The sequence below is a fragment of the Thamnophis elegans genome, chromosome 3 (assembly GCF_009769535.1).
Source record: "Thamnophis elegans isolate rThaEle1 chromosome 3, rThaEle1.pri, whole genome shotgun sequence".
Lineage (NCBI taxonomy): Eukaryota > Metazoa > Chordata > Lepidosauria > Squamata > Colubridae > Thamnophis > Thamnophis elegans.
In genome coordinates this window covers 112,121,354-112,685,990 of record NC_045543.1, presented here as the reverse complement: position 1 = coordinate 112,685,990, position 564,637 = coordinate 112,121,354, and the positions used below count along the sequence as shown (strand labels likewise).

General features: G+C 37.8%; 17 protein-coding genes across 29 annotated transcripts; 7 read left to right on the top strand and 10 right to left on the bottom strand.

Moving 5' to 3' along the window:
• Positions 1–64,168: 64,168 nt before the first annotated feature.
• Positions 64,169–68,582, bottom strand: CARTPT (CART prepropeptide). The gene is made up of 3 exons (XM_032212571.1): positions 66,404–68,582; positions 65,901–65,984; positions 64,169–64,779 (listed from the first exon to the last, which is right to left on the bottom strand). Exons 1-3 carry the CDS (start codon positions 66,545–66,547, stop codon positions 64,672–64,674), a joined length of 336 nt encoding a protein of 111 aa, XP_032068462.1. The 5' UTR covers positions 66,548–68,582; the 3' UTR covers positions 64,169–64,671.
• Positions 68,583–78,157: 9,575 nt separating this feature from the next.
• On the bottom strand, positions 78,158–136,807 carry MCCC2 (methylcrotonoyl-CoA carboxylase 2). Of its 3 annotated transcripts, XM_032214459.1 has the most exons (18): positions 136,750–136,807; positions 131,035–131,114; positions 126,152–126,218; positions 124,556–124,640; positions 123,713–123,814; positions 122,493–122,620; positions 121,162–121,274; positions 110,287–110,400; positions 108,569–108,633; positions 107,935–108,034; positions 105,395–105,490; positions 101,538–101,610; positions 99,406–99,482; positions 95,353–95,419; positions 88,757–88,913; positions 88,162–88,276; positions 87,424–87,509; positions 78,437–78,792 (listed from the first exon to the last, which is right to left on the bottom strand). In XM_032214459.1, the coding sequence occupies exons 1-18, from the start codon at positions 136,805–136,807 to the stop codon at positions 78,675–78,677; spliced, it is 1,701 nt and encodes a 566-aa protein (XP_032070350.1). In that variant the 3' UTR covers positions 78,437–78,674. The 3 variants fall into 3 exon arrangements, with proteins under 3 accessions (XP_032070348.1, XP_032070349.1, XP_032070350.1); XM_032214457.1 differs by lacking the exon at positions 136,750–136,807 and having other exon boundaries at positions 78,158–78,792; positions 131,035–131,262; XM_032214458.1 differs by lacking the exons at positions 131,035–131,114; positions 136,750–136,807 and adding an exon at positions 130,966–131,034 and having other exon boundaries at positions 78,158–78,792.
• On the bottom strand, positions 135,202–193,125 carry BDP1 (B double prime 1, subunit of RNA polymerase III transcription initiation factor IIIB). Of its 2 annotated transcripts, none has more exons than XM_032214454.1 (41): positions 192,745–193,125; positions 189,361–189,916; positions 186,878–186,987; positions 185,807–185,866; positions 184,767–184,937; positions 183,665–183,798; positions 182,038–182,132; positions 179,883–179,937; positions 179,131–179,289; positions 177,696–177,977; positions 176,865–177,024; positions 176,070–176,190; positions 174,727–174,800; positions 172,988–173,212; positions 171,723–171,870; positions 171,195–171,277; positions 170,806–171,064; positions 168,448–168,644; positions 166,673–166,859; positions 165,756–165,928; positions 163,730–163,928; positions 163,430–163,557; positions 162,265–162,472; positions 159,580–159,761; positions 159,087–159,303; positions 158,150–158,364; positions 155,901–156,276; positions 154,320–154,427; positions 152,611–152,644; positions 152,225–152,308; positions 150,417–150,639; positions 149,047–149,210; positions 148,502–148,658; positions 147,875–148,046; positions 147,027–147,078; positions 146,363–146,561; positions 140,270–140,489; positions 139,239–139,281; positions 138,235–138,442; positions 137,516–137,747; positions 135,202–137,149 (listed from the first exon to the last, which is right to left on the bottom strand). In XM_032214454.1, exons 1-41 carry the CDS (start codon positions 193,014–193,016, stop codon positions 137,039–137,041), a joined length of 7,053 nt encoding a protein of 2,350 aa, XP_032070345.1. In that variant the 5' UTR covers positions 193,017–193,125; the 3' UTR covers positions 135,202–137,038. The 2 variants fall into 2 exon arrangements, with proteins under 2 accessions (XP_032070345.1, XP_032070346.1); XM_032214455.1 differs by having other exon boundaries at positions 148,502–148,652.
• Positions 193,126–199,315: 6,190 nt separating this feature from the next.
• On the top strand, positions 199,316–205,773 carry LOC116506325 (small EDRK-rich factor 1-like). Its single transcript, XM_032214007.1, has 3 exons — positions 199,316–199,444; positions 202,981–203,089; positions 204,989–205,773. The coding sequence occupies exons 1-3, from the start codon at positions 199,438–199,440 to the stop codon at positions 205,059–205,061; spliced, it is 189 nt and encodes a 62-aa protein (XP_032069898.1). The 5' UTR covers positions 199,316–199,437; the 3' UTR covers positions 205,062–205,773.
• A 3,561-nt stretch (positions 205,774–209,334) lies between these two features.
• LOC116506411 (survival of motor neuron protein-like) lies at positions 209,335–219,217 on the top strand. The gene is made up of 9 exons (XM_032214142.1): positions 209,335–209,862; positions 211,341–211,412; positions 212,480–212,605; positions 213,305–213,505; positions 213,782–213,925; positions 215,853–215,921; positions 216,338–216,451; positions 217,938–217,999; positions 218,856–219,217. Exons 1-8 carry the CDS (start codon positions 209,809–209,811, stop codon positions 217,992–217,994), a joined length of 837 nt encoding a protein of 278 aa, XP_032070033.1. The 5' UTR covers positions 209,335–209,808; the 3' UTR covers positions 217,995–217,999; positions 218,856–219,217.
• A 1,649-nt stretch (positions 219,218–220,866) lies between these two features.
• Positions 220,867–249,134, bottom strand: NAIP (NLR family apoptosis inhibitory protein). The gene is made up of 15 exons (XM_032213346.1): positions 249,046–249,134; positions 245,713–246,290; positions 243,988–244,087; positions 242,443–242,524; positions 241,885–241,933; positions 240,248–240,373; positions 237,803–237,902; positions 236,202–236,283; positions 235,316–235,373; positions 230,907–233,009; positions 230,354–230,530; positions 228,216–228,377; positions 224,763–224,849; positions 224,427–224,591; positions 220,867–221,320 (listed from the first exon to the last, which is right to left on the bottom strand). Exons 2-15 carry the CDS (start codon positions 246,287–246,289, stop codon positions 220,956–220,958), a joined length of 4,233 nt encoding a protein of 1,410 aa, XP_032069237.1. The 5' UTR covers position 246,290; positions 249,046–249,134; the 3' UTR covers positions 220,867–220,955.
• Positions 249,135–252,537: 3,403 nt separating this feature from the next.
• Positions 252,538–270,773, bottom strand: LOC116505882 (general transcription factor IIH subunit 2). 3 transcript variants are annotated; one of them, XM_032213347.1, is made up of 16 exons: positions 270,616–270,773; positions 269,643–269,718; positions 269,456–269,533; positions 267,080–267,116; positions 266,324–266,410; positions 265,492–265,542; positions 264,434–264,488; positions 264,108–264,213; positions 263,338–263,428; positions 263,086–263,173; positions 260,368–260,475; positions 259,923–259,986; positions 259,237–259,340; positions 253,878–253,980; positions 253,315–253,354; positions 252,538–252,996 (listed from the first exon to the last, which is right to left on the bottom strand). In XM_032213347.1, the coding sequence occupies exons 2-16, from the start codon at positions 269,696–269,698 to the stop codon at positions 252,883–252,885; spliced, it is 1,182 nt and encodes a 393-aa protein (XP_032069238.1). In that variant the 5' UTR covers positions 269,699–269,718; positions 270,616–270,773; the 3' UTR covers positions 252,538–252,882. The 3 variants fall into 3 exon arrangements, with proteins under 3 accessions (XP_032069238.1, XP_032069241.1, XP_032069240.1); XM_032213350.1 differs by lacking the exon at positions 270,616–270,773 and adding an exon at positions 270,517–270,608; XM_032213349.1 differs by lacking the exon at positions 270,616–270,773 and having other exon boundaries at positions 269,643–270,510.
• A 4,606-nt stretch (positions 270,774–275,379) lies between these two features.
• On the bottom strand, positions 275,380–309,562 carry OCLN (occludin). The gene is made up of 9 exons (XM_032212535.1): positions 309,479–309,562; positions 307,154–307,231; positions 305,425–306,115; positions 303,628–303,786; positions 293,730–293,860; positions 285,120–285,320; positions 282,511–282,682; positions 280,801–280,842; positions 275,380–277,659 (listed from the first exon to the last, which is right to left on the bottom strand). Exons 2-9 carry the CDS (start codon positions 307,201–307,203, stop codon positions 277,558–277,560), a joined length of 1,548 nt encoding a protein of 515 aa, XP_032068426.1. The 5' UTR covers positions 307,204–307,231; positions 309,479–309,562; the 3' UTR covers positions 275,380–277,557.
• Positions 309,563–318,308: 8,746 nt separating this feature from the next.
• Positions 318,309–329,751, bottom strand: MARVELD2 (MARVEL domain containing 2). 2 transcript variants are annotated; one of them, XM_032214049.1, is made up of 7 exons: positions 329,116–329,751; positions 326,854–327,981; positions 325,688–325,720; positions 324,984–325,120; positions 323,850–324,021; positions 321,338–321,388; positions 318,309–319,610 (listed from the first exon to the last, which is right to left on the bottom strand). In XM_032214049.1, the coding sequence occupies exons 2-7, from the start codon at positions 327,964–327,966 to the stop codon at positions 319,500–319,502; spliced, it is 1,617 nt and encodes a 538-aa protein (XP_032069940.1). In that variant the 5' UTR covers positions 327,967–327,981; positions 329,116–329,751; the 3' UTR covers positions 318,309–319,499. The 2 variants fall into 2 exon arrangements, with proteins under 2 accessions (XP_032069940.1, XP_032069941.1); XM_032214050.1 differs by lacking the exon at positions 329,116–329,751 and adding an exon at positions 328,828–328,997.
• Positions 329,752–333,135: 3,384 nt separating this feature from the next.
• RAD17 (RAD17 checkpoint clamp loader component) lies at positions 333,136–357,103 on the bottom strand. The gene is given in 17 exon segments (XM_032213486.1): positions 333,136–333,856; positions 334,793–334,850; positions 338,348–338,468; positions 339,301–339,447; positions 344,397–344,543; positions 344,645–344,730; positions 345,975–346,166; positions 347,479–347,590; positions 350,219–350,288; positions 350,375–350,500; positions 350,776–350,828; positions 352,274–352,410; positions 354,324–354,483; positions 355,117–355,200; positions 356,279–356,533; positions 357,040–357,075; positions 357,077–357,103. Coding segments are annotated over 17 exon segments (2,079 nt in total). The 3' UTR covers positions 333,136–333,588.
• Positions 357,104–359,050: 1,947 nt separating this feature from the next.
• Positions 359,051–362,387, top strand: AK6 (adenylate kinase 6). The gene is made up of 5 exons (XM_032213489.1): positions 359,051–359,438; positions 360,466–360,558; positions 361,088–361,146; positions 361,236–361,381; positions 361,507–362,387. Exons 1-5 carry the CDS (start codon positions 359,411–359,413, stop codon positions 361,694–361,696), a joined length of 516 nt encoding a protein of 171 aa, XP_032069380.1. The 5' UTR covers positions 359,051–359,410; the 3' UTR covers positions 361,697–362,387.
• A 365-nt stretch (positions 362,388–362,752) lies between these two features.
• Positions 362,753–382,793, top strand: CCDC125 (coiled-coil domain containing 125). Of its 2 annotated transcripts, XM_032213487.1 has the most exons (12): positions 362,753–363,991; positions 365,342–365,709; positions 367,357–367,415; positions 369,521–369,607; positions 370,561–370,638; positions 373,690–373,775; positions 373,861–373,943; positions 375,160–375,275; positions 376,039–376,146; positions 377,341–377,515; positions 380,886–381,001; positions 381,113–382,793. In XM_032213487.1, the coding sequence occupies exons 2-12, from the start codon at positions 365,409–365,411 to the stop codon at positions 381,425–381,427; spliced, it is 1,524 nt and encodes a 507-aa protein (XP_032069378.1). In that variant the 5' UTR covers positions 362,753–363,991; positions 365,342–365,408; the 3' UTR covers positions 381,428–382,793. The 2 variants fall into 2 exon arrangements, with proteins under 2 accessions (XP_032069378.1, XP_032069379.1); XM_032213488.1 differs by lacking the exon at positions 370,561–370,638.
• A 6,486-nt stretch (positions 382,794–389,279) lies between these two features.
• Positions 389,280–420,447, top strand: ZFYVE16 (zinc finger FYVE-type containing 16). Of its 3 annotated transcripts, none has more exons than XM_032213484.1 (18): positions 389,280–389,497; positions 393,127–393,235; positions 393,489–395,662; positions 396,159–396,255; positions 401,005–401,094; positions 401,859–401,974; positions 403,334–403,745; positions 404,953–405,069; positions 406,295–406,450; positions 409,817–410,041; positions 410,582–410,664; positions 411,055–411,159; positions 412,086–412,236; positions 415,368–415,448; positions 416,068–416,230; positions 417,343–417,448; positions 418,472–418,633; positions 418,740–420,447. In XM_032213484.1, exons 2-18 carry the CDS (start codon positions 393,166–393,168, stop codon positions 418,902–418,904), a joined length of 4,473 nt encoding a protein of 1,490 aa, XP_032069375.1. In that variant the 5' UTR covers positions 389,280–389,497; positions 393,127–393,165; the 3' UTR covers positions 418,905–420,447. The 3 variants fall into 3 exon arrangements, with proteins under 3 accessions (XP_032069375.1, XP_032069374.1, XP_032069376.1); XM_032213483.1 differs by having other exon boundaries at positions 403,334–403,751; XM_032213485.1 differs by lacking the exon at positions 401,005–401,094 and having other exon boundaries at positions 403,334–403,751.
• Positions 420,448–435,698: 15,251 nt separating this feature from the next.
• Positions 435,699–443,678, top strand: FAM151B (family with sequence similarity 151 member B). Its single transcript, XM_032214051.1, has 6 exons — positions 435,699–436,173; positions 437,269–437,394; positions 439,136–439,286; positions 441,517–441,725; positions 442,493–442,628; positions 443,314–443,678. The coding sequence occupies exons 1-6, from the start codon at positions 436,110–436,112 to the stop codon at positions 443,459–443,461; spliced, it is 834 nt and encodes a 277-aa protein (XP_032069942.1). The 5' UTR covers positions 435,699–436,109; the 3' UTR covers positions 443,462–443,678.
• Positions 443,679–448,449: 4,771 nt separating this feature from the next.
• On the bottom strand, positions 448,450–451,259 carry ANKRD34B (ankyrin repeat domain 34B). Its single transcript, XM_032214267.1, has one exon. The coding sequence runs from the start codon at positions 451,170–451,172 to the stop codon at positions 449,667–449,669; it is 1,506 nt and encodes a 501-aa protein (XP_032070158.1). The 5' UTR covers positions 451,173–451,259; the 3' UTR covers positions 448,450–449,666.
• Positions 451,260–478,480: 27,221 nt separating this feature from the next.
• DHFR (dihydrofolate reductase) lies at positions 478,481–495,845 on the bottom strand. The gene is made up of 6 exons (XM_032212589.1): positions 495,413–495,845; positions 493,807–493,856; positions 492,205–492,310; positions 488,226–488,352; positions 479,243–479,358; positions 478,481–479,037 (listed from the first exon to the last, which is right to left on the bottom strand). The coding sequence occupies exons 1-6, from the start codon at positions 495,796–495,798 to the stop codon at positions 478,959–478,961; spliced, it is 864 nt and encodes a 287-aa protein (XP_032068480.1). The 5' UTR covers positions 495,799–495,845; the 3' UTR covers positions 478,481–478,958.
• On the top strand, positions 495,592–545,732 carry MSH3 (mutS homolog 3). Of its 4 annotated transcripts, none has more exons than XM_032212585.1 (24): positions 495,592–495,969; positions 498,373–498,493; positions 499,202–499,401; positions 501,921–502,124; positions 504,114–504,230; positions 508,148–508,265; positions 508,849–508,991; positions 510,475–510,641; positions 513,111–513,223; positions 513,782–513,896; positions 515,560–515,644; positions 517,019–517,128; positions 523,000–523,132; positions 523,632–523,819; positions 524,551–524,719; positions 527,901–527,965; positions 529,508–529,624; positions 531,450–531,557; positions 531,792–531,906; positions 532,967–533,124; positions 538,028–538,214; positions 538,971–539,100; positions 539,658–539,832; positions 544,483–545,732. In XM_032212585.1, the coding sequence occupies exons 1-24, from the start codon at positions 495,850–495,852 to the stop codon at positions 544,610–544,612; spliced, it is 3,288 nt and encodes a 1,095-aa protein (XP_032068476.1). In that variant the 5' UTR covers positions 495,592–495,849; the 3' UTR covers positions 544,613–545,732. The 4 variants fall into 4 exon arrangements, with proteins under 4 accessions (XP_032068476.1, XP_032068478.1, XP_032068477.1 ...); XM_032212587.1 differs by having other exon boundaries at positions 495,757–496,124; XM_032212586.1 differs by having other exon boundaries at positions 495,877–496,136.
• Positions 545,733–564,637: the final 18,905 nt, after the last annotated feature.

The window sequence follows — 564,637 nt, the reverse complement described above, 5'->3', positions numbered from 1 at the left end:
CCCAAGTGCTCAATATCGGGAGATGAACCTCTAGTTTCATCTTGTTTGGGGGTGAAAGAACATCCTTATTGGCAAATGAATTAACCTGAATGGGTCAGCAACAAAGAATGTAGAATAGATCAGGATTTCACCATATTTTTCCATCCATAGACAACCACGAATCACAGTTAAGATTCATGGTCATCAACCTGGAAAGATATTACATTTGAACAGATGAAAATAACAGTATGATAAAGCTATTGTAGAATGCCAGAATAATTAAGGGGTCAGAAAATCCAAATGCTTATTTCTATTTAACTATGTAACCGTAGCAGAGGTGGTATTCAGCCAGTTCTGACAGGTTCTGGAGAACCGGTAGTGGAAATTTTGAATAGTTTGGAGAAAGGCCTCCCAGCCTCCCAGCTGATCTTCTTTTGTTTCTCTGAACAGGAGAACAGAGCTGGAATCAGGTTAGTCGGGGAGGGGGGAATGGGGATTTTGCAGTATCCTTCCTTTGCCATGCCCACCAAGCCACGCCATGCCCACCAAACACTGCCACAGAACTGAATCCCACCACTGAACTGGAGGCATATTCTTTTGCTAAACAGATCCAGACTGATATTTCCCCTTAGGCCGCACGAGTGATAGTGGGCGCACCTCAGTTCGCCCACATAACACCCATCCTCCGCGAGCTGCACTGGCTACCTGTTGATCTCCGGGTGCGCTTCAGGGTGCTGTTGACCATCTTTAAAGCCCTTCATGGTAGTGGATCTGAGTACTTGAGAGACCGCCTTCTGCCGATTACCTCCCTCCGACTGATAAGATCGCACAGACGGGGCCTCCTCCGAATCCCATCCGCCAGTCAATGTCGACTGGCGACTACACGGAGGAGAGCCTTTTCTGTTGCAGCTCCGACCCTGTGGAACGATCTCCCCGTCGAGATACGCACCCTCACCACCGTCCAGGCCTTCCGCGCAGCCCTCAAGACCTGGCTATCCCAACAGGCCTGGGGATAAGCCTCTAATTTGCCCCACCCGAGTGTTGAATGTTGAATGCAAGTTGTGTTTTTAGTATTTTATTTTGCTCACATATTGTTTATTTTGAATTGCACCCCTTCCCTAATGATTGTAAGCCGCCCTGAGTCCCCTCAGGGAAAAGGGCCGCCTATAAATCCTAATAAAATACTAAAAAAAAACAAAAAACTAAATACTAGGCGGGGAGTACCATAACATTTTTTTCTAAGATCTGTTAATATGATTTATAAACAAACTAGGTGATTTGTAAAAGAGAAAGAGAGAGAGTGGGGGGAGCATTTATGATTTAGCCCAATGCACAAAGCAGCCAACAGTTAACCCAACAGCACCCAGGACATGAGACAATTGATTTCAGTCTTTTCCTAGGCTCCTTATTATCTCTGTCCTCCAATATCTTTATTCCAAATTAAGCTTAACCAGTTCCCTTGCCTTCCTTTCTCTAAGGAAATTTAGCCATCATAAAGAGGCCCATTATATTATGCTGACCTTCAGAAATGTTCTGTATGTCATTAACACAAGAAATCAGATCACATCCCTCATAAATAAACAGGGAAAGGAGATAATGCCACAAGATGCATAACAAATGAAATAAAGGCCTAAGCATTTGGGCCTTAATGAGCTGCATCCTTTGGGAAAGAGGTAAAAATACAAAATTGCATACGGAGCACACTAAAAGAGTGACTTGACAACTTCAGTTATGGCAGGGCAATAATAATGCAAGCACTCCCTAGAGAAAGCTCAGCAAGCAGCTTTGTATTTTTATCTTGTGACTCTGAGGAAAGTCTTTATTCTGTTGCTGAAACAGGTAAAGCTCATCACTCCACTGTATTCATTTTTCTAGATGCTTTCAAAATCTTTTGGCAACTAGACAATGAAGCTAAGAGAAGATAGGTTAATATAAGGACTGGAGAAATCGAATAGAAAATAAGAAAAGTTATCATGATTATAAAGGTACAAGGACAAATTTTTAAAAGTGTAATTATATTTTTTCTACAGGAAGCAAAAAAAATGTCAAATGTATCACTCCGCACTTTGGAGAGTTTGTACTGGCAAAAATCCTCATATACAATATGGTAGTACAATTTTGCAGAACAAAATTGGCAGTGAACATAATCTGTAGGGCATTTCTGCAGATTACAGAGCAATTTCTTATGAACTTTTTTCCCCCAAATCAAGCAGACTTCTTTTTATCACACAAGATTGCTTCCAAAGGGCCTGCAGTGACACTCACTGCCAGAGCAATTTCAGCCACAGTCACTCATGCTATCTCTAAAATAAACATTATAATATCTGCCCCCCTCAAGGGGTTCTCTTGTCACAGTTTATTCAGAAACAAACTTAGCAGTTCATTTATTGATACCAGACTAGACAGTGAGATGGTATCAGCCATGTTTTTAAGAAGGTCTTTTTACAAGATTAGCACTTCCTAATCAAATGGATTTCTGCCAACCTAGCAGTTCGAAAGCATGTAAAAATGCAAGTAGAAAAACAGGAACCACCTTTGGTAGGAAGGTAACAGCATTCCATGCGCCTTTGGCCACATGGCCATGGAGATGTCTTTGGACAGCACTGGCTCTTCAGCTTTGGAACGGAGATGAGCACCACCCCCTACACTAGCACATAGTTTCCTAGTACATAGGGAGCCTTTATGTTTACCTTTACCTTTAATCAAATTGAGGGGGGAATCAAAATATAGAGGCCAGATCATATCTAGAAGTTCTTTCTTCAGACTTCTTGACTTATCCTTCATCACACAGCCAATAAACATTTGACTTGATCCCACTGATGTCTAAGGGGTTGCTCCAAATTGCATATGTCTCTTCAAAAACAAGGCCTTTTGTATTAAATGAAATATCAAAATTGCAGCTTTAAGACAGCTTTGGACAAAATACTCCATCGGGAACAAGATACTCCTCTTGTAAAGCAATTGGCTAATCAAATTTATGATTTAGTAGACCATCATTTAAGAAAATTGGACCAGGAGTTAGCTAAATTTAAAATGGAACTTGAAGCTGATATTGCTGGTATTACCAAAATACTGGAAAGACGTTCTTTGGAACTGGATACACCCTCACAACCATTGAATAATCATCACACACATTCTCACACTCCAGTAGAAAAAAGGAAACACAATCCCTCCTTTCATCATGTAGCAGCAGACCATGTATCTGAAAAGAAGTTTAAATCTGAAGCTCTTCTGTCAACTCTCACTTCAGATGCCTCTAAAGGGTGTTGAAACAGTAATTCATCTTCCTCATCCAACAGTGCATATAATGCAAATCCTTCTCAGCCATTGGCATCGTATAACCTGGGCTCATCATCTTCAGGACAGGAAACCCACTAAACAGAGTCTGGAACAAATAAGTTCATAAGGGAACATGGTTTTTACTACACTAATGTTAATAATGTCATGGTTAAAGTACCAGAAGAAAGATTTGGATCACCTTCCACAAAGCATCTTCCTGGATGACTTGAGGCATCCCTGTGAGTTAATATATATATAGATTCCCCTAGCTATCTTAGCCATGATTTCTTTAATCATGGATTTAATCGTTAGGTTCAATTGGCTGGGCTTATACCTGTGCTCTTTGTGCCTATTGTTCCATATACAAATGTAGCCTTCTTGTCATTTATGTCCATCATTCTCCTTGCCAGTGACCCTGAACACAAACACATCCATGTGCATGCTAGACCGTGGTTCTTATGTGAACCTCAAACACAGACACACTGAACCTGTACCTATCTGGCTAAATGCTTCAGTGCCTTCTTGGGTTCTGTTAGTCAGACTATGAAAACTTGCCTCCAATCTTGTTTGCCACAAACACTAACTGAGAAGTTTAAATGGAGACATCAAAAGAAATCTACATGACTGGATGATACAGATGGAAATTGCAGTAGCAAACATGCCGACACAATTAGCAGAGCATAAAGATTTGACATTATATCACCCAAAATGTCCCTCATGTCACCTGAGAAATTTAATAGGCACTCTGGTCTGTTTATTACTTTCATGGCACAATAATAATATCCAGAGCTGAAGAAATTTCTTGGGGGAAAAGCGAAACGTCTTCAAAGAAAAACCAGAAAGTCCTGTTGCCTCTTGAAAAAGCACCTTTGAGATTCTTAGCACAATGCAATTTATATCTAAACTTGGGATCAAACTGTCTCCCCCCCCCCTAAATGCTATTAAGATGACAAGATGTTAAGACAACAAACTACAAACCCTGACACCTCCTACTACCAAATTGACAATCCTATATATTTTGGCTTAAAAGCTCCCCATTATAAAGCTGAGCTTTGTGGGGAAATTCCAATGGGTTTTTGAAGACCCCACCAAAGCCAAAATGGTGAATAGGTGAATATGCTAGCTATGCCAGAGGGGAGGGGGACATCAATGACAGAGGATTTCTCCAAGTTTTGATTACTTGCCCAGGGCCTGGCTTGGATTGATTCAGTATCACTAACCAGTTTCGGAAAGGAATGCCATATAATGTCCCAGATAAATTGGCCAGAATGGAACATCCCACCACATACTACATGGTGGAAGATTCAACTGGATATTCATATAGATGGGCATTTGCCGATTGGAATTGCAATGGATTCATGTGTCGGGGCAGAAGACCTAATCGGATTCATCTGACACACTCTGTAACTTCTTTCAAATGCTAGAAGATTTTCCATTCTTACCCGGGACAATCTTTCTGTAACTTTTTTTTTTTTTTTTTAGAAAACAATATTGTTTTAACAAACATTGCATTTTAAGTTTCTCCATAACCACATATGTCCTTGCCATTGCATTTCCAACACTCAGTAGCTTTACCTCATTGGTTAGCTTCTAAAAAGCCCCAAACAAATTCACTGTCTTGCCCTTGGGGTAAAACTTTGGAGAAAACAGTTCCAGAAAATGCAGATTTCCAGATGGAATGGGAGGGAATCTACAAATGAACAAGAAGGGTTGACTAGCAAACATTTAAAAATTCCAGTCCTGCTGAATCAGAGAGGACACAGCAGTATTCATTCTAGATAGCTATGAACATACAAACATCCAGTGCTTTACAAGGCTTTAATAAATGATAATAAATCAATTATTAAATAAATCACCCAGACAGAACTAAAAATAAGTGGTTATTATTATTGCTTCCTGGCAATATCAACTTTAATATAACCTATAATATGATACCATCTTGCTACCAATAAACAATAGTATGAACCTATTCTTTATTTTATAGGTGGTTCGGGGCTAAGATGCTAAGCTTGTCGATCAGAAAGGTTGGCAGTTCAGCGGTTTGAATCCCTAGCACCGCGTAACAGAGCGAGCTGCTGTTATTTGTCCCAGCTTCTGCCAACCTAACAGTTCAAAAGCACGTTAAAAATGCAAGTAGAAAAATAGGGATCACCTTTGGTGGGAAGGTAACAGTGTTTGGTGTGTCATGCCGGCCACATGACCACAGAAATGTCTTTGGACAGCGCTGGCTCTTCGGCTTCAAAACAGAGATGAGCACCGCCCTCTAGATTCGGGAATGACTAGCACATATGTACGAGGGGAACTTTTGCTTTTATTCTTTATTTTATATATTCATCAAACTCTGCCTAAGTATTAGCTCTATTTAATGCTTTTCTTGGTTCAGATCCTGTATCACTTTTCAGTTCCAGTTTCTCAGGGCTGCCCAGCAGGTCTGCACAAAAAAATGTCAAGATAACAAGTCATAACGGTGTGATCAAAATTTCACCTACTTTTATGTGTGATATTTTTAACCACCACCTACATACCCCACTACACTTTCTACTTCACTGTTAAATGGGTCTCTGCCCCATTTCCTCACACACTTTCACAGTTATAAAGTTCATCAGTTATAAAGCCTTGAACAAACAGCCGAGAAAGCTGTAGGTTGTTACAGAACAAGTGTAACTGGGTCAGTGAAATGCAAAAATAACTCAAGTAAGGTTATCTGTGTCCCACTGATAGGACCACTTTTGCCACTTCCCACTGCCTGGGGGCCTCCAGGGAGGGCATCAAAACATGAAAGACAGGTTTGAAAAATCATCAGTTTCAATTGCTTCATTTGCAACCCCCATCCTGGCTTTTTTTTAACCCTCACCCCCTGCAAATATTCCTGTCGCTGGTCTTCTCTTTCCCAAAGACTGCAGAAAAAAATATCTCCAACCAAATACCTGTTACTGTTGATGGAAAAAAGCATTTTATGCATATGAGAAAAAGAAATCCAACCAGAGAAGGAGACAGGGAGAGTAACCCAAGACTGCTGTGACTCAGCAGTTTGCCAAAAGAATAATAGTGACTGAAAAATGTCTTCAAGCTACTCCTAAATATCCCTCCATGTAAAAAATGCAAATCTTGAAGTTCCTGTAACATCAACTGCAATGCCTAGAGTCGCCATCCAATGACATCTTCAGAGTCATGTGTCTTTCCTTTTCTTTTCTGGTTGGAAAAGCTGAAAAGATGAAGATGAATTTTCAAGCAAAAAGTGCAACCTCTCTTAATGGTCTGATATGCAGATATCTTATACATCCAGACAGATAATTTTACTCTTAGCTAAGGGGCATTATTTCTCAGCCAACTCTTCTGCACTGAAAATGTGTGACTGAAGCATCTTAACACTTGTAGTTAAATTGTATTTATGGGATTGAGCATAATGCAAAGAGGATTAATTTTCAAAGGCCTGGAAAACAAAAGTGCAACCCTGTTCCTGAGACCTTCCAGCCTTAGTTATTTTTGTGGAAACCCCTCTATCTGCGCAGAATGTGAACTACATAGCAGTCATAATAGATATATCCTCTAGAATACCCTCAATGAAGCCACGGAGCTGTGTTATTACAAATAATATATTGAGAGAGCAACTAAAATGAAATAGGGTTTAAGGATGGGATATAGAATAAGAAAAGAGCAACTAACTATATGCCAACAGTCTTCTTTACTTGGGAAGTTAAGTGCTGTTGTAAGTGCTGCCAGATAACTACACCGAGAAGCTGAAATAATTATATTTTATTGTAAAGCTTCATTAACAGAATCTTGCAAGTCTGAAGACACAGACTCCCAGCCTCTATTTTTAATCACTTGATCCATTAGGGATATAGAGCCGAGGTGGCACAGTGGTTAAATGCAGCACTGCAGGCTACTTCAGCTGACTGCAGTTCTGCAGTTCGGCTGTTCAAATCTCACCGGCTCAGGGTTGACTCAGCCTTCCATCCTTCTGAGGTGGGTAAAATGAGGACCCGGATTGTTGTTGGGGGCAATATGCTGACTCTGTAAACCGCTTAGAGAAAGCTGAAAGCCCTATGAAGCGATATATAAGTCTAACTGCTATTGCTATTGCTCTTTCCTATGTTTCTTTCTTTCTAAGGAACTGTGAGCTCTGGGCTTCTTGCCTGATTCACAGGCAGCATCTCTTCCTCTCTTTTCTTAATGCCATTTACATATTCCATTATATCTGTCTAATACGTGGTTCTTGCATCTAGCAAAGAGCAAACAACCTGAAACCAAATCAATTTGTTACAACACAAGTTTTTAAATGCTATTATTTCCCCAAAACATAAGACTCTAAAGCTATTCCATTGTAGAGACCAAGGAGAAAGGTGCAAAGTTTTAATATTCTTTTGTTACAAATAATGGTTTGCATTCTACATAACTGTTAGTGGGTTTTGTCTAAGCTGTGTCCTTGAATCACTGCCTGGAATTAACCATGAGAAAGCTAAGTCTAGACAAAGAAATTAAGTATCTTGGCAATGCAGGCAGGAGATCTTTGAATCAATTATTTCAGAACGACATGTGTATTTACTATAGTTACTAGGTTTTGTCTTTCATAAAAGAAAATGAGCTTTGCCACGAGGCTTTCTTTCAATTATCATCTAATAATAGAGCTGATTTTATCTTTCAGGCGTGGATTCGGGGCTCAAATCAAATGGCAGCCATTACCACAATAGAAGCCCTCCATCTTTCTTACATGCACCACACATTTAAAATGGGAGTCGGTATTTAATTGTGCAGTAACAACAACTGTCTGGGCTTTTTTCTACCCCCTACTCCCAGTATCCCTTAGTTGTCTTACTTTGTGATCAATTGTTCATTGATCTGTCAGCTCTCTGGAAACTTATATCCCAAAGGAAAGGTAAATATGTATTTTTAATGATGAAGTAATGCCAAGAAAGGGGGGAAATCCCTGGTGAGGATTTCAATTTTGAAAGATTAAGTCTGTAGCCAGATTCATATAGCATGTGATTTTGTTTATTTTTGGCTTGGCATCTTGTATAAATCTACCATATTTTTGGAGTATAAGACACACCTTTTTTCCTCCAAAAAAAGGTGAAAACCTGTGTGCATCTTATATACTGAATGCAGCATTTTTGGCCTACTGAAACACCACCCCCTTTTGCAAAAATTGATGTGCAGAGGGTTTGGGAGGCTTGCACATTGCTCCTGAGGGCTGAGGAGGGTAAAAAAGAGCAAAAAATGCTCATTTTTGCTCATTTTTGCCCAGCCCCAGGAGCACTTTGCAAGCTTCCTAAAGGCTACGCGTGCCCTTTTTTTGCAAAAAATAAGGTGTGCAGAGGGTTTGGGAGGCCTGCAGAGTGCAAAAACTTTTTTTAAAATTTAACTCTTCAAAATCGTGGTGCGTTTTATACTCCGAAAAATGTGGTAATTGCTGTGGTTCCCAAATTATCTTTATGTCTCAAAATTATATAAAATTAGGTTACTATAATTGGTTAAAAACACCATAATTAAAGCACAATAAATTTTCTTGTCTCCCACCCATTATTTTATTAAGTCTTATTAAGACTTCATAATTTGTATAATAATATGATGTGTTCATCCCTGAAAAAGCCACTACACAGCCAGACAGCATAAATTTTACAGTACTTCCCTACCACCTCCTTTGGGGAAATGTATTAATGTGGCCAATTCATTTAGGTTATTATAGAAGAGAAAGCAGGAAATACCTGAAGTGAAAAATACTCAAAATATTCTCTTCAGAATAGATTTAGAACAATATATTTGGTTAGCTAGTGGGAGAACAAGAGTTAGGATAGGCTATCAGTGTCCAAGCAAAGCATATTGATTTATGAGTTCTGAGTCGAGGGTCCTCTAGTTGTTGTCCAATGATAAGTTTATAGTAGAATCTTGATTTAAATCAGTACTATAAAATAAGCATATTATAGGCTGAGACTAGTATCTATAGATCTATAGAACATTGAGATGGTGTTAAACCTTCACCTCTTCTGCTTCGTTCCTGAAATGTATTAATACCTCTCTTCCTCCTGGGGAGGTTAAATAAGGAATAAAGCATCCAAGAGGCCACTGTTGCTGTCAGCTATTTACTATATAACTAACTGACTACAATCACAGCATATAACTATTTAGTTTAAGAGTTCTTATGAGGCATAATTATAGTGAAATTAAAAACTGTTATAATTTTTCCAAAACTAGCTTCTCGTTTCAGTTACATTTTTTTCTAACCAATGAAAAAAATACCATCAAAATACTTCCTTTTGTCCCTTGATAGAGTAACTAACACAAACCCTGTTCAATGTTAGCATCCATCTTCTTTTATAAATGCACAGACTCTTTTGGCTGGGTCTGTTTTGTACCAGGGTTTAGGCAGCAAAGGGAATGACTCAGCTGCAGTCACTCTAAATCTCAATGCAGAGTCCAAGATGACTCAACAAAACTGCCTTACAGACAAGGCCTCATCAAGGCTGTGTTTTCATAAAATGATATTTATGCTACCATCAAAACAAATGAGAGTTTAAGGCCACTAGAGGTTCATTTATCATATTCTGTATTATCAGTCCTGAAAGATATCAAAACAAATGCCTGCATTCCATACTGAAGCAAAGCAGTTTTTCCTATTTGCATACCTGGGAGTAAATCCATCTCCCTGAATAGAAATTCTTAACTCAGTAGTGTCCTATTTTTTTCAGGCTTTACATTGGAGCCTGCAAGAGACAGGTTGTTTTAATGCACAACATACCTGAGCCATACATGCACTTGTACAATGTCCAAAGGGTTTCTTCCAGAGATGGGTCCCTACCGGTTTGGACCGGTTCAGACGAACCAGTAGTGGTTTGCTGGCCTGGGTTGCCAGAACCGGCAGTGACCCAGGCCTGCCACGCTTCTGAACTAGTTCCTCAGTCGGGGTGGCATGTTTTTTTTTCATTTTTTAATGTTCTGTGCATGCGCAGACCTGTTTATGGGCAACTGTGCATGAGCACGGAGCACCAAACCGATAGTAATGCCGGAAGCAACCCACCCCTGGTTTCCTCTGAATAGTTTTTGGTAAACGCAGCCTTAGAAAACTAGTCTTGACTTGTGAAGAATTGTTGCCTACACACACTGAAGATGATCTCAAGTCTGTATTTGAATTCTTGAACTCTTTTGGATCTGATTTGTCTTTGGTACAAGGAAAAGGAGGCGATATTTCATGTCTCCTTGAGTCTCTCGAGAGTGGGCGGCATACAAATCCTAATAAACACTAAACACTAAACTGATTGGCTTAGTCCTACCTTATATACATTCAGTGTCTTCTGTTTCTAACTCTCACAGATTCTCACAGATTTTCTATCCATCTTCCTCAGAGAACTTTTATTGCATATTATTAATCCGAAACATTTCTTTCTTATTTATGTTCAACATTGCATTTCTGGCAAATGCAGCTGGGGATAGAGGGAGGGATTTGGGTGTGCTTGTTGGGATATATGAATTTTGATTTGCCACCAGCACATACCTATTACAACATTGGAAAAGCACTTTTTTTCTTTTAGAAATCTGCATACTCCCCTTTTACATTTCAAGAGGACCCAGATTGTTGTTGGGGCAATATGCTGACTCTGTAAACCGCTTAGAGAGGGCTGAAAGCCCTATGAAGTGGTATAAAAGTCTAACTGCTATTGCTATTGCTAAGATGCAGAGCCAAATTTGAAGTAGGTCAGATTCTCTTGCAATGTCTCACACTTTGCCATATCCATGATCAACTCACTTTGCTGTTCTTCCAACACTGAAGCACAAGCTTTGTATATCACCTCTAAAGTATATGAATCATACCTGCACAGTGTAATTTGCCTACTCTTCCTTCAAAACACTTGTGCTTAAGATACCACAAAATAGTTATGACAAAGCTATTCCTTTGAAAATATTCATTCTGCTCAAAAGGCTCACCTGATATCTTATGCACACTCTATTTATGAGAATGGGTAGCAGTTTTCACTTGATAGAATTTGATAACCTAATATGGATTGCACCCAAGTGTTATAAATCTATGTACATAAATAAGCTACATAAATAAAATTAATTAAATAGTTAGAATGAATAGCTTCTATTTCAATACATGGTCACAGTAGCCAACAGGATTCTGCTTTGGAGCCTCTCCCTAATCTAAAGCATTGGAAGTGGGAAGTGGTGTCCAGGCTATCCATCCAGGGAGGGGTTTTATCTGGACAATGAGTATTTTTCTTGGCTTTGGGCCATGATGTGTAATGACTCCTGGCTGACAGTCAAGCTGAATTCCAGCTCCCATTCATTTACTGCCTGTGAGTCAGCCATGACTATGTGATAAACAGCCATTACTTATTTTGTCTCTTAGAATTCTTTCACCCTTTTGAAAAAGTCTTTTCCTGAAAAATGGAGAGTTAGCTGCCTTTGATCCTCCCTTTATGCACTTTTTCCCTAATATCTTTCTGACCAACTGATGGCTATATAGCAGTGATCGGTCATGAGTGATGAATGTCTTTCCAACACTGTTCCTAAAGTGCTAGCAGAGCATTTTCTCCTGCGATTTGTTTTTAGCCCTTTCTCGTTTCAGTGTAATGGATTTTCTTGAGAAATCCTTTCAAAGGAGAATTAGAAGAAATGGAGAGGATATTGCTTAGTTACCAGGCAGTCAGAGGGTAGCCTTTATATTCTACCTTATGTTTTGATTATATAGTCTTTGAATAAAAAATAAGCAAATGAGAAAGCAAAATGCCACCTCTAACATTTTTATTTCCAAGCCATAGACCGTATTTTTCGGAGTATAAGACGCACCTTTTTTCCTCAAAGAAGAGGGTGAAAATCTTGGTGTGTCTTATACACTGAATACAGCATTTTTGGCCTCCTGAAACCCTGCCCCCTTTGCAAAAAGGGCCATGCAGAGCCTTTAGGAGGCTTACAGAGTGCTCCTGGGGGGCATTTTTGGTCCATTTTTTGCTCGTTTTCATGCCCCCTCCCCAGCACCCAGGAATACTTTATAAGCCTCCTAAAGGCTATGCATGCTCTTGTTTGACAAAAAAACAGGCCCATTTTTGTGAAAAATGGGCTCTTTTGGGGAGGTCTGCAGAGTGCAAAAACTTTTTTTTTATTTGCCTCTTTAAAATCTTGGTGTGTCTTGTACTCTGGTGCGTCTTATGCTCTGGTACATCTTATACTCCGAAAAATACAGTAATTGGCTCATGGGCAGTTTTAGAAAATAAAAGCAGTGAGTGATTCCATCTCAATACTTTATTTCTCAGCAATTCCACTGTTGGACAGGGGAGTAGAGAGAAGAGATGAATGGACAGTAATTTCTCTCTCTCTCTCTCTCTCTCTCTCTCTCTCTCACACACACACACACACACACACAGTGTTCAACTCCAAATGAAAGTAAAGTTTGTTGTTAGAATCTGTTGCTGGGTTAGCAGTTGAATTGTCCCATGCTGACATAAATCTGTGGCAGTTCAGGATTTAAGGGCCACCATGACAACCAACCCAAGTCATCAAGCACCCAACACATTCCATGGATTGCATATTAGATTTCGTTTTTGCCTTGGACCACTTGTAATTGGGACATTACCATTGGTTCTTTACAATAGTTAAATCACTCTCTGAGTGCTTTTCGATTTCAACTGAGAGAGGTAGGAGTTGTTAGATTAGTTCAGGCAACTAATGGACCCTAGGTTGTTCAAGAAGGAGTTTGGGGGTTTCCCTGTGGATCTACTAAACTGTCCAGTCAAAACTTTAGTTGGGTTAAGGTTGTAACTCTTGGTCCTGAGTTATCCATGAAATGTCAAAGTCCTGTCCCAGTATCAGGAGGCTAGGAGGATCTGAAGAGAGCAGAGCAGATTCAAGTTCAACCTGGCAAGACTGAGTCAACTGTGTCTACACTGGGAATCCAAAAGAATAGGTTCCACTTCCCCCATTTAGGACCAATGCATAGGAGGGAGGAAATTTCTGCACATTTAGCTCTTGTTGAAATAGCAGATGGCAGTTTGGCCAGGAAGGCCTTTGCACAAATATATTGTGTATGTTAGTTATACCTGTGCCTGGATTAATACAATACAATAGCAGAGTTGGAAGAGACCTTGGAGGTCTTCTAGTCCAACCCCCTGCCTAGGCAGGAAACCCTATACCATTTCAGACAAATGGCTATCCAACATCTTCTTAAAGACTTCCAGTGTTGGGGCATTCACAACTTCAGGAGGCAAGCTGTTCCACTGATTAATTGTTCTAACTGTCAGGAGATTTCTCCTCAGTTCTCAGTTGCTTCTCTCCTTGATTAGTTTCCACCCATTGCTTCTTGTTCTACCCTCAGGTGCCTTGGAAAATAGTTTGACTCCCTTTTCTTTGTGGCAACCCCTGAGATACTGGAACACTGCTATCATGTCTCCCCTAGTCCTTCTTTCAATTAAACTAGACATACCCAGTTCCTGCAACCGTTCTTCATACATTTTAGTCTCCAGTCCCCTAATCATCTTTGTTGCTCTTCTCTGCATATTTTCTAGAGTCTCCACATCTTTTCTAAATCATGGCGAACCAAAACTGAATGCAGTATTCCAAGTATAGCCTTACCAAGGCATTATAAAGTGGTATTAACACTTCACGTGATCTTGATTCTATCCCTCTGTTTATGCAGCCTAGAACTGTGTTGGCTTTTTTTGGCCGTGACCCGACAAATGCGTGCACAACAAAAGCGGCGGCAAAAACCATGATGTCATAAACGCGCCCACAACAACGCGCTGACAAAACCGCGCCCACAAAAACGTGATTTCAGTTAAGGTAAGGGTTACATTCAGGGTTACGTTCAGGGTTAGGTTCAGGGTTAGGTTTAGGGTTAGGTTTAGGGTTAGGTTTAGAATTAGGTTTAGGGTTAGGTTTAGGGTTAGGTTTAGGGTTAGGTTTAGGGTTAGGTTTAAGGTTAGGGTTAGGGTTAGGGTTAGGGTTAGGGTTAGGGTTAGAACTCGCGGTTATTACTTGTTTGTTGAAGGCGCGCTGTTGTTCATTCATTGGCGCGATTTAGAACTTGCGGTTTTCTCGCTGCGGTTTTGTCGGTCGCGCTTTTGTTGAGCGAGCATTTGTCGGTGAACCTTTTTTGGCAGCTGCTGCACACTGCTGGCTTGTATTTAAATGGTTGTCCACTAGGACTCCAAGATCTCTTTCACAGTTACTACTATAGAGCAAGGTACCACCTATACTGTACCTGTGCATTTCGTTTTTCTTGCCTAAATGTAGAACCTTACTCTTTTCACCATTGAATTTCATTCATTCAAGTCTACTGCTATTTTATTAGATAGTGCCCAATGTTCAAGTTTGTCAAGATCCTTCTGTATCTTTAGGCTATCTTCTGGAGTGTTGGCTATTCTTGCCAGCTTGGTGTCATCTGCAAATTTGATGAGTTCCCCATTTATTCCCTCATCCAAATCATTGATGAAGATGTTGAAGAGTACTGGGCCTCAAACAGAGCCTTGGGGTACTCCACTGCATACTTCCCTCCATGAAGATGCAGTTCCATTGAGGACTACACATTGAGTGCAGTTGGTCAGCCAGTTACGAATCCATCTGGTGGTAAAGCTGTCCAACCCACATTCTTTTACTTTATCTAGTAGTAGGTTATGGTCTACCTTATCAAATGCCTTAATGAAGTCCAAGTAAACTATATCGATGGCATTCCTATAGTCCACTAATTTTGTCACATTATCAAAGAATGCAATAAGATTAGTCTGGCATGATCTGTTTTTGACAAACCCATGTTGGCTTTTGGCTATTACTTTGTTTGCTTCTAGGTGTTCGCTAATTCTTGATTATGCTTGATTATCTTTTCCGGAATCTTTCCTTGTATTGAGGTCAGGCTGATAGGTCTGTAGTTTCCTGAATCTTTTTTTTTCTTTTTTTGAAGATGGGAATCACATCAGCTCTTTTCCAGTCTTCTGGTAGTTCCTTGATGCTCCAGGATCTCTGAAAGATAAAGTTCAGTGGTTCTAAGATCTCATCTGCTAGTTCCTTCAGAACCCTGGGGTGTAATCCATCCAGTCCTGGTGATTTGAACTCATCTAGGGTAGACAGGTGCTCACTTACCTTTTTCTTCCCTATTTCAACTTGTGTTTCTAATCTGATTTTTGTGGTGCTGTTTTTGATACGTTGGACTGTTTTATCCCTTTGTGTAAAGACAGACGCAAAACATGAGTTAAATAGTTCTGCTTTCTCCCTGTTGCTTCTTACAAGGCCTTCAAACAATCATTCATGCCATGTTATCTTGCTTAGGGGTTATGTCAGGGGTGGGCTGCTATGGGTTCAGCCGGGTTTGGGAGAACCCATAGCAAACATTATGGCTGGTTTGGAGAAACTCCAAATCCCCCCCCCGGCTGGCCTCTCCCCTCCCCCCCCCCGAGTCTCCATGTGGCCCATTTTGGATGTGAGGTAAATGCAAGGCCTGCATGGAGACTCAGGGAGGGGGGGAAATGGCCCTCCCAGAAGTTCCAGAAGGGTAGAAATGGGCCCATTTCCAGCATCCACAGGGCCTCTGGAGCCAGGGGAAACCAGTTTTTGCTCTCCCAGAGGCTCAAGTAAAGCCTCTGGAGCCTGGGGAAGGCGTTTCCCCACCGTGGTGCCGGAGACCAATTAGGCCACGCCCACTATGGCAATGCCCATCCAGGAACCGGTCAGAGAACCAATTACTGAAATTTTTGAAGCCCACCCCTGGGCTATATAATATGCTGCACATGGAGCTACCCTTGAAAACCAGTCAGAAGTTATGGGTTTTCTGTGCTAGTACTGCTTGCAACCAATGAAACAGCAAGCTGGATGCCTGTCACAGCTCAGGCAAAACTTTGAGAAGAAGAGAGTCCTTTTTTATTTACAGTATATATAAAGACAGCAACTGCAGTATAGTCAAAGGCTTGGCACTGGTTGAGACCAGCAATCCAATAAACAAGCAATAAACCCAAGAGAAAAGACAACCAACACGGTGAGGTGGAACCCAGAATTCTAAGCCTAGCATAGCAAGATAAACATGACAGAACTGAGGCTTGAACATTTTATTTTGGTGTTTTCTGTTTGGCAGAAAGCTTAATAAATAAGCTGAGCCTCCACCCAAATGCAAAGTTGAGGTTCCCTAGAGTCTACTGTCCTGCTGGCCTGTTTTTGACCTGCATAGCTCAGCCCTCTCCTGCTGCATTTTGAAAGCCTTCCTCTGCTTAGAATTGTGTGACTGAACTTCAGACTCTGAGAGGTTGTCATTTAAGATTTGTTTAAATTCTAGATGCCCTATGTAATTGTGCCACTTGGATGTGGAGGTCTCCTTTATTAAAGTAAAATATCTTTGACGAGTGATATAAATCTCTTTTTCCTATGATTCTCTTAACCCTTTCTTACAAACATTTGGAATTTGGCAGAAAACAAATGCTCCATGCAGATTATAACCTGCCTTGGGCTCTTTGCCTGCATTCCGCAGCTCTACTTGTGACTGAAAGGATGCTTGGAAACAGTTAATTGGAGTTTGTATATACACCATCAATTTCAGAGTGTCACTCCAATGAAAGGAGGTAAAGAGTTCTGAAATAGGTTCCCTTTCACAGCCATTTGTACTCACCAAACTATCAGGTAGTTTATTGGTGACTCAAATTTACTCACAGCTCATTAAATTTTAGGGTAGTGGAACTGGACGCAGTTGTTCTCTTTTGTAAAGTTATTATCAAAGAACTAAGAAAAGTATTGTTTTATTCCTTGAATGACAGAGTGCACCAAAAATGCCTTCACTTCTTGGCTGCTTCTAACAATTCTGTTGTCACCAGGAGATACCACACTAGTCTTCCCAATATTTATATGTCTTGGTGGTGTTTGCAGAAGGGAGCAAAAAGAACAGGATGGCTTTGGTTGTGCAATTATCATCCACTCTGTCATTGTTGTTGTTGTTGTTGTTATTGCGTGGTTAATCTTTGGTGATATTCACAGACTTTGGGGCTAATTGGTAGCTCAACGGCTCGAGTCCTAACCAAGAACCTAGGAAATGTTACGGTAACATCGGAGGATATAAGCTGTTCCAAGTAGGGTGGTTTTTTGTAGAATCAGAATGTTCAAATCTGATAAATATAGAATTTCCAAATAGCGAGGTAGCCCTTTAGGTATTGCTCCAAGGGCTCCAATTACAATTGGGACAACACACGATTTCTTTTTCCACAGTTGCTCAACTTCCATTTGCAAGTCCTGGTACTTTGTGATTTTTTTTCCTGCTTATCTTCAATTCGCGCATCACCAGGTATTGCAATGTCAATGAACCAATTTTTTTTTCTTTTCAACTACTGTTATGTCAGGTGTGTTGCGGGCCGGGTCCCTGTCAGTCTGCATTTTGAAATCCTACAAGAACTTGACTTTTTCATTTTCTAGAACCTACTCAACCTGATGTTCCCAGTGGTTTTTACTGTACTCAAATCCGAACTTCTGGCACAATTTCCAGTGAATGATCTTAGCAACACGGTCATGGCATAGTAGGTAGTCAGTTTGTGAAATTTTGCTGCACCCACTGATCAATTGGTCGATTGTCTCATCTTTCGCATTACAGAGGCAAAATTTGCTATTGGTGGTAACATGCTGAATTTTTGCCTTCATGTAATTTGTGGCTAAGGCTTGGTCTTGAGCTGCCAAAATAAAGCCTTCTGTTTCTCCTGATCTTAACCAGTTCCAAGTTAGCCTTTGGTCAGCTTTGCCTTCAATACTTTTTAAGTATTGGCCATGCATATCTTTGTTTTTCCAATTTTCAGCTCGCTTCTCAATTACTTCTTTCTTGTATTCAGCTTTCAACTTAGTTGTCTTCAGAAGGCCTCCTTTATTTACTTCCTTAATCATTGGTTCTTTACTTTTCTGGATGTAGTCATTCAAGCTGTGTCTTTCTTCTTCCACAGTCTGCTTTACTTGTAGGAGTCCTTGACCACCTTCTGCTTTTCAAAGATATAATTAGTCAATATCCCTTTTAGGGTGGAGGGCATGATTCATTGTCATAATCTTCCTTGTTTTTCTGTCCAAATTGTCCAACTCCATCTGGATCCAGTCAATTATTCCTGCAGAGTATTGAATCACAGGTATAGCTCAGGTATTTATGGCTTTTATTATGTTTCCTCCACTCAATTTGGACTTTAATATCTTGCGAATTCATCGAATATATTTGGCTTGTAATTTTTTGACTTTATTATGCATTAAGTCAGAGGCCTCTAAAATCCCCAAGTACTTGTAGCCTTCTTCTGGTTTTACTGCTTTTATCATTTCTTCATTCTCAAGTTGTATTTCATCTTCTTCTAGGACCTTGCCTGCTTTGGTTGCCATTGTTGCACATTTGTCAATTCCAAACTGCATACCAATGTCTTGGCTAAATTCTTTCGTGTTTTCAATTAATAGATTCAGTTCAGCTTTTGTTTTACCAAACAGCTTCAAATCATTCATGTACACCAAGTGTGAAATTTTCAGTCCTTTCTTTGCAAGTTCGTATCCACAGTTCACCTTCTTCAAAATGGTTGTCAGTGGTAGCATTGAGAGTATAAAAAGTAGGGGTGAAAGAGAATCACCCTGGAAAATGCTTAGTTTAATTTCAACTTCACCCAGTTCTTCTCCATTAGCCATAAGCTTCGTTTTCCAGAGGTTCATTGAAGTTTGCATGAATTTTTGTATGTTGCTGCTGATGCCAAAGATTTTCAGGCATTTCTTGATCCAGCTGTAAGGAACTGAATCAAACGCTTTCTTATAGTCTATCCAAGTCATGAACAGGTTGGTTCGTCTTTTCTTTGAATTCTTTAGGATTAGCTTGTCAATCAGCAGTTGGTCCTTTGTTCTTCTTGAATTTTTGCAGCATCCTTTCTGTTCTACAGGAAGCGAGTCATTTCTTCCCAAGTATCCGTAAATTTGGTTTGCAATGATACCAGTAAGGAGCTTGTATGTTGTTGGCAAACAGGTTATTGGCCTATAGTTTCCAGGGTCCTTTCCTTTTTCTTTATCTTTTTGGATCAAAAATATCCTTCCAGTTGTCATCCATTCATCATTGTCAGGTGTTTTTAAGATCTGCTTCATTTGGGCTGCCAATCTTTCATGCATACTTGTAAGTGCCTTTAACCAGAAGCCATGTAGCTCATCTGGTCCAGGTGCACTCCAATTCTTCACTTTTCTTGACTGTCTTTGCACCATTTCTTTTGTTATTTTCACATCTTCCATTTTGCTTGATCCATTTTGCATTTCTGTTGTGCTTCTTTTTGTTTTCCCACAAATTCTTCCAGAATTTCAGAGCTTTCTCTTTATCAGGCTTTTCATTTGTTGTTACTCCATCTCCACTTTCTAAGCTCTTATAAAACTGGTGCTGATTTGCTCTGAACTGTGAGTTTTCCTTGAACCGAGTTACTCGATTTTCATACCGTTTAATCTTTTCAGCAATGGCAATAACCCTCTGCTTCAGCTCTTCAATTACTACCCCGATCTCCTTATTCTCCAAATCGTATCTTGCTTCCAGGCTGCTTTTGACCTGCTTGTTCTTTAGCTGACCTTGCCTTAGGTCCTTCAAGTTGCTCAAGTCTCCACGAATTTTTTTGATCTTCAATTCCAACTGAATTTTCCACTTACACTTCCCCTTCTTGCCTCTTTGGTTCCTTTGTATTTTCAAACCCAGTTCTTTGGTGGTTATGAAGGCTGCTGCATAAATCAGCTGGTTTGTTTCAGCTAATGTAGTGGTTTGAATGGTTTGCAGTCTCATTGACCATTTTTTAGTACATTTCTCAATTCTTTCCGGTTCACTTGGTTCAGCTTTGGCAAACGTGTTCTTTCAGCATCTTCCATTTGATGCTTTATTTTCTCAGCTAATTGAGCACTATCTATTGGTGCTTGCTCTTCAGTGCTTCCTTGTTCTTTATCTTCATCCATTTCAGCAGCCTCTTCCTCCCTTTCTTCCTCAGTTTGCTTTTGAGTCTGCAACTCATTCTTGATGTTACTCCTCTTTGTTGGCATACTCACACCATTAGTTGCTTTCTCTTCGATTTCTGTTAATTCTGCTGAGGTGAAAAATTTGTGGCTCAGAATTACATATCGTTGGTCCATTAGCCTTTTTTCACTGATATCACAGTCCGTGTGGTTCACCTTCCAAATCTGATACATTCATTTTTTTAAATCCACATTTTTCTGGCTCAGACTGATAGGAAGCTTACATAATAGAGATGTTTTCTTCCCTAGTCCAGATTTTTTGCTTTTTTGCTTTTTCTTCCAGTAGCTTGTCAGCTCCATGCCCTGGTTGCCTAGCAGAGAGAGCTGAGCTCTGTAGCTCATTTTGCACAGAATGCTCAGGAGCCATAGCATCCAATGGAACCCTTGTTAATCTGGGCGACGGTTCAGCCAGCATAAATTTCATTTTTCTCGTACTCACCATGTTTGAATGGGTTGTGGAGCAAATTTTGTCTGGCCTTTCACATATGACCTGTCTGATATGGTTGCACCTGTTCAGCATAGCCCTTAGGATCACTAGAGAATGCAAGCCCCTCCACCACGACAAGGTAAAGCTCCTCGGAGGGGGGGGGTTTGTTGTTGTTATTATATAATTGTATCACAGCGGCCAGTTGTTTCACCGGATTTGGTATTGGTTACTAGTCGGGCCCCACCCAGGGGCCTAGGACGTCGTAACATATTTTCGTAATATGCGTGCAGATCCAAGCAGTGCGGCTTTTTGCATTTGACTGACGGTGATTTTGTCAATTTTTAACTGTTTTAAATGTAATTCCAGTGCTTTTGGAATAGCACCCAGTGTGCCAATTACTACTGGAATTACCACTGCTGGTTTGTGCCATAGTCGTTGAATTTCAATTTTTAAGTCCTGGTATTTTGCGATTTTTTTCATGTTCCTTCTCGGCGACCCTGCTATCACCTGGTATTGCGATGTCTATGATTGTGACCTTATTTTTCTCAACCAGTGTGATGTCTGGTGTATTATGCGCCAGTATTTTGTCCGTTTGTATACGGAAATCCCACAAGATCTTGACCATCTGATTTTCGGTGACTTTTTCAGGCTGATGTTCCCACCAGTTTGTTGCTGTTTTAATATTATAATTTTTGCACAAATTCCAATGGATCATTTGTGCCGCAACTTATAATCAGTCTGCACAATTTTTTTACAGCAGCTGAGTATGTGATCAACAGTTTCATCAGCTTCTTTGCAAAGTCCGCATTTGGCATCATCAGAGGATTTTTCGATTTTGGCCTTAATGGCATTTGTGCGGATAGCTTGTTCTTGCGCAGCCAGGATTAGTGACTCTGTTTCTTTCTTTAACGTATCTGTTGTTAACCATAACCAAGTTTGTTCACTGTCCACATTATCTTTTATTTTTTCCAGAAATTGGCCATGCAGTGCTTTGTTCTGCCAATTCTCCATTCTTGATTTTATCAAATCTTTTCTGTATTCTTGTTTCGTCTGTTGGACCTTCAATAGATTTTTGTTCTTTACTTCGATTAATAGATGTTCTTGACTTTCTTTTAAATAATCAGCCAGTGCATGTTTTTCTTCTTCAACTGTTTGCTTCACTTGTAATAATCCTCTGCCACCTGATTTTCGGGGCAGGTATAGTCTATCAGTATCATCACGTGGATGTAAACTGTAGTGCATTGTCATTAGTTTCCTGGTTTTTCGGTCCAAAATGTCCAAATCAGCTTGTGTCCCGTTAACTATACCAGCTGTGTATCTTATAACTGGTATTGCCCAGGGATTTATGGCCTTGATTGTATTTCCACCATTCAATTTAGATTTCAAAATTTTCCTAACTCTGTTGGTGTACTCTCGCCTGACAATAGTTTTTACTTCTCCATTCTTGATGTTATCCAACTGCAGAATGCCTAAGTATTTGTAGGCTTCATTTTTGTTGCATTTAATTAGTTGGCCATTGGGCATTTCAATTCCCTCACATGCACTGATTTTGCCCCTTTTTATGGATACAGTGGCGCATTTTTCCATGCCAAACTGCATTGAAATATCGGTGCTGAATACTCGGACTGTGTTTGTCAATGATTGGATTTCTATTTCTGACTTTCCATAGAGTTTCAAATCATCCATATATAGTAAATGTGAAATTTTTTCAGCTTCTTTGGCTGTTTGGTAGCCTAATTTCATTTTTTTTTTAAGATTACTGATAGTGGGATCATTGCGATGATGAAGAGAAGAGGTGAAAGTGAATCACCCTGGAAAATTCCTCGCTTGATATTAACCATTCCGTAGATCTCATTCCCTACTGCCAACTCAGTTCTCCATTGTTTCATCGCCTTTTCAGTAAAGGATGTAATATTTTTGCTAATGCCAGTTGTTTCTAAGCATTTTATGATCCAACTATGTGGCAGTGAGTCAAACGCCTTTTTGTAATCAATCCAGACCATATTCAAGTTCGTTTTTCTGTTCTTACAATTTTCTAATATCATTTTATCAATTAGGAGCTGATATTTTGTGCCCCTGCTCCTTCTTTTGTTGCCTTTTTGCTCTACTGGCAAGATGTTGTTTGTTTCCAAATAATCCATCATGTTATCTGCAATAATGCCTGTGAGTAATTTGAAGGTTGTTGGCAAGCATGTTATTGGTCTGTAGTTTTCAGGTGTTGTTCCTTTAGTTGCATCTTTCTGAATCAAGTATGTTTTTCCAGTTCTCAACCATTCATCAATTTGGCCCTTTTGTAAAATTTCATTCAGTTGCCTGGCCAATATTGCATGTAAACTGGTCAGATATTTGAGCCAGAAACCATGTAATTGGTCCTTTCCAGGTGATGTCCAATTCTTTACCTTTTTTACTCGATTTTTGACCATCTCAGTTGTTATTTGCAATACTTGCATTTGTTTGTTGCCAATGCTTTTCTCAAAGTCATGTATCCACTTTGCTTCCTTGTTGTTGTCCTTTGCATTTTCCCACAATTCTTTCCAGAATTCAACTGTGGCCTGCTTTTCTGGTTTTTCACTTTTGGTGTCAACATTCACATTAAGACTTTGATAAAAACGCCGTTGGTCTGATCGAAAGTGCTGATTTTGTTTATATTGGATGATTCGTGCCTCATATCTTTCAATTTTTCTAGCTGTTGCTGTTATCCGCTGTTTTACAATCTCTACAGCTTCATTGATGTTTCTGGTATCCAATCTATATCTTCTGATTAGCCAATCTATGGTTTTGTTGTTTTTAAGCCGTTGCTCATGCATGTTCTTTAAGTTACTAGAATCTGCCATTATTATTATTATTATTATTATTATTATTATTGTTGTTGTACAATTGTATCACAGCGGCCAGTTGTTTCGCCGGATTTGGCATTGGTTACTAGTCGGGCCCCACCCAGGGGCCTAGGACGTCGTAACGTATTTTCGTAATATGCGTGCAGATCCAAGCAGTGCGGCTTTTTGCATTTGACTGATGGTGATTTTGTCAATTTTTAACTGTTTTAAATGTAATTCCAGTGCTTTTGGAATAGCACCCAGTGTGCCAATTACCACTGGAATTACCACTGCTGGTTTGTGCCATAGTCATTGAATTTCGATTTTTAAGTCCTGGTATCTTGCGATTTTTTCATGTTCCTTCTCGGCGACCCTGCTATCACCTGGTATTGTGATGTCTATGATTGTGACCTTATTTTTCTCAACCAGTGTGATGTCTGGTGTATTATGCGCCAGTATTTTGTCGGTTTGTATACGGAAATCCCACAAGATCTTGACCATCTGATTTTCGGTGACTTTTTCAGGCTGATGTTCCCACCAGTTTGTTGCTGTTTTAATATTATAATTTTTGCACAAATTCCAATGGATCATTTGTGCTACTGAATTGTGCCGCAATTTATAATCAGTCTGCGCGATTTTTTTTACAGCAGCTGAGTATGTGATCAACAGTTTCATCAGCTTCTTTGCAAAGTCTGCATTTGGCATCATCAGAGGATTTTTCGATTTTGGCCTTAATGGCATTTGTGCGGATAGCTTGTTCTTGCGCAGCCAGGATTAGTGACTCTGTTTCTTTCTTTAATGTACCTGTTGTTAGCCATAACCAAGTTTGTTCACTGTCCACTTTATCTTTTATTTTTTCCAGAAATTGGCCATGCAGTGCTTTGTTCTGCCAACTCTCCATTCTTGATTTTATCACATCTTTTCTGTATTCTTGTTTCGTCTGTTGGGCCTTCAGTAGATTTTTGTTCTTTACTTCGATTAATAGATGTTCTTGACTTTCTTTTAAATAATCAGCCAGTGCATGTTTTTCTTCTTCAACTGTTTGCTTCACTTGTAATAATCCTCTGCCACCTGATTTTCGGGGCAGGTACAGTCTATCAGTATCACCACGTGGATGTAAACTGTAGTGCATTGTCATTAGTTTCCTGGTTTTTCGGTCCAACCTGGTTTTTCGGTCCAATTATTATTATTATTATTATTATTATTATTATTATTATTATTATTATTATTATTATTATTATTATTTACTCTCCTGCAGACACCCTTATTCCTAGTCATTTATTTATTTCTGAGAATCTGGGCAGTACATTATCCAAAAATTATGTTCTCTTCCCCTCCACGCTCACTGCAACATACACAATTTTTAATTATTGGGGGGATAGTAATTTTTGGATTTGACATTGTGCAACTAATATTCCAAATTTAGTTCTCAATCCAGGTAGTTCTAGAAATGGTCTAATATGCCAATTTCACTCGCTAAAACAAAGGAGTGTTCTTTTTAAAAAAAATATTCTGTTTCTAATTCCTTATTAAATTTATGATCTGCTCTTTTGCCTATACAGGTACACAGGGCAGTTCAAAATAAAGTGCAGTAGAAAATAATAAAAATGTCAATTAATAAACTAATAAATAAACAGTTGTGTTTTAAAAAACACAAATTAATTAATTAAATTGCCTGCCAATTTATGATATATAAGAATTTTGGTCAATACTAAACAACGAGCTAAAATATAATTTGTCTATGGTGCTTGAGAACATGGATAGGACTAAGCTACTCTTTTCTGTCTACAAAGAAGACCCATGTTTGGTGAAGAGCAGGGGAGAAATTCAATTCAGCTCCTCAAACAGAATTTATTACTCAGAAATACAAATTTCTGGATTTTTTTTTAAATTAAGCATTCAATCAAAGTTTCACTTCTGCTGTTTCAGTTTTACAAAACATGAATTTTACTTTCCCATTTGTGAATAAAATGCACCTCTGATCTAATTTTTCAAGTGATTTAAGAGTTAGTTTTGAGATTGTGTAATTTCCACTTTCCTTTAATGGCATGTTCTCTTGTTTTCATATCTATATGAAATCTATATGTTGCTGTAAAATGCTGAATTTCAAAAAAATGAAAGATTTTTAAAAATAGGTTTGACACCCCCCCCCAAAAAAATAGTTGGTTTATTACAAAATGAGTTGAATAGTTCCTCTATCTCAGAATATACTTCTATAGTGGTGGTCAAATTACTTCTATATTTTTAACAATCATTTTCATGAATGCGATTTTAAAAAAAGAATGTTTTATCCTGTTTTTTTCCAAAGAAGAAATGCTACATGAAAACTCTAATAGATAAAAAGTATTGGAGTCTTGCACCTTAGTAACTATGAACTAAGAAAAAAACATGTGAATATCCTGTTTTCTCTTATCCTACCATCTCTTCAGTGATCTGCAGTCTCTTTGACTAACTACGCATTAGTTAAATCTCTTGAGGAGAGATAATGAGAAAACTCCTATGGGGCCTTTTCACAGCAGGAAGTTTGGACAGTCGGAGAGCTTCAGCCATGTGATGTAACAAGAAGAGGGGAGGGGAGACTCAACAACACATCAACGTCCCCTAACAATGATAAACTAAGCTTTAAAACACCAGTACAATGATATTGAAACATATTCAAAACACTCTGAAAATGAGATTGAAAAACAGAAGTTTCTTTTGGTGATGAAGAAAAATTAGGAAAATGGAAGTTACAGTTTAACATACTTTTTACATTAATTGGCAATGGATTTGGTTGATTTTCTGCCAAGCTGAAGAATTTTTCCATACATACAGCAGTTTCTGTTCTACAATGAGCCTGTTTTGAATATAAATGGATATCTGTAAGCCTTGCTTCTTTCTAGCATTGCCAAAACACATGCTGATTTTGATAGAGAATCAGGTATACCCCATCCATGTGCAAAAATAACACCTATTTTACCTTGCTTTTCTAAAAATGCATAGAGTAAGTATTTACATGGTGATTGGACAAAGACACTGTGTGGTTCTGAAATACAGTTAAGTAGTTTACAGTTGGAATGAAGAATAGGAAAACCCCTAGCAGAAAATTATACTAGACAAAAAAAAAATGTTAAGATACTCAGCTAGAGAGCTTTTGCACATGCATTCAGCTAGGCATTAGTTGCGAAGTCCTCCCTATTGTGAAGTGTCCATGTGTTGTGTGCGTCATCTGTGTGTGTAAACCAGCAGGCTCATTTTCCCCTTTAATTCCTTTTCTTTACTGCAAGGAACAAGAACTCTGTTTTTATCCTTAACGTTAGGATGGCTTTCTAAGCACTACAGTACTTCACATGGAAGCAAGAGGCACTGCACCAACACATTTGCCTAATCATTTCTGGCGGATGGAGAGTGGGTGGAGGCGCAGGTGGTAAATGTGCTAGTGGAAGGCACACCTATTACTAAGGCAACCAAGAACTATTAGCGGTCCTAATGGGATCTGCATTTCCTTAAGCCTTAAATTACAGCTGTGTGGTATGAAGCGGAACAAGCATAAACATATTTTCTTCTTACTCCAGATGGCAGTATTGTAAAGAAATAAGAGTTCATTGTTGATATATCTCCCTTCAGTCCAGAAATGGCTGGAAATGCTTGTTATTTCCCAATGTTGTTTTGCTACCATTGGATTTTATTTAAATACATAACACAAATCTTTGTAATATTTATCATTTTGGGTTCCTGGCTTATTGATCTTTAGCAATAGTTCTTAGTCTTATATACCACTTCTCAGTGCTTTACAGCCCTCTCTAAGCAGTTTACAGAATCGGCATTATTGATCTTTATTATTACCCATATTTTATTAGTATTATTAATACCCATTATTATTACCCATATTATTACCCATATTTTAAAAAACAGAAAAAAATGAAGAAAGTTTGTTTAATACTTCAGGGGGAGTTTCATTGTTGCATTGTCCTCACTTGCTCTTCAATATGGCACTGAGAAGACCTGTGGACTAGCAATGGTGACCCATTTCATCCATGAATGAAATAACCTCAAGTCACCATAAGCAGGGCTGTACCATGCTTCAGACTTTATTGGAAAGACATTATTTGGAAAACTCAGGAACAGGAATGCAGTAGAGATTCATTTGACTATGGTTCAAAGTTCAGCAGCTACTTCAGCTGACTGCAGTTCAGCAGTTCGGCTGTTCAAATCTCACCGGCTCAGGGTTGACTCAGCCTTCCATCCTTCCGAGGTGGGTAAAATGAGGACCCGGATTGTTGGGGGCAATATGCTGACTCTTTAAACAGCTTAGAGAGGGCTGAAAGCCCTATGAAGCGGTATATAAGTCTAACTGCTATGATGGTTCTGAAAAAAGTGTCATATGACTCATCCTTGAAGTTAGAACCATTGTGATACTTCCACAGAAACATAATCCAGGGGTGGGATTGAAAAATGTTAGCAACTGGTTAGTGCCTGCATGTTTTGGCACCTCATTAAAACTGCCATTTTTGTTTTCAAGTTCACAGAACTGCAGCAGATGTTTCCAGGGGTGGGCTTCAAATTTTTCAGCAACAGGTTCTCTGTTTGGTTGCTGGGTGGGCGTGGCCATGATGGGTGTGGCCTAGTTGACCTCCTGCACCGGGGCAGGGACATTTTTACCTTTCCAAGGCTCCGGAGGCTTTTCTCGACCCTCTGGGAGGGTGAAAACTCCCTCCCCCGGGCTCCAGAGGCCTTCTGGGAGGCCTGTTTTTCCCCCTCCCTGAGCACTGCACTTACATGGCATCCAAAATGGGCCACGTGGAGACTCCTGGGAAGGGGGTGGTAGGGGCAGGTCATGGTGGGCGGAGCCACCCAGGGGTGGGATTTGGAGGTTCTCCAAACTGGCCACAATGTTAGCTGCAGGTTTTCCCGGACCCGGGCGAACTCTAGCAGCCCACCCCTGGAAGTTTTCCCTATAAGTAGGGTGGTGTGGGGAGCTTGAAAAAGACATGGCTGCCTTAATGAGTCACAGAAAGGAATTTTGTTCTCTTTGACAAAATGAATCTGAACATTGGTATGTTTAAAGTAATATTTTCCCATTAAGCTATTTCATTTCATTGCAGTTTTAAGATATGTAAAATTTGTTATACTTTGTTACATGGAGACAAGTTCAGTGAAGCTGTTATAAATGAGATTTCAGATGTAAATACAACCCCTTGTTTTTTTTTTCACTAACCAGTCTCCACTGCAGCCATCTCTATCCCGACATTTATCTTATCAAGTAACACTTCGTTTTTTGGCTTAGGTTTAAATCAGAATCAAAACAAGAGCAAACTAATATCAGAGCATGTTAACCTTTCAGAAAAGTCTATAGCTCATTCATCCTCAAAGTAATTAAAATTCTGGAAAAGTGTGATTAAAAGCAAGATTTTAATAGTAGCATCTAGTGAGAAATGGTTGAATTTACATACATAAAAAGGCTTCAGGCAATCATAAGGTCTCAACAAAATTATGGGTTTTTAACACATTGCTATCGTAGTTGATAAGATACTTTAATTTGAGGAAACCTATATCTGCATAATTATCTTCCTTTCTTTTCCCTCTGCCTCAATCAGTTTAAATCCTGCATATTTAGCTACACTATGCCTCTGATAAGGTTAGCTGTATCACACAAAGATTTATGTCATTTAATACAATTTTATAGTCATAAAAAGTGCTACAAAAATCTTTCCTTTTTCAACTGAAACCCAAAAGAGATTTATATAAGACGCGTGCAATAAATCATTGCATTTCCTGAGTTATTCATAGGTATTTTGAATGATCCTAAAATATTCCTAGGTTTCTGGGTCAAAAATATAAACTTGATTCCTGAAGATAATAACTTATGCATTTATTTGTTTTAAATGATTCTGTTATTCATATTTATAGAGACTTTCCTCCAACTGTGTGAGGTTTATGACTGCTTTAGTATAGTAGATGACTACTGCCCCTCAGTGGTTAATATCAGTATTACATGATATGAAGCCATTCGTGAACAGAATTATCTTTTAATCAGGTCTTCTTCATGTTGTTGCCTTCCAGAACTGTTGAATGAAACTCCTACAGTACCCAAGATATATGATGACTATGAATGTGGGAGGAGATATGCAACATATCTACAGAGAAAACATTTTTTTTAAAAAAGTTTATTCCTTGAAAAGGCCTTTATAGCCATAGAGTTTGATGATTAGCTTGAAGAAACTGTACAAGAACTATTCCTGGGCAAAAGGGATGAAACATTTTTAAGTTCTGGAAAACAAGATAATAGTCATCTCAGTCAGGCAATTTCCCAATTTGTGGGAATATAAGGTGGAGAGGACACAATCACATTTGCAAGATTCTGTTAATATAGCCAATCTCAATAAAGATAGCTCTAGCCTTTCTATTCAGCTCATTTTTAATCTGACTTAACTGGTGAAATAGAATAGAATAGAATAGAATAGAATAGAATTCTTTATTGGCCAAGTGTGATAGGAGACAGAAGGAATTTGTCTTTGGTGCATATGCTCTCAGTGTACTTAAAAAGACAAGATACATTCGTCAAGAATCATAAGGTACAACATTTAATGATAGTCATAGGGTACAAATAAGCAATCAGGAAACAATCAATATAAATTGTAAGGATACAAAAACAAAGTTATAGTCCTATAGTCATAAGTGGGAGGAGATGGGTGATAGGAACAATGAGAAGACTAATAGTAATGCAGCCTTAGTGAATAGTTTGACATTGTTGAGGGAATTATTTGTTTAATAGAGTGATGGCGTTCAGGAAAAAGCTGTTCTTGTGTCTAGTTGTTTTGATTGCAGTGTTCTATAGCATCATTTTGAAATAATTTATGTCCAGGATGCGAGGGATTTTAAATATTTTCACAGCCCTCTTTTTGACTCGTGCAGTGTACAGATCCTCAATGGAAGGCAGGTTGGCAGTAATTGTTTGTTCTGCAGTTCTAATTATCCTCTGAAGTTTGTGTCTGTCTTGTTGGGTTGCAGAACCAAACCAGGGGACATTAGTTCAGCATTTTCTACATCACAGAAAATCATATTTGAGTAGCTCCCAAGCAGACCTGAAAGCCACTGTATCCCCCCCTTTTTTTTTGCAACTGGTCTTTAGACTTATTTTCCACAAATGTAACATGAATTCAGCTCTATCACTGCACTGCTTACAGTATGCCATGAACTACCAATATTGAAATGAAGTAACCTGTTTGTTTTATAACCCACCTTCCATTTAGGAACACACTGAGGTATATATGCAACTCTCTTCCTTACTGTTTCCCTACAACAACCTTTCCTTTCCCACAGCAGTTTGTCCCCTTCTTTTCAAAGATCAGGACAAGACTTTAAGTATATTTTTTTTATCCAAGAGATTTTGAGCTGCTGGTTGTTCCTGTTTTACTGCATAGTTAAGCTTTGTAAGTTACTCAGAAACTTAAAATGGAAGCAGGAAGTATTCCTATCTATTTAAATACATTTAGAGGTTACCCAACTTCAAATGACCTACCATAAGAAAAGGTGGTGGAGGTGCTCATCTCCATTTCAAAGCTGAAGTGCCAGTGCTGTGCGAAGACATCTCCGTGGTCATGTGGCCGGCATGACTAAACACCGAAGGTGCACCGAACGCTGTTATCTTCCCACCAAATGTGGTTCCTATTTTTCTACTTGCACTTTTTACATGCTTTCGAACTGCTAGGTTGACGGAAGCTGAGATAAGTAATGGGAGATCACTCCATTACACAGTGCTAGGGATTCGAACCGCTGAGAGCCAAGGTGGCGCAGTGGTTAAAAGCAGCACTGCAGGCTACTGCTAGATCAGCAGGTCAGCGGTTCAAATCTCACCGGCTCAGGGTTGACTCAGCCTTCCATCCTTCCGAGGTGGGTAAAATGAGGACCCAGATTGTTGGGGGCAATATGCTGACTCTCTGTAAACCGCTTAGAGAGGCCTGAAAGGCCTATGAAGCGGTATATAAGTCTACTGCTATTGAACTGCTAACCTTTCTGATCGACAAGCTCAGCGTCTTAGCCACTGAGCCACCGCATCCCTTTGATCTGACATAGCTTACAATTAAAAATGAGAAAGAACTATAAAACTGAGCAAAAAAGAAGCATGTATATCCCTAAAATGTTCAATATATCAAAAACAACCCATGGCATCGTTACTCACTTTATTCCCAAATCGGAAGAAAACAATCAAGTTTTCAAAGACCTTCAGAATGATATCAAGGATGGAGCTTCATGGGGAATCATGATTCAGAGAGCAGGTGTTATGACAGAGAAGAATGCTTCTTAATTCTCAGCAGATGGCAACATTTAATCAAAGGAGTACATCTACTCTGCCTTATCTCATTGATTGGCAGGAACTATTAGAGACAGGCAGTTCCATAAACAGCCAGACTCTATATCACATGGGCTTTCTAATTGATAATCAGGACCCATATTTGCACCAGGAAGCCACCTGGCAAACAGCAGCTTGTGGAGCAGTAGTAGCATTGGTCATACCAGCAGATGCTAACCTCTGCCTATGCCATCAAATTCTACCTCCAGATGGCCTTAAGAACAGTGCCAAGTAATTCATCGTAAATCCAATAATCCAGTCAATCAATTAGCATGCAAGGAAACCTATTAACCATAACAGGAAAGAAAGTTATGCTGACATCATTACTGTACTTTCAAGGAATCTGGTTCAAATAACCTCCAGGTCCTTGTTCTTCATTTTCCTCATTTGGGACTATATCAATGGTGGGATTCAAATAATTTAACAACCGGTTCTCTGCCTTAATGACCAGCTGGGTAAGCATGGCTCGATGGTCATGTGACTGATTGGGTGTGGTCAACTCAACGTCACTCATGTTGATGGGCGCCTTGCCTTAGCTCTTACAATGTAATAAGGGTTAACCAGAGAGGCAGTTTCTGTATCCAGGGCAATAAAGATTAGGCTAGAAACAACACCAGAATGTTTCCTTCCTTCCTTACAGGATTAGCCGTGTAAAGTGGGAAAAAACAAAAGATTTCTTCCAACAACTGGTTCTCTGAATTTCTTAGAAAATTAACAACTGGTTCTCCCGGACAGGTGCGAACTGGCTGAATCCCACCACTGGACTATATATGCCGTTCTCTGGCCTCCCACCATCTTATCAGTTCACCAGGATTTTTGAAAGGTTACAGTCAACAGTTCTGAAATGATTTTGGTCAGCATCTTCCACCCCTTCCCTGCCCTTGGAGACTGAATTCCTTTAAGGTGGTAAGATGGCTTCTCATGATAGCTTATTAATCCTGAGCTGCAGCCCTCATCCCCACCCTCCCGTTTCCTCAGTCACATTAGGTAGCTCTCAGCCTCTTGAGTGAAGACAAACATAAAGAAAGTGTTCAGCAATGCTGTCTTTTCCTTGTTCCCTTTTAGTATGCCTTCTCCAACCACTTTCCCATGCTTTGCATCACCGGGTCCTTGGCTCCTTTTAAAAAAAAATCACACATACAGTATGTCCAAAACAATTTCTTATATTTTGAATTCTTGACAGGATTCATCTCATTAACTACCAATGTGAGGTTCTTAATTTTTCTACAAGAACATAAAAATATTACATAGGAAGCCATAGATCCATCTAGTCCAAAGTTCTGTGTCACACAGCAGTCAACTACGTAGATGTATCTGGTAAGCTCCCAGGTCTGGACTGGAAAGTGATACTTCCATTCAACTGTCCCAGCATCCAATATTGAAGGCATCCTGCCTATGATTCAGGAGGTAATTAACATTCATCAGCATTGGTAGTCATAGTAGCTTATGGTTCTGTTTTAAAGCCATTAAAATTGACTGTGATTATTGCCACAGTGAAACCAGTGGTGGGTTCCGGATACCGGTTGCATTGAGGCCTGGCTTTTTTCACATGAATGTGCGCTGCGCATGCATATGCATCTTACCCTCCAGGGACTGCACATGCATCTTACCCTACAGGGACGCCTCCGCGAGCCTCCACAACACTTCAGCTGCTTGGTGGAGTGTCGCGCAGGCCAGGGGTGTGTTTCTGCCAGTTCTAACCTTTTCTATAGAAGAGGTTCCACAAATCTACAGTGCCATTTAGAACTGGTTCTAGCTCCCTCCCCCCGCCCATCCGCACATCATCAAGATGAAGAGCGAGAGAGGAATTCTGGGAGTTGAAGTCCACAAGTCTTAAAGCTGTCAAGTTTGAACACCCCTGGGGTTTTTTTCTAAAGGGTTAGGGTGCAAGGGTCTTGTAACTTGACAGCTTTAAGACTTGCCTATTGGTCTCCGGATACGCTTCAAGGTGCTAGTCGTCACTTATAAAGCCCTTCATGGTATTGGACCTGGGTACTTGAGAGACCGCCTGCTGCCAATTACCTCCAACAGACCTATTAGATCCCACAGACTAGGCCTCCTCCAAATGCCATCTACCGGCCAATGACGATTGTCTACCACCCGGAGGAGGGCCTTCTCTGTGGCTGCTCCGGCCCTCTGGAACGAGCTCCCCGTGGAGATTCGGACCCTCACCACCCTTCAGGCCTTCCGCAAAGCCCTTAAAACCTGGCTGTTCCGACAGGCCTGGGGCTGTCGAGTTCCCGTCCCCGCTCGAACTGTGTGGCTGTTGATTGTTTTTAAATTCTTTTTGTAGTTGCTTGTTTGTTGTTTCTCCTCTTGTCTGAATTCCCTCCCTTTGATTTGTTAGCCGCCCTGAGTCCCTCCGGGAATAGGGCGGCATATAAGTGCAATAAAATAAAATAAAATAAAATAAAATCAAACTTGCATGCTTCAAATGCCAGAGTTTCTGAGCCAACATTTTGGTTGCTAAGCAAGAGCGTTGTTAAGTGAGTTTCACCACATTTTACAAGTTGACCACACCCACTCAGTCACATGGCTGGCAAGCCACTCCCACCCGGTTACATGGCCAGCAAGCCACTCCCACAAAGCAGGCCACACATACAGAAGAGATTCTAAAAATTTTGAAACCCACCACTGGCACAGGCGCTGTACACGCCATGCACATGCGCAGAAGTGCCAAAGAGTTTAAAGATAGGTAAGGAAGGTGAGTGGGCAGGTGGGTCCTCCGGAGCACCATACCGGAACGGCACCCGGTGCTCCGACAGACTCAGGTACTCCTATACTGGGGCATACCGCCTGCAACCCACCACTGAGTGAAGCCCACAATTAAACCATGTGCTGTAGCAATAGCAATAGGACATAAACTTATATATCAATTCATAGTGTTTTTACAGCCCTCTCTAAGCGGTTTACAGAGTCAGCATATTGCCCCCAACAATCTGGGTCCTTATTTTACCCACCTCAGAGGATGGAAGGCTGTGTCAACCTTGAGCCTGATGGATTTCAACTGCCAAGTTGCAGGCAGCTGGTAGTCAGCAGAAGTAGCCTGCAGTACTGCACTCTAACCACTGCATCACCTTAGCTCTTAAACAACAACAATTTCCTTCTATTGGTTTTCAATCTCTCTAAAATTAATTTTAGTGGAGGGCCTTGAGTTCTATCTATAGATGAATAGGTTTATAGACCTCAATCATGTGTACCCTTATGTTCCTCTTCATTTCAAGCTGAGACTCGCAACTGCTATTACCTTATTTTTGTTTCCTCTATACCTGTTCTTGTTTTTGAACTTGACAGCGAGGTTTCTATTTTTCAGCATTCTGAAAATATTTTTGACAATCTGCTCCTAGAGGAGTACATTTTCCAACAGATATTGAAATAGCTGAATTCTCCCTTTATCACAGTATCAAGTCATCTTAAAAACTGGATGAGTTTATTTAAGAAGAGCATATTTTATATCTTGTGCATAGTTGGTAGATTACAGTAAATTCTGATAATCATATCACAACATATCATAGCCACAACTGGTTGTGCAGTTTATACAAGTGTCTATAATCTGATCCAAAAGTGGTATTCAGCCAGTTCTTACAGCTTCTGGAGAACCGGTAGCAGAAATTTCGAGTAGTTCGGAGAACCGGCGAATAACCTGGCCCCGTACCCGCTGCCCCCCTGCCTCCCAGCTGATCTTCTTTTGTTGCCCTGAACAGAAGAAGGGAGCTGGAAAGCAGGTTAGTGGGGTGGGGAGGGAATGGAGATTTTGCAGTAACCTTCCCCCAAGAGTGGGGAAGAAACGGAGATTTTGCAGTATCCTTCCCTTGCCATGCCCACAAAGCCATGCCCACCACAAAGCCACGCCCACAGAATCACTAGTAAAAAATGTTTGAATCCCACCACTAATCTAATCCCATTTCTATTCTAGTTACTTGACTGCCCAGGGCCATTGCCAGTTTTGGTGCCATTGGCTGTCTAACACCCAACTACAATCACTACTTAAACTATGAATTGTCCCCCAGGAGAGATGTGGTCCCTTCTGGGGGTCGCTTGAATGAGTTCCTGTTCACATAACTGGATTGCTGCTCATTAACACATTTAGAAACCCACAGGACACAAGATTGTAATAAAGCTGAAATGCCACCCAGAACTCCTTGGAGGAAAGCCGAAGTGTGACTGCAATAAATATATGCGGTCTGTTCATACTAAAACATCAGAATCTAATCTCTTGTTGCTCAGTTTAATGGCATACATGCCTACATGAAACGACATATTTCATTTGCCAATGTTCTCTTGCAAAAAAAAGTGGAAGGACAAGAGTTGAAAACTGTTTCAAATATAGAGAAAGATCTGTTTAAAAAAACCCTCAGTATGCCAAGAAAGACAGAGGAACAATGGCTGCATTAAAAAATCCTTGTTGGCAGCAGCAGCAACTACACTGTGGCAAACATTGGGAATGAATAGTAGTAGAAAATAGCAATGCTACCACAGCTTCCCAGAAATCTTGTAGCAACATTAAAAAAAATCTCCCAGCAAGCTGACTCCTGTGTTGAAAGGAAAATTCAATTCATTTCTGCCAGCAGCTATTTTGGAAATGTTGTACAAGAGGGATTAGTGTACTTTACACTTGGCTTTGAATACTGAGCAGACCTTACGCTAAGGCATGAAATGTGTTTATAGGGGAAAGATGAGGTTTGTATTCCTGTGTTAGACCCTAATCAGTTTTTAAAATTATCCTCTTACCTCCATTCCCACCCACCCCCAAAATATATATATTGAGAAATTTGGTTTTTGGATCAGTGAGTAAAATGAGATGCTTCTAGATACATGGGACATTATCCAGTTTCCAATTACATCTGCCATCCATGTAGGGGGACATTTGAATTGGACAATACCCATTCAGAAAACAATTATCGAACTATCTTTAAGCTAAGTGCTTCTACTCTGTTTAATTCATGTTTAACATGTATTTGAAACTGTTTCTAGGAGGAGGTTCAGTCTCCCCAGGGTTTTCTTGAGGACTATTACATCAAGACACAGTGGCTCAGTGGCTAAGATGCTGAACTTGTTGATCAGAAAGGACGGCGTTTCAAATCCCTAGTGCCGCATAACGGAGTGAGCTCCCGTTACTTGTCCCAGCTTCTGCCAACCTAGCAGTTTGAAATCACATAAAAATGCAAGTAAAAAAGTAGGGACCACTTTGGTGGGAAGGTAACAGTGTTCCATATGCCTTTGGCACTTAGTCATACCGGCCACATGACCATGGAGATGTCTTTGGACAGCACTGGCTCTTCAGCTTTGAAATGGAAATGAACACTGCCCCCTAGAGCCAGGAACAAGTAGCACATATGTGCAAGGGGAACCTTTACCTTTATTATATCAAGATTTCATTCAGATGTGTTATTTCCTACATTGGTGTTCCATCTTTTAAAGTCACAACTGAAAGCTGAAAAACTAAGGCAATGGTTTTCAACATTATACTAGCAACATTAAGAGGTATGGTCTTCCATTCCCAGAATTCCCCAGCCAGTATGCTTCCAACCTTAAATAGTAGGCATTTGTTATAAGTAATGCAACACAATAATAAATGCTGCTTAATTAGTTTGGGACAGATCATGGACTATAGGTTGTTTGAGGCCATAACAATATAAGTCAAAAGCTCAAATTGTCACTTTAGTTCCTTCTTGTTTTGTACTAATATTATGACTACTTTTATTCTTTTTTTATATAAGGAACAGTGCATAGTACTGGAAAGGTAACTATCCTCCAAAAGTACAGGATTGTTCTTCAGGGACAATTGTGGTGATGTTCGAGTTTTTATCCCACATTTATGGTTGATCAATGCAAGGCCTCAAGCATACCTAATTCTCTTGCATTCTATTTTCCACACAACAACAATCCTGTGGGGTGGATTGAGCTAGGAGAGAACCCAAAGTCACCCAGCCAGCTTTCATGTCTGAGATCTAGAATTCACCCTCCTGGTGAAAGATGTTAAAAGGACGGTCCTGCGATACGAAAATGTAAACAACGAAGTGTGCATAGTTGCCACATTGGCCCATTTCATATCCATGCAGCTTGTGCAGGATGTTAGTGACAGGTCCATTGCAATCATTGATGCTAATCTCTTGTTGAACCAGGAGATAGAAGCAGATGCATGGATGATTTGCAATAATAAAACAACGATGTTCTCCGATTTAGAAATGTTACTTTTTCTGTAACAAATCTGGGCTCACAAAAACAGAAAGTCCAGTTTCAGAACAATTAAAAGCAAGGAAAAGAATCTAGAAACAATTACTAGGGCTTTCATTTTGTGTATGTCATCACACACTCTCCCTGGCACTCATTAAATTAGATAGGATAGGCTGGGTTGGGTTGGGTTGGGTTGGGATGGGATGGGATGGGATGAAATTCTTTTTTTTTTTTTTAAATTTTTTAAAGATTTTATTGGTAAAAAGAAAATACAACATCCATAACTTGTAACAAACAATACAACTACATTTCGAGATATTCCCATACTATCAAATCATTATAAACATCAAAGGTTAGGTATCTTTCCCTCCCTCTTTTCTTCCCTCCCCCCCTTACTTCCTTCTCCCCTGCCTTCCCTCCTTTCTTTTCTCCTTTCCTCCTTTCCTTCCCCGTCCTTTCTCTCCCTCGGTCCCCCCCTCCTTCTCACATACCTTTCCTCCTTCCCTGCCTCTTTCCCTCCTCCTTCCTTTTAATCTCCCTCCTTTCCTCCCTCCTTCCCTCCTTCCTTTCAACTCTCCTTCTCTCTTTCTTTCCCTCCCTCTTTCCCTCTTTACTACCCTCTTCTCTTCCCTCCCTCCTTCCTTCCCCAGTTTTTCCTCTTTCTCCTCTCCTTCTTTCTTCCCACCTTCTTTCCCTTCTCTTCTTTCTCTTCCTCCTCTTTATCCTTCCCCCCTTCTTCTGCCTTTCCTATTCCTCTCCTTTCTCCTCTCCATCCTGACTTCCCTACTGCCCTCCCTCCCTCCCTTCTAACCTTTATTACATTTGCATATTTTCCTCTGCTGAGGACAACCTGGTTTTCTTTCCCTTTCCTTGCTTGAAGAGGCAAGGATTATAAGTCCTCTCGCCTCATCTAAAATGAAGTTTGATCGCTAATTTCATGCAGGTAATTATAGCGGATTTCCTATCAGCTTTTTAAAGTTTTCCCAACATTGTAGCGTAACAAAATTGCTCGACGGTGGGTTCTCGCCCCTGATACATTTCTCCTTTCGTTTATCTCTCAGTTGTTGTATATTGTTCATTTGAGTTATTGGTTTAATCGTATTAGGTTAGTCAGCTATCTCTTTTTATGTCTAGGTCTTCACTGACTCATCAAGCCATTTGTATAGCTTCTCCCAGACTGTGTAAAAGTCTGTGTCTTCTTTGTCATTAATTCGCATCGTCAGTCTGTTCATTTCTGCTAGTTCTAAAATTTTATTCATCACCATAGTGTTGGTGGGGGCATTTTCACTCTTCCAGCACTGTGCGTAAACAATCCTTGACGCTGTCAGAATATGGACTAGGAGGTATTGGTCAGATTTGCAAATTTTTTGATCTATTATTCCTAATAAGAAAGTTTCCGGCTTACGGCATAGTTTAATTGACAGGATTCCATTCAGCCATCCTAGTATTTGCTTCCAATATGCTTTGGCTACCGGACACGTCCACCACATATGGTAGTACGTGCCCAGCACCGTTTTACATTTCCAGCATATGGCCGAAACTTTTGAAGACATTTTCGCCAGTCTTGTCGGTGGAAGATGCCAGCGGTAGAACATTTTATATATATTTTCTTTATAGGCCGTCGACTTTGTCAATTTTAGGTTCCATTCCCAGACTCTTTCCCAGTCGTCTAGGTCTATTGTGTGGCCAATGTTTTGGGCCCAGGTTACCATGACTTCTTTTACCCTTTATGCTTCCGTTTTTCGAATCAGTAAGCAGTTGTATATTTTTGAAATTAATTTCTCATCTGGTCCAATTAAAATTTTATCTAATTCCTGGTTCTTGTTCTGGAAGCCAGGTTGTGCTAGATCGAATTTGTGTTTGTTTTGAATTTGGAGATATGGCCACCAATCAATGTTTATTCCCTTGTCAGCCAAATTTTCCCTGGGGTTTAGTTTGTTTTGGTTGTCTAGCAACTGTTGGTAGGTAACAATTTTATCCAAGTTTATCAAATTCGGGTATATCAGGGCTTCCGTCGGAGATATCCATTTAGGTAGTTGCGTGTAGTATCTCCTTCTAATTTCGAGCCAGTCCTTAATCAATACCCCCCTTAAATGGTGACTACTAAAATAATTGTGAATTTTATTTCCCTCGCACCATAGGTAGTTATGCCACCCGTATTGCAGGTCGTGGCCCTCTATTGTTAAGATTCTTTTATTAGCTAACATTACCCATTCTTTTATCCACATAGTTGTTGCTGCTTGGTGATATGTTTTCCATTCCGGTAATCCCATTCCCCCTTGAGTTCTTTTATCCTGCAGGTGCATATATTTTATTCTGGGCTTTTTACCATTCCATATAAAGTTTCGAATCATTTTGTCCAAATCATTATAAAATTTTTCCCCTAGCTTGACCGGTGCCGTTTGAAATAGGTAGAGGATTTTTGGCAGAACATTCATTTTAATTACTGCGACTCTTCCCATCAGTGATAGTTGTAGTTTTGACCAGGTTTTTAAGTCCTTTTGGGTATTCTGTAACAACTTATCATAGTTGTCTTCTTTTATGGAAGAGCATTTCGCAGACAGCCAGATCCCTAAATACTTAATTTTTTTAGTTACCTTTAATTCCATTGTTTCCTCTAGTTCTCCAATCTGGTTTTTGGGGAAGTTTTTTATAATCATTTTTGTTTTTTCCTTGTTTATTTTTAAACCGGCCACACACCCAAAGTTCTCAATGGCCTTCATCAAATTCGGTCCTGAAAGTAAGGGGTCTTCTACGATAAAGACCATGTCATCCGCGAAGGCCTGTACTTTATATTGTTCTCTTTTTATGGTCAAGCCCCTAATTTCCTGATTTGATCTTATCCGATTTAAAAGGACCTCTAGTGACGTAATAAATAGTAGTGGGGAGAGCGGGCACCCTTGTCTAACACCCTTTCCAATTTGTATCCTCTCCGTTAGTTCCCCATTGACTATAATATTTGCAGATTGCCGTGAATATATAGATTCTATAATCCTAATAAATTTATCGCCAAATTTCATCATTTTTAGTTGAGTGGTTAGAAAGTTCCAATCTAGGTTATCAAAGGCTTTCTGAGCGTCGACAAAGATTAATGCGAGTTGTTTCTCGGATCTTGTTTGATAGAATTCCAAGGTATCAATTATTATTCTTGTATTGTTTCTAATATGTCTTTTTGGGAGAAAGCCGTTTTGATCCGAATGTATACTCTGATTTAATATTATTTTTAGTCTTTCCGCCAATATTGATACAAAGATTTTGTAATCTGCATTTAACAGGGATATGGGTCTATAATTTTGGACCTTGCTACTGTCCGCCTCTTCCTTTGGTATTAGGGTGATGTAAGCTTCCCCCCATGATTTTGGGACCCTACCATTTTGTAATGCCTCATTACATAGTTCTAATAATTTGTCTTCTATGGTATTTTGAAGTTTTTTATATATTTCCGACGGAAGCCCATCCGGCCCAGGTGTTTTATTGTTTTTTTGTTTTTGAATGGCCTTTTTCAGTTCTTCTTGTGTGATTTCTTTATCGAGCATCTCTCTCATCTCCTCCGACAAGACTGGAAGCTTCTGCTTTATAAGGTATTTTCTAATGTCTTGTTCATTAATTTCGTCTTGTTTATATAGTTTCCTATAATAGTTCTGTACTATCTTTTTCTTTTCTCCTATTTCTTGTTTCAAATTCCCCTCCTCGTCATACAGTTGTTTAATAATTCTTTTGACCTTCTCCTTTCTTATTTTGTGGGCCAACCATCTCCCAGTTTTATTTGCATGTTCAAAATAATTCTGCTTCATTCTCTTAATGTTTTGTGCTATTTCCTCTTGAGAGATCAAATTTATTTGGTGTTTAATTAACTCTCCTTTTTCCCTGTGTCTACTATTTTCTGGCTCTTTCTGGGTCAGCAGTTCCGTCTCTCTTAATTCTTTGTTCAGTGTATTAAGTTTTTCCCTGTGTATTTTGTTTCTTCTTATTATATAGGCTATGGATATTCCCCTCACAACTGCCTTCATCGTGTCCCAAACATTTTGTATTGAGGTCTGCTCTTTACCGTTTTCTTTAAAGAAGTAGCCCAATTCCTTTTCTATTTGTTGTACAAATTGTTTCTCTTGTAGTATGTTCTGGTTTAATGTCCACCTAGCTTTTATCCTTGCCTTCCCTTTCCATTGCCATAAGACTGGGTGATGATCGGCCCACTTGTTGGTTATTATTTCAATATTTACAGTATCCATGAGTAGCTCCGAGTTTGACCAAACCATGTCGATACGGGACCATGAATTATGTGGATGGGAGTAAAACGTGTACTGTTGCATCTTGTCATTCATTGCTCGCCAGACATCATAAAGATCTAGATCCTTCACCATATTTACATAGGCAGACGGTAGTTTCCTTCTTGTGCTTTTCTTGTGAGTACTCTTATAGTCCATCTTACCGTCTGCTATAGAGTTGAAATCCCCTAGAATACATATATTTTGCCACTCTATTTCATTTATCCTCTTATATAGATTAATATAAAATCTCTCTTGTTTTTGATTTGGGGCATAGATTCCAACTAGTAAAAAATTTTTCCCACCATTAATTATCTCCACCATTAATACCCTACCGTCTTTGTCTGCATATATTAATTTGGGGTTCAACCATTCTTTTATATACATTACAATTCCTCTTTTTCTGGTTTGTGCTGACGAGCAGAATGTTTTACCTAGTTTTGGACAGACCAACAGGTTATTGTATTTTTCTTTAATGTGGGTTTCCTGAAGACAGATTACATCTAACTTTTGTTTCACTAGATCCAACAGTACACGTTTTCTTTTGGAAGTTATGTTAAGACCATTTACATTTGCTGATAGTACGTTCGTTTCCCATTCTTCAATTCCCTTACACGTTATTCGCTTTGAGGGCGCCTTTGGATCGAGTCTCGATGGGTGACCTTGCTCTCGAATCTTCTCTGCCATATCTCTCTCGTTCTCTGGCCTCTCCTGGCCCCCGCCCCTCTGGTTGAGTTTCAATTATAGTGTCCTCCTGTCTTAAAAGTCCTTCTTTATTAAATCTCTCATCGTCTGCTAGTAAAAGTTCCTGGATTTCTTGAGCTTTCGCCAAGGTGTCTATTCGGTATTTCTTTTCCCTCCATGTTATCAGCATTCCTTCTGGAAGGAGCCATCTGAACTGGATTCTGTCTCTGTTTAAACGTGTGGAGAGGAAGTTGTATTTCCTTCTCTTCTCTCTGACTCTCCGTGGAGTCTGCTTTAAGATGAGAATTTCTTTACCTTTGTATGTTAGAGAGTCCCCTCTTATTGTACTTAGAATGTCCTCTCTCAGCTGTCTTCTCAACACCCTCACATGGATCTCCCTCGGAAGCCGGTGGCGTCTCGCGAAGCCTGTATTGACTCTATAGGCTTCGTCCAGATCATTAATAACCTCTTTTTTCAGCCTGCCGAGGACTAATCCCAGGATTTCTCCAATCAGCTCCCGGAGGTTTTCATCTTTTGCTTCCTCCACGTTTTGTAGTCTTAAATAATATGCTGATCGCTCTAATTCTAGCTGGAGGATGGCCTCCTCCAGGCTTGAGTTTATAGATTCCAGATTGTCCTCTACTTTGTCTATCCTTTTTTCCGCTATTTCCGTTCTCCCCTTAACATTTTGGATTTCCTGCTCATTTTTCAGCAGCGCTGTTTGTATTACTCCTATGCGTTCCTCAATTCTTCCCATATTGTTTCTTACTTCATGTATTTCATTCTTTACTCCCTCCAGGCCTTTGGTGAGACTTTCACCCATCTTCAATATTGTCTCTTGTAGGGAGTCCATTGTTACTTCCTGGTCTTGCAGGGTTGGGGCTGCCTTATCTCCCGTTTGCCTGCCCTCAGGGGACTTTTCCCTCACCGGGGTAGATAGGGGGGTTTGCTTTTTACTCCCTTTAATTAAAGTTACTGTTTTGGTTGCCATTTGCTTTAATTCAGCTCTTCCCCTTTAAGGTGTAAGTCTAGTACCTTCTGAATGCTGTTTGAGTAGTTATACAGAGCCCGGGGTACATACAGGGTAATTAAGCTGGAGCAGGACTGTGAAATATAGGCTCAGTTAATTCTATAGTATCTGGGAGAGTCAGGAAGAGAAACGTTTCAGCGTGATACGACAGGGTGCAGGAGAGGCCAGAAAGTATTTAGAACTCACCCATCAATCTCTTCCTGTTGTCAGTGTAGTGTTTTCCTTCTGCTGTCTCTGGCTGTAATATGACACCGCGTACTTCAAACCCTTGTGATTAAACTTCTTTCCTTTTTCCCAGGCAGGCAAATCCAGCTGACTGCCTTTCTCTTCTTAGTCTCGTCCTCTGTTAATCCTCAAATTTAAATAGTCCAAAGCCTCAGTCTTCTTCTGTCCACTACGTCAATCAGCTTTCACAAAAGTTTACTGTTTGTATTTAATAGCCGCTGCAGATAAATGCGCCCACACACGTATCTGTATTTATTGCAGTAAAGTTGTTTATCTTTTAGATTTAGGCTTTTAAGTCAGATCTTGTGATTACCGTCATTCGATCCACTATGTTCCCTGCGGCTGTCTCCCTTCCTTATTAGTGGCTGGCAGTCACGCCTTCTGGTCGGCCATTAATCAGCCGACCTCTTTTGCACGAACTCTGAGGGAGCCTCTTGCTTCGTGGGGGGAGATCGCCTTTCACCCTCCACTGCACAGAAGCTTCCCCTCTCCAAAGGTCCTCGCACCTCGAAGGGACCTTGCCTATTACGGCCACGCTCGTGGAAAGACCGGGCGAACCGAACAGAGAGTCTGTCAGCAGCTCGTTCCAGCGTGACGCCAGACCGGAAGTCTATCGGGATGAAATTCTTTATTGGCCAAGTGTGATTGGACACACAAGGAATTTGTCTTTGGTGCAGATGCTCTCAGTGTACATAAAAGGAAAAAAATAAAAAATACATTCATCAAGAATCATAAGATTCAACACTTAGTGATAGTCATATGTTACTAATAAGCAATCAAATCATACTAGGAAGCAAACAGAACAATATAAATCATAAAAATACAAGCAACATGGTTATAGTCATAAGTGGGAAGAGATAGGTAATAGGAAGGATGAGAAGAATAGTAATACAGTCTTAGCAAATAGTTTGACAGTGTTGTGGGAATTAGTTGTTTAGCAGAATGATGGCATTTGGGGGAAAAAACTATCCTTTAGTTGTTCTGGACACAAGGTGTGCAGTGTCCTATGGCTTTGAGGGTAGAAGTTGAAACAATTTATGTCCCGGATGTGAGGGGTCTGTAGATATTTTCACAGTTCTCTTTTTGACGTGCAGTATACAGGTCCTCAGTGGAAAGCAGATTGGTAACAATTGTTTTTTTCTGCAGTTCTAATTATCCTCTGAAGTCTGTGTCTCTCTTGTTGGGTTGCAGAACCAAACCAGACAGTTATAGAGGTGCAGGTGACAGACTCAATAATTCCTCTGTAGAACTGAATCAGCAGCTCTTCGGGCAGTTTGAGCTTTCTGAATTGGCCTAGAAAGAACATTCTTTGTTGTGCTTTTTTTCATGACGTTTTTGATGTTAGGTGTCCATTTGAAATCTTGAGATATGATAGAACCTAGAAACATGAAGGTCTCTACTGTGGAAAATGTGTCGTCTAGTATTGTAAGAGGTGGTAATATAGGAGAGTTTCTCCTAAAATCTACCACCATGTCTACAGTTTTGAGTGTGTTTAGTTCAAGATCGTCCCGGTTGCATCACAAGGCTAGTTGTTCAACCTCCCGTCTGTATGCAGATTTGCTGTTGTCTCGAATGAGACCAATCACTGTTGTATCATCTGCAAACTTCAGTACTTTAACAGAGATATCTTTTGAGATGCAGTCATTGGTGTATAAAGAGAAGAGAAGTGGAGAGAGCACAATGGGGCTCCTGTGCTAATTGTACAGGTATCTGATGTGATTTTGCCTAGCTTCACCTGTTGCTTCCTGTCTGTTAGGAAGCTTATGATCCATTTACAAATGTGGTCAGGTACACTAGCTGATTTAGTTTAGTTAGAAGAATTTCTGGAATGATGGTATTGAATGCTGAGCTGAAGTCTACAAAGAGGACCTTTGCACAGGTCTTTGGAGATTCAAGATGTTGTAGGATGTAGTGCAGAAAAAAATAAAAGAAAGAGAAAACAATCCTCAGGTGTATGATATGCATTCCCATATCAACAACAAAGAATCTTGAGGCATCTTAAAGTTAAAGTCTAACAGGTTTATTATTACCAAAGCTGTAAAAAGGTGGGGGGGAGAGGCGAGAGACCAAATTACCTATAGATAAGTGTGATGCAGACACTTATGTTCTGCAGAGATGATTAGCATACATAGTGTGATTAGAAGATTTGATCAGTGAGAAATTGTATCACTGTAAATCTCCCAGCTCAGCTATTTCATAATAAAACTGGTCTTTGTAAGTTTTCTACGCATGTGTTGAGATAACTACAAAGTGAGAGTCCCGGAAAATTAAAATATTTTCCTACTAGATTTTGGACAGTGTAGTTTTTGATATTAGATTTGTGAGCATTTATTCTTTTGAATAGAAATTGACCAGTTGTTGAGTGAATAGTGCATGATTGTCAATAGAAGAGAGCATATACTAAAAAAAAATCTATCCTCCCAGTCTTCTGCAAAGTATTAAAGTCTTGGCTTTCCCATCAAATGCTGGGATAAGCATATTGGAAGCTTGGCTTGGTGCCAAGTATTTGTTTTTATGTAATCAATTTTTATAATTTTAATATTATTTTTGTGTTATTCTAATTTTTGATTGGGAGACACCTAGTTTGTTATAAGATGGATAAATGTTATAAATAAGAAAATAGTGGCAACGGTCTTTAATAGTCTTCTATTATTAATCGTTAGAAAGTCCTGAAGGATATTGCTGATCAAATGTTATTAGTTGAGTCTCTTTACCCCCAGCTCAGAAGTGTGAGGATGCTATGTTTCTTCTTTCTAAAGTGCATGCATCTTTCTTCTTTGGGGCATGTTGTATCAGCTGAAATAATCTAGTGCTTGGATGATATTCATATTGGAGAAGATCCTAGATTGAAACCAGTTACCTTCCAGAGTACAATACTGGAGTTCAGCTTCCGTAATTTATCATACCGTTTTATACCATTAGTGTCTATAGAGAGTCTCAATCATCCATTCTTGGTTATCCCAAGGGTGCTTTTCAAAAGACAACGGGAGTTTCTTAGTTTTTTCCTTGAAAACATTTTGCTTCTCATCCAAGAAGCTTCTTCAGTTCTGGCACAATTAGGGTCACCATTAGCCACATATTGTACATCTGGAAAGCACTAAATTGGGGAGAGAGATATCTAAAAGTTTTGTTCATGCAGCTTTTATCTCTTAGTAGTTTTTAATAGTTTGACATTGTATTAGAATAGTGAGGATAGTGGGGAATTGGAAGCATCATTTTGCTCTCCTGTCACTACCAGAAAACTATACTGAGAGTCTTCTGCTTAATCCCCTGAAAATTACCTTAGGTATCCCATCATTTTCTAGCTTGTTGAAGCCTATTATCTGTTTCAACTAATAAATCATGTGCTTCCCTACATGGAGGAGTGAGACTTAGCTTCAATGATTAATGTACTGATATCCTCAAGATTAAATTATTCTAATTTATGTGTTCCATGTGAGGCAGTCTAGACATTGCAGATGGCTCACAGTGCAGCTACACAACTGGTTGTTGATTACCTTACATAGGTAGGTGCTCGCGAAAGCATACAACGCTTTAAGCCAAGCTACTCACATGACTACTCCCACATATATACTCCCATATAGACTGCTCTTAGTTGTGGGCACTTTCTGTGGATCCTAAACAGATGTGCTTAAATTCCATTACTAAGTCTGCTTTTTTAATGGCATGGCACCTATCAATTCAATTTCAATTTCAATTTAATAAAATTTGTATGCCGCCCACTCCCTTGGGACTTCTCTATCAAGAAAGATATTGCATCTCAAGCTGAAGCAAGCCCTGTAATGTTACAATTTAGGGATAGACTAAAAACTAGTTGCATGCATAATTCAATTGCCTGGGGATAAAATATTCTGGAACATCCCAGAATGATCCATTTTTCTTCTGGAACATGTCCAAATAGTTATTATTTCCCAGAAATTAATCATTCAGAGTAGGACGTGGTTCTGAACTCCAAAGATTGAGCTTGTCTAGTTGTCTTGCAAAAAAACCACGGTCGGGCTTTTTTTTTTCAAAGATTTTTCCAATGGATATAAAAGGACCTCTATACAACTGACTGTCTTTTTACCCCTTGGCAATTTAGGATGCAGTGTTGGAGAAGGGTATTTTGCCCGTTATTTTTTATTTCAGATTGCTGTCCTACCTGAAAAAAATGGTGGAAACATCCTCAGGTTGAGGAATTCTGTTGGAGATGATTTTTTCTCTCCACTCAGAAGATGAAGCATCAAACTTTAAACCATGTTTAAAGAGAGATGCCAACATCAGTTTTAATCCATTTATTTGAAAACATACTGTTCATCATAGGCCAGTGATGGCTAACCTTTTTGTTGAGGCATGCCAAAAGCGGGAGATGTGATGGGGGGTCGCCTGTGTGTGTGCCCACACCAATAATGCAATGCCCTCCCCCCGCAAATATGCATACAACCCCTCCTACGCACGTATGCATGGAGGCCTCACTGAAGCCTCCGGACTTCCGGGAAGCACGTTGGGCCGTTTTTCATCCTACCTATGCTTCAGGTAAGCCTCCTGAAGCCTGGGGAGGGCGTAAAATGGCCCAACACACAGAAGTTCAGGAATGGATTTCTAGGTTGCCCATTGGGCCGTTTTTTTTCCCCTCCAAAGCCTTTAGGAGGCTTCCCTGAAGCTTCCAGATGGCGAAAAACAGCCCAACGTAGTGTGCGCATTTGCATGCCAGAAACCAAATGAGTAGCTACCCAGTGAGCATGCACATGCCATGAAGATGATATTCTGGTTTCCGGTGCACACACGCACGCTGGCCACCTGGTCATCCAGTTTCTGGCATACATGTGTGTGCAAAGACCAGCTGGCCGGTGTGCATGCGCACGGTAGAAACTGGAAGATCATCTTCCTGACACACACATGCACCCTGGGTGGCTGCTCTTCCTGTTTCCAGTGCTCCTGTGCATGTGAAGACCAGCTGGCAGGCGCACCTGAACCCTGAAGAGCAATGGACAATGGCTCGTGTGCCTAGAGAGATGATTCTGCCTAGAGAGATGGTTCTCACTTCCAGCAGGTGTGCCATAGGTTTGTCATCATGGGTCTAGTGATTAAGGCACCAGGCTAGAAAGCAGGATAGTTCAAGTTCCACTTTAGAGGGAATGTCCCTTGGTGACTTTCCACTCTCTCTCAGCCCCACTCATCTCACATGATTGCAGAGGTGGGTTCCTGCCAGTTCTAACCTCTTCTATAGAAGAGGTTCCACAAATCTACAGTGCCGTTTAGAACCAGTTCCAGCTCCCTCCCCCTGCCCATCCACACATCATCAAGATGAAGAGTGAGAGGAGGAATTCTGGGAGTTGAAGTCCACAAGTCTTAAAGCTGTCAAGTTTGAACACCCCTGGGTTTTTTTTTCTCTAAAGGGTTAGGGGTGCAAGGGTCTTGTAACTTGACAGCTTTTAGACTTGCATGCTTCAAATGCCAGAGTTTCTGAGCCAACATTTTGGTTGCTAAACAAGAGTGTTGTTAAGTGAGTTTCACCACATTTTACAAGTTTGCCACACACACCCAGTCACATGGCTGGCAAGCCACTCCCACAAAGCTTGCCACACCTACAGAAGAGGTTCTAAAAAAAATTTGAAACCCACCACTGCATAGTTGCTATTGTGGGGGGAATCGAAGGAGGAAGGTGTGTTGTAAGTATATGTTTGTTGCCCTGGGTTGTTTGTAAAAATAATAAATGGAATATAAATGAATATATAAAATTGTTCCTCCCCCATTCCCTCCTTCTCCCAAGCACTGACTAAGAAAAGAAGACAAATAATTCTTAGTAACAGTCTGAACTGATCTCCTGCAAGGGGCCATTAAATTACATCAAGGACTCAGGTGGCCCATTCCTCTTGCCCCAAATGATTATCACAAACTCTGTCTATACTTACTGTTCTTGGCAATAAATCCCCCTAAACTTATAATAATTGCTTCTGAGTAAATGTGATTGCACCATTCGTGAATACAACTGTTTATAGATATTATTTGTTAAAACAAATCATCACAGTCGGTATAGAGCAGTGTTTTTCAATCACTGTGCCGCGGCACACTAGTGTGCCGTGATATAGTGTAAGGTGTGCCGTGGGAAAATTACTTTATATATAGTCAATATAGGCACAGAGTTAAATTTTTTTAACATTTTCTAATGGTGGTGTGCCTCGTGATTTTTTTCATGAAAAAAGTGTGCCTTTGCACAAAAAGGTTGAAAAACACTGGTATAGAGCAGTGATGGCTAACCTTTTTGGCATCAAGCGGCAAAAGTGTGTGTGCGCACACCCATAATGCAATGCTTGTGCAACTCCCCTGTGTATACCATCCTACACATCTCCCATACATGCAAGCTGCCCCCACGCATGTGTGTGCATCTCCCGCATGTCCCCTGCCTCCCGCTTGCACGGCAGAGACCCAAAAACCACCTGGCCAGTGGGTGGCACACGCACATACATGGCAGAGCTGAGCTAGGGTGATGGTTTGAGTGCCCACAGAGAGAGCACACAGGTGACACGCTTGCCATAGGTTCGCCATCAAGGGTATAGAACAGAGGTGGGTTCTACCAGTTCGCACCAGTTCGGTAGAACCGGTTTGTCAAATCTACAGAACTGGTTAGAAGAGGTTCCACCAGTGGACCCAGAAAGCAGGCCATACCTACAGAAGAGGTTCCAAAAAATTTTGAAACCCACCACTGGCAAGGATCTTGTAACTTGACAGCTTTAAGACTTGCATGCTTCAATGCCAGAGTTTCTGAATAGCTACTTGGACCGACCTAAGTACTAATTCATAATTTCATATCCGGTCACATGGGTAGCAAGCCACTCCCATTCAGTCACATGGGTGGCAAGCCACTCCCACAAAGGAGGCCACACCCACAGAGTAGGTTCCAACAATTTTTGAAACCCACCACTGATATAGAAGTATGAAATGTTTGATAGTGCAGATGATTCCTTTGGTCAACTCTAAGTCTATTAAACTGTTTGAGACATTGCTTTTGAAAGCTCCAGACAACTGTCACTTCTCAGGTATGCTGAAGAGAAAAATATAAACTATTTTTAATCTACCAGGAGAGGAGTGAATAAAATCTCAAAATAGAAAGAAGTGTTTCTATCTGGCAAAAGAAAATGACAGTCTAATGCTCTGAAGTGTGAAACTGAGAACACAATGAAAATTGTAGATATTTTTATGTCTTTTTTCCTTTGAGTTTAGATTTTTATAGTATACAGCAAAGCATTTTTGGAACATTCAACTTGTTTCTGCTGTAATACAACTGATAACCTGCCTGACAATGAGCCCTATCATTTTCAGTCAGCTAATAAATATGTGTAGGATTTCAGTGCATTGTTTCAGGGTACCTAAAGAACTTTACTTCTGAAACTAAGAATCTTTGGGCACTTGGTAATCCTTTATTCTCCATTTAATGCCTTGTGTATCAGGAAATAGGAAATGGAAGAAGTGCAGTCATTGAAAAGTTAATCAATTGTCACACAGAGCAAATTGACACCATTCCTCATGTGATGGGGACCTTTACCCATGGCGTCTGCCAAATATATGCAACAGGCACATAATAAATCTGTTCCTATAATTATACGGGAAGAATATGCTTTATGTGTTCTGGTCATTGCATTATAGGATCAGACGGGATCATTAGGCCACTGAGTCCTATTCTTTGGTCTCTGCAGGAATCCAATTAAAAGCATCAGTTAGCTGTTTAGCCTCTGTTGAATATGCACAATGGTGAAGAACAGCTTGCTACTTCTCTGAATAATTGGTTCTACTGAGAAAATGCTCTTATGGTTAATTCAGTTGAAATCAGCTTCTTGTAATTTAAATAATTTTTCCCTATCCTACATTTTGGAACACTAGAGATCAGTGGTGGGTTTCACTTATTTTTACCACCAGTTCACTACGCACATGCACACTTTGCACACACCTTCCGCGCATGTGCTTTGATCGTGAGAGCAATTTCCGCACATGTACCCAGCCTCAAACAAATGGCTAAATAGGACGGCATAGAGCCAGGAGGGCCCACCCACTATCTCCACTACCAATTCACCAGAACCAGTTTGAACTGGCTGAATACCACCTCTGATAGAGATCACATCTGTATGATATTCTTTTAGGTATTTTATGATTACTATCAATCCTCAAATCTTGTATCTCTTTTTAGGTTAAACAAATTCAGACTCCTGCTCCAAAGGATTCCATATGTGTTTCCACCCACAAACTATCTAGTTTGATTTTTTTTTAACCTTTCAAATAACCCTGTACATAATATTCAAAGAAGCGTTCTTATTTTCTTTATGGAAAGCTGGCTTCTGAAATGCATTAATTGCCAGGGGAAAAGAGAACCCTATAAAAATAATCCTTAAAACATATTTTGAAAAATTAGAGCAGCATATTTTGCTATGGATTGCTAACCTAAAGAACATTTAAATTTGGGGTATTCTCTGAAATAGTGCACTTTTGCATCATTATGTCGGGGATTTGTTTTAAGGCAAGAAATTTTAATTTCATATGAGTGATGATTTAAACTGAAATGGCAGTCATTGATCTGGAAAATTTCTTGAAGTTGAAATTGATGATTGAATGAAAATGTGAACTCAGAGTGACACAGCTATGAAAAATACAAATTCCAGGAAAGAGATGAGGGAACCATGCAGCATGGTAGCATTTTTATAAAACTGTATATAAAGCTATGGCTTTAATAGGACATGCATACAGCTTTGATCATCGCTTAATAAAAAAAGAATTCTGTTGATCTGCAAAGGTATTTTTAAAAAGGCAGCCAAAAATATACAGGAGCTAAACCACATATCCTACAAGAAAAGATTACAACATTTAGCGGAGATTATAGAGGATTTTATTGGGTAGAGAAAATTAAGCGCTGGGTAGATTTGTCTGCTTTCATAATCCTAGATACTGAATGGACAAAAATAAATGTTTATCCATATAGCACACAGTTAACTGTGATTGGCTGCCACAATATATAATGGCATAAGAATTGAAGTTACTTTTAAAATCATATATGCACACATGGGAGTAACCTCAAAGTTTACTAATCATACTGGTGATACACTACTTTCAAAATCAGAAGCAGTACACATCTGATAAAAAGTTGGTAGCTACAACATTGGAAACTTGTTATGCCTTCATGTACATTTTCTCAGGTTCTTATAGTGGTCAAGCAGTATGCTGGACTATCTCTAATCTATCTCAAGATGCCTGCTTTGATGTCATAGATGTGAGGGAAGAAGTACTGCACCAACTGGCATATGTATTAAATGTATTGCATTGGCAAGCAGAGCTTTGATCTTACTTGTTTTACTCCTGTCCACTTTTTGAAAACTAACCTTTCTCTTTCAAAATATTTTATTCAATTTTCACATTCCATTTGCAATCATTTATATACAGGGTATTTACTATAAGAAAAGAAAAAAAAAAGAAAAAAAAAGAAAAAGGGAAAACGAACAAGTAAAAAGGAAACACAACTCATCATTCACAACCCCACCTCCTCCATACACCCCATCTACCCCCTCCAACTTTCCTTTCTCCCTCTAACACTCCCCTCCTACTTCCCTTTCCCCTCAAACCTTCCTTCTCCCCTTACTCCCCAGACACCCTCCTTACATTCCCCTTACTCCTTACATTCCCCTTACTCCTTCCTTACTCCTCCCTCTTCCTTCCCTCTACCTCCCTCCTTGGTGTATGCCTTTATTCGAGTGTTGTTTGATCTGATAAAAGTAAAATGAACCAAGGAAAAAAAATAATAATAATAATAAAAAAAAGAACCACCGTATATAAATACATTCTTGTTCTTGTTAAAACTATGTTAACACCCCCCCACCCCACCCCCCACAATCCCCATCCCTAATCCTCCCGACTTCCCAGGGCCCACACCTGGCACTACCTTCTATCTAAAATATCTTGTATACATATGGATTAAAAAATAAAAGTAATATATCAAAAAAAAGAAAAGAAAAGCAGAGAAAGAAAAAAAAAGGAAAAAAAAAAGAAAAGAGAAAAGAGAAAAAAGAAAAAAAAAGAAACCACTCTTTGTGTTGATCTCAGCCCCCCATCTTTATCTATGCTTAAATAGTATAAATCATTCTATCTATGTTTTATTCTCATCTCTTACTTCTTTGCTATTTACCCCGACCTTCTGTAGGCTCTCCCGTTCCCTTCCTAAACCTCATGATCCCTTCCAATAAGATTTAAGCAGCGTGGATCATGCCATATATTCAAATATAACTTTACAGACAAGTAATCAAACTTTCCCTTCTAGTAAAATTTAAACAACGTAAATGATCTTTCTTTACCCCTTTTTCAAACAATAATTCAAAATAATCTAACCAGATTTCCCCTTCTTAGTAAGGTTAAGCAGCGTAGATCAGATATTACCTTACACAGGAATCAATTTCTATCTTAAGATAATTCCAACCGACTTCCCCTTCTAATAGGATTTAAATAACTTAGTTCATTCCACATGTATTTTACCCTCATCCCCCACTTGTCTGATATTTACCACTATCAAATTTATACTACCATTTGTTTAAGATATAACTCAGAGCGATTTGTGGCATGAATCATTCCACATATTCCAATAATACTTTCAGCAAGAGTCAGTTAACCTTCTATTTTAAGGTAGTCGCTTCTAACAAAGTTTAAACAACATAAATCATTCCACATTCTTTTTACAGTTATCTTAAGATAATCCCAAGCGGCTTCCTGTTCTAATAAGCTTTAAACAACGTAAATTTTGCCCTCTTCCCTTGCTTGTCTGGTATTTACCTCAAAGAACGTAGTTCATTTCACATGCATTTTACCCTCATCTCTTGCTTGTCTAATATTTACCACTATCAAATTTATACTAGCGTTTATTTGAAAAATAACTCAGAACTATTACAACCAACTTTCCCTTCAAATAAAAGTTAAATAGCATGGATCATATTCAAATAATACTTTCGGCAAGAGTCAGTTAACCTTCTATTTTAAAATAGTCCCATCTAACAAAGTTTAAACAACATAAATCATTCCGCATTCTTTTAACCACTATCAAATTTATGCTAACGTTACTTTAGAATCTAGCTCAAAGTAGTTTCACCCAGCTTTCCCTTCTGATAAAAATTAGTCCACTTTTTCTACCGGAGAGAGGTCTCAAACCCCCATTCAGTCCTCAACTTTAGGAAGTCTTTTGAAGTATCTAAATTCTCGATCTGCGTTCTTCTGCTTCTCCGAGGGAGGAGGGGCTACCCCCTCCATCTTGCAGCCGCATGGCCAGCCGTTTGCTTTCTCCTTCCGCTTGTCTCTCCTCTCTTCCAAGCGCGTCAGGAAGTCCCGCCTTCAGAATCCTACAATAGAAATCTTGAGCCTCCGAAACAGAATTAAGACGAAATCTTTGATTCTCAAATGTAACCGTGATGCCGGCAGGGGCCTCCCATCTGTATCGAATCTGTTGACTCCTAAGCTCTTTAGTTAAAAAAGTGTAATCCCTTCTTGCTTTCAACATCTGGAAAGGTATATCTTTGAAGACAATCACGTCCTGGTCATCAACTCGGAGACTGTTATTATGAAACTTTTGCACAATCGCGTTTCTAGATTCTTTTGTAGAGAAATGTATAATTATGTCCCTCGGGAGCTGTCGCTGTTCCGCTATCAATGAGTTCTGGCGATAGATTTTCCGAATCTGCCCATCAAAGTTAAATCCCGGGCTTCCCAGCGCATGGCTGAAGGCTTCAGCAAAGGTCTGTTTCAAATTCTCTTGCTCCTTTTCACGGAATCCTCTGACTCTTATTGAAAATGCCTTCCTATCAAAATTTAGCATCATAAGCTGTTCTTCGTTATTTTTAATTTTTTCTTGTAAAATTTGAATATTGGTGGTCAAGTTAAAATTAGCCTTCTCCAGACTTTCCAATTTGTTCTCTATTTCAGCAGAGTAATCTGACAGGGCAGACACGGCTGCAAACGTATTCACCTTCATTTGATTAACTTTAGATTTTAGATCATCATAAAGTTGCAATACAAATTCCTTAATTTCTTGCTTAAAGGTATTAAGTATTTTAAAGAGATATTCCTGTGTTAAAACTTCTCCAGTAGAGGGCGTAGGAGACAAAGGCTGTGTTTCCAAAAAAGATTCTTTAAATTCTTTAGACACATTTGTAGCAAGACGCTTCTTTGATCTGGGTGCCATAATAAATAAACAAGTAAGCAGCGCTTCGCTCCCCTCTATTTCCAAAGAAAAAGAGTTTGTTTTGTTAAGGAGCGGTCTGCAGGAAGATAAACCCGGCTAAGTACATCCAGTAATCATCCACGGAGAGAAATCGCCATTTTGAAGTCTATTTAAACAAAGAAGTCTTTAAGACGAATGGTGCTGGTATTTAAGATAGTAATAAAAGCATAAATCTCACAGGGGTGGTACCCTCCCGTATCAAATCTAGCTTGAGAAAACTTTGTTTTGTCCTGGGGGGGGCTAGCCTGTCTGGGGCTGCCAAAAAAAAAAAAAAGGCAGCTGAGAAGAACTGGCCGGAGATAAAAGCTCCGCTTCGGCTGGATCTAATCTCTTCCACAGCCAAAAAAAAAGAAAAAGGCTGTGGCTTACGAATAGACCCTAGTCTACGGAGCTATCCTCCCTGCCCCTTTCTTAGCCAAAAAGGGGTGCTATCTATGATCTAATTTAGATATACAGACCAGATCTCTGAGGAGCTCGGTGGAGCCCTCCTCGGCAACAGGCCACGCCCCCAGGAAGTCTTTTTGAAAACTAACCTTGAGTACAATATTTCATCATAAAAGATTCATCATTTAATATATAGATATTATTGTCCATATCTTATGAAACCCTAGAAAAGGTTTCCTGCGTGAGCAGGGGGTTGGATAGATGACCTCCAAGGTCCCTTTTAACTCTATTACTGTTACTGAAACATTTCTTAATTAATCCTATACTTTATACTAAATTGTGGATCCAACATCATTGGTCTAGTTAATTCTGACGAAGTAAATAAATGATATTCTTTTATATCCATTATGCATATATAATGGATACATACATACCAGGAGTGGGTTCCTGCCAGTTCTAACCTCTTCTATAGAAGAGGTTCCACAAATCTACAGTGCCATTTAGAACCGGATCCAACTCCCTCTCCCCGCCCATCAGCACATTTTGATAATAAAGACTTTAGACATCCATAAATAAACAGAATGAGCCTATTACATAACCAACATCATATTGTATTGTTAAATGTTACATCCATCTTACCAACAACTCCCAAAAGTCAATTATTGGCTCTTCTGCTCTCCATTTAACAATACAGTGTGATGTTCGTTATGTAATAGTATAAATGTGATTATATGTTATGAAAATGAAAAAATAAAAAAAAACTTTAATCAGAGAAAACAGAATGAGCCAAAGCTCCCCGCTTTTTGACTAGAGAGAAACCAAATTAGTCATTTTGGAATCCTGGCTTCAAAAAGGGAAAAAGTAAAAATAACAAAGTCTTGCTCAAACTAACTCAAAGAGATTCCTCCAATAACCAGTCACATCCAGTGAAAAAGGTTTTGCCTTGAGAAAGAACAGCAAGAGATTTATAGGAAGGAAGTCTGAGGGAAATCCTGGATAGAGGTAGAGAGACTGGAATGGGAACCTTGGAAAATATAGTAATGTTTGCAATTTTTATATTAGAATTAATGTTCTTTCTGCATAGCAATTACACATTATTACATTGGTATTCTTCATATAATACTCCATGGTATTACATTGTTACGCATTGTACTGCTAACTAGGGCATACAAAACTTTTGCCAGACCAATTCTTCTGCCTGGAATCCACACCGTATATCGGAAATTAACACAATCAAACGAGTACAGAGGTAATTGACAAGAAGCGTCTTCCACTCCTCTGGTCACAAGAGAATACCTTATGCCACCAGGCTTGAAATTTTGGGCTTGGAAAATCTAGAACTTCACCGACTAAGATCTGACCTAAGCGTAGTACATAAAATTGTCTGCTACAATGTCCTACCTGTCAATGACTACTTCATCTTCAACCACAATAATAGATACAAACTCAAGATAAACCATTCCAAACTCGGTTGCAGAAAATATGACTTCAGCAACAGAGTGGTCAGTGCCTGGAATGCTCTACCTGACTCTGTTGTTACATCCTCAAATCCCTGTATATTTAACCTTAAATTGTCTAACGTAGCAATAGCAATAGCAATAGCAGTTAGACTTATATACCGCTTCATAGGGCTTTCAGACATCTCTAAGCGGTTTACAGAGTCAGCATATCGCCCCCACAGTCTGGCTCCTTATTTCACCCACCTCGGAAGGATGGAGGGCTGAGTCAACCTTGAGCCGGTGAGATTAGAACCGCTGAACTGCAGATAACAGTCAGCTGAAGTGGCCTGCAGTACTGCACCCTAACCACTGCCCCACCTCGACTCTTTGTAACGTAGTCCTCATCCCATTCCTAAGAGGTCCGTAAAGGGGGCATGCATAAGCGCACCAGCGTACCTATTGCCCCTGTCCTACTGTCCCCATTTGTTTGTATTCATTTTCTTTGTTCATGTCCATGTTCATACTTATACCTATTATCATGTACAGGGTTGACAAACTAAATAAAATAAATAAAAATACAATAACATGGAACCTCATTATACTAGAGTGCTTCCAAAGAAGAGGAAGCCAAGTTAAAGCATGGTATGCTTTAATAATCTCCCTTCTACCACTCTATCAAATTTTTATGTTTTCTATGCAGTCTGTGTTTTTATCAGCACTAAATGTCTTGGCACATGATTATCTAAGGCTAAGAGAAAGTTTTATTTTTAACCTTTTCTCGTTTTTTTATACATTTAATTTTAGAAATATAGTTTGGGGTTTTCAATTTTATCTTTGAACAATGGGAGGTTTTTAATAATCATGCATCACCAAAATTGTCAGGGCCAGGATATGATGCTACAGAGTTCCTCCTTTTCTTCATAATTATCACCACCATAATTATCACCACTACAATTATGTTAAGTTTACAGGAAAGTAAGTACTCAAGCTGTGAGGTGCCTATCAGTCTCACAAGCCAGTGTTAAATGGGAAGAAGTCAAACAAAACTATTTCCCTTCTTCCAAGATAGATGGTAGCAGCAGGAAAGCAGACCAATCTATGTAAAATGCAAAATATTTCTTGGAGAAAAAAAAACTTTTCCTAATCTTGCAACTGCTGGCTCAACTCATCACCATGAGATAATTCGCTATAGGACAATTCACCATGGTGAACTTGTGGGACAAGTTGCCTTGGGACAAAAGTTACATAATATCAAAGAAATGGTGGAATAGCATCATTAAGAAAGGATGCCATAGGAGGATGAAAAGTAAAATGAAAAGTAAATGACAAACATTAAAATAAATTTTAATTGTTTTAAATAATTAAATAAAATTGTTGGCGTGCAGCAAGTTGTTTCGTTCTGAGTTGACCATGGCGAGTTGGAAGCGGTGAGTTGGCCACGGCAAATTGGCCATGGCAAGTTGTCCTATTCCAAGCCACAGTTCTTTATTGTTGGCTTAAGTCTTCAGAATTGTATGTTCATGAATATTTTTGAAAATACAGTGATATTTTAACCTACCCCAGTTAACCTTTCATAGAAGTTTTATTGAAATAATGATTATCCTTAGATCCATAGATATACACAAACACAAGATATTATTATCACACCTGCTGATAGAAAATGTTATTATCTGTTAGACTGCTGACTGAAGACACTTGCAAATGCTAGATTGAATTAACAATAAAAGCTTAAGTCATCCAATTATGTCTCATCGCAGTCTAAGTCATTTTGGTGGGTGACAGCATAGTCTTTTTCCTGAAACAGAAAGAATATAAACTGCAGAAGAGCTAAATCAATCCTGTCAAGAAACTAGAGAGTGGGATGGAAATGCTCACATTCACTTGCTCACTTTCAGATGACTATTTCATGTACATGTCCTCCATATAAATTTTATTCCAGCTTCCTAATTTCATAAATTTAATTCATCTGCTGGCGATGTTTAATTAGCTAATCAATTGGTCAATTATAAATGAAAAGAACCTCTTCCTAACTCATATCCTAAGATACATTAATGAGAACATCAGATTTATTCAAGAAAGTACATGGCTTCATGTGATCATGTGGCAGGGTGGAGATGGGGGCATTATTTTATTATTTTTCTTTTTATTCTTTTTATTTCTTTTATGTGGTGTTTTTAGAGCTTTGCAAGCCGCCTTGAATTGCCATGTGCTAGTTGGCAGAAATATAAATTTTCTAAATAAATAAATTATATTATGGCCAACTTAAATGAAAACCACAAAGAAAATGGATATAAGCCAAAGTACTTCAGTCGAGAATTGCTTGTTTGTGTCACTTTTCAATAAATGCATTCCTTGCAACACAACACAGACTTTGATTGGTTTAACCCATACTAAGTGACCTTTGGTTCACATTGAAATTAATGGCTTGATTGATCTGTGTTTGCGTAGCTTTATATATGAAGACAAATAAAAGATGAGTTGCATATTTGTTGTTCATAATTTTATCATTTAGTATTTTTGCACAAGAGAGAATAAGCACAATATAGCAATAGCAATAGCAATAGCAGTAGACTTATATACCGCTTCATAGGCCTTTCAGGCCTCTCTAAGCGGTTTACAGAGAGTCAGCATATTGCCCCCAACAATCTGGGTCCTCATTTTACCCACCTCGGAAGGATGGAAGGCTGAGTCAACCCTGAGCCGGTGAGATTTGAACCGCTGACCTGCTGATCTAGCAGTAGCCTGCAGTGCTGCATTTAACCACTGCGCCACCTTGGCTCTATTTAATATAAAGGACAAACTAGTACTTTTTTCTTTATTAATTGTTTTAATTGTCCAATTATACCACAGAACAGGAACACAATGTAATGTAAATTCAGAAACATGTCATGGATGTATGCAAAAGATACTCTTGTGTGACTTCTTGCAAGAGGTGGCCTCAGGTCGGCCAGTTAATTTTCTCTGAAGAGTAAATTAGTTCTAATAATGCCTGGGAATCAATGGTATTCTAGCAGCCAAAAAGATTTGTTACCGTGTAACATCTGTTCTGGAAAGTTATGGGATTCTCAGGGGCAGATTTCTCTCATGGAGAACAGGGTATGAGAGAAAGAGAGTAAAATAAAATTTTATTGCATAAAAATATTCATTTAACATTAGAGATAATCCATAAGCTTCCCTTTATAAGGATAAGAATTTTGAAATATTAGAATTAGTTCAAAAGCTGCTTAATCTTTATGATTCATGAGCATTGGGATTATATTTCTATGATTTGTCCTGTGCTTGTACAGATAATGAGACCCATCTCTGCGCTCATTCACTTAACAGGTAACTGAATCTTCCTTATTACAAGAATCCCAGCAAAGGAGACACCATTCTAATCCCAATTAATAAATGAGTTCATAAGAAAAGTATCATTTTAATGTTTTTTTTAAATGAATACTATGCATTTAGTGATTGCTTCTATATACAGTAGGCATAGTGTGTCCAATATAAGTTAAGACTGATTGACTCCTTTTCCTTGTAAATGGATTGTGTTAAGATTACCCATCTGTCACCCTTTACATTTATGTTTATAAAGGTAAATGTTTCCCTCGCACTATGTGCTAGTCATTTCGGACTCTAGGGGGCAGTGCTGATCAAAGCCAAAGAGTCAGTGCTGTTTGAAGACGTCTCTGTGGTCACGTGGCCGGCATGACTACGGTAAATGCTGAAGGCACATGGAACACTATTACCTTCCCATCAAAGGTGGTCCTTATTTTTCTACTTGCATTTTTACGTGCTTTTGAACTGTTAGGTTGGCAGAAGCTGGGACAAGTAATGAGCGCTCACTCCATTATGTGGTACTAGGGATTCGAACTGCTAAACTGCCGACCTTTCTGATTGACAAGCTCAGTGTCTTAGCCACAGAGCCACCACGTCCAACCCTAAAACTGTTTTTAAAATGTATATTAGGCTTGTTGGAAGCAAAGCTTCCAAGTTCTCCCAATAATAAGGAATACAAAATTAGGACATATTTTGACAAATATAATGGAATGAAATATAACTGTGATTTGAAGGGATATTATGATTTGATGCGAAGGCAAGATAGCTGATAAAAATCTGTCATCAAATCTAATTCACACATTCACAATTAGTTCACATTGTCCCCATGTTCAGCCTACAATACTGCAAATTGTCTATAGTTGACTACATCTGTCTGGAATGCTTGGAATTTCATGTAAGATGTTGCACCCAAATCCCACAATGATGCCTTTAATACAAAGAGAATCATCTGTCTCAAGGACCATATAGCTACCAATATTTTGGAGCTAATATCAACTTTTTTAGTCTCCATGACCTCCCTTTTTTAAAAAAAATATTGTTTTGGGAGACTGATAGAATAGTAGGTTCTTTTTTAATCAATATGTTAAAAAAGAGGCTAGTCAACCATTCATTATAGATTCTTTAATAATTTCTCCATAAAATATGAGGTTGGATTTGATTGCCAAAATAGCCCATACCAACTTTATGATTCTATGGTAATATAGTTTTTTTTGACAAAGTACATCCAAAGTATCAGACACATTCCAAATATATAATTTGCCAAACTACCACAAGTATAAATACTTCTTTTTATTTATACCCTGTCTTCTCCCCAGTCAGATGAATACTTGTTCCACTTTTAACATTACAATTCACATATCCATTCATGCATACATTAGTGGTAATAAAAAGAATCACTTCAATCAAGAAGTGTAAATATTTATCCCAAAAGATCTGGAGATAGACAAAAAAGAAAATACTACATTGAAATGAACATTGTGACAATGATTTTATTAATGATCAAATAGATTAGTAAAATACAATAGGACATTATTGAAAAATGTTTGAAAGTTTGACCAATACATTGTTATAGAAGTGACAGATTTAGAATGTTTCCTTTATAAATATCCATTCTCATTGTTTGATATATGCATATTTGTAAAACATGTACCAATGTAAATCTGCTTCAGGTTGCTCGAACCCTTTATAACAGAGTTGAACTGTATGCATAAATAAGTGGTTATTGTCTCAAAAGAAAAGGCATCTACATGGTATAGGTTTATACTGTTCTTCAATATCAGATTATGGAAGTAATATCTCCAAATTGAAAGTGTTTTTTTAAATTTCTTCATATATATAATATTTAAAATTGCACACACACACACACACACACACACACACACACATATATATATATGTGAATATATATATATATATATATATATATATATATATATATATATATATATGTGAATATATATGTGAATATATATGTGAATATATACACATACAATTTTAAAAGATGGGAGTTCTTGTCATCCTCATATATTTCATAACGCTTTCATTTCTTATGCTCAGCCAAATTCTCCTCAATCCTGACAAAGTCTTAACCTAGAAATTAATATAACAACAATGCTGCTTGGAAGCACTGATATGTGCACTGGTCCTCAAAACAATACTATATGGCAATAATCAAAGTCTATTAATAGACAAAACTATTATTCAGAAATTTTAATTTGAAGTAGGTCTTTGCAATATCCTTCAATACATATACTAATCAACCAAGTATAATGTCAACAACAACTTGTCTCATATCTTTCTACTTAGTCATCAGGAAATAGACATGTGCTGATGACTTGGTCAGGGTGTCACTATTTGATACATATTTGAATTACTATTATTAATTGCATATTATGCCGCTCTTTCTGAAAGAAACATCAGGAATTCCATTACATATTTTGTCAAGGAAAAATATTCCTAGCTTTTCTTTCCATCTTATTCTCAAAAGACCCCAGGAGACAAAATCTGTCACTTCCTCTGCTATTTGTTTCAAAAATATGATTGCCTGAGAAAGCTGGAGGTACTGGGTTGAAGGTACTACCAAACTGAGATGAAATAATGGCTTAGTAGAGTATTTTTGAAATAGTGCCACTGTTTTCTTACAATTGGCATACATGTGTATTTTGTTTGGGAAATGGATATTTGTGTTTTATTTTTAAAATGTTTGAATCTTGGAATCATTCCTATGTATTGTTAATTTGATTAACTCCAGTATTTGTCCTCTAATTTGTTCTTGTGTTTGCATTTGAAAGAAAATAAATAAATACATTTTGTAGAGCCAATTTTCATGGGGACCATCTACATTCAAAAATAAAGTTTTGGAAATATCAATTCATTCTCTGAACACTGATGTACAAATATAGGGGGAAAATAGAACAGGAACAAAGAAGGAAAATAACAGTAAGAAGAAATGGCAAGAAGAAATCCTAAAAGCAATAGTACATCCCTTACACCCATGTCCCTCCCACCACCCATTACTTTGTATGTGATGAATACAGACCATTCTCCACCCCCACCCACCTGCATCCGTAACTCAGGATTAATTCTTCAGACAAGGCAACTGATTCTTTTCTGTTCTCTCCAGAGGTTGAGGGAAGGACTTTACTTTACAAGCACTTCAAGAGAAAAGTATTGCAAGATGTTCCTCTGGGACAGTCACAGAGTTTTCCAATCCTGGAACCTTTTCTCACAGCACACTGCTCTCCTGCATCACACTGTTATTAAGATTAGATCAAGAGTGAAAAAAATATTGTAAAGAAAATTTTTCTGCAAAAATGTGAGGTTTGCATTTCTGCCTGATTTAAAGAACATTCAATTATTTCTGTATTGTAACAGATAGGACTAATGAATTAGAGAAAATAGTTCATTTGACTTTCTGTATCAGCATTGAAATTTTTATTAAAAAATCACTTAAAACATCTGTTCTGTAGACTTCATAAAAAAAGTTCAGATGCAATATGTCTAGCAATATTAATTTATTTTTTTAAAATGTCATAACCATGGTTGGATGTCATCAATTATCTTTTTAACCAAGATGTAATTTTTTTATCAAAAATTCAGAACAGGAGACACCAAAACCCACAACTCCACTAATATGAACCTACACTGATAATTAGGTTCTTTTTCCTTTTCAGCCTTGTTCTAATATTTAATTCAGAAAAAAAAAACATAGCTGGTGAAAAGGAGTCTAATTCCTCCTGTAAATGAATGACCAATGTTTCATTCAGTTTCTTTTTAACTTTAGTCTCAGAAGCATTTCAATTTAAGTAATACCCTAAAATATATGCAAAGAATACTAATAATCCAAGTGCAGAAATCTAGATGTGACTACTAGGTTTTATTTCATTTAAACAAATTTCCTCTCCAATAAATTTACAGCAGATATATACATTAGCCTGCTTAGGACTGATTAAGCTTCACTGAAGTTCTCTCTCAAGTAGATATATTTACAATATAATCCAGTGCATGGGATTTAATCCCAAAAAGCAGAATATATATATTTGCAGCCTTAGGATGTTAGGCAGAAAAGGTAAGAATGGAACAGAACATTTGTAAAGTATTATTTCAGTATTTCCAAACAGGACATCAAAGGTTTGACATGAGGAAAGGTAGGACATTATTCATATTATAAGGCTAACATTCAGTCTTATGTTGATAATTTGGGAATTAATAAAGGCAATAGGGTGGAAAAGTTTCACTTTTATTGGCGGTTTTCTAGGAAAAAGTTATTTTCTCCATCAGAGCTCTATGTCAACTCCCTACCAACCTACTTCTGCTGCAAGGATTGTGCTGTTTTAAAAATAACTTTTCTGACTTAGAATCAGAACACACTCACCATGGGAACTTGACCATACTTCTTCTCATAATGTGGGAGCCGTTTGCTTTTCAGCTTCTCCAGGACTTCCTGCAGTGCTTCAATCTGCAGACACACAAACTAGCCTATTAGTAATAGACCAAGCAGCCTGAGGAGGCTGAATACAGAGTAGGAGACAAAGCATTTGACAACCTAAAAGAAAGATGGACCAGCCTCTCACAGGCAATTGGGATTTGGTGGGGGGGGGGGGGCTTAAGAGGTTGTAGACATGATGCCCTCATTTAGGAGTTTTCTACTTTTCAAGCTTCTGTTGGACTCCAACTTTCACTTCCTATTCAGCCTATCACCCTGCTAAGAATGGCTTTAAGTTTTCCAAAGGTTGCATCTCATGAGACTTGAAGCAAAACGTGAGGACTGAGCAGCTAGGCAGTTTAAGACTAACATCGGAAAATAGTAAAAGAAGCTTCTGAGGTCAGTTCTAGCCCCACCCGCCCATTCAGACGCTTTCTCGCTGGAAAACATACCAGCTCCTTTTCGTGGGACGTGTCTTCCATGGTGGAATAGAGATCCAAACCTCGGGATTGAAGTTCGCCTTCTTCTTGACCGCGGATTCCCGCAAGCAACAATAAAGCAGCTCCCAGCAGGGCGAAGAAGCGAGAGCTCTCCATGGTTCTGAAATGTAGCTCAGCTTCGCGGAGCAGTCTTTATACGGATTGTTGGAGTCACCTGTTGACAAAGCTTATTGCACTGTAATACGTCAGTCCACCAGCGGGTACCGGTGGAGGTGGGCGGCGATGGGAGGGAGGGGAGAATCTGACGGATGAGTTAGGCAAAAATCTTAATTTCCTTCAGGGCAGACAGAAGCCTGAGAGGGTAAAGAAAACAAAATACAAGAGGAGCTATGAGATAACCATTTCTTAACAAAAACTTAGAACTGTATCGGAATTGCCAGGTTCACATCACATACCTAGCCACAAACAAACTACACTGTCATTTTGTGTATTATGTGTGAATCTCTCTATTTTGGTTTCTAAATAATGGTTTGTTAAAGTGTGAACTCAGCCAATTAGCAACTCATAATTAAGCCAATAGTTTACAGTGTTTTGCTGGATTATAATTAAGATCCAGTCCACTTTGTCTTCATTGCCTATAGATGATTTACACCAGTAATATATGAGTTCTATATGCTTGATTTTGCTGGATCTCATATGGTCAATCAGTACACAGAGCCTTCTGGCTGTCAGTGCTTCCTGCCAAAACCATTTAGAAATGCTCCAGATATCTTAATTGAACTCTTGGACATTAATTACTTTGATGTCACATCTTCCATAGTTTTTATGATTCACATAACAGTATTGTAAGAAGTGAGGCGGAGGTTTGGGCTGAAATGTCATCAATACATAGATAAATGTAGTTTGATTTCACTTTTCACCTTCTAATATAATGAAGAGCAACCTTTTTAGCTCAAGAATTCCATGCAATTCCATGCAGTCAATGCTCATAATTGACTCAATGCTCACAATTAATGTGTGTGTGTATACAATTGTTATGATAAAGTTCTAATTTTTAATTTAATATGGTATAATAAGGACATCAAAAATATCTAGTAAATTGTCACATACACACCCACACCCAATATAAATTTCAGATTTGCTAAGTAATCTATCATATTACAGATGGAACATTTTGCTTTATTTGGGAGAAAAATAATAGCTTCTCCAAATTCAGTTAATTTCTTTATTAAAATAAGGAATAACCATTTATTATTTTTAAAAAACAAAATGGATTACAATAAAAATCAACAATTAAAGCATTAATTTACATCAGGTAGAATATAGATTGCTATTATATAAAAGATGCATAAAAATGCGGAACAAAAGACAATAAAGAGAAACAGTGGAAAGTTTTAAAAAATCACAGTAGCAAAGCCCTGAGAAAATAAAAATGACTACTACTTAAAACAGAATAGGTTGATGGCAAGTTTGGTATTCCAAAGTCACCTCATCTTGGAGAGAGCAAGAAATTCTTCAGATTCTGGCTGATACTAAGACTTAGCTGTATCCTTTAAAACTGAGAGTAACACTCAAAAAAGAACATGAAAGTAGGAGGGGAAAAGCAAAAAAGAGAAGAGGCAAAGAGGAGCTGTCTAACAGCATTCAAACAGGAAACCCAAATAATCTTACATTATTTCTAAAATGAATTCTGAATAAGTGCTGATGTACCAAGCAATAAAACAAGTAACCATAAACCTAGTTTAGCTAGGATGATTTTATTGTGTGCAATAAGAATTCTATGTAACTGTTTACATCTCTTGTAATTTCATATTTTCCATTTCTCATTAACTCTTTTTTACAACTAGGTTTGGTTTCAATAGTTTAATAAGGCAATTGCTCATTATACTTTTCCAATATGCAAGAGAATTAGCACAAAAATTTATACAGCTCATTGCTTTGAAACTATGGACACAATCTAAAAGACTTTATATTAAATCCTACAGCTAACCTGAAGAATAAACAAAGCAAATAAATATTGCCTACAATAGGAAGTTGCAACTCAGGTTGCCTATTTCTTATTATAAGCCATAAACCATGATGTACAAACCACAAGGGCAGAGTTTACATGTCCCACTAAAACTCATTCATTTCATTTTTTCATTTTAATTTATTTGTATGCCGCCCTTTTCCCTGAAAGGGACTCAGGGCGGCTCACAACTCAAAGGGAGGGGAAAAACAAACAAAGTTACAAAAAACATAAAAAACCATGCGTAATTAAAAAAGCACAACAGTCATACCATTCGAAGTGGGGCAGCGAGTCTTTAGCCCCAGGCCTGTCGGAACAGCCAGGTTTTAAGGGCTATGCGGAAGGCCTGGAGGGTGGTGAGGGTATGAATCTCCACGGGGAGTTCGTTCCAGAGGGTCGGAGCAGCCACAGAGAAGGCCCTCCTCCGGGTAGTCGCCAGTCGACACTGGCCGGCTGATGGAATTCGGAGGAGGCCTAGTCTGTGGGATCTAATTGGTCTAGTGGAGGTAATTGGCAGTAGGCGGTCTCTCAAGTACCCAGATCCAATACCATGAAGGGCTTTGTAGGTGACAACTAGCACCTTGAAGCGTACCCGGAGATCAACAGGCAGCCAGTGCAGCTCCCGGAGGATAGGTGTTACGTGGGTGAACCGAGGCACACCCACGATCGCTTGCACAGCTGTGTTCTGGACAAGCTGAAGTTGCCGAATACTCTTCAAGGGCAGCCCCATGTAGAGCACGTTGCAGTACTCCAGTCTGGAGGTCACAAGGGCACGAGTGACTGTTGTGAGAGCCTCCCGGTTCAGGTAGGGACGCAACTGGTGCACCAGGCGGACCTGGGCAAATGCCCCCCTGGTCACAGATGACAAATGGTGTTCAAAAGTCAGCTGTGGGTCCAGGAGGACTCCCAAGTTGCGGACCCTATCTGAGGGGTATACTGTTTGACCCCCCAGCCTGAGAGGTGGAACACTTGGCCAATTAGTAGGAGGGAAGCACAGCAGCCACTCGGTCTTATCTGGATTGAGTACAAGCTTGTTAACCCCCATCCAGTCCCTAACAGCCTCGAGGCCCTGGCACATCACGTCCATCGCTTCATTGAGTTGGCACGGGGCGGACAGATACAGCTGTGTATCGTCCGCATACTGGTGGTATTTTATCCCGTGCCGTCGAATGATCTTGCCCAGCGGTTTCATGTAGATATTAAAGAGGAGGGGGGACAGGACCGAACCCTGCGGCACCCCACACGTTAGGGGCCTAGGGGTCGATCTCTGCCCTCCGACCAACACCGACTGCGACCTGTCCGAGAGGTAAGAGGAGAACCACCGTAAGACAGTGCCTCCCACCCCCACCTCCCGCGGTCGTCGCAGAAGGATACCATGGTCGATGGTATCGAAAGCCGCAGAGAGGTCAAGGAGTACTAGGATGGAGGCATGACCTCCATCCCTGGCTCTCCAGAGATCATCGATCAATGCGACCAAAGCGGTTTCCGTGCTGTAGCCAGGCCTGAAACCCGACTGGAAGGGATCTAGATAACTGGTTTCCTCCAAGGACCGCTGGAGCTGAAAGGCCACCACCTTCTCAACAACCTTCCCCACAAAGGGGAGGTTGGAGACTGGACGATAGTTGTTTAAGACGGCTGGATCCAAAGATGGTTTCTTCAGGAGGGGTCTCACCACCGCCGCCTTTAATGCGGGGGGAAAGACCCCCTCCCGAAGGGAGGCAGCAACAACAGCCTGGATCCAGCCCCGTGTCACCTCCCTGCTGTTAACAACCAGCCAGGAGGGGCACGGGTCCAGTACACATGTGGAGGCACTTACAGCTCTCATGGCCTTGTCCACGTCCTCAGGGGTAACAGCCTGAAAATCAATCCAGTGATGTCCTACCAGATTATCCCTTGGTGCCTCAGCTGGTTCTGCGGGATTGGAGTCCAGGTCCGCCCGAAGCCGAGCAACTTTATCCGCGAGGAATTGGACGTAGTCCTCAGCTCTGCCTTGCAAAGGATCACTCGTATCCCTCCTATTTAGGAGGGGACGGGTTATCCTGAACAAGGCGGCTGGGCGTGACTCAGCAGAAGCAATCAGAGAGGCAATGTATGTTCTTTTTGTCGTCCTAATTGCCCGGATGTAAACTCTGATGCTGGTTGTTAAAAGTGCTCGGTCTGACTCGGACTTACTGGATCTCCATCGATGCTCTAGGCGTCTCTTTCGGCGCTTCATCTCCTGGAGTTCCTCAGTAAACCAAGGGGCCCTCCTGGATCCATTGCCTCGGATCGGCCGTAAAGGCGCAATCCGGTTAAGAGCCTCTGTCGCTGCTGAATTCCAAGCAGCAACCAGAGTCTCCGCCGGACTGCAGGCGAGAGTATCAGGAATAACCCCAAGCTCCGTCTGGAAACCCGACGGATCCATAAGTCGCCTGGGGTGGAACCACCTGGTCGGTTCCTCCTCCCTACAGTGGGGGTTTGGTCTCCGAAAGTCAAGCCTCAGTAGGTAGTGGTCCGACCATGACAGGGGTAAGATCTCACTACCCCTCAGACCAAGGTCACAACTCCACTGCTCCGAGAGAAATACGAGGTCGAGCATATGACCCGCCGAGTGAGTTGGGCCCTGGATTACTTGGGTCAAGCCCATGGCTGTCATGGAAGCCATGAACTCCTGTGCTCCATCAGAGTGAGCGCCGATAGAAGGCAGGTTGAAATCCCCCAGAACCATAAGCCTGGGAAACTCAACTGCCAAACTACGTAAATAAATACAATTGTAGTACCTCTCTGCACCCTTCTCCTTTTTTTAATAGCCTTTTAGAAAATTAAAATAAATATGAAATGAAAAGCTGGTGTGTTCCAAAGCAAAGTGTCAGCTTCCATTGTTTCTCAAAGAAAATCCAAAAGCCACACTTAGATCCCACAGAAATTACTAGAAAATAAAAAATGGACCAAATGTTATCTTTGGAAATGTAGGGACTGGTAAACATAAAAAAATCTAACTAATTTGTTGAGTAAAATAATTTAGAGAGTTGTGACAAGCATCCAAAGTCTTTTGATAAAAATTGGTGTTTTGTTAATAGTTACATCTACGCTTGTGATAGACTTGTCACATCATGGCATCCGGCCCTCTCAATTCCTGCAAAATAGATGGGGAAGAAATGGAGGTAGTGACAAGTTTTATTTTCCTGGGCTCTAAGATCATGGATGGGGACTGCAGCCAAGATATTAAAAGATGCTCCTGGAGAGGAAAGCTATGGTAAACCTAGACAACATACTAAAAAGCAGAGACATCATCCAGACAACAAAAGTGTGTATAGTCAAGGCTATGGTTTTTCCAGTTGCAATGTATGGCTGTGAAATTTGGCCCATAAGAATGGCTGAGCACCAAAGAATTGAGACCTTTGAACTATGGTGCTGGAAAAGACTCCTGTGAGTTCCTTGGACTGCAAGGCAATCAAACTGGTCAGTCCTAGAGGAGATCAAGTCTGATTGCACTTTAGAAAGACTCCTGACAATGAAACTCAAATACTTTGGCCACCCAATGAGAAGAAAGGACTCACTGGAGAAGACCCTAATGCTGAAAAAGATTGAGGTCAAAAGGAGAAAGGGACAACGGAGAATGAGGTGGCTGGATGGAGTCACCGCAGCAATAGGCATGAGCTTAAATGGTCTCCAGAGGATGGTAGAGGACAGGAAGGCCTAGAGGAACGTTGTCCATAGGGTCGCGATGGGTCGGACTCAGACACGACTTCACAACTAACAACAACAACACTTGTGAATAGACAAAGCCCATGAAAATAATCGTTTTGTAAGAACAGCCAAGATGTATTCTTAAAATTTCAGTAATGCCTTCTAGCCCAAAAGATCAAGGAGAAATGGTACTGAAATCAGATTCAAACCACTATGAGAATTAAATTAATTTCCATAAATAAGGAGGTCAGACAAATATTAATTACATTTACAGAGGAGTCCTGAAATTTTTTCAGTTTGGGGAACCAATTAAAAAAATCTGATCAATATCTGATCAAGAAGAAAAGCGCTAGTGACAGAAATTTGAATGCATTTGAATGCATTTTTCTTTTATCCTGAGCTTCTCCCAGATCCCATTGAATTCATGTGGAACCCTAAGACTCTAAAGAACACAGTTTGAAAAAGCCTGCATGAATGAAACTTGATTTCATTGATTGATTTTGGTAAATAATCAAATATTGTCTGAATCCTAGTCAGTTCCAGGTTGGATTCCTGCAATGCTCTCTACATGGGTCTGCCCTTGAAGAGAATTTGGGAGCTTCCGCTGGTACATAATGTAGTGGTGCAGACAATTATGGGCGCTCCTAGAGCAGCTTGTTATACTCCTGCTCCACAAATTACATTGTTTTCCAGTTTGCTTCTGAGTCCAATTCAAGTGCTAGTTTTAATCTTTAAAGTCTTTCATGGCATGGGACCAGACTAGGGACCATATCTCCCCAGTTATGCCATCCCATTAGATCTTGCCTTAGGTTCCATTGGCTAGGAACCTTCATCTGATGAGTCCTAGAAGACACGCCTTCTTTGGTGTGATGCCTGCCTTAAGGAACCTTCCTCCTGAAATTAGATTGGCTTCATCCCTTAGGGCTGTGATGCAGAGCCTTCTCTAGGAGCATGCAAGCCGTTGCCACAGCTCAGCTCCACCATGCATGTGCGTGCGCCTCCTGCCAGCCAGCTGATTTTCATGTCTCTGATGCACATGCACGGGGGTGGGGGGAATCACATGTGCATGCAGAGGTGGTGGGGGGAAATGGGGAGTGCTGCTCCCCCCACCCGGTCCATTTTTGGTCCCAGGAGGCTGCAGGGAGGCCTACTAGGCCCAAAATGGTGCTGGGTGGGTCACATGCACATGTACGGGGGCTGGGGGAGTGCATGTGCAGGGGGTTGGGGCGTGCAGGGGAGTGTCATGCGCACATTGCATTATGGGTGTGGGCACATGCACGTGCTTTTGATACGGGACGACATAAAGGTTAACCATCACTGCCTTAGGGTTTTCCCCTAAGACCTAGTTATACTGGCAGACATGGACTGTTTTATATATTATGTATTACCCATAGTCTCCATGGGTGAGAAATAACTATATACGTTATATGTTAGAATGCATTTATACCATTGTAAGTATATGTTAGATTGAAATTCCCATAATTTCCTATCCATGTGACTAAGAGGTCCGAGGCCACTCAGAACTCCCCCTTGAGGATAATGGACAGTCTAGAAACATGAAATGAAAATAAATACATAAATAAATAAATAAATAAATAAATAAATAAATAAATAAATAAATAAATAAATAAATAAATAAGCAAGCAAGCAAGCAAGCAAGCAAGCAAGCAAGCAAGCAAGCAAGCAAGCAAGCAAGCAATAAGAAATGTAGTTAGAAATGTCTACAAAATATTTAGTTATAGAAAACTGACTAAGCTGGTATAACATCCCACAACTATTGCATTTTTATGTTATTTTAGTAAGCTGCTTGCAAGGTACGCTATTTTAAAAGGTGTGTTTTCAAGGCTTGTTAATGGCATCTCCAAATACAGTTCAAATTACAAGAGAGATGCCACTTACCTTACTAGCCTCATCCAAGTAACCATAATACTATCCCATGATACCTGTAAGCCAATTTCCTTAAATGATCATACTAAGGAGCAGGAAGAGAAGAGGGAAGGGCATCATATAGAAAAACGTGTTATCTCAAATAACCAGAACCCAAAACTAAATAAAGTTTAAAGGAAATAGCCAGCACTTGTGTATTTCCCTTAAAAACAAACTGGCAACAAACACAATTTCAACCTTGGTATAATGTGGTCCCTTGGGTTCCTGAAACAAATTGCTTAGCTAGACCCAAAAGCAGCCCCTATCTCGCCCTCTGCCAATAACCAGAGTGTGGTACAATACACACCCAGTAATACCTGCAATATTTTTACTATATTACAGGAAGTGGCAGAGTTGCCATACCAACTGCAGGAATTCAGAATTGTTCACTTCAAACTGGAAAACAAGATAGCCATTTGGATTCGGAAACTGGTCCTTCTGGGAGAATGTGACCCTATTCAGAAGAGGGAAATTGGTAACGTTCCTGCAACTGTGACTTCCTACAGTGAGTATCTCTGACATCCAGATTTTGTTTCAATATATTATTTCTCTGGAAATAATATGGATACTGGAGGATACTGGTATTATTTCTCTGGAAATAATACTTCTGGAGGAAGACATTATGCCACCTCTTGAAAAACAATTCACATAACTAGTTTTGAATATTTCTAAATGACCATTTAACTATCCGGGATTTAGGGACAGAAAATAGCACTTATATAACACATCACAGTGCTTTACAGCCCTAAGTGGTTTACAGAGTCAGCATATTGCCCCCAACAATCTGAGTCCCTCATATAATGAAAACAGGGGTGGGTTCCGGCTGCTGCTACTGCCACTTCACTCAGGGACATGCTGCATGTGCATGTGTAAGAAATGCTTCTGTGCATGCCCAGAAACAAAAAACAAGATGGTGGTGCCTACAGCGCCGCTGAGAGAATGGTTCAGGGGTGTGGCAGACCAAGTTACTAGTTACTGGGCTGAACCAGTCCGATCCGGTCGGAACCCACCACTGGTTTAGATATCAGAAGTGGAAGACGACAGAAATACGTGATGTCTGCATAATATTTGAATTTAATTTGTACTGCCTGTCCCAATTCTTTCATTTTGTTCAAACTTCCAAATTATGTATATGATGTATGCACACATAACTGGAGGTAAGCATAAATTGATTTCAAAACTTACTATGGGAATCTCTGATCTTTTTGACTGCTAGGCACATTTGGAATTCAGAGAAATGCAAATTAGCAAAGCTAACAAATTAGCCTGAGAACCCAAAATATGGTGGACTCAGTCCCCTAATAAGAAATCTATTTTCATCTACAGCTATCTCAGAGTTCCTTTCAAACTATTTCTCACCCCCGCAGTGTTAAAATGCGAAAGTCACTCTGCCCAGTTATTAATGTTGCTATCTGCCAGAATCACGCCTCCGAATGCAGGTACACTCACATCCAAGGAGAGATATTTCTTTTTTTGCAGTTTCCCATTTTTCCACAGACCAGCCCTATTCTACTTTCTTTTTCCATTATATTAAGTAACTTCCAGCCATTTCTGGTTGCATTGTCATTATCCCAAACCCCTCCCTCCCTCCCTCCCTGCTGGGTCCCAGAGTCAATCTCTGGAATTGTAGAATTGGAATATTTTGCTTTGCCCTCAGCCTTCCCTCCTTGCCAAATAATTCACACTTTAGCATGTCCTTTTTCAAATGCAACAGCAGTGGCTAGAAGTACCATCATTAATAGATTAACAGAGTTGGAAGGTACCTCATAGGTCATCTAGTCCAACCCCTGCTGAAACAGGAAACCCTACACCATTTCTGACAAATATCAGTCCAATCTCTTCCTGAAAGCATCAAGTGATGAATTTCCCCCAACTTCTGAAGGCAAGCTGTTCCATTGGTTGATTGTTCTCACTGTCAGAAAGTTCACAATGTTTCACAAGCTACCTGTTGTTTAAAAATAGTGACTATGGAACAATACTGTTTGCATTCATTCAAGAATGCATTTTGACCCTAGGCCATATATACAATGAATGTCTCCTAATGAAAAGATGGTATCTTTCACATGGTTAATATATCAATTATTTTCAAAGGTATGAAATTTATAGAAATGTGTCCTCTTTATTATCTGTGTCTCAAGATTATTGATGAATCATGCTTGCTCAGGAAGGTTTTAATTACCACTCTGCAGGAAAGTTTGCAGCCTAATTTTCAACAAAAGTCTAATTTTTGTTTTATATTAGTTTGTCTACGTTCTATATTTATTAGATTTTTATTCTGCCTTTATTACTTTATAAGTAACTCAAGGCAGCAAACATACCTACACTCCTTTCTATTTTCCCCAGAACAATCTAACATTCACATGGTAGATTATATGCCAACCTAAAGCAATATATTTAGACAAAGGAAATGTTTATAACAAAACACTTGCTGAAGTACTTTAGTTTAATGTTTGGTAACCCCAAGTGCCTTTATATCACAGTAGGCAACTTGCAATTCTCTGTTAGCCTCTGCAAAGCAGCTGACAGAGATCAGTAGGCAGTGGAGAATGGGTCATTACCCTGTTAGTAGAAAAAAAGGGATCCTTCTTACTGAGGATCATTGGGCAGGGAGTCTATATTTTGACTGTTATCTTCTTGCCCAAAGATTCAATGACAGCACAGATGGACCGTTTAATTATTCCATCTTCCAAAGCACCTGCATGCCCAAATTCCCAAAGGTATAACAGAGGTCAATGCAATGTTTCCAACCCCCCTGCTCACATTTGCCCAAACTTGTATTAGTAGAGTATTTATAGCTGTAGATGTGCCTTTTTCAGGTTTCAAAAGACATGCAGACAAGGCATGTTAAGAATCAATAAACGCAAGCCTATAAAGGGAGTATTAATAAAAGTTGAAAGTATCTCCCATTCGGAGCAAGAAAATGCGTCACATTTTAGAATTTTAAAGCATAATATAATGCGAATGTGTTCAATTCATGTAAAATTGACTTCCAAGTTTACTTGCCTTGCAGATGATGAAATAGAAACACTTTCTCCACTGATTGATATATCATTGACATGTCAATATTCAGTTCATTAATGACATGTTATTGGATGCATAATCCACAAGGATTATTTCTGTTTTTGAATCTCGTCTCCAAAATGAAAATGACTTATCTCTCAGACTTTCAAAGATAACATAATGACAGCAAATATTGTAGGCTTAAGAATGATATAGTTCTCCACTCGCAATACTCAACAACTAGATGGAAAAATTTCTCCCTATTATTACACTTGAATTTTACAATCCTGGAACAAAGCTTGACTATGCAGTGACCTGAAAAATGCTGTGATATTCAGAAAAGCAAATATCAAGCACCTCCCACTGCAGGAAGATTAGTCCAGAATGAAATGCAATCTTTGCTGGAATCCATTTGCTCTTTATTAATTGATACGTATTTGCAAGTCAATGTTAAGAAAATGAAGGAAGAATCAAAATTCTTGAGACAGAATGATTGAAGAGCAACACAAGAGTGGCATTATAGTATCAAGTACAATATCAGCTGCCAATACAACCAATCTTAATTAAAAGAAATGTATGAAAATACTTAACCGTAGGCTACCTATATTAATGATATATGAATTACTGAATCCTAAACAATTTCTATAATTTAAATTATACTTGCAATTAATAGAACAAACCTAGTAAACCTCTGATGTCATTAGGAAAGAAATTAAAGTCTTAATTTTGTTCTCAAGAAAAATTGACTCTCTGGATTAATTTTTCAGAAATCTTGTAAAATTAGAATAAATTGTGTTGGACCCATGTTCAACCCTTATTTAAAAAGGGATGAAGAGAGAATAACCTTATTTATTGCTATTTTTGATAGGTTGCAGAAAGAATATAACCCTCCAAATAGCACTATATAAAAATGTTTGTTCTCTGGTTACACCCACTAAATTTATGATACTGAAAACTCATAATTTTAAGTCTGTTAGGTAAAGGTATATTTAGATGCTAAACAGATTATTATCTATTTATTAACAAATTTAACAAAAATAAATACAATATTGAATGAGTTTCTAGATATTGTTAATAAGGCTTTGATTAGCAAGTTGGATTCAATGATGTGTTGTTAAATTATGTTCCTAAAATTGTGAATTTATCTATTTGAATCCGTCTTGCCTGGAATGTAGCCAATTCCTATCCCTCCACATTATTATGTCTTCTTGAAAAGATGTTTCTAAACCAGACACTGAAAGCTGCCTTGTTGAAACATATGAACTCTTAGCCTTTGAACTGTTGAAAAATGCCCTACAATATGATTTATGTAGAAAGAAACTAAACTGTTTAAAGAATATTTACTATTGTTTGTTGTATTTTATTTTATTTCTTTCTTACTTGGACCAAAAACAAAAACTTCCTTCCCTCCTTCAAAAGACATGTTTTTGCTTTTTGTTCTATTGATATAATACATTTGATGTGAATTGATGGATCTGATTTTCTAGATTGAATGGATCAAAAATACCAGCTGTATCTGTTTAACTGGATTAGAGCTTGATTTAATAAAATAATTATTTTTAAGTTCCATGAAAATTAAACCCAACTGCATTACTGTACAAATCTTTATTTTGTTACTTGATTATTTATTGAGTTAGGCCATTTGATTTTATTTAAAGTACAACTGGTAAACCTTTCATATCACATTCTGAATATGCCAAAATCTGTCTTCTTGCTGGGTGCATTAAATGCAGCACTGAGGCCAAGGCCCAAAACAAGTCTTGTATCAGCTGGATCAATGATTCCATCATCCCACAATCTGAAACATAAATCACAAAACCAAATAGTTAGAGGAATAATACCATAACCACATTCTGATTTTATAGCAAACTGGCTGATAACCCGGCACTGCCTGGGTATTTATTTATCCCAACCCTCCTTCCATGAATGTCACTACAATTTCTAATGTTGGATTTTCTCCCTTACCAGAGGAAGTCGCCTTATGGGGTACGGTGAAACCATTACCATGGCAACTCCACAGCGCTGTACAGTAGAAGCCATTTTAAGGAAGTACGGTAGAAGCCGTTTTAAGGCACAACAGGTTCTTAACAGAACACACACCCCAAGGGGTGTTAAGGGGTGTCTTAGCCCCTTGTTTCCAGAGGGTAAGTAATCTGTGTACCAAATTGCTCGAGGCGTCCCAGAGTTATGCTGGAACACACACACACACACACACACAAACACACACACACACACACACTTTTCAACTGAGCTTTATTTATATACAAATAGAATTGCATATGATGAAAATTAAAAATGTATGTAACCCACTCCCCCTTTTCCTATTACTTCAGCAGAGCTCTTCTGCATTTATCTTTTAGTCTTTTGCAGTGACATATACTGGAAACACATCACAGTTAATAACTGATTCATATGTTACAGGGAAAAAAACCCGAAGATTCACTTCCTGTGTTTTCAGATAGATGGGCTACTTCAATTGGAATAAATGTAGTTAAATTGAAGCTAGGTGAAAAGGGGTGAATGTTTCTTTATGAGTACATTGTTTGAGATTGAGTACAATGTCAAACAAATAGTACTTTAAAGCCAAAGGCTGCTGATAATTATTGGAATGTACAACCTTTGACTGCATTTAAAAAAAAAAACTGTAAAAAATCAAATAAATAGCTTGAGAGCATGGCATTTTTTTGTGTGATTGGATGAGCAAGTGATATCATTGTCTGGAAAGGAATAGTTTGAAGATAGTTTTAAGTTTGGAGATGCTCATCATTGTTTGGTTTTGCCTGGATTGGGCAGAAAACAGGATAACATTAATGTCAGGGGTGTTGTGGCCCAACAGCGACCAGCTGAGCTGTTGGTGTACTCTGACAGCGATGAACACTATGGGACTGCCCTGGAGGCTGAGGAAGACTCTGGGGGATGTTCAGAGTCACAGCAGACACTAGAGAGGCCTCTTGGCCACCAGATGGCATCTGAGTCAGGGAGCAGTGAAGAGGAACAGAGGGAGGCTGTCCCTGATGTGTATATGTGTAGGGCTGAGAAGAGGAGGGAGTAGCTTTGGAAAAAGGCTCATAGAAGGAAATAGGAAACAGGTGGCTACTGATTGGCCCCTTTCAGAGAGCTTATAGGTGAGACGACAGGAGGGAAATTTTGCAGGAAACAACAGTTTGCTAATCCAGGTGTAGCGAAAGTTTGCAGAATTCCGTGACTTCAGGCCTTGTTTTCCTGGAGATAATTTTCTAAGCTCCTAGCCAAGGGGTTACATCTCCCTCCTTAGTCGTGGCAGACAGCCAAGCCGGCATCAGTATAAATTAGAGGCTTGGCACAGAACAGGTGGGTTCATATTATTTCAACTGTGAGTATTGATAAGACCTAAAATCTTTTCCAATCAAAATCCAGCCTAGCAACATTTTTTTCTATAGGATAAACCAAGATTGGAAACTTAAATGAAAACTGGAAATGTTTTATTAAATGCATCATTAGCCCAGTACAAATCTCTACTAAGATCAGCAAAATAGGATACTTTAATGATGGCCGTACTTTCAGAGGTAAATTAACCAGGTAGAGAAGGTCTTCCTTCTGTCAGCCAACTAGAGAACACATTATTTTGAAAATTACATTTTTCTCCCCTTTCCTCCTTTAAAATCATATTGATAAAGCTTTTCAACCAGGGCCTTTTGAACTATTGTAAGAATGATTTCAATTTTCATGGCTGTATATGCATTTCAATTATTCTAAACTGCATCGATTTTAATTTACTGTTGCTGCTGCTTTTACTGTATTATTTAACTACCCTGACAGGCCTGCTTGTATGGAAAGATGGAATATAAATATACTGTAAATACTGTATCATGCTGAGGGGAACAAAATTCCAACCTTTAAACCTGCAAAAGACAATTTCATTAAGGGAAGTGGAGATTTTATTGATCACTTGAAAGATTTTTCATTGTAAAATAAAGATTGCTTTCTCCAAGTCATTTTAGCTTTCTCTTTGTTTAGTAAAAGCTCGTCTTCAGTAGTGGGACACAGCATTAATTATTGAACAACCTATCAAGTTCTATGGTGAGAATATGAATCATATGTCTCCTTGTAAAAAATTCATAACACAACTTCTGCAAAGAAAAGCAGCAAAAACTCAGGAGAAAGTGGCTCATGATATTTGTTACAAGGTAAACTGATTGAACTCCTTTTAGAATTCTCTAAGCAGATTAATCTAGCTCATTAAAAAAGTCTGACTAATGACACCAGATAATTAAGACCTCTGCATATGAAAGTTTCTAGCCTGACACATTTGATGAGGAAATGCAGAAACAGAGCAAATGTCATATATATAAAATGAAATATAATTTATGTGGATTTTTTTTTTCAAAATGAAAAGCATAAAAATTTATATTGCTAAAAACGGTACATCTAAATCAGTGGTGAAATTCAAAATTTTATACTACCGGTTCTGTGGGTGTGGCTCAATGGTGGGGTCCTGTGACTGAGTGAGCATGACCAACTCGATGTCACTCATGGCCACGCCCACACAGTCACATGCCCCACCACCAAGCCACACCCACAGAAACCAGTAGGAAAAATGTGTATATGAATCCATTCACAGCAGGGCTGCTGCTCCCTTTATGGTTCCCCCTGGCCCCCTCCCTCCCAGGGGTCAAAGTACCTTAAAGGGACAGGCTGCAGCAGCTCTGCTGTGAACGGAGGGAGAAATTTTTGGATTCTCTCTGCTGCATTTTTAGATTGAATTCTGTGGCAGAGACAAGCCGAACGTTTTTCCCTCCACAGCAGAGCTGCTGCTCCCTTTATGGTGTCCCCCCCCAGCTCCTCCCTCCCAGGGACTATCTATCTAACGGACAGGCTGCAGCAGCTCTGCTGTGAACAGAGGGAGAAACATTCAGATTAGGTGGGCGGGTCAAGCGACCGGAAGAGGTGAGTAGCGACAGGGTGACCAGGCAAGCGGGGGCGGGACCACCAGGGATTTTTGCTACCAGTTCGGAGAACTGATGCCAACCGTCCCTGCTGGTTCATCCAAACTAGCCGAACTGGGAGGATTTCACCCTGATCTAAATTATAAAAGTTCAGGCACATTGTAAATACATATAAAAATACTTGTACAAGGATTTATTTCAATCTTGTATTTTGTGGGAATATCATCATTAATCATTCTTGACTCCTAATAATAACATGGGACAAGTCTTTTACAAGATTTTTGGAAGTGGTTTGCCATTGGCTTCTTCCTAGAGCTGAGAAAGAGTGACTGGCTGGAAACAGTCACTTGACTGGCTTCAGGCCTAAGGTGGGACTAGAATTTATGGTCTTCCAGTTTCGAACTTTAAATGTTTTATTCATTTTCATTTTCAATTTTGTACATTCACTTATATACTGAATATTTGCAATAATAATAATATAATAATAAAAAAAGAAAAACCCCAACCTAAACACAACTCATAACCTATCACTTTCATACACCCCTTCTTCTCCCCCTCCAACTTTCCTTTCTCCCTCCAACGATCACCCCTCTTACTTCCCTTTCCCCTCCTATCTTCCTTTCTCACCTTCCTCACCCTCCTTCCCCTCTCATCCTCCTTACATTCCCCTCTTCCTCCCTCCTTACTTCTCCCTCTTCCTTTCCTCTACTTCTCACTTTGGTGCATTTCTCTATTCCTAAAAAAAAAAAAAAAAAGAAAAAAAAAAGAGAAAAATAAAAAGAAAAGATAAGGATCAACAGTATACAAGTGTATTCTTCTTATTCTATATATTGAAACTATATCTCCACCCACCCACCCACCCCCAATGAACCTCCCTCCCTAATCCCCTCCGACTTCCCAGGTCCCACACCCGGCATAGTTCAGTACCATTCACCTTCTAAAATATCTTATTAACAATAATAATGAAAATAAAATAAAAAGAACACTCCGAAAAAGAAAAAAAAAACGAAAAAATAAATAAAAATAAAAAAAATTTAAAAATCTTTTGCATTATGCTCAGCCTCCCATCATTCTTAAAATTTAAACAGTGCAAATCATTCCATTTATATTTTGTCCTCGTCCCTTACTTCTTTGATATTTACCCCCTTCTTCCTGTAGACTCTCCAGATAGCCTTTCTTAACCTCATATTCAAATATTAGTTTATACAAAAATCGATTTATCTTCAAATACAGAGCAGTCTAATCATACTTTCGCTACACATCTTCCTACCCTTCGTTTCTCATCTCCATTCCTCCCAAGCCCAAATTCCATAAGATTAGGATCTCGCTCTTCACTTTAAAATCCTGAGCTTTTTATGTTATACTTCAAGCATGTAAATCCGTAAAATATGTGCCCAAAATCCACACCACTTCATTCAATCCCAAGATCCCTTCATCGATATCCCGCTCCACCTTCCCTTCTGCCCCACTCCTCCCGACTCCATTCATCCCAAACCACATTTCAAATAAATCTTAGTCCCCGCTTTCCTCACAGAAAACAATTCATGCGCAGTTTGGATTGAAATTCAAATAAGTCCTATAAAAGTCCCGTATAATATCTGTCCAAAATAAGCAATGCTTCTTTCCATTCCCCATCGGTACACAGCTTTGCCATTTCACACCAGACAGAAATCCTAAAATTTTAATCAGTCCAAGAGCTTAGAAAGTATTTTAAAGACATCGCTGGATCCACATTCCTTACTCTTCTGCCCTTCCAGAAAGAGAAGGCAACCCTCTGCCTTATGACCACGTGTCCCGCTGCTTTGAAAATATGGCTAAATCCTCAGTTTCGGCTCTTCTGCCTCTCCAGTAGGGGGAGAACAACTCCCTCCATCTTGTAACCAAGTAAATTGCTGCTTGTCTTTCCTTCACCTTGTCCCTCCGCATTTCCGAGTGAGTCAAGAAGCCCCGCCTTCAGAGTTTTACAATAAAAGTCCCGAGCTTCCGAAACAGAATTAATACGAAATCTTTGATTTTCGAGTGTAACTGTGATTCCAACTGGAGCTTCCCATTTATACCGTATTTGACGATTTCTAAGTTCTTGGGTTAAAAAAGTATAGCCTCTCCTTGCTTGCAGCATCTGGAGCGGGATTTCTTTAAAGACAAACAAATCATGGCCATCGATTCGGAGCCTGTTGTTGTAAAACTTTTGGATGATCGCATTCCTGGATTCTCTTGTGAAAAAGTATATAATTATGTCTCTTGGTAGCTGTCGTTGTTCTGCTACACACGAATTCTGGCGATAGATTTTTCGAATATTCCAATCAAAATTGAATCCCGGACCTCCCACCGCTTGGCTGAAAGCTTCTACAAACGTCTGTTTCAAGTTCTCTCCTTTCTTTTCGGGCAGTCCTCTGACTCTTATTGCAGACGCTTTTCTGTTATAATTTATCATTGTAAGTTGTGTTTGAGTATCTCTAATCTCTTGTTGTAATGCTTGGATGTTGGAAGTCAAATTAGAATTAGCCTCCTCCAAAGTTTCCAGCTTAGTCTCCATTTCTTCGATATAATCTGTCAGAGTAGACATAGCTTCAAACATATCCACCTTTATTTGGGCAATTTTAGTCTGTATTTTGTCGCATAAATCCAGCACAAATTCTTTGATTTCTTGTTTAAAATCATTGAGTATTTGAAAAAGAAGCTCCTGTGTCAAGGAATCTCCAGTAGGGGGTGTAGGAGGCAAAGGCAGCGATTTACTAACAAGTTCTTTAAGCACATGCGGGGGGATTTTTTTGCCTGCTTAGACCTGGGAGGCATTATAGATAAAAGCTGAGAATAAACAGATAAACAGTGTCTTCACTTGGTCAGTTCTCAATAAATTATTTGTAGATTTTGCTTGTTAATGAGTAGCAGTCTCCGGGGAGATAAAGCTGGTTAATTACGTCATCAATCACCAACACAGTAAAAACGCCATTTTGTAACCGGTTGAACAAAGAAGTTTCAAAGGAAAAACAAGGCTGGTGTTTAGATAGTTATAAAAAAAAAAACATCACAGGAGTAAGACCCGCTCGTGTTAGCCTTAAGTTGCTTTAAGCAATTTATCATTGTCCTGAGGGTTAGACTTCCTGGGGGCGGAGCCTGTCACCGAAGGAGCTCAACGGAGCCCCTCTCAGAGTTCTGGTCTGTATATCTAATTAAGATCAATAGATATCACCCCTTTCTGGCAGAAAGGGGCAGGCAGAAGCTCAGGTGCTAGGATTTATTCGTAGTTCACAGCCCTTTTTCTTTTTTTTTGGGCTGCGAACGGAGAAGAGATCCAGCGTAACTGAGCTCTTATCTCCAGCCAGTTCCTCGCAGCTGCCTTTTTGCAGCCCTAGACAGGCGATCCCCCCCCTCAGGTCTTCCAGTTTCTAGCGCCATAACATATTAGCCAGATTAGCAGGATATATCCTCCTAATATAACTATGCTTCATAATCCATGGTTTCATACTGATTTAATGTTAGGTCTGAGCCTGTTCTACTTTTTTGTTGAAGATGAGTCGGACTGAATATAAATTAGCTTCTTGTTGACATCAATCATGATGATCCTTTGGATTTATAAGACTTTTATGCAGCTGTATCATTTATGAATTTGATTTTTTTCTTCTCTGTCCAAAATCTTGCCAAGACTATTAGGCCAGGCAGTTGGCAGTTGTCAATCCTGATTCACACACAAAAAGTAATCATGTGAGTATTGCATTTAAATTGACACTCATATTAGCAAGCCATAGTTGCCCGTGGAAATCTGTCAGCATTGATAAAACATGTCATTCTGCTTTAGTAGGGAAGCTTGATTGTTATGTGAAAAATTTCAAATAACTTTTTGAAGTTCTTAAAATATATATGGGTTTACTGCTGTTAGTAAAAGTGTTTTAAATTAAATTACCATAAATATACATTTTATTTTACTTGTCTTAAGAGAAATATTAGTTGCCTTATGAAATATATCAAGCACACGTCTTTCTAGAAAATCATGGAAAACAAATGCGAGAGGTTATTCAATTCCCGAAGATCATTTTTAATACTTTCTCTGATAGGTACAGAGGAGAATGACTATTCTTTAGCTTCAATGTCTCATCTTTAAAATGGGAAAATGGATTATTTATAACTGTATACAACATTACAACCTATTTCCCATATGAAACTTGCTTTATAAATAGTTAATAATGAGAACTAAAATACCTAAACACTGCATGCACGTACATGGCACTTCAGTATTAAAAAATAAATAACTCTCCCATGATTCACTTGGGAGCATTCCTTTTTGCCCATGTTAGTAGAATCCTTATTCTTTAGATCCACTAATAGAGTGAGCAACAGAACAAGTTTACAGAAAAGGAATTAAAGCACAGAATTCACTGTTACTTAACATGAGCAACAGGGGTGACAGAGGTATTCATATGTGTGAAAGGAAAGTCACATTCAGAAAGCATACAGAACAAATACTTAGTATACTCCTATTAACAACACTCCGTGTACTCCTAGCACAATTTGGAGAGATATTATCTTTAGAGAAAGAAACAGACAGATATAAAAACCAATGAGCATGGGCATGTAACAGTTGATAAAGGAACATGCTTAGAAAGCCCTATGCTCTCCGATTCAGAGCATTTTCACCAGAGGTGATATTCATCAGGTTCTGACCAGTTCTGGAGAACCGGTAGGGGAAATTTTGGAGAACCAGAGGAGTTTGGAGAACCAGAAAATAACACCTCTGACTGGCCCTACCCCCCCCCCCCCCATCTATTCTCTGTCTCCCAAGTGCCAGCTAATCGGGAGGAAATGAGGATTTTGCAGTAACCTTTCCCTGGACTGGGGACGAAATGGGAATTTTGCAGTAACCTTTCCCTGGAGTGGGGTGGGAATGGAGATTTTGAAGTATCCTTCCCCTGGAGTGGGGCAGGATGGAGATTTTGCAGTAACCTTCCCCTGCCACGCCACCAAGCCATGCCATGCCCACCAAGGCACACCCACAGAACTGGTAGTAAAAAAAATTGAATCCCACCACTGATTTTCACCATAGCCAGGACCTGCAACTGCTAGGCCATAAACTCCTAGCAACAGCCTGACCCTGCTGAGCAAGCAGATGAAACTAATTATTCTTTATTGTAATGCTATATTGACAGAATATTCCAAGTCTGAAAGCATGTTTCCCCCTACTCCTTACCCACCCAAGAAACTAGGGAGGGTCTCTTCTAAGCTTCTTGCCCTGTCATGCTATCTCTTATCTGACTGTTACCTTGGCAGTACCTCTTTGTCATGTCTCTCAAGATTTTTCCCACATTCCATTATGTTTAGTTACAAGAACAATCTTAACCAAAGTTTCACTAATGGATAGGATAAATATCATCTCTCCAGCTTTTCCAACATTCAGAAGGCTTAGACTAGCCAGCTGGCTGTCTGGCTTCCTTTTCCAGCCAGTCTTAAAAATTATCTTTAAACTGTTACACATATAAAGACAAGCTGTCACCCTCATCTGTACGTACCGTGCACTAGAATAATAAGGGCTTCCTTCTTCTTCAAACCTCTGAATTATTGGCTCTTTCAAAGCTTTTTCTTCCTCTTCAGAAAACTACAAAAGATAATTAACAGGAATAGAAACTCTGGCAATTTTCATCCGCAAGAGCACTGGACATCCTGTCCTAAGAGATAATATGCATTAAATGTCTAATCAATAATGCTGGGTACATTTGGATTTGTGTTTAGTTGAGTGGGAATTTCCTATTAAATGTGCTCCAAGCTGCACTAATGTTAGTGGCATTTCTCTTACAGAAATCAGTATCAGAGTTTATGAAAATAGTTTCTTAAACAATGTAAATGATAACGATTTTTTAGAATGCAATGTTCTGAAAAACTGTTTTTCTTGCTCCTCTTGGTTATAAAAATTTCTCTTTAGTTAGATTCCCCGTGAGTGTAACATTATAGTTTGCTTATAGTGTTAGGCTTATAAAACACAAGTACACCAATTTGACAGCCGGTCACTAATTGAATAGTTTGGACTCCTTTGTATTCCTAATTTTACTATTGTATGTACTAATATGTAAGCTCTGTAAATACAAGTGATAGGTGAAGTATTATTGTAAGCTATAGTATGAATCCCATTTCATACAGTGAGATGACACTGAATGAAAAAGTAACTATACTGCAAGAAAATAGAGGGAAGTGATGGTATTATGACCATTCCCTCCTAATGTATTTGAAATATCAAAAGTAGCAGACATTACCTGCTTCCCTTCCCTTGCTTTTCGGTCCTTGGCTACTGTAGCTAAAACAGTTGCAGCTTGTTCTCCTCCCATCACCGAGATCCGAGCATTCGGCCACATAAAAAGAAATCTTGGACTGAAAAATACAAAGGATGGAATAAAAATCTCTTTAGCTTTTTACAAATTCGTTCCTTCACTTTTTATGACTGAGGGGGCAGAGAAGGAAGGAATGTTATCTGCATAATGTGAACACTAAACACTTCCTAAACCCTTCACTGTCCGGGAACGGGAACTACTAAGGGATTTATTCAGTAAAATCTACAGCATTTAAACTAGAATAACAGAGTTGGAAGGGACCTTGGAGGTCTTCTAGTCCAACCCACTGCTTAGGAAGGAGACCCTACAACACTTCAGACAAATATACCACTTCAGACAAATTATATGCATAAGTAGCCATATGCAGTCCAGTGGCATCCTTGAATTAAATAATTCATTCCCATAGGTATTTTAAATCATACAACAGAACAATACTCTCTTCTAGATTAAAAACAATATTTTCACATATTATATACACATTCCCGACATCTATAATACTATGGCTGAAGTGCATACTTACCTATATGCTCTTCCACACATCCCATAATTTCCAGCACCATAGGAACCTCCAATAATGACTGTTATTTTAGGCACATTGGCACATGCTACAGCAGTAACCATCTTGGCTCCATCTTTTGCTATACCACCAGCTTCATAATCCTTACCAACCATGAAGCCTAATTGGAAAAAGGGTTAAGACCATTATCAAGGCTATTTGCAAATAGCTTCTTTTGCCATTAGAAAAACAAAGCAAGTGAGACTGTTAAACTTCATTTACTAATTTAATTGATTCAACTAACATTTTTGATGCTTTGTAGGCTTTTAGCTGATATTATTTTTTTGCTAAACTTTTATTCTGCTTTTATTACCGTATAAGTAACTCCAGAAATTAAACATACAAAACATTCCTTCCTCCTCCTATTTCCCCCACAACCACAGTGAGCTGGGTTGGGCTGAGAGAGGATGTGTCAGCGTTACTCCATTCCATAATTAGGAAAGAAAACTAAGAGACTCCATGAGTTGGAAATTCAAAGTACTTTTACTAATTATAAATGGTAAGCAAGCAGTTGCGAAGCAAAGTCTACTTAATAAGGCGCGAAAGCGATTGATATATAGAATAGCCCATTCCCCACCCCTTAGGATCATAGCTCCAGGCCAATCATAAGTCCTTCAAGTGTCAGGTGTGAGATAACTTCAAAAAGACAGGTCAAAGATAGAATGTCGAGGCCGTTGATGCAGGCGGGAACACTCACGCATGCGCAATCCCAATATCTGGTACATCCTAGAACATTCCTCCAGCACATCAATTATCCCCTCCCAAATACCAGCCCCCCCCCTTCCCGTTTCATGGCAGCTGAAGCAACAGCAAGGCAGAAGCTGACATCCGGCCGTCCCCCGGAAAAAGGCTGTTAGGCCTGTAAAAAAAAAAAAACGAAACAGACAAACGACAAACACAAAAAAAAGAGGGAGGGGGAAAAAGAAAGTCAAGGCTTGTCGGGATAAGCAGCATAAAAGTCACGAAGTAAACGGGGAGCTCGAACATGGGATTTATCAACCCATTCAGTGTGGGAGGGAGGAAAATGTTTCCAAGCCACTAGGTATTGGATGCGATTACGGTGTTTGCGGGAATCAAGAATGGCACGAACTTCAAAATGACGTTCCCCATCCACTAGTAACGGAGTAGGTGGAGGTTCATCTGGGGGGCGCAAGTGGGAAACCCGAACAGGTTTGATGAGGTTGATGTGGAAAACCGGGTGGATGCGGTTGAGGTGTTTTGGCAATTGTAAACGAACAAAAACAGGATTGATGACCTTTACAATAGGGAAAGGGCCAACATATTTGGGCCCCAATTTCTTTGACTTCTGCGTAGTGTGCAGGAATTTTGTGGACAAATATACCAAATCCCCAGGGCGGTATTCATAGGGCTGAGTGCGTTTTTTATCTGCTTGCTTCTTATGGGCTTTATGAGCAGCGTCCAAAGTGGAAAGGGTCAACGGCCAAATGTGACTGAGGCGTTCATTCCAGTCCACAATTGAAGGGACTTGCGGTTGGTCACTAGGCAATTCGGGAATAGGAACAAAATCTTGACCGTAAACGACCCGAAAAGGGGTGAACCCCGTGCTGGAGTGAACCGAGTTGTTGTAGGCCACTTCAGCATGTGGTAACAAGTCCACCCAATCGTCTTGTTGATAATTGATGAAGCAACGTAAATATTGCTCAAGAACAGAATTTGTACGTTCACAGCCGCCATTAGTCTGAGGATGGTAGGCGGAGCTAAGGCCCTGGGCGGAGCCGATGCGCTTGAGAAATTCCTTCCAAAATTTAGATGTAAATTGGACCCCCCGATCGGAGATAATACGGTCGGGCACTCCATGCAAACGGTAGATGTGGGAAATGAACAGTTTAGCCAATGCCTTGGCGGAAGGAATTTTGTGACAAGGCATGAAATGAACTTGCTTGGAAAACAAATCAGTGACCACCCATATAACGGTATGCCCCTGGCTTTCGGGAAGCTCAACAATAAAGTCCATAGAAATCTCCTTCCAAGGGGCAACTGGGCGAGCGACGGACTGGAGCAGTCCTTGCGGTTTCCCAGGTGGTTTCTTGGCGGCAGCGCAAATGGGGCAACTAGCCACGTAAAGTTCAATGTCCTTTTTTAAAGAGGGCCACCAGAATTGTCGCTTCACGAGATGTAAAGTTTTTACGAATCCAAAATGCCCCGCCAATCTGGAGTCATGAGCGCGGCGAAGGACCACGAGGCGGAGGGATGCGGGGATGTATAATTTAGCACCAATCCACGGTATATCGTCCCTCATGGTGCACTCGTCACGATGGTTCAGGAACCAGTCGTCGTGAGCAAGAGCTTTTCTAAGGTCAGAAAGTAGATCTTGAGGCACCTCTTTCTGTGCCTGGGTCTGTTGACGTGTGAGTACCGGAGCTGCCAGGAGTGGTTGGACGATAGTCAGTTTAGAGCAATTATATTGAGGTAATCTGGACAAAGCATCCGCCATGAAGTTCTTCCCTCCCGGGATATACTTTAGAGTGAAATTGAAACGGTTGAAATATTGGGCCCATCGCATTTGTTTGGGGGAGAGACGACGAGGCGTCCGCAACGCTTCCAGGTTCTTGTGGTCAGTCCACACCTCAAATGGGTGTTTCGCGCCCTCTAGGAAATGGCGCCACGTAGCCAGGGCCCAACGGACCGCGAAAGCCTCCTTTTCCCAAACCGCCCAACGTCTCTCCGTGTCAGTGAGCTTTCGGGAGGTGTACGTGCAAGGTTGCAGGTTACCTTGGTCGTTGGTTTGCAGCAGAATGGCCCCTACGGCGACATCACTGGCATCAGCCTGGACGACGAAAGGCCGGTCTAGGTCAGGATGCTTAAGTACTGGTTCAGCGACAAAAAGGCGTTTAAGTTTCTCGAATGCCGCCTGACATTCCATGTTCCAGTCCAAAGGCCTATTAGGTTTAGGTTTTGGATCGCCCTTAGTCTTGAGCAAATTAGTAATAGGAAGAGCAATCTTAGCAAAAGAGGGAATGAATTGACGGTAAAAATTAGCGAAACCCAAAAATTTTTGCAATTGTTTACGAGTTTTGGGTGCGTCCCATTCAGTGACCGCCCTCACTTTCTCAGGGTCCATCTCAATGCCATCTGGTGAGATGCGATAGCCAAGATAGTCAATTTTAGTTTGGTGAAACTCACATTTAGACAATTTGGCATAGAGGTCAGCGGCACGTAGTTTTTTCAAAACAGTGCGCACCAGAGCGACGTGTTGGTCATATGTGCGAGTATAGATAAGGATATCGTCCAAATATATGATAACTCCTTTATACAGGTGATCGTGCAAGATCTCATTAATAAGTTGCATGAAAACAGCAGGAGCCCCCTGTAGGCCAAAAGGCATAACCCGGAACTGGAAACAACCAAGAGGGCAGTTGAAAGCAGTCTTCCATTTGTCTCCTTCTTTTATGCGGACCCTATAGTAAGCTTCCCGGAGGTCCAATTTAGTAAAGATGCGGCCCTTCCCCAGCTGTGCCAATAAGTCTTTCATCAACGGGAGGGGGTAGAGGTTCTGAGTTGATACAGCGTTAAGATTTTTAAAATTACAGCATAGACGAAGAGAGCCATCTTTTTTTTCACGAAAAAGTACAGGGGCAGCCACTTTGGGGCGAGCCGGTTCAATGAAACCACGTTTCAAATTTTTGTCAATGAAAGAACGCATTTCCTCCATTTCCCTGGGAGACATGGAGTAGATCTGGGGTTTAGGGAGCTTAACCCCGGGTAAAATGTCTATGGAGCAGTCAGTAGGCCTGTGGGGGGGTAGATTGTCTGAAGATTTTTCGCTGAAGACTTCCTTAAGATCCCAATACTCTTTCGGAATTTTCTCCTCTCCTGCAATTCTCTCCTGCCCTCTAGCGGCCACTTCAGGAATGTCAGTTACAGGTTGTTCAGGAGAGTCCTCCCCCACTGGAGGCACCCTGGAGCGGACGCGTAAGCGGCCTGTGCGCCAATTTATGTGAGGGTTCCACTTCCGGAGCCAGGGGATGCCCAAAATGAGTGGCCTGTCCATGCCAGGCGCGACCACAAAGGAAATTAGTTCAGTATGGGTACCCATTTTCATTTCCAAAGGCTCAGTAAAAAAATGGGCGCGCCCCCCCCCCCTGCAATAGAGCCGTCTATTTGGCAAAACACAATTGGGGTTTTCAAAGTGCGCAATTTGAGGCCCAATTTTTCCACCATGGCCGGATTGATCATGGATCGGGAACAGCCGGAGTCGAGCAAGGCCAGAAGGGTGGCAGGTGGTCCCTGGGGGGGTACTTTTAACTCAATGGGGATTAGCAGGGGCCCTTTGTTTGAACTCACCCAGTGAGGCAATGTGTCATCATCGGAATCTTCAGAAGAAGAGGAGTTGGCGTCCGCGTCTCCCTCTAATGGCTGGGCGAAAGGAGGGGGTTTGTTGTCCACAGCGAAGGCAGTTTCTTTTTTCTTCTTCTCTGAGACTCTGCCAGACTTTTCCTCACGTTTGGGAGGGGGTTGAGCAGAGATGGGAAATTTAGCACGACATTCGGGGGCGGTGTGCCCCAATTTACCGCAACGGAAGCAGGTTAACGGTCTGGAGAGGTCTGAAGGGGGCCCCCTCCCTTCCCCCCGTCGTTTGAAGAGGGATTTCCTGGCAGGAGGGGGGGAAGACTTCGCAGCTTTCTCCTTTCGCTTCTTTCTTTCTTCTTTGGCATAACGGAGCCTGGTGAGGTCGAGCTCAGCGTCTGCAGCATGTTCAAACCAAGTGACCAAACGCCTGGGCAGGTTACGATTGACACATTGCTGGTAAATGTCTTCATCTAACCCCGAAGCAAATTTGTCCAGGAGTGCGTCCTCCCCCCAGCCTCTCATGTATTGCGACAGACATTGAAATTCCTGGATGTATTGGGCAACAGGTCTATCGTCTTGCTCAAGGGTTATAAATTTCAATTTGCTTCGTTTCTCTGTCAAAGGGTCATCAAAGCGTTGGCGGAAAGCCTCCATAAAGCGGTTGAAATCTCCCAAGAGGGGAGAACCAGACATATGCAAAGCCGTGGACCACGTGGCAGCTTCAGCATCTAAAGATAAGAGAACCATCCGGACTCTCATGCCATCAGTTTCAAAATCACGGCCATAAATCTCCATATAATTAAAGACCTGCATAATGAAAGAGGCCAGGGTAGCAGAATCACCGTTGAAACGCACAGGCAGGGGAGGGATTTTTGCCATTCGGTGCCGTTGGGGAGGAGGGGCCCCGGGTCCAGCAAAGCCTCTAGCCACAGGGGGTGAAGCAGGCCTAGGGGGAGGGGGTGAAGGCACGCGTGGAGTTTGTTGACGCCAGCTTCTCCAGTCTCTTTGATCTTCCCCCCTTCTTTCCCCAAAATACCTTTGACCCCAATAATCAGGTAATTCACTCCTCTGGGGTTTTCTCACAGCTCCAGTCTCCAGCGCTGGTTGTCGGGGTTGCCTTTGAGTGATCCCTGCATTCCAGCTCGCCTCTTCTTCTCTTTGCCCGACCGAAGTAGACCATCGAGGGGGAGGAAGGTCCGGCTGGCTGGAAATTTGCAGTTGAAATAAATCTTCATGAAGTGATAGGTCAGGGCCCTCTGGCTCGTGAAGCGAAAGTTCGGGAGGTCCGGCTTCGCTGGAATCCACGCCGCTAACGGCCCCTTCCGTATCTCTGATTGGTGAAGACATATCTCCCTTCACGGTAGACGTAAATCTCCTGGAAAGGGTTTAAAGGAGACTTTGCTTCTTGTCAGCGTTACTCCATTCCATAATTAGGAAAGAAAACTAAGAGACTCCATGAGTTGGAAATTCAAAGTACTTTTACTAATTATAAATGGTAAGCAAGCAGTTGCGAAGCAAAGTCTACTTAATAAGGCGCGAAAGCGATTGATATATAGAATAGCCCATTCCCCACCTCTTAGGATCATAGCTCCAGGCCAATCATAAGTCCTTCAAGTGTCAGGTGTGAGATAACTTCAAAAAGACAGGTCAAAGATAGAATGTCGAGGCCGTTGATGCAGGCGGGAACACTCACGCATGCGCAATCCCAATATCTGGTACATCCTAGAACATTCCTCCAGCACATCAATTATCCCCTCCCAAATACCAGCCCCCCCCTTCCCGTTTCATGGCAGCTGAAGCAACAGCAAGGCAGAAGCTGACAGGATGGCTGGCTTAAAATCAACAGCTGGCTTCATGCCTAAGGTGGAACCAGAACTCAGTCTCCTGATTTCTAGACTTGCATCTTAGGTACGACAACCTGTTTCATAATTATTTAATTATTAGTTCAGGGAATTACTTTATTATTGCTAAATGTAATATTGTAAATTGTAGGCAGCTAGACAGAAATTCAATCAAACTGCGTTTCAAAACTACTTTATAAATGCATAATAACTAAATACAGCAACTGTGATTCAATCTGACAATATTCCCCAATATTTCCCAAACTCATAAATAAGGTTGTTAGAAATGACGAGCAGGAATTAATGTATTACTATGGTACACTTATTTGAAAGAAAAGGTATAATTATTTGCTCAAATATTTATTGCCTTGTAGTTCAGTTCCATAGATTATGATAATCACTTATTACCTGTGATGTTTTGTAAAAATATAATGGGAATATTTCTCTGACAACAAAGCTGAATAAAATGTGTGCCCTGTAAAGATAAGAAAAAATTGATAGTTGACCTACTGAAAAATAATTGTTCAGTAATATGATACTATCTGCTGCTAAAACCATTGTATGATCCTAAAGCAGTACTTCTAAAACCATAACTTTTTTTTTTAATGGGAAAAAGAAATTTCATTTTTGTATTGTTCCAATTCAGGGGTGGGTTCTGACCGGCTTTACTGCCAGTTCGCTTGTGCGTGCGCACGTGCAGTCCAATTAAAATCGTTCTGCGCATGCACAGAACTCAAAAACAAGATGGCGACAGTGGCGATCGGGGAACCAGTTTGGGGGCATGTCAGGCTTGGGTCGCTGCCGGTTCCAGTGACTCAGGCTGCCATACCATTACCGGTTCAGCCAAACCGGATGGAACCAGTAGGAACCCAACACTGCTCCAATTTTAGTATATGTGCTGCCGAAGCAAGCACAGAAATTGCATTTTTGAAATGTGCCAGGATCTTGAATTTGAATTTGTTTGTTGTCCCTTTTCTCTAGTGTAAATGGCTTTATCCTTCAAACGATGAAGTCATATTTAAAACAAAACATTTTCTATGTAACATTGACTTACTTTCTTATAAAGTTGATCCTTGAAGCAATTACTCATTCCCTAATAACTGCTAAAATAGATTGTAGCAGGTTTTAGCACATGATGATGTGATAAAATAGCAGGTGATAGTAACTGAGGTAACAGTTTGCTACTGTACTTAATCCTAGAAATAGTAACATTGTTATAAAAAGTACAAAAAAGTACTGCAGCAGGTATCTTGGGAAAATCTTAATAACAACCTACAACTGCTCAGCATCTGTAGAAGTTCAAAGCACACAATTTACATCATCTACATTACAGTTCTCAAAATTAAGCCCCACAATGAATCTCATATATTGCAAATTGGCTTGGATAGAAAGACAATATGACAAAGAGAAAGAGATTAATTAGTAAATTATTAGGCTACATCCTATCTCTAAAAAAATGAAAACATCTTCATCTTTTTGAACTTCACTATATATTAACAGCAGATATAAATCTAAACAAATGCTCATCATCAGAATTCTATGGGAAAGTGCAACCCTATCAAAGATCAAAAATGAAATATCACCCAACTAGAAAGACCAACAACAATAACCACTTGAATTTGAACAGGGTTGAGTCTGTTGTGCACAGCCTCCAGACACAAGGCTAAGTCTTCAATGGCATGACATGTTTGGTCTAGGGCAAGGGTGTCAAACTCAATTTCATTGAGGGCCACATCAGGGTTGTCTTTGATCTCAGGGTGCTGGGTGGGCATGGCCATCTCAATGTCCCTCCTGTCAGGCAGGCCTGTGGTGGCCCAATCACTCTGCCAGTGAAAATAGGCTCCTGAGCTCCGTTTTCGACTGCCAAGACAGCAAGATTTAATGCAGAACACCTTGTCATTCAACACTAATATCTGATAACCTGGCCTTTGAGGGCAGATTCCAGTCTGCTCCCAGGATCTCCCAATATCTTCTTTGTCCACCATAGTTCCTGCATTTCTGCCATCAATCTCCACTCCCATCAAGACCTCTCACCTCACACCCCTTTCTCTTAGGCCAAAGCATCCATTCATCCACTCACAAACCCTAGATACCTCCAATAATCTACTTATCAGATATACCACAATCACTTCCCTAAACATCACAAACACAGCTCTTCCAGAAGTATATTTCCCGCACAACTATCCCTGGCATTCAGCAAGTGTATGTGTGTGTGTGTGTGAGAGAGAGAGAGACAGAGACAGAGACAGAGAGACAGAGAGACAGAGAGAGAGACAGACAGAGAGACAGACAGAGACAGAGAGAGAATCAGACAGACAGACAGACAGAGAGAGAAGCTGTAAAAGTCATCTAGCATGCACTGTCAAAACTCTGCCCTCCTTCCACTGAACAGAGGGATGGAGTAAATGGTTGGATAATCAAAGTGTCAATCTCTGTGTCAGAAAGAGGGAGTTAATGTTCAGAGAACAGCACCAAAGGGGGCCTAGTGGACAACATAGGTCAGGTTCCAAAAGCACATCCCAGCTTTGTACCATCCACCCAAAGTCCTCTTCAAGTCAAATCCCAAACCTTTCTGCTCTGGGCTAAAGCACTCCAGAAAACCACGGTAACCAATAACAGTGTCAGGCAAAGGAAAACTTGCCTACAAAAGTTGTTTGCCTTTGTCTCCCCATCACCCCCTGCAGTGTGAAGAGAATAGCAATATATAGCAATAGCAGTGGACTTACTGTATATACTCGAGTATAAGCCTAGTTTTTCAGCCCACTTTTTGGGCTGAAAAAAGCCGCCTCGGCTTATACTCGAGTCAGTGAAAAATTTGCCCGAAATGGAGGAGAAAAAGGGGCGGGGCCATGCCGCTGGGTGACACTCGTGAATGGCCCAGTGCCCCTGTGAGTTTCCCCTCCCTCTGTGTCAGTTTGCCGCGCAGCGCGCACCGCACCATCCCCCCTCCTCACGTTCTAATGTAATGCAGGGCTGTCTTACGATTCCCCTTCCTCCCCCTCCTGCCGCTCTGCAACGATGTCCCACCTCCTCCTTGTTATGGCAAGCAGCCACATAGCGATGTCCCACCTCCTCTGGTACAGTGATCCAATGATAGGAATCAGTGTGCCGTGTGTCATGAGGCGGGACATCGCTCCCGCGGCTGCACGGGACATCATCATCACAGCGGGACATCAGCATCATGAGGTGAGTGAAGTATTTCATTGAATACACCGCTAGTTTACTGTTTTTCTTTGAAATAAATATTCAAAAACATTATTGGTATCTATTTTTATTTTTGAAATTTACCGGTAGCTGCTGCATTTCCCACCCTAGGCTTATACTCGAGTCAATAACTTTTCCAGTTTTTTGTGGTAAAATTGGGTGCCTCGGCTTATATTCGGGTCGGCCTATACTCGAGTATATACGGTATATACCGCTTCATAGGCCTTTCAGGCCTCTCTAAGCGGTTTACAGAGAGTCAGCATATTGCCCCCAACAATCTGGGTCCTCATTTTACCCACCTCGGAAGGATGGAAGGCTGAGTCAACCCTGAGCCGGTGAGATTTGAACCGCTGACCTGCTGATCTAGCAGTAGCCTGCAGTGCTGCATTTAACCACTGCGCCACCTTGGCTCTCAAGATTTCAAGAGAGAAAGCAGTTTGTTCTTCTACACATAAAAGTGATTGCACCAGTAGTGGAAAAGGGTAAGACGCTTTTTTTTTTTGCCTTCCTTCATTTTTTCTTGCAGAACAGAAAGAATGGAGAGAAAGAGATTTCAAAAGAGTACTGTAAACTATTTGCATGCCTGTGGCTCCCAGCCCTGGGCTCCCAGCATGATTGCATTGTTTTGAATGCATAGAAGAGCAAACAACTTACTCTCTTGAAATTTCTCTTCAATCTCTCTGCTCTACAAGGGGAGGGGGAAGAAAAAAAAACACGTGTCAGGCATAGAACAATGCATACTGACTATAATAGCTATCATGTGACTGAGGAACTCTGCAAAAATCACAAATGATTTTTAATTGGCTGTAAGATTATATTTCAGCAGGTAACTTTGACTGATGCTGAACAAGTGGTTGATAAGTGTGGATTACCTATAGTTCTAGCCTAATGAATCACAAGCTAAATTACAACACAATAATAAACTGGCAGCGGCATAATCCATAGACAAAAGAGCAGCATTATAATATTCACAATCTTTGGATCAATTAAGTGTTAAAAGTGTGGAGATATACTTTGCACATCTTTTGCACATGTTTTCAATACAGTTGTTTCTAGAGCTAGCTGCAAGATCTCAGAAAGTCCCACTCCTAGCAATAGACTCAGTCACCCTGAAATTGGTGCAGATTCCTGGAGAAAAGCCTAAAGAGGTGCTCTTATTTAATATAAATCAGCAATATGATTGTAGTCTCTGGTGTGCATTTTGATTCTCAGCTACAAAAATAGGGAGAAGCTTCAATAGCAGGTGTTCACACTTGCCTTCTTTGCTGATTCTGAAAAAAGAACACCATTGTTTCCAATTATTCCAACTGGGTAGCCAAATAACCGAGCAAATCCTGAAAGAAGAAAGAAAGAAAAAATCATGAAAACATCATATTCTTATCAACCATCTAGAAAAAGCTTTAAACTTAAGAGTTCCCAGACCTTAATGAAAAAAGGAACACAAACGTAAAACAAACTGTTTTGCAGCTATAATATTTATCATAGCAATAGCCACAGCAATTGCTTTTGCTGCAACAAACTAAAAATGTGACAATTTAAGAACTAGCAAATTTACTATGGGAGGATATTGGTGTTGCTTCAGAAGCCTGTTGATTCTACTCTCAACTGAGTTGTGCTTCCTCTGAAGAGAGGAGACCTAGAGCCTCAAAGGCCTTCTGAAATCACAGCATTTCCTAGAAAACTAGCAATAGCAATAGCAGTAGACTTATATACCGCTTCATAGGGCTTTCAGCCCTCTCTAAGCGGTTTACAGAGAGTCAGCATATTGCCCCCAACAATCCGGGTCCTCATTTTACCCACCTCGGAAGGATGGAAGGCTGAGTCAACCCTGAGCCGGTGAGATTTGAACCGCTGAACTGCTGATCTAGCAGTAGCCTGCAGTGCTGCTTTTAACCACTGCGCCACCTCAGCTCAATAGGTGACAGCTGTGGCCAGAAGGGCCCTGCCCAGCTTCAGTTGTATCATTACACCAAACAGGATGCATGAGGTCAGTTAACCCATGCCTGGTCATCTTGCAAATGAAACACCGGAGCGCTTTACAGTTACCCTTGATGATAAACCAGAAATTGGTTGAAAATACAGTGCCCTGTGTATTTACAGCCAATATCAGTACATTATATCTCTTTGAGAGTTACATTTAGCGGTGGTATTCAGCCGGTTCTGACCGGTTCAGGTGAACCGGTAGCGGAAATTTTAACTGATTTGAAGAACTGGCAAACACCACCTCTGACTCGGCCCATCCCTTCCAGGAGTCCCCACGCGTCCCATTTTGGCTCCCAGGAGGCTTCAGAGAGGCTTGCTAAACCCAAAATGGGGGGCGGAGTGTGTGGGGCCATCCCCCAGCCCCACCCTTTTGGCTCCCAGGAGGCTTCAGGAATGCTTGCTAAACTCAAAATGGTGGGGGGGGGGGGTGCCCTGTTTTGTCTCCGAGAAGAAAAAGGAGAAGGAGGACCACAAAATCCTGGCACTAGACACAGCTTCAGAGGATACTTTGAAACAGCACAGCAATCCAGGGCTGGAAGGGACTAGAGGTCATCTAGTTCAACCCCCTGCTCCAGCAGGAGACCTTATATCATCTTGGTTATTTTGGTGCTTCTAACACCAGAGGAGAAATTCCCAGAAATCCACAGGCATTGCCAACCTCTCCGCCTTAGTAAAAAAAAAAAAAAAAAACCTTGAGCAAAAACTTCATGCAGTATTAAAAAGAAGAAAAGGGAGCTGCTATATATTGTTTAATGGACAGCTAAATTGGCAAAGTGGACTGCTTAATTGGCCACGCCCACCCAGTCACATGACAATCTGGCCACACCCACTAAGCCATGCCCACAGAACCGGTACTAAAAAAAATTGTATCCCACCACTGGTTACAGTGTGTTTCCAAAAGCAATTCAAGTCTTTGCTTGCTATCTATCAAGCTTTGGGCCTCAATGAATACTGAGACACTACCTTTTCATCCAAATTGGATAATTCTGGAGTCTGCTGGAGGTCATATCCCAAGATTCAAAGGAAGCAGTTATGATGGGGGCTTCCCTCTCAGAAAATTTGTAAAAATTTGATTGTTCCCAAAAGCCTTTGAGGATTGATCAGTGTGAAATTCCTGGCACCAAACCATTTATTATTAAAATGTACCATGATAAATTACATATTTAACTAATATTTAAATAACATTAAATGTTAGTTAAATATGTAATCTGCTCTAACTTGTTATTACTTAGAGATAAAATATTGCCTAGAATTCTTACATTGAAGTGGTAAATCTATCCCTACATTAATGAATAAATTAATATATTTTCTATAGAATCGCATACAATTTTTTTAAATTGAAAAGATAAATTCAATCAAAGCATGATGTTGTAGAATAGTTTCATTTTTTAATTTAAAAATAATACCTGTGACTAATGTATCCCCATATAAGGCTTTAAATTCATCAAATTTGCTTCCATCAACAATTCTAGCAATGACCTTAAATAAAAAGAAAAACGAGTTACATTTATCATTAGCAACTTATGTTGTTGTAATAAATATCAACCTAATAAGCAAAGTGAGATGTTTTTCATAACTTCTTAAACTGTATCCATTTCCAAACAGTATATATATAGTGCATGTCCAGTCCAACTAGCTCAAGTAAAATGGGCTGGATGATGAGGTTAATAATGGAAACAAGCTCCTTTCCAAAGTACATATTGGCTCATAATTACATATTTTATTAATATTAATATTAATATTTTATTTCTGTGTCATTATAAAATTAAGAAAAAATGCAATTATCTTACAACAGTTTGTAAGAAATCTCAATTTTTATTTTCAGATGAACTGATCAATTATAAAACAATGGTATTAGCAAGAGTATGTTATTGCATATGGCTCAGATTATAGGGCCAGGTTCTCTCCCAAGAGTTTGCAGCTAGAAAATTACAGAATCCTCTATTTATAATCTGTTTAATGTACTATGCAAAGATTCAAATCTTGCTTTGAATCGTGTGATTCCCAAGTCAGGCTAACAAATCAAGGTGGAATCAGCTGAAATTCGAACATTGGCATATTGCATATTGCATTAATATTGCACTGACTATACAGTAGAATTCAAAATAGTTACTGCTCTGGGGTAGAAGCTGTTTTTCAGCCTATTTTTACTTGTTTTTATTATCCTGTACCTTCTGCCAGATGGTAATAGTTCAAAAAAATGGTGTCCAGGATGAGATGGATCTTTAAGAATGTTTTGAACTTTCTTAAGGCGGTGGGAGCTATAAAGTTCTTCCAAAGCAGGGAGAGGGCAACTAATGATCCTCTGGGCAATGACGTTAACCCTCTGGAGTGCTGTTCTATCTGCCACTGTGAAATTGGCAAACCATACACAGGTGCAGTAAGTTAAAATACGGTGCAGCGGTAGCAGTTTTTCATTCAGTTGTTGTTTCCTGAGAAGTCTCGGATAGTATAATCTCTGCTGGGCTCTTTTGACCAGTGCTGCAATGTGAGCGCCCAGGTCAGGTCCACTTTTATGATAACACCCAGAAACTTAAAACTGGCACTTGTTCCACTTGGTCTCCATTGATAAGCAAGGGCTAGATGTCTGATCTACTCCTTCTATAATCCACTATAAGCTCCTTGGTCTTATTGGTGTTAAGGACCAAGTTATTTTCTCCACACCATGAAAGCAACTGGTCCACTCATCTTGATAGGCAGACCCAAACCAGAGGTAGGTTCCTACCAGTTCGGCCCGATTCGGCCGAACCGGTAGTGGTATGGCAGCGTGGGTCGCTGGAACTGGCAGCGACCCAGGCCTGCCATGCCCCTGAACTGGTTTTCCATCAGTGGCGCCATCTTGTTTTTAAGTTCTGCACATACGCAGAACAATTTTAATTGAACTGTGCATGCGCGTGCAACTTGCATTCGGAGCGGATAGCACATGCATGAGCAAACCAGCAGTAAAGAAGGCGGGAACCCACCCCTGACCAACCCCCCCCCCCAAGATAATTAATGAATTTTTCATCATTTATGAATTTATGATTAAGGAATGCATGAGTTAAATGTAACTTATTTTTACTGATAAAAAGGGTGAAATATATCACATAGGCATTGTGCACAATACGTAAATCCCAATATGAGATAACTAAGGACTCAATCTTGGTATATTATTTATACAATTAGTGAAACTGATTGCAATATTTTGAGATAACTGCTGTATTATTGCACATGTAGTGTCCTTGTCTTTTTATCTGTCCTATGCTTGACATTGCTGGCTTAGAATAGTTTTCACATTTCAATTTCAACTGCAAAGATTTATATATACTGAAATTATATAATTAAATTCATATACGTTTGTAATGAAACATGATTGTAAAAATTCAGGTGATTTGTCTCTTATGAAACTGAAAAAGCTTGTAGTAGGAAATTAAAATATTACAGAAACAGTAATGGTAGCCTAGTTTCTTAGGAATGTTTTTAAAAAATGAATCCAACATTTTATTTTTCATTAAAATTTAATTGCTTCAAAAGAACTAGAATGCTAAAGAGTTTGCTAAAAATTATGACTGCAGTAAAACAATTATTGCTGTTGATCTGCCAGCTTATTTACTTCTCATCATTTTGAGAAAGATATTCTTGATTGTTCTAATAAGCTATAGCATATATCCATTAAATTAAAATTCATTGTAACCTAAAAGCATTACTCAAAACATATGTCCTTGGAAGCAAGCAAAGACTACATTAATATTCTGGAGCTGCTACTATCCCCAGATATAGCAATATTCCTAGCCTACAGTTACAATCAATGACTAAGTATTAGGTTTGCGCACCTAAAGACCTTGGACCACTCTGTCAAGATTGCTCTGTGACCATAAGCAGTGGTTTGTTTAATTTGGCCTTTGGAAAATTGAAGCTGAAATGTGTATCTAATCATATTACCTGCCACTTCAAGACTTGATTAACTGTGTCAACAGATTTGACAAGAAATGGTAGTAAAGAGTTGTGAACTTGGCCTCTTGAAAAAGAGCAGGAGCAGAAGAGGCCTGTTAAAGATAGATGGAATACATATGGCAGTACTTCTGTCCTCAGTCCTATTCATCGTTATTCCTAAATTCAAAAACTGAGCTAGAAATACAATAATGAGAACAGTCAGATGTAGCACCTAGCTACTGACACAGTCATAAATAGAATTCCATTTTACACTAATCTAAAATCCATAATTTTAATGGATTGTTTTTGGTTCAGTGAACACAGTTTGAAAGTAAGGTTTCTTGGCTTACTGATGATAGTTTAAGTGATATATAAAGCAGGGTGGATGTTTGTTTCCTGGCTAATTGCTTGTTTGATTTTATACTTCACCCACAGATAAGGTTAAAGGATTCCCTCGCACATATGTGCTAGTCGTTCCCAACTCTAGGAGGTGGTACTCATCTCCGTTTCAAAGCCAAAGAGCCAGTGCTGTCCAAAAACATCTCTGTGGTCATGTGGCCGCCATGACTAAATGGCAAAGGCGCATAGAACGCTGTTACTTTCCCACCAAAGGTGGTCTCTATTTTTCTACTTGCATTTTTACATGCTTTTGAGCTGCTAGGTTGGCAGAAGCTGGAACAAATAACGGAAACTCACTCCATTATGCAGCGCTAGGGATTCGAACCACTGAACTGCCAACCTTTCTGATCAACAAGCTGGGCGCCTTAGTCACTGAGCCACTGTGTCCTCTTCACCCACATCTTTTCAGATCAAGACATGAATGTTTAAGACAAAAGAACCACTTAAAAAGAAGTTAAATATAAGAACTGCCAAAAGGCATGATTAATTTGCTCATCCGCAAGTGTGAATCTGGCTTTGTTTCATAAACTATACTTAAAATAAACAGTTTTATACCATGTTATGTTATCTTGGGCTCTCACATTCTCAAAATGATCAAAAAAAGAATAAAGCAAACTTCCACAATTCATATGATTTTCTTGAGATTAGCCTGCCATATCAAGAACATTAAGCAGTCTCATCGATATGCTGTATGCAGGGGTGAAATCATCTTACCTTCGCTACCAGTTCACAAATGTGAGCACACTCTCCACCTCCGTGCATGTGCAGGACCTTCCACACATGCGTCAAAAACGGGACGTGATGACGTCCAGATGGGTGGGTGGAGCCTCCCGCCGCCACTATTACCGGTTCACCCAAACCAGATAGAACACCACTGCCTGTATGCAACCATATGTGTGCACAAAGATTTGCCTAGGCACAATCTTTTTAAATCATTTTTAGAGAGGTTTACCTCTTTGACATCAAAATTTCTTTTAAGCTGTTCTCCAACTATGCCATACAATTCATCTGGAGGAAACAAAGGTTCTTCTGAGGATTCTACTGTTACCTGAAATAATTGGAAGTACCAAAAAAGAAGACAAGAATTACAAGGGAATTCAGGCATACATCAGTTTTGCACACTGACTACACGTTCTCCTTTTCTACAAGCCCAGATTAAAAAATTGACAACATCAATATGAAATTTAAATTTACTCTAAATTTTAGATTGCCATTCTCCTCCAGATACCTTCAATACAGTATTCATATATTTAAATCAAGTTTTAATATTAAAACTTAATATTTAATTTAATAAATTAGAGGAATAAAAATGGAGTTCTTGATTATATATGTATTTTCTTTATCCCATGAGTTTTATCACCACCCACAATTCAAGGAATACATGACTTCACAAAATTACATCCTCAACAAACAAGCGTGGAAAGTGGGATAATGTTTGAAACAAGTGGAATATCGAGGTAAGAGGCTATAACAGGGGTTAGCAATCTTTTTAGGCACATATTTGCATCACACAATTCACAATCGTTCCAAAAACAGATTTTTTTTTAAAAAAAAAACTTAACAATTATAAATTTTTAAAATGACCCAAAATGTAACCAGATTTTATGTACATTATCTCAGGATCTCAATCTGTGTTTACTTTTATTTATTTTAAAAAAAACAAGAAGCCAAAATTTAGCATCTACAAGCCACCACGGCTCCAATTTTTGGACTCACATTGAATATTATCTGGTTTATAAGCCAAGCTTGATTATTGATTTGAATTGGAAATAATATAACAATCAGTCGAGCTACTTGGTCTAACCATTACGCTAAGAGCAAAATGTGCAGTTTGTAGGCCATATGCATCCTTCAAGAAGGTTGTGAATGATCTACAGTGCCCCTTCCCACACTCTCTAGCTCAGTGGTCCCCAACCTTTTTATCGCCGCGGACCAGTCAGCCTTTGATAATTTTACCGTGGCCCGCTGAGCGCGCGCAGGGGTGGGGGGGCGTTGTTCGCGACGACACATTGATTGTTTATATACAGGAGGAGCTTTTGCGCACGGCCCAGGAGCCTTTGCGCTGCAGCGATCATGTCCCCCGGCCGCTGCAGCGATCATGGCCCCCGGCCGCTGCAGCGATCATGGCCCCCGGCCGCTGCGCGGCCCGGTGCCAGGTACTCCACGGTCCGGCACCAGTCCGCGGACCGGGGGTTGGGGACCACTGCTCTAGCTAACCAAATGTGATGGCAACTCCATAACTAAGCAAGGCAGCTGTATAACGAAGCACCATGTGGCTTTAGCTGACTTACCATGTCAGTTCCAACTGTGATCATTCAGCAAATCACCTGTGGTCATTAAGCATGACATCTCCCAATCATAATTTATGACTTCTAACCAACTTCCCCACTGACTTTGTCCGTCAGAAACCAGGGGTGAAGATCACAAATGGTAATCACAGGGTGATGTGATAGTTTCAAGTTTGAGAATCAGTCATAAATCTCCTTTTTCAGCACAACAGTAACCTCAAATGGTTGCTGAATGAGCAGTCAATAAACAAGGACCAGCTGTATTGTACTTTCCTTCACTTTTCATATTTCCATTTGCTACTTCCCCTTCTGTTTCCACCACTACCCTTTTCTACTTGCTTCCTATCTACCAGTGCACGGTTTCTCTCTGATTCCCATGTCACCTTGTATATTATAAAGGCAAGTTGCACTTCATATCCCAACTCAAAAAAGTCATTTGGTTTGGTTGACAGCTTTTTCTGGCTTGCACAGCAGCTGTAATGGTATGTGGGAATGACCTTGGGAAACAAGGCAAAGAAATGAAGCCAAGGGAACAGCCAGACAAATGTATTGGTCTAGTCATGTTTAGCCTGCAATTACATAATAAAAAAATACTTCTTGTGCGTTATGCAGTCTCTGCCAGCATGCAATATGATTTGGGGGCTGGGTATGGGCATCTCCTTAATGCAGGAGTGTCCAAACTTGGGAACGTTTAAGAGTTGTTGACTTCAACTCCCAGAATTTCCCAGCCAGCTTGAAGTTGAAGTGCAGAAGTCTTAAAGTTCCCAAGTTTGGACACCCCTGCATTAATGCAAACTCATATATTCTTAGGATATCATTCAAGCCCTGGAAAAAATACCTTTTAGGGGGATTTATGTATTAATTTATTAAATTTATATGCCACCCATCTTGTAGCAAATACTTATAATATCTCTCAAAGTGCAGCAGGTCTCTAATATAATGGCATTGTATTAGTGGCAGAGTTGAAAACAGAAATGGTTCATTCAAGGGGTGGAAGGAAAAAAGAGCAGAAGAACGTGCACAGGAGTTGCATTTTCTGCAATGCACTTTTAACTACCTTTAAGGAATCAGCTGAATCATGCCGGAAGTGAAACAGCTTTAAATTCATACTTCTCTCTGAACTACACCAGTAAACACATAATACAGCATAGCATCTTTATGTAAGTTCTGATACATCCTTAATCAAAGAAAAATATACACTCACATCAACTTTCTTCTTGTAATTCAAACTTCTCACCACTTTTCTAGCCAAGTGGAGTGCATGATTATCATCCAAAGCATAGTGATCGGTTACACCAGATTTCCTGCAGATTTAAAAATCAAAGCTATAGTATGTCAGAAATTGTGTTTATGTGATCTCAGGAAAACTGCAATAGCCAGAACTCAGAGGACTACTATTGTAAGTCCCGTTTGTTCCAAACTGTCATAACTTTGAATTTCAAGGAACAAGGGGTCATAACCAGGGGTGGGATTCTATCAGTTCGGGCAAACCGGTAGCTCTGACAATCAGCTGGAAGCGAACCGGTTCACTCTGACAATCAGCTGGGCCCTTTCTGAAGCCCAGCTGATAGGCACAACATAGCAGATTGCCACGCCTCAGCTGTTTTGCACCAAAGCTGCAGTAGAAGGTAAGTTTTCAAACGCACTATGTGCATGCGTGGAACAAACCGGTTGTTACATCGGTTGAATCCCACCACTGGTCATATCCCAAGGACTACAGCATTTCACCAGGGGAGTGGTAGCAGACGATTCCACAACCATTTTGAAAAGGATAACAGCTAGCATGACGAAAAACTATTATAATCCAAACTGTTGGTGGAAAGAAGTGCTTATTTTACCTGCAGTGAAGATCAGCACCTCCAAGATCCTCTGCTGATACCTGTTCCCCAGTTGCTGCTTTTACCTAAAAATGAAAACTAAAGCTGAGCACTTCCAAATGTTGTGTTCGACACGCACTCTGTTTTAAAGCTAAGAAGGAAAGAAAAAGACCAGAACACATCATCTCCAGAAGCCAACACCCAGATAAGCAAGAATTAACACCAGGTAAACAAACAAGCAGAAAACAATATCCGAATCAAGAAGAAACCCACACCTCCACTCAACACCGGCAGGGCAAGCTACTGTATATAAATAGGGAATAAACCAAAATCTCTTCCAGCACTGATGATATTGCCTAGTCAAGTAATGAAATCTCTTGTCAGCAAATAACCAAGCTTAGAAAGCACCAAGGACAATACTTCAACCTTGAGCTGCACCTATTTTCTTCTATTGCTATCTGTCTATCTGTAAGAAGATATAAATGCAATTATTGTTATTAGCTGCTTGCACTTATATCCCATTATTGTTCAAATTGATAATATCCTCACATGAAAAGCCCTTGATGTTGAAAAAAATGTAGAGAATTAATCAGTAACTCTGGTTCTTTCCTATTTTTCTAAACTGAGATAATTAGTGCTTAAAATTCAACAGGAGATTAAATAACAGTTTAATTAAGGGCTAGATTATAGAGCTTCATTATCCAAGAATTGTTATTGATTTTCTAGGTCTGGTTTTGCTGATACTTTGCACAGGAAAACTACCCCATTCCACATCAAGCAACTATTTTTGCAAAACAAGCAATGCAAAATACATGTTTTATCTCTCCTGCCAATATATTTTGAGAAAAAATGTCATTCAAATATATTTCAATAGAGTTTCCCTCCCCCAAATCTAGAAATGTTTATATTTAAAATAAAATAACTAATTACAAACCACTTAACTATTTCTGTCAAAAAGGTTAGCAAATCATTGCAAAATGGCAAAAAAAATATTAATTTATCAAACAAATAAGGACAAAAATAATTACTTATCTGTTATTTAAATGGGCTAGTGCTGTCAGCTCTGAGGGGCCACACGCTGAGATTTTTTTCCTTATTTGTTATTTTATATGTCTTTAAGTAAAAATGACATTCTATATATAAAATTAAAGCAGTATTTCATGCAGACCACTTAAATGGCAAGTTTAAGTTTAGTTAAAATGCAGCTTGTTTATGATTCCTTGGATATTACAAGATGTTTTCTCCTAATATAAGAACCACCAGGATTTCCTCCCCATTTACAAGAAATGCAGAAGACATCCGACAAAATGTGGATTTTTTAAAAATCAGCCCAGCCCTGCTGTTGAAGTAAAAATGAGGATGCCTTCAAATTATGTTTAAATTCCTAGTGACTTTTATGGACACCTCCATAAATTTTTCCAAAAGCAATTGGGAAGTGGTTTGTCACTGTCTCCTTCTAGGAGTGCTTTTTTAAAAATTTCTTAGCCTAGTTTTCAGTCCTGGCATTTCTTGTAGTCTAAGTAGTAACTTGGTTTGATCTTGGTGAATTTTACTTGGTGTGTTTTACTGAGTCAACCAGATGCTAAGCAACCACAATATATAAAATATTTTGGTATTTAACAAAATATTCATTTTTGCAACACCTAGTTGTTATAGTGAAACCTACAATACAGTTATATAATATTTATCTGTTTTTAAAAAGGAAGCCTTTACTAATCCTTTGAAAATACTTCACTCACCAATGGAGGTCCACCCAAAAATATTGTTCCCTGCTTTCCAACAATTATACTTTCATCAGCCATTGCTGGGACATAAGCCCCTCCAGCTGTGCATGAGCCCATAACTACTGCAATCTGGAAAAAATAAACAAAGATGATTTATAAGAAATCAAACCTATGTATCACATGTTTTCAGTCTAAGAATCAAATGCATAACAAACCTAATTCTTCCCTTATGTATACAAACCAAAATAATTGACTACTCTGGAAAGCAACAGTTATCCTTAGGTAATTCCATTGTACAAGTGGGGTAGCTTCAACCGTCAGCTAGAACAAGACTATGGAATCTCTGCTTCAGAACCCAGAATCAGCAACCATCAGCAGCTAAAATGCCTGTGAGCATCTCAGATTTCCATTCCAAGATCATTTTAAAAAGTTCATAATTAACTTTTCAACATTCCTTTAGGCACCAAGTTTCTTTGGAAAGTCAACTTTAACTTCAGGAAAGCACAGTGGAGTATGAACTATGTTTCTTTTGATTTTTTTTTTTATTTTTGATTTTATTGACATTTGTAGGCCGCCCTTTTCCCTGAGGGGACTCAGGGCGGCTCACATAAAATCAGGGAAGGGGAAATGCAGACAATAACATAGACACATATAATAAAAACAGTAAACAACATGCATTCATCATTCGGGAGGGGCAACTATCTTCATCCCCAGGCCTGACGGGCTAGCCAGTTCTTCAAGGCTGTGCGGAAGGCCTGGACGGTGGTGAGGGTACGAATCTCCACGGGGAGTTCGTTCCAAAGGGTCGGGGCTACAACTGAGAAGGCCCTCCTCCTTGTGGTTGCCAGCCGACACTGGCTGGCCGATGGGATACGGAGGAGGCCCAATCTGTGTGATCTAATTGGTCGCAGGGAGGTAATTGGCAGAAGGCGGTCTCTCAAGTATCCAGATCCACTACCATGCAGGGCTTTATGGGTGACTAACAGCACCTTGAAGCGCATCCGGAAATCGACAGGTAGCCAGCGCAGCTCGCGGAGGATAGGTGTTATGTGGGTGAACCGCGGTGCACCCACAATCGCTCACGCGGCTGCGTTCTGTACCAGCTGAAGACGCCGGATGCTCTTCAAGGGCAGCCCCATGTAGAGCACATTGCAGTATTCCAGCCTAGAGGTCACAAGGGCCCGAGTGACTGTTGTGAGTGCCTCCCGATTCAGGTAGGGTCGCAACTGGCGCACCAGGCGAACCTGGGCGAATGCCCCCCTAGCCACTGCCGTCAAATGATGGTCAAACGATAGCTGTGGATCTAGGAGGACTCCCAAGTTGCGGACCCTCTCTGAGGGGTATAGGATTTGACCCCCCAGCCTGAGAGATGGAGTATTGGTGGAATCTTTGGGAGGGAAGCACAACAGCCACTCGGTCTTTTCTGGGTTGAGCACAAGCTTGTTAGCCCTCATCCAGTCCATAACCGCCTCCAGACCCCGGTTCATCACGTCTGCCGCTTCATTGAGTTGGCACGGGGCGGACAGATACAGTTGAGTATCGTCCGCATATTGATGGTATCTAATCCCGTGCCTGCGGATGATCTCTCCCAGCGGTTTCATGTAGATGTTGAATAGTAGGGGGGATAAGACCGAGCCCTGAGGCACCCCATATGTTAGGGGCCTAGGGGACGATCTCTGCCCCCCCACTAACACCGACTGCGACCTGTCCGAGAGGTAGGAAGAGAACCACCGCAACACGGTGCCTCCCACTCCCACCTTTTGGTCTCTACATTGCAGCCACTCATCTTAGATCATATTGTTGCAATGAATTTGACTTCTTCTAAGCTACTTTAAAAGGGGGTGCAATGGCTCAGCAGTTAAGAAGCTGAACTTGTCAGCTAGAAGACTGACAGCCCAGGTTTGAGACAGGAGCACTGCACAACAGGGTGAGCTTCCGTTTCTGTGCCAGGTCCTGCCCATCTAGCAGTTCTAAAGCATGAAGGTAACAGCGTTCCGTGTTTCGCCACATACTCTGCACTGCAGCAGTTGTCATGCTGACCACATGGCCACAGAAACATCTTTGGACAACTCTGGCTCCATCAGCTAAGAAATGGAGATGAGCACCAACCCTAGAGTTGGACACAACTGGAGAGGGGAAACTTTTACCTTTACCTTTAAGCTTCTTTAGAATCCAGTCATGGTAAAAATCTAAATTATTATTGTTTATTTTATATTTCTTATTATGTGAATGATTCTACCTCTCTTGTGAATTCTTTTACTTTGGTCACTTCTTTTTTGATCAGATTTTTTTGTTCTTTTCGTGTACTTTTAACCATGTTATCAATACCACCTACGTACACACTTGAATTACTTAATCAACCCTCATTCTTTTAGATGTGCTGATCCTAATCATCTTTCTTCTTAATGAGCTTTCCATTCTTATTGTGTATCTGCTATAGAACGGAATTTAACACATCAGTAAAGGGGAAAAACAAATGGCAAAGTATGTAACAAAAATGCATCTTCAAGCTCTGATTGAATGATTTCGTATTTAATTCAAGAAATTAGTGGGTTACGTTTCATTCTTTTGTGTCACAAAAATCATAGAGCTGAAAGGGATTATTTGGGCTGGTATTTTTCAACCTGGCAACTTTAAGATGTCTGAGTTTCAACTCCCAGAATTCTCCAGTTAGTGGAAGGAAATTCTGGGGCTTGAAGACCACACATCTTAAAGTTGCCAGGTTGAACAACAATGATTTTTTTAGAGCACCGACCACAAATTTCCTGCCCAGTACACTTCCACCTGCACAAACTTTCACAAGTACACCATGGGTTGTCACAATAAGGCTGCCTCTTTTTAAACTAATCTAAGGTTAGAAAGCAACAGACTGTGGGTTCAAGTCCCACCTTAGCCATGAAAGCCAACTGGGTGACATTGAGCCAGTCATACTCTCTCAGCCCAACTCACTTCACACGGTTGCTGCGGGGGGGGGGGGGAATAGGAGGAAGGTGTGTTGGATATGTTTTTAGCCTTATTTGTAAAAATAATAAATGTGAGATATAAATGAACAAACAAACAAACAAATAAAATCCATCTCCAGCCTGCCAGTGGGACAGTTTCAGCAAGAGAGCAGAGAACTACTTGCACCTGATCTCTCTTTTAAAAATGTTGTTCTTCATGTCCTCAGTATTCAGCTCAGTCATTTGTTTGCTACTGTCTGTAAATTAGTCATTATTTCAAAACAATGCCTAGTTAAAACACCCGGTGACACATTTTTCTACCTAAACGTTCTCTAATTTTTCTCTCCTACGTAAATGGAAAGAGCATTATCTATTCTTCTTACCTTTATAATAGATGGAACTTTCCCCCCCCTTCACTTGTGTTTTAACATCAAAATGACTGTCAGGTCTTTCTTTCTACTATGATCAAAGCCTCACTATTTCTTTTAAACTGGCAAAATAGAGATTCGAGAGATACAGATTATCTCTTCCTGCAATATTTGGGTGTTTGTAATAGAACTTAAATTAATGATTTACACTTAGATCTGTGTCCCTTCATTAGCTATGGCTGTTTTTTCCATTAGTTTAATTTTTTTATTGATCCTTCCCAAATACGTCTGGGAAATAATTTATAATCAATGCATTATTTTGTCGAGGGACAGAGGGGTAAAAAAAAAAAAGAAATATGACGACTATACAATCCTCTTTTTTATATGCTATTATGCAGGTTAAAACAAGGACAGACTTTAATTATGCAATTGCAGACCCCCATCTTTACTTTTTTAACCTATCTGTTGTCCCTCTTCATTCATTCATTCATCCTTTAAAAAGTTGATAAATCTGTTTACTTTTCATACAGAGAAACCTGCTATTTCATGTCTTATTTAAAACTACAATTGCATCTTTTTCTATTACGTCTACCACCTATTCACCACTATTCACATAGTCATATAATCCATATTATGAATATTTTTTCCAAAATTAAATAACCCAATTTATTTTTCTTTGTTTGCTCTAATTTGGCCACTTATATTGGAAATTCAATTCTGACAATAGACTATATTCTCAACTTTTTTATTTTTCTTTAAAAAAAACAAACACAAATATGTCATCATTTGTCAATCATTAAGACATTGAAGTACAATTTTTTTTTGTTGTGTGTATCCCTCCCTCCCTCCACCCCCCCACCCCCCCTCCTCCTTCCCCCCCCCCGACTTCCCAGAACCCGTACACGGTATGGATTTTTAACTAACACAGTCTAAAATCTATTGAGAAAAAAGAAATAAAGAAATTAATGACATTCTAGATTGACCTTAGCTTCTTCTTACTGAACTGACTTTTAACAGTTTAAATCATTTCTGATCTTAAGCATAGGCTAACTGGAATTTCTTAGTCCCGTATTTATTTTGTATATAGTCAATCCATTTTTTCCAGTCTCGTTTATATCTCTCATTTGAATGATCTTTGAGATATGCCGATATTTTAGCCATTTCAGCTAAGTTTGTTACTTTCAATGTCCATTCTTGGATTGTAGGCAAGTCTTCCTTCTTCCAATATTGCGCCACCAACAGTCTTGCTGCAGTTATCAGGTGCAGAGTCAAATTGGTCTCTACCACTGTAAAATCAGTACATATACCTAGTAAAAATAACTGAGGACTAAACTTTATCCTTCTTTTAAAAACATTTTGCATGACCCACCATATTTTTATCCAAAATGCCTTAACCTTTTGGCAGGTCCACCATATATGATAATATGTAGCATCGAGAGAACCACACCTCCAACATTTAGGCTGTACATTCGGATACATAGAAGCCAACTTTTTAGGATCTAAATGCCATCTATAGAACATCTTGTAAAAATTTTCTCTCAGATTTTGAGCTTGTGTAAATTTCACATTTCTTACCCAGATTCTTTCCCATGTATCCAACATTATTGGTTCCTCAATATTTTGAGCCCATTTTATCATACAATCTTTAACTAATTCTGTTTCCGAATCCATCTGTATTAATACATTATATATCCTCTTTATATGCATTAAGCTTTGATCTCTTATTTGTTTAAACAGATTATCCTCAACTTGAATAAAACCAATTTTTTGATCTATTTTCCACCTAGCCTGTAATTGCCCATACTGGAACCATGTTTGAACTACCTTCTCCTCTTTTAATACCTCTAAACATTTTAATTGTAATACCCCCCTTTCCGAGGTCAGAAGCTGTCTGTAAGTAATTCTGTCCTGTTTTTGTGCTGTATTCATATTTTCAATTGCGTGTCTAGGAATTGCCCACATGGGTATCTTGTCATTTAATTTATATTGATATTTCTTCCAGACCCGCAATAAAGCATTTCTTAAAATAAGACTTTTAAAGGTCTTATCCAATTTTTTGTTGAATAACAGGTAAGCATGCCAACCAAATACCAGATCGTGTCCCTCAATGTTCAATATTCTATCATTAGTTAAATGAATCCAATCACTAATTACAGATAATGCCACTGCATCATAATATAGTTTTAAATTAGGTAGTTTCAATCCTCCTCTCTCACGTACATCTTGCATTATTTTCATCTTTACCCTCGGCTTCTTTCCTGCCCACACAAATTTGTTGATACCCTTCTGCCATTCTAAAAGGTTCGCATCTTTTTTAAGTATAGGTAACATTTGGAAGAGAAATAAAAATTTTGGTAAAATGTTCATTTTCACTGCCGCTATCCTACCCAGCAAAGATAAGTGCAATTTCTCCCATTTTTTCATCTCTGTCTGTATGCTATACCAAAGTGGTTCATAATTATGCTTATATAATTTCCCATTTGAAGTTAAAATGTTAACTCCAAGATATTTGACTTTTTTAACTACCTCACATCCTAGCATCACTCCTAATTCTTCCTTTTGTTTAATATTCATATTTATAGCTAATATTTTCGTTTTTCCTAAGTTTATTTTAAAGCCCGACACTTGACCATATTGATTAATCATATTCATTAAAACCATACTGGATTCCTGCGGTTGTTCCAATATTATGACCAAATCATCCGCAAAAGCGCGGACTCTATATTCTTGCTGCCTAATCTTGATCCCTTTTAAACCATCCAAGCCCCGTATTTTATTCAACAATACTTCCAAAGTTATAATAAACAATAATGGGGACAAAGGACAGCCCTGTCTTGTACCTTTTCCAATTTGAAAAGAGTCTGTCAGACTTCCATTGACTATGATTTGTGCTGTTTGCTGTTGGTATATTGCTTTAATTGACTGTAAAAAATTATCTCCTATCTGCATTTTTTGCAGTATCTTCAACAGAAATTGCCAATTAACTCGATCAAAGGCCTTCTCAGCATCCAAAAATATAAACGCAGCAGGGATCTGGTTGTTCTTTCCCAAATATTCTAATGCATTAATAATTAATCTAACATTACTTTTCATCTGTCTCCCTTGTATAAAACCTGTTTGGTCCGTATGTATCAATTGTTGAATGACCAACATTAACCTATTTGCTAATATTTTAGTAAAAATTTTATAATCTACATTCAGTAATGAAATGGGTCTATAATTTTTGGGTTGAGTAGTATCTTGATCTTCTTTGGGTATCAAAGATATAAACGCTGTCTTCCAAGATGGAGGGACTTTACCTTCCGTTTGAATCATATTAAATAATTCTCTAAGAGGTTCTACCATTTCTAACTGTAAGTTTTTATAGTAAACCGCTGTCAAGCCATCTGTACCTGGTGCTTTCCCTGACTTTAATTGCTTAATTACCTGCAGGATTTCCCCCGAGGTTATTGGTTGATTCAATTTTTGCCTGTGTTCTTCTCTAACTGAAGGTATTTTCTCTTTGTCTAAATATTTATCTATGTCTAAACCATTAATTTTATCCCCTTTATACAGTTCTGTAAAAAATTCCCAGAAAGCCTTTTGAATCTCTTCCTGTTGAAACACCTCCTTCCCTCTGTAAATCAGTTTAGATATATTTCGAGTTTTCCTTTTTTTCCTAATCTGATAAGCTAACCATCTGCCAGGTTTGTTTGCATTACAAAAAGTATTGTGTTTTGCATATAATAGATTAGTAGCCACCTGGTCAGAGATCAACATGTCAAATTGAGATTTTAATATGTTAATAGCTTCCTTAACCTTTGTATCGTCTGGTTTCCTTGTTAACTCCAGCTCTTTTCTCTTAATTTCCTCTTCCAGTTCTGTTCGTTTTAACCCTTGCTTATTTCTATGTGTTTTATTTATATTCATCAAAACTCCTCTCATATACGCTTTGCTTGCATCCCATACAAATTCCATAGATGTACCCTTATTCATATTCAAAACAAAATATTCAGATAGTAATTTTTTACAATCATTAATATAGTTTTCATATCTAAATAAATTTTCATTCAGTTTCCAAAACCTTCTTGCCTGCACTACCCTTCCCAACTCCATCCAAACTGGGTTATGGTCCGAAAGGACTCTAGCTGCAATCTTTGTTTTCTTGACCCTAGAAAGCAAATCATTAGTGGTTAGAATAAAATCAATCCTTGAAAGGGATTGATGCCTGTCCGAGAAGAAAGTGAAGTCATATTCCTCTGCATTTCTTTCTCGCCAGATATCTCTCAATTCGAAATCATCCATAATGTCAAAGAAAGATTTGGGTAACTTTGCTCGCATCTTGGTATTTAGGCGGGAAATCTTCTTATCTCTCTTAGTGTCTATCACTCCATTCCAGTCACCCAATAGTATACAGGAACTATAGTCCCACTGTACTAATTTAGCATGAAGATTTCTATAGAATCTATCTTGCTGTTGATTGGGAGCATAAATTCCCAAAAGTAATGTCTTTTTCCCTTCTAAGATTAAGTCTAAAGCAATATATCTTCCGAAGGGATCTGCTTCTATTAATTCAGCTTTCATATCTTTTCTTAAGTATACAACTATACCATTCTTCTTTTCCATAGCAGAAGCTGCAAAATGTTGACCAAGTTTTGAGTTGATCAAATATTTTTGATCAGTTGACTTGATATGAGTTTCTTGCAAACAAATTACATCGTTCTTAAACTGTTTAAGATAATGAAATATTTTCTTCCTCTTCTGTGGAGAGTTCAGTCCGTTGACATTCCATGTTAAAATCTTAGTTGTCATCTTTGGTTGGTTGAAGCATTTTTAGAGCTTCCTGCACGGCCTGTTTAACCTTAGGTCTAGCTCCTCCCACTGCTTCCAGATTTGTTGTTGTAGTTCCTTGATCGATGGCCGATGATTGTTGATGCTGTTGCTTCTTAGCTTGTTTCTCCATACGTCTAGTAGTCATGCGGCTAGGTCTTGGTTCCATAGCACCTTGCACTTCTAGAGAAGAGAGATGCTCCATCTTGTCTGGTGGTTGTATAGTTTGCTGTCTATCCTGTCCTTCTTGTGGTCTTTCTCTAGGTCCAGATGGTGCAGGGTGTCCGGCCTTCAATATATTATAATAAAAATCTCGGGCTTTCCAGAGAGAGTTGAGGCGGTACCTTTGCTTATCAAATGTAAATATGATGCCGAATGGTGCATCCCATCTATACTGTATCTGACGATTTCTGAGTTCTTCGACCAAAAAAGCGTAGTCTCTTCTGGCTCTTAACATTTGAGGTGGTATCTCTTTCAAAACAGCCAGGTCTTCACCGCCAATTTGAAGCTTAGTGTTATAAGACGCTTGCAGTACCATATTTCTGAACTCTCTTGTAGTAAAATATATAACGATGTCTCGAGGAAGCTGCTTCTGCTTTGCCAGCCAGGAGTTAACGCGGTAAGCTTTGTCAATTTGCCAGCCTTGGTTGGTCCCTGGTCTTCCCATCAGGCGGTCAAAAGCTTCCGATAGGATCTGTTTCAGGTTCTCCTGTTTCTCCTCACGCAGCCCCCTTACTCTTAATGCGAATTCCATTTGTCGGTACTGTATCATAATAATTTCTTTTTCAGCATTTTCCACTTTTTGTTCCACCACCTCTGTTTTCAATGTCAAGTTAGCATTGGCATCATTAAGAACCTCTAGAGTATCTTCCACTCCAGAAATATGTTCTGTTAATACAGTTACAAGACTCAGCATGTCATCTCTAATTTTATCAACCTTAGCCTCAAATTTCTCATACAACTCCTGTTTAAGTCCTTTTATTTCACTTTTAATTTCACTTTTAATTTCTTCTTTCATTTCTTTTATTTCCTCTTTTCCCTCCTCTCTATTATCTCTAAATTTATCTTCCATTTTAATTGTCTGTGCATTAAGAGCCTCGCTTAGATTACTCAGAAAAAATTCTTTCGTTAACACATCCCCAGCAGGGGGCGTAGGAAGCGGAGGCTGCAGCTTTGTGCCAGGCACTGAGGATGTGCCCCTGGAAGTGGAGGGTGACGACTTCAAGTTAATATTTGGTTTTGAGGCCATTTCAAAATTTGTCTGCCTGCAGTTAATAAAACTCTATTGCCTAAATATGCAGCTTTAAGTGAAGAGGCTTTTATTTTGAAGTTTAAGGCTTGGCAAAAGTTTCAGTGAGTAAACATTGTAACAAGACCGTTCAACAGATTCGTCACCATTTAACTTCCAAATAAGCAAAGTTAATGAAGGAGTAAAATTCTTCTATTGTGAAACCAAAACATATGATAAGCTATCTCTTTTGTTTTGAATTCTTTTGAAGTCTTGTGAGAATTAGCAAAAAGTGTTCGTTATTACCGGAGAAACCAGCCTGCTCGGCGCCATTTTAAAAGCCTCTGAGTAAATAATTTTTCGGAGGAGAAAAAGAGAAGAAGCTAAAATGTTGATAAGCAATTATTGTCCTCGCAGTAAACGGATTCAGCTCGTGATAAGATTAAATCAAACAAAACTTAGAGCAGAGTGGGAGAGACCTACTTTGTCCTGCACAAGGCAGTTTGAAGTTCCCAGCACGGACAGCCGTTCTGCCTTGGGCTAGCCCCCCTTTCCTTGCAAGCACAAAAGCTGCAAAAATCGAAGAGCATTTGCCAGCAAAACAGTTTCTTCTTTCCCTCTTGCCTGAAGGATAAGAAAACCTGATAAGACGTCAGATGGAAGATCCTCTAAACAGGTACGTAGCCAGGAATTCGGAGGCAGCTGATTTTTTGCTGCCTTCACCAGTAGGCTCCTCCCAGGAACTGACAATAGACTATATTGAGTCTCGGTTTTTGTACCTGTCCATTGCCAAGGTGCATTCCTAGATATCAACCCACCACTGTATCTCAGAAACATTGGCACTTTGATTGCCAAATGGGATGGGTAATGCCAAAGTTATATAGAATAGAATAGAATAGAATAGAATAGAATAGAATAGAATAGAATAGAATAGAATAGAATTCTTTATTGGCCAAGTGTGAAATGGACACACAAGGAATTTGTCTTTGGTGCATATGCTGTCTGTGTACATAAAAAGACATGGTACATTCATGAAGAATCATAAGGTACAACACTTAATGATAGTCATGGGGATAAGCAATCAGGAAACAATCAACATCAATATAAATCGTAAGGATACAAGCAAGAAAGTTATTTTATATAAGTTACAGAATATAAGTTACAGCAAGTCTTTAGTTTGCAACAGCTTTATGTAATTTACATGTATGACCTTTGCAAAGGACAGCTGAAATAAGATAATAAGCACAGCTGCAATTTCACTTAGTGACCATTTCGCTTAATGACCAATTACTGGTCTCAATTGTGATTGTTAAATGAAGATCATCTATATTGGTTTTAAGAGAAAGTTCAAAGAATCAAGAATTCTTGACAAAAGCCTTGAAGACATTAGAAGTCATAACTTTGCAGTCTCACAACACAGATGACTATTGGAAGCCATTTATACAGTTCTCAGTTCCAAATGATCCACATGCTCTCCATTAGTATTCATAAACTTCATATTTGACACCAATACTTTTCTGCTTTTGTTCTTAAATAAAATTACCTGTGGAATTCTTTGGGAGGACATGACTGCTTGATTATAGAAAATCCTACCAAAGTGATCACGGTCAGGAAACACGTCCGCCTGGCGAGGCAAGTTGGCGCCTCCTGAATCAACTTAAGATCAAATAAAATTTGAGCATTAATAATTGGCATGTCAGTTAAATCTTATTTAAAAGTATTCCTTAGAGGAAGCAATACCATAGACAAGTCTGGAGGAGGAAATTAAAAAGCAGATTTGTTTCTCTGCCCAACATTCATAATCTGCCATTGTCATTGCTACAATGCAAACAGGAGCTGTTGGTGGGTAGTTACTTGGATGAAGGAATCCCCTCACCATCAATCCACAATCCATAATCTAAACCACCTCCAAATCCTACAGACAAAAAGAGAAGAACCCCAGGTGGAAGATGGAACAGCAAGCCAGTTTTAGTGCAATCATGGATTGCTTAAGGCTATTCTTTTCATTCCTTTCAGCTGTCCATTAGATGTGACTGTCATCTTTTTATTGAACAGTGAAACAAAATATTGAAACACAGTTAGAAGATAGTATTACAGTGGAGATGTAATACTGTACTGCTTCACAAACTACAACACAGTATATACTAAATTCAACTTCTGCATCTTTATTCTACCCATGTTATATTTTGGTATTATGAGCAACAGTAAGCCTTGTTTATTGCTCAACAACATTGTTTGAACTTTCAAACCAGAAGTGCTGATTCTATCTCAGCTCCAGGAAATATGTCAATGTTTAGAGGTGCTTATTCAACAAGCTATGTTAGGTTTTCTCAACCTTGGCAAATTTAAGACACATGAATTTAAATTCCTAGAATTCTCAGGCCAGCATATGAAGTCCACATATCTTAAGGTTGCCAAGGTTGAGAAACATTGATCTATGTTTTATGTATACTCTATAATTTATAGCTATTATTATATTATTATTCATTATTACTGTTCTGTTTTTTTAAAAAAAATACTCAGCATTTGGCTTTAAAAACCATTCCCATCACCCTTAACACCTCGGGCTCTTGGTTGACTATAGTTTTCCATCATAAGTAAATTAGCAGACATCAGTCATTATAACAAACCATTATCCTTGCAACTCCAGATTTTCAAAATCAGTTCAACCCAATGTCCTAGATTGGTTTCCATTCAATTATAAATCACGTTTTTGTCAACTCAAAGATAAGGCTGTTGATTACTTGAATTATATATTCTGCCACTAAATTAGAAAGTAGTGTGGCTTTACAGCCAATTGCTGGGTATCGTAGACACTGTGTTATAACAATAGTCTCTTACAAAATAAAACCTGCCTCAAAACCTAATGCTTACCTAAGTATACACAAGGAAGATGATTTTGCATTGCAACTTCTTGAGCACGTAGATGCTTCTTTACAGTAATTGGATAATAGGTTCCACCTTTGACAGTAGCATCATTCGCAATAATCAAACACTCCACTCTGAAATTCAGTTTTTTTTAGTTAATTGAGAACATTGAATATTAATTGTGTGATTAAAATTAATGAATTTTTTCTTTAAAATGTGAGCTTACATTGTCAGTTCCAATGAGAGATTCTATTATTATATATTACAACTCTTAAACAGGTCCTCACCATGCTGCTTACTACATCTACTGTAACAAACAGAGGATTCTTCTTTTCCTTAGAAGAATCATCCATATTATACATACTATAACTTTTAAATATAAAAGTTTATATTTATATAGATGATTATATATTTCAGACACTGCTGAAAAGACTCTATTATCATAAGTGAGAAGCATTTCCAGCCAGCAGAGCAACTGACAATTCCAGACACAGAAAAAGGTTAAGAATGTTGTAAAGCTAAAATGCTGAATGATAACTATCGCTATCCTTCTAAATCCTATAATCCTACACGTTATTTATAAATTAATTATTTTTCACATTTTTGAACTACCTATGTCCCACAGAGAAGGATTCTGGGCAGATGTACAATAAAACAATTAAATAATTATTTAACACCTTGCTTGTTCTAATAGCAACAAAATTATCTGTCATTGTTTTATGCAGACACATTACTATACAGCCATGACAGATATTTTGTGGCATTCTAGCTGTTACTAGACTACTACTCCTAGCATTGTTCACCTTTGGTCATCCTGGTTGCCTGGTACAACCCTAGCTGGGCTACTAGAACTTGTAGTTTACCAAGTCAGATGGGGCACAATCATCTACATATTAAATTACAACTTCTTCAGATGTATTAATAAAAACCAGCCCCATTTGAATCATTTCTTCTTGTTTGATATGGAGTGGCTTTCCAGTTATCTTGCACAACTACACTTTTTAACAGCCATTGGCAGCAAGGACAAGATGGGACTGGCCTACCTAACCATGAAGCTCAATAAAGGCTTGATAATTTCTCAACAATACAAACTGCTCAGTAGGATTGCCAATATACAATGGTAATACAATACTTATGAATATCAATGATTCATACGAGAAAGGAAATTAAAGTACCACAGTAAAAAACAGAAATGAAACCAACAATATAGCAAAAGCTGTTCTTACCCTGATACTCGCCCAATGCCTGTAATGATACCTCCTGCTGGCACTTCTTCATTACCATACAGTTGATAACCTGCAAACTGGGAGAACTCCAGGAATGGCGATCTAGAAGAAAAAGAAGAACATTTTGTAAGTTAATCACATGAAGCATTCTTACCTGATTATTATTAGCAGTTACGTACTCTTTAAGTTTGTAATACAATAACCTATGGCTGTGAAGGTTGGACCATAAGAAAGGCTGAGCGCCAAAGAATTGAAGCCTTTGAACTATGATGCTGGAGAAGACTCCTGTGAGTCCCTTGGACTGCAAGGCAATCAAACCGGTCAGTCCTAGAGGAGATCAGCCCTGACTGCTCCTTAGAAGGCCAGGTCCTGAAGATGAAACTCAAATAGTTTAGCCACCTAATGAGAAGGAAGGACTCACTGGAGAAGAGGCAAAGACTGAGGGCAAAAGAAGAAAGGGACAACAGAGAATGAGGTGGCTGGATGGAGTCACTGAAGCAGTAAGCATGAACTTAAATGAACTCCAGAGGATGGTAGAGGACAGGAAGGCCTGGAGGAACATTGTCCAAAGAGTTGCGATGGGTCGGACACAACTTCGCAACTAACAACAACAACAATAACCTAACTCTAAAAGACCATTGACTTATTTTGGAATTTTATCCCACCTTTCTAATTCTGACCAGGGAATAGTCACAGTGACCACTACACACATTATTACTAAAAATGCACAGTATATGTAAATGATAATTTTAACTGATTCCAAAAGCATAAGCATCTCTGGTAATTTGAAAGCATCTAATAGTAAAATAGAAAAACTGTCACAATGAATCAGCAAATACCTACCCAGGATCGATAAGTCTATCAACTCTCTCTCTAGGTAACAATTTGCCTCTTGATGTGTGCAGGTTCCGTGACTTCTCTCCACCACCTATCAGGCAAGGTCTTTGATCATTTTCAATGTTTGCCATGTGTATAAACATTTACCAAGTAGACATGCATAAACATGTTATATTATTCTCTGATTATTTCATTAATGCTTAATTTCACTTCTTGTAATACCAATGCAATATTTCCTGTTATTGTGCAAATGCAATCAATACCACTCCTCTCACACAAGAAGACTTTTGGAAAACACAACAAAGAACATCAAATATCTCAATTGTGAGACTTGAACAATAGAAGAAACATATATAGATATACAATGATATCTTCTATAGCAGCCCCAGTATAGGTGAACATGCCATCCCAGAGGTATAGCTTCTGCCCTACTGACATTACAGTATGCCTTTGACCTGGAAGATTTTGAGTAAAAAAAAATAGTTTTCTTTATTGTTATGTTTGTGTTATTTCTATTGTTTTGAGTCAATTTAGAATTTTTTTTTTATAGAAATAGCCAGCATATTTATGGACAGATCACCTTCTTGTTCGGAATTAATTTTAGATGTCTTTATAGCAGAAATTGAAATATATGATAGCAATCAAAAAAGATATCATAGATTGAATATTAAATGTGTATCTACACCCAGAAACCACAGAATTGAAAGAAAGACCAAAAATGGGAGATGAGGAAATTCTACAATGGGATCAACCACCAAGAATACTCAATGGCTACAGAACATAACTATTGGTAAGAGAATTGTTGCTCCTGAACTCTTTCTTTTTGTAATAATCTTTTTATATATACTTGGCATTTCTCTTTTCCTTTAGTAAGATCTTCCTGAACTCTGCTAACTTATACATACTAGTACTACCATTAAAGTTTTCTCAAATCAACTTTGCCACTCACTTTAACTCTCTATCTCTCCTATATGTTTATTTAAGTCCAATGGCCCAGAGATAGGAATGAACTTTTAATACAAATTAAATCATTAAATTATACTTAGTATTTTAAGGGTTTCAATACCACTCTAAAGTTGTGTTGGACTGGACTGCTGATTGGGAAATATGGGAGCTCTAATTCAATATAGTCAGAGACAACAAGCTGGGAAAGACTGTTTTAAACACTGTTAGATTTGGGAACCAAACAATCAGACTCCAATATGAGATACTGTAACAATACAATAAAATAGCAGAGTTGGAAGGGACCTTGGAGGTGTTCTAGTCCAATCCCCTGCCTAGGCAGGAAACCCTATACCGTTTCAGACAAATGGCTATCCAACATCTTCTTAAAGACTTCCAGTGTTGGGGCATTCACAACTTCTGGAGGCAAGCTGTTCCACTGATTAATAGTTCTAACTGTCAGGAAATTTCTCCTAAGTTGCTTCTCTCCTTGATTAGTTTCCACCCATTGCTTCTTGTTCTACCCTCAGGTGCCTTGGAAAATAGTTTGACTCCCTCTTCTTTGTGGCAACCCCTGAGATATTGGAACATTGCTATCATGTCTCCCCTAGTCCTTCTTTCTATTAAACTAGATAAGAAAAAGAATGCATTCATACATACCTAATCTAATTTTTTCAGATTGTCTTTTGAGCTCTGTTACTAAAGCTTTCATTCGCTCATAATTTTCCTGTTGAGAAATAATTATATGTTAAGGAAATGTACACACTTATCCAAGATGAGTTAGTTAGAAAAAATATTGAATTAAAGATATACTTTTTTTCTCCCGTCCCATATGTATTATTTAAGCTTTATAAGCTACAGTTTCAAAACATATTATTTAAACATAATTACTAAATACCGTATTTTTCGGAGTATAAGATGCACCTTTTTCCCTGAAAAAAGAGGGTGAAAATCTGGGTGCATCTTATACACTGAATGCAGCATTTTTGCCCTACTGAAACCCTGCCCCCTTTGCAAAAATGGACATGCAGAAGGTTTTGGGAGACCTGCAAAGTGCTCCTGGGGACTGGGGAGGGCAAGACCAACCGAAAAACAGGCCTTTTTTTTGCTCATTTCTGTCCCCAGCCCCCAAGAGCACTCTACAAGCCTCCCAAAGCCTCTGCATGCCTTTTTTTGCAAAAAATGGCCCAGGTTTTTGCTCGTTTTTGCCCCCCCCCAACCCCCAGGAGCATTCTACAAGCCTCCCAAAGCGTCTGCAGAGTGCAAAAACTATTTTTTAAAAAAATTCACCACTTCAAAATCATGGTGCGTCTTATACTCCAGTGTGTCTTATAGTCTGAAAAATACGGTAATTGCAACTGGATATAAAATAATAGATCCATTCTTTTTCATTTGATACATTTTCCTAGGCTGAGAATCCTAATTTACGTCCAAGTAAATTAAGTTTGCCTCCAGGAAAACTTAATGGCCTCAAATGAAGATTCAAGCCTTTTAACAACTGTAATGTTTTAAATATATATATATTGTTTGTTAAGACTTTCCGAAGTAGTCTGAGATTTTTGATGTATGTGAGTTCAGCAATTGCTTGCTCAATAATGCAGCTTAAATGGATTTATTCCAAGATGGTCATGTTAAGATCTGTAACAGATTATCCTGGAAAGATAAAATGCTCAGAAGTTACTTGTTTCGATTCCTGGTGTCAAACTTATGTCCATTAATTTTTTTGCACAAAGTTTTATCTGTTTGTCCTACTTAGAATCCAGAGGGACATTGCAGTATATGTGGCATATATCACATAAAGCAGGGCTGTCAAACCCGTGGCCCACAGGCCAGATACATCACCTGCTGGCCAAGCCCATGCCCGGTTTAGCAAAGGGGGGGGAAGTCCCAATACGTCACGTGACACCACCATGACTAAAAGGAGTTTGACACTCTTCACATAGAGGAGGATCTTTTAATCTCTTGAGATTGATGGTGTTGATGTAAAAAAAACAGTACCTTGAATTTAACTAGAAACAAACCAATGCAGCTCTCAGAGTAGAGGTGTGACATATGCTATTCTGGGAGCACACATGCCACTGCTTTCTCTACCAGTTGAAACTAGTAACTTATTACCAGTTATTATATCTATATAAACAAAGCTTTGTTCATGATTAAGCCAAGGTCAGAATGAGGAACTAAATACTGTATGGAATAATATATGGCATAATGAGTTTGAAACTATATTTTGTACATCCAAATAAAAATTATAATTTTGCCCAGACAAATGAAAAAAGGCTTATGCATTATAATCAGGATTCAAGGGATATTTGTATTAAAATCCTTAAACAAGCAAAAATATTTGAGGGGTTTTTTGGTGTTAAAAAATCCCCAACAATCTCAAAGGTAGATTTTTATTTACAGCAAAGTTAAAGATGTCTGCTTGGAAGATACACAGGTGCAGAGATACGAGACTTCTTTGATACAAGATTGTTCAAGCAAGCTTCAGTTACACAATTTCTGGCCCTTCCTTCATGAACACATGAACTCCTTAATTTACATATGAATTAGCAAAGCACAATAGGCTACTGTTCAACTTGGAAAATTACAAATCTGAACTGAAATTATATTCTGAAGCAAACTGGCATGCCAATTTGAATGCAACACTAAACAATGATCAACCCAAAATCAAATATTGAGAAAATTTGAATAAATTCAAACTCATTTTTCCAAAGGCCATGAATGGGCAGTCTATATAAACTAGATTTTTAAATTTAGTTGAATCGTATGAAGTAATTGGATTCTTAAATGTTTCTTAATGTCACATGGTCACAGCAAACATAACTGCTTCTATTTCGGTTTGACAATAGAAACTGAGTGTTAACAATTTAATTATTAATCACACAAAGAACATATGCTACAAGTCTGCTACAAGTTCTGTGTATTCAACACGTCTTAGGATTTTAGAAATTAAATGCACACTTACTATCCCACCAAATTACATTTATATCTATTCTATCTCAGAGGTTTATCTTTCACCATCTCTTAAATTTGCAGAGGAGGACAAACAAGAAAGGGCAAATAGAGCAAACATCATCTTTTTCCCCCTGCATCTTCTTCAAGTATGCACCATACTTTGTGTTACAGTTGGTCTGACCAGAGAATTTTCATGTTGGCCCATTTTTGTCAGAGTAAATGTGCAACAGTTGTGCCGTAAATGTGCAACAGTTGAGAAACAATATCATCTTTTTTTCCTGAACGATGTACAAATGAAGTCAAGTAGATTGGTTCTTAGACAAATTGTTCAATTTGATCTTTTCCTCAAATCTTCTTCCTAACCATTTTAAAGACTATATACCTGTGATGGCGAACCTATGGCACGCATGCCCGAAGTGGCACACGGAGCCATGTCACCTGGCACATGTGGTGTCACCCGTTTCTCTTCCGTGTTTCTGGTGCGCATGCTCGTACGACCATCAGCTGTCCTTCATGTGTGCAGCAGTGCCGGAAACTAGAATAGCTGGTCTTCCATTTTCCTGCATAAGCATGTGCACCGGCCAGCTGATTGTCATGCACGCATGCGCACCAGAAACCCAGTAGAGTAGCTTGACGATGTGCATGTGCGCGCTGGAAACTGAAACTTCATTTTTGGGTGTGCACATGCGCTCCTCTTCCAGGTTGCAGCCCAGACGAGTGCATGTGTGCGCCCTTTTCGGCACTCGATGCTAAAAAGGTTTGCCATCACTGCTATATACCCAGACCATACCCACCATCAACTCCTACAGAATTCAAGTCACCAACTATTTTCACAGCCTTCTCATTCTCTAACACAGCCTTCCAGACAATCTAATTGCCACAGCCACAAAGCTCTCTATGCATCACTCCTCTCTTTAATTTGACAACCATGTGCTGCTCAGAAGACTAGATATGATCTTCAGTCATTAGCCTGCAGGTTCTGTCATGGGAACAAGGCACACGAACTTAAGCATACATACCCACAAGTAGGACTCGTTTGAAAAGATCTAAAATTAAATTAATTTTGAATTGATCGCAAGACAGGCAGACTAACTATAAGCAAACCAGAAGACTGAGTTCTAGTCCCATCTTATGCATTAAGCCAACTGGGTGACCTTGGGCCAGTCACTTTCTCTCAGCCCAGCTCACCTCACAGAGTTGTTGCTGTGGAGAAAATAGGAAGAGAAAGGAGCACCTGGAAAATTAGTTTGCTATGGAAGTTAAGAAATTCGGCTAGAAATCAGAAGACTATGAGTTCTAGACTTTTCTCAGGCACAAAGCTGGCTGGTTGAATTTGAGTCAGCCCCTTTCTATCAGCTCTAGGAAGCAGGCAATGGTAAATAGTTACTGAAAAACCTTGCCAAAAAAAACCCCTGCAGGGACTTGTTCAGGTAGTCACTAGGTGTGGAAAAAAGAGACTTGAATACACACCCACTCACCCAAAAATCCTGAGTTAAACCCTGAGTTTTAAGCCCACTTGTATTATATAGCAGAATTTGGGTTGGAACTGGGTCAATTTAGGCAACATAGAACAGTTTGTTGAGAAGTTGAGACTCACAGCAAAGTAAGCACTTTTGGAGGCAAAAAATCTATTTTGCTCTCGATAAAGTAGATTGCTTACTGAAGTCAAATTTGAATTATGAACCTGTTCTTTATTTTTCCAAAAGCAAAAGCAGCATCACCATCATCTAGCACAGTGTTTTTCAACCACTGTGCCGCGGCACACTAGTGTGCCGTGACATAGTGTAAAGTGTGCCGTGGGAAAATTACTTTATATATAGTCAATATAGGCACAGAGTTAAAAATTTTTAACATTTTCTAATGGTGGTGTGCCTCGTGATTTTTTTCATGAAAAAAGAGTGCCTTTGCACAAAAAGGTTGAAAAACACTGATCTAGCAACAGTAGCCTACAGTTTCCTTTTTGGCTTAGTTTGTCAGTTGACAACACTCAAGGAGAAAAAAGAGATTGGGGGAGGGGAGGGACTTAATCTAGGTTGAGAACTGGAGATATTTCTGGAGACAATGGAGCCTTAAATGAGAAGAACAAACTACTGAGAAATACAACCGCTGTAATCTTTCAAGGGATTTTTTTGTTAAGTGTATTTTGGTGTCAACATAAATCATAGAAAGGAAAGGAATTGCGAGGAAATCAGGAAATCAGCCTACTGCTTAGGGCAAGGTGTCTGCAATATCCCTACCAGCTGACCTTCATTCCAGGGCAAGAAGGAGGGAATTGACAAAGCAATGGAGCAGGCAGGGGATCAGTGCTTTAAGACGAGATCAACAAGTCAGTGATCTTTACAATTGCCACTGCCTTTCTGAAGGGTGCACGGTTGGCCAAAAAAGAGCTGCCCAACTTTCGTTCAGATTTCACTTTTATCGAGAAACCCGTTCTTCTGTGGAATCATGACTATTATCCATCGGCCCCACATAAAAACAGAGACCTTACAAAAGAAAGAAATAAAAGGCTGGAAGCCCACCCAAAGCCAGCAATGGATGATCTCCAAGCGCGCTAGAAGTCTTCACCACGTTCCTCTTCCTTGGCCTACCTGATAGAGTGGGGAGGCGACATCGGGCTGGGAACCTACAGTGGCCACTTTGTCGCCGTGGTAAGCACGGCCGAGAGCCGCTGCAGCCGCCCGCGGGCAGCCAAAAAGACGGCATCTTAGGCCCGGTAACATCGCTGCTCGGGGGCGCCGGGGGCGCCAAAGGCACGACTTCCCGGGCCTGGAAGTAAGCATGCGGCCGCTCCCACACCGGAGCCAATGGAAGGAGGCGGCGAAACGCGGACGAGAGGGCAGCGCCGCCTGTTTCCTTTCTCCATCTCAGCCTTATTAAAGGGCCAGCCGAGGAATCCCTGGAAGCGTGCAGTAGCAACTTTCCTCTCGGTAACGGCGGAGCAAGGTTTAAAAGAGTTAACGTTAAGCGGGAACTATGGGTTGCCGGATTCGAGAAACGCTCGCTGGCGAAATAGAAAGAGGTTTTAGCTCTTTTGGCCACCGCATTTGGTTTTAAGAAAATGTAGACGGTCACATAGGCTTAGGTCGTTGTGATGAAAAGGAATGGGAAAGTAAATTACAGTGTCGTTGATACCTGCTATCTAAACTAGGAGCAACAAAGATGATTAGGGGACTGGAGGCTAAAACATCTGAAGAACGGTTGCAGGAACTGGGTATGTCTAGTTTAATGAAAAGAAGGACTAGGGGAGACATGATAGCAGTGTTCCAATATCTCAGGGGCTGCCACAAAGAAGAGCGAGTCAAACTATTCTCCAAGGCACCTGAGGGTAGAACAAGAAGCAATGGGTGGAAACTAATCAAGGAGAGAAGCAACTTAGGAGAAATTTCCTCACAGAACCATTAATCAGTGGAACAGCTTGCCTCCAGAAGTTGTGAATGCCCCAACACTGGAAGTCTTTAAGAAGATGTTGGATAGCATTTGTCTGTGGTGGTGTAGGGTTTCCGGCCTAAGCAGAGGGTTGGACTAGAAGACCTTCAAGGTCCCTTCCAACTCTGTTATTCTAAATTCTATTGTACCTGGGCTGTAATATCAGGGTGACCAGCAAATGACAGAATCTTTTACCACGATGAAATTGTGGTTAATCAAACTACTAGAAATCCTCAATTTATGATTATCCCAGTCCTCTCATTGCTTTCTTTCTCCACAAGAAAGCTCCCGTAATCCTACACAAGATTACTGTTTCAGCTGAATTGTGCTGTTCTGTTACAAAACCAGTAGTACCTGATAAATAAATTATTTAAAAAATGTATAGGTTCAGTAAAGCCTGGGATTTCAATAAAAATACAAACTTTTCTAAGACCCAAGTCATCTAGTGGAAGTGCCTTTAAGTCTTGCTCTATATATAATAGTCTTTTGGCAATGCTATGGAATTACTGCTGTCTTCTTTAAAAAGTTTTCTCAAGACAAATGAAAGATTCTATCGTGTTTCCCCGAAAATACAACGTGTCCTCATAATACAGCCATACCACATTTTTCTGGTGGGCAAAATATAAGCCCCCCCACGCATATAAGCCCCCTGGACAACCCCCCACCTCTAGCCAGGCAGAGCACCGCTCACCAACCTAGCAGTATCCCGAAAGTGCCAAGCTGCGGGAACCTGGAGGGAGGCAAAGATGATCGTGTTGCTTGCCGCCTTTGGGATACCGCTAGGTTGGTGAGCAGCGCTGTGCCCAGCTGAAGAGGGGGGTTGCCGGGCAGCTGCTCTCTTGTACGCTCTGCAGGCAGCTGGCCCACAACCACAGAGCGTGTGCCCAGAGCGGCCACTGCCAAAAGACTCGGGTTGGAAGCTGCAGAAAAAGCCAGGCTGGGATGGTGGCGGCAGCAGAGGTGCCCTGGCTCCGTAATGAGAGCTGGGCCATGCATCCTAAGGATGGGAGGCGGGTGAGTGAGAGCGGAACACCTGCTCACGCAACCCCCCTCTCCAGCCGTTCACTGCGCCATCCATTGGCATTTGGAAGGCACCAAGCCACGTGAGCTGGGCGGCGGCGAACAGGTGCTCACGTGGCTTGGCAATACCCCTAGGTCAGTGAATGGCGCTGTGCCTGACTACAAAGGGGGTTTACCGGGTGGCTGTTCATGAGCGTGGTCGCCTCATGGCTGTTGTGTTGCGCTGCTGCAACAGCTCAACACAGCCATTCGTCCGTGAGGCTGTGCCCGGCTCTTTGGGAGCCTGCTCGCAAGAGAGCAGCCGCCCAGCAATCCCAAAACAATAAACCCTCCCCCATAATAAAGCCCAAACTATATTTTGTAGGTAAAAAGAAAATAAGACCCTGTTGTATTTTCAGGGAAACACGGTACCATAAAGATATTTGAATGAATCTGTGCAGAATGTAATGAAATTCTTAGCTTCTATATCCAGTGATCACCTAGTAGTTTCAATAAACACTGTTTTTACTTGATAAAATGTAATGCTAATGATCTTACTGGAAGATTGAGGGTAGATTTAACCCTGAGGTGGAAATGTGGATTTAAGCCTTAGTCTAAAGGCTAAAACATATGAAGAACCGTTGCTGAAATTGGGTATGTCTAGTTTAATGAAAAGAAGGACTATGGATGACATGGTAGCAGTGTTCCAATGTCTCAGGGGCTGCCAAAAAAAGAGGGAGTCAATATATTCTCCAAAGCACCTGAGGGCAGGACAATAACCAAAGGGTGGAAACTAATTAAGGAGAGAACCTAGAACTAAGGATAATTTCCTGACAGAACAATTAATCAGTGGAAAACTTGCCTCCAGAAGTTGTGAATCCTCCAACACTGGAAGTTTTTAAGAAGAGATTGGATAACCATTTTTCAGATTGGCAAGGAGGAATTGAATAGTGGTATTACCACCTTTCTTTAGTGCATGGTACATCAAACTTATTCTGTGTAATGGTTGAATATGTAATACAGAAATAAGCATTCCTTTTAGTCACTAAAGTGTTATACTTGGATTATACAATTGATCATTATTCAGATTCAATGTGTGAATTTGCTTACCTTTATTTGTAGCTCCAAAATCAATACTTGTGTCATTTTTCAGGCATTTGCGGACACGTGACGAGCAGCAAAAAATTGAATTGCATGCAATTTCCCACTTAAGGTCAAGCAAAGCAATGTTCTTCCTTCTTGTTTCTATAAACAAGCGTTTTCCTAATAGCAATGGTTTAGTATTCACTAATTCAGCATTTACATTTTTGTAGTAGCTACTGCAAATAATGAAGAATTGTGTTTTGTCCTGTCCTTAGTGGGTCATCTGTGTAAATTGGGATGATTAACAAAGATTTCTCATCATCAGTCCAATTTTGAGAAACATACTTAACTTTTAGATTGTCTCATCACGATATAAACAAATCCTTTTTAACCTTGATGGTCTCAGTTTTGCAGAAGTAGATAAAGCATTCTAAGTGCAAGAGATGATTAACTTGTATTCTGAAAACTCCAGTGAGATGAGATCATCTAAAATGGGTGGAAATTTTGGTGATTCATAGCTTGTATAGGCTATTAAAGCATGGAATGCAACTTCAGTATAGGCTAGTTAAAAAGCACGAAAGGCAGACTCATGGGAAGGTGGTGCATGTATGTTGGCTGGCTTTGAAGTGGTCTGCCCACCATTATCTCTTTGGGGTTCTCTCACTGGCAAAAGGGACGGAAGGTCTTTCTTTATCATCTTGTATTCTTCAATATTCAGGAATATTCTTTCATTTCTGCCTACAATTTGATTGCTATCTTAGTTATATTCTTCAGTACTCATGAATATTTGTTGTCTTATGTTTACTACTTTGGAATAAAGCCCTAATGACTGAGATTGTGTGGTCACTGCTTCTGAATTCAAAAGGTCCTGTGACTCAACTTTGCCTACAGAGTAGTACCAAACCACCACTTCAAATGAATGAACGGATCAGACTTACTTTTTAAAAAATATTCACATTAATTTATAGGCTAAAGAATCATTATTTTAAATTAGTACATATTTATAAGACTGCCAATTCTACAAAATAATGTAAGAGACAGATTGATGAACCAGTTTCAAATATAATAATGAACCTGTAAATTGAACTATACAGTATGTAATAGTTCAAATATTTAATTTCCAATCTATTTCTCACTGATAAGGAAATTTAATGTGTAAAAATGGAGTAATATAACAATGAAAGATATATAATTAATTTTGTTGAATTTTCTAGTTCCATGAACTATTAAAGAGAAACTTTGACATGTAACTCATATAAAAATTTATTCACATAATTTACATATATATGCTTGCTTTCTTTGAAAGAGAAAGCTTTCACGTGAACATTACATATCACTGAAAATATGTATCAAACTTTTCACAAAAGGAACCCTTTTTGCATATTAATTAAAATGAGATGTTCTGCCAATTAACCAAGGTTATTTGTATTTCTGTCATCAGTAAATATATTGATTTTGCTATAAAGGAACCTGTATATTTTAAAGAATTTTGTAAACATTGTCAAGAAAACATACTATAGTTTATAATAAACATTAACAGGATCTTCTTGTTCTTTCCACTTAGCAAGGAAAGGTAAGGCACCTTATAGCTTGGTCTCTTAAATAAGATTTTTATGGTACATTTTTTTTCATTGAAATTTAAAATTATTACAGCAAATTATTTTGGATTTTTGAGGATATATTCTTCCATATGTTAATATGAACCCAGGCTGCTCTATGGTGGAACTATTTGGGTTAATTCTTACCACTGAATATTTGATCTAAGTCTCATAGAGTACTGAGTTTGTTACTAATAACTAGAATACTGACTTGGATACCTTTAGAGAAGAGGCACTGAAATAAAATCATCTTTGGTCATGACAAATATTAACTGTATTTTTTTAAAAAATCTGGATCTAACCAATTGTCTATGTTTGAATTTTTAAAAATGCTAATACCTTTCATGTGAAATCTAGCAATAATGTAATGTCTACCTACAGTCACATTTGCACAGAATAAATTTACGAAATAAAAATAGCTTCTTAATTATTCAAAATGGTATACATGAACAATGGTAGATGCAGACAATTATTTTCATAATATTGCATAGATTAAGAAATATATAGAGAAAAAAAATTCTCCAATCACTAATTGAATTTAGGATCCAATCGCTAATTTAAAAGTTATTTTAACTTTTAGGGTTCCTTTTTTCAGTCCTAATCATACTACAGATCAAAAAGAAAAAACCCAATGAGAAATGGAATACCGTATATGTATAGCGTGAGTTATTAAACAAGTACGGTAATTCAGAGCAATAAGGGGGGGGAATTAAATTACAAAAAAGCGGAAAATAAGAGTATTTATGACGTTGGGGCAACTCTTACTCTCTCATACATTTGATTTGAATTCTCTTCACTGGTATACCTGGGTTGTAAAATGGCAGCTCATCGCTTCATAAATTTAGCAACTTAGTACTAAATAAAATTTAGCGAAGCTATGTATTTTCAGGATGAACAGAATTAACACAGAATAATTATCCTTCTGTACATTCAACTTAAATATTTTTTCACATTTATGTCTGTACATTTAAAGTCATTAAACATTATTTTTGAAACAATTCACATATATTCATTATAAAAATACATAAAAATAAGTTGACTTCAGATTTCGTTACCTATAACGTACTTATTACGTTGAAATGTCCAGAATTTGTTTATTTTAGAGATAATATTCTCCCTTCCATAAAGATTTACTTCACAAAAAGAAGCAAATATTATTTACATAAATAGTGTTGACGTGGCATATGAGCATTCTGCCATTCCTCATTGCATTTCTATATCTTTCTAAATATGCATGTTTAGAAAAATGTAACATAATTCAAATAAAAACACAGCTTTTCTGATCATGTACATCTTAACATTTAACATACTTGTTCATCAGTTTCAAAAATATCAGACTGCTCAGAATAAAAGAAAATATTTCTCATTCAACAAGTTTCCTCTTAATATATTAATATTAATATATTAAACATAAATCATTTGTTTAATTAAGATATTACATTGCTTCTAGGATTATTAGAAACCAATCATCTCATAATCTTCATGGTTATTCTGAATCATCCACCTCCATAAAAATATCACTAAAGAAATATTCTGAAATGCTTATTGGCTCTTCTTTTTCTTGCTCCTTAACAGAAACCTCTTCCTCAGGTAAAACCTAAAAAAGAATAAACATTTTACAATCTCATGTCTGTTTAATAGTTATGTAAAAGTATCATATGCCAGGTGTTTGAATTAGTCATGCAGCGGTACAGGCAATTTTGTTTGTGTTTTACAATATGATTTTCTATACAAATCATCCTGTGACATCTATCTTATGAAATTAATCAAAGGTTTGTATCCAGAGATATTTTTCTGATCACCAGTGAAATATTTCTCTGAGGGCTGAAAACATTCTGTCTAATGTCTTCTGGAGAATCTGATGCAGATAATTAAGATAGCAAGAGAAAAATGGCAAGAATTGGTTCCTAACTTTCTAGTACCATTAACAGATCATGTTTCTTATAAAGATATTCATCTATACCTGAACAGAAGAACAGCTTCCACTCTCATATTTTGAAGGTGACAGCATGGTTGTTGGTAGTGAACTGTATTCCTGAATCTCCGTGTTGTTGTCTTTGGAAGTTGAAGCTGGACATTCAGTGGTATTTTCAGAAATCAACATACAGGCTTTCTGGGGAGGTTTGTTGTTTTCTTTAGCAGCTATCTCTTCATCAGTATTAATTTTACAGATTAAAGATAGAAATCCCAGCGATCTTTGGTATGACATATTAAAAAAATTAAAATTAATGTAACAAAATGTAGTAAATTAATAACATTATAAAAGTATATAAAAATCCTCTGAATTTGATTATTGATTTGAAATCCCCTGAAATAAATTATTTAATAAATAAATTCCTTTTCCATAGGTCTGGAACTACTATGCTATTTATGCTCATTAGTAGGGATATAGCAAATTTAGAGATTCTTTAGCAACATAAATAGACATTATTTATTATTAAATGAATGTATACAGAATACAGCTTTGATGGAGCAACAGTAAGAAAACAAACATCTTAGTGAAAGTTAAAAATAGGAAATTTTATAACTGATACAAGATTGTTCCTTTAAATAGAACAATGGTTAATTTAGGCTGAGTAGTTATAATTTAATGACTCTAGATTTCTCCATTGCAAATATTAAACAAAAGATTATAGGATCAGGAAATGATATAACCAAGTAAAAATGATGCTTGAATCATACCTGGGTAATGATGTTTTTGGAAGGGCTTCTGTATTTCTAACTTGGTCTGATTGTTCAGAACTGTAAGCTACACAGAGTGTTTGTTCTTTGTTTGTTTCTGCACCAGGCCTTCTTGACACAAGTTCAGCCTCACTATCTGTTTCACCAAGCAATGCAATCCCTACATTCAGAGATGATGCAGGCTGCTCTTTTTCCTCCACTGGTAGTTCTGTAAGTGACATTCATGAAAAATTACATTTTCTGATATAATATAAAAGAGACATGCTTTGCAAGACTTGCTTGCAAATAGTAAAGTAGCAATAGCAGTTAGACTTATATACCGCTTCATAGGGCTTTCAGTCCTCTCTAAGCGGTTTACAGAGTCAGCATATCGCCCCCCCAGTCTGGGTCCTCATTTCACCCACTTCGGAAGGATGGAAGGCTGAGTCAACCTTGAGCCGGTGAGATTAGAACCGCTGAACTGCAGATAACAGTCAGCTGAAGTGGCCTGCAGTACTGCACCCTAACCACTGCGCCACCTCGGCTCTTTTAAAGTAAAATTAATTTTCAAGAAATCCCTAAGTAATCTTCATTTTTTAATTTTTACACACACACACACACACGTCCATTACACAGAAATAGAGACTAATTTGAGAGCTCTTGTAAATTAACTTCATTTTACTATTTGCAAGCAAGTTATGTCTCTTTTGTTTATATATAGATATTTTTCAAATTACCAGTATGTAATCATTAGCATTCATCAATGCCCCAAATACCACTAGTTCGGTGATGCCAAAAGTGGCTTTTCATACATTTTTCAAACACCCTCCCCACAAATCTCTGCCAAGTAAAAACTGCTCTGAAAGGGATGGAATAAAATGGTGCATTTCAAAAGGTCCTGTTCTTTGAATGAGCTCCATCCATATATGCATAAAACGATTGATATAAGCAATTGCATATGTGTCTATATAAATGTGTATATGCGTCATGATTCTGCATTTGAAAACAAAAGGAACTTCACCTACCAACATCTTTTCTTGATATATACGGTAATTTAAGAGAGGTCCCCTGCATTAAAAAATATGAATATTGGTAAATAATTTCTCTTTTAGTCACATGACTAAAAAGCTCAATACAGTAAGATATTTTAATATGCTTCAGTTTGTGAAATGACAGTTTGGAGTTTAAGCTGCCTAATGAAATCAAATCTGCAGTGGGGGCAAGAGCTGGCCCATCCCTTTAACAGAATCCACCAGTTTCTAACACATGAATACCTATCTGATTCAACCACAACCAGATTCAGCCTCCAGGATAAGCACCAGTATGCAGAACCTAAAGAACTTAAAATCAATGGGACAAAAAAGGATCAAGCATCACATATACTACTACCACATAGTAAGTTTGCTAAATTAATTAAGGTTGGCTGGGGGGATTCAGTACAGAACAGCCAACTTAAGTTTATTTGCTTTTCAGATGTATAGCTGCCCCCACTCCTCAGTTTCACAACAATTCTAGAAGCATACAACATAGAAAAACAGCATACAACATTATAATCAAGAAATATACACCCACATAACTGCAGCTGGGGGGGTGGGTGTTTGAGGATAATTTTAAAATAATTTATTATTTCAGAACCAGGAAGTAACATGGCTGATCATTTGCACAGCTTAAATTAACTGTCTATTAACTTCCCATAAAATCGAGCATGCAAACTATTCATGTAGGCCTCTGTGAGTTCATTAGAAATGAACCTTTGTATCTGGACCAAAGGTGTTTTTTAAAGAGATAACTGGGATTTGTTTTCCCTTGAAGACGTTTCACTTCTCATCCAAGAAGCTTCTTGAATGAGAAGCGAAAAGTCTTCAAGGAAAAGACTTCAAGAACCTTTGGGAAAGCAATGACCTGGACAACTGAGAATCTCCATAGACTGTTTATATCTGTAGTTATCAATAGAATGCAAGACTAGAACAGGACAGAATCTTCCCACACTTTTCTCATGTGGTAACGAACAGATAACAGATCTGAAATAAATATTTTGTGAATTATTGAATCTAACCTTATCAGAGCTTTCCAGGTGTTCTTCTATAGGAACAGTATGCCTGATCTTCTCAGAAACACTACCTCCTTCTATAGATGTTGAAGACCTTTTCCAATTCTTCCAAGAGGTCAAACCCAAATTTACTGTTTGTTCTGATGAAGATGGATGCAATTCTCTCTCTGTAGGGTCCGTGACCAAAGCAGCACTTTCTTCAACTGGAGCTTGGGTGGATCCAACACTGTAAGAAGAAATAAATAAATAAATAAATAAATAAATAAATAAATAAATAAATATATATATATATATATATATATATATATATATATATATATATATATATATATATATATATATATATATATATAAATAAATCTCAGATGTTATTGAGATTTAAAGCTTACTTCACATTCAAATCTTTATTAATAATAAAATATTAACTTCAGAAGTAATTCCACTGACACCAAATGAAGTTTATTGTAAGTTATGGCTGTGTTTGAATGGCTTTCTTTGTTATGAGCTTACTGCAATAAACAATCTCTGGAGACCATAGGAATATACTGAATGTTGTTACCATCTTGTGGGTGCTTTCACAAAATAGCTACTATAGCAGGTATGATAATAAAATGCCCATTTATGCAGAACTAAACTGGCAAGGCTGCTTCCTGCTACCCTCTTATACTTGCAGAATGGCCTTTACAACATCTTTTTCATTTTATAGGCAAAATGCATTCTTAGAATTTTTAGAAATAAAGACTGTAAACACCGGCGTTTTTCAGCACTGCAGGTTATTGTTTTTCATATTAAATGTTTTATTCATTTTCATTTTCAATTTTGTACATTCACTTATATACGGGATATTTGCAATAATAATAATATAATAGTAAGAAAAAAAAAAAAACCCAACCTAAACACAACTCATAAACCCAACCTATCACTTTCATACACCCCTTCTTCTCCCCCTCCAACTTTCCTTTCTCCCTCCAACGATCACCCCTCCTACTTCCCTTTCCCCTCCTATCTTCCTTTCTCGCCTTCCTCACCCTCCTTCCCCTCTTATCCTCCTTACATTCCCCTCTTCCTCCCTCCTTACTTCTCCCTCTTCCTTTCCTCTACTTCTCACTATGGTGCATTTCTCTATTCCTTACGCCAAAAAGAAAAAAGAAAGGAAAAAAGCAATAAGAAAAAAAAAGAGAAAAATAAAAAGAAAAGATAAGGAACAACAGTATACAAGTGTATTCTTCTTATTCTATATATTGAAACTATATCTCCACCCACCCACCCACCCCCAATGAACCCCCCTCCCTAACCCCCTCCGACTTCCCAGGTCACACACCCGGCATAGTTCAGTACCATTCACCTTCAAAATATCTTATTAACAATAATAATGAAAATAAAATAAAAAAAAAACACTCCGAAAAAGAAAAAAAACAAAAACAAAAAAGTAAATAAGAAAAAATTGAAAAATCTTTTGCATTATGCTCAGCCTCCCATCATTCTTAAAATTTAAACAGTGTGAGTCATTCCATTTATATTTTGTCCTCGTCCCTTACTTCTTGGATATTTACCCCCATCTTCCTGTAGACTCTCCAGATAGCCTTTCTTAACCTTATATTCAAATATTAGTTTATACAAAAATCAATTTATCTTCATGCTTTCGCTACTCATCTTCCTATCCTTCGTTTCATGTCTCCATTCCTCCCAAGCCCAAATTGCATAAGATTAGGATCTCGCTCTTCACTTTAAAATCCTGAGCTTTTTATGTTATACTTCAAACATGTAAATTCGTAAAATGTGTGCCCAAAATCCATACCAGTTCGTTCAATCCCAAGATCCCTTCATCAATATCCCGCTCCACCTTCCTTTCTGCCCCACTCTTCCCAACTCCATTCATCCCAAACCGCAATTCAAATAAATCTTAGTCCCCGCTTTCCTCACAGAAAACGCTTCATGCGCAGTTTGGATTGAAATTCAAATAAGTCTTGTAAAAGTCCCGTATAATATCTGTCTAGAATAAGCAATGCTTCTTTCCATTCCTCATCAGTACACAGCTTTGCCATTTCATACCAAACAGAAATCCTAAAGTTTTAATCAGTCCAAAAGCTTAGAAAGTATTTTAAAGACGTCGCTGGGTCTATATTCTTTACTCTTCTGCCCTTCCGGAAAGAAAAGGCAACCCTCTGCCTTATAACCACGTGTCCCGCTGCTTTGAGAATATGACTGAATCCTCAGTTTCCGCTCTTCTGCCTCTCCAGTAGGGGGAGAACAACTCCCTCCTTCTTGTAACCAAGTGACTTGCTGCTTATCTTTCCTTCACCTTGTCCTTCCGCGTTTCCAAGTGAGTCAAGAAGCCCCGCCTTCAGAGTTTTATAATAAAAGTCCCGAGCTTCCGAAACAGAATTAATACGAAATCTTTGATTTTCAAATGTAACCATGATTCCAACTGGAGCTTCCCATTTATACTTTATTTAACGATTTCTAAGTTCTTGGGTTAAAAAAGTATAACCTCTTCTTGCTTGCAGCATCTGGAGCGGGATCTCTTTAAAGACAAACAAATCATGGCCATCGATTCGTAGCCTGTTATTGTAAAATTTTTGAGTAATCGCATTTCTGGATTCTCTTGTGAAAAAGTATATAATTATGTCTCTTGGAAGCTGTTGTTGCTCTGCTACACGCGAATTCTGGCGATAGATTTTTCGAATATTCCAATCAAAATTGAGTCCCGGACCTCCCACCGCTTGGCTGAAAGCTTCTACAAACGTCTGTTTCAAGTTCTCTCCTTTCTTTTCGGGCAGTCCTCTAACTCTTATTGCAGACGCCTTTCTGTTATAATTTATCATTGTAAGTTGTGTTTGAGTATCTGTAATCTCTTGTTGTAATGCTTGGATATTAGAAGTCAATTTAAAATTAGCCCCCTCCAAAGTTTCCAATTTCGTCTCCATTTCTTCAATATAATCTGTTAAAGTAGACGTGACTTCAAACATATTCGCATTTATCTGGGCAATTTTGGTCTGTATTTTATCGCATAAATCCAACACAAATTCTTTAATTTCTTTTCTAAAGTCATTAATTATTTGAAAGAGAAGCTCCTGTGTCAAGGAATCTCCAGTAGGTGGCGTAGGAGACAAAGGCAGCGATTTGGTAACAAGTTCTTTAAGCACAAGGGGGGAGGATTTTTTTGCCTGTTTAGACCTGGGAGACATTATAAATAAAATCTGAGAGTAGACAGATAAACAGTGTCTTCAGCTGGTCAGTTCTCCATAAATTATTTGTAGATTTGGCTCATTAATGAGTAGCGGTCTCCGGGGAAATAAAGCCAGTTAATTACGTCATCAATCACCAACACAGTAAAAACGCCATCTTGTATCCCAATTGCGCAGAGAAATTCAAAGGAAAAACAAGGCTGGTGTTTAGATAGTTAAAAAAAAAAAACACATCACAGAAGTGAGACCCGCTCGTATTATCTTAAAAACAATTTATCATTGTCCTGAGTGCGGGAGTCGGCTGTCTAGGGCTGCAAAAAGGCAGCTGCAAAGAACTGGCTGGAGATAAGAGCTCAGTTACGCTGGAACTATTCTCTGTTCGCAGCCCAAAAAAAAAAGGAAAAGGGCTGTGAACTACGAATAAATCCTAACACCTGAGCTTCTGCCTGTCCCTTTCTGCCCGAAAGGGATGATATCTATTGATCTTAATTAGATATACAAACCAGAACTTTAAGAGGGGCTCCGTTGAGCTCCTCGGCGACAGGCTCCTCCCACAGGAAGTCCAGCACTGCAGGTTATTGTTGATTGATTACAAGAAAAGAATCTTAAAAAAATAAAACCTCTTAAAAGATAGGAAACTAGGCAGGGATCATGAGAAGTAACCATAAGCACATTGATGATGGTGGGCACTGTTTTCCCCAGGTGCAGAAAGTTTTTGACCCTTTTTGCAGTAGATCTTATAAAATATTTATAAGGGGGGGCGTATTTTCTATACAGTGCTTTTACGGTTTGTAAGTCACTGTGAGTGAATAGGTAGCCATATATATTTTCCAAATAAACACTTTTTTCTAATTAATAATTGATAATTCTAATGTACTTTGCTTACTTGCCTACTTCAAGCTTGCATGGCCACAAATAGAAGTATGTAATTCTGCATTAGTTTCTACAAAGAATATCCCTCAATATTTTCAAAAGTCACACAAGTTAGCTCTTTCCCAAAATATCACTTTTAAACATGTGCATGCTCATTTGTTCTGAATGGTGTTTTTCAAATTTGACAACGTTTAGGATATGTAGACTTTTAATTCCCAGAAATTTCCAGCTAACACATTGCCTGGAGAATTCTGGGAGTTGAAGTTCAGAGAAGTTATCAAATCTGAAAAACACGGATTCAGAATATACTGAAATACAGGTAGTTCTTCACTTCATTTAGTTACTGAAGTTACAACAGCACTGAAAAAAAGTAGCTTATGGTCATTTTTTACACAATCCGTTCAGCATCCCCGTGGTCATGTGATCAAAATTCAGCCACTTGGCAATTGATATCTATTTATATGACGGTTGCAGTGTCATGTTTTGGGACCTTCTGACAAGCAAAGTCAATGGGGAAGCCAGATTCATTTAACAAGCCTGTTACTGACTTGACAATTACAGTAATATATTTAACAACTATATTTCTTAGCAATGAAAATTTTGGGCTCAATTGTGGTTGTAAGTTGAGGACTATCTTACATTGTTACATCTCTTTTCAAGAGAAATAATAATAAATTTAACACTTGCCTAGGGCTTAAAGGCAAAGTCCCCTCTATTTTTAGTTTGTCTCTAGCAAGTTACCTACTAAGATTAAATTGGAATCAGGTCTTGGGCTTGGCAACATGTTGAACTAAAAAAAGTTTCATATTTGCTTCTCGAGGTTAAGAGGCTCTCATATGCAAACAAAAAACTCTTTATTGAGTTGACCTTGAAATATGGACTTTCTTATTTATTTATTCCATTTATATGGCCGCCCATTTCCACAAGTGACTTTGGGGGGCAACCAATCTTAAAATGAATTAAAAACAAATTCTCATCAGACATACAAAAAATAATATGTACAGCAGCTAAATCACTGTTAATGGCTGTTAACACAATCAAGAGATGGGACCCTTCCACCCTCAAGGCCCCAGACCCGGGGACAGAACCTAGTCTTTAGTATCTTGTGAAAGGCCAGCAGAGTCAGGGTCATCCTAATCACTGGAGGGAGAATACTTCATAGTATAGGTCAGTGATGGCTAACCTTTTTCCCATCATGTGCCAAAAGCAGAGGGACCGCAGGAGGGTCATGCATGGGCATGCCAACACCCATAATTCTATGCACGTGACCCCCCCGCGTGCACATGCACGCATGACTCCCCCCCTCCCCCCATGCACATGATGGACCCATTTGTCTCCCTCCCCAGGTTTTCTAGGAGCCTGGGGAGGGTGAAAACCTCCCCCACCCAGAGCCCCTCCAGAGGGTTCAGGAGGCTTCCCTGAAGCCTTTGGAGGGCGAAAAATGGCCCAATGTGCAAACTGGAAGTCTGTTCCCAAACTTCTGGTTTGTGCATTAGGTTGTTTTTTGCCCTCCAGAGGCTTCAGTGAAGCCTCCAGAAGGCAAAAAATGGCCAAAAATGAAGGCCAAAGTCAGATGGCCAGAGCACACATGCGCACTGGAGCTGACAGAGCAACACCTTGCATGTCATAACAAATGGTTCTGTGTGCCACCTGTAGGTATAGGTGTTTAGAGAAAAAACATGTTTTCTAGGCCTTGACAATTACCATTCCTTAGCCAACAGAACCCAAAGCATGCTTATTCTGCTGGGCCAGATTGGACAGATAGAAAGTCTGACTGCAACCAGCCTCTGAGAAAGGGGAACAAGCATAACACAGTGCTGCCCACTCCCTGAAATGCATACCATGATTAATGGCATGGAAATCTCACTTGGCAGGTTAAGAAAACCAAGGTTTGTTAATCTCCAAGAAATAAGGAAAATTTTAGGCCAGGCAGGCAGTATCAAGAGATGTTTTAGGCTCAAAATCCAGTCTTTAGTCCTAAAACATTCCAAAAGTTAGCCTCTGAATGCTAAAGATGCCATTAATATTTAACATTTACCTTTCATCTCTTCTCAGTTCCAATGAGTCCATATTATCTGAGGTGAAAAGTATCGGTGGCGGAAGCAATTCTCCAGAACCATGTGAAAGCATAGCAGGGACACCATTATATTCCATAGAATCAGGTGAGATTTCCACCAGTGTTAGAATGAACCCTGGCTCTTCCTCTGCATCTACGAAATCTGTAATGTCACTTCTTACTATCAAGGGTATCAATAAAAAAGCAGAAAAAAATAAACCCTGAGAACATAAACATTCAATTTTTCTTATATACTTATTTACTTATAAATCACCATGTGTTTGCATTTCTGAACAATGCAAATCCTGTGAGGAAAAGTAGGCATGCTTAACCAGATAACCCAAGTTATTCTGGTAAGCATATTTGCTTACCATTCTGTGTCTCTCTGCTATTTTCTCTCTCTTGCCATTCAAGTCCCCTGATCATTCTCATTAGTCTATATCTTGTACTTAAGTCTCACTTTACTCCTTCCTCTCAATAATTATTCTATGCTGCTTCTGTCAGATCATGGTAGTAGTATTAAGGAAATATGCAAATAGGATAAACGCAAGGATACTTTATTTTAAATCCCAAAAATGTCCTATAAGAAAAATTAAATTGTAAATAAAGGTTGTGTTCAGATAAAAAATCAAATATTAGATCATACCTGCACTCATCTCTGTCATTGCTGAAATGGTGTCATTCTTGTTTCCTTCAGTCTAAGAATAAAAATATCACAATGAGTATATCCAGCATGTCAAATAATTCTAGTGCCCAGAATATATAACTCTAAAACAATTGCATATGTTTATGCATGCTGTCAGATAACACATAAAGCTCTTCTTGTCCCAGGAATTCAAGGAAAAGCCGGGTAAAGCCCCTAATAAATAAAACAATGAACAAACTAGAAAAATAGCAAGTGTCAGAACACAACATAAATCATTTGTAAATGAAAATATATTATTAATCAAGCATGGAATACAGCATATTTGCCTTTCATTTGCGGTATTTAGAAACAACTATAGCACAGCCTTTGCTCAGAAAAATAATATGCAATAATTTAAAAACAATATTCCTTCAATAATTGTAGTTACAGTAGTTTCATCTAAATCCAAATGCCTTTTTTCCTCTAACACTTTGTTCATTAATGAAAAGTTAAATCACTTTTTGAAAGAATAGTGACATGGCTTTTCAAAGCAAATGTAACTACGATCTTAAATCAGTGCTAAAGTAATGCTTACTAAAAAGGCATAGCTTACTGGAAAGGAAGCATAAAAAGAATAAGTGCTAAAAGTGTACAATTCAGATTTTAATATTAGCAACCTAGCCATAAATATACAAACACACATAAAACTCTCAACATAATTAACCAGAATATACTATGGTGAATTTAACTACAATATGGTTAACAAAATATCGTGAATGTTGTAAATGTATATACAGCTATTTAGCAACAGTTTTTCTTTTATACTACATTCCAAAATGTAGCTATTTCAGTTAATTAACACTTCTTACTTGTGCAACTTCAGCTGTAGAAAACTGATGTTCAGCAGACTCAAAAGCGTAGATATTACTCGTTATATTGAGTTTATCTGGTGGTTCAGATAAACAAGCTGCTGTTTCTTGAGAACATTTTGGAGACGTTAACTCAGATGCAATTTCACAAATCTCTTGTATCGGGTTTCCACTTTTGCAAAAAAATAAAAATAGTTTTAATCTAGATGCTGTTTGCCGATAAAATGTTCGAAAACATTTTTATACCATACGACTTAAAATGAATGGCAGGAGTTTACAAACATTCTATATAACAATGGCACCACACAATTGAAGAAATGTAGATAGTAAGGAACATGGTGGTTTATGAAGAAACGTGAATTCCAATTCTCTTTTAAGAAGATATTTCATTACTCTCATGCATCTAAACTTATTTGAAGAAAATTAAGAGCATTTATATTTAAATATTAAGACTGAAGATTGTTTTCTTAGAAAACATAAAACATCTTTATAACTATATTCCCAGTAATTTTGGAGAACTTCACCATGCAGACATCTATGTTTCACAAAACAATGTACCACATATTATGAAACATCACCCCAAACACTTGAGAAATAATAAAAATACAACTGTAGTGGGATGTATACCTTTCCATATTATTTTCCTGCATGGTGGGGCCAGCATTTACAGAATGTAAATCATACAGTCCCAAAGTGCTGATTTTAGCAAGCTGCTCATCCATTTGGAGATTCATTTCAACTTTCTGCTCTTCTCTAGGTTTTTCTGACATTTTGTCATCTGTTACTTTAGATATTAGAATACACATAAAAAGTTTGTAAGCTATTACTATTTAGATGAGGTGGACAAAAATACATTTTGTATTAGAAGAGGTGAACAAAATACATAGATGAGATGGACAAAAATACATTTTGCTTAGTTGTTAGATGGCTGTTATCTAAAGTATAGACTGATCTGGAAATTTATAAGCCACTTAGTCATTAATATACTAGCAGTTAAGAAACAAATGTTCAAATATTTCAACCATACAAAAATTAATGAACTATGTGTAGCCCATATATTTTAAAAAAATAACACCATCTCTCAATTGTGCTGATAGCTATAAATATGCAAGCCACACAAACAATAAGATTTTATTTCAGAAAGTTCTATGATATACACTTCAAAAACCTACCGTTTTGGATTTCTTTACATTCTTCCATATCTGAACTTAGATTCAGAGGTTTTTGAGAAACATTCCTGGTAGATACCAAGCCACTGTTAAGATTTGGTTTAGGCTTTGGGAGTCTGTATCTTGATGGCCTGGGAGTTTTATTTTTTTTACACAAAGATACCGTACTGCAGACAAAAGTAAAATGTCATTAAAAGGATCACTCATTTTCTCAGCTATTAATATGTTATCAGGTACAAAAGCGAGCCAACAACTTGAGCACTACTAAATCTGTGCTACGGAATCCCAGAATAAAGAATTTAATATATCCCTCCATTGCAATCTAGATGTAATCTGGATTTATCACTAAAGGAGGAATTTAGAAAAGACACTGAGGAACAGTTTTCATAGTCCACATCAAATGTTAATTTAAGCATATTATACAATACCTTCGGACAGTGGTGAAATCTATTTATTTTTGCCATCGGTTCTGTGGGCGTGGCTTGGTAGGGGGCTCATGTGCCTGGGTGGTGGTAGCCAACTTTTTTTCACCTTTTTAAAGCATTTTTTTCCTACCTATTCGCCCGAACCGGCAGGAAAAAAATGCTTTAAAAAGTGGGGCGGGGGGGAGAAAGGTTCCCACGATTGCGCGGACCAGCTGTGAGTTGCGCGATTTTCAGTACCTTTTTTCCCCACTTTTTAAAGCATTTTTAGTACCTATTCGCTGGAACCAGTAGTAAAAAAATGCTTTAAAAAGTGAAAAATCCAGTTCCGACGATCACATGGCACAGCTGAGTGTCACAGAACCTTTCCCCCCCACCCACTTTTTAAAGCTTTTTTTTATTACTGGTTCGGGTGAACCTTAGCATTTTTTGCTACCAGTTCTGGTGAACTGGTCAGAACTGATAGCATTTCACCCTGGCTTCGGATATGAACTGGATAAAAGCTAGTTTTTTAGCTTTTATCACTCAGAATATAACACATGAAAATTAACATTAAAATGTAATTATCCTAATAATATTAATAATTAAGGCAGATTATGGGCCTCCAGACATTTTGTGTGGCAATCCCAGTTTGTTGGCAGTTTACTGTGATTATTTGAATTAAATTCCCAGAATGCCATACTATTGTCTTACAGTCACTTTTTTATAGATGCGCAACTTATAAAAATCTTTAAAGTTTTCAGATTCAACATAAAAATATTCATAATGCAGATTTCTGCATTTTCATTGCACGTGCACCAAAAATTAGACAATACAGGAGAAAAAAAATAATTTGAGATGCAGAAAATTGTTTTATACAATTAAGCATGTCATCAAAATAATAGTTATAAATTAAAAAATGGGTAGGACTCCTAATTAAAAAAATGTTTCGGGTAAAATAGCAGAACAAACCTGCAGACTCTACTTTCCTGTGAAGATTTTTCCAAATCTGTGGTAGTTTTATTTGTCTTGTGTGGTGAAACCAGTGCAGTTTTTGAAGAGTCTGGAAGTAACACAACTGTCTGTTCTTCCAAGCATACTTCAGAATATGATGGTTTACTGCTGTTACCTTCTGTATTATTTTTATTATTTGAAGGTTCATTTGCTGAAGGGGCTTCCATTTGTACTTCCTTTCCTGAATATAAAACGAATATAAAAAGATAGGTAGATTCAGTTTATCTTTATTGAGACATTCCTGCATTTAAAGCGAATCAAATGAAATCATTAAAATGTTACTTGACTATTCAAAAGCATAGTTCTGTTTGCACAGCAGCAGGAAGAAATGAGAGGCACAGCAGAAAAAAACATACTGTATATACTCGAGTATAAGCCTAGTTTTTCAGCCCACTTTTTGGGCTGAAAAAAGCCGCCTCGGCTTATACTCGAGTCAGTGAAAAATTTGCCCGAAATGGAGGAGAAAAAGGGGCGGGGCCATGCCGCTGGGTGACACTCGTGAATGGCCCAGTGCCCCTGTGAGTTTCCCCTCCCTCTGTGTCAGTTTGCCGTGCAGCGCGCACCGCACCATCCCCCCTCCTCACGTTCTAATGTAATGCAGGGCTGTCTTACGATTCCCCTTCCTCCCCTCCTGCCGCTCTGCAACGATGTCCCACCTCCTCCTTGTTATGGCAAGCAGCCACATAGCGATGTCCCACCTCCTCTGGTACAGTGATCCAATGATAGGAATCACTGTGCCGTGTGTCATAGGAGGCGGGACATCGCTCCCGCGGCTGCACGGGACATCATCATCACAGCGGGACATCAGCATCATGAGGTGAGTGAAGTATTTCATTGAATACACCGCTAGTTTACTGTTTTTCTTTGAAATAAATATTCAAAAACATTATTGGTATCTATTTTTATTTTTGAAATTTACCGGTAGCTGCTGCATTTCCCACCCTAGGCTTATACTCGAGTCAATAACTTTTCCAGTTTTTTGTGGTAAAATTAGGTGCCTCGGCTTATATTCGGGTCGGCCTATACTCGAGTATATACGGTAACTCTTTTTTCAGCTTTTGAAAGGTGCTAATAATATTTCAGGCTTTTTATAATTATTTTGTTTCCAGTGTCAAAATAGCAAGAAAGTTTGCTGTGATTCAAAGAGACCAGACTGGGCTTTGGAAACTTAAACAAGCCTTTCATCCTTCAGAGATTGGTAAAATGAGGACTCAGGTTGTTGGGGGCAATATGCTGACTCTGTAAACCGCTTAGAAAGGGCTGTAAAAGCACTATGAAGTAGTGTATATTCCGTATTTTTGGAGTATAAGACGCACCTTTTCCCCCCTAAAAGAGCATGGAAATGTTGGTGCTTCCTATACACCAAATACAGCCATTTTTGGCCTCCCGAAGCCCTGTACTATCATGCCATTTTTGTGAAAAATGGGCAAAAAACAGGTCATTTTTTGCCAAAAAGAGCCATTTTCCGCAAAAATGGGGGTGTTTTGCTTTCCCCCACCCCCCAGAAGCACTCTGCAGGTTTCAGCAAGGCTGGGGGAAGGGAGAAATGCCCCCGTTTTTTCCTTACCCCAGCCCTGCTGAAGCCTGCAGAGTGCTTCTGGGAGCCGGGAGAGGACAAAAACTTTTTTTTCTTAGTTACCTCTTTCAAATCTTAGTGTGTCTTATACACCGGTGCATCTTATAGTTTAAAAAAAATATGGTAAATCTAAGTGCTGTTGCTACTATAGGTTATCCACTCTCATTTTATGTGATAATATTGACCATACCTTGGATATCAGTATGTAACTGAAATACTGGATCTCTCATAGCAAGTAAAGTCATGGCTGCTTCAGTACTTCCATCATTAATTCCTAAAAAAGATTCCAAATAAACAGGCTTACAAATGAACAACCTTATCACATTTCTTTATATTATATCATTGAAAATATCATTATATTTTCAATGAAATTTATTCTCAGATAAGTATATATAGAATTGCAACCTTAGTGATTAATGCTTGATTCATTGGAAGAAGGTTTTAGGAACCTCCTCTACACACACACACACACACACAAACACACACACACACACACACACCATGCAAAGTAAAAGCTATACTTTTAATTTAACAAATCTCCATTCAGTGGTTTATTGAATATTTTGGACAATGTACCTGTTTCTTTTGTTTGTTCTTCTTGTGTAATATCCTTTTGAAAGAGAAAAAAGGAAAGAAATCAACTGCTACATTTCTAGACCACATTTTAAAATAAATTAAATGAACCAACTTTGATTTTTCACTTTCACGAATGGATCCTAAATCCTAAATCTTTATACTAAAAACAGTCCCTAACAGATTTATTTTGTGGTATTACTGTCAAATAATATAATTGTGACAATGGACTCCGTAAATTCCATAACTTCAATTACATCCTCCCCAGTATTTCTAACAACATTTTGTTCAAGACTATTTACTGAAGAATACTTTATAACAATCTTGATAAGCAATCAGTTCCATCACCAATAAAACTCTTACTAGCTCACATATTTAAAAAAATCAGTTGCAGTTGACAAAAAAAGTTTTTATTTTAACTCTGGATATCTTTATCCAGAGAATTATATTAAACAATTTTATAATTAAAGCACACTGTTTGTAAATTTTATACCACTTTGCCTAAAATCCAGGCATTAATGATTGGATTAATCAGAGATACATCTTGGGTGATCAATAGCAAACTATCATAATACACTGATAAGAAGTAAAGCAAATAAAAATAATAAAATTATTTTTACATCAATAGTTTTATTACAAAGAATAATAATGCTATAACCAAATCAAGGTTTACCTAGAAAGGGAGACATTGAATGAATCCAATAAAGCCCTAGCACCTCTTTAATAATAGTAATAGTAGACCACAATTTCCTGTATTCTTTTAAGTACATTATAACTAATGTTAGGAAAATGGAAACTTCTGCTTTCTGTGTAATTGAACCTTGTTCAACCAGTCACTCAATCAATAACAGCAAGTAAATGCCAGCAGCAATTGCAAGATGAAAAGTTAAACAGGACAGTAGACAACTTGTTTACAACAATAAACTGTTACAAAGATCTCGGTGGATCAACTCTTTTGTGGGTGGTCCTCAGTTTACAATGGCAATTGGGATGGGTTGCAATAGTAATCCAGAGATGTGCAGGCTGTTAAGTGGGAAGTGTCAGAAGCATCAGATAAAGAACTCAAGGGTGTCATAGGGGAGGGGGGAAGTGGAGGCTGAGGGAGGCCTTGGGAGATCAAACAGTCTATGCCAGGGGTCTCCAATCCCCAGGTTGTGGCCTGGTACCAGGCCACATCCCATTCAGAACAGCACCATGCAGCTCCATTTACATGAGTGGTGGGCGCGCATGTGCACCCTCCGCTTCTGTAAATGGAGCTGCACACACATCCCTCTCCCACCCCACTAGTTGACAAAGGCGGAAAGGTTGGAGACCTGTGGTCTATGTGAAGTTGGGGGAGTGGGTCCTATGGTGTGAGTACAGGAAGGTCAGGGGAATTTATCAGAATGACTTGCAATCCTCCCTGTCGGTTTTCCCACTGACCTTGCTTGTGGGAAGCTGGCAGGGAAGGTCACAAAAGACAATCATGTCACTGAGGGGAAATTGCAATAATCATGAGCCCAAGATGTTGCCAACTGCCCAAATCACAATCACATGATCATGAAGGCACTGTGGTGACCAGAACTTTTGAGGACCAATCATAAGTACTATTCGTTCAGTGCCACTGCAACTTCTAACAGTTGCTGAATGAATGGTCAGTAAGGAAAGACAACAGTATTGCTCATTCTGCCTTAGACATATTTATGTTTCATCATAAAACAAAAAATACTTACAACTGTTGGGGTGTACAATTTGCTATCATTTTGCATCACAGGCTGAATAGACAGATTTAGATCATGAGAGATACATGGCTCATCTGCAATATTCTCATATATCTCCAGCTGTCATGGAGAAAAACACAACAATTATTTTAATTGTCCAAAACAATTTAGTTGATTCTCTTTTTATATGCTATAATGTTATTCATTGAAATAAAAGTGCAAACTATAAAATATAAAATCCAAGTTTACTCAAAATACACTTACGCTGACAATTACTTTTCCCAGCTTAATTATTCATGTTAAGGCTGCTTCCACATTAAAATGTATTGGCAATTACAATAATTTTACAGGGCAACAATTATCCTTTAATCATTTACACAAGTTTTATTTTCCTTCTGTTCACTGATGTTCTTAAAAGATATAATTTGTTTAACCAATAGTCCAGGAGAGAAAGGCAATTCTTCAAAAGAGTGAAGTTCCTTCATGCATCCCTCCCTTTTCTAAAGGAAAAACTCAGTTCTATTTATTAACTCTCCTCCATTCTGTATCTGATTTGTTCATTCATTTGCCTTGAACAGTGAGATGGGTAGCAAATAAATTTAATAAAAATAAATAAATTAAACTATGCATGTGTAAAGTTCATACAAAAATGTTTCTAAGGTCTTTTTTTGTCCCCATTATATTTACTTATACTGGAATACGCAAAATTATCATTTGTGGAATTGCCTTGCCTCTACATATTATTCTATTAAGTCTCAGTTTGAAAAAGCACAGGTTTCTATCTGAGCATATAAAAGTGAACACACTATCTAAAAGGCATTTTTAACATTCTTGTATGCCCACATGATGATACAAATAATGAACTGGGGAAAGAGGTGCATAGAGCAGTTACTAATGTTCTAAGAGTAATGACTAAGCCACTAGTCTTCACAGACAGATTTACAACTTTCATGTTCTTTAAGTAGCTCTAATAATCGTTTTTAAAGGGATCATAGGTAGGAAGTCAGCCAGCAGTTCCGGGCTGAGCGTAGGGAAGATTAGCTCTCTAGGCTTGAGGAAGATTGCCTTGCCCAACTTTCTAGCTGAGTTTTGTATTGGCTGGCCATGCCTGTCAGCAGCTGTAGGGAAAAGGAAAGCTAAGTCTGGCAAGGCAGGAAGAAGGCTAGGCCTCTTGGAAGTGGGAAAAGAGATAAGAGGCCTGCACACTGCTGGGCCTTCTGGGCATAGGAGGGAGGGGGGATAGAGGAGGCTCACATGCTGTCATACAACCCACAGCAAATTTCTGCATGTGTGTGGGTACTGAGCGGCAACCTCCCCATCAAAAGTATTCCTGCATTGTGGTCGCTTGATGACCACAATAGAGAGACTTGAGATTGTTGTTGGTGACTGAGCTAGTTGGGTGGATGTCTCGCTTAACACCCATAATGACTTATAACCAAAACTGCAGGCTCAACTTTTCTTCACCAATTTTTAACTACCATTTACCTGAGAAAGGTCTTATCAAGTTTCACCTGACTCTAAAAGGAATCTATGGCACAAAAAGACTAATGAGATGCATTAATTGAGCATTTTTAGTTGGTATTTCCAATATACCTCTTCCATTGTTTCCTCAATGTGCACAGGAACAGGATTTGGAGATCGAAGCCCTTTAGGAACAAATACAGGAGCTTTATTTACTTCTTCTGGTGAAAAAATTTCAACTTCATATTCTGATTCAAGTTCATCCTCCTCATCCTCCTCATCCTCCTCCTGTGAAGAAGCTCTAAGGGTTACCAAATTAACTTTAGAATTTCCACTTCGTGATTTTTTACGAGGGGCTGGTTTTAAATTTCTGCCTTTGATGACATGTTGTTTAACTTTTTGTTGGTGCTTCATTTTTCTACCATGGTCATTTTCATATTCAGAAGTGGAAGCTGTTTTTGAATCACAGTTTTTGTTCCTCTGCTTTAATGTTCTTCCTGGTGGCTTTCTAGATCATAAAGAGATGCTTTAATTAATAGGACTGACAAAAAAGGAACAAAAGCAAATAGTTCTAAAGTAATTTTTAAAACATCAAAAATACAAGATAATAGGTATCTAGGTTTTCTTTTAGCATTTGAGTTACTAAAATAGATTTTTAAGAATTCTTATGTATAAATGTGTTTATATTCTGGTATTTCAAATTAAAAGAAATATTGTAAGCCATCTTCCCATCTAAAAATACACTCAAACCATTCTGCCATTCTACAAAGTCTTATGCCCTTGCTGATCGAATCTGAAACAGGGCCTATGAATTCATTGGCCTGGGACTGCCTGCCATCTAGACTGAAAAATGCAACTACCCAATTGACATGAACAGGCACATGTTAAATAGCTCAAAGGAAAAGTAACTAGAAGGATGCGGGACATAATCAAAACATATTAAAATATCTGGCCCAGAGGAAGTGGATAAAGAAAGTATTTAGAGCAGGCTATTTTTTAAACCCATAATTGACCATAATTTAACCTGTAACATTTGTTATGACAGATCAAGGTGATGGTCAATAATATGGGTGATTTTGAAAGATATTTGATACATTTATGGAAGACAGGGGTATCAAGTACTATTTGTCTTGAAATTTCAATGTTTGGATTGAGGGCAAAATGTCTACATATACCAGTTGCAGAAAAATAATGGCAGGAGTTTGCCTCCATCTTCAGCTTGCAAGTACCACAGAAGCATCTATAGTCATACTGAACAGAAGCATCCATGTCATTCTGAAGTCAGTAGACACCAAAATCAATGAATACATAAGTAAAAATAAATACAGATACTTGTCCTGGACTAAGATGGGCTTTTGATCCAGAAGAGCTATTCTTATGTTCTTAAGGTAAAGATATATTCAGGTATTGGTTTGCAAGCATTTAATGAATAACCACAATGAATAATAACTGAATTAAGCCCTTATTACACCTAGACTTGCTTTGATCAGGTCGGGTAAGAATCAGCTGAGTAAGAGCCAATAAATTACAACAGTATAAAACTCTGAGAGGTATTTGGAGTTGAAAGCAGTGTTTGTCTGTTTGCCTTTGTACTGTGAAACCTAAGAGCCGCGGTGGCACAGTGGGTTAGAGCAGTGGTCCCCAACCTTTTTATCGCCGCGGACCAGTCAGCCTTTGATAATTTTACCGTGGCCCGCTGAGCGCGCGCAGGGGTGGGGGGGCGTTGTTCGCGACGACACATTGTTTATATATCATGTGCGTACCAGCGCGGGGCTCTCTTCCATGGAGCCTTTGCGCACGGCCCAGGAGCTTTTGCGCACGGCCCAGGAGCCTTTGCGCAGCAATCATGGCCCCCGGCCGCTGCAGCGATCATGGCCCCCGGCCGCTGCGCGGCCCGGTGCCAGGTACTCCACGGCCCGGCACCGGTCCGCGGACCAGGGGTTGGGGACCACTGGGTTAGAGTGTAGTACTGCAGGCTACTTCTGCTGATCACCGGCCGCCAGCAGTTTGGCAGATCGAATCTCACCAGGCTCAAGGTTGATGCAGCCTTTCATTCTTTCGAGGTGGATAAAATGAGGACCAAGATTGTTGGGGACAATAAGCTAACTCTGTAAACAGCTTAGAGAGGGCTATAAAGCTCTGTGAAGCGGTATATAAGTCTAAGTGCTATTGCTATAGCAAATTCCTCTCGTGTGTGTGTCCATATTTCCTGGGTCAACTTTTGCTCTCTTTCAGCTGTTATAGGACTTGTTTTGAATTTTCTATTGTTCTTCTTACAGTCTTTCTGACTATAAGACACCTTCCTTAAAATCTGATCCTGAATGCTTTAGAGCCCTCTCATCCCCACACAGGACAAAACACTGCTCAAGGTGTACTTTTACCCTTTTAAGTTTTCTACTTCTTTCTCTTGGGCAGAAAGCAGCTTAGGGATTTCTTTTTTAATTTGCGTTTCGTTCTCCGAAGGCTGGTCTGATGAACCATGTATCCCAGCATGCCTACTTCTTGTTGAGGAAACTAATTCGATGCTTTCTGTACATTTTTTTTCTTTCCTTGATTCAGAAGTTGATGCAGATTCCATCAAATGTACTGGGCTGCCCTGGAAAGAGTAGAAACACATGCCATGTTAATCAGGGCACTTATCTATGCAGAAAGTCCTTAACTCACAACAATTCATTTAGTGACCGTTTGACATTACATCAGCACTGGAAAAAGTGACTTATGACCACTTTATTAACAACCAGGTTATTAACAACTGCAGTGATTCACTTAACAACTGTGGCAAGAAAAGTTGTAAAATGAGGCAAAACTCACTTAACAAATGTCTTACTCAGCAACATAAGTTTTGGATTCAATTATGGTCGTACGTTTATGACTCCCTGTATCTATTTATTTTTTCAAATAGTCTTAAGGAACATCATTGGAACCTTTCAGTGGGCTGCATCGCACAGCATATTTTCTTCTGCTGCCTTCTTCTGCAATTTTACAGCCCTTAAAATCAATTGCAGTAAGGAAGGCTGCATCTATATACAAGGAAAATGATTTGTAAAAGGAAATCAGAAAAATAGAAGTGCGTTCCACTAATACCAGAAAATCAGTATAATCCAGTATGTATTTTACTTAAATATACTCCATGCACATATGTATATATGTATGGTATTTAAATACAATTTTTATAATATTTCTTGTATGAAATCTGCTCATGAGCTGCTCTCAGTTTCTAAGGAAATAAAGATTCAACAAGTATTTTGTATTGGCAAATGCAGTACTCATAAAAAACATTAATCAAGTGATGATTTAGGATGATTAAACTATGCTTACCATTAACTGAGCTGTTTTTCCAAATTTGCTGCCATACAAGGTATCACATTCTGCATCTCTTCCTGTATCTTCTTTGCTATTTTCTCTTTCTAAGGAGAATTCTGTGTTTTTAGGAACTTGTGCAACATTTGGCTTTTCCTTCTGCAGGTGATCTATCATGAGCTGGTCTGTATTTTTGTTTTCTGAATGATGTATTTCTTGAGGGTCACAAGTATCACTAAAAACAAAAGCAAGCAAAACCATTGAGATCATACCGGTTTTGAAACTGAAAACATATTTACAACTATTTGTTGCTTAAATCATGCTTTTTTTCACAAATGAAAAAACAGTCAAGTTCATTCAGTCGATTCAAAAAAGACAGACAAGGAAAAAGCAACAAAAATTTGGAGTAGAAAACTAATGAAAATATTATGCCATATTATACAGAAAATAAAGTTTGTACTAGGATCACAGGAGAGTTTTTATTTATGGTATTTATTGAAAACTGTTTTACCTTTCAAAAGCATCCGAATTTTTTCTTTTAATGGCATCTTGGTTTTTCAGAAGACCACATTCCAGTGATTTATCAGAAGGATGTTTCTTCTGATCAGTCCAAGTTTTTGATGAGCTTTCAATAGATTCTGATCCTTCTTTTCTATCTAAATTACCTGGGGATGTCTGGACAATGACTTCATCCTTGATGTTGAAGAAAATTTGTACATGCCAATTATTTATCAGAGCACAACTAAAACACTTTCAAATTAAAATTCAGAATTTAGAATGTTGATATTTCCTATTGTGATAGTTAACATGATTTCTCCAGATTTCTAGTTTATATCCTATGTAAATTGGTAAGATATTGTAACAACAATGATGTACTTAGTGATGTCTAATTTTTATTTTACTAAAAATATAAGAATATTTTAACTGAAACTCAAACATTAGCTGCATGATTTCTTTTTATGAGATGTGGGACAGCCATGGTTGCATCTGGAAATCACAATAATTTATGGTTTAGTGAGACTTAAACTGTGGTCTCCATACAGGCTCACAATTCCACTACCCAATAGCAACAAGGTGCACGAAAGCTTTCATCTCATAGAGAATAGAATAACAGAGTTGAAAGGGACTTTGGAGGTCTTGTAGTCCAACCTCCTGCCTGGGCAGGAAACCCTATACCACTCTACACCATCTTCTGATGAACTATATTTAGCACTATTGGCTGAACGAGGGAAGATTTTCAAATCTTTACTCTAGTTAATTTCAAATGTACTATTTTGCTTTACCATGCTTTATATTTTATTTTATAATAAATATCTTAAATATATCAAATATATCAAATATTTAATAAAGATTAAAGATAAAAGTATATCCTGTTTTTATCAGTATTTATATACATACATACATACATACATACATACACACACACACATACATACATACACATATACCGTATTTATCGGCGTATAACACGCAGTTTTAAAACTAAAATTGCAAGCTTAAACCCTGCCTGCGTGTTATACGCCGATACTCCGGGTGGCAGAAGCCCGGGACCCAGTCAAATTCGCTGCGCAAGGTGAAACGGCCGGCAGCAGCCCTGCTCTCCTGCTGCGGCTTCTGTTTCAATAGGGAAGAAAACTTCCTTTCGCTTCCCGGGCTTCTGCCGCCCGGCAGAAGCCCCGGGACCCAGTCAAATTCGGGAAGCGAAAGGAAGTTTTCTTCCCTACTGAAACAGAAGCCGCAGCAGCAGCCTCGCTCTCCTGCGGCCAGCGTCCGTTTCAGTCGCTTCCCTTGTCCGTCTTGATTGCTGGAAGCAGTAACAAACGGCGCGTCCGCTCCGCATCGCCCTGACAACCACCCCAGCCTCCGGCTACCGGGCCTCGCTGGAGTCAATTGCAAAGCTGCGTTCAGCGCTTTGAGGACCTGAGGCATCTTGGGAAATGTAGTTCCCTATCAGAAAGAATGGAGTAGCTGCGAATTTGTAACAACATAATATAACTTGGTGCTTCGCAGGTTACGAAAATCTCGTTTGATTTGCACACTGTTTTTTAAAAGTTAGATAAAGAAATTATGCTGTGAAAGCGACTAGATAGCCCCCCTCCCCTTCCTGTGTGTGAGAAAGGGAAGGAGAGGAAGGAAGGAGGGAGGGGGGAGGAAAAGAAGAAGGGAGGGGGGGAGAAGATGGAAGGAGAAAAGATGGATGGAAGGAGAAAGAATGGAAGGAGAAGGAGGAAGATGGAAGAAGAAAGGAAGAAAAAGAAGAAGGGAGGGAGAAGGAAGGAGGTAGGAAGAAAAGGGGAAGAGAGGGAAAGAGCAGAAAGACAAAGAGGATGAAGTTGATAGGCAAGAGGAAGGGGGAAGGAAGGGAAAAAAGAGGGAGAGAGTGAAGATGAGGAAGAGGTTTTTGGTTTTCCAAAAAGCAGTGATTCTGATTAAGTTTTTTTGCTCAAAGAGGTGTTTTTTCATTTCATATTTGCCTTTTAAGAGGAGTTAATGTTATAATTCATGTTCTAATGTTATAAATTTTAATCCAACATTAAGTTCCGAGCTTCCAAGTCATTTATTTTTAATGAAAAAAATTTTTACTCAAATTTTTGTGTTAAAATGGGGGGTGCGTGTTATACGCCGGTGCGTGTTATACGCCGATAAATACGGTACATACATTATACACACACGCACACTATTAAAACTCTAGCAGCTGCATTTTCAATATACCTGCTTCTTCATCAGATAAGATGGACAAACAAAAGCACAGGACAGAATATATCGTATTTTTTGGAGTATAAGACGGACTGGAGTATAAGACGCAGCAAGGTTTTGAAGAGGAAAATTTTTAAAAAAGTTTTTGCACTCTGCAAACCTCCCCAAAACGGGTTGTTCCCCCCCCCCGCCCGCCAAAAAGGCATGAATAGCCTTAAGGGAGCTTGCAGAGTGCTCTGGGGGGGGAGCAAAAAATGGGCCATTTTTTGCTAATTTCCCCCCCACCAGTCCCCAGGAGCTCTTTAAAAGCTTCCTACATTTTGGTGAAGGGCGGGGTTTCAGGAGGCAAAAAATGCTGTATTCAGTGTATAAGACACACCCAAATTTTCAGCCTCATTTCTGAGAGAAAAAGGTGCGTCTTATACTCAGAAAAATACGGTAAATAAATATTTGTTAAATAGTTCTGAAAAAGTTTCAATAAATTGAATAGATAGCTAACCTCTGAAATTAGATATAGATCATCTTTCTTGCTAATCTCCATCTCTTTTACTTCTTCCACAATTGGAACACTAATGTCTTCTGACACAGGTACTTCCTTTTTGCAATTGGTCCTTCCAACATTAAATTTGGCTCTCTGGAATCGCCCTCTTACCAACTGAGCAGGCTTGATTGTAGATGACTTATCCCTTTGGAAATTGGATTTCTCTCTATCAACCAAAGATGGAAAGCACCAAATTGAGTTAACAGATATTTAAAACAGGCATTTGTATGTTGTTAGGAAATTTATTCTTAAGAATTCTTTCTTCTGCTTGCCTATTTGTCAAATGTTCATTAGAAACTCTTCTTCAAAATAACTGAAGATGAACTCTATTTCTGCTTTTCCATGAGATTTTGGGGCCCAATGACATTCAATGTATCAGTTATATTTTACTATATATTCTTATTTGTGTGAGCTACCAAGAATACCATGATTGTAGGATAGTAGCTTGATAAAAAAATCATTACTTTACAGCATGCTATGTGAATGCAGGGTATGATGTTAGGTACTAAAACCAAGGTGAGTTTTTATTGTTGGGGAATAATTAATTATGAACACTTGCCTTCAGTGTTTTATTCTGAAATAATAAAATATTTTTTTCTTCAGCTATTACCCTGGGGAAGATTAAATAAGGTAGTCTACCAAACAATATACAACCATTCCCTGCTTGCCTTTCTCAAAGAGAAAGAGAATAACTGATCCAACAAGCTAAATCCAAAACTGAAAGGCAAATTTCAAACTTCCAAACTAGCGTATGTGTAAGAATGTACAAAATTAACAAATCCTAAAACTTTATCGGTCTGGTATATGATTCATATGTATAGTTCCACAGCCCCATCTCCTAAAATATGCCCCTTTTTCTGTTTTCCTTCTCCATGTGTTTGTTTCTAATCACTAAAGGGTTTCTATCACTTTCTATTCCACTTCAGTGATCTTGTAAATTGTTCATGAAGGTCAGAAAAGGAAAGAAAAAATATTTACACATGAAAACACCACATGGTTGGGAAGCAAGAGTGCCATATTTTTTAAAAGTGTAAATTCATAAAAGCAACATCTAATTATTTTAATTATATATTTATGTTTACTAGCTTAGATCATAAAACAAAAGTCACAATTGAGAACATACCTGAGACGTAGATTGGAACTATTCTGACAGGTACTAGGCACTGAAGAGTCTTTCTGAATTACTTTCTCGGAGTTTTCTAGTCTACTCTCCAAATTTTCATCAGATAATATTTTAGCGTTGATCTGAATCTGAAAATTAAAAGTTTCAATCTTAAACTGAGAAATAGTTTCAGCAGTGATATGCTGAATATCAAGGAATAATTGTGGCAATACAGAAACCCCATTTATATTGGATTCCAAACATTCAAGATTTCTACAGAAAAAACAAACAACCTAAACCAAATTTTCTTTGACTTAATACCGTTGATGGAGTTTTGGTAGGTTCAGATGTTTGTAGTTCCAGATTTCCAATGGTTGTTAATCCATTTCCTTCCAGGGATCTCTTTTCTTTCCTTCCAATTGTTCCTCCTAAGTTAGGTTTAGGTCTCTGGAACCTGCCTCTGAGAAATGGTGAGGATCGAGTATCGCTCTGCTTGCTTTCTTCCTGTGACTTCTGTTTGCTAGAGGAAAATCAAAATGAGAAGACATAGCAATTAACCAAAAGTATTACTGACAGAATTTCTAACAGATAATAACCATATGATCACTAAACAGGATAAGGCAATGTAAGGAAACATATGTCCATTTTTGTATTGATTTTTAACTGGCATGCTGATATCTAATAGAATAGTAAATTGTATTTATTTTCTAGTCGTTATTGAACTTAATTGTCATCTAATCTTCAGTTTGGATTTAAACAAAGCACACATAGTAGGGCTGATGCTTTGAAAATGCTTTAGAAAAAATGTTTTGGAATTTGTTGAAGCACAACATCTCATTAGATTCAGTAAGCAATGACTTTGTTCAGATTTGGTGTGACTCTAAAAATATGCTACTCGTGTAAGAGTTATGTTGAAATCGAACCAAACCTTTATTATGACCTTTGTGCCAGAGAGCGCAACACTAAATATACAGACCTGTAATTATTAATAAATTTAATAAAATTACATAAAATGTGTTATTGTAGTAACAGGAGTAAAAATAACAGTGGCAATCACCAAAATTTGTACTAAACGTCCATTGTAGAGAGGACAGATACGAGTGATGGCACAAAATCAGGCAACCTGGATAGATGCATCAGAATCCTGGTCAGATAAAAGCAGCAAGAGACAGATATTGTGCTCTCTACTAGGGAAGTTCTTTAAAATGGGATAAATGTAGATCTTCCTTACTTCCAAAGAGAGCAAAAAGGAGCATTCAGCTTAGAGATTCCATAGAACCATCTCCATCTTGTGTTTGTATTTATGTAACACCACTGAAAACAGATGTTTTTATATTGCCACCAGAGAACTGTAGAAGTTAGTACATCCAACTTGGCCAAGGTGAAAGTCCACAAACTTTCCAAATTAGAATTCAAGAAAGATATAATGATGGCACCTGCCCATTTGAGAAGAATCCATATATTGCAGAGTTGGATAATAGGCTTAAACCCATCTGAAAATCAATATCCCAGGTATATTGTTATTTCTTGGCATTTTGAAATCCTAAAGGACAAGACTTTCCAAATAAAATCCAAAGGAGTAGAGCTTGTTATTAGTTGTGTTGTTGTTTTTTTTAGCCAGGTTGATTTAATAAGATGTCTGATAAATCAATTTCAACCAGAAATTAAGGAGAACCAGGATCTGGCACTCACAGAAACGAAACCTGTCTCAAACCATAAAACACCATTCTTCATGCATTAGTGGTGCTTTTGTCTCTACATCTCTTTTTTTGTGGCAACTTGGGTATAGCCATGGTTACATTTCCAAAACCTTTGTCGCAAAGGCCAATAAGGATAGATCATTTTCTTATCTATGATTGCCTCACCCACTTATTTTAAATTGTAAAAACATTACCCATATCCAAATGAAGAAGTGCTAAAAAATACTTTTTAGTAAAATTGTTGTATTATTGCTATGCTGTCTCCAAGCTTCCAATAGCAGGGGGGGGGGAATCAACAACCTTTTGACAGCTCCCAGAATATTCCTTCCCCTCATACCCATTCCTTTTGTTCAACCCAAACATTTTGGCTTGACCAAAAAGAGAATGTAAGGCTCTTAGATCAACTGTTAAACTAGTCATAAAAACACAAAAAGGTAGGTGTGGAGTTATGTAATGACTACATTTTCCCTTTTAATCTTATCAATTTCACTCACCTTCCAAAAAAAGGGGGGGTTAGGTTAGGCCTTACCCTTTCTAACGATGTTCTGACTACCCCCTTTATAGTCTTGGCTGCAAGTAAGTCATAAGCCTAAATTGTTTACAAAAGAAGTTCACATCAAGAGTCTTAAAAACTACAGTATCCTTACCCAACTAATTCTTTTTTCTGGGTATCAGGTTCCAGTGAAATCTCATTTGATGCATCATTCTTAAGTACTGGAAGATTCTGGAGAGACAAATGAGTTTCATTTGTTGCAACCTCCTCTTCAGCATTGGTAGTACATTCCTCTGAAGTTGATAAGGCTTTAGATGTTACTGCTTCCTAGAATATATCAAATTATTCCAAAATTAATGCATGATGCAAGCACTTAAAATTCTGAAATTGCAAAATAGTGCAACACGCAAGGAACAAAACTCAGGAAAAGCAATTAGAAAATAATTTTCAGTTCTCCACACCCTGACATGTGTAACATTTGACATTAAAAAAAAAACCTAACTGACACCAAAGTCATAGGTAGATGACACTTTGGATAGATCCATGTTGGGCACCAGTTTGTCCATCATCACCATTTTAAAAAATGTTCTATTTACCAGTTGGCTTCCAATTGCACTTCAAAAAGCTGTCATCTATAAAGCCCTTCATGAGTTAGGGCCTGGTTACTAACAGAATTGCCACTCTTTAATCATTTCTGATTTTCCTATATGAACTGACAGAATTGGCATGCTCTATATCCAATCAACTAAGCAATGTATCCTATGGGTCCTCAGAACTACGTGTCTTCTGTTGCTGGTTCTGATCTTTGGGACATTCTCTCCGAAGTCTACATAATCCCAATCTGCTATTTTTTAAGAAAGCTTTAAAAAAACTGGCTCTTCTGAGCCAGGATATTTTGTGAAATGCACACAAATACCAACAAACATAAACACAAAATTACAAATCCTTAAACTTAAATCCTTTTACATATCCTTAAATTATTCCAAATGGGTGGCTTATAAATTTAACAAAATAAATAAAACAAGTCGCATTAATTACAAGCAACAAAATACAAAGTTAAAATAATCTTACACTTAGATTAGCTGTCTCACTACATTCACTCTTTTCTGCAATATCCAATTGGGGTTGTAGTGTGTTTAACAATTCTTCTTTCTTTGATGCATTTTCTAAGTTCTTCTTACATCTTGATTGCGAACTCTCCAATGAATGTTCTATTTCAACAGTATTGTCTTTTTTTTCTTCCTGAAGACTGGAATCGCTGATTAACAAAGGGGAAAAAAATCAACCTATAACTATTATAATTTAGAAAAAGATAATTTTTGTGTTCATGGAGATTTTAGGCCTTGACATTTTAAAAATTATATAAATTAACATTTAGATAGGAGTGCCCACTATAATATCTAATTTATTAAAAAGAATTATGATGATTTTCAGATGTACAAAAGTTGCAATTAATTTGTTAAGATTCTAATAAATCTCCAAAATGTTCCTATGCAGCTTGAAACTAATTCTGAGAAGATTATGGAGGCAAAACACTGCTAAGCCATCTTTGGTTAAAAAAAATATCAAATGAAGCTTAAAATTACACGCCACTTTCATAAACTCTGGGATTCAGCTTTTGATTCAAAGTTGCTTCAAACTGTACTTTTGAATGCAACAAAATTAGTAATTGTTGTATTTGTAATTGGAGAATGAACACATTTTTAACATTAAATATAAATCAAATGTAGTTTTTATTCTGACAGATTCCACTACTTAATACTGAACCTCTGTAACACTTTTAGAGTATCTCTCTCAATGAGCCACCCAAAGTTACCTGTAGCTTTAAGATGACAAAAAATAATGTGCTCTTCAGGTAAGTCTAGACTCTAGAGGGACTCCTGCCTTGGAGCCTCTGCTACTTAGAATAAGGATATAGGATATATTTATCCTAGTTTAGAAATATAATTGGATTTGAATTGGTATAGGAGAGATCCTAAACTCTTTGTAGCAGGAATAGGAGATTGTTAGTAATTTTATTCAATCTGAATCTTTTGGTACCTGAAATATTATGTAGAGCATTTCCATTATTTAAGCTCATCATTAGTCACTATATAGCCAACATGGATAAATAATTCATGCACTATAACAAGGGTAGGCCTCCTTTTTTTTGTTGGGTTGCAATTCCCATTTACCATTATGTGAGGTTGATGGGAGCTGAAATACAACATTGAGAGTGTTAAGAACTGAGAATCACAAGTGGGAACCAGCAGGTCCTGCTCTAGAAAGAAGTATTATGTAATTGTTCACAGCTGTATCCTAATGCCATTAAGAGGCCAGCCATATATCCATTAACTCAGAGGGGCAGGAAGAAAATACTGAGAAATTAAACTACAGCAGAATCGGTCGTAAAATCAAGATGGCAAGTGCAAATACATGGTAGTGTCTAGGCCTCTTTTATAAGTAGGCAATACTGCACACATTAAAAAGGGGCACAGTTTTGATATCGTTAACCATTTTGACCTCCCTGCTGCAGATTCCTCTGTGCTAGCATGGATAATATACAAAATATGCCTACAGTTTCTGCACTGCCATGGATGATCCACTATTGGGTTAAAGTTATTTTCTTGAGGCAATGAACATGTAGCTAGCTGAGTTATGTAGTCTTCCACAAAATTAAGCCAAAGACAGGATAACAATTTATGTGTATAGAGGTCTGAGCCTCAGTTTGAAGCTGACAGAAAGAGCCCCTAATGCCAGCCCCGTGCTATATATGGGTTATGTCATAAAGATAGATATTATGCATTTCCCCATGAAAAGGGGTTTTTAGGTGTTTGTTCTCAATTTTTAAAATAAAATATGCCTACCTGCTGGCAGGATTTACCACATCCTTTGTAATATCAAGTGACAAAGAGACATTTTGTAGTGTATAACTTTCAGACTCTATAGGGTTCTTCACAGGAGATTGATTTGAATGTGCTTCATCTACTTTCTCATTGCTGACAACCATTCTTTTTTCTAATGTCTCACACTGCGGTGTGTCAGCTTCATGAGCTGTTGCATCCTAGAAAAAGAATAAATCTCTGAGGTATAAGACTTTATATAAATGAAAAATGATCAGCTAGAATAAGGCTAGTTTGCCCAGGGGAGAATGCAAAGTTTTTAAAAGTCATTAATTCACATATTAGATAACAGAGTACTGTATTTCATTTTTTTTTAAAGACAATGAAATAGCAACAAAAGGAAAATTCTTTATCAGAGGTGTTCAGATTCCCAAATTATTGTTGTACTGAACTGCTGGTGATAAGGAATTCTTCAATTATGAACTTAATGCCGTTCAAAAACATATAGCACAGCCATAGTAATGCTGACGTAAGAGAAATAAATCCAACATACTGTATATACTCGAGTATAAGCCTAGTTTTTCAGCCCACTTTTTGGGCTGAAAAAAGCCGCCTCGGCTTATACTCGAGTCAGTGAAAAATTTGCCCGAAATGGAGGAGAAAAAGGGGCGGGGCCATGCCGCTGGGTGACACTCGTGAATGGCCCAGTGCCCTTGTGAGTTTCCCCTCCCTCTGTGTCAGTTTGCCGCGCAGCGCGCACCGCACCATCCCCCCTCCTCACGTTCTAATGTAATGCAGGGCTGTCTTACGATTCCCCTTCCTCCCCCTCCTGCCGCTCTGCAACGATGTCCCACCTCCTCCTTGTTATGGCAAGCAGCCACATAGCGATGTCCCACCTCCTCTGGTACAGTGATCCAATGATAGGAATCACTGTGCCATGTGTCATAGGAGGCGGGACATCGCTCCCGCGGCTGCACGGGACATCATCATCACAGCGGGACATCAGCATCATGAGGTGAGTGAAGTATTTCATTGAATACACCGCTAGTTTACTGTTTTTCTTTGAAATAAATATTCAAAAACATTATTGGTATCTATTTTTATTTTTGAAATTTACCGGTAGCTGCTGCATTTCCCACCCTAGGCTTATACTCGAGTCAATAACTTTTCCAGTTTTTTTGTGGTAAAATTAGGTGCCTCGGCTTATATTCGGGTCGGCCTATACTCGAGTATACGGTATACAAATTAAGTTTTTATATCCACTGCAAAAGTAGAGACTAGGATTGTCAGCATATATATAGACTATTCAGTTTAACCTGTTCCCAGGATTCTAAATTCCAGGTTGTAGTAATCGAAGAGTTTGGTCAAACTATAGGAGTTGCTTGGAATATATCAGTATATGCTTCACAAACAGGTAATCCTCAACTTACATCAATTTATTTAGTGACCATTTAAAGTCACAATGGCATTGAAAAAAGTGACCTATGACTGTTTTTCACACTTATGAACATTGCTGCCGGAATGGGACAATTTGCCATGCTCAATTCACCACAGCCAACTCACTGGGACCAACTTGCCACAACTTGCCATAGGAGAATTGAACAAACACCATCACCAATAATAATAAAATAAAGAAATCAATCCAGAAATACAAGAGTTACAATAATTTTGATGAATGTGTGATTGCCAATAAAAGTAACTGAATAAAATGATTAATAATACGGTGTTGAATTGTCCTGCCACAATTGTCCCACAGTGAGTTGGCCAAGGTGAGTTGGCCAAGGTGAGTTGGCCAAGGTGAGTTGGCCATGATGTGTTGGCTGTTGCGAGTTGTCTAGAGTCTTGCAGCATTCCCCATGGTCACACGGCCAAAATTGGAGCACTTGCAACTGGCATCTATTTATAACAGTTGCACTATCCCATGATAATTGTGATCACTGTATTTGTAACCATCCTAGCTGGCTTCTGACAAGCAGTCAATGGGGGAACTCAGATTTGCTTAATGACTGCATGATTCACCTAACACCAGCACTGATTCACTTAACAACTATGGCAAAAAGATTGTAAAATGGGGCAAAACTCATTTAACAACTGCCTTAACAATAGAAAATTTTGGTTCAACTGTGGTCGTAAGTCAAGGACTAACTGTAATAGGTACCTAAGCTGAACAGGCAGACTTATTAGAGTAGACTAAACTATCGTTGTATAGCACATGTCTTAAATACAGAGAAACCATACCATAGTTTAAGAAGAAACTCAAATTAATTCAGTGAAGGCACTGGTATCTTAAACAATACATATTTCACAGAAGGAAATGTTTATAAGTTGATACTTAATTTAGTCAGCCTTTGAAAGTTATTGTTTTACATACATCATACTTACAGTGGTATTCTTATTTAGAAGTTGACAATCATTATATTCAGTATGTATCACAGTCTTTTCAGTGATTATTGCTTCACTTGCTAATTCAGTCCCTGCTTCGCTTGGTTTTTTTTCTGCCTCAGTGCTTCTTTCAGGTAGTTCTTGCCTTCTAGTAATTCTTCCTAAATTTGGTTTTGGTCTCTGAAATCGTCCCCTTGCTAATGGTGCAGCTTTGAGAACAGTTTGCTTGCTTTCTTGTGAGGTGGATTGGTTCTTATTCCTAAAAAAAATCAACCATGAAAAGGCAATAATAAAATGAAGTAATGCCTAGCAATCATTTCTACTATTATTATTAGTGAATAAGGAAGAAAATCCTTGCCCAAATTCTGAGTTCTTCTCTGCATACTTACGCAGATTCTGCATCCAAGCCCTGGCAATGTGTTTCAGTAACCTCAGCTGTGATGATGTGGGGTGCATCATTCTGCTCAATTTCCTGAGAATTAATCATCAAAAAATAAATGGCTGTACCTTTTCAAAACAAATCACTCTCATCAAATTAAATTTAGAAACACTTTATTTTACGAGATTTCAAATTTATATTCTAATTATCTGGTATATTAAGAATATTAATTTTCCCTCATCTCAAATAAATGCCGTACATTTTGGAAAATGACTAGTGAACATTCACAAAGCAATTAAACATGACATTGGCAGCTGAGACTTTTCAACGCATTCCATAACTTCTAACTCAACATTCACATACATTCAAGCAAAAACTGCTGATCACCACACTCTACACTGATTCAAATTTAACTGTACAATCCTGTTCAGTGTGCTATGAAATGATAAGGTGGGTTATAAAATAATTTTATGCAAGAGAGATAATTGAAAGCTTTCAGTTCCTCAGATAACACATATAAATCCAAACTAATGAATACCTTCTCGCCTGCACTATTAGATCCAGACTTCTTGAGCTCGCCTTCAGCAGATGTATTTTTTCTGCCAGACACTTTACCGATATTAGGTTTAGGTCTCATCCATCGACTTCTCACTTCCATCTTTCCTGCAAAAGCTTTTGGACTCTCTCTACAGGAAAAAAAGAGTAAAAAAAATCCTAGACTGATTTAGATGAAATGGAACATTTAGATAAATCACCATCCATCAATTTCAAAAGGCAGCATTACTAAGAATAGCTTACATCCTACAACAATATCTCTACTACATCAAACAACTGCCTATCATGTCCTTGGTAAGGACTGAATAGGCGGATAAAAATGCCAAATCTATCGTGTTTTTCAGAGTATAAGACGCACCTTTTTCCCTCAGAAAAGAGGGTGAAAATTTTATATACTGAATACAGAATTTTTGGCTTACCAAAATCCCACCCCCTTTGCAAAAATGGACGTGCAGAGGCTTGCAAAGTGCTCCTGAGGACTGGGGAGGGCAAAAACGAGCAAAAAATGGGCTGTTTTTTGGTCATTTTTGTCCCAGCCTCCAGGAGCACTCTACAACCCTCCCAAAGCCTCTTTATGCCCTTTTTTGCAAAAAAAATGTGCCTTTTTTTTGCTCATTTGGGGGGGTAGCCCCCAGGAGCACTCTAGCAGCCTCCCAAAGCTCTGCATGCCCCCCCTTTTTTTTTGCATAAAGTGAGGTGTGCAGAGGGTTTGGGAATCCTGCAGATTGCAAAAACTTTTTTTTAAAAAAAATACCTCTTCAAAATCATGGTGCGTCTTATAGTCTGAAAAATACGGTAATCTAAATGCTAACATATTTTTCGGAGTATAAGATGCTTTTTCCCCTCAAAAAGGAGGGTGAAAATCTGGGTGCATCTTATACACTGAATACAACATTTTTGGCCTCCTGAAATCCCGCCCCCTTCACCAAAATGACCGTGCAAAGCCTTTAGGAGGCTTCCAGAATGGTCCTGGGGTGGGGGAGGGCAAAAATGAGTGAAAAACGGGCTGGTTTTGCTCGTTTTGAAGCCACAATCCTCAAGAGCAATCTATAAGCTTCCTAAAGGCTATGCATGCCCTTTTTGTTGACAACAATGGATCCGTTTTTGTGAAAAATGGGCCATTTTTGAGAGGTCGGCAGAGTGCAAAAACTTTTTTATTAAATTTGCCTCTTCAAAATCTTGGTTGTCTTATACTCTGAAAAATATGGTAAATGCTAACTGTGCAACACACCGTAATAAATTACTTACTCTGTTACTCTAATGACATCACTTCTTGCATTGCATGTTTCTTCTGTAGCAGATCCAGAAATGGAAGCAGCTTTATTTTCTACAAGTGACTCAGAAGAAACTTTATCAATTAATGGGTTAGATGCTACAGGTTCTATTTTTTCAGATGCTCCTCTTAAGTCTGATTCAAAGTTCTGCAGCTGTACCTCCTGTGTGGGCTTTTCAGGAATTGTCCTATCTGTTTCCCTGCAAATAAATTGGAAATATCCATTTTGCACGTAAAACACAGTCTCTGAAAACTTAACCAGAATAAGAAAAAGTTATTAGGAAAGTGCCTACATACACATTTTTCTTCAAATACCGTATTTATCGGCGTATAACACGCACCGGCGTATAACACGCATCCCCCATTTTAACACAAAAATTTGAGTAAAAAATTTTTTCATTAAAAATAAATGACTTGGAAGCTCGGAACTTAATGTTGGATTAAAATTTATAACATTAGAACATGAATTATAACATTAACTCCTCAACATAAAGTGCCTTCCTTCCTTCCCTCCCTCCCATCCCTTTCTTTATGTTTTCTTCATGCTTTCTTTTCTTTTTCCTCTGCTCTTTTTAAATCCCCCCCCCTTCTTCTCCTCCTCTACATTTAGGTTGGATTAGTTTGTACAATGGTCATCAAACTTCTGAAGTAAAAATAAATAAATAAATCATATTTAAGAAGAAGAAGAAAAAGGAAGACGTTTTTAGTTAAGTCAAACGTTTTAATAAAAGTTTCATCTTTTAAGATTTGTCCAACACATCCAATTGTAACCTTAACAGTAAAGAATATCACCCCAGCTGCTAAAGGTTCAACCAGTCTGAGAACCATTGAAAAGACAACAGTGCAAAATCCAAAAGACACAACTTCCTCACCGCCATTGCTTTGGTACCAAATCTTTGAGGAAGGGGCTCCAGAAAGAAGGAGGAGGAGGAGGAGGAGGAGGAGGAGGAGGGAACTAAAGAGAGCTTTTACCGAGTCTGCGCCCCACAGCCAGGACTGTCCTGGCGCCCCTCAAGCCGCGTTTCTTCCCCGCAAAGCCCTTCGGGCAACCCGAGAGTTCCTTTTGGCGCCAGAAGGGCTTTGCAGGAAGAAACGCCGCGTTTCTTCCTGCAAAGCCCTTCTGGCGTCAAGCGGAACTCTCGGGTTGCCCGAAGGGCTTTGCGGGGAAGAAACGCGGCTTGAGGGGCGCAAGGACAGTCCTGGCTGTGGGGCGCAGACTCGGTAAAAGCTCTCTTTAGTTCCCTCCTCCTCCCCCTCCTTCCACAGTCTGTGTGACGCTGCCGCCAGGCTGAGAGCTGCCGCTGAAACAAGTTTGGGAAGGTCCTTTGCAGGCAGCCAGTTCTAGCTGCCTGCAAAGGACTTCCCCACGTTTGCTTTGAAAGAAACCTCTGCGCGGGAGTTAGAAACCTCTGCGCGGGGGTTTCTTGCGGCCGCGCACCTTAGAGGGAACAGTGGACCCGGCGTATAACGCGCAGTATCGGCGTATAACACGCAGGCAGGGTTTCAGCTTACAATTTTAGTTTTAAAACTGCGTGTTATACGCCGATAAATACGGTAACTGATCCCACCCTTTTGCCATCTCACAAATTGCCCTGATTCTTAAACTGCCATAGAGAAAACAAAGCACCAGACTTGTTTGGAAGCCATTCTATCCCACTTCATGTTGGGGAAAAGTTCTCCTTTGGTTTTGGGAAGAACAACAACTTTTACTCACATGTTTTCATCACAAGGTTTTTGTGATGCCACATTCTGATTTTTATCCAGATTATCTCTTACAGCTTCTTCCTTCTGCAAAGCAATCAAAGTAGCATGATCTCATTATGAAATACACAATTGATTTATTTACCGTATTTTCACGACCAAAAGCCGCACCGGATTATAAGCCGCAGTATCAATTAACGTTAATTTTTCAAACTTTTTCCACATATAAAGCGCACCGGGTTATAAGCCGCACGTTTCCCGACGCTTCTGGACATCTGTTGCAGTCGCGAGGAGGAGCGGAGAACAGCGCGAAGGTTCTTGGCGCTCCAGGAAGCCCCGAAAGCAGCTGGGGGAGGCGCACGGCTTGGTTTCTCCTCCCTGGACGTCGCAGCAGCAGCCCCAAGCGCACTGATCTCTGTGTTTTTCGCATCGGGGCATGCTCTTGCAGCACACCCCGATGCGAAAAACACAGAGATCGGTGCGCTTGGGGCTGCTGCTGCGATGTCCAGGGAGGAGAAACCAAGCCGTGCGCCTCCCCCAGCTGCTTTCGGGGCTTCCTGGAGCGCCAAGAACCTTCGCGCTGTTCTCCGCACTCTCCTCGGCTCCTCACAACTGCAATAGACGTCCAGAAGCGGCAGGGGCTATCGAGCTGGAAATCCAATCCCCATTAGCCCCAAAAGCCGCTTCTGGACATCTATTGCAGTCGTGAGGAGCGGAGAACAGCGCAAAGGTTCTTGGCGCTCCAGGAAGCCCCGAAAGCAGCTGGGAGATCTTTTTCCACATATAAAGCGCACCGAGTTATAAGCCGCACTGCCGGTTTTGGATCAAATTTTAGGATTTTCAGTGCGGCTTATAGTCGTGAAAATACGGTATATCTTGCATTTAACAATCAACTCTGATTCATCAACCACAAGGACTCATACACTAACATACACTAAATAACAAATGAACAAGTATGATGCAATGTATGAGCCAGGTCTATGTATGAAAAAAGAGTAAAAAGAAAAATAAAAGGTTGAAAGAAAGTGAAATAAGTGGAGGATCTACTATCTAATTAGCGATGGGACATTTTTAATCAATCCTAGTCCAATCATATTGCAGCCAATAATACCAAGAATTTGGCAATATACCTATACAGTAAATGCAGGTCCAGAGCTTTCCCACTTTCTACCTCCAAACACAAAGAGCCCTTGTCAAAACCAATATCAATATTCAAATTTTGGGGCTCACTGACTTTGCTGGAATGGAGCACAAGTCTTTAAAATGACATGTTTGTAGTATAGATTTAATATAGATATTCCTCAAAATAAAGAGAATTAGCAAGCTTTAACAGAGAAAAGCTAAGAACTATTTTACCTGGGCTTCAGTGGACCTCTCAAAATCTTCTATATTTTCTTTTGGAGTCATTTGAGACACCAAATGTTGCTCAACATGGTGCTCAGAAGTAACTGATGAAACATCCTCTTGTCCTGGTTTACTTTTTTGAATATTGAAAATATTATAATATGCAGGCAATACATATATAGTTCTTTTTTATTATTTTAACTTATGAAGAACTAATGGCATTTCTCTCTTTGTATAATGTGTAAGCTATAAAACAGACTTATCCTAAAAATTATTCAAGCAAGCAGAATGGCACTATATTGTTCAGTGAGCGATACTCCCATTTTTAAGTCCTTACTAATGTACAAACCGGTTCTATATAGTCATAGTAAAAAGAGAAAGGAAAAAGTCATCACTTTTCAAAGTACAGGTAAAAATAAAAACTTACAGGGAAAAAACCTTTATCTAAAATAATCAGACTGTCATAGTTAGAGAAAAAGTTATCAGAGGAAAATTTGTTCATAGTGCACAATAGTCAATTCATTGTTTATTAGACGCACAATAGATTTCTCCTCAACCAAATAAAAAGTAGTTTTCAACATTCCTAAATTCTAACAAGATTAAAGTTCATATACAGCTTTATCAACATGCTGAAAACAGCATCATTTACTGAACTGAATCTGAATATATTGTTGTTTCTTAAATTACACAAGAAACATTTAAAATTAAGCCACACAAGAGAGAGTCTTATAAAGAAAGTTATAAATATGTGCTGTGCTTTGCAAGATTGCTTTGATACAGTATAAAACATATATATATAATTTATACCTATGGTCTTTTCCTGCTTCTTCATTTAACCTGATACAGCATGGTGGTTCTTCTTTATCCATGATAAGAGTTTCATCTGGGATGGTTCTGTTTGGGACTTCCAGTTCATCACCATCTTCCCGAATGCCACTTATCACATCATTAGCCAATATATTTTTTCCTAAGAACAGATTGTCATGCATTAAAAATCCTTCGAACTGGCCATAACTGTTAAACCTATCCATACTTAGTTATATTCACAGTACTGTAATCATTTTCTCTGAATGAAATTGAAGACTGCTTTGTTGTGTATTGGCCTGCCTCCTCACATAACACTTTATACAAAAAACGATCAGTGACATTATGGTTTAGTACTGTAGGTGAATCAAACTCTCTACTTCTGCCAGGTTCTTCCCATGTAAATAAACTAAGTCTCAATGGAATGTTTATTGTATTTTTCCATTTGTGTTTGTTATTGTGTTTTTTTTTAATTCACAAGTAATCATCATCTTCCAGATAAAAGTAAGAGTTAATGCTGATAGCAGAACAGAACATTTCCCTCTCATGCCTTCTTCCCAAATATTTAGGAGACTTCTGGAGGACCTGTACACCACAAAGGAAAATGGCACACAGGATGTTGTAAAAAAATGGGAGAGAGGGAAGAAATTAGGTGCTTTCCACTAATGGCAGCATTCAAAGTAAAAATTTGTCCAGGAAGGATTTGTACCAGTGGAATGAAAGTTATTAGATAATAACTTTAATAATTCTTTAATAAAAGAATTAAAGTTCAGAAATTAGCAAAATCAAGACATAATATCTCAGTGGTATAACAATAGCATTTCAAAAGCTTACTTTTCTTTCTAGTCGTTTTTTCTTCCATCATTTCTGTTGGAATATTTCTTTCTTCAAGAAGATTGTCTGTCTCCTGTTCAGAATCTTTTTTCTTTCTTTTCCTTTTCTTTTTGGTTACTGCTGATTCAATAACTGTTTGCTCTTTTGCCTGTTCCAAAATGCTAGGAGATTCTTCATTCTCCTTTTCCGCTGTTTCGGCATCTACTTCTATTTCCATGTCAGAACTTCTACCATCCTGATGTTCATCTGGACCATGGTTGGACTGTCCATTTACAACTTTATCTATCAAAGTATGCAATAATTAAGCAAAGGTATTCCAAATAATGAAAAATAAACTTGTTCAAACAGCATGGACAATATGGAGACATTCCATTTGTTGCTCCTTATAAACTCACAGCATCTTCTGCTTTCCTAATGTCAGTCACAGAATTTCTAATTGTTTTAGTTATACAGACATTTCCTTCATCTTTGTCAAGGTTATATATCTATACAGTACTACAACTCTTTGCATGTGTTTGGTACTTTGAAATCTTCAATTAGGTAAAACATTGCATCATAAAGCAAAACTTTGTCAACAAAGATCCCCTAAATGGACTAACTTACTGAATGCCAAAACCCATCACTCTGGAAGGAATTAAATTTGGGGATTTTTTAAATTATTTTTTTGCCACTTTAACACTACCACCATGCTGTCAGTAGCAGTCAAGTGATGCTCCTTTTCAACATTCCCTGATAGTTTCCCACAAACTGTCTCATATGAGGGAGGAACTTATGTGATTGCTGACACTCCTACGCTCTTTGCTATCTCCTTATTAGCAAAAGTTTTGCCTGTGGGAAAATTTCAGGAAGAAAGACAATGAAGAAATCATCCAGTCCCTATGCACTATGCCAACCACTCATTTACTCCCTCACTCCCTTCTCCACCTGGCAGCAGCTAATTAACTGCCTGCTGGAAAAGGAAGGGAAAGGAAAGGAAAGAGGAGGGAGGGAAGGAGAAATGGAAAGAAGGTTTTTGACATTGCTTGCCAGCTTCACCCAAGGAAACTCAATGAGGAAGCTAATACGAAATTAAAAGTCATTCCCTCTGATATTTTTGCCCATCCATGATCAATCTGTTTTTCTGTTGAGGTAAAGAATATCTCTGAAATGATAACCTGGGTCACAGGTTGTCTGGTATTATATACAAAATATTTCACTAAAAACTATCAGGATTGTTGAAGTAGAATTAATATTCTGCTTTGATCAATAAAAATGCAAGGACTTATCTAGGCAATAGCCAAGAATCAAGAATGATTCAAATGTACAGTCACACAAAAATCAGATTATGTTCAAGTGTCCTACAACTACTGTCCTTGTATAGAAAGAACAGAATGCCATATAGCGAAGGGGAGATATTCATGACTTTGCCAAGCATTTTAAGTATTATTAAAATTACCTTTTCGCTTTTTCTGAGTTCTTGGTGTATTTCTCTTATTGGAATTTTTTTCTTTTTGTTGCTGATTTGCAGCATCTTTATCTTTCTTCTTCCTCTCATTTTCCAGGACCTTCTCAAGGAGTTTCGTAAAAAAACTGAAGTCAAAAGGCCTTTTTTCTTCTGTCCAAAAAAGAAATGATACGATAAGTTACTCAATACAAAATATACTTTATTAAATGGAATAAGTGAAGTAGCTATATCATTAACTTTAGTTCTGTTTATTAAAATAAGTCTTTGCTTATTTAAAAAAAATGCAACAATGAATGTGTGACTTTTAATGTGTCAAGATTTTAAAAACATTTGAACTATTTAAAATTAATTAAAAGATTTTGTAAATATTACAATGAAGGAAGATTGTATGGTAGTACTTAGATGCATATCTGTCTGAGAAATGTTAAGGGTAAATTCAATGATATGTTGGGAGGCCATTCCTGCCAATATATTAGAAAAAAATGGTCTCATTTTCATCCTAGAGTCCTCATATTACAAGATCAAGGATCTGATTTTAAGGCTAACATGAAAGATTGCAACAAGAATTTTTAAAAATCCCTCTCAATTATCAGAGTTCTCCTCACGCTATATTCATTAATTTCAAGAAATGAAATAAGCCCTTCACCCTGAGATTCATACTATGTAGATGCAGTCCAATGAATTTTTACTAATGCACATAAAAATGTTTTCAAAGGGGAAAAATAGCATATACCAATACTTACTAAATGCTTTATCTATTCTCCATCCATTGGCTTTTTCTTCCCGCTTAAATTTATTCTGAAAACAAAATGTTGTAACAAGATACTTTATTGAGAAATGATATTGGTTTAAATCCGTACTTATTCCTACTCAGAGAATGAAAGGAGAAGGTTGTATGTTTTTATTCTCCTATATGTTTTCTAGGTAAGAGACAGAATTTTTAGTATCCATAAAGCAAGTTTACCCTGAACAAAAGCAAAGTTAATACTTTGAATTAATATCAGAATAAAACTCTTAGTCCTATGAAAAATAATAGCCATAATAATGATGATAGCATGATAAGTAAAAATAAGAAGCCTAAATACAGAACAAAAATTAATTAATCTACATCAAGAGTGCTTAGGAAAACATTTTTGGGAAAAAATACATAAATGGTTAGAAAAGATGATTGGAAAGCATGTAGATTTTAAACCTGAACTATTTTTATTAGGTATAATATCAGGTAAACTTGATAAGAAAATATGTATTTAATATTGCACAACTTGACAGCAGTGAAGATTGTATTTGCATAATGCTGGAAAAATGAAGAAACACCACGAGGTGAATAATTAAGAAGATACTAATGTGTGCAGAAATGGACAGACTGACATTAAAAATGAAACAGAAAGAAGATACAGAATATTATTAGACATGGAACCTATTTTATCAGTGGTTGGAAAAAAGGGATGGAGAATGTAATGCCAGACTAATCTTATTGCATTCTTTGATAATGTGACAAAATTAGTGGACCAGAGGAATGGCGTTGATATAGTTTACTTGGACTTCAGTAAGGCATTTGATAAGGTAGACCATAACCTACTACTAGATAAAGTAGAAGAATGTGGGTTAAACAGCATCACCACCAGATGGATTCGTAACTGGCTGACCAACTGCACTCAACGTGTAGTCCTCAATGGAATTGCATCTTCATGGAAGGAAGTATACGGTGGAGTACCCAAAGGCTCTGTTTTGGGCCCAGTACTCTTCAACATCTTCATCAATGATTTGGATGAGGGAATAAATGGGGAACTTATCAAATCTGCAGATGACACCAAGCTGGCAGGAATAATCAACACTCCAGAAGATAGGCTAAAGATACAGAAGGATCTTGACAAACTTGAACATTGGGCACTATCTAATAAAATGAAATTCAATGGTGGAAAGAGTAAGGTTCTACAGTTAGGCAACAAAAATAAAATGCACAGGTACAACAAGGTGGTACCTTGCTCAACAGTAGTAACTGTGAAAGGGATCTTGGAGTCCTAGTGGACAACCATTTAAATATGAGCCAGTAGTGTGCAGCAGCTGCCAAAAAAAGCCAACACAGTTCAAGGCTGCATAAACAGAGGGATAGAATCAAGATCACGTAAAGTGTTAATACCACTTTATAATGCCTTGGTAAGGCCACACTTGGAATACTGCATTCAGTTTTGGTCACCACGATGTTGAAAAGATGTGGAGACTCTAGAAAGAGTGCAGAGAAGAGCAACAAAGATGATTAGGGGACTGGAGACTAAAACATATGAAGAACGGTTGCAGGAACTGGGTATGTCTAGTTTAATAGAAAGAAGGACTAGGGGAGACATGATAGCAGTGTTCCAATATCTCAGGGGTTGCCACAAAGAAGAGGGAGTCAAACTCTTTTCCAAGGCACCTGAGGGTAGAACAAGAAGCAATGGGTGGAAACTAATCAAGGAGAGAAGCAACTGAGAACTGAGGAGAAATTTCCTGACAGAACAATTAATCAGTGGAACAGCTTGCCTCCAGAAATTGTGAATGCCCCAACACTGGAAGACTTTAAGAAGATGTTGGATAGCCATTTGTCTGAAATGGTTAGGGTTTCCTGCCTAGGCAGGGGGTTGGACTAGAAGACCTCCAAGATCCCTTCCAACTCTACTATTGTATTGTATTGTAATATGTATTGTTAAGCAAATTAAATACCCAGACAACCCGATGTTTATTAAGCACTAAGAAATGTAATTAATTAAAAAAAAGGCTGCCAGGTGTATTCTCTGGTATCGCCAGAAACAGATAAAATTGAAATGATGTAAATTAATTTTAAGATACCATAAAATATTAAATACCCAAGCTAAAGAATATCTTGTTGATCCTGTTAATTTTTTTCTTCAAAATGTTTACCTTGATTTCTGTTCTTGCTCTGTGAGGAAAAAGCTGACTAATCATTGAAAAGTCAGTTCCTACCATACTTATGGCTAAGAAAAACATGTCTGTTTCTGTAATTAAAAAAAAGATAAAATATGGTTAAGGCAATTGCCATTTTTAACACAGTAATGTCAATTTTAAATAAACATATTATAGAAAAATATAAACATCAAAGTATAATTTTTTCATAATTATCAAAAATGTTCTGTATTTCCCATTGGGAAACTATGTGATCTGCCTTACTTGAACTTCATCCAGAGTCTGGCTGTCACTTTCAAGAACTACAGAAAAGGTGACATATCCAGGTGTCTGAGGCTCTTTTTGCATATGAAGTAAATAATGTACTGTTGAATTATCTCCTATTTTTAAGCCACTAACTGTATCTGTTACGTGAATTGCACATTTTAGTAAGAACTGAAGAGGCCCCTACTTCCTCAAGGTTTCAGTTAATTGAAGAATAACTGAACTTTTAAAATATCCTAAACACAAAGGATTTTTAAAAGTTATTCACTTCATATATCCTCTTTGCAAATGAACTATATACCACCAAATTCACCAATTAGAGCTGGAAAGTCACACACTAATCCTAATATTGATCTATGAAAAATTGCTCAATTGTTTATCATGTGTAAATCACCTGATGAATTATTTCAATACGCATTATTTCTAATTCCGTATAACTCATTAAAAATACAGGAAATTGCCTGCATGGGATATTGAGGATTCTTTGGTGCTCTCTGAACTTAGTTGTTTGCTTGCAAACATTTTTTTCTCCAGCTATATTACAATATTAATGCTAGTGAGTAAGGGGTTTGCTTCTTGTTTATATTCATAAGCTTGCCGGCCAATATTCATGTGGGTGTTCATGTTTTCTTTTTGGTACTTCCTAAGGTATAGTTTCTGGATGCTACATTGTAATTTCTCCTATGAGTGGTGGTTCCATGGGTGTGCCTCTGATTTGTCAATATACAGCATCCATCAAACTGAAAGTAGGCGGTGATGCAGAGATTGATGAGGTCAATGATTCCAGGCATTTCAATGTAGGTCAGGTATTGGGCGATTCCTGGAAGCTTGGCATTCAGACAAATCAGTCATCGATATGTATCAATAAGATATATGTACACACCATTCAAAAGAGACAAAATATAAGAAGGAAACAAAAAAGAACAGAAGACATCCCCTCCAGTGGCCACATCCATATAAGCAGGGATGGATACCAGACAACAATCAAAATAAATGCCCTAATCAAGGAACTACCACTGAGAAAAATCACCCACCCACCAACATTGACAGAGCAAGCTATTATATTTAAAGAGGAAGAAAATTCCATAGTGAATAGCACTGATGACGTTACCTACTCAGGTAATGAAATGTCTGCAAATAAAAACCAAACTCAGAGAGCACCAAGTCCAAAATTCAAACTTTAGTTACATGTATATTCTTCTATTGATATCTTATTTTTAGGCAGTAAATATAATTCATATATATTCTTGGAGTCTATATCTATTAAACTGGATATATCCTTCACATATATCTCACACTGAAAGATGCATATTATATACCCTAATATGCTTCTGTGCCTATTGCACTAAATTATACACACCTTTTTCTGACCATGGTCTGGTATAATAGCTTTTCCTGAAACTTGAATATGTTGTTGTGGAACCACGCTCAAAGATGGGATCATTTTCTTCCACTACACACTGTCCTTTTGTCCTTAAAACCTCTACAGTTAAACTAAATAGGAACAACAAAAAGAAAATATAAGAAATATATCTAAGAAATGCCATAAAAAGCAATGTCATCTTAGGAACAATTGTCTTACTAATAATAGAGAAAATTGGCAACCTGTGTTGAAATACAGGTTGTCTTCAACTTACAATAGATAATTTAGTGACCATACAAAGTTACAACAGCACTGAAAAAAGTGACTTATGGCCATTTTTCACACTTATTGTGACCATTGCAGCCATCCCATGGTCATGTGATATACATTTGGATGCTGGTTCACATTTATGATGGCTGCAGTGTCCTGGGGTCATGTGATCCCCTTTTGCAACCTCTTGACAAACAAAGTCAATGGGGAAGCCAGATTCACTTAACAATTGCAGTGATTCATTTAACTAATGTGGCAAGAAAAGTCATAAAATGGGGCAAAACTCACTTAACACATTTTTCACAACATAAATGTTGGGCTCAATCGTGGTAGTAAGTTGAGGACTACCTGTACAGCAAAATATATAAATATCCAAGAAAGACTGAGAAATTGATGAAAGATTATTTTTTTTGCCCTCAGTATTGCTAAAGCAGCTCTTTAATATTTAGTTTCACTTTACATTAACTTTCCATGACAAATAAATTAGATGATTATGAAACTCTCCCTCCAGACACAGGACAATGATTACATGTATAATAAATATTTTGAGAGGGGAAATGCATAATTGTCCTATTGAATATCTTTCCAAATCAAGTACCAAAACTCCAATAGGATTTACAATATAAGTCACAGGATAAAAATCTTAAAAAGAAAAGCAGAAAAAGGGGATAAATTGAAGGCAGGAATTAATAGCTGGTTTTATTTATACACTGTCAAACCTAACGAGGAAAGTCTTAACTCAAGTACCAAAATATCTTGACCAATATTAAGCACTGCTATAAATAGACACCAATTTTATAACACAAATTGACTGATAGCAAAACCTAACCTTTCTTCATCCAGAATAATTGAGCCATCTTCTGCAACTTTCACTCGAGGGACTAAAAGAGAGCCATCTTCTTCCCCTCCTCCTCCTTCTCCTCCTGCTCCTCCTCCTTGTTCTTCATCATCATCTTCTTCATTTTCATCTTCATGATCAGCAACTATTCTTTCTTCAGGCCTGAAATTTGGGGAAGTAACAGTTCAAATAGTACTAAGGTCTTTTCATATTTCCTTTTCAAAACGAAGTATCATTACAAGAATCATTACATCTATCTCATTCTTTTAGCTGGAGTATAACTTTCCTCAGGATGTATGGTCATATTCTTTACCCTAACTAACACACCTATACCTAAAAGATTGCATCAGAACCTTACTTAATAATTGCATATTTATACAAACATAAATTTAATACCACCAGCTGTTAATTATGACCTAGGCATTGGATATGAGAACGGGTGATAGGTTTTATTCTTTAGCTGACCTCCTCTTGGTTGCAAATGTTTCTTTCCTCCATTAAACATAGTATGGAATTATTTATGCATTAATCCTCAGGTACTTCTAACACCGCACTGAAAATCAGCGTTAAAAGGTGGGTTAGTAATGCTAGCTCAGAATTAAATTAAACTTTCTTAAATTACACTGTATAAAAATAATGGTTACATGCTTAAAGTAGCAAAATAATATGAGGAGGAAGTTTTATCTATATTTGCCATCTTAATATAAAGTAATAAAGGCAAAAAAAAGAAAGAGAGGCGGAGGGAGGGAGGGGGAGAGAGAGAGAAAGGAAGGAAGGAAGGAAATTACAAGCAAAAGGAAAGGATTATAGAGCTGAGCATCCATTCATGCTACATGCCCGATTTTTAATTATAATTAAAACCAGGATTTCATCAAAAGTTCAATATAATTAATCTGTAATAGATTATTAGGATTATGTTTTCAACCAATAATTTAATTTCAGCAATATTAACCAAACATTTTTTTTATTTTTTACAAATGTATTACTGATTGTACATTTTATTAATACTATTTCAAAAAGAAACAAATTACTCTTTTGCTTGGGTCATTGTAGAGGTCTTTTCTGTTTTCTTCTCTTCAATGAATGAAGACCTATTAAATATTGAAAAGGGCATGAAATTATTCATTTAATCCAGCCAATTTCTTAATTTCATAGTGCATAGTACAAATGCAGTTAAATTGTGTATTTAACCATGATAATTCCTAGCATGCTACAGTATACATATTTACACACAAAAATTGAATTTAATTTATTCATATAATGTTCGGTAAGACTGAACTAAGATAAATCTACAACTCTAATCACTTCAGATTTCACAATATAACAATAATTTCCTGAAAACAACAGATAACAAGATGATTTAAATCCACTTACTTAGGAATGCCAATTTTCAACAAAGAATAAAAAACAAATTATGCAAATGTTTTATACATATCCAAACCAAAAATGTGTTATCAATTTCAATAAATCTTGCCCTGTAACAATTTGATAAAGTTCCTAGCCACATTTTATTATATTTCTACTTACTTGACTAGAATACAGATGCATTCTTATAGAAACCAGTGTGTGTGTGTGTGTGTGTGTGTGTGTGTGTGTGTGTGTGTGTGTGTGTGTGTGTTATATTTGTGTTGTAACAAAGGCAACAGTAAAAATATTGGATTTCTGTCTGGATGGTCTCTTATGACGAGCCGATGGACAGAAAATGGAAGCAGTGAACTTCCTCCCATATTTGGGCATACCAGGGGTTGTGACTTTTTATATATATATATATATATATATACATACACATATATGTGTGTGTGTGTGTATGTATGTATGTATGTATGTATGTATGTATGTATGTATGTATATTAGTAATTTATACTGTAGAAAAGCATCTTGAAGCCAATATTTTATAAGTGAAAGACCCCAAGACTTAATGTCTCAGATGTTTAATGCTATATGCCTGTGAGCCCAAGTTAACAAAACTGTTATAAAGATAAAAGAATGAGTGAAAAACCATATAAGGCACTCTAAGATCTTTAGAGGATACAGACCGTATAAATCCAATGAATTAATAAAAACAATTTGTACCAACATGACAAAAGAATATATGCACTTACTTCATAGGATTGTTTTCAGGCAAATAATAAATAAAATCTCTCATAGTCATTTTGGAGCGATCTTCCGGCATATTTTTTTCGATTATAGGATATTTAAATTTCCGTTGTTTCTAGAAAGTTAAATTAATAAAGTTTTATCATTCCATACAATTTTATTTAAATCTTGTTTCTAATTTTATAATTTGTATATATTTAAGAGTTTTCTACTTGCCATATTCAGTTGCTAGCTTGTTTTATTTTATTTTTACATTTTTGCTGGTGCAACTTTATCTGCTATTATTATTTTAATACATTTTATAATGTTGAGTGATAGAAGCAGAAAAATACAATATAAGTTTAAATTTTAAAAATGTATATGAATGCATAATGAAACTATAACTAATTACCATTACATGAAAATTTATCATAGTTTACGCTACCATATTCAGACACTAATTCACCTTCTGCACCCCCTCACCTAATTTAGATGGATGACAGAATTAGAATGAGTGAGATTGACCAATTGGTCACAGACTACTGACCACACATTGACTTAAATCCCCGTTATTTACCAGAAGCATCAGATAGAAATTAAGAAGAATTGGAAAGTTTAGCCAGCAGTTTAATATATCTCAGATGTTTAGAATTAGAACTCTCAAGAGTTTTTGCTACTGACCATGTCAGTCAGAGCTCATGGGAGAAATTGAAATCCAAAACTAAGTGTCTACCTAGAATAGCTTGGTACAATGCCAGCTGCCAAAGATCTCGCTAGTTTATAGCGATACTTTTTATAATATTTATAATATTTTTATAATATTTATATATTATATATTATAATATTTCTAAATTGTAACAAAAGGTTCACTTCTCATAAGTGAAGACTGCCTTAGTTCAACAGTATATCCCAAGATCTACATACAAGAGGTCACAGGATGAAATCTATTATTTCCAGATGATTTAAAAAATCTTCTCTCTGTAAGACCTGGTTAAAGACAGATCAACATGGAGAAGATCTACCCACATAGACTAGGAGTCAAAAGCGACTTGGTACCTAATCACTCTCTAGAATTAAGAAATATTGCCATTCAACACTGAAAAAATATCAGGCTGGAAAAATCAATGATCTGATTCACTATAGGATACTTCATCCCAAAAAACAAGCTACCGTGTTTCCCCGAAAATATGACATGTCCTGATAATAAGCAAAAATAAAAGCCCTACCCCACAAATAAGCCCCCTGGACAACCCCCAGGCAAAGCGCTGCTCACCAACCTAGCAGTATCCCGAAGATGCCAAGCTGCAGGAACCGGGGGGTGGGGGGGGGCAAAGGTGATCGCATTGCTAGGTTGGTGAGCGGCGCTGTGCACAGCTGGAGGGGGGTTGCCAGGCGCCTGCTCTCTTGCAAGCAAGCTCCTAAAGAGCCGGGCACAGCGTCAGGGGCAAATGGCTGTGTTGCACTATCGCAGCAGTGCAGCGCAGCAGTCATGAAGTGACCATGCTCACGAGCAGCCACCCGGCAAACCCCCTTTCCAGCTGGGCACAGTAACATTCACTGACCTAGGGGTATTGCCAAGCCACATGAGCACCTGTTCGCCACTGCCCGGCTCCTGTGGCTTGGCGCCTTCAAAATGCCAGTGAATGGCGCTCTGCATGGCTGGAGAGGGGGGTTGCGAGAGTGGCTGTTCCGCTCCCACTCCCAGCCTCACGATACCCTGGCCCAGTTCTCTGTGCAGAGGAAGAGCACCTCCGCTCCCGCCACCATCCCAGCATGGCTTTTTTGGCAGCTTCCAAAACCGAGTCTTTTGGCAGTGGCCGCTCTGGGCGTACACTCTATGATTGTACACTCTGGGAGCACGCTCTGCCGGCAACCGGCCCACAACAATAGAGAGTACACCCACTACTGCCGGAAGACTTGGTTTGGAAGCCACCAAAAAAGCCATGCCGGGATGGCGGCAGTGACGGCAGGAGTGGAAGTGCTCTTCCTCTGCAGAGAGCTGGGCCAGGGCATCGTGAGGCTGGGAGGCGTGTGAGCGGGAGCGGAACAGCCACTCTCGCAACCCCCCTCTCCAGCCGTGTAGAGCGCCATTCACTGGCATTTTGAAGACACCAAGCCGCGGGAGCTGGGCGGTGGTGAACAGGTGCTCATGTGGCTTGGCAATACCCCTAGATTAGTGGATGGTGCTGTGCCTGGCTGGAAAGGGGGTTTGCCAGGTGGCTGCTCATGAGCGTGGTCACTTCATGACTGTTGTGCTGCGCTACTGCGACAGCACAACACAGCCGTTCACCCCTGAGGCTGTGCCCGGCTCTTTGGGAGCCCGCTCACAAGAGAGCAGCTGCCCAGCAACCCCAAAACAATAACCCCCCTCCCCCCGGATAATAAAGCCCAAGCCATATTTTGTGGGTAAAAAGAAAATAAGATCCTGTCTTATTTTCGGGGAAACACGGTAGAACTCTTTCCATTTCCTTCCCTGATACTTCAGATTAAAATTACAAAAATACTGTACTTTCTCTTTATTCAATTCTTCTTTAAGCATCTTCCTTAGCTTCTGACTTTTGATAATTTTCACACGATCTGAACAAATCTTTTTCTTATCTGCTGAAGCAGATTTTGTTTGTGTTGTTTCCTCTTCTATCAATGTTTCCTGGGTGGGTCTTTCTTTGAGAGGCGAGCTTATGTTCTTCAGAAGGACTTCATCACTTCTTTGAGGGGGCATACACGGACTGGATTCTTTACTAACAGATTTTTTAAATGGAGAGAACTGTGGCACTTGAGGAGCAGAAGTTTTCTTTTCAGGCAATATGGAAGACTTGGGAAAATTTTCCACATCGAACTTTTCAGATAAAGATGTTTCTTTAGAGTTACTAAAAGCAGGAGAATGGGGTCCTTGTTTTTGAGAGCATTTTGATGATGAATCAACAGTGGGGGGAGGTGGAGGTACAATTTTTGGTTTTATAAGGTTAGGCATAGTGGATATCCGTTTTCTTCTCTGTGAAAATCCTTCAGCATTTTTCCTGCAGTCTCCATCTCCACCTCCACTTTTATCACTGGTCTTTTCATTTCTGGAAAATTAAGAGAAATATTAGCTAATAGATTAGAATAATATAATGACAGATTTTTTAAAAAATGTAGTACAGTAATTATCGTGTTTCCCTAAAAATAAAACCTAACTGGAAAATAAGCCCTAGCATAGTTTTTCAAGTTGCTTGTAATATAAGTTCTACCCAAAAAAATAAGCCCCATTAAGATCATCAGCCAGACGAACACATTTACCATATTTATCCAAAAATAAGACCTAACCGGCAAATAATGCATCTTTTGAAGCAAAAATTAATATAAGACCCAGTCTTATTTTCAGGGAAATATAGATATGCCATAGTTTATATGAATGATTAAACAATATTATAGTTAATGCTATGGAACACGGATGCTCTTCTATTATCAACAAATATTTATTTGATATATTTATGCCATGAGTAGTAGAAAAGTAATACAATAAACAGAGCAAAATGCTACAATGTTACAATGCAGGTTCATGAATTCAGAAGGGTAGTTATGTAATAAATTGTTTTGGATTTCTTCAATCTAACTTTATACATACCAACTCAGATATAACTACTACTGAGATCAGTGAGATTAATTTATAATGTACATATATAAAATATATCACAATGCTATAATTCAGTCCTCTGCATATCTGTTAATAAACTAATTATTCTATTTTATTTTTGTTTTGTGATCTGATTTTGAAAGGCAGAAGTACTTTTAAAAACATTAAAGTATCATTATGATGACAAGATTAATAATAAAAAATAAAAATGTTAACATAATTTCGATCATATCTTTAAATGTATACTGAAAACTGATAAATTAAGTTACAAGCAACACATTATCAAAAATCTTGCGGCTAGATTGATTTCTCCTTTTAATGTTGCAGAGTTATTATCTGAGTCAATCCTATGCATGAAAAAGCACATTTCTTGGTATCTTTGTGAATTTCAAATACTGGTGATATAGCCAAGAACACATACACTTTTAATAATCAGAAATTGATCTAGAATTTAACTATCCTGTTGATGTCAGCCCCAAACCCAACAATCATAGGAAATGACCCAACCATATGGATTAATGTACCAATTCCCAAATTACATCTCCAATGGCAGGGTGATTGTAATCAAACTTCATTTAACATTATCTGAAGCACCAGTATATACAAAGCAAAAGTTTAAACCACATTAATTTCATTTTATGATCATAGGAAATAAAATTATAACTGTTTAATGCAGCCTTTCAATGATTATCAGAGTACAGCATTCAAGCTCATCATGCTAATGCTTACATAAATAAATAAAATCAATTTCATCAATTTGCTAAAAGAGTTACTAAGTAGCCACAACCTCTAACCTCTGGGGAACTTCAGAAGCAGCAGCTGTATTTGGATCAAATAACCTGTTAATTGAATATTCTCCAAAAAGATTATTGATGTAAATCAAACTGTTTTAACTCCCCCCAAAAAACCATGCACCCCATATTAAATGTAATAATTTTGAATTTAAAAAATTAATTGCTTCCTCAGACATGAGTTGATCCAAATACTTTGATGTCCAGTTTACCCCCTCTCCCAACAGATTTAGACATTATTTTTAAAATGGGATTATCCCATAAAGTAATGAGATAAAGGGTTCAGTTAGATCTGTAACCCAATATTTGCTCTGTGTATTAACTGCATTAACTGCAGATAGTCGAACTGAGACTTACACTAACAGGTATCCCAATATTAATCAAAAATTAAATGAGGCTAGATAATGAGTCTCAGGTTGAGCCTGAAGACAAGGGTAAAACTTAACTGGGATATACTCCAGCTTTATATATGAGTGTTCACCTCTCTTTCCTCCCTCTCCATGTGTATGTGTCTATGTGTGTATGTGTAGTAACTGCAGCCTCAGAAGAACAGTAGAAAGACCAAGCCCTTCTGTTTGAAAGTTCACCAAGTATTTTAAACAAATCAAAAGAACAATTCTACCTATTTGTAATTTATTCATACAATTTAATGGGAGATCTCACACAACAATCAAGTTTCAAATTGAATACATTCCTTTATTAATTTATGTATAACATCCACATCAAGCCTGCAACAATCCAAAGGACTCCTAAACTGCAGTAATGGCAGTTTCCTATATTGTTCTGTTTATTTTACTTATTAAATTTATATGGTCAAGTCACTCAGTGCTGTTGTAACTTCGAACAGTCACTAAATGAACTGTTGTAAGTCAAGGACTATTTGTACTTGTTATCTAATTAGCTATAAGGAGCTGATATTAAAGACTTACAAGGTTGGCAGGGACATAAGCAACACAGCTCAAGCTTATGAACCTACTGACAGCATTATTCATTGTGCAGGTGACCAATAGTACAGTTTAGATACTATACTATCATTGGATCAGAGTTTGGCCAATGCAATGTTTCTGCATCATCATCATCACCACCACCATCATCCACATCATTATACCTGGAAAATTTCTCTATAGGAGAACAGCAAGTTGGTAGGATTTCTAGTCTATTTAATGCCAATTATTCCTCTGCACGTTCACACTACAGAATCAAGTCACTACACTCAGTCCAAACAGCTCAGTTATTACAACACAAACCTAAAGTTCTCACACACATTTCATTGAGATGGGAGTTTTGATGAATCAGAAGATTATGAACCTCTAAGAGAAGCTTTCTCAAAGCTGGCTCCTCAAATACCGTAGTTAACGAGCGTCCCGGATCTAACTTCCAAGGTGTCTCTCAAGTCATTTCAAAAAGGAAGCTGGGAAGCTCCGGCGGTTTCTGAGATGGGGACGCAAAAGCATCAACGGGAGCCTTTTAAAAAGCAAACCTCAGTTACCTGCTATGGTTGTCACTACTGTCCCCGCTCAGGTGAGGATCTCCAGAGGTGGCAGCTTCCCCGCGATGGGGCATCGAGCTGTCCTCGGCCGTAGAAGAGCAGCTGGTCGACGCCGAATCATGTTGACCGTCGGCATCTGTGGTGGTGGCGGCGGCGGCAGCGGTGACAACCGCCGGGACAACTGAGCTCGTGCTCCCTCCGCTATTCCCGGCTCTCCCTGCAGCATTCGGCCGTACGTTGGGCTTCACGCTGAACCTGGCGCGGCGGAACATGGTGTCGCGAGGCGGAAGGTCCAGCCACGGCTAAAGTCCAGCGTCGCCGGCGAGGCCGCCTCATGTCATCGGCCCGGCTCCGTCCACAGCTCCCCGCCCTTCCTCTCTGGGAGAGGACTTAAATCAGCTGCTCCTCGATGGCGTAACGGGTCGCGTCATCATTCTGCGACAAAAGCAAGGTTTGGTTCTTATTAACGGTTAATGTACCGCCTGCAATGCAGAAATCGAGTTTTGCGTTTCAGATTTGTACTGAAGAAAGGACGGACGGGTGGTTTGTTAATTCATCGTTGGATAGGGGATGGGTGGCAAATCAAATTTCTAAATAAATAAATCCCATAACAGAATTGTTGAAAGAAATATCCTTCTACGGTCGGCTCCAAGTGGGGAAAAAGACACTGGAGACACGGAGGCTGCTTGGAAAGATGGTTTATTGGTGGACAGGACCACACCTCTTGAGTCCTGAACAAAAAAGGTGATCACATGCTTCAATGTTGATGGAGAAAAAGAGAAGGAAGGGCTGAGATGCTGAAAGTCCCTGGTTTTATGCCCTCTCTGGCCTTTGATCTTGAGCTTGTATTCTGATTGATTGTCAGAGTCCCATGGGCTCATGCAGGGGCAACTCTCTAGGCTGCGTTTTGAATCCAGGTTTAGTTGTGTTATCAGATGCCATGTGGTGAGTTGAGTAAAGGGCCAATATTATCATGCCTTAATCCCATCACTCTGGAGCTAAAGGGGAGAACTCTTTATTATGTAAAGTGGACTAGCTCAGGCTTTAATGGCTCATTGACAAAGGGGGATGGGCAAGAAGCTGCAGGCAGTCTTTTAAAACATGTTTCTTCCTTTTCACATCCAGAGAAATATTCTGCCTTTTCAATATTTCCTAGGATATTTCATTTTTTCTGGGAGAGGGCTGGGGGATAACTTCCTACAGAATAATAGAGCTGGAAGGGATTTTGGAGGTCGTCTAGTCCATGTACTAACGCCTATGCCATAATTCTCTTATTTCATTCCCACTTAATGTCTTGTTCTCCTCTCCCCCGCAATTGGCGCAATTCTGCATCGCTCTTCTATTTATTTTCAATAAGAAAATGAAACACTCTCTGAAGGATTAGAGCAGTGATGGCTAACCTTTTTTTCCTCAGGTGCCAAAAGCACATGCACACGCTCACTCGCATGCCCACACCCATAATGCCATGCCCATCCCATGCCCTCCCTGCACATCCGCATGTGACACCCCGGCGCTTCCCTCACCCCATGCATATGCACGCACACACCCCCGCTCCCCTGCAGATGCGCATGCAATATCCCTCCCCCTTTTGGCCTCACATCTCAAAAACAACGCTGGGGGGAGGGAAAGCCTCCCTTTACAAAACAGCGCTGAGAGAGGGGAAGCAATCGTGGGTTTTGGATCCCATTGCAACCGGTGCTGTGCAACGGGGCCAGGCGTCCACCACATGAATGCGCACAGCACATGTGCAGCACGCACATGCATACTTACCGTCCGCGACGCTCCAGCTTTCTCAGCGGAGCATCGCACAGACACCGTACGCTCGGTGCACATGCGTGGAAGCCACAAACAGCTCAAATACAGGTAAGGAGTACGGGTGGGCAGGTGGGCCCTCCAGAGCACTGTACCGGAACAGTACCTGGTGCTCCCAGCAGGCACTGGTACGCCCGTACCAGGGCGTACCAGTCGTATCCATCCACTGGGGGAAAGGGAGGTTTTTCCTCCTCTCAGCACTGTTTGGGACAGGAGGCTTTTCCCCCCTCTCAGTTCTGTTCTGAGAACCCTCCGTTCTCAAAACAGCACTGAGGGAGAAAATCCTCGCTTCGCAAAACAGCACTGAGAGTGGGGAAAGAGAGGCTTTTCCTCATCTCAGCACTGTTTTGGGATGGGAGGCTTCTGAGGGGCGGGGAAATCCTCCCTTTGCAAAACAGCGCTGGCAGGGGGGAAAGGGAGGCCTTTACTCCTCTCAACACTGTCTTGGGATGGAAGGCTTTTCCCCCCTCTCAGCGCTGTTTTGAGAAGCCTCCCTTCTCCAAACAGCGCTGGGGGGGGGAACCTCTCAACTCAAAACAGTGCTGGGGGGAAATCTCTGGAGATCTGGGAAGGCATGGACTGCAGAAAGTGAGGAGAAAGGTATGCGCGTGCCTCTCCCATCTACAGGATAAACCCCAAAATCAGCTAGCCGACGGGAGGCCCGTGTGCTAGGCAACGGTTTGCGTGCCCGCAGAGAGGGCTCCACGTGCCACCTGTGACACGTGTGCCGTAGATTCGCCATCACAGGATTAGAGCATACAGGAAGTGTAACCTCTAAAACTCTGGTTTACCACTCAGATTACACCTGTCAGGGAATAAAATCCACCTGCACAATGACCAGATACAATATGCCACCTGTTCTAAAGGTAGCAACTGGGGTGTCACACTCCACAGGGAGTAAGGTTCACCACTAAGGAATGGGTGTACGCATTTGTGGGAGGAAATGATCATTATACCCAACAGTTGGCTTATAACCACACTGTACTTGGGCAAAACCCAGAAATGACTATTTGTTTTGATGCTTGTGAAGCAATAAGCCAAGGACGGGCAACGTGGTCACTATGGAATCCGTTGTGGTTCCTTGAATTGGGAAAGATCCTCTATTGTTAAAAGAAAATACATACATGAGATTAAAATGGGTCATGCTCATTGGTACACATCCGACATAAAGATGATGAGAGGACCCAGCATTGATCCCACTTCCAATCAAATTTGGTTTAACATGACTGAAAATGTTTCCAAGTCTGACTGTGCTCTGGGGACATATACTCCTATTTGCCTACATTTTAGAGAGCCACCCACAAAGTCTCAGGTGTTTGAACTTGGAGTATCAGGACCAGAAAAAGACCCTTATGGAAAGATTATTGTAAGAACTGTCCAAGTACAGGAGACACCTAAAACCTATCAGGTCCATACTGTCATTTGGGAAACCATGAAATAAAAGATTGAGATACCTCCAGTCACCCAAAAAAATGTTTATCGATTTGGCTGAGAGGATTGGTGCAAGCTTAAGTGTAACAAACTGTTATGTTTGTGGAGGAACCAAATGGGAGAGCAATGGCCTTGGGAAGCTAAAGAAATGTCCATTGCCAATGTTTCCTCATATAGCTTCACATGGGAGGACCAGCAAACACCAACACAATGGACTCTACAAAGTGATGGGGTAGGAGAAAAGTGTTTTGTTCGAACATATCTTGAACCAATGGGAGAGTTAGCCTGTAAATCTGGATGGTTATGTAAACCTGACATACCTACAAAATGTTCCTGGTGGTCCAACCAAAATTTTAATTCATCAACACAGGAATTGTTGTATCAAATATGGAGTGATCCTGGGAATCCCTCCCTCCCATGGATCGCACCCAACCATTGGTATTGGATCTGTGGAAGATGGGCTACCTTTAAATTGGGCAATAGCGTGCATTTTAGGAACCATTAATTCCAGCTTCTTCTTGTTACCCCTTAAACAAGGATAAAAACTTGGAGTTGCAGTATATGATGATCTGGGACGAGCAAAATGAGAAATACCTGATGGTATAGGTGATTGGGAGAGGGAGAAGAAGTGGCCTCCTGAAAGGATCATTCAAGTGTACGACCCAGCAGTTTGGGCCAAAGATGGTAGCTAGGGTTAGCAGACCCCAGTTTATATGTTAAATAGAATTATTAAGTTGAAAGTAGTTTTAGAAATAATTACTAAGGAAACTTCTTCAGCCCTTTTGCTGGCTAAAACTAATACTCAAATGAAGACTGCTATTTACCAAAATAGATTGGCTCTAGATTGCCTTCTAGCCAAAGGAGGAGGAGTCTGGAAAATTTAATCTAACCCAATTGCTGTATCCAGATAGATGATAATGGAAAAGCAATTGAAGAAATCACAGATCGTATGAGGAAGCTTGCTCACATTCCTGTTCAAACCTGGGATGGAATCTTAGACACCTCCAGATGGTTTGAGGGAATGTTTGGAGATTGGAAGAGAATTTTGTTCCTCATAGCTCTGGCCTTTGGAGGACTGATGATATTACCTCGTTTGATACCTGTAATAAGATCAGTGGTTACTAGCATAATTTCTGGAATAACAGTTGTGGCTTCAGGAAGACAGGACAAGCCTGCCAAGGTTCTTACTTCGACACGAGTACCCAAGCAATATTCACCATTGTTCAAGCAATAGAAAGAATTCTATTGCCTTAAAAAGGAGGAATGGAAGGATCTCTGAAGGATTAGAGCATACACAGAGTGTAACCTAATTCAACTTTTGTTAAATTGCTCTTGAGAGAAGCTCCATTGTAACCTAACGTCCCAAATTTCTAGGCGAATTGCCAAGCTTAGCTTAGCAAAGGATTGTACCAAGTAACCTTGCTTGCAACTTGGAAGTGTGTTCATCATTCCCTAACAAAGCTCTGTCTTATATGCCAGAATATGTATTTCTTTCCTCTTCTAAGATCTATTGTCTTTAGAGTGCTGAGTATAATAATGAGGTTTGCGTAAAATGAAATAATGTTTCTAATACTATGACAATCTGTGCAAGTTGTGTAAGACTATAAGAAGTTTGACAAAATGTTTTTTTTCACCACCACGACGGTGAGGCTTGCGCCTGTTTTTTCTCTCTCTCTGCCTGCTCTGTTAAGGTGGGAGACAAAAATGCCATCAAGTCTTTTTGCTTTCTGCAGAGTCTGAGCTGGATTCAAAAACATTACAAAAGAATGCATTACCCTATAGTTCCATTAATTAGGAAAGAAGAGACTGTAATTTCCAGAATTTTACACTGAGTCACAAGATTATAAAAAAAAAACCTGTAAAGCACCATTATTATAGAGATTGTGTGAGATAAGAACATAAGTGCCTCTTGAGTCCAAGGATTTTCAAAAGTATCTTACTGACTTCAAACGTATTACTATAAAATTCTGATGCAATAGAGAGTTAATCCATTCTCATGTGACAATCGTTCAGATAGTTAAAGATTGCTTCCTTATCTCAATCTTCATTTTTGTAGGCTAAATACGTATATAGCCATTTAATTTGGTCAATCTTCAGTTTAAATGCATCATTTCACACATAGAACTTGATTTCCAAACCTCTTACAATCTTATGGCCAGCTACTTCCAATTTCTCACTATTCTTTTTGAACAATAGTACATTTCTCTAGACCAAATTAATCATATAACAGTCACAAAAATAATTCATAGGGACATCTGTAAAAATGATCATGTAGCAGTAATGAAAAATTATTTATTTGTATCCCATCATTATTATTTTCAAATAACGCAAGGCAGAGCACATATCCAAGACATACTTTATTCACAACAAAAACCTGTGAGGTGGGTTGAATTGAGAGAACATGACTGGCCCAAAGCTGGCTTTCATGGCTAAGGGCGGAACCTGAATTCACATCTCCCACTTTCTAGCTTGATTCTTTAACCACTAGACCAAACTGGCAAAAAAATTGTGGAAACATGGTTGAAAAAGCAGGTGGTTAATATATGATGGGATTTCTGAATACAGACTGATAAAGTTGACTGATAATACACAAGACATAACTATGGTTTTTTAAAAAGAAAATATGGATAACTAATGTGGCAATACCAGGGGACAGTAAAATAGAATACAAAGAATTGGAGATCTTAAGTATCAAGATCTAAAAATCAAAACTGAAAGATAATGACATAAAGCAGCTCTTGGGTTCCCAGTAGTTATCTATCCACTGGGTGCCAATACCTAAAAAATTGGGGTGGCACTTTGAGCTGTCAGTTGCAAAAGACCACAATGCTGAGACCCACACACAACTACACCAATATGTAACGTTTTAGGTTCTTGAGACAAACTGAATGCTTATAAAGACCAATAGCAGCTAAAGAACTGACAGCTGTGACTTCCCATTGTTGTGAACAGATAATAATAATGGGAAAGATTAGGATCAGCGAACAAAAATGCCAAATCCAGGTTAAATACCTGGGTGACCAAGCATAATATGCATTTATTTCTAGCTTTTTTTTAAAGGGAAACAACTGTGTATTATTTGACTCTGTTAGCAAAAGAGAGAGAGAAACCTGACTGGTGACCTCTAACTTGGAGGTTCAGTACCTTCAGTACCAGTTCAGACCCAGGCTAAGGACTACAACTTGAATCAGCTGCTGAAGCAGACGTCACCATCCAAACAAAGGAGGCTTTTTTTTTAATTAGAGTTGCGCAAGCGCAATAAGCATCAGGGCGTCACTGCACAGCTCCGTTCGGGACAGAGAGCTGGGCGGCGTGACGTCACGGGGGCGGTCCCTTACTTAATAAAAACTTGGGCGGGCGGGGCAAGGAGAAGGTTCTGGTAGGAGCGGTTGGTGGGGAGTTGAAGCTCGCGAGCGTAACGGTTGTTGTCGCTGGGGTTATTGTTTTGCCATGGCCCGTAAGTATTCGACGCGACCGCTCTCTCCCATCACCAGGAAGGCAAGGCTGGGTCGGGGCCCGTTAAGAGGCCGAGAGAGACAGTTTCACGGGGCCTCGCGGAGGCCGTAGGCCGGAGAGGGAGGCGCCTCTGCCTGTTGTTCGTGGCATCTCCGTGGTGGGCGGCGATCTTGGGGTCAGCCACCTATTTAATAAAAAGTGGAAGCCGTCGCGAGGTGCGTCGCAATCGTCGCTTGGTTTGGGGATTTTGTTACCGTCGCCGGGGGTTAACAAACAAACCTACACATGTTTGGCTTTTATTTTTATTTTTACATGGAAAAAAGGGAAGCTTTGATTTTTCATTTCCGCGATTTTTTTTTGGATCCGCTCTCGGGGCGAGTCCTGGCCGCCCTCGTTTAAGTCGGCGAGGAGAACTGACCTTTCTCACCCAATTTACACGCACATCGGCTTGTGGCTCAGTAAAAGTAGCTCTGAAAAACTGCCCGGTAATTCGCCTTGCGCTCGGTGTGCTTCAGAACCTGTTTGGAAATAGTTATTATATTAAGGAACTGAGTAACCGTCCTCTAGTGCAGGGGACTCCAACCTTGGCAACTTTTAAGCCTGGCGGACTTCAACTCCCAGAATCCCCCAGCCAGCAAAGCCTTAAAGCAAAGCTGGTTGGGGAATTCTGAGAGTTGAAGTCCGCCAAGCTTAAAGTTGCCAAGGTTGGAGATCCCTGCTCTAGTGCATAGTATTTAGCTTGTCTCCTTAAGCAGCTGTTGGTGATTGAATATATAGAAATTATGACTGAACTGATGTGGGCTTCTGAATAGTTCAGTGTGATCTGCTTTAAAAACTGTTAAAAGGTCTAACAGTTACTCCATAAACAAATTAGGCAAATAAAACATACCCACTAGATTGTAGCTGAAAGTCTGAGAAGTAATGCGTTTAGGGCTGCAACTGGATGAACCCTTAAATCTGGACCGCTCTACTGCTCCGTGGATATCATAGCTAACCCAGTAATTTGATTTCTGGGTTTGGTTTGGTTTTTACATAGAAACTTGCCTAACAAAAAGCTGCAGTTTCTGTGCCATACTGTACATTTAGATCTTCTGGTTTGGAAATAGAGAATGCATAGTTCTTACTGAATGAACTGATATTTTGAGGGGTTTTTTTCTAGGGACCCACATTTTTAAACATGGTACAGATATACCTTATGATTATAGTGCCTCTTCACTTAAGGAACTAAAAATTATATACATGGTTGTTGCCTGTGTAACTTGTTTATCCTTTCACCAGTGCTATAAAATAGGTTAGGCTAAGAGAGAAACTTAATTTAGTTTTGTCTTTTAGCATGTTTTTCTAAAATGCGCTTAGAAATAAAAATGATTGCAAGATTTTTCTGTAGTAGTATGTTTATTTGATGTGTTTTATTGGTTTTAAATTCAGAAAATTGTTATTTAAGTATGCCTAGAAAGTATTGTGTTCCCCCTCTTTTTTTTCTAAGACTTTAAAAAACATTTTAAGAGTTACAAGAAGCACTGGCCAAAACTGGAATGAATAGAATTCAAAAAGATCTTATTTTCAAGACTGATTTCTAACAATATGATATTGTAAAAGTAGATCAAAATAAAAAAGCACATCCCAGTTAAAATGTACTTCAAACTTGAAACATTTGCTTCTAATATCACAATGTGTAGGATTGAACTATTATACATTTTTAAAGTTTCAAATTCATAATCACCAAACAAACTGTACTAAAGAGATTCAGCGAATAAGCATATGGTTTTCCTAAATATCATAATGACAGATAAAATATTAAAAACTACAATATATTTTATGTTAAGACCATACAATAATTTTTCATGTGTTCAGCATTTTCAAAATGTTTATATTTTGCTTACAGACATAAAAGTATGATGAATCAAATCATAAATCTATCTAATCTCACATTCTGCATCACTGGCCAACTGAATGTATTTGACTAGTTCCCAAGCCTGACCTACGTTCCACTGTTGCTTTCTGGCAATAGATGTGCTATTCACAGCCACTGATAGCCTGATAGTCCATGAACTTTCTAGCCTCCTTTTAAAACATCCAAATGGGCTACCTATTCTCACTGTAGGCAGCAAATTCCAAACATATGTTATGCTTTTAATAATAACGTATTTCCGTCAGTCTCTAGAATCTCACTATTTAGATTCAACGTTGAATTTTAACAATGTAAGAAAATTTTCTGACTATTTTTTCAATGTGTTATTGTACAACATAAATCTCTGTCATGTCAAACCTTGCCCTCGATTTTAAACTAAATTTCCATATGTTTCCTTGCCAAACAGCTGCTGTTTATTTTAGTGTTGTTATATGTAGAGAGCAAGGGAAATATTTTGATGAAAATACACAAGAAATATTACTTAGGCAAAAGAGACTAAAACATTTTAAGTCTAGAGAAACAAGGTAACATTGGAAAGTGGCTTAAGCAAATGCCCCTTTATTTATATGGAATATAAAAAGAGGCAGTACAACACAATTATTTCATTCTATATGTGTGGTTATTTTTAATTTAAATATTTCAACTGCAATAAATGTTTGGATAATTGATCTACAGTTTATCATTCCTTTAAAAGGGTCACTCCAGCTATTTTAGTCCTGTGAAAGACGTGAAGATGTTTAAGATCATTTGTGAACAGATCCATTTCTTTTAAAAATTCTTAAGTGGATATCATTTGGACGTGTATTGATTTAATTAAGTTGGTTTGTCTTTGTTTTAATCATGTTTATGGAACATCTCAATTCGTTCCGCCAGTTCAGAATTGGCATCTGTTCTGTTTCCTCAGTAATGAAGACAGAAGGAAGTAATTCATTCATTTTTTTAAAAAAATAGTTTTTATTTAAAGAAATACCATTAGAAATAAAGAATAACACAATAAAACACAAAAATTAAAAACAAAACATACATAACAATATAAAGTAATTATACAGGCTTCAGTTACATTCAGTTTCCCTGCTTTTTCCTTATTTTTTTCTGATACCTTTAATACTCCCATCATTAGTATCCTAGTAACCTCTGGTTGGGCTCCTATTCCAAATAAATCTGCAGATATGTTTAATTTAAATATTACATTTAAAGTGACAAAGTTATTCTAAGATATTTGTTTTAATATTCTCTGTGTTTTTCATAGTCTTTTGCATATATTATTTTATCAATTGGTTGCATATATTTAGCCAAAATTCATTCTTTCCTGTTTTTCTTATTTGAGCAAGACTTCTATTTTATAATTTTTAAAGACATCTTTTGTTTTTAAATGTATTTCAGACTGCTATAAAAAAACAGTGGGTAAAAAGCATAATAGGTTCATAAGAACAACTGCTAAGAGTTTGCAGCTCCTAAATATTCAAAACTTAGTTTTACAGTTTAGATAATTTTGGCATGGAAAAGACATCCTTGAACCCAGGATATTCTTTTTAATGCCACACTGGTCACTGGATTTGACGTTGTGGATTGTATAGAAAATGTAATTACCAATAATTAGCCTAAAACCTGGACTCTTTTTACAGGTGGGAACCAGCGTGAACTTTCCCGCCAAAAGAATATGAAGAAAAACCAAGAACAGAGCAAGGGGAAAAGAAAAGAGGACGCTTTATCAGCTTCTCAAAGGAAACAGAGGTATATTTGCATAATCTGTGACATCTTTCATATCTCATGAATACAGGTAGTCCTTGATTTACAACACTTCATTTAGTGATCAAAATTACAACAGCACTGAAAAGTGACATGACCATTTTTCACCCAAATACACATTTTGGTCACATGATCAAAATTCAGATGCTTGGCAACTGACCCATATTTATGACTGTTGCAGTGTCCTGGGGTCATGTGATCACTTTTTGTGACTTTCTCATAAATGTCTATGGAGATTCTCAATCATCCAAGTCATGGTTGTCCCAAAGGTGCTTTTTCAAGAGGCAACTGAACTTTCTGGTTTTTCTTTGGCTCTGACTGGATAGTGGGGAATGGAAGGATTTATATTCCTTGCAGATAGCTGGTATAAGGACTAGACTCCTTCACAGGAATTCCACCCACTCACTGGTATAGGTATGTGGATGATACTTGGGTCAAGATCAGAACACAGGAATTGGAAGCATTCACCAAACATATCAACTCTCTGGACAGATACATCCAATTCACACAGGAAGATGATAAGGAAATAAGTCTAGCCTTCCTGGAATCTGCAGTACACATTAAAGAGGACAGAAGCTCTAACATTGCAGTTTATAGGAACTCCGCCACACACACACACACACACAATATTTACATTTTGATTCTCACCACCAATTGGAGCACAAAATGGGAGTCATCAGAACCCTACTCCACCAAACTGAAGGCCTGCCTACCAAGAAAGATGGGAAAGAAAAAACTACAATTCATCAAGGAAGCTTCAGAGTGTGTGGCTTCCAAGTGGGCCTTCATCAAATCTCAAAAAAGACCCTACAGGAAGTCCTCTATAGTAGACAATAAACAGAGAACAATAAACAATAATCATTGAAGGAATATTGGAAAAGTTCAAGAGGATCTTTAGCCCACACAACATACGTGCACACTTTAAACCCAAGGATACACTAAGGCAGAAGCTTGTCCACCTCAAGGATAAAACACCCAGAAACAAACTGAGTAGCATGGTATATGTAGTACAATGCAGTGAGCCATGTGTAAATTTGTACATTGGGGAAACAAAACAATCACTTCATAGATGCATGGCACAACTTAGGAAAACAAACTCATCATGACCAGATTCAGCAGCCCATCTGCATTTAAAAGACAAAGACCACTTGAAAACAGCAAAGTCCACATCTGGTTTGAAAGAAGGTTCAAAGTCCACGTATGTCAAAATTGAACATCCCTCTCTCAACAGGGGGGGGGGGAGAATAGGATATCATCTATCTCCTGACTATAACAGTCTTTTCAGCAGTTCCAAAAAGGCTCCACACCCATTTGCACCACTCAGGTGACCCTGATGACATAAACCTTCAGGTGCCCTTAACAATTCGCTAAAATAATGCAAATGACCAACTGTCTGCAAGGAGTATAAATCCTTCCATTACTCACCATCCAGTCAGATCTGAAGAAGGTTCTTGGATGAGAAGTGAAATGTCTTCAAAGAAAAACCCAAAAAGTCAGTTGCCTCTTGAAAAAGCACCTTTGGGACTTTCTGATAAGCAAAGTCAATGGGGAACCCAGATCTTAACTGTTGTTACTAATTTAACAACTGCAATGATTCACCTAACTTGGCAAGAAAAGTTGTAAAATGGGGCAAAACTCACTTTAAAAATGTCTCAGTTAGCAACAGAAATTTTGTGCTCAATTGTCCTAAGTCAAGGACTACTTGTATATAGTACAAGTCCAGCGTAAAGTTTTCCTGTGCTCAGAAAAGATAGACGTTCTGCTCTTTTGCATTTATTGATATTAAATTGATGAGTTCAGCCAAGTACCTGAGATGTATTTGTGATGTTCTGATTCTGTAAAAATTGGCACCACAAACTGACCTTATTCTTTCCCTTTTTACAGGGATTCTGAAATTATGCAGCAGAAGCAAAAAGCAGCAGATGAGAAGAAGACTCATCAGGCAGGAGCAAAATAATATGTGGCTACAGAGAGGACCTAATAATGCTGCAGCATCTCAAAATATAGGGCCTAAAAAAGACATATTTGTAAAGTAGCCAGCCATTAAATGGTTAATGTTTATCTTCTACTTGCTTGCTTGTCCAGTATGCATTTATTTTAGAATGTATGGTTAGTATAGTGTATTTGCAGCTGACTTGGCTTTGACTGAATTACTAGAATCTGGTCCAATAAAATTGGATTTTAAGGTTGTATTTCCCTTTGCATGTCTGTTAGTAACAGTATCAATAGCCAAAATGTATTTTATTGTTAAAATGTTTGCTCAATAAATTGCTTGTGTGATTATACCAGTTATTATATATGCAAGTAAGCTGGAAAATATATATGGCAGCACTCTTACATTCAGAAGTAATATTTTAAAAGGATAGGTATCTACTTGCTTTCTACTTTGTAAAAGGTCAGCTGTAAAGTTAATCATGAATTATTTTTACAATAAAAATATTGCATGACATATTGTCAGAATTGGGTACTCAAGAAGCTCCAATAGATTTTCAGTTATTACTGGAAATGTGACATAATTTAGAGAATGTCACATTTAGCACAAATAACTTGCCTTTCATCATGTGTTCTAACTTCAATCTGAGTATTTAATACCATTCTTCAGTAATTGCAAACCAAGATTCTCTCTATGTAAAATTGCAATTAAAATCTAATTTGAATTAAAATATAAACTATATTATCTTTTGATTAAAACTTGGTTTGGTTGTAAGTGCAGTAATCAGGGTATGGGTTGCTTAACTTTATTGATGTGGAAGATTAATTCCATGACAGTTGATAAGGACCTTATTTGAACAATTAGTTTTATATGCATAATTGTGTTTCAGCTTGTGACAGAAGCAGACTGACCTAGAATTAGGTCAAAAGAATCTTCTGAGAACAGCAATTTCTTCTGAACAATGACATTTTATTAGCATACTTGTCAATTGGAAGAGAATAATAGGGTGACCTTAACTTAATTCTGAACATTTCAAAGACTTGTGCTAGAGCATACAAAGAACTAACTGCATTGTTTGAAAGGTACATATAATTCAGAGTCTCTTAGGTCAGAGGTTTCAGGGAATAAGTAGAAAGCAATTCTTGCAACGAAGTAGGTATTTTGAAAATGGCTGTTAGCCATGTTTTAATTTTAAAACAAATACAGTTGTGACTTAAATGTGATATATTGGTATAAAACTTAAAGTAGAGATAACATTATGTCCTTTCTGTGATGTTACTAACTTTAGGTAAAAATTGACCTTCTGGATTACAAACAATGTGTAGATTATAGTTATTTAGATTCAGTTCCAGAAAGTTGCTTTAGAATGTATGGCAACTGTAAAATGGTTGAGAATGAAGAAATATTCCTAACATCTTAACTTATAGTCAGTTTGTATCTATGATAAGTATGGGATTTGTCTTCATTAATAAGATTACAGGGATGCTAAAATTTGGGCGATGGCTGGCTGACAACAAAAAGTGAAAGAGATGGGATATCTTTACTGCCATCTAGAAATCATCTGAATTTTTGTAATAACCACCATTTCTCATACATTTGCCCTCTTTTCTGCTCTTTGGACTGTAATCAGTGGAAATAGAGCTGTGGGAAAGATAGAGTACTTACAAAAATCAATTTAAATTTTTTTTTCCAAGCAATATAGTTAGAGTTTTTGTCACAGTCTTTATCATTAATCATTTGAGTTGATCAGGCTCAGTATTCTTGTTTTAAATATTCTGTGTAAAGAATTTAGGGGTAGTATATTTAATTCACTAAAATTTAACAGTATAATCATAATTAAGTAGGCATCTGACTTGTGAGATTAAATTCATTCCATATACTAGAATGCATTGTGCATTGTCTGTAGGTGGCAGCGCATAGCTAACTTTTTCTGGGTTAAAAAAGTCAGATTAGGAAAACTACCTCAAAAATCAATGCAAACCAGGAAATTGACAAACTTTCCATAATAAGGCAGTGGCAAATTATTTTTTGTATTGTCGAGAAAATTGCAATGCTTTGTTAATGATAGTATCAAGATTCAAATGAAACCTGTGTGTTAATGTAGATAGAAGTGTATAAATACGGAAGAAGCACTGGGTGAGGTATTTGGTCTAAAAGGCTATTTTGTGGTAAATGCATTCTATGGCAGATTACCAAAGAGCCATCCAACTTTACAAAGATCTTTCAATCATTCTAATAAATTCAAACTCTTTGGTCCATCTTATAGATGTTAATAATTTTTGAAATATATTTTTGACATGTTCAAAACTAATGCAACAGGTAGATTACTGAAAAATGCATTGCCATTTTAAATGCAGTAAGACAGGAACAAATAATACAGCAGCATCAAATGAAATCAAATCACTTGGGCAGAATGGTTCCTTTTCAGTATCAAAAATTTAAGTATAAAAATGGAAGGCCTTTTAATTCATGGCAAATTCAGTATTACATTAGTACCCATTTGTTTTCTGGCTTGACAGGCAAAATGGGGTTGCCACAAAGAAGAGGGAATCAAACTATTATCCAAGGCACCTGAGGGTAGAACAAGAAACAATGGGTGGAAACTAATCAAGGAGAGAAGCAACTGAGAACTGAGGAGAAATTTCCTGACAGTTAGAACAATTAATCAGTGGAACAGCTTGCCTCCAGAAGTTTTGAATGCCCCAACACTGCAAGTCTGTAAGATGATGTTGGATAGCCATTTATCTGGAACAGTTTAAGGTTTTCTGCCTAGGCAGGGGGTTGGACTAGAAGTCCTCCAAGGTCCCTTCCAACTCTGCTATTGTATTGTATTGTAAAATGAGGTACAAATCTGAGACAGAAAAATACAGGATTTTCTATTTTGTGTCAAATCTTTCATACAAAAGCCAGAGGACTGGTAGATAGCAGTAAAGAAGGATATTTCAAATATTGTAGCTCTAGTACTACACATCTCAATCTGGGAATCTCTGATGTTTGTTGGTCAATCAGTGGTTATGTAATTCTGAGTATAGATTCTTCAGTTTGGGGGCATTTGTTTTAATGTAATTTAGTCCTTTCTGTATTATGTCAAAAGAATATTGTAATACCGTATCCTTGTTTGCTAACAGAAAGCATTATCTTTAGTGGCGATGGAAGGGAGAAACTTCTGAGTGTACTAATGAATTGCATTAATAGCAAATGGCATGTACTCCATCCTGCTCCTTGGTACTGTACCAAGTACTGATCAAATTCACATGAACACACTTTGTGAAGAGGTGAAATTAAGTCCGATGTGCTTAACATGCCATAACTCTGTTGATCTAAGCAAGCAGGTTTGAGCCAGGCTAGAAACTGGCAGACAGGGAGGTCTGGTTCTGCCTTAGGCATGAAAGCCAGCTGGAGGACTTAAGACCAGTCAGTCTCCCTCAGCCCAATCTAGTTCACAGGTTGTTGGGGAAAAAGAAGAGGAGGAAAGAATATTAGGTATGTTCACCACATTGAATTGTTTAGAAAAGTAATAAAGTACAGGATTTTAAAAAATCTAAATCTAAGCAGGAAGAAAATGGGTCAGACGAAGGTGGGTAAAGGAATGTCAGATTGATTAAATTTATGGGTTGTGACAAAGAACTCTGGCTGTCCATTGGAGATAGGAATTGAAAAGGGGGTGTAATGTATATACAGGTGAAACTCGAAAAATTAGAATATCGTGCAAAAGTTCATTTATTTCAGTAATGCAACTTAAAAGGTGAAACTATGAGATAAGACTCACATGCAAAGCAAGATAGTTCAAGCCGTGATTTGTCACAATTGTGATGATTATGGCATACAGCTCATGAAAACCCCAAATCCACCATCTCAGAAAATTAGAATATTACATGCAATCAATAAAACAAGGATTGTACATAGAACAATATCGGACCTCTGAAAAGTAGAAGCATGCATATGTACTCAGTACTTGGCTTGGGTCCCTTTTGCAGCAATTACTGCCTCAATGTGGCGTGGATGGAAGCTATCAGCCTGTGGCACTGCTGAGGTGTTATGGAAGATCAGGATGCTTCAATAGCAGCCTTCAGCTCTTCTGCATTGTTCCGTCTCATGTCTCTCCTCTTTTCTTGGCAATGCCCCATAGATTCTCTTCTTGGCAATGCCCCATAGATTGGGGTTTTCATGAGCTGTACAACATAATCATCACAATTATGACAAATCACAGCTTGAACTATCTTGCTTTGCATGTAATGAGTCTTATGTCATATATTAGTTTCATCTTTTAAGCTGCATTACTGAAATAAATGAACTTTTGCACGATATTCTAATTTGTCGAATTTCACCTGTAGAATCAGCCTTGAAAATCAGCTGAGGATTTTGATACCCAGCCTGCTGCTTTCTGTAGATCACGCCTCCCCAAACCACTCACTGTTTTCCCAGTTGGCAGGGAATTTGGTAGGACGTGGCTTCCCTTCCGGAGCGCCCCTGTTGGAAAACGCTGAGCCGTTGCTCCGCCTCCAGCTGAGAAAGAGCTGGGGGTTGGTGGCCGTTACCAACGGAGCGACGATCACCTAGCGAAGGAAGACGCCGAGCCTCCCAACCAGTAGGGGGCGGTACTCCGTCTGCGCCGCGCAGCCGGCCCGCGCTTGTGGAAGCCTCGTTGGCCGGAGCTCTCCCCAGGCGATGCTTAGCGAAGGAGGCAGGCGGTAGCCCGCGAAGTGGCCTTCGGGAGAGACGCTTCGCTCCGGACGCTTTCCGCTTGTTTCCTTCTGGTTCGGAAGTTCACATGGCTTCCCGCGAAGGGGACGACGCGGTCCTGTTCAGGCGGGGGGCCGGGCAGGTACGGCGCTAGGCGTCTCTTCGAGCTCTTTCGCCATAACCACGGCCGCTGAGGCTGACCGGTGGTTCTGAAGCTGCCCCGCATGGAGGGGAGGAAAGGAAAGGGAAAAGGGGGATTGAGATAAAGCCCTTCTTTTGAAGGGGGAAGGGGCGCTGGTCTGAGGGGCGTCCGGACTGCCCGACACGCGGGAAAGAAGGGAGAAGAAGCGCCCAGGTTTCAGGAGCTGAAGCTGCGCTAAGCAAAACCGCTGGAGTTTGGTCCTGTTGCAGGGCAGGGAAGTGTGTAAAGTTGCCGTTTTTTCCCCACTCCACGCGAGAGAGACAACTGGGTTGCTCACCCGGAGCTTCGAATCCAACATGCCAATTAAGTTAGACTTAGAACTTATACTTAAGAGCCGGGATCCCCCTGGCTGGAGAATTCTGGGAGTTGAAGTCCACAAGTTATTTTTTTTTAAAAAGTTTTTATTTTTAGACAGACATAGACAAACAAGACATAAAACATAAAACCATCGTCCGTTACATACAGTGTGTCCATTGGTTACAAGATTTTTGTGCATCCTTTCCATAGTCATCACTTGCAATTTGTATGAATCACATATCAAATCGAATATGTTTGTGTACATTATTATCATTATACCCCATTTGTTTGACTTATCATTATTATTCCTTCATTTTAAATGAGATATACTAAATATTGGGTTCATTTATATTATAACAATTCATTACATCATCTTCAATCTATCCAATAATAATATATCTTTGTTATATTCAGTATCATTCTATTATTCTTGTATTGATAACATTCTCTAGTATCTTTCATTTCCATGTTTTTTTATCTAACTATTGATAAAATAAATCTGTGGTCTTATAAAATTGTTTATCTTGTTCTCTAATTTCAAATGTCAATTTACTAATTTCAGCACATTCCATTATTTTAGGAATAACTTCCTCCTGCATTGGTATTTTCTCATTTTTCCAATTTTTAGCAAATATAATATAATATAATTCTAGCTTCCGTAAAAACCATCCTGCAGTTACATATGTCTATTGGTTACAAAATGTTTGTGCTTCCTCACAATAGTCTTCACTTGCAATTTATATAGAATCTCATATCATCAATCTAATATATATGTATACAATTATTATCATTATTAAACATTCACAACTCTTAAAAGTGGCCAAGTTTGAAGACCTCTGACTTAGAGTCACTATTTATCACTTTGAATGTGCACTACATTAAAATGAAATTTCCTTGCAATAAGGCTTTCAGGGTCTCCACCTCTAATGTACAACTACACGTAAGCATGACACGGTAAATAAATAAAAACATAAGTTATTCCTGATAAAAGAAATAGTGATGTCCGGTGAAAGCCAAGATTATTCACATTGCATGGTTCGTTGTGGTGACTGTTGTGTTGTTGTTGTTTTTAACTTCTTCAGCAATATACAGGTTTTTTTTTTGTATTCTGCTTTTCACAGAGTGATGATTCTGATATATGGGATGATACAGCACTGATAAAAGCCTACGACAAAGCAGTTGCATCTTTTAAGGTAAAACACACAATGGAATTTCGCGCTCGCTATGCAAAAGGATTGTTTTTCCTGTATCTATATACACCATATACTGTTTGATTCTTAAACATTAAACTAGCTAGGAACCAAATAGAAAATGCTGAAGAAATAATTTTCCCTAATGCAAAGATGTAATCAAAAGTACAAAAGCACTTGCACTCAAAATGCAAAACATTTCAGAAAGAACATGTTTATATATCTACAAAGGCATTTTACTTGCTAAATTTTACTTGTTATTTATCTTGAGAGGAAAAATGAACCATGTACCAGGACTAAGCCCCAAGGTTGGCTACGTTTCGGCTCTCCAATCACATTCTGGTTAATTTAATTTTGTAACAAATTTTGTAAGAAAATCAGTATAAATTTTTAAAGACACCTTTATTATTTAATAATATATTCTAGTTAAATAGCCAAAATTACAATTCTTTGTTTTTTGCCTGAACTCTCGTTCTAATGCAGCAGCATCTTTATGCTTGTGTATTTGTATAAAAGCAAGCAAACTAATGTGAACCAATATGTTACATTCTCATTTTCTGAGAATTACATATTACTTGAAAGCTTACACAAGTTCTTAAAAACTACATTTTAGAAACCACAGTTTGATAGAGAAACAACCAATCCATCTTCCTGTATGATATTCAAGTACATCACCAACCTTAGTCATTGAAGGATTGCTTGTACAATCCTGAGAGGCTTCTTTTTTTTGTTAAATTCCATATGTTACATAATTATTTCAAATTGTTTAAAATATGTCTTTTGAGATTAAAAACTCACCATACAGTTAAAAGGCTAGTAGTTATAAAATGAGGTTTTATAGTGGGTTTGAATATATAAGCAGTTGGTTGCAGAACCAATGAACTTGAAAATTAAGGGAGTCGCATCTAATTAACATTTTACTGAAAGTCTATCAGAAATCCCAAGGGTGTAGGTTGGACTAGGCAATGGAAAGCCAGTTGCCAAGAAAAATATAGCCATGTAGCCATCAGCAATCAAGCTCAACTTGAACAAATGTCTATTTTTACTAATTTCTTTATTTTCTCCCACAGAATGCCTTGAAGAATGGTGACTGTTCAGAGCCTTTGGACAAAACTGAGCAAAATGCTGGAACAAAAAGAAAAAACAATAAAAAGAATAAGAGTAGAAAGAAAAATAATGCTACAACACAGAAACAGGTTGTTGTTGTTGTTGGTTCTATGGTAGAATAATGTATTTAAAATAAATAAAGATGAGCCTTTTTAAATGGACTTCAAAAAGGAGTTAAAACTCTAAAATAAAAAGACAAAAATTGTTCCTGGCATGAAACAGAGGAGGCAAGTTTCAATTATTTAATTCTGTTTCACATGAAATTAGAGAAATTGAGATATCTAGTATTTGCCAAGATTTAAGCTTTTTTGGTAGGTTAGTTGTTTTCCAATGATTAAAATAGTTTACTGTTGTTCTAAAAGTGTGTTTATGAAGACTTCTACATCTCGTATTATTTGAATCTGTGTTTCTAGTCTATATTTTTCTTTTATAATTACATGGTACAAGTTCAAGCAAATAATTGGAGCAACCCCAGAGCAAAACGAAGTATTTACCTCTCACATTTATCTTTAAAACAATATAGTTCTTTAAAACTGGTATAATTTGATCTGATCTGGTTTACTGTCAGATCCCAAACCAGGACAAAACTTCCACTTTATTGAGATTTACTTTTTTATCCTTCCATCAATCCATTATTAAATTAAGAGCCATTTTAACTGTTTGGAATGCTTGCTGTATAAAAATAATGCCACACCTTTATGCCAGGAGCTAGCTAATAAATATATAGTAAGGTGAGGAAATAATTGTTTTGAAGTGTCATTAATGTAACATTTTTCTTTTCAATGCAGTGGAGAGTTAATGATGCATGTAGCGCAATTTGGTCTGAAGACGGCAATGTATACCAAGCAACTATTACCTCAGTTAATTGGAAGAAAGGAACTTGTGTAGTAGTTTATACTGGATATGGTAATAGGGAAGAGCAGAAGTTGTCAGATCTTCTACCACCGATGGATGCTGAGGGAACTAATGAAGAGAAAAGTGCTGCTGAGGTAAGACAAATGTAACAACTTGCACCAAATAGGAAAAATATAACTAAAAAAATGCATCCTGTCCTCATTTAGTGACCATGGTCTATTCCAGCTACTTTGTGGTTATTATCATTAATAACATCATTTATACTGGTTATTTTGAAATAGGGATTATTTTAACAGTTGTATTTAAAACAGTATATTTTACAGATAATACAATGAAATTAAAAAGTACAGAATATATTTTGTAGTTTTAAATACCTGGTGGACATTCATAAAAGTTATATTTTTTTCTAGAATGAAAATGAGACTCAATATTCAACAGATGAAAGTGACTTTTCCTTCCGGTCACCTCAAAGCAAACACAACCCTACAAAACCAGCGCAGTGGAACTCCCACTTTCCTCTTCCATCATCACCTTCAGCACAAGGCCCAGAAAGGGTAAGTTTATAAGCAAGTTTGAAAGCTTTTACTTTACTAGGTAATTGTGTCCACAAAATTAAATTGTAGCTGTTATATTAAAAGTTAAGGTGCAGCATTCAAACTAATTTTATGAGGAAGGACATATTAGAAACTATTTAAACACAATTTGCTATCAGTTTAATACTTGGGTTGTTCATATTGGATGGAAAGACTCCCATCAGAGTGTATAGTCTCACTGCAAATGAGTAGGTTATTTTAAAGAAGGTGAATAAACACAGTTGTCTGAAAAAGTTTTTGGTCTTCTCAGATTTTCTGATGTTTTAATCCTTGATACTGAATGTTATCTGAACAGAACTTTGTGTAAATTGTATTGATGTATTAAAGAGAATCTGAAAAAATAAACATCTACTGTTTTGTGCATAAGCAAAATCATCCAACAAGTAGTGTTGAAACAGTGTGAAACCCTAATTGTCTCTCTACTTCAGGCAGTTCAACATAAATCTCACAAATTTGACTCTACTTCATGTCCCATTCAGAAGACATTTCTGAGGATTTTAGAAAATTTGCCTATTCTTTTGAATAAAGTTATAGAAATATTTCTAAAGTTTTGTGGTTCATTTAACATCCATAAACATTGCCTTAAAATAGAGATTTTGGAGAAAAATGAATGTTCTTTAGAGTGGCTATTCTCATAAAATTAGTCCAAGAGAACTGTTAATAAAACAAACTAATAAACTAGGGAGACACAAAATACTTACCAGAAATATCTAGAATTGCAAGTCTTCTCCACTTTGGCTAAAGCCACACCACCGTTAGAAAATCACTGGGTAAAAATGGGATTCATGAGTAAGAAGAAAAGTAAAACATTGTTCACTAAGAAAAACATTGATGCCCGTGCACCACATCCTCTGCACACAGCACAAGTGCCCTTCCCGCAACCCTGGAGACAATGTATTCCTCCTAACCCTATCTATCTGGCTCCAGAATAAATGAATCGTTCTACTGTACTTTAACTCCAGCTTGCATATCAACTACATGGTGAGCTATCTCCTCAACACAAACTTTTACTAGCCAAAACAAAAAGTGGCCACTATATTCCTATAGCTGTTGTGGCCTGTCAGCAGATCTGGTGGCAGACTCAGACGATGAGGAAGTTGGGGAAGAACTTGGGCTGGGAGCTCATGGCCTTGCAATTATCACAAGGAACTGATAAGGTCTTTTGCTGTAGTTAACTCCTTGAAGTACTCTTGCTTGGACTTTTCAGTGGGTGAATGCAATTAATTGACAAGAGGAAAATAAAGGGGTTTTTTTTGACAAGAAGTCTGTTTCTTGCTTCTGCTAAGGCTGGGTCAGAACAGTAGCACTCAAATTATTTGAAGCTAAACCGATAGCACAACTTTTTTATGCCCAGCTGGGCCCATTCTCTAGTTTTGCATCATTAGAATTTGTTCAGTCCAAATTTCTAAGATCGACTCTTCAAGTCCCCAAATGGCACCATAAGAGTAGAAACAGGTCTCAAGAAAGTAAAGGCTAGAGTGTGAGTTGCCATACTCGACTATTGCCTTTCTTCCTCTTGGTCTTGCCCCACTAATTATGAGGGATGGTTTTCAGTCCACATGGAAACTAAATCTCATTCTCAGGCTTTCCTCCAAATCGGGCCAAAGCATTCATAAAACAGTGTGTATCAGACACACTGATACACAGAGCAGCAATTGGACTATGTAGCTAAGATACCAACCTTTATTGTCAGTGAACCAAATAGGTATGGGGTTTTTTTTTACTGTGCTCCATCCTACTTATGCTAGTGTTTGACCTTAAAGTTTGATTGATGCTCATATCGGGTTTGCCCAAAAGCACATTGATGTTTCTCCAGGTTTGTGTTATGGATTGTTGAGTCATACATGAATAGGGTAGTATAATTGATTAAGTATGCTTTCTGCTCTAGGATGGAAGGAAATTCCCTGGGCCTCCAGCTTTCTTATCGGGCTGGTCTCCATTTCCATCAGGACCACCGGTGAGTGATGATAGGCAATAAAAGGCACATCATAGTTATGAGAAATAAACGTTGTTGTTGAGTTTCTAGTTGAGAATTGTCATGAAATGACAATGTTCTTCTAAAAAAATTATTTCACTAATTTGATTAATTTTGCATTAAGAATTTGTCTGAATTTAATAAGCAGTAATAACAATGTATAATTTGTATAATTATAATGTATAATCCTGAACTTGTATATTATGGTTTTAGCTAGTTAAAATTTCACTGTTGTTTTTAAGACGAGTGCTTTCCTTTTTGTTTGTACAAACTATTGCTTATCTACTTTGGATAGAGATATGTGAATTTCAACTCCCAGTTTTATCCAGCCAGCCTTGAAAAGCCTTGAAATATTGCAAATTAAAGCTAGCTGATAAATTTGTCCATTATTTTTCTAGTTGATACCACCTCCTCCACTTCTTAGTTCGGATTCACCTGACGATGATGATGAAGCTTTAGGAAGTATGTTAATAGCTTGGTATATGAGTGGCTACCACACTGGCTATTACCTGGTGAGACATCTTTTTTTTCAATATTGAAAGGCAAACTGCCCACCTTATCAGATTTATTGCTGCTAAAAATAAAATAAAAATATGATTTATGACAACATGGCTTTTTTGAAAGAAATGTCCTACATACAGAAATTGATATAAAATCTTAATGTAAATATTAAACCATGTAGTTTAAAGGAAGAGTTCTTCATTTGTCAAGGCTCACAATGTCATCTTCTTTTTATATTCTATTTTCTATTTGTATTTTAGTTTTCTATTTCTGTTTAATTATAATAAGTAATATGTGCTTATAAGTAGATCTTGGCTGTCTGCTCCTCTGGGTTATAGCTTTAAAAATATGCAGCAGTAATTTTAGGTTAGTACTAATACTGCTAGATTGTAGTGCTGCCTAATAGTGACAATATTATTGATAATTACTCTTTTCTTCAATCAAAAGACTCCCATAACTTCATTAAAAAAATAATAGTAAGACACTTCCGGCTCGTAAGTTCCAGCCTACATGAAAGGGGAAAGGAATTCTCATTGTTGATGGCTTCTAGTTAAATTGTCTACATGGATCTGTTCTAGGTTGGATTGTACTAAGTTCTATAATGTAATATTTTCACCACCTGAGCTGTTCAGTTCCTCTTTTTTCATATGCTTCATCCATATTTCAAAGTGCATTGGGCCAAAGAAACAATTCTGGCAGTTCTTAAGATTTTTTAAAAGGCAAATGCGTTTTCTATCACAACTAATTTCTCTCAGCTTAATTTTTTCCACAAATGTCAAAAACGTCAGTGATAAAGACATGATCACATCAAAATCCTCTGGTCAGAAAATATGAAATATTTTTCATATTATTCTGATATGTTTATTGCAAACACATTTGTGGGGGGAAATGAGAGAATATCTATAAGAAGAACGCTAAACACCATTGATGATGCTCTAGAAATTTCAGCAACAAAACCTTGCAGCTAAAAATGTGAAATGGGATGATGACAAGAGGTTTATATCAAGTCAAAAAAAGAAGACTCAAAGCGGTATACAAAAGTAAATATTGAAATGCCAATTTGTTGAGTAAATGTGCAAACAAGAAAATAAAGCCAAGGTCTTAAAACTTTTATAAAGCACAACTTGTAAAAGAGACAAGGGAAATAATGGCATTCCAGATGGCAGGAATGGCAGTAGTTTGGATTAAAATTACCACTTTTCTGTTTCATCATAAACTAAGCTTGAAAACAAACCTATTTACATTGGAATCATTTTGTTATCATTTTGAAAGGGAAAATATGAGTTTTGTAGCTCATGGAATTGCACATAAAATGTTAATTTCTTTCATTGTGGAAGCCCTTTTGCTCCCTTTTTGCAGGGTAGTTTTATAAGTGGCGTTTTCCTATGAAGAAACTTAGATTAATTTAGCCTGAATTTGTATTTGTGTTACCTGTTTCTTACAGGACTGCAAAATGTATTAACCTTTAACTTCAAACTGTATATTTACATTGCATAGGGTTTAAAGCAGGGCCGAGTGGAAGCTACCTTGGGAAAACACAGTCACTTGAAATAAGTCTGGTAAGTACTGTATCTTATTGGTATTAATTGTGCAGTGGAAGATATTCCCTTGAATGTATTAAGATGGGCCCCTGACCAAATATCACTTCAAAATAGCATGTCTGGTGGTAATTGTTAGTAACATGTAGAACTCATAGAATAACTGAATCCAAAATTGTTATAGAGGGATGGATTGATAAAACCATTGGGAGTAGCTTTTACAATGTATATTATTTATTATCATATTTTACATGCACAAGAAGAATAAATATTTAAGCATCAGATTTCTAGCAGTTATAAGTAATCTGGAATAAGGATAGAGGTTCTTTCTCTGAGCTTGTAGGTTTCTTTCCAAACGTTTCATTACCAGGCTAGGTAACATCTTCAGCTGAGTTTAGGGAACATCAGTGTTAGTTTCCTCTGTTTATAAAGGCTTTGTGTGGAACAGAGGAACACTACACTTATAAAGCCCTGGACCACACGAAGCCCTTATAAACAGAGGAATTTTAACACTGACATCCCCATAACCCTTCTGAAGATATAAGCTAGCCTGGTAATGAAGATCCACGAGCTTGGAAAACAAACCTCCACTCTTATCCTATACCCAACCCACAGACATTTGCCACCATCGCAAATCTGAAATAAATCATAATAGTACTGGCAAAGGTTCCCAAAGGAATTTGCTTTCCCACATGATGTTTTGACAGTCTCTCAGAAAGAAAGTGTTTCCCCCTCAACCCTTGTTAGCAGAGGAATTTCACGTATAACAGATAGTGCTCAGAGATGAAAATTTGCTATTAATGCATTTGTCTACATTATCTTCACTGCTGGCAAGATACTGATACGGTTGTTGTTATTATCTTGTGTTCATTTTTAGGAGCTTATTCTGCACAAATAGAATAACATTCAGATACATTCTGACATGCTGATTCTTAGGGTCAACTTAGAGTCAACAACAGGAAGACTAATCTTCACTGCTAACTCCACAGCAACATTATCTTGATGTATTCCATGTTGTAGTTGTGGACAACAGTAATGACCTAAGTGAAAAACTCTATTCAAGCATGGACTATCCAGGATCCAGGACTAGAACAACTCTTCTGTCAGTTAAGGGGATAGTTGCTTACTATCACTCAACTGATTTGAAATACTGGTCAATAAAATTAACTTTTGCAATTGATTTTCTTTTTTATTAAACTTACTGATATCTAGAATATATAAAAAGCAATTTTAACACCATGGTCATGTTTCCTTTTGTGGAGTCTTCTGTGGATTATACGCAGATGGTTATATATCCTCCCAACAGAACACAGAAAATGCACACACTGCATTAATTAAGCTCACTAGAAAACCCTGTTTTCCCTTTAGGGTTTTAAAAGTCTCCCATGGTATCACCACTGATTTCAATTTTGAAGCAATAAGGAAGCCACAATAGCAGAAGAGCCTATTTTTCATCTCATACCATGTCTCCTTTTATTGTTTGTATGATAATTAATTGTATTTTGAACACACATTAGCAGTTACAGGACTACATATGAACCATATGAATCTATTTTACTAATTTAATGTATGTTTACTGGCTAGCAATATACCTAATAAATTACATAGACATGCATAATATATATTACATTACATTTATTAAGGTTATACTTCGGTTTCCCTGCTTAATAGATAGTCAGAGACAGAAAATCAACAGGATTTTCTAACATGCATTAGGATAACTTTTGATCAGGATCATAAGGCTAAAGGAGTAAAGCATGCCCAAGTTGTGAACTGAATTTTAGATATCTTGAACAACATCATGACCTTATCCCTTAAGCTTATTATATTTTGAAAAAACAGCAGAAAAATACATAAAAAGATAAAATAACAATTGTAAAATTATTACCGTACAAGAATGGACATCTTAACACATCAGCATAAATGATCTACCAGTTGAGTTTAGCAAAGGAGAAAGAAAAAACAATTATGCAAGTAGGCTAAATATTACATGGAATGAAAGTAGATATGTCTCAATTAGGAAAAAAATGCTGTAACCTGGGGAAAAATGCTGATAGATGTGAGAGACAAGATTAAAATAATAGTAATTCTTCCCAGATAGGCTTAGGATGGTGGTCTCCAATTACATGCCAGTTACTATTCCATTGATTTATAATTGTGTCAGAATTTGGACTACTACAGCTTTCCTATCAATGGGAAAACTGGCCTAAAACCAAAATTTCAGCAATATACAGAATTTCAAGTGGTGTTCAGCTACAGTTGAACTAAGTAAATTATCTCAGCTGCCCATGCTAACTATGCCATTGAATCAGAGGGGTGTGGCACCAATCAAGAGCTGGTACCAATACTGATGGGGAAGAGCTTTCAGAAAAATGGGAATCTGGCGGTGAAAAAAGCAAATTATAGGAGGATGATATTGAATAAATTTTAAAATAATTCAATAAATGATGAGAATATGTATAAGGCATACTAAGGTTAATACGGTTCAGTGAACTACCATATTTTTCGGAGTATAAGACAGACTTTCCCCCCCCCCCCAAAAAGAGGGTGAAAATTTGGGTGCATCTTATACACTGAATGTAGACCCACCCACCCACCGGCCCCAACCCTTTGGCCTCTGCAGCAAACAGGGGCTTGGGGAGGCTTTAATAAACTACAGCAATAAATAAACTATAGCCGGTAACAGCTGATGATTGGGAGAAATTGAAAGTGAAACTTGCTGATCTGAAGAGGCCCAGTGCTATTGTTTTAAAAAGTGCTATTCTTTTACATAGCAGAAAATAACTATACTTCCAGAAAGCACATCTATTTTAATAGCATCTGTACAAGTATAGTTTGAAATATAACACTACAAACAATGTATATTGTCTGTACTGTTTGTTGCAAATTTCTGGGAGGCAGAGGCAGACATTTTTCCCTTGTTTTCCTCCCCAAAATCTAGGTGCGTCATACTCCGAAAAATTCGATACATTCCACTTTATTCATTAATAATAGGTGCAAATGGCAATATAAATTTACAAGTTAAGATTAAGTCCTTTGATTGGGGATGTTGTTTTTTCATAATCTCAAACATGTTGAGATCCTTCTCATCGAACAACCAGCCAATCATGGTGATTGTCCTGAGGTTGGGCAGTCGAGAAACACATTGGGCAAAAGACTTCATGGTTGCTGCTTGGCATTTGATTTGATGGGTAACAAGGCGACTGCAATCCATACTTTGTAAGTCTGGCATGTTGGACAGCGTTTGAAAGAAATTCCTCCAAGTCTCTTCAGTAATTTTATGGTTGACTGAGAGGCATAGAAAGGCAAGTTTTTGAAAACCTCCATCAGCAGCTACTTTTGCTGAAACAAAAACAATGAGTAAAGAAATGAAATTATTTTGAAATAAATTCAAGTCATGAATACAATCAGCAAAGAATCAGTGCAGGTAGCATGATGGCTAGGAAATTTTGCGAATTAAAAGCCACACATCTTAAAGTTGCTAAAAGTTGAGAAATCGTAAACTAGCATAAAAAGGAAGAGCTTCCTCTTTATAATACAAAGGAATGAAACTTACGATTCATTTGAACATAAAATATTGACTTTTAATATTTTAAAGCATTAGTTCTTCCCTCAACATGGCATAATGTTATTTCATTGTAGCAAATGCTTAACAAAGAGGTTTCACGCAGTGGTGGGATTCAATTTTTTTTTACTACCAGTTCTGTGGGTGTGACTTTGTGGGCATGGCAGAGGAAGGATACTTCAAAATCCCCATTTCCTCCCCACTCCTGAGGGAAGGTTCCTGTAAAATCCCCATTCCCTTCCCACCCCTGATTTCCAGCTCCATTCTCCTGTTCAGGGCAACAATAGAAGATCAGCTGGGAGGCAGCCTATATGCCGGTTCTCCAAATTACTCAAAATTTCTGCTACCGGTTCTCCAGAACCTGTTAGAACTGGCTGAATATCACCTCTGGTTTCACTATCTTCTGACAAAGTTAGAAGGGCCATTTAGGCAATGACCAAAATTAAAAGAAACCATCATCACAGACAAAGGGTTCTATTGCCTTCAAGGGCATTTGCAAGAAGGGAAATGGGTTCCATGCATCAGATTGTCATTGTGCAAAGAATGTAATTTATGGAATTAACATCAGTTGCAAACATTAGTAATTACTTCATACATTAGAAAATTACAAAAATGTTCATCATTTGCACAATAATGTATGGGATATCACTGTGGCTTTTACCGCACACTTTATGCCATAAGTATCCATAGCAAGAGATATCATTTGCATTACATTGCCTTTCAGTTGAAGAAAATTATGTATTTAGTCACATCGTGTAGTTGAAACAAATTATATCATTTGCAATATATGCATGCCAACATGAACATTACATAATTTATGTCAGTTACCTGACAGATTTTTATGTGTCAAAAGTTCGTCTAAGACAGCCGTTCTCAACCTGTGGGTCGCGACCCCTTTTGGGGTTCGAACTACCTTTTCACAGGGGTTGCCGAGGAGCCTCCCACGAAGAGGCTGGCGAGAAACCGGCCTGAACGGAAGGAGCGGCTTGGGTTCCCCGTGGGGCAGAAGAAGAGGTGTGGGGAAGGTAGGGGGGAAAGTAGGAGCCAGAATGGAGGTGAGGAGGGGGAAAAGAAAGATGTGCACAGCAGAGAGGACGCTGGGAAAGCAGCTTGCTCTGAGTGATGGAAGTTGCTGGGCACAGCTATGGAAGCCAAGAGGTACCATTTCTGAGGCGTAAAACAAGGCAGGGAAAATAAAATAAAATAAAGGAACATGGAATGCGCGTATGCTGAGATTCCCCAATAACACTGTTACCCATGCTTAGCATGGGTGTCTTAATAAGTTTTGAGCCCTCTCCTGCGGCTCCCTGCTGACCCAATCATGCATTCTGCCCCGAGCCTCTTGCCTGCTTTTGAAAATCCGCGTCCTTCGCAGGCAACTCAGTGTCAGGAAGAGCTCCAGCCCTTTTCTCATGCTCGTCTCTTGTGCGCGTGCACGCAAGCAAAATACCCTCCTGCACCAGGATTAAGGTGGAGGAGACAACGACTCCTCCCGCTGTCACCACTGCCAATGAGGTGAGTAACTGGGTGTGCAGCACAGGAGACTCCTCAACGCCAGACTCAGGTCAGCACGAGCTGCGGTCCCCTTCGTGTTGGCTCAGAAAGGAGGAGAATGGCGAGCAGCAGCAGCAGCTGATTAGGTGCAGGGAGGGAAGAGCTCCAATTCTCCTGCGCTGCACAGGGCTTTCCTTGCGCAGGGCTCTGGAACTCTTCCTTCTCTGCATCCAGAGACGGCTGCTCCGGCTAAACACGAAGGGGGACCAACCTGAGTCTGGCGCTGAGGAGTCGCCTGCACAGCACAGTCAGCTACTCGCTTCTCAGTGGCAGCAGCGGAAGGAGTCGCTGTCCCCGCCGCCGTGATCCCAGCCCAGGATGGTATTTTGCTTGCATGCGCAAGAAAGAGATGAAAGAGAAAGGGGAGAAAGCGAGAGAGAAATGAAAGAGAGCTGGAAGGAGAGAATGGGAGAGAGGGAAAATAGAAGGAAACAAATTTGAGGGAGAAGTGGGAGAGGGAGAAAGAAATGAAAGCTGAAGGGAGAGAATGAAAGAGAGAGAGGGAAACAAATTGGGGAAAGAAAGAAAGAGAAAAGAAAGAAAGACCTATGACGAAAGCAATGGCAAGCTAGATCTCTTGTCAAGAAAACTGCAGTTTGCCAGAAAGCACAAATTGGAAGCAAGTCTGATTTTTTTAAAAAAAATAACAGAGATGGCAAAAAAATGCATCTGAAAATAAGATTATTTATAATTTCGGATAACGTATTATATTGTCAAACTCAAAAGAAATCAAAATATATATCCTCTTGCCAGCTTCTTTCAACTTAGAGTTCACTATGAAAAGATTACAGAGAAGCAATTTCCTACAATTAATAACTTTATTTTGGATTTGCTATCGTATTCAATGAGAAAGGAAGAAAAAGAAAGAGGGAAAGGGAAGGAAAGAAAGGAAGAAGAGAAAGGGAAAGGAAAAATAGAAAAAAACAGAAATGAGAGGGAGGGGGAGAGAAGAGAGAGAAACCCTATTCCCACAGAAAACACTGAGCCATGAAACCTTGGTAGGCATGTGGGGGGGGGATGTCATGTGACTGGGTGGGAGTGATGTTGAGTTGACCACACCCACCCAGGTTTTGTGGCTCCCGGTGTTACATAGTAGCAATGAAAATAATTTTATGGTTGGGGGTCACCACAACATGAGGAACTATATTAAAGGGTTGCGGCATTAGGAAGGTTGAGAACCATTGCTCTAAGAGGTTTTAAAATGTGTTTGTCAGCTCCATGCTCATATTAGGGATAAGATAGGCCAAGCCAAATCTATCAACTGGATGATGAACAGAGTATGGCCTATGCTGAAAAGTTGTATAAAGATTATCTGTTTTAAAAACTTACCTATTTCCAACAGGCCTTCAGCACTTAAATACAAACTGAACTCCAACTTACGAAGATTTGGAAAATGGAAACATTGTTGAATAATCAATTTAGCTGCATGCCTTACTCCTTCTCCATTCGGTAGAACAAGCTCTTCCAAATTTATAAGAGAACGTAAAGCTAATGCTGCAAAGTAAAAAAAAATGTGGTAATTGGGTGTCTCCCAGGAAATGTATTGTCCAGATAGACTATATAACCTGTTCAAGAAAATGCAACGTCATAACTGCTGAATTTTCTAGACCAGCACTATATCATACCTCAGAACATATTCATAAGGAATGAAAAGTTAAACCATACCCAGTGCTCTGCATGCTTCCTTGTTTTCCAAATGCAATCTTGAGAGATTCAGTATCTTTAATGCTGTAAAATTTGGCAAAACAGCAGCTGCAACATATAAAAATAAATATCAGCATAAGTGAACAACTACAAATAACTGCCTTCAATTCAAATCAACAGATGATATGATTAAAGTTTCACCAATACTTTTACAATAATAAAATGCTTTTTATCACTCTTTAATCTTTTTGTAATCTATTTATCTGAGGTTTTTATGGCCAAAATCTGCAAAATGATGGGTGTGTCACCGCAATCTATGGTAAGCTCTACCCTTTTGTATATGAATGTAGTATCAACCTATGTACAAAAGAGTTGGCTTTGATCACAATACCGCAGTCATAATCTTGCAGATTTTGAGACAGACACTTCTGATTCTTCCAGTTCATAGGACCTCTTGCTACATGAAAAGGAAATTGGATTATTTGTGGGAATAAAGTTGGAAGAAGGAATGACCTTGAGTAGCAGAAGGAAAAGCTATTGCCAAAACAGATAAAAGAAACATCTCTTGTTTTCTCAGGTTACAGTACTGCCTTGACTCAAGTTTCTCTTATTCAATCGTTATCAGTTCTTCCTCCTTTTCCTCGGGGTCACTCTTCCTGTCCACTGCAGGCAACCTTTTATGGCTTTTCTTATTACAAATACAACAGCATATCCACAGGGGTGGGCTTCAAAAATTGCAGCAATGGGTTCGCTGCCCGTTGCTGGGTGGGTATGGCCATGGTGGGTGTGGCCTAGTTGGCCTCCTGCACCACAGTGGGAGGGGATTTTTTTCCCCTTCCCAGGCTTTAGAGGCTTTCCCCAAGCCTCCAGGAGGGCAAAAACAGCTTCTTCCAGGCTCCGGAGGCCCTCCAGAGGCCAGAAACAGGCCTGTTTCCAGACTTCTGGAACTTCCAGTAGGCTCGTTTTTCACCCTCCATGAGCCTCGACACGGTCCCTGCACTTACCTGGCATGATGAACAGGCCGCATGGAAACTCTGGGGAGGGGAAGGTGGGGGGGGGGGCGAGGTGGGCATGGCCAGCCAGGGTTGGCATTGGGAGGGTTCGCCGAATTGGGAAGAATACTAGCTAGAGGATCACCCAAACTCGTGTGAACCCCCAGCAGCCCACTCCTGCATATCCAGCACTCTTATTTGATAGCAATGTGTGTATAACACATTGCCTAGAGCACCGATGGAGGTCCAATAAGTCCGAATCGAACCGAGCAATGGTAACCACCTGCACCAAGGAATACACCAGAGCGCTTAGGGCAGCGAAAAGATCCCATATAGCCACCTTGGTTGCGTCCGCTGAGTCCCGCCCAGCCGCCCTGTTTAAGATAACCCGCTCCCTATTAAATAAAAGGGAGGCGGGGGAACCCTTGCAGGGCAGAGCTGAGGATTATGCCCAATTCTTAGCGGACAAAATTGCTCAGTTTCGGTCGGACTTGGACTCCACCCCTGCAGTTCCAGCCGAGGCACAAGAGGATCAGATGGAACATCTCTGGGTTGAGTTTCAGGATGTTACCCCCGGGGATGTGGACAAGGCCATGAGGGCTGTGAGTGCCTCCACCTGCGTACTGGACCCGTGTCCCTCATGGCTGGTTACCAGCAGCAGTGAGGTGACACGAGGCTGGATCCAGGCGGTCGTGACCGCCTCTCTTCGGGAGGGGAACTTCCCCGCCGCATTGAAAGCGGCGGTGGTGAGACCCCTCCTAAAGAAGCCATCTTTGGATCCAGCTGTCCTTAATAACTATCGTCCAGTCTCCAACCTTCCCTTCCTTGGGAAGGTTGTTGAGAAGGTGGTGGCCTTTCAGCTCCAGCGGTCCTTGGAGGAAGCAAACTATCTCGACCCCTTCCAGTCAGGCTTCAGACCCGGTTACAGCACAGAAACCGCTTTGGTCGCATTGACTGATGATCTCTGGAGAGCCAGAGATGGAGGATTTCCCTCCATCCTGGTTCTGCTTGACCTCTCAGCGGCTTTCGATACCATCGACCATGGTATCCTTCTGCGACGACTGCGAGAGGTGGGAGTGGGAGGCACCGTGCTGCGGTGGTTCTCTTCCTACCTCTCAGACAGGTCGCAGTCGGTGTTAGTGGGGGGGCAGAGATCGTCCCCTAGGCCCCTAACATATGGGGTGCCTCAGGGTTCGGTCTTATCCCCCCTACTATTCAACATCTACATGAAACCGCTGGGAGAGATCATCCGCAGGCACGGGATCAGATACCATCAATATGCGGACGATACTCAACTGTATCTGTCCGCCCCGTGCCAACTCAATGAAGCGGCAGACGTGATGAACCGGGGTCTGGAGGCGGTTATGGACTGGATGAGGGTTAACAAGCTTGTGCTCAACCCAGAAAAGACCGAGTGGCTGTTGTGTTTCCCTCCCAAGGATTCCACCAATATTCCATCTCTCAGGCTGGGGGGTCAAATTCTATACCCCTCAGAGAGGGTCCGCAACTTGGGAGTCCTCCTAGATCCACAGCTATCGTTCGACCACCATTTGACGGCTGTGGCTAGGGGGGCATTCGCCCAGGTTCGCCTGGTGCGCCAGTTGCGACCCTACCTGAATCGGGAGGCACTCACAACAGTCACTCGGGCCCTCGTGACCTCTAGGCTGGAATACTGCAATGTGCTCTACATGGGGCTGCCCTTGAAGAGCATCCGGCGTCTTCAGCTGGTACAGAACGCAGCCGCGCGAGCGATTGTGGGTGCACCGCGGTTCACCCACATTACACCTATCCTCCGCGAGCTGCGCTGGCTACCTGTCGATTTCCGGATGCGCTTCAAGGTGCTGTTAATCACCCATAAAGCCCTACATGGTAGTGGATCTGGATACTTGAGAGACCGCCTTCTGCCAATCACCTCCCTGCGACCAATAAGATCACACAGATTGGGCCTCCTCCGTATTCCATCGGCCAGCCAGTGTCGGCTGGCAACTACAAGGAGGAGGGCCTTCTCAGTAGTCGCCCCGACCCTTTGGAACGAACTCCCCGTGGAGATTCGTACCCTCACCACCGTCCAGGCCTTCCGCACAGCCTTGAAGAACTGGCTAGCCCGTCAGGCCTGGGGATGAAGATAGTTGCCCCTCCCGAATGATGAATGCATGTTGGTTACTGTTTTTATTATATGTGTCTTTGTTATTGTCTGCATTTCCCCTTCCCTGATTTTATGTGAGCCGCCCTGAGTCCCCTCAGGGAAAAGGGCGGCCTACAAATGTCAATAAAATCACAAATCACAAAAATAAGAATAGAAGAAAAACAAACCAGATACATCATTTCCCAAGTATGTTCAGGTCAGCACAGAAGGCTCTAATCTCCGAGATATATTTTAAATTGAGAACCTCATGGCCTTTGAATTGTCACTTTTTTGTTATTAAGCAAAAGTGTAATTTGGTATTAATACTGCAAAAGTTGTTAATTAAATTTTTCTTACCGAGGGCATACAGACCGTCATCTCCAACATTCAAGTCATTGAGTAGAATTTCAGTGAGCTTCTTGCAGGAAGACATTGCATTCATAAGAGCTCCCATACCAAAGAAAATGGTGTTTTGCAAATGGAAGACAGAGAGATTTGGAAAGTTCTGTATGAGTTCAACTGTAAAAGAAAAAGAAAAAAGAAAAAAACATAATGTAATGTGAAGGATTTTAAGCTACTGTTGACTTTAGTGTCAGGCGTACAGTAGATTTACTTCATGTTAGTTAAGAATCTATTCTACATAAGCGTATATTTCACTTCTATTCCTTTTTACCCTAGGCATTTGTATTTGTATTTGGTTTATTTGTATGCATGAACAAATCTGCCAGTTTCATTTTCTGCTAGTTCCTCATGATATGAATTGCAAGTTTCTTCCAGTCAGATTTCCACATCAATCTATCATGTGGATATGAAGGAAAGCTATGTACAAACATTTTATGTGCATTGTAGCATATGTACTGTCTGTATGTCTGCGTGTGTGTGTCTGTGTGTGTGTCTGTGTGTATTTGTTGTATTTGTGCTGATAAATGTAACAAAAAAGGCAACAGTAAAAATATTGGGTTTCTGTCTGGATGGTCTCTTGTGACGAGCCGAAGGACAGAGAATGGAAGTAGTGATCTTCCTCCCACATTTGGGCATACCGTATATAGATAGATAGATAGATAGATAGATAGATAGATAGATAGATAGATAGATAGATAGATAGATAGATAGATAGATAGATAGATAGATAGATAGATAGTGTCACAACCCCTGGTATGCCCCAATTATGGGAGGAAGCTAACTGCTTCCATTCTCTGTCCATCGGCTCATCACAAGAGACCATCACGACAGAAACCCAATATTTTTACTGTTGCCTTTGTTACATTTGTGTTGTATTTGTGCTGATAAATAAATAAAGGGAGACTAGTAGTCACCCCTGATTATTTATTTATCCCCTGATTATTTATTTATTATTTATCAGCACAAATACAACAGATAGATAGATAGATAGATAGATAGATAGATAGATAGATAGATAGATAGATAGATAGATAGATAGATAGATGATAGATGATAGATAGATAGATAGATAGATAGATAGATAGATAGATAGATAGATATTTTCTTAGTGCCCCAGAATTTTGCGGCAATACTGATATAATCTTAATGATTATACAATTAACAGTATGAGTATGGCATTTAAAAATAAAATTTAAGGATGAACCACAGTGACTTTATTAAAATCCTCACATTCTTTTTAAGCATTTAACCCATTTTTTCTCTAATTAATGCTTCCCATTAGAGAGGGGTAAAAATAGACAAAAAAAACAATTGCAACATCTCACTTGAGCCCCCAGCCATTTGTATGTCCATGCCACACCAATGCATGCACAAAAGTGACTGGGGTTGCATCCCAATGCTGCAGTCAGCATTTTGCCTAGATTGGTTGGTGTGTCTATTTGTTTATTTATTAAATGCATAGACTGCCTAATACTGTCACAGCTCTGGGTGGTGTACAATATTAAATAGTTTGAAACAATGCAATACACAACTTGATGTCACTGCACTGATGTCAGTGTTACACACTGAGATTACGATCACATGATTGTGACTGCCTGAAGCCTCGATGAATCCTTCTTCACAAAAAGACTATTCCAGAGGTGGGTTGCTACCAGTTCGCGCCAGTTTGGGCCAACCAGTAGTGGAAGTTGCGAGTGGGTCGCCGAACTGGTAGGGACAGCAGGCTCATCACAAATCCCTGGTCCAGTTCCCTGGTCGGCGTGACATGTTTTTTTGACATTTTTAATGTTCTGCGCATGCGCAGACCTATTTACAGGCAACTACACATATGCGCATGCACTGAACCAGCAGTAACCCCATCAGAAACCCACCCCTGATCTGTTCCATTTAAGAGTCCTCTGATCTGGACTTACTACATTCAGAAACAGGACAAGAATTCTCAGTTCTAATATTACTTAAAAGAGACACGTTTTTTAAAAATGGGTGTTATCTTAGGGGAAAAGGATAAAAACATTAAACCTCTCAGTTTTTTATCCATATGCAACCAGTTGTCCATTGAAAGTACTCTTGAATTTTATACACATAGCACTTACCGAGCCAGGCAGAATTTGTTTTAAAACGAACATTGCAGAGAATCAATTTCTCAATGTTGTGAAGATTTTTGAACCCCTCTGGGATGGTATCAGACATATTCTGGCAGTCAGATAGATTCAACGATAGTTCCTTTAAAAATGTGTATTTGTCCAAATTGGCAAAGAGTGTTTCTGAAACTTATAAGGCAAATAGATAATCAATACATTTATTTAAACATTAATATGTAAATTGCATTACTCGGGTTTATCATGATATCCTGTGCATGCTTACTGTGAACACAATATTTAGTGTGTTTTATGGCAAGTTGGTTTGACATGCTTGTCAGACTTAATGATACTTATTATTAAGGAAATCCTCAAATAAATCAAGCAAAATTGAACACAGTCTTCTTCCACCACCACTCTTGGTAACCATTTACGTTACTCCTAATCCTCCAGTATTTCCTGATTTATTTATTAAAAATATTTTTGTAATATTTCCACCAGGAATCTTGAAAGATCCAGCAATATTGAATATTGCATTATAATTTAAAAGCAAAATAGATAGAAGTACCTGGTACTGAAGCGCTCCACTTAACGTCAAGGGATTCAAGTGAAGACATTGAAAGAAGTAGGTTTTCTTCCAGCTCATTCAGTTCAGTATTATCTAAGCTGCATATTTTAAAAGACTTCAAGTTCTCTTCAATAGCCGTCTTTATATTCTCAAGGAGCCCCTTGCAATTTTGCAACTTCAGTTCAATATTATCAAAAAATGAGAAGAGCAATTTTAAATTCTCAACATCAGGAGCTTCAAGGGAAGTCATATGTCTGACAGCAAATTTCAGATATGGAATCTTCTCACGGCTTTTCACACAGAGTAATGGAGTTATTATGGAATCTGGAATCTCTCTGCATGTATAGGTCTTAAAATTATTAATATTATCTAAGTCTTCTTTTAGTTGCTGAGTAACATTACTGAAGAGTTGAAAAGCTTGAGTGTATATTGGTTCAACCGATGGAACATTCAAGTTGAGAAAAGCACTTTCTGCTGCAGCCATATCTATAGATACCTCCCTCCCTGCAAGCGTTTGCACAAATCTACTTGGTAAGAACAAACTTTCTGGATAATCCAGACATAATTTATGGATGGATCCACTTTTCAACAAATATAACGGAAGCTCTTTTCCAGTCAGAAACTCTAAAATCATAGGTGCACAACCGGAAACCATATTGCTTTGATAGGCTAACTCAGTAGCAAATACCAATACAGTTTCAGTGAATTGTGAGTGATGATATTCTGGAATCAAACTAGAGGCTGCGCTGATAAGCTGATATTGCTTTAAATTAAGGTCTGGAGTTTGCTGCAAATAAATAGAATTATCTGAATGGCTTTCAGGTGGCTTCTTGCAGCTGAGTAAGTTCAATAGGTGGGATATTATTATGGGTACTGCTTTGGATGGTTCACTGCAAGCATATCTCAAAATATATTGGTAGCGCCCATTAATTTTCACAAATGTGTCAATTTGCCGCAAGTATTCCAGGCCTTTATTTATATCTGCCTGCACATCTGAAGCCAGGAGCTCACACAGTTTTTGTCCTGCAAGAAATTCTTGGAAGGAAAGGTGGAAGAACTTATAGAGTGGCTGGAGCCTTTGAGCAGTAAACTTGCTCAGCAATCCAAAGTAGAGCGCTTCCTCCCCGTTAACTCCAACTTCAGACAGGTCTTTCTCACTGAAGTTAAAAAGGGATTTGAAGAGACCTTGTAAAGCTAATTCACCACAAGCAGACATCACGGCTGTCATGCGATCGACTTCTTGGGGATATTTCAACAAGCTGTACAGCTTGTAGGCTTTTAAAATGGCCGTACCAGTGAATATATCGCCACTGGGATTCTGAATCCAGTATGAGGCAAGGGCTGCAACAAAAAGGGGAGTCTTCAGCATGGAACGCATGGTCTCTTCATAGGACAATTGAATAAAAAAGTCTCCCAAAAGCCGAACGTTGTAAGAAAATAGTTTTCTTAACAGATAGAGGGTGCTACTTAATGGGAATTCCAAAATACTGAGAAGGGTGTTTGCATGTTGACGAATTCCTCTAACTTGGTGAGGACGAACTGCAATAGCCAAGCAGTGTTTGTTCAAATAGTTCTTTTGAATCAAATCTTCGATTGCACAGGGAAGCCCATTCATCTTGTCAAACTCATCCAAAAGGAACAGGGCCTCGCTAGTTAAATTTTGACATATGTTCTTCAGAGAATCTTCAGTCAAGATCCCTTTAAGCCCTATTACCTGACTGCAGATAAGGTCGGCCAGACTTTGGTCACGTTCCCCAGAATTCAGGGACAAATAAAAAACTAACTTGAATCTGCTGAGCATTGGACAACATCCAGAGGCCCAAAGAATTGCTATTTTCCGAAGCAAGGCAGTCTTTCCACTACCTGCCTCTCCTTCTATTACTGTAATGGAATACAAGCTCTCCAGGACCTCCGGCAATGTCAGTTGCTGCTGTGGTTGGTTACTGATGTCCTTGGAGACAATGGCCACATCCCCGTAAAGCAATTTCAAGTCAAGGGCAAAATGAGTGTGATCCCCAAAAGAAAACGTTTTCCTGAAACTGAGATCATTATAAGCCTCTGAGAGCTTTCTTTGCAGCCATTCGTATTCATCCAGAGCAACGTCTGTAAAAGCAGAAATGAGATATTTGCCTTCATAAAGTTGATCTGACGTATTTCAACTATAACTGTTATTCGTAATTGTTCATTTCCATTTATTTGGCTGTTCTCCTGTTGGACATACTATACTATAGCAAAGCTGTGTCTTACTTGCACACTTCCTAGTGATATACGCAGCGGTGGGATTCAGCTGTTTTGGACTGGTTCGGGCAAACTGAAAGTTAATTTTAATCTGGTTCACCAAACCAGTAGTTGAAAGGACTGGCTTACTTCGCCCACCCCGCCCCACACCTCCCAGGAGTCCCCACATGGCCCATTTTGGATCCCAGGTAAGTGCAGGGCCTGTGTGGAGGCTCTGGGAGGGGAAAAAATGGGCCTATCGGAAGTCCGGAAACAGGCTGTTTTCACCCTCCTGGAGGCTCGATGAAAGCCTCTGGGATCTGGGGAGGGTGAAAATGCCCCCCTCCCGTGGTGCAGGAAGCCAACTAGGGCATGCCCCCATGGCCACGCCTACCCAACAACTGGGCAGAGAACTGGTTGCTAAAAAAATGTCAATCCCACCCCTGGATATACGATATAAGTAAAATATTAATATGGAGTGGGTTTACTTATCTGCTACATCTGCTCTTAACTACTATGTTGCAAAGAGACCCAATCAAGGACATACATATTGCACATATAAATATACATCTGTATAAGTGAATGGTGAAATGGTAGATGATATTTGAGAATTTGCCACTCTAATGTTTTCAATATGTAAATAGTAATTTTAAAACAATATTGCTTAATGTGAAGCACAAATATATGAAGTAGTTGTAAGAAAGATTCCAGCTCTCCATGAATATATTGGCATTATATATCTTGCGGACTGTGTAAGCAAAATGAAAATGCACATCAGAAATTAATCCCTGCTTTGGTAAAATGAAATTTGAAGGAAAGAAGGCCCGTCAAGGGATCAGGCAAGCAAATGTTGGTTTGGGAAACACCAAATAACAATCACGTTCTCAATAAGGATTCTCAAATGCCAACTGTAGATTATTATTGTGGACTTATTCATTTATTTATTTGTTAACTTTATTTTCCTATTATTTCACCATAGAGCTAATCCAGGTGGCTTAGAATAATAAAAAAGAAGTATAATGAAAAGGTGTATAAACAGAGGTAAAATAATAAAGTAAACAAAGACAAAGGAATTAGTATACTGTCAGCTTCCAGAGCTTGATAACAAAATGAGCAGCTTTATAAATGTAATAAATAAATAAACAAATACCATATTTTTCAGAATATAAGATGCACCTTTCCCCCCCAAAAAAGGCTGAAAATCTGGGTGCGTCTAATACACTGAATACAGCATTTTTGGCTTACAAAACTCCATCCTCTTTGCAAAAATGGCCAATCAGAGGGTTTGGGAGGTCTGCAAAGTGCTCCTGGGGGCTGGGGAAGGCACAAATCAGTGAAAAATGGGCCATTTTTGCTCATTTGGGGGGGGGGGCAGCCCCCAGGAGCACTCTACAAGCCTCCCAAAGCTCTACATGCTGTTTTTTTTTCTTCAAAAAAAGGAGCTGTGTAGAGAGTTTGGGAGGCCTGCAGAGTGCAAAAACTTTTTATTTATTTATCTCTTCAAAATCATGGTGCATCTTATACTCCGGTGCTCCTTATAGTCCAAAAAATATGGTAAATAAATAAATAAAATAATTCTGTAAACTTAAAATGTTTAATAAAGATAATTATGATAACTCCTATGTATGTAAATTCGTGTGAGTGTATGTGAGAGTGAGAGAGAGAAAAAGATAGTGATTAAGCACTAGGCTAGAAATCAGGAGACTATAAGCCTCTCATCCTTAGGAAAGAGGGAAGGGCAAGCCAATTCCCAAAATAAAAACCTTGCCAAGAAAACTGCAGGGTCTTATCTAAGCAGTCATCAGGAGTCAAAATTGGCTCAAAGGCACCCCATTATATTATTATTATTATTATTATAAATTAATATTTTATTTTAGACCAGTGACTTCACACATATCAGGTTTGGTTTACAGTATACTATAATTTAACATCTACATAAGGCATATCTCTTGATTTTCAGTGGTGCAATGCAGTTTACTGTTTGCTCCTCATTTGGCCTGAAAGCTTAGGTATGCTAATATAAATGAAAACCTTAAAAAAACTGTTGAATCAGTGAACTGCATACAAATGCTACACAGGTGTTTTAGTGCAGGGTTATTAGACCCTGAATAAACTGAACATTTCACATACTTATCTTAAATTTTAAGGCAAAATCTTGGTGATCCATGTCATTCCATGTGGAAAATACTTACTGTTTGTGGCTGAGCTGACAGCTTCTATCTCATTTGAATTCTCATTGTAATATGTTTGCTAAAAAAAAAAAGCACATTAAGCTTCTGTCCTATATAGCACAGAGAAGGACACTTTATTTTACTTTATTAAATTTCTGTTCGTTCTATTTAGTTTATTAGAGTAGATTTTGAAGACACTCCTTGGCCTTCATAATAGTTGGTGGCACCAACTACAATCTATTTCATTAATTTCATGTAAACCATTATTTCATTTTGGATGACAAGACAGAATCTTATGGAACATTGTAATATGAAAATCTTTACTGTACTGGTATGGCTCTCCCATATTTGCAGACTAAGTTGCTACCATAGGTATTGCACACACTGATAATATGATTCACTTGGGGCACAGTTGCTAAAAACAAATTTATAACTACCCCCACTACCTCAGCATCAACTTCTAAGAAGCAACATCGCCATTGTGATACTGAACCTTCTTCTATTTCACCCATTTATAATTAATGGTACTAAAAATTATATAAAGATCCAGCACAACCAATAGATGTTGCATAATATGTAAAGGAGGTATTGTACTATATAAGATGTAAGCTAATTATACTAGCTAAATAAGAAATGTAGTATCCTTCTTTTATTTTCTGACATTCTATTATCCTTTTTAAAAGCAATCACCTGCTATTCAGTGAAGCTCACTCTTGTGTGGGTCTATAGTGGCACCCTGAATTTCTGACCAAAATCTAAAATATGTACACACCAGGGACAATTTCTTAGAATATTACACAAAAGCAGTAACAATTCTTGTTTTATTCCTCTGACACTTCCACTTATACAAATGGAAATTAAGTTCTATTATGAAAAACTTAATCTAGCAAATCCTACCCTGTTTTACCTTTTCATGCTGTGACTTGGCCTCTGGTTGCATTTTGCTATTTTCCAATGATGTCCGTCTTTCTGGATTTGATAGCTTACAGCTGGAATGCATTTTTAAAGAATAGCTGTGTTAACTGAGATGAACAAAATGAACTGTATGAGATAGCACTAGTATTTGTTAACGCACTTAGAGAGTGCACCATTGAATGATTGAATCTTGCTATTTTATCTGTATGTTCTAGCTGGCACCAACCAGTCTGTTTGCCTTAAGTTGCATTCTTTTTTTCAAACAGATAAAACTATACCTCTATACCTATACCACAGCCTAGGATCCATCAATAGACTATGTGGTCTGCTCCAAGCTAGAACCACTTGTGATGGCTGAACTACAATCATCACCAATCCTAGCTGTCTGCATGTTTTGCTAATTAAGATGATAGAAATAATAGCACTAGCACTTAGACATATACTACTTCACAGTACTTTACAGCCCTAAGTGGTTTACAGAGTCGGCATATTGCCTCCAACAAGCTGTATCCTCATTTTAATATAAGAAGGATGGAAGGCTGAGTCAACCTTGAGCCAGTGAGAGTTGAACTGCTGAACTGCTGAACTGCTGGCAATCACCAGTCAGCAGAAGTAGCCTGTAGTACTGCACTCTAAGCATTGTGCCACCACGACTCATAATAATAATTGGATACATATGACAAGCACCTATACTTCTTTTCTGCAAACTCCAAGTTGGAAGTTTACAAGGCTTCTGTATATCTCCAGATGTTAGGGACTAGGTGTAGGAGAAAATAAACTGAAGTTGAATGCAAATTAAATAGTACTGTTGCTAATTTTAAGATTAAGAAAATACATCTGCTCTGGGAGGGCATTCTCCTTTAGAGTAGCATTTATAGTTTAAGAGTCCTGCTGAATTCAACCAGATATCCACATTTGATGGCCGGCTGTTTGATAAAAAGAGAGACTTCTATACTATTTGGAGGCAAGAGTGATTAGTGCACCAAAACTTTAAGACAGGATTATTACAATCTGGTCATGAAGCAATTCTTTAATATAATTAGAAAATTAAAGTTAGCCCAAAAGTGACAATATGGGTGAGTGGTGCTTCTCACCATCATATTGCCATATTCTGGGGAGTTTGAATATGTGAAGTCCTACCTTATTCCCCCGCTGAGACAGATTCCCTGGTTGCCAGTTCTTAGCATTGAAGTTAAGGAACTCACAAAGCTATCCATAGGACAACTTATTCATGTACAGTCCTTCTAACTTTTTTCAGTGGAAGACTGGAAAACATCCTGCTTATCTTGCCATGTTTTGTTTGACTTCTATATTGAATTCATTTTTTTAACATAATGGACCCACAGTTTGGAAAATGTTTTACTGAGGTTGGAACAAACTCCCTAGGAGGCCCCCCCCTCAGTACAATTTAGAGAGTAAGTAAATCAACCAACTATGGTAAAACATACGTATTTATCCAAATATTTATTTTTTTATTATTTATTATTTTATTCATTTCTACAAGAGTGGCGAGTATTTGTAACTTATAAACAAAGTTATACCATTTTTATAAATTATATTGTAATCAGATAATTCAGTACAATCTTCACTTACTGAGGGTAAAATTTCACATGTTCTTGCCAAGGATCATCAGTTTCTTCCCAGTTTTTCAACCACCCATTACAGCAAAAACACTGTACGGTATCATTTTTCCCTACAAAAAAGGCAATAGCAGTTCAACATTGTGGGGCGGGTGTATACACACAGTATATACACAAACACAGAGAGAGAGACAAAAGCAGAGAGAGACAGAGAGATAGAGATAGAGAAGAATGCTGTCATCGATGATCAATCTTTTTCTTTAATTTTTATCAGAAATCTGTAATACTCCCTTTTGCTTCAGTTGACTTGTTAACACTACATCAAGATCATTAAATATAATGCTAAATGAAAATCAGAAAATCAAAGTCTGCACTCCCTTACTTATAAGTAGAAGGAAGGGAACATCTATTAGAATGCATAGAATTGGTCCTTTTGGGGTGAGATGAAGAGAATTATTGATAGTGTAAGGGAGGGTGATACATGCGAGTGATTATGAGCTTGGCTTCCACCTGGAAGGACTAACTTGTCAGACAATATGAACAGATGTTGACACCTAGTTTGCCAGGAAATGGGGATTGGAATGCCATTGTTTGGCCCATATATCAGGTAGGTTGAGTGCAAGTTTTGTCCTGATTGACAGGCATACTTAAATGGAAGAGCCTCTTCTCATTTTTAAATGTGTAGCTTTTCTTGAAAATAAATTAAATGGCTTGAGGACCTAATACAGGGAGCCAACAGTTTTTGGTCCTGGGATACCCTTTATGATTTTGGGACTGAGAGCCTTAAGAACTGTGTCTAGGAAAACTATATGGGGTAGTTTTACAGAACAGAATGAATATATTAAGGCCACAGAGACTTGGGACACCAATGTTGACTTATAATTTAGAAAAACAATAATCATTAAAAACCACACCATTAACAATTAACATCTTCCCAATGTTCTTTCATCAATCTTATCCAATAAAAGACTGAAAAAGATGGATGCGCAGCTATGAGGCTATGTGGATTCCAAGAATGGAATGGAATGGAATGGAATGGAATGGAATGGAATAGAATAGAATAGAATAGAATAGAATAGAATAGAATAGAATAGAATAGAATAGAATAGAATAGAAGCCAAATGTGATTAAACACAAGAGCCTCTGAACAGCTCACAACAATAAAATTATAAAAATCTAAAACCATGAAAAATACAATGCTAAAAACTAAAAACTAGGTTCCTTAGTCATCCTAGAATGCCTTGACAACATTCCAAGACTCCTATCACTTTACTCCAGTGAGTGGGTGAAGAGCTAGGTCTTCATTAGGCCAAATACCAATTCAAGGAAATGGTATATATATATATATCAAGATATATCACTTATGTTAAATTCCCATCTCCCTTTTTTGACACCTTTGTACATGCTTCCTTAAACACTTAAATACAACATACATAGAGCTAAGCCCTCAACCAAGTATAATTTCTTGATTTTAATGAACAGCCTACGAAAGCCTGAAAAAAAACATGCTGACACTTTAAGGAATACATTATTTAAAGTTGAAGTGTCTCTTAAATAACTACTCCTTTGTTGAGGCTTTCATAAAAATTGAAAAAACTTGAGCTGCTTTAATGAGTACCACAAAACTACTGTGTTCACACCTACTCAAAGCTGAAGTTATTCTCCTCTGAGTTATTTTCCTTTACTGTTTTCATCAAACAGTAGTAAGATTAAATATTTAGAGTAATGTGGTTAATGTTTAATTCTTCATCAGTGTTTCTCAATCTTAGCAATTTTAAGATATGTGAACTTAAACTTTCAGAATTCCAGAAACCCTGGGCATTGAAGAGTACACATCTTAAAGCCACCAAACTTGAGAAACACTGCTTTATATACAAGGAATTTTTAAAAAAATTAAAAACAAGTTTCCTAGGTGACTGAATTAAAATTACTTCAATATAGACATCATTTCAAAAACTCAAGAGGTGGTATTCTGCAGGTTCTGATCAGTTCTGGAGAACTGGTAGCGGAAATTTTGATTAGTTCGGAGAACCAGTAAATACCCTACTCTGACTGGCCCCACCCCTATCTATTCTCTGCCTCCCTAGCTGATCGGGAGGGAATGGGGATTTTGCAGTATCCTTCCCCTGGAGTGGGGAGGGAATGGGGATTTTGCCTTGCAACCTTCCCTTGCCACGCCCACCAAGCCACACCATGCCCACAGAACCGGTAATAAAAATGTTTGAATCCCACCACTGCCAAAACCTGTCTTTTGATTTGACTTAAAATAATGTACAAATGTTTTCAAAACATTATTTAAAACAGCAAACGAATACAAAGATATGCAATTAGAAAGAAAAGGAGATTATTAATTAGAACTGAATGCAAATAAGAAAATTTTAATCAAACTCCAATAACACTTTGCAAACATTGGTAAATAAGGCTAAGATTTTGGTGGGGGGAACAATAAAGGACTTACCTGTATAGAAGAAACCAACTTTAGCCAGAATTGCTGGGTCAGCATGTGCACCTTGTGGCCACTTTTTGAAGGATTCCAGGCGAATCTCTTCATCCTTATAGATGTTCAAAAAGGGTTCTAGGTCCTCTTTTGCAACCAAAAATATCATAGGTTTAAGATCAAATGCCTGAGATATTGTCAATTAGACATATTTTCATGATTTATGTCTGCAAACTGTAAATTATCATTTCACTGTGTGTCTTTTTTCATGTGTACAGAAACATTTATACAGGTTTCACTATTTATGCACAGGCTGGGCTCAGAGAAGAAAATTATTCTGAGTTAAATTGTAGTCAGCATGAGTTCTTAATGAAAATTGTTTAAAATAAACACAGCGCTAAGTAAATAAATAAAAATGTTTCAAAGCTTTGACAAAACAATTAACTGGACAATGTTATCTGTTGCAATCAATTCCTGCCCTGCCCACGCTGAACTGATACATTTGCTTTGCATAGACATCTACATGATCACAACCACTGGTAGCAATTCTACTAGTACAAGCATAAGAAGCCAAAGAAGCATGTGATTCTATAGAAACTGATTCGGTGTTCGCAAGCAGATAGTTGAATTTTCATTGCAGTGACTGCACTTTGCATCATGATGAAGGTCTATCACCGTGATGGTGAACCTATGGCACATGTACCCAAAATGGCACACAAAGCCATGTCAGCCGGCACTTGCGGTCTTGCCTGTTTGTCTTTTGGGTTTCTGGTGCACATCCGTGCGTGATGATCAACTTTCCTGATCAGCTGTCCTGATCAGCTATCAGATGATCACACAGCAGTGCTGGAAACCGGTGTGCATGTGCGCCCTGGCCAGTTGATTGTTGGGTGCACATGCACGCCAGAACCTGGAAGTTCAGCTTTTCCAGAGAGCAATCCCTTCACATGCGCGGCAGTGCCAAAAACTGGTGTCTGCATGTGCGCCAACTAGCTGATTGTCAGGCACGCATGAGCGCTAGAACCCGGAAGTTCGGCTTTTCCGGAACACGGCCCTTTTCAGCACACATAGACCAGTGATGCCAAAAAGGTTCGCCATCACTGGTCTATGAACACTAAAATTAGTTTTAGCAGGCTACAATAGGAAAAGGGAACTCACATTGCAGATCATATGGCATTCTGGACCTCATGACCATTAGCATGGTCTTGCAATCTCACATCCTTCAGATGTTTTTGATAACAAGATCCATAAGAGCCAGGCAATGAGGCCAATGCTCAAGCTTGAACATCCAAAATAACATATTTTTCGGCATATAAGAAGGACCTTTTCCCTCAAAAAAGAGGGTGAAAATGTGGGTGTGTCTACACTGAATACAGCATTTTTGGCCTCTGCAAACCACGCCCCCTTTGCAAAAATAGCCATGTATAGCCTTTAGGAGGCTTCCAGAGTGCTGGGGAGGGCAAAAATGAGCGAAAACCAGGCCATTTTTGGGAGGTCTGCAGAGTGCAAAAACTGTTTTTTTTTTTAATTTGCCTCTTCAAAATCTTGGTGCATTTTATACTCTGGTGCGTCTTATACTCTTATACTATAATAAGGTATCTATGCTGCTTCCTTGTGATTTAAATCACAGGCCTAGAATTCTATTTCCATTACTGTACCTGGGTCAGAAGGTAAACATTTCCTGGCAGATGCTTCAAAATGCTTCCCCTAAACAAAACAAAACGTTAGATTTATTTTTATTCATGCTTCTACTTCTTCCATTATTTTGATAATAAGTTCTACTGATGCTTTGAATTCAGTTTATATATAGTGCACATAAATTGCTATAAAGACTCCATTGAACAGTTTTGTTAAAGTAATCTTTCTTTGATGTGCCATGAGTTTATACTTTGACAAATAACTATGTCTTGAACAGGTACAATTCCCCGCCCCCCCTTCGTAGTCCTACAATTAAGATTGTTCTGGCCTCTTTCTCTCCTCCTGCTCCCCCATCCCCGATCTCAACATTAGCTAACTGCTGCTTAAATTTCTCACAATATTCAAACATTCTAACTTTTAATTTTGTGAAGAAAGAGAAACTAGAGAAATACTTTGCAGGAGGTTTAGTTAGACATTGCAACACAAAAATTAAGATCTTGAGGATTATCTCATTAAGAGTATCTCCTTAAACAAACATAGGCTAATGTTTTAATAAAATAAAAATGAAAAAACAATACCGTAACGTCAAGAAATCCACAATAACTTTGAATATACTGTTTAATTTCATTTCTAGACTTCCTCATTTGAAGAAATTCACACCTATAAAATAATATAATGGTCATTTATATATTTTTGATTATCACAACAGATTTGAACAATTAATAAAATTTCAGTCTGTCCTGGCATTTGACGAAGAACTTGAAGCACAAATGTAAATATGTAATAATGGGTACGATGTATTGTGGAGATTTTCTACAATGAGCAAATTGAGTTTCATATTATGAAAAAAAAGGATGTGTTGTTCTAGTTTTTATTGTCAGGATTCTTATACTTATTTGCTTTAAAACTAGCATACAAATATCCAAGAGCAAGGTTCTTCTAGCTGGTGCCTGCCAAAAATGTTGGATTATAGATTCCACTATCTGCTGTAGTAGGTTATTTGTAATGCTAGCTGGCAATGGTTATTACAATCCAAGATATTTTGAGGATATCAGGTTGGAATTTTACCCATTAGAAATTAATGCATAAATGTATCTATTCATAGTATTTCCACTGTCTTTCTAGTAACAAAACTACTATATTGAAATCTGACTACCATTCCACTTTTCAAAATGGTAGTGTTGGAAGGTGGAACAATGATAGGTTGGGGATGTTGATGGTGAAGAGTTGTTTCTTCTACCTGTTCATCCCAAGCAATCCAGAGAGAGTCATTTGTTGTATGGAATAAGATGCCAATCAGCACCCTGGAAGGGCAGGAATAGGTCAGGATAGCCTAAGGCTTCCAAGTACCCCTTCAGTCTACCTATATTATGTTTTCTCATTCAGCATTCCTTTGCGTTTACTTCTACGGTAATATGTTTATGTAATGACATCAATTTCATTGTTGTTTGTTACTGATGTTTAAGATATTGGGTTGGATCAGGGTTTATAAATCCAACCATGATGGGGATTTAGTTTATACACTCATCTTATTATGAATATTTCTAAAGCAATACCTAGCATTGTTCAAATAAAAAAATGATGGCAGTTTATATTAACATAAACCTATGTAAGTAAACATTTTAAAAACTATTAAAATTGTTTGACATTTACATTTAAAAGATATTCTTGCAGGATGCAGAGTGGGTAAAATTCAATTTCATTTCCAAAAGGAGAGTGTTTCACAGACACAGAGCAACAAAGACATTCTAACAACACTTTTGCAACTGAGAATGCATATGGAAGGCATTTCTATACAAGTAACCAAAAAAGAACACTGCAATGGCCCTGTGGTGGATGAATATTGAATGATGTTGTTATGAGGCTATATTACTATTACCCTACAATGATTGGTCCTTTCCTTCAAGGATAATCTGGAGACATGGTCAGCAAAAAAGCTTGTGGTTGGTGGTTGCAGATCAAAGATACTGTTGGCTCTTCTGTTCACTTGGCTATCTTGGGTTTGCTTCAAGGGATTTGGTAGTGGGGTCTCAGCTGCTGGGAATATAACTACAGTACTGCTATCTTCAAAATTAGAATTAGGAATATAAAGAGATTGTGAACTTGTCTCGTGTATTACTCACTCAGGAAACCATTTTGCATGTTCCTTCCATGGATCATCACCTTCTTCCCAATTTCCCAGACACCCAGAACAGGCAAAACACTGAACTGTATCTTTTATGCCTGCATGAAAGACAATTACACAGAGCTCAGCTACTCATCTGACTCTGGGTACTTTGAAGCTATCCTTCTGGAAGGCAAACCAGTACTATAAGAATGCCAAACAAGCAGAAGACTGTATTAATAGGGAAAGCTATATTAATCATCCTTGTTTATGAAACTCAATAGATTCATCCTGTATGCATACAGATAGTAGATATAAAAATGCTATATTGAATTTATAGACTTAATTGTAGCTTCTACTGGATGCCTATGGAACAAAACATGTAAGCTTCTACTTGGCTGGCCAAAGAAAAATAGCAATAGTAATACTACTTAGACTTACATACTGCCCCATAGTGCTTTACAGCATTTTATGGACAGTTTATAATTTATTTTATTTGTTTATTTGTTTATTACTTATAGGCCGCCCTTTTCCCTGAGGGGACTCAGGGCGGCTCACAATTTATGGGGAGGGGAATACAAGACGAGACATGAGACAGTACATAAGTAAAAGTAGAACACAACATTCATTCATCATTCGGGTGGGGACGGATTAGAATCTTTATCCCCAGGCCTGACGGGATAGCCAGGTCTTGAGGGCTGTGCGGAAGGTCTGGACGCTGGTGAGGGTGCGAATAATGTCAGCATATTGCCCTCAACAATCTGGATCCTCATTTTATTGACCTCAGAAGTTTAGAAAGCTGAATCAACCTTGAGGATTGAACTCCAGGCTGTGGGCAGAGTTAGCTTGCAATTTTGCATTCTGCTCCACCAGGGCTCAAATACCAGGACTGCTTGTTTATTGGACTTGCATTGCTGCCTATCTTACATAGAATAATACTGTGTGGCTTACAAGCAGCAGTCAAAATCATAAAAAATACATTTAAAAAATCATAAAACAACAACAACAACTTTCTTGGTGTCCCAGACAATTCTTTTGGTCCGCGGGCTTACGGTCCAGGCACCTCCTGGAGAAAAGGAATAAGAACCCTGCATTGTCAAAAAGCCCAGTTAATATGAATGAGCTGCCAGAAACACCAGTAAAAAGGCTTATTTGGGTTTGTGACTTGGTGTACAGTAGGAATAGTGCAGAGGTGGTATTCAGCCAGTTCTGACAGGTTCTGGAGAACCAGTTGCAGAAATTTTGAGTAGTTCGGAGAACCAGCAAATAGGCTGGCCCCACCCCCACTGCCTCCCAGCTGATCTTCTTTTGTTGCCCTGAACAGGAGAACAGAGCTGGAAAGCAGGTTAGTGGGATGTGGAGGGAATGGGGATTTTGCAGTAACCTTCCCCCAGGAGTGGGGAGGGAATGGAAATTTTACAGTATCCTTCCCCTGCCACACCCACAAAGCCATACCCACAAAGCCACCCCATGCCCACAAAGCCACACCCACCGAACCAGTAGTTAAAAACATTTGAATCCCACCCCTGGAATAGTGCCACTGATCAACATAAAAATGGTAATATTTCTCAACAGCAAAGAGTGTTGGAAATGTGGTACAATTACAGGACAGCAAATTGTGGCAGTATTGTTTAGCAGCCCATTAGCCAAATTTTGCATCTCAACCAAAAACCTGTAATGTTTTATGTTCTCTTTGCAGTGTGAAGATTTTAGAAATTAGAAAATAAATATGCTTTGGGATTACCTGTAAAGAAAAATCCAGCATCAGCTAGTAAAGCAGGCTGTATCTCTTTGCAATAAAATGGCCAGTTGGCGAAGGATTCAAGTCTTGACTCCATTTCTTTGTACTTATTTTTTACTTCTAGGGAAGTGTTTTCTGGATTCTGTACTCGAGTGTCATATTTAGAGATGTTACCAACCTCTTTGCCTAAAATAAATTCGCAACTGGACCATTGCTTTTTATGTTCCTCAAAAGGTGACCTTTCAAGACTTCGTGCAAGCAAAACTAATCCACAGCAAAAACACTGTATTGCAGTCTTAACACTAGTCCAATGGAAGCCAGCTGCAGCCATTTCTGAGGGCGCCCAGGATGATTTACAACCACTAGGCAGGAGGAGGAAAGTTTTTAACCTTTTGGCTTCACTTCTCATTGTAGGATTAAACCCTCTTTGCAGTTGCTTGCGAATTTGCCGGTATTCTTCCTCCATTTCTTCCATCATTTTGCTAAAATTAAAATTTGACTGAGGGTAAAAACTCTCAAGATGAGTAGGATCCAGCTCTGTAATGTTATTGATATCTGCAGAAGTCTCTTGGTCAGCCATTCTACAGTATTAAAAAAAAAAAATTGTAAGTCAATACATCATAAATGATCTGGACTCTGAAATTACATTCTTCATTGCACAGAGTACCGGTAATAATAATTATAGTGTTTTGTTTTTTTACAAGGAGTCAATAGAAAGTAGTGCTATTCCAAGGAGTACATTTTGCTAATTTTTTAGAGCATTACTTATTACATTTTATGCCCAGCCAAATTGATTAATAAAGACATTTTTTACTCCTAGCAACCGGAGAGATTGATTTTCTCCATGATGGTCTAACCTTAACCTGTTCTTTCAAGTCTTTCAATGATACACTCATCGCCACTGTAAATGAGATAGCCAGAGAACAAGGTTAAAGTATAGTATAATCCACCAGTCCTTGAAGTGGCATAAATCTGACTGGTCTAAAATTTGCTGCTCTAACAGCTGAGTCCTATTTCCAGGATGGTAATTGGTATTGTCTTATAATTTTAATTCAGGAGAAGTTAAGGAAGACAACTGGTTAGTTTCCTTTCCCTCCATCTGAGCTTCAACTGCTAGATGAAAAAACAACTACTCATCTCTACCCATAATATCTGCTAAAGAGTGTCTAGGTGAATGAAGGTAAGGATACAGATTTCCCATCTAGTCAACTCCAACTCTAGGGGGGCAGTGCTTATGTCTGTTTTTTAGCCGAGGGAGCCAGTGTTGTCCAAAGACAATTCTGTGGTCATATGGCCAGCATGACAGTACAAGTGGTGGGTTGCCATTTTTTTTTCTACGGATTCAGGCATGCTCCTGTCGCCGCTACACCCGGTTCACCCAATCCGGGCCAAGCCAGGAGCAACCCACCTCTGGACTGTACCCTGAGGTACATGAAATAATGTGATCTTCCCACCAAAGTGGTACCTATTTATCAACTTGCATCTGCATGCTTTTGAACTGCTAGGTTCACAAGAGAATTATTGTTGGGTTTAGCCAATTATCAAGTTGCGTATCTAGCAGGCTGCAGGATCAGAAGTGCTCCATGCCTCCATTTTGTGAGCGAGACTATTTCTGAATATGTGACAAATTGCTTTCTGTTTCATAATGTGTTCATCCTTTACTGTTGCAACATGACAGCAAGGTCATTTTTGGAAACACAATTTAGCAATTTTTGAAAAGTACACTAGCACTGTGTTCAGGATTATCCTGGAGGATAGATTACAGGCATGAAGGAGGGTTTCCAAGGAATATCAGGAGAGCATCTACCCTCCGGCTTGTATCCATCCTCAGCCCCTAAATCTACCAGTCTAGGAGGAAAGGGACAGGATTCATTCACAGACTTTATAAACTCATCCAAAACCACAAAATTGCTCAAGATTTTGCTTATCCTGGCGTATTATGAACATTCACTTGGTGCAGGATGACCTTCGAGTTCCTCCGCCAGGCCGTAGAAACAAAATCATAGGCAGGACGTCAATTATTACTGTAATCTGAAGTCAATTTCTGCTAAAAGGGATTTACAGGTTACTTCCTCCTCTCCCTTTCCCTGCACTTTTTGAGCTATTACAAAAACCCATATGAAAACTCCTGTCCCTCCTTTTTGTAGTATGAGTCTAGTACAGGGGTGACAAACTCAAGACCTGGGCTACTTAGATCTGGCCCACAGGGCCACCCTGGAAACAGCAAAGGATCAGCCCGCAGTGCTTCTGCCAGCAAAAATGGTCTCCTGAGCTCCGTTTTCAAATTCCACGGCCTCCTGCAACCCTGTTTTCACTGGCAGAAAGTTGCAGGAGGCCGTGGAAGCCGAAAATGGAGCTTAGGAGCCGATTTTCGCTGGCCGAGCACTCGGGCCGCCACCACAGGCACCCAACACGAGTGATGTCATGTTGACCAGGCTTACTCTGTCCTTCTGAGGTCAAATACAACCCTGATGCAGCCCTCAATGAAATCGAGTTTGACACCTCTGTGGTCTAGAATGTCCCAGCAATGTAGATATAGCGAAAAAATTTTTTAAATAACCCTAAAAGAAGAAACTTCAATGAAATTTCTTTTAAAAATAACTTACAGTACATTGATATAGATGCAGATTTTGTGCACCTGGTATGTATGCTTGTTCTCTCACCATTTTTCCTTTTTACTTGTTCAAAGCAAAAACTAATTTCCAGGACATTTTCTTATGCGTAAGATGAAATGCCACTTGCAGTTTAAATTTGTGTGAATGGCTTGGAAATGAAGAGAGCCCAAATCCAAATCAGAAATTATAACAATCTTTGGGCTCCTTGCTGTGGTATTAATAAAGTAATGATTCTGACATTAAAAGAAACCTTTATTCTCAACAATGCACTATTCACTGTTCACTATTTCTCAATACCTACAGGAAACACTTCAAATTAACATCCCCTGTCTTTCAGATGTGTCATATTGCAATTGAACCAAATAGCAGCAACTGCTTCATTTTATATATATATATATATATAAACTGACACCGAATGGAACACAGAGAAAAAAGATAGGAGGAAATAGGAATGCATATTTCTGTTTTATATGGTCACTGTATTCTTTGACATCGTATATTAAATAACGTCAAATTCATTCTCAAAAATATAGTTCAGTTTAGTTGCAGACATTTCATTACCCAAACTAGGTAACATCATTAGAGCTGTCACCTAGTTTGGGTAATGAAACATCTGCAAGAAAATAAGCAAGCTCTAAGAGCACCAAGGATATCTTCATTCAACCCTGAGCTACAGATATCTTTCTTTATTGATAATTCAGTATCAATCACTGGAACTTACCTGTTTCCAGGTCCTGATTCACAGAGAGTTGAAATGAGTTGCTTCAGGGGAAAAAGGATCTCTCAGGCACATACCAAAAGAAAACTCTTCCTTTACAGGAAAGAGGAAGTGAGAAAAATGGACTTTCCTCAATTGAGAAATTTATCTGTGGAAAGTGAAACAAAGGCAGAGCAGTTTCTGTAGCAAAGTCTCGGGAGAAAAATGACTTTATTGCTGGGGTGGGGGTGGGGATGAGAATACAGAGTTGAACTAGATTAACTAAATCAGGAGTTTTCACATTTTTCCAAGCCACAGAACTTGTTAAAAAAATATTCCTGGAACCCAATCAAAAGTTATAGTGTTAATGATGCAAATTTTCTAATAAAATAAAAAGTAAACTGTTTATTGTACATGCCAAAAACAAAAATAAAAGTTGAGTTTCAGTTATTAAAAAGTGTTGTGTTAATGTTTTAAGGAAATAACTTCGTTTCAATGATTACAATGTAATTGCTTTTCTTGGATAAAAGTTGAAAGTAATGAACAATAATGTAATCTAGATTTAGCTTATTTCTAGACTCATTTTTTATTGCTGCATATAGATAGTCTTAAAAAAAATCACCTATTTCAATGCTTGACTAACAATTTGGGGTATTTTTAAAAAAAGCTATACTCAGACATTCATACATTCTGAAGAAAGCATTGCTAATAAAATCAGTCAAATTTAATTTCTGAAAATGTGCCAGAAGCAGCAATATCAGCAGCCCAGGAATTTGTTTTTTATTTTCACCTTTTTTGTGTACTATCTGATATTGTTCCAGTCTGGTAGCCAATTATCTATCACTGAAAAAATGTTCATTTTAAATAGATGTTAGAAAAACAAAATAAAAATATATACATATACCTTAGGGCCATGATGGTAAACCTATGGACACGAGCTGTCGCCACAGCTCAGATTCACCGTGCATGCATGCGCACTTCCCACCACCCAGCTGGTTTTCAGGTCTGTTGTGCATGTGCAGAGCACATGTGGGACATCCATGCACATGCATGAAGGGTGCACATGCATGGGGGCATGGCACAGACCCCTGCAGCCCATTTTTACTCCCAGTAGGCCTACTAGGCCCAAATAGGGTGAAGTGAAACCCCCACATGGTCCATTTTTGCTCCCAGGAAGCTGCAGGAAAGCCTACTAGGTCCAAAATAGTGCGTGGGGGGTCACGTGCACATGTGGGGGAGGATGGGAGCGTTCCATGTGCATGCACAGGACAGGATTCATACAAGGGGTCATGTGCACTTGCATGTGGGGCGGGGCTCAAGGGGGTTGAGCACACATGTGCAGGGGGTAGGGCACATGGAAAGGTCGTGTGCGCATTGCATTATGGGTTCAGGGGCACGCACTGTTGGGTGTGCATGCCTTTGGCACATAACGACAAAAAGGTCAGCCATCACTTTCTTAGGAGCATATATTTAGGATGGTGATTAATGGGATGTGAATGTTTAGCTGAAGCCACATAAGCACCCATCTTCCTCTCGTCTTTGCAAATCTCGCTAAATTTCCCACACAGCTCAATAAGCCTTACACCTAAATAGATGTGCACAAAATGTCAAGTATAATAATCAAATGGGCCTCTTGGGGACTTATAAACTCATAGACACAAAGTTTACAATGTGGAAAGTGAAGACAGATGCAAGGACTCCTGCAATTGCTCTTATGCAGTTAGGAATGTGTGTCAGAATTTGGTGGCAGGCAGAGAATCAAGTTTTGTATGCATGCATATGGTGTGGGAAAGACAGCCAGTTATCTCCCAAAAGCTAGTGCTGAGGCAAGTGAGAGGGGAAGGAGTAGCACTGAAGTGGACAGGAATGTTCTTAGTTTTTTCTTCTTTGTTTCTTCCTCCCCTTATAGCTGTGGAACCTGTTTAAGTCTTTGTGAAACCCTAAGTTCCTTGGAGCGCTGTTTCAAAAACCCTAATCTAGATCCTTTTCAGTTGGGATTCAGCTCAGGACAGTCTGGTCATTCTGGTGAATGACCTTCATTAAGTCCTGGGTGGGTAAGAGTAAACCCTTTTGGGAGACTCTTAAGTCTCCCAATATTTATTGAAAGTATCAACGATAATATCCCGCCTGATTTATTTATTGCTAAATCACTGGAGCTGGAAACTACTTATGTACTCGGAAAATAAAAGCCAGGATTTTAACAGTGACTGGCAGCATACTCGGATATGCCAAATGAAAAGAAGACATATTTAAGTTTTATTCTTTATATTCAGAACATATAATTAGATAAATTACAATAAAAACATTAGAGGACACATTTCTGCAAATAATCATCTGCCTTGCTGCTAAAACTATAGCTAAAGGAATGATTAAAACAAAGCAACAATAGTGTCTGCAGGTAGAGGAGCAAATTAATACACATTTGCAGAAATGTAATAATGCAACTGCCTCCCTCAATTTACATACTTAAGCCAGATGTTCGATGTAAATATATAAATACATAATTTTCATGAGAGACAGGTTTGGTGTAGTGATTAAGGTGCTGCCTTAGAACCTAGGAGACTATGAGTTCTAGACCTGCTTTAGGGCCAGTAACTTTCTCTCAGCCCAACAGGGTTATTGTAGGGAAAATAAAGAGGCAGGATTATTAAGTACATTCACCTTGAGTTCACATTATACATAATAATTACATAATCACGTCTGTCATTTTAGTATCATCATGAGTTGCTTTGGATGTCATTGGAGAGTCAACCTTTACTCAATAGCAGAACTTGTTAACAGATTTAGGAGTAATTTTTAAAATTATATTCCCAGTCTCACTAATTACAATCACATCTCTAATAAAAGATTCTGCATAGTAAAATCACTTTAAATATATCTTACGCTTATAGAGGGTAGCTTTCTCTTCTGCTTAGAAGCTAAAGAAGAGTTGGACATTTGTAACTTTTCATCTTTAAATTGTAAACAATGTCATAGTAAAATACATAGTACTTTAAAATTATTGACATGGAAGCACACTAATTATCTGGAATCAATCTCAACTTTTCCCTACACTTAATGGAACAAAGGAAGCTAAGATACACAGCGGGCTATCACAGAAAAGAAGCTTCATGTTCTGTAAATCCAGACATAATATAAAGGTAAATGTTCCCCTGCACATGCGTGCTAGTCATTTCCAGCTCTAGGGGTGGTGCTCATTTCCATTTCTAAGCCGAGGAGCCAGCGCTAACCGAAGATGTCTTCATGGTCATGACTAAACGCCAAAGGCGCACAGAGCACTGTTACCTTCCCATTGAAGTGGTCCCTATTGTTCTACTTCCATTTTTTAATGCTTTCAAACTGCTAGGTTGGTAGAAGGCAGACCAAGTAACGGCAGCTCACTCCGTTATGCGGCGCTAGGGATTCGAACTGCTGAACTGTCAACCTTGTGATCGGCAAGCTCAGCATCTTAGCCACTGAGCCACCGCACACCATAAACATAATACACAGGTACATAAAAATAAATGCCATTAAGTATTTCCATTTGTCAGATTTTATAATTTTAAAAAAGCAGTATATAAATAAGATTCATATTTTAAGTGCACACATCCAGTTTAATACTTTCAGGATATATTTGGCACATTATTCCATATTATTACAAAAGAACATTAGCAATCACAAATACATGTAACACATAGAATTATGTCTCCATTAAATACATCATAGAATGGGTGTGCAAATTCATATTTAGATATGCCTCCAGCTGAGTCACCTTCCTTATCTTTCTCTTTAACTTAATTTATTGACGATGTTCAATAACTGGTGAGGATTCTCTGCTCAGAATAATGTACAAGAAGTAATATTTAATCAGAGGCATCAAATTCAGGGAGGACCAGGATGGCTGTGAATGCAACCTGGACAGCAGTGCAAGGTATCATGAGCAAAAAGATCACATTCAACACAAAATGCACTATGACATACTTTACAAATGTAGACCTGAGGAGGGAAAATGAAAGTTAAAAGTTACATCTTGGCACATCATCATATTGTTAATAAGATAGTAATGTCCTCATATGCTTTTTAAAATTTTGCTAAGCAAAATTGCTAACTAATATACCAGTTAGCTGAAAAACAAAATTAATATAAGCAATAATTTTATTACACTGCAATGAAAGCTGGCATATTCTGAAGTCAAGACCGAAAATAATTATTTTCAAGGCCCAGAATCTAATGTAATATGTATATGAAAATGTTTCTAAAACTTATTTTCATGGACATAAAATTGTTTACAATTTAAATTTAATGAATACTTACATGATGATCTCTGATTTCTCCCTGACATCCCTGACAATACCTGTTTAAAAAATATTTGCAAAGTTCTATTAGGAAATGTGTATTAATCTTTTTGTTCCAATTTATTACCAGAATTAGAAGAACATTGGTGGTGGCACTGTAAATGCCATATAATCCCTTTATTTAAAATAAACAAATATAATACAATGGTTTCCATAAATAAACCTTTAACACAGTTTTCTTTAGGGATTCACACTGTCCAAGGAATAGTATTCATCTGCCTGAGATGAAGGTAGGAAAAGGCCCTCCTTTATGAACCAAAAAGTTGGAATTCTGCCTCAAACCTTACATTACTCTAGAAACAGTAAGTAATAAATGAAGAATCAAAAGAAATATTTTCATAAACTAAAAAATAATAATTTGGAAATATTTACTTAGTAATGAATATGTGGTATTTTAGACTATGGGCTAGTCAAACACTTAACTAGAAACATGAAAGGATATACCAGTTAGCTGAAAAACAAATTCCTGGAATTTTGGATTGACAAAATTCAAAATTCAAACCCTAAGTATTTTTTACATACTTTTCCCCCATATACTGTTCCACTGGAACTTCCTCAAAGGCATCCAAAGGAAATAGGTGATGGTATGATCGAGCCAGATGTGGTGCAGACACTAGTGTAAGCCCTGCATAAAATAGGTTCTGTTAATTTTCAAACCTCTGTTCCTCATTCCAAAATAGTACGTCCAGTATATAAAAGTTTCACATTCATTTTTAGCCATGTAACATTGAAACTGAATGTCAGTTGGTCTTACCTGAAATGCATGTCTAGAAGCGGTCATGGGAGGAGTCACATGTGGGTATCAGACACCTGCCTGGCCGAGGTGATGGCCACTAAGAACACCATCTTGAAGGTCAGGAACTGAAAGGATACTCCTTCAGAGGCTCAAAGGGTACTGATCCCAGGTAGGAAACCTGTGGATGACCGGAGGTCGAAGCTTATCCGTGCCTCTGAGGAATCTCTTTATCACGGGATGTTGGGAGAGGGATCTAGATCCCACCTCCCCAATGACTGTTGCTAAGGCTGACACCTATCTCCTGAGAGTATTAAGAACCAGACCCTTCTCTAAATTGTCCTGGAGGAATTCCAACACCTGCGGCGCTGAAGCTGAGGTCGGGTCTACCTGGGCTGCCCCGCACCAGCTTATGAAGGAACTCCAGGTTGCATCATAAATGCGCATGGTCGACTTCCATTAGGAAGCCTCGAAGGTCCTGATCACCCTAGCTGAGAACTGGGCCTCCCTCAGTTGCTCCCGCTCAAGCGCCAATCGGTTAGCTGGAGCCATTCTGGATCTGGATGCTCCAGACTCCCGTGGTACAGGGCTACCACCCCCCTGGGAATCCTGCAATGAGGCCGGACCGAGTGGTCCACCAGGTCCGCGAACCATGGCCGTCATGGCCAATGGGGCGCTACCAGAACCAATTCTGCCCCCTCTATCACTAGATTCCGCAGAATCCCGGGAATGAGAGGAGTGGGGGAAGGCGTAAAGGAGTCCAGACATCCATCTGCAGCGAAGGGCGTTGACATCTACTGCTCCCCGAGCTGGGAACCGAGAGATGAATCTCAGAACTTGGACATTCGATGGAATGGCAAAGAGATCCACAGTCGGCCGACTGAACCACTGACAGATCTGCTCGAAGATGCTGGGATGTAACTGCCACTCCCCATGGTCCACCGTCTCCCTGCTGAGCCAATCCGCCTACCGGTTGTCCACCCCAGAGATGTGGTTCCGCCCAAATTGATAGGAGGTTCCGTTCCGCCCAGTTGCCCAGTCGCCCAGTCGGACTGCTTCGTTGCATAGTGCTAAGAAGTGCGTACCTTCCTGCTTGTTTACATGGGGCTAGGCCGCCATGTTGTCCATCAAAACCAGGATGTGCTGACCGACTACCGCTTCCTTGAAGTACCGAAGCACCAGATGAATTGCCCCGAGCTCCAGCCAGTTGATGTTCATCTGCAAATCCGTGGGGTCCACCTGCCCTGCGCTATCTGGGATTGCAGGTGTGCCCCCCCATCCGAACAGACTCGCGTCTATGGTCAGGACCAATCTGTCCGGCTCCCTGAAGAGGGAACCCCTGGTCAGAGCCGAGGACGTCCACCAACGGAAGGAGAGAAACAACTGGGGTGGGACCAGAACCTTGAAGATGGCATCGCATGTCCCATCTCTCTGGTGAGGCAGCAGGAACCACTGTAGTTCTCCGGTATGAAGGCAAGCCCAAGGCACTATCCCGATGCAGGAGATGAACTTGCCCAGGAGCCTAGAGAAAAGGACTATGGGAACAGAATGTGTCTTGCGTATTTCCCAGATCCACTCCAAAATACTGTCCCTACGCTCCTGTGACAAAAACACCTCGCATGCCACCAAGTCAATGATGACCCCTAAAGCTGGAGTCTAGTGGTAGGGGTCAGATGGCTCTTATCTAGATTAATCCAGAACCCCAGGGAGCGCAAAGTGTCAATGGTGAGATTCAAATCCCTCTCAGCCCGGCCTGCTGAACTGGCCAGGACGAGGATGTCATCAAGGTAACAATGTAGCCGGACAGGGTAGGATCTAAGGTGACCTGCAGCTACGGCTAACACTTTGGTGAAGGTTTGAGGGGCAGATGCCAAACCAAATGGGAGGGCCCTGTATTGGTAGTGCACCCCCTCATAGGCGAATCTGAGAAATTTGCAATGGGGCGGGGTGATCATAATATGAAGGTAGGCCTCCATGAGGTCGATGGAGGCTAAAAATCACCCTGCCTGATGCCCTCCAAAATGGACTTGAGAGAAGTCATCTTAAACTCTCGGTAAACCAGTTTGGAATTTAACAATTTTAAATCTAGGATGGTCCTCCACCCACCGGAACTCTTGGGGACTACGAACAAGTTGGAATAAAATCCTAGACCCTTCTCTGTTTCCAGAACCAATTCCACTGCCCTGATGTCAAGCAAGTGCCGAATGGCCTTGCACATAAGGGAACGTTTATCTGGATTCCTGGAGGAAGGGAAGAGATGGAACCTATTCAGGCGGTGGGAACGAAACTCTAACAATAACCCAAACTCAACTGTGTGAAGAACCCAAGCATCAGTAGTCATGTGCTTCCAGCAATCTGCAAACAAGTTAAGGCGAATGCCTATTGGGTGATCTGACCCTGAATCACTTGTTTCTGCGGAAGGGATGGCCACCCCCTCCCCTCAAAAGGGACGTCTACTGGACTGTTTACTTGTATCTGTCCCTAGAAAAATTCCTATCCCCCTGCCTGGGATATCTGGGAGCAGAGTACCTCGGCTGTTGAAAATCCTGTTCAGGAGGTTGATATGAAGACCTCCTGGGGTAGGGCGCGCGGCACTGGTCAGAGCGCTTGGTCGTGGACGAGAAGACCTTGCGCTTATTCTTATCCTCAATCAGGATAGGGTCAAGGGATGCACCAAACAGCTTGTCTCCCGTGTATTCCATCCCTGCCAAGTGCCACTTTGCCCGCGATTCTGCCTACCAGTTGCGTAGCCAGAGTTGCCTGGAAGCCACTGAGGAGGACAAGGCCCTGGAAGAAAACTTGACCGCATCCAGCGTGGTGTCAGTCGAAAACTGACTGGCTGCCATCAGCTTCTTGATGTCCTGCAGTAGCCGCTCGTCAGAAGCAGAGGTCCTATCCCGAAGCGCTCCAGCCAAAGCAGAGTGGATCTGTTAAAAAAGGAAGCAGCAATCGCTGTCCTGATCGCCCATGTTACGGCCTGAAAAGTCTTGCGCAGGACCATTTCCGCTTTCTTATCCTCTGCTTTGAGACAGTTAGGAATGTCATTGGTAACCACTACAGAGGCAGAAGCCAGGCCAGCCACTGAACACCTATGGATGGAACCTGCAGTGCTTGAGCAAAGGCTGTTAAGATTATAAAATCTGCGATCATTACTGCCTGGAGTGGGAAAGGTGCCGGGTTTTGCCCATTGAGATTTGAGCACCTCCATAAATAGATCAGGTGTAGGAATCTCCTCTTTTTCAACTTGTGGTTTATAAAAAGGATCCTTCTTGGTCCCCCCACTGGAGGTAGAAGGTGTAGCTGTTTGAGGAGGAGCTGGAGTGGAATCCAGGTCTGCAGTAGCCCTGGCCTTGTGAAGAAGGGAACCAAACAAGGTGGGTGGAAACAAGCCTGCAATAGGAGGAGCCTCAGGAACCTTGGAATCCTCATCCTCAGAGAAGGCTACATCCTTCTGCCCCTCTTCTTTTAACCCTGACCCCCTCACTAGCTGTGGAGGGGGAATCCGATCTGCGTTCTGTAGCTGTAGAAAATTGGGGTTGATCTGGATGACTTCGTGGGGTCCCATGGGAAGAATTTTTTCTAGAGGATTGAAATTGATTTTGCATGCCTGATGAGATGCCCTGAGCAATGGCCCGGGCAATCACACTTTGAAAATCCTCAGAAAGCTCTGGGTAAGCATGAGAGAGGCTGGGAGGCTCAGCAGACTGAGGAGCCAAGCATGGCCTGGAAGAATCCCTTGTTCTGCGGCCAAAGGGGTCTCCTCAATGTCCTGAAGACTGGGCTGGAGACAGAAGCAGGGATACGTTGCTTTACTTACATTGCCTTCCCACCTGCTCTCCGCTCAACCGGCTTGGCTCCTGCGCGTGGTCCAGAGCTCCTTCGGACCTGTGCGATCTGCTGCCTCGACGCCGGTCCGCGGCTCGAATAAGCCAGCCCACCGCCGATCAAAGGGCCCTCCCCGGATTACCGGTGGAGCACAGGCCCGAAGAGAGGTTTCCTCTTCCCTGGTGGTGGTTCTGGGCGCTTGCGGCGGCTGGAAATGAGCGTGCCGATCCTTGAGCCACTCCATGTGCGTCCCAAGATGGTCGCCTCTTCGCAAAATGGCGACTGCGACCATGCGGTGCAATGCCGAGCCGGCTCCGACAGATCCACTCGCCCCAAATCTCTAGGACTGATCCGTGACCCTCTGGCATGCAGACTGGAGCATCCGCTTTATCCGGCCAGCGGTTTGGGGGCTCCCTGAATGCAACAAGCCCGGCTTGTGCATAAAAACAAAACTTTAGACAATACAGAGACGCTAGGAGAGAGGTGGGAGGAATCACAGATGGAAGAAACACAACAAGATATAAGGAATCCTCTGAGACCAATTGGAGAGTCAAAAAGTTACTCCTCCTGGGTTGAAGACTGAGGTTAATCTGGGGAGTCACGAGGACGAAGCAGAGGGAGTGACCTCAGCCTCTGGACAAATGAGCTGTGTTAATACCCACAAGTGACTCCTAAATTTTATTGTCCTCCTAAAGCAGGACAATAAAATTATAATTCTAAAACTATAAAAGTTCATTCAGCTATCTCAAAACATACTTGTATTCAAATCTAGCAATGAGCTAAACTGCAAAAAATTAATCTAGGAATGCTTTAAGCATTAATAAATACTCATTAATGACACATCAGATAAACTAACTGCAATTTTAAGTACAGGAGAAAACTTTAATCAGTTCCACACTGTTAATTGGTTGTAATAGTAGTAGTACTTCTAATTATAGCTTACTTGAAACTATTTTGCATTCATTCTATAAAATTTCTTCTATCTTAAACTGCAACAAATCTTTAACCACTGTTCAGACTCCAGTAGATTAACTATACTTGAGTTGGATTTTTAAATTGCTAAGTAAGTCACAATAATAGCAGTCTACTTGGGACTGATGTAACAGCTTAAAGGTACAATTTTATAGGGAATGTGACACAATTGAAGCAAATGAGATATAGATCATTTATGAAAGATGGAGGAGGTGTCATTTAATCATAGTAGAAATGCTGTAACTACTTTGTGGGAACCAGGTTTTGTCCCTTCTTGTTTTTAACTATAAGAATGAAAAAGGAGAATATGCTCCATTTATGGTAGACAAGTATAAATGTCCTGATACTCACCACACACTTTGCATTCCACAGGGAGTTCACAATATTTGGCTCTACACTGAGGACAGAAATATCCTCCTAGTGTAAGGCCTGGATCATTGCTGTTTTCCAGATGCCTGTATAGAAACATATTGCTTCCTGAATACTTGTACTAAGTGAGCTTCAATTATTTAAACAGAATTAAAAATGTTAAGCTTCTACAAGTAGTATTATGATTAATTCTTACAGAAATTGCCATACATCAAAGAAATCATGACTATTAAATGCTTCGATTTTATAATTTTTTTTCCCCAGCAATTATACTACATTTTATAGAGAAAAAGTTAATGTCCTACAATGTATAAAATGCTAAAAATGTATCAGGATTGTTTTCACTTACAAAATAGCAACTGAATTATTGGCAATCAGTACATCTAAAAAGATCAGTTAATACTTTTAGAATGAACAAAAGGAGGTGTTGGTGAAAGCTAATTTTGATTAAAAATTTAAAATATGCAGAAAAGGATTGCATCAAAAATGTATTTGTAGTTTTCAATGCATCACCCCTTATTTCTGGTGGGTGAAAAAGCAAGACTAAGTTTGCTTACATTTACAGAGAAGATATAGAAAAAGTATCACAAGCTACTGAATGATCAGACATACCTTAAGATTGTACCCTATGAAATGCAATATGTAATACACAATCACATATTACTTACGCCATGCTAAAAGATGGTTTTGCATCCTGGTCAGCCATTAGTGCAATTGTGTGCTGAGGAAAGCCTATGTAAGGAAAAAAAAATACTTAGAAAGTTTGATGTTGTCAAAGTTTTCATTCAGGCAAGATATGGGACATAATATCCAAAAATGTTCCAATCTGTGCAAATTCTCAATGAACACCAGCATGCAACTTCTTTCAACACAGCTATTTCCTAACAAAAGGACTATCCTTGGTGCACATGATCACACATTACATATGGTAAAAAGAGCTACTATTAAGACATTGCATGCTGAACCTAGAAACAAAAAAGACTTGGTGGAATTTTACCTCTGAGTGTCCATAGAATGACCTGCATTTCTCATGTTTAAAGAATGGAATAAAAAGAAATGCATAGAACATTTACAGAAATGCTACGTGTTCTGTTAAAAGTAAGAAAATCTTACCCATTCGAATAAGAGAACTTTCAGAATTAGAACTGGCTGGTGGTGGACTGACATGATGCATCAGGAGTTCCTTATAATGGCTTTCGTCTAAAATGACATGGTACGTTCCTGCCATATAGAAAATAATACAATAGAAGTTGCAACCACTGACAGCATATGTATCAAAAGGTGGCTGCTTGATTGTGTGGGAAGAATGAAAAGAATAGAATAGAATAGAATAGAATAAGTTTATTTATAGGCCGCCCTTTTCCCTGAGGGGACTCAGGGCGGCTAACAACTTATATGGGAGGGGAAACATACAATGACATATAACACAATATATAATTAAAATCGAGCAACATTCATTCAACATTCGGGTGGGGGCGGATTATACTCTTTACCCCCAGGCCTGACGGGATAGCCAGATCTTGAGGGCTGTGCGGAAGGTCTGAAGGGTCCTGAAGACTTAAAAAACGACTCTTCATAAGTAAAGAAGTTCTCTAAAAAGATATCGTTGTCTTTTTTTGGTCTAGCCCAGCAATCCCCAAGCTTCCAGGCTCCGCGGACCAGCAGTGGCGGTGGCTGGGAGAGGGATGGTTTGTGTACACAACCTAATCCCAAACATGTGCAAATCGAGCTTTCCATGTTTACCCACCACTTGCCTGGCCCAGTTCCCAATGGGCCACAGCCTGGTACCAGGTCAGGAACCGGGGATTGGGGAGCCTGGTCTAGCCCATGCATAGAGAACAGTACATAGCATGAATAGTGAAACCACTTACGCACTTAACTTTGCATTTTTGTAAAGCTGATTTAAAACACATTAGTGAAGCATTGATTACATTACATTGCACATATTGCAATGTAACAATTGTAATAATTTAATTTTGAATAAAATACTTAGATCAAATTCTATTGCAATCTAAGAGTCAGAAAGGTCTGGTCAATTCTGATTGCCAGATACACAACTTATAAGAAAGGAATTTTCACCTTCTTTTTCACTTTATTTAAGTTACCATATGCTCCTAATTTATTTTCTTGTGTTATTAAAACAGAAAACAGGAGTGGTGTGGTGGCCTAGAGGTGGAACTCTCGCCTCACAATCAGGAGGCTGAGAGTTCAATCCTAGGTAGAGGCAGATATTTTTCTCTCTGGGAAACACTGAAAATATATCTGCTGAACAAAAGTCTGCATTGACGACAGGAAGGGCATCTAGCCATTAAAACAATAGCAGTAGCAGTAGACTTATATACCGCTTCATAGGCCTTTCAGGCCTCTCTAAGCGGTTTACAGAGAGTCAGCATATTGCCCCCAACAATCTGGGTCCTCATTTTACCCACCTCGGAAGGATGGAAGGCTGAGTCAACCCTGAGCCGGTGAGATTTGAACCGCTGACCTGCTGATCTAGCAGTAGCTTGCAGTGCTGCATTTAACCACTGCGCCACCTTGGCTCTTGGCTAAAACACTTTGCTAACTCCATTCATTTGCCCAGACTCCACCCCACAAGGTAATCATCATCTTCTTCATTGTGAAATGAAGATGATGATTATTAAAAAAGAAAATACATCAACAATCTAAAATTTGCTGCAAGGCAATTGTTTGAAAAATATTTTTAAGTTTCTTGCAGCGTCACTAAACACACTTCCCATTATGCTATTGCTGTTGTGTCAGTGTCCTCTAGGCAGCAATAAACTACCAGAGGTCCAGGGATGAAATTTGTTCCCAAAGCCCTCTTTGTAGCATGTTTTTTTATCATTTTGAAGCAGAATACACTTTTAAAAAGAACTCTGGAATATAAACATTAAAATAGCTAACATAATTTAAATCAGAACAAGTCCATAATTTCCCTCTAAAATGAAAGGAAATAACTCCTTTAAAATCACATTATCAACTTCCTTCCACTATCACCCTGCAGTTGTCAAGAGACTCATTACATCTTTAGTGTCGCCCACAACCATCAAAAGATTTCTTAGCCATGCTTCAAATGCACGAACAGAAAGGGGGAATTGGTACTGTGAATGTTTTCCAGGCAACAAAGAATTCAACATTTTACAATGGTTATTGAACACAACCAGAAGCATATTAAAGATATATTAGAGAATGGTTACAAATAAAAATTCTTTATATTGCATGGTCAGGAAAAACAGAGAACACGTAGTATTAGCACCGATGGACAGAGAATGGAAGCAGTTAGCTTCCTCCCATAATTGGGGCATACCAGGGGTTGTGACTTTAAATATGTATGTATGTATGTATGCATGTATGTATATATAATGTTAGATTTGTGCTGATAAATAAATAAAGGGAGACTAGTATAGATCTATTTCAAGCTATTTAGCTCTCATCAGCTAGCCATACCCTTACTGGGAATCGAGCCTGTGCTGTATTGCCTCTTAGGCAGATGAGTTAACCACTGAGCTACAGAGCTCGACTCATTATCAGCCAAGCCAGGGTGAAAGGTATATATTTAAAGTCACAACCCCTGGTATGCCCAAATATGGGAGGAAGATCTCTACTTCCATTCTCTGTCCTTCGGCTCATCACAAGAGACCATCCAGACAGAAACCCAATTTTTTTTTTACTGTTGCCTTTTTGTTACATTTGTTATATTTGTGCTGATAAATAATATATATATTATTTATATAAACTTTCTATAAAATTATGATCCTTGTGCATCACTTCCTTTGGTAAAAATCCATATGCATATTTATGAATTCATTTTATGTATATAAATATACATACCACCAGTTTCTCTGGCAAGCACAGTGCACACTCGAACTTCAGCAGAAAGACCAATAACGGACACTCTGATCTTAGCTGATTTTAAGAACTTTGGATGAAAAAAAGACAAAATAAAAAAACACACACTATCAGAATAAAAAAAATTATAAAAGGAAAGAAACTTCCAATATTTCATAACACCCCAATTAATTATTTAATTATCAAACTAGCTCAATATGACAATTAAATAATAAAACAGAATAAATTCTGTACCTTTATTAGATCATATATATTTGAGGGATCACATGTTGTTAGGCTGCTGAGTATTACTAAAACTTCTCGGCTTGTATGTCCTGGCATGTGCCTAAAGACAATAAAATATTCACTTCTAATAGTTACAAGAACAAGTTCCAAATATATTTATGATTATATTGAATATGCAAGTCTGTTTGAAGCTTCAATTGCAAACAGATGAATATCTGTTTTATTAAATGGTTTCTATTGAAAAAATGTGGCTATATACAAATGCAAAGTTTACTTTGATTGTAATAAAAGACAAAGAACACAAATGAAAAAAAAAGACTGTACAATTTTCCAAAATCAATAAGAAGGCCAATTTGATAAAGCTATTATTCTAACACAGTCTTAACTTATTTCAGAAACCATGCAAGACTACACACCTTCCTGCAACAAAAGTTACCAGGATTTCTGCATGTTGAAATCCAACAGAGCTAAAGGAAACAGGATTGGAAAAGCCATTCTAGGATCCTTATATTTCAAAATGATTAAAAGAACAAATTAAGGCAGCCAGTTTGGCATGCAGGCAAGGCATAGATTTATTCAGATTGAACAAGAAATTGACAAGATTTTATGTGGAAATCAAGTCAAGAAAAGGACCAGAGCATGAGACAAAAATATGTATTCAGACTCAAAAATTATTAAATTGCCATGACAATTTTTTGCTCTTTTAATTAATGCAATTGCTTACTGCTATTTTAAAATAAAAAATTTAAAAATCACTTACATTTCCAACATATACTTACTTTAATGTTTGGGTGGCTAAGTTTAAAGCATTATATAGAGAAGGCTCTCCTAGACAGGTCATATCTACAGCTTTTTTCAGAGCCGTTATATGTTTCCTTGGATTCCCTATGAAAAGAAATTAACCTGTCATCACATATTAGTGTCCTGGCTCACTCCCAGGCTATGCAAAATACTCCCTTAGGAATTGTATTTGGCTGTTATTCTCTCTGCCTTTAGAAAATTAAAAATGCATTTTAATGAACATGTTTACAAGATCAAATACATATAAAAATATTTGTATCAATTTCAGGAAGAAATAAGAACTGAGAAAACAGAGAATCACTACCTGAAAGTTCAGTCAATTTTTCAGCTCTTTTACTCTTAGTTACAACGATGCCAACCTGCAAGAAATTTGTTTGCCATTAATAGGATTCATTGAGCAATGAAAATTATATCTCAGAAAAGATATGGCTATATTTACATAACAGACAGGGTAGAGTAGCTCTGCAAATAAATCCTATTGCTTCTCTTTGTGTTACCACAGATTTTGCTGGGAAAAAGACTTAGTCAAAACAGTTATTGCAAAATATTTTCTGGTGCAAAATGCTTTAGGAAACATTTTGTAGCCTGTATCTTAACTAAGTTACATAAAGGAGTTCATTATTGCTTAATTGTGCTGTAAAACCATGGAATCTGATAATGCAGCTTTCCGAATGCTAGGAATCATTGATCTCCCTCTCCACTATTTTTTAAAAGTTTCTAATTTATTTGGCTACAAAACAGGCTTGATGGATGCTGCCTGATGAAATCAGAAGTCCAGGAGTGAAGGAAATGACAGTTCTAAAAGTTAGAGTTTCAGGATTATCATGCGCTCTTTTTCTATAATCCAAACAAATAAAGATTAATTACATTTATGGCTTTACTCATTCGAAACCATGCCAAGAATCCACTTGCGACAACTGGGGAAAAAGAAAGGATGCTTGTTTCCGCAATTCCAGATGGTTAACTAATCGCTACCACCTTACCAAACATTAAGGAGAAAAGTTGATTACAGGAATGGCTGTCCTATGCACGCAGCATCCTGCCCTACATAATTTCAAATTCTATATAATCCTTTATCTTCCATTATCTATTTCATGCTGCCTTACCCAATAACAAAGAGTTAGTAGTTAATATGCACTGGCGCTTTGATTTTTCCTAAAACAGAAATGAAAGTTATGCTGGTGGTTTTTAATCCTACTTTTCTACAACGAAAATATTGCTTAGACACTAAAATCTTTTTCCAGGACTTCAAATTTCAAAATAACTTATTACTATCATCAACACTTCAAGAGAAATTGTATATTTAAACAGATGAAGTTTAAGCAACAACTGTGAAACTATTGTTTTCAACAGTGCACATACCTGGCTTATAGGATTTTGATCAAAATATTCCTCAACAAAACATTCCAGTAGCTACAGAATGAGAAACATTAAAACAATGTATCAAATACTATTTTATATTGAACAAATGTATTGAATTCTTTGCATCTCTTTAGAAAAATGCTCTTCAAACTAATTTCTCAACTATAGTGGTTTAAAAATATATCTAGGAGTTAATAGCAAAAATACTATGAAATCTGATCATTATATTTATGTAAATAAGCATACTTCAAGGTCAGCTTCTTTTCAAAAATGATGATCCCAGTTCTGCACAGCCCACATATTTGGTTAAAAATAATTGTAAGTGGAATCTATGTAAATCTTTTGACTCTGACACATGAAGAGTTTAGCAGGACTTGAAATTGAACTGATGTGTTTGTAATTTACCTGTACTCTGGAACACATTTTATAGGGATTAATTCACAATGAAATCAGAGGTTGCTAATGTGTTTGGGATTAAATTGCATGCTAATTCACTGAAACAAAGCAGGTTAATACATACCGATAACTCACATAATGGAAAACTGCTACAATATAAATACTTTAATATAACAATACCAAATTAAGTAGAGTCTTATATTCACAGAATAGGAAAAACAATAGTGAACAATGTACTATATTTATATAGTTCATTTTTCCAGTGATATCTTGTTATTTACTACTATTCTATTAGAATAATTGTGCAAGTTCATTAAATTAAGAAATGATCACTGGTGTATGGTCAACAATAAGAATTTGGGTCTCCTGTACAAATCCCACATTATATTTGCTATGCAGATTTGGAGCACTTTTGAATTATTTAAAAAATAATCACCTTTAAGGTGCATGTTAATCTATTAGGTTTTAAATCTTGATCTTCCATTGTTCTTGATCCATCTACTACGACATACAGATGGCGCATCTACAAAGATTAAAAAATATAAAGTGAATATTATATTATTGTAATCAGAAATAGCATTAAATATTATCTTTATATACAAATTAACCTAAAATGACAAAGTTTTTTATATAGTAGTTAAAAAAATAATCTATCATTGCTTTAATGTAGAATTACAAATTGCAAACATGCCCTTGTTTAAGATCCACTGAAATCAAATTATACATAACTGTAGAGACTGCAGGTATCAGATTTTTTTGAGGTTTCACCCTAATCTCTTTGCCTGAAACATTATAAAATATACTTGAACTAGTCCAAGTAATTTATTATTTACCACAATTAAAAATAAATGGATTTATAATATGTTCATTTATTTATTATCTTGCCTTTATTTTTTATAAATAAGGTGGCGAACATACCTAATACTCCCTCCTCCTCCTATTTTCCCACAACGACCCTGTGAGGTGAAGTGAAGTGAAAGAGTGACTGGCCCAAAGTTACCATCTGACTTTCATGCCTAAAACAGTACTAGAACTCAGAGTCTCATGATTTCTAGCCTGGTATCTTAATCACTGAGCCTCCCACACCGAAACCCAGGCAAGAAGCTATCATCCACCTCATCCTACTTCATTTAATACCTAAGTCTAATTTAAGCAATTTTATTTGAAGCAAAATGAGAAAATGAAAGTGTACCATCCCAAGTCGAACTTGTCCATGATGTTCAAAAGTTCTATAAAATAAGAAATAATTGTTGTAATGTTCATGATCTGTAGGTAAGCTGCTTATATATTTCATTTTGTTCATTTTCTACAAGGTATAATCCATGTAATTCATGCATTGATCATTACTCACCAGGATTACTGTAACACATTCTATGTAACCTTTGGATATTAACAGGAACCTACAACTAGTCCAAAATAGCACGACACCAGGGTTAATAGTCTCATGTAGGATAATGCTTCTGAAATTACTGCACAAGCTTCCAGCTCCAATTCAAAGCAGTGTAGGCCAAAAAAGCCTTATGTGGCGTAGCACCTAGTTGAATGAGGCATCTTGACAGAATAAAAACTGTCAGTCTATTAAGAATAACTTGGCAACAAGTGAATTAAATAGTTAAATACTAATAAGAAAATAGGCCTATTTGCTGGCAGCCTTCATATCTTAGAACCAGAAATTAATAAAACTGCCTCCTGGTATCATTAGTACAAAGCTTTATTTTCCTATCCTTCTCCTCACAGAGTATCCATTTCACTTTGGAGCTGTACTTGAGGCCCATGGGGAAATCGCATCTCCTAACATACTAACAACCATATTCTGCCCTAAGGTTTCAGTTACTGGCTTTTTATAAATTGCTTATTTGTTAATTAAATTAAATTAATTAAAAATAATTTAATTGCTATAAATTATGTTTTTTTTTATTTTTACGCTGTCTACTTATTGATGATTCTGAGCAATTTACAAAGGATTAAAATAATAAAAAACCAACCATACCCGAGGAACAAATCAGATATATTACATTTATGGTGCTTAGAACATTATATAGTATAAAAGTAATTCACAGGACATATTCCTTCCCAAAGATCGGTAAGGTGAGAGCCACATAAATTTCAGAAGCTATATATTGTTTTATAGGACACATATGGCAACAGCGAAGGCATGTCCCCTGGGTCCTATAAAGTGCCAATGTTTAAGTGATTTGATCTGGAGAATACCAAGCTTTCCTGGTATCTGGAGAAGCAATCTTGAAAATATCCAGCCCAAGTACTATGAAGGGCTTTATAGATGACCAGAAACTCCTTGAAGCATACTGGTAAAATAGTGCATCTCATGACATAACGTTACATTGCTGTACTGATGTGCACCCATACCTACTCACACCACAGCATTCTGAACTAGTTATAGCTTCTGAGTAGACACATTTCAGTATCTAGTCACCTGGTGTCTAGCATATAAATTATTGTGAGAAAAGCCTCCTATTCTAGGAAAAGACACAAGGTTTAATAAACTGGAATTCTAAACCAAATGAACAACAAAATTAGAAATTTTTAAAAATAAACATTGAGAGTTAAAGCAGAATCTAGAAATCTATCAAATTAATTTGCAGAAAAAAATTAATTACACAATTTACATGAATAGTTAAACTTTTATGATACTAAAAACAAATTGAATAACTGTATCAGGCTGTGTTCCATTATTTGTACTACTATATTTATATAAAAATGTATAAACAAATTGTACCTTAACTTTTAATTATAATGAAATCAAGAACATACAGCATCAAGCTTGTGAACTCTCAAGTTTCCTCTTTCCATTATGTATTCAAAATGGACAATGATTAATATGTATACATGTGTGTGTGTGTGCGTGTGTGTGTGTGTACAGGTATAAGTATGTACCATGTGTATATGTGTATTATGTATGAGTTTATATAGATATATACTTTCTCTTGAGAGCATTTTATTTTTAATGTTCCAGTGTGCTCACACAAAAATGACAATAAAAGTTATTTTATCTATCTTATTTTAAAACATCACATTACATCTATAGTTTTGTGTTTACTGAGATATAAATCCTATCACATTTAACTGACATTTGAGTCACAATTGTTAAATAAATCACAAATATTTGTTAACTAATATTAACATGTCATTTTAACTGGTTGTTATATGATTATGCTATCTATAAAGTTTGCTTGAATTCCATTTTTACCGTCACAGTCCAAATCTCTTTTTCCTTTTTTGATATGTGACTTCCTACTTATTTAATATTAGCATTAAATATTGTACCTGCTTAATTTTAAAATCACTCGGTGTTTTCAGCTGAACAATGAAGTAAAATATTTAAATAAATAAACAAATATTACTAGGGCATATTTTGGAATTTTAAAATAAAGCACTAAGGATAAGAACAGTGTTATATTTCACTTATCTGACTGAATATAACTTCAAACAAGGGAAAGCTGAATATCCACATCCAAATGGAATTGAATTAATTACCTTTAAATTTACCCATTTCTTATAAAATTATATCATTATAATGTACTATACACCATGCTCAATAAACGCTTACCTTTTTCTCTTGGCCTTGAAGAGAATATCTTCTATACTCGCTTTTAATGATCCAGATTCATCTTCTTTAAGAACTTCCCTACAAACAAAAGAAACAAAAAGAGTAAACATTCTGTAATATACTTACAGCAGAATGCCACATTTTTTTTAAAATGAGGGAAGCTTTAGTGCTGAAAAAGCAAGCTTACCATGTTCTTTCATAACCCCCTTCCCACCGTTTGGTTCTTTCAGGTTCATCATCCATTTCTTTGAGTTAATGTTTTCCTAGTTAAGTAACAAAAATAATTATCACAATCTAATAAAAGATTTTAAAACACTGTACTAGTAGCCAGACAGATGCATATATTCACACACAATGCATATATGAAATAATAGAAACCTAATATAATCACATCCCTGAATTGTGTTCAGACTCAATTTATGTAACTGTGTTCCCCTCAATTCTGAAAAACAGTTTAGTGTATATTTGCTACATGAAAAACATCCAGTTAAGACTTAATTGAGGCCACAAAGTTCACCATCAGCTTTCATACACTTTCTTTAGAATTCTGCAAACCTGTTAATGGTAATTATTTCCCCTCCACTCCAAGGCACTTCTACATCCTTTTTCTATTCTTTCTGTGGGAAATCAGCCCATTTCCTTGTTTTCTAAAATAACATTCTGATTCATTTAGGTTAACATCACTATTCTTATGCATCTTGGACATTTGATTTAATTCACTATAAAAGGCACCAATTTGTGAATAATCATAAACTTCAGCTACATTTTTAAGCTGTTGTCCCAAATTTTTACTGTGTACATAAGGGCAAAAATACTTTTTACAAGTATATCCTTGGCATTTATGTAACTTAGAGTAACTTGTTATACGTTTTCTGACACATCTATTTATTCAGATAAGTTGGTAAAATATAACGCAAATAATAAAGAATATATAGCCAATAATCTGAAAATATGATTGATCAGAGAGGTAAAGACATGACAATCGGACAGCGGGCTGTAAGGTGAACTTCTGAAACGGAAAACAGTAACACGAAAACACGACACCCAAAACTTGACCAAACTTTGACTGCTACAGTCGAAGAACAGCCAGCCTCTATCATGTCCGATGTGGATCCTGGAGCAGCAGAAGAAATCGTAACAGAAAAGCATTTCGCACTCACAGCGTTTGTCAGCTGACAGAAAGACTTAAAAAAAAAAACTCGGAGCGGGAGGGATTTACCAACCCTCTTTTTTTCTTCGTCAAAAATCTGTTTGGAAAAACGAGGAGACAAACAAAAGTACACCCACCCACCACTTCCCTGAAAGAACCGGCAGCAACCCAACCAAACACCGCCTCCTCTCTGATTCCGTTCCCTTCTTTAAACACTCCGGTCGCAACGCGAAAGCGGTGTAGCATAGTTCCGCCGAAGAAAAAGCTCGATATCGGGCGGGGGAAGTGGGGGAGAACACCATAGATGCAGAATAAATATTATTCTTGTTATTAGGTAATGGCTTAGAGAGGCTTCATCGTTGAAAGGGGACTTTATTTATTTATTTATTTATTTATTTATTTATTTATTTATTTATTTATTCAAATATGTAAAAAAAACAGGTACCAGTATAAACATAAACGCAGTAAATGAGTACGAATGAATGGAGACAGTAGGACAGGGACGGTAAGCACGCTAGTGCGCTTATGTACGCCCTTATGCTCCTCCCTTGTGGAGGAGACTCTCTAAGGTATCTTTTTCTTGATAGGGGAAGCGTTCTGCTGAATCGAACACAGTTGTTTTGAGTATATCAAAGATAAAACCCAATTCTTGAGTTTTGGATTTTAGTCCCTTCCGGATCAACACCACATCGTTCTCTGTGTCGTTTTTATGTGCAATAGTTAGGCGTACGGTATCATTAGACCTTGAGTCAGAGCAAGCTATAAAAATGGAGAAGATGCAGATCATAGATTGCAGTGCAATTGTGATTGAATATCAGTGTATCCCCGCTCCAACTTGCTACACAGGTACAAGTTATAGCAAAAGAGGAGGAAGGGCTCAATTTGAATCCTTTCTATTAGTTAGGGGGAAAAGGCATCATCAGAGTATATAATATATCCACATGTTGTCTGTGTAAATATGGATATTTTACATCAAGAGCACCGCTGGTTCCTGCAGATGTAACTGATTATTGGATTGAATTGGCCTGACGCAGAGGGGTCAATTTAAGACAGATTTATTTATTTATTCATTCATTCATTCATTCATTCACTTGTACAAGATAACAGGAGTAAGAATAAACATGAATAAGAACACAGGTAATGGGTTCAAATAAATGGGGACAGTAGGACAGGGATGTTAGGCACACTGGTGCACTTATGCATGCCCCTACATACAGTTGTGTGGGTATGCATAGGAAGGGTTTGGTTCAAAAGACACTATTTGCTTCTTACTATTATCTGTACCATCAACACTGGAAAATTGTAATAAATCACACTTTCTCAGCCTAAGTTTGCTCAACTTTGCACCTGCAACTTGCAGCTTGGAAAGATAAGCTACACTATAGTTGAACTTTCATAAGTAATGCTGTTTTAATTTATTTATTTTTTGCATAGGGAAAGGGGTAGAAGACTTTTTAAGGGAGCTGTATAAAATCCTGCCATTTTCTGTGCTAAAATTCCTCTAGGCATGCTAGTGGAACTACAACTGTTGCTCAGTGTATAGCAAATCGCCTATGAAATGCAATATTGATTTCAAGCAACATGATCAGGTGCTCTCATCATGGGATATTAATCTGACAAGAAAAGACTTTTTCCACTATGATTTTACACTTTCGGAATGGTGACCATTATACTACAAACAAGTAGGAATATCTGGATACCCTCTAAATATTGCTACCAAACCTGCACATTTTTAACAACTATTCAGAGTTTTTATAAAACCATACTATTAAAAAAAACAAGATTGCTTGCTTTGGGTAACATCTCCCCTCCTGAAAGCACTTGCAGGCAAGATTATATCCTGCCTCTTCCCATGAGTTATGGCAAAAGGATACTCTGAGATTAATATTCTCTGTTCATACTCCCATGAAGCCAGTTATTTTTAGAAATAATTGCATCATTATTAGCATTCACAAAGCTGTTGAAAACATTGCTATTAAAGTGCACATTCAGGGATTAGGAGAGTGATAACAAGGTGCTTTGCATGTGTATACTATTGTGGTTTTATGAGTCAGAATTTATGCATGAATGGATAGGTTAATTTATATTATGATATCTATTTGTTATGCTGTTTTATTTGTAAGGTACCTAAGTTTTGTCAGTTGAAGTAGCATAAAAATTTAAGAGAGGGAGGAAGAGGAGAAAAAATGTAGTATTCCAAGTACAAAACTGACGCAATTTAATTAAAAAAAATTTCAATACAGGTAGTTCTCAATACTGGTAGATTGTAATCCCAATCACAATTGGGACCATAATTTCCATGGCAACTGTTAAGTGACTCATGCCCAATTTTTGTGCGCTTTTTGTCAGTTTTATTAAGTGAATCACTGCAGTTGTTAAGTGAATCTGACTTTCCCCATTGACTTTGCATGCTGGAAACCAGCTGGGAATGTTGCAAATGATCAAATGTGACCCTAGGATGCTACAACCATTGTAAATATATGCCAGTTGCCAAACTTTAATCAGATGACCATGGGAATGCTGCAACAGTTGTAGGTGTGAGGACCAGACACAAGTTCTTTTTTTAGTGCCTTGCAACCTTGAACATCGCTAAATGGTTATAAATTGAGGATTAACTGTAATACTTCAGTTGAAGAACAGTATTGCCCAGTATATATTTTATGTTTAAAGCTTAAGATATGTTTAGTTCTATTAATAGCTTATAACTTACATATACTTCACAAACTTTACAATGTGTTATTGTAAGTAGTACACTCCCATATGAAACAAATACATGCAATTACACATGTATTTTAAGATCAACCCCCTGAAGTTGTTTCATAATTTTAATGAGATTGCCCTTCAGATTCCATGGTTCTTGTATTACTCTTCAGAAAGAATACAGATATGTTCATCTATTTATTTTGAGGCAATTAATAGAATCTATAAAATGTTAATGAAAATGTCATATGAAATATTTGACTGCAATCCATGGTTCCACACCCACAGCCTTTTTTCTTAACTAAAATTGTAATTTGGGTGTGAACTGTTAATGTTCCTTTTTTCTGCTTTGGAAATTCCTTCCCTGTAGTATAGGGCAGATCCAGGTATTTACATATCTCAGTTCAAAACAGGAGCATCAAACATTACTCTTAATCAGATAAGTTTCCAACTTAATACTTTTAACAAAACATTTTTCTAGCAGGAGATAATTTCTTGCAACACCTGAAGGGACAGGTTTGGGTGCGTTTGTGAATCAGAATAGCTTGTGATTCTAATGTTTAGCCTTCTAACTTATTTCTCATTTACTTTATTTGTTCAGTAAATCTTAAAGACAATTATTTGAGCCAATGGAAAAACACAAATATACATTATATTCAATTTCCATCATGGGGAAATGTGTAGATCCCAAGACTCCACAAGAGCAGAAATAAACTATTTGACATGAAGTACGGTAGATCTTTAAAAATAACTAGATTTGCATTAAGGTAAGTATCTTATTGCTGGCACTCAAATGCTTAATAGAAATGGACTGGATATACAAAATACTAAAATATTGGTTATGGTTCATGTGATTAGTGTAAATTTAAGCTTGGGTTACTGAGCTTTATTCTCCTTATATAACCTGTTCCCATTAGTTTTAAAGAGATAGTAGACTGCTATCAAGTTATATATAAGTTGCAGACAACTTAACAAAAAATGAAATAACAATATTCAGTTCATTTATATTGCTGACTGTATCAACAGACTGAATCTGAAACAATCTCTTGTCTTACATTTAATGCATACAAGGTATATACTTAGTTTTTTTCTTCCCTCTTTGTGCAATATACATACACTTTTAAAAACCATCTTTGTACAGTAGATAACTATTAAATTTTATTAACTCTCAGAAATTACAATAAAATCAAGGAAAGATTGCAAGTGACCAGAGGAAATGAAGTGAGGGATCTCTTTATCTCACTAAAGGCCTGGGTGTCAGGTCTTCTAGACCATTTTAAACAATAACAAAATAGAAGCCACCTTGAACTGAAGCCTGAAGGGGAACAATCCAGAGAATAGGTGATGCTACAAGGAAGGCGCACTTCTGGATTCCTGATATATGACATGTGTCCATTACTTTATTACATCTAAACATATTGGCAAGTGGCATCTAATGCAGTTACCTTTTTAAAAAAAAATTAAATAGTTCTTTAATTCAATTTTATCCCCAGGGATCAACTCCAATACCTATTGCTTATCAAATGAGTAGACTAATATACTTATTAGAGTTACCAATAATAGAATCCCAAGCTGTGCTACCAAATTGGTCTGAGTATTGCATTTCCAATTTGGCAGGTAAATATTTCAAGGACATTTCTGTAGGTGCAAGAAATCGGAAACCCGGGTTGTCCAAATGATTACAAGTTTACTTCATGGTATCGCTCTACAAAAATCTGAACTACTAATGGTCAAGGCAAATTGGCAGTAGAACATTCAAGGAAGGCTGGACTTAGATCTCTTGCGGGTATGAAAGAACTCCCAAAGTGATTATGTGCCTGACCCTTCCCTTGGGCTCAACCTTATCATCTCCTACAATTTACGGTATTTGTTCCTCAAGATAATGCTTCTGAACACACTCTTGGTTATTTTTCACAGAGAAAAGGATTGATGATTTTTTTTCTAAATCTCTAATTTGATCATTCATGAAGAAACTCGAGATAGTCCAGAAATGAAACTAAACCTAATGTTCCTACACATATATGAAGCAAAACAATTGATTTGATTGTTTATACATTGACAAAGTTGCATTTTATTGACACTGTATCACAAATTGCAAAATGAAATCCAGTCTTTCAATATGTAGATATTGCATTCTAGGTACATATTTTAAACACAATTTCCATTATTTTTTAAAAAAGTGATTTTTTAAAAACAAAAATTATTACAGTGTTTACATAAATGTACAGTAGATGGATCCAAACAGTCACATTTCGAAGTGTGGGACTTATTAGTCATAACAGAATCCTACTGGTCTTAATTGAGTTTTAAAAACATAGTTCAACAGACCCTGCAACATAGTCCAACAGACTCTCTGACTGCATAACATCTGGTGTCCTTTCCAACTCTATGGCTCTACAATCAAACTTGTTTGCAATCCCATAGTTTAGACTCATCATATACCTCTGCTAATTGTATGGCATGAATTCCTTTTATTCCCCATCATCTCTCCCCACCTCCAATTCAGGATGCAGCCACTGTCAGAAACCTAAAATCGAGCAGTTTCAGGGACCCACCCAAAAAAACAAATTCCCTAGTTCCATTCATGAGGTACAACATTGGAACACATCCGAAATGAATGCATCTGTTTTTTTCAATTCAGTGCTTATAATTTTCCCATCACCTGCAAGGTTTGATATCAGCACCAGTGTTCAATCAATTATCACCAGAGATAATTGTCAAATGAGTGCCCACTAACAGAGATAAACTAACAGAGAATTAGAATTAGTATAAAAATTAGGTTCTCTTGATTTATGGTACTTGTTTTCATGGTAAAATTTATATTATTTAATATTATTTAATGTTTCAATATTATTATTGCATTACAACATTAAATATGTTACAGGTAGTCATTGGTTAACAATGGTGATTCAGACCAGAATTCTTATTGCTAACCACTGTAGTTGTAAAGCACAATGTCATGTGACCACATCACTTCCTTACAACGCTCCCCCATTGGTGTTGATAAGCGAGGATGAAGAGTCATTAAGCAAGTTCCAGACAGTTTGCAAGCAGATAGGGAGGGCATATGGTTTGAACATGGCAGGCCAGAGGTAGTTTCTGCCGGGTGGGGGAGGACATAAGCAACCTACCAGGAAAACTTGTAACCTTCTCTGTTGGCTTTCCCATTGACTTGCTTGTGGGAAACTGGCAGGGAAGGTTTAAAATGGCTATCCCATGACTGCAAGATACTGCAACCATTTAGGTGTGTGAGCCATTTGGCAACCACTCAGATTGCAATCACATGACTATAGGGGTGTTGGAACAGCCAAAACTTCAAGGATTGATCAAAAGTATCATTTGTTCAGCACCACTGTAACTTCAAGCAGTTGTTGAATGAGTGGTTGTTACACAAGGACTACTCATAATGTGAATACATTTGCTTTTACTTCTGTTTTGTCATTTGGCCATGGTATCATATGTCTTTACAGAATAGTCTAGATTTTTTTTGGCAATTTGAAAGGATTGGTTATTGTGTATACAATATCAGAAATAAACTCCATTGATTTGGGACTTCCCATTAAGTTTGTATAGAATTGTATCTGTATATAGTATAGTATATAGTATATAGTCAAATATAATATACAGGCATTTTTATAAAAGTTACAAATTGGATAGTCAAGTCAAAAACACTAGTACTAAAATTCTAATTCTGTAATAAAATGATATTTAAAGTACAAGTCGAGATTTTAACAGAATAAATTTACATCAGTTTCACAGTCAATAAAATATATTATACTGGCTGATCAACAATGGGGCCATGTAGACACCATTTAAAAGTAAAGCCTGCTATTTTTTTTATTTACAAGTAACCTATATATATATAATTGGATAAGAATAAGAGGAAGACAGGTGTTTTGGATAAAGGACATAGCTTATATAGGATGTAATGAAAAACATTTAGCATTTTTTTCAGAAATTAAGATTGCAATATACTGAGAAAAATGGAATGAATTAGCAAAGACAAGGAAAGCAATAGCTCAAGATTTCCACTGTTGATCCTGAAAACATAGGTGGTAAAATTCCTTGACTCAGTGAAACTATTGTATAAAAGATCCCATATACTGAATTCTTATTTCATGGTAAACATGGCACAAATATTATGAAGTATATAAAAGTATACAAAGGATCTCTCCCACTATTGTCCAACAAAAAAGTATTCCAGCTGAATGAAAATTGCCATTCTTATGCAACCTGATTTGTTTCCTTCTTGTTATGACTTCCGACTGTCATAATCACTGACCATCCTTTTGATGTGGGACAGTTTACTCTTCAGCATCTTGCAGTGTGCTTTTCGGTTCTTATAATCTGCGGACTAAGGACAACGTACAAAGCAGTATTAATGTCAAACTTATTAAAAGTTAATGTTAAGAATACAATGCTAATGTAACTAATACTCCTATTTTAATCCATAAAAATAATCACAGCAGATGGCAGTAGCTGATTGTAAAAAAGTGAAGCAAAGTGGGACCTGATTTAAGAAACCACCAGGACTTACTAGTAAGGACAAAGAAGAAACTGAATACTTTTTGACATGGAACTTGTTTTACCAATGGTTAGAAAATAAAAACAGAAGTTAGAAATGCAGGAACATAAAAAGTATAAATGTTAAAAAGGAAATGTGATAAAATGAATAAACAAAATATAATTATTATAGTATCAATGTTATTGTGATGAATGTAATTGTAAACATTTTGATTATGATTGCCTAAAAACAACTGTACCCAGACAACACACTGTTTGATTGAAATGGAATTTTTATATGTTATTCAAATAAAGTAAATAAAACATGGAGGAAAAGAAAAAAAAACCACCAGGACATTGCAGCGCTTCTGGGAAATCATAAAACAGCCCAAAGAACACAATGAAAAATCACTCTTATTTTGAGGTCAAGAAAATAACATTTATGCACCCAAGAAATCACCAGGAATGAAGTTTGACTTGAAAAAGGCTATTTATTTCACAAGAGTAATGAATAGTAATAAAATTAAATTGTCCTATATTTCAAAATTAAGAAATTATAGTTCCTACAGCCATAATAGCACAAAAGGTACTTAAATGACAATGTGCTGAACAAACTAAAACTGTTTGTCTTTACATTTGGCTTAGATGCTTCAGAATGCAGAGAAACCTGAAAGCAGCATGTGCTGTGAATTATTGAAGCAATTTGGGTCTATTTCTAGACCTGGGCAATCCCACTTCAGTTATTTTAATAAGTCTTATTTGTGCTCTTGAACATTGTGAAACACTTTTTCCAAATTGAATCCAAATAATTTACTGCCTTAAAAAAGCAAAAAAATATCTCTAACTATGCTCTGTTCTTACAAAATGTGTGAGTTAATTTGCATCATCTAAAAAGAGTCATTACAATTTGTGTGAGTAATCTGCATCCTCCAAGAAGAGTCATTGCAATTTTTAGAATTTTACAGTCTTACACATCACAACCTGATAACCTGCTTGTTTTTATGGAATTGTTAAGTAAACAGATCCAGAATTGCAGTTTAAAAATCAAATTGAGCAGCTATATTAAATAAAGCACAGTGCTCTTTTATTAATGGGATAGCACTCCATCACAATGGACCAAATATGCTCTCTGGGATTTATAAATCAACAGTGTGATGAAGCCAGACCAGGTTCTATTAGATTTAGAGTAACAACAAATTGACTCATATTACATTACTGAAATCAGAAAGACTTGGGGTTAACAGAATTGAATTTGTGTTTAAAATACTTGCAGTGCCATCTAGTTCTGATAATTTCTCAGCTTTTAATTCTAATTTATGTCCCTGAAATCTGGCTCTGATAGATCTTACAAACCAAAAATCTGCTTACTACTATTACAGATCTGTATGAACTTGGGTTTTCTTGTGACTAATTTGTGTTTTGTCAGCCAAGCCAGGCATTAAAAAAATCTCAACATTTAGTAGGGACATAGATATCAGATATTGAAATTTCTGATATCAGAAATTGAAAAGACCAAGCTATGCCGATATGCTGGTCTCTTAAGAAATACTATACTGTTAACTATTGTACTGAATATGGAGCTAATTTTATATTTAGCATTATACACAGGCAAAGTTGGCCCCTTATTAATTTTATAAGTTGGTATACATATTGATCCTATATTTCTATCCTTTATTAGAATTAGTACCATCACTTGTATTAGTTCCATCACTTGAACCTTTGGATTTATGTCATGTCTTCTGTTTCTGGTGATACAAGTTCTATCACAATTGCTTTAACTGTGGCAGCTTTTTCTATACATTTAAAAATTTTAAATAATCTACCTTAGGCATGTCCTCCCTGAGCTATAAAGGCTTTGATAGTCTTTACAACTACTGTCCCCTTAAGGATGCAGATAGTGAGTGCCCTTCTAGCTTTCCCTATCTAAAATGGATTGAGGGTCAATTCTTAAAATAACAACACAGAGCAATTAGCATGACAATTGTATTATTGTTAAGCAAAGTGCCCTAGGAATAAGAATATTCTTTCCCCCAACAGTCAGGATTCCTAAGGCAACCCATCTACATTTCCTACTACTGGTAGTTGCAAACTCTTTCTATGAGAAGATCAAACTGTTTTGGTGCCTTCTCTCTGAACCCTATATAAGATTTGCTGTGATCAGTCTATGCACTCTTAGATCTCCAATCACTGTGATTATTGTAAATTTGACTACTATATACTTCTTGCTTCACTGACTTATTTAAGATTTAATGTCATAAATCCCTAGTAGACAGAGAATTGGCTCTGGGGTCTCTGCCTTCTTTGGTGGGTCCAAAGACTGTTCCCACAAGATGGTCCTATCTGTTATTGGTTTGAACTCCAAGTCTGGCAATTTGGTTGCAAAAATTTTATCTCCATTCAAGGAGACATCTTAATGTGCTTTGGATTGTGCTTGTCTGGGAGAGCAATGGCCTTTAAATACTTTCTGAGTCCTGGTCTGATTTTGGGTTGTATTATTGACTGGTTGTAGTAGCTGAGTCACAGTCCTTGGTTTTAAGTACCATCTGTGTGATGTAAATTAGTGCTGGTGTTAGCAGCAACGCAGCAACTACAACCAGCCAACGCAAACCAAAATCAGATCAGGGACTCAGAAAGGTATTTAAAGGCCAATGTTCCCCCAGACAAGTACAATTCAAAGCGCACTAAAGATGTCTCCTTGAATGGGGACAAAACGTTTGCAATCAAATTGCTGAGCTCAAACCAACAACATAACTACCAACCTGAGCTACAATATTCAAAGACATTTCAATGGTCCTATCTATCCGAAATGTTTGGGAAATGGGCAGCTGCTATTAAACGAGTTATGATGAGCAGTTCACATAGCAGCCTGGAGATGAAGAATAAGCAAGGAAAAAAGAAAATAAACTAAACAATTTGAAATGTAAATGAGGGACCTGAAAAGATTCAACAATGAACATTTAAAGTTACCACCCTAGCTCTTAAAATCACTTACTGATTTGATATCCTTCAATCTGTTGTATTCGTCAGCTGCAGCCTATGGGAGGGGAAAGACCCAGTGTCAAATTAGACAATCGTAGTAATTCATGACTTCCCAATTCTTTTTCTTCATTACCCAAACAGCTTATCAAACAATCCTGTTTATCACTAATAAGAAAATACTTCTTTAAATTGGATAAGGGGTTTGTTTGTCATTAGCCAAAGAAAAACCACTTTTATCTAATTTCAGGTAGTTTACCCACCGAGTTGAAACCTAATACATTTAAAGGCAAATTACTGGTAACTCTTTACATTTAAAATATTTGAAATATGTACAAATACGTTAAAACATGCAGAACTCTTTAAAGAAATCATGCCTTTTTTGCAAGCCTAGCTTTCTTGCTGAAGAAATCACTTTCAGCTGGTTGAAACTGTTGAAGGCCCTAGGCCAGTACCTCAAGCTTGACCCAGTGCTTCTGCCTACTGCTATACTGTGTGCTTACACTGTACTTGGAGCATTTGGCCACTTAACAACCCATGCAATTGCTTAACAACCACTACTATGAGTGCTGAAATTGCAGTCAATGATTGAAGGAGTCATGTGGGAATTTCGGAATTTAACAACTGCAATGACTTACAAATGAAATTCTAGTCTCATTTGTTTGTATGGGGAGGAACACCCAAAAAGATGATTAGCAGAGAAAAACTACACTTTTAAAAGGAGCCCAAAGCATTTTTCTTAACCATTGTTAAATAGAATGGAAAGATGTCTAAACCAAACAAATAGTAAAAAGAGACTTCAATATTCTCAGACTAACCTCAGAATATGAAGTTGATCTTTAAGAAGGTTAAGATTTTAATGTGTCAGGGAGGAAAAATCAATGACTATTGAGACACAAACCTTCCTCACTTTAAAGCTAAACTACTGGATACTTTTTACTTTTTTAATCATCATAGCAAATGGACCTTATTGTCTGAACAAGTTTTAAAAGTTTCCTTAAAATGCCATTTAAATCAGCGAAGCACAGTTTATATCAAATGCTGACAGATTCCAACTCCCATCAGCTTCAATCAGCAATTGCTGGTTGTTCAGAGATTGCTACCCATTCCGCTGCTCAAAAAAGAAAGGCTTTCAAACACAGGCAGACTTACTGGTTAGATAAACTCCATTGTTCTGTGAAATTCGTAAACAGAAAAATGCTTGTAAGCCTTTTAAAGTATGAGAAGACTAATTTCTAGGAAACAAAATTATAGTGATTATAAATGATAATGTGTTTTTTCTCTGATGATTCCCTAAATGATTTTTTTCATCTTAATTCCTCGGTATCCGAAAAACTTCGGAAAACAAAATAATTTAATAGTCTTTAACTCTATTATTGATTTTGCAAAAGTATATATTGCTTCATGTTTTAGAACATTTCAAAAAACAAAAATAGGAAACTGTGAAGCAATCCTGGTCATGTTAAATGAGTCTGAAGGTGATTCACTCAGTGAGACATCTGAAAAAGGTTTGGGTAATTATTGCAAATTACTTCAACCTATTTTCTGGACATGACCTGAATAAAAAGCAGTTGCAACATCTTTAAGTCTAGGATTAACTCTACAGCTAACTTTTTGGATAACTTTAGGACCAACATGAACTACAAACATAATAATCTTTTCCATATAATTTAAACTGGAAAATACATAAATTATCTGTTTACATCAGTTTAAATAGAGAGGCTACCTTATATTCTTCACTGCCTTCAATGTAGTCATCCAGGTCTTTGTCAAGACGAGAGAGTTCTTTACTGATCTCATCGAGTTCTGCTTGCAATTGTTTGTATTCTTGTAATCCTGCATCAAAATCTCGCTTGTACGCTTGTCTTTGCTGGTCTGATGATATAGATGGATACTCTCTAGATGACAAGTAATTTAAAATGGATTTTGTAAAATGATGTGGATCCATAACTGGTCAGATTATACTCAAAATAAACCAATTTACGTTTGCAAAAAAAAAAGTATATAACATAGGAGTTAAATTCACCTTTCATCTTTGCTCAATATATGTATAACACACTTAATTGAATACTCTTTTCTATTAGTACTCACAAGTACAAACATGGAGTTTTATAATAACCATTTGCAATTCCACATATTATAATTACACTGAAATTATGCAAAATGTTATCTAAACAAAAAATATCTGGGGTTTTAAAGGAAGAAATTTGTATTTGTTCTTAAAACACTCCAAATTTGCCCCAGATTCCACCAATTCTTCAAATGTACTTTACAGACTATATTTTTTGCATCCTTTTTTCAATGTACTATACACAATGAGTAGCATAGTGACCAAACAGCAAAATATAATGATTAATTTGATTTTCTACAGGAAATTCTCACCTTGGCATAGACATTTGTGGTTGAAAATGATTTCTACAAAATAAAGCAACATTTTATACTCAGATTGCACTCTTTCTTAAGCCAACCCAGCAAACCTATTTTTAAAAATGTTGACATGTGGGCTAGTTAATGCTGATGAAATAGTTAAGGTTTCCTTAAGTTTCTATTTTTATAGAAACATTTGTGTGGAATATATTTTTTAAATGTATGGAAAGAAAATGAACTAGATAAATAGTATGAATGAACATACTGTTTCAGGTTACTGCAAAACTGAACAAATATTAAAATGTGAACAGATATATTTCTAAAATGTAGAGCAGTTATGGCTTTCCTTTAAAAAACCCTGATGTTATTATATTTTGGCTGAAACAATTTGGTCCACTTCTTTTATTTATTTACTATATTCATGAACTAAACACTCCCAGTTAACCCAGACTGATTTCTCATAAAACTCAACCAGAAACAAACTCCAGACATAATCTGTCAAACATCATTAAAAAAAAATATAGTAAAAAAGAAAAATCACTTAACTATAATAATTATAAAGACATAGTATAATAGATTTTTTTAAATGCAGATTCTGTGGTTGAATTTTTAAAGTTTAATTTTAAAAAAAGTGCCGAAGGGGCAGACTGAAACATCAAAGGAGGGAATCATCATCAAAATCCTCAACATAATGTTATAATGAGATATTGACACATACAAGTAGCATCTCAAGGTAAAGTTGATGGTCTTATATGCACTTCAGTATATAATATTTGGCTGCATTTCTCTTCACTGTTTTACATTTAAACACAAATAGTTATAGGTTGATGTTGTGACTCAGCAGCAGTCTTCTATGAGTCTTTTCGGGATGCAAGATTAACTATGCAGCTGGGGCTCGTTAGGGGCATCTTCTGGGGATAAAAGGACAGATGGTGCCACGCCCTGGTTGCAGGAGTCAACGTTCATTTGTTCATTCATGCATTCATTGATCATCGGTCGTGGTTCATTTGGGATACACTTGGAGAAGTGATTGGTTTTCTGTAACCCTGATTCAAGGATACACTTGGAGAAGTGCATTGCCGTAAGAAAGATTTGTTTTGCATTCCATTATCTTCAGGCAAAGACTTTATTTATGATTATTTTTGGGCTCGCAGCCAGTCTGAGCCGAGAACTGATAAAGAGTTGCTTTTAAGTTTGTTTGCCTGTCGTCTGTTAACGAGCGGAGAAGGGGGGACAGAACAGGTTGATATCAAATGACACTATGTCAGGGAAATACTTTAAGTGCTGACCAGCTGCTACAATGATATAAGGTAGGGAATGAGTCAACAAGGTTTTTGGGCTGATACGACTTTGAGGCTGTATATCTAAGAGAGGTCCTGTGAGGGTGTCTCTCTCTCTCCCCGTGTGTGCTTCCAAGCTATAGTTGATTACTGATTGCCTGACTTTGCCTAGAAAGTGTATGTATATATTCCTTGTATGTAAATCACTGTTAGAAACACAAACTTCTGTTTACTGTATTTTGCTCCTGGGTTGCCTCAAAATAGTCACACTGTGCGCACTCTGACATATTACTAATACAGCAACTACACTTGCCATATCTCACTTCTACTGAATTCCAAAACCTTAAATTATTGTGCACCTGCTTTCATAAAACGCATATGCTTCATTTCAATCATAGACAGGATTAGTATTTTTCTTAGTAAAAGGAAAGGTATTTCATTCATTTTTGTCAAAATATTAGCTGATGATTCCTAATGTGAGACTGAGCCCCGATTTGTATTCTTTCCTCTTTTCATAGTATATAAACATCTCCCAGAGTTGCTGGGAAACAGGCAGCATATACCTTTAAACATCATCATCAACTGATACAGTTATAGATATTGCTAGAACTAAAATGTTCTAGTGTCCTATAAACTTCACTGGCTAGTAGTGCTATAACAACAGCCAAATAGGTGAAGTAGCCAATACCTGTCCCAGTTTTCATCCAGTTCATCACAAGATTCGCCACCTGTAGTATAATCAGCATCATAATTATCATTGTTGGCTCTTCTTGTTCTTCCTCTTTTCTTTTTCTGTTGGGACTCCTTAGCGGACCCATTGTTCCTGCTGGGGTTCACATACTGGGACTGTTTTAGGTCTTTTGTTAAGGGAACCACAACTTCAGGTACCCTGTTAAAAAGTAAAGGTAATTAGTTCTCAGATTCATGCCCAAAACATCAACAATAGAGGGGGCTAATTGGATTATGCAGGGAGAAATGATATAAAATAACTATGTTACATGGATTTACAGATAGACATGAAATTTTTCAATGGCAAATGGCATAATGCGAATTACGCATTACACAATTTGGATTTGTAATTGGCTGACCAACCGCACTCAATATGTAATCCTCAATGGAACTGCATCTATATAGAGGGAAGTATGCAGTGGAGTACCCCAAGGCTCTGTTTTAGGCCCAGTATTCTTCAACATCTTCATCAATGACTTGGATGAGGGAATAAATGGAGAACTCATCAAATTTGCAGATGACACCAAGCTGGCAGGAATAGCCAACACTCCAGAAGACAGGCTTAAGATACAGAAGGATCTCGACAAACTTGAACATTGGGCACTATCTAATAAAATGAAATTCAATGGTGAAAAGAGTAAGGTTCTACATTTAGGCAACAAAAATGAAATGCACAGGTACAGTATAGGTGGTACCTTGCTCAATAGTAGTAACTCTGAAAGGAATCTTGGAATCCTAGTGGACAACCATTTAAATATGAGCCAGCAGTGTGCAGCAACTGCCAAAAAAGCCAACACAGTTCTAGGCTGCATAAACAGAGAGATAGAATCAAGATCACGGGAAGTGTTAATACCATTTTATAATGCCTCAGTAAGGCCACACTTGGAATACTGCATTCAGTTTTGGTCGCCACGATGTAGAAAAGATGTGGAGACTCTAGAAAAGAGTGCAGAGAAGAGCAACAAAGATGATTAGGGGACTGGAGACTAAAACATGAAGAACGGTTGCAGGAACTGAGTATGTCTAGTTTAATAGAAAGAAGGACTAGGGGAGACATGATAGCAGTGTTTCAATATCTCAGGGATTGGCACAAAGAAGAGGGAGTCAAACTATTCTCCAAGGCACCTGAGGGTAGAAGAAGAAGTAATGGGTGGAAACTAATCAAGGAGAGAAGCAACTTAGAACTGAGGATAAATTTCCTGACAGTTAGAACAATTAATCAGTGGAACAGCTTGCCTCCAGAAGTTGTGAATGCCCCAACACTGGAAGTCTTTAAGAAGATGTTGGATAGCCATTTGTCTGAAATGGTATAGGGTTTCCTGCCTAGGCAGGGGGTTGGACTAGGAGACCTCCAAGGTCCCTTCCAACTCTGCTATTGTATTGTATTGTAATGTATTGTAATAGTCTTGTTATCTGTATTGTTTATGTTCCATTTTATAAGCCACTGATGGCTAACCTTTTTTTGACTCCTGTGCCAAAAGCGGGGGGAGCGCAGGGTTAGGGTTAGGTCATGAGTGGGCATGCCACACCCATAATGCTATGTGCGCCCCCCGCTTTTGCCGTGTTTTTTTCACCCTCCCCAGGCTTCAGAGGCTTTCTAGAAACCTGGGGAGGGTGAAAACAGTCCCATCCTCTGGAGGCCCTGGGAGCTTCCCTGAAGCCTCTAGAGGACAAAAAAATGGACCTACGGGGAACCCGGAAGTTCGAGAATGGTGACTTCTGGTTTGGCCATAGAGCTATTTTTTGCCCCCTGGAGCCTTCAGAGGGCAAAAAATGGCTCTATGAGCAAACAGAAAGTCTGTTCTTGAACTTCCGGATTGCCCGTAGGGTCAGTTTTTCACACTCCAGAGGCTTCAAGGAAGACTCCAAAGGGTGAAAAACGTTCTCAAAAGAAGGCCAAAGTCAGCTGGCCAGCATGTGCATGTGTGCTGGAGCTGACAGGGCAATGCCTCGCATGCCCTAACAAATGACTCCGTGTGCCACAGGTTCACCATCACGGGTATAAGCTGATATCCTTTTCCAAAGGCACAAATAGTAAACAAATTATGAATTGTATATCTAATAATTAGAATTGTAATTATACATTAGCACATAGTTTAAATTATTCCTCTGTAATAACCTGATAATAAAAAGAAAAGCAAAACAATGTATTGAATTGTGAATATGATTTATATTTGTATTGGAAATATTTATATTTTGGAACACTGAAAGTGAATGAAACAACACTAGGTGATTATTATAACTAACTGATTATTATAGGCCTCTACAAAATTGAAACATAATTACTTGGCATTAATGACTGGGGAAGTCACTTCCAGAATCTGAATGGCTAAATACAATTGTTGCCCATTATATAATGGCCAGTCTGCAAAGCCTACAGTTGTCAAACTTGGTGACTTTAAGATGTATAGTATAAACTTAAACTCCCAGAATTCTGGAAGTTTAAGCCCACAATCATAAGGTTGTCAAGTTTGAAAAAACTGGCGCACAACGACCACTTTCTGGAGCTAATAAATAATTGCATACTCTCCCCATTACTACTTCTCTCTCTTTTCTTTGTTGTCTTTCTTTGTGAGTTATTTATAAGCTAATAAATGACATGAACCAAGGTGTGGTCTCCAAGTTACAATCCTTTGAAGTACAACTTAATGCTTATTTGAAAAATGGTTTTATTGTAAACCCCGGTTAGTTAGACTCTGGTCTCTTTCTCTTCTCTAGAGAAACAACAATAATGCTTCTTTATCTAGCTTCACACTGTAAAAGCTAAGGAATTGTTTATTTTCTACTATTCAAGTAACCCTGTCCAAGTGTTTTGGACAACCTACCATCTGAAAAGCAAATCTCAATCTTCCCCTGTATCATGTAGATCAAGGGAGACAAAATGTGACCATGCCCTCCCCCCCCCATGTGCATCAAAAATTTGGAGCATCTATAATAGGTGGGTTTGAAAAAAGCAAATTGGGTGCTTTAAGTTTTTAAAATTCTTCAGTTACTTATTTCATCTCTTAAAACCTTCTCAAAATGGACATTGTGTCGACCTTGAAGCTGACATATGTGTAGTCGTATTTTAGTGGTAGCCTTTGTCTATTCTTTTGTTAGCTTTTTTAGGTTTTCTGCAAAGGAATTAAAGGTGCTTCAGGTTCGCTACATTCTAGCAGTAGGAAGGAGGGTTGCAGAGATAAAGGGGGAATGTTATGGCTAGGTGGCATTCCTTCTCGTAGGAACTGAGAAGGTGCCTGCAGCTGGAGGAAGGTGGAGTTTGGAGTCATCGGACTATGGACTAAGGACTAAGAATTGATTGGAGATTATGACTATGGGGGGAGGGGGGAGTTTCAAACTTTTAATTTTTACTGGATGTAATTCTGAAGTCTGGCCCGAGTCGGAATTGCACCAAGACCTTGCCAATTTGATATGTTCCTAATAAACAGACTTTGAAGAAAGATGGACTTTTATTGTGGGAACATTTTACTTGGAACCTTGACACACCAGCCACATTAGCTACAGTGTAGCACATGACAAGACCTGACAACTATATCAAACATATATCTAAATTGCATATCCCTGATGAAAATGGTGCAAGAAACCAGGAATCTTCAAGATCAATATGCAAATCTGAAAATTTTAAAGTGTTGAAGGGCACTCTAAAAACTGGTAGGACAAGTAGCAGGGGTTTCTGTTTACAAAATAGCTCCATGGTACTCTCAAAATACTTCTTTATCAGAAATCAAACTCGTATAGATACCTCTTGGCAATATAGCATACATTACTGGGAAGCCAATAATGGAAGTAATAAAAAGCAAACCAGGCTTGTAAACAAAAGAAAATATCTCAATATACCTCTTTGAAATGCCCTGTGTCCCTCCAATAATATAAATTACTGAAGTTTCTCATATAGCACTATTGCAAAAATATTGTTTTGTTAAAAACATGGGAGAAAATGAACTGAAAGAATCTTTCTAACATTATCATATTTATCCCAAAGGACAACAAATTCACCTCCATATCTAATGGAAAAGGTAAACAGAAAGAAATATTTATTTAGATTAAAAATACTGTGCATTATCTGTTTTGCTCCCCTTTACTAATTTAGGGTCACCACGTCCCACTGAAACCAATTCTGGAATCTTTTTCTGTAAAAAAAAATGAAGTGAAACACTTGCATCTGCATAATGCATGTGTGTGTGTGTGTGTTTAAACATATATACATGCATGCATTTATATATTGCATGCATGAACACATGCACACACTTATCAAAAGCCTATCCCCCCAAAAAGAAGAGCTAGTGGTGGTGGAGGAGCATAAATTGAATTACAACTAAATCCTGGATTTAACATACCGTGTTTCCCCAAAAATAAGACGGGGTCTTATTTTCTTTTGACACACAAAATATGGCTTGGGCCTTATTATCAGGGGAAGGCTTATTGTTTTGGGGTTGCTGGGCGGCTGCTCTGGGAGTTCGCTCTGCCGGCAGTCAACCCACAACCATAGAGCGTACTCCCAGAGTGGCAACTGCCAGAAGACTCGGCTTCTTACCTCCGTGCTTTGAAAGCTGCAGAAAAAGCCATGCGGCGGCGGCAGCAGAGACACCCTGGCTCCGCAGGGAGAGTTAGGCAAGGGCATCATGAGCCTTGGAGTCATGCAGTGGGAAACACAAACCCCATCTCCAGCCATGCAGAGTGGCATTCACAGACCTAGGGGCATTTCGAAGGAGCTCATGCGGCTTGGCGATACCCCTAGGTCAGTGAATGGTACTGTGCCCGGCTGGAAAAGAGGGTTGCCGGGCGGCTGCTCATGAGCGTGGTCACTTCATGACTGCTGTGTAGTGCTGCTGTGACAGCGCAACACAGCCGTTCAATCCTGAGACTGTGCCTGGCTCCTCGGGAGCCTGCTCACAAGAGAGCAGCTGCCCAGCAACTCCCCTCTCCAGTTGGGCACAGTGCCACTCACCGACCTAGCGGTATCCCAAAGGCATCAAGCAATGCGAGCCTTTGCCCCCCATCTCGTTCCCACGGCTTGATGTCTTCAGGATACCGCTAGGTCAGTGAGTGGCACTCTACCTGGCCAAAGGGGGGTGGTTGTCCAGGGGGTTACATTTTTGTCCACCCAAAAAAATGTGGCATGGCCTTATTTTCAGGACATGTCATATTTTCGGGAAAACACGATAGTAACATGGGAAAATAATATCCAAGATAAGAATGACCATTAAATCCAAATGATACTTTAAATGTGAATGTTTTATGCATGGGAATACGATTTTACACATGCATATTTTATTCATTTTAAGCAGGAATATTTCAAGCAGTTATATATGCATACAGTAAGAAATAGGTTTTAATGCATGCATAAAATGGCAAATAGGATTCTACATATTTGAAAGAAAGTTACAGATTTTATTCATAGTATCCAAAGTCCACTAAACAAGGCTGTTAACTCAAGGGTTAACTTGTATTAACTACTGGTGATTCAAATGATCTCATTTAGAAAACTAATTGGCCTCTGCACCCAAGAACCTCTGCCTCTCTCACATACAAATCAGCCTCCTCTGCAGAAATACACAAGCACACACTCTCTGACATCCTTCTCTCTTCTTTCCAGCAGAAGCAGTATAAAGGAGGTAAAAACAGGGTGGAGCGGGGAGAAGAAAAAGTTGCTGTATTTGGAAGGAAAGCAGTGCAAAGGGAGGAGACAAAATTGGGTGGAAATGATGGGATGAGATAGGAAGATATAACTGGACAGGAAAAAAAAATACTGTAAGATAGAACATCTTGTTAAGGATTAAAGAGCAAGTCAAATCTGGCAGGCATATAGTTGCAAACAACAAATCAAGACGACATTCTCAATTCACAGATAATCTTTCCATTAAGTATAGACAAATGAAGGAAAACTTAATATTACTGCCAATCAGGAAGCCAAAGTAGATTAATTGCCCAGAAATATTGGCTTCATGCCTTCTTGTTATTGTAACTTTCATCATAGCTTCCTTTAATCATATTATTCCATCTAAACTGCAACACAAAGACGGTGTTGTAGTAGAAAATACTACAAGAAACAAAGACAATATCATGACGGCATAACTTATGGAAAGACTGGGGTTCCAAAAAGCAACTTAAGCAAAAATTAAAGCCAGGGGGGAAACATGAAATTTAATCATTTACCACTGTGTGACAAACTCTGGGAAGTTCCAGCTGCTGCACCCAAGACTTCCAAAAGAGGTTATGTGATCCCAGATCGCAAGGCTGTCTGTCTCAGCTCTACTTTCTTACCTAGCCCTGGCAGACTCACAGAGCACAGGGTTTGCTGTAATTATGTATTTATATACTACGTTATCAAAAGGCAAATTGACTATTCTTATCCAAACAATGGCTATCTTATACAAATAAAGATTAGAACTGGAACATACATATAAGACAATCATTTCATTAATACAAAACTACATTTGAACAGACAGCAGTATCCCCATCTCCTCTTTAGAACTTTTAAAAAATCTTGATGATTAGGTCTGCATAACCTATAACTTTTCAGTGTATTGAATATGCTTGTAGAGTACCATGTACTGTATAACTCAATTTATGGACTTAATTTTAAATACTAGTTAATAAATCAAGCACAAGTGTTTGATTTAACCAAAAAAAGAAGATGAGTCTTCAGGGCAAGCTTGATTCCTGGTGAATGTGGAGAGGCCCATGTTTTCTCCTTAGAAAACATTACAAAATTGTTTGCCTTGTTGGGTTGGTTTTAGACTTTCCAGTCTAATTACAGTCTGGCAAACCTCGGAAGCCTCTCATTCTAGAATTAATTAGGGCCAATTAATACCTCGCATTTACAGTATTTTTCAGAGTAAAAGTCGCACTTTCCCCCCCTAAAAGAGGGTGAAAATTTGGTGTATCTTATACACCAAATGTAGCTCCATCCACCTACCCCCACCCTTTGGCCATTTTTGGCCTCTGTGCATTGCATTTTAGACCTGTTCCAAGCTGCAGGGATTATCACAGAACATCGGCGCCTCTATGCCTCACATTTTTGGCCTCTGTGCCTCGTGTTCTCAGCCTCCAAATGCTCCACTTCCCATTCAAGGCTGTGGGGATTGCCAGAGCACATCGCCGCAGCCGCTCCCCATTGCCTGGAACCACCGAAAATGCGCAAAGACCACAAACGGGGCGTGTGGAGGCCCAAAAGGCGATGTGTGGAGGTGGCGATTGGTAGCAATGTGCTCTGTCGATCTCTGCAGCCTTGAACGGGTCTGAAGCAGAGCGTTTGGAGGCTGAAAATGCAAGGCACAGAGGCCAAAACACGGGGTACAGAGGTGGTGATGGTCTGTGGCAATCCCTGCAGCCTGGATTGGGGGTATTAGCTGCTCATGCTGAATCAGTCGCAATAATGTGCTGAAGCTGACCTGGCTGTTCTCTATTGGTTGTAAGGAGACTAGCCAGATGAATACCGATGGATGCTGGTAGGTAGAGGCAGATTTTTTTTTCTTGTTTTCCTCCCCCAAAACTAAGGTGCGTCTTATACTCTGGAGTATCTTGTACTCCAAAAAATAAAGTATATTTATTAGCACCAGTTATTAAGATTGTTAAAGTATTTGGGTTGATCATGTGCAAGCATATTAATATTTAGTGGAATACAGGTAGTCCTTAATTTACTACCACACGGGGCCCAAAATTTCTGTCATTAAATGAGACAAGTATTAAGTGAGTTTTGCCCCATTTTATGACCTACCGCTCAGAGGTGAGTTCCTACCAGTTCGGCTGAGTAGGTAGCAACTCGGCCTGCCACACCCCCGAACCGGTTCTATTGGTGGCGGCGCCATCTTGATTTTCGGTTCTGCGCATGCGCACAACAATCTTCATTGCAGAAATTTAATTTTCCCCCCTTTCTAACATTTTGCACATGCACAGACCCTTTTAGGTGCAAATGCGCACACATGTGGAGCAAAAAATCTGTGTGCCGAACCGGCAGTAATGCCGGCAGCAATCCACCCATGCTACCACTGTTGTTAAGTGGATCACTACAGTTGTTAAGTTAGTAACAAGGTTGATGCGTGAATCTGGCTTTCAAAAGGTCAAAAAAGGTGATCATATGACCCTGGGACAATGTCATATATCCGAGACAGTTGCCAAGCGTCTGAATTTTGATCACATGACCATGGGGATGCTGCAACGGTTATAAATGTGAAAAACAGTCATTAGTCACTTTTTTCAGTGCCACTGTAATTTCGAACGGTCAGTAAATGAACTATTGTAACTTGAAGACTACCTGTATATGCTGCTCTTATAAAGGAAGAATAGGATGATTTACAAAATTAGAAAAAAGAGCAAAAGTAAATTTGATAAATTGTAAATCAATTAGTAGCAGAAAAAAAATCTCTGAAAGGACTGAAAGCTAGAATGAAAAAACACTGATTTTAAAAGTTTCACCAACAGCAATATAATGAGGATTCATGGCCTATAAAATTGCTCTAGGAAGGAGAAAATTCTCATATAGCTTGCACCCATGTTTTTGCCCTGTCCTTCAAATACACTGCATTCATTCAAGCAAGCAAGCAGAAAAATGTGTATGATTACTCACGGACTAGCTGTGTAATTGTCCTTGGGAATCTGATGTGCAGGAGCATCAGAAACAGAGTATCCCATAGAACTGGCAACTCGATCTGGATAGCCAGCCCCTGGGGAAACGGCTGTTGGACTTACATTCTTAACCTGGAAGAACACACGTGAGATAAATGTTTAACATTGAAAGGAATACTATTAATCTAGTACTTCAGGTTTTAATTGGTTAGATTTCGTACGTTTAAATATTACATAACACTATCAGGAAACAAACAAACAAAAATAACTTATTGGAATGCAGAGATGGTATTAGCTTCTGCAATAGAAGCACACCATTAACAAACATATGGGGTTCCAGTAATAGGCCACTGTGCTCCAAATGTAATTTTTCATTAAGTTTTCACAACAGGAATAAACAGGAATCACTGCAATTTAGCAGAAGAAATAAACAAAAAAAGAATGTTTGTTTGTTTAATATAGCCAGTTTTATGACTCTAGATTGGATTGGCCACCAATGGAGTTTCAACATTCGTGGAGAATAAGATTAACAATGGCTTCAGTCATAATGACTATATATACTATTTCTAGAATCAGAAGTAGCACTGCTCTGAATACTAGCCACAGGAGAACACTGGACTGCCATCTCTATAATCTCCTTGTCTACTTCTACTTTTCACCTGATGAAATGATGTGACAAACTGGATTGGATGGGTTTTCCCTTCATCACGACAATTTCTTCTAGGACAGGGGTGTCAAACTCAAGACCCTGGGGGCGGATCCGACCCGCAGGGTTGCCTGGAAATGGTGAAGGACTGGCCCACCAGCAAAAACAGGCCCCCAAGCTCAGTTTTCAGCTGCCATGGCCTCCTGCAACCCTCTGCCAGTGAAAATGGAGCTCGGGAGCTTGTTTTCGATGGCAGAGCATTCGGGGCCCCACAGGCACCACTGACAGGAGTGATGTTCTCCCTGGCCATTCCCACCCTGGCCCCCTGAAGTCAAACACAATCCTGAATGAAATAAAGTTTGACATCTCTGTTCTAGGAGAACAGTCCCCAAACTTTCCGACTGGTGGCCCAGCAAAGGGGGGGGCAGTAGTTGTGCATGAGTGGCAGGCACGCATGATCGCAAGTACTTGCCACTCGTGCAAGTGAAGCTGCAGGCACTTGCCTTCCACTTGTACAGCCCAGATCTGAACAGGACACAGCCCAGTAGCCGGCCACAGCCCAGGGGTTAGAGACCCTATTCTAGGAGAAGCAGCACTTACTGATATCATCTTAGGAATTTTCATATGGGCTTCAGTTAGAAAAAAGCATGTAGTAATTCTTGACTTTTGATCACAATTATGACCACAATTTCTGCTGTAAATTGTTGAGTCAGACTTAATTTTACAACAATTCTTTTGCCAGTCATTAAGTGAATCCAGCTTCCTCAAAGGGCATTTTTTTGCCAGAAATTGGTCAAAAAGATCATAAATCATGATCATTTGACTAGACACTGAACTGATCGTACATACAAGCTGGCTATGAAATGCCCAAATTGTGATCATGTGACTATGAGGGTGATACAATAGTTGTAAGTGCAAATAAAAAACAAGTGATTGTAAATCACTTTTTCTGAGGCTGCTATAGCTTTAAAGTGACATCAAACAATGCTTTTAATTAGCATATGTGTCCTGGAGGACTGAGCTTTTGTTGGATTGCTGCTTTCTTACCCTACCATGATAATTGTTTACACTGGTTTAATTGAGATGTTGTTGCTTCACATGCTGTTATGTGGTAAAGAATGAGACTAAATGTCTGGTTTTGCTCCTTTTTTACCTGATAGAAAGAAAACTTTCTAGTAAAACTTCTGTTCTTAGTGTAAGCAGCTGCATGCAAGGATTATTACCGAAAGATTGGGATTCAGTGACACACTCAAATATTGCTGAAGTAAAATTCCCTCGGTCCTCACCATTGGTCATACTGTTTACAGTGGCTCGTCACTATGATTCATTAATGTCTAGAGAACAGATTTCCTACCTTTGCACAATCATAGGAACTATTGTGTATCAGTATGAGGTACTTACACATGATTAATTTACACAGTGCATTAGTTGCCCAAGCTCTGAGTTCATACAAAGCTCTGAACAAGAAGCAAATTACACAAGTACTTGGATAAAATATGGTTGCCTGGTTTTTTAAGGTAGCATACATTTTCCAGGATCACAGGTAGTGTTTGCCTTATTTGTTTAAAAGCTTAACACATATACCAATTAGCCAGTTGAAGAGAAAAAAAAGGTTTTAAGAGCTGCCACATTTTTCAACAAAAAGAGTGTCAGCAGGAAATGTACTCTGTTGAAATGCATTAAACAGAGAAGACTAATTCTGCACCTGTTTTAACTCATTGTTCAAAACAGAACTTAATGACATTTCCCTTTCACTTAAGGATCCATTTAACAGATTCAATTCCAGTATTTATGGGGACTGGATAGATTGACAGTTCAGTAAGTCATACTTGAAAAGAATTTCCAGGCAAACATGAGAATGACACATTTATATATTCAGGAAGGTTCAGCCTAAAATATTAGAATTTGTTAACAAGAATGATTAACAATGCTAACTGCAAGACACCACAGAAATACATATGGTCAGATAAATAATGTGCTATAACTGCATGCTAAGAAGACAGTATCTGTTATCTAAAGACAGCAATCCATATATTCCTTCAAGGTAAAGCGATGCTTAAAATTTTGTGAATCCTTTTGAATGCTTAATATTTTTGCATAAATATGGCCTAAGAACGATGTATTCCCCTCACTCGTCTTAAAACTAGATAAAGAGAACCCAATTAAGCAAATGAGTTAAAACATTGTACCTGCAAATTCTATAGAAGAATGTCAGGGTATATATCCATGAACTGAAGCTCAAGAGAAAATGTGTCATACAATCCAAAACACACAAGTTGTATGGCCAAAAAAATGGTTCAAGCAGAAAAAAGTTAATGTTTTGGAATGGCCAAGGCAACGTCCTGACCTTAAACCTATAAAGGGCGGGCAAGGATAGTTGATGCGCAAAATATACATTGCAACGCTTATTGCAAAGCCTCTCAACTATCAAACGACAACCCGGCCTTCACGTGGTGCCCCCCGTTCCCACCAATCGGGCTCTGTCGACCCTTGGGACTGGCGTCCCCTTGGGTATATCCAGCCGAAACAGCTTCCAAGGATCGCCGTATAGGCGTCAAATTTCCATGGAAGTCGCCTATACCCACGATGGGTGAAGAGGCGTCAAGTACAAGTACAAGTAAACCTATAAAAATGTTGTGGAATGACCTGAGTTCTTCAGGAAGCCTATCAACATCCCTGAGTTGGACTTGTTCTGTAAAGGCTAAAATGCCTTCAAGCTGATGTGCAAGGCTGGTCAAGTTGTCAGAAACATTTAGTTGCAGTTATTGCTGACCCAGGGGAGGGAAGGTTGGGCAAACCAGTACTGAGCTTTGCCAAACACAATTATGTGGCTTTGGACCATTTCCCTCTAAAATCAGTGAATAAATATAATGATGTTGACAAGTTTGTTTAATTGGGATCTCTTTAACTAATTTTAGTACTTGTGTGGAGAATAGATCACATTTTAGGTCATCCTTGTGCAAAAATATTAAAAATTCAAAAGAGTTCAAAAACTTTTAAGCACCACTGTATACTGAGTTAGATTTGCTAACAGAGGTTAACTCCGTTCTCACATTATAAACATGGCAAAATATTTCTTGCTGACAACAGTAGTTAGGTTAAGATTATTCAGTACCTGCTTAATATGTACATGGTCCTAAGAGACCACTAAGAATATGGCTTTAGCCTACTATATTTTATAAGCTAGTATATGTTATAAGCATAATCACATACCACAAAAGCATATTTCCAAGCTGCAGCTAATATTCAGTGTTACATAGACTTAACTTTCAAACTGGTATCAGTCTAAGTTCACTTTAGGATTTCCTCTAACAGAAAGGGAAAACAAAAAAGATAGTGTAACTGGTTTTTCAAGCTTTTAAAGAAGCTTTGTAGAAATATTTTTTTCAAAGAAAAAGGGGAAGGTATTTTTAAGAGCTTGACATTCTTCTCTGATTTGTTTCGTGACATTGCCATCTCAAAAAGAATTGAGGCAAATTTAAAGTGAGAAGGAATTGCTAATAGCCTACAAGTTTCACATACACAGGATAGCATTTCAGATTTCCAGAGCACAGCAATAGAAGCAGCCAGGTCTGGTGAGGTCCTGTATTATGCTAAAGCATTCCAAATTTGGTTTGCTTCTGGGTTAAGTGTGATATATAAAATGAACTATGTGATCTGTAAATTGTACTTTATTGATTACATTATATGTGAGGCAGCTCACAATGTTTCAATAAACTATAGTTAAACAATATATTAACAAGGTAAGTACATTCAACTGGTGAGAGGACAAAAAGTCACGCTACATACCGTATTTTTCAGAGTATAATAAGACGCACCTTTTTCCCCTCAAAAAAGAGTTTGAAAATCTGTTTCTACATCTTATACACTGAATACAGAGTTTTTTGCCTCCCGAAACCCCGTCCCCTTCACCACAATGGCCGTGCATAGCCTTTAGGAGGCTTTCAGAGAGCTCCTGGAGGCTGGGGAGGGCAGAAATGAACAAAAAACAGGCCGTTTTTTGCTCAGTTTCCCCCCACCAGCCTCCAGGAGCATGCTATAAGCCTCCTAATGGATATCCATGCCCCTTTTAAATAAAAAATGGTCCCATTTTTGCAAAAAAAAAGAATCATTTTTGCTCGTTCCCCCCCCCCCCGAGCACTCTACAAGTCTCCTAAGGGCTATTCAGGCCCTTTGGGGGGGGAAGCGGGCCTGTGTTTGCAAAAAAGGGGCCATTTTTGGGAGGTTTGCAGAGTCAAAAAACTTTTTTTAAAAAAATTGCCTCTTTAAAACCTTGGTGCGTCTTATACTCTGTTGCATCTTATACTCCAAAAATATGGTAGTTTTATCTTTTTTGCTCTGTGAAAATAAAATTATCCCCCCCCCAAAAAAAAACCCTTAACTATACAGTGCTGGGGGAAACTACTTTATTGTAAAGAATTCTCTAGCAATAAGTCTTTCCCATGTTCCCAGCAGTCTATACTGAATTAAAAAAAGAATACAGAAGTGTTTTTGTTGTTGATCTTTATGGTGGGAGTACTGCTACTATAAGCAAATAGCCCAAACTCTAAATTATGAAAAAGTCATTTTTATTAGTACTCATACAAATGGTATATAATATTTTTAAAAGAGCAAAGGAAGAATAGACATGTAAAGAAAGAATGTGGTAGATTACCTTTTAACTTTAAAAATATAAACTTATATAGACTTTAAAAATATAAAATCTGAATGTGAACACAGTATCATATAACTATTCTTGGTAGAACTTATGTTGAGTTTATCTGTCATAACATGAAAGAATTCTAGCTAAATTGTTTGGAAGGTGTTTATGGAACACTGAATCAAGAATTGTGGATGTTTCTTATTGTTCCCAAATAACATAAGGCCCATTCATATATAGTATAAACTAAGCAATGGTTTAGCAATCTGGGAATCATTGTATGGACACCCACTCAGAGCTTCTAATAACATATCCTGTCACACAGTGAATGACATTTTTCTGTTAAATATACAACCACCAACTATAGATGGTCACAAACCACAAAGCATTAATTAATTGCGGTGCATTAATTTAGTACAGTAAGGAAAATATCTCAGTTTAATAAAAGACTTTTTCTTATAATGCTAGACTACTAGTGTAGTCTACTTATTGACTACTTAAGTCAATACGTAGTATTAGAATAAATATTGCTAGACTACTATTTTTACATTTAAATCTTACCCCTCCCCCCCTGGAACTTAAAGATGGTGGATATGGTAGTTCAACAATGACATCCTTGTAAGATACATTGATCTGTATGCACAGGCGCATGCTTGAGACTGAATTTCAATCGAGATTTCCCTGGTTTAATCTCATCCTTTTATTTCAGGGGTGTCCAGCCTTATGATTTGCCTGGGCCACACTGAATAAAAAAAAATTGTCTTGGGCCATGCATAAAATATCTAATATAGTTAATGTATATAAATAACACCATTCATATACATTACGATCTTATGGGGCCACATTACTAGCTGTCCAGAATTGCATGCGACCCAAGTTGGGGCTACAAGTTGGGCCACAAGTTGGACACGCCTTACATTCCACATCACCTGGCCCTGTATAATTTAGCATTATAGTGATTCACTAATTCTGGCATTAGCTGCAGACAGAACAATATATAAGAAATAACATTCGGTCATATAGATTTGTTTTGGGGATGGGGGATGTACCTTCTTCATAAAATATAGATACAATATTATATCTCTGTGGACTCACTAAATCCGAGCAAAGATAACAGTCTCACTTTCATATGGTATTTTTCAGCACCAAGGGAATGCATTAGATAAACTAAGGCATTACCATTACTGGATGCAAGGAAAAAAAATAGAAGAATATATTGTTTGCTCTTATCCTCAAAGAAACATTTTCCCTTTCCAAATAAAAACTACTCATTCTTATTTGAACTAAGGCAAATAACAGTGCTTGACAACTCTCAATGAGAGAGTGTTCTTTTTTTTTTTAATGATACTCTATTCTGCTTTGAAAATGCTATAGAGAAATTACAATGTCCAAAAAACCCTGCCTGCCTAAGGGGCCCAGAATGATTTGGGACATTTCAGAAGCAACCTCCAGCAGCTTCACAGACTCAGATTGACCTAACAATCATGGCTCTGCCTCAATTGCTTTGGGGCTCAAAAGATGTAAGGACATAAATCAGCTCCAAACTGTGGGAAATGACTTTTGTGCAGATGCACATAAAGCACTTTATAGGGTTTGACCCTTTCTACTGCAAATCCTGTGACAGCTCACCTTCCCAGGTTTTACAGCTCAACACACTCAGCACTTCTGAAGCCATTTAATGTTTTGATCAGTTACAATAACTGTATTTAGTCTCTGTAACCAAGGCCATTTAGTGGACACAAAGAAGACAACATCAATCTTGTGGTTTTCTGCTTAATCCTCAGGCAATTTTGGCTAGCAATTATAATATAAGCGAAATGGATTAATGTCCTATAAATGGCTCTGTATACTGAGTAATTCTGAGTAAGTTGTTATGTACGTTTCAAAGTCCTCTGAGAAACAGAGGAAAAAAATGACAACACAAGTGCAAAGAAGCCATAGTGCTCCTCCCACCTTCCACCAAGCTTCCTGTGCAGACAGATTTTCTCCAAAATATTTATTTACAAAGCCTTTGCTATGACTTCCACAAAAGATTGTTGGTCCATGACAAACACATAAACCTTAAGTAAAAGTTAATCACCGGAATGTGGTTTTCTTCCCTATTTATTTTGCAAAGCAAAACGCAAAACAAGAACAAAAATGTCAACAGGATTGAAAGAAAACTACTACCAAGACCAAAATCATAATATGAGGGGAGGAACTATTCAAGAGTCTACACTTACGCACAAATACAAATTACTGCTCTGTGATAAACACAAAAACCACAGCTACAAGGTATTCACTAGGATTTGATTTGCTGTTCAGTTTTACTCTCTCCTCTATCAGGTGAAATATGAGTAAACAAGTTCATTAGCTAATAAAGTACACGCCCTGAAACTGTCTCACCGAAACATTCACTTTGTCTCATTTAAAGCTCCGATGAAGTAATCAGTCTCTTTACAATAAGCTTCTTGATAAAGGTCAATGCAAAAGCAATGTCACAGTTAAATCATAAGGTGCCAGGATGCAGTGAATAGTACAAACACAAACAGGCAATTTATATACATTTATGCTACTATTTTGCCAGACAAGGAATAATGGATGGAAATTGATCAAGGAGAGATTCGACCTGGAAATAAGGAGCAATTTTGTGACAGTGAGAGCAATAACCAATGGAACAGCTTGCCTTCAGAAGTTGTGGGAGCTTCATCACTGGAAGCTTTCAAGAAGAAACTGCACTGCCATCTGTCAGAAATAGTGGAGGGCAGGGATGCCAAACTCTATTTCATTGAGGGCCGCATCAGGGTTGTATTTGACCTTGGGGGAGGTTGGGGTGGAGGGGCCAGGGTGGGCATGGCCAGCTCGACGTCACTCTTGTCGGGGGTGCATGTGGTGGTTCAAACGCTCTTCCAGCAAAAACAGGTTCCCGAGCTCAGTTTTCGGCTGCAACAGCCTCTGTAACCCTCTGCCAGTGAAAATGTTGCTTGGGAGGGACACATTCGGCCCCCCTGAGCTCTGTTTTCACTGCCAGTGGAAGCTGAAAACGGAGTTTGGGAGCTCATTTTCACTGTCAGAAGCACCGTAGGCCAGCCCTTTGCTGTTTCCAGGGTGGCCCCATGGGCCAGAACTAAGTACCCCATGGGCCAGATCCAGCCCCTGGCCCTTGAATTTGACACCCCTGACGTAGGGTCTCCTGCTTAGACTGCGGGTTGGACTAGATGACCTACAAGGTACCTTCCAACTCTGTTAATGCATCCGACTGCCCAGGGTATCATGAACACAACATCCAGGCACATTTTCCTGCCAATGTTGCTTCAATTCCTATAGTCCATTTGGCTGGTATACTTGAGTTGTTCAAGGCTAACTTCATCATTTTATTTGTTGTAGCACAAAGTGCCAGGAATGCTCCTCACCCTCTAACCTGTGGTCAACACCTTCTGTGCTACCACAGGTTAGTGTGAGAGGCATTCCTAGCTCTTTGTGCCCCTTGAATTTTTTTTCCCTTTAAGAACTTCACAGGTGGATTATTGAAAACCCTCCCCCACCAATTCAGTATGTTTTAAACTGAAAATGTGGCTTCCTATATGAAACAACCAAATAAGCAGCATTCTCTATAACTGTTATCTTTTTAATAAAATAATGAAGTGGATAAAGTGTTCTCTCATATTAATTATTTTATTTGGGTAAACTGTACATAAATAATAAAAAATGGACTGTTTAACTTCGTGTCATGTGGAATTGTATCAACTTCTTTTTACTCAGGAATCCATTGAAACATACAATTTGACCAGATATGCTGAAACATTTTCATGAGGCTAGATGGACGTATAAATAGGTTGACATCTGCCCAAACCTACATTCCTCCTCTCAATAGAGGCAAGGCCAAAATGCAATATAAATTAAACAGCTACTTATTAAAATGAATTACCTATAAAATAACATAACTTCTACTTATAAAAGCAATTGCTTATTTGCATATATTATTCTGATTGGCCAGAGGCTGTAATAAAAATTCATTCATTCATATACAATTCATATTTCTCTCATAGAAACCCATTGATGTAGATACATTCTCAACTGCCTTCCAGCGGAGAAAAACAGAGATGCATTAAGGTATAATTGGCAGAGAAAGAAAGGAGAGAGCCTTGACTTAGCCATTAACAAAAGGACTAAAATTAGTATGGAGGCAGCCAGCATATATGCTCCCACAAAGCGACACCTGATCCTGAGGCAAATCCTAAAGAGAACTACATTTTTCTGCAGCAATCTTTGCAGCTCTTTACATATTTACTCATTCTCTTCCTTTCACACTCATTTATTTCTCTATAAACCTCCTCCAACAATTCAACAATTATAAAACTATCACGTAGATCAGTCTGGACCAAATCCCAGAATTCCCCAGCCATCTGGCACTTGAAGTTCACACTTCTTACAGTTGTTGAGGTTAAGAAACACTGAAATTGATTTACAATTGGCTATAAAGTAATTCCAGTAGGGATAAAAATATTTCTGCCTGATTTTAAGTGGCATCAACACTTGCACATTACTGCAAAGCACACTTCAGCATGGCACATATTTATAAAACAAACACAAATGCTGCAACTGTCCCAAATAAACATTAAATAGTTAACTTACCCATTCTTCTACATTAGGAGTTTCATCATAAACTTTTGCGTTATCCCAGAGTATACTCATTTTGCCATAATAACCAATTTTACTTCGGGTCTTTACTGCGAAAAATATTATTATAGCCAAAGCTGCAGCAATCAGGAAGCCTAACACAATGGCAATAGCCTGGGGAAAAAGCAGATTTGTATGTTTAGACTACTGCTTTTACAACCACAAATAATCTTAAATAGAATGTCTGTCTTTTTCAAATTACAAATAAATGGAATCATTTATATGGTAACTGAAAAATGCAAGATTCAAAAATATATTCAACCTGCTGTTTCCACTATATTGGAAACTAAATTGCCACTAAATTTTGATTTATATGGAAAACTAAACAAATTGGTGGAGAGCTTCTTAAACATAGAAATAAGTATTATTATTTACATGAATGTCCACAGCATGAATTATTTTAACAATAATATTTATGCACTAAATAAATATGTTCCTCATATTTATTTTATTGAAAGTCTGGTGGAACACTGCTTTTTGGAAAAAAAGAATCTAATCTTCTCCATGTTTAATCTACATAATATTTTTCCAGGCAAATACATACATTTTAATATAATAATCAAAATATTAATAAAGTTTATTTTTTTAAATAAAATTATAAAAAGCCATTTAATGATCAGAAAATTCCAGATTCCCCACTCATATTGGTTTGCTTACAAAGAATTAAGCTTGCATAAATGCATTAATGGTAAAGGTTCCCCTTGCACATATTTGCTAGTTGTTCCTGACTCTAGGGGACGGTGCTAATCTCCATTTCAAAGCTGAAGAGCCAACGCTGTCAAAAGACGTCTCCATGATCACGTAGCTGGCATGACTAAATGCCGAACGCGCACGGAACACTGTTACCTTCCCACCAAAGGTGGTTCCTATTTTTTTACCTGCATTTTTATGTGCTTTCGAACTGCTAGGTTGGCAGAAGCTGGGACAAGTAAGAGGAGATCACTCCATTACGCAGTGCTAGGGATTCCAACCGTCGACCTTTCTGATTGACAAGCTCAACATCTTAGCCACTGAGCCACCGCGTCCCTTACAAATGCATTAGATATATCTAAAATTCTTATCTATTTACAGAATTTCCCTTGGCAATAGCATAAGTTAGTGTAATCAAATAGAAACAACTGCAGACAATACATATAACAAAAGGTTTTATATATGTAGAATTTTAATTGGGGGACTGATAATGTAAAGATACAAGCATATAATGGTTTACAAATGCAGTCAAACCGTTATTGGAATCCTGCACTTACATGATAGAATAAACCAAGTTTTAGTTTCCACCTCATTTTGTAGTTTAATTCTTAGCTAAACTGGGTAGCTATGGAGGTGGTATTCTCCTAATGAACTGTACTATAATTTCAATAATCCCATAGATAATGGCAGGTATTATGGGTGTTGTAGCCCAAAACATCAACAATGTTGAGACATTGATGATGCTATCTAGTTTGGGTCAAGAAAACAAACAAGTTTACAGAGCACTAATATCCCTCCCCCCAAAAAACATCAAACCTCTGGTGAGCATTGTGTGAGAATCTGTTTATAAGGAATCAGAACCAAGACATTTCCATTTTTTTGTTGTTTCCCTATAGTAAGAATTTAAAAAAAACCATACTGCTGCAAAAATGGGTGGCTAACGTTCTGTGTCCTGGACAGACGAGTGAAATCATTTCTGCATAAAACTAAGTTTTAATTCTATTTTTACTTCAAATACAACTAATATTTTGCATTGGGGATGATACTAATTTATTTACATACCTCCTGAGGTTCCACCACACAGTAGTGATATAAGTATTGATTCACGTAGAGCCCAGTAGTTGCGGGTGTGTAAAACTGGCTGCACAACATATAAATCTGATTGTACATCGCTGATCCAGAAGACTGTGCAGTGGGGTTGACTGCTAGTGTATATACGATTGTAGCAATGAACATCAAGAAGAGCAATATAGAGCTTGCTATTATCACAAAGAGATAATATTTCCTTGTCCTGGCCATTTTAGTCTTTGTAACACCAATCACAAAAACTATCAATCCAGCAATAAAGCAAAAAGCTGCCATTGCAAGCATAAAGCCTTTTGCTCCTCGTGGATCAATGTAATTTCCTCCAACGCCATATCCACTATTATAGCCACCATAATTTCCAAAACTACTGCCGCCAAGGTATCCACCATAGCCGGTTCCAAAACCTCCATAGCCAGAATACCCTAAACCAGTTCCATACATGTCCATATCCCAAGCCAGAGTAGAAGCAATACAAGCAAAGACCCCAATAGACATGACTAGTATGAGAATTGACATGATCTTGATTATTCCTGGTGGGGAGGACCATTTGTAGAAACGTTGCACTTCATCTTCCGGATAATAAGAATATGCTGGTTGAGAGTGCATAGGCTGAGAATGGAATTCACCACCAAATGTATTGTTGCTTGGTAAATAGTGTGAAGGTACGCTACAAAGATTAAAGAAACTATTAGGCACTATTTTATCAAAGCAAATACCATTAAACATCAAGTTTACTTCTTTATATTGCTGCAAAACATATTTATATATGCTACATATTCACATGTATAATCTGCCATGATCAAATACAATATGCATGTAGAAAGTCCATAAGATTCCTTGCTGCTTCCAAAAAATGTTTATCATTAAGTAGTGTTCAGCTGCTAATGTCTCACCAAAAGATTTAATGAAGTAGGGAATTATGTGCAATACTCATTAAGCTGTGGTGAGATGGAAGTCATTTCCATAAATGGTACTTTTTAGACATACGGAAGAAAATTAGAAAATGCGACAGAAAATATATTTTATTAACATATTCATTAAACTGAGCTGCCAGTTTGGATCAGCAATTAATATTTCTTCATCAAAATAAATATCTTGGTTAAATGAAGCTATGGCCAATTATTGTGATATTTCTGTCATCGGGGAAATACATTTTACCTCCCTTTCAACTCAAATTTGTATTTCATGAGATTCAAACTCCCAAACATTTGTGTGCCTGCTGTGAAATATTCATCTATTTTGGAAATATATAAAAGTTAACAAAATGAGCAGATGCTACAGTGTATCTTAGCTTTAGTCATAATAGAATACACTAATCACTGTACATGCATTTTAATAGCTTTGTCATTATGAAGAATTAAGACATTATATCAACAATGAAAAAACTGACAGAATCCATATTTTAATACCTGTTTTCCCAAAAATAAGACCTCTTCCGATTAACAAGCCCAATCGCGCTTTTGAGCACTTGCGCTAAAATAAGCCCTCCCCTGAAAAAAAGCCCTCCCCGAAAATATTGCAAAACAGCAGAAGCCATGAGGTGACCATGCTTGCCATCTCCTGCACCTCAAAAATAATAAGACCTCCCCGAAAATAAGGCCAAGTGCTTATTTCGGGGGTCAAAAGAAAAAAAGACCCTGTCTTATTTTTGGGGAAACACGGTAGTGTACTTTACTTATCTATAGTAAATGAAATAGATATTTACAATTCATCTGGGCGATAGGGTGGAGGACTCTCAAAAGGTCTGGGTGACATAGTGGAATTTGGGTTGTGATGTTTTTACCTATAAAGAAAAATATTCCAGTAAGTTATTTAATATTTTAACTTAATTGAAACAAAATGCTAATAACTATGTGAAATGCTAATTTTCAATTAAGTGAATTTTTCATTCTCTATATTGCAATCAGCTATTTTGAGTTACCTATTTTTAATTGTATAATTTACCCTGGTAATTCAGACAACCATTTAGATTCACTATGCAATCTACAGAAATACAGGCACTCCTCACTCAGTGATCACAATTGAGACCAATTATTCCAGCACTTCATAAGTGAAGTGGTCTCTAAGTGAAGCTGAACTCTGCTCATGAGATTACTTCCTTTGCTTTATGCACCTGCCAAGGTTGTACCATAAATGCCAGGATAGGTTGCAAGGTTACTTTTTCATCAACATTGTAATGGTCCCTAAATGAGGTATAATCTGGAGATTAATTCTTTTGCATTCTCTGGCATTTATTTCAAACATATGTAGACTTCCACTGAAATATGCATCCAGATCCCGCTTCCTCAAAGCTTTTATAGTAAGTAGTCTTTTTAGTCTAGATAAAAACTGCACTTTTACATTCTGAACATATTTTATAAATAATGAAGTTGCAGGAAATGACAAAGGAGCTCCATTCATAATGCTCCTTTTGTTAATGAAAAGGATTTTCACCTCTTTCAAGAAAAGTAATAATCATAAAAAACTACAAACAAGGCATGCACTTTTTTTTACTAAGGGTACCTCAATAATAGAAAAATAATTTAACCTACTGAAAAATATTCTTGCTGTCAAAGCACCTGTTGTTTTTCTAATAATAAAATATAGTAAAAAACAATACTGTGCAGAATGTTTTACAACTATGAACCAGAACTAGGATGATAATAACATATAAATTGCTATATTACATTAATGCACCCAAGTATTAATACCATAAATGTGTTTATTTATCTGAATAAATTAAAGGAAGATTATTAAAAGAATCACATTAATGGACAGAATGGCAACATTGCAAGAAGCTGGGGCTGTTGTTATAGTTAACACAGCCTAATAGTAAAGACTTCATTTTTTTAGCAAATTTCTTGAAGGTTTGTCTTTGGGTCTTTAAGAGTAAACTTAAACATGTTCAAACCATATACTGCAAAACACAGTGCAATGTAAAATACAAACTGACTTCATTTGCAAAGAGCAGAAAGATCCAAGTACCTGCAAGATATATTTAAATTGGACACACATACAAGTGAAATTAATACTAAAGGAACATAGACATTAACTTTACTAGAAAATGCTTTCCAATGTATCAGTAGAAGAGAACAGTGGCACTTTAAAAATTGGCTATGGCATCAGTTTGTATGCACTATGTTTATCAAATGCTTAAACTGCTATCAAGAAATTTATGTAGAGTAGGTATAGTACAAAAGTTAAGGTAGCATACAATTTTGGATGTTTCCTGATGAAGTTTTCATGTGGCATAATCTTCTCAACCATAAAATGCTATGGAACATGTAAGATTTTTTTGTCACTTATGATATCTCATTGTTTGGGTTTTTTCCCCCTTACACTGAAAATAAATAATAGTGAGCAGTAAGTACTGAGATGTTTATTTGCCAACTTTTAAAAACCATCTCTGCCACCTGCAAAATGCAGCTATATTTGCTAAGGAAGGTAGCTAGCTGGTATTTGGAAACAGCCTAAGTCTTGACAAATGGATCTTTAACAGAAATTCTTTCCAGAGGAAAAGTAGACAGACTGAGGCTTAGCACACATATATCAATCTAAATCATGAATGCAGTTTGCTTGTTTGAAACAGCCTCTAACTTCAAAAGTATAAAGTTGATTGTCACTTGGCATAAATATCCCCGAGGGATCCTGATCAAGGGATAAACAAATATCCCTTGAAACTTAGGGAGAAAAATAAAAGAGAAAACCGAGGCACATTCCACCACCCCCACCCTCCATTTCCTGCGTTCCTTTCGGCTCCCCCCTCCCCCAAATCCTCCGGCCGCTATTGCTCAACTTTAGGAGAAGCCTGAACGAACTTGTTTGATCCAGAGAGATCAGAACTATGCGGCTCAGAGGCCGTGGGACCGACGCACTTTTTCCAAATCCTAAAGTCAACGCGACTGCCACAGAGACAGGGACACTTATCGCAGACCAGAGCAAAAACAATTAGGAAAAGAATTCCTCTCGGGCTCCCCTTTACGCGCTCACCTCTGAGCGCCTCTACTGCTGCTCAGCCCTGACCACCAGCTCCGCTGAAAGGCAACCTTACCTCGCCTTCACGCAGCTCCAGCCACCTGTTGAGGTTTCGCACTTCTTTAAGAGGCGCATCGCCTCCTTCGGCAGCTCAGGCAGGCTATCGCGCGCGCGCCACACCCAAGCCCGGAGAGGGCATGCGCAATACCTACATACCTGAGCAAAGGGAGGGGAGAGGCGCCTTCGCCCCGCTCCGGCTCCATTGGCCGAGCGCTTTCTTGCAGGCCAATTCGGGGGGCGGGGCGCGAAGGCACCCAAGAGGCTGAGATGCGAAGAGAAGCGCCTTTGTCTCTCTGTGTGATCCAAACACCTGAAACTCGCCCGCGGGCAACCCGTAGGTTGGTCGGATGAGTCCTTCAGGGCGGGAGAGTCCCTTTAACGCAAGCAGGATCTATTTCCATGGATTGTTTCGCTGCCGTCTTGACAGTTTCAACCACAAGCACCAGCAGCCCGGGGAATAAATAATTAGACTAAGGCTTGTCCAGCGTTTTCCTCTTACGGTAGCCATCTAGATAGCCAGCCCTTCCAAGGGGAAGCAATTTATTTTCCTGCCTGGCTTCCGTGAAGGCGGGATATCAAAGAAAGAAGAGGCGCTCCGGGACAGCCACTTCGGAAAAGTTGGTGCTATATACCTTTTTGGGTCGTGGAAAGTTTCAAATGGGGTTTATATCTTCTTTACTTCTTTGTAATTATCACTGGAGTCATAATGTGCAACTATGAACGGCATACGCACAAAAAATTTGTTGAAAATAAATTTTCATCTTCAGGGAGACATCCCCCCCATCTCAGAATTAAAAGATGGGAGGTGCGCTATGTGTTTCTCAACTTTAGCAATGTTAAGAAGTGCGTATACTTTAACTCTCAGAGTTCCCCACTCAGCAAGAAAAACACCGCTGTAAGGAGAGGTGCACATCAAGTGGCCTGGAGAAATGTTGGAAGTGGCTCCTAGACAGACACATTAAATAATGTTACCAAACTCTGATTGTTTAGTGTGACAGAAGAGAAATATTTGATACATGGTTGAGGAGAGATCATGTCTAAATTTAAATATAAATGAAAGAAAACAACTTCAGGGGTTTTGTGCCATCACTCAATACTTTCTGGAGCTCATTTATTTATTTATTCAACTTGTATAGCCATCCAACATCACTTAGTGACTCTGGGTGGAGCCTAGCAGTAAAAACATCACTGAAATCAAAACAAATGAATAAAAACAAACGTAACACATACAATAAAATTACACTAAAACACACACACACCCCACAATAACCATAAAGACACTAGCAAATCCAGCCAATGCATCACATTCAACACAGCCATTGAATGCACAGTGATTTTCTTCCTTCATGTCAGGTTCAAGTAGGTTTTGGGGGGTGGCGGATGATGTAGAGTGACTTAGGTAGGGCTCAGATCTTTCACCCCTCCTTTTTAACATCTATATGAGGCTGTTGGGAAAGCTCATCCAATGGCATGGAAACAATATCATCAATATGTTGATGATACCCAATTGTATATTTGAGTACAGCTTATCAAGCAACAGTGTCCCAGTGTTGACTCAGTGACTGGAGGTTGTAAGGGTTTGAATGGGGAAGGATCAGTGTTGGGTGTTGATCCTCCTGGATCCAGTGAGGTATCATCTGACTCTTGCCAGGATTGCAGCCATGGGTAGAGGGGGCAGATTCACACACATGTTATCCTGTGCACAGTTCCTATTACTAGCAAGAGGCCTTGCTCACAGTCACTCACATCCTAGTCATTTTTTGGTTGAATCATTGTAACATGTTTGACAGAGTGTTTCCTTTGAAGACCAATCCCTCCAAGACTGAGTGGCTGTGGTTTCCATCATCCCGATTTGTGCATCTTGTTCCATCTTTGATGATAAGGGGAGAAATTTTAGCCCCCTCAGAGAGGGCCCGGGCGTCCTCCTGGATATGCGGCTTAGTTTAGAAGAACACCTGACGGCCGTGACCAGGGGGACCTTTTACCAGGTTCACCTGGTACATCAGTTGCGCCCCTTCCTGGATCGGGATGCTCTGTGCACAGTCACTCATGCCCTCGTCTTTTCTCGCCTGGATTACTGTAATGCTGTCTATATGGGGCTGCCCTTGAAGAGCACCCGGAGGCTTCAACTGGTCCAGAATGCGGCTGCGCGGGTTATCATGGAGGCACCTAGGTGCTCCCATGTTACACCCCTTTAGGCAGCCTGCACTGGTTGCTGGTTGTCTTCTGGGTGCAATTCAAGGTACTAATTATGACCTTTAAAGCTCTCCATGGCTTAGGCCCAGGATACCTGCGAGACCACCTACTGCCACCGGTAGCCTCCCACCGTCCAGTGCGATCCCACAGGGTTGGTCTCCTCAGGGTGCCGTTGGCCAGACAGTGTCGGCTAGCGACCCCCAGGGGGAGAGCCTTCTCTGTGGGAGCGCCTTCCCTCTGGAATGAGCTGCCCCCGGAGCTTCGTATAATCCCCGACCTCCGGTCCTTCCAATGCGCCCTAAAAAGTTGGCTTTTCCAGCAAGCTAGCCTGGCCTGAACAAAACAAAATAAATTATTGATTATTGTTAATTTTAATTGAATTTTCTTTAAAATGTCATTGTTAATTCTAATTGGGTTTGTTTGGGATATTCTATTTTATTTTTTTTAACTTTTGTAATATGTGTTTTTTTTTTAAATGTTGCACGCTGCCCTGAGCCCTTGGGAGAAGGGCGGCATATAAATCTAATAAACCAAACCAACCAAACCAACCAGGGGTGGGTTTCAACCGGTTCGCGGCGGTCCCCGCGAACCGGTTGGTCGGCAAACCCGGAAGTAAGTAACTTCCGGGAACGGCAAAGGGCCCGCCCGCCCGCCCGCGCTCCTTACCCGGTTTTGATGAGTTCTGCGCTTCCACGCATGCGCAGGACGCATACAGCACCTGCGCGATCCTCCAGGAGCAGCTGGAGCATCGCACAGATGCTAGTACGCATGCGTGCACTGCGCGCGTGCACGAGGACGCCGCCGGCCCCGTTCCAACCGAACCGATTGGAACGGGGCGAGAAACCCACCCCTGAAACCAACCATGTGGAAATTGCAACTGGTCTAGATAGCAGCAATGCAGACCGTTTTGGGGCACGCATGGTTTGTCCATGTTATACAGTTGCTATACAAGCTTCTTACACAAGGTGTAATTCAAGATTCTGATATCACTTTTAAAGCCCTGAATGATACAGGAGCAGGTTGTTTATGCAACGCTTCTTCCTGAGGGTATCTGCCAACTGGACAAAGTCCAATAGGGTGGTTGGCTGCTGCACTCATGCCCCTTCCTTTAAATGTTACCATATCATGCCGTTACCATACCGTGCCAACTCAATGAAGCGGTGGACGTGATGAACCAGGGTCTTGAGGCCGTTAAGAACTGGATGAGCGCTAACAAACTGGTACTCAACCCGGACAAGACCGAGTGGCTGTTGTGCTTCCCTCCCAATAATTTGGCTAATGTACCAACACTTAGGCTGGGGGGTCAAATTTTATACCCCTCAGATAGGGTCCGCAACTTAGGAGTCCTCCTGGACCCACAGCTGACTTTTGACCACCAGCTGTCAGCTGTGACCAGGGGGGCATTTGCCCAGGTTCGCCTGGTCCGCCAGTTGCGGCCCTACCTAGACCGGGAGGCTCTCACAACAGTCACTCGAGCCCTTGTGATCTCTAGGCTGGAATACTGCAATGGGCTCTACATGGGGTTGCCCTTGAAGTGCATCCGGCGACTACAGTTAGTCCAGAATGCAGCCGCGCGAGTGATAGTGGGCGCACCGTGGTTCGCCCACGTTACACCCGTCCTCCGCGAGCTGCACTGGCTACCTGTTGGTCTCCGGGTGCGCTTCAGGGTACTGATGACCACCTTTAAAGCACTCCATGGTAGTGGATCTGGGTACTTGAGAGACCGCCTTCTGCCGATTACCTCCCTTCGACCAATTAGATCGCACAGACTGGGCCTCCTCCGAATCCCATCTGCCAGTCAATGCCGACTGGCGACTACACGGAGGAGAGCCTTTTCTGTTGCAGCTCCGACCCTGTGGAACGATCTCCCCGTTGAGATCCGTACCCTCACCACCATCCAGACCTTCCGCGCAGCCCTCAAGATCTGGCTCTCCCAGCAGGCCTGGGGATAGGTTCCCAATTCACCCGCTCGAGTGTTGATTGCTGAACGAAAGTTGTGTTTTATTATTTTTCTTTGTTCACATTTTGTTTTGTTTTTTGATACTGCACCCCCCTCCCTCGTGATTGTAAGCCGCCCTGAGTCCCCTCAGGGAAAAGGGCGGCCTATAAATTTTAATAAATGACAAAAATGACAAATCATCACTAGCAGCCCTTGCTTCTTCCTCTGAAATCCGGCAGGTCTTTCCCCTCCTAGCCTTCTGGAAAGCCTTGGTTTGAAGACCTGGCTCTTCCTACTAACACGTTGGAGTGTTGTTTTATGCTTTTTATTGTTTTATTATTATTTGTAAACTGCCTAATATTATAGTACATGATGGATAGTCTAAATCAATCAATTTTGGGCCGAATCAGTGGCCCCTGACAGTGTTCAATATCATCCTGGGCCACAGGTTGAGAATTATTTTTTTAAGGAGCATTTAAAATGTTGGAATATATACCCTTGGGAATTTTTAACACTGTTTGAGCTTCAGGCTACGTGGCACTTTTCTATTCCAAAAAAGGCACCTCAAAATATATGAGGGTAGCTGTGTCGTCCCAAGAGAAGAGGTAGTTTCTATTACAAGTTTCAAGAAGATGCTTCATTCAAACTTCCACTTGTTCCAAAGCATCTTATTATTTATTTATACTTAATGTAATTTGCTATGCTGCCTGCCAATTGTTAAATAGTCTCAGCCATTTATAATGGAAAAGATAAAATGACAAATAACAACAAAGAGCAGGTGAAATTAATAATCAGCCGTTCAAATTAGCAGTTGAAAGTCTGTACAAAAATATGTGTTCTGAAAGGTTTTAAAAAGCTCATAAAGATCTTTTGTCCTTCAGGTCTTGAACCAACAGGAGTGATTAGGAATTGTAGTAATAGACAAAACCAGTAAATGCACAGATTCTGCAGGGCATGCATTCCAAGCAGCTTGGATGGCAACAGAGACAACTTGTTCACCAGTTGTTACAATGGCAATTCTCAGTGAGCATAGAAGTGCATATAAAAAACTCTGTTCTCTCAAATAATCTGGATCTAAGTAATGTAGCATGTTCAAGATAATTTAGTGTACTTTGTATTTTGCCCAGAACTGAAAAATAAATTTGACCTTGAATGCAAAGCCTTGCACAGCCCAATTAGTACTAATTACCTGCTTTGCACACAAGGCAGGCACAATCAGGTGAACCCCATAGCAACAGATCTATTTTCTGATTTCACTGTAGCACCTTTCTGAATTTCAGAGATACTTCTTACACCGCAGCATATATAAAACCATCATAAACAATGACAACAACTTTAGAACAATTATTGGATATAATTACATAATATTTCCACCCAAGGAGATAAGATACTGTTGGAAGAAATGTCCTTCTGGTTTCGGCTCCAAGTGGAGAAAAAGACACTGGGGACATGAAGGCTGCTTGGAAAGATGGTTTTACTGGTGGACTGAATCACATGGCTTGAGTCCTGAACAGAAAAGGTGATCACATGCTTCAATGTTGATGGAGAAAAGAGAAAGGACAACTGATGTGCTGAGTCCCTGGTTTTATCCCCCTCTGGCCTTTGATCTTGAGCTTGTATTCTGATTGGTTGTCAGACTCCCATGTGGCCATGCAGGGGCAACTCTCTAGGCTGTGTTTTGAATCCAGGTTTGGTTGAGTTCTCAGATGCCATGTGGTGAGTTGGGTAAAGGGCCAATATTATCATGCCTTCATCCTATCTCCCTGGAGCTGAAGGGGAGAACTCTTTATTATGTAAAGGGACTGGCTTGGCCTTCTTAATGGCCCATTGACACAGTGGGTTGGGGCAGGAAGCTGCAGGGAGCTATTCTCTCTTTATAAAACATGTTTTTTCCTTTTCAAATCCAGATAAATATTCTGCCTTTTCGATATTTTCTAGGGTATTTCATTTTTCTGGGAGAGGGCTGGGTGATAACTTCCTACAATACAATACTGGCAATTAGAAAATTATTTTCTGTAAGACATTGACATCCAAAAAAATAACTTTGGTGTAGTATGGTGCTTTTCAAACTTGGCAGCTTTTAATATATGTGAACTTCCAATTCCCAGAATTCTCCATTCAGCACTTATTCTTTCCATTCTGTAATTCATTTATTAAAAATAATGAATTAAAGAAATTGATATATCCTAATGATTAGATATGTTCAGGTTGATGTGCTTCTACAGTATTTTAAATCTTTTCTTTCCACTTTACATTCCACTACCTTGTAATGGAATAATGTCCTAAGTATCTTTCTCTGAACCAATTATCTTGAAAAAACAGATGTCAAGCATTTAAATGAGTTGCTAACACAAAGATTTAACATTTGGCAAATGACAGAATATAATATAAAGCTGTTTGCTGCCTCAGGATACAAACCTCAAACACACGGAGGTTTGATTAATACTTAATTTAGTGGTGATGGTTAGAATATAATCACTTCAAAACACCTGCCGCTTTTGAATTTTAAACACAGTATGATAGGCTGTTTGCAAAAGTAAGAAGCTGAATGAATAATAATAAACCATTGTAGAATGAAATTACCATTTATGATTGCCCATATTTAGCCAAGCACTATACATACCTGCTGCGTTGTCTAAATTCACCTACGTATATGCAGTAGAAAAAAGGCGAAAGTTTGCTACAAATCACACTACATACAGATCCATTCACTTACAACTGTTCTGAAGCATTAACAACATTATGTAGCTTTTAAGTATGTTACCCAAATTGGAGGAGGTGTCACTTCAACTGCATACTCAAGTGACTGCATTTACACAATGTGCTAAGGCAGTATGTGGCTTGCACTCTGCCAGCTTCCCAGAAGAAAGGCCAATGGAGAAAATGACAGGAAATTGGAAATTCCAGGCTGACAAGCAGGTGACTGATTGTTACTGGGTGGGAGAGGGAGTATGGGTGTGTATGGGAGTGCAGGAAAGGTGCTGTGTAGGAAGCAGGGAGGATGCAGCTTCTAAGCAGGTGTGCAAGAGTGCAAGGGCAAGGATCAGGTGTGTAAGGGGTGTGGCATTGGTTGCTATGTGTGAGGGAGCACAAGGGGAACAGTGCAGGTCAGGAAGAGTGTGGGGGCGTGAGAGATGTTGCGTTGGTTGGTGGAGCACAAAAGGTGACGTACACATTTGGAAGAGTGCACAAGGGAATAAGAGTATGTGAGAGAGCCTTGTTAGGTTTCCTGTAAATAGATGTGAGAGAGCGAAATGACTTGGATCAGAGAGGATTTGTGAGGGGGCACAAATAGTAGGTAAGTAAATATGTCTGAAAAGATGACACAACAGATCATGGATTGTCTAGTATGTTTTATTCATTATTTTATGAAAATATACAGTTCAGTATTTCAGAAGGTTCGTTATAACTTAATACTATAAAGAAACCAAAGGAAAATGACTTGCACTGTAGTGCATGTTATTTGAAAATTATCTTTTTCCTTTTGTTTCTTTAACTTTTCTTTTCTTGAATTTTTTGCTTTATTTTTTTCTTCCTTGCTCTGTATTTGTTAGTTTTTACCTTCTTGTTTAAATTTTAATAAAAAGAATCATATGCTAAAAGGAGATTGTTTTAAAGTTATAGAAATTCACTACAATGTGCTAAGATTCTTCTGTAAAAAATGTGATATGATACAATATAGAAATGTAGAAAGATATATGAAATTCCCACCTCACTTATAAAAAGATAAGTGAATTGGAATTTCTATTTTCCAAGAGCTGTATTAAACAACTATGCTATTTAATGCCCTGAATAATTTTTCTGCACCTGCCATTCCAATCAACATTTTAAGTTGTTTAGAAAAAGTCAGCTATAAATCACTCCTGCAATCTGAATTTAAGAGGTGAAATTAGTTGACAATTCAAATATATATATATGTATGTATGTATGTATGTATACAAACATACATACAGGGCGGGGCATAACCTTTTCCTAGGGGGTCACAGCAACACTTGTAATAACAACACAAATAATTCATACACCATTCGAAAGCCCATCAAAAACTGAGTTTATTGACACGATTTAATAGTCAGTATGACCACCATTAGCCCTTCGAACAGCATTCAAACGAGGTAGATAAGAACACAACAAATCTTCAAACAGTTCCGTTCGATTTTCCAGATTTTCAACACAGTTTCCAAATTCATTCTCAAAGTTTCAACCGAATATCGATTTTGACCTTGCTCCTGAATCATCAGAGCTTCCACTTCATCCTTAATTATGGCCCCAATGTTCTCTGCCGGATTGAGATCTGGCGAATTTCCCGGCCAGACGTCATTGCCCCAAAATTCGACATTGTTGTTGCTCCAGCATCGCGAGCCTCTCGAAAGGCAATGCATTTTATTCTGTCAATGATCCTTTGTTCTTCCGAATCGAATTTTCCAGCCATTCTTAAAGCAAATTTAACATTTAATAGCTCATTGAATTCAGTTTTTTATGGGCTTTAAAATGAGGTGTCGCGGAAGTTGTAAACTGCTGTCGATCTTGCTGTGACCCCCTAGGAAAAGGTTATGCCCCGCCCTGTACATACATACATACATACATACATACATACATTGCTGTCTTTCAGCAGGACAGTAAGATTCAGTTTCAGTCTGAAAATATTTTAGTTGAATGCTGCTTTTCTTTGATAGTATTTACATTCTCTTTTATCATACTTTCCTCATGATATTTCCCCAAACAAAGCTAATAACTTTCTCTGAGAAAGGTTGTACTTGTATGCTCAAAATACATTACCTATAAAATAAATTTGTGAGAGATTTTCAAATAAAATGACATGTATCTAAATACTTAAGATTTAGGTCCCTTTATCCATCAGAATCTATTTTAAAAGAATGATACTAATCCCAGAACTTTTGTTTCCACATCCATATGATCCAACAAGAAAGCATGAAGGTAACTACCCCTCCTACAAAAAGGTTGTACTTTGCATAATTGTGATGTTTTCAAATGCCATAGCCTGTCAGATGGAATCTCATATACCTATTTTGTTGCAAAATAAATACAGGTCACAAAAATACAACTCCAATTTTTGCTTAGAATGTCAAGATTTACAAATATTAAACTTTCAAAATTATTTAATTTTAAAATGTATGGCTATCCAATGGAAATTGCTGAACAAGATGATTGTCCTATATAAAAACATAACTTTGTTATATAAATAAAACATTTATTAGTTCATATAAAGATGTATATAAAAAAATGGTTAATCACCTATGCAATATAGAGCTCAATCCAATGTTTCATGCATGTGAATATTTCTCCTTAACACAAACTATGCAACACTTCATTAGGAATTGCTAAAAGGGAATTAAGAACTGATGTTCCTAGCGATGAGATCACCAAACACATGTTTTGGGTTCTGTAGAACCTGAATCCAAGTTCCTGCCTGCCAAAGGAGGAGATGGCTAGACTCTGGTTCCTTGTCCTTCCAAGTAGGTCATTACACATAAATGGTTAAGTGGCACCCTAGCATATAAAGCAATTTGTAATACATATGGATTTTTGAAAAACTGCATTTCATGGAACTGAGCTACACATGGAATTAAGTCATACTTAAGTCATACCCGTTTACAGCATATTCATATTTAGGAAAATATCTCAGTGACAGAAATACAAATATTTTGAATTTAAAAAGTAAAAGATACTAATTTTGTCTGTTATTTTAGAATAGGATTATCAACAGTAGACATGGTTTAACTACATTATGAGAACGTTTTTCAGCTTACAGTAGAATTTTTTTTCCTTAGTTTGCAATATACAACCTAGATTTTAGTTACTAATTTTACAAGAAAAATGTACAATAATGGCAATAAATATTTTAAAATGATCAACAAATCTTGTTGGTAAAATTAAAGTCATTCTAAGTATTCCAATTGATAATTTTGTCATATTCCTGAATTCGTTGTTTTATGTGAGAAAGTTTGTTCTTTAGATATTCACATCGTTCTTTCTTCTCCTGAAATGTGGGATCCTGAAATACAAATGATTCAGTAAGTAAATTTACAATATCCATCCCTTTGGGTTAACCGAGTAACTAATAAAATATATGATTTACAACCACAATTTAACCAACATTTCTGTTGCTAAATGAGACACTTGTTAAGTGAGTTGTGCTCCATTTTGTGACCTTTCTTGACACAATTGTTCAGTAAATCACTGCAGTTGTTAGATTAGTAACATAGTTGTTAAGTGAATCTGGCTTCCCAATTATTTTTGCTTGACAGAAGTTCTCAAAAAGTGATCACATGACCTCAGAACATGGCTACATATGGACCAATTGCCAAGCATTCAAATTTTGATCACATGACCATGGAGAGGTTACACTGGTCATAAGTGTGAAAAAAGGAAGTAAGCTAAAATCCTTAATAGTTGTTTCTTACCTTTGATGTTCATTTCATACACAAAGTATATTATTTAATTTTATGTGAATGAAATCCCCATCTTATTGGGAGAGCATTTGATACACAGAAAAGCTCAATTCTTGGCTCAAATATGTAATCCTGGTAGCCACTGTAGAAAATTCTTAAAATATGCTGTGATTTGGTTTGATATAACATACCTCAGGCCCAGCAGAGCAGCCAAGCCATTATTGGACAACTGGGGAAGTTATAACTTATATCTGATCAGGGGTGGGCTTCAAAAATTTCAGCAATGGGTTCTCTGCCTGGTTGCTGGGTGGGCGTGGCCATGGTGGACGTGGCATTGGCGGCCTCTTGCACTACGGTTGGGGGGGGCTTTTCCCCCTCCCCAGGCTCCTGAGGCTTTCCTCAAGCCTCTGGGAGCGCGAAAACTGCCTCCCCGGGCTCTGGAGACCTTCTGGAGGCCCTTCCAGAACTTCCGGGAGACCTGTTTTTCTCTCTCCCCGAGCCTCCGCATGAGCCCTGCACTTACTTCAGAGCCAAAACAGGCCATGTGGAGACTCCTGGGAGGGGAGGAGTGGGGTGGGAGGGGCAGGGTCAGCCAGGGGTGGGATTTGGAAGTTCTCCGAACCAGCCATAACATTAGCTACGGGTTCTCCCGAACCCGGGTGAACCTGTAGTATCCCACCTCCATCTGATGCTGAAATCCTATCTCCATTTATCACTAAATGGAGCAAAGACTAATAATTCCACTGATTTCAGTATGACAGGAATTTATAAAATCTATTTTACATTGAGTAGGATAATGAGTCCATCTGGTAGAGTATGAACAATAGAATTACCATTAGGCATTTTTTTCAATCTTCTTTGAAGATGTCAAGAACTTAATTTGGGAACTACTTCATTCTAGATATGCTTTTACACTGAACTAGGGACATACGCAGTTTGGATCAGGCAAGATCAGAACCAAAAGACTGAGAGCAGACTGATCTATTGCAATAGCAATGAACAGAGAAATTGGTCTTCCTGATGAGAAGCAAGAAGTTATTAGGAACTGTAGGATGCATATTTTGTAGAAAGATTCATAAGGGTTGCACATGATATATATATATATATCTGTGTGTTTGTGTGTGTGCATACACTCACATTCACACAGACACATACACATCTTTAATTTTATAATCTGTCATTGCTGATTTCCTTTGCAATAATGGCTCTTTTAATATCAGCAAACTGGTATAAATCCTAAAAGCTCATAGATCCCTGGTGGTGTTTTTATTATTTCTCTGGACATCAAAGTCATTGACAGCAATGAATACATAAACAAGACAATACTCACATTCTTTTTCTTTTTATACTGTTGGAGAACATTGGCGATTCTATCGTGTTCCTAATAAAGAAAAAATGTAAAATATGAATACATTTCATTTACTTATTAAATTTATAATATTCTTTATGTTTTTATTTTCTATTTTGTACAATGGTTTGTTCTATTAGTGTTTAACTATTTCTTGACTTTTTAACATTTCTACCTTCTGACGCCATAATTATTATGGGCAGTATACAATATTATAAACAATCAAAAACTTTGTAAACAACAAAAAAGAATGATAGGTCCCCAGAAAGAGCAGTATAATCTCTCCCCATGTAGCAACTGCAATTCCTTTCTTGAATTGGAAGCAAGATTAATCATTAAGAGAACATGACAGAAAGAGACTGTTAAGATTATTAGTTGCTGCTGTCTCATTTAGATAAAGTTCTGGTTTGTTTGTAAGTGCTCGCACTGTTTGGCAAATGATTTTTTTTAAAAAAAATTACTATTGTATTCATGAAAAGTTATTAAACAAAGTAGGTACTTGAAGAGAAATATAGCAATAAGTCTCAATGCCACATGTGTTCTATTCTAACATTTAACATGCTTATGGAAAAGTTTGAATGTCACCATAAAGAGATCACTTGCTTGTTTGATCAACTTTGGTAAGAACTGCATAACCACCGAGCTCGGTTAGAAGCATCTGTATCACAAATACCAAGAAAGTAGACCAGGCAATATAGTGATTAGTAGTTCCAATCAGGGATGGGAGTAGCAGGCCATTTTATTTGTCTCTTGAGAAACCTGCATCCGGGTCAAGAAGCAACCGTGAGAACTGGACACAGAACCACTGATTGGTTCAAAATTGGGAAAGGAATCCGGGCAGGCCCTATACTGTCACCCTGCCTATTTAATTTATATGCAGAGCACATCATGAGAAAGGCGGGACTAGATGAATCAAAAGTTGGAATTAAGATTGCTGGGAGAAATAACAGCAACCTCAGATATGCAGATGATAGCACTCTAATGGCAGAAAGTGAAGAGAAATTAAAGAGCCTTGATGTGGGTGAAGGAGAGTACAAAAGTTGCTTGAAACTCAACATTAAGAAAACTATGATCATGGCATCCGGTGCTCTCAATTCCTGGCAAATAAATGGCGAAGAAATGGAGATAGTGACAGATTTTGTTTTCCCGGGCTGCAAGATGGAGACTACAGCCAAGAAATTAAAAGACGCTTGCTCCTGAGGTGGAAAGTTATGGCGAATCTAAACAGCAGACTAAAAAGCAGAGACATCACCCTGACAATAAAAGTGCGTATAGTCGAGGCTATGGTTTTCCCAGTTGCAATGTTTGGCTGGGTATAGTCAGACCATAAGAAAGGCTGAGCGCCAAAGAATTGAGGCCTTTGAACTATGGTGCTGGAGAAGACTCCTGCTATGCAAGGCGATCAAACTGGGCAGTCCTAGAGGAGATCAACCCTGATTGCTCTTTAGAAGGTCAGATCCTGAAGAAGAAACTCAAATACTGTGGCCACCCAATGAGAAGGAAGGACTCACTGGAGAAGAGACTAATGCTGGGAAAGATTGAGGGCAAAAGAAGAAGGGGACGACAGAGAATGAAGTGGCTGGATGGAGTCACTGAAGCAGTAGGCGTGAGCTTAAATGGACTCCAGAGGATGGTAGAGGACAGGAAGGCCTGAAGGAACGTTGTCCATGGGGTCCCGATGGGTCGGACACGACTTTGCAACTAACAACAACATGTTCCAATCATTCTATTGTTAGATAACAGTGTAAAGTTAGATAACAATCAGGGGTCCTCAAACTTTTTAAATGGGGCCAATTCACGGTCCCTCAGACCAGCTGAGTAGGTGTGGCTAAGTGGTCATATGACTGGGTGGGCGTGGCTAGGTGGTCATGTAACTGGGTGCGTCTGGTCAATATAGTAGTCTATTAAACAATACACACAAATTAAACTTTAATTTGTTATGCTCCTTGGGGTGGAAAGCAAGTTAGTGAAGGAATGTGGCTGCTTTGGGGGAGGCTGTAAGGGACTTCTATTTGTGTGTGTGTGTGTGTGTGTGTGTCCGTCCGTCCTTCCATCTCTCTCTCTCCCTCTCCCTCTCTCCCTCCCTCTCTCTCTCTCTCCTGGGCCTCTAGAACCACTCTGCCGCCCCCAAACAAGCCTGGTTTTAGCCTTCTGAGGCTTCTGCGCGTTCCGTTTTTGGCCTCCTTAGCCTCCAGAAGGTGGGTGGGAGCCGGCAGGTAGGTGGGGCAATGGGCAGGGCAACCTCATGGTCCCATGTGGGCCGTATTAATGGCTTCAGCGGGCCGTATTCGGCACCCGGGCCTTAATTTGAGGACCCCTGAATAACAAGATCTTCTTTATGTTCCTAACTTGTCTAACAAGTTATGGAACTTAGTAAGAAATATAAAATATGTATGCCTGGCAAAAATGAAGGTATTATCATGATTAGACCACTGATTAGGTAACTTATGTTTCAATATCTACTTACAAATACAAACTTTAAATCCATACTTACCAGAGTGTTTCCAGGATGCTGAGGAAGCTTCCTCATAAGTGCATCTAACTCATCAAATTTCTTCAAAACTGCATGAACTTCGGAAGACAGTTCTTTATATTCAGAAAACTGATCATTAAATACAGCTTTATAACGGTCTCTTTCCTCATTTGTCTGAATTGCTGGGTATTTTCTATAAGCAAACAGTTTCCAATCAGTGCTACGTCAACAATTCAGTAAATTGTAAAAGTGTGTATTATGGAATACTGAAAATTTAACTTTAAAATGTGTAACATGGGAAATTCTTTACAGATTATTAAAAATTGCATCAATAAGGCTAGAATCCTTGTTTTCCTTAGCATACAATTTTTGGATTGGAAAAATCGGGACAATCACTTATCTGGAAAACATTTGGCGCAATGGACTGGATCAGATATTTTAAACATTCGGATAAATTCATGGATTTGCATATCATATGATTGAAGTATGATCTGACAAAGTGACCATTGGTTAAACCCTAAGATATTTACAAAGTAATAGTCACATAAAGACTAAGACAAATCTAAACAAGCCACATTACAGTTTAATATGTCTGACTCCAAAGCTTAATAAAATTAAAAATCAAAATCAAAAGTGTACCTATTTTTTTATATAAATTAGGAAAACTTCTTCCAAGCTGTGGCATTACAACTTAAACAACAAATGTCTCAGGAAGAGAGCCAGTTTGGTCTAGCGGTTAAAGACCAGGCTTGTGAGACTCTGAGTTCTGGTCCTGCCTCAGCCATGAAAATCAGCTGGCCAATCTTGTGCCAGTCACTAACTCTCAGCCCAACACATCTCTCAGGGTGATGGTTGTGAGAAAATAGGAGGATAAAGATGTATTGCATTTGTACACTACTTCTGGGTTATTTATAAAAATAAAGGTGGAAAATAAAAGTAAATAAATGGTGAATAACAGACTAACCTTCACTAACCTTCACATAGTTAAACTATATTTGTTGGATTTATATATTGCATTTTTAAATCTTATAATGTGCCTTACTTATTTTTAATGTATTATTGGAATCAAGCCAGTGTGGTTTGGAAATTGTGGTTTAGGGCTTAATGTAATGGTGATCTTAAACGCTGTTTGCATACAAAAATACATATACTTACGCCAAGTAATCTGGCATCACTATTGGTTTAGGAATATGTCCTGCTGGTATATGGCCATTAAGTACTTCAGGCTTCATTTCTGTAACCTTCAGTGTCTTTATTGCTACTTTGGATGTGTCATTTTCATGATCTTCATACTATGTAAAAAGAATTTTCAATTTTTTTACTTTTGCACAAGTTTGTATTAAGTAACTTAAACTTCAATTCTCTAGTGCTAGTTTGTTGAAATGAGCAATTGTGTTAGATACTCTAAATTCATTTGGACAAGAAATTTTGCAGCCAAAATAATACCCCTGGCATCTTGTATAATACTGTTGTTACAGAGGCTTAAGGTACTACCTAGTGACCTACCCCAAACCATCTCATTTGAACGATTTGGGAAACAAATTATACTTAAAACTTTTGAAAACTTTCACGTTGCCTCCTAAAATATTTCATGATTTTCCATTGGGTTTTGCAGATGGCAATAACTGCAAGATACTGCTGTAAAAATTCAACATCAGGAAGGAAAATCATTAACTGGAAAATAAGGTGGTGTTAGTAGTAGAACACCAAATCAATATTTGTGAATTTTCACTAAAACAGATTTTTTTCTTTGTAAGAATTAATATTTTTTTATGTCTTTTTGAAGCAGACACTTTTGTGAAATAACTCAAATTCAGTAACTACAACATAAATAGAACATATGTAGTTCTGGTTCTTACCATTCTCTTTGGTGCAAATGATTGTGAATTCATCTAATAAAAGAAACAGAAATAACAGTATTAAATGTATACATTCATATTGTAACTGCTGATAATGCTATTTTGCAAATTCATTTCATTTTGTATTGACAGAATATAGATTGTAGTGGTGTGTACGCCTTTTTTAAACTCTGCAGAGAATTAGCATGAAAACAAATTATCTTCAAAAAACAGATGGTACTTTAGTCTGCAAGTAGAAAAATATTTTTATTTAGGCAGACTTTTGAAATGTTAACTGTTTTTTTCCCATTTTATTTATTATTACATTTATTTGCTGCCCATCTCAAGGACCAAGGCTACCCTGAGTTGTTTTATTGTTGTTTTAATGCATGTTTTGTTTTAACCACAAATTTTCTATTTTTTATTTTTATTATCCAGTGCTGCTGTATTTAGTGACTGATAGATAAAGAAGTGATTTCCATAAAGCTTTACCTACATAGGAATTGAGAAAATTGACATAATAATTAAATGCTTGTACACGGAAATTAAAATGGTTGGAAATCTTTTGATAGCAAGTTTATGGATATCACTTTCTAAAACCAGAGAACAATTCCATGAAAAAAAAGTTGTGAGACACTACATGAAAACTCACCTAGAATAATCAATACATATGGCTTATGTTTATAGTTCTATTTTAAAACATCTTTGGTTTCAACTACAACTCTTGGCTAAGAACTCATATATAAAGCAACAATGGCAAGTTTACTAGAAAAATCCAGTTACTTTATCTACTTGGTTCTGAAGGTACTTATATTTTGCTTTCATATATCAATGCAGATAATTCAATTTTTTTATTTTGCAGATTACCCTAAAATAAAATTTGAAGGATTGCTATGAGAAGAAGCAATTGCAAAGGAAATCATTTCTGCCTTTCCCTAATCAACACATTACAAAAAGTAATGTGTGGATTACCCCTTTACTGAAACTTTTCTAGGAATCTGCAATGATTGAAAATGTTCCTTAACTTTTTAAAAACTCTATTTCTCCCTAGCAGTCTTTGATACTTTTTTTCTGAATCTTAAGAGAGAGAAAAAATGAAGGAAATAAGCTTTATGGAAACAATATACTCCATCATTCATTTAGAAACACACATAAAGTACAATTTTGTGGCTGTGCTTGAAACTTACCCGCTCTTCCATGAACTCTCTGTGTCTGCGTGCAGCTTCATGTCTCCATAATTTTAGGCAAACTATTGCACTGATGAGATATATAATCATCGTTACAAACAAAAAAATAATTCCTGCTGTCTGTCCACCTTCTATACGGCAAAAAGCAGCATTCAATGGTGTATTAAATAATGAATATGAGCAAAGTCCTCCTCTGTTTGCATCATTTACATAGACAATAGCAGCTGACATATATAAAATAAACAAGGCCACATTGATTCCAAATTCAGTTAAAGGCCACCAGTGGGAATCCAGAAGAATAGTTCTGTAGTACATTGACATACCAAGAACTAGAAGTATGATAGTCACTATCCAAACAAGTGCTGCTACAACAAGAACAAAAGCAGTTTTGGGTCCACTGTAATAATAACCACCATATATGCTGTTTGCACCATAGCCATATGGTTGTGAAAAGCCATACATGTTGTACCACTCATTGTCTTTGTGAATGTAAGCTGTGATACAGGCAAATACAGCTGCACCTAAGAGCAGTTCAACAACAGCCAAGATTCTAAGCAATCCTGCCCAAGATTTCATGTAGGAATATCTCAGGTTAAAAGCTTCTACTTTCTCACTGTATGTCAGAGCCTGAGTGTGCCTTCCCAGAGAGCCATATGGATCTGCAGGGAGAATATCTTCAGCTTCTTTTCGTGAATTGTAAGTCCCTCCTGATCCTCCATATGGATCTTGATAAGAACTTGGTGTTGAAGTATGGTCTGCTTTCACTGGAGTAAGTGTTGGAGATGATGGGGGAGAACATTGCGTTCCATCTGAAATGGCAGATACTGGCTTATTCCATTCTGGATCACTTCGTTTTCCTTTGAAGAAGTTTTTCCATGAATCAGGAATGAATTTTCTCACTGGTTTGAGATCAGGGATTTCAGCCAACTCTTCATCCTCGCTTGGATAAAATTCAGGTCCAAATGGTGGCTGTAATGGAAGAGGCGGTGGCAACGATTCCAAATTTAATATCTCCTCAGCATCTTCTGGGGAATCCACATATGCTTTATCATAATGGACAGAACGACTTTCCTTCCCACTTTTGTGCTCCAGTGATGTATTCCTTGAAGACATTTGTGACCTCTTCCCCTATTTTGGAAATAATAAAATATTATTTTATTAATTTTATTAATATTTTTTATTTTTAATAAAACATTTTATTATTAATAATAAAAACCCTGCAAATTGGTGACAAATAGTTCAAGTGAAGGTTTAAAAAAAGGAAAGCCAACTAAATTTCTGCACTCAAAGCCAGGCGTGGGGGAAATCTAACATGCAATTATTGAGCTATAAATCCTCTTCCATAGTAAGGCAGTTGGGACCTGCCAACACACTTGGATTGCTTTAAATTTGATATTGGGTTTATCATAATGCTTGAAGCATCCATGAAACCACAACAATAAAGTGTAATGCCTCATCAGTCAAAGTCCAGACTGCTACACTGTGATGCTTGGATAGTTTGAGAGAATCCAAAATATATAAACAGGAAAAAGCAACACAGTGGTCATAATTTAGAAAATAAAACAAGGTCCACAAGCTCTAATTCCCGAGTATTGCAGTGATTTTCAATGCGGGCTATATATGACCCTTCCCATATGTCATGCCATATTTCTAAACGTTTGCCCTCATTATCATACAATTTAGATTAATAAACTGTGGACAGAAAACCAAACTGAACCTTCTCCCCCCCCCCCACCTAATGACCAGATCAACTAGCAACACTGAAGGGTTTATAGAGAGGGAAATAAGGGGAAAAAAAGATTTGAGAAATCCTGCCTTATCCACAGGTTGTTGAGCAAAGTTTGTGCTGCCGAGAGAGAGAAGGGGGGGGGGGGAAGACTGGAGATATCCCACACATACGTAGCTACTACTTTCCAGCATCAAAGTGCACTTTAACATCTACAACCTTAGACCTACATAACGCATTAAACTTACCGGGCCTTACTTCCAAAGAAATATCCACAGAATGTCACTAGGAATGCTCGAGATACACGAATTCCCACCCAATTCCGCACTGCTTCCCGTTTCCCCATCTTTTAATCCGCGCAAATCACGCAATTTGCGTGTACTGCCGCTACCACACCTTGCGCCCGCTCCGCCCTCACCCCAAAGCCCCGAGCCGCGACCCCGCCGGGCTCGCCCGATCCGTTACTGCGGGGACCGGATTTACCTCCCCACTCCCCCCCTCCCCACCGCAAACAGACAACAAAGTGCCCCACTCACTCTTTCAGACAAAAAGGGCGGGCAGAAATATATCCCGCTACGGACGGAGGCGCAACGGCCAGAAAGACAATCCCGTTTCCGTCTCCCTTTCCCGGAGGCGTTACTTTCGGGGGCGTCTCAGCCGCAACCCATCGTTCCGCCCATCTGGTCATGCGCTTCGGGCTTCCTTCGGGCTGCGAAGGCTTCCCTCCCTCCCTACCTGCCTCGCTCGCCACAGGTAGGCCTGGGTAGGGCGACCAGTCGCTTGCTTCGGTTCTCTGCGCTGCGCTCCCGGCGGCATCCTCCCGTCCTCTTCAAATCGCAATCGGTGTTGAGATTTTACACCGCGGGGAACGAACCTGTTTCGAAGGACGTCGTCCACGTTTCAAAAGAAATAAAAACAAAAACCCTCGACTGCTAGGGCAGGGCAGCTTTACCGGCAAATGTGGATAAAGACTTGGGTTACTACCAGCCAGAAATAATTAGCAGTTGGCAAGAAATGTGAAGTGGAATAGGATACAGAATAGTCTCACCCAAGGGTCTCCAACTTCGTGGAAGTTTATTTAAATGGTTGCCATTGCAGATCCTGTTGGTTTGGTGGTAGTGTAGGAAGTTATCACCCAGCCCTCTTCCAGAAAAATGAAATATCTTAGGAAATATTGAAAAGGCAGAATATTTCTCTGGATGTGAAAAGGAAGAAACATGTTTTATAAAGAGAGAATAGCTCCCTGTAGCTTCCTGCCCATCCCCACTTTGTCAATGGGCCATTAAGAAGGCCAAGCTAGTCCACTTTACATAATAAAGAGTTCTCCCCTTCAGCTCCAGGGGATGGGATTAAGGCAGTGATGGCGAACCTATGACACGCGTGTCAGTGCTGACACACATAGCCATTTGGGGTGACACGCACAGGATTTCATGCGATTCATCCTCGGCTCCTGCACGGCCGCCGAGGATGAAAGAATCTGTGCTGGAGGAACGGGGGGGGGGGGGGATGGGACGTATGATCTCCCCCGCCCACACTCACTTACTGTATCGCCGCCGCCCCTTTCTGAGCGCAGGGGCTGCTGGTAAGGAGTGCGTGCCGTGCGCACACACGTCATCAGCGCGGCGAGGGAGGACCCGCAGGAGAGGATCGTGGGAACAGTGCGCGCCTCTCTCCAGTCAGGCCGGCACAGAGAGTCTACTCCTGCGACTGTCGGTTACGACCGCACCACAGCAGGGAACAGCGGAGTGCCAACGGGAACTGTGAGCGCCATTAGCAGCAACTATTGGGGTGCCATGGACTTGTAATTGCCCACAATAACTGAGATAAGTGAGGGGGAGGAAGTTTTGTAGTTTAAACTATAAATTACGCAAAATTATGTTTTTGTCAAAGTGACACACAACGCGAGTTATGCTCGATTTTTTGCCGATTTTTGACACACCACGCCAAAAAGGTTGCCCATCACTGGATTAAGGCATGATAATATTGGCCCTTTACCCAACTCATGGCATCTGAGAACTCAACCAAACCTGGATTCAAAACGCAGCCTAGTGAGTTGCCCCTGCATGGCATCATGGGAGTCTGACAACCAATCAGAATACAAGATCAAGATCAAAGGTCAGAGGGGGATAAAACCAGGGACTCAGCATCTCAGCCCTCTCTTCTCTTCTCCACCAACATTGAAGCATGTGTTCACCTTTTCTGTTCAGGACTCAAGCCATGTGGTCCTGTCCACCATTAAACCATCTTTCCAAGCAGCCTCCATGTCTCCAGTGTCTTTTTCCCCACTTGGAGCCGAACCCAGAAGGACATTTCTTTCAACAATAGGAAACAGAGGGTTGAAAAAAAATTTAATTTGACGTTTTAGAGAGAGAGCATAAAACATATTTTTTAAAAAAAATAAAGTTCTAATAAGTAAACCAATAAAATGTCAGATATTAGTTTTTCCAATCTATTATTACTTATGAATTACAGACTGTGTTATCTCTCTTATTTAAAATATTAAAATAATCAAATTTTGAGCCAAGGAGCTGTTGGTGCAAACCAGTATCTGTCACAGGAAAAAAAAAGTAAAAGACATTTTTTCAATCAAAGTGTCAAGTAAGGTAGGCTGGCTGTCTTCAGTGCATGGGCACAGATAACAGCCATGGTAAGTGATTTGCCTACTTTTATCTGGTGCTGTAGCATCTCTGCTGCATCACTTACAGTTCATTTTATGCAGCAAAGAAGTGCTTTGCCGAAAACTAGCTTGAAATAAAATGCCTTATTGAGGCATTGCATAGACCTAGCAGTCAGTCATAAAATGCATGACTCGTCAAATGTGCGCCCGACAAAAGCGCGGCAAGAAACCTGCGACGTTGAAAGTGCTCCCACAAGAGTGCCGACAAAACCGCGCCCACAAAAGCGTGATTAGGGTTAAGGTTAGGGTTATTACGTTTTCGTTGTTTTTTGATGGCGCGCTTTCATCGGCGCGCATTTGTTGGCACGCTTCTGTGGGCGCGATTTTGACCTCGCGGTTTTCTTGCCACGGTTTTGTAGGCGCGGTTTTGTCGAGCGCGCATTTGTCGGTGAACCATAAAATGCATGTTTTGCAGAGAGCAAACTGATAAAACTTAGGCAATTAGTGCATCTGAAAGTATTCTTGCTAATACAGATTACAGTGGAGGCAGATACTTCCCTTCATATACTGTGAAGGAGTTGTGTCAATGTCAGCCATGAATATTAGGACCACATGTGTCTAATTAAAACTGATTTATTGCTCACGCCTTTGGAAAGGATTCTACTCAACTAATGGTTAGTTGGTGCAAGATAAGGATTAATGGAACTGGAGGGAGGGGGTTGAACTTAATCTGTTGTGGCTCTGTAGAGATTTTAGGCTGATTCCTCTTTTGACTTCACTCCCAGTTTCTGCCATTCCCCTTCCTACAGTTAAGTCTATGGAAGTAACAAACTCAGATGCCTACACTGCCCCCACATCTACACAATCAGCATTTAGAGTATCTTCAATGTTCTTCAATCAATTGAAAGAGAAAGCCCAGGGAAAAACCTGTGAGATCTTATAGGAAATTAAAAGTAAAGAAAAAGAATTAAAGAAATCACCTACAAAGATAAATATTCTAAATCAAATTAAACTTTTTCAGCACCAATTATCTATGTACATTTGGAAAACTAGAGAATAAATTGAACCAGCTTAAACTAAAGAACTTTGAACATGCTAATAAACTAGCAGGGTGGTTGGCTTATAAATTAAAGAAGGAAAGAGATGATTCTGAAACTTTAGGAGGGTGATAGTGATAACAGACACCTTGGCAATACAAAAAAACCCATCCACATTACTCCCATCTGTATAGAAGATCTGATATCTCTTTGTAAAAAAATACAAAAGCAGAACTTGCCATGCCTTACAACCATGCAATATCAACTTATGAATGGATCAGTGTCTAGGCTAGAGATGTGGGAATAGACACCAGGGCTTAAATGAGACAAGGAATGAAGAAATCATTAGTTATAAATTAAGAGACGAAGTTAATAAATGATACATGTGATGAAGATTGGAAATCACTTCTTTATAAGAGTTGTGGTGGTGCAGTAGTTAGAACACAGTACTGCAGGCTACTTCTGCTGATTGCCAGCTGCCAGCAGCTCGGTAGTTCGATTCTCACCGGCTCCAGGTTAACTCAGCCTTCCAGCCTTCCAAGGTTGGTAAATGAAGACCCACATGGTTGGGGGCAATACTGTGACTGTAAACCACTTAGGACTATAAAGCACTGTGAAGTGGTATATATGTCTAAGTGCTATGCTATATGTTTATTTTCTATTTCTTTATTATCCTTCCTCCCTCCTTTCTAATAAATTATATTATTTTTACTATTGAAATTCTAATATTTAATACAACTATTAAAATAACTTATCAGTAAAAATGAATGATTTGAAAATAAAGTTCAACAATTAACTTTAAAAAATATTTAAAACTTTGTTATTGTCGTAAATCAGTGTTAATACTTTTCAAGTTACAATTGTCCAAACCATATGAAATAAAACATTTTTGTTTCAGAAAGTATAATGATACAATTTATTATTAAGGCATCCAGAGACTTATTTACATATTAAATATTACACAGCCCAGGTTAAACATTTTGTGCAATGTTTCAACATTGCAAGTTATATCTAAACTTGTGAAACAGTAACAAAATAGTTGACAATGCCTTCAGTATCTACAAGATAAATACAAGTATAAAATATCAAAGTAAATATATTTCTTCTCATTTATTTCCATTATTCTGTATGGATGAGAAGCAAAACCTTGAGTTTTAACTGAAGCTTTTCAGTATAGGCTTAAAAATATAAAGACTCTGTACTCATTTTCCTCCATATTAATTGTTATTCATGACAAATTTTAACAGCTTGCAGAAATAACAAAGCTATTTCTATCTTTCCTGTACATTTGAATATAAAATATGAAACAAAAGTAAAACTATAATTTAAATACAGCTTTGGAATTCCTATTCATGTTATTCACTGTCATATTCTTCTATATTTAGGTCATCTGCTTCCATTATTGCTTGTGCTGCAACTGGCTGAGGTTGACTGGCTGGTAGTTCATTTTCATTACACTGACTAGAAGTAGGAAGGAATTCATCGAGTTCATTTTCCTTACTGTTTTTTATTTTCTCCCCCCGGACATGCAGAATTGTTGACTGCTTCTCGGAAAACTCTTCATCATCATTGTCCAGGATTTGTATTGCAGAATCCTTATCAGTAAGAGTTTCAAGTTTCAACCTGCAAACAGCAATACATATCAGAAATGTATTCTTCTTTGGAGTAAACTAAGACCAAATTCTCTCATAATAATTTATCACGCTGGAATATTTGGACCAAAAAGGCGCTCCAGTCACTACTTAGTGCTCAGACAATTCATTTTATTGGGATTCTAGCAATTAACTGTTACAAGCTGCATTTCATCAGGGGAGAACAGTAGAGTAGGGCAGAGTGCTGAGAAAATGACAACCTTGGTATCTGTTCTGCTGTGTATACTTCACTGTGTAAATAAATGAAAGTCAAGATTTCTAGCATATTTTCCTACTTCTACCTGGCAATTCTGTCTGCCAATCAGTTCAATCACTTGTCTGTGCCAGCAACTTGTGACATGAAATGGCAGAGTCTTCTGAGCTTCAACCGTGTTTACATTCCTAGCCAGTGTAAGGAAGTTGGTATTTCCTATTCCAGTTCCTTTAAAAAAAACTAAAGAAAAAAAAAGCTCTCCCATTGGGCCCATCTCTGTCAGAATCAGTGTATAATTTGAAGAGGTATCCATCGCCTTACTTATTTTTCACTCCACAGATCCATCTGGGAACCAAAATGACAGGTGAAACAATGTCTCTTAAGAAAGCCTCCACTTAACAGGAGTGTGTTGTGCTAATCAGACCACCGAGTACAGGAATTAAATTCAAAACTGGTGTTTTTTAAAGTAAGATCAGTGGAGTCTTTTCTGTATAAAGACAGATCCCAGTAGAAGACAGAGAAAACAAATGTTTTGTACATATAACAGCAGGCTGGGCTGTCAGTTTGATGCCCCTTGTTTTAACAGATGGGATAGGTTTTCACTTTAAAAATCTATGTCAGGGGTTATTTTGATCTTCATTTACTTGAGAGAGTTGGAGAATGACAACAGGGGGGCAGGATTCAATAAAGCTTTATGAATAATATCAAGATTACCTTCCAAAGTGATTTCTTAAAGGAAGTTTCCCAACATCCTGAATAAAGGTAATCTGAGCTGAAAAAGTCAAACAGAAATTATTCATAAAAGTAATTTCAATCTATATATAGAATGTACTTTGTAGCTATTTTAAAATATATTTCTGTTCTAGTTTCTGGACAACTAGTCCTATCTATATAAAGTCAACATATGATAATATATCACAACTGATTTAGACTTTAAAATCTAAATCCTTTTGGAATTCATAAAAGGTTTCATGAGCATTAACTCACATTGTAACAAAACCCCAAATAATTAGTTCATACAAAACATATCAACAAGTTGTTGTCTAGATTAGAAGTATTTGTTCAGAAAACAACCTAATACATCTATTACTTCAAGGAAAGTTGTAAAATAACATTTACAACTTTTTTGATGGCTAATTGTATAATTATATACATATCAATGTTTGAACACAATAGCACTGAGATCAATTTGTTTTACTCTTGAGTAAGTTGATATAGCATTGAAATCTAAAGCTCCCCTCCACCCAAAATGTACTTAGTTATTCCTGCTGGGATCTAAGCCAATCCCACTCCCACAGACAAAGAGGTGGGAAATGCTTAGGCAGCTGCAGGAAGCAAAAAAGCTATTTTCTTCTAGCAGCAAATTCTCAGACAGCCTGAAAAAAAAGGGGGGGTGGGTTTGCTGGGAAAGGAAACTGGGCAGTAGTAGTTGTTTTTAATTCATATAAGATCCTAGCCAATACATTCAATTCACAGTTAATAACTGAAAAGACAACATGGTACTTCACTTCTCCCTAAAGCAGAGACATTTAATACATTCAGTGCCATCTCCTCTTTCTTCCTCTAGAAAGAAAAGCAGTATGGAAATAAAAAAGTATTTTTTTTTTTTGTTCTTCTAGGGCAGTGGTTCCCAAACTTTTTCAGTCCACTGCCCCCTTGGTGCTACAAATTGATCCTCAGTGCCCCCCCCCCCAGTGGTGGGATTCAAATTTTTTACTACCGGTTCTGTGGGCGTGGCTTGGTGGCCATGGCTGGGGGATTATGTGACTGGACAGTTTGCACGACAGTAGGAAGATAGTAACAGTAAAATTCAAAACTAACAATTAATTGCACATTTATTCAAAATCCAATTTAAAAACCTTTTTAGTTAATGTTAATTCAACAAAATTGTTGAACATGATCCAGTGATACCAGGTTTTCAAAGTCTGATAGTCATTTATCAAGAACCGTAGTAACTAGTAACTTAGTAAACTCAATAAAATTTAGTAACTACTTCACTGTTCTTAGTAGATGATAATTCTTGTGTAGATATTGAAAGAAGTAATCTCAGTAAGGTATTATCACAAAGCACAAAACTGCAACAGATCTCATTAAGATATCACTAACTTACACAAAAAGATGTTCTTGTAAGAAACCCAAAATGGATAATAAATACTTTTGTCTTTTATGTAAAGTTTTTCATCTTTAGATCAATGACCTTAATTATTTTTTCTCTCCATCACAAACATACACATATACCAGGGGCAGGTTTCAAAATTTTTTAGAACCTATTCTGTACGCGTGGCCTATTTTATGGGCATGGCTTGGTGGTCATGTGACCGGGTGGGAGTAGCCAACTTGTAAAATGTGGTGAAACTCATTTAACAATGCTCTTGCTTAGCAACCAAAATTTTGGGCTCAATTGTGATCATAAGTTCTCTTTCTTTTCCTTCCTTCCTTCCTTCCTTCCTTCCTTCCTTCCTTCCTTCCTTCCTTCCTTCCTTCCTTCCTTCTTATATCTCTCTCCCTCTTTCTTTTCTTTCTTTTTCTTCCTTCCTTTTGTCCATTCTTTCTTTCTTGTGTCTCTCTTTTCTTCCTTTGACTTCCTTCCTTCCTTTGTTCCTTCTTTCTTTCTTGTCTCTGTCTCCCCCACTTACCTTTTCTTTCCTTCTTTTTTTCTTTCTCTCTTTGTCTCTCTCTTTTTTCTCTCTCTCCCTCTTCCTTCCTTTTATTGTCTTTTACTCTCTCTCTCTCTCTCTCTCTCTCTCTCTCTCTCTCTCTCACCCCCACTCTCTCACACACATACATTCTGGTTGGTGAAAAATTGTTTTGCCAGCTGGGAAGCTGGCAAAGAAGTCTCATTTTCCCTGCCACCTGCAGCTCTTGGAGGAAGGATGAAGGGAAGTGAGCCCCAGGCCTCATGTCTGCCTCCTTCCTTGAGAGCTGGCTTCGGGGACGCCAGCCTCTCCCGTCACTGCACCCTTCACTCACTCGCTTTTCGCCCAGAGGATCTGCCAGTGGGGTGCTTGCTATTTCATCTCCCGAGAGAAGCTTGGGAGAGACATGCAAACGGCCACAACTCAAGGCTCCTGAGGAGGATTCTGGATACCAGGGGTGGCAGTGGCACCAGCTGCTGCTCTTCTGCTGCTCCCAGTAATGCTGGCTTCTTGGAGAGCATTAAGTTGCAGGCGCACTGATTCCAGCAGCTGCGTTTTCCCTTGAAATTTGCTGCCCCAACAACCCGAAGGGGACAATCTCCCAGCGGCATCTCAGACACTCCCACCCTTAGCCGCGAGGGAGTGAGGATGGCTGGGTACAGTTTGGCACCTCCCGGCTCCCCTCAGATCATTGAGGGGGCTTGTACGCCTGCTCGCTCGCATGGCCTGCGTGCTTCCAGCAGAAATGGGAAGCGCAGGGATCTTATTGTAGTAGGGCGGGGAGGCTGGAGCAGGAGGTTAAATAAACAAATTTGGCTTCGCTTCCTTGTGCGGCAAGAGAGAAAGTTGCCTGAGACGCTCCTGGGAGAATGTCCCCTTCGGGTTGTACCCTTACCGTCCCCCTGCCGCCTCCCCTTGCCTCTTAGGGCCCACTAAGTCATCCCACCGCCCTCAGGGGGCGGTACCACCCACTTTGGGAACCACTGTTTACCCAGGCTTCAAGGTCGAGCTGGGTGTGAGAGCCGAATTCTAACTGCTATACATGCTGCTAGGCTATACAATTCAAAACATTTCATACTTTGTGACATAAGAATTGAAAATACTATTTACTTTTTAAGTACTATGATGAGTTGTACAAGCAATAATAGAAGCAATCCAGTTTACAGATAATATATATTACTTACAATTCTGGCTATTGTGATCAAACAGAGTAATGTCTAGTGCTCATTTGTTTTTTACAGAAACATTTGAACAATGCAGAAAGACATATCTATGGTTTTGGCATTACTTGCAAAGTCTAACCCTTGGATTGTTGATCCCAAATATGTCAGGAATGTGAAACAACAAATCTTTCAGACATTTGCATTGGTTATTCATCTTTTATTTTTTTAAATTACTTACATGTGTATGGGATTTCTTGGAGTTTTATATGTTTACATTGTTAGCAGCCTACAGGGTGCGGGGAATGTACAGCATACAAGTAATATAAGTATAAAATATTTGATATATCTCATTTATGTTACTGAGATCTCTAAGTAAACAGTATGAAATTACACTAAATAATATTCTGTTCTACGAGTAATTACTATTCTAAAGCAGAAACAGAAATATGAAACATTTTGTTTAAATATACCTTGGTTTCTCATTGGATTAGTCAGCATGGTAAGATAAGGTATTAGCTCAGTCTGAAGACACAATGGTGATAAACAGAAACTTGAAAAGAGGGATTTTGCAGCAAAGCAGTTTTCTTGATACTATAAGGAATCAGAAAGTATAAATCAAATATGCAAAAGCACATTTTCATTTTTATCCATTAAACTACAGAATTTTTATTTACCCACTCACACACACACACCCTAATAATCTGCATTTAACCATCTATTTCAATTTTATTCTATTATTCTGTAAAATTGCTGCTGCCTGATGTAATAAATACCTAATTAATTGCAAGATCCTAAATCTTCAAATTGTTTATTTTCTGTCTGACTGTTGATTAGTTTTCTATATATTACTTAAATGGGGCATTCCAATTTTGATAAAATTCATTTTTATCTAAAGGTAATATAATTTAAATGATGTTTAAGATCATTTTAATGTTTCAGAGGATACTGTAATGCAGAGGTAGCAAACTTGTGACGACACATCGCCACATGACATATCAGCACTTTTTTACTTTGCTAAAATGGGAATGGGTGTGGCCAGCGTGTGATGCATCAGGCCTGTAGGCCGTGAGTTTGACACCCCTGCTGTAATGGATATATTTCTAAGATCAAAAAATGTTTCATGGTAATCCATAAATATATTTTCTCTAAAATGGATTTGTAGTTTTTGTACTGCTATATTTTACTGATTCATTTAAAATATCTTACTGGGCTAGTAAGAGCAGGGCTGTTTCTAACTGAAGCCTAAATATTTGTATGAATCCTAATCTTGCAAAAATGTTTATCACAAATACAAAAGTTAAGTCAATGTTACTTTACTAGTGATTCAGCCATGAGAGCAATAAAAATAGATTCTTACTTGATTCTGTTTAGACTGATGCAAATAATATTAGTAATTGGGAAAAAGAAAATTGTTATCAATTACCTTTCTATTAATTAGGAACCATTGTGGTTTATGAAGAGGTCTAAAGCCCAATCCTCTTTTGCATTGTGCAAAAGCTCTGGCTCGATTTGAGTGCATCACACCTCTTGTGGCTACAGAGGCACTATACTTTTGAAGTGTAGCTCGTGCCTGTAGGAATTAGCAGAATTAAAATATGATATAAGAGCTCCATAATAGACTTAAAATCAAGGTACAGAGAACCATTAATTACTAGTATATTATAGGTATATATTAAACCTTGTTGAAATAACAAATTGTACATCCCATAGAGTAGTCAAAATCTTGGTTCCATAAATATACTTGATTGTAGAAACATCAAGTTTTCTTCCCATTTGAACACAATCCAAGTAAATCCACTATTAAGGAAAATTTGTTCTGTTAAATCTAAAAAGCAAACTCTACTTTGTCATTAAAAACAATGTAAGGTCACACTTAGAATTATTTTTAAAACAGACAAAAATTGATATACTGCACAGTATGTCAAGATGGTGAGCAGATGGTTCACCGACAAAAGGGCGAACGACAAAACCGCGCCCGACTAAACCACGTCGCTGACGTCATCAACAGGGTGACAACAGCGCGGAGACAGAAGCACGCTAACCCTAAACCCTAAACCTAAACTTAACCCCTAACCCTAAACCTAACCCTAATCCTAAACCTAAACCTAACCCTAAACCTAACCCTTAACCTAACCTTAACCTAACCCTTAACCTAACCCTAACCCTAACCCTAACCCTAACCCTTAACCTAACCCTAAAGCTAACCCTAAACCTAACCCTTACCTTAAGTTAAATCAGCTTTCTTTCGACGCGCTATTTAAAGCGCCCTTCTTTCTCCGCGCTGGCTGTTGTCGCCGGGTTGATGACATCAGCGACGCGGTTTAGTCGGGCACGGTTTTGTCGTTCGCCCCTTTGTCGGGTCACGGAGCAGAACACTATCTGGCAAAACTTCTTGGGTGATACTGCCCATGTTATCTTTAAATACAAAGGCTAAAAGTTCTTAAAATATAGAATTACTCAGATTGTGGAGTTATTAATAAGCCATGGTGACTCAGTGGTTAAAATGCAGTATTGCAGGCTACTTCTGCTGACCGCTGGCAGTAGTTCAGCAGTTTGCAGTTTGATTCTCACCAGGTCAAGGTTGACTCAGCCTTCCATCCTTCCAAGGTTGCTAAAATGAGGACCCAGATTGTTGGGGGCAATATGCTGACACTGTAAACTGCTTAGAGAAAGCTGTAAAGCACTGTAAAGTGGTATATAAGTCTAAGTGCTATTGCTTTTCCACCCAATGCTTATATTTGTTATTATAATGGTTGTCAACATTGTTTGGCAGTAGAGAAAGGATTCTATCAGTTCTGACCCCAAGGCAGAAGCGGTATGACAGTTGTATACCAGGAGATTCTAGCAGTTGCAAGGAATGGGTAACAGACGTGAGACATTGCTTATGATGCTGGGTTGAAAGGACAAACTGGAGGTGCTACAATTGTACTATCCTTGCAGCTGTATAAACACATTCCTCAAGCTGGCCAATATCATTGCTGGACTAGCTGTAATTATTAGCAATGGCAGATTGCACCATCCTCTCCATGGGATTAGAGACAACTCAGAAATTCATGATTGCCATGATTGTTCCCAGGCCACAACACTCCTGGCTGGCCATGTATTAGATCTAGAATTCATTCTGAACAGATATATTATATGATTCCAGATCAATTTTACATCTGGATCCAATCTGGGTCAGTTGCCAGGACCAGAGATTTAGTCTTCGGAGCTTTCAGACTCATGCTGGAGCCATCCTCAGGGAACTTCTCTCTCACTAAAATGTGCCTTACATCAGTCAAGGACAAATCTATTCCTCATAACTAGGTTTAACTGAGGCACCAACCATGCAGAGATGAAGGGCCTACTAAGATTATCTGCCCCAAATATCTGATGAGTCCAGCAACTTTTCTCATGGATGTTCTGTGGAATTTGTTGACTACTGTAGTACAGGGGCAACTAGACACATGAATGGATCATGCAGAGCATCTTCTATTTCTACCTGTGGAATCTCATGCAGTTCTTTACTTACTGAAGAGTTTCATGAAACAACCAGGGCAAAAAAATGTCTGGAGGGATATGGACTGAAAATAAGCAAATGCGATTGAACAAAATAAGAGTCTATGGTTGAGCTTATTCTGATAAAATACAGTGAAGCATAATCATTGCACTTACTCCATAATCCTGGCCAACTACACTATTTAAAATGTTCCAGATCCTTTTGGGAAGGATGGACTAGAACACTTAGTCAATGTTTGACTAAGTTTTGATTACCTGTGTAAACATTTCATGGACAAATTGCCCACATTCGCTCCAACTTGGAAGCTGGACAGGCAGAATGTACTGAGAAGACAGACGTGATGGCCTGTAGCAATATCTGTGAGATTTTTAAGTCTCTAGACAGAGTCTTTGGAATTTCAGCTCAGCCTATGAGATTGAACCCATGCCCCACATCTAACCAAAGCAACAAGAAATGGACTGGGAGTTGGATGAGGTTTGCAATTAGGGCCTGTTGGAAAGACAGGGAGATGCCAGAGATCCAAGAATCACTAGTTTGCTCATAACTTAATAACAGATTTGCAAACTGGACAACTATCACCTTATCTCTAAACTTTTCTCCTTTGAGTAATTCGGGGATTGTTACTGAAAAATTGATAGGCTTAAGGTTGAAGTTACAGGTAGTCCTCGATTTACATCAGTTCATTTAGTGACCAAAGTTACAAAGGCCCTGAAAAAAATGACATGACTGCTGCAGCATCTCCATGGGTATATGATCAAAATTTAGATCCTTGGCAACTGACTCATATTTATGACAGCTGCCATGTCTTGGGGTCATTTGTTCAGTTTTTGCGACCTTCTGACAAGTAAAGTCAATAGGGGAAGCCAGATTCACTTAACAATCATGTTACTAACTTAACAAATGGAATAGTTGACTTAACAACTATGGAAAGAAAAATGGGGCAACAACAAATATTTCACTTAGCATCATACATTTTGGGCTCAATTATGGCCATAACTCGAAGACTACCTGTACTCTGGAAGATATGGAATATCTGGACTTTTGGCAGTCTGGGTTCAGATGTGTATGGGACTCAAACTGCATTGGTCACTCTCATGGATGACCTTGGATAAGGCTTCAGTGGAGACGATGTGGACATATTTCTCCTTCTAGATTTTTCAATGGTTTTCAATACTATTGACCACAATATTCTTTTAGAGAACTTGCAAGGGCTGTGAGTTGGTTTCACATTGCTACAGTCAAAAGACAGATTTACAATATGGAGGCCTGCATTCACAGCTTCTGCTTGAAGAATAGGTAGAGCCAAAAAGGCTTTTGCAGAGTTTTGCTTTATGAACCCACTGTGGCCTTACGTAGCACATTCACGCCCTTGGCATTTTTTGATTAATGTACTGTAATTCACTCTATATGAGGCTGCCTTTGAAGAATTCCCAGAAGTTTCAGCTGCTCCAGAATATAGCACACATGTATTTAGTAGTTTATTGTAACACAGCCATGTAACACTTATATTAGACAAAGAGCGTTGGTTACTACCGGTAGAAGGTTTCCAACTGCAATATAAGGCATGCTTTAAACATGGTTAGTTTTGGATTTGTAGATTTTTTTTTTATTGACTTTTATTTAATGCTGAAAGCTGTGTAAAGTCTAGCTGGATTCAGGTGGTATGATAAATCAAACAAATAAATTAATTTGCACTATATGATGTAAAAATAGTTCACCTTCAAATGTACAAATATGTAAATAGCATCGCTTAAACCTACTTCCTGTGTATAATCAAACTCTGGGCTTTACTGTGGAATAAATATTACAAGGGATAATATTTTTAGATATATAGTAGAAATCATTAAAATATTTTCCAAATTATTCATATAGTATTAATAATTTCCCATTAATTACATATAATTAATAGAACCAGAAAAAAATCTCACCGGAATGTGTGGGTGTATGTATATATGTATGTGTGTATATATGTGTGTATCTCTCTCTCTCTCTCTCTCTCTCTCTCTCTCTCTCTCTCTCTCTCTCTCTCTCTCTCTCTATATATATATATATATATATATATATATATATATATATATATATATATATATATATGATTTTCTGGTTCTACTACAGTGAAATATGTAGGATCCAATTACTTGCCAAATGAAGATGACAAAAAATGAATCTGGGAATCAAACTCGGGATAAAGTGATTCAATGGATCCTTTTCCTTTGGAATAATCATTTTAGTGTTATTTTGTTGGCTTTCTTCCTGCTGTTAACGACAAACAATGAAGCATCACATTATAAACAAATGAAGAAAATCAAATAATAAGGGGAAATGGAGGAAAGCTGTTCTAAAATGCACTCTAATATTGGAAAATAGCACATATGAGCTTATACCTGCAAAGGTGGGGGTCGCTATCTGTCTCTCTCAGGGTGTTATATGTTGCAAATGACATGGTAATTGGAAAGGCAACCCTGCAAATATACCAGTGTCAAACTATGTATGGCTTTATAGGTTAAATCCAGTAATTTGAATTGTATTCAAAAGCAAATATGGAGCCAGGCAAGATGCACAGCACTGATTTTATTTGCTCATGCCAGCCAGTACCCCAAGAGCTTTATGTTGGACCAACTGAAACTTCTGGATGATTTTCAAAAGCAGTTTCGTGTACAGTTCATTGCAGAAATCTACTTAGTGATGATGAAAGCAGCAGTTACAGTTAGAAAGTCCTTATACTCCATGTTAGCCACAACTGTTCCACTAACCAAAGCTCCCACCTGGACAGAGCTTCCATTTGCCTGTTAATTCAGTAGGACTCCCAAGCTGTAGACCTGCTGGTCCAGACTCGCTGCTACCCTGTGTCTGGAACAGTTAGGAACAAACAGCAACTGTGTCTTGCTTAAGTTATAGAGCAATAAGACTATAATATAATTAATGCTGTCTTATTTCTTTGTAAGATTCCAAATTGTAAAAATTACAGTATGCAGGTCACATGTTTGGTTATATTTAAATATACATATATATAAACTTACATCCCAGTTAGTGCAAAGAAAATCTGCAGTACTTAAATATTCACTGGCTCTTACAATATCATCGACATCAGAGAAGAAGTCCAAATAATTCTGGTGAAGGTATACATTAAATAAGTCCCCAGGCATATGTGATTTTTCTATGACATCCTAATAAAAGAAAATATACACGGAATATCATACCACATAGAAAAATTATCTGTATTCCTTTAAATTAAGAATAATATTATGGAAACAGCAAACATTTTTACCTCAGGTTGAACAAGCAAGGGCTGTCGTTCATATTCTGATAAATGATGAGGTAACCGATGAAAGTCCACCTCTGAGGCCGGTTCTCCTATAAAATTATTTAAATGATAACTGTAGTTTCATAAAACATCAGTTGTCTGAAAAACAGAATCTTGGGAATGGAGACAGGTATTTCTTTCTTTCTTTTACAGTTCAATCCTGGCACACATGATTTGCACTGCTTAATATGTATATTGTTATCTACATTCTAAGTAATATATTGGAGAATTAGTCTGTATCAGAAAGGCAACACCTTTATTCTGTTGAAAATTTTCACTATTATACTTCCATAGGTTTTGTTTTTTTAGTAGCTACACAAAGTAATTAGACAACATCCTATTCCAAAGTGTCCATCTTTTGGGATGAGCAATAGGTCCTGAGAAAGTCTAATGTGTATGATTATTGCATGGACGGCATTTTTAATACAGAGAGTACATGGGCTATCTTATGGCTATCTGCTGATACTATACAGTTAAAGCTGGTGAGGAAGCGATCTGCAATGTCAAAGAAAATACTTTGTAAATCAGGAGCAGAAGCCAGAAATCTTCAAAGCTGCAAAGTAAATAGCTTTAGGCTATGGACTCAAAAACATAGGAAGAGTCCTATGTTTTTAGTCTTGAACTTAAAACTGGAGACTAACATATATAGATGGCAAGATTTAGATGGATAATTTCTTCAAATGTATGGCTGCCTTGTTTTCTATATACCTTATTTTTCTCTCCATATGACATACTTTCCCTCACCAAAAAGTGAGTGGAAATGGTCTGATCCTTTGGTGAATGGCAGCTGGGCCGCTGTGGCAGGGTCTTTTTACAGTGTTGCACCCCGCCTCTTCTGTCTCTTTTCCTCAGTGCAGGAGTCAATAGGCAGAGATGGCATATGAGAGGACACCTATCTGTGGTCCTTTCAGGCTCCATCTGATATATTTTTTCTTGTTTTTCTCCTCTAAATCTAGGTGCGTCTTATGGTTAGATGTGCCTTATAGTGTTAAAAATACACTAATTGAATCTACTTAGTTCATCTTTATACAACTGCTCAGGAATGTAAAGAGGGGAAGAGTTAAATGGCTGTACCTCATATTGATAGGTGGGGTCAGAGGTTTTGCTCTACTGATACAAATTACATGAGTTTTCTTACAATGACAGGGCAAGAACAAAAATTATTTTAATTTTTTTTTTTAAAGTTATAACAGATATATGTATATATTTAGCTACAGTCAAATTTAGAAATTAATAAAATAAATGTTAGAATTTTTAGATATAAAATACAATAAAGACAAGTAAATTCTCTTACTTTTGCAGTAAAGTATTTTCCCCAAAGCATGGAAAAGGAATATGGAAGCATCCTTGCTACCAATAGCTGGTATTTTTTGGTCCTCTACGAAATTATTGAATAAGGTTTTTTTCTTTATTTTAGATGATGTGTCACATTTTAAAACAGAATTTTTCTTTCTTTGTGACCATAAGCTTTTGTCTGATGGCCTCTCTGAAAAAACCCAAGAGAATTAATAAATAGGAAAAATGGAAAACTTTGTCTTGAATAGAATAGTTTATTGGACAAGTATGATTGGATACACAAGGAATTTGTCTTTGGTGCATATGCTCTCAGTTTACATAAAAGGAAAAAAAAATAGAACTAAAAAACAACATAAATTTTACAGCAAAGTTCTGTCTAGAAAGTACATATATTACTTTTATTTCATTCTATTCTGGGTAAAAATGCATGCACATTATGAGATTACTAAAAAAATGTCTATATTGTTTTTAAAATGCTTTTAATTTTTCAAAAGTTTGAAATTCTTCCAAAGAACTGTTTTATTCCATTATCCGTGATTTTGCTTCTTTTAATTGCTTTTTTATGTACTGCATATGTGAAGAGGACTTTTAAAATTTTTTAGAAATTAAAAAGTCTTCCTGTATGCTTTCTTACGTTGTTTGAATAATTTATGGTATTGTAATAAATAATGCCTACTAATATAATGGCGTGATACTGGCTATAATAATGTTACAAGAAATACATTTTTTAAAAAGAAATGTAATATCCGAAAGACATTATTGTGCAATAAGTGTAAAATACTAGAATCCCACATTAATATATCATGTGGGAATTTAGCTAAAATAGAATGAAAACTTAAAACAATAAACAAGAATAGTGATAAAATAAAAAATGATAGGAAAAAAGAAAATATTTTTTAAAAATAAATCTGAGTTAATATAAAAATAACACTGCAATTTTAAGAATTCAATGAACTTAACTAGCCATAGCAATAGCACTTGACTTATATACCACTTCATAGTGCTTTTACAACGCTTTCTAAATAGTTTACAGAATCAGCATATTGCCCCCAACAATCTGGGTCCTCATTTTACCCACCTCGGAAGGATGGAAGGATGAGTCAACCTTGAGCCGGTGAGATTTGAACTGCCGAACTGCAGCTAGCAGTCAGCTGAAGTAGCTGCAGTACTGCACTCTAATCACTGTGCCACTTCGGCTCATATTCAGTTCATCCAGAAAAATAATTAGGATAGTTTTTCAATAACATTATTAAAAATTAACTAGATACAAATTAAGCATTCCTTAACTGGGCTATCCTTCAAAATTCTTATTTTTGTATCCACTACTATTTCCCACACTTTTAAGTATTAGTAATGCTAAAAAGAAACAGCTTTTTCTATATTGTAAAATAAAATGTTTTTCTGACAAATCCAAAGGCAAAAAATTCTAAGAAAGAGTAAAGATTGTTATTTTTAAATCTTAGTGCTAAGCACAATTTAAATTAATAAGAATATTTTCTTACCTTTTAGAGAAGAAAATTGAAGTGTGTTTATTGCACTTCTAACGTCCCCTGAACATCCACTGCAAATCAGTTCTAATAAGGCTTTGTCAGGGACATCAATTTTATCTCTTCTCTACAGAAAAAATTGGGGGGAAATTCAAAGTTAGTTTGAGTAAATCTACATAAAGCATTCAAAAATAATACTACCCAGTGGAGAATCTGACATTGCAACAACACAATGTGTGATCTTGGAGCTCCAAGATTGCAGTCGATATTTCTGCCGCTGGATGGTCCATTTAGACCTAAACTGTCCCCAGAGACGGTGATAGTAAAGAGTACGTCCTGCTGATCTCAGGGACACCGCAAAGTCCCTGATTGATCCAGGAGAAGCTCTTATTTCCAATGACAGAAATGCAGCCTTTGAAGCTGCTGAAGTTGGGACAGCTCCGGAACAGAAAGAAATCGGAACGAGAAAGCATGTCGAATTGGTGAGGAAATTTTATTATTAGAAAAGAGACTACCCACCCCCCAAAAAAATCACAGCTAAATTAAAATTGAAGACAGAAGAGAGTAAGTGGTGATTTAAACCACATTAAACTTAGTCTGTTATCTTTTATTATTTTTTCTTTCTATGGATGGAAGTTTTGCAAATGTTCCCTACTTTTTAAACTGAATGGATTAGTTTTTCTTCTTCTACTTTTTATTTTCTTATACCTATAGATTAATTTTTTCTTTTTTTTAATAATGCTCAATTGCATTGGTTGTTTTTTCTCCATTTAAGAATTGTTTTCTCTTTAAATTTGGAACATAATGAAGATATAAAACGGAATATAAAGAGGGCTGTAACGATAGAGGGAAAAGAAGTAACACTGCCACTTAGAGGCTGGAGGCTTGGAAAAATTGTTTTCTTTTTTTTTCTTTGATCATTTGACACTTCAAGTTTCTCAGTTTGTTTACCAAGAGTGATAGTAGGAAGAGCACAGATTGTTTACACAGGTGTTCTTCGGTAGTTCTATCACCAGCTGGATTGGAGGGAAGACAAAACCTTGACTTGAAAGATTATAATGAACTTGCTTGAAATTTAATAAAAAGCCTTGAATGGTATAGTGGCAGTGTTTACAAATTGAAAGAATGGCGCAACAGGAAAAAGAAACTTGCAAATGATCATGTTTGAAATTCAAAAATTATTAGTAGTAACAGAGAAAATTGAGAAGAGATTGGAGAATATAGAACACAAAACAGAAAAATTTGATGGAAAAATTGAGGATGTTTATCAAATGAAGAAAGTGGAGGACAGAGTCCTAAAAATTGAAGAAAAAAATGAGCAAAGATATAAGAAAATTGTGGATACTGACAGCAAATTGAGTGTGGTTGGAAATGCAATAGCGGAATATGGAAAGGGGAGATAGATGGACCGGAACTCTACCCCAGATTTCAAAGCATAGAAGAAAAAAAGAGAGAAAAATTGATGGAGGTAAGGAGAGAAATCTTGACAGAAGCACCAGTGATAACCAAAGACAAGCTGATGGAAGGAGCAGATAGAGGGTTTCAAGTTTTCATGAGATACGAAATGAATAGCAACTTGCGAAGAGAAGTCCATACAAGACTTACTAAGAAAGTAATCAGAATACTAATGCTACAAATGGCAAAAGACATAAGACTGCACTATTGCTGGAAAAATACAGGTTGATGTAATAAAAGTGTATTATAAAAATTGTTAAATTTAGTTACATTTAGAGTATGTATAAAATGAAATAATAGTTATAGTCAAATAAATGTTTAATAATGATAATGCATATATATATATATACATACATACACACACATACACACACATATATACACCCACACACACACACACATATATATATATATATATATATATATATATATATATATATATATATATATATATATATATTAGTTTGACAGTATGAAATTTTATATAAATTACAAATGGAGACTATGAGAGGAGGTTTAAAAGCTTTGTTATTAAATATAATTAATTTTTATTTAGAACATGTTATAAAGATGTAATGTTATTGGATATTTTTAGGAAAAATCTAATGGAATACCATTATATAATTTTACTTTAGATTTAAAATATTTCATATAAAAGGATGTAAAAGCAACTATAGTCAAATGAAGGTTGAGGTACAATAATAGTAATATATATATAAATATATTTGATTTAAAAATATGTGATTTGATATGTATTGCAAGTGATGACTATGGAAGGGACGCACAGAAATTTCGTAACCAACTGACACACATTCTATAATTTGTAATGGAAGATGCTTTTATGGTTTTTGTTCTGTCCATTTATGTTTGTTCAAAAAAATAAAAAAATTGTAATAATAATACCCAGTTGCTTCCTGCTTTCATTTTTATCTCTCTATTGTACCAAAAGCTGCAAAGATTGAGCTGTACTTTCCTATCTACTTTGGAAAAGACATTTATCACTCAATATTTTTACTACTTCTACAGAATCATTCAAAACTGTCCATGATTTATCCCTATTTTACTTTCCCAACAATTTTATATTAAAGTTGGACGAACAATGCTAATTATGAATGAATCGCTCACTAATGTTTAGAACTAAACAAAGATTGTTGAGATCAACTGTCAACCATTATTATGCAACACATTTTTTTAAAACTTGTAAGATATTCAGAAGAAATGTAATAATAATGATCCATCACCAACTTTTGCTTTTTGCATCCCTTACAGTATGACAATATTATAATCTCATTTATCTTACCATACTGATCTCCCCTGTGATAATTCGATTTAGGGCTTTCATCATCAGTGTTGGTGCCACTGGGTTAAAACTGAGAAAATTGAAAAAAGAAAATCGTCAAGATAAATGTCAATATGAGTATTTCATCATGACCAATGTAGCTGTCAATTTATTTACCTAATAGTTGCTATACACAGCTCTTCCTGAATTGCCTTTGGGAATAGAGACCTTTGGCTGCTGCCTGTGCTGAAAATGTCCGATATTATAAATATAAGAGGACATCTGCTTGTCCGCACAAAACTCCTACAATGAAAAATTGAAATTTAGCAGCTCAAACTTAACAGTATCAATTCTGACCAGCAATCAATAGAATTGCACTAGCAAAAATGCAAAAGGTACATAATTTGCAACATAGCATCTTCACTTATTCACCACTCCCAAATTAGCAGCAAAAGAAAGAGAAGGAACTTTGTATTTTGGTAGTGCACTATTTTGCACTGGAAAAACTTAGGCTTGGTCCAGCCATACCCAGTAATTTCTCTGAGTGAACCTTTGGCAAAATCAGATACTGAACATACCTCAGAATGTCATGTAAACTGCTAGGGTCATGATAAAAATGGTTTGGCATATCCTGTTGAAAAGCAAATACAATGTTGTTATTCTAACATATCTGCTAAATTGAATTAAAATCTGTTAGAGCCACTAAGATTATGCATTAAGGGTATTCACAAGTATAAATGTTACAAACATGGAATATTTATGAGATGAACCCAATGCAATATGGTGCCAAGGTTGAAGTTGGAGAAGCAGAAAGCTACTTTCAAGCCAGAAAAAGTTATTATGTAAACAAAGAGTTTTAGCTCTTTTTCATTGCCTTGTAGAGATCAATGAACTAGTATTTAACGGAAAAATGGAAATAAAAAGCATAGATATAACACCATGAGCCTATTATAGAGACAAACACGCACATCTATGCAGGCCTTAAAAGGCATTATCTGCATTAAATTACTTATCTATCAGTAAGAGTCTATGCCAGTGATGGCAAACTTTTTCGGCATTAAGTGTCAAAAAGTAGCGCGGACATGCCGGTGCTGCATTCCAGAAAAGCCGAACTTTGGAGTTCTAGCATGCATGCGTGCCTGACAATTAGCCAGCTGGCACGCATGCACAGGCCTGTTTTCAGCACTGCCACGTGTGTGAAGAGATCGCGCTCCAAAAAAGCTGAACTTCCAGGTCCTGGCACACATGAGCACCCGACAATCAGCTGGCTGGTGCGCATGAAGACACTGGTTTTAGGCACTGCCATGCGCAAAAGACAGCTGATCATCACACGCACATGTGTACCAGAAACCCAGAAGACAAACAGGCAAGGCCACGTGTGCCGGGCAACATGGCTTCGCGTGCCACTTTGGGCATGCATGCCATAGGTTCGCCATCACGGGTCTATGCTTTGGGCTTATCCATCTATAACAAATTCTGGATTTATTTCATGCCTAAAAAAGAAGTTCAACATGTAAGGGGCTGAATAGTTTTGTTCATATAAGTTCAAAGTGCATCTGGAAACCACAGAAATAGATATAGCTTTAGAACAAAGAAACTAACTGCCATTGTTATGAATATTCTTATTTAATTATTCAAAAATAATTACTCTTTGGTATTTTGGGCATCAAGAAATGTTGATTATTGAATTTAGAACCCAGCATTCACACTTAATGCTCTACCATTAGCCTACAAAATTTTCCAAAATGCTTGACAATAAAATAAAGCTCAACATAATGAAAAAAATATTTCAGGCCATTATTTTGCACTTTCTGAAAACTGCAGTTTTAAAATCTAAATTGAAAAAATCAAATATTTGTTTTATATTTGTAATTCTTTTCGAAGATTATCAGTAAATATGGTTGAAATAAGCTATTAGTTATTATTGTAGAAAACTGAAATTTTACTATTGAGCAACTAAATTTGGAAAACCTAATTAATTTAAACTGCTATACTTAAAATTGGGAGAAAATAATATAACATTTAATTTTAATTATTAAACACCTTAACGGAGTTAATTCAAATATTTCAACTTACTTCCACAAGAATAAGTCTTTTGTCAGTTTCCATGGACTCTCCAACCATCTGAAGCTTGATATACTTGTTTGCTCTTAGAAGAAATTCTTGAAATATAGCTGCCTGGCTCGGATAAGGAAGTATCTTAAAATCCGATTCTAAAAAGGAATATTTATTTTACAATATGCACTAAGTACTAAGAAAAGTACTACATATATGAGATCATATACTATAGATTATTGTTTTGAATTCTGTTCTTATATTTTGAAACGACAGGCCATATATATCAATTACTAAATTGAAATTTTTCAAAACAATCAGATGTGCTTTAGCATTGAAGACTTGTTCATCGTTATAATGCTACATTTCTGGCAAAAAAAAATGGCTTGAATTTTATTTGAAAGTTTAAAAACCAGTCTACTGGGAAAAAAATTACTGAAAATTAATCACTATGTTAATAACAGTCATATTATCTATACCAGAGATGTCAAACAGGCAGCACACACAGGCTATATATGTGCATCACAGCACTCCTTGGTGCAGCTTGAACTTGATTAAAATACAACGGGAAATTTATTTAAGAAACTAAGAAAAAAGCAAAAATTCAATTAAACAAATTATATTACACTTAAAAAATTAAACAATCATACATTCATTCACCAATCACCATAAAACTCTGTACTTGTGGCTCATGAGGTCAAGCCAGTTGCCTTAATTGCAGTAACAAAGATTGTTTAGTATGGATGGAGCAGGAGGATCATGTGACATAAGTTCCTTCTCAAACTGCTGTAGCTGGACCAACTGACCTAGATACTGCAATTAAGCTGAGGCAGCAAGCTTGCACCTCTTTCCCAGGACTGCTAGCAGACAGCTTTGCATTAATAGCTGACCTTCCCTGAACTCCAGAGCCTCTTTCCAAAATATATTTTAACATTTGAAATTTATTCATATTCGTATATTGTGGTGCACAAACTTGTACTTGGTTTGGAACAAGCTGCACAAAACCTTTATTTATTTATTTTTGCACACAGAATAGCAGAAATTAGAGGGAACAATATAGGAAAATGTTAAGTGGGAGTAGGAGGTGAAAAGGTAGTTTGCATATAGGCTTAGAAGAAGCTCAGAAAGGAGTTCATTATTCTGAACACAGTATAGTGTTCAATGGAATTGAACACTAACAATTTAATCCCAAGAACAAAGCTTTTACTTGGGTTTTAGATAAAATGCAGTTTATCACCCAACTGAAATCAAATAAACTGCAATTAATCTTAAATATTTTTAATGAATCCAAAAAAAGTTTAATCCCCTATCTTCAGAGATGCTTTCCTTACTAAATATAGCTAAGAATAAATTATGGTTCAGACAAAATGCAGACACATGGCTAGAACCAGTGGTGAAATTCAATTTTTTTTACTACCGATTCTGTGGGGGTGGCTTGGTGAGCGTGGCAAGGGAAGGATATTGCAAAATCTCCATTCCCTTCCCACTCCTGGGAAAGGATACTGCAAAATCTCCATTCCCTCCTGACTCCTGAGGAAAGGATATTGCAAAATCTCTATTCCCACCCCACTCTGGAGCCACCCATTTGTTGGTTCTCAGAACTATTCAAAATTTCTGCTATCGGTTCTCCAGAACCTGTCAGAACCTGCTGAATTTCACCCCTGGCTAGAACTTCCTTGCAGTCATACTAGCAGAAAGGAGAACAGAACAAGGAGCACATGTGCCTAGGGCTTGCAAGTAGTCCTGGACACCACCTACAGTTACAATTTTGAGTTCAGTTTGTATTTTCAACTTGACTGAAATCTCCTATCAGTCTAATGTGCAGCAGTTTTAAAAGACAGGAAATCCTAATATAGAGGAAGCGGAGAATAAAGAATGGCTTTATTTTCAGGCATTGTGTGTAAAACCTTTGGAATTTCCTTAGCAACTTACTTTCAAATTAATTATAAGTTAGTTCTGTTTATTTTAATGAAATTTGATACCCTCTAATGGTCATCCTACCAGAAATAGATATGCCAAAAATGTATTCTAATTGCTCAACAATGAAGAAGTGAACATTTTAAAATTTTACCATGATTAAAAGCAACTTGAAAGTCGTCGTGTTTTTTGAAGTCTAGTGATACAGGATTTATCCATTCTTGTATCTGAATACCAAGGTCCTTGGCTAATATTTCCACAGTTGCCGATTTTCCACATCCTGGAGGGCCAGTTAACACTAGGATGGAGCCTCCCTAAAACAAGATACTTATCATAAGCTGAGTACGATATTTAAAGAAAAAACAATATGGGTTTCTTAATAAAACAAAATAGAATGTTGGTGTCAATAATATCCATTTTTTAAAATTATTTCCAATAAATACAGAAGTCATAGTTATATTCTAAGTAATTCAGTGTTAGACCAGCCCACTTTCTTTATGCTGCACAACTTAATTCAAACAAATTGTTTGTACTACACTTCAGTTGGCCTAATGTGTGTCAAATGTTCTCTAAATGGAAGCAGGTATTCCTTAATGGAAACTTGGCCATAGATTAATACCAACCTGCTTATTCATTTAGTAAGCAGACAAAAAACTTCAGGATATTCAGAAAAAAAACCCCACAAACTGAATAATTTTTCTCAAGGCAATCTTTGTATAAATCAATTGCAGCTGGATTTATCTTTATCTATCCAAATGTTTATTTTATTCTAATAAATAAATGTTGCTCTAAAATTATATAAGATTTTGATAATATTCTAATCTTACTTCATTAATTATTCAGCAAAATTAAATTGGTAGAATAAAAATAAAACTACTGATTGAAATTAAATAAAAGCTTCAAAATTAGCAAACTGGCAAGTCAAAGTATTAGGTTCATAATATTACCTGTCTTGGCTGATTTTGAAATAGGTGATCTTTTAACCATCTTTCAACTTCTTCGATTTTTTTCTTGTGAATGACAAGGTCACTCTAACAGAGAAAAATATGTATATAACACATATTTATGTAGCAAAATACAAAATTATTAATTATACTGGAATTCTCTTACCATATATACCAGATTTAAACAAATTAAAATATTAGGGAAAGATCTAATCTCCATGAAAATTACATCACTTACAAAATGATATACAAATAATATGCACTAGAATATGTACAGCATACTTTATTTTACCTACATGCTAAATATATAAGGGAAGTTGAAATGGAAGATGAGGAGAATGGTTTCAAAGTTGGAGAAGAAACAGCTTACGCTATAATGATGACACTACCCAGACAACAGAAAATACAAATGATCTGCAACCCATACATAGTACTAACTTAGTACTAACGTTAAAAGTACACAGTGAAAATGAGACTAAAATTAAATATAAGAAAGGTCAAATGAAACAGGTAGAATAACTAATGTGTAATTTTAGAAGAGCTAAATTTATAATTGTATTTATAACTGCTATAAAGAAGATAGAAAGCCATTTTTGTATTTTTTTCCTATTTTTATTTTTCTTTCTTCCTTGCACTTTTAGCTTTGATTTCTTTCTTTTCATTTCCTTACTCTGTATCAGATAGAATTAGTTTATATTTCTTATAAATCTTTTAATACAATTACATAGAAAAGAAAAGGAAATCAGCATGATGGATGAACTCAATTACAGTGATGATGAGGGCACTACTGGGAGATCTGAAAGAATACATTGTCATTAAAAAAATCTATGTGGTTGCTTGGAGTCAAAAGTAACTCAACAATACATTATCAATCAATCACTTAAAAATCATGCACCATCTAATTTAACAGACAATTGGGAATAAAACATCCTCCTTCCTATAAATGATCCATTAAATTATAGTTTCATTGAACACTTATGACATTTTTATAATAATCATTAATGTAGTATTTTGTATATTTCTTTAGACGTATTATTTTAACAAGCAACATAATTATTTTAACAAACAAAATTAGTATATATTAAATATATACTAATATGTATATATTAATACAAATGATACTACTACCACTATACACTATATATTAAATTGTATAGAACTTTACCTGAGTTTTTGGTTTGTATTTATCTACCCATGGTTCAATTTGGCTGTGATTTTGTTTGAAGTGTTTGTATTTCTCATCTACAGAAAACGGTTTTCTTATTTTTCCCCCACACTTATAATTTTCAAGCCGAGAAAAATGCTCTTTGCTCTTGTGATAATTGTCAGTATCTGTGAGCGACTTTTTATGGAGAACACTAGATGACTGTTTTGCAGTCTCACAGAAATCAATAAAAGATGGTTCCACCCAGTCAATTTCCTGATAATATAAGCATGTAGAAATTATAGCAGGCCAAAAATTATCAATTCTTAAATGAGTTATTATTTTATTACTGCATTTACATACAGTAACCAATATTTTAGTAGTTAATAAAACAAACATGAAGCAAACAATCATACAATATATGTGAATGCAGTAAATGCAATCATTTACTTAACATAAAACAATTTAAACACACATAAATCACTTCCAAACATTTATTAACATTTTGCTTATCTTTAATAGTTCTTACATTTCAATCTTGTTTAGAAAAAAAAATAGTGCAATTTTTAAACAGGCTGAATTCAATTTAAACAAACAAAAAATCCCCAGATTTTTTAATCCATACTCAGTATTACACAATTTAGTCTTTTAATTAAAAGTTTAAAGTTATAATGATTTCAAAATATTTCATTTGGCTACAACAGTTTGATATGCCCGCATCAGCATGATTTAAACACATGATGCAATAAATAATAATTTAAGAGAATAAACAAACAACTTACTTTATTTGGAGCTGTCTTTCTTTTTGAAGATTTTTTTGACATCATCAGCCTTTGCAGTTTCCATTCAAAATGTATGATTAAATGCCTTTAAAAATAAAGTACCTAAAAGATAAAGAAACTTTTATATTAATGAAGTCTGCAGCTCTGAAGATAATTACTGAAAGAGGACTTACATCTGTTTTGTTTCTCATTTGTAGAGCTTCTTTTTTCTTTTCCACATGCTACTTTAATTTTTTTTAAGCTATTCTTAATGGCTACAGAACAGGAATGCACCAAACTCTCTAAAGTGCTGCCCGCTGTTCAAGAGAGCACACTTCTGTCAGACAAAGATACTATAGTTCTAAAATTTTCAATTATAACAACATGTTTAGTCCATAAATAGAATAATGTACATAATATTATGAGGTAATCTGCATATTTAATTTTTCACAAAGTTAATGTCTTGGTATGTACAATAATGTACACAAATTACCCTGTGACATAAGCACATTGAAATTGCATATCTTTATATGTATAATCTCCACTCTAATTCTGAATATACTTAAACAATTTCAGTACAGAAGATTCTCATTTAGTGACAATTGGCCAGCAACTCAGTTGTTAAGTGAAGCAGTCACCAAGTGAAACCACAACTGAGATTACAGTGTTATTTGTTTTCTTTTGCTTTACAGACATGTGAAGTAATAGTTACAAAGCTATTTTTTATTAACATCGTAACTGCGGCTGTTGTTATATGAGGTAGTTGCTAAATTAGACTACCTGTATATTAAGCTATTTCTATTTTGAAACTAATCAGCTAAGGGAATCCTAATCTAAGCATGCTCCTAATCAGGATACATCATTGTAACCTATTTGATAAAACTATACACTTCAAGCTTTTGAGAAAAATTCAAAAGCAGACTGACAATGTATGAACAAAACTGGCTATTGGGCTTACTGTCAAAAACAGAATACTGTCCAGATAATTCAAAGTAGAACAGCCAAGATTTCATTACTTCTTATAGTGTCACCACTACATATCTGCACACATAAGTAAAACATGTAATGAATAACATACAGTACAATTCATCTTAGATAGCAAGACAAAGTTTCTAACAATTTATATTACACTGCTGAAATGAAGGCAACAAACACCTTCTCTGACAAACACTGCACTTAGTGTGGATTATGTGGATCACTGTGGATTATGTTGAAGGATTTCTAGTTTTCCAAATTTTTCAATTTTTACAAAATGGTGACTTCAATTCCCCAGTTGGAAATCGGGGAGTTGGTCCACACATCTTAAAGTTGACAAGTTTGAAAACTAGTTATATCTTTGGGAATCCGGCAAATTAAAAAAAATCACGATTACTCGCAAAAGAAACACGTATACAATTAAAGGAGCAGCATTCTAAAGATGTAACAAAAATCAAATGCAGGTCACACGACACATAACGATTTAACCCAGAGGTCTTCAAACTTGGCAACTTTTAAGACTTATGGACTTCAACTCCCAGAATTCTCCAGCTAGCATAACTGTTTGGGAACCTCTGAAATTTTAACGAATGGCCACCAGTAAGGTACTTGTTAAGGTCTTCAAGATTCAATGGCTAACGATTGGTAGTACGTGTGTGCTTCTCTAGCCAACTCTCCCCCACCCCCTTTCTATCAAAAAGGCAGGCGGTAGGGTTTATAAGCAACAGTCGGGATGTTGCTTATAAAGCGTATGTGGGATGGGCAGCTATATAAAATAAATAAGCAATCCAGCAAAGTGGAAGGGTCGGGGTGGGAGGCTTTGTTATTCTATAGGGGACACCTCCAAGGTAGAAGACGCCTTCAGCCGCCATGCACTTTTGAAATAACTCTCCCGACTGCGCTCAGACACGAAGCCCGGCCTCGTCCCTAAGAAAGCGGCTCCATCCAGCAGCTGTAGTGCACGGGCACCATTTAGCTCTTGCCAGGCTGCAGCCCACTTATTTCCGTCACTAAAAACCACACCCAGCCCTTCACACTCCCCTCTTTCTCCCTACCCTCTCTCATCAGGCCAGCACCATGCCGATTGGGGCCTTTCATGCTCTTCGGCGCTTAGCTGTTCGTCGAGCGCCTTAATACGGCCCCGGCTTCGTGCCCTCTCCCGTTTTTAAGTCAGGCCCTGCGAGAAGGGAGTACATGTGACCGAGAAAGCTTCCGGGCGGGGAAAAAAAAACCCTCTGCACGGCTTTACCAGTCGGCGCTTTTCCACCCACCGTTGGACCTCAAGAAGAGGAAGGAGGACCCTCTGACGTCTTAGTCTGCTGCCATCCGAGTAGGACGGCTGAGGTCCCCGCGAACTGCTTGCACGTGGCTTCTTGATGACAACTTAGAAAGTGGCTGTAGGAGCAATAGAGCGGCTATGAAGAGGCCTAACATTTTACTCACAGGTAAAGGGGGGGGGAGACACAGCGAACCAGTCGGCAAACAATGGGAGGCTATTCGGGTTTGGTATAGCTTTAGATCGAGCGCAGTCGCGCTTTGCAAAAGGAAGGAAACAAATGGGGAGTTTTGAAAGAGCGTAAACAAATCTCCGATTCAGTCTCATGCCGGGGTAATAGCAATAGAACTTAATACACCACTTCATAGTGCTTTTTCAGCCCTCTCTAAGCGGTTTATAGAGTCATAATAACGCAGATCCCAATGCTGCCGCGATCAAACTCGATGATGGGATAGGAAAAGGTAGCTTCATTTCTTCAGCCCTGCTTTTCTTGGATGAAAAGCGAAATGTCTTCAAAGAAAAACCAGAAAGTCCAGTTGCCTCTTGGAAAAAGCACTTTTGGGACAACCATGAGCTGAGTCTCCATAGACATTTAAAGCAACCAGCATAACGCAAAGTAGATGAAACTAACTTTTGCTATCTTATCATCGATTTTGATGGTGGCAGCATTGGGATCTGTGTTATTATCCTGGCATGAGACTGAATCGGAGATTTGCATTCAAAACGTGAGGAAGCTAAAGTAAGCTAATTCTGCTTTCAGGTTTCCCCACGTTTTGAAAGCATCGCTGTTAAGAACATCACATAAAAATTACCTTCGTGTTGCTTTTTTATTTGCTTTAAATTTAATATATAGAAGTATTTGAAAATGCAATTTACCTACTTTCAGTTGAAAGTGGTTGTATTACTCCATAAACATTAGCATCTCTTTCATGTGAAGGCCAGGACTAACTAATGAGGCTTATATAAATAAGCACTTGTTCTCGGATATGTGTGTGCATGTGTTTGTGTGCATCTAAGTATGTACATTTGTATATGCTAGGACTAAAGCGATCACATTTTTAGAGACAAAGAAACACCCATTACAATAAATACTTTGTTTAGTCTTTCAGGTCAATTTTGCAGTGGAAGTTTATTATATATTAACATTTATTACAGTACTTTCCTAATTGTTTCTTTATGCCTTGTTTTTTTTGTAGGGACACCTGGTGTTGGGAAAACTACACTAGCCAAAGAGATAGCTCTGAGAACAGATTTAACATACATTAATGTGGGGGATATGGCTAAAGAAGGTAATTTTTAAAATTTCACAGTATCTACCATTTTATTAACATTTATGTCCCAATATTTTTTGATGTACATGGATACATGTTATATATAATTTAATACAAATTATATCTATAATTAGTTTAACTATATATTTTAATAATATTGACACTTCAGAAGCATCTCTAAAGTGGAACTCTGTAAAACAAATGAGATAAAAAGCAAATATGAACATCAACTGGACATCAACATCAGTGGAAAAAAACCAAGCCAAAGAAATAATTATTTTCCCCAAAACCAAGTGGATGCTATATAATAGATGAAGGGAAGGTCTTCTATAATTCCAGAGCAATGAATGAGAAATTCATTGTCTAAATAGTTGACTATTGTAATTGAAATGATTTGATTATGGCTGGGGAATACTTCATGAAGTTGGCGTTTGCAAAACACTCATCTAGAACATATTATACTAACAGTATGAAATTTCTGACAATAAGTTGTCTAAATAAATATAGCTTCTTATAAATTAATAACAGCTTTTCATTTTTTAATAAGGGGAACTGTATGAAGGTTTTGATGAAGAATATGAATGCCCAATATTAGATGAAGACAGAGTGAGTTTAAACTGAAAAATGAATTTCATTATTCATTTTTTAAAATAAGAATCCATTGTTTAGTTTTCTTTGCATTATTTTCTATTTAGGTTATTGATGAAATGGAAGATAAGATGAAAGATGGAGGTGTCATAGTTGATTATCACAGCTGTGACTTCTTTCCTGAACGCTGGTTTAACATAGTATTTGTGCTTCGCACGGAAAACTCATTTTTGTACAACAGATTGGAAAACAGGTAGGTCAGTGACACAAAACTAAAGTTAAGTTTCATTTTAAAACAAATCTTAATGCATAATATCAAACTTCAATATTTTTATCTAAATAATTAAAATGTTTCACATTGTTTTTATATTTTTCTAGAGGTTACAAAGGAAAAAAACTTCAAGACAATATTCAGTGTGAAATTTTTCAGACAATTTATGAAGAAGCCATGTCATCCTATAAAGAAGAAATTGTACATCAGTTGCCTAGTAATACTCCAGAAGATATGGAGCAGAATTTAGATCAAATTCTACAGTGGATTGAACAGTGGATAAAAGACAATAACTGATTTTTGAAAAATCATATTTACAGTGATAAATAGAAGTTGTATTTTCATTCATTGAAGAAACAATAATTCCTTCATGCAAGGTGAAAATTAACAAGGCCACTGAATTTTCTATTTTATGCTGTGTTCTTTAGAGTCTATGAAAGAAAGTGTCAGACATTAAGAGGTTAAGATTTAAAAATCTGAACTTGAGTATCCAAAATTCAATAATAAAAATATTTGAAAAGATGAAAAATAATAGTTCCCTAGTTAATATGGCTGCCAAAACCTTATTCCTGTACAAAGTTTTATTATGCAGTGGCTCTTCTGTGATTCATTTCTAAATATGGGACCATGTAATTTAATATATTAACATAATTTTAGTTATTAATTTATTAGCATGCTGTAAATATGCAGGAAAATTTGTATCTTATGTTTCGTTATTTATATGATTTGCTGTTTAATTAAACTTTTTTGCTCAGCTTTTGTTCAGTTTAAAAGGCATCCTCAACCCCAGATTCATGAAGTCATCCCTCTCTGAATAAATGCTGATGGCATTTTAAGTAGATAGTAAATAGGTTACATGTGGCCATAACTGCAGTGATCCAAGAAGTGTCTGATGCTATTGCTTGCATCATATTTTTCTATTCTCTGCGCTAGAAATGTTCATAATAAATATTACCAGAATTTATTATCCTAATTTTTTCTAAATATTGAGTAACTTAATAAAAATAAATTTATAGTGAAAAGACAAGAACATTGATTGGTGGGAAAGTACATTTTGTCATGTAAAAAATGCCTATATAAGATATATAAAGTATGTACATTTTTCTTAGCAGCTCCCAAATTTGATATTAAATGTATCAATAAATTACGATTTTAGTCCTAATCATATATCATTTGATTCCATCCAGAGTATGAGCAGAAACTAAAATTCTCAGACAAAGTTATATTTAGTTAAACATTAAATATTTTTAGATTGCAACTGATTGAAAATAGACACTTCTGTTAGATGTTGTGTTCACGCTATCTGAAAAGCAGATGCTTGGCCAATTGCAAGATGTAACGTATCTTATGTATATTAAGCATAGTGATTCTTGGAACCTTGTCTTTGACTATTAAATATTAGTGAATAATGTTTTGAACAGTCAACAATTTAGATAATGTTGGGGGGGGTGGAGGGAGGGAGGGGCACACACACACAAAACAATTTAGATAATGCATCTTTTGTTATTTGGTACTGTATTATATAGATTATTTGCAAAATAATTATTACATTCTTTAATATTACATTTTTCTGTATGTAAGAACAAAGATTTAAATGTTTTTTTAAAATAAAAGACACAAAAGGTAAAGATTTAATAACTTTCATTTCCATCTCAATGCAATCAGTTTGACTCAGTGCCTTACATAATACAATAGAAATGTAAACTTATGACTTAACTTATAACTATGGCTTAATTACAAAATCATTATTTCACAGACATCTGCCTGAACCTATATTATTTCTAGTACTAGTATATTAGTTGTTTAAAGAAATATTTATGTAAAATTTCACTGTAGCCTACCATATATAAAAGTAATTTCAGGTATCCTAGTACATAATTAAATCTAGAATTCACTTTGTAGCTTTGGTTATTGATTTCTCTGGTGGAAATCTGATATGGATGTTGCTTCTCCCCACCCATCAGAAAAGAAAGCGTTGAATTCTTTTCTGCAAACTATTTTAAAACATATGCCATATAGCAAAAAATACAACAATTCGCTGCACAGTTTATAGGAAAACTCCCGAGCATCTGTAGGTAGATTGGGGTGGGTGTGGGTGGGAGAGATAATCTAGAATAGAATAGTCGCCGTCAATCAATTAGTTAAATGGACAGGCTACCTGAACCAGTAGAACGGAACCGAACTCTTTAAAACTTAAATTCTTTTAAAGTTACCGCCTAAATTCCTTTCATAATGTAGTCCATCAAACTGGAATAACTTCGACCGTCGGATATTCGTTTGTTTCCGTCCTCTGACGTGGTTTGTGGCAAGAGGATTGACCCTGACTTCGCAAGCAGGAACCTGCTTCCGCCTCTGTTGGATCCAGCCAAGAGAGTCGCGCTCAACCTTGAAGTGCGGAGGCGTCGGCATTGCGGTCCAAAGCCGAGCGAAAGTTGAAGTTCTGCCCTGCGGGAGGAGGAAGGAGGATCCCACCGGGCAAACCAGAATTGAGCTTGCAAAGGAGGAAGTGGAGAAACCCGTATCGGACAGGTGGGCGAGAGAGAGAGCTGGTTTTCCCCCTGAATCCGACGCTTCGTGTGGGAGCCGCGACAGGTAACTCCGGGATCGTCGAGGGGGAGGGAAGGAGGAAGAAGGCGAGGAGCACATTGAGGCGGAAGCCCGGGTTTTGGCTCTGTGGAAAGCTTGCCGTCCGTTTATAATAGGGATCCTCTGGGAGGCCTCCTAAGGGAGTTCGTGGAAGAGTTTGCGGAACAGTTTGTGTGTCCTGTTCTGCTGGAGGTTTCAAATGCACCCGGCTATGCATACCTCTCAGGAGCTTCCTACTGGGTTGGATTAGTGGGCATTTGGCTGTCTTTCCCGACCGAGTAATGAAACAAGGAATAGGTTTAATTCTGGTCATCGTGGAGGTGATGGGGAAACCGCACCTGTTGAATGTTTGATTGCAAGGTGCTTATAAGACAAATCAAGTGCTACTGTGCTTAACAAATAAGGTTTTTAAAAAATGCATATAGTATAAGAAGCAGAATAGGTGCGCCCTACCGAAATGACAATATAATCAGTATTACTTGTAATCTTTTCTAATGGTAGATTACTATAGTAGCCCATTAAATGTTAAAATGGGTTTTACGTTATCGGGGATAATAGAAAAGAGTCTGATAATGCCTATTGAACAGTGAATGTCGCAATTTAATAAATTTGTGGGTTATTGTTTGTGTAATATATCAGTGTTTGTTAACCGATCAATACATACTTAATTGTGCTTAAATCTGCAAAGAATCAAACTTTCAGTAAAAGTTGTAGAAAGTATGGGGTAATATGAAGAGGATGAATGCCTGCATGCTGTTCATAATGGTTTTAGTTCCTGTAATAATTACTTGTAGAAAAAGGATAGTTTTACTGAATTAAAGGAAAAGGGAAAGAGATGGTTTGATTGACTTAAAAATTATCAGAAAAAATGTATTGTAAAGCATTGGGTATTTCTAGTTTGTAATTTAGGACATACTGGTGACAGTACTTTGATGATCAAATTTTCTTTTGTAGAAAAAATAAGCACTTAAGTGTAGAACTGGATGATTTGTAGCATAATTAGATACATATAACGTGGTGCCCTTTTTACAATTGCTGACTTAAAAAAATTAAGGCATTTGTTTTTCTTTGATTTAAATAAACAAAGCAGCTGGCTGTGTTTAAGCCAGCAAAGCCCAGTTTTATAGCAATAGGCTTCTGTAATCTAAATTTGCAATCGTTTTTGTTTTATAAGCAGTAAAAACAAAATGTTTTACATAGTTAAATAATTTTTAAAATGGAAGGTTTGGCTCAATTAGGAAACATGAATATCAAAAAAGATACGGACTAAAACACCTGTAAGCATGTTAGAACTAAAAGTTGGAGGCATCTTAAATCTAAACACTATTCTAAATTTTTGTGAACTTCTTTTTTTAGTATACCTTTTACCTGAAGATTTTAAGAAAGTGTGGAAGCCTGGAATAAGGAATCATTTGTATTGCCAATGTGTGAAGCAGGCCTAATGCATAACAAACTGTGTGATGCCTTAGAAGGTGAAGATGACATGATACATGGAGATTTGGGAAATGGATTTAAAAAACATAATGGTATTTATGAATCAGAAGGCTTCCACAAATATACAGTTAGGTCTAGAAGCGGTTCTGCAAGGAAGAGCTTGCCAAGTGATGGAGAAGAATACGATGCAGTATTTTTTCATTGCTCAAAATGTAACAGTTTTAATGATATGTCAGTCAAAAAAAATGGAAGGAATGGATTTGCTATCTGTAAACAACAAGCCAGTTCTGGTAAGTCTTTTAATAATGTTATTAAGTGATGAAAGTCTAAAAGTTTTACAGAATTAATATTGGTAAATGTTTTGATCCTAAATGTAGACATTAAATACAGAAGTTCCATTGATTAGATCACCTTGATTAAAAATGGTGACTGAAAGTTTAATTATAATTCTTCCAGATGTATATGTTCAAAGTAAAATAAATAATACGTAAGTCTCAGAAATAATTTTGACCAGGGGTGTATGTTCTTCAAATGAAAGTACCATTTTGGCTTATAGTGATGCTGTGATAGCTGGATTATAAATATTTGGGTATGCATCATTTTATATGTGCATGGGAGTACACAAAGCAGTCTTATTTTGGCTAAAAATACACTTAAATACTATTTTCATGAATTTGAAATATAATGAATTTGTATCTTTGAAAGAGATAACTTTAGAAGAATTTTCCCAAGGGAACATTTGGCTGGGACAGAGTGCTAAAAGTATAGAGAGGCTTAAAGGGGGGAGGGATAACAGCTCCTCTTTATAGACTTATACAAATTTGAATATACAAGTATCTGCATAGAGGAGCAAAGTATTTGAATTTACAGTTGCAACTTATTTGATTGGATGTAGCCCAACATGCATCTACAGTAGTGAGGTCAGTGATGTAATTAGGATGTAATTAGAAGTAATGGTGCTGGAATACAAAGACAATAGGAGTTTTGAAAAACAAAGAGGCAGTATTCTATGAACTCAGTTCTTTCTGGGGAGTTATTTTCTTTTGATTTTGCAGAGCTTTACTTGCCTTTTTCAAGTTTATTAGTATTTCTTGGCCCTTTAAACTGACAGTTTAGTTTGCCTGAGAAGGTATATTTTAGATAAGAGGTTTTCAGTTTGATCTCCTCCAAGTTATCCTTCCTGGCAATGGGATCATAAGAGAGGAAGTAGTAATAAAAAAATGTGATAAAGCGATAAGGATTGGCATGTAAGTGGGCAGTTTCTTTTTACTGACTCAACCAGTTAGATGCAAGACTCCATTAAATATGGACAAATTCATAAATTCTAAGCACCCAGGAGTTAACTCCATCTATGTGTATCTATAAAGATAGATTTGAATGATACCAGGAATAGAGTTTAATAGGTCTGTCTGGACAGTTACAGTGTTAGTCAAAGAAATAATTTTGCCTGATCCATAATTTGGAAATTCAAATTTTCCTAGTACTGTACTCAGTATTTCCAGATTTTTGAAAAAAATATTGTATGCTTCTGCATGATAAATATGAACAGTTGTCATGTAAATTTTACAGGCAGTAATTTTGAAATGCACTGATATTAAGCATTGCTTTTTAAATCATAATATTTATTTCAGGTTCAAAGGTAAAGAAACTGGATGTTATGCTATTTTTTAAATATTAAAATAAATCTATGAATATTGATCTCAAGCATTAAAATGCATGTCCTTTGGGTTTGAGCTTAGTTTTTACTACAATGATAATATTGCTGCCAGTAAATTTTATCAGTCATGATAAGCAAGTATTGTTACCCTTTAAAGGATCACTCAGGTTTTTTTCTGCCATCTGAAACAATTAAGCAGGATTATGTTTTCTTCCCAATTACTGATTGTTGCCCACTTTAATAAAAATACACAAACAGTTTGTTTTCTGTTGTAATTCAGAGCTCAATTCTGAGGCATCAAATGAAGAATTGAAACAACGTCTCCAAGAAATTTTAGAGGTAAGGTACTACTACTACTGTGTTATATTTTTGAATGTCACTATTTTCAATACACGTGTGCGCGTGCGCGCGTACCAGGGGTGGGTTCCTGTCAGTTCTAACCTCTTCTATAGAAGAGGTGCCACAAATCTACAGTGCTGTGTAGAACCAGTTCCAGCTTCCTCCCCCTGCCCATCCTCACATCATCAAGATGAAGAGCAAGATGAGGAATTCTGGGAGTTGAAGTCCACAAGTCTTAAAGCTGTCAAGTTTGAACACCCCTGGGTTTTTTTTTCTAAAGGGTTAGGGGTGCAAGGGTCTTGTAATTTGATAGCTTTAAGATTTGCACACTTCAATGTCAGAGTTCCTGAGCCAACATGACTGGAGGAGGAATTCTGGGAGTTGAAGTCCACAAGTCTTAAAGCTGTCAAGTTTGAACACCCCTGGGTTTTTTTCCCCTAAAGGATTAGGGGTGCAAGGGTCTTGTAACCTGACAGGTTTAAGACTTGTGTGCTTCAAATGCCAGAATTTCTGAGCCAACATTTTGGTTGCTAAGCAAGAGCGTTGTTAAGTGAGCTTTGCCACATTTTACAAGTTGGCCATGCCCACCCAATCACATGGCTGGCAAGCCACTCCCACACCTACAGAAGAGGTTCTAAAAATTTTTGAAACCTACCCCTGGTGCACACACACACAGCATTGTGTTTAGTTTTTGGAGTTTATTCTGGAACCAAAAAAAATAGTTGTTTTATAAATTAATTTAATTTTAACTATTTTTACATTAAATATTTAAATTAATTTAAAATATTCAGATGCCTCTAATATGGTACTTTCCTTTCCTTAGACATGAACAATATCTTCCTCTTCTTCTAGAAGGAAAAAATAAAAACATAATACTGATGGCCTATGGAGTTTTGTAAGAAGTAGAAAATGAAAGTAATGGTTGCTATAAAGTTAAAAAGACGGGCATGATTTTATAATATATGAATTTAAATAAAGCTATTGTGGGTATTATTTTTAAAATGTCATGAATTTAGAGATGTATGTAAAGAAATTGTATATGCTGGTAATAATTCATATTTGATTTTACTGGCATGAGAGATCTATGGTGTTTTCTGCTTTCTAAAGTGAAGCTATTATTATAATAGATAATAGAATACAGCAGTGGTAGTCAACCTGGTCCCTACCGCCCACTTGTGGGCGTTCCAGCTTTCATGGTGGGCGGTAGGGGTTTTGTCCGATGCTGAAGCACTTTCCTTTTTTTAATTTAATTGACTTTTTAAAAAAAATTCATAGCATTATTTAAAAATTTTCATTAGGTTTTCATAAAATCACCATTACTGTGGAACTGGTGGGCGGTTAGAAAAATTTACTACTAGCAGAGATACAAAAGTGAGCGGTAGGTATAAAAAGGTTGACTACCCCGGCATACAGTATTATGTGATAAGTGACTTGAAGCATAAAGTTTGTTTCAAGCTGGCAATAGCTGCTGGTGGATCTTCCTTATAGAAAAACATTCCTTTAGTTTTCCTCCCACTTCCTCTGATAATTGAAACTCGTGCCAACTGCTTTATAAAAGGAGTTACAGCAAGTATCCCAGCTCATCTCTGGGGTTGTTCACAATTTCAAGCTGAATTCAGGTTTGTTTTTTTCTTCATTTCAGCCTTTAATGACATGGAAGGTCTGTATTCCAAATATTGGTCTCCTACAAAGAATATTTTTGCACAATGAAATGTAATAGATAAATCATTTTTGGATATGGTTTCAGACTAGATTTATAGATGCACCCAGGAACTGAACATTTTTGAGGACTACAGGAAACCACTTTGAGTTAATAGACATATTGATTAGTTACTGTAGTTATGTGCTATTGTTTTTTGGGAATTTTTATGATTTTTTATTTTTATAGTTATATCTGTGATTATAAGGAGGTATTTTTTTATATTACTGAGAGCAGCAATGGCTGCAGTAATGTAACTTTTAATTAATAATTAATAACATTGTTAATATTTAATGTAATTAATAAAAGTTAAATTCCACAACTAAAAATAATTTTCACTAATGTAAAGGACTCCATACTTTATACCTAGTTTTTTATTAACCAAACTTATTTTCTTTCTTTCTAGGAAGTAGAAATTTTAAGAGTGGAATTGGAAGCATCTCAAAGACAACTTGAAGGCAAAGAACAAGCTTTAAAAATTCTGCAGAGCATGGTAAATTGAACAAAACTTCAAAATGTTGTAACAACTATATTAGTATTTATAAGTAATATGTAATGCTAACAGTAAATTAGAGTTTATTTTCTTTATATGAAGATGAAACGGTAACATAATTTTTAATGTCAACACTATATAAACGTGTGTGTGTGTGTGTGTGTGTATTTATGTATGTATAAAATCTACTCATACTGATATACCTTTCATTAAAGGAGTGGAGTCTCCCTAAGGCTTGCTTCATCTGTGTCTAATTTGAGGCCTAAAGTTTTAAAACTGTCCCTCGGACAGAAAAATGTCACCACTGGGAGGAGGGACAGTAGTTCTGAATGTCAGCTTACAAACAAAGCCTTTTCTGTTGTACCTTAGAAAAATTGCTATGGACACCCCTAAGAGCCTGGTGTTTGGGGTTTTTTTTTTTTTTTGGTCTTAGTCTTTTATCAAACCTAATCAAGTTCTTGCAAAAACTAGGATTTTGGCAGAATACAATTTGAAAAACCCTGCTGTAGAGCAGGCTAGAAAACCTTTTGGGGACAGTGAAAACATCTGGAATTTTTGGAGCATATTTTTGCTGCTCTCATAAATGACTATCACAGAGAAAGATAGAGAGTCACAAAGCACACATTTACCAGAAAACAAACCAGTGTTATCCCTAGTTTTTAGTATTTTTATACACTTACACTTTTACAATTTCTGGCATCCTGCCCTATCTGTTTGGTATTTTTTTTCTTCTTATAATACTTTTTTTCAAAGCAAGAAGTGTATTCTTGTCTTCATATGGTCTGTAATATTGCACTTGCAATAATAACATGTTTTAATTTTTTAAATATATATTATTGTTTTGTGGTAGAGCAACAGCTTTTTGTTGATTATCTCAACTTATATGCATTGATTGCACATTTAAGACAATCTGATATTGAATATTTCCAATTTTTGTTTTATATATTTGTTAGGCTGTTTTGGACAAAGCTACCACTCATACTAAAGCAGTATTTATAAAATCAGAGCAACAAAAGCGAGCCTTAGAAAAGGTAAGAATGTATCAGTGGTAGGTTTCAAAAATTGTTCGAACCTACTCTGTGGGTGTGGCTTCCTTTGTGGGAATGGCTTGCCGCCTATGTGACCGGATATAAAGATGCCGACACTTGTCAGAACCACCTTAAATTATCTCACACACAGCACTGGCATGCATAAGAATATGATGTAAAAAAGTCATCTTTGGTTTGCATTAAAACAACTTCAACACACACAATGTTCTGATTGCACCACAAATGCAGTAGTCATCCTTACCTTTCACAGAGGCACTGAGTTTTATAAATATGAGCATGATAGTCAGTGGTGGGCTTCAAAATTTTTTGGAACCTCTTATGTAGGTGTGGGCTGCTTTCCAGGCCCACTGGTGGAACCTCTTCTAACCGGTTCGGTAGATTTGACGAACCGGTTCTACCGAATAGGTGCGAACTGGTAGGAACCCACCTCTGGAATGTATCTAATATTGTTCCTAAAAAGAAGAAAAAGTAGAAATGTGGTATTGTATGAGACAGTGGCCTTAAATTACAACCAATGCAGGTTAAGCATACTTAAGTCCATTTATTTTAGTGTGCTGGTATTGTTCTGTAGCCATTGATCTACACTGAATACTCTGATGTACTTTTCCTATTGTGTTTTATATACTTTGGTTAACCTATTACAAGCAGAGGATTTATCAATATATCTATCTTACCACAGTATGAACCCTGCTAACCTTGGCATAGCTTTGTTCTCATAGCTGGTTTGTTCTTAAAAACAGGCTGAAAACATTCTAAAGTGTTCTAGCATGAAAGTAGTGTCTTCCCTATTATCTCAACACATGACTTTCAATGCAGACATTCTAGGTCTGCATTCTAGGAGAAGTAGTCTTTAAAGGACACTACACAGCCAATCTGCTTTGTCCAAGTTATGGGAGGTATTTTCTTGGATTGCCCTCTCCTCTGAATATTGCTGGACTCTGAATATCCATGACATTTTTGGCTATAGTAGTGAGAAAGACTGGACATCTTATTTGAGCAGACTAATATTTCTGTTGGGGGCTTTGGACACGGGATTATAGATCTCATCAAAGAGGTCCAAGTGATAAATATTAGCATTAAAAGATTCTACAGAACTGTCAAATGTAAAAAGGGAAATTATGTGTATCCAACTATATGAAAAAATCAGAATGTTGGGAGAAGTCCCTGGCAAGTTGACCAGCTGAAATCTAGCAAGCTCAGAAGGAACTGAGTTATTTGTTGGAGCATAGATAACAAGTATTGAACTGATTCTGGTTGCAGGGGCCATGAATGCTCAGGTATTAGTTGAATATAGTTTGTCATCTAGAAGAGTCTGAATCAAGTAAGATTTTTCCAGTAATTAATGGGCAGTCTAACATCAAAAGCAATGATTACTAGGTTTAAACTTTAAATATGTCTGAAGTCAATAATTCTTTGTTGTCAGGCTCATATTAAAAATGACAGTTGGAACACCAAAGCTGCATTGCGACATATTCAAGACAGCAGTTGGCAGTTGGGTTTCCTAGTGGTAGATGAAACTGAGTAAGAAATTAAAGGAATGGCTATGAATGCAGCAACTGCCTTAAACAATATGTTGCATTACAATGTGAGGTCAGCAAGGTTGGCCAGCTGGTTACTAAAGTGAATAAAAGTAGGTTGTGGGACTTGCCCTTTTTAATCTCAATGGGATTTCCTCCGAAGTCAAAGACAGAAAGAAAGCACATTATTGTGGCTATGAGGAAATGTAGATAATTATCTAAACTTGAAGATGCTTTTTTTTTTCTCCAAGTAATGAACGTGGTGACACAATTTAAGTTCATACATCTGGGTTTTGGTTTGCTAGTCCATGTAGTTGTAATCCAGAGGATGCATTAGTTCTTTAATGGAAACAAAATATTTTTTTACTAAATATTTTTATCTTTTTTATTACCTTGTCATAATTAACTATGATTAAACATCCACATATGTTTGACACTGCTTTGCAACCAGCTGTGTACTTATCAAACAAGGTCAGTTGGTTTTGAGAGTGAAATCTTTTTTTTTCTGGCTTTGCTGTAGTTTATTTAAAACTGGAAGGAAACTACTGTTTTCTTTGCAGAATTCATCTCATCTTGTGGGTGATCTGTTTTCCTATTGACAGGAACTTTAACTTCTGGACACCCATTAGTTTTTTGTTGTGCCTGACTATGCTGTCTTCACTTCCCCATTCTAACCTCCACAGAAGTATGCCACAGAAAATGAGATTTGCAAAATATGTGCCATCATTTTACTATCACAGCTCACAAGGGGCTCTGAAATGGAAGACCAATTTTGTGGTTGGAAGCTTCTTTCATAGCAACTGCTCTGAACTTTTTGCATAGATCCAGACAAATGCATACAACTTGAATTACACAGGAAAACAGAGGAATGTTATTTATTTATTTATTTATTTATTTATTTATTTATTTATTTACTTATTTACTTATTTACTTATTTATTTACTTATTTATTTACTTATTTACTTATTTACTTATTTATTTATTTTTGTTCTTTTTTATAGAGTATTGGGTATGGGAGAATTTTTGTTACTGCAGAATTGGTATTTGGCACCAATTTAATTATACTTTAGTGAGCTGAAGAAAATATAGCAAATAAGGTTGTATTGGCCTCTGCAAATTCACAGCATTTTCCAGTTTGGCAGATGCAAAGATTACGGATTTAGATGAGAGGAAGTGTCTGAATTCAGTCATTTCAAACTTATTGTATTGAATAAGGTAATGTTATTAAGGGATTGTCAAAAATATTTAAATATTTTAAACAGCAATTGAGATTGCCTTAAGAATCATAATGGGAGAAAGTGAGCACATAATTGAACAATGTAGAAATTCTTTTGCAGTTTGTTTGTTCTGCCAGGCAATTGGACGTAGTAGAAACATTATATATATCTTCCATTGTGCATTAATATTCTTTTCTTGCGGAGCAAAAACAATATCATATCCTAAATAATACATATCTTAGATAACAGAATCCAGTTTCACTAACAATGTAATGAATACAATTCTTTTATGTTTATAGGAAATAAATGTTCTGCAGTGGGAAATCAAAATTAATCAAGAGAAATTAAAAAATATAGATGAGACCTGGGCAGAGAAATATGAAAGGTAAATTAAAGTATATTCCTTTAATCAGCCAGGCAGAAAGCATATTAAAGATGTGATTGAAATGTGTTATTTCCCATGTCAACAGAATTTATTGTGAAAATGCTGCATTTAAAGAAACGGTTAAAATGAAAACTGAGGAAATTAAACTATTGAAGTCTGAAAATCAACGTAAGTAAGCTCTGTTAATATTAGAATTAGATAGAATTACTATCCAGGGGATCAGAGTCTTTTTGAAGCAGTAAATAAATTTGAAATTCTCGTTTTGGACACTTCCACAAAAGAAGTGTCATGGTGACAAGACCAGCAAACCCCCCCCCCCCCCCATACACACATGGTTTATCAGAAGGCAAATAGATAGTTTTGTTCCCAGGACACACCATCTAGTTTCACCAAATGCTTTATATTGACTTAGATTATCAGATTTTTTTTGACACATACTTTCAAATAAAGTACTGAGTTGCAGATCTATATCCTTTTATTGACTAAGACTATCTTAGGGATATATACCAGCTGCATTCTTGGAATGTGGAGGTTATGAATAGTGCTTTGTATGTTTTATTTATTTACATCCTGCCTTTATTATTTCATAAAAATTCAGGGCAGTGAATATTTTAATACACTTTTATCTTCCCATTTTTTCCACAACATGCACCCTATGGATTGAGTTGGGCTGAGAGAAAGTGACTGGCCTAAAGTTACCATCTCAGCTTTTTGCCTAAAACTCACATTTTCTTGGTTTCTACTCTGGCACCTTAACCACTAAACCAAACTGGCTAAGAAAAGAAACTTGAACTTCTCCAATCATTAGTCTTAGGATATACCTTTATGCCAAGTATTTATTCCTAGTGTTTATTCCTAGTGTTTATCCCTAGTGCCGCATAATGGAGGAAGCTCCTGTTGCTTGTCCCAGCTTCTGCCAACCTAGCAGTTCGAAAGCATGTACAAATTCAAGTAGAAAAATAGGAACCACCTTGGTGGGAATATAACATTGTTCCGTGTGCCTTCAACTTTTAGTCATGCTGGCCACATGACAATGGAGATGTCTTTGGACAGTGCTGGCTCTTCGGCTTTGAAAAGGAGATGAACACCATCCCCTAGAGTCAGGAATGACTAGCACATATGTGCTAGGGGAACCTTTACCATTTTATACTTTTATGTAGTATTGGCTTTCATAGTGTGCATTGATAATGCCTTTTATGGAAAAAGGCTTAATAGAACAATCTCTATATTCTTTCTGTAATGCGCAGTGTTTTCATCCATGTTTAGAAAATAAGAATATTTTCAAGTCAGAAAATTCAGCCTCTAAAGAAATTAAAGTTCTAATTTTTGGATTTTTTTAGATAAGCCATGTAAGCTGCAAATAATTTTTTAAAAACTTTTTCAGTTTTAGAGCAACAGCATTTGGAGATGATGGCAATGCTTGATGTAAAACAGCAGAAGTTTGTTCAGGATAATATATCTCTTAGCAAGAGTGGTGTTACTGAGGTTACAAGTCTGGAAGTATGTATTTTAAAATAATCTTTATTTCTTTTGGCAAGATCTTATGGCTCATTCTAATGGTTCATATTAAGAGCAAGAAATACCCATATTTATTTTGATATTAGATTTCGGTGCATATAATGAATGGAGAACCACAGCAACTGTGGTTCTCTTTTCATCCATTAAGAAGAAGCGGGCTTACTGTATATACTACGTGTATTGGCATCTTCTTATCTTCTCCCATGTGGCTGGTAGCAGGAAGATGAAGCTTTGAATAAATGAGATAATATTGTAGCAGATGTCCCAAGAATTGTCATCCAGATAATTAGCCAGCTATTGTTAATCAAAAACAGAAACCAGAATTCCTCTTTTGAATTGTAAGACGAGTTGATTGGGGGGAAAAGTGGAACTGAACAATGTTACACTATATTTCACTAAGATGTTGCTTGGTATGATATGGAGTAACCAATCTGAAGGTCTCTTCCGCAACAGAAAATCTTGCCAAGCATGAAAGAGCTCTTATGGATACAGCCCAATCTGATCATAAGCTCTCAGTCCATTTAAATAAAACTTAATATTCTATTTTAGAAAGAAATCTAAGGAGGAAAGCAAGGGATGCAGAACTAGAGTATTTTTAAGCAACCATGCTGATTAATTCATGCAAAGTCATGATGGAAAATTTGTATATCCTACTAAACTCCAAATATGCAAACTAGCTGGTGTGTGTATTTGTCAATTTGATCTGGATTTTAAAATAATTCCTGGCATTCATTTACATTGGAAGTTGGCAGTTCTTGGAGCCTGTGCTTGCAATGGCCCTGAAGGAGAACCCTGTGCCTGTGCCAAAATGTCGGCAGCAACTCGAAAGCAACTTCTTCAGCTCAAGCAAGAGGTATGAGAGCTTAGGTTAGAAGCATTCTTTTCATGTGGAAAAAATGTCAAATGTTCCTGTTGTAAAAATGTAATTGTTAAGCTGCTAATATATCAATATGTTTTTATTTTATTTTTAAACTTCCTGGCGTACTTGAAGCTTTAAGTGGAATAGTTATATCAATAACGGCAGGTTTATATATTTAAAAACATTTTCCAAATGTTATGTTTTACACGGATGACCCATGAAAATGTAACACATTGAGATTGACGGAAGGCAATTAACAGATTTCCATTAATTTTACCAATACTTCTTCTCCTTTTGTGCATCCACTTTTTAGCCGACTTTCAAGCTAAAGGATGCTTCCTGTTCAAACTTCTCTGTTTTTCCAGTCACCCAATAGAATTAGTGTCAGTTAATACAGCCACAAATTATGCTAAGACATTTTCATCCACTCAGTCTCTTTGCCAGAAGAAGCCAGTTCAACTAGTTTTGTAGGAAATATATCTACCCTCTCAGCAATGAACTCTTTGCTTAACTTTAATCCTTTTCAGAAGGTGGGCTGAGTAATTTTACTGTCTGTGGGAAGTATAAAAACATTACAGAGATGTACCACAGATATAGCAAAATCCTTATTCCCCTAATAATGATATTTGCTTTTCTACCTCTTTATTCCACCATGTTAAAATGTTTTAGCTTTACATGATCTGGTCAAATAATAAATAAATAAATAAATAAATAAATAAATAAATAAATAAATAAATCCAGCTTTACTAAGAAAATTAATTAGGAGTCAACAGAGAATAGAACTGAAGGTGTAAGTGCATATGGACATTAGTTAGATTTAATAAAGAAGTAAGTGTTGAGTAGCCAAGCAAATTTTTCTGTTTTTGTCAAAGTTTTTTTTTCTAAATACATTGCCTAGGAAATGGCTCTTATTGAAGAATTAGTAACTAATATTCATATTTGTTGAAACTATACTATTCAAATTACAATATAAACATGATTTGTTAAAATGACCTTGTCTCCTCTGTACTATCAGTAGCTTTTTTTAAGTGTCATTTGGGGGGCAGATTATATTCAAATTCTATGTGGATTTCTGCTTAAACTGGGGAAGCAATAATCTTACTGTTTTCCAATAACCATAGATATGTGGATTTCATTCATATTTTAAAAGTGCAGTCTAAAATGTATCTTAATTGAAAAATATAACAGTTTGAACTTCTGAAGAAGAGTAAAGAAGAAGCTTATATAATGGCAGATGCCTTCAGAATAGCTTTTGAACAGCAGCTGATGCGGAGGAAGGACCAGGCTTTCAGGCTTGCCCAAATGAGTAAGATCTGCAGAAAAGAAACTAAAACAGTAAAGTGGAAAAGCAGCAAAGAAGATGGTAATTCTTTCTATTGTATACATATATATTTCAGAGATACTGAAAATAATCCTTATTGCTATATTGCTTAGCATTTAAACTTTTGTTTGAAATAATTCATTATTCAAATGATTCATACATATAACATTCACCTTTTTTATTTCAATTTTCTTTAGGACAAAGACCTTACCGAGGCTATCTATGTGTATTAGCGTTCACCTTACTGAACATAGCAATAAGGAGACATAGTCCTACCAAGAATATAGAGCTGATTGACATATGTAGTAGTTTATTGATTGATTGGTTTTGTGACCTTATCAATAGAATAAAAGAAATAAAATATATCATCTAATTTCTGGAATAAGATAGGAAGAAATAGTGTGATAAAATACATATATGTATACATATATACATATACATATATGGAGTCAGTAATCAGATAAATGAATGTCACTTGCAGAGTACTTCAATTTGTTCAATGCATTGGGTTCTTAGGACCACTGCCTTAATTATAAACTTAACAGTTCTGCGCACAATACAGTGGATATAAAAAGTCTACCCACCTATTTAAATTGCATGCTTCTTTTTTATTTTTCTCTATTAAAAGATTTTAGTTTGTTTTTTAATTGAATTATACAGCCTATAGGTTATATTCAAGATGGAAAACATTCTGCAGAATTATGAAAAATATGATTTGTTTATCTCAAAACCTGACATTTTAACAGGGTGTACAGCCTTTTTATATCCACTGGACATACATTTGAGTCCAGGAGGAAATAGGACAATCTGTAATTTTGATACCAGTGGACTGTTCTTTCCAATAGGAATGATAAGTATTTAAGCCTAATGAGGGCATACACTGTATTTTTCAGAGTATAAGACGCACCTTTTCCCCCCCAAAAAGAGGGTGAAAATCTGGATGTGTCTTATACACTGAATACAGCATTTTTGGCCTCCAAAAACCCCTCTCCGCGTATCTTGGACGTGTAGAGGGTTTGGGAGGCAAAGTGCTCCTGGGGGCTGAGGAGGGCAAAAATGAGTAAAAAATGTGCCCGTTTTTCACAAAAATGGGCCTGTCTTTTTGCAAAAAACGCATGCAGAGGGTTGGGATTCTTGTAGGGTGCTCCTGGACGTGTAGAGGGTTTGGGAGGCAAAGTGCTCCTGGGGGCTGGGGAGAGCAAAAATGTGTGAAAATGGGCCCATTTTTGCCCTTCCAAGCCCCCAGAAGCCCTCTGCAGGCCTTCCAAACTCTTTGCATGCGTTTTTTGCTGCAAATGGCCCATTTTTGCAAAAAACAAGATGTTTTTTGCTCATTTAGCCCTCCCCAGCTCTCAGGAGCACTCTACAGGCCTCCCAAACCCTCTGCATGCCCCGTTTTTGCAAAAAACGGGCCTGTTTTCTTTTAAAAAATGGCCCCTTTTTTGTCTCTCAAACCCCCCACGTGTGCCGTTTTTGCCCTCTCCGGCCCCAAGAGCACTTTGTAGGCCTCCCAAAGTCTCTGCATGCAGAGGGTTTGGGACGCCTGCAGAGTTCTCCTGGGGACCGGGGAGGGCAAACACTTTTTTAAAAAAATTACCTCTTCAAAATCTTGGTGTATCTTATACTCCAGTGCGTCTTATAATCTGAAAAATACGATAATTGATATTTGAACAAAATATGAGAAATATTTTATGTGGTAGGTTACTGTATATTCAGGTTTTCTCATAATATGGAAAAAGGTAAAAGTGCTCATATTTGACCAAGGAATCCAACAATTAAAATCTTGCGAAAGCCCTTGCATAGGCCCTTCTTAAAATTTGTGACAGACTGAGCGATAGGTATTTTTCAGGTTGAAATATAGGTTTTTTTTTCCTTAGGCAATCAATTTAGGGATCTATTTCAAGCCAATAATTCCATCTCAGCTTTAACACTAATATCTAGGACTCTGTTTAAAAATTTTCCTTGCCTGGGAGGCCATTGAGAGTTGGCCTCCCAGGCAAGGAGTAAAAAAGTCATGTTGTGAAATAATTTTGGAAAGTTGACTGACTCAGAAGTTGAGCTGGATCACACTTATCTGCTAGGTTAAAGCATATTTTGGAAAGTTTGTCAGAGTCCACTGGATGGGTTCTCTGCAGATGTGTATTTTTTAAATTATTCAATGGCTGTATAATGAATGGATTCCTGTTCCACTCTGACCATAGAAGTAGATATGTTCTTGATTCACATATACATGTTATCTGATTATTTAATGACTAATTTGATGTAGAAGTATATCAAATAGAATAGCATAGGTATAACTTACCAAAAAGGATAATGAATTAATTAATTCATGGCCAAACTGTAGATTAACTATCAGGGTGTGTCTCAGAATTATGAATGCCAGTTGTTCTCCAGCATTAGTGTAGGTCTAGCAGCCTTTTTTGCCTTGGATAAATACAACTTTTTGCCTAGTTCTGCTTAAGCACTGCAATAGATATGGCAAGTGATGTCCTCTGATGATTAAAAAATTAAATGGCATCCTACGCCAGTGACTCATAATTTCCTATTACACAGATAACAGGATTGGGAATATGTTTAAGAATATACCGTATTTTTCAGAGTATAAGACGTACCAAGATTTTGAAGATTAAAAAAAAAAGTTTCTGCACTTTGCAGACCTCCAAAAATGGCTAATTTTTTGTGAAAATGGGCCCCGGTTTCCCCCCCCAAAAAAAGGGCATGAATAGTATTTAGGAGGCTTGTAGAGTGCTCGGGGGGGGGGGAGGGGGGACGAGCAAAAAATAAGACTTTTTTGCTCATTTTTGCCCTCCCCAGCTGCCAGGAGCACTCTGAAAGCCTCCTAAAAGCTATCCACGGTCATTTTGGTGAAGGGGGCAGGGTTTCGGGAGGCAAAAAAAAATTGTTTTGAGTGTATAAGATGCACTCAGATTTTCAGCCTCTTTTTTGATGGAAAAGAGTTTGTTTTATACTCTGAAAAATACAGTAGTATCTAGAGTTGGAGATATGTACATAATTTACAAAAGCTTCATCTAAGTCAGGGATTCTTAACTTGGTGATACAGTTCAAGTCTGCAAACATGGATGAGAAAAAAAAAAGTACACTTTTATTTTCACTAGTTTTTAATTGCGGCATAGTCAAGAAAGGGTCCATAGATTTCACGAGGCTGTCAAAAGGTTCATGGCACAAAAAGATTAAGATATAAATGATTGTTAAGAAGGTCTTGATTTTATCAAGATAAGTTCTTCCTTGTTCAATGCACATACAAACGTATTGTATTTCAATTGCTTTTAGTCACCTAGAGTCCCATTGGTCAGATGGGCAACCATATAAATATATAGTTTTCAATATCTAGATTTTTTCCCAGTGATACCATATCTACCCCCATATTTTTTCTTTCTTTCCTTGTTTCAAGAAAAAAGAAAAAGCTTGAGAGAAAAGCTGATGGGCATGCTTGCTTCTGGCCCTGAGAGTAAGAAAGTAGAAGAACTGGATAATCCACTGGAGATCATTAGGACACTAACAGACCTGGTTGGTATCTCTTACATGGTTTCAGTGTCTGTATTAATAATATTATGTGCCTCAGAAGATAGACCGTCAGTTTGACAGCAATATTTATTTTTATTTTCTTTTTTGTTATAGCTGAACGATAAGGAAGAGATGTTGGCTCATCAAAGGAAGGTTAGTTATATGCTTGCTCGGACACTGGAAGATAAAGAAAATGCTTTGCAGCAAAGGAATGAAAGTACATTTTCAGAGGAAAAGGTTACTTTTAAGAACAGTCAGTACAAACAAGAGTTAAAACCCCAAGAATGGATTTTTCCTGAATGTTCGTGTTGTCAGGATGACTTTTCTTCGGCTCCCAATACAAACCCCAGCAGAAAGCCAACTTCCCGTTCCACAGGATCTAAAGAAAATAAACATCACAACCTCAAAGAGACAGTAAATATGAAATAATATATAGCATTTTAAGAAAATGTAGATCTGTCTAAAAAAACAACAACTTCCTTAACATTTCATTTCATAATTTAGGACTCTTAAAACTCCGTCTGTGTTCCATAGAATATAAGGAACTTTTAAAGGACTCCTTTATAATTTTTATATCAGGGATACAAATAAACATAAATGCAAAAGCTGCTTATTGATGGAAAGCAGAAGGAAGAGCTGCAAATATGCAAGGGTTTAGGTATTTGTGGAACACCTGCAGTGAACTATAATTCAACCTTAATTCAGGAAATTTTACCATTTAAGTAATAAGTAAATATATAATTTATTGTTGATGGATTGTATTCAGCAGTCTCCATCTGTGAACAGAAGGCCTTATTACATTCTTTTAAAGGCTTCCTCCAGTTTATCATTTCACAGATTGCTTTGCTAGCAGGACCTACTAATCGCCCTTCTGCATAATTCTATCACTCTCCTGCTGCTGTTTTCTGAAAATATTCTCCATTTTAAATTCCATTTTCTTCTCTTTTCTAAGTTGGCCTTTTAATTTAGTTCGTTGTCAGGATTGTTTCAGTAAGATAAAAAACATTTTTCATTTGTGTGTTCAGTGTTTTGCATGCTGTTTACTTTTCAGCAGAAGACTTTTTCTCTTTTTTAAGACCTTTTTAAAAAAAAATAGCTTCTTTTATTATGCTCTTCCTCACTGGTGGAGCACTAGAAAGAGGTTTTGCCTAAATCAAAGCTTATTCATTCCCTGTTAAATTGTCTCTCCTTGCTTGTTTGTAGTATGAAAATGGTACCTTTCACTTTCCAGATGCAGTTAGGCTTCAAGTCATGTCAACTTCAGACACCACAGACTATATTTGTATGTGATGGAAATTAAGGGTTTCAGTTTCTCACTATATATTTTATAGCTCGGGTTCATTTTTAAGTTTGAGGGAACATTTTAGGATTTGCATTAAAATCCAATCATGTACTAATTTATCTGCAGCATTGAATGATTGCTGAAATGTTTTTCCCTTGGATAAATGTCTGGCTTATTGATTTCTATTTCTTCTGGACCACATTTTCATAGGGTACAGATAGTAAAAATTGATATCATGTATCATTTTCTGTTCATGTAGATTGATCAAAAAGAGAACATAATGGGATTCAATCAAATCTTCATTAAAAAAATCAATTGCCTTATGCATGTATATATTTGAAAGAATGATTTCATGATCAAACAAAACCTGTTCTCTTAGGAAACGGGAGGTCTCTTTTATACATTGATCTACATTGGTAGAAAATATTAACCTGTAGGTATATTGGATTAGAACTACATATGTATATAAAAACACTGCATGTGACCATTTCACCAGATCTCCTTATCAGAAAGTTGAAGAATAATCGTAACTACCTTATACAGTACATGTGTGCACAATATAAATTAGTGTTGGGTTCACACTGATTCTTAAGTGCATTCAGGCAAATACTGCATGTACTGGTATAAGTGATTAGGTAATATGATGTAAAGTTTCTTTTGCTGAGAACATCAAATTTATGGAAAAACAGTTCTATATTTTTAGTGACTAGGTTCACATATCGTATTAAGCCATGGTTCACCTTTAGATATATTTTAGTCCACTGTTTACAAGCCATAATCAAGGTTCACATAACATATTAAGCTACTGCCAATTCACCTCAAATAAATATGTAAACCCAGCCTGTTTTTTGATCATCACTGACTTTTTATTTGAAAGACTTGCCTTTAAATAATTATGTTACATGTGTATGTTGTCACAATAATTTGATTGTATCTTTATTGTAATGCTTTTTAAATATTTTCTATAATTTGAACAACTATAAATATATAAATATAACATTATATAATCCCCCCTCCCCCCAATCTGTAAGATAAGCTATTAGAATGTTTTTGGAACAGTGGCCATATCTGAAAATTTTGGATTGTGTTATGGGAATTCTTATAAATTGTCAGTCAAGGGGCTTGACCATTTACAAAATATTTTCCTTGGCAAGCATGACCAAAAATAAATTCTGAGGGACTATTTCCTGCAGATCTTTTATGATACTTCCTGTAGCCCTAGAGGTATTCGTAATTAACATTTTAACTTTCAGTGAAAAAAATCCTGAAAATGTAGTACCTTTAGTGTAGCACAATATACCTCAGCTTTCAATTCAATGGTAACTGAAGGGACCTCTGAATTGTAAAATTCCTTTTAGATATAACATTCAGATCAAACCCAGCATTGGAAGAGTAATGATCAGACTTCACTGAAACTAGTGTTTCTAGACTAATAACTTTTGGGGCCTCTCTCTGTTAATTGCATCACATCTGAGAACAAATGTTTATTTGTAGCCTTTTCTCTTGAAAAATCAGTAAATTCCCAGCTAAAGACTATTTCTTGGACAAATGGTTCATTCCTAACTGAAGAAAATTTAAATATATGCCTACAGTTGTGAGTTCACACATTATTTTAACAACATTAACTTTTGAGGTTTGCACTTCAAATACATTTGTTACCTGTAAGTGAACATTATGATTAGTGATGAGTGAACCTCTGAAATACTGACCACATTATTGTAAATATTTTTATCAGAATCATAGACATTTCAGCTTGATGTGTGTAATTAATATGACTCTGATTTAGATATCTGAAAGGTGCTCTGGAGAATTCAGGAGTGCAACATAGCACCTACATGCAACATCTTAAAGTAGTTGTATCTTTTCCCAAAATGATACTTTCTCAATCTTTTTACCCTGAGGGAGAAAAATCCACTTTAACAACTATACAGCATAAGGAAAGTGACTTCAGCCTTTCTCGTAGTTTTGATAAGATAGCAATAGCAGTTAGACTTATATACTGCTTCATAGCGCTTTCAGCCCTCTCTAAGCGGTTTACAGAGTCAGCATATTGCCCCCAACAACAATCCGGGTCCTCATTTTACCCACCTCGGAAGGATGGAAGGCTGAGTCAACCCTGAGCCGGTGAGATTTGAACAGCCAAACTGCAGAACTTCAGTCAGCTGAAGTAGCCTGCAGTGCTGCATTTAACCACTGTGCCACCTTGGCTCTTACTATGAAAGTGAAGTCATGAGTGGCTTCCTGGGGGCGTGGCCTGTTGCCGAGGAGGGCTCCACCGAGCTCCTCAGAGATCTGGTCTGTATATCTAAATAAGATCATAGATAGCACCCCTTTTTGGCTAAGAAAGGGGCAGGGAGGATAGCTCCGTAGACTAGGGTCTATTCGTAAGCCACAGCCTTTTTCTTTTTTTGGCTGTGGAAGAGATTAGATCCAGCCGAAGCGGAGCTTTTATCTCCGGCCAGTTCTTCTCAGCTGCCTTTTTTTTTTTGGCAGCCCCAGACAGGCTAGCCCCCCCCAGGACAAAACAAAGTTTTTTTTCAAGCTAGATTTGATACGGGAGGGTACCACCCCTGTGAGATTTATGCTTTTATTACTATCTTAAATACCAGCACCATTCGTCTTAAAGACTTCTTTGTTTAAATAGACTTCAAAATGGCGATTTCTCTCCGTGGATGATTATTGGATGTACTTAGCCGGGCTTATCTTTCTGCAGACCGCTCCTTAACAAAATAAACTCTTTTTCTTTGGAAATAGAGGGGAGCGAAGCGCTGCTTACTTGTTTATTTATTATGGCACCCAGATCAAAGAAGCGTCTTGCTACAAATGTGTCTAAAGAATTTAAAGAATCTTTTTTGGAAATACAGCCTTTGTCTCCTACGCCCTCTACTGGAGAAGTTTTAACACAGGAATATCTCTTTAAAATCTTTAATGCCTTTAAGCAAGAACTTAAGGAATTTGTATTGCAACTTTATGATGATCTAAAATCTAAAGTTAATCAAATGAAGGCGAATACGTTTGCAGCCGTGTCTGCCCTGTCAGATTACTCTGCTGAAATAGAGAACAAATTGGAAAGTCTGGAGAAGGCTAATTTTGATTTGACTACCAATATTCAAATTTTACAAGAAAAAATTAGAAATAACGAAGAACAGCTTATGATGCTAAATTTTGATAGGAAGGCATTTTCAATAAGAGTCAGAGGATTCCGTGAAAAGCAGCAAGAGAATTTGAAACAGACCTTTGCTGAAGCCTTCAGCCATGCGCTGGGAAGCCCGGGATTTAACTTTGATTGGCAGATTCGGAAAATCTATCGCCAGAACTCATTGATAGCGGAACAGCGACAGCTCCCGAGGGACATAATTATACATTTCTCTACAAAAGAATCTAGAAACGCGATTGTGCAAAAGTTTCATAATAACAGTCTCCGAGTTGATGACCAGGACGTGATTGTCTTCAAAGATATACCTTTTCAGATGTTGAAAGCAAGAAGGGATTACACTTTTTTAACTAAAGAGCTTAGGAGTCAACAGATTCGATACAGATGGGAGGCCCCTGCCGGCATCACGGTTACATTTGAGAATCAAAGATTTCGTCTTAACTCTGTTTCGGAGGCTCAAGATTTCTATTCTAGGATTCTGAAGGCGGGACTTCCTGACGCGCTTGGAAGAGAGGAGAGACAAGCAGAAGGAGAAAGCAAACGGCTGGCCATGCGGCTGCAAGATGGAGGGGGTAGCCCCTCCTCCCTCGGAGAAGCAGAAGAACGCAGATCGAGAATTTAGATACTTCAAAAGACTTCCTAAAGTTGAGGACTGAATGGGGGTTTGAGACCTCTCTCCGGTAGAAAAAGTGGACTAATTTTTATCAGAAGGGAAAGCTGGGTGAAACTACTTTGAGCTAGATTCTAAAGTAATGTTAGCATAAATTTGATAGTGGTTAAAAGAATGCGGAATGATTTATGTTGTTTAAACTTTGTTAGAGGGGACTATTTTAAAATAGAAGGTTAACTGACTCTTGCTGAAAGTATTATTTGAATATGATCCATGCTATTTAACTTTTATTTGAAGGGAAAGTTGGTTGTAATAGTTCTGAGTTACATCTCAAATAAACGCTAGTATAAATTTGATAGTGGTAAATATTAGACAAGCATGAGATGAGGGTAAAATGCATGTGGAATGAACTACGTTATTTGAGGTAAATATCAGACAAGCAAGGGAAGAGGGCAAAATTTATGTTGTTTAAAGCTTATTAGAACAGGAAGCCGCTTGGGATTATCTTAAGATAACTGTAAAAAGAATGCGGAATGATTTATGTTGTTTAAACTTTGTTAGAAGCGACTACCTTAAAATAGAAGGTTAACTGACTCTTGTTGAAAGTATTATCGGAATATGTGGAATGATTCATGCTACAAATCGCTCTGAGTTATATTTTAAACAAATGGTAGTATAAATTTGATAGTGGTAAATATCAGACAAGTGGGGGATGAGGGTAAAATACATGTGGAATGAACTAAGTTATTTAAATTCTATTAGAAGGGGAAGTTGGTTGGAATTATCTTAAGATAGAAATTGATTCCTGTGTAAAGTAATATCTGATCTACGCTGCTTAACTTTACTAAGAAGGGGAAATCTGGTTAGATTATTTTGAATTACTGTTTGAAAAAGGGGTAAAGAAAGATCATTTACGTTGTTTAAATTTTACTAGAAGGGAAAGTTTGATTACTTGTCTGTAAAGTTATATTTGAATATATGGCATGAACCACGCTGCTTAAATCTTATTGGAAGGGATCATGAGGTTTAGGAAGGGAACGGGAGAGCCTACAGAAGGTCGGGGTAAATAGCAAAGAAGTAAGAGATGAGAATAAAATATAGATAGAATGATTTATACTATTTAAGCATAGATAAAGATGGGGGGCTGAGATCAACACGAAGAGTGGTTTTTTTTTTTTGTTTTTTTTTTCTTTTTTCTCTTTTCTCTTTTCTTTTTTTTCTTTTTTTTTTTCTTTCTCTGCTTTTCTTTTTTTTTTGATATATTACTTTTATTTTTTAATCCATATGTATACAAGATATTTTAGATAGAAGGTAGTGCCAGGTGTGGGCCCTGGGAAGCCGGGAGGATTAGGGATGGGGATTGTGGGGGGTGGGGTGGGGGGGTGTTAATATAGTTTTAATAAGAACAAGAATGTATTTATATACGGTGGTTCTTTTTTTTTATTATTATTATTATTTTCCTTGGTTCACTTTACTTTTATCAGATCAAACAATACTCGAATAAAGGCATACACCAAGGAGGGAGGTAGAGGGAAGGAAGAGGGAGGAGTAAGGAAGGAGTAAGGGGAATGTAAGGAGGGTGTCTGGGGAGTAAGGGGAGAAGGAAGGTTTGAGGGGAAAGGGAAGTAGGAGGGGAGTGTTAGAGGGAGAAAGGAAAGTTGGAGGGGGTAGATGGGGTGTATGGAGGATGCAAGGGTTAGGTGGGGTTGTGAATGATGAGTTGTGTTTCCTTTTTATTTGTTCGTTTTATTCCCTTTTTCTTTTTTTTTCTTTTCTTATAGTAAATACCCTGTATATAAATGATTGCAAATGGAATGTGAAAATTGAATAAAATATTTTATACAGTTAAAAAAAAAAAAAAAAAAAAAAAAAGTGAAGTCATCAGTTCATAATGGAAAAGATGTTGACAGGACATATTTATGCTGTGGTTAAGCACAAAACAGAAAAAAAATACAATAAAGGTAAATCGCTATAAATCTGGCTGTGCTCACACAACACCCTTACCTGTGGATGTCAAGCTTCATATACTATGAAAACCAAAAATAGCTACAAAGCCTGAGTTTGTCCAATATTTAAGACTCTAATCTGGGGGAGCTTGACAAGCAGCATCCTTGGCAATGGACAAAAATGCTTTACCACTGACAATCATCTTTGAGACTCTCCAATGTTATGTAGCCCCACCCACTTATCCTTAATGTCCAAACCTAGTCAGCTAGGGACTCATGTAGGTGAGTTATTTGGGGTGTTTTTTTGCAAAAACATATATGTGGCCTAGTAGTGGGATTCAATTTTTTTTACTACCAGTTCTGTGGGCGTGGCTTAGTGGGTGTGGCTGGGGAAGGATACTGTAAAATCTCCATTCCCTTCCCACTCCAGGGAAGGTTACTGCAAAATCCCCATTTTCTCCCCATCAGCTGGGACTCGGGAGGCAGAGAATAAATGGGGGGCAGTCAGAGGTGGCATTTACCAGTTCTCCAAACTACTCAAAATTTCTGCTACCGGTTCTCCAGAACTGGTCAGAACCTGCTGAATATCACCTCTGGTGTGGACTACATATTATGACACAACTTTATGTATTAAGTAGCTCAGAAATTAGTACAATACCTTGAACAAATGTATTTTTCTATTTGCTTCATGCTCCAAGGTTCTGGACACTTTACAGTTTATGTGTGTATATTGAGATTTTCAGTCTCCATATGGTTGTCCCAAAGGAAGTCTGAAGAAGCTTCTTGGATGAGAAGCGAAACGTCTCCAAGGAAAAACAGCCCAGTTGCTTTTTGAAAAAGCATCTTTGAGATTTCCAGCCTATAGGCATTCCTTACTTTTCTCAACAAAACTGCTTAGGGACCTTGGATGCACTAACCACATTTTAGGTTAGGGAACATGCTCTTCTGCCAAGTCGCGATGTAGCCCATTTATTATTACAAATTGTAATTGCGCGGAACACCGAAGCTCGCAAATCAGCTCCAGAATTCCTTCTACCTGCAGTCTAAATCGCGGTTGCCCCAAAAGTTCGGGGAGCAAGGAAGACAAATCACACCCGCTCGTCCTTCATCTGTACCACCGCCACCAGCGTCCGAAACGCAACTCCTCACGGGAGCCCCGCCTCCCGCAATTAACACCCAACACTGCCGAACAACACACCCAGGGGGTGGCTGCAGCATGAAGAATCTCGCATAGCAACTGCGCAGCCGCAGATGAGTCCATCCCGGAGATTGGTAGCAGACGTCTCCTTCAAGTGGGTGGTGGCCTGGTTGCCTTCCCTGCGCGCTTGCGTGGGAAGGCCAGCAAGGAGAAAGAGCTGGTTTTCAGGAAAGACCAAAGTCTAGGAAAAGTGCTGCCGATGCCTTCGCGCTCGGGGCTCGGAGAATGACTTCGAGACGGCACCCAGGCACGGAGCTAGCCCGGATCTGGGGCTGCTCGGATTAGGTTCGGTTTCCGCGCGGACGGAAGGTGAGGAGGGGGCGTGTCCGTCCGAGGTGTCAGTCTTGCCAGAGGCTCGCGCACCCCCCTTTGTGCCCTTCAGCCACCTTCGGGGGGGGTACTATTGGGAGGAGGGAGGGAGATCCTGGGGAGGCTGAGCGCTTTTCTCTCTGACGTGTTGCGAGGAGGGCGTGGCGGGGCGGAATGGTAGAGACCCCGCGCAGCCTCCGCCTCCCCCCTGGTGGTTTTTTTTTCCGCCGCGAGCTGAGGCGAGGAGGATGAAACCGCCGCGGGTGAGGAGAAAAAGCTGGTTGGTTGCAGAACCAAAAAGTGGGGCTGGAAAACCCGGGCCGGCTGTCCCAATCCTGCCTAACCTCGTTTCTAAACCCTTCTCTCCGCCTCTCTTCCCTCCAATCGAGCTCCGGTTCTTTTCCCTTGTTTTTTCTCGTCCTTGGCTTTTACTTCCTCAAGTGTCTCGGGCTCCCAACTTCGTGTCTATAAACCCGGTCCCGGCTTTGTCCGGACTGACTTCTTACTCATAGAGATTTCCTTCTGTCTAAATCTGCCTGAAAGCCGGACATTTGGGGGGGGGGGGGGGATGGGACAATTTGCCACAGTCAACTTGCTGCGGCCAACTTACCACGGGAAAACTCGCCGCGGATCAATGTAACAATTCTGTTTAATTTAAAATAAATAAAAATAATTTTAATTTTTGCCATTCACATTTCATTCGATCCCCCCACTTTTCACCCTGTCTACTACTAGCCCACTGACATAATCTTGGGGGGAAGGGAGTTGTTTTCATATCTTTTCTTTAGCTTTCAACAGAAAATATCTTGCCTTCCTTACCTGTAGACCAACAAAGCTTATCATTAAACTATATTGGTTTATTGATGTTTCTCCCAGCAGTTTTAATGTAGTCAAGACATTCTCATGATACAGTCAACAAATGGAGTTAAATACATACCACTTTCTAGGCTTAAATAATTCAATTGTTCCATGTTTTGTTGTAATTGTTGATTTCTGATCATCACATAATTTATTTAATAGACACCTATGTTTTTAAAAGCTAGTCACAGTTTGTTTTGATTTGCACAGTCAAAAGCCTTGGTATAATAATTAAAGCAAAAAAAACCTGTTGGTTTGGAACTTCCTTGCCTTTTTCATTATTAGCTGAGGTTAGCAATGTGATCTTGGATGTTCTTGCCTTTTCTGAATCCAGGTTGTAAGTCCAGCTTGTTTGTGTTTTGTTGAGGACTTGACTTCAAAGTCTCACACTTTAGCATTCTTCTAGCATTGTTCATAGTTTCAAAACTCTTTAGCACTGTCCATTTTTGAAACTGAAATATAAACATATCTTTTCCAGTCCCCTAGTTATTGCTGTATTTTTCAAATATGCTTACAGATCCTAAATACCACTTTGAAATATTACAAGATAATGTAATTAATAGTTCAACTCATATTTCATCATTGAATCCTTCAGCTTTCTTGCTAGCAATATTTCCAGAATCTATTTAATTTTACTATCAAGAATGGTTGGCTTTAGTTCAGTAATCAAAAAAGTGTATCATCAACTTTTAAGATTGTTTAATATGTTTTTTTTCTGTCTATTTGCACAATCCTTTTTATATTTTCTTTTTCCATTAGTCTCCTTTCGGCTTCATTTCATACATCAAGGTAGAAAAAATGTGTTATATGGATATTACTTCATTTCTCCCTGTAGTGTAGTGTTCTTTCTTTTGGAAGGTTGGATCTAAATACTGATTTTAATATTCTTTTATTAATGATTATTATTGACTGTTCTGTTTCTTCCATGATTTTCTTGTCCAGAGTAGGAAATCACATTCTACTCTTTTATTTAGCTGATTAATTTGTGTGTTTGTGTGTGTATCGTTTAATATAAAACTTTCAAAATGGCTTGTTTGATAATGACAGCATAGCAACATTTTTCAGTTTTTTAGAAAAAGTTAAGTTGCTGTCTTTTTACTCTAATGTTTCAACTATTGGCATTGTTTTCAATATGCGTTATTTTGAGTATACTGCTATCCCTTTCTAGAGTATGCTTATATAGTACATGGTAACTTTAAAATTGCTATCTATCCTGTTACATGGAGATCCATAATCTGTAAGAGGAAGTCTACTATTTAAAGCTTATATATTTTAAGATAAATCAAATAATATAAAATTTTACAATTTCAGGTATAACTAAACAGAAATAGTATAAATTCAATGGATCAGAATTCCTTAATAAAATGATACAAAAGAAGTAGTTTACTTGAATAATTATTGGAGGATAGGAACTATCACTACAATGTGTTGATAAGAATGGGTAAATAGCCAGTGAAGTAAGCAGTTTAAATAGCCAGTGAAGTAAGCAGTTTTATTTTTTCTCCTTTCATATTCTGTATTTCATTTAGATGACAGAAGTGTCATCTAGTGCAATTTTTGGGCACTGTTATATCTAGCTTAAAATCTTAAATAACTTTGTTTAATGAAGAAATCACAGTTACTTTAGAAAAACTGAATTCATAGTTTAAAATCTAGAAGATTTTCAAGCCGAAACTCAGTCTCCCATAGTGATTGAGATCCCAGTCATGTTAAACAAAGGTTACTTAATCATGACTTATTGAATAAGGCAAAATTGCCAGGGTTCATACATTATAAAGTATAGTTCATGGGTTTGCCAGCAGGATTAGCAGGAATTTGAACTTAGTCATTATAATACATTTGACCAGAGTATTCTAGGCTTAGAAAACACTGTGGCAGTTCCTGAAGTCCTACCTTTTGAAAAGCAACATGATAGAAATGGGAAGGATTAGTATTTGCTATCTCCCTACTTTGAGGAGAAACGGTTTGAAAAAGTACCATTACTTTTGCTCATAATAGTAGGCAATATATTTACCGTATTTTTTGCACTATAAGACGCTCTGGACCATAAGACACACCTAGCTTTTGAGGAGGAAAACAAGAAAACAAAAAATCTGCCTCTGCCTCCCAGCCCCAGCACGTGGCTCGTCAGGGCTCTACTCCGTTGTACCCACCACTGGTCAGCTGAGCGACAGCTGAATCCTGGCCTCCCGTAGTCCTGCCAATCAGCAGGCTGGCCGACAGAAATGGCACTATTGCTGCCTCTTCTGCTATCGCTGCTGCTCACCACCCCAAAAATGGGTGGAAATGTCTGTGTGTCTTATGGAGAAATATTGCCTATTGCTACTGCCACCTGTTGCTGCCGCCGCCTGAAACAGCTGATTGGCTATATTCTAGAAGGCTGATCCAACCGCCGCTAGACAACAGCAGTGAACGGTGGCAGAAGCAACGGGGTAGTGGCAATAGGCAATATTCGCTCTGTAAGACGCACAGACATTTCCATCCACTTTTGGGAGGGGAGTGCATCTTTTAATGCAAAAAAATATGATATATAAGCTCGGATGTTTCTAAGAACATGCTATGATATTTTTTGAGTAATAAAGCTAAGCTTTATTCCTGATTTTCAAGTGTCCTTCCAGGCAGTTTAATTCAGAACTATACACAACTCTTTTTAAATTAAGAGTCACTCTTAAGAATAAGGGAATCAAAATTAGAATACATTTAAGCTAATATGCATCATCTAATAATCCTACATCTATTTTTGCTTTAATTCATTTCATTGTTCTCTACAGGTGCAATACGGAAAAAGAGTCTGCTGATCAAATCTTAGAATGGATAGTTATTTTAAAGCAGCTGTCTCTGATTTGGACAAATTACTTGATGAACTTGAACAGCACCCAGGTTAGTTCATTCTTTGTGACTTCTGATTGTATGTGAACAGCAACTATAAAAATAGATAAAAATATACTCTTATGGTATGTCACTTCATCGGGATATGTAGTGCTTTTCAGATAAATTTAAATCCACAATGGACAAATAAGGTAACGGGGAAATATAATTAGAGATAGAATATAGATAGCATTTGTAATTGAGAGAACAGTGTACGTAGCAAGTATATGGTGAAATATCTAATAATGTGCTCCTTTTTTTTTAGATGAACTTGAAAACAACAGCACTATAAATCTTTGCAATTCTGAGCACCACTTAGTTTTGTTAGATTCATCTTGCCAGCAGCCAAAATCCTTTGAGCCAAATGTGGAAGAAAATGCCAGTTGTGCTATATCAGCTGTATGCTCATTATCTTCTCAAACTACAAAAGTAGCAAGTTTTGAACAATTGAACTCTGACCAGAATGAGAAAAATGTTACTGGCTTAGATCTTCTGTCCATGGTGGGTGGTGATTCTTCAGATAAAAATCAGTCGTCTTGCTTGAAGGGATGCAGTATACCTGTCTGCGATCTTATCAGTGACACAGGTGGCTTGAACCAGATACAAAATAATTTAGGATGTATTCAAAAGTTGCAGCCAGATGAGTCTCAGTACGGTCTTTCAATCGATGGCTTTGATTTAGCACTGCTGTCACCAAAAGCTAATAATTCAGTGGTTGATTATCACATTTCTAATTCTGGTACACAGCAACAGATTAATGAAACACTGTACAAAATACAAAATAATGCAGCAGAACTTAATCAGTTGGAATTAAAGACAGACACTCCTTTTGAACAAAATATAGCAGACTCTAGTGAAGATCAAGAAAAAACCAAATGTTTGAATAGTAATAAAATATCTGACCAGAAACAACAAGTGATAGGAACTGATGGAGTATCAGCTTCATTAATACATCTTTCAGCTGTACTTGGATCCAAAGATGAATCAACATGTGAAAAGCTGCCTTGTGAGACACTAGTGGATGAAAATAGTTCGAAAAGTCAAATGGTACATGATGAGAGTGACAAGCAAGGCATTTCAGAAGACATAAAAGAATCAGAAGCATTGCGTTTGCCAAAGATCCATGAAGTGAATAATCCCAATGTAATGTGTAACAAAAAACCTTTATGTGATTCTGCTCTTCAGACAGAAAATGTACTAGCTTTCAATAAAGAACATAGCACAACTGACAAGTTTTGTAATTCACAGCAATATACTGATATAACTTTAAATACGGTTTCAGTACCAGAGATCTCTGAAGACATACAGACTTCACTATCCTGTCTTCCACTTGCAGTTTCTATATGTACATCATTAGTTAATACTGATGATACAAATGGAAAGATTATTCAGAAAGAAGATGGCATTAGAGACATAGCTCTGCACAGTGAAAATAGCTTTGCAGAAGGCAGAAAAACAGAAACTTCAGAAAAGGAGAGCAGTCTAAACCAAACCAATGAATGTGAGATAGAGAAATCTTCCTTAATAAGTAGAGAATGTGTTGTTTCTAGTAATTGTGAGCCTTTCCAACAGCAGGATTCTATTGTGACTACTAGTCCTTTTTTGGCTAAAGATACTGAAATGTGCAGCAGTGTTTGGCCTATTGATGTTGATGAAAGACCTTTTGTTGATCTAGCTTTAGAAGAAGACATTATTGGAAGCAACATGCTCATTAGTGATAGTGAGCTTGATGCCTTTTTGTCTGAACATTGTCTTGAAGCAAATAATTCAAAGCCTCTGAAAGAAGACACTAGCAGTGGACTTTTGGAATCTGAAGTAATAAATGACAACTTACTGGATATAAGCAATCTGAATACCAATAGAGATAGCGTACAAGCAGAATTGGAATTTCAGAAAGCAAAAGCCTGTAATGAAAATAATTTTATCAGTATTCCAGAATCTAGTTTGGAGATCCTAGTGAAAACACAAACACAGCAGGTTCAACAAGAGACTATAGATAATGCAATTGAGATTGGAAGTGAAGTTTCAGATTCATTAAATGGTCAGCCAACAGTGCACAGTGGAGGAGCGAGACCAAAGCAGCTGCTAAACCTTCAACCAAAAGCCCCAATCCCTTCTGAGGTTAGCAGTAAAAATACACCCGGAAATGAATCTCAAGTGATAAATTCCACAGACTCAAATACCTTTGTCTCCGATGGTAAAATGTCTCCTGAATCGGATGTTAGCCATAATAATGTTGATGGACAAAAATGCTTGGGAAACATGAAAGAAAATTCCTTACCTATGGTTTCAGAGCCAAGAAAAGTAGTGGGACAAGCTACTGTCTTGGGACAGAAGCAGCCATCCTGGCTTCCTGATTTAGAAGCATCAAAGTGCATGAATTGTCAAGCCAAATTCACATTTACAAAAAGAAGACACCACTGTCGTGCTTGTGGGAAAGTAAGTAAATTAAACCATTTTTTGTTGCTTGATCATTTTTATCATACTCCATTTACAGCTGAGGAAAAGGGATGGGTTGCTTTATTTTTTTTTCTTTGGCCTGCAAAAAATATTTCCCTTTACTAATAGTTTTTCTTTATGTCATTAAAATCAAGTTTAATCAGCATATAAACTTTTTGGTCTGATTTATTGGAAATGTTTCTGGATGTTGGCTAAAATATACACTTCGCTAATTTTTATAAGCTTTGTGATTTTTTTAAAGCCCATATTTATTGGTTTATTTAAGATAATTTTATGCTAGAGAATTAATTTATTGCAACTATCTTGAATTTTGTCTCTGCTGGTACTATATTATAAATATTATAGATGTTTGATGTCTTTATTCCTTGAGTTTCTGATTTTTCTAATTAGTATGTGATCTTAACCATTTTCTACATCAAAATACATCCATCCATATACTTATAAAATTTTAATGCACTTTTTGTGCTAAATCTAGATTTTTTGTGCTCCCTGTTGCAATCGAAAATGCAAACTCCAATATCTGGATAAAGAAGCAAGAGTCTGTATAATCTGCTATGAGTCCATTAACAAAGGTAAAATGTAGTTGTAGAAAATTAGAAGAAGCAGAAAAAGTAACTAGAGTAATTTTTGAATATTGGAAGTATACCCAATGTGAATATCATGATGTGAAATATTTAAGATGAAATAAATATGAAACCTTTTAATGGCTGTTTCCATATGTTCTATTTGAAAAGGGAACATCATTTAAAATTATTTGAATTTAATGATTACTTTGTTGCTCATAATTACTATTAGAATATTAATTATTTCACTTTTTTGGACAATGCTTATCTTTTTAGTTATTGTGTAAGGCTAATCAGTTCCATACTTGCACAAAGGTTTTAAACAAAATGCAGTCAGAAATTATAATATGCACCTGAAAAGTAATGTATGTAATATTCCAATAAAATTAAGCAAAGGAATAGTCCTCAATATGCATTATATAGATTGTGATTGAGCCACAGGTAGTCCTTGGTTTATAGTCATTCATTCAGAGACTATTCTAAGTTATGCTGGTACTAAAAAAAATGAACTTCTGACCAATCCTAGGAGTTTCAGCCAGTACACTATCCCCACAGTCATATGATAAAAATTCAAGTACCGTATTTTCACGACCATAAGGTGCACCGGATTATAAGCCGCAGTATCAGTTAACGTTAATTTTTCAAACTTTTTTCATATATAAAGCGCACCGGGTTATAAGCCCCCCCCTGCCTGCATTCCGTTTCCTAGCCTGCCTGGCCATTCGTTCATTTCGTTTCCCCCCCCTGCCTGCATTCCGTTTCCTAAAAGATCCCCCACCCCACCACCTCTTGGGGAAAGAGGAGGTGTGGGACAGATCGTGGGATCGCTTGTTTCTGAGCTTGATGGGCAAGGATTCTCCACCCCACCACCTCTTAGGGAAAGAGGAGGTGTGGGACAGATCGTGGGATCGCTGGTTTCTGAGCTTGATGGGCAAGGATCCCCCACCCCACCACCTCTTAGGGAAAGAGGAGGTGTGGGACAGATCGTGGGATCGCTGGTTTCTGAGCTTGATGGGCAAGGATTCTCCACCCCACCACCTCTTAGGGAAAGAGGAGGTGTGGGACAGATCGTGGGATCGCTGGTTTCTGAGCTTGATGGGCAAGGATTCCCCACCCCACCACCTCTTAGGGAAAGAGGAGGTGTGGGACAGATCGTGGGATCGCTGGTTTCTGAGCTTGATGGGCAAGGATTCTCCACCCCACCACCTCTTAGGGAAAGAGGAGGTGTGGGACAGATCGTGGGATCACTGTTTTCTGAGCTTGGTGAGCAAGGATCCCACTATCTTACTATTTTATTTTTCTTTATGTACACTGGTCACCTTACCCAAGGGACGTGTGCGTGCTTCAAGTTTGAGCGTACTAAGTAAAATCGGGAGGGAGAGACCCAAGGGAGTGTGCGTGCTTCAAGTTTGAGCGTACTAAGTAAAATCGGGAGGGAGAGACCCAAGGGACATGTGCGTGCTTCAAGTTTGAGCGTACTAAGTAAAATCGGGAGGGAGAGACCCAAGGGAGTGTGCGTGCTTCAAGTTTGAGCGTACTAAGTAAAATCGGGAGGGAGAGACCCAAGGGACGTGTGCCTGCTTCAAGTTTGAGCGTACTAAGTAAAATCGGGAGGGAGAGACCCAAGGGACGTGTGCGAGCTTCAAGTTTGAGCGTAAAATCGGGAGGGAGAGATTTTCAATCTTTTTCCATATATAAAGCGCACCGGGTTATAAGCCGCACTGCCGTTTTTTTATCAAATTTTAGGATTTTCAGTGCGGCTTATAGTCGTGAAAATACGGTACTTGGCAATTGTCCACACATTTATGACCATCACAGTGTCTCATAGCCCCAATTTCCTATCCTATTTGAACTGCTTCCACTTCAGCTCTTCCTCACCCATCTCTGTCCTTTTGGTTGCTCTGAACAGTATGGCTGAGATAAAGATCCCAGTATATTCTGCCATCGCCTACTCACAGATCTTTCTTTCTGTCTTCCTTCTTGGTCCATCATCATCTTTTTCTTCCTTTTTTCTCAGCCTTGTCTTTCCTCTCCTCAACTTTATTGATGCCAGCCAGCTTCCTGCCTTATAGCATGGAAGCTTTGTTGGAACTGGGCTCAGTGGTGGCAGCAACGAATGGGGCAAGCCTAGCACAAATAGCTCCAGTGCTGTGGAGCTAGAGGCTGGCTGGCATCAGTGAGCACAGGGGATAGGCGGCAAGTTGATGCTGAGCAAGAAGAAGACGACGATGGCTCTGAAGAAGAGGGCAGAGAGAAAGGCCTACTGAGGACAGTTGCATCAGGCAGGTAGCAGTGGGATATAGTGGTATCTTGGACATATGTGCAGGGTGCCCAAAAGGAAAGAGATTGGAGAACGAGATAAAATGGTTCACGCAGGGCAGGAAAAATAAATTGGCTTCTTCTGGCTCAGTGATCTCCTGGAATATCCTTGGTTTTGGAGGAATAGAGGCTTGGGGCTCAGAAGCACCAATTTGGAAATTGGGTGCCATTTGTGATTTTCTACAAGCAAAGTCAATGGGGAAGCTGGCAGGAAATCACAAGTTGTGATCACACGAGTCCTCACCTGATGACCGTGTGGTCCTGTCCTAATGACTGCAACTAGGATTGCTGTCCCTAGGCACGGAATGGTCATGGAATGTTTTGTTTAATTACTGCTTCACTTAGTACTAGAAATTCCAATCACAATTGGGATCCAAACACAATTGGGACTACCCATACAGTCTTCTTCAAAATAAGTGATAATTATCTCATTTTTGTGCAAAGCATGATAACCATGAGGGATAGTGTGGTATAGTGGTACATTAGGAAGACTCAACTTTTACTCCATTCTTGGAAGTTTATTTGTTGACTTAGGGCTAGTCACTCTCCTTTAGCATAATCTACCAGATGGGTTTTTGTTGTGGGAAAATGGGAGGAGAATCCACTGTGTATCCCATCTTTTCCCCCCTGAACAAAAAAAGAATCTAAATCTTAAAGAACAATTCAGATGACAATTTTAGATAAGAAACTTAAGACATATGAACCTTTCCAGTTGTATATCCAGACAGCCATGGAAGCATGGCATATCAATAAAACACAAAAAAGGAGACAAACTAATAAGCAACTAGTATTGCGTATCACAAACTACGTTTTACCTTACCATATATCGAACAGAGCTCTCAGATATTATACTGAATGATATTATATAGATGTATGTATAGCTGATCCATACTTGGTATGCTGTAATTAATACATTATTAATTCTTATACTGACAATGGTTAATGGATATTGTAGGATTATTTTCCAGGACAGATGATTCATTCTACAGTTGCTGTTGTCCTCCTGGAGAAAAATATTTTAAATGCATCAATACATTTTTTGGTAGTCCATTTCAATGATAAGTTATAATTAAGATTTTACTACATCTATATAATCTTGGTTTTTATGTTTATAGCAGCAGTGAATGGGATTTGTGCATATTCTACTCAAATAAGTCCCTACGCCCAAGTTATCAGTGTAACACATTGTGGTGCAGAAATATATTCATTGAAATTGTTTCTAATTGTTTATAGCTAAATCATTTTTAGTAACCTATAAATATGTGTCTTCCACAAATGCTTTTATTTATTTAAATAAATAAAAAGTAGAGTAAAACTCAAAGCTGTTTTGATATACATATATATATATACTTGCAGTATGTAAAAAAATAAAGCTTTAAAAAAGTTTTTTAAACCAGCAAATATTAAAGCAGCTCACATTCAATAAAAATATTGTCTCCTTCAAAATAAACAATAGTTATTTCCAATTTCATTTTTGTGCAAAATTCAATAACAAAACCAATTGTGGTATATTGATTATAGTGTTAAACTGGCACCAGTTAATCTTGGTTATGACTACAACCATTTTTTTTAAGGCCATTGACTCTCTTTTAGTCTGACTTATCTCACAGGATTTTTCTTCTGTATGAAAATGGAAGAATAGATATATCTGGCATAATAGTTACATATAGCTGTTATGTAAATGATGATAAATATCATCTACAAAATAGTTCAAGAAAATATTTAAGAGAAAACAACAGTAAATAAATGAATGGTTGGAACCATTTTGTGTTGTACAATGGTGAGGCCTCTGGGTTTATTGCCAAAGAGATTTTTGCCTTGTGGCCATCAGCCTAAATGGTTTTTAAAATGGACCAAATAAGTAGTAACTCAGGATGCATGAAGATCTTAAAGGTGCTCTTTCAAGAATATTAATTTTATTAATCTAGTTGTCAAATTTCATATTGCCCCATTCCCTTGGGAGCTACATTCAGTTAACATTTTTCAATTGTATAATGCAGTATAATAGTTCAGTCCAGCTAGATGTCACAGGACCAAGAATAACTGAAAGAAGATGGGTTTTCTTCAAATAAGGTTGCAGGAATACTCCTGACTAATTCTGCGATTTAAATGTGACCCTTTAAAAGTCACAGATAAGAAATGTCAATGACTGTGGAGTCATTATTATCTTAAATAACTTTGTAAGAAAGAACATAAGAATTAAAGAATGTATTTTGTTAAAAACTTAGATTGAATGTTTTGTAAAACAAAATTATGTTTAAAATTATATATAAAAATCTCAAACATTGCAGAATTTGTTAAAACAAAATTGTAAATAATATATCCTGAACTCACCTTGATTACTATTAGGCATATGAATATTGCCCCCCAGAGCAGACATTTGTAAAATATTTCTTGTATATAGTTTTGACACTTAAACTCTTCAATTTTGTTCATTAGCACAAATGATGACCCCAACTGGTCCAGCATCTAATTCTGTAGTGTCTGAATCTCCAGCTATTCCATCTCTGCATGAAATCCAGACATCTGGTACTTCTTATTCTATGTTATTATCTGAAATTATTTCACCACTCAGAGCCCCTCTTTGAGGGACACGAATGGTTTAGAAATATGAGATATACTGTATGTAAATAAATAATAAGATTTGTATTTTAATTGGCTGCGCTGCCTAGTAAAGATGAGTAACGATGATAGGAGTTATAATTCAACATCTACAGGCCACACAATATAATTGATATCCATATCAATTAAAGAAATCACCCAAGGTACAGTTCATTACTGCCCAAGCATTCCTAGATATTTATTGTTGCACAATAAACTTGCAGATTTGTTAGGTGAGTAAATTTTTCAAAAAGTTTTTTTTAAGAGTGATTATTATCAGCATACAACTTGTGATACTTGTTAGTGGAGAATGAAACTTCCCCTAAGGAATTATTCAATACCTCTAAAATAACACTTTCATACCTGAGATGGGAAAAATGAAAAAAGAGCTTATAAAAGTTAGTGTTGAGAAGTAAACTCTTCTAGCTGCTTTGCTATTTTTCTATTTGCATCTCCATCTCCATCTTGAAATTGTATATAAAGTATTATACAGGAGTTGCTTGACATTATTAATTGCAAAAATCCAGTGTTTGGGATACCATGATATTCATCACATTTTGTTTTATCTGTTTATTAGATTGCAGTACCATCATGTAGATTCTAAATGAATTTTTGGTGGGGAAGAGAGGGACATGACTTTGGTATTAGCTAAACAAGTATCTGTGGTGTACCCATTTATTTCTTCTCTACAGCATTGCTCCCTAAAGACCAGAGAAGAGTTTGGTTTGCAGATGGAATTTTACCTAATGGAGAAGTTGCAGACACAACAAAACTGTCATCCGGCGCCAAGCGATTCCCACAGGAACCTGTAAGCCCTATTTTATCTGAAGTTATCATTTTAGGTTCTAAATACAATTAGCTACTTGGTAAATGTGTCATTCAAAAAATCTGTTTTATCTTTTTAATGCAGAAAATATACTTCTCAAATAGAGCAGGTGGCAGCTCTGGCTAGGAGCACCTTTGCATAACTTAGGGCCAAGATGGTGAACCTATGGCACGCGTGCCACACGTGGCAAGCAGAGCCATTTGTCAGGGCACGTGAGTGCAAAAAACTGGCCCTATGGACAAACCGGAAGTTCGGGAATGGACTTCTGATTTGCTCGTAGGGTCGGTTTAAGCCCTCCGGAAGCTTCAGGGAAGCCTCCTGAAGATCACTGAAGCCATAGGCTTAAACCGGCCCTATCAGCCGGTTTAGGGTCCTTTTTAGTCCCCTGGAGGCTTCAGGGACCTTCAGGAGGCTTCCCTGAAGCCTCCAAAGGTCTTAAACGGGCCCTACAAGCAAACTGGAAGTGACTTCCAGTTTGCTCGTAGGGTCCTTTTTAGTCCTCCGGAAGCTTCAGGGAAGCCTCCTGAAGGTCCCTGAAGCCTCTGCAGGGCCTCCATGGGAAGAGGGGGGGATTTTTTCACCCTCCTCAGGCTCCTATAAAGCGTCTGGAGCCTGGGGAGGGCGAAAAAAGCATGGAAAAAATGGGAGCGCCTCTCATGCGCACATGTGTACTGGGGTGTCGGTTATTTGCTATGTGCAATCACTCGTCCATGAACTGCATTCATTTCCAGTATGCTTTCAGATGTAATTCAAGATGCTGGTTATCACCTTTAAATCCCTTCATGGCTTAGTACTGTGTTATTTACAGGATTGTCTTTCCCCAATTATTTCTACCCATTCTCTGATCTGGCAAGAAGAGCATGCTCTGGCTATCATCAGCTAGGTAATGTTGGCTGTCAGAGAACCTTTTCTAATATGGAACATCATGGCCTCTAAGATTAGATCACAGGGCCTTGAAAATTGGGCTTTCTGTTTGATTCTGTGACCCTACTTGGGCTAGTATACATGACGGTTTAGATTGTGCCCAGTTTCTATGTGTTGTTATTTTTGTTTGATATTATTTATTTATTGTTTTATTAAAGACTGCCCAGAATCACATGACATAACTGCCCACAGATGGGCAGTTATATCAATCAAATAAATAACTAAGTTTCTGCTTCATTGCATTTAACTTTTTGGGGTATGTGTGAGAATGCTGCCTGGTTTTGTTTTATTAATTTCTTTATTCATTTGTTTTCCTTGCAAAAGCTCTCTCATCCCAAAGTTAAAGTATTCCTACAAAGTTTGCAATATTGAGCTCAAGTGCATGTCAGATCTAATGGAAAAAAACTTTTGTCATAGGTTGGAAGCCCAACAAATGAAACTGTCTCTGCAACTGATACCAAGTCAAAAGATGAAATGCATGTAGCTGAACAAACTGGGATTGCAAGGGGTTCCACTTCTGTTCCACAGAAAAACGTATTGCCTAGTAATGAGCAGCTTGACTTACCACATGAATTTGACTGTCTGCCCATTGCACAAACTGAAGTGTTGTGTGACTCTGACTTTGTGACTGCAGCTGTTACTGAAGTTCCTATTGTTTCTGAACTAGCAAAGGAATCTCTTCCTGCTGCAACTGATCAAGCAAGTGATACCCCTACTAGTATATTAGATTATAGGATGCTTTGTTATGTTGAAAACTGTGTTGGTAAGGAGGTCAGCCTTATTCCTGGTGATGGATTTCCACCTCTTCTGCTTGCAAGAGGAGAAAAAGGTAAAGGTAATGTCTTGCTTTTAAGGTGTTATGAAAAGGAGGATTGCTTCTTAGCCTTTCAATTTTTTTGCATTTTAGAAGTGTAACATTATAAAATAAATCATATAAATACACCTCTACTATTTATGTTGCTTTTATACTATACTACTTTCTGAGGAAACCCAAAGTGGTGATACTAATAATATACATTTAATGTGAATATGTAATACGAAATACAGAAAGGTTTACATATACCAATTCTTAGGCTAAGGATTTGAGTTTAGAAATTGGGTTTGAACTAAAATTAATTAGTGTGATTATGCTATTGTGCAGAAAAAAAATGTATTTTTTTGTTATAATTATAATGAAACAAAAAGACAAATTTAGATGTCAGTATACATTTCTACTAAATTAGGATATATAAATTGAAATACAAAACTGGCAAAGTGAGATGCTGTGGGATAGGGCATGTTCTGCATAAAGTTGCTCTTTTTTTGATGGGACTAATCCAGAGCTATCTCTAACATGCACAACGACTGGTACATGCTTGACTTCAAAAGTTGAAGACTTCCTAGTTATCTATATCTTACCAGTTTCATGGTTATGTTATTGTAGTATACCTGAAGCTATCTTAAAGATTGTCTAGAAGCTGCAGTAATTCAAAGTGTAATTGCTTGTTTAAGTGGAGAAGCAACTAAATGGGAAATGTGATGCTTAATTGAACACTATTGCATTAATTGCTAAGGACTGAACTGGATTCAAGATTAATATCTTTCCAATATAAATAAATCTATGCATTGAGATTGTCAAAGGAAACTTATTCATGGTCACAACTCTCAGTGTAGCCTAATAGAATCTTATGAATTAGGCCATCACACTTATGGTTGTTGTTGCATATAGAAATGTTTTGCATATATATTTAATTTTAGCTAAATTAAAATAAGTGTGTTCACTGGCCATACAAAATTTAAACTTCAAGAGACAATGGTATATGTTTACCATTGCCTACACTGAAATAGGAATTTGCATATCTATGTTTTATAAGATTCAGAACAGAGAAATATTAAAAAAAATAATTTGAACTAGCTTTAGTTCATTCGCACTTTATTAATTTGGATTACATTCCAAACATCAGTTGCCTCAATGTGGTTTGTGTTATTAAAGTTTTTTTTTCCAAAATTCAGAATTGCAATTATATGTCTTTTTATTTTTTCATGTTTTCCTTCAGAATCCTTGGTAGAAGAGCATCCTTCTAATGAGCAAATTACCTTATTGCTTGAAGAATCTAATCCATTGACATTCATTCTAAATGCAAACTTACTAGTGAATGTCAAGATACTATCTTGTAAGTATTAGCATATTAAACATAAAACCTTGAAAAATATTATAATTATAGTTTCAAATGTAAACTCAACAACTGGTCAGTTATAATTATTTAATTATTTTTCAATTATTTCTATCTTATAATTAATTTCCTTAATTGATACAAAATAGGAGGTTAGTATTTTGTCTAAAACTGAGTATTAGTGCAGGATTCTCTCACCCCCACTTGCAATTTTTTTATTAGACTAAATTAAATGGAAAGATAATGGTATAGAAAATTCAAGTAATATCAAATCCAAATGAAAATGTTAAATGCAGTAATCTAAACTTTTGATTCTTTTCATTATAATATGTTTAACCTTTATGTAATTTAATAACTTCACTACAATATGATAAAGAATAGCTATTGGCCCTACAATGCATTCCTTCATTATATTTCTAGATTTGAAAGGTTTCTTTCAATATGTTAGCTAGGGAATGATCCCTGAACAAGATTCTTTACATGTAAGTGGGGAAGATTGACTTTGGAACCATTGGATTATAGCTTCTCAATTTCAAATAAGGGCTAGGAATCAATTTATGCCAAACTTGACGTATAAGCAATTACTTTCCCTGTCGTTGAAACCAATAGAGGGAGGGGACCGTTATGATTTCACTTCTGGCAGTGATTATGTGTTCTGGCAGAGCTCTTTCTAATACAAATAAATGATTGCATTGAGGCAGTAACAGTTCTGCGCCAGATTATATTTTTGAATTCAGTTAGAATTGGTCTATGGATACATTGCAAAATATATAAAATTTTGAACTTTTTTTGAACAGGTAGTCTTCAACTTACGACTACAATTGACTCCAAAATTTATGTTGCTAAGTGAAAAATTTGTTAAGTGAGTTTTGCCACATTTTACGACTTTTCTTGCCACATTTGTTAAGCACATCACTGCAGTTGTTAAATTAATAACACAGTTGTTAAGTGGATCTCTTTTCCCCATTGAGTTTGCTTGTTAGAAGATTATAAAAGTGAATAAACATGACTCCGGGACACATAAATGTGAGTCAGTTTTCAAGCAAATTGTAAATCATGTGACCATGGAGATGCTGCAATAGTCATAAGTGTAAAGAATTATCATGTCACTTTTTTCAGTACTATTGTAACTTTGAACACTCACTGAACTAACTCTGATAAGTCGAGGACTACATGTGTTTTAACAACATAAAAAGGCTCAATATTTGGTTTTTTTGTCATTTAGATAATTCAGAAAAATGCTGGTATTTCTTCACCAATGGAATGCATGGGTTGGGGCAAACTGAAATTATCATACTGTTACAATGTTTACCAGATGAAAGTGATATTCCTAAAGAAATATTCAACTTATTTATCAACATATATAAAGATGCTATGAAAGGTATGAAGTTTTGCTAGACTTCTAAAACAGTATGTGTTAGAATGAATGTTTGACTGTTTTAAATCTGTGTTTAATTTGGTCTGTTTCTCTTAATATTATATGCACAGAGAGAGGTTTAATTCATTCATAGCAAATTTATGGGAGCAGATGCTGACTCAGCACTTTTTAATTTTATATATAGATAGATAGATAGAAATAGATCTATACTAGTCTCCCTTTATTTATTTATCAGCACAAATAAAAAAACACAAATATAACAAAGGCAACAGTAAAAATATTGGGTTTCTTTCGTGATGGACTCTTGTGACGAGCCGATTGACAGATGATGGAAGCAGTTAGCTTCCTCCCATAATTGGGGCTTACCAGGGGTTGTGACTCTAAATATATACCTTCTTCCCTGGCTTCAGCTGATAAGGAGGAGACCTGTGGCTTAATGGCTAAGACGTTCGCCTAAGATGCAATACACCACAGGTTCAAATCCCAGTAAGGGTATGGCTAGCTGATGAGAGCTAAATAGCTTGAAATAGATCTATACTAGTCTCCCTTTATTTATTTATCAGCACAAATAAAAACACACACACATACACACACACACACATATATATATTATTAATATATATTAATATATATATATATATTAATAAATTGGAAATTGTAGATGGTACTAGATTGTTGCTTTTATGAAAACCAGTTTTCCTGTATAATTGTATATTCAGAAATGGCTTTAGTGACTTTATCCGTCCTTATTTATAGGAGTTTCCATATTTAAGCATAACCCCCCCCCCCCCTTACCCGTATAAGCAAATCTTATTGGATATATGTTGGAAGAAGCTGAGTAACATTTTAGATTTTCTATTTAATGAGTTGATTTGCCTGACATTGATCACCAATGTATACTAGCATTCTGAGGTATTAGGCTATGTGTGCAGCATTAATCAAATTTATTGTCTTTCTAAATTGTTGTACCTAGAAATGATGCTGATCCATAACTCATCTGCTTTTCTTATGTGTAGGTATTGGCCAGGTCAGGGGGAACCTCAGTAAATTCCCAAAATTGGCGGGGCCAAAAATTTGTGGCCTGGTCCTCAGAAGCTAGCCATAATCCCACCCCTTCTGCCCACAAATAATTTGTACACATTCACTGTGGTGCCTGTGATATTATTTAACACTATTTTGGATAGTCTTCCAAATGTAGCTGAGTTAGGAATATATTAAACTGTATTGAGGAAAAGAAGGCAGCTCCTCTGGACCCAAAACAAGATAATTATACTGAGATTATTGAGAACTGTGGATATCAAGTGAAAATTCAATCCAAAATCATCCATTACAATGGGAACTCTCAAGTTTCAGTAATAACTTATATTTTAAAATATACCAATATTAAAAATTTATAACTTTATAAAATAATCACATCTGGAAAAAACATACTTGTTTCAGCATAAAGATAATTATACTTGTAGAAATACCTTCAAGATAGGATAATTATGCCAATATTCTAGTAATTAACAGCTTTTATATCTGAACTATGCAGCAAGAAACTTCTACTCCACTTAAATGTTATAATTTTTTTTTACGAATCACCCAAAATACTTAAGAATAATTCACTAGATTTACCAGTAATTGCAAAGAATATTAAAGTTATCTGTAAAATACAGATTATTTCTTAATCACACATGCTAACTCTAGGGAAGGCAAACAAACAGACAAACAAACAAACAAATAATGCTGCCTGCTTCCAAGGAGATAATAATATATTCTTTTCTAAAGAAATTCCTTTGACCAAAGGTATTTGATTGGTCTTCAGTCTTCCCTTTTAAGGGAAGATTGTTGAAAAGTTGGTAGTAAATCAACTGCAGACAATCTTAAAGGAAACAGATTATTTGGATCTTTCCTGTCATGGTGAAACCCAGTTATGGATAAAAGTTTTATTGATCATTCTGGTGGATGGCCTTTCTGGGACCTAGATGGGATAAGTATGTCCTTTTAGACCTCTGGGCTCAATGCTGGTATTTGAGCTAATAAGGGGCTACCGCAAAGATTATCCTGAAACTGCAACTACCATGTTTCCCCAAGAATAAGACAGTGACTTATTTTCTTTTGACCCTCGAAATAAGCACTTGACCTTATTTTCTGGGAGGTCTTATTATTTTTGAAGTTCAGAGGTGACAGGCGTTGTAACCTCATTGTTGCTGCTGTGATGCAATATTTTCTGGGAGGTCTTATTTTTGAAGAGGGCTTATTTTAGCACATGCACTCAAAAGCCCGATTGGGCTTATTATCCAGGGAGATCTTATTTTCAGGGAAACAGGGTAGTACAAATGTGATGTGGGTCTGGCAGTCTTGTTAGTGCAGGGTAACACTGAATTTAAATAACTGCTTTTTGAGGCTTGGATTTAAGGGGATAGAAAAAAAATCTCTTCCGCATCAGTCTTGTCTTGCTATGTACAAGTAGTAGTCCTACTAGTAGTAGTAGAGCCGAGGTGGCGCAGTGGTTAGGGTGCAGTACTGCAGGCCACTTCAACTGACTGTTATTTGCAGTTCAGCGGTTCTAATCTCCCCGGCTCAAGGTTGACTCAGCCTTCCATCCTTCCGAGGTGGGTGAAATGAGGACCCAGACTGTGGGGGCGATATGCTGACTCTGTAAACTGCTTAGAGAGGGCTGAAAGCCCTATGAAGCGGTATATAAGTCTAACTGCTATTGCTATTGCTATTGCTTTACTTATGATTGCATTTGAGTCCAAAATTTCTGTTCCTAAGAAATTTTGCTGAGACAGTTGCTAAGTGAGTTTTGCCCCATTTTACGACTTTTCTTGCCACAGTTGTTAAGTAAATCACTGAAGGTCTTAAGTTAGTAACATGTTTGTTAATTGAATCTGGCTTCCCCATTGACTTTGCTTGTTGGAAGGTCGCAAAATGGAATCACATGAGCCTGGGATACTGTAATCGTCATAAATGTGAGTCAGTTGCCAGGTGTCCAGACATTGATCACATGAACATGAGGATTTTGCAACATTGAACTGAACTATTGTAAGTCGAGTACTACCTGTACTAAAGGTCATACCTGAGAGCACCTGAGATGTGTACCTCTTGTCTTGAATCAGCTGATAGCACAACAGAAACAGATTCTTCATAGTATCAAATAGATAAACAAATTTTTGGGTAATGAAATGACTGCAAGAAAACAACCAATTTCAGAGAGCAGTAAGGACCCCTCATTAAAATCCCAAGTTACAGATATTTTCCTTTATTAGATTACAAAATGTCCTTCAAAGAGCCGTCTGTTTATTTCTTTTTTGCGTGAGAAATTTGATTCATTTCCATTTCTTTTTGTTACATCTTTGATTTCATGTGTTCTTTTGATCACAGGAAAATTTATTGGAAATTTGGAAAATATTACATTCACTGAAGACTTTCTTGGAAGCAAAGAGCATGGTGGATTTCTGTTCGTTACACCCACATTTCAGAAGTTAGATGATCTCATGCTACCTTCAAATCCCCTTTTATGTGGCATTCTTATTCATAAACAGGAAGTACCTTGGGCAAAAGTTTTTCCTATTCGCCTTATGTTGAGATTAGGAGCTGAATATGGGGGTAAGTATATTTCAATTTTAAATATTGAAACTATTGAATCTATTTATTGAATTCAATATTGAATGCATTGAATATTCATATAAAGATATATTGTGTGGGTTGATCTGAAGTTTATACTTTTCTCTTATTATGAAAGACTTGTCTGTTTCATTGGTCATTTTGGTTACAGTGGTACAATCATTTCTTTCTTACTACTGGACCATAGACTGAAAATAATATGTCATGGTATTTATATAGATCCATAGTTTAAATTTTATATTATTCAGGCTTTTCCATTTCTAAAGAACATTAAAGGGTTTGGGCATTATGGTACCACTTTCTGCCATTATCCTCATTATATTATCCAAATTTTTTTTTTCCATTAAGCATTTCTTTCAAGGGGCTTTATTTGCTATGATGCATTTAAGACTGGTGTTTAAAATATTATACTTTCCATCCATTCAATTTAGTCAATTTTAAATGCAAATACTGAGTCTTATGTTTAAACTTTCAAAGAGTATCAATAAACTCTATGCATTTCTTGTTTTTTTTATTTATTAGTCTATCCAACTCCATTGACAAGTATCAGACATAGAAAGCCACTGTTTGGAAAAATAGGCCATACAGTCATGGATTTACTTGTTGTAAGTATATGCGATTGCTTGTATTTCATTAGTATCTTCTATACCAAAAGAGAATGTAAGAAAATAGATGAAGCTTGCTATTACAAACATTCTAATACTGCTTAAATATCAGTGAAATACAATTATAGAAACTATCAGTAAATGCATGAAAGGAAAATAATTAAGTGGAGTTAATAAAGATGATATTCTTGATGATATACTGTATATGTGCAGTTCATTGCTATGAAACTACTAATTTATTTATTTATTACTAATTAATCTTATTTTGCAGATAATTCATTACCACTGTTCATAATATAAAAAATAGTAATTTTTATAGTAGTAGTAATGAATTACTCACATGGTTCAAATTAGACAACTTAGATTAATCTTATTTTTATTGCATTGCAGGACCTTAGAAATTATCAATATACATTACATACAATAGATAATTTATTTATCCATATGGAAATGGGTAGAAGTTACATTAAAATACCTCTGAGGAAATATAATGATGTAAGTATAATTTCTGTTAACGACTTGGTACTAGATGAAAGAATTAGCAGCTTCATGGATATACAGAATTTTAAATGGGTTGTTCTTTTGCAGCGGAACATTAAATTGCTAAATGGCATGACCCCGTTGCAATACTTATGAACATTTATTCTAGGATTTGAACTTGAGCCAAGTTTGTGGTCCAGTGGAGAAATACCAGAGATTTCTGTAAAAGCTTTGTTTTCCTTTTAGCATTTCCTGCTTTTTCTGAATAGACAAAATATAGGCTCATATTCTCACTAGGTGATTTTTTTTTCAGGGTGTTTGGATAGATGACAATGATGAATTGTTGTCCTGACTTCTTGAAGAATGGATAAAATAAAATGTAGTAAATTATTAGCCAAATAACTATTCTGCTTTCAAAAATATTGAAAACCTTTTATTTAATACTATTCATTTTATTTAAGTCAAAATGTAAAGATGGTTTCATAGTACTGGAGAAAGCTAGCCTATATTATTTTTGTTCTATTAATGTTTTCCCAAATATTAGGAAACCAAGTAATACTTCTATACACTCACAGCAAGTCTGAAGAAAAGGGATTTGCAGTGTAGGCACTTACCAATATTGTAAAAGAGAGAAATAGGAACATTAGTTTTTGGGAGGAATTCTGGTGTGCTAAAAAAAGGGCCACTGGATGAGTCTGAGGAAAAGGCTATTTAATTGAAATTGTTACATGTAAGTGAATATTACCATATTAATATTTTGAGTTTAATATTGGGCATGTTCAATCAGGAAAAGTAACAATAAATATTCATGACATTGCAACTAGTATAATACAACATAGTATACCATAGCATAGCAATATATTATCATAAAATGTAATGTAGTATAGTGTGATGTAATGTATGATATGATATAATATAATATAAATGTTTTGGTCTTCTAGGTAATGAAAGTAATAAACACTTCTAACGAACATGTTATTAGCATTGGGGCAAGTTTTAATTATCAAGCTGATTCCCACTTAGTTTGTGTACAAAACGAGGATGGAATATATCAAACACAAGCGAACAGTGCCACTGGAGATCCTAGGAAAAGTAAGTATCATTCTGTACAATATTGGCTGGGACTTTAACCAAGCATGTCTAAAGACAGTTCTCCGTAAGTTTGTGCAGTATGTGCAGTTCCCCACCAGAGGGAAGAACACTTTAGACTGTATGTACTTTAACTTGAAATAGGCTTACAGAGCAATCCTCCTCCCTCACCTGGGTACATAACCCAAATAGTCATGGATTCTGACCATCTTTTTCTGCTGTTATGCCCGAAGTATAGTATAGTCTTTATTGTCATTGTACAAAATAATTAACAACGAAATTGGTTTTAGCCTCACTGGTGAAAAATTATAGCAGAAGGAAAAAAGATAAATAAAGAAAAAGACCCTAGTCATATGTTTCCATATGTGCATGAAGTGATTGTGGTTGTGTTTAAAAGTCTGACAGCCCAAGGATGTCCCTCTAAGGAAAACAACCCAGCTAGTCAGCCGCAGGACTCTTTTGAAACCACTGCGTGGAACATATTCAAATATCCAGAACTACATGAATACACCAATGCCATACTCTCTTACATCAAAGTGTGCACAAGCAACGTAACAGTCAACAAGTGCATCAGAGTCTACGGGAATTGTAAACCCTGGATGACTGCAGAGGTACGGATGCTTCTGAGAGCCCAGCATTCCGCCTTTAAGGCAAGGGACAGTGACAAATACAAAGAGGCCAGGGCAAATCTATGAAGAGGCATTAAGATGGCAAAACAAAAGTAGAAACAAAATATGGAGAACAAAATCTAGCAGACAACAACCCGAAGCAAGTGTGGCAGGGACTGCCGCACCTAGCCAACTATGAGGGCAACATGAGGAAGACAGTCAACTCTGATGCCTCGTTGGTAGAGTAGTTGAATATCTTTTTCGTCTGCTACGAGGTGAAAAGATATGACCCCTGCCCGCCGGCCCTCTAACTCCCAGCTACTCACCTTGTATGAACACCAAGTGAGAACTACATTGAAGGCTGTGAACCCCAGCAAAGCTGCAGGTCCATATGGGGTGCTGGGGATAGTAGTAAAGACTTGTGTCAACCAATTAGCAGAGGTCCTGACAAGGATCTTTAACATCTTCTTGCAAATGGCCAGTGTTCCATCATGCTTGAAAGCAGCCACTATCATCCCAAAGCCAAAAAAAACAGCAATTAACTGCTTGAATGACTACAGACCTTTTGCATTAAAGTTTGTAGTGATGAAGTGCTTCAAGAGATTGGTTCTTCAACACCTTAGATCATGCCTCCCACCAAATTTTGACCAGTACCAGTTTGCCTACAGGAAGAATAGGTTGACAGACAACGCCATAGCTTCTGCTTTACATTCCGTAGTGAGTCATCTAGAGAAATGTGGCAACTCTGTCAGAATGCTTTTCATAAGACTACAGCTCAACCTTCAACACCATTCTGCCGAGCATCCTTATCGAATAACTAACTGACTTGAATTTTCCCTCTCCCATCTGTGACTGGATTAAAGATTTTCTAATGGACCGGCCACAAATAGTGAGGACTGGATCTTTCATATCCTCCTCCCTGAAGCTCAGCACTGGCTCTCCTCAGGGCTGTGTGCTCAGTCCTTACCTGTCTTCATTATACATATATGCTTGTGTATCTTCTGACCCATCCACTGTGATTATCAAGTTTGCAGATGATACCAGCGTATTGGACCTCATTACAGGTAGAGACGAAGCAGCATACAGGGGGATAGATTCAAAAATTATCCACATGGTGCTCAGAAAACAACTTGCACCTGAACATCAGCAATGCAAAGGAGATAGTGCTTGATTTCCGGAAGAAGAGAGAGGAACCTGCCTAACTTTACATTGAGATGGGCTGTGTGGAGAGAGTCTGCTCCTTCAAATTCCTGGGAGTCCATTTTAGCTAAGATCTCACCTGGAAAAACAACACAATCCAGGTGGCCAGGAAGGCCCAACAGAAACTCCACTTCCTTAGGGTCTTGTGGAAGAACAAGGTGGAACAACAACTGATGCCCTCCTTTTATCGGTCAACGATAGAAAGAGTTCTCACGATATGGTATGCTTGACAACCATAGATAGAAAGACATTACAGAGGGTGATGAGTAGGGCACAGAACATCAAGGGATGTCCCCTGACACCACTAGATGAAATCACTAGGACTTGCTGCCTTAGACGAATGAGGAAAATCCTCAGGAATGATTCACACCCTGGTCAGCAATTCTGGCATAGCCAGTTGTATGGACAGGCTGAAGAACATCTTTTATCCATGGGCTGTCAGACTCCTGAATGCAACATAACATTGTAAGCATGTAGTGTGATAGACTTACAGGACCGGTGCAACGTGCAACGTATTCATATTGGTGCAATATATTATAACATAATGTTATGCACTTTTTTGTACAGAGGATTGTGTGTTTGTTAATACGATTTACTGGGTTAGGAATTTTCTTTCTTTCACTGTGAGTTATTAAGATGTATTTGTGTTAGGGTGGTGCACTAAGGGAAGCTCAGCCAATCTCATTATTCACATTTTGTGCATTGACAATAAAGGTTTGAAATAACTAGCACGCATTCCCATATACATATATGTATATAACATTATATTACACTGATATAAACATGTTGCACGTTGCGCTTACCCTGCAAGTCTATCACATTAAACCCAATTATGGTGTTACATTGCATTCAGAAGTCTGATGGCCCACAGATAAAAGCTATTTTTCAGCCGATTTGTTCTGCTGGCTATGCTTCCATATCTCCTGCCTGATGGTAGGAGAGTAAAGAAGTGCTGACCAGGGTGTGAATCATCCCTGAGTATAACTCAGTTAAAAAAAATTGAAGAAAATAAATATCTATATCTATTTCTTTTCTAGATTTGCAACAGATTAAAAGAATAGCTGCTGAATGTTATGGTTTGTAGACTTTTTGCATGCAAATCATTCCCCCTCTGTCTCAGCTTTGGCCATGTTCAGAGAAGTTAACAGTGGCATTTTGTTACTCTGAATTACATAGGCATAATCTGAGGAGAAATGATCAAAGTGTGATGTACTTGTCTACAATTAAAGGAGTCAAAAGAATTTCATATATAGCTTTCTATGTGCAATATTATGCTTATATTATGTGGTATTAGGATGAACAATTAAATCTAAGTTGTTTATTCAGTTACAGGTGCAAGTTTTGTAGTGTTCAATGGAGCACTGAAAACATCTTCTGGATTTCTTGCTAAATCCAGTATTGTTGAAGGTATGGATTATCATGCTTACTAGAATCAAAAGATTGGTTCAAATGCAATAAATTACATTATTTAATGTAATGAAGCAGAATTGAACTTTTTACATGTGTAAAGTGGTAGTGCTGGGCGAAATGTTAACAAAACATTGACTGCAGGTCAGAAAACTTTTGTGTGTGTGTGTGTGTGTGTGAGTGAGTGTGTGTGAGTGTGTGTGTGTGTGTGTGTGTGTGTGTGTGAGTGAGTGAGAGAGAGAGAGAGAGAGAGAGAGAGAGAAGAAACCTCCCCCATAAGATGATCATATAATTTGATGATGATGTTATCTGTTCAGTTGGGTCTGACATTAAACCATATAAACCTATTATTTCATGATTGAAATGCTATTACCTATGGATTAAAAGCTTTAAAGTATGATATAAAATATTCTTTTGCCAAAAGTTCTGCATTTTATGTTTTATTGATAATATTTTCTAGTGGCATTAAACAAAATGATGTCTGCCTCATTGTGATAGTTTTGCCAAATTTTGTGGTCTATCCACTGGTAAATCTCAACAATAGGAATGCAGTTTCAGTTGTTAAAAAAATCCATAACTTGGCTTTTATGTTTATTAAATGTGTTGTGCTTCTTCATAGATGGAATAATGGTGCAGATCACTCCAGAAACTATGGAGGGCTTGCGTCAAGCTCTGAGTGAAAAAAAAGACTTTCAAATTACATGTGGTAAAGTGGATTCAGGAGATTTCCGAGAATATGTAGACATTTGTTGGATAGAAAATGATGAGAAAACAAACGTGAGGTATTTATTGTGTATTCTAAGCAGAAGTGTCATACGTATTAAGATTTTTTTACAAAATGCCGACGTTCTTTGTAAAATGGCTAATACTTGGAAATTGGCTGAAACACTATTAATAGTGCAAAAGTGTGGTTAAGTAAAACATTACATGGCCATGCTGGACTTGCAATATAGATTCTGTTGCAATTGTTAAGCAAATTACCTATAATCATTTAATGAGAACATTATGTGATCATAACTTGCAATTTAACTTCCGGCTTCTCCATTGATTTTGCTTGTCAAAAGCCAGCTGTGCAGCACACAACTAGCAATTACATAATTGTAGGTCAGGACGATTGCTGTAAATGTGTAGTGATTATGTAGCACACAAATAACAATTACAGGTAGTCCTTGACTTATGACCACAATTTCTGTTATTAAGTGAAACAACAGTGAGTTTTAAGTGAGTTTGGCCTCATTTTATGACCTTTCTCACCACAGTTGTTAAGTGAGTCACTGCAGTTGATAAGTTAGTAACCCAGCTGTTTTGTGAATCTGGCTTACCCATTGACTTAGTTTGTCAGAAGATCGCAAAATCTGATCACGTGCAATGGTCATAAATATGAACCAAATTTTAATCACATGGTCATGGGGATGCTGCAAAAGTCGTAACTGAAAAATGGTCATAAATCAGATTTTTTAGTGCCGTTGTAAACTTGTAATTTGAGGACTACATGTACGTACATGGCTGAAGGGAAAATAACAGTTCTAAGTTCAAAAAATAATTGTAAAGTTATTTTTTTCAATCTGCAGTAACTTTAAGCAATTGCTAAATAACTATCAATAACCAAGGACTACCTGTATATTATCTATCCATGTGGTTCCCTTAGTAAAATATAGTAGTGGTTTACCATTAACTTTTCTTGTCCTGCATGAAATAATATCCTTAGTGGTGTAATTCATCTTCAGCAGCTTATATCTGCTGCCCAAAGGAACCTCTTTGCTTTAGTTGGGTAGCTGGGAAGCCTTGGGTGACACGCTTGGAGTAAGTTTTTTTGGAGTTAACTTCTGATATTCTAAGCATATCAGAATAGCTTGATTAGTCCAAATAATATAATTTAAACCTTGCATCATAGAATTACAAGTCCGATAGATGGGAAATCTATGGAAGGAGTACAGAGTGAAAAAATAGTTCAAGAAGAATGTTTTGAAGTGGATGGAAAACTTGTAAAATGTACAGAAGTAAGTGAATGTTGCTTTTAAAGAAAATGCAAATTAAATGAAATTAGGTAGAATATTACATGTCCTCTGAATGTAAAAGAATACTGAATTAACCATGCATCTGCTTTTATCTCCACTTGCGGTTCTTATTTTGTCCATTAAATTAAACAGTTTTCTTTGGGACTATTCTGTTCAAGCTTTATTATAGTGAACACTCATCTAAAAAAGGTTAAATTACACACACCCAAAAGCACCAAAATACCTGGACATAAAATCTAAAAAGTTGAAATTTTCAGCCATTGGTATTTTGATGATGACAAGCAAAATCTGATCCATCCCCCTGTAAATAAATGAGGATAATTTTTAAAGTTGATATTATTCACTCTGATATAGTGCCAATAGAATAAAAGGCTTCATAATTTGACCATCTCCTATGTTCCTTACTCTGATTCACATTTGTTTCTTCATATGATTCTGCCATCCTCGTTCTTTTAATGATTATTGTATTATAACCATTTTTGTCCATTGATTTCTTGAGAAAGACAGTATTTCTGAATTCTAAATATGAGCGCTTTAATGGTAAATAAAATGAGTAAATGATACTAAACAAAAATGGAAAATGACAACTCTAGTATATATCTTCTCTAAAATCTAGGTACTGAACTCTCAATACCTCTTTACCCTTATCAATTGTAGCTGTACTTCTAATATTATAAACATGTTTAAAAACTATACTAATAGCAGTGTAAGTCTGATTATCAGGAGATGGTATGAGAGTTGGGGATGCTTCAAAATGCAGTAGCATAAAAGAGCAAGGTGAGGAGGGCCAATGAGAAAGTTCATAATTTCCTCTTTTGAATCTTAAATAAATTCATTATAGAAAATTAATTGTTTTTGTCTGATGTTGGTTCTTTATTGCCGTTGTCACCCTGTTTAAATATTTATCTCATCTCTTTATTGGTTATCTTTTTCTAATTATTAGAACATATAATGCACTGCTTAAGAGAAGCTATTAATGTTTTAATTTTTAAATTAATACTTTAGGTATTCTATCTGTCAAAGGTTAGCGAGCTACACAATAGTGTTCATCAGCTTGCTAAAGAAATTGCATTGGCTTCTTATATTGCACTTGGAAAACATCTCAAAACACTGAAAAATAATGGAATGAACAAAATAGGCCTCAGAGTCTCCATGGATGTCGATATGGTAAGCTTTTAAAATGTTGCATTATCTGTAATTTAATTATAATTATTTATAATAATTTAGAAATAAATTAGTAATTACTAATTAATTTTTTTGCTTTTTCTTTTAGGTAGAATATCAGGCGGGATCTGGAGGCCAGGTTCTTCCACAGCATTACTTAAATGATTTGGATAGTGCTTTGATTCCAGTAATTCATGGCTGGATATCCAATACTACAAGTTTACCACTGGAAATGGAATTAATATTTTTCATTAATGAGTCTCTTTTAATATAACTGGCAAGTTTATGATAATGTAATGAACTGAATTGCTCTATTCACCAGTACCAAAGCAGTTAACATTACATTATGAATGAAATATTCAAGTGTTTTTATGCCAATGATTAAGCAGTCTTCTAAGAGAGCTTTATTTAATTAAAAGTTGTTTTTCCATCTTTACTTAAACAGGAAATTAATGAAACTTTCTTTAAGCTCTGAAATGTTACATTTAATACAATTAAGGCAAGGAAGGAATAGAGTTAGCATGTGTGATTAAGGAATTATCTCCATTTTACAGATAATTTTAATATTCTTTGCAATTACTGGTAAATCTAGTGAATTATTCTTAACTATTTGGGGTGATTTGTAAAAAAAATTATAACATTTAAGTGGACTGGAAGTTTCTTGCTGCATAGTTCAGATATAAAAGCTGTTAATTACTAGAATATTGGCATAATTATCCTATCTTGAAAATGTTTCTACAAGTATAATTATCTTTATGATGAAACCAATGTGTTTTTGCCAGATGTGATCATTTTATAAAGTTATAAATTTTTAATATTGGTATATTTTAAAGTAAATATTATTGCTGGAACTTGAGAGTTCCCATTTTAATGGCTGACTTTGTTATATATTTATAATGGCTTTAATGAACATAAAATTAATACTTTTTATATTAAATACTTAATAATGTTGTATTCTTCTGTGCTCAGATATATAGCTGTTTCTTGGATTTTCCAAGAAGTAATAAGAAGTCAGATGACCCTTAAAGTAGTCATCTTGTAGCAGTAAATCAGGCACGAAGCCTGTCTATGCTCCTTTCTCTACTTTTTGAGACCTCTTGTATCCATGTTTATGTTCAGGGACAACAATGTGTTAGTTTGCCACAAAATACCTGAGGCTCTTTATAGAAGTCTTATTTTTGTAATGGGTTATTTTCAATAAGTAAGCATTTATGTACCAGAAAAATGATTGATATTACTACTCAAGTAACCTAAATCAAGTCTGATAATGCCTGCACATTGTTGCTGTTTGTTGTATACTATAGGAAATTGTATGTCAGTGTGTCTTTGAATTATTTATACTTATATTCCTATAATGGAAAACATATCATATTCTAATTATAACTATGCCTTGACATTAGATGTGTACATGAACTACAGTTACAAAGGCAATTTATTGTTCAGATATTTGACAAATATAGAATAAAGGCACAGAAGTGTAGAAGACTCCAATAAACTAGTCCCATGGGCCATTGTAATGAAAACATTGTACTCCTTTGTATCAAGAATTGTAAATTTGTTGTAGACTAAATGTTATAATATGCACCTGTTTCTCTGTTCTGCTACTGTTGAACATATGATGGCAGCAGACAATGTTAAATGTTTGAAGCATTGATCCATACTGTATAATGACTTCTCGAGACACAATTTTGTATAGCACCAAGATTTATTCTGTATTAAGAGCTGTTTCATTCTCTGGAGGATGATCCTTTTATAACTAATTAATAACATTAGGCTTTTATTTTAGAATATAAGTATTACTATATAAACATAAAGATTATCAAAAACTTTGTAAATTAAGCTCATGATATTTTAACAATACAGAAACAACATTTTAATTTTTCTATTTAGATCTCTTAGATACTTCTTTTCTTTTAATGGTTCAGTTCAGTTAAATTTCATCAGTTCCTTTTATGTTTTTAAAAAGGTATTCATCCAAGTGTTGGCAGCTCTTTTGATAGCATTGATCAGAATAACATAGAATAATAGGATTGGAAGGGCCCAATCCCATGCTCAGGCAGGAGACCTTATATGATTGCAAATAAATGGTTGTCCAATATTTTCCTGAAAATCTCCAGTGATGGAGCACCCAGAACTTCTGAATAATTGCTGTCATTGTCAAGAAATTCCTCCTTGGTACTCAGTTGGCTCACTCTTTAATGATCTTCCACCTGCTATTTCTTGTTTTGCCCTTGTGTGCTTTGGTGAATAGGTTGACTTCCTCTTCTCTAGAACAGCTCCTCAAGTTCTGAAAGACTGCTATCATGTCACCCCTATTCATTCTCTTTGTTAGACTAGACTAGACAGACCCTTATCTTTGTTGCTCTTCTCTGTTGCTCTTATCTTTGTTGCTCTTCTCTTTCTAGAGTCTCAGCATCTTTTTTTTTGTCATGGTGGCCAGAACTAGATGCAGTATTGCAAGTGCAGTCTCACAAGTGCAGTATAAAGCGGTACTATCACTTCACATGATCTTGGTACTATCCTTTAGTTGAAGCAGTTTTGGATTGCATTAGTATTTTTGGCAGATGTAGTACACTGATTGCTCATACCTAATTGTTGGTCCACTGGGACTCTTAGATGCCTCTCACATAACTACTGTTAAGCAGACACTGCCTATTTTGTATCAATGCATTTGTGTTTAAGTGCAGGATCTTACTTGTTTCACCACTGAACTTCACCTTGTTGGATAGGTCCCAATGCTCAAGTCTATCAAGATTCTTCTGAATCTTGAGTTTATCTTTTAAAGTGTTGGCTATTTCCCCCAACTTGGTGTCTGCAAATTTAATGAATTCTCTTTCTATCCCCATCTCCAGATCATTTAACAAAATGTTAATGAGTACTGAGCCTAAGACAAAAATTTTGAGGTACTCTACCACATTCTTCCCTCAGTGTGAATGTTGCTCTAATGAGGACTACATGCTGAGTGTGGCTGATCAGCAAATTGTGAATTCATCTAGTGGTGGTATTGTCTATCCCACATTGTTCTAGCTTACCAAGAATTAGACTGTGATCTACTTTGTCAAATGCCTTACTGAAGTCTTAAGTCTGATCCACTAATTCAGTTTCAATTAGATAATGTTTCTTTTAATTCAATGTTTCAGTTAATTTAATGGCTCTTTCTAGTCACTAAAATTGGGAGTGATACCTTATTTTATATTACTGAAAATTTACTGAATAACCTATGAAAAAGCAAAGTTATGACGGTGTTGAAAGCATAGATAATAAAATGTGAGATTGCAAGAACTTCATATCTAATTTTACATATCTAAAGGAATCTTGGTATTTTCCTTTAAATAAAAGTGTTCCTTCACTATATTTAAATATACTTTTTAGACTTATTATGATATGACAGTTGGATGGAAATGGCCCTCGATAGAGGTCCTCTGTTGCCTCTGGCAAGGCATTGACAGTTTTATTAATGGCAAGTTTTCCTCTTGTTGCCTATAATTCATCTGCAGTTCATAAGTGGGACCATCCAAAGATTACCTCAAGGTATGTACAAATCTGTAAAGCATTATCACTCAAAATGACTAGAATCAGGATTGGGAATAACAAATGTCACAACAGGATAATTTTCTGCTAAGCATGGATGGTATCATAACTTAGTGCTGAAAGCTGTCATTATGTGGTTTATTTGGTTTTGCTATATGAACTATGATTTATTTGGTCAATGAAATTAAATAAATCAGCACTGTGTATGAATTCAATCATTATGATTACCTTGCAATATTTCATAATGTGTTGGGTAAGCAAAAGGGTTTATTCTTCAAAATATTTTTCAGGTTGAGCTGAAATTACCAAACATAGTTGGTACAGTCACACAAACACACACTTTTTTCTCTCAAAAAAGAAGCTGAAAATCTGGGTGTGTCTTATACACTGAATACAGCATTTTTTGCCTCCTGAAACCCCGCCCCTTCACCAAAATGGCCGTGCATAACTTCTAGGAAGCTTAAAAGAGCTCCTGGGGGCTGGGGAGGGAAGAAATGAGCAAAAAACATTTTTATTCAATTTTACCCCCCCCCCCAAAACCCCAGGAGCACTCTATAAGCTTCCTAAAGGCTATCCATGCCCCCCCCTTTTTTAAAAATGGGCCATTTTTTGCTTGTTTTAGGGGGGGCTCCCTCCCAGGAGCACTCTACAAGTCCCTAAAGGCTATTCATGCCTTTTTTTGGGGGGGAAACAGGCCCGTTTTGGCAAAAAAGGGCGTTTTGGGGGGGTTTGCAGAGTGCAAAACTTTTTTTTTTAATTTGCCTTTCCAAAACCTTGGTGCGCCCTATACTCCGGTGTGTCTTATACTTCAAAAATACGGTAAGTATAGCTTTAATTAAGTATTGCACATTAAAAATATCATTTCAAATTGTCGTCCTTCATGAATGGGGCATTATATTTGTTTTTAAAGATTTAAGGTAACTACTTTCTAACCCAACAACTATGATTCTTCATTGATTAGCGTAAGGAAGTAGCTAAGGTTGTGCTTCCAAAATATAGCGCTATGAAATAAATACCCACATGTATCTTCACCACATCATGAGAAAGGCAGAGCTAGATGAATCAAAAGTTGGAATTAAGATTGCCAAGAGAAATATCAACCACCTCAGATATGCAGATGATACCACTCTAGTGGCAGAAAGTGAAGAGGAACTAAAGAGCCTCTTGATGCGGATGAAGGAGAGCACAAAAGTTGACTTAAAATTCAACATTAAGAAAACTAAAATCATGGCATCTGGCCCTCTCAATTCCTGGCAAATAGATGGGGAAGAAATGGAGGTAATGACAAATTTTATTTTCCTGGGTTCCAAGATGACTGCAGATGGGGCTGCAGACAAGAAATTAAAAGATGCCCCTGGGGAGGAAAGCTATGGTAAATCTAAACAGCATACTAAAAAGCAGAGACACCACTCTGCCAACAAAAGTGTGTATAGTCAATGCTACGGTTTTTCTAGTTGTAATGTATGGCTGTGAAGGTTGGACCATAAGAAAGGCTGAGCACCAAAGAATTGAGGCCTTTGAACTATGGTGCTGGAGAAGACTCCTGTGAGTCCCTTAGACTGCAAGGCGATCAAACTGGTCAGTCCTAGAGGAGATCAACTGTTCTGACTGTTCTGTAGAAGGCAAGATCCTGAAGATGAAACTCAAGTACTTTGGCCACCTAATAAGAAAGAAAGACTCGTTGGAGAAGAGCCTGATGATTAAGGGCAAAAGAAGAAGGGGTCAGCAGAGAATGAGGTGGCTGGATAGAATCATCGAAGCAGAATTAAAGTTGAGATTAATTCTGACATTTGTGTCATTTATTTTTGTTTTGATTTTGCAGTCTGGTGTGTAGGATTTGTTGTGCCTTAGTACTTGATATAAGACATAGAAATCTTTGAAGTAAAACTAGCATAATACATGAGCCTGCCACTATATGACTGTATTTTGTGGCCTGAAAAAGCCAGGGTTAATTGGACAAATAAGACCAGAAAGCAGTGAACTAGTGTTTGCCACTTTTTAAGTTTAAGATTAGCAGGTTTAAGGTTAAGATTAGCCTTGCATGACTAATGACTCAGACCACAAAATAAAACAGGAATAAATAAAAGATCACAACTGAACTTTGTATAATTATTTGCATATCATTAAAGCATATGCTGTCAGGAAGTCAGCATTCTGTTGCTTACCATGCTTATTCACTGACTTCATAAGCAAATCATGCTGAGCATTTTGAAATTACACTATTATAGCAGTATGTTACAGTTACTCCTAAGGAGAGGAGACTGTTGCTTTTCATAAAATACTTTTCAAATTATAATTCTATCCATTCTTAAATTCCACAAAGCATCCTACCTTTATGCATAAACATTTACAGGGGCTATTAATTTCAAGTCCACATTACTGAATATTTATATCAAAAAACAAACCATGGAAACTAATATATAAATCAGTATTAATAAAAGTAAAGGTTCCCCTCTCACATATGTGATAGTCATTCCCAACTCTAGGGGGGCGGTGCTCATTTCCATTTCAAAGCCGAAGAGTCTGAAGATGTCTCTGTGGTCATGTGGCCAGCATGACTTAAACACTGAATGCGCATGGAACGCTGCTACCTTCCTACCAAAGGTGGTCCTTATTTTTCTATGTGCTTTCGAACTGCTAGGTTGGCAGAAACTGGGACAAGTTCACTCCCTTACGCGGCACTAGGGATTCAAACTGCCGAACTGCTGACCTTTCTGATCGATGAACTGTGTCAGCCACTGAGCCATCGCGTCCCTTTAGTATTCAGTTTTACAGCATAATAAAATATTGTTCAGTCATTGCTGATTAAACTGATAAATATTTCTCTATGGTTAATAACTGCTTTGAGTTCTTGTAAATTTTTATCAACAATGATAACATCTAGCCACTTTGTATTCTTTTGCCCTCTTTTCTGATTGTCTTTGGTTTTTGATTTTTGGCTTTATTATTAATGCTTTCAGAGAACAGTTTTATTTTACTTCATCTAGTATTGTTTTTCTTGGGAGTCCAGAGTTTAGTTTTCTACAGCATCAAAATTCAAAATTATTTCTATAATATTGCAACTGGGGAAAAACCATGACTGTGATCATATGTACCTTTGTTGTCAATGTGGTGTCTTTGCTCTTTACTTAGATTTGTCATAGTTTGTCCCAAGTACCAGCTATCTTTTTCAGGTTGGAGTAATAAAATAATATAAAGTGTTTATATTTTACTGAAATAGTCCCCTAGGGGGAGCTATACCATGTGGTAATGGCGGAGAGAAGGAATATGTAAATACTTGAGAGGAGAACAATGAACTGTAAGAGGAGTGGCTATGAATTGAGCGGGAAAAATGTGATTGCTTGATTGGCCAGAAGGATGCCAAGGGCTAATTGGTTAAAAATTGTATTCCCAAATAAGGTAAAAGATAGGGTAATTATTGTCTCTGATTGGTCTGTAACCACCCTCGTCAGGCTAGCTGACCAGGAGTAGGAGGAGTTAGGGAGGGTATAACTGCTGTTTCACTTTCGAATTTGGTGTGGCTCTCCTTTGTGACTCAGGTGAAGTCAGGGTGAGACCCACCAACGCTTTGCAAACCGTTTTCAAATTAACTCTGATTTTTGGATAATAAAAAGGAATTTTATTCTTCTACCCCGAACCTCGTCTCCAGAATTCTTTTAAAATTCTACAAACAAATTGGGGGCTCGTATCCGGGATCCAATCTGCGCTGGAACTCTGAGGGATTCTCCTCAGGTGCACCCCTTTCCTTTTTGAAAGGAGAAGAATCACCCAGAGGACTGCGCAGCTCTTGGAAGCCCGTAAAAATTGTGCGATAGACGAGCAGTAGGGGGGGTTGAATAAAGGGAAAGGGGTTGAATAAAGAGGAAGAGACGGCTTGGAGATCGACCGGGAAACATCTGTGCACAGAACCCTGAGTGAGTACCTGGTAAAGACACCAGAACACAAGATCCAGGGCGGTCAGGAAGTGTGTGGATGTGAGAACTAGCAAAGGGGCCGGGTGGAAGTCCTTTTGAGGAATCTCGGGAGATTCGCAGGACGGAGTGAGTGATGGGGATATTGTGAATATCCAGAGACGGTGAGGTGTGGAATTGAAAGGAATTGCTGGGAGGGACACAGGAGCACATACTCAAGGGAAGGCTACCTACCCATAAGAGAGATGGGGGGTAATACAAAGTCGACTGAGTCAGGGAAAAAGTGTGTTAAAAGGATCCAGAAAAACCCCAAACTGAAAATCAACCCGAATGGCCCTTCGGGCAGAATATTGGCTGGATGGGGATCCCCGCCCTATAACCGGGAGATTTTGAGGTTGGGGTTGAACAAAGAAGATATGGTTAATTTATGTTGTTTTATATAGTGGAAAAATGATAATGTTGAGTGGCCACGAGATGGCGCTGTAAAATTACTTTCAATGCCGTAATCTGTATGATTATGTGAAACAAAAGCAATGTAAGAGTTTAGACAATGAGTTAGATTATGCTTTATTGTGGAACCCAGATCTTTGGCCTTCGGAAAGAATTTTGATAGCCAAATCTAAAAATATACAAATAGAAATCAGAGGGGACATTAAATACCCATTAGTAAGGCCAAATTGGAATAATAACGATGCAGAGGGAAGACAGAATATGATGGATTTGAGATCAATAATCATAAAAGGAATGAAAGAAGCTATTCCACAAGCACAAAACATGACCAAAGCAGTAAATATAAATCAAGGGAAAGATGAGGACCCGGCAACATATTTGCAGCATCTTAAGGACGGAATGCGGAAATATGCTGGGGTGGATCCGGACAATGCTCTAAATATCCAATTGGTGAAAATCCAGTTTGTTACCAAAGCCTGGCCGGATATTGCTAAGAAATTACAGAAGAGGGAAAATTGGACCACGGAAGCTATGAAGGTTCTGTTAAGAGAAGCACAAAAGGTTTATGTAAACAGGGAGGAGGAGGTAGAGTCCTGAGAACACCCCTCCAGTGTATGTTGAAGAATTTTAAGAAGGCATATAATGGGGATTATGGGGACCCCCCCCCATCAACCCAGGCTAATTTAAAAATATTTTGTGAGTCAGAATGGCCCACTTTTGGTGTAGGATGGCCCCCAGAGGGAACTCTGGATCCTAGGGTTATAAGCTTAGTCCATCAAGTTGTAACAAACTCAGGAACTGGCCACCATCAGGTGAACTGAAGAGAAGTTCTACCTGAGTTTCTTCCCCAAAGCGATTAAGAAGTCCACAGGGACATGTTAGAAAGCTGTTAATAGTTGTATTTTAAAAGAAAAGTAGAGCTCGAGCCCCACCCAGATGCAAATGATGTGTTAATAAAATATCTATATATCTTGCTCTTTAAAACTATGCCAGCGTTCTGCTGGGAGAGCTAAGAGTTTGGACCTTTAAAACTATGCCAGCGCTCAGCTGGGAGGTCCAATCTAGAACCCTGGCCAAGCAATGTGTGGACAAACATCCCTATACATTGTCTCTATAAATCTTGACCTTTAAAATTATGCCAGCGCTGCTGGGAGATCAAGATAGAAACGGAACATCACAGGGCAGAGACAGGTATTAACGAAATAGTGCTTAAAGAGATAGAACAACGGGTGTAACTTCGAGCAAAAGTAAGAAAGTTAGCAGATAATAAGGTAAAGCCTGACTGAATGGGAAGACCTAGGTAATTGGACTTGATTAATTTGATGTAATGTCTGTTAAAAAAAAAATTATTAGGCGTGCATCTATACTAATAATATGTAGAATTGAATGGCGTTGAATTGATTGTGATATGTTTAACCAAGCTAGCAGAATAAATAAGCTTATCAGCTTGGGCTTGAAGCTGTGGGGGAGGGGAGAGTAGTTAGGATTTAAACTGCTCTCTCTGAGTTTCTCCGCTGCTTGGAGAATGAGCCATAAGTTCTCCAAGGAAAGAAATTTGAAGATTTAAAGTGACAGGACCTCCCCCAGGCCTGAAAGTGTTGTTTCATGGTATGTGTGCATGTGTGTGTGTAATCATTTTCAGACCTGGAGGGAAGTTGAGATTTCTTAATAATAGAAAATGGAGCTCATTGGCTTATGTACATCTCCCTGAAATAATTATAATAACTGCTTTGTATGAAAGAAGAATGAAATGGGATATTTTTGTATGTGAAATTAATCTAAACAAGCAGCCTGATTGCAGTGCAAATGTATGTCATGGTAAAAGTTGATATGAATGTACTATAAAGAAACAGTAAGCTGCAAGATTGTTTAATGGTATATGCATGTATGCTTGTGCGTTATCATTTCCAAACCTGAAAGGAGGGTGAGATCCTCTAATAAATAAAATGAAGCTTGGTGGCTTGTGAAAAAGCTTCCCGAAATAATTATAATGATTGGTTGGCATGAGCAAGCATGATTGCAGTATGAATGTATATGTCCCCGAAAGTGATAACTGAAGAGATCCAAAGACCTGTGATCGCCTGCGTGAATCCCCCCCCCACTCTTTTCCCCCTGAGTCATTCTTTGGAGGAAAATAGGAGAGGTGGGGAGAGAGTGTATGTATGTGTTTGAGTGAACGAAAGCTCCGGTGAGGGAATTGCGCCTATTTAGGGAAGTAGGTGAGTTATTGCAAACATGATTAATCAAAGATAAGTATGGGGACAGGTTGGACAGTAGAGAGTAACGAGAAAGTGATAAAAGAGTGGGAGAGAGGGAGAAAGAAAAAGAGTGAAAGAGACAGAAAGAGACAGAGGACAGAATTGTTGCCTATAGCTTTCTGCCCACCCCCAGCTAATGGGCCATTAAGATGGCCCGGCTAGCTCACTTTACATAATAAAGACTTCTCCTCACTGCAGCTGTAGGGGGAAGGGATATTACTCAACTGACCACAAGGCATCTGAGAAGTCATCACAGCCTAGATGAGAGAGAAGAATGGAAAAGAAAGAAAAAGAAAGTGAACAGAAACAAAGAGATAGAGGATGAGAGAAACAGAGAGAGAAGAGAGGAAGAGGAAGTGTTGGGTTTAGAGGAAGACCAGGAATGAGAAGCAGGGGCGGAATAACCAGAGGAGAAATGATAGGAGAGAGAGGAACTTGCTTCCATTGTGGCAAGACAGGACATTTTAAGAGAGAATGTCCTGCTCTGGCCGGGGAGGAGCAAATTAACCGATTGATGGAGGAAGATGAAGGTATATATTAGGGAAGTCAGGGGCCCTTCATTAGGAGTTCCCGCCGGGAGCCCTTGATAAATCTGGAGGTGGGAACCCAGGAATATACCTTCTTAGTGGACACTGGAGCATCTCGCACCTCTGTGTGTGTGATGCCAGGGGAAGGTAAAATTGATAATCAGACCCAAATATATATATATATATATATATATATATATTATATATATATATATATATATATATATATATATATATATATATATATATATATATATATATATATATATATATATATATATATCAAGTTAGTGGGGTAAAAGGGGAAGCTTTTAATGTGAAGCAGTTAGAACCAGTGAAAATAAGATATGGGAAAAATGAGATCCGGACTCTAAAATTATTGTATGTGCCTGAAGCAGGAATTAACATCATGGGAAGAGATTTGATGTCTGCCTTGGGAATTACAATAAGCTTTAATAAAAGTGAAACAGTTTATGTTCTAACAGAAGAGAAAGAACAAAAGATTGATCCTTTAGTTTGGGTGCAACCAGGAAATAGAGGTGGATTAGAGATAGAGCCTCTAAAAATAAAATTGAAACCTAATAGTGAGGTAGTGAGCCAAAAACAATATAATATTTCGATAGAAGGAAGAAAAGGTCTCCAACCAGTAATAGATCAGTTGGTGGAAGACGGGTTGTTGGAAGGGACCATGTCACCTTACAATACCCCTATATTGCCTGTAAGAAAACCAGATGGCACCTATAGGATGGTGCAAGATTTGAGGCTTTTGAATAAAATTGTGGAAACTAGGCACCCGGTGGTCCCAAATCCTTACACGATTCTGAGTAAAATACCTGTAGACCACCGCTGGTTTAGTGTAATCGATCTAAAAGATGCCTTTTGGTCTTGTCCTTTGGACAAAGACAGTAGGGCCTTATTTGCATTTGAATGGGAAAACCCTTTTACCGGGAGGAGGAGACAATATCAGTGGACGGTGTTACCACAGGGATTTACAGAATCCCCAAATTTGTTTGGACAAGTATTAGAACAAACTTTAGAGAAGTTTAAATTGCCTAAGGGAGTGGGTATGCTACAATATGTAGATGATCTATTGATATCAGGTAAGAAGAAAATAGATACTGAGGAAGGAACAATAGCTTTACTAAACTTTTTAGCCCAACAGGGTCTGAGAGTAAGTAAAGGGAAGCTTCAGTTTGTAGAGCAAGAAGTAAAATATTTGGGACATTTAATTAGTCAGGGTTCGAGGAAGATAAGTGCTGAGAGAATCCAAGGTATTGTGGAGCAACCAAGGCCTAAAACGCAGAAAGAATTGAGAAAGTTTTTGGGACTGATTCGATATTGCAGGCTATGGATAGAAGATTATGCCAAACGGACAAAAGGATTATATGAACAGCTAACTCAAACAAAGCCATTTAAAATCGGTTGGACAAAGGAGCTGGATGAGGACTTTCAGGAGCTGAAATACTTGTTAGTGAAGGCCCCGGTTCTCAGTTTACCTAATTTGGAGAACCCATTTCATCTTTTTGTCACCGTGGAGGGGGGAGTAGCTCTTGGAATCCTGACACAAATTTGGGCAGGACAGAGGAAGCCAGTTGCATATTTGTCAGAGAATTTGGACCCAGTGGCCCAGGGATGGCCTACTTGTATTCAAGCAATCGCAGCGGTAGCCTTACTAGTAAAGAAAAGTGAGAAGATCACAATGGGGGGAGCGCTAATTGTAAGCAGCCCACACCAAGTGAGAACACTGTTGAGACAGAAAGCTGGGAGGTGGTTGACTGATTCAAGGTTGTTGAAATATGAGGGTATGTTGCTGGATCATGCTGACCTAGTTCTAACAACGGACTCGGCATTGAATCCAGCACAGTTCCTCAATAAAACTAATTCATCAGGAGGTGAAGAAATTGAACATTGGTGTAGTGAAATAGTGGATTTAGAAACAAAAATTAGGCCGGATTTACAGGATACCCCTTTGGAAAAGGGAGAAAGATGGTACATTGATGGTTCTTCACGAGTGGTGGAGGGGAAAAGGCAAAATGGGTACGCTATAATTCAGGAGGGCACGTGGGCTCTTTTGGAAGGGGGGAGGTTGCCAAACCATTGGTCTGCACAGGCAGCTGAATTATATGCCTTGAAAAGAGCTCTCATATTGGGGGGAAAATCAAATTTAACGATTTACACCGACTCTAAGTACGCCTTTGGAGTGGTGCAAACCTTTGGGAAAATCTGGAAGGAAAGGGGGTATGTGACAAGCCAAGGGAAAGACCTGATCCATCAACAATTAATAGAAGAAGTATTATCAGCCCTTGTATTGCCACATAGAGTTGCAGTGGTGCATTTAAGGGCACATCAAAGAGGGGATGAAATAGAGAAACAGGGAAATAGGCTGGCAGACCAGGAGGCTAAAGAAGCAGGCATGAATGAAGTCATTGAACAGATCAAAGTTATGATTCCCCATGTGTATGAAGTGAAAGAAATACCAATTTTTAATGAGAAGGAGGAGAATAAAATTAAACAAATGGGGGGAAAGAAGGATGAAGAGGGGAAATGGTGGTTACCAGATGGGAGACAAATCCTCAATTACCCCCTAATGAGACAAATCTTTGAGAGATTACATGAGGGGAGCCATTGGGGAACTCAGGCTTTGATTGATGAAGTACTAAAGAAATATGCAGGAATAAAAGTTTATACTGCCGCGCAACAAGTGACCCAAAAATGTATAATTTGTCAGAGGGTAAATCAAAACCAATTAAGGGAAAAACAAAGAGGAGGGAGGCCTTTAGCGCTTTATCCTTTTCAAAATATACAAATAGACTTTACTGAAATGCCACAGGTGGGAAGATATAAATATTTGTTGGTTATTATAGATCATTTAACGGGGTGGGTGGAAGCCTACCCATGTTTTGATGAAACTGCTAGAACTGTTGTCAGATTAATCTTAGAGCATATTATACCAAGATATGGAGTGGTTCAGAGAATCGATAGTGATCAGGGAAGACATTTCACGGGGAAGATTACTCAAGGAATTGCTAATGTATTGGGAATTAAGTGGGACCTGCATAGCCCGTGGCATCCGCCCTCTAGTGGAAAGGTGGAGAATATGAATGGAAAAATTAAAGTAATGCTGACAAAGTTGTATTTGGAGACAGGAATGAATTGGATGAAAACTTTGCCAATAGCCCTGTTTAGGATAAAAACACAACCCAGGAGGGATGTGGGAGTCTCACCTTATGAAATATTATTTGGAATGCCACTAAGGAATGCTGGGATACGAATGGGGAATTTACCTAGTAAAGACAAAGGGTTGATACAATACTTGCAAATACTGTCCCAGACTTTTGATTCTTTCAGAAAAACGGGCTATTTAATACAGACTCCTCCATTGAGCTTCAAAGTACATTCCATTGAAGTGGGAGACCAGGTGTGGATAAAGACTTGGAAGGACGATTCCCTAAAGCCAAAGTGGGATGGACCATTCCTGGTGTTGCTGACCACAGACACTGCCATCCAGACGAAAGAAAAAGGCTGGACCCACTACACCAGAGCGAAGAGAGCCAACTTGGAGGAGTCGGAAACATGGAAAGCCTTTCAAAAAGAACCATTGAAACTGGTGTTAAAAAAAAAAAAAAAAAAAAAAAAAAGTGACTTATATCCTTTTGAATATAACCCTAGTGGCGGTTGGGGGAGAATTATGGATTGAACCACCTAGAATCTTTGAACCTGATGGAACTTGGACACAAATTCGGTGTTATAATGACAAGGAGAGTGAGTGTTTTCCCATGAATTGGATCTTTGAACCCAAAATTTGGTGGTATAAATCTAAGTTACAACCAAACTGGCAACAAGTAGGTCAGGAGGAAAATTGGATAGTGGTAACACAAAAGAGAGGGGGTAAGTGTCAAACCACTCTATATTTGCAAATAAACCGAGAGACTATAGGAAGATATACTTGTACAATGTGGGAGGAGAAAGACTATTTAAACACAAGCTCTTTAGTGGTCTCCCCAAGTTCTTTCGAATTTCCTCCTATCCCCTCGTGGATGCTGACTGCTTCGGCTATTAGGAGACGCTCCCTGCAGAGAAAGAATAGAGCCGTTGGTATGGTGATCTGTTTGAAAAGTGGGGGACATCGAAAGGGAGAGTTCCAATACTGGAAAACTGCCCAATATGGATGTAATCTGACTCTGGAGGTAACACCAAGGCAAACTCAGAGAGATCCAGCTTGGACTTGTAAAAATCAAAGTAGAGAGTGGATGAGTGGAATCACCCAGATGTGTGAAAATGCAACCAGGGGAGACTCAAGGTGCTATTGGAGGGAAGGCCTTGTGGTTCAGTGGTTGTGGCACGGAAGGGGAAGACACTGAGAATCTCCACTTTCTATGTGATAATACTAGGAGTCAGTATTTACAACCAGGAAGGGGTTGTGTAAAGTATTGTGGGAACCTGCTCGGAGTCATCAACCAGCCTATCCCTTAAACCCCCATGGAAAAAGAAAGAACAGAGCATTACTTGCCATAACCCAGGCCTACTCACAAGGTATAATGTGACCCTGTGGGTTGGATTGGGAATTATTAGTGGACAACCTGGGGCAGCATTACTAAAATATCTTAATCATACGGTGGTCACCAAAGAAGAAAAATGGGAGCTTTCATTAGATGTATGTAGAGCAATGGATATGATAGCCTTCCGAAAATGTGGTTCACAAACCTGGACTGGCCTGTTAGATGAAGGAGGGTTCCTAGGGGACATTTTCAGAAACTGGAAGCAAGCCTTATTTATGGTTGGTGTAATTTTTATTGGATTAATGTTGTTGCCATGTCTAATCCCGGTAATAAGAAACTTAGTAATCACAACTGTGAAAAGTATTATGCAGGCCCAACAAACAGAGAAAACAATGATGGTACTAAAAGAAATTGGTAACCAAATACACCTGTTGGAAAGTATGGACACTCTACACCCTATGAAAAATACTGAAACTGAGAAAGAAAGATTGAAAGAAATAAAAGAAAATATTAAACAAATCACCAAATAAGAAATGGGGGAATTGGAGTAATAAAATAATATAAAGTGTTTATATTTTACTGAAATAGTCCCCTAGGGGGAGCTATACCATGTGGTAATGGCGGAGAGAAGGAATATGTAAATACTTGAGAGGAGAACAATGAACTGTAAGAGGAGTGGCTATGAATTGAGCGGGAAAAATGTGATTGCTTGATTGGCCAGAAGGATGCCAAGGGCTAATTGGTTAAAAATTGTATTCCCAAATAAGGTAAAAGATAGGGTAATTATTGTCTCTGATTGGTCTGTAACCACCCTCGTCAGGCTAGCTGACCAGGAGTAGGAGGAGTTAGGGAGGGTATAACTGCTGTTTCACTTTCGAATTTGGTGTGGCTCTCCTTTGTGACTCAGGTGAAGTCAGGGTGAGACCCACCAACGCTTTGCAAACCGTTTTCAAATTAACTCTGATTTTTGGATAATAAAAAGGAATTTTATTCTTCTACCCCGAACCTCGTCTCCAGAATTCTTTTAAAATTCTACAAACAAGGTCTAGAGTCACCATCCCTCTCTAAGTAAACTTACTTCTCCAGTTACTTGCCTTGAGTTACCATTGCCTGTTAACTATCTTCAGTATTTTTAATATTGAAATGCTGATTTTTGTGCTTTTTTTTTTCATTGTCAACAATGGATTCCTTTAGCTTTCCTTGCTTCCAGCCATTCAAGAGGCATCATCGGTTTATCTGTGGTTGATATTTCTTCCAGAAATGTTAATTACAATTGTTTTTCAAATTTAGTATATATGATGATATATTTTCCATATGTCAAATAATTAAGAGAGCATCCAATCTTGACCCATCCCTTTCCCACTTTTGAGCCATTTAGATATCCCATATTATTACATTCTGATCATCACATAGTATGTTTTATTCACTAGACAGGTAGCCTTATATATGCATGCTTCCATGGACTGTCCACACCTTGTCCTCACAGTTAAAAGCTTTTATTAAATCAATAGACATTTTTGTCAAATCCCTTGCCATCTGCAGTATTCATCAAATATTAGCAATAGGATCCTGGGACCCTTGATAGTTTTACAACAACAATATCTGGCATCTAGTATTTGTACAGTATTTGGCACTTTTTATTCTAAACTATTATTGAACAAGCAAACTGGGAAACATGCGTGCAAAACGCCTTCCTACAAATAGCAAGGGGAGGTTTCCCCAAAGATGCAAGTTACAGTTTTAATTACAGTGATCATCATTTACTAATCCTGCTAAACTATGAAGCACATTTTACAAAAATGGGATTTTGGGCGAAAGAAACTACTTCAGGGTTCAGTTTTCAAATGTCGGTAAAACTGGAGTAAACTCTGATAAAAGTCAATCTGTAAAAGGCAGCGGGTGCCATGCGCGTATCCCTCTTGAGAGTTCTGGTTGAACCGGGATTTAAGCCCGGATGCATCAGAGATGGCGCCAATTCTGCCAGTTGGGAGCTGGCATCAAGACGGATCCATAATTTCTAAATCTTGTTGATTTAGCTATTTCGCGAATAATAAATCCCTAAGATTTCAAAGGTGGTCAAATTAGAAAAGTAAGAGCAGCGAGGCAAATTCGAGAGCAAGTCTCGCCATCGCTCTGCGGGAAGCAAACGTGGAGGCGGGCGTCGGCCAAAAGCACTCGGAAGTTGGACTGGGCGAGCCTTAATGCGGAGCGCTTGCCGGAAGGCCCCGTTAATACCGCGAAAAAAACCGGTTGCACGCCTCGAAAAAGCCAGGGCAAACTCTGAATAAGACCCGAGATCGGACATGCAAGAAGACGAACGTGAAGGAGGACCGGCCGCAGGAGGATCCGCGCTTGGCGAAGTGGAAGGTACCACCTCTTCCTTTCTCCCCTTTCCAGTTGGCCTTGGTCTTGGAGCCCCCTAGAGGGTGTAGCCGTCTGTAGAGCTACCCCGGAGCGGCTCTGCTTAGCTAATTGGTGCGATCGCTTACTGAAGCTGCTCGTACGTCTTGATCGCTAAATCAGGGTCATGTATTTTCTTTATACACTAAAAATAATGCAATAATCCCAGCAGAGCTTGGAAGAGCAGGCTCTTGAAAGTCTCTTGCTAGGCAGACTTCCACCCCAACATTAATAAGGAATCAGGGACACCTGGAGACTGTGGTGAACTCATCTTGACTACCCTGCTACTGAGCAAGGGAAGCTGGAATCCTTTCTCCTCCCTGTTTCTAGACGTGGGCAAAATTTTCTTCACCCAAGGCCCAGAGTGAGAATACACTATGACACCTCTCTCCCTCCCTCTCTTTCCCCCAGTTTACATTGCTCACTTTGGAACATCAGATTCCAGCTATCTTTGTGTTTTCAGGGCTGAAGCAGAGTTTCAACTATCATTCATTGTTCCTGAGATTAAAACTTTGTACTGCAAATCTCATGGATCCTATAATGGCAAGACCCTGGCCTAGAGGGTGTGAAGGATCTGCTCGCACACTGTTTCTCAAACTCAGCAACTTTAAGATGGAGAGACTTCAACTTTCAGCATTCCGGCTAGGGAATTCTGGTAGCTAAGTCCACCCATCTTAAAAATGCTGAGTTTGATATGCTAAAGCATCTCTTACAGATAACAATTGAACCTCTGTTTGAAGACCTCTAGTGCAGTGTTTCTCAACCTTGGCAACTTGAAGATGTCCGGATTTCAACTCCCAGAATGCTGGCTGGGGAATTCTGGGAGTTGAAGTCAGGACATCTTCAAGTTGTCAAGGTTGAAAAACACTGCTCTAGTGAAAGAAAATTCATCATATCATGTGACAGCCTGTTCCACCAGCGGACAGCTCAGACAATCTGGATCAGATTGGTTCTGATCCTGCTCTGTGAAGCAGTAGATAATAAATTAAATAGAAAATAGAACAGAAATTAAACAACCAGGTCTCTTGTACGAAATTACTCCTGCCACTGTTTTCCACGTAGGATTTTGGAGTCAAAATATATTGGATTATTTTCTGAATAGTAAGCAAATTAAAACAAGAGATGGAGCTGAAATCATTTGGTACCACAGAGCAAACAGCAAGCAACATATGAAAGAGGCAATACAGAGTAAGTATTGGAAAATAATACTTGAATGTAAACCAGGTAAGTAAATTTAGTTTTTCTTATTGTGTATTTCATAATATAATGTATCAGGATTTATTTCAGTAATTCTAAAAAAGCAGAGCAGAGTTAAATCACAAGAGCATTGAATTTAGTTTGATGGAAGCGGCAGGGACTTCTTTTTTTTTAGGGAGAATCAGCTTTTTTTTTTTTTAAGGTAATCTGTTATAGAGATACTGAATTTCCTGGCAGTACCATCAGGAAAAATATTTATGCTTTGAAACAACATCTGAAAAATATAATTGTACAAGGTGCAGTGCATTTATTCCATTTTGCTAAATGTATTCATTCATTTGTATATGTTATATGGTTATATACCCTACCATTAACTTTTTTCCTGGCAAAAAAATCAGACGACAATGTTGCATATTCACATAATAATTTTAGCCAAGGTTAAGGTAAACTTGGTTCACTCAGTCTGATTTTCTCTAATTACACAATCAAGTCAAAATTAATCCCAATTTGGAACTGCATAACATGTTAATTTCACTAATTTCTTGATCAGTATGTTCTGCAAATCCACCCTCTATTATATATTTCATATTTCAGATTGAGCAGACTTAATCCAAAATTGTTCCAAAGCAAATATGCATCAGACTAACTCCCTTACCATTTCATTTCATTTCATTTGTCTTGTATGCCGCCCACTCCCGGAGGACTCCGGGCGGCTCACAATAGACAAGGGAAAGGGAATAAATAGACAGAGACAACACTTTAAAAAAGATGCAACATTCACAATTTCCGTGGGGCTGGATGTTTCACAAGCCCCCCGGCCTGCTGGAGCAGCCAGGACTTGGTGGCTTTGCGGAAGGCCAGGAGGGTAGTAAGGGTCCGGATCTCCATGGGGAGGTCATTCCAGAGGGCTGGAACTGCAACAGAGAAGGGTCTCCCCCAGGGAGTCGCCAGCCGACATTGGCTGGCAGATGGAATCCGGAGGAGACCTAACCTGTGAGATCTTATCGGTCTGAGGGAGGTAATCGGCAGGAGGCGGTCTTCCAAGGAAGAAAAAGCAAACTGTAGCCTGGCTCAAAAAGCAATGCATTCCTATCTGAACTCACTGCCAGAGAGTACAAATAAGCCCAAAATAAGGGACTGCAGAGTTCTGAACTGGATAGAAGAGGGAGGATGAGGTTCAGCATAAGCAAATAAAGAATTGTACTTCACTGGATTTCACTGTGTTGTTTTTGGACTTGGGCCTGACATAAGCAAATAAACCGCTTGTTCTAAAAACAGAAATTAAATGATTTGATACCCAAAGCAGAGAGAACAGTGCTTTTTCCCCAGTTAGCTGCCCTCTGAGCAATTCTAATTCTTTCACTAATTTATATTTTAACCCAATAGATATTTAAAGTTCATATTTTTCTATTGCTTTCCCAACAGACAACATAAGTAATGTGATTAGAATGTATACATATTCATGGGAGACAGAAATTATTCTTTCTTACTTTAGTTCATATAATTACCCCGGGCGTAAAAGGGGAAAATAAATTTGAGAGATGCAGATTCTTTAATGATTTATCTCCATGATTCCTTAATAGATTGTGAGTTCCACATAACTCCTTTTATTAGTTCTCATGTGATACATAAGTAGAAGAAAATAAACACTTTGCTACACATGGCTTCTTAGATATGACAACATTATTGCTATTTTTCTTTTCTTTGTTTCCTTGTTTTTGGAAATTAATAGGTGCTGCTCACATGATAGAAGCAGATGTCCTTCTTTATGGTAATCAACCAGTCATGGCTCATCCACCTGAAACAAATAGTGATAATACACTCAAAGAATGGTTAAATGAAATTAAAAACACCAATAAAGGAATCAAGCTTGATTTTAAAAGGTAATTTGGAAAGTATACACACATACATTTCAGACTTTAAATAATCACTATATTATTGAATAAGGAATTATTGATCAAAAAATTATCAACACATACATTATGAAATGTAATAACATCTGTATAAGTATGCCAAGAATTGCATTTTTATTATTATCCTGCAGGACCTATCATTAAAGTGCTGAAAGAAATCCTAGTAATAAAAAGCTAAAATAAGATAGCTAGCTAATATCAAAAGTTTGGAAAGAATAAGCCTTACGGCAAGTATTTAATATATTTTACAATACAGCACCAGCAAATAATTCACTTAATGATTCTTCACATTAGAACATTCATATACCATATTTTTCAGAGTATAAGACTCCCCCCCCCCCCAAAGAGCATGGAAATGTTGGTACGTCTTATACACCGAATACAGCCATTTTTGGCCTCCCTCAACCCCAAGCAGCACTGAGCAGGCTTCAGCAGGGCTGGGCAATGCAAAAATGCCTGCGTTTTTTGCAAAAAAAAAAAAGGGGCTGTTTTTCACAAAAACGAAGGCTTTCTTGCCTTATCCCCATCCCTGCTGAAGCCTGCAAAGTATTGCTGGGGGCTGAGAGAAGGCAAAAAAAGCCTGCATTTTTGCAAAAAATGGCCCATTTTTCTCAAAAACAGAGACATTTTTGCCTTGATCCAGCACTGCTGAAGCCTGCAGATTGCTGTGGGGGCTGAGGGAAGGCAAAACCCTTTTTCTCTTACTTACCTCTTCGAAATCTTGGTGCGTGTTATACACCAGAGCAGCTTATAGACCAAAAAATACGGTAGTGGTTACTTCACTTGATCCAATTCTTTTCTCTTATTTTTCCATTCACAAGTTGTAAATGTGGATTATTTTTATTATAACATTCTTTTGTGTAAGGTGTATTCGCAAACTTGTGGTAGTGCTGCCACGGGCATCCATAGCCATGTGATTATGATTTTTAATGCTCCTCGACAGATTCCCACAAGCAAAATCAATGGGGAAGCTAGCAGGAAGTCAGAAGTTGTTCCCATTCCCACTGCTTTTTTGCTTACCTGTGGTCATTCTGCCCAACTCTTTAGGCAGTGGTAGGATTTAGCCAGTTCACACCACTTTGGAGAACCTGTTGCTAACTTTCTGAGCAGTTTAGTGAACTGGTTGTTGGAAGAAATCATTAGGGCAGAGAACCAGTTAAATTATTTGAATCCGACCACAGTGGTAAGTACATACTGCAACTGTCAGTATTTGTCTATTATTTAATGTATTTTGAAATAATTCAAAATAAAAAGTTGACAATAATTAGAGTAAATGACACTACAAGCAAAAGATGTTTCTATATATGTAATCAGGTCTCACTTAATATGTATATGAAGTTTCACTATGCTTCAGAGATTTGAACAAGTTCTTTGATCTTATTCTTGTTATCTTTATTTGTTATTTCATTATTTTGTTAATTTTAAAAACTTAATAAAGAAAATAAAATAAAACAATAGCAAAATTCTCAGTTATTTCAAACAATCTTTTTTTCCTGATCAGTAGAGGGTGCTACAACCCTGAAACTCTTTTCCACAAATATTTTTTAAAAACCTGTTGTGGTCTGTGTGTGTGTGTGTGTGTGTGTGTGTGTGTGTGTGTGTGTGTGTGTTTTAATGAAGAATTAGCAAACATGGAAGCCAAAAACCAAGAAAAACATCTTAGAATTTAAATCCCAGAGCAAGCATACATGACTAAAAAGAAATCCCTGTTCCTTCCTTTGCCAGCATCAAACTTAACATTCTGGTATTGTGGGTGTATTTCACCTCTGTCTTGCTATCTCTGTATAGTGTCCAGGGTCATTGGATTTTCTGTTGTTTGCAATAAAGCAACAAACCTAGCTGTGCCATTTTGTTAAATTTTTGATGTAAACAAGTTCCTGTATATGGATGTTGAAACTTTGGAGTAAGATGTATTGCCATGTATGAAATGCAAAGTAACTGTTTTTTTATTATTTTGGGAGCTTTGTGGGCATTAAGAGGAGAAAAATTACAAATTACAAAAAAGGGGAAAATTGTCCTGATTTTTTTAATCATTTGCATGCTTAAACCACCTAATTTTATTATTAATTCTTCCCTCAATTTTAAAACTTAAAAATATCCAAATATTTCCTGCCAAATTTGCATTTCCAGTATTTTTTATAATTAGTGAAAAATATACATCTTTTTATCAGATACTTTAAAATGTATTGCTTGTTTGTAGTCTAGAAGCTGTGAATCCCTCAATGAAACTTCTTGGAGACCTACATCTTAGGCAACCTGTTTGGATTAATGCAGACATACTTCTAGGACCAAAAGGAAATCACCCCATAGATGCAAAGGGATTCCTGGACACAGTGATATCATCTTTTCCAGATATAACTTTATCTTTGGGATGGACTACTGGGAGAATTAATTCAAAATGCAATACAGGTAATGCAAACCTGTGCTAATGCTTTAAATTCATTTATAGATAATACTATGAAATTCATCTTGTCCTGTAATCAAGACAAGACATTTTTAGGTTTCTATAAAAGGTGACCTTTTATACTGAGATCACTGCACATAGAGGACTAAAGTTCAACACATGGAGGATAACCAAGATGAAAAAACTATTATTACAATCATGATTTCCCATCTCCTTTACTCATGCAATTTTCAAGACGTGCATATAAATCTGACATGGCTGATATTTATATCAAAATGATTCTTTGATTCCACAACTGTAACATTAATTTCAAAGACTACAGCAAGGCATTACAATTAATATTGTATATTTGGAAAAATAGTATAATATAGCATAGCATAGCATAGCATAGCATAGCATAGCATAGTATAATATTCTGTAGGGAGGCAATGGGAGTTAATATAAGTAGGGTTGTACTGAATTGACAGAAGCTATCATGTCACTGTCATCGCTTGCACATACAAAAGGGACAGAGTTTGTGGAATGGCAGTGATGCATTCATCATTTTGACAAAAACAATGGGTGCTCTGGATATTTTCAGTTATGTTACATTATACCTTATCTTTTTTAAATGCAGAGAAGAACAGCAGTTTGCAAGAATCAAAGTTTCTCTTTCCCATCCTTTATCTCTTCTTATTCCTTCTCATTCCATAAAAAGGTTTTAATTAGAGGTGGAGAGTTTAACTATCAGAAATTCCATATCTGAGTACTATAGCATTTGTTCCTTCTTTAGGTTATAGTCTAGCCATGGTACAAGAAATGGCAGAAATATGTAGAGATCGTACTCAGCCAATCACATTTGCTGTAAGAGCTGATTTGGTCTGTCGGTCAAAATCTGAACTTCTGTGGTTACTACAGCAATCAGACAGGTATGGTTTGCACTAACTGAATTTTGTAATAATGTATAAAAGATTTTAAACATAATTAAAAAAAATAAAATAGAAAGTGTCTGCTTCAACAAAGCTAATAAGGAGTGTTTCCTTTTCATTTACTATTCTTGTTGTACTTTATATCAGGATGGGCAATAAGACATCCTCAAGTCCCGTTTTATGGTTTTCAAAGTCTGACTATATATCCTGAAAACTAATAGCAAGATACCACCATTTTTGCATGGGGAAATATACCAAATCCACCAACAATGCACCAAGATAGATTTATCACTATTAAACACAAACAAACCTCTGCTTCTCTGCCAAACGATGCAGCCTCATCTTTCTGGTGGCTTTAAGATACTCCTACCCCAAAACTCTGACCCATGATTTATGAAGATGGAAATTATTGCCTGAAACCAACCATTATTAATAAGGCTTCACACTTTTTTTATTTCAGTAGATTCATGAATTTTGATGATGTAACTATCAAGAAATATGTGAATTCAGTGAAACACTTTTCTCAGAAAGCTAGTTTGATAGAATCATCATTATGTGAAAATACAAAACACAATTAAAGTTTTGGCATTTACTTTTATTGCAATACCTATTTTAGGTAGCTAAATATCTGTTAGACATTTTAGATATTTGTGAAATAATTCAACTTTGGTTACTCTTCTTCCAGGTACACGTTAACCATTTGGACTGGAAAAGATGATGAATATTCCGTAGATGATTTACTCTTCATCAGACGTAGCTTTGATAAATGTAGAGTTTTTTATGATATCTTGGAGCCACAAAATTCTGAATTCAGAAAAGCCATTGGAATATAAAAGGACAAATAAAACAGCCCAGTCAACAATATATTTAGTCTTTAGACTGAGTTGAAAAATGCATTAAATTGAATTGTAAATTTCTATCACTGGTGGAATACAATTGTACTTATTGAAGTGGATGTTTTCATCAATTTCCCTTCCACAGCTTCTTTTATCTTCTGCCTCCACAAAAGTTGATCTTATGAATGGTATGGAATTTTGGAGGGGAGGGAAATAAATTGAGGGATTTTATGGGAGAAATTATTTTCCCTTGCATGAATAAAGACAAAACTAAGATCAAAGTTGATTTTTAAAAAAATCAAACTTTTAAAATCTACTTTAATTTCTAAAGCTTGTTTATCTTCATTACAGAGTGAGATTCTTAAAGTGAGAAGAATTTTCAAAAAGTTTATTGAAACCTACTAAGGTCATTCGCACTCCACCATTTGAAACTTCTTTATTCTTTATTGGCCAAGTGTGATTGGACACACAAGGGATTTGTCTTTGGTGCATATGCTGTCAATGCAGATAAAAGAAAAGATACATTCGTCATGAATCATAAGGTACAACACTTAATGATAGTCATAGGGTACAAATAAGCAATCAAATCATACTAGGAAACAATCAATATAAATTGTAGGATACAGGAAACAAAGTTACAGTCATACAGTCATAAGTGGGAGGAGATGGTGACAGCAACAATTGGAAGATTAATACTAATAGTAATACAGACTTAGTAATAGTTTGACAGTGTTGAGGGAATTATTTGCTTAGCAGAGTGATGGTGTTTGGGAAAAAACTGTCCTTGTGTCTAGTTCTGAAGTGCAATGCCCTATAGCGTCATTTTGAGGGTAGGACTTGAAACAATTTATGTCCAGGATACAAGGGGTCTGTAAATATTTTCACAGCCCTCTTTTTGACTCGTGCAGTACACAGATCCTCAATGGAAGGCAGGTTGGTAGTAATTGTTTTTTCTGCAGTTCTAATTATCCTCTGAAGTCTGTGTCTGTCTTGTTGGGTTTCTCCCTTGGGTTCTACCTTCTATCTGCTTATGTAGACATTATATCCCTGTATCTGTAATTAGGCTGTGCCCTCATATTACACTGAGGTAACAATGATCTACAGGTGTTTCAGATTCAACTTCAAACTACTTTAGCCAACATTATCATTAGGAAAGAATGTGGGCAACTGTAATAAAAAAACAAGCAGATAGAATTTGATTACTCCTGGTTAAGACAACTGACAGTGCCACAAATTTCCTACATATTTAACTGACTTGGAACATAGATTGGTACAATCTAAGCCATAACAATATTTGGTTTTTCTTTAGAAAGTTAATGGGGTTTTTTTTCACCAATAAACCATGGTTTAGTGCTGTGGGTAAATCTATTATACCTTAGCAACAGATTCCAAATTTCCCTGAGATACTAATAGTTTTTATATTTTTCATACAAGCAGAAAATTTCTAGAACAATTCTACAAAAAATGCAAGACATACACCATAACGTATAACTAAGCATTCCTTTAATAATATAGAAAGTGTTATTATTAATTGGGCATATAAATCATCTTACACTGAATTTAGTTTGGAACCTGCTGGTATCTCTAGCCCTAGTGAATCCAATGATGGGGGAGCACGAACTGGAAAAGCCTTGCCTATAGGCTCTGTGCTTTCCTTCATTAATTTATCTAGGAAAATGAGTTGGATATGTTAATGGACATCATTTAGGAGGAGATATAGTGTGTGTGGCACATTATAAAGGCTGTACTCCTTTATATGGAAAGACAAACATTGCTAAAGAGGGTAATTACCCTACATAGGCATTATTTGACTTGGGGCTTTAAACCACAGCACTTATTGCAATCAACCTTCTGCTTAGGTAGTTAGTGAGGCATCCTTCATGGGTCCTCCACAGATACATTTAATAGAGACAGTTATGTTTATTTCTATGGTGGTGCTGCTTTTTAATGTGGAGCAAACTGATTCAGAAGGGCCTCCTTATTTGCTTAAGAATGTGCTCCAAAATAATTCAATCTAGGCTGTTCAGTTTTATATCGTTGTAGAGTTCACTGTGCAATTATTGCTGTAAACAACCCGAAACATGAAGTTGAGAAGCATATACCGTACATTTTTAAAATATAGAGTCAATGCTTAAACTTTTTAGTGTATTCTTACTATGATATTTATAATGTGGCTTTGGGGGTGAGATAGCACAAAGCTGTTGAAACCTTTTTTCCCCCTCTCAAAATAGTTCCCAAACATTCAAAAGCTGATTTGTCATTGGAATCTGTCCCTTCTGTGGAATTTCCAACTGTTAGAAAAAACTAGTACTATAGCAGATTTTCATAGGAGCCTGGCAGATGGCGAGTCTTAGATCAATTATTTTAGTTTATATAGAGATTGTACAATTTTGACATCTCTGCCGGTTTTGACATTTCTGCCAGCCTGTTATTCTATTCCAATTTAAGGTCTGTTGAAGACGGTCATAGACACCTTTCTCTTCTGATGTCCAGTTTTTCCACAGAGCATACCCATGCAAAGAGTAGAACTAATCGGCAACTGGCTTTAAAACAAACAATAGAAGCAGAGCTTAATTTATTAACAGTGCCAAAAAATCCCAGAAGACGGTTTAAGTCACCCCTATATTTTCCCAAGGAAACAAAATGGGCACGTCAAGTGTCAAGCCTGACTTGAAGCAGACTTCACTTTTATATCCCATTTTGACTTTTCTTTATTTAATTTCCTAGGAGAAAAGGGCCCACATAGAGATACAATTCTACAATTCTAAATGACCTCTCCACAAATTACCCTAAGGTTGTCTTTGTATTGTACAAATATATACACATTATCTTTACATTCCTATCTGACCCAAGTCTTGGTTCAATAAATTATTTCAGTGTCCTGGATTTCCATGTTATACTAAACCACTGGTATAATATGCTAGGATAAATTGTGATTGGCTAATAATGTTTTAACATATTCTGAAAATACCCTTGAAGGCATACTAGTTCTTACCCAAGCAGACCCAAATCTTTAACACAAATGCATATTTCCTCCCAAAGAGTATTGAAAATAAATGCATTTTTATCATTTCAATTGAATGATATATGACCGAAACTGCTCTTACAGTTGACCTTAATAATCTAAAGGAAAAAATAAATCTAGCAGTAAAATAGTTATCAACTATAATTAAAATTTAACAGAGTAAAATGAAACAGCAAATTTTGGTAAGAAAGGCATACTCAAATCTTTTGTTTGCCTCAATTCATTACTAATACTTTTATGAAACTATAACAAATATTTTTTTTAATTTCGTTCCATTTTAAAATAGTGGTTTGAAACTAATGTATCATTGAAAAATCGTTATTCCCTTTATCATTCAGTAGAGTGCCTATCTTTTTGAATATTTGCAGAGAGTAAATACAATAGCCTCCCCTTTCAAATGTCATTTATCTTAATTGGATATTAGCCCTTTTTCATTTTCTCCATTATCCAATTTTTTAATCACGGAGGCTTTTACTGAAGTTTGGCTACATTTACTTAAATATTTTCCATAAACCTTTTTCATGTTATCTTATAACTCCCCAACAGAGTTGTATTGAGATTGGAAACAAAAAAATTTAATCGTTTCAGAACACACGTTATGTTTCACATTGCCAGTGGCTGTGGGTGTATCATAAGATACATAAAGGGAACTGTAATAATTCTACAATGATTTTATACTGCATAATCTTGTTATATAACTCTGAAAAAGTTGTTGATGTGATTACCAGCATATGTTCCATATAATTTCTTTCATGTTGTTAAAACAGATTGACTGACCCCTCGTACATCAATTTATAATCTAGAGCAGGTTGTATATAATGGAGTTGGATCTGAAAGAACTGAGCTTATGAGTCATACTAAACCATAATATAAAAATGCAACTCAAGGTACATGTATCAAATCAACATGCCAAATTTATTAGCAAAACTAATTTCTTACTAGGCTATATACATTAGATTTTTCTAATTACATTGATTAAGACAACAATTTCCCAATAATTATTGGATGCATATTGAAATTACTCCACAGCATACAATATTGAACAATGGACAGTTCTGGAAGAATTATTTCTAGAGGTATAGACAGTCTTTTAGGAAAAGCAGTTAAAGTTTTTTGGTATTTTAAGAATTAACTAATTTTGGTATAAATTTCTTCATCTGGCTCTCCCGTTCCTTAGTTTGCCCCTAATTAGTGCAGCTAATGATAGTTGTCTGAAAAGTAATGAGAGTTGTATAAGGACAACACAATGGGGAGATACTATTAGAGTAATGAGATACTATAGCAATTACAATAGCAACGTAATGAGATCCCATAATAAAATCCCTTCTCAGATTAGAAGAAGCCACTCCCATAACTCCAAAGACTAAATGAAGGTCTCGATATTCAGAAGAATCTGTATAAAATTGCATAAAATTGCAGTCTTTTATACTATTTGAGAATTGAGTGTACCAAAAATTTTAGAACAAAACACCAATAATTCCAAAGTTTAAATCTACTTTTATTGTTGTAAATCTTGATCTTATTGAGAGACTAAAAGCTTCAAAACAATTTTAAAGCACCTGTTAGTGCTCAGCACAGAGGTCTGACATTTCTTCACAGGAATTGTTCCAGCACAAAGTTTAATTCTGACATTTACAGTTCATATTTCCTTTTTATTCCCATGGAACAAGAGTAAATAGCAAAGTTATTTTTCATAATAGATGCCTAAAGGGCTTAAAACATGTAGCAGAAACATAAAAGGAACATCTGCCACATTCAGCAAGGCCTAACTGTACGTTACAGCTATCATTCTCATGCAAAGACATTGTAGATCCAAATATCCAATATAGCAATTAGCAATAGCACTTAAGACTTATATACCACCCCATGGTGCGTTACAGTACTCTTTGGGCAGTTTACAATGTCAGCATATTACGCCCAACAATCTGGGGTTTCATTTTACCAACCTTGGAAGGATGGATCAACCTTGAGCCCTGTTAGGATGGAATTTCAGGCTGTGGGCAGTTGGCCTGCAATACTGCATTCCCAATCACTAGGGCTCCTGACAACCTTTGGATTTTCAGACTGGATTATTGGCTAGATAATTACAGAAACTGAAGCCTAACTAATCTGAAAAAAATCAGACTATATGAACATTCCCAATGGTTAATGGCTAAATTGGTCCTACTGAAATATCTGGATTAGTCTTAATGCATTTTGATCAAGATTTTTGTTAAGAGAAGAGGCTAACACACACAATATTACTCAACAATTTTTAGAGAAGTGCCTTTGTTTTTTTAGTATCTCTAAATTTGTAAGTGATACATGTGAAATCTAACAAAATACAATCTGCACATAGACATCTCCTTTTCTTTCCTTCCCTAATGGTATTTTATTAACTCTGTAAATATATTACACAGGTAATCTTCGACTTTTAATAATGGACCTGGCCATTATTAGGTGATAATTGTGAGACATAAGGAGGGTCACCATGACCAGACCCATTTTATAACCTTTTTGTGGCAGATATTAAGGCAACCTATTGTTTATCATGGGGTAATGATTTTCAGCAAAAACATCATAAATTGCATTCATATCACTAAGGGACACTGCAAATGGCCATAAATGTGAGTCAGCTGCTGAGTGCCCAAAATGCAGTCACATGACAGTAGGGGTGTGTGCAGTTGATGGATAGTCTAACTAACACATCTGGGAAGCTCCATTGGAGAAGGAGGCAGTAGACTGTATAAAAACACTTGTTTAACATTTGTTAATGTTAAAAGTGTTCTATGAACAACTTGTAGTTTAAAATACTTATGCTAAGCAAGAATATCCAATCTTTCATGTTTGCAATGGAATGTATGATGAGGGCAGTGGTATTTCGTAGCTCACTGCAGCTGAATTCAAATAAGTCTGCTAAGTCACAGATACTGTTCATAAACTATCATGGGCTGGGTTCACACAACATGCTAAGCTAAAGCTAAATAAACATTAAGGTTTACATATGTGATCCATTTATATATAGACATATATTTCTCCAATCAAACAAGACTTAGTCCTTTTTTGCAGCTTCATTTCAACATTAATTTAGAACGGTTGATGTAATTGTTAACCAAGATGCTTGAGCAGCTAATTTTCAAACAAGAAAAAAAAATTGAAGGAACCAGACACACATTTGTTGTCATTGTTTATCATTTGCTAAAAGTTCACCAGCTGCTTGATCTGCTCTGTTTGTAATGACTGTCTTCTTGTCAACAGAGTTGTGTTCTTGAAGTCTTTAGGGTAAGCTGGTGCTGTTGGAATTAAGGGTTTTTGTCCACAGGAAGATATGTTATTTATCTTGTAGAGATCAGAGATTGGGGAATGAACGTTCACATTTAAGGGGGGGAGAAAGTTAGGTCTAGCCAGGGTAGTGTGATCTGAACCCCGTCTCTCTAGAATAGCATGATTTCTCCTGCTTAAGAAACTTGGAGGCATATTTTCAATCAATTCTTTAGAACTTGAAGATAATGATGGTGATGGTGAAAACAGCTTTTTCTTCCCTAGTAGAAGTAATTTGCTGTCTTCTGTAACAGGGCCTAAGCTAGTTAACTGTGAATCAGAACTATAGTGGTTTGCACCCAGGTTTCTCCTTTGAACAATGCTTTTCAGGGAGGAAATGAAGTTCATGTGGGTCAAATCCAGATTTTGGTCTGAAGGAATTTCACTCCGACCAGTCTCACTGAAAAGTGAATTGGAGTTTATTTCATCACATGACATCTTTCTTGAGGCAGTTTGTTCAAAACTTTTCAAGAAATTAAGGGTATCCTTAATATCAATGCTGTGATGCCTAGTGATATATCTCTTAGACAGGGCTAGATTATTGATTTTGAAAGATAACTCTTCTTCTGGAGTTATATCATGAAGTTCTTCTTGCAAACAAGATATTTGATTCTGATTCAAGAGTGAAGAGGAAGTTTTCATCCAAGGTTCAGAATAAATTTTAGAGTTTGGCATTTGAGGACCTGTGTGTATTTTTCTAGAAGGAGAATGCTGTTCAGATTCCTTTCTTCCAGGATGACTCAGTTCTTTGAAATTAAAGAGAGACTCGTTTGTGTCATTTGAATCAGTAGGAGAGGGCAAAGTTGTTTTAACTTCTACTTCTGATGGAGAAGTACAAGAACTTGAAAACTGACCTTCATCAACATCAGGAGGAGGCACATTTAAGAACTGCCTAGTTCTTTGCTTTCCAGATGGAGATCTGTCTTTGGTAATGATTATAACTTCTTTTCCCTTTGCTTTACAAGCTTCTAGAATAATTTTTAGAGTTTCCTTATCCTCCGAATTCACTGAATATAGAAGAACTGTGTTTCCTGAATGGTCTTGTAAACTTAAATCAGCTCCACTTCTAATGAGCAAAGAAACCACTTCAGGGCCAGCTTTTTGCAAGCAGGCATGCATCAAAGCTGTCTTTCCAGTTTTGTCTTGTATGTTTGGGTCGGCATTATTTTCCAAAAGGTATTTCACCATTTTGAACTTGGTAGCACTCTGATGGTCTACATGCTTTGTTTTACAAGCAACCATTAAAGGTGTTTCACCATGGTCATTGCTTTCATTAATGTAGGCCCCACCTTCTAACAATAATCTTGTAAGGCGAAGTCTTCTGTGATAAACAGCTTTAATCAAAGAGTTGCCATCTGATGAAAATTCTGTGGCTTTTTCCATCTTTTTTTTTGAAGTGATGGTTAGAGCAGTTGAAATGTCACCTAATTTTAAGAGAAGTTAAACAGGAAAAAGAATAGAATATTAATATAGCACCTAAACATTTAAACTTTTATTTGATGAGGGAAAATAAAAATAGCACTTCTCTGTAAATAGTGGAACCTCTGTAAATAGTTGAACATACATACATACATACATACATACATACATACATAAATACATACATACATAAATACATACATACATACATACATACATACATATATTTGTATTTGTGCTGATAAATAAATAAAGGGAGACTAGTATAGATCTATTTCAAGCTATTTAGCTCTCATCAGCTAGCCATACCCTTACTGGGATTTGAACCTGGGCTATATTACATATTAGGCAGACGTCTTAGCCATTAGGCCACAGGCTCTGATCCATTATCAGCCAAGCCAGGGTGAAAGGTATCTATTAGATTTTACAACCCCCGGTATGCCCAAATATGGGAGGAAGATCACTACTTCCATTCTCCGTCTTGACCTTTTTAATACTCCTGCAGACATCCCTGGAACATGTAGTGAGATTATTGAAAAATAGATGCTGGGGAAAGATAAACAGTCCTTGTAATTTTGCATTTATTAGAATATCACTTGCCTATGCCTTTATTCCACCCTCCATAAGATCACAGGTTTAAAGGGAATGGAGATGTGTTAATTTACTTTTCCTCTGAGATGCTGGTTTTATCTCAGGCTAAAGGGACAAATCTTGAATTCTGCTCATAGGATCCTCATGTTACACACACACACACACACACACATACACACACATCTCCTATATAGATAACTAGCTTTTAGGTAACCAATTTGAACATGAGGATCCTATGAGCAGAATTCAAGATTTGTCCCTTTAGCCTGAGATAAAACCAGCATCTCAGAGGAAAAGTAAATTAGCACATCTCCATTCCCTTTAAACCTGTGATTTTATGGAGGGTGGAATAAAGGCATAGGCAAGTGATATTCTAATAAATGCAAAATTACAAGGACTGTTTATCTTTCCCCAGCACCTATTTTTCAATAATCTCACTACATGTTCCAGGGATGTCTGCAGGAGTATTAAAAAGGTCAAGACGGTGATTAATACCATGCAATAAAACATGCGTCGTAATCTCATTGCTAGCATCTTGACTTTTCAAAGCCACCCTTCTTGCAGGTAGCCTGACATTTTCTGAACACTGTATCTGTGCCTACCAATCCTAAAAGGTTGGAAACTTTGACTCTAATCATAGACGTATTTCTAATTTTCCATATATATCCTCACAAACTTGTAGATAGAAAATGGTAGAAGTGAAAACAGAACAGACATATCACTCTCTAAAAACAGAAGAATGCTTAGTAATTTTTATACTAAAAGTCAATCCTTCCAAAATTAGCTTTCCCTAGAAGCTACAAACGGAAGTACAAAATGAAAAAAATAAGAAATCTGAAATATCAGACAGTTGCCATTTCCACACAACATATATCTTTATATATATATTGGGATATATAAATGTATTTAGCTGATTTTTGTTTTAGAATATTGAAAAATAATTCCATTAACTCTAAACCAGAATTAACTAAAGTAACACATGTACCAAGGCTCACAGAACAGGGGCAGGTCACAATGACCAGTCTAGAACATTGATATATCATACAGCATTTAGAAATTTCTAGGAATTGCATAATAAAGTTATACTTTACAAACATCTTGATTTTCATTAATTACTTAGACTAGAATATATACTACTATGTAATTTCAGAATTAATTCAATACTGGCATTATTTTTTGCATATTATCAGCATTCTTGTCTAATACTGTTCTCTGCATTTTAAATTTGGAAATAATTCCAGTTACAGAGAAAACCAGTTCTCCATGCCAGATATTTTTTCCTATGTTTGGAGCAGGATATGCACAGAATGGAAAATGTATTTTATTTAAAACCTGGAATAAATAGTAAAAATTTTACAGACATCTTATAAGCCATAGGTCAGTCAAAGCAAAACCTTGAATGTTTGATTTTGTTCTGCATTTTTGGTGGTGGGGAAATCTGGAGAGATGTTGATTGGATTAATGGAGCAAGGTTGGTGTGTAACTCTCCCTTTGCATAGGAACTCCCAGTGTAGCAAATCCCATCAGCCTGCCCACCACCCCATCTTCTGTCTATGACAGCGATGGAGAACCTTTTTTGGTTTGCGTGCCATAAGCGAGGAAAGCACAGGGGGTCGTGCGTGGGTCTGCTGCACCCATAATGCAATGTGTGACACCCCCAGCGCGCATGCACGCATGACAGATGCGACCCCCGATTTTTTGCATGGTTTTTTTGCCCTCCCCAGGCTCCAGATATAGGAGCCTGGGGAGGGTGAAAACAACCTCCCCCCCCCCCCCGAGGCCCTCTGGAGACTTCATGAGTTTCCCTGAAGCCTCTGGAGTGCAAAAAAATGGCCCTACAGGCAAATAGGAAGTTCAGGAACAGACTTCCGGTTTGCTCATAGGGCCGGTTTAAGCCCTCCGTATCATTCAGGGGCCTTCCAGCTGACAGGGCAATGTCTCGCGTGCCCTGACAAATGGCTCCGTGTGCCACCTGTGGCACGCGTGCCATAGGCTCACCATCCTGGGTCTATGACATGTTATTCCTCAACTGCTAACATTTTTGGATCTTCTTTGTTCTCTTCCTGTCCCAAAACCCTTCTATTTGAAACAATTGCATTTCTATCCATTTCTACCTGAACAAAACTACTCTATCATATTCCAAGTATGAATCAATATATCCGAAACACTCAATTTGCTTCAAATACAGAACACCTAAAAATAGCTCTTCTACATATAGAACACTTTATGCACAAAATGTTTTCCCTGTTCCCCATTGATACTGAAACAATAATGTTCTTGTGGCCAAGCTTATACAAACATTTATGTGAATGATATGGTTCAATAAAGGTATTTTTTCCATTGTAGTCAAGCAAATTACCCTATCAATTGCATGGTGCAGTTCTATACAAAAAAATTAACACAGTGAAGTAAGAATTCCACTTATGTTGACAGTTAAATGGGCTTGGAGTCTATTAAAGAATGGGGTTTTTTAAGAAGCAACTGAAATATTAAATAATGATTTTCTATCTATTTTTCAGCATTCCCATGAGTGTTATCTTACAATGTACTAACTGCCTCAATATTTTTCTTTTCTTTTTTTACTGTGTGAGAAGAACTGTGTTGCTGAAATTGTCATAGTTTCAAGTCATACAATAGAGTTAATAGAAAAGCAAGTTATTGTCAATAACTTGATGAACCCCAAATTCATCAAGTGAGCTGTGCAACTCATTCTGACTCAGAATTATATCTGGGAACATCTTTTCTATATAAAAATTTGCCCATCCCATTTGTGTGAGTTGAGAAGCATGGTGTGCATCTTCACACTCCATGAAGCAATACAATGGAGTTCAGCAAACTTACTTTTTCTGTGACTAACGCAGAATTGTGGAAAAGTCTATGAGGATAACCTGTTCTTTGTTGCCATTTAGGAGGGAAGTTTAAACCATCCTCTTTCCTTGAGATTTGGGGTTTCAACTATTGTGGATTGCTGCCACTATGAATTATTAACTAGATTCATTTACTCACTTTTGTCAATTGTGGTTTTGTGATGTTATCATTTATACTCAGGGTTTGTAGTTTAAATTTTTGAATAAGATAAAATTTAATACTAAAAGTAAAAAAAAAACCAAAATTTCTGTTGCTAAGCAAGACAATTGTTTAAATACGATACATTTTGTTCCATTTTATGACCTTTCCTACCATAGTTGTTAAGTGAATCATTGCAGTTATTAAGTTATTAACATGGCTGTTAAGTGAATCTGGCTTCTCCATTTACTTTTCTTAGCCAAAGGTTGCAAAAGATGATTACCATCATAATAATCATAAATGAATGCCAGTGGCCGAGTGGCCAAATTTTGATTACTTGATCATGGGGATGCTGCAATGCAGGGGTGGGTTCCTGCCAGTTCTAACCTCTTCTATAGAAGAGGTTCCACAAATCTAACGTGCCGTTTAGAACCAGTTCCAGCTCCCTCCCGCCACCCATTTGCACCACACTTGCCCCACCCGCCACTCACTGATTGGCTGGCTCACCAATCGCCCCGCCCGCCTCTAAGAGTCCTACAACATGACTGGAGGAGGAATTCTGGGAGTTGACGTCCACAAGTCTTAAAGCTGTCAAGTTTGAACACCCCTGGGTGTTTTTTTCTAAAGGGTTAGGGGTGCAAGGATCTTGTAACTTGACAGCTTTAAGACTTGCGTGCTTCAAATGCCAGAGTTTCTGAGCCAACATTTTGGTTGCTAAGCAAGAGCATTGTTAAGTGAGTTTCACCACATTTTACAAGTTGGCCACGCCCACCCAATCACATGGCTGGCAAGCCACTCCCACAAAGCAGGCCACACCTACAGAAGAGGTTCTAAAAAAAATTGAAACCCACCACTGCTGCAATAGGAATGCCCATGGAATTTCAATCTTAAGTGAAGCAGTTCATGCAGCAGTTATCCTGTATACAAGGAGAATGGGAGCCAAAGCACCTCTATGGAAGAAGACTGTATTGCCTGGGAATAATTTAAAAGTTCCTCTCCTATATATTTTACTGGTTTTCTTCAATGAGGGAATTTTCCAAAGCCACTCTCATAAAGAGCAAAATAAATTGGTAGATATAAGTTGATTTTGAATAATTTATGAAGAATATAATTGCTTCAAAAAAGGGAGCAATTAGTTGTCTGGCAAAAAAATGATTGTGTATTCAAAGCAAGAGTTAAATTTAATTGCAATCAAAATTCAACAATACACAATATAAAGGTGGAAATCTTTACTGTAGGCAATTGCACAATTTCATCACTAAGCAACAACTCCATTGCAATATACCTCTTAAGACTTTTGCATTTTGTAGAAAACGGAACTGCAAATTACATTAATTCTAGAATGACAGACGGATCATTCCTAACAACACAGATCTTCATTGACTAACCAAGAAAACAAATTTGCCATTTTTATTTCATACATACAATGTGCCTGCTTAAGAAAACTTCAAGCAAAATAAATATTATAACATTTTAAGGGGTTTAGAAAATAACACTCTTAACTAGAGAAAAATTATCTTATTGCCAGCCAATATTTCCTTTGATTGCACTGTTGTTAAATGAGTATGTATCTTGGGCAATGCATTCAAATGCCTACCTCTTCTCTTGACAAGCAGTGTTGCTGATTTTGTACAAAAAGGTGGGTACTGGAGAGGCATTAAATTTGAAATCATTTCAAAGCATGCATAATATTCTATTAACATCTGTGACATGCAGAATATTAATTTCATCTTTGCTGAAGTTTTCAGTTTTTGAAGAATAAAAATGTAGAGAATATCTGCTTATGATCTCTTAGAATTAGTGATGATTGAATATAGCCTAGCTATTCCTTGGCAGTATTCATTAAAAAAAAAAGAAATCAGAGAATTGGAAGGATGCATTTAGGTTAATGAGTCCAATTTTATTAGTGATGTAATCCTAATTAAAGCTCCCTCAACAGATGGCTGAACTTGAAAACTAGGGAAAAGGAGCTCCAACCTCTCTTAGAAATTGATTCAACTGCTAAATTTTCTAATATTCAGCCAGAATCTCCTTCCTGTAACTTAACATAAATTCATGATCTTCACTCTGGAACAAAAGAGACAGGTTTTCATTTTCTATTTAACTCCTCTTCATGCACGTAATTTCTCCTCGTAAAAATAGGTCCAAACCACTACCCTTTTCCAGTATTACAGATTGTCTGCATCTTTTGAAAAACTTTTGATAGCGGTTTCTTGTTCTGATAAAATCAATGATTATGTGTCATTAAATTGGTGTCAACTTTTAGTGACCATAGGGTACAAATCATTAGGTCTAAGAAAAGTTGAAATAGGCCAAATCTTTAGATAAAGGTATACAGTAGTTTGCAAATACTGAAACCCAGTATAGTTCATATACTATATGCAACAATCCATAGATTACTTATATATTCATTCACTGGTGAATGGATGAATGTAAGATTCTCTAATTCTACGTTTGAGAACATACTAAATCAAAAATATTTTAGCCTAAAATACTGTGTGTCAAAACAAATAAATCACTGTTAGTTAAAAGCAACACATTTCACTACAAAATATACCACTGCTTCTGTATGGTACAATTAATACCTGCATAGCACAAAATCAATTTCAAATATAGGTGATATTAACTTGTGCAAACCAGGTTATCACATTGTTATATAATATGGTTTGTAAAACATGGATTAAAGTTTAGCACTATGCAAATAAAGCCAACTCAAACATTGCGGCATCTTAAATATTTTTATAGCATTGCAATCCATGAAAACTAATCTAGTTCAACATAAATTTGGGGTATCCTGTGACAGGAACATACAAAAAAGTTGTAGGCCCATATTTTAAGTCATAGTAAGGCAGGATGTAAAGTGAGATTTGGACGTAAAGTGAGATAGTTCGGGGTCAGACTAGATGATCTTTAGTCATTTTTATCTTTGTGCTTTGTAAGGTACAAAAAACATCTTTGAGACAGGAAGGTTGAACACAGGAAACTTGAACTCGGGAAAATGTAAATGTTAAAGCACAACACCTGCTTATAAGTAGATCAGGTCAGTTGGAGGTCTCGCTTGCGAGTCAAAGCTTAACCACATATGTCAGAATGAAACTAGTGTTTCCTAGATACTTTTCTGCCTAAAAATAAGGAATTTAGCCAATAGAAATGATTTAGCACATTTCCATATTAGCTGTTTTGAGGAAGTTATAAGAACACGCTTCGCCCTAAGAACCTCGCTCAGACATCAATTGTGGGTTTACACGGTCTGAGCCATTTGGCCAAATAAAGCTATTTCTTGATCTCGCAGTCCAAATCTCCTGATTTTCTGCAACAATAGGAACATCAGAGTAGCTCTGCTGCAACAGATCTGTTTACTCTATTTCTGCGTCACAGAGTAGTGAACTGGAGGCATTGAAAAACTTACAAGCATGTACTGAGGTAATAACTTCCTTCCACTATAAATTCACAGCAATCAATACATAAAGAATGCTGTCTATGATTGAAGACATCAATACTAGTTGTTACAGGAGCTGATCTTCCATGTCCTGTTTTTAAACTTTTTAAATTGACTGCCAAAATCATCCAAACTGCAGTTGGTGCATTTCAGTTTAACTATCTACTGTTTATTTTTATTTATTTATTCATTATCCATATACTACCTTTTATAGAAACAAAAATGAGACAGGATGTTTTGAACAATTCCACTTTTATTTTGGGTCTGTTTTACAGATCCTACCATATTGGATGTTATGCAAGTCTTACTGAAATAAAATACAATTGATCCTTATGAAACACATTCACCATTAAGCTTCAAATCTGTATTCAGAAATTAACTGATCCTAAACCAATAGGCACTGAGTAAGGTTCAGGGCTATAAAAACAGGCCATTCCTAATAAAACTCCTAGGAAACATCCTCTATCAAACGGATACGTGTTCATCTTTAATACGAGTCATCACTATATCAACAGGCATCACGTTGAAACATTTTAAAGATTAGCTTTAATATGTTTGAATCCAGGCATGTAAGCCACTTAGAGTAACTTCAGTGATTGAGGCAATAGAAAGTAAAACATTTACCTCAATGTGCATGCTGTGCATTCAATCTTAGCAAAGCTTTTAAAGAGATCCTACTATGGTTTTTTAGAGTTTTTCATTTTAACTACTTATATAGGAATCTTAAAATTACCTTTGTAGAAAATTAGACCCTCCCTCCCCTACTACTTTACAGCAATCTAACAGCTGGGATAGGCAGAGTATTATCACCAAAGTTACTGCACCTTTGCATTCTATAATGGATTACACTGGTTTTAATTAAGTATATCACTACTGTATAGTATTTTATAAAGTACAAATACAACACTTCGTACAAATTTCTCATACACTGCAGTGAATCATAAAATGGCAAAATTAAAAGCAAACAAAACAACTCTTTAAAAAAAAAAGGCCTATTCTAACACAGGATTAAAAGCTGCTTTCTCCCATAAACCCCGTCCAGCAGTCTGCTCAAACAGATCAATACAGTAAAGGACTCCAGGTTGAGAAAAGCTGCGTATTTCAATAAAGTTCCTAGTCTGCTTATTCTAGGATTAGTCCACTCACTTCGAACCACCTGGCTCCCAGTTAGACCCGGACTAAAATCCCTCCCTACGACGGTATTTATCTCTGCAAAAGATACGGCGCGCCTCTCCGCTTAGAGTCTTGTCTCCCACCTCACCACGCTGGCCAAAATCCCACGGCCAGCCTGGAGCGACTCTCTTAGGACGTCTTAGGACAGGGGTCTCCAACCTTGCCCACTTTAAACCTGGAGAACTTCAACTCCCAGAATTCCCCGCCAGGCTTAAAGTGGACAAGGTTGGAGACCTGTTTTAGTGGGTGTCCAAAGCGCACGGCTGAGGGAACCGTCCGGAGCGCTCGAAGGGCTGCAACCCAGCTGTCACCGTACGAATCAATCGCAATTGCAGAAAAGTGAAGGAGCCGTTCCTGAATTGCTCTGTCCTCTTCTCCCACCCGCCCCAACCCCGACGACAAGGTTCGCCTGCCAGCCCGCTTTGAAATACTTACCCGCTTGAAGAAGCGACCGTCTAGGGGGGGTTGGAGCTGAAAGTTGCTTTTTCTAGCCCCGGGCTCTGGAGGGCAAAAACGGGAGGATAGAAGGAGCCGGGATGGCTACGGCCCTGCCGGAGCAACTTTCGCCTCCTCCTCGGCCCCGCCGCTTCTATGCGGAATGACGGCTCTAGGTAGGTGCCGCCAGACGCCGACGAGCGGACGACTGTCGTTGCGCGCAGAACAAGCCGACGGAGGGAAGGGGCGCTTCCCGCCCGAAGCCGCCAAAGCAAACCAGTGGAGGTGGGCGCGAACGCGCGCAGTCTCTTCCCCCTCCCCAGGCCCGCTTATTCAGGGAAAAGGTATTACAGAGCTGAAAGGGAAGCAGATTTTTAATAGTGGCTGGGTACACACGTGAATCCTGTGAGCAGCACATGGTTTCTTCTCATTGTGGTTGTTGAAAAAGCCACGTGTAGTTCATAAACTCCGAGGGATGAGAATCATGGCAACATGCTCTCTCAGCCCATTGATGATTTAGCTTGATTTGTCAGCTGCTCTGCCTTGTTACTGTTGTTGCTGTGGGAAAGTTATCACCCAGCCCTCTCCCAGAAAATGAAATATCCTAAGAAATATTGAAATGGCAGAAATATTATATTTCCTTGGATCTGAAAAGGAAGAAACATGTTTTAAAAATACAGACTAACTCCCTGCAGCTTCCTGCCCCCACCCCCTTTGTCAATGAGCCATTAAAGCCTGAGCTTGGTCCACTTTACATAATAAGGTAGTATCAGCTTTTCACAGAAACTCACCACAATGGCATCTGAGAAACTCAACCCAAACCTGGATTCAAAACAGCCTAGAGAGTTTCCCACTGCATGACCCCATGGGAGTCTGACAACCAATCAGAATACAAGATCAAGATCAAAGGCCAGAGAGGGCATAAAACCAGGGGCTTTCAGCATCTCAGCCCTTCCGTCTCTTCTTTTCCACCAACATTGAAGCATGTGATCACCTTTTTTGTTCAGGACTCAAGCCATGTGGTCCTGTCCACCCATTAAGCCATCTTTCCAAGCAGTCTCCATGTCTCCAGTGTCTTTTTCCCCACTTGGAGCCGAACCCAGAAGGACATTTCTTTCAACATTGCTATACAGCCAAACAAGCTCTATCCCTCTCTTTTACGTTTGAAGCAGAAATTCCCAGAATGGCATCTTCCTAAGGAAGATTGGCTGTTTAATTAAAGTAGCATTAAACTAAGGTGGCTCGGTGGCCAAGACGCTGAGCTTGTCAATCAGAAAGGTTGGCAGTTCAGCAGTTGGAATCTCTAGCACCACATAAGGGAGCTCCCATTACTTGTCCCAGCTTCTGCCAACCTAGCAGTTCGAAAGCATGTAAAAATACAAGTAGAAAAATAGGAACCACCTTTGGTGGGAAGGTTAACAGTGTTCCATGCACCTTTGGAGTTTAGTCATGCCGGCCACATGACCATCATGGAGAGGTCTTCGGACAGCACTGGCTCTTCAGCTTTGGAACGGAGATGAGCACTGCCCCCTAGAGTCGGGAGTGACTAGCAAATATGTGCAAGGGGAACCTTTACCTTGCTTTAGTATGTTGACTCACAGCTGACCCATCACAAGACTCTGACTTGACACACGGGTGGGTACACCTGAAACCGTTATAAGCAGAAGAACACTGGCATCCCCTAAACTCTACTGAAGATATTATCTAGCCTGTTTGGAAGCCAACCTACAAACTCAGAGAACTCATCCTACACCTGGGCTACAGATATTTGCCACTATTGCAAATACTTTAGTATGTTGCATGAGTTCTAGTTCTCAGGATTAGTTTATGGTTCAGCGTGTCATATAAACCTTCAGAACTGGTTCCTTGGGCTAACCATTTTAAAGTTATCCACAAATATTGTAAGAAACCAATACTGTAATATAGTTTATGTATTGCATGGAAAAAGTCCTTTATTTAGTCCTTTCCTTTGTTTAATCCTTGATATCTTCAAGCCATATTCACCATGTATTACACTCATCATGTTTGATTGTCCCTCATGCTGACGTATTAAAAAATCTGGTTTAAAAACTATAGCTTTTTGTAATATGTCAACCAAATTAGATCAGTTATGCTGCATTAGATGGATTATCTGAAAATGGCTTACAGAAAAACAAAAAGGTGGTTTGCTTACAAGGACATATATGAGATGTGTGAAGTAAGCCACTGCTTGATAGAATGGCCATTCTTTGTTCAGACTGAATTTGTTCAGTCTTCTTGTAAGACTACCAGGCCATCACTGTGTCCTTAGAATAATAATTCCACAGTAATTATGTACTATGTGACATTTGGGCTATTTTGATTTAATTTATTGTATTAATAATTGTATTAAATCAGAAGAAAGAAAATAATATTTGAAATTCCTTAGGTAAGAATTCCTTAGCTAGGAAAAGTACAGCTGAGAGGCAGCATGATGACATGTACCTCCCATGGTTTCTGCCCTGCTAATAAGAGTTGACAGAGTTGGTGTACTTCACATTCTGGAGAAGGTGGTGAACCTAATAAATTTGGGTCCCTTCTGCTTTTTTTCCACCAGTGAAGTCTTGATATAACCTTGATATAATGAATCTGGTGGTGGGAAGAAATATCTATTATTCCTGATAGTTAGATCAGAGATTACATCATTGTGATTGTGTAGTTATATAGATGACATATTAATCATCTATATTTTTATATTATCAAATTTGTGTGATATCAGTCATTTGTATAATAATATAACCCAAATGAAATAAATTCAACAAGTGTGACTTCCAAAATCTGTTATATTGAGATTTTGTTGTATACCCCTTTTTTCCCGTACAGGAAGTAGAATTTCACTTATTATTCAGTATGAGAGTACCATAGATTAGTATGAATAGTTGTTATCATCTGCAAATTGAAACAGTTTACATTTTACCTCAGATTATTTACATAACAGCTGAAGCTAATGAGATGGAAATAAAAAACTTCAGGTCAGTAAGAGTTATTATATCAATCTAGAAGCTCTTTATTTATCAACCTTTTAGGGCAGCCAGAATCCATAATGACACTTAATGGCATAAAATATTATTGAATGTGACTTTGACATTTAGTTACTCTGTCTGGCAAAAAGTCTGACAGTTTATGAACATATTAAAAAACATTGATCCCAACAATGGGAACCCTTAAGGGATCTGTGGCTTAATTTCTGATATTGAAAAATGTCCTTTGTTGCTTTTTCTAATCAGTTAGCAGTCCATTAAAAGAACATATTTATTATTCCTGGTTTTTGTATAACCATTATACAAAACTGACTTTAATCTCCTATAAGCTTATTAAAAATAGGGTGTTGCAAGGCCATTGTTTCTCAACCTTGACCATTTGAAGATTTGTAGATTTCAATTCCCACAAATCCCCTGCATATTATACCACGTCTTATTTTCTTTTTACTTACAAAATGTAGCCTTGGGCTTATTATAGGGGAGGGCTTAGTGTTTTGGGGTTGCCGGGCAGCTGCTCCCTTGCGAACTCTTACAGAGTCTTCCAGCAGCCAGTCCACAACCATAGAGCGCACTCCTAGAACGGCCACTGCTGGAAGACTCGTCAGCCGAGTTTGGGAGTTTGGAAACGGAGAAGACATTATGCTTGGAGCGTGGCGGTGGCAGCTGCTGCTGCAGGGAGAGCTGGGCAACTCCCCCCTCCGGCCAGGCAGAATGCCACTCCCCAACCTAGCGGTATCCTGAAAGCAGCAAGCAGCCTTTCTCCCCCCTGGCTTCTGCGGCTTGGCGCCTTCAGGATACTTCTCCTAGCCGGAAGCGGGTGAGGGGGGGTTGTCCAGGGGGTTTATATTTTTGCCCACGTGAAAAATGTGGCAAGGCTTTAGTTTCAGGACAGGTTGTATTTTCGAAGAAACTCGGTATATCATATCAGATATTTTAATTATAACATTCTGAATTGTATTTTCAGTCAGGTCCTAAAAAGGTTGCACATACAAGTCCTTTATTTCTTGGTTGTACTTAATTACTTAACAAAAGTAAATAATTATTAATTCAAGCTTAAGACCTATAGTGGTTGTAAATATTAATTGAATACACTTTTAAATGTAACCGATCTAGACCGAATTGTGTTGGCATTATATCAGTCTATAAGCTTTTTTATTTATTTATCAACTTTGCAGTAATCTTGAAAGAAAAACCTTGCTAAGAAGATTATATTCCTATTGATTGTTTTCACAACACGCTAAACCGACATAAACAAGATCCAGTAATTTGCATTTAGCATTTAATTCCCATAACAAATTATGGGTTTCTCCTAGAAGCTACACAGGCGAGGCATGAATAAAACTGCTGATACATAGAGGCAAAGTGTTACCTCTTGTAGCTAATATAATGTTGGTAGTCTCTTCCTTGATTTATAGAAAAACTTAATTGGCCACATATACTAAATAAAACCATAATCTCTAGGAACATATTTTTTTTCTCTTTGTTTAGCTTGCTTTGTGGACCCTGGCACTGTCTTCTTGACAGTAGCTAATTACATATCTTAATTAAAAGATCTGAAATATAGAAAATGTAGTTATTCCTCCAAAGTTCTGAGCTTCTCCTAAAGTTACAGAGAAATATGTTTTATACTTCATACTAACTTTTGTTAATTAGTATGGAAGAAAATAACATCTGATTCTGTATGTGTTTTTCAGGAAACCCCCCCCCCCACATTTCCTTCCAAGAGAAATATAAAAGACTGAATAATCACAGTTTAACTAAGTCTATGTAGTGTGTTTCTTATTTGTATAGCCTAATCTAATCTATATTTCATTTTTCTCCAATTTTGGTACCTTCTTTATATTTCATCTGCCACAATTTGCAGCAATGAGGGAAAATTGGGTGAGCTGAAAGTCAGCTCTGAAAGACATATTGAAAAGGGGATTGGATGTAAGCATGCATTGTTGCTACATAAAGAATGTTCCCTGCATTCTTTATTATTAAGAATATAGGGTATGACTGAACGATTATGGGCCACAAGTCAGCATTGATTTTTAGTGATCATATATAGATATTCTTTTAGACCAGTGGTGCAATTCAGCCGGCTCTATCCAGTTCGGGCGAACCGGTAGCAGCAGAGGTGGGAGGGTCCTCCCACCCACCCGGATATCATCACATTCCATTTTTGATGGGAACCTCTGCATGCACACTCAATTTGTGAACCGGTACTGAAGGTAAGTTGATTTCACCCCTGTCTTAGACTATCACCACTGTAACTGAGTCCATCCACTTTGATATTGGCCATCCTCCTCTCAGAGGTGGGTTCCTACCAGTTCGCACCAGTTCAGTAGAACCGGTTTGTCAAATCTACCGAACCGGTTAGAAGAGGTTCCACCAGAAAGCAGGCCACACCTACAGAAGAGGTTCCAAAATTTTTTGAAACACACACACACACACACACACACACACACACACACAGACACGGAGGGAGGGAGGGAGGAAGAGAGGAAGAAAGAAATAAAGAAAAAATAAAAAAAGAAAGAAAAAGTGAGAGAGAGATAAAAGAAAAAAGGAAAACGGGACAGAGACAAAAGGAAGAAAGAGAGAGAGAGAGAGAGAGAGAAAGAAAGAAAGAAAGAAAGAAAGAAAGAAAGAAAGAAAGAAAGAAAGAAAACACATGGCCGGCAAGCCACTCCCACAAAGGAGGCCACACCCACAGAGTAAGTTCAAAAAAAAATTGAAACCCACCACTGCCTCCTTTCCTTCCTTCCTTCCAACTTTCCCAGCATTAGAGCTTTCTCCAGGGAGCTAGGTCTTTGCAAAATGTGTCTGAAGTAGGAGAGTATGAAGTAGGCTAGACCACATGTTGGACAAATAACCTTAAACATATTGGCAACCACTTCCATGTTGTTGCCATAAAAAGTATTAAGGATAACCAAATCAAAACAGATCTGATGAAGCCTTTCCTTTTTAAACTGTAGCATGTGAAACAAACACTCAGGCTGGGGGGTCAAATTTTATACCCCTCAGATAGGGTCCGTAATCTAGGAGTCCTCCCGGATCCACAGCTGACTTTTAACCATCAGTTGTCGGCTGTGACCAGGGGGGCATTTGCCCAGGTTCGCCTGGTCCGCCAGTTACGGCCCTACCTGAACCGGGAGGCTCTCACAACAGTCACTCGAGCCCTTGTGATCTCTAGGCTGGAATACTGCAATGGGCTCTACATGGGGTTGCCCTTGAAGTGCATCCGGCGACTGCAGTTAGTCCAGAATGCAGCCGCGCGAGTGATAGTAGGCGCACCGCGGTTCGCCCACATTACACCCATCCTCCGCGAGCTGCACTGGCTACCTGTCGATCTCCGGGTGCGCTTCAGGGTATTGATGACCACCTTTAAAGCACTCCATGGTAGTGGATCTGGGTACTTGAGAGACCGCCTTCTGCCGATTACCTCCCTTCGACCGATTAGATCGCACAGATTGGGCCTCCTCCGGATTCCATCTGCCAGTCAATGTCGACTGGCGACTACACGGAGGAGAGCCTTTTCTGTTGCAGCTCCGACCCTGTGGAACGATCTCCCCGTTGAGATTTGTACCCTCACCACCATCCAGACCTTCCGCACGGCCCTTAAGACCTGGCTCTCCCAGCAGGCCTGGGGATAAGTTTTAAATTACCCGCCCGAGTGTTGACTGTTGAATGCAAGTTGGTGTTTTATTATCTATCTTGTTTACTCACTGTTTGTCTTGTATTATTGCACCCCCTTCCCGTGATTGTAAGCCGCCCTGAGTCCCCTCAGGGAGAAGGGCGGCCTATAAATCGTAATAAATGTCTGAAAAAAAAAATGGTTGATACAACTCTTAACAGCTGAATCATTGTTATAAATAAAATTGTCTGCAAGCAAATCATACCATGTTACCATGACTCTAAACTTACTAGCTGAATAAGACATACATATAAACAGGAAAGGTCCATAGTGTGAAAATATCCAAGGACAATTATGCCATTCCATCTCTCTCTCTCTCTCTCTCTCTCTCTCTCTCTCTCTCTCTCTCTCTCTCTCTCTCTCTCTCTCTGTCTCTCTCTCTCTCTCTCTCTCTCTCTCTCTCTCTGTCTCTGTCTCTGTCTGTCTCTGTCTCTCTCTCTCTCTGTCTCTCTCTCTTGCCATCCTTCCTGGTTCATGTACCACCCACATTTTAATATTGTTTCTGTATTGAATAGCCTGAAAAATGAATGTGCAACACACCTACTCTTTTTTGAAATGTTACTGCTCTTCTATGACCTGCTACAGCCTGGTTTATGTAAGGCATGTGGGTGGTGTACATTTCTGAATGGTTTTTATCACAGTTCTTATAGTAGTAGGGACAGCATCATCACTATAGATGAAATAGTTTTCCTCCATTTTTACTTAATATACTCCCAATGTCTTTGCATTGCTAATTAAATGCTGTATTAAATTAAATACTATATAGGAGAAATTGCAAAGGAACTGATGTGAAAAGGCTTTCAAATATTTTTGAAGCATGTATTTTCATGTAATTGTTTAGGAAATTTACACATAAAATGTATTTTACAGAGTGTTTAATGGTGGACAGGACCACATGGTTTGAGGCCCTGGGCAAAATGAGCACATGGGTGAAAGAGAGAGATTGATTTATACCCTCTCTTGGGCCCTGCCTTGGAGCTTCCTGTTCCTGTGCAAGGGCAGATATCCTGATTGGTTGTCAGACTCCCATGGGGCCAGGCAGGGGTGACTTTGTAGATTATCTTGAGTCCCAGACTTGGTTGAATCTTGCTGAGTGATGATGTAATTAAGAGGATTTTGGGCAATCCCCATTATAGCTGTGGGTTAATCTGAGAAGACAACACATTCCAAGAAAGGAGCCAAGACAAGAGACTGTGCAAACTTGAATTTAATGAGAGAAGAAGGAAGAAGTTTAGACACCTTAGATTAGAATCTCCCAGGGTAAATTTAATAGGTTAAAAGGTTTAGTTTGCTAAGATTCTGTATATTAGGTACAAGCAAATAAAGATCTGGTCCAGAGGTGGTATTCTACTGGTTCGGAATGGATCGCCTGAACCAGTAGTGGAAATAGTGGGTGGATCTGCCCACCCGCGCCCAGCTCTACAGCATCCCATTTAGGCCATTTTTTCTTGCCAAAAGTGCATGCATGGAAGGATCTGCGCATGTCTGTGCAGTCACATTTGTGAACTGCTAGGTAAGGGAAGTGTATACCACCTCTGTTCTGGACTCGATTGGATCTCACTGTGTTGTCTGAGTTTGGGACTGACAAGCTAGCCCTGGGTTGCACCATGCAAATTGTGTGTGTGTGTGTGTTTTTTTTTTTTAATTATTTCACATATAATAAAATCTGAACCTAGGGCTTTATCTTGTTTAAATGGTTTAATTATATTTCTAATCCCTGAACATGAGACTGGAGACCAATGAGAAAACAGTTATTTAGATAACAGGAAGCTTTTACAGATAAATCTTTTAACATTCAAAATCTTTTAACATTAAATATAATATACATATAGGCAAATGAAAGAATTCATTAATGAAATGAAATGATCTCGAATAAGAATAAGACTTTTCACAGAGAAAGTAACAAAAGCTTTTGGTTATCTGATCGTGCAAGAACTTCATGAGGATAGTAGCAACAAGCTTCTCTAGAAAATCTGTTCATCCTTGTCGCCTTAATTGCTTGACTTCTTCTTGTTTATGAGCAGGAATTCAGTCTGAAGTAGCTTATCTAAGGCCTATATGGTAACTGAATATCAACTGTTTCCTAGCAATATTGTCAAGGAACAAAACAATTAAATTAGTAAAGTTACTCATAATGGAAAAGTACATTTTTAATGTTGTATATGCTTTATCTACCTTCTTTTCTGTACATAAGAATCTTCAAGGACATTATATAACGGGTGTTAGTCATCATTCTCCAACAAAAATCAATTCAAAAACCTACTCTTAACAGGAACCCAGTGGAATTCACAGGTCTGCAAAAAAAAAATTTCGAGAGCTGTTTTGGTTATTCCACGTAATCTTTATGTTTTTTGATGCGCTGAATCCGGCAATGACCTCCATTTTGTCATAGGACATCACGTTTCCTGACAATTTAGGTAACTATGTAAAATAAATGGAAATAGACTTATAAAAGTAAAGTTTTATTATAATATTTTCATGAAAATCCTTTTTTGAACTGAAATGAGCTTACCTACACACACTAAACTCAATGCTTCTTCCTGATGAGGCTCCTCTTGGTGCATTTACGCTTGTGAGTAGCATCTGGAATGTCTCTCTGAAGCATCCAATGGTAGTCTGCCATCATTGTAATGCTCCATTTTCCCTGGTATCTTCTTTCCATCTCTTTAATGTCTTGGTGGAATCGTTCACTTTGTTCCTCACTCACAGCTCCCAAATTTTCAGGAAAGTAGTCAAGGTGGGACTGGAGGAAATGCACATTCAAACTCAGCAGGCAACCTAAAGCTTGAAATGCTTTCAGCATTCTTCTGACGATCTTTTTGTAGTGAGGATCTTTGTTATTGCCTAAAAATTTCTGTACGACTTCTTTAAATGCAATCCATCCTTCTTTTTGAGGATCCGTCATGGTATTGACAAACTCTTGATCAACTATAAGCCTTCTAATGTCTGGTCTGATGAACACACCTTCCTTCAATTTTGCCTCCAACAGGCATGGAAACTTGGTGACCAAGTATTTGAAGCGTTCTCCATCTCTTGGAAGTGATTTTACGAATTGCTTCATCAATCCCAGTTTTATGTGGAGAGGTGGTAGAAGAACTTTATGGGAAGGTACCAAAGTTTCTTGGAGGACATTTTTTTCACCGACTGTTAGCACCCTTGGCTGCCAACTCTTCTTGGTCCAGTGATTTTGTCGGTCTCGACTGTTCCATAGACACAGAAAACAAGGGTATTTGGTATACCCAGCTTGTTGCCCAAGCAGCATGCACAAGACCTTCAAGTCCCCACACACTTGCCAACCATGGTCTTCATATTTAAGTTTACGAAGAACCAATTCTAAGTTCTCGTAGGTTTCCTTCAAGTGTACGGAATGACCTACAGGTATGGAAGCGTAAAAAACGTTGTGGAGTAAAACTGCTTTGAGACTTCCTTTTGAAGAATCTATAAAAAGACGCCATTGCTCTGAATCATATTGGATTTTAAATTGACCCATCAGATCTTTGACATCAATGCAATAAACCAACTTGTCTTCCTGGGCGAAGTAAGGAACGAACTGTCTGAACCATGAAGATGACACTCCTGGCAACAATAAATTCCAGCTTTTCAGCCTTGATCCGAGTAACTCAGCAGCATCTTTGGGAAGATTCAAGTCTCTTACCAAATCATTCATCTCCTCCTGAGAAAACAGTTTTGGTCTTGTATCATCTTCAAAGTCAGAACTTGATTCGTCATCTGGTTCAGGTATGACTTCACCTTCATTGGAGCTAGATATCTCTTCCAAGGTAGCAGGGGGCTTGGGTACTGGTATATCTGTGCCGTGGGGGATGGGACAAATTGCTGAGTGAAGATTGGGGTATGAAATGGAATGCTTCCATTTGGAATTAAACCCTTTCACATCGCATGAACAAAAGTAACAGTCATCACTATGGTTCTTTTGTTCTTCCCATACCATAGGAATCCCATAACGGAAATATTTTTTCTTATCCTTGACCCAGTTTCGGAGGTCCTCAACACACCGTTTGCACACTTTATGAGGCACCCAAACTTTATCCTGATCTCCAATTTTTAGTCCAAAGTATGCAAAGTATACTTTTTTCACAAGTCTGTAATATTCTGCTGTTGCTTCAACACTGTATATTCACCACAGATGAAACAGAAACTGTCTGGCGAATTAATACACTTTTGAGGAGCCATAACATAACGGTTGAAGAATGATGAGCTAATATGAATTGTGATGAAAAAGTATGAAAAGTAGAACCAAGAACCTGTTGATGATTCATGCACAAGTGTGGCATGCAGGAGAGAGCAGCTCTGTGTCTGTACACGAGATGTCACAGTGCTGGCCACGCCCCCTGCACTGATCGGAGATGCTGCTATCTGCCCTGTGTCTCCTTCCCACTGGATTCTTCAGGAAAGATTAACCCCTTCTACCATTAGAAGCACAGACTTAAAACTTGCTTAGCTTATGTATATATTGCTGACCATCAGATTTACAGTGCTATATTTTTTTTTTACATAACTTGGACAAACCCTATAAGGGTTATGTGAATTAATTAATAGTAATTTGGACTTTAAATTTGGTTAAAAACCCATAATATAAAAAAATACCAAAAATAAAAAAAATGATAAATTTGAAGACAATATTGCATATGGCAAATCATGACGTCCAGGAGTTTTTTCAATATTTTATTTGTTTTCAGCACACCAAAATACATGGAAATTAGATGAAAATAATCAAACAGCTTTTTAGTCGCATACCTGTGTTATTATTATTATTTTTACAGTGAAATTGGTTTTAAAAAAAGCTAGGAATGTCTAGCTCTTTTAAAGAAATTATTATCTTTTACATCTAAAGTTGCATTCATTTTGTTTATGTCTATTAACAATCTGTGGCATTTAAATGGGAATGACTAGACCTTATATTTATTTATACTCGGGAGAATGCAGATTAACCAGCACAACACCATGCCACCCACCCATAATCAATACAATACAATACAATGCAATGCAATACAACACAACACAACACAATAATACAATGCAATACAATACAATAATACAATACAATACAATTTAATACAAATACCAGAGTTGGAAGAGACATTGGAGATCTTCTAGTCCAACCCCCTGCGTAGGCAGGAAACCCTGTACCATTTCAGACAAATGGCTATCCAACATCTTCTTAAAGACTTCCAGTGTTGGGGCATTCACAACTTCTGGAAGTAAGCTGTTCCACTGATTAATTGTTCTATCTGTCAGGAAACTTCTCCTCAGTTCTAAGTTGCTTCTCTCTTTGATTAGTTTTCACCCATTGCTTCTTGTTCTACACTCAGGTGCCTTGGAGAATAGTTTAACTCCCTCTTCTTTGTGGCAGCCCCTGAGATATTGGAACACTGCTATCATGTCTCCCCTAGTCCTTCTTTTCATTAAACTAGACATACCCAGTTCTTGCAACCGTTCTTCATACATTTTAGTCTCCAGTCCCCTAATCATCTTTGTTGCTCTTCTCTGCACTCTTTCTAGAGTCTCCACATCTTTTCTATATCCTGGCGACCAAAACTGAATGCTGTATTCCAAGTATGGCCTTACCAAGGCATTATAAAGTGGTATTAACACTTCACGTGATCTTGATTCTATCCATCTGTTTATGTAGCCTAGAACTGTGTTGGCTTTTTTGGCAGCTGCTGCGCACTGCTGGCTCATATTTAAATGGTTGTCCACTAGGACTCCAAGATCCCTCACAGTTACTACTATTGAGCAAGATACACCTATACTGTACCTGTGCATTTCATTTTTGTTGCCTAAATGTAGAACCTTACTCTTTTCACCATTGAATTTCATTTTATTAGATAGTGCCCAATGTTCAGTTTGTCAAGATCTTTCTGTATCTTAAGCCTATCTTATTTGGAGTGTTGGCTATTCCTGCCACCTTGGTGTCATCTGCAAATTTGAGGAGTTCTCCATTTATTCCCTCATCCAAATCATTGATGAAAATGTTGAAGAGTACTGGGCCTAAAACAGAGCCTTGGGGTACTCCAGTGCATACCTCCCTCCATGTAGATGCAGTTCCATTGAGGACTACACGTTGAGTGTGGTTGGTCAGCCAGTTACGAATCCATCTGGTGGTGATGCTGTCTAACCCACATTCTTCTACTTCATCTAGTAGTAGGTTATGGTCTACCTTGTCAAATGCCTTACTGAAGTCCAAGTAAACTATATTGAGAGCATTCCTCTGGTCCACTAATCCTCTGAGCGAATCCAGAAGGATAGCAGGATCAAAAGTTGCATAGAAGTCAAGTAGGGCAAGGATGGAAATGCAACCATTGCCCTGCCCTTGCCAGAGATCATCCAATGTATATTTATAGCGAAACATCCAAACTGTTTCATTGCTATGGCTCGCTCCATCTCTGTTTTTCTTAAGAACAATTTGGCTGAGAGGAGTTCTTTGAGACCCATGGCTGAATTCTCATTTTGGTCCTGTTCTTTGTAAAAGACTGTGAGATATGTTGTTTTGCTACCCACACTTCTACATCTTATTATTTTAATTTAGGCTTCTCCTTATGCATCAAATTTAATCTTTTCAAAGTGCTAGGTTAACGATTGATTTAAAATATTGTTTTATAAGTCTTACAATACTGCGAGACAGTAGGATATCCCTCATCTTTAGAAGCATGACCCTTGTTTCCGCAGTAGTCATCACTGTGTAAGTTAAAAATAAGTAGCATTGAAATAATCTCTTATAGAACAGGAGAAAAAATATTCTCCCAGGTACTATGTGGCTAAGGGTAATGAATAATATAGCACAATGAATGACAATTTAATTACCAGTCAGAAAGAAAAGTATAATACAGATATAATTTAATCCCCCTCATTCATGCTTTCTTGGGAACAAACTGTTCTAAACAGCTTAAATATTAAATATTGTTTAATAGTAGCACCAGCAAGAGAGCTGAAACCAGATGGCCTCCATTAGAGTTCCAAAAGTAGATTGGTGATTCACCTAAAATGCATCAGTCTTCTACAAAATCTTGGCGAGTATAATTACCACATTTTTTAATTTATGCAATCATGATGTATTAGTGACTACAGCCATCCTGGTCAGCCTACTTCTTTTGTCAATGTGGGTAATCTCTTGCTAACATAGAGTAATTTGATGTGATGTCTCTTTAGTTTTATCTTTATGATGATGTGAATGAAGAAAATAGTTACTGTGGTTGGTGTGACCAAGTTACAAAATATAATTTAATGGAAAGAAAATAACAACATTGTTGCCAATAATCTCATTTTAGCAACCTAGGATGTGCTATACGGTTCCACCACAAAACCGCGATGCCCTTATCCGCGCCGACATAAGTGCGGAGGCAAATCCGCGGCGTCCGAAGCGCTAAGAAAAAAACGACCCTACCGCCGCGACAACAGCGCGGCGACAGAAGGGCGTTCTACATACTTCGTTCTTTGCCTCCAAAGGTAGCCCTCCTCCTCCAGCTGACAGCAGCAGCAGGCACGGGGCAAAGCGGGCTGCCCAGCAGCAGCAGCCCGCGGGAAGGGTCCAGCTCAGCCACGGGGGGCAGCAGGAAGCGGAGGAGGACGCAGCAGCGGCGGCGGCTGAGGCTCTCCCGGGCCGGCGAAGCAGGGTTGCCCGGTGGCGGCAGCCGCCCATCCAAGGAGATGTTGTTGAGGAAGAAGAGGGCGGCCTGCCTCTGCCGGGCAAGGCCGCTTCGCCGGCCCCGGGAGAGCCTCAGCCGCTGCCGCTGCTGCGTCCTCCTCCGCCGCCAGCGTTGGCGGCCCTGCTCGGGCCCCCCGCGGGCTTCCTGCTGCCCCCCGCGGCTGAGCTGGACCCTTCCCGCGGGCTGCTGCTACTGGGCAGCCCGCTTTGCCCCGTGCCTGCTGCCGCTGTCAGCTGGAGGAGGAGGGCTACCTTTGGAGGCAAAGAACGAAGTATGTAGAACGTCCTTCTGTCGCCGCGCTGTTGTCCCCGCGGTGATGACGCGGGATGATGACGTCGCGACTTTAGTGACGCGATTTAATTTCTGCTATTTTGCGTAGCGCGGTTTTGTCGTGCCACGGTGCTATACTATTCCACCTTAGCTTTGTCCTTTTTTGAAGCTCATATCCAAATGTAGCAATAGGCTATGGTAATACTCTCTCTGTTTTTTGGTTTTTTTTGCAAGAATGAATTGGGCAATATGAAACTCAGCCATTCTTGTTGCTCTGTTTGGAGAATGATAGATGCTATCTATTAGCACCTAAACAATTAAAAACCTTAGGTAGGGAACCTGATGAGTAGAAAATACTTTGTGGATATAACCGTGTATAAACATTATATTTCTTATTCCTATGACAAATGAAATTATTTCCTATCATAGTGATAGAATTTGAGAAAAGGAAAAAAATCTAATTATACAATTTCAGGAAATGTATACTCTAGGGTTCCAGAGCATCTCCGCAATTAGTTTTGCTGCAGTAATGCTAGAGTCTCTCAGCAAAGCCCAATAAAGTACCTGTGATACAATTTCAAAATGCAATCATGTGTCAAAAGTTAGTATACTTGTACATTCTGGAGATAAAAGGGCTAAATGTTAATGATTATGCTATAAATGTTATTTATTATGCTATTGAGTAAATGGGCTGGAGATGCTGTTACTCTTAAGATGCTCTAATATGTTGGAAATACAATAGAACTGAAGGAATTATCTTACAACTTGTCACTTGACAAGTATTTTAATACTTGACAAGTATTTTAATACTGCTGCTTCTACTCTTAGCCAAATGTAAGCATGTTTGTCCACAATAATATTCCATGTTTTAGACTAGATTAATGACATTAGCTGGTAATAACGTGAGGTAGTCCTCAAGTTACAACCGTAATGGAGGCTGCCCATTATGGTCATAACTTTATTAAGCGTACAGAACAATTGTAAATGCAAATACTGGAGTTGTTAAAGAAACCCTTATTTGCTATGGTATAGTTTTGCTAAAAACAGGAAGTGCAAACCATAATAAAACATGTTCAGATGAATTGTGGAATGCTGTAAACAGCCATAAAGTACCAAGTGCTTGCAGGAACAGAAGACAATGATTTGAACTTTGGATTTGGTTATAAATCCCCTTTTATAGGTAGATTGTAACTGGTTACTAAGTGATTGGTTATTAAGTCAAGGACTGACAAGTGCAAGACATTGAGCTGGGATAGGGTTCAAAAGGACTACAAGTTTATTCTATGCTACCTATACAAGAATAATGGTCCAGGCAAATATGTCAGATAAGAATCAACGGATTTTTAAGGTATCGGGGAGACTGGATTTAGGTCTCTGAGGCAGGCATAGAGACTTCAAACTGAAGATGACCCCACCTTTGGGCTCACCCTGATCATCTCCTGCAAGGATTATCTGTAATTTATAATTAAAAATTAAGAATAATGATGTATTCTGTTTAATAAATCTATTATTTTTAAAGGCCATGAATGTTTTTAAAGCCTATCTTTGGATTGTCATAAGTAAACATAGAATTCTATGTTTAAAAGTTTTTGACAAAATGGAAAATGATGATGAAAAAGAAGTGGAAAAACATGGTTTAAAAACAATTTAACAAAACCATTCTGAGGTAAAAGGTAGTTTATAATATATTATCACAAGAGTGCTAAGTACAATTTCATTTACTTTTTTTCCCCTGGAGAAAATTAAATTGTCCCAAAATTATAAGCTGCATTGACTTTTCATTTAAAATAAAATCAATTACTCCTACAATTCCATCCCCAAATACTTAAATTTTAAATAGCAAATTGTTAGGTTTACAGCTTGAATAATTTGTAATAAAAATTTCATCAACTATCAGTACTGAGTAGAGAATTTCAGTTAAGGGCAATATATGGGCATTTTGAATTGTCTATCTATTATACCATATTATATCCCATATTATATAATGGGGTATACACTATTTAAGTGTAAATAGGGTATTTAATATATACACCTGGCATGCCCTATTTAAATGCATACCCTATTTATACATTTATAAATATTCTATCTGTATACCCTATTTAAGTGTAACTCCATGAAATACTAATTGTATCCCCGCGTATATGTTTTCTTGATATTTATTTTGGTTGCTTGTATCTTACTTTTCAGGATAGCAATCCATAACAACCAAGAAACAATAGAAATGAAAATATAAAGACAAAGTTCACTTTGAATTTGACTGCAGCTAACTACAGGGACAATGGCGTGGAAATGTTTTGTTTTACTTCCTGGTTTCCCATCATATCCCAATATTATATGAATGATCTCTGCTCACTTTTTGCTCTTTGAAATACAGCATGAAATAAGCTGATTAACAGCTAAGCTAATTTTAATTGTCAGTCTGGCACATTTCAAATATTGTCTTTTTTTCTTGAAAAGAATAACGAATTAGAAGCGACAGAATACTTTCCTATATAAGTGCAAAATTGTTTCTTGAGATCTATAATTAACCTTAACCATTACACCAAACTGGCCTTTTTTTGAACATATTCATTCATAAAATTTTGGCGGAGCAGAATGTGTCTTGTAATATGTAATTATATATATTCTTTTAAATAATTAACAGAAAATATAATGGCAACATGTCACTAATGCTCTTTTGCTTCTACTATGGAATACAAATATGAATACAACAGAGTACTGGAAGGGTTTGTTAAACTTTTATTTGATTAATTAACTCCCCTTAATATTCTTGATTTCTCTTACTCCTGTTTTTATTTCTTTAAAGTTGGTTATTAAGAGTAATGCAATATCCTTCACATGGATCTTTAAACCTATGTATTTGGAAACCCAGAGGAAAACCCATAACAACTCTACTGTAAAAAAATATTGGTAAATTTTCCAGTAAGGCAAAACTCTTAAGCACATTATCCAGAACATGGTGCTGCTGCCATGAAGGAGGTAGGTGGGTTTTTTTATGGGTTTGTATTTATGCTATGATTTTTAATGTTGCAAACCTCCTGGAGTCATCTATGTATGAGTGGGGCAGCTATATACCTTTGTTAAACAAACAAACAAGTCCCGAGTCCCCAGACTCGGACTGAAAGGAGCTGGGTGATATCAGATAGTAACTCTGTGAGATGCTCATGCTTACTGTTATTGCTCTTTGATCCTGCCCTATTGGGTACTTTGAAGCTGTAGTCCCTTAGCTACGAGCCTATTGCATAGTGTATCATTTTGCTATGCGGATTCAGAAGATTCTCTAATAGTCAACATGGCACATTTAAGAAGGAAACATTGTTTAGTAGGGCTAAAGCAATTTAGAATGACAGTATTCTGACAGTTAAAGTAGGCACTTCTTATGTTTTACTTACTCAACTCACTAATATAGAAATTACTCTATATATACTCTAACACTGAGCTAACAGGTGATTATTTACAGTTTTTGTATTTCAGTCCTGAGAAACACTAGCTCCCAATGCATTTCAAACAGACAAAGGGATCATTTTCCTATGGTACTTAGCATAGAACAATCTATAATCCTAACGTAGGTTGCCTAATTTTGTATGAATTTTAGCCAGCTCTACCTTCTTTAGCGAGCCATAGCTTAGTACAATCTGTGAATCTTTCATGCATGTGGATCACTATCGCAGAATTCTGCATAAATATGGGTTAAGCCTAAATACATGCAATGAATATTTATGTATATAAATCTGGAATATGGGATTTATAACTTTCCAGAACTTCTGATCTACAATTCCTGGTATCTGTCATCATTAATACAAATGACAGCACTACAACATTTGGAAAATTGCCTAATTGTTCTTGACACAAACAGATCAAATGTTTTAACATATATATATATATATATATATATATATATACACACACACACACACACACACACACACACACATACATATACATACATATATACATACATACACATGTATAATTTATACATGTATATCTGACAAATAGACTTATTTTTCAAAAAACAGGATTTTAGAACACAGTTTTATTAATGAAAAATAAAATGGAATGTATTTGATAGTACACATATTTATGAACACAAAAGAGCTGCAATTGAACAATAGAAGAGAAACTTCTTTTATCTTTTTAATAATTAACATTAATTCAGAAATACATCTTACGACCTCCAGAATTTTGATTTTCACCTGCTTTCTGGCATGAAATATGTAATACAGATGCTCCTCTTCCAATTTTCAACAGCTAAACTGAGCTATATTTGCAAATAAATCTTTTTTTGCTTATACAAGTGGCAGCTATTCTCAGTAGAGCTGCTATAGGGAAAATGTTTTTTCTTTGTACAATAGCTTCAATGAATTGGGGAAGGATGAGCACAAAGGCACTTTTTTCTTCTTCTTGCAGAGAATAAAATGCAGGCAAAAGTCTTGATAAATTCTGCAAATAGATTTAGATCTACAGGGTAATTTTGCTCTTATCAAATAAGGTCTAGATGATATTTTCATAAACTTCAAATTTATACTGAATTCCATTCTCTTCCTGAATATCAGCAGGGATACCTGTATAACTTGAGAGACAAATAATAATTTAGTGGATAGTGGATTTTAAATTGAAAGCAACATGAAATGTTATTTTTTACTCATACTATGTTGTTAAACCAAATGTATTTCTTCAAGTTTTGCTTCAGTAGAGGTAAATCAATGAAACATTTTATATTGCTAGTATAAATACATTGAATTGATGCAAGATTTTTTTGTCTATATAATACTTACTTAGGTAGAAGTCTATATTTTTTCAGATCAATTTCTGGAAAAAATGTATCACTTTCAAAGTCATGCATAATTCTTGTCACAAACAATTGGTGATGGATTGGCCTCTCCATTGCTTCCTTTGAAAAGAGCAAGACATAGGGAATGAGTTTTAGTTATTTAGCAACATGAAAAATATTTGTTCCCTGAACATTAACATTATTTTGGTAAGCAGTTTTAATAATATGTTTAATTTAAATAAAAATAAATTTTGGACTTAAATATCCAAAGAATGAAAAGGCTGAAGATCGTTCCTAAAAACACAAGAATAAGTTTGCTGGAATAGGAGAACTGCCCATCCCAACATTAATTATGTAGTAGTATCTGAAAGTCACAACAGGACAGAAAAAAACCCCTTTGTTTATTACCAACTCACTAATACAAACATTTCCTCCATATTTTGCACTATATGGCTGGGTCTTCAGACATATTAGAGTACACTAAAGTATAGTTGGCTAGCTCAGAATGGACATTTAGGCAAATTGATTAATTGAGAAAACAATAATTAAAGGAACCATGAGTTAGCATGGGCAAGATGTACATTAATATAAAATAAAAAAAATGTTTTCATGACTCAATAATATATCCTATGAAGAGTTTATTTTGTAGCATCATGTTAAAAATAATATTGTAAATAAAAATATTGTGATATATAGGAGGGTTTCTTGGTGCTCTCTGACCTTGGCTGTTTCCTTGCAGTTGTTTTATAACCAAACTAGGTAACATCATCAGTGCTAGAAAACAACCAAGCTCAGAGTGCCAAGGAAACCTCATATAAACCCTGAGCTACAAATATTTTCCTTTATTGTGATAGAAGTAAACTATTTTGAAACAATGTGTCTCTTGATCAGTGATTTTCTTTAGTTTCTAGATACAAAGAGAAACATTTCTTGTAAAATAGTATGAAAATTAGTAGATAGTATAGTCTTATCTGTTAAGCTCACTTTCCTGCTTTTCTTTCACTAAATACTTAATTTCAAGAAAATTCACTTAATGCATTATTAACTACAGCTTTGACAAATGCCAGTTCATGCAGACCTAATCCAATATTTTAAGCGTAAGCACTTACAGAGAACATGACTGCTCTAATTATAAATGTCTTCAGGTGAAAAAGAAGAAAAACATTTTCACTGGCTACAGTTCTATCATTTACTACTAGCCAAGAAAAAGTATCAAATAAGATTTGCCTAGTATCATACTATTCAGTAATATTCGCATTACATTCTTCCAAAACTGAGCAGTACTATTAACATTTTAATATACTGTGCTTGGTTGGTTTACAATCTATGCAAATCCAAAAAAAAAAAACTTAATTCAATAATATGTGGTAGGGCCATATAACTGATAAATGCTATTAGGAATAAAGACAGCAGCAAGAATGCAATTATATAACACAACTGAACAAGACTCATATCCTGGTTATTTACCTCAGGTTTGTGTGCTACAGCAGGAGTCCCTAACCCTTGGTCCATGGTCTGGCACCATGCCAGAAACTAGGCCATGCAAACACGTGAAGCCCCATCTGCAGGATGCAAGCAGTACACGAAACCATGTCCCCTCTGGTCCACAGAAAAACCTCTCTCTATGGAACAGGTCCCTGGTGCCCAAAAGGTTGGGGGCTGCTTTGTGTCCCCCTTACACCTCTGTCATGTTGGACCAAAACCTGTGCTGGGACAATCAGGGTCAGCACTATTGTGAAGAACTACCATTTCTGCCTGAAACAACACACATGTCCATTGGTGGAAGAAGAAATGGCAGGAGATTATATATTGACTTGTTTTCATGGTGAGTAAATTCAGTTCCCTTAAAGTTAACTGGTTGAGCAAGTTTTCTTATTTACTTAAAATTATATTGGAAATGTTTTCCTTTTAAAATTTGTGCTAGAGCATTTTTGTTTTTTGGGTTCACAAAGGTTTATAGTATTAATTTTGGTTGTTACTTATTTGGTCCTCCAGGACTTGAGGCAAGAATAAATTGCACTATGGGTTCTCTTTTAAGACACTGCTGATTTTGCACTATGAGCAGGATATTAAAATAGTCAGATAAAGAACCTGGATAAGAATCCCATATTTAGGATAGCAGAATATCCAAATACACTAAATTAGTTGATTTGAGATTACTTAGGTGTCTCTCAAAGATGTTCAAAAAAATTCATTACATGAAAGTATTACGTTCTTGTAATGGTGGAACCACCAAATTGCTGACCCTTATATTTTGATAAAATGAGATTTATATGTTACAACACTTTAATGTTTTTTATCAACCTTTTTTCTATATAATCAGATTATTTTTTGTGCAAAAACTTTCCAATGACTGAGATTATTATATAATGTTCATTATAGTCAAAGTATTCATGACAGCAAACAGAATTTGCTATCAACTAAGATATAATTTGTTATTGGGCCACCATTAACATAATTTGAACTAATATTTCCATTATTGGAGAACCAAATTATTCCATGCTATAATCATTCAGCTGAATATAAGGAGAGATAAAATATGAAAACAGCAATGACTCCTATATATATCCTTGATTCACATGCAATAGATTATATCTACTCATATTTATTTTAATTTTTATGTACAATATAAAAGAAACAGATTACAATATGTTCTAATTTACTCCAAAATTAATCCAGTCCAACAACATAGTATAAACTTGCTACATTTTACCAGATGTTAAATCTCCTTTTTTCAGAATACAACTTCAAAATGTTAATTAAACATTTTGAAAAACACCAAAATACAGAACGTTCAAAGTGATTCTATCAATGAGTCAGACCTTAACCCCTTCCTTCACACCTGTTCCAAAGTAATAACAAATCAACAAGATATGTACAAGATTATCAGTTTTACTCTTATACCAAAATATAAAGCTGTATATTATTTTTAGTGTTTGATCCTATACATTAAAGCATTACACTTGTTAGTGTGTAAAAGCAGGAATAGGGAACTTGAGATTATTTCATAGCATCCCTCGTCTTATTCTATTACTTTTGTACAGCTTTATGCTGGTCAGAAAGAAAAAAAATGTGCTACAGACAAAATGATGCCATTGTTGATCTTTGGCAATACTCATATTCATTGTGTAGAGTCCTCCTATGCCCAGTGGAGGGGGGAAATAATGAATCTCTTTAGAAAAAAAATGCCTCAGCCTTGGTCTAGGCATTGCAGTCACTCCCAAATTACTGAGACAGGTTTGTTTACCAGAGTAAAGCTACCTGCCTGCTAGTTGTTGATTAGCTTTTCCTAACCTGGTGGCACAAATTCTATAATTCTCTCTAGCATGGATATTGGAGGAACTACCTGGGAATTGAGGTGAAATTGCTGTGCTTTACTGTAATATCCCTGTCCTCAACATTTCTCTCTTGAAAATGAGGTCAAGGCAAAATATGACTTTTGATTCTGCTGGATGAAGAACCTGAGATCATCAGCAATCTGGCTAAAACTTTAATCCTATGAGCCTTGCTTCTTTCTAGCAGCAGGAGGATACAGCTACTGCTGGTTGCATTATCATACAAAACGTTTTATAGAGTGGTGATATTTGTTTATATATTCAACTCTCCAATGTAATTGCTCTAAATGTATACAAATCATTTTAGAACTGAGGAGAAATTTCCTGACAGTTAGAACAATTAATCAGTGGAACAGCTTTCTCCAGAAGTTGTGAATGCCCCAACACTGGAAGTCTTTAAGAAGATGTTGGATAGTCATTTGTCTGAAACGGTATAGGGTTTCCTGCCTAGGCAGGGGGTTGGACTAGAAGATCTCCAAGGTCCATTCCAACTCTGCTATTGTATTGTATAGAAAAAGGATTCCTTTATTTAAGCAGAGCTATTATTAGGATTTATCTATCTTGCAAATATGTTGCTGATTTAGTTTTGGTATAACATTTTCAAGTAATTTTGTATAATTATGAAGAAGCTATTAATAAGTCTTTAATATCTTTACTTATGGATTAAAAACAGCATTCCCAGTGCTAATTACATAGATTAGTGATAAAAACTATATCTAGATATTGTTGGTACATAAATGCAAACAAAGCAAAAACATTACATCTTGGTATTGGCTCAAACTAATAATTACAACCATATTTGTTAAAACATATGGGTTACACTGAGGCTGCATCTATATTTAGGTTTTTGCTTCTTTGCTCAAATTTATAATACTTCTCCCATAATTCCTACAGATTCTGGCTTTAGGGTTCTATTCAATGTAGAGTTTAGTAAAAATGCTTTCTGCAATATAGCACAGAGTAAACTATTTTGTCACAAAATACAAGTCCATCATGTGCTTGAGATTTATTATATTAATTATATGAAAATATGGGGGGGAAAGATCTAAAACCATACTAAACAGAAAGAGGAAAATATGTTTTTTGAAGATTTAAAAAACATTGCTTTTTAGATGAGGAGTAAAGTATTTTGTTAGCATGGGTAACAAAAGACCTTCATTTCTCATTATTCACTAACTGATAAGTTAAATATCACATCTCTTGTTCTCATTGGAAATGAGTAACACTTTGCACAATGCATTAATCGAAATGAGTCAGGTGACGTTCTCTCTTGGAGTATAAAATAAACTTGACTAATTATTTGCCACTGACAGCTGTTCATGAGTCTCTGCTCAGAAAAATCTGTTCAGCAGTTTTGAAACTGGTCATTTTAAACCATTAGCTTTTTGTCTTTCTGCATATAAAATTGGTAAAGGCTGCATAAAAAGTATATGGATATTTTCACAAGCTTACTGAAATAGGTGGTGCGGTAGTAAGTTCAATCTATATATTTTCAACTCATACTAAATGAAAGATCTAAATGATAATCCACATTGAAACTATATGTACATATACATTTCCAACCCAAATAACATTTTACAGCTAGAGATTTAGAAATTGGTGAGATTATTATTAAATAAATGTAACCTGGCTGAAAATTTGTGCTGCAAGCTAACCTGGCAATGGTTTTCCTAAACATTTTCTGCAGTTTTATAAAATGAAAAATTTCAAAAGCAATGCTTTATTGAAAATTGGATTATATCAAATAAATGTGTTAATATCCATTACCAACAGATAATGAATATCCATGAGTAATTCATTTTTAATACTTACCACTCATGACATAGAGCAGGCATGTCCAACCCACCGCCCACAGATATCTGTCATACCTCATTTTTTTCCACATCTACTATATTTTTCAGAGTATAAGACGCACCTTTTCCCCTCAAAAAAGAGGGTGAAAATGTGTGTGAGTCTTATATACTGAATATAGCATTTTTGGCTTACCTAAATCCCACCCCCTTTGCTAAAATAGACATACAGAGGGCCGGTTTTTTGTTCGTTTTTGGTCCTCCCCAGTCCCAGGCGCACTCTACAAGCTTCCCAATGCTCTGCATGCCCCCCTTTTTTTGTATGCAAAAAACGAGGCGTGCAGAGGATTTGGAAGGCATGCAGAGTGCAACAACTTTTTTTTAAATTTACCACTTCAAAATCATGGTGTGTCTTATAGTCCAAAAAATACAGTATTTGCCAGGAATTGAGTGGATCGGATGCCATTATCTTAGTTTTCTTAATGTTGAATTTCAAGCCAACTTTTGCACTCTCCTCCTTCACTTGCATCAAGAGGCTCTTTAGTTCTTCTTCACTTTCTGCCATTAAGAGTGGTATCATCTGCATATCTGAGATTGTTAATATTTCTCCCGGCAATCTTAATTCCAACTTTTGATTCATCCAGCCCCACCTTTATATTTTATATGTGGCCCAAAACAATTCCTCTTTACTCAATGCAGCCAGGCAAGCCAAAAGGCATACTCTATAGAGGCTATTTTTCAGAAAGCCTACGGTAATCTCCACTTAACAATAGTGATGGGACTGGAATTTCCATTACAGTCACAAAAGCACGATGTCATGTGATTGCCTCCCTTAGTGACAGCAATCCTGGCAGTCCCTGTTGCCTTCTTAAGCAAAGATGACAGGTCATTAAGCAAGGATCTCATATGTGTGGGATTTGAAACTTCCTGCTGGCTTCCGATAAGCAAAGGGAAAGCTAGCAAAAAGTCACATATTCAAATTACAACACACATTTCCTTAGGTGGATTGTAAGTAGGCCATCGGACAATATTATTTGCTGGTGTTTGAAAACAATTTGAAACACACTTTAAGGCAAAATCACTTATATTCACTCTGAGCTGGAAACCAAATGGGCAAAACCTTATAAGATAACCAAGGTAACAACTAGTACGATTACTTGGGATTCTTTTCAGCCTATGAATCCTGAGGAAATTAACACGGTCCTCTAAGGAATGAAATCATCTACAAATTACATCACTGTCCTTCTTGGATGAATAGAATAGAATAGAACAGAATAGAATTCTTTATTGGCCAAGTGTGATTGGACACACAAGGAATTTGTCTTTGGTGCATATGCTCCCAGAATACATAAAAAGACAAGATATATTAGTCAAGAATCCTTAGGTACAACACTTAATGATAGTCATATCATTAAGCAATCAGGAAACAATATCAGTATAAATCGTAAGGATATAGGCAACAAAGTTGCAGTCTTGCAGTCATAAGTGGGAGGAGATGAGTGATAGGAATGATGAGAAGACTAATAGTAATAGTAATGCAGCCTTAGTGAATGGTTTGACAGTGGTGAGGGAATTATTTGCTTAGCAGAGTAACATGTGCAGCCAGAGAAGGCATGATAGCGTTGACACTGGATGTGTAAATTGAAAATTGGGTTTGGTCACATAATGATTTACTTAATGATTGCATTGCTTAGTGACCAAAATTTCAGTTCCATTTGTGGTCATAAGTTAAAAACTATCTTATCTTAAAAATAGTTTTATTTTTTAAATATAATTTTATTTTTTTTGGTGTTTATTTATGTATTATTTATTATTAATTATCTCAAAAGAGCTTTTTTTTTTCAAAAGAAAACTGGACTTTGTTTTTTTCTTGAAGATATTTTGCATCCCATTCAAGAAGCTTTCTCAGCTGAAGAAGTTTCTTGGGTGAGAAGTGAAACATCTTCAAGGAAAAAACAAAGTTCATTTGTCTTTCGAAAAAGCACTTTTGGGACAACCACAACCTGGATTACTGAGAATCTCCATAGACATTTATTATTATTTATTTGTTAAATTTATGTGCTGCCTATTTCGCTACTCTTTCTGGAGAGTAGAAAGCAGGAAGGGGGAGGAGTAGTCTGCTATCAATGCACCAGCCACCTCTAGTATGGAATTCTCCCATCTGGTCCCCAGGCCAACCAGGAGAATCAGATCTTCAGGCTCTTGTGGAAGGATAGGAGGATGGACACAGACCTTATCTTAGAGCCATGATGATCGTGAACCTATGCCATACGTGCCACAGGTGGCACACAAAGCCCTCTCTGTGGGCACACCAGCCATCGGCCAGCCCAGCTCCACCACGCATGCCTCCCATTGGCCAACTGATCTTTGGGTCTCTCCCGCGCATGCGCGGGGTCTTCCCTAATCCCTAATCTCTGCAATGTGCCCTACCTTTCTCCTCCATTTCTGCCTCCCATGCCTTTCCCGATGTCTGGAGGTTCTCCCCCAGCGCGCCCTACCTTTTTACTCCATTTCTGCCATCCATTCCTTCCATGATCTCTGGAGGTTCCCCCCGCAGTGTGCCCTAACTTTCTACTCCATTTCTACTGCCCGTGCCTTCCTTGATCTCCGCAAGTTACCCCTCCCCAGCGCACCCTATCTTTCTACTCCATTTCTGCCGACCGCATCAACCTGGAAGCCAAAACAGGACCATTTTGGGCCTGCACCAACTTGGAAGCAAAATGGGATGTGTGTGTGGGTGCATGCATGTGGGATGGATGCATGGGGAACGGGGCATATGCGGGGGAATGATCACATGCATTTTGGGGATTGGGGCATGGACGCGCACTTTGGACACTCAAAAAGGTTAACCATCACTGTCTTAGACAGTGGTGGGATTAAAAATTTTTACTACCAGTTCTGTGGGCATGGCTTGGCGGGTGTGGCTTGGCAGATTTGGCTTGGTGGGCATGGCAAGGGAAGGATACTGTAAAAACTCCATTCCCACCCCACACCAGGGGAAGGTTATTGCAAAATTCCCATTTCCTCCCAATCAGCTGGGACTAGATGAATAGATGGAGCAGGGGAAGTCAGAGGCGGTGTTTACCGGTTCACCGAACTACTCAAAATTTCTGCTGCAGGTTCTCCAGAACTGATCAGATCCTGCTGAATACCACCTCTGGTCTTAGAGAGTAAGATGTTCCAAAGGGCTTTAGTTTTAGCGTTTGTTTAGACATGTATATTTGAAACATTTTATTGATCTCAGTGAAACTTTTAAGCATGTAAGAAAAATATATTTACAAGATACATGTAATCAATTTGAACAAAAGCTTAAAAATATTAAGGACACATATCAATAAATCATAAACCAGATTCTGAGAATACTAAATTAGTTATGAACAAAATATTTATCTAATAGAAGTCATCATATTACAATATCTTACCATTTATGAAATTAAAAAAACAAAAATGAAGAGTGGGCTCTTGACATCGTTATATTTGGTGACTTTCATGCATTTCATATAATTTAGGTAAATAACAGAATCAGTAAATAGAATTAGAACATTTATAAAATGGAACCATTTATTGCAGGAATATTTTAATCAAATTGTAACAATGGATCAGTTGCAGTTTAAATTGTATTAATTTATCTTACTGGCCTTTATGTCCTTTACAATTCAATAATGATGATTTGATTTTTTTTGCATCGCCATTATGAATTTTACCCAAACAGATTTAACTTTATTAAGTTGAAAAGGAAGATAAGGAAAAAAATTAACATATTCTGCGAAACCCGGGAACTGTTATAAAACAACTAATGAATCCCCAAAAGTTAATCTCTGATTATTAGATTATTTAAAGATGTTCTGTGTTTAAATCATACCTTATATATTGAACTTCCTCCAACTATCCAAACCTTGTCTACCTTTCTTTTCATCTCTGGTGTTTCAAGATGATCTAGGGCTTCTTCCAGGCTTTTAGCCAAGTAATGGGCTCCTTCAGGAACATCCCTTAAAGCATAAACACATGATATCAATTAAAATCCAAGGACATTGGGGGCACAGATGTAGCATGGGCTCACTTTGAGGTATCTTTCTGGCCACCAAAAGATAAACATAACAGGAAAAGTCTATGGAGATTTTCAGTCATCCAGGTCATAGTTATCCCAAAGGTGTTTTTCCAAGAGGCAACTGAAAAACTGAACTATTTTTCTTTGAAGACATTTCACTTCTCATACAAGAATCTTCTTCAGCTCTGACTGGATGGTAGGAAATAGAAGGATTTATATTCCTTTCAGACAGCTGGTATTAGCATTCTTTTAGAGTGTCGTTGAGGCCACCTGGAGCTTTATCTGTGTCCTCAAGGTCATCTGAGTAATGTAAATCGGTGCAGAACCTTCTTGGAATTGCTGAAAGGACTGTGTTATAGACTGGAGATAGATGATGTGGTATCCCTCCCCCAGTTGAGAGGGCTGTTCATTTTTGACATGGCCTCAATGATCCTCTTTCAAACCAGCAGTCCTCTTTGTCCAAAATGTGGACATTGCTGTCTTCAAGAGTGGCCTTTGTCTTTTAAATGCAGATGGAATGCTGGATCTTGCCCTGATCAGTTTGTTTTCTTATGTTGTGCCATGTGGTTTTAAAGGGGTTGTTTTGTTTCCCAATGTATCGCTCTGCACATGTCTCACTGCATTCTGCTGCACACACCACATTGCTCAGTTTGTGTCTGCATGTTTTATCCTTGGGGTATATCACAGCTGAAGAAACTTCTTGGATGAGAAGTGAAATGTCTTTAAAGAAAAACACAGAAGTCCAATTGCCTCTTGAAAAAGCACCTTTGGGATTAACAGGAAAAGATTAAGGGCAAGATTCAAGACTTCATTATGTACCAATGCATGCATTGACTTCAGTTGAATATAGTTCAATATTTCACTGAAGAGATGTTATATTCCAGATGTTAAGGGCAACCAAAGGGGAAGATATATCATGTACTTTGTTTGGGTATCAGCTATCCCTCTCACCTTTCCCCCACAAAACTGCTTAAAAGAAAGAGTTCTGCCATGGTTCCTAATTTTTGAGGTATGGTCCCTGTTCTGTCCCCCCTTCACGGCTCGTAACTTAAAAGGAACTTTCTTTATCAGTTCTCAGCTCAGACTGGCTTCGAGCCCAAAATAACATAAATACAGTCTCTGACCAGATAGCAGAATAAAAAACAACTCTTACAAGCAATGCACTTCTCCAAGTGTAGCCTTGAATCAGGGTTACAGGAAACACAAAGCACTTATCCAAGTGTATCTTACATAAACCACAATTGATGATCAAGCAATGTTGTACCAACCAAGGAACGCACGAAGGAACGTTGACTCCTGCGACTAGGGCGTGGCAGCATCCGTCCTTTTATCTCCAAAACCCCACTAACGAGCCCCAGCTGCATCGTTAATCTTGCAATCCGAAAAGACTCCCAGAAGACTGCTGCTGAGTCACAACAGGTCCCTAAATCTGGAGTGTTACTATTAAGTTAGACTGAGATTCTTGGTGTTGTCACCATTTTATATGGTGAAACAGCAGAGCCACGAGGCTAGAAGTCTCCTTTACGGGCCTTTGAAATATGATGGCCAGGAAGCAAATCCACTCTTTTACTTTGCAGGCTGTGAGGGAAAAGACAAGGCTGGCTCCAGGCAACAGTATGTGGGGGGAGTTTCCTCAGTGGTTTTTTTTTTTTTTTTTTACAGAACCGTTCCAAGAGAGAAGCTGTAGGGGCAGAGGCAGGGACTGTAGCTAATCACAGGTTCACAGGGTAGTCCTATCTGTTTGGGAAGCACATCATTATTGGGGCAGCCCAGTCCTCACTGCTATTACAAAAAACAAAAAGCAGCAGGATAAGGCAGTGCCTATGTTCCTTTGGAACAAAGCAACCAGCCAAGACCTTGTTGCTGTGCTACCTCAGATAGCATATAACCAAGGCCCCTTCATGAGACAATTGAGCCTCATCATCATCCAGCAGGACCTGATGGATTGTTTGCTCACTGTACAGACTGTACTCCCTTCTTCTCCATATTTAAAATTACATGTGATGCTGGCTACCAGCTATGTTGGCTTCAAAAAAGGGTTGGAGCTTTTCATGGAAATCATGGGAATCAACAGCTATTAGCTTTGACACTAGCAAGATTTGAAGACTATCTTGGGACAATAGAGGGCTTCCTTGTACAGTTGGTTGGCACTGTGAGAATAGATTGCTAGACTAGATGGGCCAGGAGAACGATCTGGTAGGACATTTCTTATGTTCTTAAACAAAACGTATTCAAATCAGCCACATACGAATTAAGGACAGCAAATGAAAGTGTTGCCTATTTTTTTTAGAAAACAGTGGAACTGAGAATACTGTACAAATTATCTTGACATATGAGTAAAAATATTAAAAGCAGCTTTTAGAAATAATTGATTATTGAAAGCAGTCTGTTCTTGGGACAGAATAACTGTCTTTCTCTTATTTTTTACTTCCAACATCACATGAAAGGATTTTATGTCTGTGTAAATTTATATATTTATATCACTATTCATCTCACATACGTACACTAGATAGCTTACAATAAAATAGAATATGCATCCCATAAAAAAATAAAACACATAGTAGCCAAGCATAAAAAAACCCAACTCTTAATAAAGTTAGCTTTGTAGAAGGATTTTTTTTTTGTTTCTAAATGGGCTTCATGTATCTGTGAGTGCATTTGATTCATGGAAATTTGTTCTTCCAATCAAACCAGCAGAGGGCAAACCCACTTTCTAGAGCTAGAATACTCTGCTCCAAAATTCACCAACTTTTCCAGCTTTGTGGAGTGGCGGGGTTGGCAGTGGGGATGTACATGCACGCTTGCCTGTCGTTTCTGCAACTCAGTTACAAACAGCTCACTACCATTTGTGGCTTGCAGCCCAGAGGTTGAATCCCGGCTCTACCAACTCCTGCCTAGTTGACTAAGTCTCCTCCTGCCCAATTTAAGTTAATTAAAATAGTGCTCATCCATGAAAGTCCGGCAGTATTCAATTTTAATACAATAAAGTTAAAATATTAAAGCTTTAAAACAAGAGATAAATTAAACAAGCTAGCATAATCCTTCAAAATGCTTGGAAATATACATTAAATATAACAAACTCATAAAATTGAAAGCAACATAAACATTAATTAAACTTGAATTCCAAATTTATTTATTTATTTAAAATTAAGCTGAATATTTTTTAGGTCTCATATGTTGTTTTTTTGCCTTTGGCATGAAATACATCATTTATGTCAATCACGTATCTGCTTTTGGAACCCTACTTGAATTACTGCCCTTCGGCAATAGATTTAGAAGTTATAGCGAAGAGGGAAGGCACTTTGATTTGGAATAGCAAGTAACTTAGCCATAAGAACCTGCTGATATATTAGTGTGGAGTTTCCCCAGATTACACTGTTTTTAAAACTCAAGGAAATAATATACATATTATTTTGGTGCTAAAAATAACCTTAATAAAATATATATGCATTATTAATGCACTAAAATTAACATAAATTTATTGGGGATACTAACTAAAAAACCAAAGTTGTTTGTAATCTGTTCATAAAATCAAAAATGCAGTATGTAAAAATGGAATATCTGTAAATATCTCACATTAAAATGAAAAGAAGTTATTGCTGCTAAACTCTGTGACAGAATCTGTATGTATTTCTGAGCAAGGAAATTATGCTGTAGTTAATCAAATATAATTGTTGAAAAGTTGGTGTGCTACAGTGTTAACATCGCTCTCAACAATCACTTTACTCATTGTAGCTGATTTTAAGGAAATTAATTACAATGATATTTGTAAAAAATCAACATTGGTACTTACTTCAGTTCTTTACTTAGTACTATATTAATTCTGTTTTTTAAAGGGCGATTTTTCTCAGGGATGGAGAACCAAGTCTTCCTACCCATTATGACAACATTTTGCTTTCCTGTAAAATGCAAATATATTTAATGTGATTATATAGTGACACCTAGTGGTTATAGTGTGGTATATTTAGTCAATCTTTTCAAGCAATATTGTTACACTTTTCAAAACTTTGAAGAAAAACTCTTGATATCAGTGGCTCACTGCAAGAAGCTCAGCTAGAGAAGAAAATAAAAGTTGGATGGCTTCCGATGAAGGGAAATTCCCATTTTTTTTTTAAAAAAAAGATCTCAGTTGTGCATTTCTTCTGTGATTCCTGATACACATTTGGATTTGGGGATTGGATTGCAAATGTATCAAGAAAATGTAAAGTTCTGTATGAAATAGCCATCTTTATATTTTATAGTCTATTTCCTGGCTAATTGTTGGATTTTACATTTTTATTGATTTTTTTAATGATACTGTGATGTTCTTTGTCTGGTATGGGGATTGTTTCTTAATGGTTCTATTGGCTTTTATTGCTGTCACAAAATCTTTTCCCGATTTGAAAATTATTTTGTTGTACAAGAGGCGAGGTGGCGCAGTGGTTAGGGTGCGGTACTGCAGGCCACTTCAGCTGACTGTTATCTGCAGTTCAGCGGTTCTAATCTCACCGGCTCAAGGTTGACTCAGCCTTCCATCCTTCCGAGGTGGGTGAAATGAGGACCCAGACTGTGGGGGCGATATGCTGACTCTGTAAACCGCTTAGAGAGGGCTGAAAGCCCTATGAAGCGGTATATAAGTCTAACTGCTATTGCTGTTTTACATTTTTATCGATTTTTTTATGATACTGTGATGTTCTTTGTCTGGTATGGGGATTGTTTCTTAATGGTTCTATTGGCTTTTATTGCTGTCACAAAATCCTTTCCCGATTTGAAAATTATTTTGTTGTAAAATGGTGGTAGAGAAATGTCCTTCCAACAGCCTCTCTTAAACCTTCCTCTTCTATTCCTTCTCTCCAGAATATAAATTGGGGCAAGCCTCTGCATGACTGATAGTTCTAATATCCTATTACCACATGGACTGATGAATTGATTCTTACATTAATAAGGTTAGAAATGAACACTAACTGCACTTAGTCATGCAGTCTCTAGTTGAAAGAATTACATAAGAGCTAGGTATTTCCTTATTATCTAGGTCATGGGTCTCAAACTCAATTGCGTCATGTATTGTGATATATCTCAGCCTTTGTGGAACTGGGGTGGGCGTGGCCTGCATGTGATGCAATACAACCCACAGACCGCCAGTTTGACTGGTCTACTCTGGGTCATTTTAAATAAATTATTCTACTAAACATTTGGAATTATGCTAACTTACTTTGAAGGATTTGAGAATGTTTTGATTCAGTTTCTTTCTAAAATCGGGAGTGAGAAACTATGGCCCTTTTATGACTTGTGAACTTCAATTCTCAGAATTCCTGAGCCAGTTGAAGTCCACAAGTCGTAAAGATGCCATAGTTCCCTACCTTTGTTCTAAATAATGACAACCATCACCCAATCCAGAAAAAATAGCCACTATTACCTTCTTCTTTAGTTGTCATTGTCATTTTCTGAAAATGCTTATACTCATTCCTGTACAAAAACAAAAACACATTTTGTGATGATGAGCACTCTGTATCATTACTCTCAATATCGAGACACTTACTTGATTAAATCATGTGCCGCCACACACACACATCCTAGCCCTATAAAATGTTTCCCCAATTCCAGGATGCCTGTCTAGATAATAGAAAAAGTCCATGAAATGTTAAGATCTAAACTCCCTTAATGTTCTTCAGTTCTGCTCTTACGTCAAGGTATCAAACCACAAAGGAATATTAATGCAGTTAATTCACACAGGCCAATTTTAATTTTTCCAACTGTTTCTACCTTGCAATTCTCTTATTTACAATGTTCAATTCTACTCCTTCAGACAGTATAGGTAGTCCTTGACTTTCAACAGGTCATTAGGAGCCAAGGTGCTGCAGTGGTTAAAGGCTACTTCAGCTGACTGCAGTTCTGCAGTTCGGCTGTTCAAATCTCACCGGCTCAGGGTTGACTCAGCCTTCCATCCTTCCAAGGTGGGTAAAATGAGGACCCGGATTGTTGTTGGGGGCAATATGTTGACTCTGTAAACCGCTTAGAAAGGGCTGAAAGTCCTATGAAGTGGTATATAAGTCTAACTGCTATTGCTATTGAGTGATCATTCAAAGTTACAGCAGCATTGAAAAAAGTGACTTAGGACCATTAGTCATGTGATTTACATTCAGATGCTTTTGACAACTTTTGCATTTATGACGTTTGCAGTGTCCCGGAATCATATGACATCCTTTTATGACCTTCTGACAAGCAAAGTCAATGGGGAAGCCGGATAAACTAAACAACTGTGCAATTTAACAATTTAAATACGGCAGAGTTTCACTTAATAAATGTGGCGAGAAAAGTCATAAAATGGGGCAAATACTTAAATTTTTCACTCAACAACATACATTTGGGGCTCAATTGTGGTCGTAAGTTGACGACTACTTGTACATCCTGAAGGGCAACACAGAACCCCCACCCCCACCCGAAATGTGCCCTTTATTCCACTTAACGCAACCTGTAAGTTTGATGTCCCAAAGGTCAGTGATCTGCTGACACATTATTTAACTCTGGATGATTTCTGTCTGAGGGTGGGTAGGGAGACATTTTATCTCTTGCTTTGCCCAGTACTGAAGTATCGAGCTTTGAAAAGTAAAAGGATTTCAAGCACTTTCTAATTATTTGGCTGGGAGCAAAAAAAAAGTAAGGTTGAAAATCGCTTATATGAAAAGCGCCAGATGCTCCATATACCCAGCTTAGCGGTAGCACTGGTTAGGGACTGGCAGAGGAAAGATGAATTCAACAACAAACTATTGTTAAGAGTTTACTAAAGAAAATAGCAATAGTTTACTAAAGAAAAAAACGTGCTCTAAAAAATATCTGCTAGCTTCAGGGTTTAAAAAAAAAAAGTCTGGTCACATTAACTACAACTCCTAAGCTACGCCGCACCCATTCAGAGAAATAATTCAATGCACTTTCCAATGCAAGGCAAAGCAATGCAGGCTGGGAGTTGTGGTTTTTCTCTTCGCGGTAAAGCGCGGGATGAAAGAAAAGACGCCGGACTGTACCTGAGCGGAGGCCAAGGAAGCTTTCCGTCTTTTCCGATGCCCATGTTGTTGGACACAGCAACGATCGAGTACAGAGAGGTTACTACCATTGTTCTTTTCCCGCCGCAGGAACTCGGCGAGCCCCTTTTCTCGCTAGCCTTCTGATGAAGGAAATCTGCGGAGCATGCGCAGAGAGGCTCGCCTCCCGCGCGGAGAGAAGGGCGGGTGGTCTTGGCAGCCATGATGGTGGGGTCGGTTTCGCTGAGCGGCGAAGTCGGAGTGCTTCTGTGACCTAACGACGCCCGCGCTTCATCCGTTGCGGGAAGGAAGAGCCTGGGAAGCCGCCGGCAGACGACTCCTCCTAGAGCTCCCTCCGCCACCTGCGCGGCTCGTCTCAAGCGGCTCATCGCAGGCGGCGGCTACTTTCTTAATATTTCTGTTCTTGCAACGGGGCTGCGATGCTGCCTGGGCGAAGGAGGAGGCGGCCTAACCCCGGTGACCGGCCTCGGGACCAGCCCGTGTTAAGTAAATTCTTCTCGCCGGTGGCATCCTTGCAGCCCAGCGGCTCCGCTGAGGAGGTGAAAAAGCACTTTCTAACGCCGCTGCTCGGCATATGGTGCGGCCCCGATGGTGGTGAAGGCTGCGGGGCGAAGCTGGGTCCTCGTTCGTTAAGACTCCTGCACACGAAAGTCTTGATGTGTTGTGGCCCATTAAGGCACCGTGATCGGGCTGGGTAATTTTAGCGGTAATTCCCCCTCACCTCCACATCCCGTTTTAGCTTTAAGTACTGAGACAACCCGCTGAGCCTAGTGGGATTGACCTCTCCAATGGTTAATAGAAGCCAGGCTGTAGTAGTAGTTGCAGAGCTGCTAATCCTACTTGGAAAGCTTTCTCTTCAAAAAGTTAAATGCCTTTAAATATATAAAGTGTTTGTGGGTGTTTGTTAATATGATTTATTGGCTATGGAGTTCCTCCCCCCCCCATTTCTTTTCTTTTTTGGTCTTCACTGTGAGTTGTATTGTGTTGGGGTGTGTGTGTACACTGAGGGAGTTCAACCAATCTCATTGTACATATGTTGTGCACTGACAATAAATAATAATAATAATTATATATATTAAGTTTGGGACCTTTGCATTCTACTCTTTGATGCTGTGAAACGTATCTATTAGAATTCAAGATCACCCAACAAAGTTGTTTTGGCTGCAGCTATGATGGTGAATGGAGTCAGACCAGTGGAAATATACTGAAATTTCATTACACACTGAGTCCCAAATAGTACTAACAGAATTAATGAATAAGCACCCAGCTTGCTTCCTCCCTCCCCATCACAGCAGCAGTGGGCTTAGGACATTCAGGAATCTCTCTTCTGTTCAGTCATTCAAAGTACAGGTAGTTCTAAACTTATGACCACAATTGAGCTCAAAATATTGTTAAGTGAGAAATTTGTTAAGTGTTAAGTTGTTTTGCCCCGTCTTACAACTTTTCTTGCCACATTTGTTAAGTGAATCACTGCGATTGTTAAATTAGTCACATGGTTGTTAAGTGAATCTGGTTTCCCCATTGACTTTGCCCATCAGAAGGTCGCAAAAGGGGATCACATGACCTCGGAACACTGCAACCGTCATAAATGTGAGTCAGTTGTCAAACATCTGAATGTAGATCACGTGACCATGGGGATGCTACAACGGTCATAAGTGTGAAAAATGGTCTTAAATCACTTTTTTCAGTGCCATTGTAACTCTGAACAATCACTAAACAAATTGTTGTAAGTAGAGGACTTCCTGTATCCCCAAATCCCTCCTGCACTAGATTCATGTCAGGAGAAAATGTTGTCTTCCATTCGGAAAATAGCTGGCCACGTACACTGTTCTTGTGGTTCCTCTTTCATGTCAGCAGCCTCCTGAGAGTCTCTCTCAGGCATAACATACCTGAGCTGCAAAAAAACGGATAAGTACTGGAATGGCATATTTCAGTATCTTTGCTTATTGCCATTTTGCTAAGAGTTAGAAGCTGAGCTATACTATCCCTGTACTTAAGTTGGCTTGTGAAGCATAGCTAGGCAATTCCAGCAGCCCCTCAAGGCAACTGCCTCTGTTGAGTGATGCTGAGAATTGCTTGTTAAAGCAGAAAGAGAGGACACATGTTCTCCAGCCATTAAGTTAGTGCATTTTTCTAAGAAATTGATTCAAATAGATATGTATGTTCTTATAGAAAATTCATCGAGTACTAAGAAAGAGTGAACAATTTGGGCTATTTGATGAATTACATGGGGTAGTGTATATGCTTGTTTTGATATAACACTAATCTAGTGTATTATTCCAGAAGATACAGATTCATCTTAACCTGACTTGGTGAATCTGATCTCAGGATCATTTTTGTATTTATAAGACGGAGAAAGTTGGTACTGTCTCATATTTAAGCAAGAAAAAGTTCAGTTATTATTGAATTAAGATCTTAGTTTAAAGTAAATACATTTCAAATCATTGTGACAAATTGAGCTATTTTGCACATTCAAAATGCTATAAAAGTTATAAAATTCATTCATAAATAAAGGTATAAAATGAAATACAATGTACATTTTCTCAGTATGGTTGACTGCTGATTCAAATAGTTTGTTTTCCTTATGTATGAGAGAAAACGTAAATATCAACATCATTCCAAAAGTACCAGATGGGCATTGATTAACATAATTCATTAAGTCATCCTATCTGGATAACAACCCCCGATAGTCTTCAGTGATAAAAATCAGAAATTTGAAATCAATTATCAATCTTGGTTTCTGGTTTAATTTTCTGGAAACTAGAAAAGCTTGTCAGTCTAGTTATGGATTAGTACAAGTAAATAGCTTTATGGTTGTAATCACAGATCAAAAGCAAGGATGATTAACTTCAGTAAGCCTCAGTTGTTTTGATTTTTTTGGCTTTTATTAATTGAATACAAAACAGATTACTTCACAAACATATTAAAACTTCTTTATTTAGATTATTGAACCTGATGGGAAAAAGAAAAAACTGGTAAAGAACAAAGAATATATTGACAAATCCTTAAAGTACCTACAGTATGAAAAAGAAGAGAATAATTCAGTGGATACGCAGAACACAGGTATGTTCTAAATACTGTAACTTCTTTCTGTCCAGGACTTATCACAAAAATTGGGAAATATTCTGCGGCTTTTGTGGTTATCTAGAAATCTAGGAGCAAAATAGAATTAAGGAGCTTTCCTTGGCTTTTTATCTTGTTATTTACAAAGTTCACTGTCATATACATTAGTCTCTATCACCTAATTGAAACTTAACCACAATAGGTTTCAACATACCTGTTGAAACCCTGTTGTTTGATATTCAATCATATTTTGTAAATATTTTAAACTGTTAATATTTGTAAATCTATATTTTCTGCCACTTTATTTGGTTTAGATATTAGACTGTCATAAATGTGTACTCTTCTAAAGGAACAGAATAGGAGATTTTTGGAAATTAATGACAGCATTACCTTTTCAAAGGAGCAAAGTATATGAATGATTTTTGGCAACAGATTTCGGGATAGATATGAAAAGATCAAGAAATAACTAGTGTATAAAACAGGATGTTTATAGATTTTTAAAAATCCCTGTTTTTGCACTGTTGTCAAGGGAGAAGCAATATAGCTTAAAGACTGATGTTATATAATACAGCCAAAGCTATGTGCTATTGAGCAGGATAGGTATCAGCATAATTATTGGTTAAGAAATGTGTATGGAAGAATGATGAAAAATATTCCTTGGATGTAGTATGTTTTAGATAAAACATTTTATTTATATTGCTAATGAAGGGGAAACAAACAAATGTATGCGCTCTGAAATATGCTCAGAAACCTTTGAGAAATTGAGAGCATTTAGCCGCTTGGAGCTTCCAAGAAATAGAGTTTCTTCAGAAAATTTCCATGGAAAAGAATCAGTAGCTTTGAAATCACATTCTGTGATTGGAAACAGCGAAACAAATGATACTTTACATCCCCCAGATATAAGTAAGGTAATCAGTTCTTTGCTATTTTTTGATTTAGCTGTTACAATTTAATTGTGAACATTGACTGAATTTTGAAGATGCTAAGATAGCAATTTACTATTGTTAAATCTTGTATCATCATATTCTCCATTACAAATGAATAAGTGACAATGGCAGTTATCTGTAAGATTCAATAATGAAGAAAGTACATGTTAAGTAGTTCAGTTAATTGTATCAGGATTTTATGTATGGGTAGATATGGCAATGTGCTGGAAGTCAGTTGGTGAATAAAGACTAACTACAGTATATCCGTATGAGTATGTGTATACTTTATGTGTGTACATATATACAAACACATTATATATAGACTACATTTCTGTATATGTGTCTGTTTGGTAGCCAGGTAACATGTGAAATAGCATGAATAAGCATAAAGTAATTGTTATAGATGCAGCTCTTTGCTGAGCTTGGCTTTTTTTTGAAAAGCTAACCATAAAATCCTAAGGTTGTGTGATAGACTGAAAAATGGATATTGCTGCTAAGAAAATTACATTGACATGTCTGAAATTCCTAGGAGTTGAATTCTCCTTGAAAATTTTACTTTTATGTGTTGATCTTAATTGTCTGCCTTATTTAATATGTGATCCTAAGGCAAATCTCAATTGTTTTCTGATGGATATTCCTTCTGCCAGGGTAGAAATGGCTTTGGATCAAAAGTTCCTTTAGAATTGTTACCTGAAAAAGAGTAATTTACATTCTTAATTTATGCTAAATAAAATTAGAATGGGAAAATTACATTGACATGTCTGAAATTCCTAGGAGTTGAATTCTCCTTGAAAATTTTACTTTTATGTGTTGATCTTAATTGTCTGCCTTATTTAATATGTGATCCTAAGGCAAATCTCAATTGTTTTCTGATGGATATTCCTTCTGCCAGGGTAGAAATGGCTTTGGATCAAAAGTTCCTTTAGAATTGTTACCTGAAAAAGAGTAATTTACATTCTTAATTTATGCTAAATAAAATTAGAATGGGAAAATTACATTGACATGTCTGAAATTCCTAGGAGTTGAATTCTCCTTGAAAATTTTACTTTTATGTGTTGATCTTAATTGTCTGCCTTATTTAATATGTGATCCTAAGGCAAATCTCAATTGTTTTCTGATGGATATTCCTTCTGCCAGGGTAGAAATGGCTTTGGATCAAAAGTTCCTTTAGAATTGTTACCTGAAAAAGAGTAATTTACATTCTTAATTTATGCTAAATAAAATTAGAATGGGAAAATTTCCTTTTAGAGTAATTTATAGGAGAAAAACCTATGTTCTGATAGGGAAAAGGGTTAGGAAACTCATTTTCCTCTTTCTCCTTTTCTGTTTTAATTGGGAATAGCTGATAGATTATATAAAAAGCAAGAGACATGTGTTCTTGCACCCATCTCCCATGAGATTGCTGTGCTAATCCTAATGGGCTTAAGTAATGATTTTAACAGATCTTGGTGTTTTCTAATACAAAGGAATCTATTCCTATAAAAATAAACCATATTAAATTTGACAAAACATTCTGAGAATTGTACATATAGGATAGCTAAATAAATCAATGATTTTTTTCAAGGATATCTAAGTAAATTATTCTATATATTATTGAAAAATTATTGCAATTTTTCTTACTAGAGCAACTTTTAAATTATCATTAAAATTTGTTTATTTTAGGTTTTGATCTTTTAAAATACATCATACATTGTTAAGATATAATTAGAAAACAATACAAGCAAAGCTAGAAAATTATCAGAAAAAACGTTACAGAATTTTTATAAATTTGCAATTTGGGTTAAAATAATTAAGGTAGTAAAATGCATCCATTAAACAGGACTGTTATAAAGAAAGCCTAGTTCCTTAGGAAAAAGTAATAATAAAAATGGGGAAACAATTACTATCATAGTAGTACCTGATAATGATTTGAGTTCATTGACTTTAAAAGAGGATATTTGTAACTCAAGAGTTGAACTGTGGGGTCCTTGGTGTTCTCTGAATTTGGATTTTCTTTGCAGATTTCATTACCCAACTAAGTAACACCATCTATGTTAGAAGGCAGACCAATGTGTGCAAAAAAATAGCCAGGCTCAGAGAGCATCAAGGACTCCACAGATACTTGATTTTTCATCCTTATTCTCACTCTGTTCCATCTTGGAACAAAACATTTAACTGTCTGTTGTGTCTGTTTTTCCAGTCCAAATGCTTCTCTAAATTGCTTGTGTACTCTGTGCTCTGTAGCGTGCCTGCTATGATAACATTTCTAGTTGCTCACCAGATTTTTGGCTATAGTTGTCTTTCCAAGTAAACACCTCTTGGTTTTTCCACACTGTTGCAGTGTTACTTTGAGAGGGCTTCCAATTCTGTTTACTTCCTGAGTTAGATTTGGCATTCTGTCACTAATGAAAGGAGGGTGATCTGGAATTTAGTTCTATAATAATTCATGCTCCTGCCTGAGTAATGATACTTTTGCTAAATTTTGCTAAATTTTCTTGTTAATATTTTCATTTTACATATAGGGAAGAGATATCTGCCACTTTTTCACCACGAATACGAGATCTGAAAATACCCGAAATACATCAGATACAACTTTTAAAAAACCAACCAAAATTGTATATACACCTCTTGAGCTCCAGTTCCTAGAACTAAAAAAACAGTATAAGGATACTATTCTGTTTATAGAGTGTGGTTATAAGTACAGATTTTTTGGAGATGATGCAGAGGTAAGGCTCTTCTATGAATGGCATGGCGTTATAGTTATATGTTGCTGTTACTAATATTGTGCATAATGATTGAAAAGCTTATTTGCAAAAAGGTAACATATGATACTTTAGAAACATCCAAGTATACAAGAGCTGTAAGCAGACATTGGTTTATATCTTGGTAGAGAGGTTACAGCTGCAATAGCAGCATGCTTTTTAGTGGCTCCAAATAGTGCTTACATATCTATTTAACAACTTATTTGCAAGTCTGATTTTTTTTACCAAGTATTCGATATGAATTTATGTGTATGTGTGTTTTAATTTTAAATTTTGCTTGAAATACAAGGTAAGTATTGCCAAAATTATGATTTCCCCCCCCCCCCAAGTTCCTCTTTTATGCTGCTGCATGCCTAGACAGAATTATATAAAATTATAATCTATATAAATAAAGATGTAATGGTTGTTTGTTCAAAATCGCTAATCTCCAAAAGTTCTTCACCGATTGCTTTGAAATTTCGACACAATGTTGCATTCAAATACGTGAATATTTTTATATAAATATATTACTTAGATCTCACACCTGTTGACAGGTAAAAACATGATTTTCTGTTAAAACATGATTTTTTTGAAAACCAGTGCCATCTGGTGGATATAAAAGTAACACACGATATACTAAATATTTCATGATTCCATTTCAGTGTTTCCGATTGCATTGTTATATTGAATTTTCATAGATTTTGTTTTATTTTCATTTTGATTTAATTATTTCGTGTGACATTGCATTGGAATTGAGCTGTGTCGTTTACCATAGCGTTCATTTAGTGAGTATAGTATATTTGGAACAGTTCGGCCACTCTCCAGCTTTGTCCCGATGGTCCCTTTATATGTGTGGCTGGGCTGCGGCCGCATCCTTTCCCCTTTCCGCCCCTCCTCTGTTGAGCTTCGACCATTTCCGCCAAGGGGAGCCGAAGCCCTTTGGCCTCCCCTCTGTCCCTTCCCCTCCCACTGGGCCTTTGCTGTCTGCGGCGGGGTGCCACCTGCGCCATCCCTCGGCTGCCTTTCCCCGCCCTTAAGCCAGCCTACCCCGGGCCAGCCCAGCGGAGTTCTAGAGGAGGCGGAGGCGGAGCTTCTCAGCCCGCTATGGCCTCGCCAAATTGGTTCCGATGGGGCAGCGGCGGCGGTGTCAGCCTGAGGTGCAGCGAGGCTGCGGTGGCCCCTGGGTGCCCCATGAGGCGGCATGCCAAGGACTTCTCCGACATTCTGGACGTCTCACTCTCCCAGGCCACCGACTTTGGGGAGCCCGAGCGCAACTCCTCCGAGGAGATGCTCAACAACTTCCACGAGGCTGACAGCCCCGGCACCATCTCCCCCAACCAGCCTCGCCCGGCCCAGCAGCCCTGAGTCCTGACCAATGGCAGCACCCACCTGCCGCCCCACTACGCCCAGACTGGGCCACAGCAATGCGTGGCCGGGTACAGCTAGTATATTAATAAGGTTGAAGTATTATTTAATCTTTTGAGATTTTTAAAATTATTCAATATATTTCAGTAAATGTTATTAAGTAATTATTATATAATTAGTCCTTGATTTATGATCATATCCTTAGCACAGTTCAAAGGTATAGTAGTACTGAAAATGTGACTTATGACAGGTCCCTGCACTTACAATAGTTGCAGCATCTCTCTATTCTGTGATCAAAATTGCGGCACTGCTTGGCAACCGGTATATATTTACGTGTGTTGTAGCTTCCTGGAATTACATACCATTTATGAATTTTCCACGGAGCTTCCAATATGCAAAGTCAATGGGGAAAGATAGATTCACTTAATGACAGTGGCAAAAAAAGGTCGTAAAATCAAATGTGACTCTCTTATCAACCATATTGCTTAGTGAAGTTTTAGTGCTAATAGTGGTTGTAAATCAAGGAGTACCTGTGTGCACATAAGAATTTTGTAGTATCTACATTTCTACGAGAATAAAATTTTAATTATCTGTAATTATATTTTATAGATTGCTGCCAAGGAGTTGAATATATATTGTAATAAAAATCACAATTTTATGACTGCCAGCATACCAACGCACAGACTATTTGTTCATGTTCACCGTCTTGTAGCAAAGGGATACAAGGTTTGTTTCCAAAGCTACATATATAATTCTAGTTTTATGTTAGCTTGTTTTTCAGAGTTGAATGCTTTTAAATAAAATATTCCAAAGCAAGTGTCCGTTTCTACTTCCTAATTTGAACAGTAGTTTGTAATTATAATTCCAAGACAAAACTATTATCTAATTTGGTTTTGAAGTACCATATTTTTTGGAGTATAAGACGCACCAAGATTTTGAAGAGGCAAATTAAAAAAAAAGTAGGTAGGTAGATAGAGGGAGAGAGAGAGAGAGAGAGAGAGAAATACAGTAGGTGGATAGGGAGAAAGAGTAGTTAGAGAAAGAGTAGTTAGAGAAAGAGAGAGAGAGAAATACAGTAGATAGGGAGAAAGAGAGAGAGAGTAGGTAGATAAGTAGGTAGAGGAATAGAGAGAGAAAGAGAAATACAATAGGTAGGGAGAGAGAGAAGGTAGGTATGTAGGCAGATAGGGGGGGGAGAGAGAGACATACAGTAGGTAGGGAGAAAGAGAGAGTAGGTAAATAGAGGGATAGAGAGAGAAATACAGTAGGGAGCGAGGGACAGTAGGTAGGTAGGTAGATGTTTCCAGATGTATTTATCCATGTGCTGGAGAAGGAAATCACTGACAACTTGCAGTATCTAAGACAGTGTTTCTCAACCTTGGCAACTTGAAGATGTCCAGACTTCAACTCCCAGAATTCCCCAGCTGGGGAATTCTGGGAGTTGAAGTCTAGACATTTCAAGTTGCCAAGGTTGAGAAACACTGATCTAAGACTTGTTTCTGCTGGCACAGCACTTGATCAATGTAATTCTCATCAATCACTCTAAAGAGCTTTCCAAAAAAAAGGGGGGGGGGGAGTTTTTGCACTCTGCAAACCTCCCAAAAATGGCCAGTTTTTTGTGAAAACGGGCCCGTTTTTTTCAAATAAAAGGCATGAATAGCCTTGGGGGGGAGGGGGTTGCTGAATGCTCCTGTGGGAGGCAAAAACAAGCAAAAACGGTCTTTTTTGCAAAAACGGTCTGTTTTTTGCAAAAACGGGCCCGTTTTTGTCAAAAAAATTGCATGGATAGCCTTATGGAGGCTTATAGAATGCTGCTGGGGGCAGGGGCAAAAAAGGGCCCATTTTTTGCTCATTTCTGCCCTTCCTAGCCCCCAGGAGCTCTCTGAAAGTCTCCATAAGGGTATGCATGGCCATTTTTGTGAAGGGGCTTCGGGAGGCAAAAAAAATTGCTGTATTCGATGTATAAGACGCACCCAGAATTTCAGCCTCTTTGAGGAAAAAAGGTGCGTCTTACACTCCGAAAAATACGGTAATCAAATCATGCATTTAATCCTCACTGAATTTATATGTAATCTTCCAATATTACCTGTGTGCTTTTTCTCTCTATTTGGTATCATTTATGATTTATAACGTTGGCTTAGAACTCAGGAAGCTATTTTATATCATTGGATAATTGATCCATCTGTCCTAGTATACTATTTCTTTTGTTTGGTGAAGACTGTTCAAGATTTTAGGCAGGTGTTTTGAACTTCTACAATCAAAACAAATGCTCTGTCACTGAACTGCAATTCTTTGTTTCTTGTTTAAAATGATTAGTAATGGGAACTTTCTTAACTGAGAGTTGTTACCCTCCAGGATATCACAAGCAACTTAGGGAAGATCATAGTTTTCTTAAAAACTAATTAGGCTTGTGCAGGCAAAGCAACGAACAGAGTCTGGAGTGAATTTTAACTCTGTTCCCATTTTACTGTACAAGCCTAACAAAGCAGGTTTGCATACGCAAAAAAAGTGTGCATGCCAAAATCATTAATTACACCAGCATTTTCTTCCTTCCTTCCCTCCCTCCCTCCCTCCCTCCCTCCCTCCCTCCCTTCCTTCCTTCCTTCCTTCCTTCCTTCCTTCCTTATGGCACCATGGCTATGGCGATCCATATACTTATTTAACATAAATGTAGATGGAGATTGGGAATATAATCACATTGTGTGACTCCAATCATTATAGTGTGATTAAAATGAACCATGATTTAGTGATGTGATGTGTGCCCTAAATGTAATGTCATGATCAGAGGTTGGTTACTAAGTCAGATCACAATGTTATGATAGTCAAGATATATTTCCAAGGAGTGGAGTCTACTTATTGATCATATGTTATAAAATGTGGTACAAATGACTATATATCAGTGTTTCTTGCTGTTTCCCAGAGGAAAAATTTAATTGATATGATTTCCACCAGTTTGAAAGGTGGCGAACAGGCGCACACAAAGCTTGGCCCTAGGTCAGTGAATGGCGCTGTGCCCAGCTAAAAAGCGGGGTTGCCAGGTGGCTGCTCGTGAGTGTGGTCATCTCATGGCTGCTGTGTTGCGCTGCTGCGACAGCGCGATACAGCCGTTCGACCCTGAAGCTCTGCTTGGCTATTTGACAGCCCGTTCGCAAGAGAGCAGCTGCCCGGCAACCCGCCTCTCCAGCTGGGCACAGTGCCATTCACTGACCTAGCGGTATCCCAAAGGTGCCAAGCAACGCAAGTCTGTACCCGGCTGGAAAGGGGGGTTTCCGGGCAGCTGCTTGTCACAGTATAACACAGCTGTTTGACCCTGAGGCTGTGCCCGGCTCTTCGGCACCCCGCTCGCAAGAGAGCAGCCGCCTGGCAACCCGCCTCTCCAGCTGGGCACAATGCCATCCACTGACCTAGCGGTATCCCGAAGGTGCCAAGCAATGCGAGTGTTTGCCCCCCCCCACGCCTTTCCTCCAGCTTGGTGCTTTTGGGATACCGCTAGGTTGGTGAGCGGCACTCTGCCTGGTTGGAGGGGGGAGGTTGTCCAGGGGGCTTATTTTTGGGGGAGCTTACATTTTTGCCTGGCCTTATTTTAGGACATGTCATATTTTCGGGGAAACACGGTATGTAGGATATCGGGCAGCAAAGGATCTCTAGCATTTTCAGTCTTTGGTGACTACTTCAGCATCTTCCCAGCTGATGTTTAGAGTCTTTAAGTCTTCTATGAATGTTCTTTGCCATTTATTTTTGGAGCATCCTCTTGATCTGGGGATCTGGGGTGTCCATCTCTTTGCCATCTTGGGAATTTGATTGGTCTCCATGCAGAAAATATGACCTGCAAATTGTATCTTCTGCATGTGACAATGTTATGTAGTTTGCGGGAGAAACTCTTTTGGAATACTTCTTCATTAATAACATGGTCAAAACAGTGAATCTTTAGGATTTGGCAAAGACATCCTTGTTGGAAGATATAAAGTATCTTGTTAATACTTGCTTATGCCTTCTCGCTGGCATAAATGGCTGTTGGGATCATTATAGAAGCAAGCAAATGGAGTTTATGTTTTAGTGATATAAAGATAAGATTTTATTTATTTCTGGAAAACATCTGTTGTTTTTTAAATGCAGCACTTGATGTCCATCTCTGCATCTCCATTTTGACTGATATTCTACCCCAATTTCTACTTCCTCAAGTTGCTGTGAATCATTGTATATCTATGCAGTGGATACATGACCTTTGATTTCTTGGCACTTAACCTGAGGCCAATTTTGGTTGCTGCTTCATCTAAGTCAGTCGTCACTCATTGTAATTTCAGCTCAACTTCTTCAAGTAGGACAATATTATCTGCAGATTATGGTCCCCAAGTTGTTCCAGTGTTGTCATATAAACCATATGGCTCGAAACAGAACTCTTACTTGGTTGACTAAATTTTCTTGAGATCTTTCTTGCTGTTTCTGTAGCGGGTATAATTTTTACAGGGATAGGTTACTAGCCCAACACTCAAACATCTTCCTTTCCCATTCGGGCTTGGGACCAGCAAGGGTGGAGGTTTAACAATTAAGTCAAAATAATTGAGTTAAAATAATTCAATATTTGATATATTTATTTTTATTTAACATTTTCCAGTGCTTCATGTTCTCTGCTTCTCTTGCAGGTAGGAGTCGTAAAACAAATGGAAACTGCTGCTTTGAAGGCTGTTGGAGAGAACAAAAGCTCTCTTTTTACCCGAAAATTAACTTCACTATATACCAAAGCTACATTTCTAGGAGAAGATATCCTTTTATTATTTATGTTAAATTATTTTGATGACATTTATTTTTGTCTGTCTCTTATTCATTAGTTTGAAATATACCCTGTTTATTCTTCCAATTACATTTACACTTGCTTCTTCTGTTTTGCTTCAAACTTGCCCATATTAAGGATAATGGTTATCCTGTTGTGGTATTCTATGTATTAAAATAGCATTTTATTGTATAGATTATTGTACAAAACTAATTACATGAGTGTGGTGTAGTTTTAACTTTAATTCTATTTGCTTCAAAAAGTGTCACACGGCTAGGGGAAAAATGATTTGGGGAATTTGAAATACAATCTATGAAAGTAAAAAAAAATCATTTGGAGATTCTTCGCTTTTTAAAAAGTGACACATGGAACAACATTTAGATGTTTGTAAAATAAATTGGGGGAAACCCGCCCACATTTTCTTTAATAATGTAGGGTTTCCATCCCGACTAGGTAGAGAATAAAACCTTCATGAAATGACCTTGTACAAAAGTAAAAGTTTCAGACCGTCATATTGTATTTGGGTTATGTAAAAAGTACATATAGAATTAATTTCCTTTAACACTTTGCTACATTTGGATCCTCTGTTGAAATTAGATAATTCAATGGAGGCTGAGGAAATATCTTCTAATGTCTGGGATAATTATCTTCTCTGCATCTCTGAAAATAAAGAAAATTTAAACCATAAGAATGGCAACATTGTTTTAGGCGTAGTGGTAAGCATTTCTAAAAAGTTTTAATTTATAATTATAACTAAATAAATGTTAATTGTTCACAGTGTATCCAGCTGTACTTCAATACAGATACAATACAGTGGGTATCTTGGTACTCAACTGCTTCAAAACTCATCAAATTTGGTACTCAATGCATTTTGATGCAAACATTTTGTCCTGGTACTCATTGTTTGTTTGGTACTCATTGTTGGTTTTGTACTCAATGCATTAGCTAGAACTGATTGGTGTCGGTTACCTTGTGTCTCAGTATATTATTCCTTATGGTAAAAATCTGTTTGGTACTTATCATTTTTGGTACTCATCGCACTTCCCAGAACCAATTAATGAAGTACCACTGTAATTTGTTTTAAAGTGCAGCACCAGCCATGAAGGGGACTTTCTCAGCTGTTGCTTTTCTGTTGGCTCCACAAGAACTTTAAGGGTCAGAGTACCTTCAGGAATGGGTTGGTTATATAGAGGATGGATAAAAGCTTAGGGTTATTTTGTCAATTCTTCTCACCTATGCTTCAAACCGATCCCTTTGCCCAATATTTTTGAAATAGTTTTGGGGAGGCTGATAGTGGGAAGAAAAAGTGGAACTATTGCATTCTAACAGATGCTACTGAATAGTATAATACAAGGAGTAATAGATTTAACCTTGGTTGATTGGTTCATTGGTTGGTTTTATATAAAACTTTTATAGATTGGTAAGGGCTGATAAATTCCACTGGAGCCTTGTTGCTTTCAACAGGAAAAAAAAGTGGAATTAATTCAGGTCAAACTTAATTTTACATAAGAAAATCTGGAGAATTATTAAAGTTTGACAGTTTATACCAATATTCCCCAACTGATTTTAGCTCTCCCCTCATCTATTATCTTACAAAAGGATCATTGACTTAACTGGCTAAGGTTCATTTAAGTCATAATCCAGAGTATCTATAAAGTAGCATCTTGAGCAACTCCAAAACATCAGAGTAGCCTCACAGCGAGATAGGTGGCAAATAAATTTAACAATCAAGCAGACAAACAAATACTGGATCCCAGAATTTAGAATTTGATGAAACTAAAAGCAGGATCATAAATAAAAACTGAGTTTTAGTACATATATGAAATGAATATGTAATATGAACTATACTATGTGCAATGATATTCACTGGTTTAGCAGTTTTAAAAAATTGATGGTCAGCTTAATAATGGTCTTAGTTGGGACAACAATTGAATGCTTGATTGCTAAGTACTTCTGGGAAATACCTTGAGACAGAAGACAAATAATAGTTACATATTGTATGGACAATTATTCATGTAAATAAAAAATAAACATTATTTAGAATCTTCTATATCTAAGTTGGTTTATTAAACTCAGAAAGAGAGAGAGAGAGAAAGAGAGAGAGACAGAGAGTGAAAGAAAGAGAAATAAGATGCCTTAAGGTTTCACAGTTATTCTAACTTGAAAATAATTTAAGAAGTTGCTATATTCTTTTTTCAGGCAGTCCAGCCTACTACAGGAGAGGTCCTGTTTGACAGTTTTCAAGATTCTATAGCTTGTTTAGAGTTGGAAAATCTAATACTACGCCTGCAGCCAGTTGAGATTATTCTTCCTAGAGATGTGTCAGATCAGACTGAGAAGGTTATAATTAGAATGACTTCTGTATGGTAAGCCTCTATATAGTAGAACAATTTGATATTAATTTATTCAAAACATTACTTTAAAGTGTTGTTGAGATTTTTATAAGTGTGAGAAGTGAGCAAGTCCTTACATGTATCTTTCTTGACCCTTTGTCTTGATAATAAGTAATCATTTAATGGTGTACTAGGTTTTCTGATCTGGAATCCTACCATTTATCCCCATATTGATTTATATGGCTGTTACCTCAAATATAGATAAGGATAATATTTATTGGGATAGGATGGGATCTTCATCAAAGATCCTATATTACTTCCATAGTATGAAGATAATGCATTATCAAGCCAAGATTTCTAGAACAATTCTTGAATGTAACATTTATAAAATAAAAAAAATATTTTGAGACATTAATGAAAACTATCACCACTAATTCTCCAGTGTCTTTTCTCTTTTCAGTATGTTCGTGTGTGTGTGTGTGTGTGTGTGTACATACAGTACATACATACATACCATATTTTTTGGAGTATAAGACGCACCAGAGTATAAGATGCACCAAGGTTTTGAAGAGGCACTTAAAAAAAAAAATTAGATAGGTAGGTAGAGGGATAGAGAGATAGAGAGAGAGAAATACAGTAGATAGGTAGGGAGAGAGAGCAAGTAGGTTGGTAGGTAGAGGGATAGAAAGAGATAGATAGAGAAATACAGTAGGTAGGTAGGGAGGGAGAGAGTAGGTAGGTAGCAAGATAGAGAAATAGAGAGAAATACAGTAGATAGGTAGAGAGAGTAGGTAGGTAGATAGATAGATAGATAGAGAAATATAGATAGAGAAATATAGTAGGTAGGTAGGGAGAGAGAGAGTGTGTAGGTAGGTAGAGGGATAGAGAGAGAGAAAGAGATAGATAGAGAAATACGGTAGGTAGGTAGGTAGAGAGAGAGAGAGAGAGTAGGTAGGTAGGTAGATATTTCCAGGTGCATTCCATGTGCTGGAGAAGGAAATCGCTGACAAGCTGCAGCACCTAAGACTTCGTTTCTGCTGGCACAGCATTTGATCAATGTAATTCTCATCAATCAGATTAACTAAAGAGCTTTCTGAAAGGAAATAAAAAAGTTTTTGCAGTCTGCAAACTTCCCAAAAAAGCCCGTTTTTTGAGAAAATGGGCCCGTTTTTGTCAAAAAAATTACAGGCATAGCCTTATGGAGGCTTATAGAGTGCTGCTGGGGGTGGGTGGGAAACGGCCAGTTTTTTTTCTCATTTCTGCCTTCCCCAGCCCCCACAAGCTCTCTGAAAGCCTCCAGAAGGATATGCATGACCATTTTGGTGAAGGGGGTGGGCCTCTGGGAGGCAAAAAATGCTGTATTCGATGTATAAGACGCACCCAGATTTTCAGCCTCTTTTTTGAGGGAAAAAGGTGCGTCTTATACTCCAAAAAATACAATACATAGATACATACACAACATGTATACTTGAAATGTTTGCTCATATCTCAATTTAACTTTTTAAAATCCTACAAAAAGAATTATTAAAATAGTATGCTATGTGTGTATGTAAGATAAAATAATAAAGATAAAGAAGCACAGTGAAAAAGTACGACTAAAATTAAATACAGGTAGTCCTTGACTTATGCCACAACTGAGCCTAACATTTCATTGCTAAGTGAAACAGTTGCTAAGTGGATTTTGCCCATTCTATGACCTCTCTTGCCACAGTTGTTTAAGTGAATCACTGCAGTTAAATTACTAAGAAAGTTAAGTGAATCTGGCTTCCCCATTGACTTTGCTTGTTAGAAGATTGCAAAAAGGGATCACAGGACCCCAGGACACTGCAGTCGTCAAAAATACTTGCAGCTGCAAGTGTCTGAATTTTGATCACACAAGTATTGGGATGTTGCAGTGGTTGTAAGTATGAAAAACTATAATGAGTCACTTTTTTCAATGTATCATAATTTTGAACTGTCATTAAATGAACTGTTGTAAATCGAGGACTACCTGTATAAAGGAGATAAAGGAGACAAACTAATAACAGCAGATAGAACAACCAGCCTTAGAATTGACAAGATATTGAAGTGGAGGATAGCTTCTGCTTTTTAGAAGCTACCATGAACGGTAAAGGAATACAGTCAATAACTTGCTGGAGACTGGCACTTGGTAGAACAGCTATGAAGGCTTTGGAAAATATATTCAAATGCTTCAGTGACAATGACAATTACTGTCATTTTGTTAGAAATGTAAATATTGCAGGACTTACCTAGAGAAAAGAGAGTAACATTTAAAGTCCAAATTCAGAACTCTAAATCTTCCTCGAATTGAATTTGTACAAAGTGAATCCTTTCAAAATGCATTAAGGAAAGGTCACCTTTCAAACCAACTTGATTTTAAAAGTTTCATTTGGAAAAATAGTCATTTGTGTGAATGCTGAAATAAAGTATGAGAGCTTTTGCTATTGTTCAGCTGTATGTAATAAATAGCATGGTAAAGTTAAAAATGTCTATTTTTTACAGTTTACAAGATGACAGAATACGAATTGAAAGAATGAAAAATGAACATTTTGAGTACGGAAGTGCTTTTAAGATGATTACAGATTTCTATGGCAGTCAAATACTTGATGGCACAGGTACCTAATCCGAAAAGATTTATTTGATTAGCAATTGTGTGTATTATAGGTGACTTGATTATTTTATAAAACTTCTTTGTGTCATGTTAGTTTGACATAATTTACAAAATATTTGTTTATATTTATGAAGTCATATTTTAAGATGAATATATGTACTTATATATTATTTATTTTTCATACAACAGTGTTTTTTAGTAGCAGAAAAATTTCCTATTCTTTTGAGCTGGTAAAAACGAATTGTAAGTTAGCAATGCCTTAAACCAAAATATAAAGTTAGTTCAAAAATTCAACTTTACACTATTAATTTGAACAGTATGTTGATCCTTGTTTGTTTCTTAACAAAGTCCTGTTTGTTTTTTTAAGAAATGTTTTTAAGTAGTCAATTTGACATAAATTGTTTTTTTAGTATTTTATGGTGAGTAAATAAATGAGTTCAATAAAAATCCAAGAAAAGGTAAATTTGTAGGAACATAGCTCTTTGGTAGTCCAGAAAATAATTCTGTGACAGGAATTATTAAGATGCCACTTTGGAGAACTACAAGCTGCTACTTTTTCCAGGTTCTCAAGCATTATCCCAGATTTTAAAGTTCGATAAATCGGTGTTGTGCTCCTTGGCTGCTGTAATATTGTACCTTAAAGAATTTAATTTAGAGAAGATACTCTACAACCCCAGGTAAATAGTTTTAATTTTGGATACTAAAACCGTTGTTACATTGATTTACATACTACAGGAAATATTGTTTCACAAAATAAGTGCACTATAATTGTGATATCCAAGTTATCATGAAGTTATTAGAGAAGTAGAAAAAATTTAAAGCTATGTTTCCAGCTAATGGTATCAGCAATTCAATTTAGTTCTACACAATGTATACCTATATACCTATATCAATATCTCCTTCAGTGCAATCTGTAAATTATTGTTACAGATTCATGACAACAATGTTACTAACAAATCATTTCTGAAAACGCAGCCTAGAAAACTGCTTGAACTTGACTGTTTAGTTGGCAGTAGTCAAGAATGACTCAAAGGCACTCATACACCCAATTTAAAATCTTCATTCTCAATCCAATAGTATGTCAGAAAAAAGCAACGATAAAAAGCATATTAAGAAGTAGCAACAACAAAAGCAACATTATAATATAGGAATGAAAGTATCACTGAATTGATACTTTAAAAATAATATTACTAAGTAGGTGATAGGATAAATGTTCAGCCAATCTGCTGAAGTGAAATAAAAGCACAAGATATTTTACTGTGCAGACTGTAATAAACAGTTTGGTAGGTAAACAAAAGATCTACAGACTTAAATAAGTTTTGAAAAATAGCCAGATGAATCTGTTGCTTCTAATGGTACAGAATTCAAGTGACATATGTGCTGGCAATACCTTAAATTCATCTTTCTTTTGTTGTTTCTTCTTAAGGCAGCTATGAAAAAGACTTAATTTCTTCTAATTATCTCAGATTTTCAAATTTAGCTGAATGAAAGCTCCTGATTTAGACAATTTTCCAAAGTCCCAAGAACAGGAAAAACTATTGATTATTAAAGGACTTCCTGTTAATATACCTTTGGTGAACCAGACATTTCTAAGTTCTGGAAGAATCTTAAGACGTCCTCAGGGCAGTCTTCTTCCTTTACTCTTCAGTTGTAAGTTTACTAGCTTTGCCTTTTAATTCTTGATTTCTGATTTTAGATTCACACCGTCTTTGGCCTAGCATGAAGAAAATTGATTAGAAATCAGTTGTCTTCAATCCCTTATGAAATAAATTAGCTCAGTTAACTCATCTACGAAGCTGTTTAAATTTACTATGAAAATCAATAGCAATAGCACTTAGATTTATATATTCCTCCATAGTGCCTTACAGCACTCTGAGTTGTTTACAAATGTCAATATATTGCTCCCAACAATCTGGGTCCTCATTTTACCCACCTCGGAAAAAATGAAGCCTGAGTCAACTTTGAGCTGGACAAGAGTGAACTTCTGGCTATGAGCAGAGGTAGCGTGCAATACTGCGTTCTAACCACTGCGCATCATGGAAATATATATGAATGAGACATGAAACATGATATCTACCTAAAAAGTAAAGAAAGCCAATATCATCACTAATTTTTTAAAATTTATAATGAATTTTAAATTAGAATTAATTTTTTTTAATGAAAATATATGTATTAATGTAAATTGCAATGTTAGTGTATTAAGTAAAATGAATCACATGAATAGTTCTTTCATAACTATTATTCTGAGTTTGTCTTTTTCTTGCAATGTATAAAGTTAAGTGCTATTTTTAGAATACCAGTGACTGTTTTGTATCTTTACTATGGATGCTTTTTTTAAAGTAATTTTAAGAAGTTATCAAATGAAGATGAATATATGACACTAAATGGAGCTACGTTAAAGAATCTTGAAATCTTGCGGAATCAAGTAAGGAAGAATTACCTAATGTATTTATGTGCTTTGTGACTTAAACTTTACATTATTCTTTCCAGTCCTTTTTGGTCTATATATCCATTTTACCTCCCTTTTAATTAAGTAAAATTAAATCAAATGCTACATCCTAGAAGCTGGTAATTCTTAAAAACAATGCTATTGAGAAAAAAAGATATTCACAGTGGAGTTACTTTTCTGAAATGACTGTAATTAAATCCAAGTTTATATCTGGTAGCAAAGAGGCAAGATTCTGAAGAGGAATTTGAAGACTAAAGAGATTTTTCATTACCTATTAAGTAAAATTTAAAAATTACAAATCAGACATTAATAGCTGTAATTACGTTTTTACTTTTTAAAATTATGAAATGTAGGCCTAAATAGAGGAAGAATCAGAAAATAAATGAATAAGTGGATTGGAAATGAAAAGATTTAGAAAGAATTGGAAAAAATGGATTAGGAATTAGTTTAATGGCTATGCAACCAGAGGGTTAAATCACATTAATTTCACCAATATTCTCCAGTATTCCTGTTCAAATTAAGGAGGTTAGAGTAACAAACAGACTTGGACAAAACATTTCATAAGATTTTACCTCCATCTAATTTTCTCTAGGTTTCATGTAGTAAGGTATGAGCGTTGCCAGATTTGACATATGCAGAAAGCATACATGATTTATGGTGGAATCAGCAGTAAAATAGTTAAATTTGAGTGTCAGAATCAAGGTTCAGCACTTTGAGCTCTATAGTCTGTAGTTTATCAGAGACTGACAGAATTCATACATGTTCCAACGCTTTACTTTATTTAGATAGACTTTTTATATATTTAAAACGCCTGGCCTCCATTGAGCACAGCTGGCATTGATTGGAAGCAATTACTGACTCTGAAGTCCTGAGCACATTAATTCCTAAAGTGAAGTTTCTAGCACTGCTTTGATTTTAACAGTGGTATCGTCATTCCTTGGGCTTTGGAGCACTGTCTATGTTGGCTTGGACTAGAGAGTTGGAAAAAATCATGATTCTATAGAGATGTGCCGTGGAATTACTGAATTAGACCTGTAAGATTCATTACATAACTCCTAGTCTCCCCTCGCCTCAGAAACAGAACTAAGTGCTGATACTTTTAAGTATATAAAATATCACTAGTATTGCCAGTGTAAACTATTTTTAAGGAAACTAAAAGGAGAAAAAATGGAAGCATATGTTTAACTTGGACTGTATGATTTTTGATATTGTGTATTTGGTACTGTATGTCTAAAATATTTCTACATTGACTCTTCTAGAATTAACAATTTGAGTTGCTTTCTATTGGATTCATATTTTATATTGAACTTATCCTCCAATTTATTAATTTAATGCCTATAATTATTTTAGACTGATATGAAAACCAAAGGCAGTCTTTTCTTTATCTTGGATCATACCAAAACTCCATTTGGACGACGAAAACTAAAGAAGTGGGTCACACAGCCTCTCTTGAAATCCAGGTATTTGTTATCAAACAAATCACTGATGTGGATCAGCCCAAATATATTTAACTTTTGAGTACCATTATATAAAGAAACTAGATGAATTGAATAATACAAACTTAGAGAAAAAAGTCTTGGCATTCAAACCAACTTTGTTGCTCAGTGTTTCTTAATAGAAAGAGAATGTCCAGTAGTGTGTGTAGTGTGTGTTTGTGTGTGGTTTGTTTTTTTTTACTTCCTTTAAAAATATAATGATACTCTCACTATTTGTATTGCTTATATTATACTCATAACAGAATTTGGCAGTAGCAGTCAGATAACTGCATAAAATATTTTTGTAATAAATTGCCATTATGCTTCCTCAAATAAAGTTCCATTGATGGAATGTAAACTGGAATGAACTGATCCCTAAAGGGAGGACTTTAGTTCCTCATGGTCGCTATTTGATTGCTAAATCTTGAAACATGGAATGTTATGTAAAATACTGACGTGTCAGCAATTTATCTACAGTGATATATCAGAAAAGCTGATTTTCCCCCCTAATCAGTGTGTATTCATGCAGCTTCCTCTCCCAGCATTATGATGAATTACTGTGGTTGCAGCTAAATGTGCTATAATTGTAGTTCAGAACCATTCTACTAACAGCTTTTCATTATGAAACCATGCTAGATGGCTCATCTTTTCCCAAGAGGAATATCTATGACTAAAGCCTCTTCTAGATACAGTAGTAATTTTGCTGAAAGTTTGAAAAATAGTTTAAAGACATTTGAGGAAAATGTGTAAATGGGCTATTAACAGAGGGAAAAAGGCCAACATATCAATATGTTGTATATGTGAAATGAACCAGTTGCTGATCCAGTGTTGGACTGAGTTTATCCAGACCAAGGATTTAATATTTTTCTATAGTCAAATGTAAGGAAGTTTAGATCAGCAATTAGTATCATAAAATATTTTGATGTAGAAGCAAAGCTGCGGTAGCTATGATACTAAAACATAATAGAGATAATGAAAATTTATAATACGTAGTTTTCAATTTAATTTCATATGGGTGAACCTCTTCTGTAAACGGATTACTTAATCACCAATAAATGCAGTTCCTTTAAATCAGGGGTGTCCAAACTTGGGAATTTTAAGGCTTGTGGACTTCAACTCCCAGAATTCTCCATCCAGCATGGCTGGTAATCCAATATACATTGGACGAAAATATGGTTGTAGTCTTGCTGTCACTACAAGTTATGAAAAAAACCTCTGTATTCAAACTGTTCTTCACAGAATGCTTATTTACAATATGTTATATTTTTGTATTTTTATCTATCTGTCTGATCCATCTAATCAATTAATCAGGCTTTGGGGTTGCTCTAATCAGGTTCATTCTGAATAGCAAACAATTCTCCCTTTGTTATTTGGAGATATACAAAATAAAATATAGTCAAAAATCATACATTCACAATATAAGAACCTAGAAATAGTTGCAACCCCTCGCTCAGTTAAAACCATTTTTGAGGAATAAGCATCTTATTCACCTGCCATCCATCCCTCTGGGCTTGTTTGAGCATCCACGTCAATAGATTTCTGAATGCCAATGGGGAAGGGGCAACATGAATGTCCAGGGCAAGTTTTAAGAGGGAGAGCAAAAAAGAAGGCTGGCTTCCGTGACCCTACAACTGGCATTACTGAATGATGAGAGAGCCTATCCTGCTTGACTCTGTTGCATAGGCAGATGTTGCTGTTCTAGAACAAAGATCTGAAGATCCATATTAAAAATACCCCAGGTGCATTGTTTCACTAATGTGAACTAGTTCAGAAAAGATTTTCATAGTTATGCAAAAGCTTTATGTACCGTAAGTGTTTTGTTGTCTTTCAGAAGCAGTGTAAAACACAAAATGCATTTGGCTAGTCTGTTGTACTGTATTTAGGGAATTTAATAAAGTCATGTAATCTGTTGTAATAAAAATGATGTGGGAACAATGAAATTCTATTTTAGGTAATTTATTAAATTGCTCAAACAATATAACTGCATTATAGGACTGAATGAATCTAGCAGTATAGGAATGCAAAACTAGGAGAGGAAAGCATGATTAGAAGATTGTTTTTATAAAAAGAACATGGAAGTGTCCTGGAAGGTGACCTGCCAAGAGTCTTTTTGTTTGTAGTGGATATAAATTGGATAAAAAAACAGACATGCAATCAGATCCCTTGTTGTATAAGGCCACTGATATAAAAAACAGAAGAACATTTAGGACTCAGGATTCAACTCCCTAGAAAATTTATGGTTGTTATAGTCTATTTATACATTCCTCAAGAGATGCTAATGGTTCTTTACAGATCTTCAATGGGTAAGGATTCATATATAAAGTTTTATTATTTATTTATTTATTTTATTGTAGAATAAAATAAATAAATAAATATTTATTTTATTGTAGAAAATGCTACAAAATTGTTTATTTAAGTGCAGTGTTACATTTCAAAGTGGTCAGAAACACGGCCCTCTGTAAAAGTTATATTTAAGTTATAGTTAATTAGAACTCATAAAGCCATCTAAGTATCAGCACATCTTACTATTCTGTTATATCTTCTATTGTATTTGAATCAATACATAAGTGAAGCAAGCATTTAATAATTCATCTTTTTTCATTGGCTTACTCATTTTCTTGGCACATGTTGCTGAAATTGCACTTTATTCATGCATAACAAAAGTCCTTGATTGTCATTTATCTGGCTAGAGTTAGATCTGCATTTTACACATAATCATCCTAAATGCATTCATGAATATTTTCACTAGTGGTGTTCATCAGCTCTGAAAAAATGTTATTTCATAAAAACTAATTCTAGAAAGAGATTGCGTGGTAGTAATAGAAAACATGTTAGTAACCTCATAGAATTGTCAGAATTTTAGTGAGATGGTTAAAAGAGAGGAACTCTTTCTGCCTCTATTCTCTTTTTTTAAAGTTTAATTTACATTATATTACTATTATAATAAAAAATCTTAATAAAATTATATATATATGTTATATACATATATACATGTGAATACGCACATACACACATATTATATAAATTATTTTTATGAAGAATTTTTATTATGTAAGTTTTAAGAAAACCATCACTCCAGGGATATGCAAATTAATTCTCGATTGTTGAAAGAGCTGACAAGGGATCTAGAACAACTGAGTCTAATCTTTCAAAACTTATAGAGAACTGATAAGATATCAGGACATTGGGGAAAGGGAGCATAGTTCCAATATTCATAAAAGGGAAAAGTAGAGACCCAATCATCTTCAAAACTATGTGAGACTTCATATTAGAGTTCCCACATTCTCTGAATAGCAGCCAATAGAAATTTAAAAGACCTGGCTTGAGTAGATTAATCAATGGAATGGAAAAAAAGGACATAATTTATAAGCAGACACTAAGAATACAGAAATTCAGCATTCTATACATCTGTGTCAGCCCCAACTATGAAGAGCTGGCTATTTCTCTAAGGATAAGGACCAGAATGCTGAGTTATTTTGCCCTAGTCAGGAATATGAAATATGTAGGAACTTAGTTTTTTTTCTTGGCCCTCACTAATTTTTCCTCCTACATATTTTTAATTCCATTCCATCTCCATGAGTACTTCATTTTGCCCTTTTATTGACTTCCTAAAAACCAATTATTTCCATCAAAATAATACTGTATTTGCTTTCTTCCTTTAATCTTAACCATTCCTTGTTTTCTTTGACTATCTCCTTTATAGCCTCACTTCTCTATATAGTTTAAGTAACATTTTACTATTATCCTCTTTGCATTCGTCATTTTCTTATATGCATTTTTCTCATCCACAATATTACTCATCAATCAAGTAGGATTTGTTTTGCTTAAACATTTATGAACTGAGAATATCATTTATTTAAAACCACCCTATTTTATATGGAATGTCTTATCTTCTGTAATATAACAGAAGAAATTTGTTCAATTATATAAATACTTATAAATATTACTATACAAATTGATATGCAAATTTAGTTTCTGGCAAAATCTAGATTACTCTTAATAATAGTTTACTCCTACATTTAGGAATGAGGGAAATTAGTATCGCTCATGCTTGTTATACAAATAGCCATCCATGCTGCATTGGTTTGCCACCATTATCTCCATTTTTAGTGTGAGATTTCTTTACAAAAACTGTAGACTTCTGTCATCATTTACAGACATTCATTATCTTTTGTTAGCAATGTTTGAATCCTTCACCGAGAAGTACCATGCTCAGCTTTTTAGTAACAATTTTATTCCCCAATTGTTATGTCTGTCATAAAAATGTAGAACTTGATTTGACTATTCTTAAATCTCTGCATAGATCAATACTTACAAAATACTATTAACAAATGTATTTTTAATAGCATTTGTTGTATTCAGTGGTTATTTAATATTTTTGTACCTAGTCTTACTTTGTCACTGTGTACAGTTTGAAATCAGGTTAATATTGCATTCAGTTGAATAAAGAAATGCATAGATAATTTAAACTAAATATCACAATTCTATATAATTCAATTTTATATTAAATGCATTTTTTAAAAACATAAATTATAACAGTATAATATAATGCCAAATAAAACAAAAATAATGTATTTTGAATTGCTAATGTCTGATAATATCTATCATAGTCTATTTGTCATAGAACTACCATAGAACTGAAGTAAAAAGCATTTAAAACTGCCTTTTATATTGGTATGTTTTTTCTGTTAAGTAAGCTGAAGATAATCCTCTATGATTTTATAGTGCATAATTCTTGGGACAGTATTTCAAAACATGATTCTGTGAGAGATAGAAAAATAGGTCACTTGATATCAGATTGTGCCTATTGACCCTTTTTTTCTTACTCTCTCTTTTTAATACTGAGGATTAGTGGGGGCACAGTGTTTGCCATGTTGGTGTTAGATTATTGGAACTCTGTATCATAGCCATATGTGAAAATGATTAAAGTGCAGATTAACCTTACAGCAAAGGATCAGAGCCTTTAGACTCTGTCATAATATGTTATCACACTCTTAATTCAGACTGGACTATATTGTAAATTACATAATGAAATCTGCATGTTTCTGCCAATAACTACTGTATATAATGAATTACTGATAAAAATGAACAGTAATGACTTTTATGAAACCAAGTTGATTTACAAATTGTAAATTTGGATAGAGATAGGTTCATCTCCCAGCCAAGTTAAGGAAACAACTTTTAGTGTTTGTGCTAATTAGCTGACTGGTGCAGGCAGCTATGAGGTTGAAGGTGGTGACAGCAGAAGTAATAGGAGCCACAAACCTCTTAATGTAGACTTAACCCTTTGAGAAACCATATTTCTCTTCACAAATAGAAATAATGAGACAAGATTGAGGCATGGGAAGAAGAGATTTTTAGTAGATGTCAGTAGAATTTTTCCATTAATGTGTAAAGTGACAAATTTTGAAATATTTTGGTTGGGAAAAGAAAATGAATAACAGAGTTGAGAACCAACCTAGTTGTTACCAACAGCGATAGAAACAAAGCAGGTTTGCTTCTTCTCCTTGGGAGCCTCTTGGTTTGCAGTTTTTTCCTAGCAAAAAATTCAAAGCGTGCTTGTTTGGTAATAACAGCAAACACTTAATGATTTTGAGGAGGTTTGTGATATACAAGACTAAGTGGTCAGATCAAAGTGCATCTTGGACACAGAACTGTGACGTTTCATTTACGGTATTTCTTGCAGAGGTAGTTTGATTAATTTTGTATTATCTTTTTAGCATCAAAATAAGATAAACTGTTTCTTCCAGGCATGTTATTATATATCCATAGATTATTATTCCTGTTTGGAGTAATTATTTAAAATGCAGAAAAGGAGTGAGATTTTATTTATCTAATTTATCCTCTATTTTACAGTGAAATTAATTCCCGACTTGATGCAGTGTCTGAGATTCTCTTCTCAGAATCAAGTGTTCTTGGTCAAATCATGTCTCTATTGCATAAGGTTCCAGATATTGAGAGAGGAATCTGTAGCATTTATCATAAAAAGGTAAGACTACAGATAATTAAAAAAAAACACATTGCTATTATATTTAAATGCAGGCAACTTTTCCTGAAATGTGTTTTATACATTGTAAGGCAGAAAATAATTGGAAATATCTAAGCTTTTAACAATGGCACTTTTAAACTCTTAAAACTGTCCGTGTTTCTTATATTCGTGGTATGCTAGCTTCTTAAAATTCATTAACTATTTTTAAGCTATGTATTGGTATTTAGCATTACAACTTATTTTTTAAAAAATTACTTCAGTTTTAAATATTTAATAACAAAGTCAATTCTTTTCCTACCATAACAATTGAAATCAGGAGGCATATATTTCAGTGTATGTCCAAAATTGAGGAGAGAATAAAACAAACTTTGTTTATGTAATAAGAGTATTAGAACTGATACAACATACTTTTTGCCATCTTAAAGAACTTCATTTGTTAGTTTTGCAAGACGTAACCTCAAGACCAATAATTTTAATTGATATTTGTTTATATTTTCAGTGTTCTGTTCAAGAATTCTACTTAGTAGTAAACACACTCTCTAACTTGGAAACAGCAGTCAAAGCACTAGTTCCAGCTATACAAGTTCAAGTACGGGCATCCTTGCTGCATAAAAGCCTTTTGGAAATTCCTGAATTGCTTAGCTCAACAAAAAAATATTTAAGTAAACTTAATGAAGAAGCAGCAAAGTAAGTAAAATAAGCATATAATTTGTTACTATGTAGGTACGATGCAGTGACTATCTTTTTTAACCAAGTAGTGATTGTAACAAAAGTTTGGTTCTCTTCACCATTGTTTGTAATGCAATTCATTCATACATAGACATGATCTAACATAGACAATTGATACTTTTTATTAAAAATATTATTAAGTAATATGCTACATTAATTTTTCCCATAGTTAATTCCCATTAAATTCTGTAAGACTATCTCAGCCTAACCCAATTTTGAACTGATGTGCCAGATTTTTCATATCTCGTTAGAGTTTAGATGTGGTCCATCTTGGGTGCACCACTTCTTTTTTGGCATTTCCAAAAAAGAAGGGACGTGTGTCTCATACTACTTCTCCAGCCAGTGCACGATTCAGGCAAGTTCACTTCTTAGACTTTGCCTAAGATCAACTATTGTGTAGAATTATGATCTTTGACAATAATCTCTGAAAATCAGACAGAATTGGTTTTTTTCTTTTCTCTTTAGTTTGTGTCTCTCTTTCTCCCCCCCTTACACATAAGCAGTTAAACTAACTGCAGAAGTTCTTTTAAAGATTTTTTTTTTCTGGTTCTTATAATTTTCTTTCTACAATTAAATTATAGTCTCCTAGATCATATTCATATTATTATTTGTTTGTATTTGATCATTTTGTTAGGGTTAAACAAACATCTATGATATTGAATTAAAAGTTTATTTGAATTTTCTTTTAGAATTGGGGACAAAACTGAATTATTCAAGGATCTCGATGATTTTCCTTTAATAAGAAAGAGAAGGGGTGAGATTCAGACAGTACTCTCTCAAATCAAGAATCATATTCAGGATGTACGAAGAATGCTAAATTCCTCCTCTGTGGACTACATATCAGTATCAGGGCAAGAGGTATATATATAGACTTTGTTATGCTGTATGTTTGTCTATGCAACATTAAATAAATTTTATGTAGTTGTGATCATGTTTTTACAGCAGCAGTTTTGTTGTCCTTTACTGAGTAGATTGGAGCTAAACAGTTTACCGCCCTTAGGTAATTTGGAATACAAATTCCAGAATCCCTTATCATTGACCTTATGGTTTTTGCTAACAGGATTAGGAGTTGGCATGAGTTGTTTTAAAGCTAGTAACTTTTAAAGAAAAATGTGTTCAGTATGTAAATTTACTAACAATGTACCAGAAGTTATATTATAAAATTAAAGTTTTGGGTAAACTTTATTAAAAGTGTCAACTGTCATAATATAAATTAGAGAATGTCAACATCTGTTTGTAAGTATACCTTTGCTAATAATTGAATGTTAGTTACGGTAATTATAAGAACTAAGCACTATATAAAAGTGCATTAGCTAATTTATGGTACAGAGACCAAAAGAGAACAATTTAATAGGACATCCTCTAGGACAATGCTTTACCCACAATTCTGTTTAACTTGGGGTAATTAAAATTACAAAATAGAGAAATGTTTTGAGGTTCATTTCATAAGACATATGATAAGGAAATAATATATTTGGCAAAGAAGCAGAGGATTTAGAGGTTTTTTTTCAGAATACTGTACAAAGTAATATATTTCCAATTTTCTAAGATCTCAGTGTTTTGTAGCACATTGACGTATTTGAGAACCTTTACTAAATTTTTGATTCAACTGAAAACACTTCATGAACACAGTTTCTCTATAAGCAAGAAAGTTTGATTTTTATAGCACAAAATTTAGAACATTGTTTGAATGTTTGGATCTGGATTTATATGTTGTTATTAAACATATCATATCTAAATGAGTATACAAATCACAATTGCTCTTAAACAATGTATGTTGGTTGAGAACCTGGGGATTATAGATTCAGCACAATTTAAGATATTCCAAGCTGGGAAAGGATGAGTTTATTTTACATGCAATTTATATGAGAAGCACACCTTACCTAGACTCTGCTTTTGGTTGTAATACAAATGCAAAACTGTGACCCTTTTTCAGCTTGCCATATCCTAATTTGCGTTGGGCCTATAACTCCCAAGTTCACAATCAATATGTATAATTTAAAAGCAGTTACAAGTTGCATTCACTTATATGCAATTGCTACTCTATGACTGTTCAAAGACAAATATAAAAATATTTCATGTCTTAATTACTGTGCTAAAGGAGAGGGAAATTGATGAGAGCAAAGGAGTATGAAGTTAATATCAATTCATTATCTTGATATTATAATTTTATGTTTAAAAAATGATTTTTATTTAATTATGAGCATTTTTGAGCATGAAAATAGATGGTCAATTTTATGATCCCAATTTATCAGTATCTCTCTACAAATGTACAGATTATGAGGAACAAACAGAAGCAAATCAAAAGCTTAATGCAAGTCTACAAGTATGACATAGGAGCTTTATTGAAATTTGGTACAGGTTAGATCTCATATTTTACTCCAAAAATGGTCTCCATTATTTAAATCAGTTCTATTCAATTATTGTGAACTACATATGTCTTCTGACAATAATTACGAAAATAAATTAACACCTCAGGAAAACATCTGTTAACAATACCAATATAGATTTCAAAATATTTATAGATTACAGTGTAATATGATGACTATGAAAATTATGGCTTCATAATTATTATGACCCTATTTACCAACAGAATCACATGAGCATGTATATACATAGTAACTTTAGTAATGCTTCATCCAGATTTTGACTTTAAGGTTCTGCTTTTCTTGCCCTGAGCATAAAACCAGTTATTCTTTTCATCTTTGAAAATAAAATATAAGTATAGGTTGGTAAACCATGATAGCATTACCATAATTGTCAATTGCTGTTTATATTATTGTCATACAAAATTGGCTTTTGTTAAGATATAGTCTGGATGAATCTGATGAAGCAAAAGTAGTATGTGATAGTCAAGATTCTAAGAGTTATGTAGTCATATTTCAATAAATTTTATCCTGTGGATGGAAGGCTAACTCAATATGGTTTTTGTAGATGAGCTGAACAACTAACTGAATAAATCAGCGATAGTATGTGACTGCAGAAAAGACAAAAACAGTCATATACTGCCATAAAACATGTCATCTGAAATAATGGAAAAGTAATAATTCCATTCCTTTGTGTATTATATAACTACCTTGACTACTGCGTCCACTTTTGGATAATCCATGTTAAGAAAGATTCCTATGGAAAAGAAAACATCAGACTCCTGAGGGAGCTGGATCAATTTAGCCATAAAATTGATGATTTTGTAGGACATGATGACATTCTAAAAGACTTTAAAACTTCTTAATTTAAGTTTAAGGAGTTATCATGCTGAAGAAGACCATTCTACAGTTCAGGTCATAAAGCAGTTTCAAGATGAATTTTAAGAAAAATTTCCAAACATTGTAAATGGTTTCATTGTGGAAGTGAAGAGCTTCCCTTTTATAAATATGACAAGAGTAACCTGCTTTCATCTGGATTCCTTTATTGCATAGAAAATGGAACCAGAGAGCTTTAAATGGTTCCTTTGATACATAGGCTTTTGTTATAACTGTCATATAAGTTTTCAAGGATTATTTATAACCATAATGGCAATATTATTTATTTTGATTAAACAAAAGCTTCATTTTCAAACAAACGCTTTCTGGCAGATTCTAAATTTGTGCCTCAATCTTGGGAGATGATATGAGACAAATAGGTAGGAAGACTATCCAGAAGTATTTTGTGGATTGGTGCTTTAGTTTATCTACCTGAAGTGGCCTTCATTTCTTCTTTGGTGTTTGAGAGTCTGAAAACCTGTATATATTGCTCTATGAACTGGTATAAACTTGGTGATTAGTTCCATTCTTTAACTCAAATTGTTTATCTGAAATAAATTAATATCCCTGATAGTAATAGACATTTGAACTGATGTTCTTATTTATCTTATCGTTGCTTGACTATTTCTTCCATTGCTGTACTCTTTTCCTTACACACTTATACATACTAATATTTTTGGGACAGAATTATATCATCAAATGCATCCATGATAACTATGAAGAACTTCTACCTGTACTACACAATTTTGTTCTAAAACAGTATTAATCATTTGATACTTTATTGTTTGATGTTTCAGTTTCAGATTGAAGTTAAAAATTCAGTTGTATCTTCTGTACCATTAGATTGGATTAAAGTTAGCAGGTATGTAGTTTAATATAAATCTGAATTACTATTTATTGTGTTAATTACTTCAGTGATGTTTATATATCGATGTTTCTGATGAGAAAAAATAAAGTGCTAAAGTAAAATATATGAATCGTTTTTTACAATATCACTTTTGGTGTGCCCCAGTAACAAAATAGACCATACAGTTTCTTGGCAACATTTTTGGAAGTGGTTTGTCATTGTCTTCTTCCTAGAGCTAAGAGAGAATGACTAGACCAGTGATGGCGAACCGTTTTTGGCTCATGTGCCAAAAGTGGGGGGAGCGCATGGAGGTTGTGTGTGGGCGTGCCACACCCATAATGCTTTGCGCACAACCCCAGTGTGCATACGGGCACGACCACCACTCCCCCCATTTTTGGTGTGCTTTTTTCGCCCTCCCCAAGCTCCAGAGGCTTGATAGGAGCCTGGGGAGATGGAAAACACCCCTCCCCCCGGAAGCCCTCCGGAGGCTTCAGGAGCTTCCCTGAAGGCTCTGGAGGGCACAAAACAACCCTACGAGCAAACCAGAAGTGACTTCCGGTTTGCCCGTAGTGTCATTTTTAATCCTCCGGAGCTTTCAGGGAAGCCTCCTGAGGGCTCCTGAATGCTCCGGAGGGCTAAAACCAGCTCTACAAGCAAACAGGAAGTCTCTTCCCGAACTTCCAGTTTGCTCGTAGGGCTGGTTTTTCATGCTCCAGAGGCTTCAGGGAAGTTGCTGAAGCCTCCAGAGGGCGGAAAATGGCCTCAAAACAAGCCTGAAGTTAGCATGCATGCGCTGGCCAGCTGACAGGGCAAGCCTCATGTGCCCTGACAAATGGCTCCGTGTGCCATCTGTGGTACGTGTGCCATCTGTGGTATGTGTGCCATAGGTTCGCCATCACAGGATTAGGCAATGATTATTTACATTTGGCTTCATGCTTAAGATAGGACAAAAACTTATGGTCTCCTGGTTTCTAGCTCAGTTCCTTTAACCACTATGCTAAATTGGCTGGCATCAGTATTACAAATCATGAGGATTTGGGTTAATATTAGAACAGTTATACAAACTTATTGGAAGATGTAATTGTTTCATTTAGTCTCAGACACCCCCTCCCTCAAACTGCGCCTGGTGATAGGGCATTAGGAAGTAGGAAGTAGAAAGGATGTTATTGAAGTAAAAGCCAAACTGGTCCCAGTGATAGTAAGGGCACTTGAGGCTGTGATTCCAAAGTTGGGAGACTAACTCCAATAGATCCCAGGAATGACATCAGAACTCTTTGCCCAGAAGAGTACAGTGCTAAGAGAAGCTCCCAGACCTATGGTAGAGGAGCTGAGATTTAGGAAGACAGAAACCACCCATAGGAGTGAGAAGGGTATGTGTATGTTTGGGTATGTGCGCGCGCGCGCATACACACACACACACAGACACACACAAACACAAATATATTATAATGAACTCTCAGAAATATTAATCCTAAGAAGATACTGACCTAATGTTATGCACTGCTGAAAAAATTATTGATTAATCACATTTATGTCCTGTTTGATTCTTTCTTCAAGCACAAAGGTTGTAAGCCGTTTCCACACTCCTTTTATTGTAGAAAATTACAGAAAGCTTAATCAGCTACGTGAGCAACTGGTCCTTGACTTCAATTCTGAATGGCTGTGTTTTTTAGAGTAAGTTTGCAAACTAATTTTTTAAAATTGTAATAAGTAGGTTTCAGAATAGAAACAGATTATAACTGACATATCAGTGGTTAATGGATTTGTATAATTTAGTTGAAAATATTCTTTGCCTTTTTAATGGGAATGTATTTAAAATTCACAAACATAGTATTTTAGAGGGGTTTTGAAATTTTTGAGCTTAGATTACTGATAAGCAACATGGTGCTCATTGGCACTTATTGGATGTGCATACTTATTGGTGCTTATTAAGATCCATGATTAGTCTCATTTAAAAAAAATACTTTCTTAAATTTACAACATACACAGAAAAGTAGCTTTGTGCAAAACAAAGAAACGATAGATTACATCATATTTATTTGCACCATGTTTTGGCCCTAGGGGCCATTAATTAACAGAAAGCATTAATATGGGCTAAGTTCATCTTTTGAGAAATTTTCTCTCTTGTGATGCTCATCCTTGCAGCCATTTTGGGAAGTGCACAAGCTGCTACTGGTTGCTGACATGACTTCCTCTGATTTCTGGGTTTGGCCAAAAAAGGCCCATTCCCAAATCCATGTTTTGTGGGAGTCAGGGTCAACATCAAGGTAGCCTGAGAGCTCTGAGGGGGAAGAGGGAATAGAGCTGGCAGAGAGAGAGACAGAGATGGAGCCTAGGCTGTCCACCAGCTCTCAGATGGAGAGTCAACAGCCCTCAGGTCTGGAGGTGACTGATGGGGAAGAGAAGGAATAGCTTGGTCTAGTGCCTGATGCACAGATGTGCAGAAGGCAGAAGAGAGATAGGATAGTAGTGGAAATCGTGAGCAGACATTTGGGAAGGAAGACGACCGCTGGTAGCGAAGCCCCACCCTAGCTCTAGGGATAAAAGGCAGGGGGCGGAAATGAATAGATGTGGCAGACAACTATTCATCTCCCTACTGGACAGACTTGTTAGCCTGCGGTGAAAGAAACTTTTTGCTGGGGCTGCCGGCACTCCTAATAAAGGAATCATTGATTTAACTTCAGAGGGTTTCTCCTGTTTTATGGAGCTGGGTCAGAAGACCATGAAAAAACTTAGCACGGAGCATATGTAACACAGCATTTTTGCAAGCCTTCAGCAATGAGAGGGAGTTCTGTTGTCTTTGGGGGCTGGCTGCAACCATCCCATGCTGTAATCACTGTCCCCAAATCCTGTCTGTATTTCAGTGAAGACCTTTTTCAGTCAGCTTCTTTGAGGGCAACAAGGCTGTCGACCAGAGGGATTCGGCCTGGCATGGCGCAAGATGCCTCTGGCAGGCAGCTTTTTGAAAGCAAAAGGGCTGCCCACCAGAGGGATTCATCCTAGTATGAGGACGAGTACAGGCAGCTCTTTCTCCCATCCCCTTAACAACCTTGGTGATTGTTTAATGACTGTAGCCAGTCATTAGTTACTGAAGATTAAGTCTCAGTTATTGCCATAAGTAAAGAACTATCTGTATTGACAGTTTTACTATTATTTTCATAGTACTCATTCGTGATGGATCACTTATCTCTTCCTTCTGATCACATTGCTGTACCCAGGCAGCTTTTGACAGACAACAAATCCCTTTGAAAGTGTTACATTCCCCTTTCAGAATTTCCCAACTTCTTTGTATCATCTCCCAGTATTGCATCATAAACAATCAAACCAATCATATTTTTTAAAATTTGTGTGTGTAACTAGATGTACACTTGGACTACGTATTGAAAACAGACAACGTATGTAAGGAATTTTGTATGGATATAGCATTGCTGACTGGTTATAGTTTATTTGTATTAATATTTCATTCATTCTTTTTCCTTCCCAATGTACTTTTCTCTAGTCATTTTAATGAGCATTATCATGCACTCTCTCAAGCTGTGGGTCATCTAGCAACTGTGGACTGTGTTTTTTCTTTGGCTGAGGCTGCCAAACAAGGAGATTATTGCAGGTAATCATTTAAAAAAAAAAACCAGTACTGGAATACTGTTTACAAAAGTGCTGATCAATTCTTGTATGCCATGTTTGAAAACCTACAGATTCTCCCCCAGATCAGATTGTTATTGGGTAGAATTGATGGAGCTTCATTTATTATAAATGGGATGGCTTGTTTCGAGCTTGATAAGGCAAATGTATGATTTGGGGCCTTTATTCCACATTCAGTCAATAAACATTTGTTTTTCAGACCTGTCATAATAGATGAAAAATCAGAAATAATGATAAAGAATGGGAAACATCCTGTGATAGATATGTTACTAGGAGAGCAACAGCAATATGTTCCGAATGATACATTCTTGTCAGTAAGTAAACTTTTAAGAGCTAGGATAATCAGAAGATCATAACATTGGTTTTAGTTTTTAGAAAATTGTTAAATAATACGGTGACTGTGTCTAAAAATTAAGAATATACCATTATGATGCCTAGGTTTTTAGATCATTACACTTAAGTTGTACACTTAGAAAATGAAACAAAAAATTACATAGTCTCACATTTATTTCTGTGTTGGCTCTTTCTTTTCTGCATGCTTTAAAAGATATTCCAGACTTTGGGTCTTTCTAGAGAAGATTTTGAGGCATGTGAAATGGCAGAGATGAGGAAAAATCACTTAGACTAGTCATGGATCTTTATCACAGAGAATGTTGTAATATCATCCATCCATGTTTAGATTTGAACGGCAGAAAATATGTATGTACATAAATTCAGGTAAAGGATAGTAATACATACAAATAAATCATTTGATGCTGCTGCTTCCTGTTTACATGCAACACTTCAGATTTTTAATATATATAAAAAATCTTGTTTATTCCAGAATGACGTGATTTTTTTTTAAACAGTTCTGACAATGCACATAGCATTGTCCAACTCAAATCTGAGTTTAAATCTGGCCTGCCTGGAAATAGCAAACGGCCGGCCCACGGTGCCTCTGTCAGCTAAAGGGGCAAAATGTTTTGGCTGGCAGGGTGCTGTAGGGACCGTCCAGGCCAAAAACGGGGCATGGGAGGGGGGGGGCTCTGCACCCCATTTTGGCTGGCACAGTGCTGCAGGAGACACCCGTCCTGTCTCTACAGCCTCCGGCCGGCCCACAGAAGAGGACTACAATCCTAACTCTCTAAGAAATCCAGTTTGACACCCATGCCATGTAGCTATTATATTCGCTATTACACTTACATTTGCATTTTTAATATTTTTGTGAAGCAATAGTAATAAAAGATGTGTATGAAATCTTACTGAGGCACCCTAATGTAGAATTTTTTTGGAGTAGTAATTTGGAATCTGTTTAGGTGATCTGTATACGATCTGTCTGAAACTTTTCCATGTGCTTTGTTTTAAAATGGTCTAATTATGGTGTTAATTTTGCAGGAAGATAGTAAAAGAGTAATGATAATCACTGGACCTAACATGGGGGGAAAGAGCTCTTATATAAAACAAGTTGCATTGATTACTATCATGGCACAGATTGGTTCTTATGTACCAGCTGAAGAAGTAAGAATTGGTATTGTGGACGGTATATTCACCAGGTAAGATAACAAACACATTTTTGGGGGTAGCTCTTATTTTTCAGTTTTAATGTTATATGTTTTTTTTCTTTTTTAGGATTATCACAAAACATTCACATTAACATTTTAAGACTATAGCACTAATCCCTTTTCCTGTGCCTCCACATGCCTATTGTGGGTATTTTTGTGAACAGTCTAAATTCTAATATAGAAGCCAATTAAAGAATGCTGCTGTTTTATGAAGAAAATCAGCCCCAGTTGCACATCATGTAATGGAATTAAAAAACATAGCAGTAGCATAGCTCTATTATAACTTTAATAAATAGAAAATGAATTTCAAAAAAAGTTTGATATATTCAGATGCAGGTTGTTCTCAGTTAACAACCAATTATTCTGTGACCATTCAAAGCTACAATGGCATTGAATGAGTGGTCCTTACACCTGATCCTCAAAGTTCTGGCTGTCTCAGCAACCCCCATGGTCATGTGATTGTGATCTGGGGTAACCAGAAGCTAACAGAATAACCAGCTCATTCTAATGATGTTGCAATGTTCTGTGGTCATGTGATTGCCATTTGTGACCTTTCCTACCAGGTTCTCCCTCAAGCAGAGTCAGTAGGGAAGCTGGCACGGAAGATTGTAAGGCAGTCCTATAAGTCATTTGAACTCCCATGGATTTTTCTTCCTGAAGAACTTGACTATGGAATACAAAAACCTGAAAAGCCATAGTCCCATGTAACTACAGGTTCCACCGATGGTGGCTCATCTGTGCATCCTTCCCACCCAGCAGCAGCCATCCCAATCTCTTCTGTGCTGCAAGCTGACCTGATTATAAGCCATCTAGATCTTGCAACTTCCTGCAAGCTTCCTTGCAGGACCAACAGCAAGGTAGTTGTGAGGAGTTCTTCCCTTAACAATCCATGATCCTTGCTTAATGATGGCAACAAGGACTGCTGGAATTGCTATCATTAAGCAATGTGATCATGTGATATAACACTTCACAACTACATTGCTTGATGATAGAAAGTCCAGTCTCAATTACCATCATTAAATGAGGATTACCTGTACAACATATATACTTACGATTTTAATTGGATTATTGAATTTAGCAGGACATACATCTTTTGAGTCTTAACATGCTTAAATGTATTTTGTTAGCTTTGAATTACTTTAATTTCTAATTTCCAATTGGGTAAATTTGATTTGTGTTAATGAGTCTCTCATTAATGAGTCTTCTCATTAATATTTGAGAAGAAATCCTTCTTTGGATCAGTTCACTCAGTTTCTAACATGCAGTGAAAAATATGAAAAATTATTGGTAATAATTTTAGCAGTAGCTTATATTAATTGAGAGACCGCCTGCTGCCAATTACCTCCCAAAGACCCATTAGATCACACAGGGTCGGCCTCCTCCGGCTTCCGTCTACCAGCCAATGCCATCTGGCTACTACCCGGGGGAGGGCCTTCTCCGTGGCAGCTCCGGCCCTCTGGAACGAACTCCCCGCAGAGATTTGGACCCTCACCTCTCTCCAGGCCTTCCGAAAAGCCGTCAAAACCTGGCTTTGCCGGCAGGCCTGGGGTTGATGAGTTCCCCTCCGCTCTTGACCTGTTTGGTTGTGTGATTCTTGGCTATTTTAACTACTTGTATTGTGTTCTATGTTCCCTTTCCCCCCTTTGAGTTGTTCGCCGCCCTGAGTCCCTCCTGGAAAAGGGCGGCATATAAATAAAACAAATCTAATCTTAATGTTGACCAGTTTGATGAATAACAATTGTGCCATGGTGCCTGTCTCCTTTGAAATCTGGAAGGACCAACCTAGAGAGACAGATGCATGCTTTAATTTATAAGTTAGTTATGCAGTGTCTTAGTTACTGCATTATGATTTAATTGTATCTTTCATTTTGTTTACAGCATTTTATTATTCCATCCCCCCTGTGGACTAGTTGTTAATCACTCAAGAGTTGTTTTTTTAAGATGCATGGCCATAAAAATTTCCTATTTAAACAAACAAATAAACAACAGTTAAAATAGATATGGAAGACAAATCCTGGTGGTGGAAGTAGACATTTTTGGGGTGGGTATGGGAAAGGAATTTTAGAATAGTTGTATCTGTCTCGGGTTTCCTTCAAAGTAATTATTTAAATTAAGTAAAATAAGATTATTAAATATTGCCATTCTATTGTCTTTACCACTTTATGTATTTTTTGAATCACAGAAGGGCTTACAAGCTGAAATCTTACAATATTGGGAGAATATTTTGATCTGTCAAATAAGCAGTACAGTCATAACTCAAGCTTTGTCTTTTATGTTTTAAGAAAGATGAATTATTTTAAAGTGCTGAATACATTTCAAAAACTTTTAACATAATAAAATTTGTTGAAATGGTAAATTACACTTATGCTTTATGTAGTGGCATAGTAATTAGTTTTGAATAACATATCTATATCATGAGTATGCTGCATGAAATAGGTACTGATAAATAATTTGATGTAGTATCAAATGCATTTAGTTTTATCTTACATATTTTGATTGCTAGAATATATGCCATTGTTGGTATCAGCTGCAGTGACCACACAGATAAATATTCTTCAAGCCATCAGCACAATAATTGAGCCTATTCCCCTTGCTGCTTGTCATCTTCTCCTTCTCTTCTATCCTCCCCAATATTAAGACCTTACTTAGGGAGCTGGGTTTTGCATAATGTGTTCAAGCCTCATCATTTGTGCCTTGTGTTGAGAACTGTGCATTTTTTTTCTATCATCCATTTGTTGGTTTCCTTAGCTATCCATGGTGTTACCAAGGGTCTTCTCCAGCTGCAAAATTCAAGATTATCAATATACATATTAAGTTTCTTCAAAGTCCAACTTTTGTTTCCAAAGGACATTGCTGTATGTTTCTGATATTTCTAGGTATAGAGATATGATAGCATCTGAATATCTTTTCCAATCAAATGCTAGTCTCCAGTATATTTTTTGATTGCTAGTTCTCTTAAAGTAAAGGTAAAGGTTCCCCTCGCACATATGTGGGACTTGTTCCTGACTCTAGGGGCAGTGCTCTTGTCCGTTACAAAGCTGAAGAGCCAGCGCTGTCTGAAGACAATTCCGTGGTCATGTGTCTGGCATGACTGAATGCCAAAGGTGCACAGAACGCTGTTACCTTCCCACTATAGGTGGTTCCTATTTTTCTACTTGCATTTTTATATGCTTTTGAACTGCTAGATTGGCAGAAGCTGGGACAAGTAACAGGAGCTCACAGAGGTATTTGAACCACAGAAATGCCGACCTTTCTGATCAACAAGCTCAGTGTCTTAGCCAGTGAGCCCCCACATCCCTTTTTCTCTTAGTTGATCCTAAAAGGATGTCGGGTTCCAAAAACCAGGAAAGGAATGTTGTGATTCTTCCAAGCAAATTTCTTATTGTTCCACATCTTGCCAAACTTAAGCAAACTATCACCCACATGAAGCATATACTTTCGGAACTAATAGGGAGGAACCATCTTTCTTTTACCCAAACTCTCTAAACCGGTCTCCAACATTTCTGTCTCGACAGACTGGCAGCAGTGGCGGTGGCAGCGAGAGGGGAAGGTTTGCATGGGCAAAATGTAGCTTCACACTCTTACATTGCTTACGTTGCTTACATGGCCTGGTTTCCAACGGTCTACAGACCAGTACTGGTCTGCAAACCAGGGATTGAAGACCCCTGATTTAAACTGAATGTTTTTTGCTTCTCTGGAATGCACTCCCTTTTTCTTGGAAATCTAAACTACATTCCATCACAAAGGCAAAGCTATCCACCAGTTCAGGGTCTAGATTGTTAATTCTAAATCTTGATGTATCTGTCATCAGTTTAGTCTTTCTGTGCCTAATCTTAGTCCCTTTTTTCCTCCTTAGAACCTTGGTTTTTATTAGTAGAACTTGCAGAAGCTTGAAGAAGCTTTTCATTTGCATTTTCAACCATCAGAATAATGTCATTGACAGCCCAGGTTATTGAAATTTCATTCTCTGGTTTTAAAATCACATGCATTTTCTTCCAATCCAGCTTCTTAAATATATAGGCAGCAAATAGGTTGAATAAGTAGGAGAAGAGTACATATTCTTGATTGACTTCTTTGCCAACCTAGAATTATTGTTCTTCTACATCCTCTGTCCAGACTGCCTGTCCTAGGTTTCTCATTAAGATAACATGATATTCTGGAATTCCCATTTCCCTAAGCATATTTTCACAGCTTCATATGATCAATATAATCAAAGACCTAGACAATCAAGCATATATTGTCTTCCTTTTGGTATTTTTTTTTCACTTTCTCAATTATCTAGCATCTATTAGCAACAATATATCTTAACATTTTCCAAAACTAGCTTGAACATCCGGAAGTTTTCTTTCAATGTAGGGTTCTGATCTGCATCAATAGATCTTAAGCATTATATTCATAGTATATGAAATTAATGAAAATGTATAAACAACACATTACATTAAGTCTTCTTTGACATTGGTTCGTGGATTGATCTCCTATCTGTTAGCCACTGTGGTGTTCTCAAGATGGATTAGATGGGAAATTTACTGATTCTTCTTCTGATAACTTGGCATATTTCTGTAGATACTTCATTAGTCCCTGTAGCCTTTAAGTTCATAAAATGCTGATATAACTTAGGAGTGTCAAACTCATATCATGTCAACATCACATGACAATTGGGGGCTTTTCCTCCCCTTTGCTAAACCAGGCGTGGGCATGGCCAGCACGTGACACATCTTGTCCATGGGCCAGGAGTTTGACAGCTCTGATCTAGCTTTTTCTTCTAGTACCAGAGGTAAATACAGCAGGTACTTTTGAAGTACATTAGTTGCTGACATCTCTGTTGTACACAAATTCAAGACACTCCTTCCATTTTTATTTTGAGACTTCTTTGACCATTTGTTTTTGGATGCAGAATGGGTGCCTCAGACAATGTATTTAAAGGTCGCAGTACATTTATGGAAGAATTAACAGATACAGCAGCAATTATTCAAAGAGCAACTTCACATTCACTAGTAATTTTGGATGAACTAGGAAGAGGAACTAGTACACATGATGGAATTGCAATTGCGTATGCTACTTTAGAACATTTCATTAAGAATGTAAGTATATTATTTGATTAAGTATAATTAGTAAATTACAATCTTAAAGAAAAAGTGATGGAAATAGATATATGTAGCAAGCATTTAGGTTCTTATTGAAAGGAAGTATTTGAAATTTTAGTCAATGTCAACAATTTTGATAGTTTGAATATAAGATCACTACAAAATTTATTAATTAAAACAATAATAATACATATTTACAAATCAATCAAATCAGTATTTACCAACTTTGCCCATTATAACCTTGCCTTTACAATGTTCTTACTTCAGCTGCTTTTTCACTAATAGTTGGAAAGATTTTTAGATGTTAAGATCGAAACAGAACCTTGCAATTTAATAATGATATTGAAATTCTATTGATAGACTTAACACAAAAGTGCTCATACTAACAATACTAGCTTTAAAAATGTACCCACGTGTATGAAAGTGAATGGCTGGTACAAATGGGCCATGCTTCTTTAAGACTTAGTTAATGCCAGAATTTAAGTTATAAGTGAAGGGTACTTAACATAACTGAAATTAGATAAAGGAATTTGTCCTCTGTATAACCCAGGATTAACCTGCAAAATGAAGGATCAATTTGGGGCCCATTTTACAATGTATAAAAATTATATATATATATGTTCATTGAAGAGCATTTTATGCTGTAGGACAAAACTAAAACATCAGATTTAGTTACAGGAAAATGATAGGTTATCAGCTTGCTGATAGTTGATGACATACTTTCAAATCTTAAATATATATTTTTCCCTCTAGGTTGGTTCATTGACACTATTTGTTACCCATTATCCTCCACTGTGTGAGTTGGAAATAGCTTATCCGACCCATGTTGAGAACTACCATATGTCTTTTCTAGTTAATGAAGATTATAGTAAACCAGAAGATGGTATGTTATCAAATTGATCAGACTGATAAGTTCTTTTCAGTAATTCCTTAAAGCTGTTTGGTTGTCTTATGTCTTAATTTTAGTCATCTTAGTATGAGTTAGAACAATTAATATGATTAAAGCTAAACATATTCAGCAACAGAATTACTGAGAACTAGGTGTCTTTGGTGGTAACAAGGATGTCTGAAACGGAACATTTAGAAAAATCCCAGAATTTGGTTGCTTCTCTGAGTGATATTTTGGCTTAGTCCTTATTCCAGAAATGAACCCTCTGTTCTTAAGGGATATGTAGTAGTATTCCAGATATATTTTGTTTCTGTAGTATTCCAGATATGTTTTGTCATAAACCCCTAAAAACCCCTTAAAGCACTTCCAGTTTAGAGGATTAAGTTCCATAAAACTGCGAATATGTCTAGAATAATTGAATCAACATGGTCCAGAGAAGAAATTGAATGTTCTGGAGTTCTATTGGTAGAAATTTGGGATTTGCATGTATCTGATTAAAAATAACTTCAAAAACTTACTGAAAGAGTTCATTGTTTCTTTTTTCTTTTTAGATTTTGAAGAACAAAATCATCTTGACTGTGTTACTTTCCTTTATCAAATAACTAAAGAAGTTGCTGCAAGAAGCTATGGTCTAAATGTTGCTAAACTGGCAGATGTGCCAAAAGAAATTCTTAAAAAAGCAGCTTATAAATCAAAGGAACTAGAAAGATCAGCTGATGTGAAAAGGTTAGAAAATAGATTGGCTCACTTTGTTCTGTAATATGGCATTTATAAATGTCAAGGAGAAATGCAATTCAGAAGTGTGCATGTTTGTTTATGCATTTGTCTGTGAGAGGAGCTGTATATATTTGCTAAATAAAGGGAACTAATTTTAGAAATAGATATCTGTTAATATGATTTCTTTGCTCTGGACTTTTCTGAAATGTGATTTTTGGCTTGCATATGTGTGTGTATGTGGATACATGCAAATCCACATATGTACAGAACTGTACTGTATATCTTGTAGACATTTATTAAGAATCTCTAGGATTGGTTTCAAGTGAGGATGGCAGCTCCCCATTTTAAAAGCTGTGTATCGTTTAGATTTTTCCTGTGCTTTCAATCTACTTTTTCTTTGGAAAAATGCCTGAGAAGTTGCTTTCCTCTCAAATGAACATAGTATGTAGTGATATGACGTATGGAAAGTCTTTTCTATTTAATTTTATTTACAGTATTGTGAAGAAAATATGAAGGAGAATGTATACTACTTTATTTAAACACATTATCTAGGCACTAGAACTGGGTAGTAACAGATTGTGCCTATGTAAAAAAAAGTTTAAACCAAGTAGGATAAAAATAGTCTTTGCATTATCATAATTCTGATTTTGGGGGGAAAGTCAAATTTTCCATTAGAGTAGTTTTCCAATGTATTTGCCATCACTTGGAAATAATTTATAATTTAGTGTTTTAATTCCTGTAGTATTTTTTTTAATCTCTCTGCCACATTTTCCCAATCTTCAAGATATGTTTTCTACATTAATGTAGAAAAGAGTAACAGCCTAGAAATACATAGAATTAAGATGTTTCTATAGTAGAGATAGGTCTTTAATAGGAAAGAATGAATAGAAAATGTGCAGTTGACCTGAAAAGGGATTGATGACAATATCCCCTTATTTTCAGATCACATGTCAATTATTCCAAGGTAAACAATAGGACATGATCTTATTTGGACATGATCACTCTTGACTTGGGGCTGAAATAACCTGAAATAGTTCCAACTCTGGACCCAACCCATGAAAAGGATATTAAAGTTCTCCAGCATTAAAACTTTATAAATTCCAGCCACAATTCCCTGGTAAAACCCATATTCACATCCCATAGTAATATTAAATAACTATAATACCAGTACTTTAATTTCTGTAATGACAGTACTGTTGCAACTTTTATTTTATTTTATTAATCCTAGTATATTCTGTGAGAGAATTTGGGAAAGAAATAAATATACATAAAACCAAACATTTGAATGGGAGAACTTAGCATTCGTAAACAGTTGTGATCTAATTTGTTTTGAGAAGCATATCAATGTGTGTAATCAATTGTCATGTGCAAAAGAAACACTAGAATGACCTTTGGTAAAAATATTTTTCTCCAGAAAAAAAATCATAACAATTTAATAGCTTTTAATTGATTATTCCAGTAGAAAGTTTTTAATATTTTATTGCTTTTTAAAATAATAACAAAAAAAGAAAAAACAAGATACAAAACACAAAAAACATAAAAAAACATTATTAAAAATAAGTGAAAAAATACAACAAAAAGTATAAAGTATTATGGTATAATTACAGTTACAATTCTATATATCAGCGATGGCGAACCTTTTTTGGCTTGCATGCCATAGGGGGGGAAGTGCAGGGGAGTCGTGCCGCACCCATAATGCAATGCGCAACCCCCCAGTGTGCATGCACGCATGAGAGGCGCTCCCCCCATTTTTAAATGCTTTTTTCTCCCTTCCCAGGCTCCAGAGACTTTATAGGAGCCTGGGGAGGGTGAAAAAGCCTCCCCCGGGCCCCCCCGGAGGCTTCAGGAACCTTCAAGAGGCTTTCCGAAGGGCAAAAAATGACCCTCCTAGCAAACCAGAATTGACTTCTGGTTTGCTCAGAGGGTGGTTTTTAGTCCTCCAGAGGCTTCAGGGAAGCCTCCTGAAGGTCCCTGAAGCCTCCGGAGGGTTTAAATCGACCCTCTGAGCAAACCGGAAGTGACTTCTGGTTTGCTCGTAGCGTCCTTTTTAGTCCTTCCCAAACATCCGGTTTGCCCATAGCGCCAGTTTTTTGCGCTCTGGAGGCTTCAGGGAAGCTCCTGAAGCCTCCGGAGGGCCTCTAGGGGGGCAGGGGAGGCTCTTTCACCATCCCCAGGCTCCTATAAAGCCTCTGGAGCCTGGGGAGGACGAAAAATGCCTTTAAAAAGGCTGAACTCAGCTTGCAGGGCAACACCTCACATGCCCTGATAAATGGCTCCGTGTGTCACCTGTGGCACGCGTGCCACTAGTTCCCCATCCCGACTATACATAATTATCTAATACAAACCTTTTGCAAGGAGGTATCTGTGAAATGAAAATGAATATTCATTTCTAATACACGTACATAACTATCATGCTTTTTATCCTACTATATTTTGTATAAATGAGTCCCGGTTTTCATTATACTTATCCATACAAAGTTTATGTCTATAAGCAATTCGCTTATAAGTAGCAAGTGAAATCAAGTCTTAAATATGTTGAATAAATATGGCCATACATACATCTTTCAGTGTTGCAATGTCAGTCATTTAGCTACAGTAAAGGCACCCAGAATCCATTTTTGTTGTCCAGTTGTCAAGTTCCATGAACTAGATATATAATTTAGGAGAGTATTATCCTTTGAAAAATTCAACTTTTGTTACACAGTCACGTTTATATAATCCATTAATTCTCCTCAAACCTAATAAGTATACCGTGTTTCCCCTAAAATAAGACAGGGTCTTATTTTCTTTTGACCCCCGAAATAAGTACTTGGCCTTATTTTCGGGGAGGTCTTATTATTTTTGAGGTTCAGGAGGTGGTGAGCGTAGTCAGCTCATGGCTGCTGCTGTGTTGCAATATTTTTGGGGAGAGATTATTTTGAGCATGCGCTCAAAAGCCCAATTGGATTTATTATTCGGGGAGGTCTTATTTTCGGGGAAACAGGGTAAGACATTGTAAAAAAAATGTTGTAAGGAAGCATGTCCTCACATCTCCAGCAAAAAGTTGCCCTAGATAATCCTTGTCTATACAAGGGTAACAAAAGTCCAATAATTTTTTAAAATTAATTTTTGTTGTATAAGTCATTGTTTACAGTCTATTGGCATTCTTGCTATAAAGGATAGGAAATTCCTGATGGTCTAAGTAATATAGATGAACAAAAAATAATATGCAATAGCAGCAATAAAACAATATAATAAACAATGTAAGACATGTCCTAACACCAGCGCAACCATAATATAGAGAAAGCCCTCAATTAATGACAGTGTGATGGCATGTGAGTCTATCACTTAGCAGTCCTGACAGTTCCCATTGCTATCATTAACTGAAACCCATTGGTTGTTAAGTGAAGACATCTTGATCCAGGCCATTTCTGGTTTGGTTCCTCCCAGATCTGAGCCCTCAGTAAGGTACGGGATTGCCTCCTTTACCCCCTCCTGAACTCCCCCCTTGCCTATCTCCCCCAGTCTCTTCCCTTTTGTCTGCCTGCCTACCTGCTGTCATTCTCACCACACTGTGCATTACTATTATACTAGCTACACCTTCTTTCATGAGCTACCAAGGCCTCAGTTTACACTCTGACTGGTAGGTCCATATTTTGAAACACAAGAGAAGGCTCTGAGTGGGATGTGAACAGAGGCCCTGGCTGCACCAGTGTGAAAGAGAAGGGCAAAAGAAGGGCCTGGACAGTACAGAAGTGATGCATAGTATGACAGGACCCACTGGCAGCAGCATGTAGGAAGGTGACCAAAAGGTAGTCACAAATGGGATGGGCTCTATTTAGCTTATGTGACTGTAGAGCATTGCAATGGCTGAAACTTTGAGGACTGGTCATACGTTCTGTCATTCAGTTAACTTTGAACAATCACTGAGTGAATTGATATTAAGTAAGAACTATCCATAAATAATAGTGATTAATAAGAAAGAAGGTTATTCTGGCTTATAAAGGTGTGAAAAAGAAGACTTTTAAGGGTATTAGCGAGCGAGTTGATTCTAGAGAGTAGGAGAAAAAACACTAAAATATAAAGTGTCAATTTTTAATTAATAGATCTTAATTGCACAGTGAAGCTGAGCATGTGCCCTTTTAATTTAATTTAATTTTAAGTTAATGTAAGACTATTTCAATGAATTTTGTGTAGAGATTTTGGAGAGTTTTATTGCTGTTTTCTCATCTCCCTTGTGATACAAAGTATGCTATGTTCATTTTGCATTATCAAGTAGGAAAGTATATTACTATGTCAGTGGTGAGTTCCGGATCCCATTACAAGCGGTCGCCCACATGGATGCGTGTGGCGCGTTGCCTGCAATGCTACAGCTGCTCGGCGGAGTGTTGCGCAGGCACCTTACACGCCATGTGCGGAAGCGCCAAAGGCTTAAAGGACAAGTAGGGACCTCGGGTGGGCGAATGGGCCCTCCGGAGCACCGTACCGAAACAGTATCCAGTGCTCCAGGCACGCAACGGTACGCCCGTACCGGGGCATACCACCTGCAACCCACCACTGTACTGGGTTTATCATTTATTGTATATAAATATTTTATGCATATGAAATAAGAGTGGAGATACTTACATGTTGATTGTTGATTGATTAATACTTTTTAATATTGAACTGTTTGTTTTTTAGAAAAAGTTTGATGTATTTTGCAAAACTATGGAACACTGATGACATTGAAGAACTTCGAAGATGGAAATGTGCATCTGAAGTACATAATGATTTCAGCCAATTTAAAAATTCCACAGAACTCTCCAACTAAAAATGAAAATAGCATATAAGGTTTAATAATATCTCACAAAAAGAAATATATGTGAATAAAGTAAAATTTTAGATCATTTGTGGATATACTAATAGTTTTTAATAATAATGACTGGTTCACATAATCACTTTTGGTATTTAATTTCTGTAAACTAACTTCAATAATGAGTTATGCAGAATGGAGCACAAAAATGTATAGCTGTTAGAAGCTCCTAGTATCTCCCACCAAATTAAAAGCATGTTAAAAGGCCTTTTATTTCATTCAATTTTCATAATGAAAATTACATAATTTTCACCTAGATTAGCATTTGTGGAGTGAAAAGAGATGAACAGGTAACCAAAACGTACTTCTGTATTTTCCCCCCCTCAGAATAACAGCTTGATGGAGGAGTTTGTTTAAAAAAATACATGGAATATGCAGGTCCTTTTCTCTAGTGCTATGCTGTTTTTACTTTTAAAGCAAATATTTCACAGAGTTCTTGTCACCTTGTCAGACTCTTGTATCTAGAAATCATTGCAAAATGTATTTTACATAATATCATCTTGATGCAGTCATGGCCAATTATGAAAGCAAAAATGGTCCATGTTGCATTATTTAATATCAATGGATATTTTTGTACTAAGCTTCAATTTTTTAATTTTTCAAATTGCTTCCTAAAATCTGGTGACTTTATATGCTGAAAATAAAAATATTGTGACATTTTTCTATATTGTGTGTGAAGACATCACATTTTCCCCCGCCCCAGAACTGTATGTATCTGAAAGGTTAGTATACATTCTAACCACTGTGTCATGGTGGCACAGTGGTTAGAGTGCAGTACTGCAGGTTACTTCTGCTGACTGCTAATTGCCAGGAGTTTTGCAGTTCAGGTCCTATCGGCTCAAGGACCTGCCATCCTTCTGAGGTTGGTAAAATGAGGACCCAGATAGTTGGGGGCAATAGTCTGACTCTGTAAACCACTTAGAGAGGACTGTAAAGCACTGTGAAGCAGTATATCAGTCTAAGTTCTATTGCTATATGTCCAAAAAGCTTTTTCCTATCTGATGGAAAATTATGATTGTTGATGGAAATATGAAAATTATGTAACTATAAATTATATTAAAATAAATTTCTATTTATACTTGGCTGTGAAATATGTGTTCATTTCTAAAACAACTAAAATAGCAGAAGAATAAATTATTTTTTGGGGTTTCTCAGATGTAAAATAATTTCTTATTATAGACCAGTGCAGAATGAAGTTTTTATATTTTATATTACTATTCTTTTTGAAAAAGTGAATTGATTTTTGTCCTTCCTGCAGAAAAATCTTTAGATTAGTTTTAGCAATCTTCAATCAAATGTAGTTACAGTTCATCAAGAAAGTGGCGGAATGGATGGTATAGATCAGCGGTTCTCAATGTTGCCCTGCTGGAATAGGGACAAATGGAGACCCTTCGCCTCTTGGCCAATGTTCCCTCTAATTTTTTTTCAGTGTGAGCAGAAAAGAATAGTGTTTGAGCGGCACATTTTCATGACTGAGCACCTCAATTTTTTTCACAGATGTCACCTAAGACAACAACAAAATCAGTATTATTTGAAATTTATGTTTATTCAAGGTACCCGCTTAATTAAAAGTGTTATATAATATCAGTATCACTTAACAACGCTCCTGCTTAGCAACCAAAATGTTGGCTCAGAAACTCTGGCATTTGAAGCACGCAAGTCTTAAAGCTGTCAAGTTACAAGATCCTTGCACCCCTAACCCTTTAGAAAAAAAACCCAGGGGTCTTCAAACCGGACAGCTTTAAGACTTGTGGACTTCAACTCCCAGAATTCCTCCTCCAGTCATGTTGCTCTTTTTCCTCGTCGCCTCTCTGACTACCTCCGTCCGGACCTGGCGCGGCCAGCACAAACTACCGTCAGTCGCCCTGAGCTCATAAAAACAAGTCTGGGGAGGTCCTTTGCGGGCGGCCACTCCTAGCCACTTGTGCCTGGTGCTGCAGCTGAAGTGAAGCCCCAAAGCCCCCGCCGCCACTGGAATATCTGCTGCCGCCTCCTCCTCCAACAGCACTGCCGGATTTGCTGAACACGGGGCGACTGACAGTAGTTTGAGCGGCGCAGCCGGCACCTAGGAGGTCCTAGGAGACCGGCTGTGCCGCATAAGCTCCTGCCACCATCCCCACCCCCCTGCCCGTGCTAACCCTAACCAGGACAGAAAATCTGAGGCTCCTCAGCTTCCAGAGCCTGTGACATTGGAAATCACTGCATGGCAGTTGGAAACTGCTGCGTGGTGTTTTCTTGCCACGTGCGCGGCCGCGCAGCCACGGACCTTAGAGGAAACATTGCTCTTGGCCTGTTTTTGTTCAAGCCTAACATATAGGTAGTCCTCCACTTACCAGCCCACATTTGAGCCCAACATTTATGTTGCTAAGTGAGAAACTTGTGGGTTTTGCCCCTTTTTACCATTTTTCTTGCCACAACTGTCAAGTGAATTACTGCAAGTTAAGTTAGCAGCCTTGAGTCGCCATGTACGAATAGGCAGCAATACAAATTCCCTAAATAAATAAATGGATGGATGGATGGACAGATAGACAGACATAGGAACTGGAATGGTTTGTGAACTTTCAAATGGCATTCTATATAGCCTTCTAAGATAAAAACATAAAATAAAAATATCTTTATACCCAAAAATTTATTTACAGAAATTTGCTCATAATTTGTTGATGGTGTTGGAGGTAAAGTGTATAATTTTAATGTTGTGGCTATTAATGAATATGAATTTACAAGCTAAAACAAAACAGTTAATTTGAATACATCAAGGTCAGAACGGATAACATTTATGAGATATCAAGTACCTCAGATTGTTAAACACATACAGTGACAGTAGATAAATAGTGATGAATATTTATTTAAACACTCTTGGGGTGATACTAAATTTTGTGCTGACTGAAGGAACTTCCAGAAAACCTTTCCCCAGGTCCTTATTATAAGGGAGTTCAGACATGCTGGCTGGCTGTATGTAGCTGAACTTGTCATGCCATGCTAGTGTCTTCTTTGAGAAAAGCAAGCTGCAGCAAACTGGGAGGTTGCCAAAAAGAAAAAAAAATTGCCCCAGATGGCTACCGCACTTTACACACTTCCTCTGTTGATTATATCTGAGGGAGTTGTTGCCATGCAACTGCAAATATATGCAAATGATTGTCCAATTTTTAAAGTAGTGCTTACAAGTGCTGATAAGAATGAAGGGATCTAGATTTCAAGAGACACTTGATTATGGGGACTTGAGGACTTTTGTTAATCACAAAATTGCAAACTATTCTCCCATTTTATTTATACATACATTCATGCATTTAAAATTATTAATGTTTCTTAAATCACATAATGGTTTGCAATACAAAATAAAAATACTAAACGAACTAAATTAAAAAAAAAGCTTTTCTACCACCAATTCCCAAATGTTCTGAGGAAAAATGGGAGTACTTGTTAAAGGAAAGCTATACAGTACATTTAATATATATCAGGCAAAGTGTTTCTGAGTGTCCGGCAGCCATTATGAAAGCATATTGATGGGTTCTCAGCCACCCCCACCATCACGCCGCCATTTCGTGTAGGGTTTTGAAGACATCCCTTTAAAAAAAAAAACAAGCTAAGCCTTGCCAGAATGATGATCCTGCATGTTCCTGGTGGATGTAGGTTGAGTCTTATAAGACTTTAATAGTAATCACCAGCCCTTTGAATTCAATATAGAAGCAATCTGCTAATGGAGAGCTGCTGTGGTATCGGTAACATTGCTAAATTTGCCGACTCTTGTTTAGCAGATAGGCTGTTGCATTTTCAGTAAGTTTAACCTTATATCCTCAAAGACAGTTTCATGAAGAGTATATTGCAATAGTTTAACTTTCTGACCCTAGCTGGCAATAGCTGGTCTTCCATTATAAATCGCAGAGTGATTGCGACTACACTGAAAGTATGATTAATAAATAATTTCTCAAGTTTATCAGTTTGATGCAATAACCTCTGAACATTTTATTTCCTAGCTTCAACCTCTTAATCTATTTATTTTGCTTCATCATCACTGAATTGTATGTATTCTTGAAAGTCTTCAATATTGTTAATCACTTTTACTTCAAAAGCTCCCAGTCTCACTATATTTGTCAAGATTTATTTATTTGATAGACTGACATTCATGAAAGCACAGCTCATGTGGGCAATGATAGGGATCTAAAACATGATCAAGAGTTGAAATTTTTAGTTCTTTAAATAACCTAAATAACAGAATTTGGAAAAGGTGTGCCTCAAAACTTTACGTCTGACTCCCTCAAAGGGTAAAAATATTACTGACTACAAAAGTAAATGAATAAAATGTACTGTATTATACAAAAATGGAGTTTCTACTGGTTTGAAATCAACACTTATGATATATGTCTTATGACAAATAAATGGAAAAAGATAATACTTGTTAGCTAGAAAGGCCCAGTACTCTACACATGTTAGTATAGTTTTGACAGAATGTGATTATAGGATTTCAATTTTATTAGATTTTGAACAGGAGCTCAAGGTAACATATGTAATTTTCCCTCCTATTTTTCACTACGAGATTGGTTGGCCTGAAATACAAAATCATCCAGTGAGCTTTTGTAGCTGAGAATGCTTAGAAACTAGAGCTTGAAACTCCCAATCTTTCTTTAATACATTAACTACTATACCACAGTGCTCCCTCATTCTTATTTAGTATTTGAATAAGAAGTATGTATACATACAATCTACCTATCCTAATTAAAATTGAGCATTTTTATGTCTGTAGCTTATTACGTGTAGGAAGGCTCCCCCCCTCTGAATAAAATATTCCACAGAGTAACAAGAGGGGTAGAATAGAGTATTTCTCCTAAAGGAGAAGAGGAGAAAAATCTTAACAAAGGCAGAAAGTAGCCTCAGTCTTTTCTCCACTAAAATAGCCTGCAGGCAAAGCTTAAGAAAACCAAGTTTCATCCATGATCAAACAAGGTATACATTACCCAGACTTGGCTAAAGCAATGTCCAAATAGATGAAAGAATAGCCCAATAGCTGAAACTGACAAGATTAGGCTGACAGGATTAGATCAAGGAAACAAACACCTAGAATCTGTATTTCCCCTTTACTTCTAGGGCTGGTCACAACCTTGCAGACCATAATGAGAAATCTTGCAACACAGTTAAATAATAAAGGACACCCAGACTCAGTCATCTCAATTACAAAGCCCCCAAAACATAAAAACTCATCTATTGACCAGGCCAATTTGCTAGCTGCCCCCAGAAATGCTTGCTGTTGTCACTGCTGCTACTGGGCTAATAAAGCTCCTTTCCAATTGCAGCCTGCCTTCAACCTATTATCCTTTCCTGTGTTTTTCTCCCATCTTGGAATAAGACTGGATTCCAACTTTGTGTTTTGAAACAACAATAAGACAAATTTTAATTTTCCCTAACTGTAAAAGTCTAATTTCTATAATCAATTTCTTCTGTGTATCTACATAGTATTTTGATTAGTCATTACCATTAATTGCTTTTCAGGTTTTGCTGTATTATTTTAAAATTAGAATAGAGACTAAAATCCTCCTGGGTAGGTATTAAAAACTAAACAGATGCCCCTGCTTGGTTTAAATATGAAATTAATTCTGCATAGAATAAAACAACTGCAAGTCTCAAGAATTTACTTAGTTTATTCCTTTTTTTGGGATAAATTCCATTCATATATTATTATGAGCTAGATCCGTGTTGGCAAACTTATGGCATGCGTACAACAGGTGGCACACAGTGTACCCTCTGGGGGCATGCCAGCCGTCATTCCAGCCCTGTTCCAACATGCATGTGCCTCCCATTGGCCAACTGATCTTCAGGTTTCTGATGCACATGCACAGGGGCGGGATGCATGCAAGGAATGCACATGCGTATGCCGGGGGGGTGTATGTGTGATGGGCGCTCACATTGCATTTGGGGTGTATGTGCATGTGCAACCTGTTTTGGGCCTGGAAGACCTCCTGCACCATCCTGAAAGCCAAAATGGGGCATGTGGGGTGTGTGCGAAGCCCTACTGCGTCCCATTTTGGGCCTGGAAGGCCTGCACCAGTCTGGTAGCCAAAACAGGGTATGGGGGTGCCACACAAGCCCCCCCCTCGCACCATTTTGGGCCTGGGAGCCCACCTGCACCAACTTAGAGCAGAAAATTGCCAACGAGGAAGGAGTGCATGCACAGGAGACACAGGTTGCATGTGCGTGCTTTGGGCACTCGGCACTAAAAAGGTTAGCCATCACTGAGCTAGATTATTACCTAAAGTGGCTAGAGATAATTCAGATAATTAACTTCATATTTTGCTCCTGCCTTGTCCAGTTTTAATAACAGCTTTTTTTCTTAAATAGTTGCATCACACAGTAATAATATAGCTTCACAATGGCTTCTTTTAAAGACCCAATTTAAAAAAAAGTGAAATCTTAAAAAAGGGAGAAATACTTAATTTTAAATATGTATTGCAAGTTAAGTTATATTTGGAAATTTTATTATATCCATTTGTTGACATTTTGATCAAAGTTCAGCTGATAAAATGTTTAAAGTTGATATTAGTTCTATGTTTCTTATATCACACATTGCACTATACGTGGCTGCACAAATATGTTAGTCACTTTCTGAAGAATCTTGCAAGGAATCAATGGCCAATTAGACAAAATAACCCATCAACAATCTAGAGAACCCTGGCTGATCACTAGTAGACAAGTATGTTAGTGGCTGCCTCTTTAACAGCCTGCCTAATTTTGCCTCTGCAGCAAGGAACTTGCTAGGAAAAGATATCATTGCAATCAAATGGAGATACCTGGTTCCCTGTGACTGAAGCAAGATTCCTCCTGGTGATTTCCTAATTACCAAAGCTCTGTTCTCATATGAGCCAAGCAAGAGGAATTCCATATTGTGCACTGGTGTGATAAATTATAACCACATTTTGTGCCAATGCAGTCTATCAGTGTGCCAGATTGTGAACAATAAACCAGGTTATTTTTACAATGCAATCTCTATATCAGCACGCTAGTTTTATGAATGAGTGTATTGTTATGTGCTAAAGCACTCACTATCTTCAGCAATTATTCTTGCAATTGTTAAGTATCACAATCATATTAACACAATAGATTTTCTGAATATGCAAGCCTGTGTTAAATGATAATGAGCCCAGTATGAAGAGTTCAAGCATGATTTTATTTTATACATATGATTTTGTAAGGGGACTGAAATTTGTATGACAATGTGAATCTAATGGCTTTTTTAAAAAATCCATAATATTTATTTATCTGAGAGATAGTTTAGTGCAGTCTTAAGGCATCCAGCTAGAAACCAGGAGACCATGAATTCTACACTCCCCCCCTAGACAAAAGCTAGTTAGGTGACCTTGGGCCAACCACTTTCTCTTTCCTTAGGAAGGATGCAGTGGCAAACAAAAAGAAAACCTTGCCAAGAAATTGCAGGCACTGTCACGATTTTTCTATAACAGAATGGAAGGGGAAAAAACAATATTTAATTCGCATAAACCTCTTTAAAGAGATGAGAGTTGGCTTTGTTCTGTTTTTTACTGAGAAATGAACTGAATTAATATAAGTAGATGAAGTAGGAATTAACACCCATTTCAAGATTTTTAAAATGTCATCAGTTTATAAAATCTATCCCCTTGTTTTTTTAAAACGACTGATTTCCATAAAGGGATGCCAAGGTTAAAAAACTGTTCCAAAATAAAATGCCAAAAAAAATTCTCATGTGTACTGAAATATTTAAGAATAAAATAAAATGCATTACGTTTGGAGGAAGAAAATACATTGTCATGAAAAATAATTCAGGACAGCCTTTATAGATATCCTTGTAGAGCTGCTATGACAAATGAAGAATACATACTTTTGGCTGAAAACTGGGGACTGAGAAATAGCTGAGTGAAGAACAGATAAGTGGTTTCATATCCAGGAAAGTCTATGTAAAAAATATAAAGTTGGAATGGACTAAATTTATAAGAAAGAAGTGGGTGGAAGTGAGAGAGTGGACAGAAGGAAAGCCTGTAATAGGCAAAAGTGGAATTAGGAGTCTTGAAGGCTGAAGAGGTTTCAAGTGGATTTAAAATCTCTGAAGAGGAATTAGCACAAAGGTTGCTGTACACAGAGAAGGACGCAATCTAGGACAGTGACAGCAAAACCTTTTGGTACCAAGTACCAAAACTCGAATGCATGTATGCACCGGAGCCCAGAAACCGGAAGATCAGCTGGCTGGTGCACCAGTGTACACATGGGCTCCAGTCAGCTGGTCTTCAGATTTCTGATGCTCCGGCATGTGTGAGGACCAGCTGGCTGGGACTCATGCTCAATCCAGAAACCAGAAGAGCAGGTGGCGATGTTCCAGGTGCCCACGCATGCCATAGGTTCACAATTACAGGTATAGGATCTGTGTACTACAGTGTTTTTCAAACTTGGCAAATTTAAGGTGTGTGGACTTCAATTCCCAGAATTCTTAAATGCTGGCTGAGGAATTCTGGGAATTGCAGTCCACACATCTTAAAGTAGCCAAGGATGTGATCATTGTCCTAGAAATTGTCTGATACTCCCTCTGCTCTTCTTCGGGGAGTTTGAACTTTCTGATTCTGCTGCAATTCAATCAGGATTAGGGAAATTCAGTAAAGAGACAAAAGCTTCTAAAAAGCCTGACCCTCTCAATTCTATTCAAAGAAAAAAATAAAGTCTTTGTGACGCCCGCCCCACCCCCCACTCCTCCAATACAAACTCTGAAAACTGAGGCCTTTTCCATATCCATTGGCTGTGAAATCTCCTCTGGACAAGAATGCTAGCCTTCTATTATTCTCACCTTTTATAAACCCTTTAATTTCTTGCCTAGCAATAATTTTTTTCATCTTGTGGACTGAACCAATCAACAATAACCCCAAGCATTCCTTTTGTGTTTCTAGAACATTTCGGCCCTTCAGAATATTCTTTTGACATAGATCTTGCATCTCAGCTATAGTCCTTGTCTCATTGTCAGAAATTAGGCCTGTTGCTTCAGATGCCTTGCTTCCCAGAATAGTACAATTGTTGCTGATCAGAAAATTATGTTGCATTTACTCTTGCATAAGGCTCAGAAGTGATAATTATGTTGCTGTAACTCCTGTGAAATCCAAATGGCTTCCACACCCATATTTTTACCTGGTACTTAGTCTGGAGACCAAGCATCTAACTTTCATTTTGATGAGTTCCATTTCTAATTTAGGGAGCAAGTTTGTCAAATTTCCTTTTTTCTTGGAAATTTACTGATTATCTGAGATTGTAGAGAACCCACTTTATGAATTAGTGCAGTGATGGCTAACCTTTTTGCCATAGCATGCCAAAAGCAGCGGGAGCACAGGGGGGGGGGCTGTGCCTGTGACCCCTTTGTGCGCATGCATGCGTGATCCCCACCCTCCAACTTCCGTTCCCGAACTTCCGTTCCCAAACTTCCGGATTGTCCGTAGGGCCGTTTTCCTCCCTCCGGAGGGTGAAAAATGGCTGAAAATGAAGGCCAACGTCAGCTGGCCAGCACGCGCATGCACACTTGAGCTGAAAGGGTAACGCCTTGTGTGATCTAACAAATGACTCCGCATGCCACCTGTGGCACATGTGCCATATGTTTACCATCATGGAGTTAGTGTAAGATGCCATTTTTTTAAAGTCCTAATTCTCATGCTTCCAATCTTACTGAAAAAATAATGAAATTTTTGGGTTTAATGCCACTATATCATTAAATCTCTTTCTGTGCAAAAAAAAAAAAACTTTACAAAATAAAAGAGGTCTGCTAACACTTATTTCAACACAACTCCAGTTCTATTAGTTTGGGTGTATCCCATCAGCAGCAGCATCCACAGATAAGAAAGAAAGAAGTTGGACTGTCAAGGACAGGCTATTCCTCAAGAGCATTTTCTTTCCACACTGCTCTATACAAGTCATACATGATGAAATATACATAATACTCATTATTATCTTGTTTGTCAAATGGCAGATGTCAGATCATTTAAGCTTATCATTCAGAAACAGAAGATTTGCTAAATGGAAGCACAATGTAGCTAGTTTGGCAGCATCCTCCCTTGAGGTTTATCTGCCTACACTGAAAGCCAAAACTAAGATCAAGATCTTCCCTTTCAGTCAGTTCACAATTCAGATTGATAATCCTTGAATGGAGTCTGCAAACTCTATACAAAAGCATGCAAATGGAAATTACAACTGTAATTCAGACTCTCTCACAGCCCTATGTGATACCTCTCAGTGGTGGTATTCACAACGGTTTGGGTGAACTGGGAGTAGCAACCTGTGGGTGGGGTGGGGTGGGGGTGGCCCCCCCACCTCCACCCCACCCCACCCCCACCCCCCACCCCCCACCCACCCTCCACCCTCTACCCTGGCACTATGATGTGCTATTTAGCCACGTTTTCTAAGCCATTCGCATGTGTGCAAGTTGCGTGCGTGAACAAAGCGCAATAGGAGAAGGCCACACACATGCATGGAAAGCATGTGCACATGCTCACATTTTTGATGTGCAGCGAACTGGTAGTAAAATTATGTGAAACCCACCTCTGGTCCCTCTTCTGTTTCAATCACAGACAACCATCTTTTCAAGCGAAGCAGTCATGCAGCCCCTGAAGCTAACTTTCGATGTGGATATTGCCTTTCTGTACTGTGCAAAAGAATCAGAGGCTAAAGGCAGCCATCTTTCATTTTGGTCCTGATGTTCGCCAATACTCCTCATTCACAGATGGCTTGGCTAAGTTTTAAGAAATGTGGAGCTCAGTAAATAATGACTGCTAGATTTTGTCTATTGTTTGTATGTTGTTTAACCATTCAGTTGTGTCTCACTCTTGGTGACTTTATAGACAAGTGCGCTCTATGTTACCCTGCTAAACATAGCTTCTTTCAGTTGTTGGATCTTCATCTTTGTATCAGTTTTGATGTTATCTATAACAGGTTCATAAGAGGTTAGCCTGTGTTTTATTTCAGAAGTAGAACTGCCATTGTGAACAAATTGTTGGTAGAGGTCATGAAATTCTGAGCTAATTTTGTATAGGTAGTCCTCAACATACAACAGTTAATTTAGTGACTGTTCAAAGTTACAGTTGTAGTTGTTACCTGTACTTAACTGTGTTGTTTCAGGACATTTCCAGAATTATGCCCAGTGGAGTTTTTTAAAAAACAAAAAAGGTATAAATTGATTAGGCCATACAGAATATTAGTCCCATTCAATATATTTCATCATTCCAAACAATTTTACACTGTATATTCATAATTTTACTGACTCCTTGCTATTCTCATATCTCAGGATGATACTGGTTGCTGTCATTCATCCTCTTCTCCAGCAATGATATGTTTTTCATCTATTGGCTTGCAGGATGAGTACATCACCATATTTTTCTTCAATGTATAGGAAATGGTTCCATTTACCAGTTTTGTTTTTTACCATTTGGTCTTGCCATGATCCTGGCAGGTCCCCAGGTATGTGTAATTGTATGTGTAATTGTACATTTCCATATCCATCTTATTTATCTGAAAGACTGGCTGAAAACTACACCATGCTTTTTCATTATGTCCCTTTTTCAAGTGCTCCTTTTACATGATGTGGGGGTACAAGTCAATTACGAAATGGCTTTCATTCTTTATAGGTTAGTCTTATCACAGGGGAACAATTAATGTTAGAAAGGGAACCATATTTCTCTTGCCTTTGCTATGCCATTATTCAAGTTTTGGGCCACATGGTAGCCCAGGCTTAGTCATTTCCCCTATCTTGGATGCACCCCTTATTGATTCTTTCCACTTTTAACTTAAAGCACTGGTTCCTCATATAGTCTGTAACTATTCTACAAAGTCATAAGTCTGGAAACATCAATGACCAATTCAGAAATGCTTGGTAAGACATTTGTAATAAAGTCTGCATCTTTCAGTCAGGATCCTCATCTGGGAGAATAGAATCTGCCTGTCATGTGCTTATATCCTGAGAAAGGATATTTAGGGCCCCAGATCCATGAGATCAACATTATAATACAGATTGCCATCTGAGGTTCATATAAACTTTCTTGCTGGCATTTCGGAAAGGTACAAAACCAATCTTGTTTTGACAGTATGTAGTCACGGAGAAAATGACAGGCTGCTTTTGACTTCAGTTTGCATTTAATTCTGGTGACAGTTTTTAATTCAAGAGATGCTGGTTTTATGGAGGCAGTGGGTTGCTTGGATTGTACTTTGTGATTTTTTTAGGGTATATCAGTTACACTCATTGTGATCAAACAGTATCTAAATCAGAGGTGGTATTCAGCAGGTTCTGACCAGTTATGGAGAAATGATAGCAGAAATTTTGAGTAGTTCGGAGAACCGGTAAGTACCACCTCTGACTGCCCATGCCCCCGTTTATTCTCTGCCTCCCGAGTCCCAGCTGATCGGGAGGAAATTGGGATTTTACAGTATCCTTCCCCTGCTATGCTCACCAAGCCACACACACACAGAACCAGTAGTGAAAATGTTCGTATTCCACCAGTGATATAAATCTATGTAATAAATAAGAATGGATCTTTTTGCACCTTGTATTCATCAGTGCTTAAGTCCCTGCACCAGGGCCAGAATTCAACTTTCTAAGCTATACTTTCCTATCTTTTTGAAATGAACTCTACAATATTCCTTTTGATAGGAATCTTCTGAGAATCCATCAGGACAGTTGCATTCTCATCATAGAACAATGGCCTTGACAACCATAATTTATTCCTCTAGTTACATCTTGCTTTAGAATTATTTTTGCCTCCTGAACTGGCTTGACCTACTGTACTGATCCGTAACCTGAGTCTCTCCCTCATTTTGTTCATGTTGATGTCAAGTCTTTCAGACTTCTGGCTAGTATTCCTAGTCATTTTATGTCCAGGAAGATGGTAAATTTAATAGCAGTGATGTTGATTGGTCAAGTGGAAGATTTACAAATTGAAATGCTCTCTACTTTTCAAAGGGATAAAGTAGTCTTCTCAAGCATATCTTTCTTCTACAATCTGTCTCCATTTTCCCTAGTTTCTTGGTAAAATAAGTCACTCCATTATTTCAAAACAGTATTTGTATTCTGTTTGGAGATTACAATAAAAAAAAAACTGGTTAATTTAAGCAGTTACCTGTAAATTCACACAACCCACCCTGACACCAGTTTCAAGTTATCTCTGTTCCTCCTTTGTTCTATTGTATCAGCCTTAGAAACTCAAGGTGTCTGCTATGGGTGGTACCAAATTATGCATAGTATGCAGACAGAGCAGGAGTCTTATGAAGAATGTGGTAAGCTTCCAAAGTTCAGAATGGGCTCTGTGGAGATGCATGATATCACTGCAGTTGTGTAGAATTTTACTATTAAAAGTAGAGGAAGTCATAACCTTACATTACAATGACCATCTATATGTGGGATTGTGCACGCTGGGCATAGCATTATGGGTGTGGCACACCCACGCATGACCCCCCTGCACTCCCCCTGCTTTTGGCACGGGAGACAAAAAAGGTTAGCCATCACTGGCTTAGGACCTCTGATCACACTCTACCAAATCTGGCTGCAAAACTCAAATATGCTTATAATGTTATCTTCAGATGCATATCTTCAATAATTTTTTCCTTGTTTTCTGTTGTGGCATCTGTCCTGTGGAATGAGGTCCCCTCTGAGATCTATACAATTCCCATTCTGATGGTGTTCTGGAAGGCCTTAAATAGCTGGCTGTTCTCCCAGAACCTATAGCTAGGCTAATAGAACCCCGTTGTTGGATGTGTTTGGACAGTACATGATGTTTGAGTCAAGTGGCCAGATGCCCATCATGTTTAGAAGCTTTGTGTGTAGTTCTTTTGACAAGAAGAAGAATCAAGGAAGTGTTCTGTTTATACTCATAATTCAAATTATGGAAAGGTGTTGTCAAAGAACAGTATGTAGTCCTTCCTGTTTAATGCTCAGTTTGAAGACATTGGTATCATATTTATGGAAGAAATAGCTTTGAAATTCATATGATTTGGCCATCAATTCCCTAATTAATTAGTGGTTGATGCACAGTTGACTGAGTCTAAATGCTGAAAAAAATAATACTGTGGACAATTTAGCTATCTTTTCATTGAAATACTTTCACTGATAGGTCACCCTGATTCACATTTATACAAATATTACAAGCAAAGAGACAACAATGTACGGTACATTGAACAGTAGTATATCTAATTATTAATAATATTTAATAGGTAATAAAATCATATAATTCAAATAAGTTATTTAAATAATGTAATTAAAATTCAGCTATGTTCTATAATTCTGAATGTTCAGTGCTTGCAAAAAAAAAAAACACCCTTATACAAAGATTTTTAGATATTTATATCTTTTGCACTTATGTAACATAGATTTTAGTATGGGGCTAGTAGAAAGGCTTTCACACTGCCTACACACTGAAGTTCATTTTTCTCCTCTTTGTGAGGAAATTTAGAATTCAGCTATTGTACAATAGTTCTGCAAAGTTCTTTGCATCCTAGAAAGTGTTTATTTATAGCACCATATTGTTACTTCACCAAATTCTAAAATTGAAGACTATTGGTAATTTTATGTGCATATACTGTACTTTCAGCAGTCACATGTTAATTAATTATTTTCTGAAGAAAATCCTTTAATTTCAAAGCAAGTACATTCTTAGTCATTTTTAGTTACTCTGTATGTAAATTGGGTTAATGCCATAGTATCAGTTAACTAAGTGGTTAATTAACTTGTCGAAAAAAAATCAACTTTTTGTCTCACTGACTCAAATATTCCTTTAATTCTAGGATAGAAGCCTTTCTATTGAAACCTATATAGCTGATTAATCATGGAGCTGCCTCTTCTCAATGATTTCTGGCAGCCTACCAGTTCAAGTACTATCCAGTATCAGTTTCTGGGACCAGTGTCACTTAGTGGGCTTTAGGGAGTGTGTTTTCTTTGTCATGACCCTGTCTTGTGAAACAGCCTCCCCTCTGAAATATGAACAGCATCCACCCATAGGCCTTCTGGAAGACCATGAATGAGACTATTCCCACAGACATTGGGGCCAGATATTAATGAAGCTTTGACACGGGTTTGGGTGTGTCCAATAAACTGATTATGGGATTTTATTACTTTGATTTATTTGTGGATTTAACGATTTGTGAATTTGGGCTTTGTTTCTATATTTATTCACCATCCAATGTTTCTTTGGTAGATAACTAGCCATAAAAATGGGTCCAATGAATAACAGATATTTGGAGTCATCTAAAAGTAATTTAAAAAGTGAAGGCCTTTTACCCCTGTACTACCCAACATTTTAATAGTCAAAATAGCCTCCAGTTCTTGACTTTTCCTTCCTCAAAGAAGCCACTATGTTGTATGGTCTCTGTTTTAACATCCATGAATAGAAAGATAGAGTTCTGGGTAGAAGAATGGCCAACACAAAAAGTTGCTTAGACCAGAAAGAGGGAGAGCAGCCTCATACAAACTCATGACATTTTATTTATTTGTTTATATCCTGCATTTATTATTTTTATAAATAACTCAAGGAGGAAAACATACGCAATACTTCTTCTTCCTCCTATTTTCCCAACTGCAACCCTGTGAAGTGAGTTGGGCTGAGAGAGAATGACCAGCCCAAAGGCCTAAGGCAAGACTTAGAACTCACAACCACTTGTAGATATGAAATCTGGGGAAAAAATATCTTGAGTTTTCAAGAAGGAAATCAGTAATTTTTTAAAGCAGATATTAAATTATTAGAACAAGAGTTGATGAACTTTGGAACCTGACCTCTAATTGCATTATCTTAGAAAACATTTAGAATTCAGCTTCATTATTCTGGATACTGTGTCATTTTTGATGATTTCTTAAAATGAGTAACTATTTTAAAACTTATGGATAGTCAGCCCCTCAGATGCTAAAGAAACCAGTTCAGGAACTATTGGAGCCGCACAGATTCCCTCTCAACACAGCAGATAAATCAATGTGCTTGGAATGGGTAAGTAAAAATAGTCAGGATAACTGCTGCATGCATTGATCATTAAAAAGGGCATGGGACTTTAAAACCACATGGTTGCAGAGGCCATTTTGATTTTTTTGATCCTCTCCCTCCTCTCCCTTGTGGCCCAGCAGGAACCATTGGAGCTGCTACCAGACTCCGACAGCGAGGGGCCCTATGAGTCAGCCCTGGAGGATGTGGAGGACCCTGGACAGGGTTCCGACTCTGAGCAGGGCGCAGAGAGACTGGTTGGCCACCAGGTGGCACCTGAGCCGTGGATCAGTGGGGAGGAGACAAGGGAGAGTGATCCAGAAACCAACAGTGAGTTGTTCTGGGATGCACGCCGTCGAAGAGCTACTCGGCATCAAGAACAACTACGTAATTACAGGAGGTAATTACACTCAGCTGATGGTCATTAGGCTCCTCTCCAGACTATAAAAAAGACTGCTTGTGCCACGCCCTTCTTGTAGAAGTCAACGCTTTGACTAAAGAGAAACAAACTTGGCAGGCTGGATTGCTGCCAGAGTTTGTCTGACTTGCTGCCAAGGTTTTTTGACCTTGCTGCCAGGGTCCTTATATGTTTGTTTACTTGGCTTTCAGCCACCGAGAGTCTGGTCTTGTTATTAAAGGACATTCTCATTAAGCGTGTCTTGGCTTTCGTTACTGGACGGAGAAGGGGATCAGAACAGATACCCCTGCAGGCACATGTTGATTTCAGGTCTTTCTGATGCACCAAATCACCGCATAGGAGCAGTAGTGTGTTATTCCCTAACAGCCTAGCCCCTTTGAGGCAAATGAAAATTGTCAGTTCAGTTGATCATATTAAACACATGCCTTTGGAGTCCTTTCAACTCTGTAATGCCAATTGTAAAAGGTATTTTGGCCTGTAGATTCATAGTATTTGGTGTGTAGATTTAGATGTAGCACGCAGATTTAAATTCTGTGGAATGTTAGATGCTGATCACTAAAGCAGAGGGTATATTTAATTCATTCCTGCCTTTAAAAAAAAAACCCTCAGCCTCTTGCAGTAATAACTGTGATGCAAAAGATTCCTTGAGCGCCTTGAGTAGGTCACCAAACTGTCAAACTAACTTTGCTCCTGACTACTTATTCTTTAATATATATATAAAATCAAGGTTGTGAGTTTGAATGGCTGCTGTGGGCAAAATCTTCTCCTAAGCCAAGGTCTGCTGTGTTTTCAATGGAACTAATAATCATACCCACAAAGAGGCTGTTCATTTGTTTTGCTGCCAAGGCTGTATTTTTCTTCCTTACTTCATTCATCAGAAATCTCATCTGTGCTATATGCCAAGTGTATTTCATTAATATTCTGCTCAAAATGGTTAGTGGTCTGTTGCTAAGCTCTCAAGAAAGTTATTTATGGGGGCATTGTGAAATGTAACCTTTGTCAAATTATAAAAGGAATTTCATTTGAAATGGAAGAGAAATGTTACCTAAGTAGGATGTAGCTTTATGAAGGAAGGCAGAATCTTTCACTTTGTTGGTATGTGACAAATCAGCCTCTATTAGTTATAGTCTAAAAACAGAAGTAAATTGTTTTGCAATGGCAAACAATGATAATAATGAACATTTGTCAATACATTTGCAATCTTTTCACATATATGCATATTTTTGCAATCAGATTATCATGAATATTCAGACATATGATTGTGCTTGTGTTGGCTCTTTTCTAGTTGCCCTTTTCTTTAAAATGGATTTTTTAGACTATGGTTAGAGAATAGACAAACAAAGCTAAAATGGGGTACATAACTTACACAGATGGAGTTGCACTATCTCCATTCTTGAACCAACTGCATTGTTGTTTATAAATGCTGATTTTGATTTAAAAAGCTGTAATCGCTCTGGGCTGGAATAATTGAAATATTACCTTCTCCTGAATATCTCTGACTATAACCAACATCTTCATCGTTTTCTATTGTATGGTTCAGTATTTTTAAAAAATCTTAGGAGTTTCCCTCACAATAGCACCCCAACAATATTTTTTGCAGACTTTTAACAAAATTTAGTATAATGTCTCTGAATATTATTTTTGTTTTGTTGTTACAGTATTATTGCTTTCTTTAAAGTTTATATTACTTTGAATACCCCCATGGAGAGTTTTTAAAAATAAATATTTTAATGAAAAATAATGATATAAATATAATGATATAAAATGGAAACATCTGAGCCTTATTGCAAAGAATGTAATAATGTTGTTATTATTGTAAATGTTTATACAGAGCATAAACATGTATCTATGAGTAAATTACAGTCATTTGTTTATATTATTAAATTATTAAAATATGAATAGTAGACTTGCTTTGGTTACTATAGCAATGATTTTATCTTTGATGGTGTATTAGTATATAATCAATCTGCAGTGACAGACAAATATTTTATTTGCTGTGGTTGTACCATATTATTTCAGTAATAAAAAGCAGCAGCACCTGTGTTGTTTTTGCTGTTAAATCAGTTGTTGATGAAGTGTTCAACATGAATCTGGGAAACCCAGACTCAGATCCCTTCTGACAAACAAAACGAATTGGGAGGCTGAAGTAGGGCAGCCTTGCCCAACCTAATCTGTTTCACAGAGGTCTGGCAAGGATAGCATTTGGGAATGCCATCTGTTGATCTGCATATTTGAGAAGAAACTCGAGATAAATATGTAATACATGCTTATTTAGATGACTGTTATAAAATTATTATTTCAATTTTATTACTCATAACAATTGTAAAACTTGCAGAGTTCACTGCAATTTTTTTCCACTTTTTTATTTAAACCGAACAAATTCATTATTCTGAGAGCACCTCTAACAGGATAAGGGCACACTGGTGTTACTGTTCTACCTGGCTCTGTTAGACTAAAGGTATTTCTTTTATTTACCCTTGCTGGTACCTTTGTTTTCATCTTAGCTATGTTTTGGTTGCTGGCAGGCAATTGCTAATTAACCTTTCTGTGTCTGGCTCATGCAGGTTCAGGCTACATTACCAACCTTGCCACATGTACAACATTTTCTCCTATTCAAATCTTCATCTTGGCTTTTTGCTGCCCCTTTTTAACTACAGTGTTCTTCTAAATTAGTTTCTTGTGTTCCCCAGACTCCTCTTCCTTATGTGTTTCCTTTTTCTCTACCCATTTTTTAAATAACTAACCAGCTTTCTTAGCTTTTCTGTCCTGCAGGCAAAAAAAAAAAATCTTTATCCATTTCTACTGTACAATGGTCTCTCTGTCTCTGTCTCTGTCTCTGTCTCTGTCTCTCTCTCTCTCTCTCTTCTCTCTCTCTGGGAAGTGCTACTCTTCCCAGAAGTCCTTTTGTACCATGTAGAAACTTTTCTAGTACTTCCAATGCAAAAGAATATCTGTCACTCTGCTAGAGAGAAATTCCCTTAAGATGGGCTCCAATACGAGTAGGAAAGTTCAGAAGACAAAACTGCTGGTTCCAGTGACTGATCCAGATTGGATCCTACAACATTATCCTGGGAGACATATATTTGTCTTCATACGTGAGAATATCTGTAGCTTGGGATCGAACGTGGAGTCCTTGCTGCCCTCTCAGCTTGGTTGTTTGCTTGCAGTTGTTTCATTATCCAACTAGATAACACCACCAGTGCAATGTCAGCAAGCAAGCAACCATGCTCAGAGAGCACCAAGGACTCCACTATTGTAACACTGCTTGTTTCACTAATCTTCTCTGGCTCCTCTTCTCTGGTTGTAGCTATTTTCTACCTAGGCATGCCAATTCTCTTGCAGAGAGTTTGCAGTTCTCTGACTCCTTTTTCGGGTACATACAGATCCCCTAAATTTCTGCTTGGCTATGCCATTCAGTTGCATAGAAACTAATTGATTCTTCAGCCCCTCTTCTACCTACATGGGATTTCAGGTCGCTGTGCTAGGTTTTGGGTATAGATACAAGTGTGTAGTTTAATATCCATGTCAGTTCCTAATGTTATACCAATTTCCTGAACAGATTTTTGAGTACTGGATCCAAACTCTTTCTTTCACTGCAGCAAATTAGTGCCCTTCTTCATGCAT

What these genes read in the sequence shown, in the direction of transcription:
- CARTPT (XM_032212571.1), bottom strand. Translation starts at nt 66,547, where the DNA reads ATGGAGAGCTCTCGCTTCTTCGCCCTGCTGGGAGCTGCTTTATTGTTG. An exon ending in CGTCCCACGAAAAGGAGCTG is followed by an intron (nt 65,985 to 66,403) that starts GTATGTTTTCCA and finishes GTGTGTCTGCAG; the next exon opens with ATTGAAGCACTGCAGGAAGT. An exon ending in AGTATGGTCAAGTTCCCATG is followed by an intron (nt 64,780 to 65,900) that starts GTGAGTGTGTTC and finishes TCTTAATAACAG; the next exon opens with TGTGATGCAGGAGAGCAGTG.
- MCCC2 (XM_032214457.1), bottom strand. Translation starts at nt 131,226, where the DNA reads ATGCTTACTTCCAGGCCCGGGAAGTCGTGCCTTTGGCGCCCCCGGCGC. An exon ending in CCTCCCAAAGAATTCCACAG is followed by an intron (nt 110,401 to 121,161) that starts GTAATTTTATTT and finishes TATTTTTTCCAG; the next exon opens with ATTGCAGTAGTTATGGGCTC. An exon ending in GAAATTTTGATGTCAAAGAG is followed by an intron (nt 101,611 to 105,394) that starts GTAAACCTCTCT and finishes TTTTTATTTAAG; the next exon opens with GTCATTGCTAGAATTGTTGA.
- BDP1 (XM_032214454.1), bottom strand. Translation starts at nt 193,016, where the DNA reads ATGTTCCGCCGCGCCAGGTTCAGCGTGAAGCCCAACGTACGGCCGAAT. An exon ending in GAGAATAGATAAAGCATTTA is followed by an intron (nt 179,290 to 179,882) that starts GTAAGTATTGGT and finishes TTTTTTGGACAG; the next exon opens with AAGAAAAAAGGCCTTTTGAC. An exon ending in CAGGAAAATAATATGGAAAG is followed by an intron (nt 148,047 to 148,501) that starts GTATACATCCCA and finishes TTTTTGCAAAAG; the next exon opens with TGGAAACCCGATACAAGAGA.
- LOC116506325 (XM_032214007.1), top strand. An exon ending in GCTTCTCAAAGGAAACAGAG is followed by an intron (nt 203,090 to 204,988) that starts GTATATTTGCAT and finishes CCCTTTTTACAG; the next exon opens with GGATTCTGAAATTATGCAGC.
- LOC116506411 (XM_032214142.1), top strand. Translation starts at nt 209,809, where the DNA reads ATGGCTTCCCGCGAAGGGGACGACGCGGTCCTGTTCAGGCGGGGGGCC. An exon ending in CATTTCCATCAGGACCACCG is followed by an intron (nt 215,922 to 216,337) that starts GTGAGTGATGAT and finishes TTATTTTTCTAG; the next exon opens with TTGATACCACCTCCTCCACT. An exon ending in ACCACACTGGCTATTACCTG is followed by an intron (nt 216,452 to 217,937) that starts GTGAGACATCTT and finishes TACATTGCATAG; the next exon opens with GGTTTAAAGCAGGGCCGAGT.
- NAIP (XM_032213346.1), bottom strand. Translation starts at nt 246,289, where the DNA reads ATGGCTGACCAAGAGACTTCTGCAGATATCAATAACATTACAGAGCTG. An exon ending in CATGCAAAATGGTTTCCTGA is followed by an intron (nt 242,525 to 243,987) that starts GTGAGTAATACA and finishes ATTATTTTATAG; the next exon opens with GTGTGAATTTCTTCAAATGA. An exon ending in TGAAGGCCTGTTGGAAATAG is followed by an intron (nt 221,321 to 224,426) that starts GTAAGTTTTTAA and finishes TTTTTGTTTCAG; the next exon opens with CAAAAGTAGCTGCTGATGGA.
- LOC116505882 (XM_032213347.1), bottom strand. Translation starts at nt 269,698, where the DNA reads ATGGATGATGAACCTGAAAGAACCAAACGGTGGGAAGGGGGTTATGAA. An exon ending in GGGGGTTATGAAAGAACATG is followed by an intron (nt 269,534 to 269,642) that starts GTAAGCTTGCTT and finishes TTTTGTTTGTAG; the next exon opens with GGAAGTTCTTAAAGAAGATG. An exon ending in TGTGGAATGCAAAGTGTGTG is followed by an intron (nt 253,981 to 259,236) that starts GTGAGTATCAGG and finishes TATTTTATGCAG; the next exon opens with GGCTTACACTAGTGTCTGCA.
- OCLN (XM_032212535.1), bottom strand. Translation starts at nt 307,203, where the DNA reads ATGTCACCCAGACCTTTTGAGAGTCCTCCACCCTATCGCCCAGATGAA. An exon ending in CTCCTAATGTAGAAGAATGG is followed by an intron (nt 293,861 to 303,627) that starts GTAAGTTAACTA and finishes GTGTTCTTCCAG; the next exon opens with GTTAAGAATGTAAGTCCAAC. An exon ending in GATTGAAGGATATCAAATCA is followed by an intron (nt 277,660 to 280,800) that starts GTAAGTGATTTT and finishes CGTTGTCCTTAG; the next exon opens with TCCGCAGATTATAAGAACCG.
- MARVELD2 (XM_032214049.1), bottom strand. Translation starts at nt 327,966, where the DNA reads ATGTCTTCAAGGAATACATCACTGGAGCACAAAAGTGGGAAGGAAAGT. An exon ending in GTGATGCCAGATTACTTGGC is followed by an intron (nt 324,022 to 324,983) that starts GTAAGTATATGT and finishes GTTTGCTTATAG; the next exon opens with AAAATACCCAGCAATTCAGA. An exon ending in AGCATCCTGGAAACACTCTG is followed by an intron (nt 321,389 to 323,849) that starts GTAAGTATGGAT and finishes TTTCTTTATTAG; the next exon opens with GAACACGATAGAATCGCCAA.
- AK6 (XM_032213489.1), top strand. Translation starts at nt 359,411, where the DNA reads ATGAAGAGGCCTAACATTTTACTCACAG. An exon ending in GCCTAACATTTTACTCACAG is followed by an intron (nt 359,439 to 360,465) that starts GTAAAGGGGGGG and finishes TTTTTTTTGTAG; the next exon opens with GGACACCTGGTGTTGGGAAA. An exon ending in CAATATTAGATGAAGACAGA is followed by an intron (nt 361,147 to 361,235) that starts GTGAGTTTAAAC and finishes TTTTCTATTTAG; the next exon opens with GTTATTGATGAAATGGAAGA.
- CCDC125 (XM_032213487.1), top strand. Translation starts at nt 365,409, where the DNA reads ATGTGTGAAGCAGGCCTAATGCATAACAAACTGTGTGATGCCTTAGAA. An exon ending in TTCTTCAGCTCAAGCAAGAG is followed by an intron (nt 376,147 to 377,340) that starts GTATGAGAGCTT and finishes AAAATATAACAG; the next exon opens with TTTGAACTTCTGAAGAAGAG. An exon ending in TTAGGACACTAACAGACCTG is followed by an intron (nt 381,002 to 381,112) that starts GTTGGTATCTCT and finishes TTTTTGTTATAG; the next exon opens with CTGAACGATAAGGAAGAGAT.
- ZFYVE16 (XM_032213483.1), top strand. Translation starts at nt 393,166, where the DNA reads ATGGATAGTTATTTTAAAGCAGCTGTCTCTGATTTGGACAAATTACTT. An exon ending in AGCGATTCCCACAGGAACCT is followed by an intron (nt 401,975 to 403,333) that starts GTAAGCCCTATT and finishes CTTTTGTCATAG; the next exon opens with GTTGGAAGCCCAACAAATGA. An exon ending in TCTCCATGGATGTCGATATG is followed by an intron (nt 418,634 to 418,739) that starts GTAAGCTTTTAA and finishes TTTTTCTTTTAG; the next exon opens with GTAGAATATCAGGCGGGATC.
- FAM151B (XM_032214051.1), top strand. Translation starts at nt 436,110, where the DNA reads ATGCAAGAAGACGAACGTGAAGGAGGACCGGCCGCAGGAGGATCCGCG. An exon ending in TATGAAAGAGGCAATACAGA is followed by an intron (nt 437,395 to 439,135) that starts GTAAGTATTGGA and finishes GGAAATTAATAG; the next exon opens with GTGCTGCTCACATGATAGAA. An exon ending in TTACTACAGCAATCAGACAG is followed by an intron (nt 442,629 to 443,313) that starts GTATGGTTTGCA and finishes CTCTTCTTCCAG; the next exon opens with GTACACGTTAACCATTTGGA.
- ANKRD34B (XM_032214267.1), bottom strand. Translation starts at nt 451,172, where the DNA reads ATGGAAAAAGCCACAGAATTTTCATCAGATGGCAACTCTTTGATTAAA.
- DHFR (XM_032212589.1), bottom strand. Translation starts at nt 495,798, where the DNA reads ATGAGCCGCTTGAGACGAGCCGCGCAGGTGGCGGAGGGAGCTCTAGGA. An exon ending in GTACTAAGTAAAGAACTGAA is followed by an intron (nt 488,353 to 492,204) that starts GTAAGTACCAAT and finishes TTATGCTTTAAG; the next exon opens with GGATGTTCCTGAAGGAGCCC. An exon ending in AAATATAGACTTCTACCTAA is followed by an intron (nt 479,038 to 479,242) that starts GTAAGTATTATA and finishes TTGTCTCTCAAG; the next exon opens with TTATACAGGTATCCCTGCTG.
- MSH3 (XM_032212585.1), top strand. Translation starts at nt 495,850, where the DNA reads ATGCTGCCTGGGCGAAGGAGGAGGCGGCCTAACCCCGGTGACCGGCCT. An exon ending in TCAAATACTTGATGGCACAG is followed by an intron (nt 513,224 to 513,781) that starts GTACCTAATCCG and finishes TACTTTTTCCAG; the next exon opens with GTTCTCAAGCATTATCCCAG. An exon ending in CAGCCTCTCTTGAAATCCAG is followed by an intron (nt 517,129 to 522,999) that starts GTATTTGTTATC and finishes TCTATTTTACAG; the next exon opens with TGAAATTAATTCCCGACTTG.